At 41.6% G+C, this 475,825-nt stretch overlaps 8 protein-coding genes across 8 annotated transcripts; 6 read left to right on the plus strand and 2 right to left on the minus strand.

Annotated features, from left to right (window-relative positions):
• Positions 1-2,266: 2,266 nt before the first annotated feature.
• On the minus strand, positions 2,267-21,962 carry usp12b (ubiquitin specific peptidase 12b). Its single transcript, XM_079579954.1, has 10 exons — positions 21,804-21,962; positions 15,959-16,039; positions 15,669-15,752; positions 13,082-13,211; positions 12,744-13,012; positions 11,156-11,232; positions 10,165-10,248; positions 9,904-10,101; positions 8,490-8,568; positions 2,267-3,015 (listed from the first exon to the last, which is right to left on the minus strand). The coding sequence occupies exons 1-10, from the start codon at positions 21,849-21,851 to the stop codon at positions 2,914-2,916; spliced, it is 1,152 nt and encodes a 383-aa protein (XP_079436080.1). The 5' UTR covers positions 21,852-21,962; the 3' UTR covers positions 2,267-2,913.
• A 2,289-nt stretch (positions 21,963-24,251) lies between these two features.
• rasl11a (RAS-like, family 11, member A) lies at positions 24,252-42,352 on the plus strand. Its single transcript, XM_079579977.1, has 8 exons — positions 24,252-24,401; positions 32,613-32,669; positions 32,888-32,970; positions 38,392-38,429; positions 38,513-38,642; positions 40,502-40,577; positions 41,971-42,047; positions 42,186-42,352. Exons 1-8 carry the CDS (start codon positions 24,278-24,280, stop codon positions 42,330-42,332), a joined length of 732 nt encoding a protein of 243 aa, XP_079436103.1. The 5' UTR covers positions 24,252-24,277; the 3' UTR covers positions 42,333-42,352.
• A 17,056-nt stretch (positions 42,353-59,408) lies between these two features.
• gc2 (guanylyl cyclase 2) lies at positions 59,409-75,384 on the plus strand. The gene is made up of 23 exons (XM_079579885.1): positions 59,409-59,502; positions 60,434-60,562; positions 60,671-60,850; positions 62,088-62,205; positions 62,372-62,673; positions 64,040-64,171; positions 64,257-64,360; positions 64,450-64,568; positions 65,827-65,911; positions 65,975-66,071; positions 66,134-66,256; positions 68,349-68,429; positions 68,508-68,684; positions 68,867-69,023; positions 69,892-70,041; positions 70,181-70,329; positions 70,616-70,779; positions 70,922-71,114; positions 71,283-71,457; positions 72,664-72,762; positions 72,845-72,939; positions 73,188-73,273; positions 75,217-75,384. The coding sequence occupies exons 2-23, from the start codon at positions 60,539-60,541 to the stop codon at positions 75,356-75,358; spliced, it is 2,952 nt and encodes a 983-aa protein (XP_079436011.1). The 5' UTR covers positions 59,409-59,502; positions 60,434-60,538; the 3' UTR covers positions 75,359-75,384.
• An 18,466-nt stretch (positions 75,385-93,850) lies between these two features.
• On the plus strand, positions 93,851-121,262 carry irs4b (insulin receptor substrate 4b). Its single transcript, XM_079579866.1, has 3 exons — positions 93,851-97,910; positions 98,122-98,486; positions 120,775-121,262. The coding sequence occupies exons 1-3, from the start codon at positions 94,348-94,350 to the stop codon at positions 120,777-120,779; spliced, it is 3,933 nt and encodes a 1,310-aa protein (XP_079435992.1). The 5' UTR covers positions 93,851-94,347; the 3' UTR covers positions 120,780-121,262.
• Positions 121,263-140,736: 19,474 nt separating this feature from the next.
• On the minus strand, positions 140,737-201,408 carry col4a5 (collagen, type IV, alpha 5 (Alport syndrome)). The gene is made up of 49 exons (XM_079579991.1): positions 201,095-201,408; positions 165,948-166,004; positions 165,768-165,857; positions 165,638-165,682; positions 164,883-164,927; positions 164,742-164,804; positions 164,600-164,653; positions 164,486-164,516; positions 164,308-164,384; positions 162,845-162,907; positions 162,727-162,762; positions 162,589-162,630; positions 162,422-162,514; positions 159,880-159,933; positions 159,750-159,806; positions 157,988-158,032; positions 157,841-157,894; positions 157,705-157,746; positions 157,346-157,439; positions 156,921-157,205; positions 156,764-156,853; positions 155,763-155,833; positions 155,462-155,653; positions 155,217-155,385; positions 155,053-155,145; positions 154,869-154,973; positions 154,642-154,739; positions 154,404-154,554; positions 154,084-154,197; positions 153,322-153,489; positions 153,156-153,245; positions 152,934-153,080; positions 152,752-152,850; positions 152,585-152,674; positions 152,354-152,493; positions 152,115-152,241; positions 151,783-151,962; positions 151,535-151,585; positions 151,267-151,452; positions 146,077-146,210; positions 145,892-145,964; positions 145,748-145,819; positions 145,464-145,592; positions 145,280-145,378; positions 144,291-144,503; positions 144,019-144,196; positions 142,812-142,926; positions 142,559-142,731; positions 140,737-140,992 (listed from the first exon to the last, which is right to left on the minus strand). The coding sequence occupies exons 1-49, from the start codon at positions 201,179-201,181 to the stop codon at positions 140,911-140,913; spliced, it is 5,043 nt and encodes a 1,680-aa protein (XP_079436117.1). The 5' UTR covers positions 201,182-201,408; the 3' UTR covers positions 140,737-140,910.
• Positions 201,409-204,680: 3,272 nt separating this feature from the next.
• On the plus strand, positions 204,681-371,935 carry col4a6 (collagen, type IV, alpha 6). Its single transcript, XM_079579863.1, has 48 exons — positions 204,681-204,761; positions 204,889-205,019; positions 205,217-205,262; positions 310,196-310,273; positions 329,653-329,787; positions 331,144-331,188; positions 331,284-331,403; positions 331,711-331,773; positions 331,845-331,880; positions 331,956-332,018; positions 333,071-333,106; positions 333,186-333,227; positions 335,029-335,118; positions 335,199-335,252; positions 335,334-335,396; positions 337,002-337,046; positions 337,138-337,191; positions 337,351-337,420; positions 337,503-337,610; positions 339,013-339,162; positions 341,705-341,797; positions 344,888-345,045; positions 345,709-345,891; positions 345,958-346,141; positions 349,975-350,019; positions 352,107-352,178; positions 352,263-352,370; positions 353,483-353,701; positions 355,008-355,166; positions 358,515-358,685; positions 358,805-358,948; positions 359,020-359,142; positions 361,155-361,336; positions 362,823-362,886; positions 363,011-363,085; positions 363,164-363,271; positions 363,428-363,535; positions 363,901-363,972; positions 364,050-364,169; positions 366,619-366,735; positions 366,819-366,980; positions 367,053-367,151; positions 367,239-367,388; positions 367,459-367,575; positions 368,410-368,601; positions 369,599-369,770; positions 369,882-369,996; positions 371,579-371,935. Exons 2-48 carry the CDS (start codon positions 205,009-205,011, stop codon positions 371,837-371,839), a joined length of 5,082 nt encoding a protein of 1,693 aa, XP_079435989.1. The 5' UTR covers positions 204,681-204,761; positions 204,889-205,008; the 3' UTR covers positions 371,840-371,935.
• Positions 371,936-417,902: 45,967 nt separating this feature from the next.
• On the plus strand, positions 417,903-422,057 carry ankrd46b (ankyrin repeat domain 46b). The gene is made up of 4 exons (XM_079580519.1): positions 417,903-418,002; positions 420,264-420,606; positions 421,597-421,755; positions 421,834-422,057. The coding sequence occupies exons 2-4, from the start codon at positions 420,296-420,298 to the stop codon at positions 422,048-422,050; spliced, it is 687 nt and encodes a 228-aa protein (XP_079436645.1). The 5' UTR covers positions 417,903-418,002; positions 420,264-420,295; the 3' UTR covers positions 422,051-422,057.
• A 5,594-nt stretch (positions 422,058-427,651) lies between these two features.
• On the plus strand, positions 427,652-471,816 carry sh3gl2b (SH3 domain containing GRB2 like 2b, endophilin A1). The gene is made up of 9 exons (XM_079579960.1): positions 427,652-427,706; positions 459,424-459,492; positions 462,115-462,187; positions 462,250-462,393; positions 463,950-464,083; positions 466,098-466,256; positions 467,676-467,779; positions 467,851-467,981; positions 471,434-471,816. The coding sequence occupies exons 1-9, from the start codon at positions 427,662-427,664 to the stop codon at positions 471,628-471,630; spliced, it is 1,056 nt and encodes a 351-aa protein (XP_079436086.1). The 5' UTR covers positions 427,652-427,661; the 3' UTR covers positions 471,631-471,816.
• The last annotated feature ends 4,009 nt before the right edge of the window (positions 471,817-475,825 follow it).

Consider the following 475,825-nt stretch of genomic DNA (forward strand, 5'->3'; position numbering starts at 1 on the left):
CTGTATTGCAAGTTTTCTTTAATATAATGTTATTATATAAAAATAAGGAATTCTGTTTGCCCCAAATTGCCTATGTTTTAAAGGATTTGGGATTTGTTTAGTTTAAAAATAATAATAATTTGGTTGGAAAATGTGTTAAAAAATAAATAAAAATAATAAATCAAGCTGGGAACTAGATATTAAAACATCCCTCTGAAAAATTCTTCATAATAGTGTTTAAGTCCAGGAAAATTTGAAGCCTGCAGGACGTGCTGCTTTTGTGGAGATCTTGTCATTATGAGAAAATACCTTTGCAATGTCAATTTCCCATATGAATCTATGGAGAAACATTGAATCACTGCAATAATTAAACATGTTATTGATAAGATCAGGATTTGTTTTGTTTCCAGGTGAAAGTCCGTATGTTAAGAGGGCGAATTTGCCCACTTATAAGATGAAACGAGGCAGGAAATGAGACTAAAATGTGGCGAACAGGAAATAAAGTTCTAGCAAAGGACCTGTTTTTCCTGTGAAAAGTTGCAGCTGGCCAGGCTAAATATACAATACAGTGCTTTTAATGGGGAATCTATGGAGAAGCCGACTTCAGACATGATCCATATGCTTTAAACACCACTTAGTGTCACTGAGAACTGAAACCTACTGGCTTGTGTAAAAGAAACAAGCCGCTTTCCAAAGACACTGCAGTGGAAAATAAAAGAAATGGTAAGATGTAGTGAACAAACTGCATATTAAAACAATAAACGACATTCAAATGTATTCTCGTGGCCTGGTTCCCTTTGAAAACGCAGGTGATGTGCATATTTATCGTGGCAATTTGACAAAAAAAAAAAAAAAGAATGAAATCTGACGTTGCAGTTCCCGTGCGTTTCCCTTGGTGACGCAAATGGCAAAAATGAAATGGTTTGGTTTGCGCGTTATAGCTGCTTGCGAAAGAGAGCGCAGTCGAAAATACTGATAAAAAAACAACATTCGTTCAAGTATGAAACAAACATTAAGATTTGGAATTTGGAGACGATTTGCAAAGTGAAAAAATCGCCCAAAAATGAAACACTGATAAAGTATTCAGTTATTAGTAAGCTTAATTAGTCAATATGTTTAAAATTCACCTACAATGCTCTTTTTGGCTCGCTTTGATTATACAGGTCTGACAAAAATTCAAAGATTGATAGTTTTCAAGGATTCATTTTTTCAAATAAACCTGTGGACAAAAAATAGTGTTGAAAATCTTCTTACAAACTTAAAATTCTGAACTTGTATTGCCATAATTCAAGGCCAATTTGAAACATTACCAAACTATGAGTAATTAGCCTGGTCCCCTTTTCAAATGATTGTGTCAATTCTTATAATTTCTGCCAAGTTAAAAAGTTTAAGTAAATGTTCGAATTTTACAAATTTAAAACGTTGATTACATTTGAAGAAAAAAGAGTTTTCAAATTTCAAGTTAATGAAATTAAATAAAAATTGGCATTGATAACCGATACATGAATGATGATTATTTGATTTGTATAAACTTAAAAGTTTTGAAGACTATGAAATCAAATTCTTTGATTGATAAAACCTAGAAGAATTCCTAGAATGAAATTGAATGATCAAAAATTATTTGATCTTTATAAACTTAAAATTTTCCATTCAATTTCAATTCTATTAAATCAAATCGATTGAACAGTAAAACACCCTAAATATTAACAGTTTTATGTTCAACTAAGATCAAATTATTAATGAACTAAAATAAGATGTAAAATTTAAAGCAGAACTAAGTAACTCTTGCCCCTAGAGGCCATTAGCGCCACTGCAGGTGTCGTAGCATGTTGTTTTTTTCCTCATTTATTGTCCGTGAGAGTAAATACTGCACTGATAGAAAAGACAAAGGGACAGAGGGATATTGTTCATCCAATTACACAATGGAGATCATTTTTTTCACTCAAACGTGGCTGTATATACTGTTTAAGTGGCGCTAGCCCACAGTTAGCTTTGCTCGCTAGCTTCTTCTTCTTCGTGACTCCATTAGTGTGTATTGCACCTCCGACCCGGAGGCAGGAAAGTTGCAACTGTGGTTTTCTGGCCACTAGTGTGAAAGACCCCCCAATCATCCCAATAACACGTGTATTACCCCCAGAGGGACAACGGAAAGGATTTATTATGGTAAACAAGTTACTTAGTTATCTATCTATCTATGGCAAACGATTGCATCAAGTTTTTTTTATTTCTGCTAAATTATCCGAGTTTCCATATAAGCAGGTTTGGCTAAAACTGATTAGAATTAAGTGCTTCACAGACTCTTCGTAAGCGCCAAAGAGCATTTTAGGTGATTACAACGCTACACTCCTTCATGTTAAATCAAATATTACTCGTCTATGATCCAAGCAAATCAAAATGGACCCTAACCATCGCAATTCAGTCAAATCCACCTTAACGTTTCAAACAAAATCTCAATGCCGTCCGTTTTCAGTCGAGCGCATGTGTAGTAGTAAGTGATTATGTAGTTGGTCTAGTATAGTGTGTAAAATTAAAGTGTTTGTTCCGCTTTTAGCTCAAGTAGCTAATTTTAGCGTAAAAATCCGCTAAAGACAACTCATCTCTTTGAGACCAATGACAGGTATTCAACATTTGATTGGCTGCTCTTCATCTACCTCTCCTCGTCTTTCTTTTTAATGCCAGCCTCGTGGATTCCCGTCCAAATTCCCGGCACGATAACGCGTGTGTCGGCCATCTTGTTTTCGTAAGGTGCTTGTTTCGAGTTGCTGGGACTTTCTTCTTTATCCGTGAGGCTGCCATCGACTTTCGCGAGGAAACCCGTCCAATCCGCTCCGGCTCCGCCCGCCAGGTGAGTGTGAGTGGGCGGGGCCTGCTAGCATTAGCTCCTATGCTAATGCGAAGTGTCAGTCTGTTGGGGCTGCGTTTTAAAGCAGTTTTTCAGTCTCTGGATTGGTAGAACAGGATGTATCCCGATTCAGAGTTTTTAGAAATGTCCGAGGTCAAGCCGTAGAACTCCTCGATGGCCTGCGCGTCGATTTTCTGCCAAAGAACAGAGACAAAGGGTGAGTTTAATACACTGGAATACATGAAAACTTGGATATTGTGAATATGATTTCTACATCTACAATCTAGTGCACCTTTAGAGTTCAGGTTTGGGTCGGTTTTCGAAGCAAGACAAATTGAATGTTTTTAAAGCCAAAATTATATATTTGAAAATTTAAGGGGAAAAATGGCTCAATATTAATTTCAAACTGACAAAAAAGAATTGGACAAAAACAAAAACTGCCAAAACTGCAACTGAATACTTAAAGTTAATTGAAATTACTAAGTAACTCTTGCCCCTAGAGGCCATAAGCGCCACTGCAGGTGTCGTAGCATGTTACGTTTTTTTACTCAGTAATTGTCTGTGAGAGTAAACACTACGCTGACAGAGAAGACAAAGGGAGAGAGGGATATTGAACATCCAAGCACACAATGGAGATATTTTTTTCACTTAAACTTGGCTTTAAATAGTGTTTAAATCGCGCTAGCCCGTAGTTAGCCTGTTAGCTTCTTCCTCGTGATTCCATTAGTGTGTATTGCGCGTCTGACCCGGAGGCAGGGAAAGCTGTGTGGTTTTCTGGCCAGAGACACCAGAGGGAGATAAAAGACCCCCCGATCATTCCATTAACACTTGTATTACCCCCAGAGGGACTAAAGAAAGGATTTATTAAAAGGTAAATAAATTACTTAGTTCTGCTTTTAAGCAACGTCATAATTTTCCAATACATTTTCGTTCAGGTGGGGCTTAAGAGGTTAAAAAGCATTAAATTGGACTCAATCTAAAAGTGACAAAAAGTGACAAGAAAGCAACAAAATAATTACGAAAATCAACCCAAAAATATGTAAAAAAAAAGAAAGAAAGAAAGAAAACACTGCAAATATGTCAAGAAAAAAAAAATGCAACAACAAAAGTACAATCAGTTTTGTTTGAGGCATTACACTGTTTCTCTCCAGTCGAGAAGCTTTTAGTTTTGGGTAAAGCAGACCTGGAGACAACGAGGGTTAAAACAAAACAAGGAAGAAGCTTAGATGAGTTGTTTCCAATTGTCTCATGTAAAGCGCTTTGTGACTATGTCTGTGAAAGGCGCTATATAAATAAAGATCTTCTTCTTCTTCCTCTTCTTGTGGTCTTTCAAATGAGTAGTGTTACCCTGGCCTATAGGCTGTAAACGAAGAAGATTTGGGTAAAGCCACACTGGAGAAAATCTTCCTGGTTACGGTGTAGGGTAAGGGGTTACTAACATTTAAGGTCTCATTTAATGACTTGTAATGCTTTATATGCCCCGTGGAAATCCTGCATATGGTCTAAAACATATCTGTGGTCCGAACTATTCGTACATCTCTACAACTAATCTTGGCTCTTGTACTTTTCAAACACATCCAAGGGTTTGCTCAAGAAACAAAGTCCAACTGCCCGACAACTGTTTCTTATTCAGACTTTCTTCTAAGCATGGGGTTGTAGACTTATTACCATTAGCTCAATCGGCATGTACACATTACGCTCCTAAGCAACATCCCCGGTTCAACCCAGGACGAGACCTTCAAAATGACAACACTGGAGTCTCAATGGGAAAAACAGACCAATAGATTTACTTTTCATTCGCAGAAAAATGAAAATGTGGTCACTGCGTTCTCCCGCCCTGTAGTGAAGGTAAGGAGAGTCGGAGCATTTAGGAAATCTGTCAATGGTGTTTATAGACTTTGGTGAAGAAAATGTGTTGCTCAAGACTCAAATTACAAGCAAAGGAAAACTGCCACAATAGTTTAAGCTAAACAGAGTGGGTTTTCTCTGGACTTTTAGCCTGAAATAACCTTTAAAGACGAGGATGAAATCAAACATCTGTGAAATCCAATAAAGTCCGATGGTATGTAGACAGACACGCAGGTATCGGCTTTGTGTTATTGGACACTTTGTAAAAGGAAACTTTGATCTGAACTTCATTAAAACAACAAGATGAACGTTAACAAATAATGTTAAACTGCTTAATCATCGAGCACTGCCTATTTAAGCTTCATTTTTAAGCTTTAGAATTTGTTTTTGTGGCATTAAAAGGTCTTAAATAATATCATTTATCGCAATAGTTTCCTACCTCAATATATCAAACTTTAGAGTTTGTATTCATGACTTTGTATCCCCATTAATTACCTTTTTAGAATCATTTGTAAAGTTTCGCCTGATCCTTCTTGTGTGAGATGTCTTTCCTGTCACGATCAGGCGCATTTTGATCTGACTGGAGCTTTTACTTTAATGCCTTTGCAATAAATGGACAAGGCTGATCAAGGCTGCACAATATGAGAAGAATTTGAATATCGCGATAATATAGCTAAATTTACTACACCATTTTCAAATGAAAACAGAAATCTTTAGCTACGTGTTTTTGCAGACTTCACCTCATGTGAACACAGCAACAAAAATGTGACAGAAAACAGAAAAAATATGACAAGTGGCAAAAATCGTTACCAAAATGCAACTAAAACGTGGCAAAAATGTGGCAAAAAACAGCAAAAATATGACAAAAAATGGACCAAAAAACAGCAAAAATGTGACAAATATGTGGCAAAAAATGGACAAAAATATGACAAAAAATGGACCAAAAAACAGCAAAAATGTGACAAAAATGTGGGAAAAAGTACAAAAAAACAGCAAAAATGTGACAAAAATGTGGGAAAAAGTACAAAAAAACAGCAAAAATGTGACAAAAATGTGGCAAAAAATGGACAAAAAACTGCAAAAATGTGGCAAAAAATGAAAAAAAAAAAACGCAAAAATGTGGCAAAAACAACCAAAATGTGACAAAAGAGCAACAAAAATGTGGCGAAAATGAGCTGAAAAAGAACGTGAAAGAAGTGACAAGACGGCAACAATGCAAGGAAAAAGATCTGTTTTGTACGTTTTAGCTTTCAAATGAGGCATGACTCTGCCCTACAGTCTTTAAGCTCCAGTCAGGAAGCTTTTAGATTTGGGTAAAGCCAAACTGGAGAAAATGGTCAAGGCTAAAATGTAACCAAATGGGAAAGATTATGGCTATAACATCTTACAATAGAGACCTCAGTGATTTTGTGACATATTGTGATAATAACTGTGATACATTGCGCAGCCCTGACTGGTCACCACCTCATCGACCCTCCTTTTCCAGCCTGTTCCCTGAGAATCTCACGCAGAAACGCTCTCCCCGACGCTAAAAGCTTTGACATCTTTGCGCCATGTGCGATATCGTTCATGTGAACAGCTTTCCCCGGCTCTGAGCTCCGACTCCTTTCCAAAAACAACAACCACAAAACCCTCAGGAGCGGCCAAACGTCGAGGGGAAAACAAACATTATAAGCTTTAATTCAGTCTTTACGGCTGCGGATACGGACGGACGGATTTACTGCTGCGCTCCACGGGCTCCTGGATGGAGGAAACTTCTTAACGTGCTCGGCCAAACTATAAACTTTTGGCTCAACTTTTTAAATTGTTATGCAAGATTTCAGGGGTTGGAGACACGTGGGACCTTTCGCAGCACTTGGAAATAAATCAAGATGTTATTTCATACATATGAGCTCAGCTATTGGCAAATTCTTTCAAATAAAGGGTTTGGGGTTCAGAGGAAGAGTTAGGACAATACAGCCTCAACAGAAACTCTAGCCCCAACTTTAACCAAGTGCATTTTCTCCAGTTCAGCTTTATCTTAAAGCTTCTTCACTGAGAGTTCACAGCCGACAGTCTGGGTCAGTGTGACGCCTCATTTTGAAGATCTACACAAGTGAATTAAACGGATATTCTTTCTTACGTTGTTGCTGGGTTGTCCTTTTTTGTAGCTCTTGTTATACAAAAGGTTTTTTTTGTGGCTTCATGTTTTCTTCACATTTTTGATAACTTGTTTGTCTCTTTTTGTCACTTTTCCATCACTTTTTTCACTTTATTGCCTCTTTTTTTCCCCTTTTCTTAGCTTTTTCATCCCTTTTTCATCATTTTTTCATCTTTTCATTGCCTCTTTTTGGTCACTTTTTTTGTCACTTTCTCATCTCTTTATTGCCTCTTTTTCGTCACTATTTGTGTCTTTTTGTCGTCACTTTTTCTTAGCTTTTTCATCTCTTTATTGCCTCTTTTTTGCCTCTTTTTCGTCACTTTTTTGTCCCTTTATTCATCACATTTGTCATTTTTTCATCTCTTTATTGCCTCTTTTTCGTCACTATTTGTCCCTTTTTTCGTCACTTTCTCTTAGCTTTTTCATCTCTTTATTGCCTCTTTTTTGTCACTTTTTCGAACCTTTTTTTTATCTCTTTTTTGCCTCTTTTTCGTCACTATTTGTCTATTTTGTCGTCACTTTTTCTTAGCTTTTTCATCTCTTTATTGCCTCTTTTTTGTCACTTTTTCGAACCTTTTTTTAATCTCTTTTTTGCCTCTTTTTCGTAACCTTTTTGTCCCTTTATTCGTCACATTTTCGGCATTTTTTCATCTCTTCATTGCCTCTTTTTGGTCACTTTTTGTCCCTTTTTTGTCACTTTTTCTACCCTTTTTCATCTCTTTATTGCCTCTTTTTTGTCACTTTTCGACCCTTTTTTTAATCTCTTTTTTGCCTCTTTTTCGTCACTATTTGTCTCTTTTTTCGTCACTTTTTCTTAGCTTTTTCATGTCTTTATTGCCTCTTTGTCACTTTTCTACCCTTTTTTGTTGCATTTTCATACAACAGCGTGCACACTCCTTATAAATCAGTTCTGAATCCTGTCCCTCATGTCTCAAAGATGTGAAGAAACGACCTGTGATAACCTGTCAGACGTGACAGACACTTTAGACATAAAGACACTTTAGACATAAAGTAAGAAGGTTTAATGGAGTCAACGGCACAGCAGATCTTTTTTTTGCCACTTCCTCCACTTTTTCTCGAAGCTCCTGCTCCAAAATGTGGACCACAGCAGTGACACCTCCACCCTCTTCTTTTTCAAGGCCATTTTCAGCCCATTGGCGCCTTTCAAAATGGCCGCCTTCTCCCTCAAGAGTTCAGCCATGGCTCGTTCGTGGAAGGCCTTTTCCTACGTCATCATTTGCTCCAGTTCTCACATTTCTTCATCGAGGCTTGTTTTTCTGTGAAGTCGGCCTCAGGTTCGTCTTTAAAATCTGTGGAGAGAGTTTTCCTCCATGTCCCAGGTCCTGGAAGCCTGGATCTGCTCCGTTTCTCCATCTGCTCAATCTTCTGGGGCATCTGTGCTTCCTGCTCGGCCTCTTTTGGGAAGTTACAGGCGAATGCATATGTTTTTGACGTTCCACTGCCAGCTCTAGCTCAGAAGATTTGCTTGACAAAGATTGATTCTCTGCCTCAATCCCTTGCAGCTGACCCTTTACCTCCTCCGTTTCCTTCTGGAGTAACTGCATCTCAAGCCAAAACTCCTTTACTTGAATGCCTGGCTTCAACAATTCATTTAACCCCAGGCTTTTCTTTGTTGTTGATGTTTTCCAAAGCTAGGAGCGATAATTGGACGACACTAACCTCTACAATGTCGTCATCGAAGAGCAGCCAGAAGCCGTGGCTCTTGACGATTGTGATGTAGTGTCCGCGGTTTGGACCACTGCGAGAGAGAGAAGAGAGAGGAGATTCATTTAAGATTTAGCAAAGGATGTGGTACTGCCTAAATAACTGCAGTCAAATTGCGATTATCTGCGCTGCCTTGGGTGGGATTAACACTTCCAAATATGCACAGGCCGGGGAGGTAATGGAGGAAGGCATTTTAGAGAAGTGTGCTAATAGTTTCCTGAGGTGTGAAAATACATTAAGAGAGAGAACACACTGAGTCATTAAATGTGAGTAAATAGCCCGTGGACATCTGCTGTGTGGTGTATCCAGGTCACTGTTCGAGGAGTTTGTAGATGTTTTCTGCACGAGGGAGAACAGCAGACAGGGACTTGTAATGATGGAAAGAGAAGTTGTTAATGCTTCTGGACGATCGGCGATATTGACTGATGAATATCTCAGTATTACAGGGACTTACTCGATAATGATGAGGAGGTGATATTTTGGCAAAGCATCAGAAATATGCAAAAATGTGCTGCAAACTTTATTTACACTGCTTTGTCGCACAAAAAGATAATTCTCCTGAACAGACAACAAAAGGGGCAATTATTATTTTTATTTTTTTACTAATTTTTCTTACCTATTTTCGCAAAAATGTTTTTCTTATTCTTTCCCTATTTTTTCTCCAGTTTGATCTCCAATTGTCTCCAGTGTTTCCCCAATTTTTTACCTATTTTTGCCACATTTTTCCCTATTTATTAAATTTTTTCCCCCAATGTTTCCCCATTTTCCCTCACATTTTTGAAAAAAAAATCCCTTTTTTCAAATTTTTTCCCTATTTTTGCCACATTTTTGCCATGTTTCCTCACAATTATCAAATTTTTTCCCCAATCTTTCTTCCCTATCTTTTCCAATTTTTCTCCCTATTTTAGTTTTTTTCCCCCCAGTGTGTCCCCCAATTTCCCCATTTTATTTTGCCCATTTTCTTCACATTTCTTTCCCCAATTTTCCCCCCAATTTTTTCCCCAATTGTCTCCTGTATTTCTAAAATGTTTTCCCCTTTTTTTGCCCCAATTTCTTCCAAATTTTTTCCCATTTTTCTCTCATTTTTTTTCTATTTTTTCCTAATTTTTCCCCTATTTTTCCCCAATTTCCTCACATTTTTCTTCAATTTTTTTCATTTTTCCCCCCAATTGTACCCAGTTTTCCCCACTTTTTCCCCCATTTCTTCCCTATTTTTACCACATTTTTATCATTTTCCTTTTCCCTTTTCTCAATTCTTCCTCACACTTTTTTACCTTGACGTGTCTAAAAAGCTGTGATATTTCTTTCCCGTGCTCGACAACCCCCCTAGAAACAGCAGTACTACACAACTATCTCCATTACAACCGACCTGCCACAGTGCACGACCACCGCCACCAGGTCGTACATGCGGTCCGGGTTGGTGGCGTCTCCGGACGTGTTGAAGAGGCGCAGCTCGAGGGGGAAGACCACGCGGTACGACAGTTTGGTGTAACGGTGTAACTGGTCCATGTACTTGAAGCGCTTCAGGTGCAGGGCCAGGATCATGGGCAGCTTCTTCACTCGCATCCTGGGACAAAGCACAAGTTTGTCAGGCTTTAATACTTTTGATCCGATGACGAGGCGGACTCACCTTTTCTGAGCTTCCTGTTTGCTGCGACACTGCTCACAATAGTATTTATATTCACTACACAACGTCTCCGTGTTACTGAAGCCTCTGCGGAGAAAACACACACGTTAATCCATCGTTTTTAGGAGTGAAACTTTTTCCCCAGTTTGATCCTCAACTGTCCCCGGTGTTTTTTCCCCCCTATTTTTCCACATTTTTCCTCACTATTATTTAAAACTTTCCTCCAATTTCCTCCCCAATTTTCTTAATTTTTTCCCCTAATTGTCCCCAGTGTTTCCCAATTTTTTTTTCATATTTTTCCTCACAATTATTTAAATTTTCCCCAATTTTTTCCCCAATTGTCCCCAGTGTTTCCCCGATTTTTTCCCAATTTCTTCTGTATTTTTGCCATATTTTTCCCTTTTCCCTTCACAATTATATCAAATTTCTTCCCTATTTTTTCCAGCATTTTCTCCAGTTTTCTTTTCCTCACAATTATTTAAAATGTTTCCCCTTTTTTTCCCCCAATTTCTTCCACGTTTTTTCCCATTTTTCTCTCAATTCTTTCCTATTTTTTTCCTAATTTTTTGCCCCATTTCTTCCATTGTCTTATCCCCATTTTTCCTCACGTTTTTTTCCAAATTGTTTTCCCTATTTTTTCCCCAATTGTCCCCAGTGTTTCCCCAATTTTTTCCCTATTTCTTCCCTATTTTTCCCATTTTCCCTCACATATTGTATTGTAAGTGTATAGTACTGTAGATGTAAAGTACTGCAGATGTAAAGTACTGCAGATGTAAAGTATTGTAGATGTATAGTATTGTAGATGTATAGTATTGTAGATGTAAAGTATTGTAGATGTAAAGTACTGCAGATGTAAAGTATTGTAGATGTAAAGTACTGCAGATGTAAAGTATTGTAAGTGTATAGTACTGTAGATGTAAAGTACTGCAGATGTATAGTATTGTAGATGTATTGTATTGCAGATGTAAAGTACTGCAGATCCATAGTATTGTACCTCAGACAGTGCGTTATGGACGTGTTCTGCTCCACGTCCACAGATAAGTCCAGGAAGTCTTCGTCTTTACTGCTCACCTACAAAACAAAGGGGGCGATTGTTAGTCTGGGATGTGTCTTCGTTATTCGTTACAGAGTTTCTTTAGTCGGGAACGGGATCGTCGCCCGCAGGAGGACGGCGAGGGCACGGCGAGGACACGGCGAGGACACGGCTCAGTTACAAGGACGAGTTATCTTTGGACGAAACGCGACGACAATAAAACCTTTGTTCCTCTATTGTTGCTCGACACATTTTAGAGACACATGTGTTCCTTTTTAGGAGGAGCTTCCCTTTGTTGTCCACATGTCGGTTTTATCAATGGGTACTTTACAGAGAGATTTTCAGTCTGCTCTAACTTTAAAAGGGCCGGTATCACCCAAGGTTACCAAGTTATAATGTTATATTCTCATCAAAAACATACAAGCTGCATTATTTAAATTGAGGAAAGAAGGGACATTTTAAAGTTGCCCTTAGCTATACTCCTGGAATAATAAAATTGTCAGTGTCAGAAATAAACCCTGCTCTGCTACCACTCAACCTCCATCCACACGCTGCCCTTGTGATGCGTTCAAAGAGAGAAGGGAAATATCATTAATCTAGCGTGAAACAAACATTTATCAGCAGAACAAATAAGAAAAAATATCACCTCTTATTTGTGTGTCTAAGTCTATGTTTTTTAGCATTTAGAACTAACTTCACAGCGCAGAAGTTTTATTTCCCGAAACCCCTGAATGCCTCATATACGCCCCTGACTGTATTAACACATTGAGGCTGCGCTGTTTTGGGGAGCTGTAGAGTGCCAACAAGCCAGACCATATTCTATGTTATAGCTATGGACACATGGTGAGACTCTAAGCTCTCCGTAGGTGAAAACTGTTTAATTCTACGTGACTCGGTTCCTGAGAAATCTAGGCTAAACAGAGCCTAGTTTTATCAAAATCACTGATTTTTTTTCTAGAAAACAGAGATTATGTGTCTTTTGTGCAACACTCTCCTTTCTGATTAACTCCTCCCTCCTCCTCCTCCTCCCTCCCCCACTGTTATGTGAAGCGACAAATGCCTAAATTATCGATCGCTTTTTATGGCGTGTGCATTTAAACAGCCTGGTTCTCAGATTAAAGACTTTAACAGGATGTTTCTCAGTCGTCCTTGGACCAATTTTGACCATTTAAAAACTCAGACAAACATTAAAATCTCAAGTGTTTCAATGTTTCCACGTGCTCCAGAGAGCAAGAGAGAAGTGTCTGCTTTACAGCTGTTCCCTACGCAACACCACGCCCCCTCGAGTAAAAAAAAGAAAGAAAAGAAACGCAGTAATATATATGAAATGTCCAGATTTTAATTGTCATCTATTTCACTTCTGTTCATCGCAGAGCTACAAAATCCCACATAAGGTGTATTAGAGTGTCTAGTTTCGGCACAATTCATTTAATTACTTTTTATGTTTTTTTTAATCCTATAGTTTATAAAGCAAATCATATTTCAATCTCAAAACCTGCTCCCTCATACTGATACTTGAATGCTTCGTGTGTGACCGTCGTCCACTCACAGCTTCACAGTTGAGGCAGCGCGTCTCATTGGTCAGCGTGCCCTGGAAGATCTCGTGGACCCAGGTCTGTTGCGTCTCTTTATTCCCTCCTTCTCCCTCCGTCCCTCCATCGTTCACTCCTCCTCCTCCTCCGCTGCCGCCATTTTGAACCAGCTTCCCGTTCTGCTGTTTCTCCTGGCCCTTCTCCTCCTGGAGCAGGTCGGCGATGGTGTTCAGGAGGTAGTTCAGGAACTCGTGTGCGTCCTGCTGCATGTAGTTGTCGAACAGCTCTGAGACAAACAAGAGGAAACACGGGAATGAGCACGAGACGAGAAACACAGAAAGTAAAACCGTTCTACCATTTTCTTTCCGGAGCCGCGAGATGAACTTCTTGGGAGGAATGACCCCGACTTTCTTCTTCTGTGTCGCGATGCTGTTGAACAGATCGGACAGACACGTGAGCAGCGACTCCTTCCTGCGAGGCTGCACCTGAACACAACACATTCAGAGAGGTGAAGAAATGAGAAATAACACAGAACAGATGAGTGTTATTCAAACTGGAGGGGGAGGTGTTTATCCAAGTAAATGTGCGTGTGAAGTCGACTGGTGAGTTTAAGCCACATGGAAGGATGGATTTCCCAATGTATTTGACTCGTCTAATGAGCCAATTCACTGCTTGCACATAACCCATAATGCTTTGCACCTTGGGGGGGTGGCTACGACCTGGAGGCCTTTGAGTGCGAGTGAAGCTACAGCCAGACAATGATGAAAAACACCTTCTGCTGTGCTCGTAATTGCTCCAACAATCAAAAACGTAAATCAACTTTTCAAAATCAATAGATAAAAAAGGTATAGATTTTCTTAAGGGGACTATACTAGGGCTGCAACTACCGATTATTTTGGTAATCGATTAATCTACCGATTATTTTTACGATTAATCGTTTGGCTGTGAAAGGTGCATGGAAATTGTATTTCTTCATTTTTTTTAATCACATAAGCGGCGCCACTTGAGGACATGTTGATGGAGTAAACTAAAAGTAGACGTTTGTAGGAGGCTCTTTGTTCTAATTCTGCTTTCTGATTGGACGAGACAAAGACAGATATTAATGAAATGTATAATGTACAAAACACTACAGACGCTAACTTTAAAAAGTAGGTTTTCATCCAAAATACATAATTGTCATGTCTTTTTTGCTCTATTTCAGCCTGTGTTCACTAGAAAACGATTAATCGATTACTGAAATAGTTGACAACTATTTTAGTAATCGATTATTTGTCGATTAATCGATTAGTTGTTTTAGCCCTAGACTATACGCCTTTCTTTTGTAAGGCGCATTGAGTTGCCTTGTGTACAAAATGTGCGGTATAAATAAAGTTGCCTTGCCTATACAGAGTTTATAAATGTTAATGCACGAGCTAATATAGAAGCTGCAGTTACACGTATGACCTGAGGTGGCAGTAGTGGGTATAAAATGGCTAACTTGCGTCTAGCCCCTTTGTTTTTAGGCGAATGCGCTGCTCCAATGATGCGGGAGTCAGGCACTGAGCGCACAGGCCAGGGGCGAATCAGAGGAGGGGGCTCAGTGGGCAGGGCCCCCCACACAAACACATTTAAAAGTTCTGTCTCAGTCAGAGCAGAACAGCACAAAATGTCAGTTTATTTAATATACATTTACTAAATCTAATACAAGAATTGAAAATAAAAGAAAAAGACCAGGCTAAAGTTATAGTTTATTGTGATTAAATATAACGGTCACATTATATTTAATCACTATAAACTACCGCCCCTGGATCTCGCGAATGGTCGGTGCCTTTGTGGCTCTTCACACGACCAAGGTTGAAAACTTTGCTGCGTTACTGTTGCTTTTCTGGCATGCTTTTGTCGCTCTTTTGTTGCCTTTTTCTCAAATTTTTGCTTCATTATTTTGACGCTTTTTTCAAGAAGCTTTGCGATTTGCATAAAGCCAGACTGGAGAAAATGTGCTCTGTTCAGGCAGGGGTTCAGAGGTTAAATCGTTTATTTTGCCATTTGACCTGCACATTGTCAATAAGGGCTGGGCGATATTGACAAAAATGAATATCTCAATATATCTGGGGACTTTCTCGATAACCAAAATGAAGTGATATTATAGACCCATTTAACTGCTTACATCATCAGTGACATGGCAGGAAGTGATCAAGATAAATAAGATTAAACTAAAACTAGTGATTCTAAGTGACATTGTGAGATGATAAAATAAGGTTTATTTGATATTTCCAAAAACAGTTAAACATTTGTTTATCGTTACCATGACAACAGCTCCAATGGAAATAGATGGGAATCTCACTTACTGCCTCCAGCTAAGCCTAAACAATTAAAGGGTCAATAGAGTTCGGGAATGTGATGTCATATCGCTAAGCATTATGGGATTAGCAGCAATTGTAAACTAATGGAGATTATAAAAGTCAAAATAGTTATTGTTATTGTATTGTGAGTTATTGTTCACATTAAAACACTTGGACACCACAGTGAGTTAGATGTATTTACCAGCAGTAACTCAGCAGCTAAAGGAGTTGTTCCACAGCTTTTTTCTCCACTTTTTATACTGTTTTTTGCTAATGTTAGTCAATGGAAATGTATGCTAACAGCTGCAAAGATGGCGGATCTCCATGGTAACTGTAGAATTTCCTGAACTCTATTGCAAACCATCAGGAATGTGCAGCAAACATGAAGTTACTTTGATAATTGACTTTTCCGGATTATTAATGCATCTCTATTCAATCAAGTACAAGTTCCACTGATGATTATTTCTTTAAAACGTTTCAGCAGATTATTCCAGTATCAGTGAAGCCTGTGAGTCGGTTCGTGCTGGACGAGCGAGTGCATTCTTGCGTCGCGTGCAGAGAGCGGTGTGTCCTTTCCGACGACCTCCAGACAGAATGAGAGGATCAGTGTCTCGCTCTCACCTTGTAGGCCAGGACCTTCTCCCTGAACGGCCGACAGAAGTACAGCGCCTGCAGCACCGAGTTGCAGTAGCACGTGTTGCCGAACTACGAGGAAAAGACAGAGAAATGGACAAATCAGTGAGAGATTTGCACAAATACATTCATTCTTTGTTCAAGCTGAGGTCTGTGTGTGTTTATGAACCACATCTGTAAAAGGCAATTACTGAAAACTCCACACCGATCAATAACAAAACATGTTTACAGAATATGGCGTTCTAAAAATAGAGCTGCGGTGACGCTGCTGCACTCACGTTGACGAGTCCGAAGTAGTGCTCATTCACGGGAAACTGTTCCGGTCCAATCTCCTTTTCCAAGGCAGAGGCATTGGCGCCCTGTGGAAGAAAACACACAAAATCGATTATTACTCCACCGTTTACCATAAGAAGCATCACTTTACAGGACTGTATAACAGAGCAGCATCCGCCCATGTGCAGCTTTTCGTTAGAAATCAAATCGAAAGAGAGTTTATCTCCAATGTCAAGAAATATGGGGGAAATGGGGAATAAATACGGAAAAAAGGGTAGAACAATTGGGGAAAAACAATGAAAAATTTGAAAAAAATTGAAAAATGGGGGCAAGGGAAAATGAAGGGAAAAAATTGGGGAAATGGGGAGGAAAAAACAGGGTAAAAAAAGAAAAAAATATGTGGAAATGGTGAGAAAATTGGGATACCATATGTAAAAATAAAGGAAATAATGGGGGGGAAGTTGAGGGGAAAAAAACAGGGAAAAAATAGTAAAAACGTGGAGAAAGATGACGAGAAAATTGGGGAAAAATATGAGAAAAATAAAGAAACATTTTGGGAAACGTGGGGAAAATTTGGGAAAAATAATTGTAAAAATTAGGAACAATTGGGGAAAATGGGGGGAAGAAAAAATTGGATGGCGAGAAAATTGGGAAGAAAAATATGGGAAGAATTGGGGAACTGGGGAGGAAGAAAACGGGGGGGGGGGGGGGGGAATGGGAGTAAATAGTGAGAAAATTGGGATACAATAAGGAAAAGTAAAAGGAAACAATGGGGGGGGGAGTTGAGGGAAAAAACAGGGAAAAAAATAATAAAAACTTGGAGAAAGATGACGAGAAAATTGTGAAAAAATATGGGAAAAAGAAAGAAAAATTGTGTGGAAAATTTGGGGGAAAAATGGGTGGGGGTGAGGAAAAAACAGGTAAAAAAAAGAAAACAATTGTGGTAAATGTCGAGAAAATTGGGGGGAAAAATATGGCGAGAATTGGGGAAATGGGGAAAAAACAGGGAAAAAAATAATAAAAACTTGGAGAAATAGGACAAGAAAATTGGGGAAAAATATGGGGAAAATATAGAAAAAAAAATGGGGAAAACGTGTGGAAAATGTTTGGGGAAAAAGAAGAAAATTAGGTACAATTTGGGAAAATGGGGGTGGGTTTGAGGAAAAACAGGCAAAAAAAAGAAAGAAAGAAAAAATGATGGGAAATGGCAAGAAAATTGGGGGGGGGAAATATGGAAGAATATGGGGAAAATTTGGAAAAGATATGAAAAAAAATTGGGGAAAGTTGGTGAAAATAAGAAAAACATTGGGAGCAATTGGGAAAAATGTGGGGTTAGGGGAAAAAGAAAGAAAGAAAAGGGGGGAAATTGGGGAAAATAAGGAAAAAAGTCCCCAAAACTATTGAGATATTCACTTTTGTCAACATCACTCAGGCCGAGGACAAATGAAAGGATTAATTAAGGAAATCGTCAGAACATTTTGGCTGTTAATATACTTTCATTTTTTTGCTTTAGTTTCAACATTTTCAAATCCTGGCAACACATGCAGATTTATGCAGTTAGCGCAGCCTGCTGTTTACCACATGAAACAGGCACTGGTTCATGCCGTACGTTGTATCCGAATGTATATCAGGCTAATTATGATCCGTGCGCCGCTTCCTGATCATTGTGTTGTGTTTTCCTGAGGTTTTTTCTGAGCCGCCATCTGTTCCCTGCAGCTGCGTCTCATCCCGCTCACAAACTGAAGCACCGTCTTCACGAGAATCACAAGACGACATCTGTGTTCCAACTTTTAATTTGCATAATCGCACAAAGATCTGGGGGGGGGGGGGATTGTTTTTTCTCTGTCTGTGGTACAAAACAAAATGAAAATGTTATTCCAAGGGTAGCACCAGAGCGGCAATCAATCAGCTCCAAACAGCAAACAATCCATTTCCCATCGGGATTTTGGATAAAACTTACAAACAGCAGCAGAAACAGTGATGATCTTTTTCCATTTTACCCTTGTTTTGGTTTTGTTTTGACACAGATTACAATGCATTTTCATTTGAAACTTTGAGAAATCTTGCAATGCGGATTCAGGATTCAGTTTGGTATAAAAAAAAAAGTCAGGTACTACTAGTATCTTTGTATTCAAGCTTTGATGGTGTTGGTAATAGAAAAGAAAGAGAAACAGAAGGTTAAAAAAAAGACACATTTTGGGGGGGAAAAATTGAAAAAAACATTGTGTCAATTTTGAAAAAAAGTGGGGGGAAATTGGGGGGAAATGAAAAAACATGGCGGGAAAAATGCGGTAAAATAAAAATAAAAAAATGCGAAAAATATTGGAGGAAATTTGGGGGGAAATTGGAAATAAGTGGCAAAAAAATTGGGAAATTTGGGGGGAAAAATGGGGGAAATTTGGGGAAAACTTGGGGGGGGAAAATGGGAACATTTGGGGCAGAATTGTGAAACGATTGGGGGGGAATGAAAGAATCGGGGGGGATGGGCAAAATACATTTTGGGAAAATTGGAGGGAAAAAAAGGGGAAAATTGGGGGAAAAACATGATAAAAATGTTGTCAATTTGGGGGAAAATAAGAAAACTAAAGTGTCTTTTCTGCACTTTTGTCGTTAAAGGAAGTTTCTTGGTTGTCTCACCTCAAACAAATCAAACAAATGCAAAATAAATGAATTGGAATTAAAAGGAATACATTTGCATTTTTAATCTGTTTTCTGGTTCTATATGACAAACAATTTAGTACAGGTGTCGAGAAAAGTATCGTTCAGGTATCATCAAAACAAATGTAACAGTAGCCCTAATATGGATTTAATCTGTCGCCTCACATAATGATTTACAATCTAAATCCCATGAAGAGACTTGTGGGGGCCGGTTGGTGGAGGCAGAACGAGGGCCGAAAGGCCTGAGTCCGGTCAGTCCTGATAATGAAACGCCTCAGATCGGGTCGAGTGACTTGAGGCGGATGCATTAGCTCGACTCTGCCCTCTCCATTTACCAAAGCTCTGTTTTGTAAATCAATTAAAGTCCAATCAGCCGAGAGTGATCTTCGGGGAAATTCCAAACACGTGAGGGCAAATTGTTCGGGCAGTTATTACTTCTGCTGGGACTGTTTACGACAACAACAATAACAACAGCCAGTGATTTTCCAGAAGAGCAGGAGGAAGAACTCGTATTACATTTTCTTTCCCACTGCAAAATGCAAGAAAGATGAACCTCTTAACGCACCTGAACCGTTTAGGCTTCATCCAAATCTTAAAGCTAAGAAAAAAAAAAAAGTATTCAAAATAGCGACGAAAATGAGGATGAAAACACAACAAAAATGTGACCCCAAACCAATGAAAAAAGCAACAAAAAAGCCAATAAAAGCGACAAAAACATGACAAAAATGCTTCAGAATTGTGACAAAATGATTATGCTTTGATCACTTTTGTAAGACTTAACTTTGAAATGAGGCGTTACATTGTTGCTCTCCAGTCGAGAAGCTTCTAGATTTGGGTAAGAGTTAAATGCAACAAACCTATACATTTATAATTCCTGAAAATGTGGAAACATTTTAAGCCGAGGAATGGAGTCAAATGTGGATACTGGACAAAGTGTATTTCTCATGAATGTATGGCCTAAAACAAGGGCTCCCAAACTTTTTTGGTTGGGACCCCAAAAATTGACACGTAAACATCTCGGGACCCTCATTGTACAAAGTTATTGCCTCTAATGCTACTTTAGGCCAGAAAACATCAAGTCTATACGTGTTTAACTGTTTATTTGAAATAATTGAATGGATTTCAGTAATTCTACGCTGTTTTACACTCAAAAACATGCTAGAAACAGTAGCATTTTTCTTTATGTTCCATCTTGAAATCATCTAGGGATCCCCACCCAAGGCCTCACACCCCCTGAGGGGTCCCGACCCCCTCTTTGGGAACCACTGGCCTAAAAGATCGGGAAGATTATATTTAACAACTATAAACGCTTTTCACTGACATTTAAGGCCTTAAAGGGAGATTTCAGGATTTTTTACATGGGGCCTCATTTCCTAGTTATCCAGAGTGTTTCTTGAGATATATGGTTGTTTTTTTTAATTCATGCAGTCCTTATATACAATGGGGGAAAAAAGTATTTGACCAAAATCCAATACAATGTCTATGTGAAACTGACCAAATACTTTATTTTCCCACTGTATATATCCTTAGAGTTTTGTGGTGCTAGGCTAGTGCATGTCTATGGTAACTAGTAGCCTGCTTTAAAAACAGTCTGACCCACAGTGCACCTGAAGCAAATCACTAATAACACCAGACTACCCATATAAATATCTGTGTCGACTGAATAATGTTTTAAATATATCCATTTTGGATTTAAATAACTTATATTTGAGCTTCCTGGTTGTAGCTACGCAGCGGTGGAGTGTTCTGCACGGTTACCGGATCTACAGTAGTTTGTTTACCTGCGGCCGCATTACTACACGTGGAATCCACAAAGGAGCTTCTACAAATCAGATATGGCAACATCTGGAGGACGAGCCCATGATTTTGAAGAGGGTTTTAACGCAGGCTACTAGTTACCATAGACATGCACTAGCCTAGCACTATTAGACTTAAATATCAGGACTGCACGAATTTAAAAAAACAAAAAAACTCCAGAAATCAACAACACTCTGGATAACTAGGAAATGAGGCCCTATGTCAAAAGTCCTGAAATATCCCTTTAAATCTGGCACAATTCCTTTAATGAAACCAAACCAGGGACAGGTTGTTGCCCTAACTACTACTACTATAAGGTAACAGCACGACTTTAAAATGACCACTACTTCAACTTAACAAAAAAAAAAGGCATAAACAAACAACAAAGGGTTCACTAAACAAACAGTAAACACCAGCACTGTAGCACAAACTCTTCCACAAAAGCTAAAACTGTCATTTTCCAGTGACCTCCCGGAGGAGACAGACTCTGCCCAGGACTTTCCACATCACATGAGCTGCATTTGTGCATAACAGACTTTAAAAAAAACCATCAATGACATTTACGAGCGCCAACTTATTTATGACACTGCTTTCCGCGTGGATTAACTTGTAATAACCATAAACGCTCAGGAATTTCATTTACGAAAGGCATGAGTAAACAACTTTGCCCACACTGGAGGCTCCGGCTAGCATGCTAAGCTAGCAAGCAAGTCTTTGCCCTGCCCTTCTTGCATAAACAAAACTACTACGCAACAAAACCACACTTTGGACTTTACTGTGCGGGTTTGTGCTTCGTGGTAGTGACGTGCGAGTCCCGTGGGTTGCGTCTGTGCGATAAGAAGAGGCGTGTTGCCAAGAAGTGAGATGAGAAACTTTCTGAAAGGCTTGTGTTGTGATTGCCCTGTGAAGTTAGCATGGAGGCTAGCCGCGGCGCGCTATAACCCAGGCGTTTCGCTCGGGGGGGGGGGGGGGGGGGGGGGGGGGGGGGGGGGGGCGAGGCAACGCTGTACTTCACTCATTCATTCAACAACATTCACTACAACATGTGCTTTTATATTTAAGGTTAGTGTTTGGTTGTTTATATCGCACTAGCATCACAATAAATGCGGGAAATCTGAAAAGGAAATATGTTGTTCAAAAGGCCTCGCGACAACTTGAGTGATGTAACGGACACATAAAAAACTGTAATAAAAATCCAATTCCTGCATCTAACCTTAACCAGCTTGAAGATTAAACTAAATATAATATTCAAAATCATTATGTAAACACCATAAGCTGCATCTCCCCTAAGCTACGCCCACCTGCACCGAAACGCCTGGGACGGATCGCCTCGCATTTTGACTTAGCTTAGCGTCCAGCCCGCGTGCCGTCAAAACCCCCAGCGCAAATGCTCACCATCGTACAAATCGAGGCGATCTTTCGGACTGTCATCAGTATTTCCATCCGTGTGCCGCCATGCTGGACCGAACCCCTGTGTGGAAAAAGGAGCCGCTCTCTCTCTGTCGGGAGGAGGCTGCGACTGGAGCCGCTGTCAGAGCTGCACAACACTGCGCTCGAGCTTCCAGGCACAGGCACTTCCGCACAGGGATTTAAACACACACGCACGAGCCGCAGACCAGAGGCGCACGAGCCGGGAGGGGGACGTTAACATTTAATATAACGATAAAGTACTTCATTGTGATCATGTATTTTTAAACTCTGGCGCTCATAAGATATGTGGACATGGATATTGGGTAGTATATGGGTAGTACTCAGAACATCTACTTAAGTACAGATGTGGGTAGAGTAGCCATAATATTTTCTGAAATAAGAGTAACGTAATTTTAAAGGTGCATTCTGCAACTTTTTATGTGGGGAAAAAAGTTGATATTTGTGTGTATTTGGCCCTACACTACGCATCCCACGGCTATTCCACAAAGAGCAAATCCATGCACGGTCAAAAACGGTTCCACTGGGCAGTAGTGCAGGGCGGAAGTGGAACATAATGACCTCAATTCAGGCCCTGCCCCTCTGTGTGAGAACCACTAACCACTAAGCCACTGTGAGACTGGGATGTAGGACTACAACTAGTCTATTTTCCCCACTTTTTTAAATGGCAAATGGTCACATTCTCTCGCCGCTCTGGTCCCTGACCCACAGTTTGGGAACTGCTGATATAAAGAAGGGGGTTTTATGCTTTTTTCAATCACATAGCACCAGTCTATATCACACTACAATGATGACAAAACCTTCTGTTGGTCTGTAACTGCAGTAAATTAGAATAACTGCCTTGTATAAAATTGCTCTCTCAAAATGGCTGTAGCGAATGTCTTGAAATAGGCCTCTGTCTCTTTAAAGCAGTACTAACGTGTTTACCTTAATAAATCCTTTCCATAGTCCCTGTGGGGGTAATACAAGTGTTTTCGGGATGATTGGAAGGTTCATCTCCCCCTGGTGTCTCTGGCCAGAAAACCATGTTTTCAATGTGACTGCCACCGGACCAGAGTTACCAATACACACTAATAAAATCACGAAGAAGAAGCTAACAGGCTAACGGGCGAAGCTAACTGTGGGCTAACGTCACTTTAAACAGTATTTACAGCCAAGTTTGAGTGAAAAAAAATATTTCCATTGTATATTTTGGATGCACAGTAACCCTCTCTCCCTTCGCCTTTCCCGTCAGCGTAGTATTTACTCTCCAAGACAATTAATAAGTTAAAAAATCGTAACTTGCTACACGTGCAGTTGCGCTTATAGCCTCTAGGGGCAAGAGTTACTTAGTACTGCTTTAAGAACCTCTGACTCTTTCCGACACGCCCCCTCCACACGCTGTCTGTGGCATCAGTGGGGAGGGGGTTCTGCTGAGGAGCAGTGGTTGGTTACTCGGCTGGTGACGAAAGCTCGGAGGCGTCTCCAGGAGGTGGGGGCGTTCCTAGGAGGACTCAGGCAAACCTATCCCTAAAATGGCCGCCATCAGAGTTTTTACAGATTACTCAAAAATACGTGAACGTGCCGAGGCAACACTTCAGGCATGTTTTTAATGAGGGAATGACATAATAACATGATGTAAAGCTTGAACAAGTCCATTTTGCATAATACCCCCCCTTTAAAAGTAAAAACGCCCCAAAAGTGCAACAAAAAAGCAAGGGAAAACATCGGTTCAGATCAGTTTTCTCGGTCTTATACTGTCAACTTTTAGATTTGGGTAAAGCTGAACTGGAGAAAACGCGCCTTAGAGGTTAAAACAGATTGAAGAATTCTGATATAGACTGATAGAAATTACAAATGTTGCCTTTAAGATCCTGTTTTGACCACCCAGCCTGATAATAAAATAAAAATGATAAATACCAAGAAAAGCCAAAGGTTGATAATGTAACTCAAGTCTCTCACATTTCTGCTGTCACGGCAAATTAACTTCCAGTTCCTCATGATCAGGCATAACCCCTATAGTTGCGCAGAGCCTATATCTCTCTCTCCCTATTACCTCCAACCGAGCGTAAAGTATTTTTAAGGGGCAGTCCAAAATGTGGAGGGGCCGTCTTGACCTGACCGACAGCTTTATGGGAAGAGGGGGATTCGGCCAGGACTGTCAGAAGCATTTGGACTCCATATGGACACGAACTGCGCTGCGGCTTCGCCATTTCAACACTATCCCTGACGATCACTGACACAGATGGAGACTGGAATTTGGAAATCGTGGAAAGTATCCCCAAGATCTCGCGGTTTTGAATGAAGATGGATGCGTTTTCCCGTCGTCCCCGCGGTGACTTTACTGGAACGGCGCGGTAGTGTCTGTTTGTCTGTCTGTGGAGGGTTTTTTTTTCTTTTTTTTTGGTGCAACTTTTACGCGCAGAGCTGGCGGCGGTGAGGCGCGCTCTGAGGCGGGGAAGATGAGCGGCGGAGGGTCGGGGAACTTTCTCCTGGTGCCTATCCCGGAGTATCCGCTGCTGGACTGCGTGCCCAACAAGACCGTGAAGATCGCGGTGCTCGGGGCCAGCAGCGTGGGCAAAACCGGTACGAAAACACACGGGCTACACTTTCAGGACTTGATAGTGGAGTGAGAGGCAGCGTTTTTCTAATCACTTTGAAAATAGGAGATGCTGCACGTGATTCAACGACAGGTGGCGCCAAATCCCGGTTTTCAAATAGGCCGATTTAAACCATTTTCAAGTAAAATAGTGAAACCTTGTTATCCATTTTATCCCTCGTGTCGCCTTCGTGGGTCTTTTAGACCCGCTGTCATGTTCCGGGCATTTGGATGCAAGGTGACACAAGGGGGCGCTCTTCCAACCTTCTCAGTGTAAACGTGAGTTGACTTTCTTCAGAGTGAGACTTTAGGTCAGACACCATGAGTGACAGTAACATGACGCTAAATACAGTGAGCTCTTTGTTTTCAGTAAAAACTCAGAGGCCTCATTGCTCTTCAGTCACAGACTGAGAAGTGAAGAAGGAAGTCATGGAGCTTCTGCTTTAGACTGAACTTCAGACTTCTGCTGCATGTAAGAGTCATATCATATCATATCAAATGTTGTAATCTGTAAAGCACTTTGTGATACCTTTTGGTATGAAAAGTGCTTTATAAAGTTTGATTGATTGATCATATTCTGAAACTAAAATCTGTAGTAGAAACAAAATATGTGGAAAATTATTATTACAATTACAAAAAGAAAAATATTTGAAAATCATGTATCTAATCAAAAAATTAGTTTCTTTTAATTTACCCTTGTTCTAAAAAAAACAAAAAAACAATCCCAGGTCATTTGTATCTGCTGTAGAGTCATGTTTGTCCCAGTTCCTCTGAGTCGTGGTGCAGCTCATGAGGTTCATTTCTTCAACAGTTACTGTAGTAACTATTTTCTCCAAAGTAAAAGTAGATCTACCACAGTCCTGTCCACATCTGTCATGGTCCACCATGACCCACCACGACTCAGAGGAACTGGGACAAACATGACTTTACAGCAGATACAAATGGTTAGGGTTTGTTTGGGTTTTCTTTTTTAGAATGAGAGCAAAAAAAAAAAAAAAGCTTTATTTGATTAGATACAGGATTTTCAAATATTCTTCTTTTTGTAATTGTAATAATAATTTTCCATATATTATGTTTTTACTACAGATTTGAGTTTCAGAAAATAATATGACTCTTACATGCAGAAGAAGTCTGAAGTTCTGTCTAAAGCAGAAGCTCCATGACTTCCTTCTTCACTTCTCAGTCTGTGACTGAAGAGCAATGAGGCCTCAGCCTTTTTACTGGAAACAAAGAGCTCACTGTATTTAGCGTCATGTTACTCTCACTCATGGTGTCTGACCTAAAGTCTCACTCTGAAGAAAGTCAACTCACATTTACACTGAGAGGGTTGGAAGAGCGCCCCCTTGTGTCACCTTGCATCCAAATGCCAGGAGCATACCAGCGGGTCTAAAAGACCCGCGAAGGCGACACGAGGGTTAAAGGGATTGAACAGTGATTTATTTTAATGTATTTGATAGGGACAATGCATATTGATGAACAGTTGCACATGAGCACTGTAAATATGCCAGATTATAGCGGGGATGCTAGTTTCCATCTGTATAGGTAGGCAGCACATACACAATTTACAATTACATAATGTGACAACGATACATGCAGTAACAACTAAAAGTGTTCACAGGCCTGGTTTTCCTTTAGCCACAGTTTAAAACGTACTTTAAAAGTGGCCAGAGTTGGAGTCTCTCTGACTGATAAAGGGAGACTATTCCAGTACTGTGTGTTGAGCCTGGTAATGACAACTGGAGCAACAAGAACACGGACTATAATACGTGCATTAATGTGCCCTTATGTCATGAAAACTAGTGAACGTGGCTGATATTTGGCATTGGAAACTGAAAGAAATATATGAATGGTCGCTTTGTTACTTGCTTTGTAGCGATCTTGCAGGAAATAGTAATAGTGTAATAGTGTTTGCTTCTGTTATTATGTGAATAGCTCAAACAGCGGTTGTGAGTCAAAAAGCTGTTCTGAAAGGAAACGAGTTCTTCATTTTTTGTTTTGTTTCTTTGCTATTGTTCCTTGTTGTTGTTTTGTTTACACTGATTATACTATGAGAAATGAAAAGTTCATCATTTTGAGTTGGGGGTAGGCGCTCATAAGCTTTTGCTTCAGCCTACTCCTTTTGAGCAAAATGTATGCTCAAATAAATAAATAAATAAATAAGTACTTGGTGCCTTTTACAGAGAGCACAGTCTGTCCAGAGGAGGTTCTCCTGTGTGGAACCTCACAGTCTCCTCGAGCTGATGCCCTGGTGCCCGTGATCCCACTAACAGACTTTGGCTTGATGAAATCCTGCAATGGAGGTGGAGCAAGTCCATGCAATACTTTATATACAAGGCAACCATGTTTAAAATTAATGAAGTTATCAAAATTGAGTAAATGATGCTTCTCTAAAACAGTGCAGTGGTGAAAGGAGAACGGTTTCTTGTTACTCTATTGGTTTGAGTGTTGTACCAGCAGCAAGTGACCATGTGGTTATACAATACTCTACATGAGACAGAATCATGGAGTGTAAGAACATTCGGGCCGCATACGATTGGCTGTAGTGTAGTTGTCAGTGTTAATTTTGACAACACATTTTAATTTAGTTTTAGTCTTTTGATGAAAACGTAATTCGACTTTTGTCTAGTTTTAGTTAAAAAAAAATCTTAAATTTTAGTCTAGTTTTAGTCGACTAAAATTGCAAGTAAATTTAGTCGACTAAATTTAAGACGAATTTGGTCGACTTTGCATTGATAATATTAATTATAATCATATTTAATCTTGCTCCTCTGCTTCATGGAGCTGCTCCCACATGAACAAAGCTCAGAGCTGAACCTTTAACAGAGGATTTACATGATCTGAGGCTCTTTCAGACGGTCAACAGAAGTTTGGATGATTTTAAGTTAAGTTAAGTTATATATGCACGTACTGTCCATGTACAGGTGTATATACATATAGCAATGATGGTACTATATGGGGCAGCATCAGACGGCAGCAATAACCTGTCACCATTCCATTCCATATTTAAAGGGACTATAAGGAGTTTAAAAATGTTAAAACTAAGTATTTTCCTCCCCCTACATGTTCCAGCCATGTCCTAATGTGTAGAATGAGCTCAGACCTGTTCACCACAACTGCCTCTAAAATCCTGTACGGTCACTCAAAAATGTGTCACTTCGGCCCGAATTGCCGTCATGCAGGAGCTTAATATAGAAGGTGCAGTTACACATATGGCCTGAGGTGGCAGTAGTGAGTATAAAATGGCGAACTTGCTTCCAGCCCCTTTAAGAATGTACTATAAGACAGTATTCCAAACCTGATTCGGTACCAAAGACTATGTAAACTTATTTCCTATGTTTGATTATGGTTATGTATATCTTAATTGTACCATAATGAGCTGGTCTCAGAGAACAAACCGGGATGTAAAAGAACGGCAGCTGTAAAGTTTGTAAATACGTTTAAAGGGTTCGGCATAAATAAGCATTGTTTGCTTCAGCCTACTCCCTTTTGGGCATTATTGTGTTTCTTTTCTTTTGTAACAACTTGGAACTTGAAATTGCTCAAATAAACTAAACTAAAGTTAAGTTATCCTGCATTAATCTCTGTAGAGAAATTAGTTCTCTGCATTTTGACCCATCCTCAGTGTGGCATGGGGCGACCTGATGGAGTCTCCATGATGTGGAGCCAGGCTGGTGGTCAGAAACACCTGGCTGGAGGATTAACCTATCGGACATTTAGTCTCTCCCTTTCGTTTTTATTTAGTCTTGTTTTAGTCGACTAAAATATCTGGACATTTTAGTCATAGTTTTAGTCTCATGAAAAACTTTTAATTTAGTTTTAGTCCAATTTTAGTCGTCAAAAATATCACTTTGACTTAAATTAAGACGAAATTAACACTGGTAGTTGTGGTATGAGGCCTGGAAGTCAAAGTAACAGTTGAAGTTGAGTTGAATTCATTATTCGTTCACTCCTATTGTAGCCACAGCTGCCTTCGGGGCACAAGGTTCAAGGTTTAATTTTACTATTGTCTCTTGTATGGTAAATGGACTCAACGTATATAGTGCTTTTGTACCTTTATCGGGCCCAAAGCGCTTCACAGTGAGGAACCAGTCACCCTCTCATTCATACACTAATGTACGCAGATACTGGAGGCGACTATAGGGTGAAGTGTCTTGCCCAAGGACACGACAAGCCTGAGTGAGTGAGTGAGTGAGTGAGTGAGTGAGTGGTGGTCGGAGGGGCCGATGGCGCAGACCGGCAGCTTCACTTCCGTCAGTCTACCCCAGGGCAGCCGTGGACAAAGTACAGAGCTGGTACAGAACTCGGAAAATTAGAATATTGTTAAAAAGAGTTATTCAACTTAAGGGGAGACACTACAGGCAACACTCAATTTTTTCAGTTTTCAGGTTTTGGGCCAAATTGGTCTCTGAACATATAAGCTTTCATCCGGAAACAGAAAATATGCCTAATCTTCACAATAACATGTTAAAATAATGCGCTGATTCAATGTTTGCCCATAGACTTATATGGGACAATGCAATTTCAAGGGCCTTTTTCTCAAAACACATTTTTCTGTCATTGTGGCGACACTATGTTCACGTCAGTCGGACCTAAAGACTTCAAATTTTCCAGCCTTGGACTGAATAATATTTGGAAGATTTTTTCAGAGGGATTTTTTATTATTTAATCCCTAGCCCCATTTATTGAGTTTTGAATGTCAAAAAATAAGGCGAAAATTAAATTTTTAAACATTTTTCCACTAAAAAACAGCCTATTTTAAAACTAAACAAGAAATCCTAAATCCCCTCTGAGAAAGTCTTGGCAACTCATTTATCAATAAAATGAAACAAAAAAAATTTGAATGTAGCTCCATCCATTATTCAGATTTCGTCGCCGAAAAGATGGGAAATTTGGGGCATTTTTAGGTATAAAACACCTTGTTCTTATATGAAAAGATAAAATAACAGAAAAAATTGCAATGTATTTTTTTCTTACATTTATGCCAGTGATCGACAGCAACAGTTTCAAATTGATATCTGTAAATATACATTTTCTCCCTATTCACCTGCAGTGTCTTGCCTTAAAATGTGAAACTACAGGTGAAACTCGATTCAAAAGTTCATTTAATTATGTGATTCAACCTAAATTGTGAAACTAATCTGTGATGTAGACTCTTTACATGCAAAGTGAGATATGTAAAGCCTTTATTTGTTGTAATTTTGAGTCATATTAAGTCATATTATCAAAAATATAAGATATAAAGTAAAGTAAAGTAAGTATTTGGTCGGTTCCCTATAGACTTTCTATTGGATTCCGGTCAAATACTTTTTTACCCCACTGTATGTCATTTTGCATGTCATGAGTCTACATCATAGATCAGTTTCACATTCTAAGTTGAATTACAGAATTAAATGTTGAACATGAATTTCACCAGTAATAGCTTAACATTTCTGAGTATGGAGAGAATGAAAAGTGCAAATGTAACGTGTCTTTTGAGTGTCCAGAAAAGCCCTATACAAAACCAATGCATTGCTATTATTATCACCCGACAATGGGGTGACTGTGGCTCAGATGGTAAAGTGGAACCGGAGGGTTAGCAGTTTGAGTCCCAGCTCACGTAGACACTGTCATTGTATCCATGGGCAAGACACTTCACTCACAGTGTTAAAGGAATAGGCCACCGTTTTTACATACTGAGATATGTTCTTACCTTAGCTTTGACGAGTTCTTTAAGACCTGTCTGATCTTCACCCGTGCCTTCAGTCACTTAAACACAGCGCAGACGGCGTTAGCATTTAGCCTCTCCCTCTCTCCACTATAGCTCCAAAACAGGTCACGACAGAAGCTACCAAGCTCTTCCACGTTTTCTCTATTTAAATATGGTTACGTGAAGTGTTACACTACAAAGTATAATTACACAAAATTAAACAATGTGGATTTTCTAAGCGGATAAAAGGGGGAACTATATTGTGAGGCGTAATAATACCAGGAGTAATTTGGCATCCGCACAGTAAAGTGAAGATTACTGCGCAGATTTCGAACTACTCCTGGTATTATTACGCCTTACATTATAGTTCCCCCTTTTATCTGCTTAGAAAATCCACATTGTTTAATTTTGTGTAATTATACTTTGTAGTGGAACACTTCACGTAACCATATTTAAATAGGGAAAACGTGGAAGAGCTTGGTAGATTCTATCTTGACCTGTTTTGGAGCTATAGTGGAGAGGGGGAGAGGCTAAATGCTAACGCCGTCTGCGCTGTGTTTACGTGACTGAAGGCACGGGTGAAGATCAGACAGGTCCTAAAGAACTCGTCAAAGCGAAGGTAAGAACATATCTCAGTATGTAAAAACGGTGGCCTATTTATTCCTTTAAGAATGGACTGAAGGAGTGAGGGTTCTCCCATAGCATTCAAGGGCTGAAGTGTTTTTGAAGCCAGCTCCATTATTTAGAATAGGAGATAAAAAATATGAAAGGACGATGCTAAGTATGTTCAGACTGTGTTCAATTATGACTTAAAGGGAGGCAAAAAAGTTTCAATGGAAAGCCCATAGGAGCCAGAAACTTCCGGAACCAGCCGTCATTTCCTTATGGTTTCAGGAAGACAGTCGGACACAATAAATCCATTCTTCATTTTACAGTCTATGGTGTCCGCTCACACATATTCCTTGAAGTAAAGTGCTTTGAGAGCCCAATGCAGGTGGAAAAATGTAGATAAAAGATCATTTACCACCAACCACTCACTCACACAGACAGTGGGTGAAATGTCTTGCTCAAGGACAGGACATCAGGAGCCAGATTCTGTTCCAAATCTCTCCCACTATGTGTCTGCTGAGAATGCGCTTTCGAAGTCCCTGGGAACCTTTTTTATCTCTCACATCCCCCATTCCCACACCTCTGTATTTTTAGTGCCACGTTCATTTATCTGAAGCCAAAGCCATCTCTGTATTTGGCCATGTCTGGATAACGCGTGACTGGACTACGGGAGCGCAGACTAAACTCAGGCGAAGTTATCTGGTGTGAGCTGACTTTAAAATATGACGGCCACATGTGGAGCGTAAAGCCACAGAGGAGATGGAGCGCCGTCACCTCGGAGCTCGACAGGAAACCTAAACACAAAGACGTAAGGAAGTGCAAGAGACAAACTGCAACATCAGAAACACAGACAGGAGGATTCACCAATACGGCACAAAATGACGACTTTACGGTATATCAGTGTGCTCAGACTTTGGCACTTCGGTTTGTTTGCATTTCCAAATTCACAGATGTTCGAGAAGGTTCTTTCTGTAGACACCGTGACGTTATATAGGTCAGAGGGTGAGAGCTGGACACGAGCCATAGAGGTGTGAGCGGGAGTGGGCAGTAACGGAGTAAATCTGTTCAAGTACTTAAAGGGACTATACGGAGTTTAAAAATGTTAAAATTAAGTATTTTCCTCCCCCTACATGTTCCAGCCATGTCCTAATGTGTAGAATGAGCTCAGACCTGTTCACCACAACTGCCTCTAAAATCCAGCACTGTCACTTAAAAAGTTGTTACTTCGGGTCCGAAGTGCCGTCATAATATAGAAGCTGCAATTACACATATGACCTGAGGTGGCAGTAGTGAGCATAAAATGGCTAACTTTAAAAGCCCTATACCTGATTTTTGGATTACACTACCGGTCAAAAGTTTGGAAACACTCTTTTATGTGTTTTTTTTTTATTTCAAGAATATTGACATTGTAGATTCTCACTTAAAAGGGACTTTTCATTTTTATACTCGCTACTGCCACCTCAGGTCTTACGCGTAACTACAGTTTCTATTAAGCTTGTGCTTCGGACCCGAATTAACACCTTTTTGAGTGAAGCTTTAAAATGAGGCAATACACTGATGCTCTCCAGTTGAAAAGATTTGTGACCCCCGGGGGTGACCCTCTGGGGGAGACTTCCTCTTAGATTTGGGTAAAGCCGAACTGGAGAAAATGCCCTCGGTTCAGGCGGGAGGGTAAGAGGTTAAACTCACAATTAATATTCTGACCAAACACTCTCCTGTATCTGAGCGCACACATTACCTGCATTAACTTATATTTACACAGCCTTTTTACACAATGAGGTCCTTGTAACAGAAACAGCAGAGAGCTACTTTTGCTCATACATTTAATCGTAAAATTGTGACTTCAAAGGCTAAAAACACAAAATAAACTTATTTAACAATGTCTTTTTTCTTCTTCTTGTAGCTCTCATTGTACGATTCTTGACCAAAAGGTTCATTGGAGACTACGAGGCCAACACGGGTGAGTTTGCGCTTTACAAAATGATGCTGTGTAATATTTTATTGTCGATTCTTCACCAGTAATTCTGAAGTTGAACTGTTGAAGAATCAAAATACCATGAGCGTCATTCAAATCGGTGCAAAGTCCATGTCAACACAGATTTGTTTGGTTATTTGCACTTACTCGTCATTATTTACAGTGTCTGTGTTCAGTATTTACCTCATGTCTGTTTGCCTCAGGAGCGCTGTACTCCAGGAAGGTCACGCTGGACGTGGAGGAAGTGTCTCTGCAGATCCAGGACACGCCCTGTGTCTCTCTGCAGGTAACCAGTCACTCACAAGATGTTAAGATGTCGTTTCATGTGTTGCTACAAGGTTGAGTTCTTCATATTTGTAGGTTTTAACATTGTGTGAATTAAAGTGTCTTCTAAAACATGTACAACAGGCTAAAAATCCACCATCTAAACAACTTCTGACTGTGAAGCAAGATGTGGAGATGGGTTGTAGTTACAGGTTACCAATGTAAACTGGTCAGTCTTAAAGCAGAACTATGTAACTCATGCCCCTAGAGGCCATAAGCGCCACTGCAGGTGTCGTAGCATGTTGCGTTTTTTACTCATTAACTGTCCGTGAAAGTAAATACTACAGTGACAGAAAAGACAAAGGGACAGAGGGAAATTGTTCATCCAATTACACAATGGAGATCATTTATTTCACTCAAACTTGGCTGTAAATACTGTTTAAGTGGTGCTAGCCCCCAGTTAGCTTGACCTGTTAGCCTGTTAGCTTCTTCTTTGTGATTCCATTAGTGTGTATTGGGGCCTCCGGTGGCAGGGAAAGTTGCAATTATGGTTTTCTGGCCAGAGACACCAGGGGGAGATGAAAGACCCTCCAATCATCCCTTTAACACTTGTATTACCCCCAGAGGGACGACGGAAAGGATTTATTAAGGTAAACAAGTTACTTAGTTCTTCTTTAAGCTCTAGCGGATTTTTCACAGGAGTTAAAAAGTCAATACATGAATTATGCTAAAACAAAGGCTTCAAATGTGCATTATGTTTTTTTATGCCAGTGGTGGCCTCTACAATGCTCCACCAGGATCAATTGTTTTGTTGGTTTTCTGTTGAAGGGGTCAGTCTGCAGTGAAAACCTACCAAAAACTCTCTGTGATGCAAAATAAAGGTGCCATAAAGGTCAATAAAAGGTCAAATACGCAAAAGTTTGTCAGAAATACTAAAACATGGTCCAAAACTAGAGGTGGGCAATATATCGAAAGGCAATATCGACATTATAGAGTACATCTCCAATGTGAATAAACCAATAAAAGGTTGCAATAGCTGCTGCTTAACATATAAAATATAATATACTGAATGTCGCCAACCTCTCGAACACATTTTTTGGCTTTTGTGTCCAATTGCTTTTAAATATCTGATTTCCCCTCGCTTCTCTGTAGTGGAATATTTGCAAATCTTTAGAAATTGAATATGCTTCTGAAATCCGTGTCACGGTGTCAGGCGTGTGTGTGGTTTTCGGTGGGGCTGGTCCGTGACCCCCGGGGGTGACCCTCTGGGGGAGACTTCCTCTGCTCTTATCTGTCTGAGTGGAGGAAATGAACAGCTTCTGTAAACATAGAGTCCGCTGGTGTCAGGAGAGTAAGGGCATGCTAAACTCATTAAACCCTTCTCCAGCGAAGTGGATGGTCGGGAAAAGTCATTAATAACTTTTACTGGAGCGATTACGCTGTTGTGGGAGCAGTATTTAGTTGCATCTGTTCTATAAATCTACACTTTATAGACTACGAATGCCAATGTACTGATTAAAATGCAGAGATTTGTTAAAACCTCTTAACCCTCACCTGAACCAAGCACATTTTCTCCAGTTCTTTAGCTTCATGAGAAAAGAAAACATCTATTTTTCACACAGTAGTTGCTCGTTTTCTTCCTTAAAATCTTAGTTTTAAAGCAGAACTATGCAACTTGTTTACCTTAACGAATCCTTTTTTTAAGTAGTCGCTCTGGGGGTCATACAAGTGATAATGGGATGATTGGAGGGTCTTTCATCTCCCCCTGGTGTCTCTGGCCAGAAAACCACAATTGCAACTTGACTGCCACCGGGCCGGAGTCACCAATACACACTAATGGAATCACGAAGAAGAAGCTAACATGCTAACAGCCAAGTCTGAGTGAAAAAAATGATCTCCATTGTGTAATTGGTTGTTCAATATCTCTCTGTCCCTTTGTCTTTTTTTGTCAACTTGCTACGACACCTGCAGTGGCACTTATGGCCTCTAGGGGCATGAGTTACTTTGTTCTGCTTTAATGTCAGAGGGAAAAAGAAGAGAAAACTCACCCTTTACGAGACTTATTTTATGACGTTTTGTCGCTAGCGAGATGGAGATTTCCAGAAAATATATATAACAGCGCTTCCCTCGTCTTTCCCAAGCTTATTCATTCACAAATATTGACATGTTTGGTATCCACGTATAGCACGAAAGGCGACCGAGAACACGCTGTGATCCAAATATGGTCATTTCCTTTCTGGGAGACAGCAGACGAGCAGACGTTACTAAACTTCGGGACCCAACATCTCCACTTCAGCAGCTCCTACAGTCTCCAAGCTTCCCAGTGTTGGACAATATTTTTAAGGTTTTTTCAGAAGGGTTTTCAACCTCTTACCCCCCGACTTAACCAAGCACATCATTTTCTCCAGTTCAGTTTTACCCAAATCTAAAAGCCTTTGAGAGCTCACAGCCTATATTGTAGCACCTCATTTGAAAGCTAAGACCTACAAAACCGATCGTAACTTTTTTCTTCCGCTGTTGCCGCTTTTTTGTCACATTTTTGCCGTGTTTTTTTGTTGTGTTTTGGCCACTTTTTTATCGCATTTTTGTCGCTCTTCTGTGGCTTTCTTGTTGATTATTTGTTGCTTTTTCATCCCTCTTTAGTTCTGTTTTTATCGCTCTTTTTGTTGTGTTTTTGTACTTTCACGTCCCTTTCTTTTGAGGGTTTTTTGACTCAGCTTCGTCACTTTTTTTGTGGCTTTTTTGTTCCGTTTTGGTCATGTTTGCCGTGTTTTTGGTCACGTTTTTCTCCCTTATTTTTATCACTCTTTGGTCTTGTGTTTTTGAAGGTTTTTTAATTGTGTAATTGTTGCTCTTCAGGCAAGTTTGTATCGCTTTTTTGCCCCTTTTTTTGCTTTTAGATTTGGGTAAAGCCAAACTGGAGAAAATGTGCTCAGTTATGTGAGGGTTAAGAGGTTAAATATCTAATTCCTAGCCTGATTTATTGAGCTTTGAACCACAAAAAACGGATTTACAGCTGAAAATGGGACGCTGTGAATCTTCTTTCGGGCTAAAAATAACTGACATGGATCTAAATTGCCTTAATTTCCAGATGTGATGCGTGTGATGCGTGTGATGCGTGAAGCGGCGGTCGGTGTCCGCGCTGGTATGTGATGAATGCGGAGATGTGTGGGGTAATTGCAGTAACGATGGGTGGTCCCGCGGGTCAGCAGTTCACCGTGTCCATAAACATGACTTTATCTGGAACACCTGCTGCAGGGCGTCCCGTGCTCTGATGGCGGCGCCGAGGAGGTCAGGGGGCAGGATCGCGGACACTGTGGAGTCAGAGCGGGGGTCACCGTGACTGTTGGCAAAGTTAAAGTGTTTACTGTTTCCTTAACTTGAGATGAAGCCAGAATGTGCTGCTCTTGAGGAGATTTGTCACACGGCCCGACATGTTGACTGATTAAAGTGATTCCAGTGGACTTTTACATGGACGGTCGGAAAAAGCATTCAATGTTGACCAACTTGAAACTCAAAGGGCTTTTAAAACAGTGACTCTCTGGGCTAAGCAAAGATGTGATGAGAATAGCTCGACAAACAACAGAGAAAGAGATGGAATGAGACAGAAAATACATTTTAAAGACTAATAAAGGCATCTACAAAACACAAATGATCTCACTGGAACCTTTTACTTGGACTCATTTTCTTGGGACAAAGAAGCGGCAACTCCACAACTTTCACAGCTCACCGATATAACATACAGGACATCAATCATTCAGCCCCATTAATGATCCCATGTAACCAGTGAAATAACGAGGCTACCCAATTTCCTCCTAGGAAGCCTGTTCCTTAAAAGGGCAAAAAGGCAGGAGGGACTGGCTACGAGTGTCCACAGAGCTCCAGAGCCTGTCAGTCATAGATTTAGGTTACAAATATGTCACTTAGCTCAGCGTAGTTACATGGGTCATAGCATTTTTTTAGAAAAAAATCAAGCAGTGCAAACAAAGTACAAAGCTGTAGTATAATCCTGTTTACCGAGTGCCTTTTGGAGTCGCCCCTGGCCACCAGGGGGTGGTGTTATAGCAACGTCAGCTCCCCGCCATGAGGACCAAAGAGAAACGCTTTCCTCGCCCATTGTTTCTACTACAGGGCTGAGGTTAAGGTTTAGGCATAGATATAATATAATGAAGATGAGTGGGTCCCATTCAGCCCCATTCATTAGGTTTGTTTAAGATTAGCTAGGCGCTCCAGGCGCCTTGCTCTCGTGTGGCCGTGTGTGTCTATGCGGCATGCACCGCCCGCCTGCAGCGCCGGAGTCCGCCTGGCTCATCTTAAGCACGCTTAAGCAGGCTCTGGAGCCAGTCAATGCACTGAAAATGCTTTGAAATTTCAGACTAATTAACAAAACCTAGCGTGGTTAAAAATATTTCACCCACCCCAGCATGGGCACATGGGTCATAGCTTTGGAGCCAGGCTTTTAAACTGTTTTTGGGACATCTGAAGTCTCATTAGAATCAATGCCTCGAAGTGTTTCTTGGAGTCGCCCCTGGCCACCAGGGGGTGGTATTACAGCAATGTCAGCTCCCACCATGAGGACCATAGAAGAGCGTTCCACGCCCATTGGGGTTAGGATAAGGCGTCAGTGATTATGCCCGTCTACCTACACCGCTCTTCCACCTTTTGGAGAAGAGAGTGAATGGAGTGAATGAAAGTATTGTCCCATTGGCAGTCGTTTTCTTAAAGGGACTATACGGAGTTTAACATGTTAAAATTATGTATTTTCCTCCCTCTACATGTTCCAGCCATGTCCTAATGTGTAGAATGAGCTCAGACCTGTTCACCACAACTGTCTCTAAAATCCTGCACTGTCACTCAAAACGTTGTTACTTCGGGTCCGAAGTGCCGTCATGCACGAGCTTAATATAGAAGGTGCAGTTACATGTATGACCTGAGGTGGCAGTAGTGAGCATAAAATGCACCTTATTAAGCGCGTGCACCTTATTAAGCGCTCGCAGGACAAACTACAAACTATTTCTCCCACTGTGAGTTAAACACTGTGCAAGTCACAAATATATCGAGTCCCAGTCTAGCTCTAGTATTAAAGAGCGTGAAGCAAACTCCACGCTGCAGAAATGTGATCGAAACACCAGCATGTGCGCCCCCACACCCACAGCAGGGGCAAATATTCCAGTCTGGTACAGTCACTGAAAAGCTTTGGGAGGGACCACTGCTGTGCATTACATCACCATGGGTGTCAGTTCAGCCCCTGTCCAGCCACTTACTGCACCAGGTCTGAAACTGAAGATCTATAGTCTGTCTCACATTTTGTATATTCCTACTGAATCTTGACTAACAAAGGCATGATGGTTATTGTTTTCGTTCCAGAAAAGAAGCTGTCATTTTTCATACAGTTAAAAGCATTTATAACAAAAATGTTCATGGATTTTCTGTTTCTTCCCAGGATGATGAAGGCCTTTACTGCCAGGAACAGATCAACAGGTCGGCTTCGCCAAACATTTCAGCATTTCGTTGCCAAATAATCATCGACCGAGGTAATTATCCGTGAACTTCTCCCTCTGCAGATCTATTTACTGGGCGGATGGATACGTGTTTGTCTTCTCCATCACGGACCACAGCAGTTACCGCACCATCCAGCCGCTGTACCAACACGTCCGCCGCATCCACCCGTCTGGGAACATCCCCGTCATCCTGGTCAGTCTGTCCAGCTGTGGTTTTAAGCAAAATCATTGACCCTTTAGTCGCAGAACAGTTTTAGCGTCAATCATAATCTTTCTGCTTGCACAAGGGGGTTTAAAAGGGGAGACACTTTGGTTCATTTGCAATTGAAATTTTAACCAATTTGCTTTTGTTAATCAAAGTCTGGGGGTCAAATGTAGCCGATTTGATTGGACGGCAGGCTTTATTGGATAAGTTCAGGGTGAGGAGCAGGAAGAGACACTCAGCAAATTGTCAGAACCGAGACTTGAACCCATGACACTGAAGGCAGAGCAGCGTTCCACCACATGTGCATCAGCCCTAACCATTAGACCATTGACTGGACGTAAGGTTGACAATGCTCCAGATGGTAGAGGGGGTCTTCCAGTAACTGGGAGGTTGGCGGTTCCAATCCCGTGTCCCGTTTAGTGAAGGTTGTTGTTGTGTCCTTGGACGAGACACTTCAGCCATTTTACGATATCGGACGATATTTGGCCGATATCTCCGGAACTGAAAATGATAGAGACTGAGGCCCCGTCCACACGAAGTCAAGCTCAGGACTAAACGCCCAAATATTTCATCAATCCAGCGGCGTTTTGGGATCTGTAAATGAAGACTTTCCAAACCAGGTCCCAGAGCAGAAAGATCTCAAAACGCCGTTTACATGACTCCATAGTTACGACGTCCTTTACTAAAACAATGACATCACAGCGCCAGTGTTGCGTCTGTTATCCATTATCTACCGACCTCATGATGAGTTTTACTCTGTGCTATCCACATCTTGTTCTATTATCTGAGGTAGCATCACAGCGCCACACACAGGCCTGGTGGATGAATCGCAGCGGTTTTATAGACATGACTGGCTCCACGTCAGTGTTAATTTTAACAACTTATTTTCATTTAGTTTTAGTCTTTTGACGAAAATGTAATTAAATTGTAGTCAAGATTTAGTCAAAAAAATATCTTCAATTTTGGTCTAGTTTTAGTCGATTAAAACTGCAAGTAAATTTAGTCGACTTTGCATTTATAATATTCATTATAATGATATTTAATCTTGTTCCTCTGCTTCATGGAGCTGATCCTTTGGCAGAGAATTTACATGATCTGAGGTTCTTTCAGACTGTAATAGAAGTTTGGATGATTTTAGTCTCTCCTTTTCATGTTTATTTAGTCTTATTTTAGTCGACAAAATATCTGGACATTTTAGTCATAGTTTTAGTCTCACGAAAAACTTTAAATTTAGTTTACTTCCAATTTTAGTCGTCGAAAACATCACTTTAAAATTAAGACTAAATATTTTAGTCGAGGAAATTAACACTGCATCATGTGGACGCACACATTTACTTGTCTTGGTCTGGATCTGGTCTGATAGAGCCTCCCACAACTTCCCAAACCTCAGGAGAACTGAGAAACATCACATGGTTTGTACAGCTCTGATTCTTGGATCGTGTTTTATATATTTTATGTTGCAGACTTTTGCTTATTATTTCGGTTCCGAGACTTACCGTTGAATGTGCTGAATAAATCATCCCTATAGCTCTAATAAAGCGCCCCCTGCAGGAGCTCATCACCACAGAGTATGAAGTTAATGATTACAGTGTATCGCTTTGAGAGACATGTCCACAGGGTCGTTGTTTAGGCCTGAGCTCCTCTGGAAAAGAAATTCTTTCCTGGTTAAAAAAAACTTCAGATAAATAAATGAAAAATAGCTCTTGGACTTGTTTCTGTCCTGTGTTTATTTACTGTACAGTTAAGTTTAGAGTGTGTTTGGTTTGTCAGTGCGGGGGCAGATAATGGCCGTGTCAACCCTAATCCCTCTGTAATCCACTGTAATCTAACGTCTTAATCTGTTTCAGGTCGGAAACAAGAGCGACCTGCTGCGAGCGCGACAGGTGCCGGCCGAGGAGGGAGAGACGTTAGCCGCTTCGCTAGGTACCGCCACCTCCCGTCACTTTGGTCTCATGAGCGATTTCCCCGTTCGTGAGCAGTCGTCTGTACTGGGGCGCTTTAGTGTTTAGGATCAGGATGATTTGGGGGTTTATACGGGCAACACACATATTCATTTAATTTATTTATTTAAAGATTTTCTCAACACTAAAACAGCCAAGTGCAGATGATGTGTTTGTACAACTTTTTCAAGCGGAGTGGGGGGGGGGGGAAATGGGGGCTTAATGGGGGAATGAAGAAAAAATTGGCACAAATATTGAGGAAAAAGTGGAAAAACAGGTTTAAAAATATATATGAGGAGAAATTGGGGGAAGGTTAATAAAACGTTTAAAAATGAAGGGGAAATTGGGGAAGAAATGTGGGGAAATTGGAAAAAATGTGGAGGAATTTCTGAAAAAAATGTTGAAATTATTGTTTTTAATTGGGAGAAACATTTGGCAGAAGTTATTGAATGAGTTTAAAAAAAATTAAGGGGGAAATCGGGACAAGGGGGGGAAATAGGGGGAAAAAAGTGGAATAAAATTGGTTATAAAAATGGTGGGGGAAATGGGGAGCAAGTCTAGGGAGGGACAAAATGGAAAATCTGGGAAGAAAAAATGCATATTTCTGATGGTTTGCAAAAATATATCGCTTCTTCATTGTTATTGAGCAAGTCCCCTAAAAGGTTAAAGAGGCTTGATGCAAGTGCACCATTTTATACTCCATACTGCCACCTCAGGTCATACGTGGAACTGCAGCTTCTATATTAAGCTTGTGCATGACGGCACTTCAGACCCGAAGTAACACCTTTTTGAGTGACAGTGCAGGATTTTAGAGGCAGTCGTGGTGAACAGGTCTGAGCTCATTCTACACATTTGGACATGGCTGAAACATGTAGGGGAGGAAAATACATAATTTTACAATTTTTAAACTCTGTATAGTCCCTTTATAGATAGCAAATATCTCAAAATAGTTAAGCATGTCAGGAGCATTAAAAGCTAGACCAGGGGTCACCAACGTGGACATGCCCAGGAGCCCTCGAGACGTTTTCTATGGTGTAAAACACTTAATTTTCTTGAATCTGATTCTTAAACATATATTATTTCTGTTCTTGTGACCCAGTTTGAGTTTAAAATACGGGGTCAATATCCTATAAGTAAACAGTGTACGTTTAAGTCTGTAGGATTTGTTTTTAACTGGTAGCTCTCGAGCTCTTGAAGTCGCCCTCGGCTGAGAAAAGGTTGGCGACCCCGGAGCTCGACCGATGTGCTCAAACTTGGTAAGTCGTTCCTTTCTGCTGTCACTGGTCTAAATCCTGCTGGTGCATAATGAACGGGGAATGTTGGTATCTGCAGATAAGGCTCTTGAAAGGCCTGACTCTGACGCTGTGTGTGTTCAGGCGGCGTTTACTTTGAGACTTCAGCGCGAGAAAACCATGACAGTGTCCACAACGCCTTCCTCCATCTCTGCCAGGAGGTAGGACAGTAAACTCACACTGGCTTTGCACAATGACAATGCTCTGTACCTTCTTAGTTGAGGAGATATATCTTGCAAAATCAACTTTTTTTAACCTTAAACCAGTCTGAACACTGACTTGAGTTTCCATTTCTTCAGGTGATCCGGTCGTTCGGCTCAGGGAACGGGGAGAAGCGTCGCGGGGGACTTCACCTGGCCCGACCCAAGTCTCCGAACATGCAGGAGCTGAAGAGGAGGTTCAGACAAGTCCTGTCGTCCAAAGTCAAATCGGCCACGACCCTTTGACCAAATGACCCAGAACAAACAGAGACTGAAAGATGGAAGACTTCGAGGGATTCTCTGCTTTGGAAATGAGAAGAAATGGGGGGTTTTAGCATTGAAAGCATGCTGAAAACAACTTAGGTGTTCAATTTGCTCGTTGTTCCCTCATCAAAAATAAACTCCAAGTCTGTTCTTGATCAGGGAACAGCTTTGTAACAAGGGATGCACCGATGCCGATACCACACGCTTGTACTCATACTCATTAATGTGGTCCCTATACCAGAAAGCGATACCACTTGACATGCGGCCAGTGTATCTATATCTCTTCGCTGAGGAGAGAAAATAGCAACAAACTGGAGAATTCTTCAGTGGAAATACAATATTCCACATAGATCTGACTTTATTACAGACTACACTTCCTAAATCAGAGTCTGTGCTGGATTTAACCAGAGCTAACTGTTGTCTTCATTGTGCCTCAGCGCTGGGTCTGGAGCCGGCCGCTAATGTTGCTAACTAGTGGCTAACCACTAGCGGCTAACAGCTCTGGTGATTCTTAAGCCGCTTTTTTCATCTGTAAAACTAACCCAGCGTCTAAAAAGTACTCAGAAAAATGAAAATAAAGAGATCTAGCATGCCTATATTTAGCTAAATTTAAGGGCAACATAAATAATCTAAATTCTGTTGGCTACTGGCTAAGTTGCTCTCGTCTCCAAATCACACATAAGGGAAAATCCACAGAGATGAGGCAAAAAGAGGCCAATTAGCTGTAGTGATCAGTAACCATCTCAATACTATTAAAATGACTAAAGCACAGGCATTGAGTAACTTTTGGGCATGGGCTGTTCTGTCTATGATGGACAGTGTATTAAAGATTAAAGCTATATATTGAATGAAAAACAATGTTCAATTTTGGTATAACTTCTCTTAAAAGTGTAGCCTACTTTACTCAAGGAAATGTAAATGAGTAAAGTAACTGATTAACCAATCTGCTGTGAAAAAGTCTATAAACCGCCTAGAGCCTACACTTCAAAAAGTATGTTTGAAGAAAATGCCATGTATCGGTATTCGGTATCGGCAAGTACAAGGCCGTGGGAACCCAGGGTGCTGAGGGCGCTACAGCACCCCCTGGTGGATCGTCTATGAATTACAGGCGATATTAAATAAATAGCAAATAAGCAAAGAAATAGCGTTTTGGGGGGCAATCATGTCTCTCAGCACCCCCAAGCCAAAATATCTTCCCACAGCCCTGGGCAAGTACTTAAAGGAACAGGCCACCGTTCTTTCATACTGAGATATGTTCTTACCTGAGCTTAGACGAGTTGATGTGTACCTGTCTGGTCTTTGTGCCCGTGGAAAAGCCTGGTAGCTTCCAACTTCAGCCCCGTTTGGAGCCATAGGAATACATTGGTAGAGGCCAAATGCTAGCAACATCTTTGGTCGTTTTGCTTGACTGAGGGCGCACACAAAGACCAGACAGGTACGTATCAACTCGTCTAAGCTCAGGCAAGAACATATCTCAGTATGGAAAAATGTTGGCCTGTTCCTTTAAATGAAAGTACTGGTATCGGAGCACCCCTGTTTGTAATAAGGCCAAAAGCTCATTTTCAGATAAGCGGCATATCTTCATAGTGAAGGCAAGTTGAGGGCTAAAATGTGAGGAAGACCATCTCATGACATCAGCACGTGAGCTCTCGGGAAGTATTTGAAACAAAATGCAAGTCCGGTCCATGGGAATCAGTAAAACGTGGTTCAAAAGAAATATAAAAGTCCTTTTCCGAGCCGTGTCGAGTGATCAAAGTGGACGTTTGGACGGACAGACGACGGGAAAAACCAAAACAATGTTGACCGACTGGAAACTATGCAAACACGATGTAAGAATGGCTAAACAAACAGCCGTGAAGATGAAACGGAATGGGACAAAAAAAAGAAAAGAAAACTGCTTTAAAGACCAGTAAAAACATCTACAAAAGCATCTCAAATGATCTCACAGGAACTTTGTGCTCGGCCAAAGAAGCAGAAACTTCCTCGTTCGAAGCGACTGTTTTTTCATTACATTTTTTATATAATTTCTCTGTGTTTTTGATATTAATGTTACTTGTTTACAATCATTAAAAAAAAGGTGAATTTCCAGATTCTGCCGCCTTTATTCTTAGAAGCACAAGAAACTCAAAACAGGAAGTGACCCTAAAAGTCAAGTATGCAAGGTTGAACAATTGAGAGGCATTTTTCTCTCAGGAAATGTTGAATTTTAGGGTGTGTTTTGCCAAAGCTACTCTTTTGTCCATATAAGAAGTTTATTTGTATTGGATTTCAACACAACATAGAAAGATACTGACGCTATTTTCAATTGAATTCTTGAGTGAAAGTTACAATCTGACATTCATTCACAAACATGTGCTAAGGAGACAATGTAAATTCATATTATTAAACAGTACTTTAAAGTTTTAGTTATTCTGGGGCTGTGGTTTGGGGAAGTCAGGCATTTGTAGCTGATGCAGATTATTTTTTACCCAGACAATAAGAAAAACTAAATGACATGGATTTAAAGTTACAGTTTTGGTCTGTCTTTGACTTGTCCCTTGTCGTGAACCAGTTTAACCCTACAACACTTTTACCGGGTGTTTTTCACCTGAGTAAATACATTTATGTGATTTTCATTATTATCTGAGTGTCCTGGGTCTCTGGGCTTCAGCTTTGTCTTTGACGTCTTTGATGGCCTGGGTGTTTTCCTAATCCCAAACACACTTTTTCCTACAGGCTCATGTTTAGGTGATTTTCCCCTAGCGATTGTGATAGAAGGTAGGGCAGGGTTAGTGTATTTAATCAGGCAATCTTGTTCCTTTCAAGGTTGACATTCATAGCTGCCACAAATATTTTAGGACTTTAGTGACAGCTTTGCTCCTGTCACAGAGTTTGTGTCTCTGGCCTCACAGTAAGTGAGCAACACATAGTTATTTTTAGTCAGCTGCTCATTTATACCCATTCAAAATCTGACATATTTAGTTTCTCTCTCTTGTGGTTGTTTGTGCCAAAGACACTGAGCTTCACCAGAGAAGTCTCACATATCCCAGGAATGGATGGACCAAAAACCAAGTTTCCATCTTCATTATTCTATTTTTTAGGAATGTTTGGTTCCCACATTCATAATTTTCTTGTCATTTTGGAGCATTTTTATCTGGTCCTCTCATGATGCTTTTCTCTCATTTTAATAGACATGACACATTTAACATAAAAGAACACGACTCAAACGTGTCATGTATTGTCATGTTTTGATAGATTTCGATGAAGTACTTTTTATCAAGTGTATTATCTCAGGTAAAAATCAGTTAGTTAGTGATGGAGTTTTGAATTTGAGCAATAGTGTTCTCGGGTCTGGGGCAAATCATTCACTTATAAACACCAGATTTGGCATAAACATTGCCTTGAACAGTGAGTTTCAGAAAAGCTTGTTATACCTGAACCCAAAATGAATATGGGCACCATCTTCCAAGAAGGATGTCATAAACAAACAGCTCACTGATGATATTAAGGTCTTCGAATGTCATTTGAGATCTACAAATCCACAGATTCCTTCTTCTTCTGAAACACTGAAGAGGCATCAGGAGCTCTTTGGAGCTGAGGCGTCACAAGAGGCACTACAGGAAACACAATGACGTCAGGAACATCCATCGCATCTAAACCTGTCCACTATGGGTCTTACACAGAAGATACTGTGTGACAGAAGTATTAAAGGTGCATTATGTAACTTTTTATGTGAGAAAAAAGTTGTTATTTGTGAGTATTTGACCTTGTGCTGTTTGAGTGATCAGCATGACGCCTTTACTTTCCATCACAGTGGTCTCTACAACGCTCCAGGATCGATTGTTTGTAAGGATTTCACTGCTGACTACTTTTTTTTTCCTTTTTTGTAACTTTTCGTTGAATTTTTTATGCTTTTTCGTCGGTTTCTTTGTTGCATTTTTTTTTCATCACTTTTTTGACAATTTTTTCGTTGCATTTTTTTTTTTGCTTATTCATCACATTTGTTTTTTGCGGGGTTTTTTTGAATTTTAGTAAATTTTTCATCACTTTTTCGTTATTTTTTTTGTCGATTTTTCATCACTTTTTCATCACTTTTTTTTTTTCTTTTTGCTGATTATTCATCACGTTTTTGTCGATTTTTTTTTCTTTTTTTGTATTCTTTTGTTGCTATGTCATAATTTTTAAAAATGCTTTATTCATCCACACTCACGCCTTGTTATTGTTCCTATTTTGTTGCTTTTTTCAAGAAGCTTTTAGATTAGGCTAAAGCCGAACTGTAGAAAATGAGAAAATGTGCTCGGTTCCGGAGGGGGTTCAGGGGTTTGAAAATATGGCTGACGATAACATCGGTTGTAAGGAATAAAAATAATTTTATTTCAGTGAAGCAGCCATTTAAAGTGACTATACGGAGCTCCAGGATCAATTGTTTGTAAGGATTTCACTGCTGACTAGAAAACCTACAAAACAATCGATCCTGGAGCGTTGTAGAGACCACTGTGATGGAAAGTAAAGGCGTCATGCTGACCACTCACACAGCCACAAGGTCACTACAAGGTCAAATACGCACAAATATCAACTTTTTTCTCACATAAAAAGTTGCAGAATGCAGCTTTAAATTGAACAGTGCTAAGAAACAGATCTCGGGTTCAAACACTCAACATTGTAGCAGCGAAAAGTTTAAAAATGACGAGTAAACTTTCATATTCATACGATGCCGAGAGCCTTTCTGCTAAATGTGCTTCTCCAAATCTGAAAGTTTCTCAAAAGCAAAACAAATGCTCCAAATAAGGGCCCGTTCCTTTGTAAACTCCGCCTTTAAAGGTCTGCCCAAAGAATGTAAATTGCAGTAGCGTTAATCCTGATTCCTCGCAAATGAGCTGGAATCAGTAAATTGCTTCAGTGAGTCCACAGTTGCACTAATCTGTCCATAAAACCAGTTAAAGGTAATGTGTGGCTATAAAGTCACTAACATCACATTACCAGCTCAGGTACCAATTCTCTCAATGTCTATATTTACTCTGGAGCCGTCCCAGGTCATGAACTCCTCGTCTGGGGGGCAAAGTTCTGCTTTTACTCCCCTTTTGTACCCTCTCTGGTCTGTTTAGCCACTTTGTTCGAAAATAAACCTTCCCTGCTTGAGTTTAGACGGTGAAATCTGCACCTAAAGAACCTTCATACAGAGAAGTCTCATCTGTGTTTTAGATTTCGCTGCCCTGTGTGTGTTTATGTTTAGTCCTTCCTGAGTCACTGTTCTCACGACCTCGCTCATTAAAAACACAAATTCCACTCTCTCTCTCTCTCCGCTGACCCCGTCCCCGCGACCTCCTGACCTTTGCAAAAGCAGTGGGACTTCAAATGACGGGTCTTCTCACCCAGCCCGGAGAAGAACATGGAAAAGATACATGTTTCATTTTTGCTGCGTCTGACAGGTTTTATTTAACCTCTGAGTGTCCGACCTAAACCAGCACATTTTCTCCAGTGTGGCTTCTTACAGCCTATAGGCCAGTGCAACCATTTGAAAGCTAAGACCTACAAGACTGACTTTCCTTGTGTTGTCGTCACTATTTTGTCATGTTTGTTTTATGCTCTTTCGTCACTTTTTTGTTGCATTTTTGTTGCTCATTCATCATGTCTGTTGATTTTTTTGTGTACATTTTTATGTGCCTTTTGGTCTTTTTTTTGTCATGTTTGTCTTTTTTTTACGTTTTTGATTTTTTTTTTACTTTTTGGCCACTTTTTTGTAACTTTTTCGTCACGTTTTCGTAAAAAAAAAAATGTTTTACTTTTTTGATGTTTTTTCATCACTTTTTTGTCGATTTTTAAAACTTTTTTTTTACTGTTTTGTTGCATTTTTTTTTGCTTTGTTGACAATTTCTTCGTTGCATTTTTTTTGCTTATTCATCACATTGGTTTTGTTTTTTTAGCTGTTTTGTTGATTTTTTTTTTATTTTCTCATCACTTTTTTGACAATTTTTTGCAACTTTTTTGTTGAATTTTAGTTAATTTTTCATCACTTTTTCGTCATTTTTTGGTCAATTTTTCATCACTTTTCCATCACTTTTTTGTAGCCTTTTTGCTGATTTTTCATCACGTTTTTGTCGATTGTTTTTCTTTTTTTGTACTCTTTTGTTGCTTTTTCATAATTTTTTTTAATGCTTTATTCATCAACACTTACGCCTTGTTTTTGTTCCTATTTTGTCGCTTCTTTCAAAAAGCTTTTAGATTAGGTTAAAGGCGAACTGTAGAAAATGAGAAAATGTGCTCGGTTCCAGAGGGGGTTAAGGGGTTTGAAAATATGGCTGACGATAACATCGGTTGAAAGGAATAAATATCATTTTATTTCAGTGAAGCAGCCATTTAAAGTGATTATGTATCTATATATAGCTTTTTGTTGTTTTTTTTCCCCATCACTTTTAAAACATTTTTTTTTTTTACTTTTTTTGTTGCGATTTGTTTCGCTTTTTTGTCCCATTTTGTTCCAAGTTGCTTATTCATCACTTTTTTGTTGATTTTATTTTTCACTTTTTTGGCACTTTTTTGTTGCTTTTTTATGATTTATTTGTCCACACTTACACCCTGTTGTTTCTCGGAGGTTAATGCTTTTGAAAATATGACTGACGATAACATCAGTTGTAAGTAACTAATATCATTTTATTTCAGTGAAGCAGCCATTTAAAGTGACTATACGGAGTTTAAAAATGTTAAAACTAAGTATTTTCCTCCCCTACATATTCCAGCCATGTCCTAATGTGTAGAATGAGCTCGAGCTAATATAGAACCTACAGTTACACGTATGACCTGAGGTGGCAGTAGTGAGTATAAAATGGCCAACTTGCATCTAGCCACTTTAATAAGTGATATTGGGCAGAAAAGTTACTTTTATTTCCATTTTTAAGCCACTGAGGTAAAGTTCCTGAGCAGTTTGACTCCCATTGACATAACATGGTCGGCACGGCAGCAGTTTAAAATCATCTTCCTCTACCTATGTCACTTCCTGTCAGTGTCCAATAAGGAAGTAAAAGTATAAACATCACATAAAAGGGTCAGATCTTCAGCTGGATGAAGCGTGTAACGACTCTTTTAGAATCCTTTGCTCCAACACGCAGCTCCTGGATGACCGAGAGCCTGTAAAACCATTTCTTCTTAAAACATTAACATTTCAACCTAAAAAAAATGTTCTCCAGAGACAGGAGGCTAATTCCCCTTCCCTTCTGGACATTAAACCCTCTTACTTTGATCGATTCAGACTTGTGTGACATTAATGGGCCCGTTTTAGTTAAAAAAAGGCAGTTGAGTTTTTCCATTGTCCGTCAGACGATGAAACATTGCGGCTTATTATAACCTGCCCTGGACCACATCCACCCGGCGTGCTTTACTCAGCTAAGAATAACTCTGGAATAGCTGGATTTTTCTTTTGATACGAGCACAGGACACATGTGAGGCCAGTGGGCTGCAGGAATCAAATGTTCAGACAGGTTTTCAAAGGCGTTTCAAATGAAAACCTTAAGAAAACAGTCACGTTCTGAGGGAAGCCCACAGAAGCAGGTGGAAGTCATTTCTTTTCTGAGGCCGGTTAACATGCACAGGGATCACAAAGGCAGCAAAGGGGGGGTTTCATTTGTAAAAGCTGGAGTGTGAAGGAAGACGGTATTTCCTGCTATATCTTTTGTCATGTCAGTCAAACACAGAGTCTGGATTCTACCACAAATGTTCAATAGTATAAAGGTGTGGGGTCTGAAATAGCCATTCTAGAACATTGTGCTTGTTCCTCTGCAGTAGATTTTGAGCAGTGTTTTGGGTCGTTGTCTTGTTGAAAGATTCAGCCCCGGCACGACTTCAACTTTGTCACTGATTCCTGGACATTGTTCTCCAGGTAATAGAGTGGAAAGATCTCAAAACGCCGTTTACGTGGTGCTGTTGTCACGACGTCTCCACAACTTTTCACAGCTCCATAGTTGTGTCTGTGATCCATAATCTACTGACCTTATAATGAGTTTTCCTCATGGATCTATGATGGTTTGACTCCGCTCCTCTTTGCTCCACTGCAGTCCACAAGCCACAGGTGACAAGTAGAAAAACACGAGTCAGTCTGTGTTTTTGGACTGACAGTAAAAGTCACTGACAGGTTTTTCTGCTTTAGTCTCGTTTCGTCTGACGAATAAACTCACCTCCTCGTCTCTTCTGTAGATCCTAAATCCTTGAATCAGTTTCATTTTGTTTACATTCCACATAAGTTTACTGCACATGCGCCTCTACATCCTGTTCTATTCTCTGTGTTAGCGTCACAGCGCCTCACACAGGCCTGGAGGATGAATTACACTGTTTTCACAGACCTGAGTCGACCCATGTGGACGCACACGTTTACTGAGCTGGCTTCGTGCTTACAAAGAAAGTTTCTGAAAACATAAGCATTTTGTCTTCGTGTGGATGTAGCCTGAATCTCTGAGACAGTTTTCTGTGTCCTTCCCCTAAACCAGGGTTAGGCGGGTTTGCTCGATGGAGGGCCGGGTTTCTTCATCGTCAAAAGACCAATTATACAAAATATTCTGAATTAAGAAAAAAACGTGTGCTTGTTCCATTGGAATGAATAGGTTATATCTGCTTTAAGGCCAGACCAAATCTACTCAATCTTTAGATTTAATCTCTTAATTCAAGCAGATTGAAGTCATTTCTTAGTATTCTTAGAGTATTCTTTTAGGATTATGGCCTACACTGTTAAAAGTCGTATGCCCATTTTGTTATTGTAACGTAAGAGTGTAATTTGTTTTCACATGACAATGATCGTTTTAAATGTTTAACTTATGTCAGTAAGTTCAAAGGTGAATAACTCTTTGAGGTGTGTTGGGGTAACATTTAAATGTGAACTTGACTTAGTTTGGTAAGTTTTAGAAATAGACCGGATCTTGTAACCCCACAACCATATTACTGCGCCACACATATAGTGCTAGAAAATAATATAAAATAATATTCAGCTTTTTTGAGAGTGAATACTTATTTTTAATAATAACTCTTACTGAAACAGCTTAAGAAATGTTGGTAAAAATCAATCTGGACAAAACTGGCGGAAGAATACATCCACATCAGTCCGTCCTGCGGTACATTTCAACAGTTTTGTTTTCAAATGGAGTGAACGTTTCTTCGCTGAGGATCGCGCTAAAGTAAGGAAACAATCTTTCACTTATGTTTTAGTCAAATATAATATATGTTCAATATCACCCTAAGCCATGTCCTGCCCATATATGGATATATGGATTTTTTTTTTTTTTTGTAAAGTAAGCCATGCGGTGCTAAAGCTAGCTTCAAAAGGGGTGGGCTATTTGAAGAAAGTTGTCTTAGAGTGGGGTTTTTAATTTGCTCTAAAAGCTTCATCGTGGTCATATTTTCTCGTGTAGCCCAGCAGGCAGCAGGCGAAGTCCAGGCCAGTCTCCCAGAAAGGAGAGAGACGAGGAGAGAGACAAGGAAGAGGGGAGCTACTGGGCTAGCCATGCCACAGGTTTCATCTGAGTTCGTGTCTGTGCAAAGGTAAACTACTAAGGCTGTAATTTTACTGTTTAGCAAGTAGTTTAACCGCTCAAGCAATGACTTTGCTGCCGATAATTTCCGCATTACGTTATTATTTGTTTTGTACAACGCTGCGCGCCACTTTTCTCTGCTTAGTGGAGCGGCGGTGCTAAGCTAACCTAGCAGGGGTGCTAAGCTAAGCTAGCGCAGTTCAAGCCCAAGAACAGGCCACGCTCTGCGGTCACTGCAAGTGTCTCCGGCCGCAGACCCGTCTCGGTCACTGGGCTGGTAAAGCCCCGTGCCCCGTACGGAGGTTTGAACGTGACCAAGTGATTCTTTCACTGTCAGTATGGTCTGCGTTTTGGCCCAGTTTTACATTAAATGCTCGTCAAACGTCTGTGCGTCACTGTTAAAATGAAATGATTATTCTGTTGTCATTCTGAGTAAATGCTCGGTGTGGGTGTATGACACGTGCGTGTCTCCGTGAACATGACGTGGAGACAACACGCGTTCACGAAGGTCTGGAAATGGAGTACTATAATAATTATAGATTCACATTCACTTGCATTGTCAGGGGAGGATGAGAGAGGGGGCACTAGTGCAGCAAAGGCAGAAAGATGAAATGTGTTTTAATATGTATTTTTATACTAATACATTGTATACATACTTACTGCTTTTAAATACCTCTGGTGTGCTTCAAAATGCCTAGTAAAGTATGGGAATTAAATTGAGGGAGTAACCCATGGTTTTATTTATTGGCACATGACAAAAAGTAATTACTTTAATGTGTTAGCATATAAACTTGGATTATAAAATTCCACAACTTGGGTCAACCTGGATATGTAGCAAACGTGTTTCGATTGTGTGCTTATTTATGCAGTATGTTTGAGATTAAGTAGGTCTAATCTTAACATATTTCAAAAGGACCCTTAAGGAGGTGACTGTGAAGAAGAAATGGAGGAAAACTGGAAGAATATGGAGAGAAATTCGTAAAAACAGCTCCATTCATGACAAAACCAATGCTGGGCCCAGTGGAAGAGAGAGCTTGTCGGTGATGAGGTGGTGTAACTGTTTACTGTTTATTGTTTTGTTTTTTTTGTGCGCTTGCTAATACACATTATTTGTATTTTGTTCTCAGATAAAAGCTGAATTTCAATGAGTGGCTGTAACTGAACTGCTGGCTTCATTTCTGGACGGCCTTGAGGAAGTTTTTCCCCGACTGCTAGAGCTTCAATAATGTTCTAGCAATTCCTGGAAGGTGTTTCTCCTTGTGTCATGTAAAAAATGTAAGTATAGTGGGAAATTAAGTTATCCTTTATTAATCTCTGTAGAGTAATCTCAATCCTTAAAACTCTGGAACTTCTAAATGCAGTAGATGCCATTTTATTCCTCAGTGTCTAGTGCTCATAAACAACATTTGTCACTTTTTGCAGAACACAAGAGGAACAGGACTGCTGCTCTGGTGGTGGGATCACCACTGCCTCCATCCAGTGTTTTTGAATGTGTGCGGTGAGTACAATAAATTTGATCTAAAATTAAAATATTAACAACAATAATATGCATATTTGTTAGTTCCTGGCTTTCATTGTGAAACATGTTCGTTAAAAGTACACACTAACAATTTCATGGACACATTTCCCCCTAATTGCATTCTGCTGCGGTGTTATCAAATGTATGGTATCGTACAGTGTTGTGCTGTCATTCATGTGTCCATGCGTTTGTCCCAACACGCACTATATCGTCCTGTTTTTCCAGTCGCTATTTTTATTCTCACACGTATCCTTCTGGTTATTGATTTATTGTCTATGGGTAGGACTTACAGGGTGTTTCCTCTAATTTTGCAGCTTATTTAAATATTGAGTAAATCAGCCGTACTAGCTCTGAAAGATGTTGAATGATCACAAAAAAGTAAAAAGTAATATAGAACAATGTATTGCAAAGGTTAATGGCAAACACTTTAAATTACACTATATTAATCCCAGACATAAATAATTCACATCATCATGAAAGGTAAAGACGCTTTGATGTTTTGACACTTATAGTATGACTTTTCTTTCTTAAGGACCATTCAAACCATCTGGATGAAGCGAATGGAACTTGGACTGCTTAATATCTATGAAGAGGAGCAGGATGCTGTTGCACATCAGGACTTTGTAGCACTTGTGGTCACAGAAAGCCTCGTGCTTCAGCGTGAGAAAATCAACGTCACGTTTCTGCTAAAGGTCATCATGAAAATCAAACTAGAACAGGCTCCGCTGGAGTACATGGACTGTGCAGGTACAAGATACAAACCATTATCATGGGCAAATGCTGTTGTATTTTTTTTCTCATCCTCGGTCACTCTTATGAACCATTTTTGATATGTAACAGGCCTGTTTAATTGGCCACTTTTAGAAGTAATTTTAAAATGAGTTATTTTTGTTACCACCAACATTACAGTTTTTGTCAGAGCGGCATCAGAGGCACTGCCATGCCTCCAAGTTTGTCTACAACACAAGTGTAGGCCTGTCACAATCACACAATAACCACTAAAACAGATGTTAAGAGATCTTCAACAACACGAGTTGCAATTAACATTTACTTAGGTAAAATGCTAAATTATTTTAGATTTATATGAAGTAGATATATGAACTTTTGTGACAGGCCTACACAAGTGCATACAAAAAATATACATGTATTTGCTTAAATGTATGAACAAAATTTGTAAGTTTCATCAGATTTTAACATTTGTAACTTTATAAGCACTTGTATATTTTTTTTTACTGGAAAATTAAAATGCCTTGACTATAATTGTCTCTTGTCACTTGTATCTGTCTGTTAACAGGAATTACAAGTAGATGTTCTGTTAACTTACTAGTGTTTGTGAAGTTTCTGCCATAAACATTTGAGTTCTTTTAACATTAGACTGTAAGTGGTACCATTGTTTAAAAACGTAGTATTTTGTGTTATAGTAGCAAATATATTTGGTTTCATTCAACTGCAGTGAATGAGTTGAAATCTGTTCATAACTTAACCTGATATGTTCATAGAGCTAAAAACATTGTTTTCTTTTGACATTCAATTATAAGTCAAAGATGTTTTTAACTTAGCCTCGTGAGTTTAAAAAACACACACACTTGCGTTAATATGAAGAAGCAATACAAGTTTATGGTTGGCACAACAAAACATGTTGGTTTGTTAAAACTGAAACTGTTAAGTTGAAACAATTTATAGCAATGCTTTATGGACCATTTATAACTTACTGGTTTTACTTGATTGAAACAATATCGGTACCTTCAATGAGCTCAAATCTTTATGGCAGAAAGTTAACATAGAATTTTAAGTTGAACTGCTATATTATTTATTACAGTGTATAAGGGTGCTCTGCTAAGACATTTTAAGGAATTGACAGTATTTTTCACATTTCTAGAGGAGTTTAACAGGCATTTCATCTCTGATTTGGGTCACAATATTTCTCAAAATCATCTTGAGGGCCAGAGTTTGATGATGGAGGGCCGGTTTTGGCCCCCGGGCCTGACGTTGCCTACCCCTGCCCTAAACCATGATGTTGAACGATCATTGTTTTCAGGTCATCTGAGAGTTGTTTTGGGGGCCAGTCTTCAGAGAAGCTGCAAAGAGGAGAAACACTTGGCCTCCTTAAATACCCTTTCTCATGATTGGATTCATCCGTGTATGGAGGTCAAGGGTCACTGGGGTCACCAAACCAATTTTGAGTTCTAATAATTAGTCCTAAAGGTATTGAAATCAATAAATCATATAAACTTTATTTCACTTCTCAAATATCCCTGTGTTTGTCGGATTTATAAAGGAAAATCATGTGTACTGTGCAGCTTCATTTGCACATATTACATTTTTCTGTCATAATGGATTTGGATTAAAAGAATAGTTCTTCGTTCAGTGATGCGTTTGTGGCGGTTTGGAACAAGCCCGGACAGAGGAAGTGGTCATTTAAGTGGTCGTCCTGAGGGAGTTTAGCACCAAAAATAGATAACAAGCTTCGGATACTCGGAAACCATTAACCCTTCCCTCACAAGTCGCTGTACTCCAGCTAAAACCTGCATTTACACTGTGTTATTTCTACTTTCAGTCCAGAGCATTTGGAAAACTACCACTGATGATCAAGTCAAACATCTGTACGTTCTTCATTTAGAGATTTCTGTCAGAAAGCATCTCCTGTCCAGCCCAGTGTCCGCTTGTGTCCGGTCCTGTCCCGCCCGGTCCTGTCCTGCCCGGGGACATTCAGGTGAAAGTCTGTTTTAGTTTAAGTGCTGTTGTAAAGGAGACATTCTGCACCTCTGACCACAGCTGGACACGAGGACAGCTGCAGGGGAAGAGAACAACCAGAGACATGTCAGGATACATTTATAAAAACGACAAAAGAGGCTCCGAAATAACTCTGGATGATGAAGAGAGAAAACGGACATTTGAACAAAAATGTGTGTCGGCCTTTCAGTATCAGCTACAAGAACACCAGGTAATGGGGGAAACTAAAGTAATGAGTTAGTATGAGTTAATATTAGTCATTACAATTCATGTAACTCGAGTTATATGAGCATTTAAACGTATGAACGGAAAAAAAGCCAAATTCCCCCCAAATAAAATGCAGCAGAGAATGGGGGAAAGAGAAGGAAAAGGAAATCTATGACTGCACTTTTGCTCTGTGGCATCATTATTTTCAGTTTATATTTTACCAAAAGCAACTCAAAGTAGTGTAACTCAGTACTGAAACAGTAATATGCCCAGGGGCAGATCTAGAGGGGTGGCACAGGGGGGACAGCTGCCGCCCCTAGTAAAGGTCTTGCCACCCCATTGTCATGTGATGTCTCCCATCTGCTCTAGAAGCTCCTGGATGTTTACAGAGGGATGCTCAGTTAGTACAAACTTTAGAGCTAAATAAGGAGCCAGATGCAACTCCTGTGGCTCCAAAGATTATGATTTATTGATAATGATTCATTTTAGTTTTTTAATTACAAAAGTTTCCATTTTACCTGAAACCCCCTACTTATATTATGGACAATGCTACTATTTGTGTTTCATTTGGGGAGGCTCAGCTGCATCTAAATGGAAAAACATTTGACATTGTAAAAGGTGTTGCCACCCCGTGATCTTTTTTCTAGATCCGCCCCTGAATATGCCATACAAACATATTACATTTTTAAAGCACTCATATAGAATATATTACAATTTTAAAGTGACTTATATGCCCAATGCTGGTGATATCACTGTAGTTTTCTATAATTATATAAAACAATAACCTTTAAATGTCTATAAAACTTAGAATCTTCATAGTCATTGTCTAAAATATCAGAAGTAGGTGACGCCTAATCGAGAAAGAAGAACTTGGGTTCATTACATTGAAGTAGTACCGCAGAGAACATTTATTTCATTATAAAAGGTGTTTGGCCTTAGTTACTCTGATTTCTTCCACAACTTTAGCCCGTCCAACCCTCATTGTGCAACACTTCACTCACTTCACACCAGAGACTAGAATTTGGCCTTGTCCCGTCACTGGATGAAAACAGATGTTGCTTCTCAATAGTTTAGCAAGAATCTCCACCAAAAAACAAAAAAGTAGCATCATTTGTTTTTGTTACGGACGGTTTTTAATGGCGATAGGATTTCAAGGTAACACTGTCCTCTAGCGGTGGCAAGCTGACACTGCGCCTCATTTCCAGCGTTTCTGCTAAATTTCTACCATTTAAAAATCATCAAAAACAATGGGAAAGGGTATATTCTTAGTTCACAATTCAGGCCAGCCTTATTAATGATCATTTACCCTGAAGAGAAGGCTTATAGTCTCAACATCAGGTGATTGGATTTATGATAATCTGGATTGACAAGTGACTCGTCCTTGGTCAATGTCCAGTAGTATAAAAAAATAAGCTCTTGATCGCCCGTAGAGGAACGGAAGGTAGAACAGTTTTGCTCAACATGTTTGACTTTCCAGTTTGGGAAATGGAAAGTTGTCCATTGCAATTTTGGTCCAGGAGATTTGAGCTGGAGAGAAAAAGGACATGACAGTTTCTCATCATGGCAAAGGTAAGAAAACAAGACCGGCTATAGTCGCTTCTTTTTTGGCAGAAAGTTAAGGCTTTTCCCCATCCATATTTGAATGTTTTACGCAATTTTTGTTTTTGTTTCACTTGCCATGCTTATTTTTACTATTGCAGATAAATCTAGATCAGTGGTTCCCAAAGGGTGATGAAGGGCAGAACAATCCTAGAGGTAGGCTACTAAAAAAAAGGTTTAGGATTAAATTTGATCATTTAAAAACGAAATATGAGAGTGGGATGACCAAATAGCCCAATTCAAACTCATTCATAGCTGATAAAAATAAGGTACAAGCATAATAAAAGCTTCAGGGGGCATGACTTTAAAATGTTTGAGAACCATAGACAGATAATGAAGCAAACAAATCTACCATGAATGACTTTAAGAAGATGATGTTGCAAACTTTTGAGGTTTCATTTCAACATAAAGGTTTGTTATTGTGATGTCACTGGAGCTTTAAGAGGATTATGCTGCATCTTAATAATTGTGTGAACTTCATTATCACAATAAAGGCCATAACAGTGAGGTTTGATTAATATTATTATTATGTTTTGATGATAACATGAAATGCAGATCTTAACCTCTTAACCCCCACCTGAACCAGCACATTTTCTCCAGCTATTATCCCGGCATTACTCAAATCTAAAAGCTTCTTGAAAAAAGTGTCAATATAGCGACGAAAGCGAGACGTAAGTGAATATGAAAAAGCAACAATAAAATGAACCAAAACGTGATGAAAATAGTGATAAAAAATTAATCAAAATGTGATGAAAAGCAACAAAAACGTTACAAAAAACACGACAAAAAAGTGATGAAAAATCAACAAATATTTTACAAAAAACAACAACAAAAAAGTGACATAAAACAACAAACGTAAAAAAAGACAAAAAACACAAAAAATTGACAAAAAACAACAAAAAGTGACAAAAAAACAACCAAAAAGTGACAAAAAACAGCAAAAAGTGACATAAACACGATTAAAAAAAAGAAACTAAAACAACAAAAAAGGTGATTAAAAAGCAGAAAAAATGCAGCACAAAAGTGACAAAAAAATGACAACAACTAATGGAAAGACAACTAGGAAAAAGCTTAGATCAGTTTTGTAGGTCTGAACTTTCAAATGAAAGCGTTACACTGACTATAGGCTCTAAGAAGCTTATAGATTAGGGTAAAGCCGAACTGGAGAAAATGAGCTCCGTTCAAGTTGGGGTTAAGAGGTTAAATCCATCCAGTTATAAATCTTGAATTCTCTTCCAGGACCACATGACCGTTGGCCCATCTTCTCCTGAGCTGCTGTGACCTCTCTTAGATCTTGGTCCTCAAAATGCTCCATTGCGCCCCCTCCTCTCCAAAATGGCTGCCAACTCCCCTCAAAGCATGTTCACATATGTCCACGGGCTCCTCTCTCCTTCACCTCCGAGGCCTTTTGCTCCTCCTGGTCCTGCTCCTCCCGAGCCCAGGAGACGCCGCCAGGTTTCGGGTCGGGTTGGTCGGGCCCTGGGCGTGTGACCCCGTCTTTGCCAAAGCTCTGCCCCACGTCGCGGGACAGCTGGCGGTGAACAGAATCAACAAAGACCCCTCGCTGTCCCTCGCACACACGTTTGAGTTCACGGTGCTGCAAGTGAGTTGTATTTTTAACCTTATATCTTCATCTCATTATTAAAAATATTTAGTACTCACCCACTACTGGACAGATCAAAAAGAACCATAACAGATGGCTCAGGGATGATGGGCTCCAGTTGTGTATAGGTCTGAAGACTGTGGAGCTAGCGTCCAGTCCTTGCTGGAGCTTAGAGGACTCATCCAGGCAGCTGAGTCACACATACAAACCCTCAAACAGTCCTGCAAATAAGTGAGGACCACCCAAAATGTTCTCACTTTACAAAAATGTCCTCACTCTGTTGGTTCAAAACTCTAACTGGTCCTCACAATGTCGTAAGTACAAGTACACACACATCTTGTACTGATATCTTAGTGAGGACATCCTAATCTAAACCCAATTCTAACCCTAACCCTAAAACCGCATCTTCACCCTCAAACAGACCTTCAAATAACCACCCACCACACACGCACACACACAAACTTGTACTGCTATCTTAGTGAGGACACTCAGACATAATGTATTGCCCAGACCCTAACCCTGAACCCTAAACCTCAATCCTAACCCTAATCTAAACACAATTCTAACACTCAAACCACATCTTGACCCTCAAACAGTCCTTCAAATAAGTGAGGACCAACCAAAATGTCCTCACTTTCCAAAAATGTCCACACTGTTGGTTTAAAACTCAAACTGGTCCTCACAATGTCATGAGTATAAGAACACACACACAATCTTGTACTGCTATCTTAGTGAGGACGCCCATAGACATAATGTATTACCCAGACCCTAACCCTGAACTCTAAACTCCCAACCCTAACCCTAAAACCACATCTTGACCCAACTAAGTGCCTTGTTTTTATTGCGTGGTTACATTTTTAAATTTTACTTATTCAGGGACGGCCCAGAGGTACAACTAAACCAACTGATGTCATTTTGTTGTTCCCTTCAGGAGCCGTGCCAGACGTCCCGAGGTCTAGAGTCGTACCTCGGCTTCCACACCAAAGCCTCGGCCTTCATCGGACCAGCCAACCCCGGGTACTGCGACGCCGCCTCCATGGTCAGCAAGGGATGGAACAAGGTACTGTCGAAGCTTTCATAACTCTCAATGAGGGGTAAATCTCCAGTTTCGTTTCTCATCAGAGGCTGCTAAATACCTGTCATTCATGTTCCGCCTTTTTCTCCACAGGCTCTGTTTTCCTGGGGCTGTATCGGTTACGACCTGGATGATGTCAGGAGCCACCCCACGTTCGCCCGCTCCGTGCCCCGTCCAACTGAGGTGCTCCTGCGGGTGCTCTCCTACTTCAGATGGGCCCACGTCGCCGTCGTCTCCTCCTCGGAAGATATCTGGATAGAAACTGCAACCAAGGTTTGAATATTTGCTTATCTCATATTGTTTTTCATACTGCTAACGTTACTGCTAACGTTACTGCTAATGTTAGTGCTAATGCTGCTGCTAATGTTGCTGCTATTTTTTATGCTAATGTTACTGCTAATGTTACTCTTAATATTGATGTTAATCAAGTGCTAATGTTACTGCTAATGTTTATTCTAATGTTACTGCCAATGATACTGCTAGCGACTCTGCTAATGTTACCGCTAATGGTAGTGCTATTGATGCTGCTGATGTGTCTGCTTATGTTACTCTAATATTGCTGCTAATGTAGCTGCTAATGTTACTCTTAGTGTTGATGCTAAGGAAGTGCTAATATTACTGCTAATGTTGCTGCTAATGTTTATTCTAAGGTTACTGCCAATGTAAGTGCTTATGTTAGTGCTAATATTTCTGCTAATGTTTCTGCTAATGTTACTGCTAATGTTGCTACACATGTTGCTTATTTTGTCGCTATTATTGTTGCTAATGTTGCGTCTGATATTTCTGCTAATGTTGCTGCTAATGTTTATTCTAAGGTTACTGCAAATGTAATGTTCCTGCTAATGTTTCTGCTAATTTTACAGCTAATGGCAGAGCTAATGTTGCTGCTAATGTTGTTGCTAATGTTAGTGCTTAAGTTAGTGCTAATATTTCTGCTAATGTTTCTGCTAACGTTGCTACAAATGTTTATGCTAATGTTAGTGCTATTGTTACTGCTAATGTAACTGCAAATATTTCTGCTAATGTTGCTTCAAATGTTGCTAATATTTCTGCTAATGTTGCTGCTAATGTTGCTAATTTTGCCGCTATTATTGTTGCTAATGTTGTGTCTAATATTTCTGCTAATGTTGCTGCTAATGTTGTTGCTAATGTTGTTGCTAATGTTAGCGCTTATGTTAGTGCTAATGTTTGTGCTAATATTTCTGCTAATGTTTCTGCTAATGTTGCTACATATGTTACTGTGAATGTTAGTGCTAATGTTACTCCTATTATTGTTGCTATTGTTGTGTCTAATATTTCTGCTAATGTTGTTGCTAATGTTAGTGCTAATGTTTCTGCTAATATTTCTGCTAATGTTGCGACATATCTTACTGCGAATGTTAGTGCTAATGTTACTGCTAATATTTCTGCTAATGTTTCCGCTAATATTTCTGCTTATGTTTCTGCTAATATTTCTGCTAATGTTGCTGCTAATGCTACGACTTACATTTCGTCGCTGTGTCACCTGCAGGTGGCCGACTCTTTGAGGAGCCATGGTCTGCCGGTCAGACTGGTCAGTTTTATGGAAAACACTCCACACGGCATCAGGAAAACGCTGGCCAAAATAAACAAGATGAGAGAACTGCGGGGTACAACCAACTTTATATATGTTTATGCTATGTAATTGTGTCCTTGGGCAAGACACTCTGCCTGTGTATGAATCCAGTGTGTGAGAAAGTGTCACGATGGATGTCTGCTGTACAATTACTAATCAAATCCTAATCATCACTAATAATGTTTGTGTCTTCTCTGCAGTGGTCATCATGTGCATGCACTCGGCTCTGATCGGCGGTGACGTCCAGAGACTGTTTTTGGAAACGGCCTTCGACATGAAGATGATCGACGGCTCTTTGGTGTACATCCCCTACGACGCGCTGCTGTACAGTCTGCCGTATCAAAACGTCTCCTTCCCGACGCTGAAGAAGAACGGGAAACTGCTGCGGGCCTACGACGCTGTGCTGACCGTCACCGTAGACTCGCCGCAACAGTCCTTTTACGAAGCCTACGGTGAAGCCATGGAGAACAGAGAGGTGGCCAGGACGCTCACGCCTCAACAGGTCTCTATTAAAGTCCCCAATCGCATAGATGCATTTATTAATACAGCTTCGCCTGACCGCTCCAGCTCTTAAATTGTCTTCACATTGTACATCAATTTATCCAAATGCACAAAGAAGTACTACTAGAACATTTTTTGGGGGCAAATATTCGTAGTACGACCAGATGTAACTATTCAAGTCAGGGGTGTTAAACATATGGCCCGCAGCCCTGTAGAGCATAAATTCCAGAGTATGTAAAAAAAAAAAGTCTCTAGCCCAGGGGTAGGCAAGTTTTCTTGGCGGAGGCCGATTTTCTTTATTGTAAACAGACCGAGGGCCGAAGCCGCTGATTATTAGCCCAAAGTAAAGCACAACACTGGAAAAATGACCATCTTAAATGAGATAAATGACTTAAAATTGCTTGAATTAAAGTTCTTCAATGTTGAATTTGAGTCGGTTTGAACTAATCCAAGATACAAATGCTGTAGCGCCAATGGAACAAGAATAAAACCCACTTCAAATCAGACAAATAATTGTTTTTCACTTGAATGACACAAAATGATCTGAATTAAGAGAATAACTACTACTAGAGGTTTTATCTCGTCTAAGACCAGACCAAATCTACTCAATCCTTAGATTTAATCTCTTAATTTGATGTCATTTCTTCCTTAAAACGATTCTTTTTCCAGTTTCCAGTTTTTCCATCCCAATTTCTCCCTTGTTTTCTCCCATTTAACTCTAATAATATTAAAAGTACTCTCTGATTTATGTAATAATGTAAATAATAATTTCTCAAAATCATCTTGAGGGCCAGAGGAGCAGTGCTGGAGGGCCGGATTTGGCCCACGGGCCTGACGTTGCCTACCCCTGCTTTTGCCCATTCCTGTGTTTTTAAAGAATAATCAGAATGCTCATTCCAGCCACTAGGGGGCAATACATTAAAACAAATGGAAAGAATTCCACACGTGTCCAGCAGAGGGCACTGTCATAATAAGAGCTCAGGATATGAACAACACATCATATAGCCACATGGTAAATGGACAGTCTGTCCCAGGGCGGCAGTGGCTTCAATGTAGTACTTTGAGGAACTTGTGACACAGGCTTGTAAAGGGCAATACAAGTGTAAGCCGTTGTTATTAATGAAGCTACAGCAAAGTTTGGGTTTGAACAAATCACAGCTTATTATAATTCATTTTTTGGAAAAGTTTTCTCTATTATATGTGGCCCGCGACCCCTGATTTAAGCCTGAACAAAGATGAATCCAAGTCTATGACAAAAGTACTTCTAAATGAGGATGAGAACAACATGGATACTATTGACTCCACAGTTGTCAAAAGCAGTACCCCCTGAATAAGCCAGTTTGAGGAGCATTGTGTTGTTCGTGCAGATGTCTCCTCTGTTCGGGACCATCTACAGCTCTGTCCTGTTCGTGGCTCACGCCGTGCAGAGGGTCAGGGAGAGGGGTGTGTGGATGTCCGGCGGAAACCTGGCCCGGCACACGCGCAACCTCAACTTCCAGGTGCAGTCACGGAGAAAATGTATTATTATTATTATTCATGATTAGAGTTCTCCCATCACTTCAACAATGTTCACATGTGCGGCAGGGCTTCAGTCATCCAGTTAAAACCGATGTTTCTGGGGCTGCTCTGATGGACTTCCTCATTTTGGACACAGACGGACAATCCTTGGAGCTCAGACCCACGTACAGGTGCATCATATAAGCTCACAAATATGTCCATCATTAGATTTCAGGCTGGACTTCATGAACTTTATGAACACTGTGCAATGGTGCTGTAGGATCGACATGGAGGCCAACCTGGTCCGTTTCCTGGGCAGAGATGTCCACTTCCCTGGAGGATGGGCCCCCAGTAAGGACGCCCCCTGCTGGTTCACACCGGGAGTGCTCTGCTCTGGAGGTCAGGATAGTTTAATGCAGTTTAATAGAGTTTATGCAGCATCCGTTCGTAGGACTTGATTGGGGGAAAGGTGCAGGATTTTGTTAGAGAGAGAACTCTTCTGGAAACTCAAAGTGCAGGATTGATTCTGCTTTTTGGTTTAATTATCGTCTCAATTATCGACCACAAAACAAAAAGAATAAAGACACAAAAAACGTTTTCTTTATATAATAACGTTATGTAAATTTGCTAAATAAACATTACAATTACATTTTTACTATTCTATATTAGACTTGAACATGTCTACCTCATATGTTATGAAATATTTACCCAAAGAATCATAACCTTTCTGCTACGTATGTGTTATGTGTATTGGCCTGGGAGCTATATACTGTAGATCAGGGGTCGGCAAGTTTCTGACTTATCTTAAGTCTCGAATTCCACATTCTCCAAATCCCAGTGTTGTTCATCATATCTGTCCTAATATGTAGGTTAAGGGCGCCCTTTACTGTATTGTTAGTATTTTTAGGGCACTTTAACAGGTATTTGATCCCTGATTTGTGAAGTCATTAGAGAGGAATTTTACCCCGGGTGTAAAAAAAATAAACAAATCAGCATTTACTTTTTAAATCTTCCTATAACCTCAAAGATAACATAGTGGCGTGACATAGTGTGAGCATTAAAGGAACAGGCCACTGTTTTTCCATTCTGAGATATGTTCTTACCTGAGTTTAGATGAGTTGATGTGTACCTGTCTGGTCTTTGTGTCCGTGGAAGAGCGTGGTCGCTTCAAACTTCACCCCCGTTTGGAGCTATAGGAACATACTGGGAGAGGCTAAATGCTAACAACATCTTTGGTTGTTGTGCGTGACTGAGCGCACACACAAAGACCAGACAGGTACACATCAACTCGTCTAAGCTCAGGTAAGAACATGTCTCAGAATGGAACAAACGGTGGCCTGTTACTTTAAGGTCCCAAGCCCAAACAAAGGAGTGGTTGCTCGGTTAAAACCTCTTTTAAATGCACCAAGATAAATGCTTCACCATTTGTGCGGCACACAATGGAAAAGGTTTGGACACCCCTGTAAGAATATAGTAAGACAAAAACACAGTCATTTCGAGACTAAGCAGCTCATATGGCAGAGATGTTCATTGATAAATTCATTTAGCTTTACTGGTGTCCGAACTAAAGTCACGCTCTTCCTTTTAAAGCCATTAACCACTGATTTCCATTACATTTACTTTTACCTGCTGCCGTTACAGTATTTCTCCTTTTTAGGTGTGGATCTCATTTCCACTATCAGTGTTTTCGTCTGGGCCGCAGCTTCCTTTATTCTGATCGTGGCCATGACCTACTGCCTCAGGTATAACAACTAGCTATAGATAAATATCATAAAGCAGATTTCTAATTGTCTGATTCCACAAAGGCGCCGCCTCATCCAGTTCCGAATGGTCATCGGGCCCAATAAGATCCTGCTGACTTTAGAGGATGTCGCGTTTATAAACCCATCTCTCAGCAATAAGGTCAGTCATTTCATTTGTGAATAATGTGAAGATCTCCTCTTATTGTTTGTGTATTTTTGCAGAAGTTGAGCACAGACGAAAGCAAATGCAGCATCATGAAGAGCGTCTCGTCTCGCAGCTGCAATTCAGTGGTGTCCACGCAGTCCCCCGCCACGTACGAGAACTCCAACGTGGTCATTTATGAGGTAACGACTTTAAACCGTCTACGTTTCAAAGGGGAGCAAACAAGTTATAATCTTAAAGGAATCGCAGTGACAAAGTGCTTAAAACTTAATGTCCATGTTGGTTTCCTCAATCTCAAAACATGGAATAAAACAATCCACCGGAGATTCCCTTGTGGATCAACAAAGTCTACGTCTAAAGCTGTACCATTGTAGTTTGATTTGTGAGCTGAATATAAACTTCTAAAACTGCTTTTAAACATCATGGTACTCAGTTATAACATTTATTTTTTATCTTGTTGCTTCACCTTCAATAAGATACAAATCTGTGAGAGGAAAAGAGGGATTTATGGAGCTGTCAGAAAAACATCCTTAGTTTCAATAATTCTCTAATGAACAAGGCGCTCTCACACTCTCTCTCCCTATTCATTTTTCATTTATTTCGGGCAATGGCACAGAAAGTACAGTACACAGTATGTAACCATGATGACCCATTTCTACCTGAAAGGGAGTGGGAAGAAGATAACTTATTCTATCCCACCCCCAGTTCCTCATTCAGAGATTAACGCATTCAACTTCACTGTTACTTCGTTCAAGGATTATTATACAAATGTTACATCATGGTGGCGTTACCTCAAATGTATACTAACAATGTAAGGAGAATGGACAATTTATCAACGATGGTAAGGAAAATTAAAGACCCTCATCTCTTTATTTTGACCAGACCTGATGTTTATATAACCGTTTAAATCGATGGACGGTTTTGCATTGCTTGTGTTGTAAGTCCAGTTTGTTCCAGAGTTTCACTCCGCATACAGACACAGAACAACGATTAACGGGGCTAGATGCAAGTTAGCCATTTTATGCTCAGTACTGCCACCTCAGGTCATATGTGTAACTGCAGCTTCTATATTAAGTTTGTGCATGAGGCACTTCAGACCCGAATTAACACCTTTTTGAGTGACAGAGCAGGATTTTCGAGGCAGTTGTGGTGAACAGGTCTGAGCTCATTCTACACCTTAGGACATTGTTGAAACATGTAAGGGGAGGAAAATACTTAATTTTAACATTTTCAAACTCTGTATAGTCCCTTTAAACTCAATAAAACGTGTATTTCCTTAATTAAAAGGCCCAAGGGACACTTGTGGAGTTTGTTTTTAGCGGCTTCAGAGCACACAAACATGCTAATGGTAAATGGTCTCACTCGCAACTTGCTGTATAAAGCGCTTTTCTACCTTCATCAGGCCCAAAGCGCTTTACAAGGAACCATTTACACTCACATTCATACACCAGTGTTCGCAGACACTGGAGGCAAGTTGCCAACTATTGCCCACTGTCTTCCCTTATGCAGCCAATTCTGCTTATCCAGGAGCCTAAGGAAGTAAGGCTTGAATATTCTGATTGGTGAACAAACGGAAAAAAAAAAAAAACCTCAGGCTGTTAAAGGGATATTTCAGGATTTTTGACATAGGGCCTAATTTCCTAGTGTTGTTGAATTCTGGAGACATTTTTTTCTTAAATTCATGCAGTTCTTATATTTGAAGAGCTTAGTGGCGCTAAGCTAGCGCATGTCTTTGGTATCAGCTAGCCTGCATTAAAAGATATTATCATTATTTGAGCAGCATCAGCTTTGTGGTTGTATAAGCTACGCAGTGGCGGAGTGATCTGCTAGAAAATAGTCCCTCAAAATGCGATCATTCATGTGATGCGAGGTCAGTTGTATTCCAAACATTATTCTATGGACACAGACATTTATATGGTTAGTCTGGTGTTATAAGTGATTTGACTCAGGTGCACTGTGGAGCGGGTCACACTGTTTTTAATGTGGGCTAGCTGATACCATAGAAATGCGCTAGCCTTGCACTAGCCCAGCGCCACGAAACTCTTCAAATATAAGAACTGCATGAATTTAAGAAAAAAAATATCTCCAGAAATCAACACTTTGGATAACTAGGAAATGAGGCCCTATGTCAAAAATCCTGAAATATCTCTTTAAGGTTAAGTTACCGCAGAAGCTAAAACCTCAATTTCGATCAGGTATATCTTGTGAACTTCGCCATTGTAATGATAAAGCAGGGAGTCAGTTGTATTCCCTCTCTGCTCGTTGTTGTTTCAGGGCGACTGGGCGTGGCTGAAGAGACTCCCCGACGGCTCGTTCAACCGAATCACCCACAAAACCAGCGAGGTTTTTGAGATGGTGCGTTCGGCTTGGTCCAGCGTTGTATTGTGTGGCTGCTGGTGTGAGGAGAAGGTGACGAGTTCCTCTTCTTCGCAGATGAAGGACATGCGTCATGAAAACGTGAACCCGTTCCTCGGATTCTTCCATGACTGCGGCGTGTTCGCCATCGTGACAGAGTTCTGCTCCAGAGGCAGCCTGGAGGACCTGCTGCTGAACGAGGACGTCAAACTGGACTGGATGTTCAAGTCCTCGCTGCTGATGGACCTCATCAAGGTCTGTCCTGTTCTTCTAAAGACGATTTTAGACAAGGAGAAAATTGTGGATCTCCAACCAGAAGCCTTTAGATAGCTTTGTGATAGACTTGCTTCTACCTCTGTAAACCTTGTGAAAGCATACTACTACTACTACTACACTGATAAGGCATACCTCGTAGTAAATGTACTGTGTTGTTCCAGGGCATGAAGTACTTGCACCACAGGGGGGTGTTCCATTCGCGACTGAAGTCCCGTAACTGTGTGGTGGACGGGCGCTTCGTTCTGAAAGTCACGGACTACGGTTACAACGAGGTCCTGGAGTCGCAGAAGTTTCAGGTCACAGAGCAGGCGGCTGAAGGTAACACATCATCACACTTTATACATGATCGTACTAGTGATAGGCCCGAGGTGGTCAAGGGTCTTCGTAAGATTTTAATGACACTTTTAGTCTCAACAACTGTGACAGCATAATTTAGTCGACAAAATTAACACCATGGTGGCCTCCCCTTTTCAGGTCGGTGGGGAGTCCTCGCCTCAAGTGGAGGAGTTCAAGTATCTCGGGGTCTTGTTCACGAGTGAGGGACGGATGGAGCGTGAGATCGACAGACGGATCGGTGCGGTGTCAGCAGTGATGCGGTCGCTGTATCGATCTGTCGTGGTGAAGAGGGAGCTGAGTCGGGGCAAAGCTCTCGATTTACCGATCGATCTACGTTCCCACCCTCACCTATGGTCATGAGATTTGGGTCATGACTGAAAAGACGAGATGAAATGAGCGGAAATGAGTTTCCTTCGCAGGGTGGCTGGGCGCACCCATCAAAATCGGGTGAGGAGCTCAGTTACCCGGGAGGAGCTCAGAGTAGAGTCGCTGCTTCTTCACACTTAACAGAGCCAGCTGAGGTGGCTCGGGCATCTGTTCCGGATGCCTCCTGGTCGCCTCCCGCGGGAGGTGTTCCAGGCATGTCCTATTGGGACAAGGCCTCGTGGAAGACCCAGGACACGCTGGTGGGACTATGTCTCCGAGTTGGCTTGGTGTCGCCTCAGGGTCCCCCCAGAACAGCTGGAGGAGGTGTGTGTGCGACCACATCACTGCTGACGCCGCACCGATCCGTCTATCGATCTCACGCTCCATCCGTCCCTCACTCGTGAACAAGACCCCGAGACGCTTGAACTCCTCCACGGCTTATTAATTACTTAATATCTCATTAAAAGCTGTGTTTGTATCGTAGAGCTGTTGTGGACGGCTCCTGAGATCCTGCGCTCCGGTCAGGCCGGACTGTACGGCTCGCAGAACGGAGACGTCTACAGCTACGCCATCATCATGCAGGAGGTGGTGATGAGGGGATCCCCGTACTGCATGTTGGACCTCACGGCCAGCGGTGAGGAGATGGAGATGGAGATGGAGAGGGATTTCTATGGATATGGGGGGAATGTTAAGGGAATATCTCATTTGTAACATTCCTTTTGGAGATCATTGCATCTTCCCTTGACATTTGTTTTCTTGTTTTCTTTCTACAGAGATAATAGAAAGGTTGCGTAAGCCCCCGCCTCTGTGCCGCCCGGTGGTGAGTCCCGACTACGCCCCGATGGAGTGCATCCAGCTCATGAAGCAGTGCTGGACCGAGCAGCCCGAAAAGAGGCCCAACTTCGAGGACATCTTTGACCAGGTGAACCTCGATGTTCGTTTAGAAGTCGTTCACGTGAGCAACAGCTTCACATTTCAGCCTGACGTTGCAGAGTTATGCCATATCTAAATGACAAGGGAGATTGCTTGCATGTCTTTTCAAGCTAAACTGTGTAAAGCCTCATTTGAAAGCCAAGACCTACAAGGCTGATCTACGCTTCTTCCTCGTTAAGATGTTTTGGTTTTCATCCTTTTTGTTGCTGTTGTCTCATGTAAAGCGCTTTGTGACCATGTCCGTGAAAGGCGCTTGTTGTTGTGTTTCGTTGCAGTTCAAAAACATAAACAAAGGGAAGAAGACCAACATCATCGACTCCATGCTGCGGATGTTGGAGCAGTATTCTTCCAACCTGGAGGAGCTGATCCGAGAGCGAACGGAGGAGCTCGAGATCGAGAAGCAGAAAACCGAGAAGCTTCTGACGCAGATGCTGCCTCCGTGAGTCCAAAGAGGAGATCTCAGAAACCTAACCAAGCTTTCTCCCTTAACACTTGATCATCTAGTTATTTCAAATTAAAGGTTTTTCCTGTCCACCGGCAGCGTCCCGCCTTAACGTGGCCTCTCTGTTGCTGTCCCTCAGGTCGGTGGCGGAGGCGCTGATGGTCGGCGGGACGGTGGTGCCGGAGTATTTCGATAACGTCTCCTTGTACTTCAGCGACATCGTGGGCTTCACCACCATCTCCGCCAACAGCGAGCCCATCGAGGTGGTCGACCTCCTCAACGACCTCTACACACTGTTCGACGCCATCATCGGGAACCACGACGTCTACAAGGTCACCCTACAACACTTAGTATCACCCATTTTGCAGATATTTGGTCATAATCTCAGACACACTTGTATCTATATAACTTGATTTAAAACATCTGAAATTAAACATCCTGTAGTTTCACTTCCTGATTTTAAAACGATCTCCTCATAAGCTTCGCTCCTTTACCCACAGGTGGAAACCATCGGCGACGCCTACATGGTTGCGTCTGGCGTCCCCGTTCCCAATGGAAACCGTCACGCGGCGGAGATCGCCAACATGGCTTTGGACATACTCAGCGCCGTGGGCACGTTTAAGATGAGACACATGCCCGACGTTCCCGTGAGGATCCGCATCGGGCTCCACACGGGTAACATTCATCTTTATTGCAATATGGCTGCTGCAAGTTTACCTCTATCTCTAAAACAGAGCGAAAGAGTAGAAAGTGGAAAAAAATTTTTTTTCCAAGTTGTTTTTTGAACGAGTTTGCTCTTAACAACTAAACTTTCACTGGGAGACAAATAAGTTACTTAATTTTCACAATTCTTTATAAATTTATAAGGGAAATTGTAAGATCTAAAGCAGGGCTGGGCAGGGCCACAAAAGAAGCCTGAATTGAGTCGGAGTTACTTATTCTGCAAGTTTATTCTATTGCACATTACACTAAATTGTGTATTTTGAATATCTGATACTGGTATTTAGTAGGGCTATTATCTTCTGAAAAATATTTAGCCATATCAAGCCAAGGATGCGCATGTGTGAGCATTGTTATTAACTTATTCAACTTCTTATACTTGTTAACTTCTACCATCGCACTGAAAGCACAATAAATATAAAGTAATGATCCTGACAGGACTGTATGTGTTATTTTATATCCTGATCTCTCATTATGTCAGTGCCCTCTGCTGGACACGTGTGAAATTGTTTCCTTTTATTTTTATTTAAGCAGCCCCTTAGTGGCTGGAGTGAGCATTCTGGTAATTTCTTTAAAAAAAAAATCATAACTCTGCAACGGAATGGGCTAGAGACTGTTTTTCTTTACATACTCTTTATGCCCTACAAGTCGTGGGCCTGATTTAATCGCGGGCCACATCCGGCCCAGGTTTGATCTAAAGCCACATGTAGCACCAACAGAAACCAATTTTTCCAGTCTCGTACGCTATTTTTGAATGTTTGAACCTTTTCTATTTTCTATATCTAGTTATTGACCCTATAAAAAAAGCAAAATCTGAAGTGTCATAGTTTTTTTTTTTAAACTTCCATGTCAACAAAATAAAATTGCGAATTTAAACCTATCTTTATCCATTATAATATGGGCAATTATGGTCATTTTTACACATAAACTGCCTTATTCTTGTATGAAAGCATTAAATGTTCTCATTCAACTCACCAGTTGCTTCTCGCCTTGTGTTGTTGCTTCATGTTGCTAATAGCGGCCTCCGACCAGCCTCTGACCAACAGGGGGCGACAAACACCTGACCCAAGCGTTTTCTGACAAAGGAAATGTTAAATACTAATACATGTGCTCAGAATGATCAGACTTGTGAATGCGATATATATTTGCTGCGTTCTTTAGGTCCGTGTGTGACCGGCGTGGTCGGACTCACGATGCCTCGATACTGTCTGTTCGGCGACACAGTGACCACAGCGTCTCGAATGGAGTCCACCGGGATGCGTGAGCGACTCTTGTTGTAGAAACATTCCATTATTATAATTGTCATCGTCGTCTATGTTGAGCTCATGTGGTTTTATCGCAGCCTACAGGATCCACGTTCACCAGAGCACCGTGAAGGTCCTGGAGGAGTTGAACCTGGGATACACAGTGGTGCTGAGAGGCAGGACCGAAGTCAGGGTACAGTCTCTCACTCAGGACACGCTTCACTGACATTCAAAGGATTAGTATTAGAAATGCACCTGATGGAACTAAAAGGATATTGGGCCTGGCATGAGTTACTTAGTTCTGCTTTAAGAAGTTTTTTAAGATGTTCATGAATGAGGCCCATTGTTTTGTGATGCCGAGGTCAAAAAGACATTCGGTTTCTTCTCAGTACTTTTATGCTCTGTAATCCTCTGTATCATGATGTAATCATTGTTCTGCAGGGTAAAGGCATCGAGGAGACGTACTGGCTCACAGGGAGAGCGGGCTTCACCAAACCTCTGCCTGTCCCTCCGGAGCTGAAGACCGGGTATGGAGCTCCCTGTAGTTACTGTTGTATCTAGTTACTTATGTTTCAGACCCTGTAGTGAGTGTGTTAGTCATTTCCCTCATGTTTCAGATCTTGTAGTGAGTGTGTTAGTCATTGTCCTTGTGTTTCAGACCTTGTAGTGACTGTGTTAGTCATTTCCCTCATGTTTCAGACCTTGTAGTGAGTGTGTTAGTCATTTCCTTTGTGTTTCAGACCCTGTAGTGACTGTGTTAGTCATTTCCCTCATGTTTCAGACCCTGTAGTGAGTGTGTTAGTCATTTCCTTTGTGTTTCAGACCCTGTAGTGAGTGTGTTAGTCATTTCCCTTGTGTTTCAGACCCTGTAGTGAGTGTGTTAGTCATTTCCCTCATGTTTCAGACCCTGTAGTGAGTGTGTTAGTCATTGCCCTTGTGTTTCAGACCCTGTAGTGAGTGTGTTAGTCATTTCCCTCATGTTTCAGACCCTGTAGTGAGTGTGTTAGTCATTGCCCTTGTGTTTCAGACCCTGTAGTGAGTGTGTTAGTCATTGCCCTTGTGTTTCAGACCCTGTAGTGAGTGTGTTAGTCATTTCCCTTGTGTTTCAGACCCTGTAGTGAGTGTGTTAGTCATTTCCCTTGTGTTTCAGACCTTGTAGTGAGTGTGTTAGTCATTGCCCTTGTGTTTCAGACCTTGTAGTGAGTGTGTTAGTCATTGCCCTTGTGTTTCAGACTTTGTAGTGACTGTGTTAGTCATTTCCCTCATGTTTCAGACCCTGTAGTGAGTGTGTTAGTCATTTCCCTCATGTTTCAGACCTTGTAGTGAGTGTGTGAGTCATTGTCCTTGTGTTTCAGACCTTGTAGTGAGTGTGTTAGTCATTGCCCTCATGTTTCAGACCTTGTAGTGAGTGTGTTAGTCATTTCCCTTGTGTTTCAGACCCTGTAGTGAGTGTGTTAGTCATTGTCCTTGTGTTTCAGACCCTGTAGTGAGTGTGTTAGTCATTGCCCTTATGTTTCAGACCTTGTAGTGAGTGTGTTAGTCATTTCCCTTGTGTTTCAGACCCTGTAGTGAGTGTGTGAGTCATTTCCCTTGTGTTTCAAACCCTGTAGTGAGTGTGTGGTCGGTCGGCCCCTGTTTTGTGCTGATTTGTCTCGATTCGTCCCACAGGCAAATGGCCCATGGGCTGCAGATGGCCGAGATAGCCCAGTACAAGAAACGGAAGCAGCAGGAACTACTTGCAAAGAAGAAAAACTGAGGTAATGTTATGCATTTACAAATGTATAACATTACTACTTTACTTTGGTCGGCAACGTGACTCAACGTCTGGGCTTTGACATTAGCCACAGAAACGTCGCGGCCTCAAAATGCAATTGTGTTTGGGAATGTAAAAGATCAACAGTTGGAGGGATATTTCTATCTTTGGTCACAAACAAAACTCAGTTCTTCTACTTTACAAGTTTCCAAATTTGTTTGACGGCTGCTATGTTGCTGCGATCACCTGAAAATGTCGACAAAAGCAAAGTGTCCAGACTCAGAAATGTGCAAAATGATGAATAGATTTAGCTCCAAACCTGTTCACACTTTGACTTTTTGAAGAAATGCACATTTTGCTCTGGAGACTTGGCTGGAGATGAGTTTTCCGTGTGATAGCAGCAGCAGCAACGGAGCACGACCTGGGCTAAAGTCAAGTCTAAAGTGTCATGGTGCGACTTGGAAGATTAGGGATGAACAGAGGTGGGTAGATGCTCAATGTGTCAATTCAAATACGGAATTACAAAGTGCATTTCAGCTTTTACGGAATGAAACAAGGATGTGATCTGATGCTAAATTCAAAGCCACTTTCTCTACCCACCTCCTGTTGTCTTTTGGATATAATCATCCATCTAGGTTTTAGCTTAGCCTCTGTTATTGTAGCATCAGAAGATTGAGTATTGTAGTATTCACTTCCTCTCTCTCTCTGTCTCTCCAGCCGTCAGCCCAGTGTGGCCACTCAGACCAGAGACATGAAGCACGTTTTCCACAAAGCGGTGAAGATGATCTCGCACGTCCGAGTGGTGACGCAGCTCTACACTCAGGAGGAGGAGGGCAACGTCATGATGTCCCACCACTGACGGGGCGCACTTTTCAGACATTCATTTCATACTATAAGATATATGTTTGTGTTTTTGTTTTCTGTGTCCATTTTAGACGACGCTTCTTACTGGTTTTGTCATGTCGTGCAAGAATTTATTTCATTACAGGTGATTTTACTAGTTAAGAATATATCTAAAAACCTATTACATGCAGCCAAATATTACATTCAAATACACTGGATCCACTTGTAACGGCTTTCTCTCTTCATAACTCATTCAAAAAAGACTTTGTGAACATTTAACTGGGAAACAAAAGAATAATTTCAATGTATTCTTGTATTACTCTTTTATTTATAAATGTGTTTCAAGCACCATATTTTAAACATGTGAAGCGTTCTTAGTTTAGCTTCTTGTTTCTTGTAGACGCCCCCGAGTGGAGTTATGTTTAGACTGAGCTGTGACTCAGCAAAGCCAGGATTAACCGTAAACCCGACTCAGCGTTTAGAGGAGGAAGATTATCCTGATTTGCTCCGGGTCATTCGAATGAAGTGATCGACAGTGTTGGGGGCAACGTATTACAAAAGCAACGAGTTACAAAAGTATATTGCTTTTTTCAGTAACTAAAGAACATAATAATAAGGCATTAGTCTTATTATTCATTCATTATTCATTCACACCATACTCTGTAGTGGTGGTAAGTTACTATTGTAGCCACAGCTGCCCTGATGAAAGCAAGGCAACCAGTCTGCACTATTGGCCCCTCAACCACCACCACTCACTCACATTGAGGCAGGCTCCTGGTGTCTCCAAACGGTCTCCCATCCAAATCAAATCAATCAAATCAAATCAAAACAACTTTATTCATCCCAATGGGCAATTCTGTTCACTGCTCTCTGGTCATAAAAAACAGTAAATGGAGACACATACAACCATATACAGACGTCATGAACTGTAAGTGCATCAGGACACAAGGGGACCAGTAAAAATGGGGGGGGGGGGGGAAGAACAAGATAAACGCTGCCTTCCTAGATGTTGTCATTTAAATTTCTGACAGCAGTAGGAATGAAGGATTTTGAATAGCGATTTCTTTTCTGTTGGGGGACGACATATCGTCTCCCAAGCACCGACCAGGCCCTTCGAGATCTGACGGGTTCAGGCAGAGCAAAGGCTTATTACAAGATGAGCAGAGGGAGGGAGAGGGAAATCTGCCAAATAAAAAATGGAACCAATCATAATAATCACAAAAACTGTTCAATTAAAACAAAAGAATAAATAAATGCAAAAGTTGCATTTTCATTCTAGTCGACGTAGGCAGATTTTTATGGTTTAAAGCAGAACTAGGTAACTCTTGCCCCTAGAGGCCATACGCGCAACTGCAGGAGTCCTAGCAAGTTTCGATTTTTTTTCAACTTATTAATTGTCCGTGAGAGTAAATACTGCACTGAAGGAAAAAGACAAAGGGACAGAGGGATATTGTACATCCGATTACACAATGGAAATGTTTTTTTTCACTCGAACTTGGCTGTAAATACTGTTTAAGTGGCGCTAGCCCGCAGTTAGCTTTGCCCGTTAGCCTGTTAGCTTCTTCTTCGTGATTCCATTAGTGTGTATTGGTGACACTAGTCCGGTGGCAGTCAAGTTGCAACTGTGGTTTTCTAGCCAGAGACACCAGGGGGCGATGAAAGACCCTCCAATCATCCCATTAACACTTGTACTACCCCCAGAGGAAAGGATTTATTAAGGTAAACAAGTTACTTAGTGCTGCTTTAACATAAAATATGGTAATCAGTACGAGCTTTTAACCCCGACCTACACAAGCACATTTTTCTAGCGTTATTATCCAGGTATCCAGGCATTACCCGAATCTAAAAGCTTCCTGAAAAAATAGCATCAAAATAGCAACAAAAGCAAGCCGTAAATGAGGATGAAAAAGCAACAAAAACGTGACCAAGAAAAGTGACGACCACTGTCTTCAACCTGCAAGGCCGTGGGAACCCAGGGTGCTGAGGGCGCTGCAGCAGTTTGTGAACTGCAGGCAATGTGAACCCCTTAACTCCCACCTGAACTGAGCACATTTTCTCCAGCTTTACCCCAATCCAAAAGCTTCTGGAAAAAAGGTGTGAAAATAGCAACAAAACTGAGACGAAAACAAGGATGAAAATGTGAAAAAAAATGTGACGAAAAATTGAGAAAAAATGGACGAAAAGGTGATAAGAATTTGACAAAAAAAATGCGAATAATTTGACGAAAAAGTGGCAAAAAAGTCACAAAAATTTGACAAAAATGGACAAAAATTTGACAAAAAATGGAGGAAAAAATTTTCGACTAAAAAATTCGAATAATTTGACGAAAAAGTGACAAAAAAGTCACGAAAATTTGACAAAAATGAGATGACTGCCCAACAAAAAAGTGATGAAAAAAAATCTGATGTGAGGAAAAAGATCCATTTAGTTTTGTAGGTCTTTCAAATGAGGTGTTACACTGGCCTACAGGATTTGGGTAAAGCTGAACTGGAGAAAATGCTCTCGGTTCAGGCGGGAGTTAAGAGGTTAATAAATAGGATTTATGCACAGAAAAAGTATTTTGGGGGTATATTTTGTCCCTCAGCACCCCCTAACTAAAATGTCTTCCCACGGCTCTGTCAACCTGCCTTGGAATATAATGACATTGATTGACATTTCTTTCGGCACAAGTTCATCAAAAATGCAAAAAAATATCGTCCAAAAGCTCCCCGTCGTTGTGTCCGATAACGAATGAGGTCTAAAGCTGCTCTGGTTTATTTGGTTTAGTCCTGATTATGTCCGTTTTCTGCGTCTGTGGCTTTAAATATGAACTCAGTGACACTTTTAGCAGAGTTTCTGTAAGAGGCAGGATTCAATGTGGCTTTGGCGCCCTCTAGTGGATCAGGCACTGTACCTATCCATCAATAAATATATACCTGTGCCTCTTTCACACCAAGTAATAAGTCTGTATCGGACAAAATAATAGTTAATAATTAATTGTAGCCTAAGTAATAATAATGAATAGTTTTAAGCAGAACCTAATCAGAATCTCCGGCACTGTAAAACAAAAAAGATTGTGTCCAATTGACTAAAAGCTTCTAGTTGTAGCATCATTGCGTGATATTATATATGGCCTTTGCCCTGATATCTATTGAGCACCGCAGACAAAAATAATCTCAACCTACATCACCCATGTTTTCCTAATCTGTTATGATCCACATCCTCCTGTTGTGCGTCTCTGTTTATAATAATCTATATGAAACCCACAAACAAAGGGCCATAAAGTGGTGCTAATCCTATATGATAATGTAAATCCTGTGGTTAAGCTCGGAGACACCAGACATTTAAAGCACTGGGACTGTCCAGAGATACGATTGTTACGACCGAGCAATTTTTCCTCAAGTTTGGATTTAACCAAATCGAAAAGCTCCTTGAAAAAAAGCATCGAAACAGTAACAAAAAAAGAGACGAAATATGGATGAAAACGTAACAAAAAAAAATTATAATAGTGACAGAAGCACGACAGAAAAGTAAATGAAAAAGTGATTCAGGTCTGTTTTGTTGGTCTTAGCTTTCAAATGAGGCGTAACTCAGGCCTATAGGCTGTGAACTCCAGTCAAGAAGCTTTAAAATATTCTCCACTTCAGCTTTACCCAAATTAGCTTTCAACTTTCTTTTGAAAAGCTACTCATCACATTTTTTTTTGCTTTTTCGTCACATTTTTGTCACATTTTTATCACTTTTTCGTCACATTTTTGTCGCTTTTTTGTCACTTTTGTCTCATTTTTTAATCATATTTTTATCAAATTTTTAACACTTTTTATCACATATTTTATCACTTTTCGTCACTTTTTCATCACATTTTTGTCTCATTTTTCATCACATTTTTGTCTCATTTTACATCACATTTTTGTCACTTTTTTGTCTCATTTTTTATCACATTTTTATCACTTTTTCATCACATTTTTGTCACTTTTTCATCACATTTTTGTCACTTTACTGTTATTGCTTTTTTGCATTTTTTTGCGTTGTTGACGTTCTTTAATCCGTTTTCATCCTGGTTTTCGTCTCAAAAACGCAGCAAAACAGGCGACAAAAAAAGTGGTGAAATAACAACAGAAACGTGACGACAACGCAAGGGTCAGGCTTGTAGGACTTAGCTTTCAAATGAAGCGTTACCCTGGCCGATAACTCCAGTGGAGAAGCTTTTAGATTTGGGTAAAGCTGAAGTAAATGCACTTGGTTAAAGCACGGGTTAAGAGGTTTAAAAAAAAAAGCAGAATAGATATACTTTAATAAACCAAGTGCTTGATAAAAAGTAAACTTAAAATAGGCTTTTAATTTCAAAATAAGATGCTAAATACTTAAGTCTTGACCGCCTAAAGTTCCAGCCCTCGCGCTTCCTGCCAGCGCTTCGTAAACAGCGGCGCAAATGTTGCAGCCGCGTTTGAAACCGCGGGCCCCTGACAAAGGAAGAGCCGCAGTCTCTTTGTGTGGGCTCCGCTTTCTTTGTTGAAATACAATAAAGGCGCGACGCGGGGCGCAGTGGCGCGCTCGGGCCGGCGGAGGGCGCTGCTGCACGCGCGCGGCGCTGGGGCAGAGCAGGGAAAACGCATAGCAACAGCGGCGAGAGGAGAGTGAGAGAAATTAAAGACAACAAAGAGGCAGAGAGGAGGCTACTGTTGGTGTTTTTTTTTTAAGACAATGGGGAGAAATAATGTGGATATTTGGGATGATTGTTAATGGCAGCATGTTTTCACTCCAAATTTATACAATAAGAAAAATGTAGCACTTTTTAAACCATCACAGGGACTCATTTCCTCAGATAAACAACACATTTAGTGGATGTTGTGACACATACTTTTATCAATAGTAATTCTACCTGACAGAACAATAAGAATAAGCTGCAAAAAAGACAATTGCATGATGTAAAAGTCCAATGTGACTTAATATAGTTTGCCTAAATATGATTCCCTGTCTCTATCAGGTCTTTTAAAACCTGCAAACACTGTAGTTCAGACCTCTACCAACCACATTTTTGTCTAGATCCCCATGTCAGATTAAACTACTGGAAAAACTGCATTTGAATATTTTCCCGCACACTTGGAGACACTGCAGGGCTGGTTGTCACACTTCCCTTCTGCACAGGTGACTACATCGAGAGTCACACTACATTAAATCAAAGCTTGAATCAGGCCTGCTTCCTCTTTTTTTTTTTATCTTATTGCATGAGTTAAGACAATTGAGTGTGGGGTTGGTTGTCCCTGTTGTCATTAATGGTGTTTTGGGTGTTAAAGCTGCATTATGCAACTTTTTAAGTGGAAAAAAAAAGTTGATGTTTGTGCTTATTTTACTTTAGAGTAGAGACCATCACAGTGGGCTCTACAACGCTCCAGGATCAGTTGTTTTGTAGGTTTTCTTATGAGGGGGTCCGTCAGCAGTGAAAACCTACCAAACAATTGATCCTGGAGCGTTGTAGAGACCACCGTGATGGGAAGTAAAGGCGCCATGCTGACCACTCCTACAGCCACAAGGTAACATAGACACAAATATCAACTTTTTTGGGCGAGACACTGCAGGCGAATAGGGAAACAATGTATATTTACAGATATCAATTTGAAACTTTTGCTGTAGATCACTGGCATAAATGTGAGAAAAAAAATACATTGCAAGTTTTCTGTCATTGTATCTTTTCTTATAAGAACAAGGTGTTTTATGCCTAAAAATGCCCCAAATTTCCCATCTTTTCGGCGACGAAATCTGAATAATGGATAGAGCTACATTCAAATTTATGGTTTCATTTTATTGATAAATGAGTTACCAAGACGTTTTCAGAGGGGATTTAGGATTTCTTGTTTAGTTTTAAAATAATCTATTTTATAGTTGGAAAAATGTGTAAAAAAAATAAGTTTCGCCTTATTTTTTGACATTCAAAACTCAATAAATGGGGCTTAGGGATTAAATAATAAAAAATCCCTCTGAAAAAATCTTCCAGATATTGTTCAGTCCAAAGCTGGGAAATTTGAAGTCTTTAGGTCCAACTGACGTGGACATAGTGTCGCCACAATGACAGAAAAATGTGTTTTAAGAAAAAGGCCCTTGAAATTGTGTTCTCCCATATAAGTCTATGGGGGAACATTGAATCAGCGCAATATTTAAACATGTTATTGTGAAGATTAGGCATATGGTTTCCAGGTGAAAGCTTGCATGTTCAGAGACCAATTTGGCCCAAAACCTGAAAACTGAAAAAATTGAGTTTTGCCTGTAGTGTCTCCCCTTAAAAAGTTGCATAAAGCTCCTTTAACACCAAAAACACCATTAATGACAATAGGGACAACCAACCCCACACATAATCTACTAAACCCAATGTTGAATATGTATCAACAAATGCTATTGATCAAATTAATATAATCATAAAAACATAGAGATACAACAAAACATTCCCTCCACCATTTAGACAGACTCCTTGTGACGACCAACCCCTGGACCAATCAGACAGACTTCAATAATTGCCTCATTTATAGTTTTTTTTGCCAGATAGTAGACTATTCACCTACAGTTTGTTAAAAAAAAAGGTAAATGTGACAACCAACCCCATCTCAATCTGGTTTTCTCTCTATGTATCTACAAGACAAGTCAATTCCCTCCCACGCACGCCGCCTTCTCCGGCAGCTCATTAGCGCAATAACAAGGTCAGAGGTCAGAGGTTACATAAGTGCGTTCGCCGCCCGGAGCCCTGTGGACTAAAGAGGGACCTGTGCGGGTTTGGTGCCAGGTTAGCGTGGCCTGCTCTTCACTCCGAGCAGCAGCTGATAATTCCAGGAGGGAGGGTTGGGTTGCGGGTCGTGGGTCGCCTTGTCCCGGACACTATGGTGGGTCACAGGCGAGGGAGACACAGGGATTGTGTTCTGGTTGTTACAATGACTCCCGATTAGTCATACAATCACAAGAATATAGGCCGTAAAGTAAAATGACAGTCTATTCACCTTATAATGTTCGACGCTAAAATCTGATGTTTAGTAGCTTGTGTAAAACGTCCAATGTTCTTTTGCATATTAATATCTGATATTCTTTTTACAGCATTTAATACACCAAAACACAATTTTATTTCATTAGGCTACTATAAAGGTGATCCAACCATAGTTTCAGTCCCAGCCGTGGCTAGCTTTAGGTTAGCATGTCGCTGCTAGCTTTAGCATGCTGTTGCTAGCCACAGTGTTTTGCGTGGCGATTAAAAGTCTGTTTGTGGAGGTGAAAACTAACTCAGGGATTTTATTCTTTGAGCTTCTGAGCTTCAAAATAGTTTAGTTTAATCTTTATTGAAGTGACAGTGCACAGAGACATTAAGCTCAAAGACAGATATGTTCTAGATCAGTGTTTTTCAACCACTGTGCCGTGGCACACTAGTGTGCTGTGAGATATTGTCTGGTGTGCCTTGGAAAATTATCCAATTTCACCTAGTTGTTTTTTTTATTATTATTATCCGCAAATAATGTGCTGTTTTCGAGTGTCTGTGCTGTCTAGAGTAGAGGAACCATGTAATAAATACTCAATATCAGGTCGCTAATTTCTTTGAAACAAGAGAATTAGCGATGCGTGGATGCGGCAGGTGGCGGTGACTGTGGCACTGTGGCGAGCGAGACTATACAGTGTTCCTATTCAAGACACTTTGATGTGAACAACTGAATATAGGCTACAGGTTTACATTTTTTAATTTTTTCTGCTGGTGGTGTGCCACGTGATTTTTTCAATGAAAAAAATGTGCCTTGGCTCAAAAAAGGTTGAAAACACTGTTCTAGATATTTAAAGCTAAATAGGCTAGTTTCCATCTGCAGTTCCTTGTTGCATAAATAATATACAGTAACATGTAATCAAAGTACAGGTACAAACAAAAATCTATATTTACAATAGCAAATGAGATGCAGCCTGTCCATATTCACTTAGATTTTGTCTGTAAAAGTTGTGTTTTTAAAGTTCAGTATGGGATATTTGGCGCAGATATGCAGTATTCTATTTTTTTCAGTATTTTCTCCTCCGATCGTCCGATCGACCAGTATCGGATCGGTGTATCCCTAAAAAAAATGTGCAAAAGTTCAAAATTAGTGATGACTCTCCCAGTTCGGTTTTAGCCTTGTTTTGGTTTAAGTTTTGTTCACGATGTTCTACAATTTCATGTTAAAGCTACAGGCACGGGAAATGTCCAAATGTTTTCCCTGATTCTTATTTTGTAGTATTCAAAGAAAGTGTGATGACAAATTACTTTACAGCTTCAAAAACACAAAACCTTCTTCCTTTCGTGAGCCAATGGCATTAACAGAAAATGAACACAGTGCCACCTACTGTTCTGGAGTGTGCATTACAACAACATGGGTAAATCTGCTTTGCACTTTGGAGCCTTTACAGAAATATATGGGAGTAGAACGTCTTATATTTATTTTTCAAATGCACAGGAGTAAAAGCTGCAAGTTCTCAACAAAAAAAAAAATGCTTCTCAGGTAAAGCGAGGAAGGAGTCAGTCTGTCAAACGGCCGTAACAAAGGGGGTGTGCGTTTGCGTGTGCTCGGGACGGGAGTGCGTCAGAGCCATTGTGTGCAGTTTGTGATGCAAATTTCACCTGGCATTACCTCATCCTTCCACTTTCCCCCGTCTGGCCGCGCAGACACTCAGGCACCGGGTAATCCGAGGTAAACACAGGCTGGATGCTTGTGAGAGATATGACATTTTTACGGTTAAGATTATGCTTTATTAGGGAAATGCGTCCTGTGTGTTTGACCCACCTTTGAACGGAGTGCGGCGCCCGGGTGACCTGCAGTCTTCTCATCATGAGCTATAGGTGTAGATTAGCTTTCTGTGTTTGCTTTAGGTCCACGGTTCTCAAACTTGTCACACCAACGACTATCTCATGACATGTTTACTTTCCGAATGCACTGCCTGACCCCCCCAAAAAAAAAAAAAGTCACCACACACACATCAATAAGTTTCTGCCCAAAGCCTGCTCCAGCACATCCCAAAGATTCTCAGTGGGGTTAAAGATCTGGACTCTGTGGCGGTCGATCCAGGTGTGAAATTCCGAACTACTTTTTCTCAACGTGAACCTGGTGAATCCTGGCATTGTCATCTTGGAATATGCCCGCGCCATCAGGGAAGAATGTTCAGCTAATCTGGTTCTTTGGGTACATAGTGTTGCTGAACCTAGGCCTGACCAACTGCAGTAACCCCAGAGCAGAACAGTTAGTTAGTCTCTTAACCCCACCTACACCGTGCAAATTTTGTCTGGTTTGGCTTTACCCAAATCTAAAAGCTTCTTGGGAAAAAATAAAATAAAATAATCAAAAACAAGATGGCCGTACCGCCTTTGCTCTGCCTGATCCCGTCAGACCTTGGAAGCTAAGCAGGAATGGGAGACCGTTTTGGAAACACCAGGAAGCCTAGTGAATGTAGTGGTGGCGGAGGGGCCGATGGCACAGACTGGTTACCTCGCTTGCGTCAGTCTACCCCAGGACAGCTGTGGCTACAACAGTTGCTTACCACCACCAAGTATATGGAGTGAATGAATAATGATGACAGTGTAGTGCTTTGAGAAACTTGGTAATACAGGCTTGTAAAGAGCAATACAACGAAGGATGAAAAGGTGATGCAAAAGTGACAAAAATTCAACAAAAAAGCCACAAAAACGTGACAATAAGTCAGCAAAAATGTGCCATTAAATGCAATGAAAAAGTAAAAAAAAAGTGATGACAACACAGTGTGGAAAAATATCCGTTTAGATTACTTTTGCAGATCTTAGCTTTCAAATGAGGCGTTTCAAATGAGGGCTATAGTCTGTAATCTCCATTAGATAATCCTCTATTAGATTTGGGTAAAGCCATACTGGAGAAAATGTGGGGTTAAGAGGTAAAATCAAGTCAACCAGAGATGAAATGAATAAAGTCAAAGGAGATCCGTCGCTAAGCCTTTTCTCATTTGCCGTGTCCTTAAAGTCCTGGGCGCAGACCCTCGGAGGCAGCTGGACGTGTCATTTTAAAGCCATGCGTTACGAGGTGTTTACACCCTGTCATGGAGATGTTATTTTACGCGGCATAGTGTCGTTCGTGTCGCTCTTGTTACCTCACAACGTAAACATAAGAGGAACGTCGCGGACATCGCTGCAGCTGAAGAGGCATTAGCTGCTTCTCGCTAACACATTTCGATCTGTCTTCTTCTCCATCTGTGGAAACGGACAAGACCTGTCATAACCCGGCCTGGGTCTGAGAATCCAATTCATCTTTATTATAGACTCTTCAGAGCAAACATACAGAGGCAAATCAGCAACTAATACTGATTCAAGTATTGTCATGTTACAGAGAATGACAGAAAATGCCAAATACATTCATAACTTAAAGCAATTTTCCAGTGTCTTTCTTTTGGGCAAGGATTAGTTGATATCTAACTCAACAAGTTTGATTGCTTGAGTATTTATCTCCGCAAAGACAAGGCAAAAGGTTTTTTTTTGGACCAGATATTTTAGTAGTAGTTTATAGTATAGTTTATTAGTTTTAAGACGTAGCCTATGTAAAAAGAAAAAGTACTTACCTCATATATCCATTAAACGAAACCATTGAAAACTGACAATCCACAGATCCAATTTAGTCCCTCAAAATATAGCAAATGTTGGCAATTTTCCACATAAAATGCCTTAAATAATAATGGCTTATGGCGTTTTACAAGCTGGACTGGGCACCAACCAACCAACCAACCAACCAACCAACCAACCAACCAACCAACCAACCAACCAACCAACCAACCAACCAACCAACCATCCATCATCCATCCATCCATCCATCCATCCATCCATCCATCATCCATCCATCCATCCATCCATCCATCCATCCATCCATCCATCCATCCATCCATCCATCCATCCAACCAACCAACCATCCATCCATCCATCCATCCATCCATCCATCCATCCAACCAACCAACCATCCATCCATCCATCCATCATCCATCCATCCATCCATCCATCCATCCATCCATCCATCCATCCATCATCCATCCATCCATCCATCCATCCATCCATCCATCCATCCATCCATCCATCCATCCAACCAACCAACCAACCAACCATCCATCCATCCATCCATCCAATCAACCAACCAACCAACCATCCATCCAATCAACCAGCCATCCATCCATCCATCCATCCATCCGACCGACCGACCGACCGACCGACCGACCGACCGACCGACCGACCGACCGACCGACCGACCAACCAACCATCCAAAGAAATATATCAAGCTATCGAAATCAAAAGTTTGACATATTGAGGCAGGAAACTAAAACTAATGATTTTGTTGCAGACTTCTGACGATATAGAGTCCAAAAATATATTGTTTATCTGTCATTTATTGAAGTCGATATAGTAATCATCGTGACAGCTCGACCTGGGATCTTCTAGTTTTGAGGCAGGACTAAGCCACCGTACATCACAGTAAATCTGTCAACAAACACAATATGTTACCAATGCAAAGCTCCATTCATACGTCAACAGCCCTATCGTGAGCTCCGCCGTCCCCGTCTGACTCCGCTCTACATTCTGGACATATAGCCCATTCACAGCCTCAGGTTTCAGCCGATCACTCCGTGCGGACGTTAGCGGCGGGTCCTCAGGGAGCGGCGTTTCCCAGTAAAGACGTTACTGAAAGCAGCGGGTCACGCTCACCTCGCGCACAACACACGCGGACAGGTGGCGGCGTGGGCTGCGTTTCCCACGGGCCCTGAACTGCACACACCGCGCAGCAGCAGCTGATTCCGGATAGAGGCATGCGGAGGGTAGTAGGCGCCGGGGAAGCTTGGCGTGGTGTTATCGAGTGCAGGAGACACGGATACCTCCCCGAAGGCCGCGGGAAGTTCACTGTGATTAAACTCCATCTGCACCAGCTTCCTATGTGGGCAACAGAACAGGGATTATACCACGGATAAACTCTTCTGAATTCACAATGTTTAAAGGTGCATTATGTTTTTAGAGTTTTTGGTATAGGTTTTCACTGCTGATGGATCCTCTCACCAGATAATCCGACCAAACAATTGATCCTGGAGCGTTGTAGAGGCCACCGTGATGGAAAGTAAAGGCACCATGCTGACCACCCACAGCCATTGGGTCACAAAAGGTCAATGACGCACAATATCAAGTTTTTTCTGCATAAAAAGTTGATATTTGTGTGTATTTGACCTTGTAGTGACCCAGCAGCTGTATGAGTGGTCACTACCTTCCATCATAGTGGTCTCTAGGACGCTCCAGGATCGATTGTTTGGAAGGTTTTCACTGCTGACGGAGCCTCTCACCAGAAAACCTACGAAACAATTGATCCTGGAGCGTTGTAGAGACCACTGAGATCGAAAGTAAAGGCAGAACAGAGGATGATACAACTCAATGGGAGACACACAGTTCACAGAAATTGTCCAAACGTTTTCCCTGATCATTATTTGGAAGTGATTCACAAACCTGCCACATTCATCTCATGGCTCAAAGTCTTTTCATCTGACCAACATCAAGCACATCATTTTCAATATTGTCAGCTTTACGAGACAGTAATTCGACCGTTGTCCATATCCGCTGAGCGAGAAGATGTGAACTTTGTGTCAGTTTTTGTTTCATGTGGATAGATTCAGCTATTACAGAGGCATTAACCATAAACAAAATCCAAAATTCTGCATTTTGACCATTACCATAGTTACCACAATAGAATTCTTTGCTGCACCAATTTCATTTAGATTATGGGCTGCTTACAAGATAGAAATCACAGAAATTCCTTGAGCAACCTGAGCCTGTTCCTAAACATGCACACATTTTGTTAGCCATCGAACCCCGGACCTGATTCAAATTGAACGGTCCATCCCCATTGAAATTACTAGGGAGGCAAAGGAGCAATACTAATGTATGGTGAAGTATGTTTTGTCTGTTTCATGGTATATATACAATTTCTGTAGTTTCTTTATCATTAACTTTCTATAAGATGATATTTAGTGGCCACAGATGTGCATCCGACCCCACAAAAAACAGAAACTTTTATATGCAAATTTGTACCTTAAAGGAACAAGCCACCGTTTTTCGATAATCGAGTTGATGCGTACCTGTCTGGTCTTTGTGTCCGTGGAAGAGCTTGGTCGCTTCTAACTTCACCCCCGTTTGGAGCTATAGGAATACATTGGGAGAGGCCAAATGCTTACAATATCTTTGGTCGTTTTGCGTGACTGAGCGCACGCACAAAGACCAGACAGGTACGTATCAACTCGTCTAAGCTCAGGTAAGAATAGATCTCAGTATGGAAGAACGGTGGCCTGTTCCTTCAAGTAAACTCTCAAAAGTCTGTACATTTATTAATGATTTCTAGCGAGGCTTAGACCTAAAAGTGGGTGAGTTTGGGAAATTCCACAGTTACCATGGAGATCCGCCATCTTTACAGCTGTTAGCATACATTTCCATTGACTAACACTAGCTAAAAAGTGGAGAAAAAAGCCATGGAACGACTCTGTTAGCTGCTGAGTTACTGCTGGTAAATCCATCTAACACACTGTGGTGTCCGAGTGTTTTAATGTGAACAACATCTCCAGTATTTCAACCTTTACAATTGCTGCTAATCCCATAATGCTTAGCGATATGACATCACATTCCCAAACTCTATAGCTGGAAACATCTGGATCGTTTAATTTTGTGATGTTTGGTGGCTAATGCTAACGGCCTCTGAAAAGTCTCCCGGACTAGGATTGAACACCACTTCTCCTCTTTATTTCTATGGTTTTACAATGTTGTAACGTCATGTATATCCGGATGCATATCCGGGGCCGGGTCGCAGGGGCAGCAGTCTCAGCAGAGATGCCCAGACTTCCCGATCCACGCACACCTGCTCCAGCTGTTCTGGGGGGAGGCGACACCAGGCCAGCTCGGAGACATAGTCCCACCAGCGTGTCCTGGGCCTTCCACGAGGCCTCGTCCCACTAGGACATGCCTGGAACACCTCCCACGGGAGGCGACCAGGAGGCATCCGGAACAGATGCCCTAGCCACCTCAGCTGGCTCCTTTCGACGTGAAGGAGTAGCTTGGAGTGCTAAATTTGACTTATTTTTTATTTGTATTTTACTGGTACAATATTATATATTATTTTTTATTTGTATTTTACTGATACAAGGTCTGCCGTGTCCACCAATCCGCAACAACAGCCATGCACCAAATATGCAAAAAAGAAAAATCCCGCTTTTGTTTCACTGACCTTGTGAAGATAATAACTCTATCCTTGCACTGCCTCTGCTGCTAAAACCACACACAAACACCGAGCTGCCTTTGCCCGAAAGCCCTCGCCCTGCCCTCGTCGTGACCGCAGAGGCCGGACGGGGTCGGTTCTCGTGAGGTGACTGGGGCTCCGGTCTGACCTTCGCCGGCGGAGGGAGGCTTGGCGCGTTCCCAGCCGCTCCGGAGGGTTCCTCGTGTCGGGAACAGGCCGGCTTTACTGAGCCCCAAACTCAGCGGGAGGCGGCTTAGCGTTTGGGAAGTACTTACACATTTTCCTTTCTTTTCTTTTCTTTTTTCCCCCCCTTTCCAAGTTGTGGGAAAACAGTGGTTCCTCTTCTCATTGAAGCAGCTGCGGGGCTCCCATTTTTAGCCTTGTTTTGATCTGGGATATATATTTTTGTGCCGAAATAGAAAATTGTTGAAAAAACTCCAATATTTGTCATTTTGGGGAACTTTAAAATTAGTTTGACATCTGCCTTATTACTTTAGTCTTCCTTCATGTGCCAAACATAAACGTGTATGCCTTTCACTATAGTTTGACATATAGGTTTGACATAAAGTTTGACATAAAGTTTTTGCTCACTTACCCCATGGTTATACATGTGTTTCCAATGACATCACGCTTAGTTATGGCAGCCATTTTGAATACCGACGTAGCACAATATCTGTACTCAGGATGAAAATGAAAGACAATTGATTGACAGAGGTATTTTTATGCGCTCGTAATCATTGCTGAAGAAGATAACAGTAAAAAACAGCAAATGTGGCACAGAAGTAGCAGCTCGAGCTACAGCAGGATTTACTAAAGATCTGCTTCACTCCTCAGACTAAATTAACACATCAACGAGGAAACAGAAAACCTTTCTCTGGGATTCTTACAGTTTGTCATGTCAACAGAGTCTGAGTCAGTGTTTAAGCTGCTCAAGACGTTAGCATGCTACCGGTTAGCAACTCAATCAACTGTCTATGAACACTGAGGAAATACTACAGTAACAGCACAGCTCTGACCTTTGTCACATGTTGTAGCCAAGGTTTTGAGTGTGGTTCAGGGCTTTCCCTTGGAGAGGTCAGAGTTGAGCTGTTGAAGCTAAATGCTAACCGGTAGCATGCTAACATCTTAAACACTGACTCAATGTCTCTTCACATAAACGTACGTCTTCGGGGCCGTACTGTTATCTTCTTGAGCAATGATTAGGAGTAAACAAAAATGCCACTGTCAATCTGTCTTTCTTTTATATCCTGAGTAGAGATATTGTTACATGTTGTAGTACTGCATAATGCTACTTCGGTATTCAAAATGGCCACCATAACAACAAAAGTCACATGACTGAAAAGCATGTATAGTCTTTCGAATGCTACAGGCCATTGTTGTTTTTACTTGCCAAAAAATCAATAAAAAAATCAATACAAATTCATTAGTTGTGGTTTATTTTTGACATAATAAAGGCGTATTGTTGATTTTATGTAAATTAACCTGTAGAATAAAACAAAAACATTGTATAACCTGGGCCTTGAGTCGGTGAATCATATTCGCATTCTATAACAGCAGAAAGACAGTTTGGTGTCTGACAATAAAGGGCCAATACTTGATTTATGAGGGGTTTACAATCAATACAATAGGAAGCTCTTACATCGGAATAATTTACTCCCACCCCCTCAATATATTTGTTCAAACATGCTTTTTTGTCGCTCTTTCGTGGCTTTCTTGTTGATTTTTTGTTGCTTTTTCATCACTCTTTAATCATGTTTTTGTCTATTTATTTTTTTAAGTTATTGTTGCTTTTCCAGCATGTTTTTGTTGCTCTCTTAACGTTTTTGTCAAATTTTGGAGGTGTTTTTGTTGTCTTTTTTCTTCACTTTTTCATCTAATTTTCCTCACGTTTTTGCCACTTTTTTGTCGCTTTTTCATCCCTCTTTAGTCGTGTTTTTGTCAAACATTCATCGTGTTATTGTTGCTTTTCCGGCATGTGTTTGTCGCTGTTTTGACACTTTTTTTGCTTTTAAATTTGGGTAAAGCCACACTGCAGAAAAAGTGCTCGTTTCATAAGAGGCTACTGTAAACAACAACCTGCCTGTGAGTTTATGATTGATATAAAACAGTCTGGACACAAAGGTCTTTCTTCACAAACATCTGCTTTTACAACACACAGGGGGACAAAACAACTTCTAAGTAAAGGACCTTTGAGTCAATGAAACAAAGTAAAACGTGTAAGCCTGACTCAAACGTTGCATCATTACTCACCACGATTGCATAAAACCACTCACTTTCATTGTATAGGTCTGTAAACAACAGAAATCAATCACATAGGCTATTACTGTTGCTCTTAGATTACATCAGAACTGCTGCTCACCACAAAACAAAGTGTTATGCATCCATTATGTTGTCTTATTTTCTTCACACATGCGCATTCTTAGCACAGATTTGCTGTAAAAGTGAAACCATGTCATCCTGAAAACGTGTTTTGCATACTGTCTGCAGGTGGGGAGCCTCTGGGGCAGGTTGTTGTGGTTGTTATGGTTGTGTGTGTGTGTTTTTTTAGGGCCCTCCGCTGATCTGGGATCGGTTTCTCGCTCCGCAACTGTTGCAGCGCCGCCGTAACGACCCGACTCTGGATAAGCCCCGCGAAGTCACCGCCTATTTTTAACTTTAGTAAAACTCTCCCCTGCGCGATTGGTCGCAGCCATTGACGCAAAGCAGTAAATCCGCGCGCGATTGGCTCCGGGGGGCCACGAGAATGTGTCAGTCAGGGGAGAAAGGACGAAGGGCTGCAGGGCGGAGGGAGCTGCGGGTTCACGACCGCAGGTTTAGGAGGTTTGTTTATCCATAGAGACCGAGAGGACTAAATCTATTGAGTGTTCCTTAGTATATTCCCAGAAAAGCAAAAAATATGCAACAAAAAAGTGACAAAAACTTGGTGAAACCACAACAAAAAAGCAATGGAATAAAATATATGAAAAAACAACAAAAACATGATAAAAACACCTACGGAAACATGAAAAAAAGAAAAGAAAAAAGAAAACAGTAACGCAGCGAGAATGTTTTGTAGGTCTTAGCTTTCAAATGAGGCAGTACACTGTTGCTCTCCAGTGAAGAAGCTTTTAGATTAAAACTGGAGAAAATGCACTCTGTTAACCTCTTCACCTCTGCCTTTGCCAAGTGCGTTTTCTCCAGTTTAGCATTACCCAAATCTACAAAACTCATCTAAATGGATGATTTTCCTTGCGTTGTTGCCGCTTTGTCGTCACTTTTCCCCCATTGCTTTTAAATGGCTTTTTGTCACATTTTTGCCAAATTGTCATTGCTTTTTGTCACTTTTTTGTATTGCATTTTCGTCACACATTTTTGTCACTTTTTCTATCACTTTTCTATTACTCTTTTGTGACTTTTGTGGCACTTTTTTGTCGCATTTTCGATCTTTTTTGTTGCATTTTCATCACACATTTTTCTCACTTTTCTATTGCGTTTTTGTCATTTTTTTGTTGCATTTTTGTCACTTTTTTGTTGCATTTTCATCACACATTTTTGTCACTTTTCTATTGCGATTTTATCACTTTTCTGTTGTATTTTCGTCACGTTTTTGAAGCCTTTTTGTCACTTTTTTGTCACATTTTCGTCACTTTTTTGTCATATTTTTGTTGTGTTTTTGTCACATTTTTGCCACATTTTTGTCACTTTTTTGTCACTTTTTTGTCATATTTTTGTTGTATTTTTGTCACATTTATGTCATATTTCTGTCACATTTCTGTCACTTTTTTGTCACATTTTTGTCATATTTTTATTGTATTTTTGTCACATTTTTGCCACATTTTTGTCACTTTTTTGTCATATTTTTGTTGTATTTTTGTCACATTTTTGTCATATTTCTGTCACATTTCTGTCACTTTTTTGTCACATTTTTGTCATATTTTTATTGTATTTTTGTCATATTTTAGTTGTATGTTTGTCACATTTTGTCACATTTTGGTCACTTCTTTGTCGCATTTTTGGGTTTTTCTCACACATTTTTATTACTTTTTTGTGTTCTTTTGTTGCATTTTCATCTCATTTTTCACACTTTTTTCAACAACCTCAGATTCTTGTAAACTCAAACTAGATAAAGCGTGCTCGGTCCACGCGGGGGTTACGCGGTTAAAAATGACGTTAAACTGACGTAAAACCACCAACGGTCCTAAACCTGCAGTCGCTCCGGTCTGCAGATCCCGACTCCACCACTCTGGGCTTTTTTTTTTCCCACTTCTCTTTTCCTTTTTTTTCCCCCCTCGCTAAGCTCCCTCCCCTTCAGCCGGTGACGCATTGGGTCATGTGTTGTTTGTGCTCTGGGCCGATAGATGTGTACAAGAGCAGAACAGACGCGCTGCTAACCGAGCTAGCCAACACGACCCCACCGATTACAGCAAACACCGCGGAAAGCTGGCCATGTTGGGCACGGTAGGCTTCATTTCGTAACACAAAGGGCCGCGCTGGAGGCTCTTATCTGCGCTGAAAGGCTAAAGGGACTCGTTTTATTGGAGGAATATCCCCCCCCCCCCTTTCTCCTTTGCCTGCCTGCCTGCCTGCCTGCCTGCCAGCCAGCCCGGGCGGTGTGTGAGTGAGTTGTGCGCTAAGCAAATTTGAGCCGCCGCTGCTGCTGCTGCTACTGCTGGAGCGAACCGTAGCTAGCTCCGCTTTAGCTCCCCCCCCCCCTTTCTAACGAGAATGGGGGCTAGGTCCGCTCGGATTAGCTCGCAACTAAAGTGACCTTTGATTGTAATCGCCGATGGCAAATTTCACGGATTACCAGGAAGGAAAGGCAGCGATGTTGATGGTGGAGACGCAGCCGCAGCCGCAGAAGAGGGACGCGGGGGCCAAAACGGGCGCAAGCGGAGAGGGCTCAGCCGGGGAACCCCCTTCTCCGTTAATTAACATCGGCAGCGGAGGCGGTGGGTCTCGTTTTCATCCGCATTTACAGCCCTCCGGTCACCTCCACAACAACCACCCGCTGCCCAAAGAGCAGCAGCACTCGCAGGCGGCCCAGCATCAGCAGCTTGTGCCGGGGGAGAGCGCGCGGACGACGCAGGTAAACGAGGAACCGTCCTCTTCCACCGCCAACAACAACAGCAGCGGCGGCGGCACTAGTAGTAGTAGTAGCCATGTCTTTGCGCCGGTGAACTCTGACGCCGTGGACGACATACGAAAATGCGGCTACCTGAGAAAGCAAAAGCATGGACATAAGAGGTTTTTTGTGCTGCGCGCTGCCAGCCACTTGGGGCCCAGCCGCTTGGAGTACTACGACAGCGAGAAGAAATTTAGGAACAGCCTGCGCTCTTCCTCCTCCTCCTCCTCCTCCGCCGCCGCCGTCGCCCCCTCTTCCCCCAAAAGAGTGATTTACCTCTACCAGTGTTTTACCGTGAACAAAAGGGCTGACTCCAAAAACAAGCACCTCATCGCCCTCTACACTAAAGATGAGTACTTTGCCATCGTGGCCGAGAACGAGCAGGAGCAGGAGGACTGGTACGTGGCCGTGAGCGAGTTGATGAGCGAGGGCAAGAAAGGGCACCTCGACTCGGACGATTTGGACGATGGGTACGGTACGGTCACGCCTGGCACTGTCTTCAAGGAGGTGTGGCAGGTCAATGTGAAGCCCAAGGGACTGGGGCAAACGAAAAACCTCACCGGTGTTTACAGGTTGTGTTTATCTAGTAAAACGCTGCACCTCGTTAAGTTGAACTCTGAAACCCCCTGTGTGAACTTGCAACTCATGAACATAAGGCGCTGTGGACATTCGGAAAGCTTTTTCTTCATCGAGGTGGGGCGCTCCTCCTCCATCGGGCCCGGGGAGATATGGATGCAGGTGGACGATTCGGTGGTGGCCCAAAACATGCACGAGACGATACTGGAGACGATGAAGGCCCTCAAAGCTTTTGCAGAGTTTCGCCCGAGGAGTAAAAGTCAATCCTCCGGCTCGAACCCGATGCCCTTCATCACGACGAGGCGCCATCTTGGAAATTTGCCGCCAAGTCAAACCGGGCTGCAACGGCGATCGAGAACGGAGTCGGTGGTCGGTACGCCGCCGTCGAGTAAAAGCACCGGGGCGAGCGGTTATCGCTTCAGGACGTCCAGCGAAGGAGAGGGAACGATGAACCGGCCTTTCCGCTCCGCCACGGGAAGTCTGGTGCATCTGAACTCGACGCGGGCCCAGCACTGTCGCCCAGAAGCGGGAGGAAGCGCTAGCGGCATGGCTACCGGCAGCACAGGTACGAACACGGCGAGCGGGAGGTACGTCAGAGCGATACCCGGAACGGCGACCTATCACGCCCGCTCCGCCTCGCTCCCCGTCTCGCATTTCCCCTCCACCACGAGCCCGGTCAGCGTGTCGTCGAGCAGCGGGCACGGGTCGGTTTCGGACACCCTCACCCGCCCCTCCAGCGCGTCGATATGCGGATCCCCGTCGGACGGAGGCTTCAACTCGTCGGATGAATACGGTTCGAGCCCCGGCGATTTTAGGTACTTTCGAGTTCGGAGCAACACGCCGGACTCGCTCGGCAACACGCCGCCGATCAGAGAAGAGAACTGCCTTAACGACTACATGGCGATGGGGTGGAGTCGGGACGTTTTCGGGCCGAGCGGAGCCGACAATTTGCGCGACGAGAGCACGTCGACGACGGAGGACGAGCGGTTTTCATCTTCGTCATTGCGAAGGCGGACGCACTCCTGCTCCAGGCCCACGAGCGGCGCCACAGGCGGGTCCGGAGTGGCGGTTTACCAGAAAATGACGCAAACCAACTTCTCCTTGGACGAGAGCTCCGATGTGGTTTTGCCGTTCGGGGGCGGGCTGCTGCGCGGAGGTCCCTCTTCCTCGTCCTCTTCACTGCGCTCGGACTACAGTTCATGCTCCGAGCACAGCCAGCAAAGTCGCCCGTCAACGTTGCCCCGAAACGAAACGACGAGCGAGCGCCCGCCTCTCTCCTCCTCGGCTAAAGAAGACAGCGGCTACATGCCCATGATGTGCGGCGTGGCTGCTTCGCCCCGGGACACCCCACCCGACTATATGCCTATGCAACCAAGCGCTTACTCACACAACATCTCCCATTCTCCTCAATTCTCCCGCGTAGCCCATCACCCGCTTCAATCTCAAGCCTCCACGGACTCCCACGGCTATATGATGATGCTTCCGGGAGGAGGCAGCAGCGGCGGTTCCCCCTCCCCGGTCCAAGCCTCTCCCGGGCCCCACGGAAGCTCGGCGAAAGGGGCCGGCGCGAGCGGAAGTGATCGAATCGCCGAGTGCCCCGAAAACGGAGAGTACATGGACATGTCCTACAGCAGCGGCGGGGCGAGGAAGCAGGCTAACGGGAGCTACATGCCCTCCACGCCAGAGTCTACTCCGAAATCTTACAACCCGTACTTCTCCCTGCCCCGCTCCTACAAAACTCCAACAAGAGAACGGGATGAGAAGGAGTACGGCGAATACGTCCCCATGTGTTCGCCCGCTAAACCTGTCTACACCACCCCGGAGAAACGGAGCGTGGGCAGCGCCTCTTCTACTCCATCCCACCCTCCTCCGCCGTACGGAGCCCACCACACGACTGCGGCCATGTTGGATCGCCGGACAAGACCCAACCGCCTTCCGCTCGGCCGTCGAAGTTTCCACGGCCCGATCAGAGTCAGCGAGCCCGCGACGACATCTACAGGCGTGTCGACGTCGGTGCCCACAGCGTCCCGCGCCGAGGGTCCCTCAAGTCCCGGCGAATACATCAACATTGAATTTGGAGATCATTTCCCGCATCAACAGCAGCCCCCCGCCTACCCGTACCCCGACGAAGCGCCTTCCTCCGAGCACCGCCGCTCCCCGACTCCGCATCAAGACTACATGAGCGTGGAGGTGGGATCCGAGACGAAAAGCCAGGCGCCCAGGCCCAGCTTGGTGGCGCCCTGGAACCCGCCCAGCTACATCCGCCCGCTAGCCACCAACCCCGGGGCAGCGACGGGCGGGCACTGGCGAGGGGTGGGGGACGACTACACGGACATGACGTTCGGCTTGAGTGGCGACAGGACGAGCCCGACGACCATGCTGCAGCACTTGTGTTTGATGGAGGGGCATTACAACGCGCCAGCGTCCTCCGTTTCGCCCACGCTGCCCCCGGCCAGCCCCGGGAGAGGCCAGACCGAGCCCAAAGTGGTGCGGGCCGATCCGCAGGGCAGGAGGCGACACAGCTCTGAAACCTTCTCCTCAACCTCGTCGTCCAACTCGACCCCGTCCGGAGGAGGGGCGACGACGCACCCCACGCCGGCCAATCCAGGAGCGTCCAACGGGGCCTATGTGACGGAGGGGCAGACGACGAGGTGAGTACAGCACAAACATTTCTGTCAATTTTATAGATCAGTACAATATGGCATCGTATTAGAAACACTCTGACACTTTTACATGCATTATATGAGAAACTTGTTCATTGCATTGTTGATATTTAGTCATATGAAATAATAATTGATGATCTGAAACAACATTCTGTCCTTCCTAAATTGAACCCTAATGTTTGTTTTTTCCAATCTCCAGGTGGAGCAGCTCGGCGTCTTTCGACAGCGTCTGGATGTCCGTGGAGGGCATGGGAGGAGACTCTCACCCCTCCCAGCCTCGAGGGTTGGACTCGGGCCTGTCTCCCGGGACCTCGGCCTCTTCCTCCTCCTCCGGCTCCGCCAGCAGTGGCCGGATGTGCCGAAACATGTCCGGGGGTTACCAGAACGGCCTGAACTACATCGCGCTGGAGCTGCGAGAGGACGGCAGCACCGCGACCACCGTGACCTCCGGGAGCGACACCGGGAGTTCGACCACGCCGACGGGCGCGGCGCCGCTGCCCGAGAACGGAGCCTACGCCAGTATAGACTTCAGCAAATCGGACCGGGTTTCCTCCACGACGAAGGGTGAGTCATAAAGGCTTGGTTATGTTCCCATTTTTAATTAAAGCGGTTTAGAAAAGCTACAACTGAACCAGGTTACAGGGTGCTGCTGTTAGGCCTTTGTAGTTTGATACAACAAGGACGATATCACTGAAAACCATTCCTACTAGAACTCTAGAGCAGGGGTTGCCAATCTTTTTGGCCTCACATACCCCTTGAGTCTTCCATTTCTCCTCAAAGTACCCCTGAACTCGAAGGTGCAGCCAATCAGTTTAAAAAAGAACCAATAAGCTCACAATTTATTGGTATTTAGCTGTGTATTGTATTCAAAATAAAGCTAAAACCCACTGAAATCCAAACATTTTACAGCAAAACACAATTAAAACAAACTTCGCCTACTTTTTAGATCCAAAGTAATCCCAAGTCCTCCTCAATACACTTTGCTTTAGTAAAACAGTGAAAAACAAACATATATAATAAATACTTCAGGCTTTTCGGCTCAATATTTTTCTGGTACAATGGTTCTCAAACTTTTCACTCCAATTATTTGACCCTCCAAGTGCAAAAGCATGTAAAAAATAACCTTTAATTAGACTGAATTGCATCTAAACTGGCTGTAAACCTGGAGAACAAGTGCTTCTCTAAAGAATACATGAAATTATCTCCTAGATGCAAAAAATAGGCACATTTAAACCTTACTCCAGCTGTAGCCTCTGTGAAATGTCATTGCTAATTCCATATAGGGCGTTTAAATCATGGTTTACAACACCATGTGCTTTGTTGTGATATTTGTCTCTAAAACGTGTGTCTATTTCTGACTTGTTGATTCTTTTGAGAACACAGTGCAGCAGAGAGAATAAAGCTCATTGTCGAAATCCCCAAATAACTTCCTGCTGCTAAACTTGCAAAACCTACATTTCGTTTTTAGCTTTGTCGTTGTCACAGATTTGTTTACAGGCTGAATGATGTTACAGAAGGATCGTGTGGTTCATTAAAGTTGTATCTTTGTGAATATTTGGATATGTTTAAGGGCTGCTCCTCTTGTCTGTGTGAGATACGCTTGGTCTGTAATTGAGCTGGTGAAGATTCCCAAAAAACTGCAGTTGTTTTAGCGAGATGGAGATGATTTTTCCTGGGATCCGTTCTCATTATGAGGTGGTACTTGAACCGATTGCTCATAAAACCGGCTAACCCTCTACTTTAGCTGAGTGGTTCTGACTTTCCACAAGTACCACCTCATAAACTGTTACACCTTCCACTTACTACCGAGTACGTCTGCACAATATATCTTTAAAAATATATTAGATGGTGTCATATCTGTATTGGTGGAAGAGACAGTGGCACAGAATCACCCAAGACAGCCTCAGAATTACACAAAAAGTTCTGTTTTAGGCCTGTCACGATAACAAATTTGAAGTTCGATATATTGAGGCAGGAAAGTATCGCGATAAACGATATTATTGACTCTAACGATACTCGATACGTCAACTCTCAGGCATAAAAATGACAGTAAACCTTTGTTCTAAAAGTGCATCATCATATCCTAAAATACCACACAGGCTGCAATAAACATATGTGGTAAAACATGAGGGAAATACTAATAACTGTACAAACGATAAATACAGAGCCCCAAAAAGATATAGTTTTTCTGTTATTTATTGAACGATAAGTCGATATAGTAATTTACGTGACAGCCCTAGTTTTGCTTCTTCTCCAAATAGAGTTGATCATTTCAGATTGGACTTTTATTGTAGACAGCCTAGGGTACTGCTACATTTATTCCGATATCGGTACTTTAATGATACTTAGTTGACGATACAGATATCTGAACAATACTTTCTCTGATCTATACAAAAATATTTGTCATTTAGAACCAGAAATTGGAACAATAATGTTAATTTATTCTAGAAATTGTTTTTGAGCTGAAACAACCAAGTAACTTCCTTCCTTTCTTGCCCGCGCCTTGACCGTAACCAAGCACATTTTCTCCAGTTCGGCTTTACCCTAATCTAATTCTCACCTGGAGCTCACAGCCTATAGGCCAGTGTAACGCCTCATTCGAAATTGAAGACCAACAAAACTGATCTATGATTTTCACTTGCGTTTTTTTCTTTGTATTTTTGTGTTTTTGCTGCTTTTTGTTGCTGTTATTTCTGCGTTTTCTTCCTCATTTGTGTCTTGTTTTTGTCATTTATTTGGATGCTTATTTCAAGAAGCTTTTAGATTTAGCTTGAACTGGGGAAAATGCTCAGTTAAGAGGTTGATAACAGGCATCAAAACTTTGATCTGAAGATATATACTCTTCGGGACCTGCTTTCGATTTACTTTCCCGATACCAGTAGTACCTAAACCTTTTTTTCGATATCATACTGGCATCGTTTAGCGGCGTCCAGCTCTACATTAGGGCGGATTACTTTCGCGACTTATCGTTCAATAAATGGCAGATAAACATTACATTTTTGGGCTCAATATTGATCGTCAGTTCATTTATTTACCTTTATTGTCTCTTTTAGTATCTCGTGTTCATTGTGGGATATGTTAAGATTACACACTTTTACATATCAGCTCTTCAATAATATCGTTTATCGCGATACTTTCCTGTCGCAATATATCAAACTTTAGATTTTGTTTTCTACTTGGAGAATGTTTCATGTTTTTAGAGTGAAAACTGGATGCAGAAACAATTATTATATTCTAAAAATCATACACAGATTATTTCTAAATCCTGACCCTTAAGTACCATCGGAAGAACGGCCAGTGCTTGTCAGAAAAATCACGCCGCCCGAGCTTAGCGCGCGCTTTGTTGTTGTTATTTGCAGGTGAGTCGTGTCTATTTTTATCCTATTGATGCCGTTTAGGAACAAAGTGCAGCCGAGAGAGAGAGCGAGCGAGAGAGTGAAGCTCATTGTCTGACTGAAAATCACCGTGTTTCTTTTTTCTATCTTTTCCCGAAAACTCAAAATAACTCTCTCGCTCTCGTGTTCTATTCTTAGTCCCCCCTTTCTGTCGGTCTGTAGTGAGTCTATTTCCAAACGCGGCGCTCGTCTGTGATCGGCGGCGGGCTTTGAGGGCGCAGCCGTTTTGTGTGTGTGTGTGTGTGTGTGTGTGTGTGTGTGTTGTTGTTTTTTTTTCTTTTTTTTCTTTTGGAAGGCGTCTGTCCTGGGACCGGCTGACGCTGCCTCTGATGTGTTTTTTGAGGTCCGTTTGTGCGCGGGTTTATCTGAGGTCGTCGTGTAGAGACGGCGGCGGGAGCAGGGCTTGTGTCACGTTTGTGGAGCGGTTGTTAAAGTTTGTGTGCGCCGGGAAGCCTTTGTCTTACCGGAAAACCAGATCAGCTTTAGTTCAAATGGAAAAGCCTGGTATGAGGTTTTTATTCATTGTGATGTATTGGCTTTTTATGCCGGGGATCTTACAACTCTCTCCAGATTTGTTTAAGGAGATCAGTCGTTTCCAAAGTATTTCTTTATTGATGGGCTTTCAGGTTACAACAGGCAAAACAACATACAGCATCCATTAAAAAGGTCCATTTAACACATGAGAACAGCTTGATTTTAGCCACTGTTTGGGTTCTCTGCTTAATGCGAGGTTTACATTGCATGTTTTTTTTTAGATGTCACATTGCAAGACGTGGGGATTGCTTCTGATACCGATACTAGGGTTTCAGTATCTGCCGATATTAACCGATACCAAGAGATTCCTCAAAAATGTGGCTTTCTCTGAGTGAAAAAGTGAATCGTCCTCTTATTTTCTTTGTGCGATCAAAGTATTTTCTTGTCACGATGATACCAATCAATTATATCTATTAAAGGTTTACAGGAGGACTTTTTCTCTTGCCACCCTCTGCCATTTTCAAAGGACTTGGTGCGTTCTGCGAGCAGCAATGAATGGCTGACAGCGTAACTCACATAGGCTTGAAAGTGAAGAAATTAACAAGGGGCGAGCGTAGGCATATCACCAGAATGATTGACAATTAGGAGGACCAATCGTCTTGATGATCCACCCGGAAATAGAACATCCTCTGCTATACCTTTAGTAAACTAATGGAAAAACATTTAACGAGGATCAAGTTTTGAACTTTCTAGATTAGATTGTCTAAAATACAAGCACTTGGCCACTCCAAGAGATTAGTTGCCGTTAGCATTAGCATGCTCCCACTAGCTTTAGCATGAAGTTGCTAACCGTGGCATTTGCATGGCAATCAAAAATGCATTCACGGATGTTAAACTAACTCAGTGATTTAATTCTTCAGGTTTTCAACTTCAAAATGACATACTGACATTTCAAAGTTGTGAGAGCCAAAACAGGTATCGGGTCAGTATCGGATATTTGATGCCAGCCCTCTGCCCCTAATGAAGCGCCCCCTGCTGTCACAGCTCAACACTGACACGTTTTACTGTATAAAACGCATCATAGACAGTATTATATACGAGATATCGTGTGTGCCTTCTTTATGGTTTTGATTTAGGGCTGCACGATTTTGACAAAAAAGCCCAATTACGATTTGATCAAACATTGCGATTCAATTTGCGATTTTTATATCTTGCATGAACTGCTCAGATGATGAGTGAAGGAAGTCATGTTACTTTTAGTCAAACCACATATTCTCGTTCAAATTGACCCACATTAGATAGATAATAGATAAATAGATAATAGATAATAATCTACATTAAAAAATATTTGGTTTTATGTGGACAGCGCCCTCTTCTGGAGGAGTCTGGCTTCCACCTTTCCTCGACATTCAGAGTACCACCGGGGGACAACCATGTGATTAAAATACGTCCGGGATTGAATCACATGGTGTCTAACTAAACACTTTAGAATCTGCTTCATGGAAACTCCGAACCTGAGATCACAAGGCACAATCCTGATGGACATTTATCACTCAAATGCCAGAGTCTCAGCCTCTTGAGTTTAGGTTATTGTAGTCGTCAAAACCTCGATTGTGATTCAAGATCGATAAACCTTGCAGCCATATCTTCATTTGATATTTTTTGTCCTGCAACAATCTTTATCAGTTTTTGTTTTTAGATATCGCAGTTTCTTCTTCATAATACTACTGGCTCGTTTTCCCGACCTGGAGTAACCCCACAGCCTCCTCACTCTCCGTCTTCGCCAGATGCTTCTACACCAATTGAATCAAGCGGGAAAGGCGTGAGAGGGTTTTCTCGTTGTCGGAAGCGGCCCATCGGAAGTCGGTCTGCGAGAGCGCCGGTACCGTCCTGTAAATCGCATTACTCCAGCCGCTCAGAAGTCAGTCAGTGGGACAAAGTGTTGCGTGACTCAGCGCTAAGTGCCGTCCTCCGCTCGCCGGCGTGAGTCAACACAAAGGCGCGCGGCTGCGGCTCGGACTCGCCGCCGCGCTCGGGTCGGGCGGAGTGCAGCGTTTTTTGAAGGATGCGTTGGAGTCTTTGCCAAGGATTTGTCATTCGCCGTAATTGTTTAGTCTCAAAGTCTGTCGAGTCGGGGAAACGGAGAAAAAAAAAAACAGCACAGACTTAGAGCTTTGTTTAAAAATGGGTGTGTAGATATGAAATGTTTCCCCCTGAGTTTCCCCCACAACCGCTGAGAAACATGTCAGGGTGCAGAGGGTTTATGAGCGTGAGAGCCGGGCGGTTCAGGCAATCTTTATCTTAATTTCTATTACTGAAGCAAAGAGAAGACAAAATGATCTCCAAAAGACATGGTTACAGATGAGACCTTCTCATAAAAAAAAATCTTTTTTTTTTATTTGTACATTTTGAAAACTTCCAAAATGGCAAGTATCACAGCCTTAAACGCTTTTCAAGGCAGCCAAGAGTCTAGGGCTGTGCAATTAATCTAAATTCGATTACAATTTCGATCATTACATTAAACGATTACAAAATTAGCATAATCATTTTTTTATTTTCTTATTTAATCTTTTTTTTTTTTTGCATTATTTCATGGCGCTGGGATTATTTTCCCTTCGCATTTCCCGTGCCATAGCTCATGCTTTTGCCTGACATAAAAACAAACAGCGCTGTGTGATGATGTCATTAAGCCACGCTGCTCAGTTTACTTGCGCAGGTGTGAGGGCTGGCCAGCAGGGGGCAGGTGTGAAACAGAGACCTCTCCTTAATCGAGGCATACTTCAAATCAATGTACTTTTATGACTGTTCAGAAAATATTCAGCATAATTTTTTCTAATAAATAAAATAAAGACTTTTTTTCAAAGGCAATTAATAATCGTTTGAATAATCATGATTCCCATTATGACCAAAATAATCGTGATTATTATTTTTTCAATAATCGAACAGCCCTACAAGAGTCTGTCTATTCTAGTTTTAGGGATTTGTTTACAGGAGTCTTCAAGAACGAAGACTTTCAGGCTCTGCTCTTCGGAGGTCCATGAACTGATTTGGAAAACAGGGCAAACAACAAATTGATCGACAACTCTTCGATTATTGAAACGGTTGATGACTGTTACTATTAATCTGAAAAAGTAAAACTATCTCTGTGTGAAAAAGTGTCGTCTTATCTCCATTGTCAGATCAATATAGTCTTATCTTTTCTTGTCATGCTGTTTAATCAGTTAGCAATTATATCTGTTGTTAAATGTTTTTCCATTAGTTTATTAAGGATCACTGCATTTTTGACACTGTCTTTGGGACAGGCTTTTTTACATGAATTAAAAACAACTTGCATACAGTGACTTATGAGTTAATGATCTGATCATTATAAATACATATCTTAGATCATTTATTTGTTAACAGCATTTCTTCGCTTAAAATACAAGCACATGGCTGTAGGGCTGCACAATATATCGCGAAAAATATCGTATCGCGATATTAGCTGATGCAATATCCGTATCGCGAGAAGCCACAATATATCGCAACATCACCACAGCCTTCATCTGACTGAGATCGAGCCATTTTTTTTGCAAACTCAAACTCGTGCATTGAAGTCATGTGTAAAAGTTCAGTTATAGTTTAACATTTACTAGCTTTGTTTAAAGCAACCCTTGTTTTGGTCCTGATTGGGTGTTTTTTAAGTCTTCTTTTGACACAATTTGCTGAAAAAAATGGAACATATCGTGCTTGGTGAAATATCGCAATAATATTGTTATCGCGATATTGCACAGCCGCATCGCATATCGCAAGTCACTTCAATATCGTGCAGCCCTACGTGGCCGCTCCACTTTGGCTTCTTTAGGTATTTCTATCATAGTTTCTGTCCCAGCCTTGATTAGTCACGCCTCATTTAAAAGCTACGACCGACAAAACTGATCGTAAGTTATTAGTTGCATTGTTGCCACATTTAGTCACATGTTTGTCGCTTTTTCACATGTTTTTTGTCGTTTTTTTTTATCTGTCTTTGTTGTTTTTCTATCGCTTTATTGCTGCTCCTTTTTTTTGTCTTTTCTTACTTTTTCATTGCTTTTTTTTCCACGGCTTTGTCACATTTTTGTTGTGTTTTCATTGCGTGTTTATCACCTTTTTGCCGCTCTTGCGTGTCTACTGTAGAATGGTTTTGATCAATTCTAGGCATTCTTTCATTTCAATAATAATTTCCTCCGAATAATCCTGACAATCTCAATCCGTGACATCCCTATAATTCTACTACAACTTCTCCCACGTCTCCTCCTCCTCCTCCTCCTCGTCTTTTTGTTCCTCGACGCTCGCCCTTTCTCCCGGGGGACTCTTCCCTCTGTTTACGCTGTGCAGAAGGCGTGCGTTTGGCGCTCGCTGACTCACGCTCGCGCCGGCTGCTTTGATGTGGCTCTGTAATTGCGGCCGCTGCGTGTCGGGGCACACCGCGCGCACGGGCAGGAAACGCATCATCATCGCTCTGGAATGCACTTCCTGTCAGCTGCGGCGAGAGCGAGGAGGAGGGAGAGGAGCACACCTGGATCTGTCTCTTAAAAGCAGAGCGAGGAGGGACCAAACAAAGAGTTCTGTGGATGTGATTTAGATCTTCAAAGTACAGTAAACGAAGGGCCTAAAAGTGTTGCTCAACCTTTTAAGAGCTTTAGCCTCGTTTCAATCCTGATTTTTTTTCATCCATTATTCTTCTATTTACAGGAACGGTGACAAATCTTTGGAAATGTATGTGTTTAGCATTAGAAATATTGTGCTTTTGGTGTTTTAAAGCCACAATAAGCAAATCCAATCGTTGGCCTGATACTGTTATTTTCCCACATTATGCCGGTTTGTTGCCACGGGTTCATTTCTATTTCATACTCAGAAGATCAGATATTTTTTGAGGAGGCAAATACAAGACCGATATCCCTGGAACCGAAAGTGATTGTACAAAGGGTGTAGTTTGTAAGCTCATTGGCTGACCCATACTCCGGAACAGTAGGAGGCGGTAATGCTCCTTTTAAGCTGGTTGCCAACCGCCATAAAACAAGAAGAAGAAGAAGAACTGAAAGTGATACACCTTTAATCATATTTTTTGTTGACTTTTTGACATAGGAGATAGAGACGTATACATGCTTTTCAGTCACGTGAACGGCCATTTTGAATACTGAAGTAGCATTATGCAGTACTGCAACATGTAGCAATATCTGTACTCAGGATATAAAAGAGAGATTGACAGTGACATTTTTATTTACTCGTAATCATCGCTCAAGAAGATAACAGGTAAAACACCGCCCCAGAGACGCACGTTGTATGAAGAAAAAACAGCGAGTCAGTGTTTAAGCTGCTCAAGATGTTAGCATGCTACCGGTTAGCATTCAGCTTCAACAGCTCAGCTCTGACCTCTCCAAGAGAAAGCCCTGAACCACAAATATCTAGCCTTGGATACAACATGTGACAGAGGTCAGATTTCCTCAGTGTTCATAGATGTGAGCCACATGTGTTTATCGTGTTGAAGTCGCTAACCGGTAGCATGCTAACATCTTGAGCAGCTTAAACACTGACTGAGACTAAAAATTGGCTTTATGTCTCTAATAATTTACAGTAAAGATGCTTCATACACAGGATTATAGACAAGACATTTGGCCTTAAAAACAAACAAAAAAGACACGTTAATTAATGTTGAAAATATCACTTTTGATTTGATTGCGATTCACTGCTCGGCCCCTTTTTTTGCTTCTACGACGTAATGTAAGAAGTCGCTAAACCTCAAATTAGGCCTAACCTTGGATTCAAACTTCACGTAACCCCATCAGCGGCACCGCAAACCAAAGCCTGGCCGAGAGAAGGGGAAAGGGCAGGTTCCCACCGGTATCAAGACGGGACCTCCCTGTTTGAGTTGGCGAATGTCCCAATGAGACACTGACAGCCCCAAATGCTAAAGGTGTCGTCCCCCGGTCTGAACCCGCACACGACATCGCCGCCTAATTATAAACGCCGATCGTCAGGCCGGTGTCGGTGTGGAAACTATTGACAAGCTGGAAGTGCAACGTGGTCAACTTTTCAAAACCTTTTCATATCAGCAATCTGCTCTATCAGTGAAGTTGGTAACATAATGTCCTCTGGAAACAAACTGTCCACAGGGAGAATGTTTTATCTTCCATGAGACTTAACAGGCATATATGGGAATTAATGAGAAAAACAAAACAGGGAAATAACAGAACTGAAGCTAAAGTTCCCATTGAATGTGTCTGGAAAATTTTATTGAAATTTTGTCAGGAATTTCCCGCCCCTTTGCTGCTAATGCCAACTGCAAAACCATCCAAGAAATCACAAATGGAGTCTTTTCCCCCAAAATCGTGCAGCCCAGAGTGTGATTTATGAATTGCCCTGTTCCTGACTTTTACTCTATGCTGTAATGGAATTAGTTTTGTCCTCGAAGGCAGTGGTTCTCAAAAAACAAAGCCTTTCCAGATGGCATTTATGCACTGTATGAAGCACTACAATCTGTTCAAATTAGAGTTATCAGTTGGTTCTTTTCTTTTTATTATTTCATCTTTATTTGCTCATCTAAAGCTTATTCCAAAATAATCGGTGGGGAAAATTAGGACTGGGCGATATCGCCAGCAAATAATTTATCAATGTTTTTGGGACTTTCTCGGTAACGATGAAGCGACATTTTTGCAAACCATTTGTCGCTCAAAAAGATAATTGTCCTGAACAGACGATAAAAGGGAACATAAAACACCTTCCACATTTTTTTACCTTTTTTCTTTTTCTTCCAATTTCCCCTATTTTTTTTTCTTTTTCTTCCAATTTCCCCCCCAATTTTCCCCATTGTTCACAATTTCTTTTACTTTCTTTTGTTCTGATTGTTCCTATTTTTTCCCATTTTCCCCCCATTTTTTCCCCAATTCTTTTTTTAATTTCCCCCCATTTTTTCCCAATTGTTCCCATTTTTTTCTTTATTTTTTCCCCTATTTTCCCCCCCAATTTTTCCCCAATTACTCCCCATTTGTTTCTTTATTTTTTTCACAATTTCCCAATTTTTTCTCAATTCTCAATTCACAATTACTCGCCATTTGTTTCTTTATTTTATTTTTTTTGACAATTTCCCCATTTGGTCCAGATTGTTCCCAGTTTTTTTCTTTATTTTTTCCCCAATTTTTTCCCAATTGCTCCCCATTTCTTTCTTTTTTCACAATTTTCCTCCACTTGTTCCCAATTATTCCCCAATTTTTTTCTTTGTTTTTCACAATTAACATTTTTTTTTTTTTCATTCCACCCATTTTTTACTTTCATGTTTCCAAGTTTTCCCCCCTCATTTTTTCCTTGCTTTTCCCTCCACATTTCTTGACATTGGTCATAAACTCGACATTGTAATTTTGCATTTGTTCCAAACAGTAATTTCCATATGATCTGGTGGACGATCCGTTGCCGCTGATGCACTGACAGTGACTTCGGCTCTGGCGGCTTCCACGCTGCCCTTTTCCTCTTCCGTCTATATTTACAGGGCTATTTACAGACTGACATCAATTTATGGGCCGGTCCCAGGCATGTGCTGCTGGAAACAGGACCCCCACACAGCCCCCCGTAAGAGGAGGTGCTCTGCTCTTACTCAGGCGTCTTAAATGTGGCAGAGCAGATGTTAGACTGATTAGATTCACACACGAGAGCGTTTCTGACTCCGCACTGATCAGTGGCATTTTTGAATCGGGGCTGCACAATATATTACACAGAATATCGTATCGGAATAAGCCACAATATATCGCAAAATCCCTCAACCTCCTAACCCCCACCTGAAGTGAGCACACTGAAAAAAACTGTGACAAAAAACAACAACAAAGCAGCAACAAGAGGGTCAAAAACGTGTCAGAAAAGCTACAATAACACAACGAAAAAGTGACGAAAGATCTAGAAGAAAGTGAGAAAAAATTAAGAAAAATCAAGACAAAAGTGAGAAAAAAATCAAAGAAATTACAAAATATCTAGAAAAAGTGAGAAGAAATGAAGAATCAAGAAAAAAATAACAAAAAAGTGAGAAAAATCAAGAAAATCAAGAAAAAAGTGACCAAAAATCAATAAAAAAGTGAGATAAAATGAAGAAAAAATGAAGAATAAAGCTAAAAAAAAAAGAAGAAAAAAAATGAAGTCAAACCAAGAAAAAAATTACAAATGTGGAAAAAACGTATCAAAGAAGCAACAACCAGACAAACTACAAAAACACAACACAAAAAGAGACAAAAAGAGACAAAAAGAGACGAAAGCATGACAAAAACACTTCAAACATATAGCAAAACTGTGCCAACAATCAGTTTTCTGTCAAATCAGTTGAAGTTTTCAGATTTGGGTAAAGCTGAACTGGAGACAATGCGCTCGGTTAAGAGGTTAAGTCTTAAGTGCAAACTCTGCCTAAAAGTAAAAATCAAGGGCACTTAATATTATAGCACACCAGTGTCTCTTCTTGAGCTGAACGGGGAATCGAACCGCTAACCTCTCCGCTCGAGTGGGTCCCTGAGGTCAATAAATTCCTGGACTATTACACAACTTTGACGAGGTGTTTTCCAGACTCGTAAATCCAGCTCCTCGCTTCGCCTTTTCTTTAAGTGCTTCGCTGGTATTTCGTATAAAACCCACACAAGCTGCAGCCCCACGTTTCACCTGCTACAATAAGCTTGGTAGTTTTTCTTTTGTTTTAGGATTTAATGGCTTTAAGGGAAATTTAGGAATGTTAAGATGATGAAAACGGCTGACATTTTTACGAGCTTTGTCAGTGCAATTTTCAAACTATTAGAACCTGTTTGTTGACGTCTAAACTACTGTATTAGCCGGTTTTATCATGAGATCCCATAAAGAGAGGGCACTTTGTTTGCAGTAGATTATGTGACTAGAGGTGGGCGATATTGACAAAAATTCATCTCTCAATATTTTTGAGATGTTATATTTGAAAAGCATCAGAAATATGCAATAATGTGTTAATTTGACAACATATTTTAATTACGTTTTATATATTATAATAATCTTCAATTTTAGTCTAGTTTTATGCGACTAAAATTACATGTAAATTTAGTCGACTACAAACTGTCGGAGTAAAATTATGGAATTACCTTACTGATAAACTTAAAGGGACTAGATGCAAGTTTGCCATTTTATACTCACTACTGCCACCTCAGGTCATACGTGTAACCGCAGCTTCTATATTAAGCTCGTGCATGACGGCACTTCAGACCCGAAGGAACACCTTTTTGAATGCAGGATTTTAGAGGCAGTTGTGGTGAACAGGTCTGAGCTGCACAGCATTGTTTCGCTGGAATAGATACAGACGGCATCTCGTCATAGAAGGGGGCGTGGCCCTGGCTCTTTTTTTTTCCATTTTCAGGTGAAATATAAACTTATTTATTAAATACAAATAAAGTCAAGTCTAAATTTGGTCCATATGGATGTTTATTCTCAGCAGATTGTTCAGTAGAAGCTTAAAAAAAGGCAGTTGTAGCTGGAGCTAGCTAGCGTTAGCATTAGCGCGATGCTAGCATGAAGCATCAAGTTAGCATTCTCCGTTATTTATGTATTTATGGGCTGTTGAACCACTTTGCTCCTCCCCATGTCTTTGTATCTTTATTTAGTAGAAAACTATATTAATATTTCAGCTTTTGTTAAAGTAGTTTTTGAATAATTAGAGAAAGTTTAAATTTTTCACCAAATTGTTTTCCCCCTTAACTGTTTTCAAACATGACCATATATGGGCGATTCCAGAGATGCCGTCTGTATCTATACTCTTCGTATTTTTCAGCTAAAACCGCGCAGAAGTCGGCCGGGGAGAGCGTGTTTCTGCTGCTGTAAATGTGCTGCCCTGAGTCTGCAGCAGCTCCGGGCTGCAGGACGAGCCGGGCCGAGAGAAAGGCAGCGAGCTGGAGCCGCAGATGCAATGCAATTTGAGCTTATAATTATCAGGCCTAATTATATATAATTATAAATGCCAATAATTTACGGCTGATATTATCGTGCATCCCTAATTATTTTCCCCAAATGATTTTTTTTAACCAATTCTTCACACCCCACTTTTTCCACATTTCTTGACATTGGAGGTAAATCCAATATTGTAAATGTAAATCTCTTCCAAACATCAATTACGATCTCCTAAGTGATGTATTGCCTCCTCCATATGAGACCTGAATGTAGTTGTTTTGTAAAATCGCGATCATCTGTTCAGCATCTCGACCAAATGAGTCCATTATCTCGCGCTTTAAAAAATGGTCCATCAACTTTCAATATCTGGTTTATTTCCACTGGTACTCCTCTCTCCCGGTCCCAGACGCAGTAATGATAAAGCAGGTTTTCTTTTACTACAGCACTGACTGGAATGCGCTGTTAGATAACTTTATTAGCCAGAGCCCGAGCGTGCGTAAACCGGTGTTTGGGAGTCGCTGCGAGTGACGCACGCGCCGCCTCTTTGTTAATGTCTTTGTCTCTGTTCAGACCCACTGCCCTTTTGACCAGCGCTTTAGATAAACAGCGCCGTTTCTGCTGCCGAAAAACTCAAAATGCCTCTGTCTGGAAACGCTAAACAACCCACGGAGGACGCGCACAGCTGGGTCGTATTTCTGTGCATTTAAAAAGCAGCTGGTTTGCTTCCACGCTCTCCAATGTTGGGAAATATGTTTAATGTTCGGGGTTTATACTGGTGGCAAATCAAATGTTCTGCTTTTTTGATGCCACAAATGCAAAAAATCTCGGCATATTCAAACCTTTAAGCTAGCCTGGCCAAACTCCAATTATAGTTTCCCTACATGTACGTCTGGGTCTGATCTCAGTGGCTGCGTTACATCGGTTGAATTGAACCCACCATTCAGTGAGCTGTGGAGGCGGGGCTTGTAGGTGATCTCAAGCATTTGCGCCACATTTGCTGGTTGTAGTTTGACGACGGCGGCGGATACGAAAGTAATGGAAGCTCTTCAAATTGTTCTTGCTCGGCTCCCAAATATCCAGAAATTTAAACTGAAGCCTTTATGATAGAGTTATGATAGAGTTATGATAGAGTTATGATAGAGTTATGATAGAGTTATGATAGAGTTATGATAGATATGATAGATATGACAGAGTTATGACAGAGTTATGATAGAGTTATGATAGAGTTATGACAGAGTTATGATAGAGTTATGATAGTTATGATAGAGTTATGATAGTTATGACAGAGTTATGACAGAGTTATGACAGAGTTATGATAGAGTTATGATAGAGTTATGATAGAGTTATGATAGAGTTATGATAGAGTTATGATAGAGTTATGATAGAGTTATGATAGATATGATAGATATGATAGAGTTATGACAGAGTTATGATAGAGTTATGATAGAGTTATGACAGAGTTATGATAGAGTTATGATAGTTATGATAGAGTTATGATAGTTATGACAGAGTTATGACAGAGTTATGACAGAGTTATGATAGAGTTATGATAGAGTTATGATAGCTGCTTCACTTACTCAGGCGCCTTACATACGTCACGATCAAACGCTAGCGAAAATCAGATCCAATCGTTTCAAAGGAGTTCACCCCTCACACCTGAAAACGGAGCTCAGCTGAAGATCCAGACCCTTGTACGAAACAAAATGAGTATGAGGGTCTGGTAAAACCAGGCTACCTTTAAGCAAAAGTTTGGGTAAAATTTCAGTCAGAGCTGCTCAGGGATGGGTACTATTAAACGGTACCGACTTGGTACTTTTTTTCTGCAGACGTCAATAAATGATCTGCAGCGAGTCTAAGAAAAAAGCAACCTGAACTCATGAGCAGCTTCAGCGCAAATGCAGATGTTTTCTTAAAGGGAAGCAAAGCTATAACTTACTAACACTTTAGTCATTATCAGAGATGGCAGAGCCGCGGTCTGAGCCAGGACGAAACAACTAAACTGGTTAAAAACCAAGACTAAACCAGGACTGGATAATAAAATAATAAGTGTTAATGTGATGATTGGTGGGTCTTTCATCTCCCCCTGGTGTCATTGATCAGAAAACCAAAATGCAACTTTCCTGCCTCTGGGTCGGAGTCACCAATACACACTAATGCAATCATGAAGAAGAAGCTAACAGGCTAATGGGCAAAGCTAACTGCGGGCTAGCACTGCTTAAACAGTGGTTAAGCCAAGTTTGTGTGAAAAATAATTATCTCCATTGTGTAATTGGATGTACAATCTCTCCTTTTGTCTTTTCTGTCAGTGCCGTATTTACTCTCACGGACAATTACTGCGTAAAAAACCACAACATGCTACAACACCTGCAGTGGCGCTTATGACCTCTCGGGGCAAGAGTTACTTAATTTAGCAACGCAAAATGCAGCCGTCACTGAGTGGTGAAAAATGACCTGAATGAGCGTTCCTCTGCTTTAGCGCCATCTAGCGGTTACAATATTCGACGGATATTTATTAATCTAGTATCATTAAACGCAGCTTGAATCAAGGAATCCACTGGTGTTTTTAGTTCTTCGGTAGGCCAATTAATTGTTGAGTTATGAATGAGTAAAGTCCACCTGCAGCGTCAAAATCGTCGATCAGTAGTCTGGACCTCGCTCGAAAAAAACACTTTTTTCATCTCGTTTTCCGCGGCAACAAATCACGTTCCCGGACCGTGATATTTTCCAGTCAATCAGAACACGAGTAGCCGAGTCCAATGGTGCTGGTGACTTCTGCATATTTGCTGTAAATCCTGAGATATTGTGGGGGAAAGTCTCCGCAATCGTGGCTGAAAGTGTGGACATTTTTCGAAAAGTCACCATCATGATCATAAAATATAAGAAGTATTCTTTCTTATTTGCGCTTTGGTTTGGGATATAAATGTGATTTTGACCCGCGGCTTTTTGAATGAAGTTATAAAACCTGGCCGCGCCGTCAGCGGCCGCTCTAAACCAGGGCGAGTCCGCGGTGTAGCTAGCGTTAGCTCCGCTCCGCTCGCGCGGTAACGGCCCGACTGTAGCCCAGGTCTGTGGCTGTTTATGGCCCTGGCACATGCCCTGGCACATGCCCTGGCACACCGGGAACCAGCGGGGTCCGCAGGGCACCCGCATCAGCCACAGTGTGAGGCTACGAAGCTAGTTTCTATGGTATAACGTGTCTCGCTCCAAATCCTCTCTGCTCCGCGGTGCGCACTCATTTGCATAAAGCCACAATGCGGAGTTTTTGAACTACAAATTAGCTCTTAAAACAATCTTATTCACGTGATTAATTTACCAAAATAACAGAAATGCAATAGGATATGTTTTGCTGAATTTCCACTATAAAATTACAAATTAAGTAACTAAAAAAAAAAAAAAAAAAGTCCTAAATATTTGACTTTTTTTTTTTTTTTTTTTTTTGGAGATCACCATAACTGGCTTATTCAAAAAACTATACAAGATATCCCAAATCCCCTCTGAAAGAATCTTTTTATCTAATGTACCAACAAAGCTTAAACCATTATTTTAAACATGGATGGTGCATTATTTAGATTTAATCTGCAAAAAATTGCATATTTTAGCATAAACTCTTATTTTTATATATAATCAAATATTACGGAAATACAGCAATACAGTTTTTGTTCAGATTTGTGTTAATAATATACAGCTGAAGTTTAAAATCGATATCACTCACTTTAAATGTTTTCTGTATCCACCTGCAGTGTCTCGCCTTAATTATTTGTTAAAATATGCAAATTGGTTGCATTGTCTTAGCCCACAATTAAAATCTGACATCATATTTGAAATCCTTGACAATTTTCCTTCTTGGATGTGAATTTTGAGAATGATATTTGGGGAGATGGGAAAGTTAGAGAACAAAGAAGCTGAAAATTGTACCACTTTTTGTGATAAATCGGTCCAGACCATATCCTATTGTTTTAATGGAAAACGATTTCACCAAAAGTGGCCGAAAATGAAAACTGAAATGTTTATAACTTTGGAAGTAATTGATGTATTTAAAAAATTCAAAAAACCTTTTCATCCTCTTGCTGACCTCTACCATCCTATGCTCTTATGAATATTATCTACTGTATTTCAAATTTTCATCTGGCATTGCTACTTAATTCTGCTTTAAAGCTCAATCAATTTTGCCTGATGCGACATAGGGCTCGATGATAAATCGATTTAATTCAATTAATTCGTGCCATGTGGAAAATGGTTACAAAATTGGGCCTGTCACTCCATGCCCACATCACGTGCACCGTGCGGCCAATTTAGAAGCTTTTCAGACAGCTCCATAGCAACTGTTTTCAAGACAAACACTAGTGAAGAACCCCAAAAAAGACCCACAACTGATCCTGGAGCCTCCTTGAGGACTCCAGGGTGGAAAGCAGAGGTGCTAAGATACCCACACTGGTCAAATACACACTAAAATCAACTTTTTATTTGCATGAAAAGCTCCATAATGCACCGTTTTTAGTAAATGTACTTCATTACGGACCACCTCTGGACACAACTTTTTGGCATTTCCAAACAAATCTGGACTGAATGGCCGTTGGAATCAGATTTCATGCTTTTCAAAGACATTCAGGGCCTTAAATTCAGCCCGGTCCGTTCAGTGACTTTGTTTCTGTTGCCGTTGGGAGCGTTTGTTGCGCAGACAGACGGAGCCCGCGCCGAGGGGAGGGAGGGCCGAGGTCTCCGGGTTCTTTGGGTCCAGACGCGGCGGACTTTGATCAAAACAAGTCCAGTCCTGACCCGAGCCGACCCCCCCTTTCCCTCGTCAACAGGCGCTCGCTCACACCTGCAGCTGGCACCGGTGTTAGCGCCGTAGTTGTTGTTGTTGTTGTTGTTGTGTCGTTGAGCAAGGCGAGGCGGGAGTCCGTAAAACCTGCTGGCAGCTGGGACAACAAGGGTCAAAGAGGGCAGTAACCGAGCACCGCGCTGTACGACTGGACTGATGATTAAACAGGCTTTGATAGGCGATTGTGGGGATGTAAATACTTGAAAACTGAACCACCCGAGTGAAAAATGTCAAAGACTAAATCAGAACTGTGTAAGGCGACATTTTACAATAACTTTTCTACTTACTGTTCACCAAAGATTAGCCAAAGTATTGCATAAGTAAGATGGTAAATAGTCTCAACTTATAAAGCGCTTTTCTACCTTCATTAACACCATTAGCTTTACCCGCAAGGCCGCAACTATTCCAATAATCCGCAAATTCCTTCAACTATTCCTTAACCTCTTAACCCCCGCCGTAACCAAGTCCAAGTGCATTTCCTAGTTATCCAGAGTGTTTCTGATTTCTGGAGATATGTATATTTTTTAATCCTTGCAGTCTTTAGATTTGAAGAGTTTAGTGGTGCTAGGCTAGTGCTAGGCTAGCGCATATCTATGGTAACTTGTAGCCTGCATTAAAAACAATCTGACCACAGTGCACCTGAGGCAAATCACTTATAACACCAGACTACCCATATAAATGTCTGTGTCGACTGAATAATGTTTGAAATATAACCATTTTGCATTTAAAAGAACTTATATTTGAGCAGCGGCGGAGTGATCTGCTCGGTTACCGGATCTACAGTAGTTTGTTTACCTGCGGCCGGCATTACTACACGTGAAATCCACAAAGGAGCTTTCTACAAATCAGATATGGCAACTTTTGGAGGACAGACCCATGATTTTGAAGAGGTGTCAATGCAGGCTACTAGTTACCATAGACATGCGCTAGCCTAGCACTAGCCTAGCATCACTGAACTCTTAAAAAAAACTCTGGATAACTAGGAAATGAGGCCCTATGTCGTTCAATCTGAAGCGAGGACTTTCACAACTGCACCGACCCCTCTCATTTGCCTTGGTCTGACTTTACAGCGAGCACCTCCGCATGTTTCGTTTCTCTGCTCCTGGATCTTTATTTGGCGATAAGTTTGTGTTGAGATCGTTTCTTTCCCCTGTGATGCTGTGGCGTTTCTGTGAGGGGCTGTTTTTTTCTTTGCTGCGTCACAGTTCTGTTGAACCAGAGCCGAACCTCAATGTTGATGAGTGAAATAAACAGACATTCATCCTTTGGTCTGATGAATGACACGGTTTAATATCAATACATGCAATGGATTTTACAGTGTGTTTGCAAATACTTCCCAGGGACTCCTTATCAGTGCTTATATTCACTTATCATTCCATCAAAACCTGCCGTTGAATATGTTCTAGACTTTCCCTGTCATAAGTTTTGACACTGCTGTAAAACCTGGGTATTGTTCTGCATCCTGTATCTCTGCATAAAAGCCAGAGAGCGAGCGCCAAATCAATGATCTGCAAATCACACTCTGTCCTGTTAGTGACCTGTAGTGACCCGGACTCTATGGACTGAACCGGGGTTGAACTTGTGCGTGTGTATTTTCCTGCAGTTTGCGATTGAAACCAAAGACTCAGACGCTTACGCCGCAATATCCACATTCTCGGCTCATGATAAATTCTCGCACATCTTCAGTCAGCGGCTCGCGAGGCCTGATGAGTCTACAAGCTGCGGCGGCTCCTAAACGCTCCACCTATAGGTCCAGCCCGGCTGCTATTGGACAAAAACGCTGCAGACATAGATACATTTAAATGCTGAAACGATGAGTGAAGGAAGTCATGCTACATTTACTGTCAAAAACTGCCCCACATTAAAACAAAAACTTTTTGCTCCTCCTTCTGGAGTTCCCCCGACATTTAGAGTACCACTGGGGGACAGCCACGTGATTAAAATAAGTCGAGGATGGAATTACGGAGAGTCTATAGATACAGACGGCCTCTCTGGCATCGTCCATATATGGTCATGTTTGAAAGCAGTTAAGGGGGAAAACAATTTGGAGAAAAATGTAAACTTTCTGTAATCATTCATGGACATGGACATGGTTCAACAGTCCATAAATACATAAATAATGGAGATGATGCTTCATGTTAGCATTGTGCTAATGCTAGCGGTTAGCTAGCACTTGCTTCGACTGCCGTTTTTTCACTTCTACTGAACAATCTGCTGTGAGAAAATATCCACATGGGCCGGATTTACAGTTGATTTAATTTGTGAGATGAATAAGTTCATATTCCACCAGAATTTGGCTTAAAAGGGTGGAAAATTCTGTTCCCCAAAAGATTCTATTTCCCCCCTCGGCGAAGCCACGCCCCCTCCTATGACACAATGTCGTTTGTATCTTAACACTTTAGAATCTGCTTTATTTTAAACTCAGACAAACTTTTATCTGTTGCAGCTGAAGATGAGATCAGAGGCTCCACAATTCGGATCGGTGAACAATAACATCTATCACTCAGATGTCAGAGACAGGAGAAAAACTGAAGCCTGAAACGACTACGATAAAAGTTTGATCGGATCTACGGTTCTCTTTGAACTATCGCACAGCGGAGCTTATGATTTCACAATCCCCACGTCCTGCAATGTGATATGATAATCTTATAAGAGAAAAAACGGACAATGTAGCGCCTCATTTGAAAGCTAAGTCCTCAGTTCAGGTGCGGGTTAAGAGATTAAATAAGATATTATTAGTCAAACTTGTTCCATAATAATAATCATATATTGCAGATACAAAATATTGAGTTTCTGCCGACATGGAAAGCCGTCTGTAATCCCGCAGTATGGAGCTGACGGTCCTGCGTTACCATGGAGACCAGCTGCAATACGCCTGGAAAGTTGGTACAAAAGATTCATTTGAAAATAAAAGAATATGCAGCTTCAGAAAGTGTTTTTTTTCCGGGTATTTCTTTAAAATTAGGAGCTTTTATTCCGTTAACATTTTGATGCATCGTGATGTGACAGTTATAATATGAGGAGCTGTTTGCGAGAGCGTTCGGTCTCTGCTTTTAATCTCATCATCAGGCCATTGTTGGGTCAAGGCAAACTCTTTCATGTTCTCTTTGTTTACTTTAGACGACCATAATCCTTAGCTTTACCTTCAGCGGCCGTTTCTGTTTGGTTGCCCCATGGAGACAGGATATTTTGTTGCGCTTCACCAACATCGTGCTGCAAAAAGCCCCCGTTCAAATCACGATTTTGCAACTTATTTTAAGCTTATTTCTTATGATTTCTGCCTGAATTTTTCACATTTCTCACACGGTTCAGCCCAAATTCCGCCGCGTGTGAAGTGACAAAGCCGTAACAATAATGTGAAATATTTCTGAGTACAGTTGTGTGCGTGTGTGTGTGTGTATGTGTGTGTGTGTGTGTGTCGCCCGTCCTCGTGCCGGGCAGCGGCGCCGTGGCATTCCTGGCGTGTTCCCGTGTGTTTTTGAGCGTTTTGTGGCGCGCGGCTCTCATTGTCGGCGCACAAAGCCGCGCTCGCTGCGGATGAGCCCGGCTGGAGCGACGCCAGGCTCGGGGTTAAAGCGGGTAAAGTCCGAGCAGCTCCGGACAGAGCAGGGGGGGGGCGAGAGAGAGGGGAGAAGGGGGGGGGGCACGATATGTTAGATCAGGGCTTCTGTGGTGCATTACAAACTGAAGGAAATGTGACAAACCTCTATCTTGGGAGGTTTTTAGAGCTTTCTACCATGTTGTTCTCTTGTCAAAACCAGACCTGGAGTTGCGTTTTGAGCCACTTCTTGCGCATCTTTGAGTAATCTTTAAACCTCCCGAAAAGCTCCTCCTGAGAAATGTTTCCCCCCTCCTCTCGATCTCTTAAGCTTTAATCCTTTTATTGCAAAGTAAAAACATTCGTCATGGCTTCACTACAGCCACACAGCGTTTGTTTTGCTCTGCGTTGAAACAGCTGCGCCGCGAAGGGGAGCGAGAGGAGGGTGGGAGGGGCTTACGATGATAACCAGGAAGTGATAATGGAACACAAGAGTTGGAAATGTGGTAAGAATGAGGAAAAAGCCCCATTTAGATGAGCTTTGTAGGTGTTTGCTTTAAATGAGGAGTTACACTGGCCTATAGGCTGTGACCTTATGGATTTGGGTAAAGCTGAAATAGAGCTAATGTGCTTGGTTAAGGCGGGGGTTAAGAGGTTGCACTTTCAGCTTTTAACGTCGCCACAGATGCTTTTTTTCTTACGTTTTTCTCTCTCTTCTTTTCTCCACAGACTGAGCCCTGGACCTGCCCCCCCCCTCCTCGACGTCCTCTCCACGAACGGGACGCCTCTCCTGTGCCCCCCCCTCCCACCTCCCTCCTCCTCCTCGACTCGAAGCCAAGCTGCTGCTCCTTATGGACATCTCCATCACTACACCGTTTTTTAATTTGAATTTCCTTTTGTTTTTACGCATATCTCGTCCACTTTTGTTGTTGTGATAATAACGATATCCCCGATCTCAAAGTGGGCGGCGAACAGAAAAAAAAAGGGACACTAAAGGCATTACGGTACAGAGAAACGCATACATGTTACTCGCTTTGACCTCATGTTTTTTGCTTTTTGTGTTTTACGACGTGCATATTTGTGTGAACCCCCTTTAAACGGTACTCTGCAAACTACAATGACTTGAATCGAATATGCTGATCTGGAGTCAGTGTCCAGTGAAAATCTCGTACCTGCAGACGAGAGTAGCTTGAAATGTCGTGTAAAGTGTGGGCAGAAAGGAGCGGCCATTTTGTGATACAAGCGGCAAAAGAAGTGGAGTAAATGGTGTTTTTTGCTACACTTTTTGCACGTTTAATGTTAAAAGTTTGAAAACGCATATGAGGCTATACAATTGATCATCATTTCAGGACGTTTTGTACCAAATTGCACCAACCTGTCGCCATAATCCAGGCCGGAAATGTCTAAACTGACTCGACTGGTATTAAATATAAACGTCCTGGACAATAGGCTTTGGTCAAGTTTGGTCAAAAGTAAAATTATCAGTAAAAAAAAGTATAATTGCAGTTTTGACTCTGTTTGATGGACTCCTTAACCTCTTAACTCTCGCCTTTACCTCCTGCGTATTCTGCAGTTCGGCTTTACCCAAATTTAGAAGCTTCTCGACTGGAGCTTGCAGCCTCTAGGCCAGAGCGTTTGAAAGCTAAGACCCTCAAGGCTAAGCTTCTCGCTCGATATGATTGTCATGTTTTGTTGCTTTTTTTTTTTTCGTTTTGTTTTGGTCACATCTTTGTGGCTTGATCACAGCTAGGTTACTCTTAAAACAAAATTCAGACAAAACGCTTTAAAAAAAACCCACTAAAAACGTGACGAAATACGTGACGAATAAGTGATGGAACTGACAAATACGTGACGAGGAAATACTTGACGAAAATGCGATGAATACATGAGGAAATACGTGATGAAACTGACAAATACGAGACGAATACATGAGGAATACGCGACGAAACTGACGAAATACGGGAGGAATACGTGACAAGCGATACGAATACATGACGAATAAGTGACGGAATATGTGACGAAACTGACAAATACGTGACGAGGAAATACTTGACGAATACGTGACAAATACATGAGGAAATACGTGACGAAATTGACGAAATACGTGACAAATACGTGACGAAACTGATGAAATACATGACAAAAACGTGACGAAAAAGCAATAAAGACGTGACAAAAAAGCATCTAAGACCAGATAAAAACGCAACAAAAACAACTAAAACATGATGACAAAAAACAGGAAGAAGTTACACGAGTTCTGTAACTCTTAGCTTTCAAATGAGGCTCAACACTGGCCTAAAGCCTGAAACCCCTCCAGTCGAGAAGCTTTGACATTTGGGTAAAACTGAGGAAACCATAGATCTGGTATCAAAAAGTGAGACAAAAAATCATTTATGCCAAGTTTTCCGCTTGTATCACAAAGACTAAACCTGCTCCACTGATCTCACAAGAAACACAAAAGCCAAGCCCGAGATCTGCGTCACTACGAATGACCCAAAACTCGTCCATTTCAAGGCTAATATTGTGAATTCCTGTCGTTTTTTTGATCACACGGATTCCCCTTCTTTTGCTGCGAAGCTTATGGCTGGACCCATGTTGAGCTTCTCGCGCGGTACGGAAACACTAGCGCCCCCTTTTGCTTTTAAGCTTTTAACCTCAGCACACGTTTCCCCAGCGGCTTTTCCTTCAACCAGTGCAGTTTTCTCTTTTCAAAGACATCTCTAGGTACGATCCATTACGAGTTTACATACGACACTTTAGTTTCAGTTTTCTAGTCGATTTATTATGTTTTTACCTCGTGTGGTCCGCGGTGCATTTCAGGTGCGAGGGGAAAGTGGTGCCAAAGGACAAACAAATGAACTTTTTGAGCTTGTAAATGAGTAAGAGGTACTTCTAAAACACATATGTCCTAATTTGTATAAGCTACATGTAGGAAAAGACTTTGTAGGAACAGAAAGTCTTCCCACAAATGCACAAATCTGATCATTTATCTCGATATTTATCATAAAATCCATCCCCCCTGCGCCGACAATAGTGACCCCGCCTTCCCCGATCTCTATTAATAACCAGATTTCAAATCGTTTTGTCCATAGAAGGGGGTCGGCCCCCGAGTGACGTCGTTGGGCCGTGTCTCCTTCGTCAGCGCGCGCCGGTGATGTAAGAGGTTTCCGGTAACTCGATCGCCCCGGCCCAGGTGCAGAGGGGCGCGCATAACCCTGAACATGGCCCGGTGCAACATGGCCCAGTGCACGGCTTTACTCCCTGTGTGCATGTTTGGACTGCACAATATCATTCAAAAAACAACATGATTCTTACTTGTACCAAAGTGGAATCCATTTATGAGCAATCGGCGGCGTTTTGTGAGCCCAGAAGTTGCACAAAAAAAACATAAATTTGCTAGTACTACACTATTTATTGAACTAGGAAAGGGTTGAGTAAAGGTTTAACCATTGAAACTCGAGTAGCTGACTTTTTTTGTTTGGAAAAAGGAACATTGTGTAAAGTAAAAAGGTCCAAACTTTTCAATAGATACAGGCGGCATCTCATCATAGAAGGGGGGAAATAGAATCTTTAGAGAAACTTTTTTTTTTTCACTCTCTTTAGCCATTTTCTGGTGGAATATGAGCTTATTTATCACATAAATAAAGTCCAGTGTAAATCGGGCCCATTTGGATATTTCATCACAACAGATTGTTCAGCGGAAGTGGAAAAAACAGCAGTTGTAGCTCGCGCTAGCTACCCGTTAGCCCGATGCTAGCATTTGTTTGTAATTTTGCACCACTCTCTCGACCACCACAACCAAAACTAGGAGCTTTTCAACTCTGGACGCACCGATCCGATACTGGTGTCTGATATCGGAGCCGATACTGGAAAAAGTATGGTATCGCGTATCGGCTCCAAACATCCGATTTTGAACCGATACCTGTTTTAGCTCTCGCCATTTTCAAAACCCAAATTTCTACGGGCCTCCTGGGTCCCTCGTTTTGAAGCTTAGAACCTGGAGGATTCGATCGCTGAGTTAGTTGTCTCATCCAATCAGAATTAGCGCCTCCAGCAAGTGTTCACATGAAGTCTACTCCATCAACATGTCCTTAATATGCGATAAAAATAAATAAATCGGTAGATCGGTAGCTGCTTACATCGGTGGTGACATCATCAGCTGGAGGCAGGAAGTGATCAAGAGAAATGAGATTAAACTAAAACTAGAGATTATAAGTCTTAAACTACAACTAAAAAATGTGGTCCTGTTGTGCCTTAAGGTGCAAGAACAAGAGGAATGACATTTAAGACGATAAAATAAGGTTTATTTGATATTTCCAACAACAGTTAGACCTTTGTTTATCGTTACTATGACAACAGCTGCAATGGAAATAGAAAGGACTCAAGCTTCCGGCCTCCAGCTCAGCCCAGAATGTTTACAGACAATTAAAGAGTCTATTGGTAAATGTTTAACTAAAGATGAAGACTTTAGTGATGTTATGATATATTGTGTCACCTAATATCGCGATATACAATGTTTTTTTTTGCGATATATCGTGCAGACCTACTCAAAATGGAGAAAAGAGGATCGTTCACTTTTTCCACTCAAGAGGAATGTTTTTAAGAAAGTCTCTCGGTATCGTTATTATCGGATATCTCCAGATACTGAAAACCTCAAGTATCGGTATCGGCAGCATCTCTATTTTCAACTCTTGACTCATCCAACCTCTTCAGATATCAGTATTACATTAATTTACACCAACCTCTCGATTTTTTGGAACCTAAAACTCGCTTTAACGTCATTACATTTCATTTACTCTTTGAGCGAAACTGCACTGGGGAATCCTCGCTCTTCGCCTTATCCCCCCTCACGATATCCCTCCGTTATTTATTCGACCAAAAGACAACGAAACGCGGTACGGAAACCCCTCACTTTTAAAGAAACTATTTTAAAACTGTGACGTGTCCTATATGTACATTACGACGATCAATTATTTTTGTCATGTCCCTTGTATTTCCCTCACACCGTATAAATTTCTCGAACAAAGAGTTTGAATTATTTAAAAAAAAAAAGAAGAGAGAATCGTGGCCTGAGAGATGATGATATTCCTATGGTGTAATTTAATAGCTACGCTTTTGAATTTCTATGACGAAAAACTGTAGAGCTTAGGACTTCTTCTTCTTTTTGTTTTTTGTTTTGTTTTCGGGGCGGGGAAAGCGGGGTAAATTATTCGAAGCGATGTTTGTCGTGCGTACACATATCTGAATCTGTCCTGTTGCAATCAGCCGAATTTCTTGGGGAGGGGAAGGCAAATCGACTAATATATTTTTTAAGAATTATCTCTAGCCCTGTTTCATTGAAGAGTAGGTTATACGGCATTATTAATATGCAAAACTTTAGACATTTTTTCCGTTTTTTCTTTTTTTGTATCTAGTTTACAAATAATCACATCTTGTTCCGTTGTATCCAGGCGACCTCTTGTCTTTTCCGATACAAGGATAGTATTTTTTTTAAATAGGCATTTTTGCAGTTATTTGTATAAAGAAAAATTGGTTACGACTTTTTGCCTAACGTTTATTTTTTGTAACTATATAACATCTTATTTGCTGCTGTGTAGTAAAAATAAAAAAAAATAAAAAAGAAAAGTTGGGTTGCTGTCGATGCGCCGCCGTTTTTTTCTTTTTTTTCTTTTTTTTTTTCATTCATAAGGAAAAAACGGCGAGCGCATCTTTTTCTACCCGCTACCTGTGTTTTTTCGAATGCTGTTTATTAGCTTTATGGAAAGGAAAACGGAGCGGAGGTGCGGTCTCCATAACGTACACGTGCATTACTTCTTTTTTTTTTTTTTCGACAAACGTCTAAACACATATTTTCAACAAAAAAAAAAAAAAAACATTTGACAAAAACTCGATTGTGGTGGATTGGACTCCTCCGTCGTTGTTCGTTTTTTTTTCTTTTTTTCTTTTGTAAATAGTCGTCGCTTTTTTCCATGTTTATTATTGACTGACGCCTCCGTTTTCAGTTCCGCGGCTCGTCCCTTCCCGTTTTCCCGAGACGAGTGTACGGAAAGCCGGAAGGGACAAAAGCCGCGCTCCCGGGAGGCGCTTGGGCATCGGCATAGTGTTTATATTTATCAGAACTTTTTTGCTTTCGATAGAGCTATTGCAATAAAACTGTGGTCATGTAACCTGCCTCGACTCAGTGGTGTTTTTTTATTGTCTTGTGTTTTCATGAATGATCCAGGACCTAAACAGGACTGTCAAAGGTCTATAATACATTCAAGTGTGAGGTCACGACTTCCGCTTCCGGTACTAGCAAACCGGCAAATTTGCGAGAAAAAAAAAAAACGTTAAAAAAAATACTCTTAAAAACAACCATCAATATTTCTGAAGCTCAACAGAGAGTTATTGAACCTACTTATTTCTCAGAGTCAGTAGCCAAAAGTGCAGCACCTACTGCTAAAAAGTAATATTTACTAAACAAAACAAACAAGAAAAAACTTTCAGAGTTAGCGTAGCTGCTGCCATTAGCAATAGGTGTGTTTAAGATGAGCTAGGCGGGCTAAGGCGCTCCAGGCACCTTGCTCTCGCGGGAGCATCAGGCCGTGTGTGTCTATTGCGACACCGCCTGCAGCGCCGGAGTCCGCCTGGCTCATCTTAAACACACCTATTTTTCCGCTAAACCGGAAGTACCGATTTTGGTAACTGTTACTTTTATAGCAGTAGGTACAGCATTTCTGGCTAATGGGCCTGATAAATAACATAACTCTGCTGAGTTTCAGAAACATTGATTGTGGTATTAGAGTTTTTTGTAGTTTCTTGCACGTCTACGAACCCAGGAAGTAGCTCGATAGGACATTGCCATGGCAACAAATTGGAACAAATGGCCCAGTGGCCATATTGTGATTGGCCTTTCGAACCTAGTGCAATATAAACCAAAAGGCAACGCCTCTCATTTTTGTATCCTTTACCCACCTTAATTGTACGCACATCCAGGTGAGAAGCATCTGATTCAATAAGTACAAGCGTCCAACTAGGGGCGTTAGGCGTAATTTTGAACAGAGCATTAAAGCAGTACTAAGTAACTTGTTTACCTTAATAAATCCTTTCCGTAGTCCCTCTGGGGGGAAGTGTTAATGATTGGGGGGTCTTTCATCTCACCCCGGTGTCTCTGGCCAGAATACCACAACTGCAACTTGACTGCCACTGGACCGGAGCAACCAATACACACTAATGAAACCACGAAGAAGAAGCTAACAGGCTAACGGGCAAAGCTAACTGCGGGCTAGCGCTAGTTTAAAAAGCATTTACAGCCAAATTTGAGTGAAAAAAAATATTTCCATTGTATAATTGGATGTACAATATCCCTCTGTCCCTTTGTCTTTTCTGTCAGCGCAGTATTTACTCTCACGAACAATTAATGAATAAAAATATCACAACTTGCTACAACACCTGCTGTTGCACGTATGGCCTCTAGGGGCAAGAGTCACTTAGTTCTGCTTTAAACCATAAAACTCGGCTGATGTCGACCAGAAAGTGAGATATGTAGCCTTTATTTGTTATCATGTAGATTATTATGGCTCAGCTTGTAAAAAAAACCCAAATTAAAAATCTCATAAAATTAGAATATTTTATTTATGTAATGAGTCTATATCATATATTAGTTTCACATTTTAAGTTGAATTATAGAAGTAAATGCACTGTCATGATATTGTAATTATATGACGAGCACCTGTATATTTACATTTGTTTCATATGTATGTATTCAATTCAATAAAAAAAAAACATTATTTGTCCTCAAGGGGCAATAAAAAAAGCTCACCAAGCAGCAAATTTCCACATCAATCTGAATTACAATATAGACCTACTCAAGGAGGACACAACCAATTTTGTTAAACTACTAAAAAAAATCGGGTAGAGGGCCTTTAACCTGGTGCTGGACCAAAAAAGTAATAGAACTTTCATACGAGAAATGACAAGGAAACAAGTCCCTCTTCCTGTATCTTAATTCTTTACACTTTCTCTAAAACATGGTGGACTGACTGGACTATTCTGGACCTAATCTGAACTAAACCAGGTCAAACACATAACTCTTATCTGAACCATGTTTTGAGAGCCGCCGCGTTGCACAAGTCGAGGCGGCTGGATCTGGTGCGGGTCAGATTTGACGTCAGCGGCTCGAGCGCGACGTAAGAATCTGACGCTTTAGTTAAGACTCCGGAAAACTCCTCTGACATGAACTTTGTTTTAAGTAACAGCGAGATTAGAAACCGGTACGTTTGGAAATGTGGCTGATCCTGCTCCACATATAGCACAGCATTGCAAAACGACAGCATTTGAGTTTTATTACATTTTTCATGGATATTCCTAAACTCTGGGGCTGGGACAAAATCGTTTTAAAAATATACATATGCAAATGAAAGTTTTGTTAAGACCTGATTTGGTGTTGATTGGTTTAAACTTTAAACAAAAGAGCCCAGATTTTTAAAGCAGAACTAAGCAACTCATGCCCCTAGAGGCCTTAAGCGCCACTGCAGGTGTCGTAGCATGTTGCGTTTTTTTCCTCATTAATTGTCCGTGAGAGTAAATACTACGCTGACAGAAAAGACAAAGGGACAGAGGGATTTTGTACATTGTGCCACAACTAAATGGCACAATGGAGATAGTTTTTTCACTCAAACTTGCTGTAAATACTTCTAAAGTAGCGCTAGCCCGCAGTTAGCTTTGCCTGTTCGCCTGTTAGCTTCTTCTTCGTGATTCCATGAGTGTGTATTGGGTTTCTGGGTCGGTGCAGGGAAGGTTTTAGTCATAGAACGAGACAAATGAGGTGTTACTGGCCTATAGAGTTTGGGAAATTCCACAGTTGCCATGGAGATCCGCCATCTTTGCAGCTGTTAGCATACATTTCCATAGACTAACGTTAGCTAAAAACAGTATAAAAAGACCAGACAGGTACGCATCAACTCGTCTAAGCTCAGGTAAGAACATATCTCAGTATGGAAAAATGGTGCCCTGTTCCTTTAAAGCAGTACCAAGTAACTCTTGCACCTAGAGGCTATAAGCGCAACTGCAGGTGTCGTAGCAAGTTGCGATTTTATAACTTATTAATTGTCTTGGAGAGTAAATACTACGCTGACAGAAAAGGCGAAGGGAGAGAGGGATATTCTACATCCAATTGTACAATGGAGATACTTTTTTTTCACTCAAACTTGGCTGTTAATACTGTTTAAGTGGCGCTAGCCCACAGTTAGCTTTGCCCGTTAGCCTGTTAGCTTCTTCGTGATTCGTGAACACTTGTTTTACCCCCAGAGGGACTACGGAATTATTAAGGTAAACACTAGAGATATTTGTCATTTTTTTCACATACCGGTATCGGCCCGATATTGGGAAATATCGGCCGATATGTTTTTTTTCTTTTAATGATTTACTGCACTGTAATCTTGTAAATCTACTGTTTGTCTTTTGCCAGCTCTAAACCAACTCTAAATCTTCAGTCTGGCCTCATAAGTTCAGTATAAGTGCCGTTAAAGTGACTATTTTTTGCAATTCCAAAGCTTCATACAGAGCTGTGTGTCCTTTATCACATGTGTTTAAAGTTAAAACATGTAGCTTAAACAACATGGTAGGCTACATGTTTAACTAAAAAATACAATAAATCGTAGCCTAGCATATTCCCAGTGTCAGTGTTTCCCATTCATAGAGGATATGGGTGAAAGTATAATAATAAGTAGGTCTGAGTAAATATTTAGCCAAAATCGAAATGACTTTTCACTCCAACATTGCAAATATCGGCAAATATCGGATATCGGCCACAGCAGCGAGGCAAATATCGGATATTGATACGGCAGCAAATTTTCATATCGGACCATCCCTAGTAAACACATTACTTAGTGCTGCTTTAAGAGATAAATCAATATCAAACTGATTTATTTTTAATTCATACATTATTTTTCTCTTTCACCTGAAGCCTGATCATTCATAAGCTTTATCAAAGAGGCCAAATGTAATGACCTAATGGCCGCCACATTATCTAAACCCCTTATTTACGACCAGATAAATACCTAAAACGTCTCCTTCATGATCACGCTGTGAACTCTCCCCTGTCGTAGCGAGTTTTGCGGTCAGCGTCAGCGTTTGGCAGCTTGTGTAAACAGTGGCTGCTGCCGAAATACCTTCCTGATTGCGTTATGAATGAATGCGGTTGTAAACAAACCCGGGGGCAGATCACATGAGCCCGGCTTGTTTATTAACCCCCCGAGCCGAGGCTGCGCTCGAACCGGGGCGGCTTTAACGAGGGGTCGCGCGGAAGGGCATCGGGGTGAAATGCAAGGCAAGTGTCCCGGTTCTTATACAGAAGAAGATAATCGCTGGTGGAGGCGCAAAGGTTTCGAGCGGCGGAAGCGGCGCTTTGAAAACAATACAAAGTCCACTGTGTCGCGTGGTCAGCGCCGGAGTAAACATTTCTCTCAACGCTCTTGGAAAAATATGTTGAGTCACCTGGGTCTGCCTTATTATTTCAGTCAACCCCACCTGAACCTTTACCCAAATCTAAAAGCTTCTTGAAAAATAAAACGACACGAAAACAAGGATGAAAATGCAACAAAGGAGCAATAAAAACGTGACAAAAAGCGATGAAAATGTGGTGAAAAGCCCCCAAAATTTAGACAGTCTTGTTGGTCTTAGCTTTCAAATGAGGCGTTACATTGGTCTGTAGCAGGGGTGTCCAATCTACGGTCCGCGGGCCAACTGCGGCCCACTTTTAATTGGCCCGCTCCGAATTCAAATGTATTTTTGGCCTTAATTGAATATATATAAATAATACATGAACATCTATTGACAGAAAGCGTTTAGCATATTCAACTAAAAAGCATTGTGAACATTTTATTGAATTTGTTAACTTTAATACAATAGAGGTATATATATCTGACCTCTACTGAGTGCAGCCCAGTTGTGGCCCTCAGTGAAAAATGTTTGGACACCCCTGGTCTACAGGCTGTAACATTTTACATTTGGGTAAAGCTGAACTGGAGAAAAAGCACTTGGTTAAGGCGGGGGTTAAAGCAGTACTAAGTAACTTGTTTACCTTAATAAATCCTTTCCGTAGTTCCTCTGGGGGTAATACAAGTGTTAATGGGATGATTTGGGAGGGTCTTTCATCTCCCCCTGGTGTCTCTGGCCTGAAAACCACACGTACAACTTTCCCTGCTCCGACACAGAGCATCAAAACACAATGATGGAATCACGAAGAAGAAGCTAACAGGCTAACAGGCAAAGCTAACTGCGGGCTAGCACCACCTAAACAGTATTTACAGCCAAGTTTGAGTGAAAAAATGTCTTCATTGTGTAATTGGATGAACAATATCCCTCTGTCCTTTTGTCTTTTCTGTCAGTGTAGTATTTACTCTCACGGACAATTAATGAGTAAAAAAACGCAACTTGCTACGACACCTGCAGTGGCGCTTAAGGCCTCTCGGGGTAAGAGTTACTTAGCTCTGCTTTAACGCCACTGACTCACATTGAGTCAACTGAGATATATGTTCTTACCTGAGCTTAGACGAGTTGATACGTACCGGCTGGTCTTTGTGCCCGTGGAAGAGCCATAGGAATACATTGGGAGAGGCCAAATGCTTACAACATCTTTGGTCGTTTTGCGTGACTGAGGGCACACACAAAGACCAGACAGGTACGTATCAACTCCTCGAAGCTCAGGTAAGAACATATCTCAGTATGAAAGAACGGTGGCCTGTTCCTTTAAGGTTAAACTTTATTGTCCCAATGGGAAATTTGTCTTGAACTTGCCATGCTGTGGTTCCGACAATAACAATATATGACAGCACTAAGTTCAAGTTTATTTGTCATATACATCAAGTGCAGGATACCAAAAGCAATGAAAAGAGTTTTGCCCTGACACTCTCTCTGCTGAACAGGAAACTAATCTACATATAAAGTTACGTATTAAGAATGTTAATTATTAAGTTGGTTTTCTGTTTCTTTTTGAGTTAAGGTAAAGCAGCCAATTGGATTAAATCAAATGACTTTTTAAACTGAATTTGACTTTAAAATATCAGTCTGTTAAACATTAAAGATAAGTTAAATAAACTTTATTTGACTTGGTGTTACCAATTAAGGCGAGACACTGCAGGGGCATAGGGGAAAAAATGTATATTTACAGATATCAATTTGAAACTTTTGCTGTAGATCACTGGCATAAATGTGAGACAAAATACATTGCAAGTTTTCTGTTGTTTTATCTTTTCATATAAGAACAATGTGTTTTATGCCTAAAAATGCCCCAAATTTCCCATTTTTTCGGCGACGAAATCTGAATAATGTATAGAGCTACATTCAAATTTATTGTTTCATTTTATTGATGAATGAGTTACTTTCTCAGAGGGGATTTTGGATTTCTTGTTTAGTTTTAAAATAAGCAGTTTTTTATTGGAAAAATGTGTAAAAATAAAATTTTCGTCTTATTTTTTGACATTCAAAACTCAATAAATGGGGCTAGGGATTAAATAATAAAAAATCCCTCTGAAAAAATCTTCCAAATATTGTTCAGTCCAAGGCTGGAAAATTTGAAATTTTTAGGTCCGACTGACGTGGACATAGTGTCGCCACAATGACAGAAAAATGTGTTTTGTGAAAAAGGCCCTTGAAATTGCATTCTCCCATATGAGTCTATGGGGGAACATTGAATCAGCGCAATATTTAAACATGTTATTGTGAAGATTAGGCATATTTTCTGTTTCCGGGTGAAAGTTTATATGTTCAGAGACCGATTTGGCCCAAAACCTGAAAACTGAAAAAATTGAGTTTTGCCTGTAGTGTCTCCCCTTAAGGTAATCTTTTTAAGTTGGTTCAACAAAAACTTTTTTTTTCAGTGTAGACCCGTCTCAGATTCGATCTTGATCTCGGCGAGTCAAATCCTTCAGGCTATATTTAAGGCCGCTTCATCTCCATCTTTCCCATCCAAATCCGTTTCACTTTTGACGTATGCGAAAGGATTCTCCAAAATGCCATCTCCTCCCGCCAGCTTCCCCCCGCCCCGTCTATACGCACTGACCTTTTCCTGGTAAACGTGTAAGAGATCTCTAAACACTTACGCCTCTAGGAAACCATCCTCCCTCCCCCCCAAAGCTACGATAAGCGATTTGTTTCACTAATTACTCAAAAGAAGTCAAACCGAGCGCGATCGAAATGGACCGCGGGCCTGTTTTGAAACCTTAGCCGCGTTTTGGACACTGGGGTTGACCATCTGCGAGGGAAACTCTAGTCACATGGGGGGGGTGTTGAAATACCCCCCGCTAAGCCCACCGGACCACGGAGAGGAAAAGAGGGGCGATCCGTCAGCGGAAAGGGGAGGGGCTGAAAAGCACCCAAAGCAATTAGCCGATGGGTCGACCCCGGCGTTATGTAACCTTTACGGGACGGGCGTTTTTGGGAAGCCGACCATTAGGAGCTTGTAATTGCAATCGGAAAACACGGGCGCCACATTCAGGAGGAAGAAGCGGCTGCCGAGATTCTTGGCGGCTCAGAGGCTAAATCACTCGGCGATCGCTGCGAAAAGGTCGAGGTTTGACTTCGAGATGACCTCTTTAAACTGTAGGTGGTTTGTCCGGGGATTGAACTGCTGACCCGCATCTGTAGACCAACGACTTCATCATCTGAGCCACGGTTACTTGGAAAACTAGTGCGTATCTAATGTATTTTGGCTACAGAGAGCATCCTGACCAGCTCCATCACTGTGAGGTTCTTCTACAGAGGGACTATAGAGAGCACCCTGACCAGCTCCATCACTGTGAGGTTCTTCTACAGGGGGACTATAGAGAGCATCCTGACCAGCTCCATCACTGTGTGGTTCTCCTACAGAGGGACTATAGAGAGCATCCTGACCAGCTCCAACACTGTGGTTCTTCTACAGAGGGACTATAGAGAGCATCCTGACCAGCTCCATCACTGTGTGGTTCTTCTACAGAGGGACTATAGAGAGCATCCTGACCAGCTCCATCACTGTGTGGTTCTTCTACAGAGGGAATATAGAGGGCATCCTGACCAGCTCCATCACTGTGAGGTTCTTCTACAGAGAGACTATAGAGAGCATCCTGACCAGCTCCATCACTGTGAGGTTCTTCTACAGAGGGGCTAGAGAGCATCCTGACCAGCTCCATCACTGTGTGGTTCTTCTACAGAGGGGCTAGAGAGCATCCTGACCAGCTCCATCACTGTGTGGTTCTTCTACAGAGCGTCTATAGAGAGCATCCTGACCAGCTCCATCACTGTGAGGTTCTTCTACAGAGGGGCTAGAGAGCATCCTGACCAGCTCCATCACTGTGTGGTTCTTCTACAGAGAGACTATAGAGAGCGTCCTGACCAGCTCCATCACTGTGTGGTTCTTCTACAGAGGGACTATAGAGAGCATCCTGACCAGCTCCATCACTGTGAGGTTCTTCTACAGAGGGACTATAGAGAGCATCCTGACCAGCTCCATCACTGTGAGGTTCTTCTACAGAGGGACTATAGAGAGCATCCTGACCAGCTCCATCACTGTGAGGTTCTTCTACAGAGGGACTATAGAGAACATCCTGACCAGCTCCATCACTGTGTGGTTCTTCTACAGAGCGTCTATAGAGAGCATCGGGACCAGCTCCATCACTGTGTGGCACCAGCACTGCTGCCGCAGGATCCTCCAGCGCATCATCAGAGCAGCGGAGAAGATCTGTGGAGCCCCTCTCCCCTCTATTAAGGGCATGTACTCGACCCGTCTAACCCGCAAAGGGGACCCACATCACACAGTCTCTTCTAGGTAATGCCTTCAGGGAAGAGACTGTGGAATCTACAGGCCAGTTCCAGTTCGACTGAAGAGCAGTTTCATACACAAGGCCATCGGGAAGCTGAGCTCTCTCACTCTCACTCTGTTGAAGAGTGAAGAATCTCTGGGTCTTGCTCTCAGTGAGGGACATGTATGTATCGGAATGTTGTGGTGAAAATGGGTGTGGCGCTCAGTAGACTGAAGGAGCTCGGAGTAGAGCTGCTGCTCCTTCACGTCGAGAAGAGCCAACTGAGGTAACTGAGGACCAGGGAGCATCTGTTTCGGATGTCCCCTGGTCACCACCGAAACCACAGAGAGTCTCCTGGTGTCGCCATCCCAGTGGATTCTTATGCTTATGCAGGATACGGTTTTTTTCAGGGTTTTTTGGGGTTTCTGGTGGGTTTTTGCAATGGAATGCATATGTAACCACAGAAACGGTTCAATCAGCAGTGAAAACCTAAAAAACAATTGGTCCTGAAGCGTCCTACAGGCCCCCATCGGGACGGTAGCTAAAGGCGCTGTGCTAACCACCCAAGCATGCGCTGGCCAACTAGGTCAAATACTATTTTGTTAATAAGAAGTTGTATAGTGCGCCTTTAAAAAAGATTAAAGCTTAACTTTGCAGATGACTCAAGTGGGACAGATGGTGCAGTTTGAAAATCACTGCATTATCTCCTCATCCAAATTCTTTTTATGGAAACCAACAGGGGCGGAGCTCGAGAGGGGGCTCGGGTGGCACTTGATCGGGGAAACAGGAGCAGGCCTAACAGGAGTAAACCTAAACAGTGAACATTTTCTTGATCTGCCACACAGGCCTCATTCTGCCAGCTCGGGAATCGAACCCCGGACCTTCTTGCTGTGACGCAGAAGATCTCGCCACCTGGACACGGAGAGGAATCCACAGCCACGGGACACCGCTCGTCGAGAAAGCGTTGACATCTGGTCCATAACTCCGGCGGATTCTTAGATAGAGACGTTATTTGTGCGATGAAAGCAGAAGACTAATGAGACGCCGAGATGATGGTTCAACAGAGGGTTCAGTATCAAAAGGGCGTAATCGAGTTATATATATACTATAGGCCATCAAGTAAAATGACAAACCCACTGACAAAATCTGATGAGTGATGAAAAACAAAATCCTATCGCTTACACATCACTCCACCTAGACTCCATTTTGTTTTTAACATCATCTTCCAGGGAAAATATAACAAACTCATGTCCTCGTTCAACACGTAGCCTTTACAAATCTAAATGTTCCTCTTCATTGAGTGATTTGTGGAAGAAACCGCCTCAAAAGAGCCAAAGGGAATCACTCACCAAATATTAGATGCGTAGCTCCATCTAGTGGCTACGTTTGAAAACTGCAGCGACTTTCCTCCTTTTGTCGTAGAGTGAGAAACAGCGCCCTCTACTGCGGCGAAACCGGAAAAGCTCAACATTATGCATCGTCGCAACCTGATACACCTGAGAGGGAGCTTTCTTTGTTCCATCACACCGAACCAAACCTAAAACATGCAAAATAGGGTTACCATTAGTGAAGAGCCCTATATGGACAAAGAGAGAGTGCACTTGTCTATCCAAAGTCCAAAGTTAAGTAACACCCAATACTTCTTGGAGTAGTTTTAACACACACATGAGCAGGGGCGTAGCACCAAATTCGGGGCCCTAGGTACAAACTATCATTTTGGACCCCCCTCATATTTCTTGTTCTTTAACCACATAACAGTGGTTTGACAGTGCAGTTGATTTATTTTCCATTATAACTTTATTATACACAGCGACCTAAAAATCTAGATTAGTCCTGGATACTTAGTTCATTGTTTTGTTTTTGTTTGTTGTGTACACGATGTTTGACTTGAAATTTCATCTGGATTGGCTTCAGTTACAGAAATTGAATAACCTTCAATCCCGGTAGTGATATAGATATTTATATTGGTGGAGGAATATTCTGCATGCATAATGGTTATTAGCAGACCACATTAAACAGGACGACTGCACCGGGGACATGGGATATTTGTGCTGGGAATAACACATGTGTGACTTTAAAGTAGGCATTTAAAAAGAAATATTATACTATACGTTGTCTCATGAACAAAAAAGCTCAAGGGCTTCAGCCTCATTTAGTCTCGCGCCATATTTGAAGCCGGCTGAACCATTTGGCACATTTTTAAATTCATCCATCATTATTGTTTGTGTAAAATTCTGTCTAGCCCGGTTGTTCAATTCTTATAGTATCAATTATGAGGAAACTTAGAAAGTACAACACTTTTTAGGGCCCCCACCCTGCTCTGGGCCCTGGTTACACAGTACCCTTTACCCCCCCCAGTCCGACGCCCCTGCACATGAGCAACATTGTTTTGAAGTTAAGCATCTTACTTGAGTAAAACATGTAGTTGCTCTGTCCATAGCAAGTCAATGAGCGACAAAAGTTTCATGGTGACAAACAAAAATGTATCAATTTAAACTTTAACTAGGTCGATATTGCAAAAATCCAGATCTTTTCAATATTTTATGCTTAAAGGAACAGGCCACCGTTTTTCCATACTGTGATATGTTCATACCTGAGCTTAGACGAGTTTATACCAGTCTGTATTTGGTGCCCGTGGAAGAGCTTGGTCGCTTCTAGCTTCACCACATTTGGACCTATAGGAATATGCTGGGATCTCAGTATGAAAAAATGGTGTCCTGTTCCTTTAAAAAAAAAACACCCTATAATGTAAACAGCGATGGACCAGAGCGTGTTAACCATTTATGAAGCTGTGTTGCAAATGTCAACTCCTTATAACTGCATCGTGAAGTAACTTTCTGCTCTTCTCTTCAGTGAAGGTGTCCGAGTCAACTGGAGTCTCGTTGCTGTGTATTTTCTACTACGCTAAAGTTGCATGAGCGGAGAGAGGGGGCGGGTTTAACTGATTCGAAGCCATAGAAATATATATTGAAGCGTTGTGTCTTCCGTGTTTGAAAAATACTTATATTTATCACAAAGCATAGTGCTGCATAGTGGTAGTGGTACAATATATCATAATAATGCCTATAGTTTACTTTGGGATGGCTGAATGAGCATGATACAGATCCTTTAAAGCAGCACTAAGTAGCTTGTTGTAGTCCCTCTGGGGGTAATAGAAGTGTTAATGGGATGATCGGGGGGTCTTTCATCTCCCCCTGGTGTCTCTGACCAGAAAACCACAATTGCAACTTGACTGCTACCGGACCGAAGCCACCAATACACACTAATGGAATGACAAAGAAGAAGCTAACAGGCTAACGGGCAAAGCTAACAGCGGCCTAGCGCCACTTAAACAGTATTTACAGCCAAGTTTGAGTGAAAATAATTATTTCCACTGTGTAATTGGATGTGCAATATCCCTCTGTCCCTTTGTCTTTTCTGTCAGCGTAATATTTACTCTCACGGACCATTAATGAGTAAAATAATCGCAACTTGCTACGATACTTGCATTTGCGCTTATGGCTTCTAGGGGCACGAGTTACTCTTTTAGCAAAAATTGTGCCCAACATCAGTATATTCCTCAAAATGTGGACAGACACCCGTTTCGGACATGGTATTTATTTCAGTCGTAAAAGTTTATAACAACTTCTGGATAACATGACATCAAAAAACGAAAAACAAAACAAGGAAATTAATACACATTTGTTCATTATCGCACCCCCAGGTTGACAAATTCATCAAAAAAAAAAAAAAAAAAAAACATCGAAAACTTAATAATCACAGGAAAAATAACATTCTCCCCCGAAAAGCTCTAAATTACAGTACGTCAAGAGCGTGTAGCGTCTTATTCCATGCGTTTTCAAAGGCTCGAGCTCGTGTCATTTTGGCTAGAGCCTGTTCAAGTGGTTTTGTTAAGGCAATACAACATCTACCCATATCACAAATAGATAGTAGTGATTCTTTCCTTTGTTTCAGGTCACGAAATGAGAAACGAGCTCCATTTTAGTTGAAAATAAACAAAAGAAAAATCTAATGGAAGAAAAAAAAATATAACCTTGGAGTAGAAAATGGCTGTCAGTGCTCAGTAGTAGCTGGATTTCTGGGCAGATGCATTAATTACAACAAAACAAAAAAAAAGAAAGTCCCACAGCCAAATAAAATCTATAAACTTTATCTTTGTTTTCAAATATATATTTATTATTATTATATATAAAATACTGTTTCATTCATAAAAAGCCTTTGTACAATATGAGTGGATGTGTGTCCGTGAACATATCTCAATGGTATGGTAAAAATTAAAAAAAAATAAAAGCTGTTACCTACCTATCACGCTAAAAAAAAAAAAAAAAAAAAGGTGTTTTACACAATATACACATTTATTACTTACAAAAAGAAGTAAAAAGTTAAGAAAGGAGCGGGCTACAGCGAATGTGACGAACAAGACAGAAACTTCACGGAGAGAAACACAGTATTAGGAGAAAGTAGTTTTAAAAAAGCCACTACACTGTGAGAAAATCATATCTACTAAGTTACAATGACTTGAATTGAGAATGTAGAGTTAACTTGATTTGTTTAGTTGGTAGGACTTGGGGAAAGTTGTAAGACAAAACCGCAGGAAAATTAATTGTTTACTGTTATTTTACGTCTTTTTCCATGATAATTTTTATGTTAATTGTAAATAATAATTCCAAATACATTATAGTCAAACTTTTAAAGCTTTTGTTCTGTTTTTTTGTTCGAGAAGTGGAATCAAATTTGTTTTATGATTCAGTATGTCGCAAAAGCAGACTTTGGTGGAAAAAAATGATGCAAAATAACATTTTTGTTGATCTAGTTTACTTACAATATCGTGACTATTTTACTCAATGAAAGCAGTGAAATGGGCTTAAAACAAAAAAAAAATTAAGTCGTCCTTGTGGAAAATTGGGACGCTAGAAACCTTTTTGGCAAATTTTGGATGAGTTTGGCCCAAAACAATTGAAATTTCACATGAAAAAAGTTTTACTACCAACTAATTATCTCTTGTCCAAACTACTCAAAATTCTGAGTCACGTTAACTTGTAAATGTGTATTTTTTTTTGCAGTGCGTCTCTAAAGCGAAGCCTATGGTCAGTGCATCTCTTATTCTGGATGTTTTGAAGTTCAAAGTGCCGAAACAGTCCACTCCTCATCAATAAGGCGCAAAACGAAACAAAACTAAAATAAAATGAAGTAGGTAGAAGTCTGTTAAGTATCACATTTGTGCTGCAACTGACAAAAACTAAAAAAAAAAAAGTAAAAAAATAAAAAAAAAAAGACCCAGGCTACACCAAAATTATTCACGATCTTGGGTTAATCTAATTGTATTTGACAGAGACATCCAATATCAGGTCCCACGCTACAAGAAAGGAATATCTACATGAATTTAACTTTTTGAGTACTTAAAACTTAGAGTCCCTTGAGAAAGAATGACAGCTCGCTCATTTGTGAAGTCAACAACCTGTGTTCCTCCCCTTAACTACTCATTCTTTATTATTCTTTATGCTTTATTTGTGTCCCCAAACAGCAGTTAAAGCCGAAAGACCATAGTGTTGGACTTAAAGGGGCGGGGCCAAAACACGGAGGAACTAATTCAAGTCATTTAAACTCATGTAGACGTTCGTTTTTTGCAGCGCGCCATGGAACGGACCGCGGCGTATTTACATCAGAAGACAATGGATAAAAGACACTTGTGAGGGAGGAAGTGAAGCAGCCAGGGCGAGAGGAAGAAGCACCGGAAAGTCCTTTTAAGGAAAGAGTAGAAGAAGAAAAAGCACTTTGTCACACATCCATCATGGCACCATTTAGTGGATATTTCTCTGCTTTCGTTTGAGGTACTTCTTGGGAAAAAACAAAGACTAAAGTTAAGAATTATTTTAAGTCAGTTTTGTCTTTTTTTTATCAAGCTGTTTTGCACAGTAGCACCATAGTTTTTTTTTTTTAGTTAAAAGTTTTCAGGAAGACGATGTGCCGGGGTTTTTTGTTCCGCTTGGTCGCCGCGGTGACAGCAGAAGTGTCATGGCGTACGCTTGCCGGTCGTACGCCTCCGCCTCCGTTTGTTTGTTCTGGTTCAGTTGCTGTGGCGACGGGGAGGGGCTCGTGGCCGCGTGCGTTACGTCCTCTTCATACACACCACGCAGCGGCTGACGCGAGCGCGAAGGTTGCCCGCCTTGAAGGTCTCCGACTGGGGTCTCCTGTGGGAGGGAGGGGGGCAGTGAGATGGAAGTGTAACAGTGGCTCATAAACCTCAACATCCATATTTAATGTTTTACTCTTTTAGGAATCCCAAGTGTTGCTTGGAGCGCCCTCCGCTGGCAGCAGGGTGAAGTAACAAGCGTAAACACAATGTACAAACTGCCATATTTAGCCAACGACATGCTAAACAAACTGTGGCTTTGGGATAAAAGCAGTTTAAACACAAACAGCTCAGATTGAGTCCAGTTAGGATTTATGTGCTTTGAAAATGCAGAGGACTCAAAATCCAGGGAGATTGGATCGCTTTACTAGTAGAAAAGAAACAACCAAATTAAACTTGAGCACTCAAATTTGCCGACCTGGCAAGAATCAAACTGATATTACAGAGTGTGTAACACGAGCACAGATATCGATCTGGGATCCATGAGTCGAGCGGACAATATAAAGGAGTCACTGGGTCAGAGATGTGAAATCATTTTCTCTCTTCCAGGATAATCAGAGACACCATGAATACACAATGATGCCTTGATGTATAATATTTAAAGATGGGCAAAGTAGTCCGAGGCACACTGACTTATTCTTTAGCAGGACGGCAACACGATACGACCAGTGCGTTCTGGATTTACAAGTCAACATCAATCTGGGATTGCTATGGCTTGAATTGTTTGGGGACAAAATTTAGGCGCAGCATTTGTTGCTGATTAGCTCAAGCGCCTTTCAACCAATCACAGCCAAAAAAACAAACCGCTAGAATAGTAAATCCATTATTTAGTTTTAAAAACTGTTATGTGTGTTTGTAAGTATGTTGCAGCACTTTGTGTTTTGTCCGTCGCCGTGTTGTTAATCATTATTGATAAGATTGCCTCGTGATTGGCCGAAGCCTCTGGCAGTTTGAGTCTCGAACAATTCACTAGAAGCATAAGATAGACTCTTGTATGTCTGTAAACTCTCAAATACTGTGATAATTCAGCTTGAAGGCTTAGAAAACTGCATGATGAAGCAAATGCTACTGTCAGTCAGGCCCACCTTATTGTACCCATTGGCCCCGGGGCTTAAACTGGATTGTAGGACCCCACCCCCCCTCAGCGCAAACCCTAACCCTAAATCCCACAATAACCCTGCTACTCCTACATGTATCACAATATGTTAAATGACATCTTGCATTGTGTATCAAAATCTTCCTTCATGTTCACTTATTCTTACTTGTGCTTCCAGTCAGAGAATCCTACCCAGGAAAAGGCCGACTTATCTCTGTTTTGCCCCCAAAAAAGTTTGCGGGCAAAGCACAATGCATTTCCACTTTAGGGAGAATGTACAGTATATAGAGAGAGGCTCTGCTACTCCTCACATACATTATCCCCATTTATGAGCTTGTGCATGAAATATTCTGGCTTTTGAATTGCCGTTCTGAAGCACATCGGCGTGGTTGTTTTGACAGCGTTCTTGTCCCATTTTAGCCCAATATGTTGTTGGACATAATTAAACATTAATATAAGAAAATCTCACTGCTTTAAACTGAACTCAGTGTCTTCATGAATCTGAAATGAAACCACTGATCCACAAACCTAAACATCTCGTTCTGTTCCACGATGGCCAGCCAGAAGCTGTAGGAGTTTCCGTAGTAGTTGCATGTGCCTCTCCCGTGGCACTCGATGAAGGGCGCGCTCCTGAACTCCTCCAGACAGGATCCCGGGGACGCCAGGGCCTGTCCCGACCCCTCTGCCCCGGCGCTGGTGTGCTGAGGGGAGAGGACAGAGGTGAGTGAAGTCCACACGAGACTGAAGCCTTCGTGACCCGCAGTGTGTTTATAATTAGTACCATCATGAAGGAGTAGCCGATCCATAGGGCCTCCCAGCTGGCGGGACACGAGGGGATCTGAATGGTCTGACTGTGGACTGCGATGACCATGGCTGGGACTTCACACACCGCACACCTGCAGTCACAAAAAACAACTTCATTAGGAATCTTGATGAACGCAACACAACAACAATCTGATCTGACTCTGAGGCTGCGTCCGAAACCATCAAATTGTAGCCTCTAAGCACTAACACTAGCAACTAACTCCTTAACCTTTCATGGGGTCGACTGTTAGATCTATGCAGTTAGTGAACTAGAGCTTCAGCAGAATTTGCACAATCCGTCCATCCTTAAACAGGGGAAAGGGAAGTGACATCACCAACAGCTGTTTTTCTTCTTCTTTAAAGTTACTGGTGGAGTGCAGGCCAAACAAAAGTGCATGTCGCCCCCTAGTGTACAGTGTCCAACAACAACATAGTGTCCAAACAAAGACATTTAAGGAGAAAAATAAATCCAAATGATCCAAACATTTCCCTTTAGTGTTATTTTATTTCAACAGCTGTTTCTTAAAGCTACAGCAGCAAATGATCCATGAGGCTTAAGTTTCTACTAAATGAAAACAAAAGCATTTAATCCGTTTCCTGAGTTTACTCTTTAACACTGACATGTGACTGAGCTGTGGGGACGACAACATGGATTTTGTCACTTTTATAAAGTTTGGCTTGTGCAGAAACTTATTTTTTAATTATTATTATTTTTATTATTAAATGTGCTCCTGTCAATCAACAGTGGTTGCGCATGAATCACTGAGGGTGGGGGCGAGGGGGGTGGGGGGTTCGGCGCAGTGGCTTGTGGGATGGCACATAGCTCCTAATCACAGGTTAGCACCAGAGGTCCCTATGCTAAAGTGGCTATGATAGTTAGCATCAGAGGTCCCTATGCTAAAGTGGCTATGATAGTTAGCATCAGAGGTCCCTATGCTAAAGTGGCTATGATAGTTAGCATCAGAGGTCCCTATGCTAAAGTGGCCATGATAGTTAGCATCAAGGCTCCTTTTCCTAACTACTTCCTAACTGACTTACCAATTCGGAAGCAACTTGTCATGGCAGACGCTGACGCACATCCGGTTTGGCGTAAGAGCTCTAATCTGACCATTTCGGACGCAGCATGATTCTATCTTTCTATCTAACTCTGAACCATTTCTGTGCTAAACCCTGACCAGTGTTACCTGCTGATGAAAGGTTTGATGCCCTCTCCGGTGATGGGCGCCATGGACATGGGCATGGGCTCCGGCGTGGACAGCCAGTACGAGTAGTCGTTACGGGAGGCGAAGTTGCACACGTTGTTGATGTTACAGAACATGAAGGGCATGGTGCTGAAGCGGCGCAGACAGCTGCCCGCCGAACCTGAGGGAGAACAGGGAACATATTAACCACTGGGACTCGATCAAGACCGGTGGAACTCATTTTGGGTCGTGGACTGAATATATCCGGTGCGTACCCAGGTCCTGTCCGTGCGCCCGCTCGTTGCCCTGCACGTAGAGCAGCGAGTACCCGTCGTAGATGAGGTTGCTCCCCTCGGGACAGTAGGGCACCTCGGTGGACTGGCTGTGTCTGGTGATGAGGAAGCCGTGCGCCGCCGAGACGGAGCCGGAGGGACCGGTGGGACCCTGGGGACCGTCTGAACCGGGGGGACCGGGCAGACCTCGGGAACCTGACAGCAAACAGGCACAGAGGGGTTCATGGAGGTCCAGCGCTTTTCAGTGCGAAGAGTTAGATCTTAACTGATTTGTTGCTCAAAACGATCACAAATTTTTCCCCCATTTTTTCCCAACATTATCCCCCATTTATCCAAATTTTCTTCCTAATTTATTGCGCTATTGTTCCCAATCTTTCCCCAATTTTTCCCATTTATCCCAGTTCATACCGCTATTTTTTTCCCAATCATTCCATAAATGTCCCCCAATTTTTCCCAACACTTTCTCCCATTTATCCTAATTTTCCTCCCAATTTATCCCGCTATTTTTTCCCAATCTTTCCCAAAGTTTCCTCCAATTTTTCCCACCACTTTCTCCCATTTCTCCCAATTTTCTTCCCAATTTATCCCGCTATTTTTTCCCAATCTTTCCCAAAGTTTCCTCCAATTTTTCCTACCACTTTCTCCCATTTCTCCCAATTTTCTTCCCAATTTATCCCCCATTTTCCTCTATTTATTCTCCGATTCTTCCCATAATTTCCCCCAATCTTTTTCCAATTATTCCCCTAATTTTTCCCAACATTTTCTCCCATTTATCCCAATTTTCTTTCCAATTATCCCCCTATTTTTATCCCAGATTTCCTATTTTTTCTCCAATTACTGCCCCAATTTTTCCAAATCTTTCCTCCCAAATTCGCCCCCTTTTTCCCCAAATTTCCTGACATTGGAAGAAATGCAAAATTCAATATCTCCAAACAGTGATTTCGATGTTCTCTTGTAGTGCGTTGGTTTACCTGGCTGTCCGGCGGGTCCTGTGTCTCCCTTTCTGCCGGGGGGCCCGCTGAAGCCAGGGGTGCCCTCAGGACCGGGGTCTCCGGGCTCACCGGGGGCACCTGCGGTCAGCGACGTGAACGATCAGACACAGTCACGTAAAGACACTCAGTTACACAGCGGGCCTGGGGGGGCGGGATCACTCACCGGGCAGACCCTCACGGCCGGGGGAACCGGGACCACCACGACCTCCGGGCAGACCCTGAGGACCAGGAGGACCACGCTCTCCCTTCACCACGATGGGGGTCGGAGGAACGCCAGGGTCCCCGGGAAGACCTGGGGAAGAAGAGACAAACATACAGGCCTTTATTTAGAAGATTTATTATTTATTTAACAGCGTAGCTTGGATTGGACTCCATATTTAACGCTTTTAAATGACTTTTCGTGATTAATTTTGAGACAATTCACAATTTTGGACTTGATTGACCCACCAATAGGACCAGGGTCTCCACGGTCTCCAGGAATTCCACTCGCACCAGGAAGTCCGGGGTCTCCCTTTGATCCTGGTGGAAAGAGAACTCAGATTTAGTTTCATTCATAAAAATAAATACACCTGATTTTGCTTCTTTGCTCACCGGGGAATCCAGGGACTCCAGGCAGACCCAGATCTCCCTTCAGCCCAGGGCCACCGGGCAAACCAGAGGAACCCTAAAAAAGAAATCATCTTCAGAAAGCCCACTCGGTTCCCCCTGGTCTCACACTTGTCTTTTATTAATGTTGCCCTTAAAGCTGCTGTATGTGAAAAAACAACGTGTCTTACCGGGAAGCCAGGGGTGCCCGACTCTCCCTTCGACCCGGGGAAGCCTGGCGTTCCTGGGGCTCCGGCGATGCCCTTCTCCCCTTTAACTCCGCCGATGCCCGCAGGACCACGCGGACCCTGTGGACCGCCGGGACCTACGCATCCACAAGTTAGACACAATTAGAGGTCATATATATCTCTACAGTGCACAGTATTTGGTACTTTGTAAGACACACATTTTTACTTGACAGCATAGAATGGTAATTTTCTGACAGGTTTCTAGCCACCAGTCAAAGTATTTAAATGTTTACTTAAAATGTGGCCACACAGGAAGTTTCTACACTTTTTTGTTGTTCTGTTATTCCCTGGATCACTGACGATATTCATTGTTAACTTTAAAAAAAAACTGTAGAAAAAGTTGCCTTCAAAATAAGGTCACACATTTTAAAGTGATAGTCTGCAAGTTTGCAAGGAAAGCAAGGAAGTAAATAATAAAATTCCTCCCCTCTTTAACCAGAAAGCCCTTCCTAGTAAACGATCAAGCTCCTCCCCCTCCCTCCTGATTGGACCTGACAGGCTGGTTCACAGAAAGAGCTCGTCTCATTGGTCTGTGCGGGAGGGTAATAGACTTGGATTAGTTTCTGAGATCCGGGAAGGCGGGACTTAAAACGTTTAGACTTCCAGGCAATCACTTTTATAGATACAGACGGCATCTCGTCATAGATGGGGGCGGGGCCTCGCGAAGAGGGAAAATAGAATCTTTTGGGAAACAGTTTTTCACTTCCTGGTGAAATATAAACTTAATTATCACATACAAATTAAGTCTAAATCAGGTCCATATGGATGTTTATTCACAGCAGATTGTTCAGCAGAAGCGAAAAAAACAAAAAACAAAACGGCAGTCATAACAAGCATTAGCTAACGTTAGCACGAGGCTAACATGTAGCATTATGTTAGCATTCTCTGTCATTTATAAATTTATGGGCTGTTGAACCACTTTGCTCCTCCCCATGTCTTTGTATCTTTATTCAGTATAAAACTATTTTCATAATTCAGTATTTGTTAAAGTAGTTTTTGAATAATTAGAGAAAGTTTAGATTTTTCTCCAAATTGTTTTCCCTCTGAACTGTTTTCAAACATGACCATATATGGGAGAGTCCAGAGATGCCGTCTGTATCTATATTGGGTTGTAGCGCCTTTAGCTTTGAGCGCCTATTCACTGTGGCATCGTTTCAATAAGCTTCAGCAAAGCCAAACAACCCAGTGTTGCATTAATCTTTTCACTAAGATCTTGTATTGATGATGGGAGAGTGTGACCACTGTGCAAAGCCTTCTCCAGCACATCCCAAAGATTCTCAATGGGGTTCAGATCTGGACTCTCCATCTCATAACTGGACAGACAACTCATAAGAAACTGTAGAAATAGTTTTGTCAAAGCAGAAATGAATGTGTTTGACCAAATGAAGCCCGGATGACCCAGAAATTCAGGAGATAATATGTGAAACTCAACATCATAAATAAGAAAACACAGACATAATGAAACACATTGACCGCTGGAGTCTGACCTGCTGGACCTACGGATCCGAGAGTTCCCGGTAAAGCAGTGAAGGCATGGGACACAGGAAGAGGCAGACAGATAAAAAAAAAACACTCTTCTATATGACTTAACATTACATTACAACAGGTGATGGTTTTTAATATCGTGAACAAAAGATAAAAGGATCATAGTTTGTATTTTTGTATTCATGTTTCCTGGCCCTTTATTCTGTTTGTTTGTATTTAACTAATGAAAAAATATAATTCTTAATCATCGTTCTCCTTACCTGTAAAGAAATTAGTTCTCACAATCAACTCTACACTGTAAAAGAGTGATATATTGATAAGTCGAAATAACTCAATTAAAAGATATTTGCCCTAACTTGAGAATTTGAGTATTTTTGACTTGCCGGCTTATGTTTACACTTAAATCACTTTTTTTTTTTTTTTAACTTTTTTTTAACTTTTTTAACACTAAGATTATGGGCAAATACATTTATTTTGCTAAAATTTTACTTATATCTAGATTACTTTGGGGGGAAATGAGAGTAAATTGGGGGGAAAATGGGTGGAAAAAGGAAAAATATTTGGTAAAAAAAAAAAAAAAAAATTGGGAAAAAATTGGGGAAACAAGAATAAAAATAAGAAAAGAAATATTTAAAAAATGGGAAAAAATTGATAAATATTAGGCAAAAAAATATATATAAATTGGGCAAAATGCTATGCTATTTTTTTTCCGTACTTGCTTTCGATAGTAACTAAACCTTTTTTTGGATACCATACTGGTATTGTTTAATGGTGCCCAGTCCTATTCCCAACCACAGGTACGGGGACCCCTGGGGGTACTTCATTACTTGGCAGGGGGTCTTTGGATTATTATTATGTGTTGTACTATTACTACTTTCAAAGACAAGTTAGTTGTAATTATGTTTCTCAGTAAAACGTGAACACTGAATGATAAATGTTTAGTATCTCTCTTTGTTACAATGTTGGCAGGATCCTTCTCGAGTTAGGGGGGAACCTGGAGGATAAATTAATGCCTCAAAGGGGTAAGGTAAGGTAAGGTGATACTTTATTGATCTCACAGATGGAGAAATTGCATTCGATGAGAGAGCATCCGGCAGCAGCACCCATTCAGTACGTAGGACAAATAGGAGCAGGGGCGTATCCAGAACTTTCATCACTGAGGTGGCACCAAATGCTCCTTTGGCTTTAAGCTAAATTTAGATCTTGTTTGTAGCTATTACCGTGAGGATATCCATTTTTAAGTAAATTTGAATCGATATGGGGGAGGTGGAATCAAACTTCAGGCCCCCCACATCCACCCCTTAGACACGCCCCTGCCCTATACTTCAGATTCCGTTACAGTCTTCAGTCATCAGATTTGATGAGTGTTTTTCTAAACCTTTAAAATACAGAATAAAGGACCAGGCTGGTGCAGAATATCATGAATATCCGAGTGAAACGACATGCTGATAGTGATGGATCGACACGGTCTTGATGTGGAATTACAAGGTGCTTACTTCTTTATTTTCATCAGAGTGCATGGAAAAGTGAAAGAGAGAAAGACTTAAAGAGAGGAAATGAATTAAATTGGAGAAGAGTGACAGTGATTATTGGTGTTCTCTGCTGATATTTCGACCCCTGAGTGATTTTAACCCGGTTTAAGTGCTGCAGGCATTTGTGTTTCAAAGACTGGAGTCCGACGCTCTGACCTGTGGGACCTGCGCCGGTGACGTCACAGGAAGGGGCGGGGCCACGGGGAACAGGAAGTCAGCTTTAGGGCAACGTTTAGCTCGACACACAATGCTAACGAGTGGACAACACCGACGACTTTTGGGTTCTTGGGAAAGACACTTTAAATTTTCCCATTTTATACCAGTGTTTCACTTGTAGATGTCATTTTCATGGCCAAATACTATTTTTTACAGCTACGAAGGCAGAAAATGGCGGGAAATCTCCATATTCAAAAGGAAATGGACACAACAGGCAACTTTTGAGGAAAGTAATGTTTACAAAAGTGAAAAGTAATTGAGCAATGTCATTATTTTCCAAGAAATGTAGACTTAAAGGAACAGGGCAGAGTTCTTCCATACTGAGATATGTTCTTCATATCTTCTAAAGTATCTTCTTCAACTTCACCCCTGTTTGGAGCCATAGGAATATACTGGGAGAGGCCAAATGCTAACAACATCTTTGGTCGTTGTGCGTGACTGAGGGCACACACAAAGATCAGACAGGTACGCATCAACTCGTCTAAGCTCAGGTAAGAACATATCTCAGTATGGAAGAACGGTGGCCTGTTCCTTTAAATGCAAGTTCCTCTTTAATGCTTATTGGTCCTCGGAAACAGTGTCAAAGTGCTAAAATCAATCAAAGATCTGTGGATATTTGGACCTTAAGATGTGGCCAGATACGTATAGAAATCTTATCACTCGGGTTGTCCATTGAGTTACGCGTTGTGTTTACATTCTCTTCATCTTAACGTAAAAAACAAACAGTGCTCATGCAGACGACTGAGTGAAACACAACACCTTACGAACAGCAGAGCTAAGACTCAGCTTAAAATCGACCAATGAAACAACGCCGTTTCCAGGTGGATTTTAGAGTTTAGTTTTGCTGTTTTCACCCAAAGACACTGGACACACACGTGATCAGAGCAACACGCTTCGTGCCTGTACAGAACATCACAGCTGTGGATAAACGACACGTTATTCTCGGATTCCCTTCAGTGAACAGGCGCTTCAGACGGGTGAGTGACTCCGAGCGACACTGAGGTGCGTCTCTGGTGCTCAGTGGACATTATTCGACTGGACAGTGACTTAGCCCTTCAGTGATCATTGACACGTCCCATGCAAATCAACTCAAACGTGAACATGTAGGATTGCTGTCTGGTATTCAGAGAAGGAATAAGTTAAAAATTATGTTGTGTTGTGAGTCAGTGACATTGACAGTACATCTGCACAGCGCCACCTACTGTTCTGGAGTGCACACTTTAGGTCCAAATTTACTTTTACTGTGGAGCCTTTTTAGAAATGTAGTGGAGTAGAAAGTATTACCGTATTTTTCCGGACTATAAGTCACACTTTTTTCATCGTGTGGCTGGGGGTGCGACATATATATCAAAATATGTGATTTTACATGTTTATTATTTTCATACTGACAGTCGCTAGAGTGCGCTTTATAATTGTATACCAGTATCTGCTACTCTTGTACCACTGAAGATTAAAAAATGGTAATAAAGGGGAAGAAAATGGATGGCTGAATGGATGGTAATGGAACAGCAGACAAAAAAGTTTGGAGTGAGCGAGAAACTTGACTGGCGAAAGCAGAGGTTACTCTTACTGCAATGAAGAAAACAAAAAAGCTAATCGAGGGCTAAAAGCTAGAGCCACAGCTAGAGGAATGAGTTTGCAAATGTGTGCTTGAACAACGTGTTGCCAGGAGAGGCTTGTCAATGGTGCGACTTATAGTCTGGAAAATACGGTATATTTATCTCTCAAATGTAGTGGAGTAAAAGTAAAAAGTTCCAGTAATCCATGTCAAAAGCTCATAAGGCTTTATTCCACCCGCTGACATCATAGAGGTTATTGAACGTGAAATGCCAGAGAAGTTCCCTAGAAAACCAGACGGCAATCCTCCTTGATTTGGTGCGTCCCGCTCTCAGTGCTGTACCTGGTCTTCCTGGAGGTCCGGGAGTTCCCTGCAGCCCTTTCGGCCCCTGCAGAGGCACGCCTGGGGGCCCGGGAGGACCGCCGGGCCCTGAGGAGCCAGGGTTACCGGGGAAACCAGCCTCTCCTTTGGGACCGGGGAATCCAGGGGAGCCAGATGGACCGGGCAAACCTGGGTCTCCCTTCGCACCTGGAGGAAGAGGAGGCAGGGGAAGAATGATTATTACAAGGTTTGAATTTGTATGTGTCATTAAGAGCGTTCATTTTCTGACCTGGGTAACCTGGGAGGCCAGAGGGACCAGGACCGCCAAAACCAGGAAGGCCTGAAGAAGGAAAGAAAAGAACATTAACAGCTGTAGATTAGTTTTTCCCCTATTTACCCCTCATTTTTTTAATTTCTTGACATTGGAGATCGATATTGTGATAAGAGAAGGTCATATCTAACTAAACTCTTGGATGGTTGTAGATACTTGTGCATGTTTTGCTTCGTTATGACGTCGCCAGGACAATGGATCCATACCTGGTTCTCCTTTGACTCCGGCCGGTCCGGGGATGCCGTCTCGTCCCGCCTGCCCCTTCTCTCCGGGTAAACCTGGGCCTCCTGGTCGGCCGGGCTCCCCTGGTCTCCCCGGGCCTCCGTTCAGCCCTGGGCCGCCGGGAGAACCGTCCAGGCCTTTGGGGCCAGGGATACCGGGAGAACCTGAGGAAGAACGGCTTCAGTCAGAGGCGTAAAATCTGTTTCCACTCAATCCCTCATTTACTTCCTTCAGTACTTTTTATGACTCTGTGTAATACAGTGGTTTTATGTGATGGTTTCCCTCTGCAAAAATCATTTGTGTCATTTGCGTTTACCTTGGAACCCTGGCAGACCGGGGTCTCCTTTGGGCCCTGAGCCTCCGGGGATGCCGGGCAGACCGGGCGATCCTGAGGCTCCTTTCAGTCCAGAGGTTCCTGGGAATCCTGGCTGCCCTGGGTCGCCCTAAAACAGCAAGAAGCTTAGCTGAATGTCCAAAGAAAGACGGCTTCCATCTGTCAGTGGGTCATGTTTAGATCTTCAGCTGGACGAGTTCTAAAGAGCAGAGCGGCTGTACCTTAGGTCCCTGTATTCCTGGGGGGCCGACTCCAGCTGATCCGGGTTCACCTTTAGCTCCAGGGAAACCAGGGACTCCAGGGCCTCCGGGTCCTCCAGACCGACCAGGCTGACCGGGAGTTCCCTTCTGTCCCCCGGGGCCTGTTCAATCAGGGCACGGCACAAAGACAATGATTCAAGGTTATTTACTGAGGTTTACACTCAAGTCGAGCCCAGTGGAAGTGAGTCTGACCTGGGAAGCCCATCTCGCCCATCGCTCCTTTGGCACCAGGACCTCCTGGTCCTCCGGGGATACCTGGGATACCAGAGTCTCCTTTCGGGCCTGAGCACCAGAAACATCCATTAGAGCCATGTTTGTGATGTTTGTGACAGTATTCGAGAACTGTAGTGTAACAGTACCAGAGGGTCCAGGGACACCGGGCCGTCCGTCAGCTCCTGGGAGTCCTGGGTCACCGGGGAGACCAGAGATGCCCTTCTGCCCGGGGCCACCAGGGGAACCTGCAACACGGGCCAAAGCAACGACAACGTTAGAAGACGACGCTCTTTGAGTGTAAAAGCAGATCAATCTCAGACTGATGTACCGGGAAGGCCGGGCTCTCCCTTATCTCCCTTTGATCCGATGGACTCGGGGCTCAGTCCTGGAGGTCCTTGCAGACCGGGGTCTCCGCGCTCTCCTTTAGGTCCTGGAGTTCCTGGAACACCATCTCTGCCAGAATACCCGGAGTCACCTGAAGCAGAAGGTTCATTTCAGACTTTAGTGTTTTGATCTGGTCACACTTCAGGTCATGAGTCATTTTAATCACCTTTAGGTCCTGGGCCACCAGGACCTCCAGGTCCACCGGGACCTCCAGATGGTCCAGGGGAACCGACTGGGCCCATGTCTCCTTTGCCTCCTGCAGAGCGTCAAACAAATGAAACAGTGGATGGATGAATCTGACCACACTCTGGGGTTGTTTAATGAGGTCTTACCTGGCAGACCAGGCAGGCCGTCCCGCCCTGGTCCTCCGGGAGGTCCTGGGGTTCCGATGGGTCCTGGAGATCCATTGAAGCCTGGAGACCCTCTGTCTCCGGGCAGACCAGGGATATCCAGGCCTGGGGGGCCGGGGTCGCCCTTGCCTCCATTTCCTCCGGGATATCCTGGATGGTTAAGGTACATTAGTCTTTGCACAAATAGAAACAGTTGTAATAAAAAAGATTTTAAACATTTGTTTGGGTGAAATATGTTAAAGTTAATGTTTCAGAGGATTCTCATACTGTCGTGATCTGACACTGCATAATGAGCACCTTATGGGAACAATACCTTTCTGGCCTTGGCATCAGACGTCGCACAAGGGCCGTAAAGCGCATGGATGGATAAAGCCGAGTCCAAACAAGAACAAAATATAATGCATTAAATGCATTAACAATAATCAAATGCTTCACGTGAGGACAGGAGCAGAGATCACACTCGTGCTCTGTGCGTTTACATGTCAGTGATGTTAACACGGCTGTGCTCAGGGAAAAGGCTTGTGCTGTTAAAGGTGCTCAGTGATGCAGTGAACCACAGAAGTCGTGTCTATAAAGTGCACATGAACAGTAACGTTGTCACAGCCTCACACCCTGAACCTCAGGCAGGTGCTCCACAGGGGGAGCAGAGTGAACCCCGGCACCACATGTCCCATCTAGTGCTGTTCATGCAGTCTCCTTCTATAACAATGCTCTGTCATTGATGCATTTCTCCTGATACATTACCTGGCGGTCCAACAGGTCCGGGAGCTCCGGGGGGACCTGGGACTCCAATCGAACCAGGGGCGGGGGGTCCAGGGGGTCCACGACTTCCAGGGATACCAGGTAAACCAGGCTCTCCTGCAGAGGACAGCAAAGTCATGCAGGAATGTTCAATACTGCAGTCAAATGCAAATAAAAGTATTTTCTTATTTGAAAGTGGTGCATAAATATCTACTTAAGACTACTTATCTACTTAAGAGGTTATTTTTTGAAAAGGATAGAAATACATGCAGTTAATTTAGAAAATTCAAGCCTTTAACATTTATGAAATGAAGGAGCTTTACCTTTAGACCCAGGGCCTCCATCAAATCCATTTCTTCCGGGACCACCGGGGCCTCCAGGGAAACCAGGGTCACCCTTTGGCCCGTACAGACCCTTGGCTCCAGGGACGCCAGGCAGACCAGGCGGGCCAGGGAGACCGAAACCAGGCTCTCCCTGTGGAAAGCAGACGTGTGACGACGCTCTCATGTCTCATTCAACACATTCAGCGCTGAGTCGGGACAGACATTACTGAGTGCATACCTTGGGCCCGGGGACTCCAGACCTTCCGGGCAGTCCGTCTACTCCGGGTCGGCCTGGTCCTCCAGAGGATCCAGGCTGGCCAGGGATACCGGGGAAACCTGGAGAGGATTGTAATGATTAACACAACTTCTGCTGCATATTCACATGATCTCACAGTGCGGATCCTCAAAAGATCCCCGAACAAATATGAGCTGGAGGAGAAAGTACTTTTTGACTTATTTTCTCACCTTTGGTTCCTGGGGGTCCGGGAAGTCCGATTCCTGGGAGTCCGGGGTCACCCTTTCCTCCTGGTAACCCGGGGAAACCAGGCTGTCCGGGCTGACCAGGGGATCCTGAAAACAGAGGATAAATAATAAAGATAAATGAAGTTCAGGAGCAGGACCACACCTCACGTGGACAGTGATAAAGTACCTGGGGAACCGGGCAGACCAGGCTCTCCGTCCAAACCCCTGGGTCCTGGGAGTCCCTTCTCTGCGATGGTCAGTCCGGGTTCACCTTTAGCGCCTGGGAAAAGGAATCATTTAGTCAGTTTGTGAGAATCATGAGCTGAACCGGGCGGGTCGGTACGCTCTTACCAGGTGCACCAGGACCACCGGGGCGGCCTGACACTCCCTGGACACCCTTCTCTCCGGACGGTCCCTGTGGCCCGAAGCCTGGGCCCCCGGGAGGTCCTCTGTCTCCTGGGATACCGGGCAGACCGGACTCCCCAGAAGGCCCGCGCTCTCCTTTCACCTGCAGCGAGCCCTGAGGACACACTCTGGGTCAGTGCTGGTTTTCACGTCAGCGTTATGTGGATGTACCAAGTGTGAGCGCCCCCTACTGAAGCTCCTTTAGGTCCGGGAAGTCCTGGGGATCCGTCTCGACCGGGCCGTCCGTCTAGACCGGGCAGACCAGGGGCGCCAGGGAAGCCAGTGTCTCCCTTCTCACCCCTCAGTCCGCTCACGGTCAGCGCCTCGCCGGGGTCTCCCTTCTCTCCGGGGTATCCAGGCCCGCCCACGGGTCCCCCGGGGCCCTGGGTCAGAGACACAGGTGTATAAGGACATTTTGTGGAATCATTTTGGAAGGATTCTTATTGGATGAGGCTTGGGGACACAATCCTAAAAACATCTGGTTGAACTCACAGGGGGTCCGAGAGCGCCGGGGGAGCCAGGGTAACCTCTCTCTCCCTTGAGTCCAGGTCCACCGTTAGTTCCTGGGGGAAGAATGGATATGAGACAAAGCTATTCACCTGATTCAGTACGTCGCGGTAGGTGGCGCCATCTTGTGTTCATGGCCAAACTGCAGGTCTAACTTAAACTGACGTTGGCTTTAAAGCAATACTAAGTAACTCTTCCCCCTAGAGGCCATAAGTGCAACTGCAGGTGTCGTAGCAAGTTACAATTTTTTAACTTATTAATTGTCTTGGAGAGTAAATACTACGCTGACAGGAAAGGCGAAGGCAGAGAGGGTTACTGTGCATACATTTATACAATGGAAATATTTTTTTTCACTCAAACTTTGCTGTAAATACTGTTTAAAGTGACGCTAGCCCGCAGTTAGCTTTGCCCGTTAGCATGCTAGCTTCTTCTTCGTGATTTCATTAGTGTGTATTGCTTTCTCCGGTCCGGTGGCAGACAAGTTGCAAACAAGGTTTTCTGGTCAGAGACACCAGGGGGAGATGAAAGACCCTCCAATCATCCCATAAACACTTGTATTACCCCCACAGGGACTACGGAAAGTATTTATTAAGGTAAACACGTTACTTAGTACTGCTTTAATTTATGTTATTGATGTCATACAGTATGAGATCTTGCTGGAGTTCCTCACGGTATCAGTGGAGAGCGACAAAAGAAAGTATGCAAGAATATCGCTAAAATAAATATCACTTTTTCCTCTTCATACTCTGTTAAAAGCCTGAAGTGAGGTCAGATGTTTTTTATCAAATACAAAAAGTAAAAAAATTAGACCATCCTTGAATGAAAAAGCATGAAAACAGTCTGTGTTCAAATGACTGAATCTGTTGTTTTGATCAGGCTTAGTATTTAACGCTTTTTGGATTTGTTTGCTTCTCTAGCGTGAGTCTCCATTTCACACCAGCTGAGACACACCGTCTCACGCACATCGGGGCCCAAGATAAAGATACCTGGGAATCCTGGGGGCCCGGGGGGTCCGGGGAGTCCTGGTAAACCAGAGCCGCCTCCGAAGCAGTTGACGCAGGTGTCTCCCTTGTCACCTGAAAGGACCCGCTGTTAGTGTCAGTGCAGCAGAGCGTTTAGTGACATCAGATTCTACTCCCTCACCCTTCTGTCCCGTATCTCCAGGGTAGCCTCGGTCTCCCTGCGACCCGGGGCGTCCTGGCTCGCCTGCCAGGCAGTTCTGTCCGGTGGAGAAGCCTGGAGGGCCGGGCAGGCCGGGCTGTCCTGGAGCCCCAGTGGATCCTGAGCGTCCGGGAGGGCCAGGGAGGGAGATGCCGGGGACGCCGGACTCTCCCTTCTGCCCTCGCTCTCCGGGGAAACCAGGGGGTCCGGCGGGGCCTTGGCCTGAGCTGAGGGAGCTGCCAGGGGGCCCGGGGGGTCCAGACAAACCTGAGAGAGAAGGATGGATATTATATGAACGATACTCAAAAAAGTATCAATTATTACTTAGTTAGTTCTTATTCAAAAGCCAACTTAAAGTTTCTTTCCACTTTTTACTTATTGTCATTGATCAAATGTATAAAACTGACCCTGAGGTCCTCTGTCTCCTTTGAGTCCGGGAGATCCGGGGAATCCTGGTTCACCTTTTGATCCGACTCTGCCCCCTGTCTGCCCTCCAATCACCTGTTCAAAAACATCCTTTTAAATCATCCTTCAGTGAAACTACAGACAGAGTTAAAGGCTTTTGTTCACAAACCAGAGTAAACATACATTTACATTCATAAACTAGATCTAAACAAGGCAAATTAACTTTGTGCCGCTTATTCAATTAAAAAGGTAGTAAATATTTCAGAAGCAGTATCTCCATCTAGTGGTCAAAAGAGGACGCTGCATTAGCGCCAAATAACGTTTTCAAGCACTTTTTTTTAGAGCATTATTTATTCCTCACCACTCCTGGGGCGCCTGGGTATCCTCGATCACCTTTCACACCCTGAAAACAAAACAAAAGTGTCAGTTTGGTGAAACGTTGACTAATTCCAGCGATTATCTCGTCATTTAAATGTTAATGTTATTAAAAATCCCACTCTTTCTCCGTCGCGGCCGGCTGGACCTGGAAGACCCGGCTCTCCTTTGATGCCCTACAACAATAACAGCAGAAAGACAATCGTAAAAAGCCAAAACAAAGATGATTCATAATTAATTTGTTCAATAAATCACTGGGCGATGCTCACAGGGAAGCCTGGGGGGCCGGGGTCACCATCTTTTCCTGATTTGCCCTAAAAGCAAGAAAATAAATTATCAGTAAATATATATTAAAGAAAAATCCTTTCAATCAACTTCATTTCAGACCGGGCATTTGTCGACTACATTTTCAACTGTAAAGTAGTTTGAGGTTTTGGTTTTTTTCCACAGTGACATCTTTATGGGTCTAAAACGCTCCAGGATCAATTGTTTTGCAGGTTTCCTGGTGAGAGGCTCCGTCTGCAGTGAAAACCTTCCAAACAATAGATCCTGGAGCGTTGTAGAGACCACTGTGATGGAAAGTAAAGATGCCATGCTGACCACTCACAAAGCCGCTGGGTCACTACAAGGTGAGATATGCATAAATATCAACTTGTTTCGACTCATAAAAAGTTGCATAATGCTCCTTTAAAGGGATATTTCAGGATTGATTTTTGACATAGGGCTTCATTTCCTAGTTATCCAGAGTGTTGTTGATTTCTGGAGATTTTTTTGTTTTGTTTTGTTCATGCAGTCCTTATATTTGAAGGTTTGGGGATGCTAGGCTAGTGCTAGGCTAGTGCATGTCTATGGTAACTAATAGCCTGCATTAAAAACCTCTTCAAAATCATGGGGTCGTCCTCCAAACGTTGCCATATCTGATTTGTAGAAGCTCCTTTGTGAATTCCACGTGTAGTAATGGTAAATAAACTACTGTGGATCCGGTAACCGAGCAGATCACTCCGCCGCTGCGTAGCTACAACCAGGAAGCTGATACTGCTCAAAATGGTTATATTTAAACAATTATTCAGTCGACACAGACATTTATATGGGTAGTCTGGTGTTATAAGTGATTGTGCTTGGATCAGACTGAAATTAATGCAGGCTACTAGTTACCATAGACATGCACTAGCCTAGCATTAGCCTAGCACTGCTAAACTCTTCAAATATAAGGACTGCATGACTAAAAATTAAGAAAAAACAACAACCGTCTGGATAAGTAGGAAATGAGGCCCTATTCTGAAATATCCCTTTAACTAATGTTTTAGCAAAAAATGTGTCTAATGTGTCACATGCACTTTAAGAAAACAAGGAGGTTTATATTATATTGAATATGCTCAGCGTGTATTGCAGTAGTTAGAGAGCACGCTGTGATAAATTACATACGTTTTCTTGAGTCAAAGCAGTACTAAGTAATTATTTTACTTATTAATTGTCTTGGAGAGTAAATACTTCGCTGACAGAAAAGACAAAGGGGCAGAGGGATATTGTACATCCAATTACACAATGGAGATCTTTTTTTTTCACTCAAACTTGGCTGTAAATACTGTTTAAAGTGACGCTAGCCCGCAGTTAGCTTTGCCCGTTAGCCTGTTAGCTTCTTCTTTGTGATTCCATTAGTGTGTGTTGGTTGCTCCAGTCCAAAAGTGGTTTTCTGGCCAGAGACACCAGGGGGAGATGAAAGACCCTCCAATCATCCCATAAACACTTGTATTACCCCCACAGGGACTACGGAAGGATTTATTAAGGTAAACACGTTACTTAGTACTGCTTTAAGAGATCTAAACTTTGAGTAGGTTAAACATCTTGTTTCATTGCCAATGAAACAAGCACATCTTATATTATAATTCAAACCGACTCAAATTCAACATAAACTCCTTAATTCAAGCGATTGTAAGTCATTTATCTCATTTATGACGGTCATTTTTCTCGTTCTTAATCGATGCCAAGGGAAATTCAAGTTCCAGATTCACCATAAGTGCTTTTACTCACTCTCTTTCCTGCCTCTCCGGCTTCTCCCTTGTCTCCCTTCTGTCCGCCAGAGGGGCCCTGCAAACAGGCAGATGTAACACAGCGATATATAAAGTATGTTGTAACTTTAGAGCGGCGACATTCAACTCACAGGGGGTCCGGGGTACCCTGGGTCGCCGGGAGTTCCTGGGGGCCCTTGGTCTCCCTGCAAAAAGCAAAAATAATGAATTAAACCAGATATAACTTAAACTCAAGGTGTTTCTTTGCATGTTGAACACTTTGATTCTGTCACGCTGAGTTCAGTGAAAGTCTGAAAAAGGGTTAAGGCGGGACTCTGTAGGTGAATCAGTGTTAATTTCGTCGACTAAAATATTTAGTCTTAATTTTAGTCAAAGTGTTATTTTTGACGACTAAAACTGGACTAAAACTAAATTCATGAGACTAAAACTATGACTAAAATGTCCCGATATTTTAGTCAATAAGACTAAATGAAAATGAAAAGGAGAGACTAAAATTATCCAAACTTCTATTGACCGTCTGAAAGAGCCTCAGATCATGTAAATTCTCTGCCAGAGGATCAGCTCTGAGCTTTATTCATGTGGAAGCAGCTCCATGAAGCAGAGGAACAAGATTAAATATGATTATAATGAATATTATCAATGCAAAGTCGACTAAATTAGTCGTAAATTAAAAAACTAGACTAAAATTGAAGATATTTTTTTGACTAAAACTAGACTAAAATCGAATTACATTTTCGTCAAAAGACTAAGACTGAAACTACATTAAAATGTGTTGTCAAAATTAACACTGAGGTGAATAGACCCTTTCGCTGCTGACATCATCAGTGACATCAGCTGGAGGCAGGAAGTGATCAAGAGAAATAAGATTAAACTAAAACTAGTAATTATAAGTGTAAAACTACAACTAAAAAATGTGGTCCTGTTGTGGCTGAAGGTGCAAGAACAAGAGGAACGACATTTTAGACGATAAATTAAGGTTTATCTGATATTTCCAAAAACAGTTAGACATTTGTTTATCGCTACTATGACAACGGCTACAATGGAAATAGATAGGATTCTCACTTCCTGCCTCCAGATAAGCCCGGAATGTTTACAAACAATTTAAGGGTCTATAGGGAAACTTTTAAAATTTCGAGATATCAGTTTGAAACTTTCGCTGTAGATTACCAACATAAATATGAGAAGAAAATGTATTGCAAGTTTTCTGTCATTTTATGTTTTTCATTTAAAAAATAAGGCCTTTTATGCAGCAAAATGTGAATAATGGATCAAGCCAGGTTTAAATTTATGGTTATGTTGACATATTAGAGACTAATTAAAGACTTTTTCAGACGGGATTTTTGATATCTTCTGTTTTAAAATGAGCTGCTTACTTGTGGAAAAATCTGTTTTCGCTTTGTTTTTTTGAAATTCAACACTCAATTAATCAAGGAATCAGGAATGAGCTATTGTAACATCCCTCTGGAAAAACCTTCCAAATATTGTTCAGTCCAAGGCTGAGAAATCTGAAGTCTGTAGGAGATACTTGCATGGAGATATTGTTGCACCAATGTGAGAAAAAAATAATGTAATCTTGTAATTACGATTTCCCAAATAAATTTATGGAGAAACATTGAATCAGTCAAATAATTAAACATGTTTTTGTGAAGTTGTTTTTTTCTATTTCCTCTATTTCCAAGTTTTGTGACCCAAAATCTGGAAACTAAAATATTAAGAGTTTTCCCTGTAGTGCCATCTGGTGGTTGTGAGTGTAAGTTGCAGGATCAGGGGTATCTCCTCCTCGAGAGCTCCCTCTGCTGGTGAGATCAGGCACTGCAGTCACCGCCAGTGTGTGTGATAGAAACAAATACTGGATTTTCTACAGTTTTGTTGTTATTTTAAATGCAAAAATACTTGATCCATCGACACGTTTTCTCATCAAGGCCAGAACAGAAGCAGAATCCTTAACCACACGACTCTCAGCTGCATCCTCGTGTCAAATATTCAGGAATAAATAGAAAAACACTTCAGAAGAATCCTTTTAGAAGAAGATTTTTGTAATTTAAGCTGCCCCCTAGTGGCTAGAGTGAGCAAACTGGTTATTTGGTTAAAAATCCATAAATGCTCAGGAATAGGCTAGAGACTTACTTGACATGTTCGGGAATTCATGCTCCTCTAAGGGCCTTGACCTCGACACGTGTGGTATAAACATGGACGCCACAGACTGGTGTATATTCTGTATTAATTTATGTATATAAATGAGTCCCCCGCGCATTTATTTAAGTAAATAAAGATTTGCCATCTCTTTTTTTAAATCAACAACCTCTTTTTTTATTTCAGGTGTAAAAAAAACTTGCCTCATAATCAGATCTCCTGAGGTTAGTTGCTCAAATCTGCGGCAAACTTACCTATTTCATGAAAATGTAACTTATTTCTAGATTACTTTTCGCAGTGTGTTTTTTTAACACTTTTTGTTGCTCTTTTGGTGCCATTCACGTCTCGTTTTGTTGCCATTTAGAAGCTTTTCGGTTAAAGGGGGGGGTCAGAGGTTAAAGAAGCCGTGAGACCAGGTTCAAATCCAGGACACTGAAAGGATTTTATCTCCACTCTTTGATTGTTTGCCTTTTTAAGTGTAATATAACGCTCTTCTAACACACTCTTCTCTTCTTCCTCTGTCCCAAACCTGTGCATTACCTTGTCCCCTCTCTGGATCTCCGTCTCCGCGGGCCTCTTCTGCTCCCCGACCTGTCCGGGAGGCCCAGGAGGTCCAGTCAAACCGGTCTCACCCTGAGGTAGGACACAAACATTGTATTAATCCAGGTTCTGAAAACTGAAACGAGAAGAAACAAGGATAATCTCACCTTTTCTCCTTTTGGCCCTTGGAAGTTCAGTCCCATGTTTCCCTAAAGAAAGTATTTAAAGTCATATTCAAGGTGAGTGAATGAATGAAATGTTAACTCTGCATAAAATCATTATTATTGTGAAAACTCTGTGCTCACTTTAGGTCCTGGGGAGCCGGGAGCTCCAGGTTGTCCCTAAAACCAAAGACAGAGTCACGTAAATAAAGTGTCACTAAGAATTCACAGAAACGTAAAGATTTAATCTGAATAAACTCACGTCGTAGCCTCTGGGTCCCGGTGGGCCACTGGGGCCGGACAGACCGGGCGCTCCAGGATTACCCTACAACAACAAAACAACATTCACGCTTGTAAGTGTTAGATAAGAGATTTGTAATTGCAGTTAGATTTGTTTTTGCTTTTCACACTCATGTTTTAATCCTTCAGGCTCATTTTAAACAGACATATAAACATTTAAGAGAAGATATGAACTGAAACAAGAACTACATGCATTTCAACACATGTAGAGGATTAACTACAAGGTTTGAGCAGGTTTTATACAGAACACGACTCAATGGAGACAAGATTTAATGTTGTTTTACTTTCTAAAAAATTGCAGCTTTTCAGGATTTAAATTGCAATTTTGTTTAGATTATCTGTCTATAGTTTATTTTTTTATTTTTTCTTTCTTTCATTCATTCTCTCTCTTCTCTTTTTCTCTCTATCTTTCCCTCACTTTTTTTCTTTACTTCTTTCTCTGTTTTCTTTTTTTCTCTCTTTCTTTCCCTCTAACTTACTTTCTCTCTCTTTCTCTCTTTCTTTCTTTCCCTCTCACTTTCTCTCTTACTTTCTTTCCCTCTCACCTTCTTTTTTTGTTTTTTTCTTTCTTTCTCTCTTACTTTCTTTCTTTCTCTCTATCTTTCTTTCTTTCTTTCTCTCTTACTTTCTTTCTTTCTCTCTCACTTACTTTCTTTCCCTTTCACTTTCTTTCTCTCTGTCTTTCTTTCCCTCTCTCTATCTTACTTTCTTTCTTTCTTTCTCTCTATCTTTCTTTCCCTCTATCTTTCTTTCTTTCTTTCTTTCTTTCTCTCTTACTTTCTTTCTTTCTCTCTCACTTACTTTCTTTCCCTTTCACTTTCTTTCTCTCTGTCTTTCTTTCCCTCTCTCTATCTTACTTTCTTTCTTTCTTTCTCTCTTACTTTCTTTCCCTCTATCTTTCTTTCTTTCTTTCTTTCTTTCTCTCTTTCCCTCCATCTTTCTTTCTCTCTATCTTTCTTTCCCTCTATCTATCTTTCTTTCTCTCTTACTTTCTTTCCCTCTATCTTTCTTTCTTTCCCTCTATCTTTCTTTCTTTCTTTCTATCTTTCTTTCCCTCTATCTTTCTTTCTTTCTTTCTTTCTTTCTCTCTTTCCCTCTATCTTTCTTTCCCTCTCTCTATCTTTCTTTCTCTTTCTTTCTTTCTTTCTTTCTTTCTTTCTTTCTATCTTTCTTTCCCTCTCTCTATCTTTCTTTCTTTCTTTCTTTCTCTCTTACTTTCTTTCTTTCTTTCTTTCTTTCTTTCTTTCTTTCTTTCTTTCCCTCTCACTTACTTTCTTTCCCTCTCTCTCTATCTTCCTTCCTTCCTTCATTTAATCCTGCTTTCCTTTAATCAAATCGTGAATCTGATTTCAGTCCAAGTTCAAATCCATTGTGAGGAAACGATTCGAGTTCCTGAACAACATCATCGTATCGTTGGCGACTCACAGGAAGTCCAGGTAAACCGGGCAAACCCAGAGTTCCCTTCTCTCCGAAGCGATTGGTCGAGATCACGTCCCCTGGGTCTCCCTGCACCGGAACACAAGACACATTATTACCATCATTTATCATTTATGATCATTTCTGTTTGTGGAGATTATCTGTTGCTCTAGAGATGATGTTTTACTTGCCTTAGAACCAGGTAAACCGGGTGGACCCTAAACAGAATAAAAAGATCACAAATTATTCATGGAAATGTTTTGATTGTGGAGAGAAGTCCATTGTGATAAATGAGTTTCACCTGTAGACCAGGAGCACCAGGGATTCCTCCAGATCCTGGGTAACCCCTGTCGCCCTACAGGAGAGGACACGCCCACTTTTAAACAAATCTAACAAGAAAAAATGTCATCTTAAACTCGAATATCTGCGTCCGTAAGACCCACTTTTGTTCCGTTGCAGCCGGGCACTCCCCTGGGGCCTGGTGGTCCGTCCTGTCCTGGCAAACCCTGAAGGAAAATAAACAAATAAACATTAATCTTTACAATAAAAAGAAAGAGAAGAAAAAGTTGATGAATGGAACTCACGGGAAGTCCTGGTGTGCCTGGAAATCCTGGCAAACCGGCCGGACCCTGTGACAAAAGGTTTCACATAATGATTGGATAATAATGATGATAGCATTGAAGGAAGAAGACTAGAATGTTTGGGGAAATGGTGGCCTCTGGTGGTCAGAGAAGGCCACTACAACCAAATAATAATGAGTTTTAACCTGTTAACCCCCAACAGTTAAGGTGGGGGTTAAAACTCATTATTATTTGGTTGTAGTGGCCTTTTCTTGCCTACGTTTAAGATATAATAGGATTATGAGGGTATAGTGGCCTCTGGTGGTCAGAGAAGGCCACTACAACCAAATAATAATGAGTTTTAACTCCCACCTTGACCCCAACCAGTTAAGGTGGGGGTTAACAGGTTAAAACTCATTATTATTTGGTTGTAGTAGCCTTTTCTTGCCTACATTTAAGGTATAATAGGATTATGAGGGAATAGTGGCCTCTGGTGGTAGGAGGAGGTTACTACAACCAAACCAAAAGTTGGCCTTAAGAGTTTCAATGCTAATGAAACTTCTTTACACATTTTGGGGTAAGAAGTTAAGCTGAAAATAGACTGACGCTCATTATGACACTTTGCTTGTGCAGGAAACAAGAGGTCAAAGCTTAATTCTTTATTCTGTTGTACCGTTTTTAGGTCTAAAGCAAATTTATATGATATAAGTGTCAACTGTTTCTGTTGAAGGTTCTCAAGAAAAAGAAAAGACATAGAAAGGGAGCAGTAGTGGACGTACTCTGATTCCTTTTGGCCCGGACACCCCCTGAGGACCATTACCGCCCTGAAAGAGAAAAAACAACATTTTCCTTCACGTATCCGGATATTTAGCGATAAAAGGTAAAGGACGTTTGTTTGTTTGATCTGACCAGCTCTCCTCTGGGTCCGATGGGTCCCTCTGGTCCTGGGAAACCGGGGACTCCAGGCTGCCCCGTCAGACCCGGGAAACCCCTCTCCCCCTGAAAACAAAAACATGAATCGAATATGCAGGTGGAAGCGACAGCACATATACAGTATTTAAGTCATCCTGTGCAGAGTCCAGTTCGTACCTTGGTTCCTTTCACTCCTGTGCAGTCACATTTAGACCCCGCGCAGCCAGTACAAGCCTGCAAGACAAGAAGCATCACAGTTATTATTATTATTATTAATTATTAGCAAATCTACCACTTAAAGTCAATACAAAAGCCTCTGTGTAAATCATGTTTTATGATTTAAAGGTATAAAAGAGCACTGCAGGTTAACTTGGGAGGCTTTAAGCTGCAGAAAAGGACACAACGTGTTTATGTGAATTTTCCATTCCTTATTTGAAAGCTAAGAGCGTCCACAATTCAGTCACTGACAGGAGGGAGGAACAGGTACTGGGACTGTGATGGAAGGAGACAGTTCCCTTTATGTTTACGAGCTGAATTTAATCATGTCTTTGGAACTTAATCAAAGCCATAGATTCATATTACTTATACTTTATATGAAATCAAATGTCTGTTTAAATAAATAACCCCTTAACCTCCCCCTGAACCACATTTTTCTCCAGTTCGGTACTAACCAAGTCTAAACATTTTCTTGACTGGAGCTTACAGCCTATACAGCCAGTGTAACGTCTCATTTGAAATCTAAGACCTACAAAGTGATCTAAGATTTTGCCTCAGTTTTTGTCACTTTTTTTTGCATTTTCATCATCTACGTCTCGTTTTCGTCACTTTTTTCAAGACGCTTTTAGATTTGGGTAAAGCCGAACTGGAGAAAATGTGCTCGGTTACGGTGGGGGTTAAAACCAATAATTGATTTCTTCATTTAATATTTATTGATCATATAATTCGTGTTTGTTAAGTATTACCATCACTATCTTTGATAAATATTACTACATATATCGTAATACAACATCTATGTGCCCAACTCTGATCCCCAAACAGGACTTCACTTAGAAATGCATTACTATTGCAAATTCACTGTACATTGTGCAGCGTATGACTTTACATATGGTAGAGTTCGGGAAATGCCACAGTTACCATGGAGATCCGCCATCTTTGCAGCTGCTAGCATACATTTCTATTGACCATTAGCTAAAAACAGTATAAAAAGTGGAGAATAAAGCCGTGGAACAACTCCTTTAGCTGCTGAGTCACTGCTGGTAAATACATCTAACTCACTGTGGTGTCCAAGTGTTTTAATGTGAACAATAACTCGAGTATTTCAACTTTTAAAATCTCCATTAGTTTATAACTGCTGCAAATCCCATAATGCTTAGCGATATGACGTCACATTCCTGAACTCTATCTGTTATTTCCACATTACAGGCAATTTAATCTGATTTTGTGAGATAGAAAGCGTCAGTATGGCTTGCACTGCAGTTCCTAAAGCAACCACAAGGCGGTACCAAAACATTGTAATAGAAAGCAGGGTTAAAGAAGTGAGGAAAGTCCTTCAGTGACAGGCGAACATCAAACAAGGTAAGACACAGATAAAACAATAAGAAAACGCCTTCATCAAACCCCCTTTGGCCGGACGGTGTGTTCCTCGAGTAAAAGTGAAAATATCTTAGGATTTTGAGAGGGAGGTGAAGGGAGTGCGAGGCTGCTGATTAACTTTTTAAACTTTTGTTGACACTGTAAATGCAAGAGGGGCACATTTTATCATGCATGCCGAGCAACCACGAGTGAGTGAGTGAGAGAGAGAGAAAGAAAGGCAGGAGCAGGCGAGCCAAGACACACAGGCTAAAAAATGTTAGCAAATGTCTTTTCACAAGGATTCGAGAGATTAGAAAGACTAAAATCACAATGCACAACCCTTTATTGTGAATTACCATATGGTTGGTTCAATATGAAAAATATATATTCTTTTTTTTTTTTAAATAATTTCAATTAAAATGTGCAAAGCAATAATATACAGCTTAATAATGATGTTCTCACCGAGCAAAGACACAGGATACAACGTGTGTGTTCAATTTGATGAAAAAAAAAAGCTCACTTTGCTAACCTTGAAACGTAGTTGTGCTGCCCTCTAGTGGCAACAACATATACGTTTGTTAAGTGAGACGTCACAACTTCCGCTTCCCCATGCGAGTAAAAAACATTAAAAACTCTTATAAACAACCATTAATATTTCTGAAACTCAACAGAGAGTGACTGAACCTACTTATTTCTCAGACTCATTAGCCAAAAACCTACTGCTTAAAAAGTAATATTTACTAAAGTCACTACTTCCGGGGTTAGCGTAGCTGCTGCGCAATTAGCATTTATCTCCGCTAAACCGGAAGTTCCGATTTTGATAAATATTATTTTTATAGCAGTAGGTTCAGCATTTTTGGATAATGGGCCTGATGAATAAGTATGTTCAGTAACTCTCTGTTGAGTTTCAGAAATATTGATTGTGGTATTAAAGAGTTTTTTGTAGTTTCTCGCACATGTGAGAATCCGGAAGTAGAGCTGTTTCGTCACCACTTTACAAACGTATTGACTTTTATTCACACGTTTTATTTATAATTCCTGGAATTTTTACTCATAATGAACAAAACCACGTGTATGTAATGCAATGTGTATTTTGTTATGATTGTCATGCAAAACCACTGTCTTCCTAATATTGTTTGTTTTAAGTCCTATTTTGACTCAATTCAATTTAAAATGGCACATATTTATTCCAGTTCCTCTTGATATCAACTTTGTTTCTTTCAAATTTAGCTTGAATTTAACACACACAAAAATTTGATAATAAACTTTTAAAAAGCTGCTGATTTTGCACAATCAAAGAGCAGGTGTATTTTTAGAGTTTAACACATTCCTCTGTGTTTCAGGAGGAAGTATAGACAGGTACGAACCAGGTGTTTGCCACAGACTGACAAATCCATTCTCCACAAAACCCTTATAACAACAGGACGACTACAACTACTGCAGCTGGTAAGTGATATGATATTTTACGAAAATATTTACTTTTTTAGCACTGTATGTGACATAAAATCTAAACAAAGCTATTGTTTCTCAATCAAATGATCAAAATAAGACTTAAAAAATACAAAATCTGGACAGAAACAAGGCCACGAGACCATTTGGTTTCACATTTCCTGCAGGTGCAAGTTTGGACCAACAAGAGCATCTTTGAAAATGAAGAGCATTATTATTATGACAAGTCTGGCAAGTAAAAAGGCTACAACTCCAATCCATTTGCAGACAGCGAAGCAGAGCTGTGTCCGACAGCGTTTGCACATGGCCAGGCTAAAGCATGTGTTTTTATAAGGCCTGGATCTGCGCATTATTCTGGTCTGCTTCAGCTCAATGCAGCGCTCGCTCCCACGCCCAAAACTGCAACCCCTGTCTCTGACAACGCCACCTCCACTGTTTGTTTCCTCACTAACATGGCACTTTACCACTCAATGTTTTACAGTTTGGGATTGTCTGGTATGGTGTAATAATTAGTTCTGACATAAAAGGCGTTGAATTGCTGCTAAATTGCGCATGATTACGTCTGAAAGATCACAACGAGGATCAAAGCGCGCACCCGGTTGACTGTGATGGGCTGGAGCTCAAGCACTTTGGTCTGTTTGAAGAGCGTCTTGAGAACATTTTTTCTCAAGACGCTCTTCTAAGTTTAGTTTTACGAACTTGAATACACTGCGAAGGAAGAGACGATATGTCGCTATGTGATATCGCGATACGGTTTTGTTTTGGTCTACACTTTATACTGTACTTCACATTCACATGGCCCAATATTGATTCCCAAGAGTAGTTGGCCAAAACTGGGACACCTGGGACGGATACTGTGAAAAGTTGGCATAAATCAATGGTTTTGGAGAAATTCATAGAGACAAAGGCCTCAAAACAGAGTCTGTCCCGGCCGGGTGAACTGGGACGTCGTGACCAGATGTCCCAGTTCAGACGTGAGAGTGAGTGATGTGTCCCCTTAGTATGGGTGGGCCATATCGTATCGCATATTTTTTGATATTGTTGTAATTTTTCATATGGTTGTGGAAATAATTTATGTTACGCTCAGCTCCATCAGCTGTAGAACATGGGACAGGTGCTTAAAAGGAAATTAGTATGGCGGTAGAAAAAATATGACTGAAATAATCTTCCCAATAGGCGTAATGATACAAAAAACTGGGATTTTTGAGTAATTTTTCCATTCTCAGTTGTAGCGTCAAATATATCGTTCGTCCATCCATCCATCCATCCATCCATCCATCCATCCATCCATCCATCCATCCATCCATCCATCCATCCATCCATCCATCCATCCATCCATCCATCCATCCATCCATCCATCCATTTTCTTCCGCTTTATCCAGGGCCGGGTCGCGGGGGCAGCTGTCTCAGCAGAGATGCCCAGACTTTCCGATCCACACACACCTCTTCCAGCTGTTCTGGGGGGACCCTGAGGCGACACCAGGCCAGCTCGGAGACATAGTCCTACCAGCGTGTCCTGGGCCTTCCACAAGGCCTTGTCCCACTAGGACATGCCTGGAACACCTCCTGCGGGAGGTCGACCAGGAGGCATCCGAAACAGATGCCCGAGCCACCTCAGCTGCTCCTTTCGACGTGAAGGAGCAGCGACTCCGAGCTCCTCCCGGGTAACTGAGCTCCTCACCCGATCTCGAAGGGTGCGCCCAGCCACCCTCCAAATATATCGTTATCGTGATATTTGTTTTTTGTATTGTGATATAGATTTTAGGCCATGTTGCCCAGCCCTATTACTTAGTTTTGCAAAATTATGGTAATTTTCAACATTTTACATGCCGATTAATGGGAAATTATGGGAAGTAATGGGAATAAACAGGAAATGAACACTCAGCACAATATATGGAAAAAAATATCAAATCGCAATATTAGGTCACGCAGTATCTAGCCACAATATATTGCAACATCACTAAAGCCTTAATCTGACTGAGATCGACACAGTTGTAAGTTCAGTTTTAGTCTTCTGTAGTTTTGGTCCTGATGTAGTCTTTTTTTAAAGGGACAGAAAAATACTATTACTGCAGGGAATAATCAAAGAATGGATCCGGGTGAGAACCTAACCTGTTTTAATCTCAAATTGTACTGCCTTTAGTCACATCTCCATGGAGACGAGCTGGAGACGCACACACTCCCGGTAAAGATACAGTCATGTCTTAGGCAAACACACATTTTGTTTGTTGCATTTATGAGGTATTTTTCCAATGATGGAATGATCTATCATAAAATAAATGCTAGTATTTATTTTCAAACTAGATACATACCTTTTGGGTTTAATTAGAATGGAACATATCGTGTTGAAATGGTTTAATGAAATATCGCAATAATATTGTTATCGCGATTTTGCACAGCCGCAAGTTACATTTAATATCGTTCAACAACTGAAGTTTGCTTCTAGACAGACAGACATGAAATGCAGCAGAGTCTGATTTGATAGTTGTTCATTTAAATATCTATTTCCGGGAAGATGAACAGTGCCAAACAGTTCACAAATTGGAAAATCTTACTCAATGACACAGTGATCTGGACCATGGTTTTAGAAGACGACCCGCTCTACCACCTGAGCCACTGTTGCTCTCAAAGTAAACAGTATCGACCCAATAAATCCTGATACGTATTGATTAAAGTGCATCCTCTCACTGTACAATGAATCGCTGACCTGTAGTTTAAACTCTGAAATGTGTGTGATTCTTGCAGGTCAAACAGGCCAAGCTGCTACTGTCCGCCTCCCCCTTGCACATGGACTTGCTGCTGACTTCCTCCCCCTGCGAACCCCACACTGGGCGGTTCAGCGCGGCGTTAGCATCAGCAGCAGCAGCAGAGGCGGCGCTCTCCTCTGTGCGCTCGCCGACTGGCCGTGTAATCCCCTTACAGAGGTCAGTGAGCTGCAGAAATGCGCTCGATCCCTGCGCTCTCTGTCACCGCTCTCCTCACCTACGTCCCACTTGTCAGACGGACCATGAGTCGGCCCCGAGGGGGAGAGAGAGGGAGTCTGACATGCCCCGTCTGGCCCTGACAAACCCGGTGGAGGGGTCAAGAGGATGTGTGTGCGAGGGCGAAGGTGGGAGTCGCAGAACAGAGCCAGCATTAGGCTTGAGCTGTTGTGGAGGATACATTTCGTGCCATAAGATTGAAAATACAAAAAATGATGATCCAAAGCACATTGAACTCCATGTTTGACTGATTTCTTTTCTGTATTTTACACACATATTTCCTAAGAAGTTACGCAATTCGTGAAATTTACTTTACAAATATCCGCATTTACTTAGTCCTTCTGCTAACTCTTGTGTTTCCACATCTTTAGAAATGATAAATGCATAGATGTGTGGCATTAAAAAAACTTAAATCTTACTTTCTGCTACCTGCATTAACCCTGTTGTTTGTTGAATCAAGCAGGGCCATCCTTTATTTCCTCATATTGATCAAACCTGAGTTTAATTCATTTTATGCAGCTTTTATGATTATGGTTCATGAACATACAGTAGTCAAGAAGGCCCTTTTAAATAAGCCTCTGCTCAAAACGCTTTCACTCAAGGATCTTTAGCACTCATATGATCACATAAATAAATGGTCACATTTATATAGCGCCTTTCTACCTTCTTTAGGCACTCACCCATTCACACTCATTCATACACCAGTGTCGACTCTAGAGGGAAGGTGGGTGAAGTGTCACCTGCGGGATTCGAACTGCCGACCCTCTGGTCACAAGACGACCCTCTCTATTATCTGCGCCGCTGTTGCCTCAAATTCCAGTATTAACATTTTAAGGCCTTTGCTCTGCCCGATCCCGTCAGATCTTGGAAGCTAAGCAGAGAAGGGCCTGGTCGGTACTTGGATGGGAGACCGTTTGGGAAAGGCAGGTCCCCCTTAATGTACCCACTCGGGGCTTAAACAGAATTGTAGGCCCCCAACCCCCCTCAGCACAAACCCTAACTCAAACGCTAACCTATAACCCTAACCCTAAATCCCACAGAAACCCTAACCCTGCTATTCCTACATGTATCCCTCTGGGCCAGGTAGGGCGGGGCTACTCCAGGTACACACATAGGAGCTTACAGTTAGGGTCACCTTTTCCCCCCCCCCTTAATTCTGATAGGCCCTTGACTATGGTAGCCCCTGGGCTCCAGCCCCAGCTAGCCCATTGGATAAGGTGGCTGTGGTCAGAGGGGCCGATGGCACAGACTGGTTGCCTTGCTTCCGTCAGTCTACTCCAGGGCAGCTGTGGCTACAACATTGGCTTACCATCACTGAGTATGGAGTGAATGGATTATGGCGACAACAGCGCTTTGAGAAACTTGGTAATACAGGCTTGTAAAGCGCATTACAAGTGTAGGGCATTATTATTATTATTTTAGCAGCCACTCCCAAAGTCTGGAGACCGGAGTTTCTTCATCTGAAGGACCCTCGAAGGCCCTTAATAACAATAATGTGTTCCTTTCGAAAATATTTGTAATGTATTACAGATTAAAATGGCGTGAAATACAGATACATTTCCCTTCAAACTAAAATGTTCAAAGTGTAGGTTCTCCCTAACCCCCTAACCCATTTACACAACATGCAAATTATCCTAAAGAAACACTAAAACAAGAGTAGTCAAGTTTGCCGAGTTACGGGATGATTTTTTTTCTCTTCAAGTCAAGCAATGGAGATCTAAACCTCTCTATGTTCTCTTTTTACTAAAATGTATATCACATAGACTAAAGGGGCCATGGCAGTTCTCCAAGGGAATGTCTAAAGTAATTGACAACATTTGATCCCTTTAACGCGTGTTTAAATCTATTTAGCAGGATTATATTCCTCAATATCGTCTTCGGGGCCAGGCATTATGTACTCGTGGGCCACATCTGGCTCCCGGGCCTTACGTTGCCTTCCCTCTTCCACTTAAAGATCATTTATTTGAACAAAAGAAGTCGCATTACAGCATACAAACCTCTTAACATAGTATTCTTAAAAGACAGATGTGCTGGATAGTGATTAAAGCAGGGAATCTGTGCAAGGTAAACATAGGACGGGGAGGAGGGAGAGTCTGCGGAAGCACAAACTCACAGATCAAACCTGGAATTCCCCGACGCATCAAAAAGCCCGTCATTATTGTCGACACTAACCGAGATGCCCTGTCTTAACATCTATATAACATCGAACAGCACGCATTAACGCTGCTAAATACATAAATACAGCTGCGAGGGGGAGAGATTGTGGTCTGGACGATGCCGTTGGAGACAGGTTGAGAAAGCCCCGCGGATTTCACTGCAGCAAGGACTAATCTAAAGTTATTAGAAGGGATTGGGGCGGGAAGGGGCATGTTCGCACGCAGATATAGGGCGAGAACTTAAAAGCAGCGCAGCGTCATGTTTCATCCTGTAAATGGAATGGGAATACATGCAATTATTTCATTTAGTGGGGTTTTATTGGGGAAAAATGCCACTAGAAATGACACAACTTTGCTGATGTTGCTGCTTTGCTTTGACTAAACATGAGATTTAAATACGTTAGCTCCTCTTCCTAATGCTTTTTTTTCTATAACAAATGTTTTTTGACTTTTTGGAGAGAGATCAGACTTCAAATGTTCATGTTGGAGGCACATTTTTCCCCAAACAGTCTCTGCTTTAATGTTGTTTTATTACAACAAACAGCAATAGCATGAATTTGTGGACATGTTAGCATAGATGCTCTTTGATGCTCAGAGACATGGAGAGGAGCAAAGTGGTTCAATGGCCCATAAATCTTCAATAACAGAGAATGCTAAACAGTAATGCTAATGTTAGCTTATGCTACAAGCTAACGGCTAACTTTTTGTGAGATTTTCTTCTTCTAGTGGACAATGTGCTCTGTAAAAATAGACATAATGACCCAATTTTTACTTCACTTTATTTGTTAGCTCTAAATATGCTTCAATCCACCAGAAAACATCTAAAAACACTGATTTCCCTTCTCCTCAACTGCTGTCTCATCTGTTGCCATAGTGACACACCACCAAGCTAAAACCTTTAGTTTTCACAGGTAAAGGTTGACATTTTTTGTAATGTTAATATTTTATTTCCATAATATTGGGATTTGACAGACAAAGAGGTAGAATTTCCGTAGCTGTTGCATTGCCATCATACTGTACCAATGGGCCATGATCCAGTCAGAGGCTCATACATTCCACAAACTAATCTAGAAATGAGTAAAATGTTCTTAAAGAGGGGGGATTATGCTTTTTTCAATCACATAGCACCAGTCTATATCACACTACAATGATGACGAAACCTTCTGTTGGTCTGTAAATGCAGTAAATTAGAATAACTGCCTTGTATAAAATTGCTCTCTCAAAATGGCTGTAGCGAATGTCTTGAAATAGGCCTCTGTCTCTTTAAGAAGCTCTGAGCCTTTCCGACACGCCCCCTCCACACGCTGTCTGTGGCATCAGTGGGGAGGGGGTTCTGCTGAGGAGCAGTGGTTGGTTACTCGGCTGGTGACGAAAGCTCGGAGGCGTCTCCAGGAGGTGGGGGCGTTCCTAGGAGGACTCAGGCAAACCTGTCCCTAAAATGGCCGCCATCAGAGTTTTTACAGATTACTCAAAAATACGTGAATGTGCCAAGGCAACACTTCAGGCATGTTTTTAATGAGGGAATGACATAATAACATGATGTAAAGCTTGAAAAAGTCGATTTTGTATAATACCCCCCTTTAAAATACATATTTTTGCCCTTGATTTCAGTAGGTAGGTCAAATATCTGCAAATGGAAGTATTTCTGCAATAAGAAATAGCAGAAAAAATGTCTGATGGCATTAGAATAGGAAAATAAATCTCAATTTACTTGAAATACGATGTTTTCTTTCTTATTTAAGTGCAAAACTGGCAGATTTTTTTTATTTGGCAAGTTCAAATTACTCAAATGAGTTAGTTAGCTTAGTTTTATTCCAGTCAAAAGTATGCACAAATCATTTACAATCTAGTAATATGCTTCTTCAACGTAACTTAAACTGACCGAATAGGTATAGGCTGAAGCTAATATTGCCTTCCCTTTTTTTTTACATTTTACAGCAGGTTAAATTAAGGTAAAATATTTGAGTAATTATAATTCATCAAGAAGAACGTGTGGAACTGTCCCTGTTCCTATATGTCACAAATGCTTTAGAAACAAACAAAAAAATAACCCTATTCTTTCACTTCTTCACTACTTCAGTGGTATAAAACTATGATTGATTGATTACGCCATGGGGTAAGGATGAATCAAACAAAAAATAAGAGAAAAAAACTAAAAGCCTGTCGTATAATGTCCAAACCTACAACCACACAGCAAGTAGAAGAGATTTCTGTTTATTCCACCTTTCCCCACACCTCGTTCTGTCCATGTTCTGACCAGATTTCAATCCAACACTGTCTGAACCTCTTGTCTTCCACATATTGAACCGGTTTGGGCCACTCTTCAGGTCAGCCTTTCATCACGGCTGGACTCTGACTCCTTCAAGATGACGATCGACACCAAACCAAATATTGTCTCTCTCTCCTCGAAAGGAAGGCCCCCTATCGGCTAAACCGCACAGGAACCAGAGCCAGGGACGCCACTGAAATAAACAACAAGGATTCCACCTTTTCTTCCCTATGCAGGTTTTTATTCTATGACTTTTATTTGTCGTAACGAGCGTTGACCTAAGGTTTCCTGCTGAGAGAGGAGCCTGAAGAGCTCGACGAGACTGGCTTTGTAGTTTATTGTTAAAGTGGACTCGTGGATTCACTAGACGCCGATAAAAAAGATGTCCAGTGGTTTTCAAAGATGTTGTTTGTTGTTTTGTTTTAAGCTCTTGTGGTAGAATTTGCCAAAAATGTAATGGTACAGAATGTGTAATTGGTCCAGGTTTGACTCATTTTAATCATTATGCAGCTGTACCAAACCTGTTATGCATTGTGGAGTCGTTATGAGCTTTTATTCAGGCTTTTTTTGTAAGACAGGAAGTACCCTGTGTAGTCATATTGAAGTGGTTCTCATTTGGTTTGGCTTTGGGACCTACAATCAATGATGGGTAGAGAAACATTACTTTAAAAGGATTTTACTCAAGTACAAGCAGGGGCGGACTGGCCATATGTCCATTCTGGAAGAGCACAGAAGGGCCACTGGCTCTAGGGCCACCGGTCCCGTCCTAACCGAGCTTTACCCAAATCTAAAAGCTAAAAAGAAAAGCATCAAAATATCGAGAAAAAGAGGATGAAAAGTCAACAAAAACATGAGAAAAACACAACAAAAAATGATAGAAAAAATAATTTAAAAAACAACAAAAATGTGACAAAAATGTGACAAAAATGTGGCGACGTGACGAAAAGTTTCCATCACTTTTGTTGGTCTTAGCTTTCAAATGAGGCGTTACATTGTTGATCTCCAGTCGAGAAGCTTTTAGATTTGGGTAAAGCCCAGTATAAAAAAACATGAATCTAAAAGGAATTCCGTGGAGTATGGTGTACCACAAGGTTCAATTTTGGGACCATTATTATTTATTATTTACATTAATGATTCTACGACCACCTTTCCAGTTCTTTTTTGCTGATGATACCAATCCAAAAAATAATAATAAAAAGCCGAACTGGGGAAAATGCACTTGTTAATGTTAAGGCAGGTGGTAAGAGGTTAAAATATGTATTTGGGGAAGTGCACAATTGCACAAGTCCAAGGCTGTTTTTCAGTCCCAGTCCACCCCTGAGTACAAGTAAAAAAGTACTTGGAGAAAATCTTACTTGAGTACTGTAAGTGCTGAGTAACTGTTTGTGTGTAAAAGTCTGATTCATGTTTCAGTTGTGACATACATTATGAGAAACAAAACATGAAATAATGTGAAGAAAATGCCATAAAAAACATAGAAAAAGAAATTATTAGGAAGAACGCATCAAAATGAAGATTTCTCCCAAGGATTTTCTCACATTGGCATGAGTTACAATTTTCTTTTTTACTCAAGGAAGAAACAAGTACTTCATTTTGATACTAGAAGTAAAAGTATTTGAAAAAAACTACATGGAAAAGTGCAGTTACTTCAAAAAGTTGCTTGTGTTCATGTACTTGAGTAAATCTGAGGACTATCCACCTCCGCCCACAATCCCCTGGAATGACATGATGAGCCACGACCCAAATATTGTAAAATACTGTCTTTTACACGAAAATGCAATGAATGAGCATTAAATGAGCCAAAAAAAAAATGAACCAACCTCAACCTAATAACAGTCATTTTAAAGGGACTATGCAGAGTTAAAAAATTTAGAAACATGTATTTTCTTCCCCCTACATGTTCCAGCCATGTCCTAATGTGTAGAATGAGCCCCTTAAACAGACTCAAGTAGTGATTCGATGCTTTTTCTGTACATGAATATTAAAATAAAGATTTAGGTCTCGACCCACCAGTTGAGAAGCACTGTTGTAGTTCTGTATGTAGTTCTGCTCAACGCCAGCAGAGGCGCTAAAAACAAACTCCTACAGCTGTAAAGACAAGAGGAGTTTCTCAAATTGACCGAATATCATTAACAGAAACTCATGAATATATAATTCTGCAGGGAGGAGACTTTGGCCACGGGCAGGAGTAGATCAAGTCTGGACGCATATCGGAGTGTGGGCTGGCGTTTTGAGTGCGGAAAAAGGAAGGACGGACTGAACATACGTGAAACAACATCCCAGGTATGCTTTTGATGAACACGCAACATTATAACATGGATAGAAGCTCGACTGTGGCCTTTAACGTAATATTAAAACAGACTTGGTGCTGCTAAGAAGTTTATTGCGGTAACTATGGTAACAGTTTATGGTTAATATCTCTGAAATGGCTGGACCTATTCGCGTGAAACGAAAACTGTCACAAAGTTCAAGGTCTTCTCTCTCAGCAGATATGGACTGAGGTCAAGTTTCTGTCTCATAAAGGCGTCTAAAAGCAGGGAAAATATTCAAAATGAAATCAAAATTCACACAAGCTGCATTCATGTAGGTCACACTAAAAACACTTTTGATCTCGGGGCCCAACGTTTTCATATCGACTTTCATGCAACAAAGGGATTTCCGTGGCTTTGTCCGGTGCAAAAGAACACGAAAAGGAATTACATATAATCATTTCGGTGTCTAATTTCTCCCGCAGGTGTCACCGAAGTCCACCTGGTTCTCCCCCTGCCCCTCCCGCCAGACTCCACCCGTCCCGGGCCGTGCCCCGCGCAGGTTCGAACACGCCTCTGCGCCTGGAGATACAGTACATCACCGCTTGGCACGGAGAAGTGTCGCTACGGGCAACCAGAAATTAGAGAAGGGAGCGGCGCGGTGCCAGGACGAATACCTGCCCGTGCGCCGCCCCGGGACAAGCTCCTGGCGGCAGGTTTGAGGAGAGAGGGAGAGGGTTCGATTTGGATCTAAAGTGATGATATCAAGCTGCAAAGGAGGGGAGATGTGGTGCTCAAACTCCAGAGAAATCAATCTGAAAATTATATCTTCTGTCAACTTTTCCCAGATACTTGAGGTCGGTGGCCTAGTGTGCCACACCTATTCTATCCCCTAAGCAATTTAACAACAACGGAAATAAAATAAGTTCCTCTCTTGTTTTACTTACTCAATAACCAAAAATATAATCGCATTGAGCCTAAATCTAATTATTCATTAGTTTTATGGATTTATATGAGCTAACTCTCTATTTAGCTCATGAAAGTGATCAAATCCATACTTAACAGGGGCTTTAAATGAATTGTGCCTAAATTAAGACCTTGAATTTCATTAAAAAGCATTAAATCGGATTAAAACTGGCATTTGATCTAAACTTTATGGAAATTACTGACTTCAACTCGATTATTTTTCCTGCGTATGTTTGTCAAAAGTGCAAAAAATCTGGATGACAACATTTCCATCATTGCTCTAGTTGATGGAAAGTTTACGAGTCTTTAGAACGGAAATATGCATCGACTTGTGATGTTTGTGGCATTAAATGTATTGTATTCTGGCATAAAAATAGCATTAATTTTGACTTCCTTCTGTATAAACCCTGCTGAAGTTTGCCTCTGACTGCTCTACAAAATTGCATTCAGAACATCCCTTTAATATGGCAGCCTCGCCCTATTTAGTCCTGACAGACGGTTTTTCCTTTGCACAGACTACGCAAGTTGTCTATTTGTCTCAAAGGGGAGTTGAATCCACACGGTTACTTTCAATGACTCTAGTTCTCTGAATGTGCATGGTATAGAATGAATTACTGTCAGGCTAATTCTCAGTGGTAAGACAGAAATAACCGTCAGGTGCAGGTTTCAGATAGTTTTAAATCAGCGGTTCCCAAACTGTGGGTCAGGGACCAGAGGTCAGAGAGTGGGACCATTTACTATTTTGAAAAAGTTGGGAAATAGACTAGTCCTAAATCCCAGTCTGACAGTGGCTTAGTGGTTAGTGGTTCTCACCGAGGGGCCAGACTATATTATATTATTTCTTCTTTTTTTTAATTCAAATATATATTATCAAATGCTGCTAGAGGGCGCTGCAGGCTAACCGTGCAGCAGAAAGAAAGTTCTGAATGAGAGAGAAATGGAGGTTACTCTTAGAGAAGAAAACAAAACAAAGCTAATCACGGGCTAAAAGCTAGAGCCACAGTTAGAGGAACGAGTTCGCAAATGAGAGCTTGAAAAAACGTGCAGCCGGGAGAGGCTTGTCAATGGTGTGTTACGTTAGCAAACCGTACACCTATTCAGCCTGCTGTTTTTTTCTTCATTAGGCATTTGTTGGCTAGCGCGTCTTACACTCCGGGATATAAATACGGTAAATGGGTTCGCTCTTCGTCGAATAGCCGTGGGATGTGAACTGTAGGGCCCCCGAGTGGATTTTTGCTTAGGTCCTGACTCTGGGCACCAGCAGGTTCTCGAAGCTTCAACAAAAATTGAAACCTCATCGTGACCAAAAACCAGACGGAGTGATGGGTCAAGAGAGAGAGGGCAATATTTTGTCAGGAAATGATTCACGAGCTCCTTTTATCTTGCACGGGTTCACTGACTTCAAACATCTGTCCTACATGTTTTCGATTTAGAACAAAAGAAGTGAAGCGTGTGAAATCCATAGGTTTCCGCGCGATACAAAAAGCATGTTTTCTGCGTCCACTTTTCAACGCTTTGGCCCGGATCATTTGAAGTTTTCGATCTCAAAAAGATAAGGATCTAAAAATGATGTATTTCAAAGCGGCGTCGTGACCACATGCAGCTTTACGCACGCTGACTGATGTTGAAGTTTATTAGCTTTAGCTGTCGGCTGAAGAGCGTCCAGGCTGGATTTGCGATTGGCGACGACTTTTAATGCCGCGCTCCCATCTGAAAGTGGTTCAGAAACTCAATAAACAGGATTTTGAGCAGTGCCATTAACTTCAATGTGTACATAATGCAAACGTTATGGGGCTATGAACATTAAAGGTCTGTCAGCGAAATGAAATATTGCAATTGCTGGAAAAGAAGCCATATAAAAGATCCCTTAAACTTAAGCATAGCACCACAAAACTCCTTTGCAACTCCTTCAAACTTAAGCCTCCATCGGGTTTATCTATAGCTGAACTGAGCCCGAACTTCAATATTTACCCATGATCCTCGGCTGTAGACACAACAGCATAGCACCGCGAGTCCTGATACGGTATCTTTCAAAGAATGTGGGGCATGGAGAAAGGGCCGCGTGACGTCTTTATGAAGGCAGGTTGTTCAAAAATGAATAAGAATCGAGATGTTTCTGTGTCAGTTGTTCGACTGTAAGATCTGGGAGATTCATTTTAATGAGGAAGAAGATCGTGTCCTCTGCGGTCAACGAAATGCTCCTGCGTCTCTGTAGGATCTTTTTTTGAATAACCCTGGAGTGTAGACTTCCACAAACATGCTCTCAAATGCTCTTCTTGTGTTTCAATCTTCTCTCAAGTTTTAATGCTCCTGGACAGGTTTAAGATTTCAAAAAAGATTTGCATGAGAGAGACACTTTGATGGCATAGAGGCCGATTTCCTTTATTGTAAATAGACTGAGTGCCGAAGGTGCTGATTATTAGCCCAAAGTAAAACACAACACTGGAAAAATGACCATCTTAAATGAGAAAAATGACTTAAAATTGCTTGAATTAAAGTTCTTCTATGTTGAATTTGAGTCGGTTTGACCTAATCCAAGATGCAAATGCTATAGCGCCAATGGAACAAGAATAAAACCCACTTCAAATCAGACAAATAATTCAGAAATTTTGTGTCATTTCAAGTGAAAAATGCTATAGCGCCAATGGAACAAGAATAAAACCCACTTCAAATCAGACAAATAATTCAGAAATTTTGTGTCATTTCAAGTGAAAAACAATTAAGAGAATAACTAATACTAGAGGTTTTATCTCATCTAAGACCAGACCAAATCTACTCAAACCTTTCTCTTAATTCAAGTAGATTTATGTCATTTCTTCCTTAAAACGATTATTCTTTTTACAGTGCACTTCCTTCAGATGCCAGTGTTGTACATAATATATGACCTAAGTGGGTGTATTGACAGTATTTCTACCTTTTTTCCCTCCTATTTAACTCTAATATTGTTAAAGGTTTTCTCTGATTTGTGTGATAATGTTTCTCAAAATCATCTTGAGGGCCAGAGGTTCTGTGCTGAAGGGCCGGATTTGGCCCCCGGGCCTGACGTTGCCTACCCCTGGCATAGAGGATACTATTGTATTTATATGGCTTGTATTGCATGTGCATTTACATTTGCAAATCATTCTTGAAATCTTCAACATGTCCAGAAGCATCAACACTAAAGGGATGACTGAAACAGAAGCATAACATGCATTTCATGACCGAGATGCAGAGACATGTGATTGTGTTTCCCGATAAAGGTAATGATCAGGATTTGGTCCAGGTGTCTTGTATTATGCTCTTTGTGTTTTGGTTCTCCCTGTGCCTGCGTAGGTTTCCTGTGGGTACTCTGGATTCTGGAGACGTTTTCCTCTGCTCCTACAGGTGGCCCCAGCGGCATTGAAGGATGGCAGAGAGAGATGCAGAGAATGAAACCACGAGGATCAATTAATCGAAATTTTACTTTTGTCAATCTCAATAATCGTCTTGGGACTTTATTATTGTGAGACAATGGAAGATCTTTCTGTGTGAAATGAAACTGGAGGAAAGCATTTGTATTCAGTTCATGCATTAGCTACAATTTCATAGTATGAAATATTAAAGCAATACTAAGTAACTTGTTTACCTTCTAGGGGTAATACAAGTGTTTATGGGATGAGTGGAGGGTTTTTCATCTCCCCCTGGTGTCTCTGGCCAGAAAACCACAATTGCAGCTTCCCTGAACCGGGTTGGAGGCGCAATACACACTAATGGAATCAAAAAGAAGAAGCTAACAGGCTAACGGGCAAAGCTAACTGCGGGCTAGCACCACTTAAACAGTATTTACAGCCAAGTTTGAGTGAAAATAAATTATCTCCATTGTGTAATTGGATGTACAATATCCCTCTCTCCTTTTGTCTTTTCTGTCAGCGTAGTATTTACTCTCACGGACAATTAAAAAGTAAAAAAAAATCGCAACTTGCTACGACACCTGTAGTTGCGCATATGGCCTCTAGGGGCATGAGTTACTTAGCACTGCTTTACACCTTAACCTTATCACTATCTTACACTTTATTGGTTAAAAAATGCAATATTGATCTAAACTGAAGCTGAAACAAAATGTCCCCTAGTTTCACTTCCTGATTCCTGACGCAATCTCTCCGTAAGCCCCTCCCACCCCCCTCCGATCGCTCTCCTTTGCTGCACAGCTGTTTCAATAAAGAAAGTGTGGTTGCGGTGAAGCTATGGCAAGTCCTTTTACTCCGCAATGAAAGTATTACACTTGGCAAGACCTGGATATGTAGGGAATCGGGAGGAGCTTTTTGGGAGCCGGGGAAGATTCAACGGCACTTCTTTCCGTGGGGAGAGGGCGCTAAATGCTTCAGCTACACCCACAGAATAAACCCTTCTTATTGTGCCAACTGTAAATGTTTATATTCACATGGAATCCACATGGGAACAGCGACAGCTCCAGCAATTACTGTTTGAAAACGCTCGTTGCACATTCACGAGGCCACATCAAACCGAACCGCGCAGCTGCAGCATCGCCCAAGACCGACACCAGGTTTTCCATACGTTACTTTGACACGATCTTTTCGATGAGACGCATTACCTGATATTGACTTTGCTTCTTGGAGCGTTCAAAAGCTAAACAAGCCGCCTCTTGCTTGCGAAGATTCTGATCCTATCTCCACGAAGAGGCAGGTCTCGGCAAGCTACCACTTCTTATACTTTTACTTTGCGGCTGGACAATTTCTGAGTAGATTTGACTTAAAACGTTTGCAAAATGGCTGTAATGACTTGTTAATTGTGAGCATTGAAATCGCCTCCCTTTCATTCTATTGCCGTTGATCTCACAGCCTATAAAGGTCTTTAATCCACATCTGCGCTCCAAAAGTTGATATAATTAATAGAGCACAGATGACTTATTGTACGGAAACGTTTAGGGCAAAACAATAAAGAAAAAAAGGGAAGAAAGGAACTGAGGAAATGCGCTTTGGTTTGTGCGTGTAATGGAAAAGTCTGTTGACAATTAAAGTCATATGCGTTTTGGAAATGCAGTCGTTCGGGGGTAAAGACGGAAGAAATACCATGTTAAAGCCGCTATTGTTGAGTATGAAAGGCGGATGAATTCAAAGGATTCAGAATGTACCTCATAAATGAACCCGAAAACATGACTGAGCGTTAAGCTGAGGTGGCAGTTTAATGACTCGGGCTGAACAATATAGAAAAATCTGCAATATGAGTGTGTAATATTGCAATATGGTTCAATTTAATCACTAAAACTGAGTAAATTGAGCCTAAATAAGACTTGACCTCTTAACCCCCGCCTTAACTGAGCACATTTTCTCCAGTTCGGCTTCATTGCTTCTCGACCTGAGAGTTTACAGCCTGTAGGTCAGTGAAACGGCTCATTTGAAAGCTAAGGCCGAAGCTCTTTCCTCGTTTTTGTTGTCACGTGTACATTTTTTTCGATACCACGATGCTTGGTTTTGGATACCGATACCTGAGCAATACCTTTCTCGATACCTATACGAAAACATTTGTCGTCTAGAACCAGAAAACAGATGAATAATGTGTGGAAGATTTGCAACTTTACAATATCGGGTTCATCTCCAGTGTCAAGAACTGTGTGGAAAGTGGGGAATAATTTGGGGGAAATTGGTAGAAACTGTGGCAAAAATAAGACAAATTGTGTAAAAAAAAAAAAAAGAGAGAGAAAATTGGGCAAAAATATGGGAGAAATGGGAATAAATTGGGGGAAAATGAGGCAAAATAGGCAAAATATTTGTATAATAAATAACAAAAAAATGGTAACCTGGCTAACACCATGCTGCTGTGTGCGCTCGAATTATTTCGAACTGCACAACAGCCTGGGGACCATGGCCGAAATCTCCGGTGGATTTGGGAACCAATCACAGAACGAGGAGGGACGGCAAGACGATGACGCGCTTGTAGTTTATTTACGGATAATTTAAAAAAAAGTTTATTTACGGATCCAACATGACAGCAGCAGACACGATGGTATTTTTTGATCAAGCTTTAGACCTTGTTCTAAATAATTTAGCTCAAAAGTTTACAGCGGGTACGTCATACGTCATCTCATACGATGATACGATTGGCCATGGCTACGTGCAGACGCATGACTTTTTTTCTTTTTTTTTCGTATCGCCCAATAAACGAGTATGGACGATCGTAAACCACACCTCTCCTACGAGAAAATGAATTGGTGGTCCCCAGACTAAATATCACTTGTGATTTTAGTCTGGTGTTAGCCAGGCTAAAAAAATGGGGGAAAAAAAGAGAAAAATATATGTTGAAAAATTGGATAAGATAAGGCAAAAAAATTTAAAAAATAAAATAAAATGGGGGGAAAAAATCATTTATTGAGCTGAAACAACCTAGACCAAAATCAAACCTTGGATCTAAAGATATATGTTTTTTTTTTTCCATACCTGCTTTTGATAGTTTTATTTTTTCAATACCGGTAGTACCTAAACCTTTTTTTCGATACCATACAGGTATCGTTTAATGGTGCCCAGCCCTACCCAAAACTCCCGTGCTGAAACATCACGTCGCCAGGGCAACCCATCTCTGGACTTTTTTGTCAGTACTATCCAACTTTGAAACTATTACACACTTTTTATCCAGTTTTATATCAACATATCAATATTTAATATACAGTGGGAGAAAAAAGTATGTGAACCCTTTGGAATTCCCTACATTTCTGCCTAAATTGGTCATAAAATGTGGTCTGATCTTTATTAAAATCACACGAATGAGTGAACAGTGTCTGCCTAAACTATTACCACCAATTACCAACAACAATTACATGCTGTCATATTTTTATTGGCTATAACATGTAAACATTCCAAAGGGTTCACATACTTTTTACTCCCATTGTATAAATCCCTGGATTAGAACTTTCCGCTGGTCACTTCGCTGTAGCTGCAAAACTAAAGGGCTTAGTGCATTCCTTTACACAAACTGGGATTAGCCGAGTTTCAAATACACTCAACACGCTGATCTAATGAAGAAAAATGTGTATAAATGTGAACAATCTAAAGCAGAAAGGCTACTTCTCGAGATCAGTATGGATGGGTTTGGGATTTAATGCATACATGAGGCTTAGAAACAATGTTAAAGCAGAACTAAGCAACTCATGCCCCTAGAGGCCAAAACCGCCACTGCAGGTGTCGTAGCATGTTACGGTTTTTTACTGATTAATTGTCCGTGAGAGTAAACACTTCGCTGACAGAAAAGACAAAGTGACAAAGTACATCCAATTACACAATGGAGATATTTTTTTTCACTCAAACTTGGCTGTAAATACTGTTTAAGTAGCGCTAGCCCAGTTAGCTTTCCCCGTTAGCCTGTTAGCTTCTTCTTTGTGATTCCATTAGTGTGTATTGAGCCTCTGACCCGGTTCAGGGAAGCTGCAATTGTGGTTTTCTGGCCAGAGACACCAGGGGGAGATGAAGGACCCTCCAATCATCCCATAAACACTTGTATTACCCCCAGAGGGACGACGGAAAGGATTTATTAAGGTAAACAAGTTACGTAGTTCTGCTTTAAGTGTCTCAGAATTGATATTTGACGTTTTATAATTCAAACTCACAAGACTGGGTTGGTAAGGTTTTCAAATTGGCCTGAAGCGCCCTCTGCAGGCTCTAGTTAGAATGACTTGCCATAAAACCGCAAAAATAAGCTTTCACTTCTGGTGAACAGCATGATATAGCAAATCGGTGCTGCCACAATGAACACACTTTTGAGCACACTATGGAAAAGGTGATGGATAATGGGCTTTAAATTGGGAGAAATGTCCTGTTTTACCCATGACACAACCACATCTAGATCCGAGCCCTTCAGCAGTAGAAGAAAGTGCAATTAAAGCAAAGGGAATTCATCAAAAATGGCGAAGAAAAAATACTATGCAGATATGGTTTTGATGAGGTTACAATGTTATAATATGGTTTTAACCTCTTAACCCCCACCTGAACCGAGTGTCTCCTAGAAGGTAAAATGAATACAAGCCTCTTTCTTTACGGTGCCCTACATTTCACATTGTTCCCCAGCCTATGTAAATACCAGCCCTGCGGTCGATTGTCATTGGCTGGTGGGAAAAGCCCCGCAGTGATAGAGGAACCAGGTGGACGGCGACCGCAGCGAATAACACAGAGAAAGAGAGAAGCAGACGAACGCCCACTCAGAGAGGGCTCCCGTTTCAAAACAGTCTGCGTTTGTGTGGCCAGAACAAGAGGCTGGGAGGTGGGCAGGAGACTCGTGTAGCTGTGGATGGATTCTACAGACTTAGGAGAGCAGCTCATGTCTGTGTGAAACAGCATGTAAAGCTAATGTTGTTGTAATAAAGGGCTGCACGCTCTCCTCCCACGACTGGTCCTCTGACATAATTCACGTTTTACTGAAAGAGACACAAGTATCTGGATTAAACTGGATTTCAATTTAAAGTCTATTAGTATCAATTAACCCCTTATCCCAAGCCTAAACTGATCTTTTTTCTTACGTTGCTGTGTTCAATGAGCTTCTGCAATGTCAAAAAAGGCCCAGTATTGCATTAATTTCTCACCAAGATCTTATACTGATGATGAGAGAGTGTGACCACAGCGAAAAGCCTTCTCCAGCACATCCCAAAGATTCTCAAAGGGGTAAAGATCTGGATTTTCTCACGCTCCCTGGACCACTCGTTCACAATGTGAGCCCCATGAATCCTGGCTTTGTCATTTTGGAATATACCAGTGCCATCAGGGAAGAAGAAATCCATATATGGAATAACCTGGTGGTCAATCTTTGGGCTCATGTGTTGCGTTATCGTTAAATGATACAAGGCGGGATGTTCGTGATTCATCAGTTAATCCATTCATCTTCATCAAGGACTTCATTGATTATAAGTAACAATTGATAATATAATATAAGTGCATATAAGAGTAAAATGTGGCATCTGTTGAAGTTTACAGACCTATTATTTGTGTTTTAGTTGATAATTCATGATTGGTTTCATGATTATTAATCGGGGAAAATAATCTTTACGTCTACATTCTTGTTGATATAAAACGTCCAGTATTTGATTATTGAACTTGAGCAGAATGTGCATCTCTATTGAAAATAAAGTTTCGGTACTACTGGTATCCAAACAATAAAAGTATCGAAAGCAGGTCCCGACTAATAAGTTACACTTATCCAGGGGCGGATCTAGAAAAAAAATCACGGGGTGGCAAACAGGGTCAGGGATAATTTCTCGGGTGGCAACACATTTTACAATGTCAAATATAATATAGTGGGTGTTCGCAAGTTTTGCTTGATCGCAAAGCAAATATTTCTGTTTCGATGCAGCTGAGCCTCCTCAAAATGATATAGTAGAATAATAGTAGAATTGTCCATATTATAAGTAGTGGGTTTCTAACTCTAACTCTAACAAAAAACATCATCTTGGGAGCCACAGGAGTTGGCACATGGCTCCTTATTTAGCTATAAAGTTGTAATTCTTTGTCTTGTCAAGAAAGAGTGAGCCTCTGTAAACACCCAAGTCACATCACATTGGTTATACAGACCAAAAAAACCATTAAATGAATCAGGCTTTGAAGATCTGGATTGCAGCTAATCCTTGAAACAATGCATTTATAAAGTGCCAGGTTGACAAGGACAAAACCTGGATGACAAGGATGAAACCTGGATGACATCAATGGGGTGGCAAGACCTTTACTGACCCACCCCTCTAGATCCGCCCCTGCACTTATCCATTTACTTTGGTTCATTTGAGTCTGCCTTTTCTCAGATGTCTTAATGAAAACCACTCCAGATGCAATGCCTTCAGTGCCTTTGTGTTCAAACATAGCCTTATCAATAACACCTGCTTCATACCCATTAAAAACACTAAATCCTATGTAAAACACGGTCCATTTTAAGGTTGCCAATTCCCGAGTGTTCTAAGCCTTAAATGCGGGGCTTGTCTTTGATTCTGCCCTGATATGACCTGGGATGACGAAGCTTTTCCATCGTTTTATTGCCGTCTTCCTACGACTTCCCTCTGTCATTACCATCACAGGTTCAGTGGAAATACAAGCACAAGAAGCAGCTTGTAATCTCAGATCGGGACAAAGCATTTCAAATTTACCAAATAATTACAGTTTCCGTCACCTTGAGTTTTTTTTTAAAATGTTGCTGCAGTTTGTTCCCCTCACAGGAAGATTGAACGCCCTCAGGACCTTCTTCTACCCCCTCAGCACTGAACTGTCTAAAAAGGGGGTGAAAGAGATCTAAAGTCCAGATCTTAACCCCATTGAGAATCTTTTGGATGTGCTGGAGAAGGCTTTTCGCTGTGGTCACACTCTCCCATCAACAATACAAGATCTTGGAGGAAAATGAACCCAACACTGGATCTTTTGACATTACAAGAAGCTTATTGAAACTGACTATTGGTGACTTTTTTGGGTCAGACTGTGGATTTTTATATTCTCTAAGCTTTTCCTGACATGTACTTCAGGATGATGGAGTAAAGTGGGAGAAATCCACCTAGAAAAAGGAGAAAACATTCAAATTCCACACAAGGCCCAGGAATCGGACCCGGGACCTTCTTGGGCTGGTATAAAAAAATATTATATATACATAAAATCAAAAGCAGGTACCTTTACATTCAAGTTTTAACGTTGTTGTTCTTCAAAATTTAAAAGAAACAAAAACGTGAAACACAAGTTGAAAAAAAATTGAAAAAGTGGAAGAAAAAAATTGGGAAAGAAGTGGAAAAATTGGGGTAAATTTGGAAAAAAATAAGATAAAATGTTGAAAAATTTGGGGGGAGAAACTTGGAAAAAACTGGGAAAATTTAAGGCAAAATTGGGAAAAAACTAAAACTAAATTTGAGGGGGAAAAAATAAATTTTGTGGAAAAAAACACTTAACTTATGGGAATTCAGGGGAAAAAAATTGGATAAAATATGACAAATTTAAAAAAAAAAAATGATAAAAATTGGGAAAAAATAAGAAAAACTTGGAAAGTGTTTTTTTTTTCTGTCCTTTTTTAGTTAAAGGAAAGTTCTTGCTTCACCTCAAACAAATAAAACAAATGAAATGGAAGGCAAAGGAATAAATCAACATTATTATTCTGTTTAATGGTTCTATATGAGAAATATTTTAGTATAGGTGTCGGAAAAGGTATTGTTCAGGTATCGATAACCAAGTATCATTCAAGGGGCAAACTGGACATTTTATACTCACTACTGCCACCTCAGGTCTTGCGCGTAACTGCAGCTTCTATATTAAGCTCGTGCATGACCCGAATTAACACCTTTTTGAGTGACAGATTTTAGAGGCAGTTGTGGTGAACAGGTCTGAGCTCATTCTACACGACATGGCTGGAACATGTAGGGGAGGAAAATACTTAATGTTAACATTTTTAAACTCTGTATAGTCCCTTTAAAAGCGCCGGTACCCAGCCCTAACCCCGCTCTTTCACGGTGCCATCAAAATGAGAAAATGTCTGGAACAGCCTCTTGTCAAGCTGATCTTTAAAGCCTCACATAATTAATCACAAATGGATGAAAGTCACATTTTGAATGGTTGCAATTAGCAGATCGTAAAGACTGCACTTCTGTCTCCTTTGAGTCTTATGTTTAAAACCTGCTAATCCTGAACTTAATTTTAGTTTAGTAGTTCAGATTTCAGTCTTGTCTCCAATGCTTTTCCTCCTGGACATTCATTTTGAAACATAGACACATTTGCCAAAGTCGTCCACCCTACCCCTTAAGTATTTCTTCAATAAGTCTCTGCGTTCTCTCCTCTCGCACATGCTTTCTTTTATCCCAAACACGATCTCCCCCCTGTTAAGTCAGACATCTGTACATCAGGTCTTCCCGATCCTAGACAGATTACCGCCTCCTGCCTGCTCCTTCTCCTCGCTCTCTTCATAAAGCAAGAATGCAAAACAATAAATGTCCCCTGCCCGAGCCGTGTGCGAGGCATTTCCAACCAACAGCCGCGGCTTTGATCCCGACGCACTCAATAACCGACTTTATTGCTCGTCGGTCAAAACCTGGAGCCGTGTGCTGGGGAGGCTATTGTTGTTTTGACCTGATAAGAAGATGAATAAATGTTTGGTGTTGTGGAAGGAAATTGTTTTTGCAGTGGAGGCAAGTGAAGGGGGTAAAAAATGGCAAAAGCGTGGAGGAAAAGATGTGACTGCTCTGAGGAGGTGGGTTTGTCAGGTAGCCCAGACGAGGAAGAACTGCATCCACTGGGGGGGGAGAAGCAGCTGAAAAGTAGTTTATATTCGGAAAGTTGCTGGTTCTTCTGGCAGGTGCAGAGTGTACTTGGGCGAGAGCCGCGAGACACACTTTTTAAAATGTTTTCCAACATAGAACATAGAACATGTCACGGTGTAATCTAGAAGTGTGACAATATATCGATTTTCCGATATATCGCAATATTTTGCGGGACAAAATGATAGCGATACTTTTTGCATACTAATGAGGCATATTAACTGAGTTTCTACAGTTTATACATGGGTTTCCAATGACATACATCACGCATAGTTCCGGCGGCCATTTGAACACTGAAGTAGGGCTGTGCAATTAATCGAAATTCGATTACAATTTTCGATTATTAGAGTAAACGATTACAAAATTAGCAGGTTTTTTTTTGCAAAGCAGACTTATTATTTCATGGCGCTGGGATGCGTTGGTTAAGTGTGACGTCACGACTTCCGCTCCCGGTCCTAGCATACCGGCTAATATGCGAGAAAAACCCCATTAAAAACTCTTTAATACAACAATCAATATTTCTGAAACTCAACGGGGAGGGCCTGAAGATACTTATTTCTCAGACTCATTAGCCAAAAATGCCGCACCTACAGCTGAAAAAGTTATATTTACTAAAGTCGGTACTTCCGGGGTTAGCGTAACTGCTGCACTGTTAGCATTTATCTCCGCCAAACCGGATGTACCGATTTTAGTAAATAATACTTTTTCAGCAGTAGGTGCGGCATTTTTGGCTAATGAGTGTGAGAAATAAGTATGTTCAGGCACTCCCCGTTGAGTTTCACAAATATTGATTGTGGTATTAAAGAGTATTTTTGTAGTTTCTCGCACATCTAAGACCCTGGAAGTAGAGCTGTCACGTCACCACTTAACAAACAAATTATTTTCCCTTCGCATTTCACGTGCCATGGCTTGTGCTTTTGCCTGACATATAAACAAACAGCGCTGTGTGATGATGTCATCAGGCCGCGCTGCTCAGTTTACTTGCGCAGGTGTGAGGGCTGGCCAGCAGGGGGCAGGTGTGAAACAGAGACCTCTCCTTAATCGAGGCCTATTTAAAATCATTTGTACTTTTATGACTGTTCAGAAAACAGAAAATATTCAGCATAGTTTTTTTTTATTAATAAATATATAAATCAAAGAAAGACTTTTTTTTTTAAAGTCAACAAATAATCATTTGAATAATCGTGATTTGAATTATGACAAAAATAATCATGATTATTATTTTTTCAATAATCGAGCAGCCCTACACCGAAGTACAATTATGCAGTACTACAACATGTAACAATATCTCTACTCAGGATGAAAATGAAAGACAAAGAGGAAACAGAAAACCTTCCTCTGTGATTTTTTCAGTTTGTCATGTCAACAGAGTCTCAGTCTGTGTCAGTGTTTAAGCTGCTCAAGACGTTAGCATGCTACCGGTTAGCAACTGTCATCAATCAACTGTCAATGGCTTCAACACGATAAACAAATGTGTGGCTCACATCTATGAACACTGAGGAAATACTACAGTAACTTCACAATTAACAAACGTATAGATACAGACGGCGTCTCTGGAATCGCCCATATATGGTCATGTTTGGAACAGTTAAGGGGGAAAACAAAGGAGAGAAAAATCATGACTTTCTTCAATTATTTAAAAACAACAAATGCAGAATTTATATAGTTTTCTACACAATTAAGATACAGACACATGGAAAGGAGCAAAGTGGTTCAACAGCCCACAAATACATGAATCATGCTACATGCTAACGCTAGCTACAACTGCCCATGTGATAAATAAGCTAATATTCCACCAGAAAATGGCTAAAAAGAGTGGAAAAAGATTCTCTTTTCCCCCTCAGCAAAGCCACGACCCCTCCCATGACACAATGCCGTCAGTATCTATTGCAAAACGATTTTTTGTCCCAGCCCTATTAAGTTTTTTAAGCAGACATTATCACACAGTCATTTCATTTGTGCTTTAGTAAAGTATTTAAGTTTGCAGTTAAGACATAAGTTTGTCCAATTTCGGTCTTTTTTGGAGCCCTTTTGGAGGGTGAGGGGCCAATACCCAACAATCGCAATCAATCCAACTACAGAAGCATACTATATTAATGTTATATTCCAACCTTTTGTCAAAACCTTTGTCCTTTTGTGAGAGGCCAGACTTGTTAGATATTGTGGCGCTGCATGGGCCTGTCACGATCATTTCAATGCAATAATTCTAATGCTGTAATGTTTCATCTGGTTGGTATTTTATCTCAAGTGGATGTTAAACCACAGACTGATCTAAACAGCGATAGCATTCACTTTCTGTTGCATCAGAAACTATCTACGAAGTTCAGACAGGTCTCCTCTGAGTTAAAATAGCTCAAATGCCCAGTGTCTCCTGCCATGAACGCCATTAATCTGCAGCTCATTGACACCTATTTGCAAAGCCAGAGGAGGAAACACACGCAGATGTTTAGCCGCCAAACCAACACTCGTGAGCGGAGGCAAACATCGGCAGGACGCTGCTGTGTGCCCACGGAGAGAGGCCTGTTTGAGAAGGAAACTAAAGATGTAAAGGGGAGCGGGGATTAGAGAGGCACAGGGAGGAGCACTGACGCTATATAATGTGTTTTGCTCCCTAACAAACCTGCGCTGTGTGGGCTAATAATCCGTCAGCGAGGTCTTTACAATGGGCCTCCTCGGGCGCTGCTTCACTGGTGTTAGAGAATGAGTCAATGAGGCGACAGTGGCTATTCCAGCTCCTGTAAGTGCAGACAGTTGTGTCCTTGGGCAAGACACTTCACCCACCTTTCCTGTGTGAGTGAGTGGCGGTCAGTAGGGATGCCATTAATCTTTATTTTTGTTTTTTACTAAGAGGTACTCAGTCTAGTCTCTTTAACCTCTCAACCCCCACCTTAACTGAGTGCATTTTCTCCAGTATGGCCTTATCCAAATCTAAAGGTTTCTTGCCTGGAGAGCTATAGGCCAGTATAGCGTCTCATTTGAAAGCTAAGACCTACAAAACAGATCTAAATGGATCTTTTTCCTTGCATTGTTGTTGTCGTTAAGGCGGGGGGTAGGAGGTTAGGGAGGAAATTACATAAAGTAACTCAAATTGAGAGATTACATCTAAAGTTTGAGTTGGTTTGGTCTTGTCTCAGATAAGATAAAACCAGAGGAACAAGCATTTTTTCTTGATTCACATGATTTTGTATCATGTCAAAGAAATATGTTTAATAAAGTTAATTTGTAGGATTCCTGCTTGTTCCATTAGCATTAGCATCTTTTATCTTCTCTTAGACTAGTTTAAACCGACTCAAATTCAACATAAAGAACCTTCAGTCACTTATCTAATTTTAAATGGTCATTTTTCCAGTGTTTAAACTGAACTAGCTCATTTTCTTTTAACAGGGCCTTTAAAGCAGTGCTATGGAACTCTTGCCCCTAGAGGCCATAAGCGCAACTACAAGTATCGTAGCAAGTTGCGATTATTTTACTCATTAATTGTTCGTGAGAGTAAATACTACACTGACAGAAAAGGTGAAGGGAGAGCCGGATATTGTACATCCAATTACACAATGGAGATAATTTTTTTCACTCAAACTTGGCTGTAAATACTGTTTAAGTGGCACTAGCCCACAGTTAGCTTTTCCCGTTAGCCTGTTAGCTTCTTCTTCGTGATTCCATTAGTGTGTATTGGGTCTCTGGGTCGGTGCAGGGAAAGTTTCAAGCACCAGGGGGAGATGAAAGACTCCCCAATCATCCCATTAACACTTGTATTACCCCCAGAGGGACTAAGGAAAGGATTTATTAAGCTAAACAAGTTACATAGTGCTGCTTTAACCTACAGCTCGGCCTCTAATAAGTTGAAACAATTTGTCATGTAATGTGATTTGTTGTTTCTCAGATTCTCAGGGATGCTGCTGTATTGATCCAGTTGTGATGATGTTTCTTCACCTGATGTCCTGCCAAAGCTGCAGCTTGTCCTGACTGGAGTAAGAGATGCTTTGTTACAACCTGTATTGTGTTATGTTATGCTATTTCTAAAGGCAATGAGTTATTTAGACAGTTTTCTTAGGACTAACCCCATCTCTTCATCACTGTTTCTTGTTTCTAAGATTGCCCCTTTTCACTGCGATGTAACTATCTCCAGGATCTCCAGATAGGGGGGATGTTTTGGCTGGCGTTTACCCCAGCGCGATCACGTGGCTCCTCCTCTCCCCCAGGTGGACCTCCTCTCCCCCCCCCGTCTCTCCGTGTCCATGTGAGGAAGCTTGCGTCAAATTAAAGCGTGTGTTCGTCCCCTCGTCCGCGCGGCATGACGGCTTCAAAGGCGGGACCTGCAGGTATATATTACACCTGAACTCTTTCACCTGCGCCGAGCCAGATTCGTATCAGGCCCACGGGGATTAGCGCCGGGCACAGACGCACTCACAACAACGCACACGGGACGGGTTAAACATTAAACATGGCGTTACAGTGGAAATATGCGTCTCCAAACAGGGAGGAATCCAAGACTTGTTTGCTTTGATTAAATATCTTACCCAATAAATAACATTTATTTTATGACAGATATTTGCCCATGAGCGGCTCAGCTCTCCTAAGACATGACTGTACGTTTACCAGGAGGGGGTCCGCCTCCAGCTCGTCTCCATGGAGATGTGACTTAAGTCCAAAATGTTATGGAGTGTGCCTTTAAGAAAAAGTAATGATCTGTACTTTACTTGCACTGAGTTTTTGTTGAGAACTTTTACTCAAAGGTGGGTAGAGTGGCCAAAATATTTGCTCAATTAACCCTCTAGTGTTACTCCAAACACCCTTTTTTGTATTTTCTAAGCATTTAAAAAAAAAAAATGTAAAGACCTCTGAGTTACCTGCCTTAAACCAGCACAAACCAGTCCAAACCTCGTCGAAACCAATCGAAACCTCCTTTAAACCAGTAAAAAGCAGCTCTAAACCTGTCAAAACCAGCATAAACCAGTCCAAACCTGGTCTAAGCCGGTCCAAACTAGGTCGGAACCGGCCCAAACCTGCTCTAAACCAGCTTAAGCCAGTCCAAACTAGTCCAAACCTGGTCTAAACTCGTCCAAACTGGATATTTTGAGTATTGAGTAAACTTGAACTGAATGGTAGCGATAGGCAGAATTAGAAACGACACATGATTTGATAAAGTTTGCTTTACCAAACAGGTTGAGCAAACTATTAAAGGGTTTAAGAGTAAAACGTACTTGTTATTTGAGTAACTGTTTGAGCGTAAAAGTCTGTTTATGGTTCAGTATTGGCATAAATCATGAGAAACAAAACATTAAGACATGTCAAAAAAAAAAATCTATATTTTCAAAGGAAATACCATAAAAATCCTATAAAGAGGAATTCTTATGAAGAATTAAGTAACAAAACACAAAATACATGTATTTTGTATGTCAAAATTAGGATTTGATAGATTTACTCACAGAGGCACGAGTTACTATTTTTTTTACTCAAGTAAGACTACGGATACTTTATTTTAATATTAATCACGTAAAAGTAAAAGGTACTGTGTGAAAAAAGTACTTGCACGAGTACAGTTACTTCAAAAAGTTACTTAAAGCTGGGGAACCTGATTGGGGAAACTGACTTGTTTCTAGCTCTCACAATCTCCTCTGATTACCCGAATTGTTCCAGCAACTGAACTACATACATGTTTCAGGCCTGTGCAGCTTTGAGCGGTGGTGAAGTGAAGCAGCGGGACCAACCCCAAAATAAATGACTCTCATTTAGATTCTGCTTCAATCTTTCATCGCTCAATGAAAATGTAAAGACAATGCAACGAGATCTGATTGTTTCTGTGTTTAGGGCATCCTCTGTGATCCCCCAGCTTTAAGTAAATGTACTTGGGTGAATGTAGCTGAGTACTACCCACCTCTGCTTTAACTGCGCTGCATTTGAAAGAAAAATATAGCACTTTCTCCACAACATTTCTAAAAGAGCTCCAAAAACATCATCTAATATTTGATTGAACCACTTTGATCACAGCACATTCACTGTGGTATTGTTTCATTAAGCTTCTGCAATGTCGATCCAGAGTTGCATTAATTTTACACCAAGATCTTGTATTGATGATGGGAGAGTGTGACCACTGTGCAGATCCTTCTCCAGCACATCCCAGAGACTCTCAATGGGGCTCAGATCTGGACTCTGTGAACCACTGTGCAGTATGTTGGAGGTTTATAACAAGCTCAATTAAATACTATAAGACAGGGAAATATGAGTTATCATAATGTAGCATGTCCATAAAGATTAACTTAATTGTGATTATATATAAGTATGAGTATTACATGAGGTCATATGTATTTTTGAAATGAATAGTTGTGTTGTTTTTTAAGCTTGATTCACTTTGCATTGAAATGACAGTGTAACATAGTACTGTACAAAAGCTGTGAATAAGGTTGGAATTCATAATGACTTTTTCCCACTAGGGGGCAACAGCGAGCGCCCTAACCGCACCACAGCTAATCAGCCTGACAGACAGCAGGCTGAAGCTGGGCTGAGGCAGAGTGACAGAAGGAGCCCACGCTCTGCACCTTCACAAAGCAGCGCCTCAAAGGTTCCACGTATAAAAGCCGCACATCTATCTGTCCATTATGCAGAGACCGTCCCTCTGCTTTATCCTCCTGTGGTCAACAAACAAAAATGGCGGCACCCAGTTAACCACATTCCTGGGGTCCTCCTCTGCTTTTGTCTCCGTGGAAACCATTCTTCCCCCCGCGCCGCAAACCAAACTTGTAACGTGTCAGGCCACAACAAAGCCCCCCGCGCATCTCCCATCAACAGGTGTCAGCGCCTTCACTGGATTCTAAAGCTATGAGGGAGTTTAGGAGACAATGAGCTGCACTGAGAAGGTGGTTTTAGCATTTACATCCTTGCATTGGAATATCAGAGCGAGAATATTCACATTTGTGCCCAGTTGTGGGTTGATACAGTCTAACTGAGTGACGTAAACACCGTCCATATAAGCAATAGATGAGAAAAGGTTACTCTCTTTGGACATGTGGGTTTTCCAGTGGTTCTCAAACTGTGGTCGGGCGTCTCCGGCGGCACTTTAATTTCTGCTCAATTTAATCAGAAACCACTTCATTGATGCATTTACATTGGCAGTTTTTTCCTTTTTGGACATGGCTTACAAAGAGAGGTTGGCAGGACTCAGTTACATTTGCAGCATTTTGAAGCAGCTGTACCTTTTTTTTTTTTACTTCTACTTCAATAAAGTGACGGTATCAGTGAATAATGTGATATTTAAGCAGTTTTATCACCAATATTGTTGCTTCACAATATTCATTCACACATTGTACCTAACTTAATTTAGTGCAATGTAATGAGCTCTGTAACAATGTGCAATAACCTGTACCTATGGGTTAGATACACAATGGAATAACTTGTATTAGTACTTTGTAGGTATGTAATGTAATAGGACACAAGACCCTTAGGGCTTAAGGTTAGAGTTATGTCTCATTACATTTTGTATCTAATATTATTCCATTGTGTATCTAACCCAAAGACACAAGTCATTACACATTGTTACAGAGCACATTACATTGTACTGAATTTAGTTCTGTAAAATGTATCAAGGGTAGTGTAAAATAAAGTGTAGATGATGAAGTATCTGATCTGTACTTGTACTTGAATAAAATAGTGGCAAATCTTCATTTTGACAAATAAAAAAAAATTATGTTGCGTTTTATTCACTTAATATAATACATAATGATTCCTTGATGATTGCATGTTTTGTTTCCAGTGTTTACTGAAGTATCTTGTCATGATTTTACTCAAAGTTTTATTTTTGCAAACTGAAATCGGAGTAAAACTAAATCAAAAGTTGTTTATGCGACTAAAACTATGTCTAAAATGTCCAGGTATGTTTTGTCAACAACAATATGGCTTAATAAAAATGAAAAGAAGAGGATAGAATCATCAAAAAGAGCCTCATATCTTCTAAATTCACCGCCAAAGGAACAGCTCTGAGCTTCAGACAAACATGACGCAGAGGTTCTTGATTAAATACGATTATAATAAACAAAATTGCAAAAATTTAAATTTTAGTCGACTAAAAGTAGAATACAGTTGAAGAAAATGATCTGACTAAACCTTGACTAACGTGAAAAGACGTTTTCCTCAAAATACTGAAACTAAATTAAAACAAGTTGTCAAAATAAACCCTGTTCGTTTCTCATATGTCACTCTGGAAACTTGAATCAAACTTTTACGCTCAAACAGTTGCTCACAAACTCAAGTAAAATGACTTCCAAGTACTTTTTTTACTCTTACTTGATAAATATTTTTGACTACTCTGCCCACCTCTGTGTTTTAGGGCTTATTTTCCCTCAGCTTTATTTGTATAAGGAAGAAAAGTTGAAAAGATGCAACAAATCCTCATATTTGCTATAATCTCGTGCCATGAATATGATTATAAAAGCCTGGTTTGTTGGTCAACATTCGCACATTTTGGTGAAAGCTGCGTAAAACTGCCTGACTATCACAATACAAGTCCTAAAAGTGGGTTAAGATGTGAAATCCGTTGCTAAAAAAGCGCACAGAAACCCAGCCCTTTGGATACGTGGGCGTGTTTTTGGCGCTCATGAATATGTAATGAGGCTGAATATTCACGCGCCGCTCATTGTAATACATTAGGCTCGGAGTGAGAGGTTTGGATAGCTGTGGGAGCGTGACACTGTGGTGCAAATGGAGAGACAGCGGCCGACAGATGCGCCCAGAAAGGCACTTTTCCCAAACATGTCTGTCCAGGAATGCGCAAACAGTCCCGCTCTTGCCCCAAACGTCCGCAAAATACACTGCAGGTGCATAATGTCACAAATGTAGTCATAAAGTCGCTGGTTTTGAAAGGAGAAAGCAGAGCGGCTGGTTGTCAGTGGGAAACATGTGCGTAAAAGTCCTAAACAGATCCTATACCCGTTTCTTTCTGTGCTTAAAAAGAAAAACTGACAAGCTGCTGCTGCACTTGTTCAAAGGGGATGTAGCTTTGCCTGTCATAGTGTCACGGTGCCCATAAAGTCAGCGCGCTTTTTCTCCCACCCCCCCCAGACACACAACTTTACGCGTGGTTTTTTTGCAACTTTTCCACGGGGATAAACGGAGACGGCGCGGTGCTTGCGTGTTAGCACAAGTTGAAAGGGGGAAGAAACGTGATGCGCGCTGGGGGGAAAGGGGGAGATAAAGTCGCGGAAAATAGTGGAATTCCGACGCACGAGTCGCGGTTACATTTTGGTTCCAAAGCGTGCGTAAAAAGGCGACGCGGTGAGAAAAGCGTGTCGTGGCTTCGCTTTTGGGGGGCAGAGTTGTGCACTTGTTTTAATACTGATCCCTATTAATAACTTCGCGTCCGGGGCTGGTCTAGTCCCGGAGCGAAGCGGGCTGAGATTTAAAAGCAAAGTTAAAGGCGTCTAATGTTGCGTTGTAGAAGAGGGGAAAAAAGGGCGCACTTACCGCGGAGTCGGACTGCTGCACCGCTACGCACAAGGCGACGAAAACCACGGCCACGGCGAGCTGTGGCAGCCCGCTCAGGCGTCTCATCTTGCTCTGGGGGGCACTTTTCCCTCGTCCTCTGAAAGAAACTGCGATCCTCCTGCGTTAACTCGAGCTGGGGGATACCTATAGACGTGACATAGCCCCGTCCTCTCCCCCCCTTGTAGTCTGTAGGCGCAAAAGACGCGACGAGACACCGCTGGTTCGCCCCGCTTCGCGTTTTTGCTACACGGGCTGCACGGTCGCTCGTTGTTGCGCGTTGCGGAGGCTCCTAATGGTCCTGGCACCCGACGCCTGTGTAGTCCGCCTCTCTTCGACTTCCCAAAACCTGCCCAGACGGAACTACTTGCCTGTGACACCGCGCGCGCAAGGATACGCCGCGCCGAAGCACAGCGCGAATCGAGGCAAGCGTCGACACTAGTGCGACTTGTCCCGACAGACTCTCTCATCCCGGAGCCAAACGTTTGCCTTTAAAAAGCGCGTCCGATTTTGTTTTATCTGCAACTTAGCCTCCCAAAGGCGCGGATGGATACAGCTGCCTCTCGGTGCGTGCCTGCCCAAAGACGCTCGGGGCTGCGCACAAAAAAGAAAAGAAAAAAAAGCTTTGACATGTACCATTTTATTTGACATTTTCTATGCGCCCGGGCACGCCGCATACCTGCCACTGTACTTAAAAGGTCAAATTCTCACTTTTTGACTTTTGACTCCTGACATTAGGAGGATGCTGCTGGCACAGGCGTGAATGACAGCCATCTACACCATCGCATCATCTTTTAAGGCTCATTAGGCGCATTCCTAAAGAGTGAAATGAGGATTGAGGGTGACCAGGTGCAGGGAAAAACAGACAAATCCAAACAAAAAAAAGTTGTGTGAGCTGTATTTAGAGCATGTAGCTATTCATACAATGTAAGTACGGCTGGGAGCAGTTAAAGGATACCTGTATGGTGTTGAAAAAAAGGTACTTGGTTGTTTGGGCTTAGATAAATGATGAAGAAATAACCTTATTGGGTAACACTTTAGATTACAGCCCATGAGTTCCATGTGTAGGTGCAGGAAACAAGAATTAGCAATTAATATGTAAGTACAGGTACACATTAAATGCAAGGTTTAGTAAAGTGTAACAAAGGTGTATAACATGTACTTGCAGGTGTTTTGGTCATCATACACATATACATAAAGTTTTATAAATTGAGGGAAATGATGTCATAACTAATGTGCAAATACACCGTAGTGTGTAACTACACGTGAGCGCGGCCTGTAATCTAAAGTGAGACGCTATGGACACCTTCATTACACCTTTGGTACACGTACACCTACATGTTACACTTTTGTTACGCTTTGTACACCTTTATTACATCTTGCACATAATGTAGTACACTGTAATCTGCTTTGTAACAATCTGTTATAACGAGTTCTTATGCAGTACTTACACAATGGAATAATGTGTGTTAGTACAAGAAGACATAAGATCCTTAAGGTTAGGGTTAGAGTTTGAGTCTTATTACATTATGTGCCTCCAAAGTACAAATACACATTATGCCATTGTGTATATAACCCATAGGTACAAGTTATTACACATTGTTACAGAGCTCATTACATTGTACTAAATGTGGCAGGTACAATGTATCAAGGGTAGTGTAAAATACCTTCCTTTCTTGTTATCTGAACCCACACATGGAACTTGTGGGCTATAATCTAAAGTGTTATCCATTATTGTTCGGTTTTCTGGTTCTATATGACAAATATTATGGCATAGGTATCGAATAAATTGTCATTCGGGGGTCGGCGTCGTAAACCAAGTATCGTTTAAGTAGCGATATCGAAAAAATTGAACGGTACCCAGCCCTAGCAAGTTAAATAGATCCCATTGAATTGTAATATAAGTCCTTCCACATCTTTTCCTGATTTTGAATCCCTTTTACATAAGTCAGATTCACAGATATGGGACGTGCAGCCAGCGTTTATCGGTAAAATGCGAGTGGACTCAAGACAGAGCCTTGTTGCACCCCGCTCCGTTCAAACCCAAGCCACACGTAGGTCCTGCCAAGAACATAACTTTATTTCAACAACCTGCATCTGACGCTAAATGAACTTGTTGTGACTAACGGCGCTGACAAGGCCCGCGGACTAAAATAGAAGCAGCCCGAGCCAAGAGACGGTTTGCAATGTCGACCGTGTCTTTGCATAATCCCCAAAAACCTGATGTAGCAATCGACCGGAGTGCGGCGACGTGTGGAACTCCAACAATGTCGATTTTTTGTTTGCTGCGTCTGGATGTGATTTCTTACAAAAACCCAAACCCCGTGTTTAGTCTGTTGTCGTAACGTGTTTGTGTTCTGGCTGGATTTCGACAAGTGGAGGAAGTCACAGCAAGTGGCACAAGTGCGAAAGCCTGGGTGGGTCGTCGTGATGGGGCGACGGTGAATGAATGAGCTGGTTCCTTTCTTGTATAGCGCTTTGGGCCTGATGAAGGTAAAAGTGCTGTGTAAGTTGAGACCATTTACCAAAAATGTTTTAAGTGTGTTAGTTGTTAATGGTTCACACATGTCCCTATGAAGTAAATGCATTTGGGAACGTTTCCAACCCATTGCTTTACTTGAAGATCATCCTTTTCCACCAATGAACTCTTTGTGTTTCATTACAATGGTTTACATCAGGGGTAGGCAACGTCAGGCAGAAATATTATTGTGCAAATAAGAGATCAAATACCTGTTAAAGTAAGTCTAAAAATACGAGAAATAGTGTCAGTCTTTTAAAAATGTCCTGTCAGAACATCCCGCTTGGTCATTGTTAAACAGTGATTCTCAACTGGTGGGTCAGGATCCTAAAGTGGGTCACAGAACCATTTTCAGTGGGTCGCGAGGGAACTTTTATTCAATATTCAATATTGTGTCTGTTAAAATGAATGTTATTGGGCTGTTTTGATCATAATTTCAGTCTTAAAGGGAAATCTACTGCTTGTTCAACAAAAACTTGTGTGGAAAATATAATATTTTATACGATATATAACTAATTACAGTTTTATTTGGGTCCTTGGCTTGTCATCCGAGGGTAATGGTGGGTACCAAAGCCCTGCCACTTGGGAACCGCTGATGTAAAACATTGGCCTTTGCAGAAAATAGTTCTTTACTTTAGGCTACATTGTTGAGGTTCGGCCCTTGGGTGTTTTGGGAATGATGAAAATCGGCCTAATTACTAAAACCTTACTACTTACTCACTACTTAAACCTATTACTAATGTTATTGCTATTATTGCGGCTGCTGCTAAAGCAAAAACTTACAATTAGCTTCATTAGAGCTTTATAGCTGAAGTGAATGATAATGACATTGGTATTTGCTTTACACATTAGTATCAAACTCATTACTCCACTCATTCTCAAGTATTTGTGAGATTTCGAGCAACTTTGGCGCCGTGCGTAAAAGCACAATCTCCAACATGCGTCTCCTTCGCTCTCCCGTCTCAGAGTGAGGAGACTTTTGGAGCCCCGCTCGCCTCTCCGCTGCTGCTCCGTGACTGACATGCGCCGTGGCCCCGCCTCCCTGGCTCTGTGCTCGGGCTGCTGAGTCGAAGCGCTTCAGCAACAGCCCGAGAGCGCAGCAAGCAGCGAATCCACGGCTGCAAGTTTTGGGTGAGTTGGTATAAGCTTTTGAAATCCGTGACGCGAATCTCGCTCTCGCAGCTTTTCGAAAAAAAATGTGTTTTTTACTCCGCGCTTTCCCCGTGCGCTTGTTTTACGCGTGTGTTCCTCCCCCCAGATGAGAGCGTTTTTGGTGCCGTCGATGAGTGCGATTGAAGCGGGGACTCGGCGGTGAAGAAGACACGGGGAAGGGGAGATCAAGTGCTGGTTTTGTGGTTCCCCCATCTGACCGAGCGACATGAAAGTCCCGTAAGTTACTCTCAACCTCCTTTCGCTCCGGTTTCGGACACTTCTGCTCTTTGCAAACTGCGCGTACAGCCTCCTGTTTGAACCGTAGCGTGTGCTTAGCCCCGGTGGTGCGGCGGTGCACTTTACCTGCCCCATGTCTGGATACCCGAGACCCACTTGTAATACGCTCTAAACGCTCGCTTTTATTTCTCTGACAGAGTCTGCGTGGTGATCTTCCTGGTCGCTTCCACCTATGCGCAAGGGGTAAGTCATTTTAAGCTTTCAAACGCTGCTCAAACCTCGCCATTCGCTTTATTCTGTCCTTTTTTCCTCGGCGTGCTTTGGCACACTTTCATGACATACCCGCGCGTTAAGGTGTCCCTCCTGTGCGTAAAACCATTTTGTAATGACTTGACCGTAACGTGACTGCGCATTCGTGCCATTACGCATCCGCTATCCATTGCGCGTAACCCTATGGATGTCTTGCCTATATGCTTATCCTTGATTTTACTGTAATATGTCACGGGAGTTGTTAAGACTATTTTCTCTTGCTATGTGGAGTAGGGCTGTTTTTAGTGTAGCTGGAGGGGGAGCTTGGAGAAGTCGTTCATTTTTTTTTCTTTTTTTTTTGAGTGGGCCCGCTTGCTGTTATTAGCGATGCAAACCCCGCCCCCCGCTCCTGAATATGTAAAGAGGAGCCAGGAATATTATTAGCCACACCTAATGGAGCTGGCTTACTCTCTGTTCTGGAAGACAAAACGGGAAACACACGGGTTTAACTGAAGAGCAATAGTTTGTAATAGGCTGAGGAAAGTCTATACACATTCTCATGATACACAATAAACGGGAACTCCTTTTGAGGATTATTTGATCTAAGAAACATATTCACTGAGAACTCATTTTTTGGAGTCTGACAGCGAAATACTGAATACATAATAAGACAAAACACATCATTTATTTCCTTTTAATAGCGCTAATTTGGTTGGATATTTGAATAATTATAGCCCATAGCGTTTGCATATCTCAACATTGGCTCAATGTGAATCAGTGGTGCCCAAAGTGGGGACTGCGGACCAAATCTGTCCCTTTAAGAGGCTTGTTTTGGCAATTCAAATCATGTGCCCATTATTATATTAGTATCAGCTGCCTTTATAGCATCACAATGTTTTGACACGTATGTACTTACTCATACCGTTATGATCTTTAATCTCTTTTCCCGTGTATAGGCCTGTTGAACGATACTTAGTTTACGATACCGATCCCTGAACGATACTGTTTTCGAGGCTCATACTAAAACATTTGAGGTCTAGAACCAGAAAACCAAACAACAGAACTTCCGTCACTTCCTTTAATGCCATCCCTGGACTAACAGGTATCGACCTGCTTTCGATACTTTTATCTTTTCAACACTAGTACCTACATTTGTTTTAACTACCTGTACATGAGTTGCAGTCAGTGTACTTTATTCCTTTTGTAAATGCAGTATTGTGGACCTTTAGTCTTGCAAAAGGTTGACTCCATTAACTCCAGTTTAAAGCACTTTAAAGAGCCTGAAGCAGAAGGTATTTGTAAGACGGTGATCCTAATTTTACCGCTGTTGAAACCCTGATCATTTACTTGTCATTACTTGCCAATATCTCGACTTGTTGTACAAAAAGTCAGGAAGTCCCTTAGATACAGAGTCATTAAGCCCCATCGGAGCTCCCCCGGGGGAAGCTGCAGATTGAGGGGGCGCGTTGACTTTGAATCGCGGTTCTCCTCCCTCCCGGGACACTCCCCTCTGCTGTTGTCGCGGGGTGAGTGAGAGTGACGCGAGGAGGGGTCTCCGGATGGACATGTAAAAAAGGCGAGTGACAGATGGCTTCATTGGGTGGTCCAGTAGTGACGCAGTAGTCACTTTCTCATTCTTTTACCTTTCACTTTCATCTAGAACTGATCAAACTCGTGCGACCAAGCGTTAATCTTAGCGTTTAATGAGGCTAAGACTGAAATCATGATCAAAGCCAAGCAGTCAGTTACTCGTTTTTGACAGAATGGAAGAAATGTTCCATCAGATCTCCAGTTTTCGCTCTTAAAGCTGTCGTAACTTATTTTCTTGAAGTGGAGTAAACTTCATTTGGCACCATAGATCTTCATTGTAAACTTTGTGTGTAAAAATAGCGCATTTTCCTCCAGCGCGAATGAGGAAGTCAGAGGCTACATTAGCACAGCGTTAGCTCTGGGGGTCCGCCCTGTCTCGCTATGAACTGCAGCTACGATATGTTCGGATTAGGGTGGCAAAGGTGCGTAGATTTCTGGAAAATGTCCGTTCAATGGGAACTTAAGCTTGGAAATGTTGAGAATTTTCAAAAATGCTTAAATAAACATGATATTCTTGCTTTTTTTGTTGAATTATTAATTGGTGAACTATTAGCTTTATTATGTTTTTGAACCATACACATAACAAACTACTTAATCTTCTATCTAAGGAGTGCTGGGACAAATGGCAAAGTTTTAGAAAATTAAATTCACCCGTCTTTACCTCAGATCAGCATCATTACTGTATGAGTAGTGGGCGGGGCCTGTGTCTGACACAGAGCTGCATTAAACTGAACCTAAACCTTCAGTAAAGACACTTAAAACAATATAATATTGTGATACTGGACACATTGATGAATATATGCAAGATAAGAACATGGAATGAGTCTGTTCCATTCTCTAAAGCTCTTTTTCGAAGACGATTTCTTTGAGACTTTTCATCTCAGTTCATATCTGTCTGTAAAGAAGCAAACTTCAGTTGTGTTAATTCCCATACTACTTCTAATTAACTCAAGTGAACAATCAAGATGGGTGGGCGGGTCTGTGAGAGCTAGAAACGTATTGATGGAACAGCTGAGAGATTTTGCTCATTTACCTTTGACTTTCATGGTTTAATTCAGATATTTCAGATATTTCATCGTGCAGCTTTAACCCCAGTTGTGAAGCACTGATCTAAACTACAATATCGGCCGATTAAAGACCTCATTTACTTTTATCGTACTGCAAATGAAACTGCAATTCGAATCTAAAGCAATGCCATGTTTTTGCCATGTGTTGAATTCATGTTTTGTTATTAGACAGTCAGGAAGCGGCGTCTCTTGTTCCTCTCTGGTCTTGTCCCGCAGCCAACACTCGGCTCGTCCTCCGTGCTGCTTGGAGAGGTGTGATCCAAATGTGAAATGCGGAGCTGATAATGTCTGAGGGAGTAAGCAGTGGGACACAGCTGTTGGCAAAGGGAAAACATCGCACGGAGGTGGAAGAGAGAGAGAAGAGAGGGGGCACCAAAGTGAGGTTACTGTGGCAGGTTTAGGACAAGAGTAGAGATCAGAAACTTGATTTGGAGACTACTTTTAGACAAATACGGTAATATTTGTCTGCTAGTTTCCATGTTTGTTCATTCAGGGTTTCTTAATTGTCACTAAACTGCTTCAAGAAAGGGCATTTGGTGTAAGAGTGCTTGAAACATAAATCTAATAGCAATCGCTGTGCCATTAAAGTTGCCATTGTTGCCTCAAACACATAAAAAAGTCCCACAGACATCCGCATAACCCAACCTGGAGGTATTCCCTTCTCCGCTCCCCCCTCCTCCTCCTCCTCCCGCCTGGAGTTGAATACCTGTGGGTCTTGGTCGGACATGCCCCGTTCGCTGCAGGTGCTGCGAAGGGCCGGGACATTCCTTTGAATCCTGGCCCTGGACCCTCCTCCCTCACACCAGCGCCGCTCCACCTTCAAGTATTTCTCCGTCGGCAAAGAATTTATGTCAAAAAGTGCGGAAGTGTTAAGAAACTGGATCATTTGCGAGTTTTATTACTCAGGGTCCGAGCTTCCCCCTGCTCTTTTTGTAGAAAGAGCCGCCCTGATGGCCTTAGATTGGGTCATTGGTCATTTGAAATTGAATTGTTAGTTGTTGTTTTTTTGTTCTCTCATCATAAACAGTTGTGTTTCAAGAACTTGTGCTAAAAATCAAGGCCTTAGATGCAAGTTGGTCATTTTATGTTCACTACTGCCACCTCTGGTCATATGCGTAACTGCAGTCTTTATATTAACTTTGTTCATTAACACCTTTTTGAGTGACAGAGCAGGATTTTAGAGGCAGTTGTGGTGAACAGGTCTGGGCTCATTCTACACATTAGGTTGTATTTTGCATTTTAAAACTCTGTGCAGTCCCTTTAAATGTCATTAAAAAGCATTCAGTTTGATTCAAGCTGGCACTAAATCTAAATGTATTGGAAAATTATGACATTGCTTCAACAATTATTATGTCACAAGTTTAGCGAAAATATCAAAATGATCTAAAACATATTCAGTTGCAGTTTTGGCTGAAATTTACCACATTTAAAAAAAAATAAGTTTCCCTCAGTAATAGGTCTTCCAGTAATGATATGTGCATGTTTCACACCTGGCTGTTTCGGCTACAACTGTGGCGAAACTGTTCAGATGCAGTTCAGGTGGTGGTTTTGACCAGTTCTTTTTCCTCTGTTTGATGTTTGCAAATCTTAAAGCAGCACTAAGTAACTTGTTTACCTTAATAAACCCTTTCCGTAGTCCCTCTGGGGGTAATACAAGAGTTAATAAGATGATTGGGGGTCTTTCATCTCCCCCTGGTGTCTCTGACCAGAAAACCACAATTGCAGCTTCCCTGCCACCGGACCGGAGCAACAATACACACTAATAGAATCACGATGAAGAAGCTAACGGGCTAACGGGCAAAGCTAACTGCGGGCTAGCACCACTTAAACAGTATTTACAGCCAAGTTTGAGTGAAAAAAATGATCTCCATTGAGTGATTGGAAGTACAATATCCCTCTGTCCCTTTGTCTTTTCTGTCAGCGTAGTATTTACTCTCACGGACAATTAATACGTTAAAAAATGGCAACTTGCTACGACACCTGCAGTTGCGCTTATGGCCTCTAGGGGCAAGAGTTACTTAGTTCTGCTTTAAGAAATGAAATAGGTGCTCATTTTTTGTTAAAAGATTTTACATTTGACTGTTGTTGTTCTCATCACCTCTCAGTCTCTTGCAGAACTCAGTAGGGGAGCAACTAAATAGGGGTGGGAGGGGCTTATGTTTGCTCACTCAGGAGATCAGGAAGTGAAACTACAGGATATTTTCGTTCATCCGTTTTAGATCAATATTGCAAGGTGTAAGACAGTGATAAAGATGTGTTGGACATTGAAACCAAATAGCGTAATACTCGCCTTTTGAGAATCAAGCCATAAAAATCCCGTCTTTTTATTCTTTACTTCCGGAAATGCTCAAAATGGTATCACAGTTTTGCAGACTTGGCAACCCTTGTGCTCATGAACATCTCCAGATCGTGAGGAGCTACTTTTGGATGATTATGTATCAACATCGACCTCTAGAGGGCTCGATATGTTTTCATCTAATGTATAAACCCCATTATTCAAAGCACCGCATTACGATCGTGCATGAGAAGAAGCAGAAGTCACCAATCTTTCTAATTGTGGAGCGCAGACAGCTGTCAGGCCAAATTAGAAATGATTAATGACTTCACTCCCAGGTCGGAACGTTTCTGTGTGAATAGGTAGACAAGATAAGGCATATATACATTCCCCCTAAAGCTCCTCCGTCTTTGTTCAATGCAAAATCCTGCTTTATTTCCAGGGTCGTGTGTCCAATTCGGAGGCGCAGCCAGATTTGTGACTCTAAAGTGCTCCCTTTCCACACAGTAATGTTCTATAGATATATGTGCATTGCCCTCGCTGTCGTCTCTGTCTATCTTCGGGCCCAAAGCGTTGACATTAAGAGGGCCATAAACCACACAGCGAGCTTACATCACATTGAAAAAAAACCCATGTACGGCAACCCCATGGCCTGTTAAAACGTCTACCTGTGCGGTGCATTGCTACATGTGTCCCATAAAACCATTGCCTGGGAATATGCGGCGAAGCGTGTGTTTAAACACAGAGGAAGACGAGGGGAAAAACCCATTTGTTTGGAAGATAAGGCGGGTTTAAGATGAATGAAACTCACGAGAAACGTCAAACAGATTTGCAAAAGTAACTGTCACGACTTTCCGAACACATTCACAACTTCCAGATTCTTCACGGGGATGAGTTTATGAGCACTTTTCAGGGTCACAGAAATGCTAACAAACAAGTTCATGGAATTGATACAAATGCTTTATATTTAGAGGAGCTCTCAAACTTTCCTAATGCATTTACAACATCACAATTCGTCACAGGGACTGAGTTTAAACCAGGCTTCACAACTTTCAGGAAGGAAAACTGTCACTTCACTGTAAAATATGCCTACGAGCCTGACATTTTATGACTGTTTAAAAGGCTTTAAAACCAGTGTTTTTGGATAAATGTCTGCTTTTACCATATACTAAAGGACTAAACAAATTTTATTCCAATAACAGAAAATACAAAAATCAAGGATTGCTCCTTTAAAGGGACGTTATTTTCAGGCCTACATCAAATGGTCCCTGCATTTAAGCATATTTGGCTGGATTAGCAAAGTCAAACATAAAAGTTTCAGTTCATGGGGCCCAGGTCTAAGCGACTCCACTGCAGCTGTTTCGATAAACAGTTGAGCTACAGGTAGCTAGCTAGCTGCAGGTTAAACAATGTAAAAGTGAAATAACTCCTGCCCAGAAGTGCCACATACTAGCAGTGTTTACTTCCAGGGAAAAGTGCAGGGTTAGTCCTGTTGTGTTGTGATTCTGTGCTGATGTTGTTTAGACGATAAATAATGAACTTCACTGCGCATCGTGCATTATAACCGTCTAATGCACGACTCTGAGTTGTTTAATCCTGATTTATATGGTTGTAATTTTCACCAGTGGTCTTCCTAAAGCCCATAGTTTCATCTTCTTGTGATTGTTTTAGCCCCATCAAATTTCCAAAGTTGATGGACAAGCCACCAAAGAAGAAGCTAATTTGCAATGCACTATTTTAGACCAAGAGCTTCCAAACTTTCGGAGCCCCCGCTTTAATATCGATCAGCAAAACGCTAAACATCAAGTTTAACCTCTTAACCCCCAGGCATTACCCACATTTAAAAGCTTCCTGAAAAAAGCGACAAAAAACAAGGCGTAATTGAGGATGAAAACGCAACAAAAAAGTGACGACAACCCGGCAACAACGCATGGAAACACGAGGAAAAATGTTAGATCAGGTCTTAGCTTTCAAATGAGCCGTTATGAGCTCCAGTTGAGAAGCTTTTAGATTTGGGTAAAGCTGAACTTGCAGCCAATAAACCAGAGTAACACCTCCTACAAAAACCGATCTGATCTGTTTTGTTGCATTTTCATCTTTGTTTTCTTAGATTAGATTTCTTTAGATTTGGGTAAAGCCGAACTGGAGAAAGTGGGGGTTAAGAGGTTAAGTACATTTACTTTGCTACTGTCCGTCTCTGAACCACACTGTACGCGAGGGCCGTGTCCCAGTGCACTCACTCTTTTCTACTTTCAAGAGGCTCCATCATTTCCCTTCATCAGTATAAACTACAGTGAAGTGTCTTGCTCACCGACACAACATCAAGGTGGCCCCTCTGACCCCGAGGCTCGTGTTGCCTGTCAATAATAGCGATTACACCACAGCCTTTCTCACGAATTCTTCACATCGTTTTCATCTCCACAAGTAAATTCACTGATTTATTGAAGCGTTTCCAAAATGGCGTCTTTAATGTTACCTTCGCACGCCTTATTATTTGTTGCCGTAACCTTTTCAACCGGCACTGGCGGCGTCTAACGGTTTCATCACCCGGCAGCGCTGCCAAGTCCGTACGCATCACGGAATTTAACGCAGCCTTTTAAAAACACGTGCCAATAATGTTTAAAGGCAGCTGCGAACGGGCCAAGTTTTGTGCAATCATTTAGAAATAATCGCGTGCTATGGGAGAAAGTTACAGGGTTCGTTGGATTTTCCTCCGGGTCACGGTTGCCAGGTTACCAGGGGTCAAACTGGTAACCTGGCAACGTGTCTGAAAACCACTGGAAAAGACAAAAAAAAGTTGTGAATCTTGTTTCTTCATCAAACATGTTAATGCGTGACTTTTGGATTACTCATATTCAACTATTAATGTTTCAAATATGAGCAGGGGCGGACTGGCCATACTGTATGTCCATTCTGGAAGAGCACAGAAGGGCCACTGGCTCCAGGGCCACCGGTCCCGCCTCAACCGAGCTTTACCCAAATCTAAAAGCTAGAAAGAAAAGCATCAAAATAGCGAGAAAAAGAGAAAAACACGGACAGAAAAACACAACAAAAAATGATAGAAAAACTAATTAAAAATTCAACAAAAATGCGACAAAAATGTGACAAAAACTCAACAAAAATGTAACAAAAACTTAACAAAAAAGTGACAAAAACTCAACAAAAATTTAACAAAAATTCAACAAAAATTCAACAAAAATTCAACAAAAATGTGACAAAAAAGAAAAAAAAAAGAAAAAAAAAACATACACAAGGTGACACAACACAGCAACAGCGCGAGGAAAAAGGTCAGTTTTGTGGGTCTTAGCTTTCAAAAGAGGACAGAATGCATTTGGTTTAGGCGGGGGGTAAGAGGTTAAAATATGCATTTGTGGAAGTGTTGCATTTACGCTAATTTGGGCCTGGCTGGTCAGAGTCCAGGGCTGTTTTTCAGTCCCAGTCCGCCCCTGAATATGAGCAATCGAAATACTACAAATTACAGCAACAAACCATTATAAATGTGACTCACAAACGCGGTCGTTGCCAGAGAAACCGCAACTTCATATTTGTCCAAACTACAAAATGAATTGTGATGATGATTTGCAGGGAAAGGTTTGAATTTCAGAGTATTTATTAACACAATACAGAACTAGATACTGATAAATGTGAGTAATTGGCTGCAGAGTTTAACCTCTTTACCCCCACCTCAACCGAGCACATTTACTCCAGTTTGTCATCACCCAGGTCTAAAAAGTGTCAAAACCGAGATGAGAACAAGGATGAAAACGCAACATAAATAATAAACCACTAAAGACCAAGTGACAAAAAAGCAACAAAATGTGTCAAGAAATCCAAATAAAGATGAAAGTGCAGCGAAGAAGTGGCAACATTTTGAACAAATCGCCATAAAAAAGCATCAAATGAGCAGTAACGGGTAAAAATGAGATGAAAAACAACGTGAAAAAAGCGACAACATGGCAACAGCGTGAGGAAAAAGATCTGTTTGGATCAGTTTTGTAGGTCTTAGCTTTCAAATGAGACACTGGCCTATAGTCAGGAAGCTTCTAGATTTGGGGAATGCCAAACTGGAGAAAATGCGCTTGGTTAAGGCGGGTGGTAAGAGTTTAAGGGGTACTATGGTGTCTTTCTATGAGTAAAAAGACTCCATTGAGTCTTTCATCTCTACTCAAAGAACCCCTAAAGCAGAAGCAGTTAAAGTCGAGGCTCAGAGACTGAATTGTGGAGGTTCTTAGCCTTCAAATGTGGAATTGCATGATCATACAGTTTATCTAGTGGCTTCCAGGCTGCCGTATCGCCCGGCCCTTTAGCTGCAACAAATAACGAAATAATGAAACAAATAACCAATCTAATGTAGGTACTGATTTCATATGATGATCTGATCAAAACCAGTTTGGAAATGAACATAAAGTGACTCTTTCTCATTTCTAAAATCCCATCTTCTGTCCCCAATCATGTCCTATTCAGTGTTTGTGCAGAAGCTTTCAAATGTGGAATTGCACGATCATACAGTTTATCTAGTGAAGCCTGTCCAAGTGACCATGTTAAAGGTGCATTATGCGGCTTGTTATGTCACTACATCACTACACTACTACAAGATCTAATACGCACAAATATCATGTTTTCTTCTTGCTAAAAAAGTTGCATAATGCAGCTTTAAGTTACAGTCGTAGCTTCATGAGACAAGGACTGTACTTAAAGCTGCATTCTGTAACTTTTATGCGAAAAAAAGTTGTGCGTATTTGACCTTGTAGTGACCCAGTGGCTGTATGAGTGGTTAATTTTCTGTCCAGCAGCAACCAGGCAAAACTTAAAGCAACTCCATCTTTTCCCACATCCATTCCCTTTTCAATCCTTCCCCTTTAGCTTCTCCGACTGGGAACGATGGGCCGCCGAACGACCCTTCCCCACATTAAAGCTGCCACAACCAATTCTTTTCCAGATTGTCCGCCCCGCTCTCAGAGAAAAGTTTCGCTTCAGTTTTTGCCGCGCACACGCTGTCGGTTCGTCTTCCCTTTGGTCACGGCGAACTCCGAAAGGTCAGAGGTCGCGTCGGACACAAAGGGAGGCGGCTTAACATTCCGATACTCGTCTCCCCACAATGGTGTCTCTCTCAAAGGGAAGACGAGCCGATACAATACGAGTGGAGAGCAGCAGCGCGTTGAGAAGAGTTAAACTGTTCTACGCTGCACTACAAGGCAAGGCTGAAAGATTTGTTGTAATAGAATATCGAAAAGAAAATGCAATTTGTATGGCCACAAATATCCAAATTATGAAACAAATAACCAATCTAATGTAGGTACTGATTTCATATGATGATCTGGTCAAAACCAGTTTGGAAATGAACATAAAGTGACTCTTTCTCATTTCAAAATCCCATCGTCTGTCCCCTATCATGTCGTAAACCAGGGGTCCTCAAACTACGGCCCAGGGGCAAAATCCGGCCCGCGAGATGATTTAACCCGGCCCCTGACTTGCAGAGCACAAATCCCTGAGTATGACAATAAGTAAGTCTCTAGCCCATTCCTGTGCGGAGTTATGATTTTTTTTAACCTCTTAACTCCCTCCTGAGCCGAGCACATTTTCTCCAGTTTGGCTTTACCCAAATCTAAAAGCATCAAAATAGAGACAAAAATGAGGATGTAAAAGAAAGTGACAGAAAAAGCGACGAAAGAGCGACAAAAAAACGAGCAAAGCAATGAAAATGTGGCAAAAACAAAGCTAAAAAGTGACAAAAACATGACAAAAAAAAGCACAACAAAAACCGACAAGAAAGCAAAAAATAAAAAGTGCTGCAAAAGCAAAAAAAAACACACAACAAAAACACTTGAAAAATGTGACAAAAAAGTTACCGTCACTTTTGTAAGACTTAGCTTTCAAACGAGGCACCACGCTGTCGCTCTCTAGTCCAGGATTTTAGATTTGGGTAAAGCCGAACATAAGAGGTTAACTAAACAAGTAGTATACTCATTCTAGCCACTAGGGGGCAACTTAAATAAATAGAAATGAGTTCCACACGTGTCCAGCAGAGGGCACTGACATAAGAGATCAGAATATAAACAACATATTACAGCCACGTGGTAAATGAAGCTTAACATCACAGTGTGGAGTAAATTAATAAGGACTACTTCCGGGTTAGCGGAGATAAATGCTAACGGCGCAGCAGCTACGCTAACTCCGGAAGTACCGACTTCAGTAAATATTGCTTTTTTAGCAGTAGGTGCGGCATTCTCTGCTAATGAGTCTGAGAAATAAGTAGGTTCAGTAGTTTTTAATGTTTTTTTTTCTCGCATATTAGCCGCTATGCTAGCACCCGGAAGTGGTGACGTCACACTTAACAAGCGTAAACAACAGCTGGACTCAAGTGTTGATCTTGTGGATATGATAGTGGGGACGACTGTGCCAGGCGAGTAATCTCTACTTCACAATGAGGCCCGTTGCATTTTGGCCTGGGTCAAACAATTCTATGCTACAGCCGACCCAACCCGCCCCCCCCCCATCACAATCAGGACCGATAATGTGGCCCCAGAGAAAAAAGTTTGAGAGTTTGAGGCTCAGAGACTGAATTGTGGAGGTCAGTTCAGATCAGTATATCTCGTGCCCGTCCATGTGTAAGGTGACCCACGTTAAAGGTGCATTATGCGACTTGTTATGTGGAAAAAAAAAAAAAATAGTGCGTATTTGACCTTGTAGTGACCAACTGTATGAGTGGTCAGCATGGCGCCTTTACTTTCAGTCACAGTGGAAAGTAAAGGCGCCATGCTGACCACTCATACAGCCACCGTGTCACTACAAGATCTAAAACGCACACATATCAACTTCTTTCTCACAATAAAAGTTGCATAATGCAGCTTTAAGTTACATTCATAGTTTCTTTTTTTACCAAAGCATCCAACAAACACGACTTTTAACTAATAAAACGCTACTCCTAATGCCTGAATAAAGGTGTAAGTCAAAATAACTTCGCCCCCGGTCCCTCTGACATGTTGCTTCTCCTCTTTGCCCCTGGGGGGGTAGTTTTCTGCAGTTTTTCAGTCAGATCCCTGCTGCTGTCAGGCTGATGCCGAGGCGGGGCAGAGCTGTAGCGACTTGCCCCGCCGTCTCGCTGGGCCTAATGCCACGGATCGCCCCGGGGCCATGTTTTCTCTCCTGCTCCTCGGATTAGCCCTTTTTCCTATCACTTGCGTTTGTTTGAGGCTTTCTCTCTCTCCCCCCCCCCCGAGATCCTTCACTCCTCGCCCCCGGTCGCGCCTTTCTTTGCACTCGTTGCAGCTCATTCTTGGCATTTCAAAACGGCGGCTTATCGCGACGTCAAATTTGGACAAACGCGCGGGTAAACAGAGCTCGGGCTTTTGTGCCGTGTTAACTTTTGCCTCGTGACTGGTTGTTAGCAAACTGTAGCCGGGAGTGTTTGAGGCGATTTTTACAATGAGTGAGAGGCTCTCGGGTTAATCAGCTACTCGCATAGAGAGGACGAAGCAGTAGGGAAGCACGAAAGCTAATTAAAAATCTCTTTCCTTCCTTCCTAGATCATTAAAGTGACAGTCTGTAAGTTGAAATGTTTTACAAATGGAATAGATTGCGTATAATCGACTTCCTGGACCTGCAATTTGACATGACATAAGTAATATTGAATGATATTGTCTAAAGTCCCTCCCTTTTCTGATCAAACCAATCAGAATCCCCCGTGCCATAACTGTGACCAATGAGGCGAGCTGTGAGCTGCGAACCGGCCAATCAGGAGAGAAGGGGGAGGGCTATATTGTTTACTCTTCTTCCTCTGTTTCCTCATTTTGCAAACGAGAAGTGGCTTTAAAGAGGCTAGATGCAAGTTGGTCATTTTATACTCGCTCCTGCCACCTCAGGTCTTATCTTGTCACTGCAGTTTCTATTCTACACATTAGGACATGGCTGGAACATGTAGGGGGAGGAAAGTACTCTGTATAGTCCCTTTAAAGTCCAATAAGGTGGGGGACTTGATTGTTTACTTTTGAAATTTCTCTCTCACTTTAACTTTCCATTGTAGGGCATGGGCAATGTTAACAAAAGTGAATATCTCAGTATTTCTGGGGACTTTCTCAATGAAAAAGGTTCTGAAAACGTCTTAATTTACATTGCTTTGACATTTTCTCCTAATATTTTCTCTTTTTTACCCCCCATTTTCCCCATTTTTTTTCTGACATTACAATATCAAGTTTCTCCTTGATTTTGTAATTTGCAAATCCTCCAAACAGTAATTTTGATATTACCTTGTTTACTATTCTGTATATTGCCCAGCTCTAGCATATTGGCTTATATGGAAATCTGTCAAACTTCATGACACGAATTCTCTCATTTTCAACCCATGAAAGTTGGACGTAGTGGAGCATAAACTCTTACCCGTTTGCCTCAACTCGTTTCTAGCTCTCACTATCCTCTTTCACATACAGATAGTTCAGGTGAATCAGTTATATGTGCCTATGCAGTAGAATAGGCTTTAAGAAAGAAAGCAAAATAAAGTTACCCCAGCTTTATGTGATCCCCATTACTCTATTTAGTGAGTTATGACAACACTATCATACTTTGAGTAACTAAAAGTCACTCAGTCAGTCCTCGGGCTCGTAAAGAACGCAGAGGAACCCATCTGAACTCGTGTTGCGAAGCAGAGTTTTCGCTCCGAGGCTGTTGCTTCCTAACATCATTACTTCGGCATTAACCGCCATTATAACGAAAGCCCTTTAACTGCGAGACCTCTTCCTTCACGCTGCAATTATCATATGCGTGCCTGAGCAAGGGGGAACACACCCACCTTTGTTTGTCCCGCGCCTTTGAAAAAATGCACCTGCGCCCCTCGAAACGCCGGGATTCGGGGCCAAAAGGTGCGACGAGAAATGATGAGGTTCCACTTTTATTTCGCCAATTGTTGAGATTTTATTGAGGAATCGGTTTCGTCTTTTTGAAGCTTTTGAAGAAGAAGCTGAACATGTTTGTTGAAATTATGAGGTTTAAAGTATTCGTACAAGAACCAACAGACACAAGGATCTGAATAAGACCAAAATGACTTAAAAGTGCTTGAAAAAAGACTTTTAATGAATACATTTTTGATTGCCAATGGATCGAGTCCAAACCGTATCAAAATCAGCATTAAAAGTTTTATTTCAAGCACAATTCAAGCAATTTTTTCTAAGATAAGACGGCATTTTTTCCAGTGTAGCTAGAATAAAGAAAGTCAGAAAATGAAATAATTTCAGAAAAACGTATTTAGTGAATTTAGTGAAACTTATTTAGTGAAAAAACATTTAAATTTTACTAAAATGTTCTTAATAAATACTAATATTTAAGGAAAATATTCCTATTTTGGGAAAGAAAATCTGGTGTCACTTTATTTTACACTACCTTGACACATTGTACTGAACTACTTTTAGTACAATGTAATGTGTAACAATCTGTAATAATTTGTACCTTAGTTTAGATCTTCTTTAAATGCAACATAAATGTGAAAACTGTGGACTAAATGTTTATTTTGAGCAACACCAACTTTGTGTAATGTCAGAACAATGTTAATAGATATAGTTATAGAATTGATACACTTTAATTTCAAGTGTAAAAATAAAGAATGGAATGTATTATCTGTGAGAATCAGCTCTTAAATTAAGAGTTGTTGTGATCTTATTTTTACTTCAAATCAGAACAAATAGTCTTCGTCTAATGCTGAAGAAGATTCAACAAGTCTTTCTTTCATGTTACAAGAAAAAATAGCAGATTTTTAGCAAGAAATGGCTAGATTTTATTTCCTAAAACAAGATTTTTTTTCTCAAGAAAACTTTGCTCAGCAAGACATTATTACTATAAATAAGAACTTATTTCTTAAAGGGGCTCGATGCAAGTTCGTGATTGTATGCTCACTACTGCCACCTCAGGTCTTATGTGTAACTGCAGCCTCTATATTAAGCTCGTGCATGACCCGAAGTAACACCTTTTTGAGTGACAGTGCAGGATTTTAGAGGCAGTTGTGGTGAACAGGTCTGAGCTCATTCTATTAGGACATGGCTGGAACATGTAGGGGGGGGGGAAATACTTAATTTTAACATTTTTAAACTCCATATAGTCTCTTTAAAGTAAGACATTTTGTACTGAGAATCCACTTTTTGCAGTGACGATATCACGTTTTATCGCCTCTCACGTTTCAGCTCTGATCATTCATCCAACCCCATTAGGACCGATAATCTATCCCACGGACATAAATTAGATTCCGAGAAGTGGATGTTTGTCCGTTTTCAGACGCCGCGGCAGGTCTGGCTGACAGCGAGGGTAAACAAAGCCCAAACAGTTGTGTGCTCAGCTCTAAAATCCTGTTTAACTTTTTCTTTAGCGGAGCGGCGCAAGTTCGGGCCAAAGAAGGGAAGCTCGCGGGCCTGTGTTTACCTTCGCAATGACAACGGGACTCTCTGAAAGGGACTTAAAACGTGATTGATGAAGCTGTTGAGGAGATTTGGGAGGCAAGAAGTATTTGCACTTTGTGTGTTTGACGGAAAAAGGGAAGGAGAGTTTGGCGTTTTGGATGCGATGGCTTTTCGCATTCAGTGAAAACGATTGTGTAGTGGTGTTTATTTAGAAGATTTCAAGCTGGATGGTGGTTGTTGAAACTAACCAGTAAGAATTCAAGGAGGAGATTCGGTCCAGTCGACTGAAGAACAGTTTCATCCACCAGGCTATCAGAAGGTTGAACTCCCTCCCTTCCCTCCCTGTGCTTCCTCTTCAACTAAGGTCAATCTCTTTTGAAAGAAGAAAGTAAAGCCTCCAATGACCAAGTTTCTTACCCCATTGGCAAAGAATATAAAGACGAAATGTATTGAAAGGAGTCAGAAACGTCTCAGAAATAATCTCAACTCAAGCCCAACCACATCTTAACAAGTCAAAACAACTCAAATTTGGATAATTATGCTCAAATGGAGACATTTAAACTAATCTAGTTCATTACTTTTTGCAGTGCACCGCCCCACACCAAGGACTTGAGGGATATGAATATTAAAATTGTTTGAATTTGAAAGAGTATATTGTAAAGTCAGACATTTGTGAGAAAAATTCTAAAGCATATGTCTAGAATTGGGATGATTGGACAGAACTAACATTTCAAATCATTCATTTCCAGATTTGACTCTTTTTGGCCTCATTTCCTGTGCTGTTGATTTCTGGATATATATATATATATATATATATATATATATATATATATTTGAAATCATGCAGTTCTTATATTTGAAGAGTTTTGTGTTGCTAGGCCAGTGGTTCTCAACCTGGGGGTCGCGGGACAAATTTGGGGGGTCGCCATCTCATTTAGATAAAATATACATATTTTCATTACAATATAATCTGATGTTTTATTGTAGCATGTGTTTGCTATTTTACCAGAGTGCCATTATTTGTTCGTAGTTTGATGAATTTTATTTCAGCCATTTGTTTTTTTTCTTTATTTTTTAAGAATTATATAGGCTAATGTTCCTATTTCCCACGGTGTGACCCGGTTGGGGGGTCACGAACCTCTTTACCTGTTATAATGGGGGTCGCGGCACCAAAAGGTTGAGAACCACTGTGCTAGGCTAATGCAAGGCTAGCACATTTCTATGGTATCAGCTAGCCTGCATTCCACGAAACTCTTCAACTATAAGGACTGCATGAATTAAAAAATATGTACAGTATATCTCCAGAAATTAACTACACTCTGGATAACTAGGAAATGACCCCCCCTTGTCAAAAATCCTGAAATATCCCTTTAAGATTGAGCGTTTGACCTCGATTATTTCACTTGTTCTGAGATGTTACTTACTCGTTTGAATACATTTTGTCCTTAGTTCAGGTAATTTTCTTTACCAAAGGGGTAAGAAAATTGGTCTTACACTGGAAAAAATGAAATCTTACAGACACAAATGACTTAAAAGTGCTTGAATGATCAGAAATTGTTCTTATTTTGAGAAGGTTTGGACTCATTGCCAATGGAACTACACAGATTTATCTTGTTCAAGTTAATTCCTCTTATTTTAAGCAAATTAAAGCTTGTTCCATTGGCAATCTTATTCAAAACAAGTCAAAACCTACTCAAAATCAGCATTGAAGTCTTATTTCAAGCCATTTTCCCCCCGTGTATCCCATTGGTGGCTTTACTTTCTTATTTCAAGACCTTACAACTAGTCTGAGACGTCGTCAAACAAGCAAAGTTAAGTTGGTCAAATCAGGAAAAATGTCTAAATGAAACAAAAAACGCTCAAAACAAGATACATTTCCTCAATTCAAGTCACTTAAGCCAATGTTTCATACTTACTTTTTGTATTGTGTGTTATTTGTTCTTTACTTTTACCGCTCTAGCTCCATTATCAGCGATGGTAATACTTTGACAGTGCAGACACAAGGAGGTTTTTCGTGTTTCATGTATTGACGGTGACTTCCTGTTGCACACGTGTTGGGAGGTAAACCCCGCTGCCATAGAAAGACTATCATTGCAGCATCAAAAGTCTCACTCATCCCTGTAATTACCGACTTCTCCGCGATGTTTCTCCACCGGCCTGTCTCCCCCTCCCCCCTCCAGAACCTCCATCTACGCCGGGCTTAAGGGAACTCCATTACCCACAATCCCCCACCCGCGTTTCACGACAGAAGCTTTATATTGATTTCAAGAATGTTAGATTTGCTTTATTATTAGATGCACGGTTGTTTTTGGACAACTTTCTGAGTTTACAGTGCACTGAAGAAGGACAACACTGCAAAAAATATTCTAAAGTCACATTTTCTTTTGTCTAATGTCAAGAAATCTGTCCACGGAACAAGATATTTACACTCAATTCCAAGATTCCAAGATTTTATTTGTCAATTGATTTCACAATGAGTCAAAATAGTTCATTCTCTCGTCCTTGTTGTGGAGCAGGGGGTGGGGAGTGAGGGGTGGGAGCACAGAGAGGGCAGGGAAGGAAGGGAGGGAGTTCAGCTTCGTGATAGCCTGGTGTATGAAACTGTTCTTCAGTCGACTGGACCTGCCCCGTGGATTAATTTAAATTGAGATTAAAGAAATGACCTCACTCTAAACTAGATGAAAAGTCTTAATTTACTTGAAATAAATTAAGACTTTTAATTTATTTCAAGTTTATTTCAAGTAAATTGAACCCTGGACCTTCTAGCTGCTCCTGCTTCACAGCTAGAAGGTCCCGGGTTCGATTTCCTGAAACGTCCTGAAAGAGGATTGGACCCAAAATGGATCCCTGAGGGACCCCACAGCTAAGTGGACAGTGCACAGTGGACGAGATCTCTCCCCAGTGCACAGAGAACATTCTGCCAGAAAGGTACTTTCGCCCCTGGCGTTACCACGGGGCGAAATACCGGCGCAGGCAGGGGGATATCATCTACACTGAACCCTCAACCTTTGCAGATGATCACGTCTGACGAGGCTGATCTAACCGTGATCTGTGTTTTCCATTGAAGAGATAGCGCTGAATCCTTGTCGTAAATTCTCCTGTATTTGGACGTGGTCGGGCGGTTTTCGGATTATCTGAATGTTGCGGGAGGTTGTTGACGAGTCGGTGCCGATGTTGTCGGATTCCTCTGAAGACGAGGATAGATTTGGAAACATTGGGTCTAAAACATGAAAATTGGGCCAGAATTCCACAACAAATTTACTTTTAGCCTTTTTTTTTTTTAGAAATGTAGTGGAGTAGAAAGTATTTTGTATCTTTGAAATGTATTGGAATGATTGTATGTTCTCAACACATACAGTATCCTACTCAGGTAAAGCAGATCCTCCAAAGTTCTGACGAAGAAATGGTCACGTTCGACGCCAGTGGACGCTAGAAAGCTATGAATTTCCCAGAGTTTTCAATTAGTTTGAGATCAGATCCTCTCATTATCACGGACTGCAGACCTCACTGATCCTTCGCTGGTGGTCAAGCATGAGACGAGTCCTCCTTAGCCTTTATCTCATCGTGTTAACTTTAACCATGAATCTCTCAAATGCTTCAACCTCTCGCTGGCGTCACCACGGGGCGAAATACCGGCGCAGACAGGGAGATGTGATCTACGCTGAACCCTCAACCTTTGCAGATCATCACGTCGGACGAGGCTGATCTAACCGTGATCTATCTGTGTTTTCCATTGAAGAGATAGCGCTCAATCATTATCGTAAATTCTCCCGAAGTGGTCGGGCGGTTTCCAGATGATCTGAATGTTGCGGGAGGTTGTTGTTGGAGGCGTTGCCGATGTTGTTGGATTCCTCTGAAGACGAGGATAGATTTGGAAAGATTGGGTCACAGAGTCCTGAGGCTATTTCCACAACATACTGTAAGACCACACTGGGAGCCGACCTTTCCCAGGAGCTGTTTTCCAGGGAAAGGTCGCTTTGAATATATCATTTCTTTGAATATTGTGACATTAGTTGGAAGCTTTGCTGAAATTTTGTCAAGTTTATGCTCAAAAGTTAAATGTTGTGTCCAATTAGCTCAAATATCTACATTTTCCTTCATTATTTTACTGAAATCTTTACAACTAATACATGCATGGACATTTCTAAGCCTGTGTGGCTGTAAAGATATTATTTTTATGAATTAAAAAGATTTGATTTTGACTTGCTGCTACGTGTATAGACCCTGAATAGGTTATTATGAGAAATAATTCATGGACAAGATTGGCTAAAGTCAAATCTATTTTGTTTCTTGCTTCATAAAGACTTTTTTAAGACTCATTCACCTTACAGTTTGTTTCTAATTTAAATATTCAGTTATCCAGTTTAAGTAGGAATAACCACAAATGTACATAGAGACCATTCCTATAGTTGAAAGGCAAGCTTAAAATTACTAATTCTTTTTACACTCAAGTCAATTAGAGATTATAGACTAAGAGTGTAAGACAAAACGAGGTCTGGCAAGTTTAATTGTGCAGTATAATTTGTACACTGTGTAATTTTAAAGGTCTTTACAGAACAGGAAGGATGTTCAATTTCAATAAGAGCACATCTTTATATTTATAAGTGTTGAGATAAATACTTTGTCATGTGCTCTGATACATAGAGCTGTTTTCAGAGTTAAGGCTTGTTTTCAAAGTCGTCAATTGGACTCAACCAAGACGCACCGAACCAGCACCAGTTTATAACCAACAGTCTTATCTCAGAAAAATGAAATGTGTTTAAGACAATTACTGCTGATTTTGAGTAGGTTTGGACTGGCTAGACATAGGATTGACAATGGAACCAACACTACTTACCTAAAATGAGACAAAAACACTTGAAATTATACAAAAAAGGTCATTCCTTGTTTCACCAGCAATAAAATAGTCCAAATGTGCTTATTTATTTTTTCATTTTTAATTGGATTATTTGAAAGACCGACAAAACTGATTAAACAGATTTTTGCCTTGCGTTGTTGCTTTGTTCTCGCTGGGTTTTGTCGCACTTTTGTCAATTTTTTGCTTGCTCTTTTATTGCTCTTTCGTCACATTTTTTGTTGCATTTTTGTCTTTTTTTTTGGTCACTTTTTTGCTTGCCTTTTTGAGGCTTTTTCGTTACTTTTTCTTTGCACTTTTCTCACTTTTTCGTTGCATTTTCATCCTCGTTTTCATCTCGTTTTTGTTGCTATTTCAACACTTTTTTTCAAGAAGCTTTTAGATTCGAGTAAAGCCAAACTGTGGAAAATGTGCTCAGATCAGGTGAGGGTTATGAGTCAACTTGAACAACCCAGTCCAGTCGACGGCTTTGAAGATCTACCACAAGAGAAAACCCCTTAAACGTCCGACATACAGATTAAGATTGAATCATTTAAAAAACTCATTGACATTACTTGGCACTGCCCCCCCTCGTCTCGCACTCTTAGCCCAAACTCGAGCTTCATTTGTGGGGTTTAAAAAGACCCTCTCCTGCCTCTTGGCTCCACTCCTGCCCCCCCCCCCCCCCCCCCCCCCCCCCCCCCCCAAAAAAAAAAACCTCCTAATGAGCGGGGCCGGACAAACAAACCGGGCCATTGTGCCCGAGCACGCGGCAAGGTTGTCGGGCTTCTCCAACACACTTCACTGTCTTAATCAGCAGAGGACACGAGTTTATTTAGAAAGTGGGGGGGTGAGGGGGGCGGAAGCGTTTACTGGGCGAAGTTTTTTTGTCAACACAGAAAACAGTTGCCCTGAATATTCATGTCGCGGATCAACATGGGACTAAAAATAGCAAAGGGCTTAGTCACCGGCAGCAAGAAGATACAGTGCCAAGTGCCAAGTGCGGGGGCATGAAACCTGCAGTGGAAAGATAGGTATGACAAGCAAATGAATAATCATAAATCTACTTGAATGAAGAGATTAAATGTAAAGTCTGAGCTATAATAAAACCTCTTATTGTCAATAGAACAAGTAGTTAAGTTAATGTTTCAAGCGGGATTTATACTTGTTCCATTGGCTTTAGCATTTTTATCTCATCTTAGATTTGTTCAACTCAAATTGAACATAAATGAACTTTACTTTAAAGGGACTATACAGAGTTTAAAATATTAAAATAATGTGCTTTCCTCCCCCTACATGTTCCAGCCATGTCCTAATGTGTAGAATGAGCTCAGACCTGTTCACCACAACTGCCTCTAAAATCCTGCACTGTCACTTAAAAAGGTGTTACTTCGGGTCTGAAGTGCCGTCATGCACAAGCTTAATATAGAAGCTGCAGTTACGCGTGAGACCTGAGGTGACAGTAGTGAGTATAAAATGGCAAACTTGCATCTAGCCCCTTTAAGTGTCCTTTAAGATGGCCATTTTCCCAGTGATCTTATGTCTGAGCTTATGTTAGGACACTCTACATGGAAAGTTAGTAATACAGTACCAAATGAAGGCATATAACGGGTATTAAATCCCGTTCTAACTGGCATTATATCTCAAATTATTGGAAAAATAATGCCACGGCTTGACTCATTTTACTGCAAAAGTTTGTTTAATACCAAGACACATTTGAATGCAGTTTTGGCTGACATTGTACCCAGTATTTTGCTCAAAAGTTGCCCATAATCGAAATTTCCCCTTGTTTCTGTGTTTGATAGAGGATGTTTGCACAGTGTTGTTGCTTTTGTGGCATTAAAAACATAGTATTTGGGAATTAAAAGTGTTAAATTTGACTTGTATAAACCCTGGAATAGAAGGAAGTGGCTCGGTGGCACATTGCAATTAGGTTTTACTTCTACTATATGGAACTTCTCCGAAAAGATCCCACCGCTAATCTCCCTCAGCCTTATTAGCCGCGTGACGTTTGCTGAAGATTCATGGCTCCAGGACTAAAAGTTTGGGCCATAAAGCTCTAAACAACGCTCGGTGAAAAGAAAGACTCCATATCCTACAGCGCCGTAAACCAGCAGTGAAACCTATAGGCCCCAAACAGATAAACCAGGCCGTGTCACTCATGCCCCCTGGCCAACCACAGAACCAGATACTTGGATGGGGTTGGCAGCAATGACACGATAAAGCAGAATAAACTTACTTACCCGGGGCTAAAGATACGTTTACAGCACACACCTGACTTAAAGGTGCATTATGGAGCATATCTGACCTTTTTCATATTTGTAGCACCACAGTGTATTCTATGTTATAGCTATGGACACACGGCTCGTTGGAAAGCTGAGACTCTAAGCTCTCCATAGGCGAAAACGGTTTGATTCTACGTGCCTTGATTCCTGAGAAATCCTAAGTTAACTGAGGCTAGTTTTGATCAAAATCACTGATTTTTTTCCTAGAAACTGAGATAACACGGTTTTATGCAACACTCTCCTTTCTGGTTAACTCCTCTCTCCTCCTCTCTCCAACTCTCTCCTCCTCTCTCCTCCTCTCTCCAACTCTCTCCTCCTCTCTCCTCTCACTGCCTCTCCCCTCCTCTCTCCAACTCTCTCCTCCTCTCTCCAACTCTCTCCTCCTCTCTCCTCCTCTCTCCAACTCTCTCTTCCTCTCTCCTCTCACCGCCTCTCCCCTCCTCTCTCCAACTCTCCCCTCCTCTCTCCAACTCTCTCCTCCTCTCTCCTCCTCTCTCCAACTCTCTCTTCCTCTCTCCTCTCACCGCCTCTCCCCTCTTCTCTCCAACTCTCTCCTCCTCCTCTCTCCTCTCTCCAACTCTCTCCTCCTCTTCCTCCTCCTCCTCCTCTCTCCTCCTCTCTTCTCCTCCTCCTCTCTCCTTCTCTCTCCTCCTCTCTCTTCCTCTCTCCTTTCTCCTCCTCTCCTTCTCTCTCCTTCTCTCTCCTCCTCTCTCCTCTTCTCTCCTCCTCTCTCCAACTCTCTCCTCTCTCCAACTCTCTCCAACTCTCTCCTCCCTCCTCCTCTCTCCTCCTCTCTTCTCCTCTCTCCTTCTCTCTCCTTCTCTCTCCTCGATTGGAGACTTTAACTGGAAAACATGTTTAGCTTGAGGCTATAACAACGATTTGCCGATCAAACAAGGCTAATGTTTATATCGGTGGGTTTTCATTTGCCCTAAGTCGTTCAGCCGCAGTTGGAGTCGATGTGAGCTCAGTCACTCTGTAGGCCCGTGGTACCGGAGGGAGTTTGTCCTATTGTGTACACACAGGGTTAAGCGCATTAGGGGCATTTCTCAAAACAAGCGCTGGTGCCTGGCGAGGAAATCCCACACTGACCTCTGTGCTCCGTCCCAGCCTCCCTCGATGCTAACCTTAGCAAAGGCGGGATTTCGGATTTGGTCGGACATGTTGAAGTTCTGCGTGTTTCAGGTGGGACATATTTCCAAGAATCGGGTCAAGGCGCTGTCAGAGTCACTCCACTTCAACCCTCCGCTCTTTAGATCATCCTCCTCTGAGCTGGAGGCAGAGTCAGGCTCCCTGCAGGAATGTGCTCCTCACAGGCCGTTTTCCCGATGCTTTCACAACTCCTGACCTCATCTCGTTCTGGAGCATCAGTTCAATAAGAATCACAATACGTAGCATGGGGACAATGTGTTACCTTTTCCCTTGAAACGTTTGAAATCGCATCCATTACAAAGTGTTCTTTATTGCTGCTTTTATTCCAGGGGAGGCCAGTGTTCAGGTTTGCCCTTTAAACATGTGCCCTTTCACCTGGAAGCAAAGAAATCTACCCAACCCATGCTTTATTACTTTATTATTTATTACTTTATTTGACGGGGATACTACACATTAACTGGCAAGGTGTATAACAGTTATAAAACACTACAGAATCCACTTTTCTCCATAGGTTTCTTGAACGTACAAGGTGCTGGATGCAAGTTAGCCATTTTATACTCACTACTGCCACCTCAGGTCTTACGTGTAACTGCCGGGAGTTGTGGTAAATATGTCTGGGCTCAGTCTACACATTAGGACATGGCTGGAACATGTAGGGGAGGAAAATACATTTTACATTTTTAAACTCCGTATAGTCCCTTTAAAGTCTACAAACTCCAAAAGATCTGTTTGTAATCACTGCTTCTTTCAAAAATTAAGATGATACAATATCCAAATCATCCTTCAGAAAATACCCAATCACAAAATAATCTCATAATAACCAAACCCTATCCATTTTTGTCCCTCAATATAGTTTTGATCGTCTGGGGCATGAATTAACAACTGGATGACTGAGATTCTACATTGTTTTACTGCCCTTGAAAGTACCAGTCAAAAGTTTGGAAACACTTTTTGGAAAAACTCTTTTATTCTTTGTTTTCAGCATGACATTAAACTATGAATGAACACATGGGATTATGAAGGAAACAAAAGATGTTTTGCATTTTAAATTCTTCCAAATTGACGCCCTTTATTCTTGGCCTTTCCTCAATGAGCTTCATATAATGTGGTCGTCGCTTGAAATTATTTAAAGGGACTATATGGGGGTTTAAAAATGTTAAAATTAAGTATTTTCCTCCCCTACATGTTCCGTGATGTTCTAAGGTGTAGAATGAGAAAAATATTCACCACAACTGACTCTAGAAGCTGCAGTTACGTGTAGGGCCTTAAGTGGCAGTAGTGAGCATAAAATGACCAACTTGCATCTAGTCTCTTTAATCTTTTTTTCTTAAAAATGTGCTTCCATAATAATTTAATGCCTTCAGTGAGAATCCACAATGTAAATAGTCTTAATAAAACTTTTGACCCGTACTGTATAAACAGCAGATGCAGTTTTGTTAATTTTATGAGGATGAATAACTTGCAGTACATGTTTCTCTTATTTCTTCTTTTCACCTTAAATTCTATATTGTTGCTTTAATATTGTGCTCCTATTGTAGTTTCATGACTGTACTAAATCCCCCGTGTGGTCGATGCATTAAACGTTGCATAAAACCCGCCGCTGAGCCGTGACATCACTCACATTTGCCTCTCTTTTCTCGGGCCGCACCTCTCGCTGCAGGAATGCTCTCCTCTTCTCTTTGGGGCAGTCAGGAATGTGTGCCGGGCCCGTGGAGAAGGGGGACAGGTCTGAGCCGGGACCCTCTCGGAGCCGTTTCCGCGGGCGACGTGCACATTCCACCTCATCTCCATAGTTACACCACTGCCCCCTCCCCCCCGCTCTGCGCCCCGGGGCGACGCTCGGGGTCACACACCTGTCCCGGGACTAGACCTCAGAGTCACTTGAACTTTACTAAACAAACCCTGTGTAAACAGAATCTAAACATGTGCTTAATCTGCGATCAGTTTGTTCCACTGATTGGGGCTCGTTCTGCTCGGGGGGGGGGTCACAGACTCACTTAGCGGGACAGTAATAAGAAAAACACCAGATAGATATAGATCAGACAAGGCTTTATTGATCTCACTGTGGAGAGATTCAGCTCTTACGAACACCTTAAAGGAACAGGCCACGGTTCTTCCACACTGAGATATGTTCTTACCTGAGCTTAGACGAGTTGATGCGTACCTGTCCGGTCTTTATGCGTACCCAGGGCCGACTTAACCTACCCATAGGCCCGTGGGTTAACCATGAAATATAGACCCCTCCACCCACTCACTCTAACCCAGGGGTGTCAAACATATGGCCCGTGGGCCTGATCCGGCCCGAGAGATGATTTAATCCGGCTCCTGCCCTGTAGAGCAGAAATTCCAGAGGCCACAGGCTTGTAAAGTGCAAAACAAGTGCAAGCCGTTGTTTTTAATGAAGCTACTGTCAAGTTGGGGCTTTGACCAAATCACAGCTTATTATCATTCATTTATTGCAGGGGTGTCCAAACTTTTTTAATGGGGGGCCAAATTTTGAAGCGTACACGGGGTGAAGGGCCGTAGATCAGTAGTTAGTGCCGCAAAACCTTCGACTAGCAGAGGTTTAAATTGTGCCCCATACCTCTTTTTAAGCTTAAAACCTTCATGCCAGCTCTGTCTCACAATAAAATGTTAGTTGTTCGGTTAGAGTTGTATAGAATTATTACATTTCAAATAAAAAGGTCCATCTCTGGTTATGTGAACCGAGGGCATTTGGCTCCCGGACCGCACTTTGGACACCCCTGATTTATTGGAAACATTTTCTCTATTACATGCGGCCCGCGACCCAAAATGAGTTTGACACCCCTGCTCTAACCTGAGATGACTCATTAATGTAAATGATCATAGCCATTCTATGAATTTTACTGTTGTCATGCTCAATTATGCTCACAGAGGTGTTTGTCACAAAGGGAGAAAATAAAAGTGTTATATAAAAAAATAAAATAAAAAAACACAAATCTGTAGGCCCCTGGGCTCCAGCCTTGGCAAGCCCAGTGGTTAAGGCGGCCCTGTGCGTACGCTCAGTCATGTAAACAGAGCACAGACGGCGTTAGCATTTAGCCTCTTCTCATCTATGGATCCAAACGGAGGTCAAGTTAGAAGCAACCAAGCTCTTCCACGTTTTCCCTATTAACACATGAGCCTGTACACGATCCAAGCATAGTCAAGGCGTAGTAATATTACTACGCCTTGCAATATAGTTCCCCTTTTTAACCGCTTAGAAAATTGACATTTTGTGTGACTATACTTGTGATCGTGTAAAGGCTCATGTGACCTTATTTAACTAGGGAAAACATGGAACATTGTGGTAGCTTCTAACTTCTAACCGGAGATGAGAAGCGGCTAAATGCTAATGTGTGCTCTGTGCTCTGTTTACGTGACTGAGTGCACACATAAAGACCAGACTGTTACGCATCAACTCGTCTAAGCTCAGGTAAGAACATATCTGAGTATTTAAAAGCGGTGGCCTGTTCCTTTAACGTTGTGTAAAATGTTTCGTAGTGGTGAGCAACATTTCTGTCAAACCAATATGACAAAATTCTGACAGCCCATAACTTTAATCGTCTAGATTTATGGACCACAAATTGAAATTGATTGTTGGAAGAGACGGGTTTGTCAAGCGTTGTCATTATGTGTTTAACTATTTACACCCCACCAAGTAAAATCTCAGATGAAGTTCAAAAATCCCCACTCAAACACACACAAAGGTAAAACATCTTGGGCCGTGGTGGCTAAACCGTTTAACAGAAGACTCCCCTTTGAAAGTGACAGTCCGCGGCGGTTCAGGAGTGTAGTATTTGGTCAACAATAGCCCCTCATTATCCCTGCATTCTTCAGAAGGCCCATCATTTACTCGCACTGTTATTAGCACTGTCTGTCTAGAGTCTGGTCCGCGGAGAACAAGACCCTTCTCGACCCGCGAGCCAAAGGTTAAACCAAGGCGAGCTAAATGATCTACGCAGATAAAATGGATTTACAGGTTCAATATGGAGAGCTAACAGGGGCTAAAAACAACATGTAAGGCAACTTTAAGTGGAGATTTAGTCATGTTTTTACTCATTCAGCTTTGGTTTAGTCTATTTTCTGACACAGTTTCCTCAAATATCGCGATTTTCTCATACCACCTCATGACATCAGCAGGTGAGGGGGAAGCGTTTGAGCTCTTCAGGAAGAATTCAAGATGGAGCCACTTTAAAATGTGGTTTGGATATATTTCAGGATTTTTGACATAGGGCCGGAGATATGTATTATTTTTTATTCATGCAGTCCTTATATTTGAAGAGTTTAGTGGCGCTAGGCTAGTGCTAGGCTAGTGCTAGGCTAGTGCTAGGCTAGTGCATGTCTATGGTAGCTAGTAGCCTGTATTAAATACAGTCTGATCCAAGCACAATCACTTATAACACCAGACTACCCATATAAATGTCTGTGTTCACTGAATAATTCTTTTAATATAACCATTTTGCATTTGAAAGAAGTTATATTTGAGCAGCATCAGCTTCCTGGTTGTAGCTACGCAGCGGCCGAGTGATCTGCTCGGTTACCGGATCTACAGTAGTTTGTTTACCATTACTACACGTGGAATTCACAAAGGAGCTTCTACAAATCAGATATGGCAATGTTTTGAGGACAACCCCATGATTTTGAAGAGGGTTTTAATGCAGGCAACGAGTTACCATAGACATGCACTAGCCTAGCATTAGCCTAGCACCACTAAACTCTTCAAATATAAGAACTGCATGAATTAAAAATAATAGATATCTCCAGAAACACTCTGGATAACTAGGAAATGAGGCCCTATGTGAAAAATCCTGAAATATCCCTTTAAGGCCAATGTTGGGTTACTTTCACCTGAAGATTTATCGTTTTTACTGGCCGATGTTTATTGCTTTTTTGCGATTGACCAAAGTCTTCAAAGTGTCGTCCGTGGCAAATTACTCTTCTCTTTGATTTAGGTGGAAGCCGACGGGGCGACAAACTGCCGAACTTTGGGGTCAGTTTAGAGTTACGGCCCCGTCAAGAAACACCAAAATGTTTGTATGCAAATGAGGTGGGCGTTTTGAATGGGACACTTTTGCGGGACAGCGGCAGGTCGGGACTCGCGCTGGTAATTTGGTGTGTGAAAAGTAACACGCAGCTGGAAGGTAAACTCCATGTGAACCTGTTGTTGCTCATGCAGGGGTCAGCGCCGCTTCTCGGGGTGGATTTGGGCAGTAAATTTCATAAAACAGAGAATTGAAGGTCAGAGTTTTCACACTAAGTGCCATCTCTTAAGGAATTATCTCTTTCCAAAAAGAACCACCAGGACCAGAACGAGATCAAATCAGGACTCGATCTGAACCTTTATGGACCAACAGAGGACTGAACCTCCACAACATTTTCCCCACGCTGCAACTGCTCATCTCTTTTTCTTACAGTGAAAAACAGTGTATAGAAATGAAGTTTTTTTTACAGTTAAATTAAGAAATAGAAATCATCTTAATTTTATAACTTTAACTTAATTTTGATTGTTGTAGATGTTCTTTTTTCTTAATTTAAAGAGACTTGATGCACGTTGGTCATTTTATACTCACTACTGCCACCTCAGGTCATACGCGTAACTGCAGCTTCTATATTAAGCTCATGCATGACGGCACTTCGGACCCAAAGTAACAATTTTGTGAGTGCAGGATTTTAGAGGGAGTTGTGGTGAACAGGTCTGAGCTCATTTTACACTTTAGGACTTAATTTTAACATTTTTAAACTCTGTATAGTCCCTTTAAGTGTCAAAAAACTTGCTTCATGGAATGGACAGATTTCATTTTTGGGGCTATAAAGAATTAAACTTGACAGTGAGACTTACAAAGCATTGCTCTTGGCTTCATACACGGTTCAAACAATATATACAGTGAAAAAAAATAATCCAGTAGTAAAACTGGCAGCCGAAATTACTGTTTTTACCATAAAAAAAGTTAAGTTTACACTAAGCATTGTCTCAGCTGTTTTTTTTGCCACAGTTTCTTACTGTAAATTTAACACCCCTCGTCCCCCTTTGGCCCCCCTCCCCTCCTTTGACAAATAAAAAAAAATTGAATCTTGAACGCCCATTTTCTGCATAATCTCCCATTACAACATTGACATTTTTTTTTTACAGCCCAAGACTGTAAATTTCACAATCTTCCACTGTGAAATGTAAAGATATTACATTTAAAAATACATATTTAAAGTGTAAAAAAAACATATTTACCATAAAATATAATGTGTTTTACGGTATACAATTCTGGCAACTTTGACAGATTTCTACTGTAAAAAAAACAAAACGTACTGCCCATTTTAAAACAGCCTCATTAACCTCTTAACCCCCGCCTGAACTGAGCACATTTTGAAAAAAGCATCAAAATAGCGACGAAAACGAAAACAAAAAGATCATTTTCGATCAGTTCTGTAGGTCTTAGCTTTCAAATGAGGCGTTACACTGGCCTATAGGCTGTGAGCTCTTGTCCAGAAGCTTTTGAATTTGGGTAAACTCGGACTCGATTAAAGCACATTTGTAGCTTATTTGAAACTCGGTGCCAAAAGCTTCTTCTGTTGGTGTTGGTGGCGTCAGTGCAGGTCGTGAGGCTGTAAAAAGGCGTCCTGGGAAAAGCCGTTAAGGCGAGAGAAAGCAGAGCTGCAGAAGAGCGGGAGAGTTATGAGCGGGAGGCCCACGGTTTCTCCTGGTTTTGTCTAAACGACCAAGGTTAAAGAGTTACAGGAGTTAAGGTTCGTGTCTGTGGTGTTGGGACTCAGGAGGAGGATGGAGCGGTGAAGATTAAGTCAAACGCCATGGAAGTCCAGCCTCTTCTTCTTGTATTTGCAAAATTGACTTTCCTATAACTTTATGACCATGTTTAAAGGTCAAATCTGTAAAAAGTCATGCCAAGAGTTGAGTTTTCTTCGTGTTTTGTTTCAGTAATCCTGCAAATTCCCGTCTATTACATCTGCATCTTGTACTCCATGATGCTTATCCTTTCCGTCGTCCCTCTGGGGGTAATACAAGTGTTAATGGGATGATTGAAGGGTCTTTCATCTCCCCCTAGTGTCTCTGGTCAGAAAACCACAATTGCAACTTTCCCTGCCACCGGAGGCCCCAATACACACTAATGGAATCACAAAGAAGCTAACAGGCTAACGGGCAAATCTAACTGTGGGCTAGCGCCACTTAAACAGTATTTACAGCCAAATTTGAGTGAAATAAACGATCTCCGTTGTGTAATTGGATGTACAATATCCCTCTGTCCCTTTGTCTTTTCTGTCTGCGTAGTAGAGAGTAAAGAAATACGATATCGGGTATCGGCTACAAATATCCCATACTGAACCGATACCAGTTTTGGCTCTCACCGCCTTAAAAACACAACTTTCATCAGCTATCTCTAAATGAATTTGGGCATGCCATATATCATTTCAAAGCTGAGAACCTGGAGAATCCAATCGCCGAGTTAGTATTAACTTCTGCAAATGTATTTCTGATCGCATCAGCTTGCTAACGAATTAAGGCTAGGACAGGAATTATGGTACAAATACCTTAAGTAGCCTAATAAAATAAAATAACCACTGCTGAAGCCAAGTGTTTATATTTTAGTTTAAGAAATAACTGATCTAACATATTTGTAATAAGTTGTTTATATTAATATGACCTAAAGCCTGTCATATACCCAAGAATATTTAGTGTAGAAATGTCCAGTGATCCTTGTTAAATGTTTATCCAAGAGTTTTTCAATTGATATAATTGATAATTGATCTGTACTATATGACTTTATTGATCAAAATGGAGAAAAGAGTCACTCAGTCTCTTGGTATCGGTATATCAGATATCGGCAGATGCTCAAACCCCAGTATCGGTCTCGGTAGCAAAAAGTTGGATCAGTGCATCTCTAGTGGAACATATGACATTGAAATCACTTTTCGTGAAATCTGGCGATGGTATTATTGTTGTAAAATCCAAAACGAGCCTCGAATATCGCCTTTTTTCCTCCTGAATTCTGCGTTTGTCGAACATCCAGCCAGCGTCCGATCACCAGTTTGTCTATTGACTCTTCAGAAAGTTGCATTCCAGTCCCTCGGCCTCCTCTCGTCACTCCGCGGAGACGGGGTCAGAGGTCGGGCAGGGGAGTAGAAGAAAGAAGTGGCGGCCGCAGCTTTCCGCCGGCGTGTGTTCGCCAAGTGGACTCAGCCACACAAGTGCACAGCGGGGGCAGGAAGGGGGTCCGGGATGTTTGCCTTGGTTTGAAGTCGGCGGGACATGTGGGCGCGCCGGCACGCAAGGCTTCACGGGTAATTAAGCGGAGCAGGTGGGTGTGGCGCGCCGTAGAAAGCCATTAGAGGCGTGCGGCGTGCAGATAACGCGGGCCGGCGGGGCTTTGAAGCAGCACATGTGGCCGACGAATGGACGTGTCGAGCTGTCAGACGATTCTTTATGTTTCGCAGCCACTGTTTGAAGAGAATACAGATTGTAGATGTCATTTTTACAACTGCGGAAATGAGATATGTGTTTGGTCAAGTCCATACGATTGAAATCCAAACGCCGTGAGAGTTGAAAAGGCATCAAAAGTCATTCATTCATTACTTTTGCCTGATATACTCGAGTTTGCTGCTGACTTGAGCTTATCCCATGGTCCCGGGTTCTCCCTGTGTCTGCGTAGGTTTCCTCCGGGTACTCTGGTTTTCCCTACCACTAAAAACATGTAAAACAGGCCTGTATTAATGAGAGTGTGAGAGTGAGGGACGACGGAATCTGATATGGCGTCTTTATTAACCTCTCCTTAAAGCAGAACTAAGTAACTCATGCCCCTAGAGGCCATAAGCGCCACTACAGGTGTCGTAGCATGTTTTTTTTTAACTTATTAATTGTCCGTGAGAGTAAATACTACGCTGACAGAAAAGACAAAGGGACAGAGGGATATTGTACATCCAATTACACAATGGAAATGATTATTTTCACTCAAACTTGGCTGTAAATACTGTTTAAGTGGTGCTGGTCCGCAGTTAGCTTTGCCCGTTTGCCTGTTAGCTTCTTCTTTGTCATTCCATTAGTGTGTATTGGTGGCTTCGGTCCGGTGGCAGTCAAGTTGCAATTGTGGTTTTCTGGCTAGAGACACCAGGGGGAGATGAAAGACCCTCCAATCATCCCATTAACACTTGTATTACCCCCAGAGGTTTATTAAAGTAAACAAGTTACTTAGTATTGCTTTAACCAAGAGCATTTTCTCCTGTTTAGCTTTACCCAAAAAAACTCATCAAAATGGATCATTTTCCTCATGTTGTTGCCGGATTACTTTTTTTACATGCGCTTTCGTCACAGTTTTGCCACATTTTCATCACTTTTCTGTTGCTCTTTTGTAGCGTTATGTTGCGTTTTTGTCTCTTTTTCATTCCTTTTTTTGTCATGTTTGAAACTGTAGCCTCTTTGTAATGTCGTGATTTCTTCCTTTACTGAGATATGTTCTTACCTGAGTTTAGATGAGTTCATTCATACCTGTCTGGTCTTTGTGCCCGTGGAAGAGCTTGGTAGCTTCTAACTTCACCCCCGTTTGGAGCTATAGGAATATACTGGGAGAGGCCAAATGCTATAAACATCTTTGGTCGTTTTGCGTGACTGAGGGCACGCACAAAGACCAGACAGGTACATATCAACTCATCTAAGCTCAGGCAAGAACATATCTCAGTGTGGAAAAACGGTGACCTGTTCCTTTAAGCCAACCTGTTTTCACAATTGGCACATGGGCTTCTGTCTGTGCACTTCTCCAGGGCAACTGTGGCTACATACTGCACCACCGAGTATGGAGTGATTTAAAAATGGCCCTTTGTGGAGCACTTAGGCTGATTAATGTCATGTGAAAGGGACTAATATCTTCAGGCAAGGCAACGTGAGGCCCTCCAGGAAAGAACCTCCGGCCCCCAAGATAACTTTAAGAATTATTATTGCTTGTATGTGAGATCAAATGTCTGTCTAAGTACACAAGAGTGCTGAAATGATGCCAGTTCATTTCAGATTTCCCGAGAAAGACCCTCCCAAACTCCTGTTAGGTCTTGTACAACGCTCGCCACTAGACAAACAAGTTAGATTCCCTTCAAATGTTGACAAGCTTTGTAGACAAGCAGCTCTCAAGCCTTTCACATCAAGTCTCACAAGGCGTAGAAGTGTGAGTAGTCGTCTGTCAAGAACCATTGACTGCTGTTTAACGCTCCGAAAAACAAATCCTCAAAAGATCAGGGACGACTACCCAAATATTTATGACCGAGAAACAACATTTTCTCACTCGCTCTTTGATATCCCTCCTTCAAAAGCCGCTCGTCCCGCCACCTTCGGTTAAGAGGCCAACATAACTGTCATTTTTGCCCACTTTCTAGGCCCTTGACACTGTTTTCTGTCCAAACAAGCCACACCTGCCGCGGTTCGGGGGCCCGCCGCGTCCCCGAAGCATGTTTGATCCGCACCGTGTCCCCGCCGCGTGAGAAAACAGCGTCACGTCTCCACGGCAACCTCTGACCCGCGCCCCCCCCCCGTGTCTTTCAGGCACTTAACCCCGTAACGCGTCTTCCCGATGTGAGTCCAATATACGGGTCCCGGCGGGGGGGCTGACACTTCGCTTTAGTGTATTGTGGGTCATGGAGAGGGGGCTATAATGGAGTCTCTATGGGGCTCCCACTCAGATGAAAATATTTTGCCAGAGCTACGAGACAATGATAAGTGTTTAAAAGTCAGTTTGAGGGGTTTGACACTGTCTGGGATGGGGGTGAGGGCTTCGAGAGGTCATTATTAATGCACTGGTGCCATTCCAGGTGCCTCTGTGTGATCTTTCACTCGTTCCCCCCTCCAGATATTCATAAAGATTGTTTGTTTATGTGTGTACCCTGACCCCAGATGGTTTTAAGGAATAGGAGCACACTTAAAGGGACTACAGGGAGTTTAAAAATGTTAAAAATATGTCTTCAATGAAGGTCTTTGAGTCGTCTTCTGTACTCAGTAGTTGGAGTCTTGAACGTTTCGCTTCTCATCCAAAAAGGCTTCGTCAGCGAACAGAATTAAATTGATTAAAATTAAGTGTTTTCCTCCCTCCACATGTTCCCACAGTGTCCTATGTGTAGAATGAGCTCAGACCTGTTCAGACCCAAATAAACACCTTTTTGAGTGACAGTGCAGGATTTTAGAGGCAGTTGTGGTGAAGTGCCGTCATGCACATGCTTAATATATATGGTGCAGTTACACATAAGACCTGAGGTGGCAGTAGTGAGTATAGAAATTACCAACTTGCATCTAGTCTCTTGAAAACCTGGCAAATCGTCAAAAAATACCCAAAATATTGTAAATTCATTTTATAATATTGGGCCGATGGCTCAGTCTGGTAGCCTCGCTTCCAGTCTGTGCCACTCTACCCCAGTGGGCAGCTGTGGCTACTAGGGCTGCACAATATATCGCAAAAAATATCGTATCGCGATATTAGGTGATGCAATATCCGTATCGCGAGAAGCCACAATATATCGCAACGTCACCATAACCTTCATCTGACTGAGATCGACCCATTTTTTTTGCAAACTCAAACTCATGCATTGAAGTCGTGTGTAAAAGTTCAGTTTTAGTTTAACATTTACTAGCTTTGTCTAATACTACCCTTGTTTTGGTCCTGATTGGGTGTTTTTTTAAGTCTTCTTTTAACACAATTTGCTGAAGAAAATGGAACATATCGTGTTTGGTGAAATATCGCAATAATATTGTTATCGTGATTATTGCACAGCCGTATCGCATATCGCAAGTCACTTCAATATCGTGCAGCCCTAGTGGCTACAATTGAAGCTTACCATCACCGAGTATGGCGTGAATGAATAATGACGACATGCGGCGCTTTGAGAAACTTGTAACACAGGCTTATACAGGCGTATGAATGCTTGAGTTTGGGTTATATTGGGAATAACCAGAACAAAAATCGTCCTGTGATTGGGCAAACCTGCCTCCCCCAGCTAGATTTAATAATATATAGAATTTAAAACCGCACCGTGTAACATTTGACCCTATAAATATGATAAATATGTTTTCATCATTGAAAAATACGTAATAAATGCCCAGTTGCTGTGAGCGGCTCAACTCTCCTGTGACCTGACAGCTCGTTTCCATGGAGATGTTGACGTAAGGCAGCCAAATATAAACTTAAAAAAGGCCAGGTCCTCATTCTTTGATCCCACTGGACACATGGTATTTTCCGTGTCTAGGAGCAGGTCTGCAACAATCCAAAATGTTACCCAGTGTACCTTCAAATGGTAAATGTTCTCAAAAGCGCTTCACATCAAGGAATCAGTCGCCCATCACTCTCTCATTCACACCAGTGTACGCAGACACTGGAGTCGAGTCGAGTGAAGTGTCTTGCCCATGGACACCCCAACAGCGCTCTACCATCTGAGCCGCTGAACCGCTGTCCCGTTCCCGGCGTGCCCGGGCGCGGCTCCGGCTGGGTCTGGGTCTGGAGCCGCTCACAGCTGTGTAAAGCTTTCACCCGTCACCGTGTTTCTGTCCCGTGTTGCACAACCCTCAGACAGGCGTGTGCGTGCGCCGCTGTCTTCGCCGCCGCTCCGCTTGTTTGCACAGAAGCGTCCGGACAGGCAGGAGTTGTTTCAGTATTGTGAGGTATTAGAGATTTTTGGATCTGATGTCGTTTGTTTGAGTAACAGTGATGGTTTGCGTGCACAGGTCAAAGCCAGGATGTTTTTCTACTTATACTTTATTCACTGACTACGTAGATAAGATTTTTGCTGGTTATTTCTTTCAATGGGAACTTTAGCTCAGGAATTTTAGCATTTTTTGGTGACCTAATAGCTACCCATTCATTATGTTTTGACCCATAAAACATGCATTTGAGTGACCTGTACAAATGTGAGGACCACATCGTCAGGTCAAAACATAACACAACTTTCCTAAACCTACATCCTGCTTAATCCTCTTTCTCATGAGTTTTGGAGGAGATGGAGGAAGCACAGAGTTTTGGGGCAGTTTTAAATCATGATTTTGTTTTAACAGATTGTACCAGGAGTGGATGGAGGAAGCACAGAACAGACCTCAATTTTAGACTTTTAGAACAATATAATATTGCGATACGGCACACACTTGGTGAATATTTGCAAGATGAAAACATGGAATGAGTCTAATCTATTTCCAAAAGCTCTTCTTTGTATTGGCCACAACCAACATTGGTCACACCACGTTCTTACGCACAAATTTGTTCTTAAGGCCTTCTTGGGAAGATTTTTGGCATTCACAAAACTTGTTCTTTGCTGAAAATTATCATCTCTAAGAACAACAGTCAGGAGGACTCTTACGCACAAAAAATTCTCCAAATCTGTTCACAATCCTGCTCCTGATGCCGACGGGACCCAACAATCTGAGCCATATAGCCTATATTTGCACATATTAAATCATGAATTGATTCTAGGATGTAAATATCCTCATCATAAATTACAGATGCCTTTATACATGACACAGGAACACAACCTATTCCTGTCAATTCCCTTGGAAAATGCCCATCGTTGAAAATTCCCAGAATGTTGCCACCCTATTCCATACATCGTGTCTTATTTCAGATAAACTTACTCTTTGCCAATGAGGGTAAGAAAAGCGTCAGCTCTACTTTCCTATTTCAAGTGATATTACGTCAGAACCAAAGATCAAGAAACAAGTGAAGCAATTTACTACTTTACTTACTGATATAATGATTATTTCTGGATGATGCTAAAACCAAGGTCATTTTCACTGCCTTTTTGCATCTTTATGGCTATAATTTGTCCTCCATGTTGATTCCAAAGAGTTTACCATCTCCGTGATGACTGAAGGTTGCATTTCTACTTCTTTCATTGACAATTAAGGAAACGTAACAGTTCCCTTCAATCCAATGCGGCACAAAGGTCAAGTTCCTCCTGTGTGGTGGATGTCATTCTAATCTCACGTTCAGACCTTGCCATATTGACAAAACACGTGCAGCTTTCACTGTAGATAGAGCAAGGTTAACAACGGCCGGGGCGAGGTGAAGGTCGGTGTCACATTCTTCGATCAAATGTACGTTCATCTGGTGACTCGTTTTGGCTAAAGCGACTCGACTGGTTTCCCGTAATTATCCTTCTACGCTACGGGCAATTGGAAAAGGACTGAGAGCTCGTTTGTGGCTTCGCCGTCGGACACATCTGTGCCTTATCTCCGTGTTTACAGCCGCGCTAAAGGCTTTTCATGTAAGGTCTTTGTACCAACCTGAACAAGGGTTATTAATCTGCAGAGCTAAACACTGCAGTTTGAAATCAAGTAATTAGTTTATTTTTAGTTCTGTGTATGTCTATAGTGATCAAATTCAGAATTAAAAGGTTACTTTCTATAGTGTGTACTTTACAGTCGATATGATCAGTTTGAGATCCGTGGTTTAGGGAAGATCAAGAAGACAAATTGCACAATATAGATACAGACGGCATCGAGTCATAGGAGGATCTTTAGAGAAACACAATTTTCCCAAAAGTTCATATTTCTGGTGGAATATGAACTTATGTATCACTTATAAATAAAGCCAAGTCTAAATTGGGCCCATATGGATATTTTCTCACAGCAGATTGTTCAGTAGAAGTGAAAAAACGGCAGTTGTAGCTGACGCTAGCTAGGTGTTAGCATTAGCACGATGCTAACATGAAGCATCAAGTTAGAATTCTCCGTTATTTATGTATTTATGGGCTGTTGAACCACTTTGCTCCTCTCCATGTCTTTGTATATTTATTTAGTAGAAAGCTATATTCATGATTCAGTGTTTGTTAAAGTGATTTTTGAATAATTAGAGAAAGTTTAGATTTTTCTTCATTGGTTTCCCCCTTAACTGTTTTCAAACATGACCATATATGGGCGAATCCAGAGAGGCCGCCTGTATCTATGTTAAATGGTCTTAGCATAACCTCTTAACCCTTGCCTTAACCGAGCACATTTATCCAGCTTAGCTTTACCCAAATCGAAAAGCTTGCTGCCTATAGACCTACAAAACTGATTTTACTTTTCTGTGTTTCTGTCGTGTTTTCATATTTTTTTTTGGTCATGTCTTGGTCACTTTTTCATTGCATTGTTTTTTTTTTTGCTTTTTTCTCACTGTTTCGTCATGTTTTTGTCGCTATTTTGCTACTTTTTTGCTTTTAGATTTGGAGAAACTGGAGAAAATGCGCTAGGTTAAGGCTATGGGTTTCAACAGGGCTTTTCCATCTACATTAGGTAATGGTCTCAACCTATACAGCGCTTTTTTCCACATACAAGGATGGACTGTGCGGATTCCCCTACCATTAAAAACATGTACAATAGGTCAATCCTCCAACCAGGTGTTTCTGACCATGAGCCCGGCTTAAAGGAACAGGCCACCATTTTTTCCATACTGAGATATGTTCTTACCTGATGAGTTGATACGTACCTGTCTGGTCTTTGTAGCTTCCAACGTCACCCCCGTTTGGAGCCATAGGAATACATTGGGAGAGGCTAAATGCTAAAAACATCTTTGGTCATTTCGAAGCATTCTCCATTCACAAATTCCTCTTCTACACATTTGGTCCCGAGATATTTACACTTAACCCGTCTCATTCCAAACACCGGAGTTTACGTCCAAACTGTTGCACCACAAGAACTGCCTTCGTCGTGAAGCCCCTGCTTTGTTTTGGAGTCGGCCTCGTGTTTATCAAACATCATCTCCCCTAATGCAGCGGCGTGGGGCGAGTAACTTCCAGATGTTTGCTCGAACGTTCAGAGAAGGAGAGTTGAGGTTCTTTGAAGGAGTGTTCGAGAGTTCAATGGTGGGGTTGAGGTGGAAACGCTGACAGACGACGTGTTTAGAAACAAGGATATTTATGACGATGGAGTAAACATCGCTTAGAAATATGAAAGAGGGAAGTTCTTTTTACGAGCGTAGTCCAGATTGGAGAGATTACACAAAAGGGCCGCTCCAAACATTGTGGCTTTTTGCCCTGAGTGTAAAATAAAAACTACACAAACAATTGATTGTGATGTTGAGGGTAGTTTGTAGCATTTGACCCATTACTCAATTCACTCATTTTCTGGCTAAAGTCTGGTCAACATGGATCACATGGATAACTCAATGGGTGACGATGGATCAGAGGTTTAGTGCTGTGATCCTCAACTGCTTTGGTTTCGGGACCCACCATCACTTTAAAATGCAAAATAGTATCATTTTCTCAGACGTTATAATTGAAGAAGCATCATAAGCTGTTAACGATAAACATCTGATCAAAATAACTCAATAGCAGTTATTCAAACAGACTCAAACTGGAGAACGTGCCAGCTGTTCTGAGACAAAAAAATACTTATAAGTGCTTGAATGATTGGATTTGTGCTGATTTTGAGTAGGTTTGGATGATTTTATTGCATTGGAACAAGAATATTTGTTCTTACTTGTCACATTTTTGTCTCATTTCACTTTCTTTATTAAAGAGACAATGTGCAGAGACATTAAGCTAATAGAGACAGAGATGTACTGCACCAGATTATAGCTAAATCGCTAGTTTCCATCCGTAGTCCGTGGTTACAGAGAAATAAATAACAATATACAGTTTGACAATGCACTTATTCTCACAGTCAATCACACAACACTTTACCTTTTTTTGTGTTATTTAAAGCATTGAAGTTGATTTCCTTTATTTTAAGCGATTTAGTGCTTGTTCCATTGGCGATCTTTTATCAAGACTGTCCAAACCTGCACAAAATCAGCATTAAATGTCTTAATTCAAGCACTTTTCAAGCCATTTTGCTATGATAAGATGACATTGTTTTCTGGTGTATGTGTTTATACTCTTTTTCTAAAAAGGAAAATTCAAAGGGTCCCGACTGACCAGTTCAGAACCACTGCCTTAGTGGAACATTGGAGGAATACTGTCTTTGTATCCTTGGGCAAGACACTGTCCATCCATCCATCCATCCATCCATCCATCCATCCATCCATCCATCCATCCATCCATCCATCCATCCATCCATCCATCCATCCATCCATCCATCCATCCATCCTTAATCCATCCATCCATCCATCCATCCATCCATCCATCCATCCATCCATCCATCCATCCATCAGCATGAAAATCAAAAATCAGCATAAACTGTCTCTAATTCAAGCACCTTTGAAGCAATTGATCTTACATACAATGGCATTTTTTCCAAGATTATAACACTAAGTACTGGCTGTGTGACATATTTGCTCCTTAATAGAATCCAAAAGTTTCATGACACAGAAGAAATGTGCAGCAGAGGCACAGAAACCCACATTACCACTACAACAATAGTTTATTTGCGGCACATAATCGACTTCCTTTTGCCCTAGTTCTGCCGTTCTCTCCTCCGCCTCATCAGCCCGTGTGTCCAGCCCACTGAAACAAATTAGAAATATCTCTGTGGATTAAGCGGCTCACAGCACAGGCCACTCGGGGTCTAAGTTACTGCACTTGGAGCGCCGTCAAAGGCCCAAAAGTCTGTCTGGCGTGTCCAGTATCAGCTGTCCGCCCGTCTGCCCGTCTGAGAGGCTCTACCTGCGCTGCATACCGGCGCGAAGGCTTCTTGGCACCGGCTTTAGTCCAGGTTTTTTTTTATGAAAGAAAAGGAGAGAGAGAGAGCGGCCTGGATGACTAAAAATGGACCTGTGTGTTTTGGGAGCTGAACAGAAAGGGCTTGTTTGGGGTAAAAGACACTGGGTACGAAGAGGCCGCGGCTTTTATGTTGTTTAGGTTTTTCAGACATGACAAAGTAAGAGCCGTGTGTCACATGTAAATAGGATAAGTTAAATAAAGCCACGCTGTTTAACCTTTCACCCACAATATAGTCTTTTTACTGTGATCTCTCCCCAGACAAGACTTTTGTAGAGAGCGGGACATCACCGGCTTTAACATTATTAATGAGACAAACTAGCAAAAGTTAGCCTCATCAAGAACTTTAAAGTTTGCTGGTTAAACATCTGCATTTCTTCTTTCTGTTCACACATAAGGGTTTGATGATGAACCTGGACAGACTCAAACAAACAAAAGCAACGATTAGAAAGATTTATTAACATATGCATATTTTCGGTGATCAGACACCAGCAGTAGACATTGAAATATGAATTAAAGTTAGTATGGATGGGCAGGTTAGAGTAGAGCAAAGTAGTGATGTCACAGCTCTACTTCTGGGTCCGTCAATGTGCGAGAAACTACAAAAAAACTCTTCAATACCACAATCAATATTTCTGAAATTCAACAGAGAGTCACTGAACATACTTATTTATCAGGCCCATTAGCCAAAACTACTGAACCTACAGCTATAAAAGTAATGTTTACCAAAATCGCTACATCCGGGTTAGCGGAGATAAATGCTAACAGCTTCAGTAGTGACTGAAGTAGTAAATATTTATTTGTAGGCAGTAGGTGCGGCATTTTTGGCTAATGAGTCTGAGAAATAAGTAGGTTCAGTGAATCTCTTTTGAGTTTCAGAAATATTGATGGTTGTTTTTAGGAGTTTTTTATGTTTTCTTCTTGCGTATTTGCCGGTCTGCCAGGCCCCGGAAGCGGAAGTCCTGACGTCACACTTAACAAACATATAGATGAGAATCTAGCTTCCTGCCTCCAGCTAAACCTAGAATGTTTATAATCAATTAAAGGGTCTATATGAGGCTGGATGTAGCAGGGTGAACCCGTGAACAGAAGAGGCGGTGAAGGGGTGGAGGTGGGTCGCAGTACAGCTGGGAAGCGATGGGATGCTGGAGACTTTAGAAGCAGAACTGAGGGCGATGATTGGCTGCTACGAAGCTGAGGTGGAGGTGTGACCCTCATAGACACAATAATTGGCTGGAAGGAGGTGATGCTGAAATTAGTCTCAGCATCACCTACCGCCGAGGCTTCATAACGATGGACTGTTGGTATCCAAGCAAATGACTTAAAATCACTTGAATTAAGGTTCTTTATGTTGAGTTTGAGTCGATATGAACTAATTTAAGAAAGAATGAAAGATGCTAATGGAACAAACATAGATCACACTTTTGCATTTAAGATCTACTGTAGGATCTCTGGGTGCTTATGTCTTTCTTTGGGACTATAATTGATTGCGACACCATGATGACTTTGCTGCATTTTTACCATATGAAGTCAACCCAACATCGACGACAACCCAATCACTCTTCCCCTGTTTCCCTCTGGCTTTTATCCAGCGTTATTTGTGCACGTGCGTTTACAAAGCCATACATCACCGTTGACTTAAACAGCGTTCCTTTTTTTTCCCGTTTTGTTTAAACACGCTCGTCCCCTGCTTTCCTGCTAGATTCCCCTCACATACAGTCGGCCTGAAAAACGTCAATGTAAAACTGTCCAAAAGCGAAGCGGCGGGACCACCAACGAACACGTAAACCATCCGTCCGCAGCCAGAGTTTATGTGATTGTAAACAGGCTTGCACTGTCTGGATGAGAAGACCCCCCCCCCCCACCACCCCCCGGGTTAGTGGCCCGAGAGCTTGTGATACATGAAAGTAGCTGGATTTAGGTGAAGTCTGAGCTTTAGCTAGGGTTACACGAGGTGAGTTTGTGGGAGACCTCTTCAAGAGACTCTAAAGCGTCCAGGTAGAGGATGTATACAGTCCCACCGGATGGATTCACTTAAGTCAAAGCCGGGTTTATCTTTCCTTCCACTCGTGCGACGCTCACAGTTACATCTTCTGGGTCAAGTGATTTACGCAGATGTTAAGACTAGTCACTATGTCCACAATCACAAATCCTACAACATTGAAATGTGGAAATGTACTGCTCAGTTGATTCAAAAGCATGAAAACTGTTCTTAAATTCCCTTCTGTACGGAAACACCTCAGGGACAAACATTCTTCCTTGTAGGGAGCCAGTTGCTCATAGAGTTTGCATTATTAGGCTGTTAAATGACTGCAACGTTAAAATATAAATTAAAATTCACAACTTTCATTGCTTGTTATTACATATGTAACTTAAAGCTGTAAAAAATGTACAAATACTTAAACCACCCGCCTTAATCGAGCGCATTTCCTTCAGTTCAGTCTAACAGCCTATAGTGTGACGCCTCATTTGAAAGCTAAGCCCTACAGAACTCATCTAAATGGATCTTTTTCCTCGCATTGTAGCGTTTTTGTTGCACTTTTCCGTCACATGACTTTTTTGTCATTTTTTTGGGTCACTTTTTCCATCACTTTTTGCCACTTTTTTGTGTTGCTTTTTGTCATTTTGTGGTCACTTTTTTCATCATTTTTTTTTATCATTTTTTAATCACTTTTTTTGTCACTTTTTTGTCACTTTTTTCAAGAAGTTTTTAAATTTGGTAGAGTCAAACTGGAGAAAATATGCTCAGCTCAGGTGGGGGTTAAGAGGTTATATAGAATGAATTATTATTACTAGATAGAGATGCTCCGAACCAGCTTTTTTGCTACCGATACCGATACTGGGGTTTGAGTATCTGCCGATATCCGATATTTACCGATACCAAGAGACTTTCTTAAAAGTGGCTTTCTCTGAGTGAAAAATTTAATTGACTCCTTCAATTTAAGATCTCCATTTTAAGATAAAAAAAAGGTCATATTTTATTGCCATGATGCTACAGATCAATTATCAATTATATCGATTGATAAACTAATGGATCAACATTAAACAAGGATCACTGGACTTTTCTACACTATATATCCTTGTGTATACGACAGGCTTTAGGTTACATTAATATAAACATCTCACATGAAGTGATCTGATCATTACAAGTATGTTTGATCAGTTATTTCTTAAACTAAAATACAAACACTTGGCTTCAGCAGTGACCGATTTCATAATATTAGGCTACTTTAGGTATTTCTATGTCCCAGCCTTGATTAGTTTTCGTTACCATTAGCATGCCCCCGCTAGCTTTAGCATGCTATTGCTAGTGCGGCGATCAAAAATACATTTGCTAGGTGGTAAAAGTTGTGTTTGAGAGCCAAAACTGGGACCGGATACTTGTACCCGATACCCAATATCGTATTTTTTCCAGTATCGGCTCCCTAATTATTACAATAAAGGGTACCCATGTTCAATCAATGGCTGGTCTACTTTATCAACTCAACCCATTGTCAGCGGCACAAAAATGTAATAGTTCTTCTCATATTGTCCTGCCCTTGTCCCTGGTTTAGTCCACAAAAAAACGACCCAAATTAATCCAGATTTGATCAAGGCTCAAATATTATTGGGCCACACGCTAAACCCAACACGATTTGACCTGAGAGTTTTTTCAGAAGTTCAAGGTTAGCCGTCTCAGAAACCATGACCGTGAACAGAAAGTAAACACGAGTCGCTGTCTCTAAAAACCTTTACTGGAAAGAGCTACGCAAATGCCATGTCTCCTTGTCCGTCATGTGATGTTAGCGGTTTCTATGGCGACTGTGTGCACAGCGCTAAAGTTTGACCAGCGATCCTTAGAGAGAGGTCAAAGAGGGAGACGGAGAGGGAGGCTTTTTTTCAAGTGGAAATATGGACTTAAACATGCAGAGATTCACATTTTAGAAGATGTTTTTTACTGATATTGAAATGTAAATGACAGTCTGGGCATTCTGGGGCGACTCATGGAGTATTGTGGCTCTTTTAGGATTATTGTCATCGCTATTTTAGATGGTATCCATATCTCTCGAAGCTACCATGTACCATCAAATCTCTGAGGTCTTCCATCTGATTTGCCGCCAAAGAAATGTGACAAAGCTCAGTTTTAGTCACGATTTTCTTACTTTACTTCGATTTCAACCTTGTTTTGCATTGATCTAGTGTTTTTAAGTGCTGGGTTCTTCATTTATTTTAATTCTGGTGTCGCCTCGGGGTCAGAACAGCTGGAGGAGGTGTGTGTGGATCGTGAAGTCTGGGCATCTCTGCTGAGGCTGCTGCCCCCACGACCCGGCCCTGGATAAAGCGGAAGAAAATGGACGGATGGACCTTAAAGGGACTATACAGAGTTTAAAAATGTTAAAATTATGTATTTTCCTCCCCCACATGTTCCTCCCATGTCCTAATGTGACTTATTCACCACAACTGCCTCTAAAACACTCAAAAAGTTGTGTTGCCGTCATGCACGAGCTTCATATAGAAGGTGCAGTTACGTGTAAGACCTGAGGTGGCAGTAGTGAGCATAAAATGGCCAACTTGCATCTAGTCTCCTAAATAAATAAATAAAATCCTCTTAATCCCCGCGTTAACCGTGGGCATTTTCTCTTGTTACTTTACCTAAATCTAAAAGCTTCTCGACTGGAGAGCAACAGTGCAACGTCTCATTTTAAAGCTAAGACCTACAAAACTGATCGTAACTTCTATGGTCACATTTTGGTCACATTTTAGAAGCGTTTTGGTCGTATTTCCATCTCTTTGGTCGTGTTTTCATCGTTTTTTTGCCACATTTCAGTCACTCATCTTTCTCTCGCTCTAAAGTCGCTTTTTTGTTGTATTGTTGCTTTTTGGGCATGTTTTTTGTTGCTCTTTTGTAGCTTCTTTGTCACTTTTTGTAGCTCTCTTGTGGCTCTTGTTGCTTTTTCATCGCTCTTTTGTCACATTGTTGTTGCGTTTTCATCCTGGTTTTTGTCGCTGTCTTGACACTTTTTCCAAGAAGCTTTTAGATTTGGGTAAAGCCAAACAGGAGAAAATGTGCTCGGGCGGGAGTTAAGAGTTTAATCAATGACTAAATCGGTCTAAAAAGGGTCTAAATCTGATATTATTTGGGAAAAGCAAGTATAAGCCAGACGACAACTAACTTAATTGCATCACTAAAACATAGAATGATGTTTATTTACAATTATTAAAATATATATTAAGGGGAGACACTACAGGCAAAACTAAATTTTTTCAGTTTTCAGGTTTTGGGCCAAATCGGTCTCTGAACATACAAGCTTTCACCTGGAAACAGAAAATATACCTAATCTACACAAAAACATGTTTAAATATTGCGCTGATTCAGTGTTCCCCCATAGACTTATATGGGAGAACACAATTTCAAGGGCCTTTTTCTCAAAACACATTTTTCTGTCATTGTGGCGACACTATGTCCACGTCAGTCGGACCTAAAGACTTCAGATTTTTCAGCCTTGGCTGAACAATATTTGGAAAAAAAATTCAGTGGGATTTTTTATCATTTAATCCCTAGCCCCATTTGTTGAGTTTTGAATGTCAAAAAATAAGGCGAAAATTACATTTTTACAAATTTTTCCACTAAAAAACAGCTTATTTTAAAACTAAGCAAGAAATCCAAAATCCCCTCTGAAAAAGTCTTGGCAACTCATTCATCAATAAAATAAAACCATATATTTGAATGTAGCTCTATCCATTATTTAGATTTCGTCGGCGAAAAGATGGGACATTTGGGGCATTTTTAGGCATAAAACACCTTGTTCTTATATGAAAAGATAAAATGACAGAAAACTTGCCATGTATTTTTTTCTCACATTTATGACAGTGGTATACAGCAAAAGTTTGAAATTGATATCTGTAAATATACATTTTTTTCCCTATTCGCCTGCAGTGTCTCGCCTTTTAAGGCCGAAAAGGGCAGGGGTTCCCTTTCTTTTCCAATATATTCTGTTTATATTCAGAATTCTGATTCTGTTAAGTATAAACTTAGTGTAAACATCTTTCTCTGTCGTGTCTTGTAATCATCTTGAGTCCCCCATTTGGTTTAGAATCACCGATTAAGTGCATAGTCATTAAAAAGTGTTTTATGTCTATGTTCTGGGATGTATCAAACCAAATCCTTAAATATGTGTGTATTCCGTCCACACGATCCCGATCATGTTGTTATGTTGTTGTTTTGGTCAGACACATCCAGCAGATGGAGGAGCCGCGGTTTCTGTTGAACTTTCATGTGTTTGTCTGAACAGCGTTTTGCGAAGCATCCATCAGTGAACCCACTTTGTCACTTTTGACGGGGCAGGAATGTTTTACTGTGGGGGTCTCGGAGTTTGTCCAGGGTTTTTCTGTTTTCCGCGACTTGCCCGTACATCTCCTTGTTTTCGGCGTATTTATTTTTTTCCGCCCTGTCCCGTCACGTCCGTCCAGGCCTCGCGCCGCTGCAGACTGACGTGCCCCGTGGACGGCAAACAGTGCATTCCTCAGCTGTGCCCCCCCCCCAACCCCCCCACGACCGCGCCTCGTAACTGTCCACAAAGAGACGCAGTGGGTTTGGAGTTTTCTCAAATAAAACGCTGCGCTTTCACGGTTGTAAAACTTAAAACGGGGAAACGGTTAAGAGTCGCTTTATCCTATAGTGGCGGCTGCAAGTTTACATTAGATTCATCATCAATCATTCATTCATACATTCATTCATTGTGCCAAAATGAAGCTTTAATATTAAAAATCATTACTTTGAAATCATTCATTATTTTATGAAGGTTTGAAAACTGAAGGCTTAGGACAAACTCTCACTCTGATACGTGTAATTTCATTGTACAACTTACGGTAACACTTTTTGATAACTACACCTTTTTAAAGGGGCTGGATGCAAGTTGGCCATTTTACACTCACTACTGCCACCTCAGGCCATATGTGTAACTGCACCTTCTATTAAGCTTGTGCATGACGGCAATTTGGACCGAAGTGACACCTTTATGTTGTTGGAACATGTAGGTGGAGGAAAATATATTATTTTCACATTTTTAAACTCCCTATAGTCCCTTTAAGCCTTAATAAATGATGAGTTAACGCTTAATTAAAGAGACTATACAGGGTTTAAAAATGTTAAAATTATGTATTTTCCTACATTGTCCTAATGTGTAGAATGAGCCCAGACCTATTCACCAAAACTGCCGCTAAAATCCTGCACTGTCACTCAAAAACATGTTACTTCGGGTCCGAATTGCTGTTATGCACGAGCTTAATATAGAAGGTGCAGTTACACGTATGACCTGAGGTGGCAGTAGTGAGTGTAAAATAGCGAACTTGCATCTAGCCCCTTTAATCATGAAAAAAACATTAGTGAAGGGTGACTAGCACTTAATAACTGCTTAACAGTGAATAAGCCAAGTATGTGAAGAACTCTTGATTTTGAGTTGGGCATTAATGAGACTAGATGGAGTTTAAAAATGTAAAATGTATGGCTTTTCCACCCCCTACATGCTCCAGCCATGTGTGGAATGAGCCCAGACCTATTCACCAAAACTGCCGCTAAAATCCTGTCACTCAGAAAGTTGTTAATTCGGGTTGAAATACTTTCATGCATGAGCTTAATACAGAAGGTGCAGTTACGCAGAAGACCTGAGGTGGCAGTAGCGAGTGCAAAAACATCAACATCCATCTTGCCCCTTTAACTGTAGTAGTTCAGACAGTGCTAATGCATCATTTATTAAAACAAGCTGAATCCCATCATAGTGAATAGGGCTAAAGCTCTGTTGGCCCTGGGAGTAGAGCGATGACATCATTTAACAAACTATAGGTCCTACGAACACAGGAAAACATTAAGCCCAATTGCCCAATTACTTATACTATAGTCTACTTTTTTGTTAAATCGCATTTATAATCTTGTGCATGATTTTGTGCGTAATGATGCGGCTCGTTCCTGTTGCTAAGAAAATGTAACTCTCTGCTGAACAATTAAATAATATCGCATGTTCTCTGTTTTCGGCTGTGCTCTGTCATGTCTGATATTATGTTTATTCTTTCACTTTGACGGACAATGCTAACCAGGAAGCTGCTGTTAGCTTCATGCTACGTATGCCAACATTAGCAACAAGTGCCATTTTTTGATTCCACTGAGCAATTTGCTGTGACCTGATTTTGGCTTATCTATATTGGTGTGTGATTAATATGTTTATTGTCTGAGAGTAAACAGCTAAGAAGTGTAATATTACGGAGCGGGTAACATTAGCAAAGGCTCCTCTTAGTAGCCTACTTCTTGTAGCTGATTAACTATTCTGAAATGGTATTTGAAAACAACAAAACAATAGCGTAAAAACTGCTCATAAATAAAGCTAAACTAAATCACTGGAGTCAGAAATGTCACGGTTTAATGAGCCGCTCCTCGTCTGTCTAATAACCTTGAGAAACAGGAGTTCTGGCCTTGGCTTTGGAACAACAGTGTCATGTGGAAACCGCTCGCCCCCTCATCTCCCTCTCTCTCTCTCTTCCCTCTAATCAAAATATGTTTTAATGAGTGTGGACCGGAGCCAGGACGTATTTGATCTTCTCCCCGATGGACAATGGACACTGGGGATGTGGCCGTGACGGGATTCAAGGAGAGTCCATGGGAGACGTCTATAGTGTCTGGATGAGGTCATGAGAGGAGAAGAAGAAATGTGTTTTTGGGATTAAGGCGGGACACTGCAGGTGGATCATAGAGATTTGGGTAAAGCCAAACTGGAGGAAACGTGCTCAGTTCAGGTGGGGGTTAAGGGGTTAAACTGCAGTAGAGCCGACGACAAAGCTCTTTTTAAACATCTGATCACGAAGAAATATCACATTTAGTCTAGAATTTCATTCGTAAGTCTTTTCTCGCATTAAATATCAACTTATTTTTTCCATACACAATGAAGGCTTATTTAAAATATGAAAATATCTTCATTTTTTCTGGAGAAATGGGGAGCTATATTGTTCGAATTAGGAGTAAAACAGGTTATGGCCTTTTATATGTTAGTGTTTAAGCAGGAGATTCAGATAGAGTTGCATTTTTTGCTGTGTTTATCAGTGGAACTCTCAACAGTTTGGACCCGGAAGTAGATAATTATTGTGTGTGATGTCAAACGTATTGGAAAATATAGCCTAATTGTCATAGGACCAGGGGAACATATGTACGCACCTTTTTTGAAGTATTTACTGTATGTTAGTGTGACCAGATTTTCCTCTTTAAAATCTGGGATACAATCTGGGAATATGCTGCAGGTGTTCCAAATTTCGACTGCCTTTTCCCACGATGAATGGTAAACCACACCAATCCACATCGAGGAGATACTCAAATTTCGATTTTTAATTGGTTTTATACTTGGTAATTGTTATTGACATTATTTTTCGTGTTTAAAGTGTTATTTCTGGGACTATATTGGCCAAAAACCGGGACAACTGGGACAGAGACCGAGTAAAACTAGGACAAATCAGGGGTTTGGGAGAAATCTATTGGGACGTGGGACAAAAGACACAAAACTGGGACTTCCCCGGGTAAACTGAGACATCTGGTCACCCTAATCTATGCTCATATGCTCTGTTCACGTCTCTGTATCTGTATTTAGTAGAAAAATCAATTCATAATTCAGCATTTGTTAAAGTGATGGTGGAGAAGATTAAGATATAGCTCGCTAAAATCCGGTCTGCATTACATTTTATACCTAATATGGCGACAAAATAAGCGTTCAAAGTCGCCCGTAGACGATAAACTGTCCCAGCTATTGACATATTGGTCTGGGCTCTTGCATAAATCTCCAGCCGCTGAATAAACGAACCGCGATGCACTGAAGTAGGTGGTACAGTATTTCAAGGAGCTGAGGAGGGCACTTGCTTTGATTACTCGCGGCTAAAAATAAGTGCGTGATACAGAGCCTGGGTGAAGTGTCCCCCCCCCTTCAGACTGTCTGTCCTGTCTGAGTCACACTTTAAACATGGAGGGGGGTCAATATAAACATTCAGTGTCAGAGTCCGGGCCGGTGTTTCTCCAAAAACGTATGTAAGTGACCAAAAGTGCTAATATGGGAGAAAAGAGCTCACTACTGCCACCTCAGGTCTTACGTGTAACTGCAGTCTCTATATTAGGCTCGTGCATGACGGTAGCACTTTTTGAGTGATTTTAGAGGCAGTTGTGGTGAATAGGTCTGGGGTCATTCTACACATTAGGACGTTGCTGGAACATGTAGGGCAGGGGTAGGCAACGTCAGGCACGGGGGCCAAATCCGGCCCGCCAGCACAGAACCTCTGGCCCCCAAGATGAATTTGAGAAACATTATTTTGCAAATAAGAGATCAAATACCTGTTAAAGTACTCTTAAAGAGGGGGTATTATGCTTTTTTCAGCCACATAGCACCAGTCTATGGCACACTACAATGATGACGAAACCTTCTGTTGGTCTGTAAATGCAGTAAATTAGAATAACTGCCTTGTATAAAATTGCTCTTTCAAAATGGCGGTAGCGAAAGACTTGAAATAGGCCCCTGTCTCTTTAAGAACCTCTGACCCTTTCCGACACGCCCCCTCCACACGCTGTCTGTGGCATCACAACAACACTGCGCTCGTTGTCTCAACTGTATTGAAACTACGATCGGTGCATTTTAATTTTTATTGTTGGAAAGGAGCTACTGTTTATCACTTTGTGAACAATGGCCACACAGGATATTATTTGGAGACAAACCTTCCACACCGGACGCTTGGAAGGGGCTCTTGCCTGAAAAATAACTGCTGTTTGGAGGCTCTCTCTTTGCATCTGCCATGCCCTATGGATCTCTAACTATACCCCATGGACGACACCAGGATCTGCAGGAGCCCATACGATTCAAAAGACGGACATTATCTGTGCAGGTGGACAATGGTTTTTCGAGGTTACCCGTTAGCTTGTTATAATCGACTACAGCTCATTGTTGATGAAAAGTCTGCAATAAACCACACATGTGTAAAGCCAGGCTCATTGTGTGATCATCGTAAAGGCTGCTTCAAGTAGTTGCCTGCTTTATTGACGTTATTTGTGCATAATATGCTGCCTGTTTTCAATGAATGTTGTGAAGGTGAAGGTTGTTAGCTTGTCGTGGCTAATAGTGCCTTAGCTCCGGGAGAAAACCACTCGGCTACGACTCACTGTAGATGAAATGTGAGCAATAAACTACAAAATCAACAAGCCAGGCTCCGTGTGTGATCATCATAAAGGCTGCTTCAAGCAGTTGCCTGTTTTAGTGACGTTTTCAATGCATAATATGCTGCTTGTATTCAGTGAATTTTCCCGTTAGCTTGTCGCGGCTAGCTTGTTAGCTCCGGGAGAAAGCCACTCGGCTATGACCCATTGTAGATGAAATGTGAGCAATAAACTTCCAAATCAACAAGCCTGGCTCCGTGTGTGATCATTGTTAAACGGTTCTTTATGTGTGTGGTGGTTTTATTGACTTTATGTGTGCATATTTCTCGTTTTCACGTGATGACTCGAGGTTTAGCTTAGCATTAGCTTTCTCCGGAGGCTCTGTGCATCATCAAGGCCCAGCGCAGAACCAGACACTGAAATAAGCGTTCTTGTCACCGGTTTTAATCCTGGGTGTTTCGGTAACAGAAACACTGATGTGTGTCTTTGTAAAAGTCTGCTGTGGCTCCGGTTCACAACACATGAAGCTAATCCTCCATGATGACTCTGTTTACATCTTAGGGCTAGACACTGCGGGGAGGGGGTTCTGCTGAGGAGCAGTGGTTGGTTACTCGGCTGGTGACGAAAGGTCGGAGGCGTATCCTGGAGGTCGGAGGCGTTTCCTGAAGGAATCAGGCGTTTTATCCCTAAAATGGCTGCCATCGGAGTTTTTACAGATTACTCGAAAATACGTGAATGTGCTAAGGCAACACTTCAGGCATGTTTTTAATGAGGGAATGACTTAATAACATGATGTAAAGCTTGAAAAAGTCGATTTTGCATAATACCCCCCCTTTAAAATGTGACAAATAGTGTCAGCGTTTTAAAATGTCCTGTCAGAACATCCCGCTTGGCCATATATAATGTGGGTAGGGATCCTAAAGTGGGTCATGGAACCATTTTCAGTGGGTGGCGAGTCTATAGGGAACTTTTATTCAATATTTTCCATCTGAAACTGCACAGAAACACTAACTGTGTCTGTTAGAATGAATGTTGTTGGGTTGTTTTGATCATAATTTCAGTCTTAAAGGGAAATCTACTGCTTGTTCAACGAAAACTTGTGTGGAAAATACAATATTTTATACAATATATGACAGATTAGTTTTATTTGGGTCCTCAGCTTGTCATCCGAGGATAATGGTGGGTAGTGGGAATGGGTAATGGGATAGTGGAGGTTCGGCCCTTGGGTGTTTTGGCAATGAGGAAAATCGGCCTCCACGACGCAAACTTGCCGACCCCTGATGTAGGGGGATGAAAATACTTAGTTTCAACATTTGTAAACTCTGTATAGTCCCTTTAAATATGCTGAAGAAAAACCTGATTTGATTTTGTAAATCGTATTGTGGCATTGTGTATAAGTGCTTTTGTTCTTTGGTTTCATACGTTTAACCTCCTAACCTCCAATTTAAAGGAATAGGTTATTGAGGCTTTTCTGGCATGTTTTTGTTGCTCTACAGTTGCTTCTTTGTTGCTTTTTTTGTCACTTCTTTGTTGCTCTTAATGTGGCCTTTTCATCACTTTTTCCGTTCAGTTTTGTTGTATTTTCATCCTTGTTATGTTGATGCTTTTTTCAAGACGCTTTTAGATTTACGTGATGCCAAACTGGAGAAAACGTCCTCGGATCAGATGTGAGTTAAGAGATTAATCCTCGATATAAACAGCTTACAATCTTTCTAGGTAAATGTTTTCCTATGGCAGAGTGGTTGTCATATCTCCTGCCTCTCAATAAGGAGGTTGTGGGTTGGACTCCTGATCTCTCTGATTGGCGTCCATAACCAAACAGCCCAACAATCAACCCACCAAACCCTCATCCCACTGATTTCCCATCTCGCCGATGCTCCTCTTGTTTATCCGGGGCCCTCATGGCGACATAGGAAGCCGAGATTCGGGCCTGTATTTTGACTCCCCTCCCTCCACGGCCCGTCTCGGTATCTCCTCGAGGGTAAGCCATGCGTGCTGCCTGTACGCACAAAGAGAAGTTAGCATCTCTCTTTGCACTTCAGCGTGTCAGTCCTAAAGCTTCCCCTCCCTCATGTCGCTCGGGCCCGGCCAGCTGCGCAGATAACATTACAGCGTGTTTGGAGAAGCTCTGCAGGGTTTGTGGATGGTTCTCATGCCTGACAAGAGAGCGAGGTGAAAACTTCCTCTCTGGCTTATGGTTATTTTGGCCCAATCTGTCAAATTTATTTTAAAATATCCACATTATTCTGTCTTCCGCTTGATCCAAAGCCTTCAGAAACTGTGAATGTAGGGTTTTCTCCCAACTGCTCAACTCGTCAACCCTTCACCTTTGCTCGCGATGTAGTCTTATGTAACGTTTGTTGAGAAATTCTGGTTAAAAACACAATCTGTCAAGCATTGATCCGCCGAGTCCCGGAGGAATGTATTAGATCATAGCTACAATAACCACAGATCCCATTTAGTGTCGCGGATTGTCTGTCTCGGTTTGTTTTCATGTAACCACCCCCCCCCAATCCCCAGTGGTATGCCATCAACACTGTCTAAGCTGGGCGGAGAGATGACAGGACTTTTCTTTTAAGAAACGCGTGATTTCGGTGGTGACCCCAGAAGCTGCGACTGTAGGAACATAGGAGAGGAATCTGTCAGACCTGAGTGTTGCAAACTGAGAATAACTAACTGTTCTGATCTGGGGTTGGTGCAGTTGGTCAGTTCTAGGTTCAGCAACACAAAGAGCCCAAAGAATGAGATCAGCTGAACATCCTGAATGACCGGGTTAGATTGGTTAGAGATTTCTTCTTCCCTGATGGCACGGACATATTCTAAGATGCCAGGATTGATCGGGCTCAGATTGTGAAAGAGTGGTTCAAGGAGCATGCACTACAAAAACTAAATATCAAGCATTGAATTGGATAACAGTCTTGTTTTGAGAGGTTTCCACTCATTTAGACTTTAGTTTACTTTACTAGTTTAAGGACATCTCTCACTGGCTTTAAGGTAATCTTTCTTCAAATAAGAAATTAAAACTGCCAATGGGACAAGTGCGATCTCAGAACAATCTCAGTCAAATGCCCAACTAAGTACTAACAAGTCAAAACATCTCAATTTGAGACGTTTAAACTAATTGGAAGGCATTTTTAGGACTGTGGATCGACTGCCACAGAGTCCAGATCTTAACCCCATTGAGAATCTTTGGGATGTGCTGGAGAAGGCTTTGCACAGAGGTCACTCTCCCCCATCATCAATACAAGATCTGGGTGGGAAAATGAATGCAACACTGGATTTTTTGACATTGCAGAAGCTTATGCCTTTGTCACTCAACCATTTGTCTAATAATTACCCAAAAGGAACACTGCAGATCCAACCTTTCTTACACTTCTGTCTCTCTTGTCTTGAACCCACAGCTTTTTGCTAAACTACCAACCACTCGGGCCCCCAAATCACCAAACGCTGAGAACACATTGACCCGTCTTCTTGTTGTCTCCATGGCCAGTTCGTTAGACCCCAAAACTTTGCTGACCAATTCAACCATTTCCCCAATCTGCTGCCCATCCCTTGCTCCTCTTTCCACTCCTCTGCCTTTTAACCCAGTTGTCTCTTTCTTCCCCCCCGTGTTGGGTGTTGAAAGCCCCCCTCGGTGCCCCCTTCTTCACCGCGGGATTAGCTGCCGGGCCTCGCTCCCCTGTGTGTCCTGTCACAGACCTCTTAACTCATCAATACTCCTCACTCGCCGCATTCAGTCAGGCCACGGGTTTTAACAAGTCCCGACGGCGGCGCATACTGTACTGGGACGAGACTAGCTTCCATTTCAAATAAGTGGTTACTGTTTTTTCACAACATTGTAATGGATACTTGTAGATATCGTGTTCAGTTTTATTACCTGTTTTGATGTGGAGATTGAGAAAGAACAAGAAGTTACCCAATTTGCAGCGGTATCCTTGTGAAATGGCAAACTTTTATAGGAGGCCTGATTTGGGAATATGTTACCCCGCTAAATGTATTCGTTTTTTTCATGGACAGCAGCAACCAAAGATTCTTAAAACTTATCAGCCAAAGATAATTAATTAAAGATCTTTTCATTATTCCGCATTTTGTTTTGTGGATCAGACTTTCTAGACAAGAAATCAGGCCTTTCTTGAAGCACCCAGCTTGGTTAAAAAAGTTGACTTAAAGCAGTACTCAGTAACTCTTGCCCCTAGAGGCCATAAGCGCAACTGCAGGTGTCGTAGCAAGTTGCGATTTTTTAACGTATTAATTGTCAATACTACGCTGACGGAAAAGGCGAAGGGAGAGAGGGATATTGTACATCCAATTATATGGAATGGAAATAATTTTTTTCACTCAAACCTGGCCGTAAATACTGTTCGAAGTGACGCTAGCCCGTAGTTAGCTTTGCCCGTTAGCCTGTTAGCTTCTTCTTTGTGATTCTACTAGAGTGTGTATTGGTGACTCCAATCCGGTGGCAGTAAAGTTGCAAGCATGGTTTTCTGGCCAGAGACACATGGGGGAGATGAAAGACCCTCCAATCATCCCATAAACACTTGTACTACTCCCACAGGGACTACGAAAAGGATTTATTAAGGTAAACACTTAGTACTTTAAGTGACTTTGCTGCCAACTTTCATAGCATTTTGACATATTGGAGACTCGTAATCTTTAACCTTCCCAATAGGATTACATGAAATGATGTAGTAGTGCATTTTGTTGTGCCTAGCTTTATGTTCTATAGCTCCAAAGTTTGAATAAAATCGAGAGAATAGCATCAATCATAGCCTGGGAACTTATTGTTATTGACTTTACTCTTTTGTTTTTATTGCATTTCTTGATAAAATGTTGCAGCATGGTGGCCAAACTTGACCATAACTTAAATTATATACATTCGTCAGCCAGATTTTACTACTCTCCCCGGCAGTAAATTTGCTTATAGATTGATGTTTTTCCTCACAAATGTGTTTTGGATGAGCCTTCTTGTGCGGTTGTCACTTCTCACACTGTTTACGAAGCCGGTGTAAAGTCTCAAGTTTAGAAGTGTCCTATCACCCATATCTATAAAACTAAATTGAACACTGTATCCCCACAAGGCAACGAGAAATGCACATCTGCGGATCAACAATAAGTGAATGTCCTTTTCATTGGGTGGTATTTGTTTGGCAAAAGCATAAAAAGTTTCCCAAAGGGTTCAAATTATATGCTTTGGTATCGTAAATTCGACCAATAATAGTTATGCAGGTGATTACACGTGGATGGGACACCCGAACAGGTTGTGGTGAAACACAATGTTCTTGTTCCCTTGTAAAAGTCGTGTGCCCAGACTTGTACGCTGTTTCCTGTGCTGGCTAATCCCCAATATGTCAATAAAAAAAAGATTTATAGCATAATACAGTATGTGACTGGATGCTTGGAAAAGGTTTTGCTGCTATTTTTAAGTGTGGGATTATTAGTGTAGTTTTTGTTAAATGTCTGGTTGCAATATGGTGCCAAATAAATGTGGGGGCTAAAACAGAGCCTTGGGGCACACCTGATTTTTTTTTTTTTTTTACAATTTTTTGCTAGATGGAATTTATTTTTTCCCCATTTTTTTCAATTGAAATGTCAGATCTTTGCAGCACAAAAATATGACAAAACAAGGACTCAGAAATGAATGTTATACCGTTAGTCGATTCTTCAAATTCCCCTATTGATCTATGACATGCACAGTCCTCAAGCTAGGTTCTCCTAACCATCTTTTTTATCTTTGTGATGTAATTTTGAAAGCCCTATATGATTTATTTGTCAGTTTTGTGACCACACATTTGTAATAGTTAGTTTTAGTCCCCCATCTATGACAAAATAGTTACAGGGATAAGTTTATGAGTACAACGATAGTAAAGAATAATGACGGAAATGGAAACCTCTAAGGCAGGGGTGGGCCCTCAAGATGATTTTGAGAAATATTATTATGCAAATAAGAGATTAAAATATAGATAAAGATACTCTTAAAATCCTTAAAAAACCCAAAAGTGGTTTGCGGAATAATTTTCAGTGGGTCGCGAGCCTACAAGGAACTTTTCAATTTTTAAATGTTCCATCTGAAACTGCTTGGAAACACGCGGGAGTCTGTTAAAATGTATGTTATTGAGTTGTTTTGATCTATCAAAAGCACATTATTCAATAAAAACTTGTGTGGAAAACATAATATTTTATACGATATATGTAAAATGACAGTTTCATTTGGGTCGTGGCTTGTCATCCTGGGTTAATAGTGTGTCCCGAAGCCGTACCACTTGAGAGCCACAGATGTAAAACACTGGCATTTGCAGAAAAAAAATGACTTTAGGCTACTATGGTGAGGTTCGGCCCTTGATGTTTTGGCAATGATGAAAATCGGCTCTCCACGACGCAAACTTGTCGACCCCTGCTCTAAGGTGAGACTAGACTCGCTCTAAATTGGGACTTTATTTAGATATAAACCTGCTCTAAACCAGGACCAGCTCCAAGGGGTCTGATTTAAACCTGAGGAAACAGCTAAAACTGTTCAGAAACGGACCTGGGAAGTCCTGGCTTTTGAAGAAACCCATAAGTACATTTATTTAGTGGTAGGTGAAACTGGAGCACTTGGAGGAAACCTATGCATGCACATGGACTCCACAAACTTATCACAGAAACTAAATCAGAACTTGAACTTCTAGAACAAATCCTTCCTACCACCTCAAACACCACCACAGATTAAGAACCACTGGGTTGCTCCATTACTGCTTAGTCAACAGCCCCTCAAACTTTCTGCCGATTAAAGCCATCTCTCGGCCCCTGTCCCCTCACTGGCCTCAGTAACCCCAAGCATCAAACATCTTTCAGCTCAACGCTCATCACGTGCGCCTCATTCTCTCTCTCTGCCCCAGATCTGCGCTGACCGCCAGTGACCCCTTTACCTCCATTCATTCATTCAAGCATCAAGCGGGGGATACGTCCTCCGCAAACATGCCGAAAAACACACTTCACGCCAATTCAACTCCTCCCCCTCCACGAGTTTCCTATACAACGCCGGGATGCAACTATAGGCCCTCTCCATTTGAACCGAAGACTTTAAAAAGCGTTGGATTAATGCCATTCTCTGCAGGAGATTCCTGTCGCTAGTAATTACATGCTTTCTCACAACGCCCAGGAAAGATTAACTTAATTTAGGCATGTGAGAAAGCGTATGTTTGTTTTTCCTCGATGTTCTCAAGGGCTAGTTCATTTGTTTTCACAATGGGACACTTGTTTGTTAGTTAACATGTCATGACTATTTACACCTGCCGAAGTGGACCTGCATTAACTTGTCAAAACTCTTTTTCAATACCGGTACTTTAACTGAATGATACTTTTTTGATACCTACACTAAAATATTTGTCATTTAGAACCAGAAAACAGAACAATAATGTTAATCTATTCCATAAAATACCCTTTCTTTTAAATTTGTATCAATTATTTGAATTGAAACAACCAAGTAGCTTCCTTTAATGCTCAACAGGCATCAAAACTTGGTCTCTAAAGATATATAGTGTTTCTTTCTGGACCTGCTTTTAATACTTTTATTATTTCAATACCAGTAGTACCTAAACCTAAACCATACTAGTATCACTTAACGGGAATGTCCTATTCCCATACAAATGAATGGTGAAGCCAGATCTCAGTATGGCAAGATGTGGCATGTCCATGTTATGACATTTATATAATTTGGTTTTAACTACCCCAAAAAACTACCTAAGAGGCCACTTCCACACGCTAATTCTAGTCTGTGTATTCAGTAATGGTTTCTAACTAGGTTTTGACATGTCCTAAATGCGGCCGATGGGTTGACAACAGCTGAAAACATCTGGTTTGTTCATAATCTTTGATGATGGATGCCTCATGCTAACGGCTACAGGAAAAATACATTGAACAGGTGACAGCATTCTGAAAAGTTCAGAAAGGTAGACGGCTTTTTATATTTGGATCAATTGCCATGTCTCCTTTTGAATTCTGTTCATTGAAAAGTTCAAGTACAAAAAATGTCTTTAGAGATCAAGTTTTGATGCCTGTTGGGTCCAGCATTAATGGATGTGATTAGGTTGTTTCAGCTCAGATAAATGATACCCAATGATAAACCAAGTATTGCTAAAGTACCAGTATTGTCTCCAGCCATATTTCTATTGGATTCACTGCAGACTGGGGACTTCCTACAATAGTCCCTAAACCAGGAATTAACTCAGACTAAACCTGTTACAAAGCACCTCTGATAAATACAACCAGACCACTGATCTTTTTCAATCTTTTCTTTGTTTTTCATATACATTTCCTGCCAATACAAGCATTACAGGGCACTACTTGTTGCGCTTATCCAGAGGAAGTCTAGCGTGTACCTCTTAACAAAGCAAGTGTATCCTATGTTAGCACTGGGCTCATTCGTGTCAAGGCAAGAAACACGTTCTTGGATTAATGTCTCCACAATAAAACCCCTCTCACAATGGAAATGATGGGTTGCCTCATCGCTTGATAAATGATTTATGGCCCATTTTTTCTTGTGCAAACGTATTGGGATCTTTCACACTGTACATGCGAGGCAGGGCTATGGCGGTAAGTCTTGGGTGGGCTTTTTCTAATAAACCTACAGCAGAAGGCGCTTGGATTTTGCCAACTCCAGCAACCAATGACCAGTTAATCAGCTCTTTATATCTCCTGTTTGCTGTCGTTCAATCACGCAAATGAATGTTGACTTGCTTTGTTCAAAGTTGCTGACGGAAGCAAATAACTTCTCTCTTCTCTAGTTCAAAAGAGGAAAAACAGATGCCCTCTGCTGGTCTAACCACTTGTTTCTGCATAGCACTGGTTCAGTATAGATCAGAACTACTTTTGCTTATACTGACATTCTTCAAGGTCTGTCACGAATGCAATGGTAAAGCCCTTTAAAACATGCTGCTCAGTCAGGGCCGCAAGTATGAGAAGCCGAACCTACACAAAAGGGTCTCAGAAATCTTCCCAAACTCGTAACAACCTAATTTCGAATGTATTTTTTATGATTCTGACCGGTCTCCTTTTCTCCCACAGTAAAAAAAAAGCAGCTCCAAGGCTCTTATGACCTTATATTTAAGGTTTTGTTGGTTGAAATTGTGAGTTTTATTAAGAATAAAGCTATGAGTATAGTGTTTTACATGAAAAACTGCACTGCAAAATTACATGGGGATATCGGGTAACCCTGTCTGGTCACTGCCCTTTAAGCTAAGGCCTTAAAACAAGTAACAGTGATAGTAAAGTCAGGTTTTAAAAGTTATAGAATTGAATGGGGGACAACTGTGACTATATAATTTAGCTCAAGTAAAAGCACAGATACTACTGGTCAAATATTACTCCAATATTAGTAACATTTCTGTCAATTGTTCTCATAAGTGAAAGCTGTTGTTTTTGAAAATACTTAATTCATTCAAAGTAAGAATTACAAACCTGTTTAAATAAGAAAATTGCGGCAACACAACAGGGACAAACCCTCTTCCTTGTGGAGAGTCAGTGGCATTTGACAGTGCATCTCCACAGCGCCACCTACTGCTCATAAATCGTGCATTACTAGGCTTTTAAAATGAACCTGGACAAATTTACTTTAACTTTTTTAGAAATGTAGTGATGTTGTGGAGCAAAAGTGATAAGTTCTCAACACAACTACCACTCAGGTGAAGTTCAGATCCTCAAAACCTCACTGTCTATCTCAGGTTGCGGTGTGTTATTTGCCGGAGGCCCCGAGCTCTCGTCGTCTATAGGCTGCGCTGGTTTATGTTACAGGTACGAGCCGCGGCCGTCTTTGTGAATGGCATTATTGTCGGCGGTTGCGGGACTCCAGCGCATGAGGGAGAGCGAGTTAATTGGACCTCGCTTTTCTTCTCCTGACCCGCTAGGTGTTGGGTTGCTGCTTTTAATCCGACTATGGCTAAAACGCTTAGAACGGGCAGCGCGAAATGTTGAGGTTATGAAGGCCGGGTTGGTTATGAGGTCGACGCCGCGTGTTGTTCGCCACGCTTTACGAAACCATTTCAAAAGTCAATGAAAGAGAAAAAATCTGTAGCAAATTGTGACAAACCCAAAAAACAGGTGACCTCTTTTTGGCAGTTTATTTCAAGACAAAAACGAGTCCAAACTAGGAATATCATGACTAAAACTGGACTTTCAAACACTTTTTTTTACCGTTTTAGGCAGAGGTGGGCAGTGTCGCCAAAATTATTTACTCCAGTAAGAGTAACTTTACTATGGAACAATTTTACTCTCTCTCAAGTAAAAAGTAGTGGCCCAAATAGTACTGAAGTTAAAGTATAAAAGTACGTGGAGAAAATGTTACTTGAGCACTGTTGTTGTGTGTGAATCCTACTATTTCCTACTAAGAAAATACCAAAATGATTCATTAGAAACTAGAGTTGGGACATCGTATCAGATCATATCGCAATACTTTATGCTACAATACCAAGTATAGATACTTTATCAAGTATCACTTGTGTTTGGAGGCATTGTCATCATGCACTCCTTTGTTTTCCAGTAATGGCACTCTGTTATATTAATAATATTAATGCACTTTTCAATCTTAACACTTCAATAAATGTCAGATGGCATTTGGTTTAGAAACTTTGGACACATGACTGTTTTCTTTTTACTAATTTTACAGTAAACACATATTACTTATCATAATTACTTCTATATTGCAATATCAGATCCTATCCAGCCCTATTTGAAATGCTGTATATATTTCTGAAGAACAAGAGGCACGAAACACAAACTATTTCATTACAATATTACGAAAGTGAAGTAAAAAGTAGTGAAGGACATACTCTAATAAGTACAGTTTCTTCACAAAGTTACTCAAGAGCTTTCCGCCGTGATTTTATGATCTATCGTAGCTTCTTGTGATGTGGATATTGTATTTCTTGAACACAATTTTCCGATATAGTTTTCTCAAAGAAAGTACAGTATCTACGGACATGAATTTCGTCGTAGTAGTAGTAGTTGGAGGAGGCTAAACTGTCTAAATACTACATCACAAGAAGGGGTTTGTACTTAATTGAGCTGGAACTAATTGAATCCAGACGTTGTTTTGAGAGAAAACATTGTTTGCCGACCATTTACTGGCTTGCGCTTGATATTCTGTCTGTAAAGTGGAATACGGCGGTTTTACGAGACGTCAAATTGTCCCAAAGCTGTTCCTCTTTTACTTTCATGTCGCCTGTAAATTCTTTTCGTGTTAAGTGCGGTGCTACGCTATGCTAACACTCTCCACTCCATGACCTAGAAAGGCGGATTTGAGCCATTCCCATGAGCGCTCTTAAGCCCCTCACATGCGCTGAAGTGGTGTCTGGGGACCGGTAAGACCCTCAAAGGACAGAGAGCATCGTGTGTGTGTGTGTGTGTGTGTGTGTGTGTGTGTGTGTGTGGGCTAAAGTCCGGCAGGTTTCAATGGACGACCAGCAGCTAACAGTACGGCAGCTGTTTGAACTGAAACTGCCTTTGTTTCGGAGGCTGTGACCCCCTGTGGTGGCCGATGGTGAAGAATAGCATTAACATTTAAAAGATTTAAGTGGGATATTGCTGGTGTTAATGTGACAGATGCTCTCAAATGGATGCTCTTCAAAACAATGCCTAGATCAAGGAACTTTGTGCGTATGACGAGTTGGACTTTTCACCATGAACATAGTTTTCCTTGACATTTTGTGTGTGCAACCATACTGTACCATTCAGTCATCCGGGAACCTTCCATAGTATGAGAGAATGACTTACACTGGGTCACAAAAAGTACAACATTTAACAATACAACTAATCGTGGAGAGACAGGCACCAGGACGGAAGACATTAAAGACATTACCCTTCAGAAAAATGAGGCCGAGGGATAAAACATTGACTTGATTGAGCAAAACCGATGAGATTTTTGGATTCAGCAACAACAAATTAGCTTAAAGGGATATTTCAGGATTTTTGACATAGGGCCTCATTTCCTAGTCATCCAGAGTGTTGCTGATTTCTGGAGATATTTTTTTTTTGAATTTATGCAGTTCTTATGTTTGAAGAGTTTAGTGGCACTAGGCTAGTGCTAGGCTAGTGCATGTCTCTGGTATCAGCTAGCCTGCATTAAAGACAGTCTGACCCGCTCCACAGAGCACCTGAGGCAAATCACTTATAACACCAGACTAACCATATAAATGTCTGTGTCCATAGAGTAATTTGAACCATTTTGCATTTAAAATACCTTATATTTGAGCAGCATCAGCTTCGTGGTTGTAAGCTACAGCGGCGGAGTGATCTGCTCGAAAATAGTCCCTCAAAATGTGATCATTCATGTGATGCAAGGTCAGTTATGTTCCAAAAATTACTCTATCGACACAGACATTTATATGGTTAGTCTGGCGTTATAAGTGATTTGCCTCAGGTGCACTGTGGAGCGGGTCAGACTGTTTTTAATGCAGGCTAGCTGATACCATAGACATGTGCTAGCCTTGCATTAGCCTAGCGACACGGAACTCTTCAAACATAAGAACTGCATGAATTACAAAGATAATATCTCCAGGTACCAGCAACACTCTGGATAACTAGGAAATGAGGCCCTATGTCAAAAATCCTGAAATATCCCTTTAACTTTGATGTAAACCAGTGTATCATTTGAATTCAGTCAATGACAATAGTGTTCCTCAACCCAAACAGCCCAGTCCAGTCAATATGATTGGGAAAAGTCTCACTGTTTGATGGGATTTATGGCTTTTACTGAGAGTCTTTGGGATCCAATCAACAGCCACCATTTTGTTTTTTAATGCCAGACAAAAGAGACATTTTCCAAGGTCAAATTGCACAGTTTAGAAGTGTTTATGAGAATGCAATTTGGTGCCACAAATAATGAAAAGAGACAACTAGTCCACTGCCAAATCATCGTAATTGTAATGCTTTCACTTGTCTGCTCTGTTGTTCTGCTGATTCTTGGATATGGAAGTGCCTGGAGGATGTGTTGCTGTTGACAGAACTGTATTTAGTTTTGACATTTGGTTTATATTTTGAGTGAACTTCTCATTAGAGAAACGTGGCCTGCAGTGGGATTTAGGAGGTCAGTGGTGAGAATCAGTCCGTGACCTTTCGTAAATAAAGTCTCTGAATGGGCTTCTACACCGATCTGACAGAAATACGATCTTCCTTTATGAATGCCTCGGCTTTCCTAAATAATACATTGTTTAGACTTGACTTTTTGATCTTATACGTTAAATTAAACATTCATTCATCCTATAGGTCATCCTGGAAGTATTTAAAATAGACAGACTGAGGGTAAAGTTATCGATATCGCCAAATCCGCTGCACACATTTGGGTTTCAGGACCTCTTGCTTTCCCATTCAGTTTGTCCAAAGAATGCAGAAAGGGAAAGTCACTCAAAAGCCTGTCGTTCACGTAGTTTACAGCCCTCTTTGCATCTCTATGAAAAGTCGTAAATTAGGTCTCTAGGCCCCTCCGGTCACGGCGGTTCCCCCACTGGCGCTGAGAGGGCACTGGGCCAGAGGGCGGGATGGAGGGGGGTAAGTCCACCAACACACAGGAGTTAGGAATGAGTGAAATATGATGCAGTCAATCAAAAGTTATGAAGATAGACATGGGGTTAATGACCAAAGCTTAGGTGTGGATGAAGCAGACCGTCAGTTCTGCGTGGGGTGCGCCCTTTGAAACCATCCAACATAAATGATAATAAATCCGACAAGTAGATAAACGCCACGTCAAGTTCCTCTCAACAGATTTCCCCTTGATTTGTCCACAGACGCCATCACCTGCTCCCCTGATTTGTCTCAATAACAGAACGGCCCCATTGGCTAAAGGAGCGCCGCAATTACTGAGCTATTTCTCAAAATGATGCACGTTTAAAGGCCGTCTGTTACGGCTCAAGTGTCTGGCCCGTGATGGAGCTGACAGGCCACGCCATTTTCTTTCATGTCGATTCATGTAGAACGTGCGAAAAAAACGCAGGTACCCATGTTGAAGTGTTCTCTGATGCAGCTACACATGCCTGGGTAATGACTTCCACTTAATTCTCTGATGGATATTTGTTAATGGACCATTGAAAGTATGCGGTGAAGTCAGACGAAGGTTAGGTCGGAGGAGGCGATGTGAGGATGAAGAAATATGTTGTCGATAATGTAATAATTGTCTATCATTTGTCTGTCAAAGTCAATAGAGTCATCATGAAAACAGAGAATAGGCTGTTGTATGATTTACATGTAGCGACTCTCTCCAACTTCCCCGCCTACAGGAGCGCCGTGACAGAACTCTGGAGGTTCTTAGCTTTCAAGCAAGGAATGACACATTAAAATTGACAGGTGGTAATTAAGTAACAGGGTTCGCAGTGCTTTGAAGAGCGTTAAAACACACTGAAAGCTTTAAGAAATCATAGAAATAAAAAGGAGAAGCGGCGTTTGCAGACAGTTAGCACGTCTGCTAGTCCAGAAGACTTTTCCATTAGCCTGCTCAATGTATTTTCCTATAGCCGTTAGTATTAGCCATCAAGCATTGCAAATTATAAACGATCCGGAAGTTTTCAGCTGTTTTCAAACCATCGACCACATTTAGGTCAAAGTCTAGTTAGGAATAATTAATGACAAACCTTCTGAGATGTTACTTTAGATACAAATTAGCGTCTAATGTGGCCTCTAAGCTAATTGCTAACTCAAAATCAATGAAGTTTCTGCTTTCTGTGGGGTTGGATACACTCAATCTCCCCTAAACATCATCTTATAATACGTTAATCATAAAGAAACCAAGGAAATTATATAAATGCCATGAAACATACTTCTCCATATGTTAGTATTGCTTAATGTACCTAAAGGCGCTTCTTTGATTGAAAGGTCATATGGAGTGGACATATCATGCAAATAGGGTTTAAAATAGAGTTGGAAACATTATTTTGAGGCCTCAGCAATGAAATATTATGTGTCATCATTTGAAATTATGTCTCTTTAAATATAAAGAATGAAGCAATGGTGGTAAAGCTGATGAAGACTTTGACTGGGGGTCCTCCTGCAGGCAGCTCTGGGAATAACCTCCAGTTTCGATGTACAGCGTGGTTTACAGCTTCAGCACAGCCTGATATAAACACTTTGAACGGATAAGAACTGATACAATGTTGGGTTATGGGCTCTAAAATGTGGAGGACAGTTTTGGGTTTGAACTATGACGCAATAGTGTCAACGAAGAGCTGACACCATAGAAGAAACAGCTAAATTAAACTAAATGACTTTGCTCAAAGGTTTCCAGCACCTAATGTTTTGATCATTTCAATACTTTCACTTGACTCATGCGTTTAGTGAAAGGATCGTCAGAAATGTTCAGGTGAGACCAGGTAAAACAAGCAGGATCTCAAACCCTTTATCTACATTTCTGGGCTTTCAATCAAGATTCCCTCGTGCCTTTTAGTCATGAACCATATGAACTCACTGTGCCAACATCTTCCTGAAGATACCTCTTACTTATCCGCGCTCAAATATGCGTGACTTTTTTTGACGCAAACAACCTTTTCAGAAAAGTGCGCGAGGCATGTGGACAAGTCTGCACAGCGTGGATACAAAAACACAGATTCAGAGAAAGCATTAGGTTTAGTTTGTCTTGAACATGAGAGACGTCTCGCCAAAACACCACGAGATCTCCGTATCTGTTTGACCCGATGGGCATTCCAATAACGAGGGAAAATGCAATACATCGAACATTCTTCTTTTGATAGACTAAAGGCTTGGACAAATACCAGCTGATAGCAAGAAACGGAGACAGGAAATGGCCAAATGTCTGTTCACTTTCCTCACGGTGTTATTGGACATTGTTCCGTATCAGAGACACAGCCCCAGAGCTTTGTTTTTTAATAATTTGTTGGTGCTTTTATTCGAGTTCGGTCCCCAAGGCGCAGTCGGCCCAGAGCTTTAGCGAAATAAAAATCCATCAGTCCATGAAGCACTGGCATGTGTTCAAAATGGATGCACTTTTCACATGAATACGCTTCTACTTTTGATAAGCAATTGAAACAAACAATTGAAATGGATGTTTTAAAATGTAAAATACTGGAGTTATGGTTCATAGAGCTAATGTTATAAGTTCATTTTAATGATGTTTTTTTTTTTATTTGACAGTATTTTAGCTTCATTTTGAAAACAACACTTTATTTAATTCTGAAACAGAGTTTAGTTAGACTGCTTTGTAAAAAGATATCGGCAAGATCCTCAAGGTATAAGGCACTCGGAGTTTAAAGCAGAGCTAAGTGCCCCTAGAGGTCATAAGCGCCACTGCAGGTGTCGTAGCATGTTAAGTTTTTTTTACTCATTAATTGTCCGTGAGAGTAAATACTACGCTGACAGAAAAGACAAAGGGACAGAGGGATATTGTACATCTAATTACATAATGGAGATAGCTTAGCCCGTTAGCCTGTTAGCTTCTTCTTTGTGATTCTATTCTACCAGTGATTCTACCAGGAGGCAGGGAAAGTTGCAAGGGTGGTTTTCTGGCCAAAGACACCAGGGAGAGATGGAAGACCCCCCAATCATCCCATTAACACTTGTATTACCCCCAGAGGGACTGCGAAAAGAACGCATTAAGGTAAACAAGTTACTTAGTGCTGCTTTAAGTCTCAAATTGTGTCAGAGCTCTTTGGCTGGCTTGCTTAAATTTTACGGCTCTTTGGATAAAAATGGATCCCAACATTTTTATTGAATCCCAAAGATTTCCATTAACCTCTTACCCCCCGCCTTAACCGAGCGCATTTTCTCCGGTCCCGCTTTACCTCAATCTATAAGATCTTATCTTTGTTGAAAGCTAAGACCAACTAAGCAATGCTGTCGCAGATTAAGAGATTAAATTCCCATTCCTTTCACTAGTGGTAACGCTAAATCTACAAAACTACAAACTCTAGTATCAGTGCTAGAGACCCTTTAACTGCTTACATCATCAGTGACATCAACTGGAGGCCGGAAGTGATCAAGAGAAATAAGATTAAACTAAAACTAGCGATTATAAATGTAAAACTATTGTTACTATGACAACAGCTACAATGGAAATAGATAGGAATCTGGCTCACCGCCTGTTTACAAACAAGGAAAGGGTCTATGCAGGCCTATAAAGTTATAAACTGGATAACACAAGAGTAGTCGTTCATTGAGAGACAAAATACCCAGACTTTAGGAAGCCACAATAGTCTCCATCAGTGGCTGAATCTCGCCGTTCAGCCCCAGTACTTGGAGAAAGGAGGTACTATATACATTCCTCGTGTCTTTTGAAGTTCCCCCAAAGACACGAGGCGGACATGTCCATCCCTCAGCGCCGCGGTCCCCCTATGTCTACGAACCTGCGTCTGTCATCACCAACTCTCCTGCTGCCCCCAAGAAACCCACAATAATGCCTCCAGACTTGTCAGATATCATTACTTAGCCATTATTTTACCCTTACTGAACAATATGGTTCCCACGCCCATGAATCTGGCGACCCAGGCGGAGGAGCCATGGAGAGAGCGGGCATCTTATTGAGCAAAACAAAACCTGTAATGTTTTGGACCACAATGTTCTCTCTTTGTCAACAAGTCACAAAGAATGTAACTTCAGGCCCGAAAAACCCACGATGTTGAGGATGTTTTCTTTTCATTTCGAGCTTCTATCACTTCTCCGCGTCCACATCAGTTCAACAGCGCAGGTTCAAAACGCGGAACAGCATCCCAGGAATCCCCCCTCGTCTGCCCCGGCGTGGGGCAGATAAAGTCCGCCCGAGCCCTCCCTCTGCGTCCCCTCGGATTCCACACATACCTCCAGGTTTGGAAATGCCCCGGTTCTATATGAGATTTTTCTACGCCATTAAACAAAGGGTCGCGGCCCCCGGGAGCCCCTGATACGGCCCGCGATAGCAGGGCATTGAAGCTACGATACGGCTACTCACTTTGAACCGATCATCAGGTGGATTACAGTTTCCAACGATTATTTAAAATGAACAGATTGAAACTCTGGATGGAGATGGGAAACCTCTGCACTCCCTGTTCATAACTCTTTAAAGACAACTTACTTCTTCGTGCTTCACAGCTAGAAGGCCCTGGGTTCGATTCCCACCTGGACGGGGCCTTTCTGTGTGGAGTTTGCATGTTCTCCCCGTGTCTGTGTAGTCTCCAGGGTACTCCAGCTTCCCCTACCACTTAAGGCAGTACTAAGTAACTTGTTTACCTTAATAAATCCTTTCTGTAGTCCCTCTGGGGGTAACACGAGTGTTAATGGGATGATTTCTTCTCCCCCTGGTGTCTCTGGCCAGAAAACCACAATTGCAACTTGACTGCCACCGGGTCGAAGTCACCAATACACACTAATGGAATCACGAAGAAGAAGCTAACAGCCTAGCGGGCAAAGCTAGCTGCGGGCTAGCACCACTTAAACAGTATTTACAGGCAAGTTTGAGTGAAAAACAAATATTTCCATTGTGTAATTGGATGTACAATATCCCTCTCTCCCTTTGTCTTTCTGTCGGCGTTGTATTTACTCTTACGGACAATTAAATTATAGATTATGTTTCATGTTTTTTGAAGCTTGTGTGGTATTTCAAGAGAGTATCGAGCATCACTAGAGTCAATAATATCGCGATACTTTCCTGCCTCAACATATCGAACCTCAAATTTGTTATCGTGACAGGCCTGACTGTTGCTCTACAGAAGAAGCTACTCGGTTAAAAGGTTAAATGTCACTTAAAAGTATAATTTTTTGCTCAAAAGTTGTTAGCTGAAAGTGAAAGCTTGTTTTTACAATGTGTCGTTCCCACTACTGCTTGCAGAGGACACTCCAAGCCAATTCGAAATATTCACCTGCAAAGTTTATCACCTTTTTGTATTATTCTAGTCGCCATATTTATATTTCAAAGCCTCACTTCCTGGTTCGGACAACTCGATCGTCTCCATGGTTACCGACTCTTATCAAGCCTTTATATTAAGCTTGATTTTGCCTTCTTCAAAGCACTGCTCACACCTTTCCTTCTCAATAATACGATTTAAAAATGCTGTGGTTTTCTGACAAGTGTTTAGCGTGTTTTTATCTCGCCTCTCATCCCCGAAGCTGATCGGATCTGCAAAGCTCGTCTGTAATTATCCCAATTACCCTCAAAGATCTGTTAACAACGCCTCATTACGGCGGCAGGAAGCGCTCGTGTTTTCTCTGACAACTTAAGGTGTGGCTCGCAAAAAAAACAAAACACTTTCTTCTCTGTTTTTCCCCCATAAACTACTTCAGTGGGAGTGAGGAGACAGAAACGTGATCGTAGAAGGTTATTGGTTCTGTGTAATACTGAGGAACAGAGCCGTCCACAGACTTGCTGGGGCCCCGGGCAAGAAGGTTTCACTCGGGCCCCCATACCTTTGCATTAACCGCTTAACCCCCACCTTAACCAACTGCGTTTTCTCCTGTTCAGCTTTACCCAAATCTGAAAGGTTATAGCCAGAGTAACGCCTCATTTGAAAGCTAAGACTAAACTGAGATTTAAAAGCTTCTTGAAAAAAAGTGTTTAATAGCGACAAAAATGAGGCATGAGCAAGGACGAAAATACGACAAAAACGTGACAAAAATTAGACAAAAAAGCGACAAGAAGTGACAAAAAGTGACCAAAAATGACTAAAAAGTGACAAAAAAAGCTACTAGAAATTACAAAAAAGTGACAAAAAAATTGCAAAAAAGCGGCAAAAAAATTACAAAAAAGCGGCAAAAAAATTACAAAAAAACAACAAAAAAATTACATAAAAGCGACAAAAAAGCTACAAAAAAATTACAAAAAACGACAAAAAAAATTACAAAAAAACAACAAAAATATTACAAAAAAGCGACAAAAATATGACTAAAAAGCGACAAAAAAATTACAAAAAAGTCACATAAAAATTACTAAAAAGTGACAAAAAATTACAAAAAAGCGACAAAAAAATTACAAAAAAGTGACAAAAAAATAAGAAATAGAATGACAGAAAAGCAACAAAAAAAGTATGAAAATGGACAATTTTTTTGGGAAAAAGTCAACAACATGAGGAAAGATCTTGGATCAATTTTGTCGGCCATAGCTTCCAATTGGCTTGGCTGTAAGAAGCTTTTAGATTTGGGTAAAGCCAAACTAGAGAAAAAGCACTTTGTTAAGGCATAAGTAAGAGGTTAAGGGGAGACACTACAGGCAAAACTCAATTTTTTCAGTTTTCAGGTTTTGGGCCAAATTGGTCTCTGAACATATAAGCTTTCACCCGGAAACCAAAAATATACCTAATCTTCACAATAACATGTTTAAATATTGCGCTGATTCAATGTTTGCCCATAGACTTATATGGGACAATGCAATTTCAAGGGCCTTTTTCTCAAAACACATTTTTCTGTCATTGTGGCGACACTATGTCCACGTCAGTAGGACCTAAAGACTTCAAATTTTCCAGCCTTGGACTGAACAATATTTGGAAGATTTTTTCAGAGGGATTTTTTATTATTTAATCCCAAACCCCATTTATTGAGTTTTGAATGTCAAAAAATGAGGCGAAAATTAAATGTTTACACATTTTTACACAACAAAACAGCTTATTTTAAAACTAAACAAGAAATCCTAAATCCCCTCTGAGAAAGTCTTGGTAACTCATTCATCAATAAAATGAAACAATAAATTTGAATGTAGCTCCATCCATTATTCAGATTTTGTCGTAAAATGACAGAAAACTTGCAAAGTATTTTTTTCTCACATTTATGCCAGTGATCTACAGCAACGGTTTCAAATTGATATCTGTAACTATACATTTTTTCCCTATTCACCTGCAGTGTCTCGCCTTATTAAAGTGATATTTTGAAGGTTACATATGTCAAATAGCTGGTAATTGGTGTGAAAAGTTGAGGAATCTCTGCTTTTCCATCTGCCTTGCACTGACCTTTACAGAATCTCACTTCAGCTTCACCTTTTAGGAGAATCAGACTCGACACGTTATAAAATGTGCTCTGTGAACTGCAATTAGATAAAGCTCCCAAACCACGCCCCTTTAATAGTTTTTCATCACCGCCCCTGACGGTACATTACCTCTCTCTGTACATACATTATCACGCTCGGTGCCGGTGCCCCTCACGCCGGCGCCCGTCCTATGGAAACAGCCCGCAGCGTCGCGCTATGTGGCGATATATGTCACCCGCCTCATGGGAACCACATTCTCGGATTCACCCTCGTATTGAGCGGCGCCTAGAAACGGAATTAACAGCACGGATAAATCCTAATGTATAAAAAACCACGCTGACAGTCAGGAATCTCCCGTGTTTTATCGTTGGTGCTAATGTACAGTGATAGTATTTTAGCCTAATTGAAAGCGTTAGCCGGCGCGTATTTATTAGCATGGAGGAATTTGTGGTTGAATCGGTAACAGAGGAGGGAGATTTTTGAGACGAGGCCAAGTGTTGCCATAGAAAACTTTAGCATAGTTTATGTTGAAGTGAAGGTTAGATTAAGGTGGACTGGACAGTGGCTTTGTGTAGAGTTGCACCAATCCCACATTTTTGCTTCCAATACTGATACAATATCTATTATTAACCGATACCAAGAGACTTTAAGTGTCTTTGATTGAAAAAGTGAATGGTCCTATCACCAAGCGTCATGATTGATCAATTATCAATCATGTATCTTAACTAAACATTAAACAGTGATTTTCGACCCTATCCTTAAGAAAGTCTATTTTATATTAATCTAAACAACTCACATAAAGTGATCTGATCATTACAGCTTATTCAATACAAATGTCATGTTATATCAGTTATTCTTTAACCTCTTAACCCCCACCTGAACCCAACACATTGTCTCCAGTTTGGCTTTACCCAAATCTAAAAGCTTCATGAAAAAAGCGACAAAAACATGACAAAAACAGTGACCAATTCATGACGAACACACGACGACAAAGCAATGAAAAGAGCCACAAAAGAGCGACAAAAACATGCCAGAAAAGCAGCAATAACACTTAAAAAAGCGACAGAAATGTGAGAAAACCGCTGCAACAACGTGACGCAACAACTTGACAAAAAAAGTTCGGCTTTACTCAGATTTGAGTAAAGCCGAACTGGAGACGATGCACTCTTGCAAACTTTTCCCTGTGATTTCAAGAGGAATTTAAATGATTTAAAAAGTGGCGGTGTCAGTGTCGGGCTGATCCCAGGTCCTGTCGTTCCCCTGTCCACTATGGTCCACTATGGGCTGCTATGGTCCACTATGGTCCACTATGGTCCACTATGGTCCACTATGGTCCACTATGGTCCACTATGGGCTGCTATGGTCCACTATGGTCCACTATGGTCCACTATGGTCCACTATGGGCTGCTATGGGCTGCTATGGTCCACTATGGTCCACTATGGTATCACTTTTTGGGTTCATTTTGTCAGACACTAGGGCTAGAGATGTTAAAAATCTTTTACCTACATGTTTCAGCCGCCATCTTTTTAACATCTCTAACCCTAGTGTCTGACAAAATGAACCCAAAAAGTGAGACTATAACACAAGTAGACACAATGAACGTTACGAAGTTTATGGTCCGCTATGGTCCACTATGGGCCGCTATGGGCCGCTATGGTCCACTATGGTCCACTATGGGCCGCTATGGGCTGCTATGGTCCACTATGGTCCACTCCTGCCTACGGAGCTGCCGTCCTGACTCTTCCCTCGCTTTCAAGATATTGACAACATAAATATTTGCAAGAAATGTCACTTGAGCCTTATAGTCTAAACAAATGCTTTTAAGCCTTATGGTCACGGTTATGGCTCAGTACACTTCAGTGTTCAGGCTCCACTACCTGAACTCGCTCATTTCAATGTCTGAGTGGTTTGTTTGGGCCGAAATTCGGAGCCTGATTGACCCACACATGCGCAGGCGAGATGGGCATTCGGCTGATTCGCTCCGTTGTGCGATCACAGCCAGAGCTCCTGTGCAGACTCCTACTGTATTGCAGTGTAAGGCCTTGCCCAAGGACACAAAACCAGTCCAGAGCTTAATGAAGCCGCTGCGATGACACTTGATCCATCAGACAATCGTGTCAGTTCGAGCCGTTCCAAACGCTGTGGAATCACGGCTGGAAACAGTGGAGTTTGAGCAGATTCCTGTCTCGTCTTGCTGGTCTTTTCATGTGGATGTTGTCAGGGATTGGACGTGCCATAACTCCGCGCTCCCAACATGAAAGAACCCCCGTCCGCCAGTCCTGGGTTTTATTATTGTATCTGGAGGGGGGAAACGTTGTCTGCAAATTCGCGATTGATGTTTCTTTAATAACACAAATATGTCAACACACGGCTGCCCGCGGTGACGGGAGACATTCAGGATTCACCTCCGTCTTCGTCAGAGGGAGGTGAGGTTTTCGGGTTCAGTGATGGCTGCAAACTAATGGGGCTTTTGACAAGCAGAGATTTACGAGTTTAGGACTATGCAAAGTAGCAACTCCAGAGGCTACATTTTTAATTTATTGAAACATCTATAAATTTGTAGTTGAGCTTCCTCTTCTGCCAGATGTATCTGAGTTGTGTTCGAGGCAGGTTTAGGTGAACATAATCAAAGTATCGAGGCTTTAGACGAACATTTTGGGTTTCTCCAGTTCAGTGTTGCCCAAATCAAAATGTTACAGACTTTAGATCAGAGTAATGCCTCATTTGAAAGCTAAGACCCAAAAAACTCATCTAAATGGATGATTTTACTGGTGTTGTTTTTGGTCACTTTTTGGTCACTTATTCCCCACTTTTTTTGACACATTTTTGACACTGATTCGACGCATTTTTGACACATTTTCACCACATTTTTATCTCATTTTTGACACTTTTTTGACACAGTTTTGACACTGATGTGACACATTTTTGACACATTTTTATCTAATTTTCAACACATTTTTGTCTGTTATTCTTAGGGTGTGTTTTTGTCGCTCTTTTGTCGTGTTTTCATCCTCGTTTTTGTCTCATTTTTGTCACTATTTTGACCATATTTACCCACAAGCTTTTATATTCATGTATCAGAGACCAAATATTTTTTTATTTATTTTTTTATTTAGCCTTTATTTAACCAGGTTAGTCCCATTGAGATCTTAGATCTCTTTAACAAGAGAGACCTGGCCAAGATGGGCAGCAACACTTGGTTTCCATACATTTAAAAACATACACAACATTAGTTAAAAACATTCACACACCGATGATCTGGACTGGACTGACATCACAAGAGACTTGAAACTATTCAAAGAAATAAGGTCCGTGATTTTGAAGTCCTTCTGCAGGAGGTTCCATGTAAATGGAGCCGAATAACTGTGAAAAGGATTTAAAATATGGAAAATATACTGTCAATATTTTCACATTTCCCAGCAAAACACTGCATTAGGTCATATATTATGTGCAAAACTTATATTTGTAGAGAAAAGGTGCTGTACTTTGGGCTGCAATTGTGAGTTTCGGCCCTTGGTGTTTTGTCAATGAAGAAAATTGGCCCTCCATGACACAAACTTGCCTACTCCTGCTCTGGTCACTAGGTGGTTCCCTCTTAAATGAGGGAAGGACTAGTATGGCAACGAGAGTAGGAGACGATCCAGAGAGAATGGTCTGAAGTGCCGTCATGCACACATGCTTAATATAGAACCTGCAGGTACGCATAAGACCTGAGGTGGCAGTAGTGAGCATAAAATGACTAACTTGCATCTAGCCCCTTTAAGGAAAATTACAGGCAACATACACTGGAACAGATGTTGGTTGGCGGTGGTTTCCGTAGTACAGTGTTGGATCATGGTGGAGGATCAAGAAAGCAGACAGGTATTACAGTACACCTTAAAAGTGAATGCTAAAATGCTAACCATGAGCCGCATCATATAGTCCGGCGGCGCCTTTCATCACAGCGCACATGAGAGAGAGGCAGTTTTTTTTGCTTCTCTGTCGTGTGAGAGAAGCACATGAGAAAGTGTGCTTCTGTTTTATAGAGGAAAACCAATGTTCAGATGTTTGAGGTGTCACTAAAGCAAAACATATTAGCGTCAAAGTCACTGTTTTGTCATGCTGACCCTCATACAGTGTTGCTACAAGGTCAAACAGGCACAAATATCTTTTTTTTTTGCTGAAAAAAATGCTGAATGCACCTTTAAGGAAACACTATTGCACCTTTGAGATGAGTCAGTGGGTGTTGGGTTGTGATCCTTTAGTGGGACAATAAAAAACACCTTCACTACATGTCTTTGCTTATCCTCTTATATAGAGGAATGTAGCTTTAAGGATTGAAAGAGTTTGCATTCCCAGCGGCGAACACTTCTCCCTCCTCTGCACAAGTTAATGCAACCTATATATCTGAACCCGGTGGGCTTAATAATTACTGTCTTTAGCGTTGGGTAATACAGTCAAGAGGAGGCTTTTGTTCTTTTAAAGGTTACTTATCGCCTGGAGGTTGCGATCCCAGACAATAAAACTGTGACTCTTTATAAAGCATTAAGGCGATATTTTAACCCGAAGACGAGGCGTTGCTGGGAGGAGCGAGCGCAGATCCGTCGACTCCTGCGCTAAATCATTGAGCGAAGACACCCGGGCGGAGAGAGGGGAGGCCCCGGCGTTTATTACCCAGGGGTCCCGGGGCGGTGAGGCGGAAACTGCGGTCGGGGTGGTGAGATTAGAGTGTGACACGACGAGGTGGCGGCTTCCTGCGGTTTCTCTTAAGGTGGTGAGGAAAGAGACGGTCCAAAAAAGGAAGTGATGTTGATTAAAGATGGAGAAACTTTTAAACTCGAAGTGCGGCATCTAGAAGGAGGCGACAACCCAGCAACAACGTGAGGAAAAAGATCCATTTAGATGAGTTTTGTAGGTCTTAGCTTTCCAATGAGGCGCTACACTGGCCTATAGGCTGCAACCTTTCAGATTTGGGCAAAGCTGAACTTTATTTAGGCTTGAAACCAAAATGCCGGCTCTTTCTCACAATAAAACGTTAGTATTTGAGATTGCAATTGTGTCGAATTTCAGCAAAAACTACCAGGAAACATGCAAACTCCAAGCTCCAGGTCTCACAGCTTGACATCCTTCATAATGTTACATGGTCTTAGCTTTCAAATGAGGCAATACTCTGGCCTAGAGGCTGTGAGCTCCATTCAATGGCTTTTAGATTTGGGTCACTGATCTCGTTTTAGCCTCCGCAATTGTACTTTTGATCGGCGTGCAAAATGCCGCGGCTAGCAACAGCATGCTAACGCTAACGGCAACTAAAGCCAACTGTTGACGTTTTCACAAGAAAATGTAACAGACATTTCAGTCAGTTGATGATTTTAATTTATGCACAGAATCAATTGAACTGGAGAAAAAGTGCTCAGTCAAGGCGAGGGTTAAGAGGTTTGAAACATGAATGTATGGCATGATTTGGTCAATGATCTACAATCTGAATCTGGAAATAAGTGACTTTTTTTTTGCAATAACTTTAGCTCGTTTGGATCAATGTACTTTTTAACTGGTGGCCCCTGAACTCTCATGGCTGACAGTGACAGGGTGAAAGATAGAGACGAGGAGGAAATGGATTCTTCATCACTATACCTTGAGCTTCTTTCATTCATACTTGCTTTGTTTCTCCTCCATAATCTCTGAAGTGGACGTTTGCTTAACTGACGGCGTATTGAGCCAAGCATTCCTGCGCTCGTGTATGAATAACTCGCACATTAATGATTACTGGGGGTTTGTTTTAGCTTCGGCTTCATCCGTGACCGGTTGTTATGTCTCCAGCTCCTCTGCTCCTGTCACAGTCTGCACCGCTGCCCGTCAAACGCACAATGCGCCCGCGGCCCCGGGACAGACACTCGGGCCGGCGTGCACGAGCGCCGGGACAAAGGGAGGGAGCGCGGCGTCAAAAGTCCGAGCATTCAGCGGTGACGGGGATGCGCTCGCTGCTCCCGGTCAAAGGGGACGTTATGGGGAACGAGTTTGGGACCAGAAGTGGGTCAACGAGAGACGGGATGAAGCTTTAAAGGAGACACATCGTGAAAATTTTAATCGTATCGTGTAAAACATGCTTGGAACAGTCTCTCACTTTATTCACGCAATTTCAACTAATCCTGTTCACTTTACACTGCGTTCCAAATCATTTTGCAAATTGTATTTCAGTGTCAAAAAGGTTAAAAAAAAAAGCCAGTTAAGGAGGCGACGGTGGCGCAGATAGTAGAGCGGGTCGTCTCGTGATCGGAAGGTCGGGTGTTCGAATCCCACCTCCTGAAAGTGGGCAAGACACTTCACCCACATTGCCCCCAGTGTCTTCGTGCATTGGTGTATGAATGAGAGTATGAATGGATGAGTGGATCCTTGCTGTAAAGCGCTTTGAGTGCCTAATGTAGGTGGAAAAGCACGATATAACTTGAGACCATTTATTCAAGGAAGAACAAATGAAAAAGGACGTTCCACTTTATTAAGCAGATCATCATTTTCAAGCAATAAGGGAAAGAAAAAGGGTCTCTCTGCTGATGAAAAGCGTGAAATAGTTGAATGCCTTGGTCTAGGTGTGAAAACCTTCGATATTTCATGGAAGATTAAGCATAATCATCATACTGATAAGAGATTTGTGGATGATTCAGAGCACACTCCAGTTTGTGCAGATTAAGAGAACAGCTGCAACAAAACAGCAGACAGGTATTTGAAGCTGCTGGTGCCTCTGGAGTCTCCCGAACATCAAGGTCCCTGCAGTTGTGCATAAACCTTCTATCCGGCCTCCCCTAAACTGTTCATTGAAGCTCATGAACAGAAACGGCTGCAGTGGCTCAGAAATACATGAGGACACATTTTCAAACAGTCTTGTTCACTGAGGGCCGTGTGACCCTGGATGGTCAGATGGAGGGAGTAGTGGATGGTTGATGATTTCCCAACAAGGCTGTAAGGAGGGGGCGGGGTCATGTTTTGGGCCAGAATCATGGGGAGAGAGCTGGTCGGGCCCTTTAAGCTCACTGAATGTGTGAAAATGACCTGAAAAATATGTGGAGTTTCTGACTGACCACTTTCTTCTACGGTACAAACAGCTCCATAAAAATCCTGTTACTTTTTGACCAAGCCCCTGATCCCATTTATTCAGGCCTTGTCGATCTTTCACCCTTGTTTAGCGTAATGTGAACTTCAGACGGTCCAAATCCTGCCTGACAGTGAGAGGACGTTCCCTGCCTGTCGGACACACAGCCCCACATACTGTATCTGCACATTCATAAGCAAAGTTGGACATATTTCTCCCACTAAAAGGGAAACAGAGTGAACAGACTAAGCACGAGGAGGGCATTTCGCCAGGACAGTCAAACACGTGAAAAATCTCAAGGTTTTTTTCCTCTAACTCGACCTTACAGTTGAGACACGGGTCGCCATTTTTGGTCATTTCCTTTCGAAGCAGCCTTGACGAGGACTGTGGTGTACGCTTTCATTTTTAATATTTAGACGCTTCTCGAGGCGTCGGCCATTTAAGGACACAGCCAGGGTTTGTTAGCGTAAACGGGTTTGTAGATGCACCGGGCTTCATAACTTCATAAGTGGGAGAAGAAGTTTGCTGCACTGGCCTGACCTGGATGTAAGAACTGCTCTGGGGTTCAGCAACACAACCTGCCCAAAAATGAAAACAACCCCCTTTGAAACAGTTTGCAGAGGGTCTTGTTATCTTGTTACTCGGGGAAACTTGAAGGTCGGGCATTTTTAGGAGTTTGACCTTGGCCTGAAAACTCCCAGAAAATCTACAACAAGGATGTGAACTTTAACCCCTTTCCCTTTAAGATGAATTCAAACAGGACTTAAGTCTCGCAATGTGTTTGATGTTGGTTCAGATGGAAGGACTTTGAGCTGTAAGATGTTGAGATTTCCTTTCCAAAACTGTGTCTGTATCGGCTCCTGCTCATATTATTGAGTCAGTTTGTGCTTTACTTGTCATTGTACAGCCGCACAACGAAACCGCGTTCAGGTGTTAGTCCTGAGTCGCTGTGATTGAGCCTCACCTTCACCGCAGGCCAAGGAAACCGGAGCACCTCTGATCTTCTGAAACCGGTTTGTCCCTGTTTCAGAGCGTGGTGTCCTGCACTGGTCAGCTCCACTGCCTCCACTCCCCCTGCTCCACCACAGTCTTTCACCATCTTCTGGGAAGAGCTTAGTTAATCTGTTTTATTCTCCAGTGAACGTTAGTCAGAACAATAATAGGGATAGAAGGCATGTGTGGCTTCGTTTAAGACCAGTGGTTCATAGCGGCTGTGCTGTCAGGATCCACCATGATTGTAGAATAACAATCCGTGACTGAAATAACACATATCATGTAAAATATGGTATATTTCACACAATTATTGCATTAAAGGGACTATACAGAGTTTAAAAATGTTAAAATGATGTATTTTCCTCCCCCTACATGTTCCAGCCATGTCCTAATGTGTAGAATGAGCTCAGACCTGTTCACCAAACCTGCCTCTAAAATCCTGCACTGTCACTCAAAAAGTTGTTGCTTTGGGTCCGAAGTGCTGTAATGCACAAGCTTAATATAGAAGGTGCAGTTACACGTATGACCTGAGGTGGCAGTACTGAGTATATAATGGCCAACATGCATCTATAGCCCCTGTAAATGAGCCCTTAAGACTGAAATTATGATCAAAACAAGCCAAAACATTCATTTCAACAGAATCTTGGTCTATATACATGTTTTGTAGATAAATATTTAAAGAAATGTTCCTTGGGAAAGGCCTGCGACCCACTTTTAGGTCCCGACCCACCTGTTGAGAACCACTGCTCAAGACTGTCGTGAACTAAACCATTTGCAAATTGAGAGATTGATTTCATGTCGGCTTCATAATTCATAAAGACTCCCTGCTTCTCCCTGTTGGGTTGTTATGTATAAAACCTGCTAACCCTGTAGTTAAGACCTCAACAAACACGTTATAAAATGCAAACGAGTGTAAGTAGTTCAGCAGTTTTGTAAATAATACACTGCATGCTGCAACAGAAAAACAAAGCATGTTTTACTGTGGTGAATCATTGTACTTCTGTGGTTTTCTGACTAAGTGTGTATCCATTACAGTAGTTTATTTACCCGGCAGCACCAGCAGCCAGAAGGACACGCCCTCCCCTTTATTTATATGATCCTGAGTTCTATATCAGCGTCACTTCAACAGCTGACTGGACCGACTCCGTCTGACTAAGCCCGGGGAGATTCAGTCTGCACGCTAATATAAACCGGTCTAATTTACTTCCTAACTTTGATTAGTGTAATCCGCTGCACTCGCGGTTCGGCATTGTTTTGACAAAGTGATGTGACTCACAGGGGCTTGAGAAGGTGCGGCGGGATGAGAACTCGTGACGGGGAGCTGGATTATGCCGAGGAAGCAGGATCGTGTCCAGACTCAGCGACATGTCTGTGATGTTGCTTTGAAATAGAACTAATTCACCGTCTTTTTAGGAAAATCTCTGTGCGCCGCCATTGTGGGTCAACCAGCCTTCCCTTTAGCTGCGAGTCTTTCCCCGGATACCTCCTTGTTTGCCCCTTTTTTCTGTGTTTCCTGTGGACAGTGGATCTCAGAGTCAGACCAGTGTAGAACCCCTGCTTTAGATCATCATCTAGTTTGTTTTAACCTCTTAACCCCCACCTTAACCAAGTTCATTTTCTCCAGTTTAGCTTTACCCAGTCTAAAAGCTAGTCAGCCAGTGTAACGCCTCATTTGAAAGCTAAGACCTACAAAACTAATTAAAAAGATCTTTTTCCCCACATTGTTGGCGTGTTGTAGTTACTGTTTTGACATTTCCTCTTTGTTGCCACTTTTCAGTTTTCACCTTTTTGTCACTTTTTCATCATTTTTTCATCACTTTTTTTTTTCAATATTTTTTCCCCTCACTTTTCACTTTTTCTTCACATTTTTCACATATTTTTTTTCATTTTTTGTCACTTTTTTGGTCACTCTTTCATCACATTTTTCATCAGTTTTGTCGCATTTTCATCATTTTTTCATCACTTTTTCATCACTTTTTTTTTCTCAATATTTTTTTAAATTTTTCGTCACTTTTCTGTCACTTTTTTTCCCGATTTTTTTTGTCACTTTTTCATCACATTTTTCATCACTTTTGTCACATTCTAAAAAAAATGGTCACTGACGAAAAATCACATTCTTTTTTTTTTTTCATCAAATCTTTGTCACTTTTTAATCACTTTTTCATTACATTTTTTTTTCAATTTTTTTTCTATTTTTTGTCACTTATTTGTCACTTGTCACTTTTTCAGCACTTTCTTTAATTTATTTATATTTTTTTTCGTCACATTAAAAAAAAACTTTTTTGTCACTCTTTTGTCACTTTCCTTTATTGTTGCTTTTTTGTCGCTAGTTTTCAAAGAAGCTTTTAGATTTGAGTAAAGCCAAACTGGAGAAAATGTGCTTGGTTCAGAGGTAAAACATTTATTTTCTAATCATTCACCCACGGAAAGGCCCCGTCCAGGTTGAAATCTTTAATGCCAATCTCAACCCTTACATTGCCTCTTTCTAATCCTGAAAAGAGGCGCATGGTTTGGCCGTTGTGCATGTTTTGTGATTATCCGTAAGTTCGAACATGTGTCCCTGAGTTCTGAATGTTTGCTCTGAGCGCCGGGTGAGGAATTCATCAGTGTGTGCGGACATTTAACTCCAAACGGATCCAGGCGGCCGCGATCCCGCTCCATTCACACCGACCCGATCAAGAAACAGGCAAAACCTCCGTCCGTCAGCGATTCTCCACCGCTGCTAAAAATAGGCCCGGGCGTTTGGCGCGTGGCACAGGTTGGCACTCGGCAGCGAGGGCGTAGTTTGGCAGGTGGAGGGATACGGTGAGAGGATCAGGTTTGAAAATGCAGTCACTGGTGAAAATAGATCACTACTGTAAAACACACAAATGGCTTTTACTACCCATGAAATCATTACACAAACAAACTGGGAACTATTTGAATCACACTCCTGCCAGTTCATGTTGTTTCTGTGCTTTTGGGCAAGGCACCTCACCTGTCATACCTAATGGGATGATTGGAGGGTCTTTCATCTCCCCCTGGTGTCTCTGGCCAGAAAACCATGTTTGCAACTTGACTGCCACCGGGTCAGAGTCACCAATACACACTAATGGAATCACGAAGAAGCTAACATGCTAACGGGCAAAGCTAACTGCGGGCTAGCATCACTTTAAACAGTATTTACAGCCAAGTTTGAGTGAAAAAAAAACCTGCAGTTGCGCTTATGGCCTCTAGGGGGAAGAGTTACTTAGTACTGCTTTAAATCAGGGGTGTCAAACATACGGCGGCCCGCGAGATGATTTAATCCAGCCCCTGCCTTCCACAGCATGTAAAAAAGCAGTAAGCCTCAGCCCATTCCTGTGCGGAGTTATGAATTTTTAAAGAATAACCAGAATGCTCATTCTCGCCACTAGGGGGCATTAAATTTAAAAAAAAGATAGAGTTCCACACGTGTCCAGCAGAGGGCACTGACATAATAAGAGCTCAGGATATGAACAACACATTATAGCCATGCGGTAAATGGACAGTCTGCCCCAGGGCGGCTGTGGCTTCAATAACAGCTTACCATCACCGAGTGTGGAGTGAATGAATAATGACTATGATGTAGTTACTTTGAGGAACTTGTGACACAGGCTTATAAAGTGCAATACAAGTGTAAGACGTTGTTATTAACCTCTTAACTCCCGCCTGAACCGAGAGCATTTTCTCCAGTTCAGCTTTACCCAAATCCTGTAGGCCAGTGTAACGCCTCATTTGAAAGCTAAGATCTACAAAACTCATCTAAATGGATCTTTTCCCTCACATCATCACATTATTTTCCATCTTTTTGGGGGCGGCGGTTTCAACTAATCTTTGTAACTTTTTTTTGTCATTTTTTTTGTCATTTTTTGTCACATTTTTTGTCACTTTTTTTTGTCATTTTTTAATCTTTTTTTGTGTCATTTTTGGTTTCATTTTTGTCACATTCTTGTCATTTTTTCGTCACTTTTTTGTCAAAGTTTTCTCACTTTTTTGTCACATCTTCATCATTGTTTTTTCTCAGTTCTGTCGCTATTTTCACAACTTTTTTTCCAGAAGCTTTTGGATTGGGGTAAAGCCAAACTGGAGAAAATGTGCTCGGTTCAGGTGGGAGTTAACGGGTTAATGAAGCTACAGTAAAGTTTAGGCTTTGACCAAATCACAGCTCATTATTATTCATTTATTGGAAGAATTTTCTCTATTATAAGCGGCCCGCGACCCAAAATGAGTTTGACGCCCCTGATTTAAATAGTCAGACTTTGTATCCGTGTAAAAACTCCTCTTCCATATTGCTGTACACTTCACCATCGCCGAATCTCACTTGAATCCGAAGCATTGTTCCCAAAAACCCAGCGCTCTCCTTCACCCCCGGCACAGACAGTGACGGTGCCCTCCTCCCCGATAAACCTCACGATAATGACCACTTTGAAGCGAACAGGACTCCGGTCGCCCCACAGCGAGGAATGCGTTAAATCACACACAGAGAGGCAACGTAATCGCTACCAAACGCTCCCCGGGTCACACACACACACGGGCCGGTAATGGTGGCCAGGTGGGACCGGCTGAAAACCTTATGGAGAAATGCAAAGAAAGGTGTAACTGGATCTCGGTGATTTGTGGTTTTGTGCCTCGGAGCTTGAAGAGAGAAAAAGGAGGAATTTGTATGTTGGTTCATAATGGGGCCGTATAGAGTTGTATATCGGAGCGGACAATGCGAAAGTATAGGGTTACTCTCCTGTAAATTGAGTATTTCCCATATGGCGCTTTTAAGGGCTAATAATAAGGTGAAAACAAGCTAGATTTCACTAACTTTATTTCAGAATATGGATATGGAGTTGAGTAGTATACATTTACATGGAAGATTTTCTAAGATTTGTCTTCAGAATTCATCTTAAAAGTGAATATTGTCCATAAATGTGGCTTAAAAACATTATTTTGTGTGCCTCAGCTGGCTTGGAGCGCTCTCTGCAGGCAGAATGTGCAATGACACTTGATAAAACAGTGAAAACGAGCTTTCACTTTATGCTAATGTATGCTAGGAAATCGATGGTGTGATGAAGATGAACTTTAAACTGCTCAAAAGCGGGTCTGGTGATGGATTTTGGGGTTTAAACATGTGGAGGACATTTTGGGCTTTAGGCTAGACTTTCGCGCTGAAGAGGTGCATTCTGGGTAATCGTATAAATGCATGTAAGTGGGCTGAACAGGTGCTGGGAGTAAATGGTAAATGGTCTCAACTTATATAGCACTATTCTACCTTCATCAGTCCCAAAGCGCTTTAAAGCAAGGAACCTGTCACCCATTCACTCTCTCATTCGTACACCAATGTGCGCAGACACTGGGGGAAAGGTGGGTGAAGTGTCTTGCCCAAGGACACAACAACAGTGTGCATCCTCAGGAGCTGGGATTCGAATACCCCACGCAGCGCTTTTCAATACCAGAGCAGAGCCGTGGGAACTTAGGTTAAAAAACACCTTCCTCTGCTTATTTCCCATTCACTAATATTTCTCGCAATGCACAAACAATCCACCGGGGGGAGCTGCAGAGCCTTCAGCACCCTGGGTTCCCACTTGCACCAGCTGTTTGTTCTTTCTCTCAGGACACGGCCAATGTTTAACTCACAGTGGATACAGTTGAAGTCTAAAGGAAGTAGATGAGGCCGTGCGTGATGTTAAAGGGGCTATATCCAAGATGGCCATTTTATACTCACTACTGCCACCTCAGGTCATACGTGTAACTGCACCTTCTGTATTAAAGCAGTACTAAGTAACGTGTTTACCTTAATAAATCCTTTCCGTAGTCCCTGCGGGGGTAGTACAAGTGTTTATGGGATGATTGGAGGGTCTTTCATCTCCCCCTGGTGTCTCTGGACAGAAAACCATGTTTGCAACTTGCCTGCCACCGGTCCGGAGAAAGCAACACACACTAATGGAGTCACGAAGAAGAAGCTAACATGCAAACGGGCAAAGCTAACTGCGGGCTAGCGTCACTTTAAACAGTATTTACAGCCAAGTTTGAGTGAAAAAAAAATATTTCCATTGTATAATTGGATGTACAATATCCCTGTCTCCCTTCGCCTTTCCTGTCAGCGTAGTATTTACTCTCCAAGACAATTAATAAGTTAAAAAATCATAACTTGCTACTACACCAGCAGTTGCGCATGGCGAAGGGGATGGGGATGACGACACTTCAGACCCGAAGTAACACCTTTCTGAGTGACAGTGCAGGATTTTAGAGGCAATTGTGGTGAAAAGGTCTGAGCTCATTCTACTCAATAGGACATGGCTGAACATGAAGGGGGAGGAAAATACTTAATTTGAACATTTTTAAACTCCGTATAGTCCCTTTAATGTAAAGCTGAGTCTGTGGGGGAGAAAAGAGGAAGAAGCAACTAGTGTTTGTTGCAGTGACATCATGCCCCGCACCCTGGCCACTTAAGCACTGGGACACTGTTTGTTTGCAAGATGTTACTCTCTTTTGCGCTGATGCTGTTGTTGCACCAGGCGGAAGATCAGGCCCTTTGTGATACAGTTAAAGTCGCTTCAACCAAATTTTAGAGCGTGTGACCGGCTGTGTAATGACTACCAAGAAATTCTGGAGCCTAATGGAATAGATAGATGGATGGAGAATTGATGGGATACAGATAGGTATTCTCAACCCAAGTCTGGTTCACTAATGCAGGACTTGATCTCAGTTCAGTATAAGCCAGATTAGCCTAAGACAGCAGTGCTTGTGGCTGTAGGGTTCACATGGCAGGATGATGGATGGGCTGTGTGGTGGGGTGTATCAGTTCATGGCCATAGGGAGGATCTGCAGCTCTTTGATTCAGGCGAACGAGGCAACGAGACGAGCCAAGAAAGAGAAAATGGTAAATTATGAACAGTCTTATTCTCTCATAAATCAGTGGCATAATCATATTTGAATGGAGCAAGCCAAAAGTTTTGTACATCTTCTCGTTCTTTCTTCTTCGAAAGTGCTCTCCGGAATCAAACACGGGACGTTCTCGCTTCTTGTGTGGCAACTCGTCTCAGTAAAACTCCTCTGATTTCCCCACAATAATGGAAATCTTTCATGTTTTATCTCACCGCGTAGCATCTCTTGGCGTTTTGATTGCGATGCCAAACTTGTGCAAGATTCGGCAACACAACGGCCTCTTCCGTCCCGGCATTGTTTCCACGAGGCTCTTTGAAATTCTTTGTGTCGACAGAAATACATCCAGACACATAAAATGATGAGTAATCAGTTCCATTGGCAAAGGCAGAGGTGTCTGGCCCCTTGGGAACAGACAGGGTTTATCAAATCACATGCCTGAGATCAGTTTTGGCAAAAGTCCCTTACGGTTTTCCTTCATCAGCAATGTGTGGTTTATATGGTGCATGTCTAGTCAATATTAGTTGCTGACACGGCTGCCCGATGTGATCAAGGTATTATGTCGCTATTTTTTTCCCAGCAAATTGTGTCAAAAAGCTGCAATGAGCTCTTCCTTGATCGCGGCTTTGCTTTTGTTTTCGTGCTCCAGTCTTCAGAGAGATGTCCCAGCATGAGCGATGACTCACGAAGGCGCTATTTTGGTCTGAAATTGAACCTGGATCGGAAGCAGACTCCCGTGGTCCGGACTTGGGGTGTTTGTGTCGCCTGGAGGTTCTGGGACCGGGGGTCTGAGAACGGGGATCGTGTCACTTTGCGGAGATCACCCTAAAGAGAGGTCAGAGTTCGCGTGGTGTCAGTGTTAGGAGGAGGAGAGGTGGGGCTCGAGTGGGGAAAGGTGTAACAATATGAGACGTTGTTGGCTGGAGCTGTGAATATCTTTGTTTTACGTCAAGAGCACGTCAGATTTAAAGCTATGGAGGATAATGGTCCATATGGTCATGTTTAAAAGCAGTCAGAGGGGGAAAACAAAGCGGAACTTTCTACCATTACGGTAACCTCTTAACCCTCACCTGAACCGAGCTACTTTTGGCTTTATCCAGATCTTAAAGCTTGAAAAAAAGAAAACGCAACAAAAAAGTGACCAAAATGTGATTAAAAGGCAACAACACAACAAAAAAACTGGCAAAAAACGATGAAAAAGTGGCAAAAATGTGATTAAAAAAGGCAATAAAAAGAGCCCCAAAAAAGCAACAAAAGAGTGACATCAAGGCGATGAAAAAGTGGCAAAAATCTGATGACAACACGCCAACCAGGCAAGGAAAAAGATCCATTTACATCGGTTTTGTAGGTCTTAGCTTTCAAATGAACTAGAGAAAATGCATGTGGTTAAGGTGGTGAACAAATCCTGAATTATGAATGTATGTTTTTCTACTAAATAAAGATACAGACACATGGAGAGGAGCAAAGTGGTTCAACAGCCCATAAATTCTTAAAAAACGGACAATGCTAACCAAGAAGCTATGTTGACTTCATGCTACATGTGCTAACGTTAGCGACGAGTGCCGTTTTTTGCTTCTACTGGACAATTTGCAGAGTCTATATGGACCCGATATTGGCTTGACTTTATTGGTGTTGGGTGAATAAGTTTATAGTCCACCACAAACGAGGGACAAAATGAGTGGTTTTCTTCCCTCTCAGGTAGGCCACGCCCCCTTGTATGACCTTGTTGAGTAGATTTCTTGGATGCCCAAACTTAACTTAATGCTGCGCGACTATGCTTTGATTTATGAGGAGGTCAAATCCATTTGATTTAAACATACTTTTCATCCCCTTAGAATTATAAGGTTCTGAGATATTTTGTTTATTAGAGCGGACTTCACTCATTTAGCCTTTTTTTTTTTAAGATTGCTTTGCTAGTTTGAGGACATGTCTCACTTGAAATAAGAAAAAGGAAAACTGCCAATGGGACGAGTGCAATGTTCTTACCACATTGGCAAATAAATCAACCAGAAACAAAGACAAAATGCATTGAAACGAGTCAGAAACATCTCAGAACAAGGGAAAAAATCTGGGTTAAATGCCCAACTATATCTTTAAGGAATAGGCCGCCGTTTTTCCATATTGGCATGTTCTTACCTGAGCTTAAAGGGACTATAAGGAGTTTAAAAATGTTAAAATTAAGTATTTCCCTCCCCCTACATGTTCCAGCCATGTCCTAATGTGTAGAATGAGCTCAGACCTGTTCACCACAACTGCCTCTAAAATCCTGTACGGTCACTCAAAAAGGTGTCACTTTGGCCCAAATTGCCGTCATGCACGAGCTTAATATAGAAGGTGCAGTTACACATATGGCCTGAGGTGGCAGTAGTGAGTATAAAATGGCGAACTTGCTTCCAGCCCCTTTAAACGAGTTGATACGTACTTGTCTGGTCTTTGTGCGAGTCTGTGAAAGAGAGTGGCAGCTTCCAATTTCACCCCCGTTTGGAGCCATAGGAATACATTGGGAGAGGCCAAATGCTTACAACATCTTTCGTCAGGTAAGAACATATCTCATTATGGAAAAACGGTGGCCTGTTCCTTTAACTCATCAAAACAACTCAAGTCATCATGCTCCATTTAAGACATTTAAACTAGTCCAAGAACAATAATCATGTGTGAATGTCAGATAGAACCGTATAATTCTAAGGGGATGATTTGTTATTGCCCACTTTTGTGTACGTAATTCTCACAAAGTGGTTCATAAAGGTCAACATTTAGGGATTGTTTTATGCAAACTGTCATGGTCCGTCCACTGGGATATCTTTTTATGTTTTTTCTGTAGAAATGACCACACTTCAGTGCTTATCTAACATCTCGCCATGAACCATGTCGAATTACATCTTGGCATGTCGCGTGTCTTTCTAGTATTAACCTACATTTTTCCAGAGATCATATCTTCTCAGCCCTCTGACTTCATGACGTCCCCCCATTAAGACCATAAACCTCTTCCATTTATTACACATTTTTCCAGCATTTTAGGAAACTTTAGAAACCTTATCTCGCGATTTGCATCCTCCCGGCTAAAAAGAAACTTTGCCCGGTCCCGTCTTGCCTCAAATTTGTCTCTAAAATCTTGATAAAACGTCCAAAAGTCCCCCCCTCTAAGCTCATAATTAGAGCGCATTGAACAAGGCCGGGCAGGTTGTGCACTAATCCTGCCTGTAAGCTACACTTGTTCCCCTGTATATATTTTTTTTAGCTGAAGGTAACATGAAAACTGCAAGCCCAGGTTTGCCTCTTTAGCATGCGAACGTTTAGTCGAGTAAAATCTTTCGGAGTGATTTGCATAGTGGGAGAAACCTTCGAGTCAGAATGATAGATGGCTCCAACGTAAATACTCCAGAGGTCATGTGGCATACCTGTACGTGATGAAGGATCTCTTTTCGAAATGATGGATTTCAATGTGTTCTTGAAGTGCGCTCTGAGCTATGACTTCTCCCTGTCGTATTTCTGTCAGCTCCTTAGCGCTGTGTAAGCAAGTCATGACTGTAATTTCCGCACATTTACGTATATCGGCGACGCCCATTTCGCTTTGAGGCTCGCATTAAACAATATATATGGGGCGTTTTATTGTCAGTTATCGGTCTTTGCACTTGGTTTATATGCGATCGCTTGAAGTTGCTTTAAAACCTCTTAATCCCCACCTGAACTGAGCACATTTTCTTTAATTCGGCTTTACACAAATCTAAAGCTTCTCAACTGGAGCTCACAGCCTGTAGGGCAGAGCAACACCTCACTCGAAAGACCTACAAAACTGATCATGACTTTTTTGTTGCACTGTCGCCACATTTTTGTTTTCGTAGGATGTTTTTTGTAGAGTTTTTGTTGCTTTCTTCATCACTTTTTTTCCTTCCTTTTTTGACGCTTTTTTTGTTGTGTTTTCATCATGTTTTTTTTTTCACTTTTTAGTCGAGTTTTAATTGTGTTATCATTGCTTTTCCGGCACATTTTTATTACTTCTTTGTCGCTTTTTTGGCTCGTTTTTGTCAGTCAGTCAGTGGTTATTTATAGCCCAATATCACAACAGGAGTTGCCTCACAGGGCTGCACCGAACATTAAGTAAATATGTCAATGTAAAGTTCAGGCAAATTAAGTATCCAAGCAAACATAGTCCAAATAAGTGCCGACAGCAGGTGGCGATGAGCGGCGTGGGTGTTCCCTGTTCTTAGACTCTCCAGGAAAAACTCAAAAACTGAGCGGGAGAAAAGAGAATCCTTGGGGAGAACCACAAAAGGAGAGATCCACTCCCAATGGACGGACCAAGATCACAGAACGTCCAGTCCTTGTTGGAGCTTCAGTTCTTGTACAATCCCTGTAGGCCTCTGTTCGATCAGGCACTCCTCAAGGGGTGTAGGACAGGAGACACCATGTGAACAGTAATGAGCAGACTACAGATAAAAGAAATATTGTATCATAATATAATAACAAAGAATAACAAGATACTTCCCACAGTAGTGTTTCTCCTAAGGCAGCTTTTCTTTAGGCTGTGGGTTAGAGCTTCACCTATAACTGGCCTGATCATGGGCTAATTCGAAGAGGTACGTTTTGAGCCTAGGCTTAAAGTGATAGTCTGTAAGTTTCAATGTTTTACAAATTGAATAGAGTGTATAATTGACCGCCTGGATCTGAAATTTTAGGTAACATGAGTGTTATTAAGTAATAGTGTTTTTTCAAAAGTCCTTCCCTTTGCTGATTTCAGACACTAATCAGAATCGGCGGGATACCGCTTTGACCAATGAGACGAGCTTTATTGTGGCTCGTCCAATCAGGAAAGAAGCTTGATCGTTTACTTCTGAAAATTCTGAAAAAAAATGAAATCTAAGAGTGCCTTCTGGTTAAAGAGGGGAGGAATTTGAATCTATCTCTCCTCACTTTGCAAACTTACGGACTATCACTTTAAACATAAGCTGGGAGTTAATTCCATAAAGCTGGAGCTTGGAGCTAAAGGCTCTCGTCTACCTTCTACAGTGATTTTGGAGACTGGAGGAATCACTAGTAGCCCTGAGTTTTGAGAGCAGAATCTCTGGTTGGTCGATATGGAACGATAGTTTATTGGAGATAGAGCGGAGCCAAACCCTTTATGGCTTTAACTGTGAGGAGCAGGATTTGTCACAAAGTCCAACGTCTTCTCTCTCTAATGTTATTGTTTCGAGTTGAATCAATTGAATAAGTAACCTGAGCTCAGTAGAAAAAGCTGGATATGAAAGCGTGTTGCGTACATTCTGCGGTCACGATTATCCCGGTCGCTTTCTCTTGTTCATCTCCCACATGCATCACATTGACGTTTACATCAACATTAAAGTCTTTCCAAACATTAACAGGGACTTAACAGGATCAGACATTGAGAAACTCGCAGCATTTTGAACTATCTAAACCCTCAGACATCGGGAGAAATGTATCTGGCTCGAGGTGTTGCGACATGGAAGAGATTACAGTCAGAGGTCCGTGTTTGGAGAGTGGAGAGTGCGGACAAACCCTCACGACAAACATGCTTTATGAATCTAAGTCCGACTATGGAAATACTAGTCTCATTTCACTCTTGGCGCTAATAACTGTGTAATCCACATGCTGGAACTAAATCTGCCAATGTGTGCGAGCAGAAAAGCAGTACCTCCAGCGCCCCCAAACTTATGTTCTCTCTGGTCTTTTGCAAATAAATGAAACGTTATAATGCTGCTATTCTTGAAGGGTTTTTGGCCCATTGGCTTGTGGAGGTAAAGACTAGGGAGAGACAATTCGGGCGTTCTGCTCTTCCAAAATTTCAGACCGAACGCGATGGAGACTTTTCTGTTCTTTTTTATTGCCTTAATGGTTTGTGCAGCCCTGTGAGGAAACTCCTGTTGTGATATTGGGCTTTACAAAACCATTGACTGATTGAGACGTCAAGGGCGAGTGATTTTGAATGTGTTCTGAAGCGTAGGAAGGAGCTGCTGTTTTGGGGCTGACTAGTCCCTCTTTGCTACTGCCATGTCCTATGGATCTTTAACTATAGCTATACCCATGGTCTACGTGAGGATCTCCCCAGTATTTAAGCTCACATCCAGCCCGTATGTCCGAATAAAGGGCGATTATTTGTGCCAGTGACAATGGTTATTCCAGGTTAGCCCCGTTAGCTTGTTACAATCGCCTACAACATACAACAAATGTTGCCTGCCCTGCCACACTACATGCTTTTTCATAGATATTTCAAAGACATATAATCTGGGAGCAGCATGATCTCAATGATTTCCCGGTGGGCGTGATCGACAGACGGCATCAACCAATCAGAGCAACGCTAGATGCGTCGCAGCAACAAGCGTCAGGAAGCCTTTCAAAAAACGTCCTTATTTACGAGGAACGCTTCCAACGCTGTTTCTTGCCCCAGTTTTAGGGATTACATTTTTTTTTTTATGATTTAAAACAGACGAAAGAGCAGAAGAAAACATCGTATCACTCGCCGCCATCTCTATTGTTTTGGTAGAGTGTGGTGACGGCTTCCGCCTCTTGGGGGAATGAAGTCCCGCCTCTCGGTGCGTGATTGGACCGAGGGTGAAATCGTGAAATGATAGGCTGCGAGGAGCTGTCCAGACGGTTCTTCTTTTGAATAGAAAGGAGGAGTGTCTGACAGGCCATGCAACCCCAAATGTAGGGAGTCGGAACAGTCAAAGTCTGCATCACAAAATTTCAGCTATAGAATTGTATTCCTTTATTAGAAGAAGATGAAGCAAAATTCAGTCGCTCCCTCGCCTATCGGATTCAATTTTGGGAGAGCAGATTGCCCGAGTTTAGCATATTAGCAGAACCGGGACTCAAACCCAGAGGTGGTCATTAGTGAATTTACTTATTTAAAAGTACTGAGTAGAGTTTTTGAGGATGTGTGCTGTACTTGTGTATTTCTGTTGAGAACCGGCAGTACTGGAAACACTTGTATTAATCGGCATTTCTTTATTTCCATTGTGTGATTGTCATTCATGGTATAACTATGAATTAACACACGGAATTATGTAGGGTAACATTTTAAATCCTCCTTTATTCTTGGCATTTTCTCAATGTCATAAATGAGCGCCTTCTGTGAGAATCTACAATGTCAAAGTATCTCAAAGTATCTCAGCTCTCAGCCCCCCGCCGTGATCCAGCCCGGGCGACAGAGAGTCTCAAGTTTCGGAAGCTGCCTCCGTGTCGCGACCTTTCACCTTCTGTCACCGAGCCCTGTCTCCCCGGTTTCAAACGCGTCTAAATAACACTTTTGTGAACGCCTCCCCTTTCGACGCCGGGGACTTTCGCTCGTCGATCAAGTCGCGCCGACAAAGTTTGAGCTGTTAATGATCCAACCAGAGGAGACACCTTTAAAGTGACGTACATCCTGGAAACTGAGCAGCAGAGATGAGAGTCTTTTCATCCATAAACGCGGTCTCGCTGGATCACAGAGCTGCAGAATAATCTCTCGTTGAATCGGACATGAAAGTCGCTCCCTCGCCTCTGTCTGTGGCAGATTACATGAAAGCGTTCCCGTATCTGTGTTTTGACATCGTGGAGATCTTCCAGATGAAAACTTGTACACCTCGACTGCTGTCTGACCCAAAATAAAAACTTGCAGGGAAGAAAATAAATTTAGTTGTAGCTTTGATGACAGCACATATTCACCGTAGAATTGTTTCAAAAAGCTCCAGTGTCGCATTTATTTTTCCCCATCTTGCATTGAAGAAGATCCTATCATTCACTCTGGCCTGTTGTGCATGTTTTTAGTGGTAGGGGAAACCGGGGTAGCCAGAGGAAACTTACGCAGACACGGGGAGAACATGCAAACTCCGTCCATCCATCCATCCATCCATCCATCCATGGCCTCACGATTCCCAGGCCTGTTGGTCTCTCATAAGGGGCTTCTGAACCGCTCTTTGTCTGACCCGTCAACTAGGACCATGGGAGACCCTACCAGGGGCACGAAGCCCCCAGTAACAGAGCTGCCAGGATCATTCGGGCGCTCAAACCCCTCCACCACGTTAAGGTGGCGGTTCCAGGAGGGGAAGCCTTCTCCAGCACATCCCAAAGATTCTCAGTAGGGTTAAGATCTGGACTCTGTGGCGACCGATCCATCTCCCTGACCCTGAATATACTGTAGTTTTAAAACGCATTAAATAGATCTGTGGTCCTCAACTGGGATGGACACAGTATAATCCTAGGATTCCAAGCCGTGACCCAAATGAGAGCTTAATTTCTTATATGTAAAATACAATATCCTCTCCTGGAACCGCCACCTTAACGTGGTGGAGGGGTTTGAGCACCTGAATGATCCTGGAGCTCTGTTGTCGGGGGAAAACAGGTCCTATAGGTGACGGGTCAGACAAAGAGTGGTTCAGAAGCCCCTTATGAGAGACTAACAGGCCCAGTTAGAACCATGAGGCCGTCCTTCTGTGGACCCACCACCTGCAGGAGGAGCCATAAGGGGCTGGTGCAATGTGATTTTGGCAGCTCCAACGGCTGCCCCCACGACCTGGAAACCGAAAAGTGGAAGTGGAAGTGGAAGTGGATGGATGGATGGATGGATGGATGGCCAAAACAACTGTTATATATTCAGCTGTATACACTTTAATAGAAGATAAATATTGAAAGAAATGTACTCTGGGAAAAGGCTCGTAACCCACTGAAAATGGTTCCACGACACACTTTTTAGTCCCGACCCACCAGTTGAGAACCACTGATATAGATTACAACATGAAAGCCCTTAAAGTCAGTAAAAGCGTTTGATTGGACACAAACAAAACCACAACAAACCCGTCCTCTCGCTCTGACTCTGTTGACTGTAGATGTCCGGACCTGATCGTGTAGTGGATTTCACTAATAGATAAACAAATGCATTTCAAAGTGTCCTCCATCTGTGACCCAGCTCGTCCCGCAGCTGTGTTTGGGCCCCCGGCGCGTCGTCGTTTACATTTGTTTATTCCTGTTTCGGACCGACAACCGCGCCGTCGCTGGCGTGGGACGGTGGCCTGGCCGGCGTGCGTTTCGTGTAAAGTGTAAATATTGTCTTTGATCTGAGAGGACGGCCACCCAGCTGCAGCGGGTCAGGCTCAGCTCGGACACGGAAACATCGCGGTCAACGTGACACGGAGGAGTTCAAATGAGAGACTCCTCAGAGCGGGACAGTGTTCAGGAATTATAAACAAAGCAGTGACAGTCAGTCTTAATGGGTCAGGAAGAAAGTTATGGATTATTCATACACATATTATTTAAGAAACCTACAGACTCCACACAAAAAGGCCCCGTCCAGGAATCGAACCCGGGACCTTCTTGCTGTGAAGCCGCTCATGATTGTGAGACCAAGTCCTATCTTATATTTAAAGAAATGGTCTTTCAATAAATTCACATTATTGTTCTGTTCTCTGTTCTCAATGATAAATATTTTAGTATAGATTATAACCATGAAAAATCCTACACATCAGGGGTGCCCAAAGTACGGCCCTGGGGCCAAATGCAGCCCTCAAACCATTTTTTGTGGCCCTCAGGCGTCTTGTTCTGTTGCACACATCGCTTAGATTATTATTTTTACTGCCATTATAATAATTCCACACAATGAAAACCTCAAAAAGTAACATTTATTGTGAGGCAGAGCTGCGTTATGGTTCTTCTCACCTTAAATAAAGGCGTGGGAAACGGTTTGATCTGTTGATCTGTGGCCCTTCATGCCGTTTCATTTCATTCGTTTAGTCCGGTTCACTATGTTTAGATTTCCACTGTTGTGGGATTTTTGTGAAGAATATGAAAACTATATATTTTTGGAAACCTTATGGTATAAGCCAGGGGTGTCAAACTCATTTGGGTCGCGGGCCGCATTATATCGTGAAGGACTGTGGCCTAATAAATAACAACGACACTTATTGCACTTTATCAGCCTGTGTCACACGTTTCTCAAAGAGCTACATATAGTCTTTATTCATTCAAGTTACTATTGTAGCCACAGCCGCCCTAGGGCAGACTGACCATTTACCACATGGATATAACATGCTGTTTATATCCTGATCCCTCATTTTGTCAGTGCCCTCTGCTGGACACGTGTGGAATTTATTCCTTTTTTCTTAATTAAAGCTTCCCCCTAGTGGCTGGAGTGAGCATTTTGGCTATTTCTTCAAAGGGCCACATTAAATCGTCTCGTGGGCCGAATGTGACCATGGGCCGCCTGTGGCCCGCGGGCCTTGTGTTTGACACATGTGGTGTAATGAGAAAAAGACTGTTTCCATTTGCCCTTGTTATTTGGTAAAATTGTGCAATTATACAATTTCCCATTAGAGTAAATGAGGTTCTGGTCATCGCTACGGCAACTCCATAAAGGGCTTCATTGACTGTTTTGATTGGAACGACCACATGGAAGTTGTTTTTTTGTTTTTTTTCAAATCTGAACATTTTTAACAGCCTACAGGCCAGTTCCTCCCTGTTTTGTTGCATTTTCATTCTCGTTTTTGTCTTGTTTTTGTCTCTTATTTTGTTGCCCTTTTGTGGCCTTTTTGGCGTGTTTTCATCCTCACTTTTGTGTCTTTTTTTCTTGCATTTTCATCCTTGTCTTTTGTCGCTTTTTTGTCGCTTTTTGTTGCATTAATCACATGTTTGTCCCTTTTTCATCACTTTTGTTGTCATCTTATTTTCGGTTCATTTTCATCTAGTTTCTGTCACTATTTTTCCAAGAAGTTCTTACCAGAGTAATACCAAACTTGAGAAAATCTGCTCGGTTTAGGTGGGGGTTAAGAGGTTAACACATCAGAGCAAATGGAAACATTGTTTTTCTGTTTATTTCATTTTCACCAATGTATAGTTTTGATCATTTGATTTGGTTCAATGCGAGCTTGACTGATACTTTACGAATCTATACATCTACCATCATGATGTATAGACAAACACGCCGCTATCTCTGCCCCGACACAGATGAAAAGGAACATGCCGAGACACACAGGCTATCTCCCTCCTTTTGTCCGATCAGGGACACTCGAGGCTTTACCTGTACGTGTGGATAACATCGGAGCATATAGGAATGAGGAGACAAGCCCGGGCAGACGGTCACCGGCTCCTTAAATGCCGAACCCGGGGTGAGAATATGGAGACGAGGGTGTTTGGATAGCGAAGTATGGGTAAACACTAACAGGCGAGATTGATTCGAGTACATTGAATGGGCGCATAGTTAAAGTAATGCGCAGATGACAGGACGGGAGGGGGGGGGAAAGTGGAGGAGACGAGAATGAGCTTGTCGGGGTCGGAGGATGAATGCAAATCTCCCACGTGAGACGGAAAGGAGTTTGAGGTTCAAAATGATGCCTTTAAGAGGGACATGTCAGGTAAAATTTACTTTTTTTTTAGATTTATAAATTGTTCCCCTGTCAGAAACATACCTAGAGTCGTGTTCTCTTCATTTGTGGAATCCTGTCCACTCTCGTCACTTCTTTTTCTACTGCTCAAATCTGTATTCCTTGCATTATGTTGTGTCAGGATACTGTCGCCAAATAACGGAGGCTTGTGTACTGTTTTTAGCATGTTTGATCCCCCCTGCTGCCAGCGGAGGGAGCTCTAACTAGACTTTTTGATGCAAACCAACCTCACCCGGAGAGAATAAAGTCTGACTATTCATTTCAAGTAATAATACCTGAAATATCACAACTTTAATGTCAATGTTGAGATTTTTACCTTAAAAATGTCACAGTAAAATAAAGATGAAACTCACCCTTTGCGAATCCTATTTTTTAAGTCAGCTTTAGAGCCAGAGGTTTCCCCAAAAATAACGATGACGGTTTCCTGGAGAAATGTATAGAGTTTGGGAATGTGATGTCATATCGCTAAGCATTATGGGATTAGCAGCAATTGTAAACTAATGGAGATTTTAAAAGTTAAAATACTGGAGTTATTGTTCACATCAAAACACTTGGACACCACAGTGAGTTATATGTATTTACCAGCAGTATTTTATCCACTTTTTGTACTGTTTTTAGCTAATGTTAGTCAATGGAAATGTATGCTAACAGCTGCAAAGATGGCGGATCTCCATGGTAACTGTGGAATTTCCCGAACTCTATGTGCAGAACTTTAGGTCCTGTTTTGTCAAAATGAGGCTTTCATTCAACTCTTGCAACAACATCCCCACTTTAGTCACTTCCAACCTTTGACTTAATGATATTTGGAGTGTTTTTACCCTTTCGCTGCTGACATCATCAGTGACATCATCAGCAGGAAGCAGGAAGTGATCAAGAGAAATAAGATTAAACTAAAACTAGCGATTATAAGTGTAAAACTACAACTAAACAATGTGGTCCTGTTGTGACTTAAGGTGCCAGACCAAGAATGACATTTTAGTCGATAAAATAAGGTTTATCTGATATTTCCAACAACATTTGTTTATCGTTACTTTGACAACAGCTACAATGGAAATAGATAGGACTCGAGTTTACCGCCTCCAGCTAAGCCCAGAATGTTTACAGACAATTTAAGGGTCTATGGGACTTTGAGCTTCAGACTTACAGACTTTTTTTCGCTTATAAATAGCTTATTCAAAAACTAAAGATCCATAATCTTTCATAATAATACAACAACAACGTGCAACCATAGATTTAAACCAGGCTCTACCCATTATTTAGATTCTGCTGCTAAAATTATAGGCGATTTACGGCCATTTTTATGCACACAAATGTTGACATTGTTGGAGTATAACTTGAAATAAGGCACGTGTTTCCAAAGTTGTCGTCTGGACTTCATAGATTCCTCCGTGTGACGTACATCAGAGTCTGTTTTGTTATGAAATGTTAAAACCAAGGGGCATTTTAAGTCATATTTCAAGGCTTAAGTGTCTGTAGAGGATGTTAAAGCCTGAATAAAGCTTGAAAGAAAGATTGTTTTTCAGGAATAGCTCCTAAGAGGCCACATTGCAGGAGAGTCTGGATGTTTGTTTTCGCTCACGTGTCTGCCTCCCGGACACTCCTCTGTAACACTTTAAACCAGGTCTAACGTTTCCCCCGGAGGCCGTTTGTCCCTTCACCCTCACTACGACTCAGGGCGTGGACAGGCCCGGCTGAATAGTCTGCGTATTGAATCTCAAAACACTGAATGCGATCGGGAAACAGGTTCAGAGATTCGTTTCCCTCGACTGTAATCAAAAACATGAAGCTACAGCTGCTGAGAGTTTCCCTCTGACTCGGCCGTGTCCTGCTTCTGTCAGTGTGATTAGTCCAGGCCTTCGAGATCAGAGACGAGGAACACTGACCACTGACCTGCTGCTCCGGTCCAATAACCCCCTCAAACATTCCCTCCTGACTTTATAGGTCAGCCGGGTCACTGTACAGGAAGCTTATACAGTAGCTCATTTCAGTGCGGTTCCATTGGTTCTTCTCACACTGCACTTCACAGATTTCATTTTGTGTTTGTGTTTTGCCTTTCTTGACCTTCTGTACGTCTATCCCATCTTCTACCTCACCCATATTCTGTTCATATTTAGTATCAGTAGTTTTCAAACTGTGGTGCTTGGAGTTTTGTCAGGCAGTACTTGGAGTCATCTGCAATTCTAGACTTTATTCTTCTTCAATTTGAGAAAAAATAATGAATGCTTCAGCAATGCCTTCAGGTTATCAGTTTTCCCTCTCGTTTAGACTGAGTTTACACCCAGTTTAATCGGGTACGAGGTACAATCGAAAGCAGGTACAGAAAAAAACTTATAAGGACTTAACTTATACTAAACGACGACATTTTGCGCTGAGTAGGAGTGCACTTTGTGATCTTGCCCCTCCAGACTCCGCATTTAAGTGGGAAGTACGTGTGGTAGAGAAACACTTTTCCTCCAACCAGATCGACTCCACGACCAGGACGGGGACAGGGGCATTTGTTTTGTTTCGCGTTTACGGCACAGCAGACGCTGTCGCTCTTTCTCTCTCTCGGCATGAACATTGTTTAGCTCACGATGAGGTAAATAAAGTTTTCAGTTTGACCTTGAGAGCCTGTAAGGCTTAAGGAAGAACATAGGGCAGCACGATGTAAACGAAGAAATGAATGTCAGTGTTGCTCCATCAGAGCAGTCACCTCCTCTTGCACCAGCACAAGATCTGGCCCTGTATCTTTAGATCCAAGTTTGATCCAAGTTTTGATGCTGTTGGTCCAGGAACAGCATTACAGGAAGTGACTTGGTTCTTTCAGCTCAAATACATATTTTTTCCCCCTTATATATCCCCCAAAAATATTTTTTCCAAACATTTTGTTTAACACATTCTTGCCAATGTTTTTCCCATAATTTTTGCTCATTTTTTATTACCAATTTTTACCCATTGTTTCCCAAAATATTTTCGACACAATTTTACCTCGTTTTTGTCACAATTTCTCCCAATTTTATTCCATTTCCCCTCAAAGTATTCCAGGGTTTCAGGTTCAATAGACATATATTTTAGTATTGGTGTCGAGAACCTAGTATTGATAAAGTACTGGCATTGAAAACATGTAACTGGCCCTAGTTTGGACATAATTCAGTCCAATTACGGTCTTGTTTAGATCTACAGGCTACATCCGACTTTCGCATTTCCAGATCGAATCATTCCAGTCGTCGTACTTGGCGTGAAAAGCTTGAACCTCTGATTTAACTCATATATTCCACATTTCCAAACCCACAATAGTTCCCAGGCCCTTTCGCGTCCACTCGAGTCTCCACAGGGTTCCACAACAGCCTCCATCTAAATCACATGAACTTACGATAACGCTTGACTTTGACACTTTCTCACAGCTCCCATTGTCCCGCGTGACCCCCCCGCGACCCCGAGCGTGACCCCCTTTGTCGCTCCGGGTCCCCTCCCAACCCCTGCGGAGCTACCTCGAAAAACCTTCACCAGAAATATGATCGTCAGGGCCGTCAAACCCCCTGGTGGTTCTGTCAGCGATGGCTCGTGTTAATACGTTCTGTGTCGCTCAAACGGCGGATTACGGAGTCTGGCGGTCGCAGCGCCGTGATGTGGGCAGAAATGTAAGGAATGTCCAAGAGGTTAATCTCGAGTTTTAAAGCCGCAGAGTGGTCGACATATAGCGGCATTCGGGGACCACAAGTGTGAGAAAAAGTGTGGTCAAAGAGAAGAAATGTTTTTACGAGCGTTTGTAGATGTTTGGGATCAGGATCATCAGATTTTTTTCCATTTTTTGGGGGGGGGGATTCAACTCATTTTGTAACTTTTTTGTCATTTTTTTTAATCATTATTTTGTCAATTTTTTTGTCATTTTTTTCTTATTTTTTGTCACATTTTTGTCATTTTTTGGTCACATTTTTGTCATTTTTTTTGGTCATTTTTTTGTTATTTTTTTGTTATTTTTGTCACATTTTTGTCAATTTTTTTTGTCATTTTTTGTCATTTTTTTGTTCTTTTTTGTCAAAGTTTTCTCACTTTTTTGTCACATCTTCATCATTGTTTTCATCTCAGTTCTGTCGCTATTTTCCCACCTTTTTTCCAGAAGCTTTTGGACTGGGGTAAAGCCAAACTGGAGAAAATGTGCTCGGTTCAGGTGGGAGTTAAGGGGTTAATAAATCAGGAACCAACACTTCATTAATCATGAACTATTCATTCATTAAGTGTGGCTCATACTTTATTACTACTTAAACAACTATAGTAAAAATGATGTAATGAATAACTATAGTTGAAGAGCTATTCATTAGAAGTTAAGCATTAGTAGTATTTTTTTTTATTAATGAATAGTTCATGATTTATTAAGGATTTGCAGACTGTACAAATTTCATAAAGGGCAATGATTTACCTCAAAATGTATGAAAGTTATTTACTCAGAGGGAAGGAGGGTATATGTTGAGAGGAAAACAAAATATCAGTTTGTGGTAAAGACATGCACATCCACAGGTCTGAGTCAGTGTGCAGGATCAAAAATGCAGGAATAATAAAAACACAACTGTGTAGCTCCCAAGCTTTTTTAATGCTCACACGTTTCTCATTTCTTTATAATACCGATGCTACACAGTAGGAAGAAAGGTTTTTTTGTGTAATTGGATGTACAATATCCCTCTGTCCCTTTGTCTTTTCTATCAGCGTAGTATTTACTCTCACGGACAATTAATGAGTACAAAAACACAATATGGTACAACACCTGCAGGGGCGCGTGTGGCCTCTCGGGGCAAGAGTTGCTTAGTTCTGCTTTAAATGAGCAGCTAAGGAGTGTCCAAATATAAAACAATTTTACAGAAATGATTTTTGAATGTTATAAAAAGGAAGGAAAATGAGTTGGTTTGGTCGGAAATGTTGTTGATAACTTATTGTTTAAATGTATGCAGATAAATGTGCTTGTGTTTTGTGAGAAACTGGATAAAACCAAAGGAAGTAAGTTATTGTATTTAGACTTTGGAGGAGGGGGTGGGATTAATAAGTGTTAAACTTCATCCTTTTCGAACAGCGGGGAATTTTCTTTTCTATGTTTGACTCTCAGCGTTCTTTGGAATATTGTCTTGCTGAACAATATACTGAACAATTTGCTGTAAAAAAACACCCACATGGACCTGATTTTGGCTTGACTTTATTGGTGTGTGATTAATATGTTTATAGTCGCTCAGAAAACGGATAAAAAGAGGGAAAAGTTGTGCTTCCCATGAGATAATTTCTCCCCCCTCGGCTTGGCCACGCCCCCTTGTATCACGCGTTGTTTGTATCTGTTCCTTCTTCCAAATGTCCCCCCTAAAGCCGTCCTCTTGTGCATAATAATAATAATAATGTAATTTAAGCTAATAATGTCTGTCTTTTTGTGTCTTTTAGGGGAAGAAGTCGGACGAGCCGTGCAATGGCCTGGACTGTAGCAGAGGATGCCAGTGTAACCCAGAGAAGGGCAGTCGGGTGAGTCTGCAAACACACACGCACAAAAACAAACGCTGAGGTCGGCCAAAACTGCATCTGTACAAGATTTATTACCCGTCCGTCGACAGATGTGTCTCAAAACGGAGCGAAATCGCCGTAGGAGTGTTGTAATGTCATTGTATGAACCGACCGTGTACAAAGAAATCCGCAGGCGATGAACAGAGACTTTTCCCCGTCTGATGTGTCTGATTGACGACTGAAGACGTCAGACACAACAGCTGTTTGTGATGAGGCAGTAAAAATTAATTCAGGCCGTCGTGCGTTTTGATTTATGAGGAAATTAACACTTGACGGAGGTTAGAGGAGGTTGTGCACGGGCGGGATTTGTTCCTAAAGCTGGGCATTTCGGGTTGATGGAAATGATAGAATTGGCTTGTTGCACGGTATGGCTATGCTAGTTCCTCTGACCTGAAGGTGTGAGCGCCAGTACTTCCTGTCTGTGTTCTTTTCCTGGAATAATAATCATATTTTCTAAAGATTTTGTTGTGGGCAGTGAGGTCCCGGTAGATGATCATTTACCGTGTGTTCAAATCTTGATGTGCAGAAGAGACACCTGTGATCATAAAGGATTGATAGTATGTCTTGAAGCTAAAGGCTAACATGCTATAAAAAATGAAATAACAATAAATACAGATAAATAAATAAAAATTAAAATAGGACAAGATGGTTTGTATGCAGATTAGTTTATATTTGAGGCACTATTTCAAATTTTATAATGCATGAAATTAATATTAGCCTAATATTAGCCTTATATTAGCAGCAACTCGTTAACCTGCAGGAAGTGATCATCTACCAGGAACTCACTGTCCGCCACAGAATCTCTAGGAAAGACGATGATTCGAACGAGTCTAAGCTAATCTTAATGGAAATTAATATGAACAGGAAGTACTAGCGCCCACAACCTCAGCTCAGAGGAACTAGCATAGACAATTGTTTATACCAGTGGTTCTCAACCTGGGGTCCCTGCACCAGTGACAGTGCAGGATTTTAGAGGCAGTTGTGGTGAACTGGTCTGGGCTCATTCTACACATTAGGACATTGTTGGAACATGTAGGGGGAGGAAAATACATAATTTTAACATTTTCAAGTCCCTTTAATGTAGCATAAAATAAAATATTTTAGAGCATGTGTGTGTTATTTTACCAGAGTGCCATTATTTGTTCTTAAGTTGATGAATTTTACTTCAGCCATTTTTTTTCCTTTGTTTTTTTTTTAAAGAATTGTATAGGCTAATGTTCCTATTTCTGACGGTGTGACCCGGGCGGGGGTCACGAGGGTCCAAAAGGTTGAGAACCACTGGTTTATACCATAGAAACAACCAAGTCACTTTCTTTAGTCCCTGGACTCAACAGGGATCAAACTTTGGTCTCTAAAGAAAAAAATCATCTTCACAACCTACTTCTTGTACCAGTAGTAGCAGTATTTTTTATTTGTTTACATTGAAATAAGGCATCTATCTATCTATCTATCTATCTATCTATCTATCTATCTATCTATCTATCTATCTATCTATCTATCTATCTATCTATCTATCTATCTATCTATCTATCTATCTATCTATCTATCTATCTATCTATCTATCTATCTATCTATCTAATAACACAATACGACAAGTCCCAGTTGTTTGACGTCACTACGAGAATGAGACATAAATGTTCTTCTAAAAATAGTCCTCAATCTCGAATAATGACGTGCGCCTTTTTTTAGCCCAGACGAACTGTTAGCCTCCTACTCAGTCTTCTGCCCAAATCCAAACAGCAATTACTGAGCGACGCAGCCTACACTTAGCGCCGGGGCTCCCTCCTGCATCAGCCGGGGTAAATACACGGAGCCGCCGCCGCCGCCGCCGCTGCCCCCCAGACGGGCTTCACCACCAGGCTGAGAGAAGAAGACACTTGGCATTAGCCTCTTCAAATGTTATTGTTTGGAGACGGTCAGGTGGTTGTTTGTCGCACTCAGGTTTTACTCCCGGCGCAGACGTTCATTATTAGAGTCAGACGGAGCTTAACAAGTGAAAACAGCCGAGCAAAGCCGGGTCAAATGTTTTAAAGGGAACTTATTACTCCAGTGTTAAAGGGAATGTGTTTTGTTGTCTTAAGGCGAGATACTGCAGAGACACTGCAGGTGAATAGGGAAAAAAATAAATGTAGAGACATCAATTTGAAACATTTGCTGAACATTACTGATAAAAATATACTGCACTTTTTCTGTCATTTTATGTTTTCACATAAAAAATAAGGCATTTTGAGCATTAAAATGGCCAAAATTGCCTATATTTAACGAAATCAAAATAATGAATTGAGCCAAATTAAATTTTATGGTTTTATTTTATTGACATATTAGCAACTAAGATTTTTTCAGAGGGGATTTTGGATATTTTGTTTAGTTTTTCAATAAACTAATCATCAGTGAAAAAATCTGCAAAAACTCAAATTTCGCCTGTTTTTTTGGTTTCAAAGCTGAATAAATCAGGCTAGGAATTAGATATTAAAAAATCCCTCTGAAAAAAACTTCAAAATATTGCTAGGTCTCAGACTGGAAAGTTTGGAGTCTGTGGGAGCTTCTATAAGGGCTCACCTGCTGCCCGAGTGTGGCTTCTCTCATTCAGAGAAAACCAGCCCTGAAGTTTTGTAGCGAGTGCGCATGCGTGGCCCTTTCTTCGGCTTTTCCGCACCAGCGTCTCGTAGGAGGAAAAATACCATATTTGGGTGGAAGCGTCATCACGGGGCCCCTTAGCAGGACAAGGTCCCTCAAAATGCGATTATTCATGTGATGCAAGGTCTGCTGTATTCCAAAAATTGTTCTATATATATATACCAGTAGTATCTGCACTTTTACTCACGTAATGAAATCTCGTAGCCGACTTTCTTACTTAATGACTTAGTAAATCAATGTAGTTTCCAGCAGCCCTGGGGCACACTGAGAGAAACATGGCAGTCACATCGTGCCAATGGCCTCAACAGCCTTCAAGGTCCGCAGTTGGTTTTGGGCGAGTCATTACTTTGTTTTCTTTTCTTCTTCTGTGTCGTGAAAGTAAATTTACGTCACCACTGACCTGTTGAAAGTCTCCAACGCTTTCGAGAAATCTGCCTGAACCAAAACAAAAAGCGAGCGTCTTTCCCAGCCCCTGAGGCGTAGTGTTTCGCGTGAACCTTCGTAACCTCGCGGGGCGTCACCTTAAATGGTCGCTTTTACTGTTGTATTTTCAGCAAATACTCCCAGCGCCGTAAATCAAGTCGCTAATTCTTTCTTTAGCTGCCCACCTGTTCGCTAAAACAACAGCTCTCAGTAAGACGAGCGACGGGCCAGCGCTGACACGGTTTCTGAAGACCCGCTGAAGGATTTTCGGATTTTTTAAGGCTGTTGCTCCTCGAGGCGACGGGTTTGACTGACGAGACGCAAACAGAAAAGGTTCAGGAGAGGTTTATCTAGAACACAAGGGCGGAGGCAAAGAGAGGACACATGTTTAGTTTCTTATGTTGTTGTAGGTTTGGTCTGATCGGGTTTCCTCCTGGTCTGATCTGATTTCCCCGACTGCAAAAAACATCTATAGTAGGACTCCTGGTTTAGTTTTAACCTCTTAACCCCCACCTGAACCCAGCACATTTCTGGCATCACCTAAATCTAAAAGTTTCTTGAAAAAGGCGGCACAAAAACACAACAATAAACTGGCAAAAATTACATGAAAAAGGTATGTTGAGATCAGTTTTGTAGGTCTTAGCTTTCAAATGAGGCTTTGGGTAAGTTGTAAGTTGTGTTTCTCTCACACAGATCTCAGATATATTTTTAGAAGCTAGAAGATCTCGGCTTTCAAATGAGTTATCACACTGGTATATAGGCTGAAAGCTCTCCAGTCAATATGCTTTGAGATTTGGATGTAAATAGTTACTAACCCTAACCCTAAGGTGGCAGATGACAGGTTAAAGCAGCACTAAGTAACTTGTTTACCTTAATAAATCCTTCCCGTCCTCCCTCTGGGGGTAATACAAGTGTTAATGGGATGATTGGGGGGTCTCTCATCTCCCCCTCTTTCCCTATCTCCGAGTTGGAGGTGCAACACACACTAATTGAATCACTAAGAAGACGCTAACAGGCTAATGGGCAAAGCTAACTGCGGGCTAGCGCCACTTAAACAGTATTTACAGCCAAGTTTGAGTGAAAAAGATTATCTCCATTGTGTAATTGGATGAACAATATCCCTCTGTCCCTTTGTCTTTTCTGTCAGCGTAATATTTACTCTCATGGACAATTAATGAGTAAATAAACGCCACATGCTACAACACCTGCAGTGGCGCTCATGGCCTCTAGGGGCAAGAGTTACTTAGTTCTGCTTTAAGGTGGAGGGCAAGAGGTTAAAATAAATCTGTAAAAAGTTAAATTTCGCCTTGTTTTTTTAAATTCATAACTCAGTCAACCAAGGATTAGACATTTTAAATATGGTTCAGTCCAAGGATGGAAAGTTTGAAGTCTGTAGGAGAAGGTGATGCACCAATTTTGAGAAAATGTTCCTTGAAATTGATAATTCCCGAATAAATCTATGGAGAAACATTGAATCGGTGAATAATTAAACATGTTATTGTGGAAGATGAGGTAAAGTTTAGAGACCAATTTCACCCCAGAACTGTAAAAAAAAAAAAAAAAAAAGAAGAGTTTTTCCTTTCCCCTTAACCTCTTAATCGAAAACTGTCAATATGGCGACGAAAACCAGGATGAAAAAGTGACAAAGAAGCAACAAAAGAGTGACAAAAACTTGACAAAAACATGGTGATGATTCTGCCCGTTACTCCGGCTCCACATCTGGATCGAGGACAAACTTCCCGTAGATTTCCAAGTCTGGATCACAGTCATTCAACCGAAGTATCAACCGAAACGGCCGCATTTGTAAACGGACAAAGCGAAGAGGATGCGAGAAGTTTATCATCTGTTCACAATCAACACCAAAGTGGGTTAGTCCAAATTCAATCAGGACGCCGCCTCCTCGACCTCCTCGCCGTTTTCAAAGCCCCGCGGACCGACCCTGGCCTTCCTCGCTCGTGACCTTTCACCCCCCGGCTTCCCCCACCCCCCCCTGAGCTCCTGCTAGATGATTGGCCGTAATGAAAGCAGCATGATGTAGATATTAAAGCCAGCAGACGGGCACAGGAGGAGGGGGTGTTTGTGCTTCCTGTTTGGGGAGCGGAGCCTCTGGTGGTTTGTGTTGACGGTAATTCAGAACATGGCCACTGCCGGGTTGGTTTGGGGACAGTTCGGTTTAAGATTCAAATCAGATGTTGCTCGACAAATATGCATTGAAGTTTAGAAGCTGCAGGACCTCGGGACAGTCTGGTAACCCGTGGCAACGAGGGATGAAGCATTTTGTCTTTGCTAATCTTTCTTTATTCTGGGTTATGGTGAAGGCTGTCGGGTCAGAGGGAGTGGTTATATTATGAACAGTGACTAAAACATGAGCCCCAGTCAATGTACTAGGTTTCATTATTCGAGTAAAAGTACAGATGCTACAGGTCAAATATCACTCCAATAGAAGTAGAAGTTGCTCAGTCAAACTCTACTTAAAGGCACTATACCTGATTTTTTTCTGGTTGTGGGACAATATTAGTTTTCTCCTGCTTTACACTGGACATATGACCTTCTTAACCCCTTAACTCCCGCCTGAACCGAGCACATTTTCTCCAGTTTGACTTTACCCCAGTCCAAAAAGCTTCTGGAAAAAAGGTGTGAAAATAGCAACAAAACTGAGACGAAAACAATGACGGAAATGTGACAAAAAAGTGAGAAAACATTGAGAAAAAAGTGACGAAAAATGGATGAAAAAGTGGCAAAAATGTCACAAAAATGTTACAAAAATGTCACAACAAATTGACAAAAAATTGTGACAAAATGTGACAAAAAAATCACAAAAATGTGACAAAAATGTGATAAAAATTTGACAAAGAAAGGACAAAAATGTTACAAAAATTAGTTACCCAACAAAAAAATGACGGAAATTAAAACTGATGACGTGAGGAAAAAGATCCTCTCGGTTCAGGCGGTAGTTAAGAGGTTAAATGAGATAAATGGCTTCAAATAGCTTGAATTACAGTACTTTATGTTGAATTTGAGTCGGTTTGAGCTCATCTAAGAGAAGATAAAACTGCTAATGTAGAAAGGACAAACATCCATCCCACTTGAAATCAACCAAACTCACTTAAAATGATACAAAATAGGAGTTTTTTTTTTCTTTTCGAAGACTAGACCAAACTCAATTCAAGTAAATTTATGCCATTTCTTCCTTAAAGGTACATTATGCAGTTTTTCATGTGGAAGAAAAAGTTGATATTTGTGCATATTTGACCTTGTAGTGACCCAGCAGCTGTATAAGTGGTCCTTTACTTTCCATCACAGTGGTCTCTACAACGCTCCAGGATCAATTGTTTGGAGAGTTTTCTCTGCAGATGGACCCTCTCACCAGAAAACCTACAAAGCAATTGATCCTGGAGCGTTGTAGAGACCACTATGACTTTTTTCTTTAACCTAAAAAGTTGGGTAATGCACCTTTAAAGGAACAAGCCACCGTTTTTCCATACTGAGATTATGTTCTTACCTGAGCTTAGACGAGTTGATGCGTAACTGTCTGGTCTTTACGTGTGTGCTCAGTCAATAACCAGACAGGTACGCATCAACTCGTCTAAGCTCAGGTAAGAACATGTCTCAGTATGGAAAAACGCTGGCCTGTTCCTTTTAAATTATTAGTACTTTTCCCCAGTGTAGTGTATTGTAAAGTCACATTTAACATACAAACACATATGTATAGTTGCTGGTTCGTTTTCTATCATTTCTGTGACAAAAGTTGGGTGTTTCTAAACTAGAGAAATTAAGAAATGAGTTTGAACCACGACTAGCATTTTAATTTAGCAACAATTGAAAGTCTAAGTGAAAGTATCTGCTGTAAAAATGCTTAAAAGTACGACCTACATTCAGTTTAAATAAGTATTGTGAATTATAACTTTATACATTTGTCGGTATTCCCCTCCTGTGATACTCCGGTTTCCCCTACCACTAAAAACATGTACAATAGGTTCCCATCCGGCGGGCAGGACTCCCCAAGAAATTTGCTTTGCTTCTTTGAGAAATCATAAGAAACAAACGCAGACTCAGGGAGATCATGGAAACTCCACACAGAAGCACACATTTCTCACATTGTTGGGAAAGACACCTGCGCTCCTAAGTCTGGTCCAGGAAAGGTCATAGGTCAAGGCTTCAGCACAAAGCCGGGTTAAAGCCATGGGTCACGGCTAACACCATCAAACCTCGCTGTGCTCTTCAGTAGCACCTCTGTGACTGTTAACGATTATCTGACACAGCGCTGAATTAAAGAGGTTTGTTTGGGTACAAAAGTGGCAGGAAGTTGCAAAATGAGAGTGGATTGTAATTGCAAATCACCACGTAGGGACTTATTACTAAAATAAATCAGCTATTCCTGTATCCTGTGTTCCAGATCATCTTCCAGTGTTCTCTCACATGAAAATACTGTACATTTTGGTCAAACTGCTTTCCTCCTGTGGTAGAAAGTCACGCTGAAGTCACTGAGCTGCTGAATCCTGTCTGTAGTTAGTGCACATACTGCCCCCACCTGGCTACTCAAGGAATAGCATCCAACAACTTTGTCTGGTCAGAGGGTTTGGAACCACTTACTTCCATAATGTGTAATAAAGGCTAATAGTTAAAGTAAATGGAGTTGAAAATTGGCCGTAGCAGACGCCTCGAGAACCGGCCTCTGTTTGAAAGAGTGTTATTAATCAGTTTTTATGACTGGAGTTTACAGCTGTGGAATTGATGAGACAGTGACAGAGGAGATATTTATGAGGTTTTACACGAACAACATGGATGGATCGAAGGAAGGAAGGGAGAGAGAGGAAGAAAGGAAAGAAAGGAAGGAGGAAGGGAGACAGAGAAAGGAAGGAAGGAAGAGAGAGAGAGAGAGAGAGAGAGAGAAAGGAAGGAAAGAAAGAAAGAAAGAGAAAGAAAGAAAGTGAAAGGAAGGAAGAGAGAGAGAGAGAGAAAGGAAGGAAGAAAGAAGGAAAGGAAGGGAGAGAGAGGAAGGAAGGAAGGAAGGAAAGGGAAAGGAAGGAGGAAGGAAAGAAAGCAACAGAGAGAGAGAGAGACAGGAGGGAAAAGACAGAGAGAAAGGAAGGAAGGAAGAGAGAGAGAGAGAGAAAGGAAGGAAAGAAAGAAAGAAAGAAAGAAAGAGAAAGAAAGAAAGAAAGTGAAAGGAAGGAAGAGAGAGAGAGAGAGAAAGGAAGGAAGAAAGAAGGAAAGGAAGGGAGAGAGAGGAAGGAAGGAAGGAAGGAAAGGGAAAGGAAGGAGGAAAGAAAGCAACAGAGAGAGAGAAAGACAGGAGGGAAAAGACAGAGAGAAAGGAAGGAAGGAAGGAAAGAAAGAAAGAAAGGATGCATGCAAGAGAGAGAGAAAGGAAGAAGGAAAGAAAGGAAGAAGGATGGAAGAGAGAGAGAGAGAGAAAAGAAGGGAGACAGACAGACAGACAGACAGACAGACAGACAGATAGATAGATAGATAGATAGATAGATAGATAGATAGATAGATAGATAGATAGATAGATAGATAGATAGATAGATAGATAGATAGATAGATAGATAGATAGATAGATAGATAGATAGATAGATAGATAGATAGACAGATAGATCTCTCTTGTACAGACGACTGAACTGTATCCAGACATAACAAATTCCCCGTTCGACTAACAAACCCATTTTGTTGATGTCGTCTAACGCAGCTGAGAAAACAGTCCTCTCTTTATGACATCATCTCTGTGGGACGGGGCTTTTATTTAATCTGAGGGGAAAGCACCTGGATGAGGAGACTGTTTGGAGAAGAGGGGACATTCGGACAGACGGATGAGCCAGAGACGGGATGGGACACTCGGGGGAATGTAAACTGGACGGGGGAAACCTAAACAGGTGTCTCAGGGAGTTCTGTAGTTGAGTTTTGCTCAATTAATCACGGCTGAATCTTTGATTTTATTACGCGAGTCAAATTCCAGATACTACGACTCAAATATTGCTCCAATAAACGTGAAAGTACTGAAGTATTTGCTGTAGAAAGAGAGATATTAATCAGTTTTTATGACTGGAGTTTACAGCTGTAGAATTGATGAGACAATGACAGAGGAGATATTTGTGAAGGAAGGAAAGAAAGAAAGGAAGGAGGAAGGAAGGAAGAGAGAGAGGAAAGAAAGAAAGAAAGAAAGAAAGAAAGAAAGGAGGAAGGAAGAAAGAGAGAGAGAGAGGAAGGAAGGAAGAAGGAAAGGATGGAAGGAAGGAAGAGAGAGAGAGAAAGGAAGAAGGAAAGGAAGGGAGTAAGGAAGAAGGAAGGAAGAGAGGGAGAGATAAAGGAAGGAAGAAGGAAAGGAGGGGAGGAAATAAAGAAGAAGAAGGAGGAAGGAAAAGAGAGACAGAGATAAAGAGGAAGGGAGAAGGAAAGGAAGGAGGAAGGAAGAGAGATAGTGAGGAAGGAAGAAGGAAAGGAAGTAGTAAGGAAGGAAAGAAAGGAAGGAGGAAGGAAGAGAGGGAGAGAGAGAGAGACATGAAGGAAGGAAGGAAGGAAGGAAGAAAGGAAGGAAGGAAGGAAGGAAGGAAGGAAGGAAGAGAGATAGAGAAAGGAAGGGAGGACGTAGAAACTAAGTACAAATCTAAATAAGTGTTAGGAAAAATCACATCCGAATTCACCCTCTGTACGGAAACACGACGGGGACAAACTTTATTCCTTGTTGTGAGTCAGTGGCGTTGACAGTACACGCCCGCACAGCGCCCCCTACTGTTCTGGGGTGTACATGGCATGGAGAAATCAACTTTTTACTATGGAGACTTTATAGAAACGTAATGGAGTGGAAAGTTTCATATCTATCTTTCAAATGTAATGGAGTAAAAGTACTACGTTCAAGTAAAGTACAAACTTGTGAGAGAGAGGACATGTGGTGATCTTGTAAACACATTTTGACGGCCGACTCCGAGTCAGAAAATGCCACAAATTTGACCCCCGTGACCAATAATAGCAGCTTAGACCATTTAAAGACGCAACCAATTACATAAAACAGGCCTTAAGTTCGTGTCCCAAGGCTCGAGATGTTTATTGTCTAGTTAGAAGCAGAGACGGTGACAAGGCCAAGAGGTTTTAAACTCCCATAAAGCCTTTTTTTAGTTTAACAATATTGAAGGCAGTTTTGTCAATGAGTGAACCATTTCGGGTACTTGAGTTGTATTTTTGTCAAGAACTTATTAATTTTACTCCACTATATTTGAAAGATAAATAGGCAATAATACTTTATACTCCACTACATTTCAATAAAGGCTCCAAATACTGTTTAAGTGGTACTAGCCCGCAGTTAGCTTTGCCCGTTAGCCTGTTAGCTTCTTCTTCGTGATTCTATTAGTGTGTATTGGGGCCTCCGACCCGGTGCAGGGAAAGTTGCAATTGTGGTTTTCTGGCCGGAGACACCAGGGGGAGATGAAAGACCCCCCCAATCATCCCATAAACACTTGTATTACCCCCAGAGGGACGACGGAAAGGATTTAATAAGGTAAACAAGATACTTAGTTCTGCTTTAAGTGTAACTATCTTGCCTCGTGGACAGATTTCTTGAAATTAGATTCTCAAATCAAGGACAAATTTACATAACCTCTTACCTGACGCCTTAACCGAGTGCGTTTCTCCAGTTCGGCTTTATCCAAATCTAAAAGCTTCTCCAAGGGAAGTGTTTTTGTTGCTTTTTCATCATTTTTTTTCCATTGCTGTTTTGTTTTTATCTCTTTTTTGTCGCTCTTAATATCACTTTTTTGTGTCTTTTTTTTGGTCGTGTTTTTGTTGTTTCTCATCGTTTTTTCTGTCGCTTTTTTTGTCGTGTTTTACCACATTTTTGTCCCTCTTTCATCTCTTTTTTGTTGTATTATTGTTGCTTTTATGGTGTATTTTTGTTTCTCGTTTACTACATCTTTGTCGCTTTATTTATTGCGTTTTTCTCACTTTTTTGGGGCCTTTTTCAGGTTTTTTCTCACTTTTTTGTTACACTTTTGTTGCTTTTAGATCGGGTAAAGCCAAACTGGATTATTTCAAGATCACATTTTGCCGTGTATGAGCACCTTTAACATGTATCGGTAATATTTGACCTGTAGTATCTGTACTTTTACTCAAGCAATGAAGCGAAGTACTTTAAAGGGGCTGGAAGCAAGTTCGCCATTTTATACTCACTACTGCCACCTCAGGCCATATGTGTAACTGCACCTTCTATATTAAGCTCGTGCATGACGGCAATTCGGGCCGAAGTGACAGTTTTTGGAGTGACCGTACAGGATTTTAGAGGCAGTTGTGGTGAACAGGTCTGAGCTCATTCTACACATTAGGACATGGCTGGAACATGTAGGGGAGGAAAATACTTAATTTTAACATTTTTAAACTCCTTATAGTCCCTTTAACCCCGACTGATACAAGCATGGACCGTGGACACGCCCCTTGGTTGGCTCGACTCCAGCTTTTTGTTTCCGGACAAAACTCCTCGACATTTCGCCAAACATGTCCATGTACATCTTCACCAGTCCGGGCCCCGCCTCCGCCTCCGCCCGGTTTAGCTCTTGGCCTTGGCCTCTTTTGCGGAGACCTTCCAGTCCCATCACCTTCCACCAGAGCGCTCAAACCCCTCAGCCTCCCAAATCCCTCTCCCCACAATGGCACACAATGAGCACTATAGGGTCCCTAAGCCCCCCGGACTTACTCTCCGGGCCGGGACCACCTCACTTCCTGCCAAACGCGCCCGCCATGCGTGTCAAAGCTGCCGGGGCGGGTTGGTCTTTGCCACTTTGAGGGTTTAGGCGCGGGTATTGTTGGGGATCCGCGCTGTCAGGACCCGTGCTCACCGCGAGGCGTGATGGGGACAGGCCGAGCTGACTATTTGGGTGCGTTTTTTCGGAGCGGTTTGTTTAGTCTGGCAAGCCAATAATACGAGGAGAGCGAAAGGGAGGGGGAAAATATCAGTACAAAAGGCCGTGAGCAGATGAAGCGAAGCACAAGCCAAAACAAGTCCAAGTTAACCAAATACCAGAGGGTGGCTTTTGTGGAATGGCTTTTAGCAGAGGCGATCAGTAATGAAGTAGATTTCCTTAAGCGCTGTACTTAACTACAGTTTTAGCCTTCATTTTGGCATAATTCATTTAATTACTTCATAATGCAAAGCAGAAACCCTGTAAATATAATAATTTCTACTCCACTACATTTCTAAATGGCTCCAAAGTAAAAAAGTAGATGCGTTTATGTGATTTGTTCATTTAAAAGCTGAATAATGAACACTCCAGAGCAGCAGGTGGCGCTGTTCTGTCATGTAACGTCAACGCCACTGACTCACAACAAGGAAGAAAGTTTGGCCCCGTCGTGTTGCCGTACAGAGGGTGAAATCGGGCGCAGTTTTTGTGTTTTTGAAACTGCAGAAGTTATTTTAAAGCAGAACTAAGTAACTTGTTTACCTTAATAAACACTAAACACTTTCTGTAGTGTTAGTGGGATGATTGGGGGTCTTCCATCTCCCTCTGGTGTCTCTGGCCAGAAAGGTACACTTGCAGCTTTCCCTGCTCCGACCTGGAGACCTCATACACACTAATGTAATCACGAAGAAGAAGCTAACAGGCTAACGGGCAAAGCTAACTGCAGGCTAGCGCCACTTAAACAGCATTTACAGCCAAGTTTGAGTTAAAAAAAAATATCTCCATTGTGTAATTGGATGTACAATATCCCTTTGTCCCTTTGTCTTTTCTGTCAACGTAGTATTTACTCTCACGGGCAATTAATGAGTAAAAAAACCGCAACATGCTACGACACCTGCAGTGGCGCTTATGGCCTGTAGGGGCATGAGTTACATAGTTCTGCTTTAAAGCCACTGACTCACAAAAAAGAAGAAATTTTGTCCCCGTCGTGTTGCCGTACAGAGGGTGAAATCAGGCGCAATTTTTGTGTTTTTGAAGCTGCAAAAGTTATTTTAAACTTAAGTATTTTTTGCAGCAAATACTTCAGTACTTTCACTTGGAACTTTTACCTTCATTGGAGTATTATCGGAGCAGTCGAGGCTGCACTTTTACTCAAGTTGTAGTAAATGTATATAGAAATCAAAATACATCACAAAGGTAAACTACTAAGGTACAAGTACTTGTAATTGATGTATAAAGAGATGAGATATAATAATAATAATAATAATAATAATAATAATAATAATAATAATAATAATAATAATAATAATAATGCATCGGTTTTACATAGCGCTTTACTGGACACTCAAAGACGCTTTACATTGCATTATTCATTCACTCCATACCCGGTGGTGGTAAACTACTATTGTAGCCACAGCTGCCATGGGGTAGACTATGATGGTAGCGAGGCAACCAGTCTGCACCATCGGCCCCTCCGACCACCACCAACCACTCACTCACTACATTCGCTAGGTTTCCTGGTATTACCACACGGTCTCCCATCCAAGTACCGACCAGGCCCTTCCCTGCTTAGCTTCCAAGGTCTGACGGGATTGGGCATCGCAAAGGCGGTATGACCACAAATAACCACCATATACTTATACATATAAACTACTACAACTATTTCCACTTCTCCTGCAACTGTACTACCACTGCAGAAAGTACCAGCGAATTAGATTCAAATTGCAATATTTGAACAAATGTTTCTTTAGATTTGCAGGATATTTCAATACTCAATATTGGCCCATCATTTAGTTTAAATATTTCAACGAAAACGTTGGTCAAATATTATTTATTGTTCTAGTTTTAGTCGAATAAATCTAATATTGATTTAGTAGTTTGCAGCTATATTGTATTCAAACATTGACAAAGCACAGACCTGAGGCTCTTTATGTTTTTAGGCCCATCTTTTTATTTTTATTTTGTTTTTATTCCTCAACAAAAATCCCTAGAGATCATTGTGTTTCCTTGGCCAATACATTTCACCATAATTGTAGTCAAAGTAACATTTTTGCTGGCTTACATTTGATGGAAACTAAACTAAAAGTAGTTCATGAGACTAAATCTATGACTTATATATCCTGATATTAGCCTAAAGTCATTATAAGGTAGAGATTTAACACTTACTACTGTTTGAACAATGTCTACTTCCTCGGTTGAAAGTGATCTGGGGTTTGGAAAAGCGTGAGAGAAAGTGCAGGGTGCATAGTTTCCCCGGGTAGAAACAGGTGTGAGTCAGACAGTCGGGCCTCTCATTACGACTCTGTCCCTGTGCCCTCGAGCAACACGGTGATTCCAGACACAAGGCCAGGAAGAACCCGCATTTAACTCCCCCCAAAAAACTCTGTCACTGAAGTTATGGCGAAAGGACAAGTTCAGGAAGAGGTCACTGCCCAGTCAGCAGTGCAGAAGGACAGGATTAATGAGAGGAAATAAAGTATATAACACAAGAAATACCAGGCCAGACCAGTAGAGGGAGTCGAACCACTCAAGGCGAGACATAAAAGAAGTCTTGTAAGTTTTTATTTGATGTTTTCATAATGGTAATAACTCATTTTAAGTGTAAAATTTCAAGGAGAAACTCAAATGAACTGGCTCTGTGCAAGGAATGTTTTAGCTAACTGCTAGCCAAAAACTAGACTACTTCCTGTCCACATTTTAATGCACATAAAACATTAAACAACATTCAAAAAACACCAGAACATACTGTATGTAAAGGCGAGAGTTTTTCATAAGAATTAGCTCAAATAGTGGCACTACTTTACCCTTTGTTAGCGTTAAATTAGCGTTAGCCTTTAGCTTCAATGCTAAAACAGCTACACTTACAAACACAGAAGCCATCAACATCTTAAGTTAAGTTGTAACATGTTGTAAATAATGATCCAATAGAGTTCGGGAAAATCCAGTTACCATGGAGATCCGCCATCTTTGCAGCTGTTAGCATACATTTCACATTGACTAACATTAGCTAAAAACAGTATAAAAGTGCTAGCCTGGCTAACACCAGACTAAAATCACAAGTGATATTTAGTCTGGGGACCACCAATTCATTTTCTCGTAGGAGAGGTGTGGTTTACGATCGTCCATACTCGTTTATTGGGCGATACGAAAAAAAAAAAAAAAAGTCTCTTGCGTCTGCACGTAGCCATAGCCAATCATATCATCGTATGAGATGACGTATGACGTACCCGCTGTAAACTTTTGAGCTAAATTATTTAGAACAAGGTCTAAAGCTTGATCAAAAAATACCATCGTGTCTGCTGCTGTCATGTTGGATCCGTAAATAAACTTTTTTTTTAATTATCCGTAAATAAACTACAAGCTTCCATATATCGAATAGTGCGTCATCGTCTTGCCGTCCCTCCTCGCTCTGTGATTGGTTCCCAAATCCACCGGAGATTTGGCCATGGTCCCCAGGCTGTTGTGCAGTTCGAAATAATTCGAGCGCACACAGCAGCCTGGTGTTAGCCAGGTTATAAAAGTGCAGAAAAAAGCTGTGGAACAACTCCGTTACTGCTCAAGATACGCCATGGTTAGTGTTAGCCCTTTTTTGTCGGAAAATATAAAATAACCCTAACCTTAAAGGTGCATTATGCAACTTTTTATTTGGAATAAAAGTTTATATTTGTGCGTATTTGACCTTGTAGTGACCCAGTGGGTATGAGTCAGCATGGCGCCTTTGCTTCCCATCACAGTGGTTTCTAGGATGCTCCGGGATCAATTGTTTGGAGGGTTTTCGCTGCTGATGGAGCCTCTCACCAGAAAACCTACAAAACAATTGATCCTGGAGCATTTTTGAGCAGCTGATGTGAAAACCTGCCGTGTGTCGGGTTTCTGTCGTGACCTGTCTAGACAATTGGAGCAAATAGAGCAAGAAAAGAAGCGTAGAGTTGATTTTCCATATCAGACTGGGAGCTTCCAGGTCTCCAGGCCGAGACACGCATTTGCAGTCTGTAAAACGTACGAACATCTCGTAAATGTAAAGTGTCCATCTGCAGTGCTGCTCGACATGCTCGCTTATTTATGACTTCTTTCTGCTTCTTGAACGGGCAACTTTTGAGCCAGAACTGCAGCTGAAGGAGATTTAGAACTGTATCGTCGAGCAAATTGAGATTTAATGCCAATTCGAATCCAATTAAATGCTTTTTTTTTTTAATTCAAGGTCTTCATTTTGACACATTTCATTTAACTAGTTGAGAAATTGAAACCTCTCCCTCCCTCTTCCTCCTGCTTTAGCCTCTAACTCTGGATAATGGAGGGTTGTCAGTTTGGGAAGTGCTGCTGCTACTGATGTTGTGGTTTTCACTTTACAAGGAAAAACCACTCAAAAGGTGAAGAGTGAGTCTGGCGCCCTCTGTTGGTCACTCCTCACGATCTGCACAATATGAGGAAACAACATTTGAAAATTTCTTTTTTTTGTGTGTTAGGAACATGATACGGCAGCAACTATTTTAGTGACATAGTTTGTAATGTTGATCGAGACTCTAGTGTACATTCAGCTCCGGCTTTGGCTGAAATTGTACATGATTGCTCAAAGGTTGTGTCCTTTTTGCTTTTAAATATTGATATATCTTGAAATATCTCCTTATTCTTCTGTTTATGTAATGATTGCAAATCTTAAGAAAGGATTGTGCCCATTATTGGCGTTTGTGGCATTAAAAAATATAGTATTTGGACGTTAATCTTAAAGCAGAAGCTTAACACCTTAAAGCAGAACTAAGTAACTTGTTCACCTTAATTAATCCTTTCCGTAGTCCCTCTCAGGATAATACAAGTGTTAATGGGATGATTGGGGCGTCTTTCATCTCCCTCAGTGTCTCTGGCCAGAGAACCACCTTTGCAAATTTCCCTGCTTCCAGGTCGGAGGCCCCAATACACACTAATAGAATCACAAAGAAGAAGCTAACAGGCTAACGGCCAAAGCTAACGCCATTTAAACAGTATTTACAGCCAAAACTAAGTGTCTTTTCTGTCAGCGTAGTGTTTACTCTCACAGACAATTAATAAGTAAAAAAAAAACGCACCTGCAGTGGCGCTTATGGCCTCTAGGGGCATGAGTTACTTAGTTCTGCTTTAACCAATCATTTAAAAGCTAAGAACTACAAAACGGATGCTAACTTTTTGCCACGTTGTCGCCTCGTTTTCATCTCTTTTTTTTTGCCATGCTTTTGTCACCTGTTTGTCACTTTTTTGTTGTCATTTTCTTGCTTTTCTGGCACATTTTTGTTGCGTTTTCATCCTCCTTTTGGTTTCTATTCTGACTCTGAAGCTTTTAGTTTTGGGTAAAGCTAAATCCACTACATTTGGGCAATAACTGGAAGTAAATTAGACAAATCATGACTAAAATTGACCTATTTCACATGTTTAAGTTCTCATATGTTTTTGTTCCAGGCTACAAAAAAATATGTAATTTCTTTTTTAGCACAACCACTAAAAACACCCGCCCGTCGTTTCTCTCGCCTTGAACCAGCGAAGGAAATAATCGTCTTTGCTAATTGCCCTATAACCATTTAAACCCAATCTTTTTTTCGAGTCTAAACATCCATTTTCCATTTTTAAAGTCTGCAGTGGGGGTTTTCAGCGGGACCACCCTCGGAGAAGAACCTGCCTAAACCTGTCTGCGTAAAAACGGTGCCGCTTCTTCGCGCTCGGGACTGGCACGTGCGGAGATCCCGAAAAGAAAAGAAAAGAGGGGGAAAAAGTGACGACGTCCGCCTCGACTTGTCTCCAGTGGAAATTATTAACACGCTCAGTTTCACGCTCTCTATTCAAGGGAAACTGCGGGATTTTCAATGAGCTGCGTTCAAAAGCCATCGTTTAAAACTGAGTCGATGCAGCAGAAGAATCTAATTGTAGTCACCAATGTAACCGTCATAATGCTGAATTTCCACCTTCAGTTTATGGTTAATATTTTTTTAACGGCTGGACCTATACACATGAAACAAAAACTGTCCTGAACTACGGTCACATTACACTACACTACCAGAGAAGGTGTTTTTTACTGCAAATTGAATCATTCTACATAATTGACTCTGCGCATAACTTGAAACCATAACAACGCCGCCCATGAAGTGACTTCCTGTTTCGATCCAGCACGCCAAAATAAAAGCATCTTATTCACTTTTTAAATCATTTAAATTCATCTTGGAATCACAGGGAAAATGTTTCATAACCGTGTGGATGTTAAATATAGTGGGTACATTTCCGTCTGTCAAATAGCGATCGATTAGCTATGTTGTACCATCAGATCACTCGTAAAAAATACATATAAAGTAAATTTAGAGGCATAGCCTATATGTGTTTGTGGATCTCTGGTCACAATAATAATAAAATAGATTTATTTTACTGTCCACCTACTTATTGACCAAAAAAAAGAAGGATTCTGTTTTTATTTCTCATTCCAGTTTAAATGTTCTGAATATCAGCGACATGACGCCACAGTTTCAGACCCTGGACTTTGTCCAACAGTCGCCTTCAAGGGTCAGAAGGACTGGTCGTCACGTTTGAAGCATCTCTTCATATGAACGGTTGTTCAGTTCCTTCAGTTTCTGTCTGTCTCCGTACACAGCCCTGGTTGTAAAAATAGACTGTAAGTTAATATTGTAACAAGCTCCACGGCAACGACAAAAAAATGTTTTAAATCATCAACTTTCCAGAGGTTAAAACGGTCCAAATCAGAGTTTTCTTCGTTGCTTTACGCTAACTATCAATATTGTTTGGTAGCCAAACGAAATTCCATTACCCATAATGCAACGAGCGACCCGAGATGGGCTTTCAGATTATTAACAGACAAAACACTTATGTGTGTATTTATTATATTCTTGTATTATGTAAGTACCTGCTGAACTAATCAATGTGACGAGCTGTGTGCTTTTATTTTGGCGTGCTGGATCAAAACAGGATGTTACTTCTTGGGCGGCGCTGTTAGGATTTGAAGTTATGCACAGAGTCAATTATAGCTTCAAAAGCTATTTTTTTTTCCTTAGAGACAGAGCTGCATTAACCTCTTACCACCCACCTTAACCGAGTGTGTTTCTGGACTGGAGCCAGTGTCACGCCTCATTTGAAAGCTAAGACATATAAAACTGATCTAAACTGATCTTTTTCCTTGAGTTGTTGCTGTGTTGTCGTCACTTTATTCATGGTATAAAGGATTTATTCAATCAGGCTTGCTCTAAAGTAAATATAAGTAAACTGCTGCTGTGGGGTTGACTGAATATATATTTTGTGTTGATCCAGAATACAGTTTTGGCCAATCTAATCCTATTGTTCTCATGTCTTTAGTTTTACTCATTCTTGTAGTTTTTGTGGTTTATTCCTTTGATTCTGACCGCTCTTGTCTGCCCTGTGCTGTAGGGTCGTCCCGGAGCCCTGGGCGAGGTCGGGCCCAGTGGACCTGAAGGCCCTCGCGGAGGTCCCGGACAGTCAGGACCTAAAGGAGAGAAAGGCCACGTCGGACTGAGGGGACCGTCCGGGCCCAAAGGAGACAAGGTCAGACCCCGGCAGCCGTCACAATGAATCAAATAGAAGATACACACTCAAATAGACACTTAAGAGCGAAATCAGATTATTTTATAGCTGAATGTGATTGATTTAAAGGTGAATTATGCAACTCTTTATGCGAGAAAAAAAAAGTTGATATTTGTGCGTATTTGACCTTGTAGTGACCAAGCGGCTGAATGAGTGCTCAGCTTGGCTCCATCACAGTGCTCTCTACAACAGGTTTTCTAATGAGAGGGTCCATTTGCAGTGCATACCTTCCAAATAGTTGATCCTAGAGCCTTTTAGAGACCACTGTGATGGAAAGTAAAGGCGCCATATTGACCACGTATACGTCCGATCGCTCACTACAAGGTCAAACACTCACAAATACCATTTTTTATTTCCGCATAAAAAGTTGCATTATGCACCTTTAATTTAATTTTAGATCAATCATTTTCAGAGTCTGGCTTTTTGAATGAAACAGAAGATGCAAAGCCATAGATATAATAAAAGCCCATTTTCATCTTGTTGCAATGTCATGCTTTGGCCACCAGATGGAGACAAAGAATTACTCCTGTACACTTGTTCAGCCAAAGCTGTATTAGTGGGTTAGCATTAGCGTCTTTTATCAAGCTCGTTTTATTTTCTGTCTTTCATCACATTTTTTGTTTACTTTTACCACTTAATAAATACTTAGATAAAACTTTGCATCAATGAACCTGTTAACCCCCCGCCTTAACCGAGCGCATTTTGGTAACGGATCTTTTTCCTCACGTTGTTAACTGACTTTTTTTTTCATCATCACTTGTTTGTCACGTTTTTGATGCTCTTTTGTCACTTTATAGTTGCGTTTTCATCACATTTTTGTTACTCTTTTATCACCTTTTTATCGCTATTTTTTGTCACTTTATGGAGTTCGGGAAATTCCACAGTTACCATGGAGATCCGCCATCTTTGCAGCTGTTAGCATACATTTCCATTGTATGACATTAGCTAAAAACAGTATAAAAGTGGAGAAAAGAGCCGTGGAACAGCTCCGTTAGCTGCTGAGTTACTGCTGGTAAATACATCTAACTCACTGAGGTGTCCAAGTATTTTAATGTGAACAATAACTGCAGTATTTTAACCTTTAAAATCTCCATTACAATTGCTGCTAATCCCATAATGCTTAGCGATATGACATCACATTCCCAAACTCTTTTGACTTTTTATCATCACATTTTTGTCGCTTATTTGTCACATTTTTGTTGCTCTTTTGTCACCTTTTTATAGTTTTTTTTCTGTAGTTGCACTGCCACCTCTGTCCACTAGATGGGGGTATTTAATTCATTTATCATTAACCCGATCTATGTCTGTGTTTCCCAGGGGCCTATGGGCGTGCCAGGCTTCCAAGGCACTGACGGCGTGCCCGTAAGTAGCACTACCTTCCTTTGCATATATTCATATAAGTATATCCTGTTCGCCTCTCTCACCCTGACTCCTCTCCTGCCCCCCCTCCCTCCCAGGGTCACCCCGGAGCAGACGGGCCCAGGGGTCCTTCTGGTCTGGACGGCTGTAACGGGACGAGGGGCGAGCCTGGAGACCCCGGGTACGGCATCGGACCCCCCGGGAGTCCTGGACTTGCTGTAAGTACAGAGATACTATTCCAGCTTTGATCCAAGTCATTCAAAACAAAATCAGCACAAATCCCAATATTTTAAGCGCTTTAAGTCATTATCTAAGACATATGGGCATTTTTCCAGTGTTGATTGAGTTGTCTGGAGTGTCGTTGCCTCTTATCGCTCCGAATATCCCATGGAGGCCACACAAAAGTACAATTCCCTGTTAAAGAGCATTACATTTGACTCACTGGTGCCTGTATAAAGCCTGTTCCTGTGCAGCCCCACTTTGGCTAAGATGGCCGACGTTTCTAACATTATTTTCATCAAACAGGGAATATTCGGACCAAAGGGACAGAAGGGAGAGCCCATTTACATCTCAGACACCGGCGTCCAGGTAATAATCAGACTTATATCACTTAAATTTCCCTTTCGGGCAATTTTAATCATTGTTCCTTTGATTTCCAGGGTTTGCCGGGTCGTCCAGGAGTCGACGGTCCACCTGTGAGTTATCACACCGACATGTTACCCGTTAAATGCTTTTCTACATAAAACACGGACGTTTTTATTTCCATGCAGGGTTTCCCAGGACCTAGCGGAGGCCCCGGAGGTCCCGGACCAATCGGACCCAATGGATATCCCGTAAGACTCTCCTCAAACGCATCTCTGTACTGAAAACATGTACAAGTCATCCAGGAACCTTCCATAGTATAGACACAGAATCGCCCATATATGGTCACGTTTGAAAGAGTTAAGGGGGAAAACAAAGAAGAGAATCATCTTAACTTTCTCCAGTTATTGAAAAACTACTTTAGCAAATGCAGAATTAATAAAGTTTTCTACCCAATAAAGATACAAAGACATGAGGAGGAGCGAAGTGGTTCAGCAGCCCATAAATACATCAATAACGGAGAATGCTAACACCATGCTACATGTTAACGCTAGCTACAACTGCCGTTATTTCACTTCTGAATAATCTTCTGTGAGAAAATATCCATATGGGCCCGATTTAGACTTGACTTTATTTATTTGTGATAAATAAGTTAATATTCCACCAGAAAATGGCTAAAACTAGTGGAAAATGGTGTTTCCCAAAAGATTCTATGGTATCACTTTAGATAAATACTCATTAAGTATTAATAAGCATTAGCAATCATTTTAGGGTAAGGGTCAAGGTTTAGGGTTGGCTATGAATAAGTGCCTTATTAATGGCCTATTAGTATGTTAACAGATAAAAGTATAATAAGCTGTGTGTTAATACTTTACAAGCGTATTATTAATGCTTATTAGTACCTTATTAATACTTAATGAGCACACCTTAATATAAAGCGTTACCGATTCAATTTTCCTCCTCGGTGAAGCCACGCCCCCTTCTATCACGAGCTGCCATCTGTTAATGTATCTATAGCAGCTTGATTCATTTCCCATTCACTTAACATGGTTGGCACGGCAACAGTTTACCTTCATCTATGTCACTTCCTGTCAGTGTCCAATAAGGAAGTGAAACTATAAACATCACAAACATGGTCAAACTTAAGAAAGCTGGGAACAATCTTTAGCAAAATCTTGAATATAATCGTGTTAACTATGTTTTATTGTGTCTAATTTGTCATACGCACTTTAAGTAAAGGTCAAATATAATAAACCTAGAAGTGCCGCTCTCTTTTAATCTGGTTCTGTTGTGTGTTTTTCAGGGCACACCTGGTCTTCCCGGTCCTCCAGGCCCAATGGTAAACACAAACCTATCCAAATGTCAACTTATTACTGCAGAGTTGACCAAAAACGTGACATAATCTCTGCTGATTTCAGGGAAGCCACGGTGAAGGATACACTGGCGAGAAAGGAGACAAGGTACGTCTTGAAATCGATGTTTTACGTCACGGGAAAAGTAAAAATTAAAATCTGAATCCCCTCGACCAAATTCCTCCCATTTTGTAACAGTGACAGTACAGTACTACATCTTACTGTATTTCTAGTTCTGGTGTGTGGCGATATATCGATTTTCTGATATATCGCGATATTTTGATGATGATGACTGATACTTTTAATTACGATATCCACACTTTTGTTGACGTGATTCACATTAACGAAACACGGAACGCATATTAATGAGGCAGCAACAGAATAGAAGTATAATAAGTATTCAGGATTATTGACAGTGTAAACTCTAGGTGGGGCTGTTGTTGCAGTACACACATGTTGGACACACACTGCTGCTTTCACAGGCTAAAAAGAAGCATTTAACCACATACGTATCAGCAAATACAAACTCACATTCAGACTCATCAGGCATGTGGCAACAGGCACCTCTATTAACCTGACTATTAACCTCTTAGCCCCCGCCTGAACTGAGCACTTTTTCTCCAGTTTGGCTTTACCCAAATCTTAAAGCTTGAGAAAAAACATCAAAATAGAGATGTAAACACAACAAAAATGCTCGGGCGGCACGGTAGCACAGCGGTTAGTGCTCTCGCTTCACAGCTAGAAGGTCCGGGTTTGATTCCCACCAGGGACAGGGCCTTTCTGTGTGGAGTTTACATGTTCTCCCCGTGTCTACGTAGGTTTCCTCCGGGCACTCCGGTTACCCCTACCACTAAAAACATGCACAATAGGCCAGGATGAATGATGTGTGTGAGTGAATATATGGTGGTGGTCAGAGGGACCGTTGGCGCAGACGTGTGTAGTCGCGAAAGCGTTTCTGACAGTCTCCCCCAGGGGAAACTGAAGCTACAAACGTAGCTTTCCACCACCGAGTATGGAGTGAATGTACAACTGTCTCATGTAAAGCGCTTTGTGACTATATGTCTGTGAAAGGCGCTATATAAATAAAGATCTTCTTCTTCTTCTTCTTCTTAAAAAAGTGAAAAAATCAATGAAATGGCCAAACAACGAATCAATCATGACAAAAATGTAACAATCACTTTTGTCAGTCTTAGCATTACACTGTTGCTCTCCAGTCGAGAAGCTTTTAGATTTGGGTAAAGCCTGGAGAAAATGCACTTGGCTTTAGTTGAGAGGTAAGGTCTAACAATGCATTTACAAAAACAAGTCACTTTTATCCTGCTTAAAGTGAACAGCGCTGTACACAGGCAGAACCGTGGAGTAGACAGTAAGTTAAAGTGATAGTCTGTAAGTTTGCAAAGTGAGGTAATAATAGATTGGAATTTGGAAGTAAATAATCAAATCCCTCTTTAACCAGAAAGCCCTTCCTAATTTGCAAAATGAGGAGAGCAGGAACAGAATTTACAAAAGTAAACGATCAAGCTCCTCCTCCTCCCTCCTGATTGGACCTGACAGGCTGGTTCACAGAAAGAGCTCGTCTCATTGGTCGACGTGGGAGGATACTAGACTTTGATTCGTTTCTGAGATCCGGGAAGGAGGGACTTTACAAAAAAGAATATATACTGTGTGTGTTATTGCTTACTTTACATCAAAATGCAAAACCGGGTGGTCGATTTTGTAAAACATTTCAACTTCCAGACTATCACTTTAGTAGAGTAGTCCAAAAAAATGAGTAAAATATCCGTCTAATCCACCGATCTTTTGCCAGTTTCTCTCATTGTTCTGAGGAGCCGCGTGCGAGTGAATGTGACCAATGAAGAGCCTCTGCGTGACTTCAGCCTGGCCCTAATAAACTGTTCTTTATTTCCAGGGCGATGTGGGTTTGCCCGGGCCCAGCGGATCTCCCGGCGACGAGTCTTTGATCAGCGAACAAACTCTCACCATTTACAAAGGAGACAGAGTAACTACTAAAACTGACTTAAAACCACTTCCTCTTAGTCTAAATCTGATCTAATCGGGTTGTGTCTCTATTTCCTAAAGGGAGACCCAGGCCCAAAGGGAGTGCGCGGGTTTCCTGGCAGCCCTGGGCGACCGGTGAGTTGGAGGAGCTTGTACTGCATTATACATCCATGGATCTGTTAGACTTACAGTGACACTTTTTCTATGTTTTTGCAGGGACCGTTTGGATTCCGTGGATTACTCGGAGAGAAAGGAATACCGGGATATCCAGGCGGAAGAGTAAGAACTAACCTAGGGCTTTGTATGCAGTTCAATGAAGCCCAGTTCACTCATGTTAAAACATAAAGTCCAGGAAGTCATCACTTGCAAAGGGTCAGAAACATTAAAAAGCATTGTTGTTTAATTTCTGGAAATGATGAGCATCTGGACTTCATCTTTTTATGCTTATTGAGCCGCCTCTTTCCATGAGCTCCGTCTGGTTTCTGGAAACCTGTAGCTCCGTGTTACAATTCCCATTTATTCTTTGAGGTTTTTGAGGTTCAAGGCTTGAAGACTCGGGCCTGGACTCAAGATTCTGGGCCAGATCTTGTGACTGGCGCAGTCTTTGCTCAACTCTAAACGCACCGTGGTTCACGCGCGATCTTGCATGTGGTGCAGGTTTTGCGCTAAAGGCTGAGCCACTAGGAAGAGGGCGTTATTCAAGAAAAAGAGGCCGACTGAGATGTGGTTCATTACCAGCAGCACTTGGAGCCGCTCTTCTGTGGCAACCTTCACATTATGTTCCTCTTTACATCGCGCTGCCTTGTCTTCTTCCTTAGAATCGATGTCAAATTGAAAACAAAAGCGAAATTGCCTTGAAAAGTCTGTTTGAGCGTAGGTTATGCATGGGCTTACTTTGATACAGTAGATCAACGCGCACACCCCTAACACCAAAACAACAACAACAGTTCTCCATAAATAAACAACACATGCCTTCAAGTGCCACAAAACCAGGTCTAATCTGTGTTTTAAGGTGACATTTCCATCGTGTGTCAGTCTTTACCTCCTGATGATGCTCCTTGTGTAGCCACAGCTCACTCCAAAAGGAAGACGCGCATTTTGCAGTTGCGCATAGAAACTTTTTTTTTTTTTCCAATTCAGCCGCTCCAAGAATCCTGCAGCTGTAGCGCAAATGTTCCAATACGCTACAGTTTTCTTGCAACTGCTTCATAACTCTGCAACTCCTCCACAGCCGATATGACAGTTTCTGATCAATTAAATCCTGTACATTTCGTAACTTTGCGCATTCGAACGGTGTCCAACGCGAGGCTGCCTCTCTGTCCCGCCCGCTCATCTTGGATCTGCAGCAGCGGAGGGACACTTTTATTTCTTTAATCTTTATTAAACATTGCGCGCTGCATCACGCATGTTACGCATGTACAAGAGAACCCCCCTTGCAACCCACCGCCTTCCGCAGGTCTGGGGAAAGCATGGGGAGGGGGCGGCACCACAACATCACAATGCGGGTCTGTCCCCCCTCCTGTCCTGCCCACTTTTTGCGCCAGGTGTGACACTGAAGATTGCAAGGAGCGCCACCCGTCTTCTAAACAGCCTGCACTATGAACCACAAGATCTGGCCCTCAGCTTTTATAAAGAAGCTTAGGAATTACCTTTTAAGTTCAAAGTTACATGGAGGTTTCAGTGAGGGCATACCATTAGAAAAAGAAGTCTTCATAAATGAGCTGGACTTGTGACTATGTGAACCTGGGCTTTATCTATTTATCTGCCCAGTTCTAATTCCTGCTCATTTGACTTGCATTTGGACTTTATTCTAATGGACTTGACTCAGACTTGAACAATGAGGACTTGGGGATTTACAACTCTCTTGTTTGTGTCGCCATTCAGGGCGCACCAGGTTTTAACGGACCTCCAGGAGCTCCAGGTCTGCAGGTACGCTCCCACACTCCATCGCTTAACATCATCACCAATAGATAAACATGTTAAAGTGCAGTAAAAGTAAAAGCTCTATGACTTTTCTCAGGGATACAGCGGAAACCCAGGCTACTCAGGCGCTCCAGGAATCCCCGGAGGAAAGGTACGTCCATCAGCGCTTAGTTCAATCCACGCACTTATCGAAGCACATTGTGAATATATGTAGTAAAAAGAAAGGCGGTAGTACTTCCTCCGTCCACTAGATGGTGCTAATGACTTAATACCCCCTTGTGTTGAAGACTCAGTAATGTTGTTTTTTTAGGGAGAGCAGGGAGAACCCGGAGTTCCAGGACCTCCGGCGTACGTCAGCGACGCAGGCACAGCTGTTCAAGGTCAGTATGAACCACAATATAAAAGCATTTAAAGTCATTTATTAGCTTCTGTGATTTCACGGCTTTTCCCTTTGATCTGCAGGTCCGCCCGGTGACAACGGCCGGCCCGGGTTCCCTGGTCAACGCGGCGACCAAGGATCTCCAGGGTTCCCAGGCCTTCCAGGAGCCCCAGGACCCTTCACAGGAGGAGGTAGGAAAGCGGTGGTGGTGAAGAGGATTTACTGTATTTCCCAGGGACCATGTGTACAGGAGCATTAGTCAGAGGATGAAGATTTGCTTTGTGAATGGAGGCTGAGGGGCCTGATGGTTCTGCTGCTGCGGTGGGGATCACACGTGAACTAGAAGCGTGTTAAAGTACTACTGTAAAGCATTACGTAACGCAGTAGGATTGTGTGTGTCATCTAGTACTAGTTTTCATCACAGTAATGCATTAGTGTGAATCGTTTCCTCTCAGCCTCAGCAGTTCCTGCAGCCTCAGAGCGGCATTTGTAGCTGAGCAGCAGAGGAGAAGCTCGCTGTACAACTCTGCTGTATGTGTGTAGGCTCTCAGTCGTACAGGAGTAGTTCATCTTCAGTGAAGGTTCTTGAGTCGTCTTCTGTACTCTGTAGTTGAGGTGTTGAACCCAGGTGTGATTTGGATCATTAGGACTTAGAACTACAAAGATGTTTACTCACAGGTGAGAGTAGCTGTTAATAGAGGGGAGGGATTGAGAATTGAAACTCCTCCCTGTGGTCTATATATAGTCTGTGGGCTGAGCTTAAACGTTAGTGTTTCTGACGAAGCCTTTTGGATCAGAGGCAAAACGTTCTTCACTTCAATCACACAGTACAGAAGACGACTCAAGAACCGTCGTTGAAGATAAGTTTACAAGTTTGTGTTTTTTCTTTCCTCTGCATTTGCCCATCCTTCGATGCTCCTGGTGCGACCCGTCCAGCCTGGGATTGAACCCAGGACCTTCTCGCTGTGAAGCACGAGTGCTGTGCCTGTGTGCTGATGGCAAACTCTCTGTGATGTCCTCCTACACCGTTTGCTACATGTCGGTGTCTCTCACTGTGGAGCGCTGTTGGTTTGCGCTCGTGCATCTCAGCTCGAAGGTCTGGGTTCGATTCCCTCCTGGGCGGGCTCTTTCTGAGTGGAGTTTGCATGTTCTCCCCGTGTCTGTGTAGGTTTCCTCTGAGTACTCCGGTTTCCCCGACCACTAAAAACATGTGCAATAGGTGAATCTTCCAGCCAGGTGATTCTGACCATTAGCCTGGCTCCACATCTGAAAATGGGTCCTTGAGCGCAGCACTGCCACTGCCCACAGGTCCCCACGGGTCGACAACTGCAGAGGACAAATTTCGTTGTATAGTTGATGTACAATGACAAATAAAGCCTTACCGTACATAAATAAAGATTTGTTAAAGTTATGAAGGCTGTTAAAGTAGACCTTTATTATTGGTAACACACTCCTTTCATTATAAAGGAACTTTGTAACGTAACGTGTTTCGATGACTCTGGAGGTGAACAGGTGACCGACGGAGGAACAACTTCTGTTTTCTGCATTTACGCTTAAGTTTCATTCAAACATTTTCTTTTTTTGCAAATGCAGCATTGCGTGGACTGCCCGGTTTCCCAGGGACCCCAGGGCCGAAGGGAGAGAAGGGCGCCCCAGGGTTCCCCAGCTATGGCTCCGAAGGACAACCTGGTACCCCCGGACTGCAAGGACCGCCAGGCCCGCCCGGACTACCCGGACCGTCCAGTGAGTGCAGACGAGGCTAAACACACAGACCTTTCTCTCAGGGTCACGGCTCAAAGTCTTAGAATTTAAATCACAATGAGAAAGAGCTAAATGTCCCACAATATCAGTGAACACTCAAATCAAGTTTTTGCTGACTGACTTTACTGTCCCCAAGGCTTGTCTGGCCCCTGCGTCATCTACCCATCGATCGGCCAAACAGGTATCGACAGACAGGCCATATTGGCTCTTTACACGGCCATACTGAGCCTGTCAATGTAAAAAAAACAAAAAAAACAATACCTTTCCTGGCAGCCTTTCTAACTGCCCACGCGCTGTGCTGGTGCTGCACTGGTCTGCAGGGGGCGCTGGTAAGTACAGACTCCGACAGAGAGGAGTCTAGCCCGAGCCGCTTTACTCATCTTTGGCCACAAGATGTCGCCAGTGAACGATTCAGTGATTTTCCAAAGACGGTGAAGCATGGCAGCAGCACATGAGGGATTTCGAGGGGTTCTTTTTGGCACAGACACATTCAGTTCTGAACAGAGTATGCATTTTTGTTTGTTTTGATAATCCTCCTGACTGAATGGAATCCTTGAATCCAATAATACAAATGGCTCTTTATTTGTAAAAGACATAGGTATTCTGTAGCTGTCACACATTTACCGCATATTTCTACACAATCATTAAAATAAGGCAGAATAATTGAGCAGTATATAACACTCTCATTGTATTATATGGTAACCTGTAAATAACCTCTTGACCCCCACCTGAACAGCGCACATTTTCTCCAGTTCTGCTTTACCCAAATCTATAAGTTTCTCGACTGGACAGTTTACAGTGTAATGCCTCATTTAAAAGATAAGACCTACAAAACTGATCCACTTCTCTTTTGTCTCATTGTCGCCGCGTTTGTCATGTTTTTCAATCGTTTTTGTCGTGCTTTCACCGCGTTTTTGTCACTTTATCACTTTTTTTGTCAGATTGTGGTCACTTTTTTAATCACTTTTTTGTAAAATTTTGGTCACTTTTTTAATCACTTTTTTGTAAAATTTTGGTCACTTTTTTATCACTTTTCAATCACTTTTTTTTGTAAAAAAAATAAATAAATCACTTTTTAATCACTTTTTTGTCACTTTTTTGTCACTTTTTTGTCTGATTTTGGTCACTTTTTTGTGCCCTTTTTAATCACTTTTTTGTAAAATTTTGGTCACTTTTTTAATCACTTTTTTGTAAAATTTTGGTCACTTTTTTATCACTTTTCAATCACTTTTTTTGTAAAAAAATAAAAGAAATCACTTTTCAATCACTTTTTTTTGTAAAAAAAATAAATAAATCACTTTTTAATCACTTTTTTGTCACTTTTTTGTCACTTTTTTGTCTGATTTTGGTCACTTTTTTGTGCCCTTTTTGTCACGTTTTTGTCAGATTTTGGACACTTTTTTGTCACTTGTTAGTCAAATTTTTGTCACTTTTTCGTCACATTTTTCTCCAATTTTTGTCACTTTTTAAAATCATTTTTTAGTCAGATTTTCATCACTTTTCGTCACTTTTTTGTATCACTTATTCGTCACTTTTTCTTTTCACTTTTTTTTCCACTTTTTTGTCACATTTTTGTCACTTTTTCATCTCTCTTTTCTGTTGGGTTTTGTGATTTTTCATCCTCGTTTTCGTCTCATTTTTCTTCACTATTTTGACACTTTTTTCAACAAGCTTTAAGATTTGATTTAAAGTCAAACAGGAGAAGATGCGCTCGGCTCAGGTGGGGGTTAAGAGGTTAATAAAGTCGTCCATCGCGTCTCACTTTACATCACAGCCTGTGCTCATGTGTAGTTACACATTATGGCACATATACAGTATATGACGGCCAAAACACCTGCAACTGCACCTCTGTTACACTTTATTAAACCTTGTACTTTAATGTGTAAGTTACCTGTACTTACATTGTGAAGTAAAGACTATCTTATCTTATGAGTAATTACTAATTCTTGTTCCCCCTACACATGGAGCTTGCAGGCTGTAATCTAAAGTGTTACCAATATGTTTTTTAGATGCAATATTAAAGTGACCCCTAGAAACCTTCTCAATTATCACATTGTTAATGGATAAACCTCCTCCTTTCTCTTATTGATAAATACTATGAACTTTATTTACATCAAACCACCATTTCAGTTTAACCAAGTCCTCTTCAATATTAAATTTACTTTGGTGAGGATTGTGTGTGTGCCAAGAGGCTAATGCATGCCGCTTTGGCTCAACCAGCTCTCAGTCATGGTCAGTGCAAAATCATTGAATACGTTCACGCAGCTTGTTTATATTTGTAACGGGATATAAATATAAAGCAACTTTCCTCTTGCAAAACCAGCTTAAACCTTCACAAAACTGACTAGATTTCACACTGTTACGAAAACACCGATAGATCTGTTGGAAACTCACTTCAACAGAGCTGCAAAAGTGTGGAATCTAATAAGAGCCGACATTAGTGAAACTGTTTTACCAGCAGTTTCACTAATACTGATACTAACTGTTATATTCTTTAACTTTGTTTTCGATCTTGGTTTTGCAGGTCCAGGCGTAGGGGCCGTCACTGTCCCGGGACAGCCTGGACTGCCCGGCCCCAGGGGAGACCGCGGCGGCCCTGGATTCAAAGGAACAAGAGGTACAAACAAACGCAACGGGAAGAAGGGAAAGAAAAAAAAGAAAGAAAGAGAGGAAATAAGGAAGGAAGGAAGAAATGAAAGAATGAAGGAAGGAAGAAATGAAAGAATGAAGGAAGGAAGGAAGGAAGGAAGGAAGAAGGGAAGAAATAAAGGAAGGAAGAAAAGAAGGAAGGAGGGATGGAAGGTAGAAATAAAGGAAAAAAGAAGAGGGGGAAGAAAAGGAAGGAATGAAAGAGGGAAGGAAAGGATGGGAAGAAAGGAAGAAGGGAACGAAGGAAGGAAAGAAAGAAAGAAAGAAAGAAAGAAAGAAAGAAAGGAACAAGGAAGGAAGGAAGAAATGAAAGACAGGAGGGAAGAAATAAAGGAAGGAAGAAGGGAAGAAAAGAAGGGAAGAAATAAAGGAAGGAAGGAAGAAATAAAGGAAGGAAGAAAAGAAGGAAGGAGGGATGGAAGAAAGGACAGAAGAAGGGAAGGAAGGTAGAAATAAAGGAAAAAAGAAGAGGAGGAAGAAAAGGAAGGAATAGATACATAGATAGATTCTTCTTTCTGCCCTTTTCTAGTCTGTTTAGAATCAATTATCTTTTTAACAAATAATGCCAATTCAGATGTTTCCAGCACATTTGTACATATTTCGATGGTGCACTCGGCTCCTGGAAACTAGAAACATTTAGATGGCACAGTTTCAAAAAGCTTAGACTAAATAATGTAAATAGAAAACTGACTTATGTGGCCGCTCTGGACCCGGCCTTCACCCCTGGGGCAGTTAAAGGAATAGGCCACCGTTTTTATATACTAAAATATGTTCTTACCTCACTTTAGCCGGGTTAATATATCCCCGTCTGGTCATTGTCCGCGCGCTCTGTCACGCAAACGGAGCACATACGCAGCCTCTCCCATATGTCACATAGCTCCGAAAAAGCTCACGATAGAAGCTACCAAGCTCTTCCACGTGTTCCCTATTTAAATAAAGTTACGTGAAGTGTTTTCATGCGAAGTATATTTACACAGAAATGTAGCATGTCGATTTTATAAGCAAATAAAAAGGGGTACTATATTGTGAGGCGTAATGATACGAGGAGTAAAACGTCCGCGCAGTAACTCCTAAAGGTTATTGACGGAAGTGAGCGGGGGAAGTCTTTAGGAGTTACTACGCGGACGCTTTGCTCCTCGTATCATTACGCCCCACAATATAGTACCCCTTTTTATTTGCTTATAAAATCGACATGCTACATTTCTGTGTAAATATACTTCGCATGAAAACACTTCACGTAACTTTATTTAAATAGGGAACACGTGGAAGAGCTTGGTAGCTTCTATCGTGAGCTTTTTCGGAGCTATGTGACATGTGGGAGAGGCTGCGTATGTGCTCCGTTTGCCTGGCAGAGCGCACGGACAAAGACCAGACGGGGATATATTAAAACGACTAAAGTGAGGTAAGAACATATCTTAGTATGTAAAAACGGTGGCCTATTCCTTTAAGTCAGGCGACAAAGACCAAGCCTGCAACTACAGGCCTATTTCCATCCTCCCTGTAGTCTCCAAAGTGCTGGAAAAAATTGTGGCTGGGCAATTAATAGAACATCTTGAAAATAACCAACTGTTGCATCCCCAACAGTTTGGGTTCAGACAAAAATACAGCACAGAAACAGCCAACTGCTTCTTGTTGGAACAGATCAAAGGTTCACTGGATAAAGGGAATGTTGTAGGCGCTGTGTTTTTAGACCTAAAAAAGGCCTTCGACACAGTGGACCATTGTATCTTATTGCAGAAATTACAGCAATTTCAATTTTCAGCTGCAGCTCTGTCATGGTTTAAGTCGTACCTAGAGGGCAGAGAACAATGTGTGAAAGTAGGAAGTGTTAAATCCACCCTGAGTCCAAATGATTTAGGAGTGCCTCAAGGGTCAGTCCTAGGACCGTTACTGTTTTCAATGTACATAAATGATCTCCCTGATTGCTGTCAGGGTGTAAACTGCCAGCTTTATGCTGATGACACAGTTATTCATGTGTCAGCAAAAACATCTGCGCTGGCTGGGCAGCAGTTAACACAGGCGTTACTTAACATCTCAAGATGGCTTCAGCTGTCCCATTTAACTTTAAATGTTAAGAAAACTTTCTCAATATGTTTCTCCATCAGTCGGAGGTCCCCTGAGAGCACCTTTGAGGTTCAGCTAGAACATGAACCCATTCAGGAGGTTCATGAAACAAAATACTTGGGCATAATCTTAGATAAACACCTAAAGTTCCAAAGTCAAGTCACTAATGTCTGCAGGAAAGTGAAATCTAATCTAAACTGTTTTCGTTTTATAAGAAGAGAATTATCACACCACGCGGCTCTATTGTACATGCATGCAATGTTTTTTTTCACATTTGTCATACTGCATTACAGCATGGTCACAAACATCAGCATCCACTCTGAAACCAGTCACTTCTCTGTATAAACAGGCAATCAAGACATTTGACAAGAAACCTTTGAGATGGCATCATTGTGATATCATACAAAAGCACAAGCTTTTTACTTTTGAAAACTTTGTAAATTTTAGTATACTGAAATTGACTTTTAAATGTCTGAACAATTGTGTGTCACCTCTGTTCTCTGGCCTCATGGTGAGGTGTCAGGGCTCTCTCAGACCTTCCACCAGAGCCTCAGTTAATGGGGATTGTGTGCTCCCAAAATTTAGAAAATCTTTTGGACAGTCGTGCTTCTCCTTCAGAGGGGCTACACTGTGGAACTCTCTCCCTACGGCTCTGAAACTGCAGACAAACGTTACCATCTTCACCAGAGAGCTTAAACAGTGGCTCAGATCGGCCCAAAGGTGTTCACATGTGTAAAATGTGCCATATTTAGTTTAATAATCTGTTTTATTGTAACTGTGTTTAATAATGTGTTTTATCTTTGAAACCTAAAAGCCCCCTATGGACAGGTGTTGAAAATTAGCACATGTGCTATAACACTTTAAACAATGCATCTGGTTCGTCCAATGTAATTGCTATGTCCATATTAAATAAATAAATAAATGAAAATGAAATTAAAGCCACAGTAAAGTGGATTTATTTGTTTTCCTTAATGAACAGTATCTTGTCCCTCAGGTGACGCGGGAGACTGCGCCTGTGCCGGCGGAGGTGTTTCCGGGACGTACGGCCCTCAGGGACCGCCCGGCCCCAGCGGGAACCCTGGGTATCCCGGAGCGAAGGGAGAGGCTGGAGACGGAGGATCACCAGGCTTCAACGGGCTGCAAGGACCTCCTGTGAGTTCTTTTACAATCAAGTTTAAAGTACTAAGAAAGAAAGAAAGAAAGAAGGAAGGAAGGAAGGAAGGAAGGAAGGAAGGAAGGAAGGAAGGAAGGAAGGAAGGAAGGAAGGAAGGAAGGAAGGAAGGAAGGAAGGAAGGAAAGGAAGAAAGAAAGGAAGAAGGAAGGAAAGGAAGGAAGGAAGGAAGAAGGGAAGGAAGGAAGGAAGAAGGGAAGGAAGGAAGGAAGAAGTAAGGAAGGAGGGAAGGAAGGAAGGAAAGGAAGAAAGAAAGGAAGAAGGAAGGAAAGGAAGGAAGGAAGAAGGGAAGGAAGAAGGGAAGGAAGGAAGGAAGGAAGGAAGGAAGGAAGGAAGAAGGAAAGAAAGGAAGGAAGGAGGAAGGAAGGAGGAAGGAAGGAAGGAAGGAGGGAAGGAAGAAGGAAGGAAGGAAGGAAGGAAGGAAGGAAGGAAGGAAGGAAGGAAGGAAGGAGTTCAGACTTTTACAATCAAGTTACACAATAGCACAAAATCCAAGAGTGGTTTCCTCTCATCATAGTGAAATATTTTTAATTTAAAATACTTGGACTCTACCAAGTGCCAGTCAAACAAGTATTTTAGATCGAAGGTGTCAGTAACAAAGTATATTTACTGAAGTACTGTACTGTTCTCTCTTTCGTCTTTAGGGCCAAGCAGGACCTCGAGGTGGCAGCGGTCGTAAGGGAGAGAAGGGCACCCCGTACTACCCCACGCTGGGTTTGGGAGTGAAGGGGGAGATCGGAGCTCCTGGACCCAGAGGACCCACCGGAGAGACGGGCAAACCCGGCCGTGACGGACTCCCAGGCTTCCCCGGAGGCCCCGGAGCTCCAGTGAGTGTCACACGAGCAACATCACAATTCATCTGCCAGTGCCTGACCCCTCACCTCTGTCTCCAGGGCGACGCAGGTTACGGGACACTCGGCGAGAAAGGCTTCCCTGGATTCCCCGGCGCCAAGGGCCGTCCCGGAGGCCCAGGAGAGCCCGGGATCGGCTACTCTGGGACCCCCGGGTACAGAGGAGAGCCCGGTGACCCTGGCATCCCAGGCCTCCCCGGAGCGCCCGGTTTCCCCGGAGAGAAAGGTCAGTGCGGCGAGTGGAAGTGTGGAACTGCAGAGAAGGATGTCCACGGTTAAAATGATGTGACGTCAAAGTATTAAAACTGATTTGAGTGTTTTTAACTGGATTTAGAGCTTTATTATGACGTAGTAGTAACTAAAGATCCTCAGTGTCAGGAAATCCTATATTTTCTGGAAAAAGTCAAAGTTTTCCAGTAAGATTGGACATGCCCCTAGAGGCCATAAGCGCCACTTCAGGTATCATAGCATGTTACGTTTTTTTACTCATTAATTGTCTGTGAGAGTAAATACTACGCTGACAGAAAAGACAAAGGGACAGAGGAATATAGTACATTCAATAACACAATGGAGATCATTTTTGTCACTCAAACTTGGCTGTAAATACTGTTTTAAGTGGTGCTAGCCTGCTGTTAGCTTTGCACGTTAGCCTGTTAGCTTCTTCTTTGTGATTCCATTAATGTGTATTGCACCTCCAACCCGGAGGCAGGGAAAGAGGGGGAGATGAAAGACCCCCCCAATCATCCCATTTACACTAGTGTTACCCCCAGAGGGACTACGGATAGGATTTACTATGGTAAACAAGTTACTTAGTGCCGCTTTGAATCAGATTCAAAGTGGCGGTACATCTATATTTCTTTGCTATTTGTATTGCACAAGTTGGACGATAATGGACTTTAAGAAATTTAATTGCAGTTTTGGATGAAATTGAATGAAAAGTTTAGCTCCGTTCATCTGCACAGCGCCACCCACTGTTCAAGATTGTGCAATAGAAAGCTATTAAATATCCTGCTTTCTACTTTTTTAGGGATTTTATAGAAATGTAGTGGAGTAGAATGTGTTATTTTTATGTAAAAGTATAAAGTTCTCAACAAAAAATGCTTCTCAAATGTACAAATCCTCCACTTAAGTGCAGTACTTGAGTTAATTTACATCGTTACTGAACAGCTCTGGGAATAAATAGTAAAAGAATCCACACATATTTAGTAAAACGTGTCTAATCTTGTCAAAAATGCTCAAATCAAGGTTAATATTCTGAATGTAAATCGTTTTAACTCACGTAGAGTGTGTCAAAGTGTGAATGGATGTGGTGAATTCTCCCAACAGCGAACACCGAAACCACGAGGACCATCTCATCCATCCTCCATGTCATTAGCTCTAGTCTTCCATGTAGTTTCCGTCCCGGCCCTCGCCCCCCGGGGGTGGACGCACAGGGGGACGGTCCCGAGTGTTAGTCCCAGGTCCGGGCCCGAGCAGCTTCCCGCCTTCACGCCTGCCGCTGCTGTTAACTACATGATTAATGGTCTCCATTAATGTGCTTCATAATAATCACACAAACAGATGCTCAGTGATTATGGTTGTATTTGCTGAATGTGTAACCGCTGTGATTTTTTTAGTCTCAAAAACGCCCCAGTCAGGTTGAAGGTGCAAGTGTGGGTCAGGTTTACAGGTTAGTTTAGTGCAAGAAAGCCAGAAGATTTTATTTTAACCTCTTACCTTAGTGTCTCCAGTTCGGCTTTGCCCAAATCTAAAAGCTTCTCAAGATTAAAGACTTTTTATTTGCCAAACCATGTCTTTCTCTCATCCTTGATTGTGGAGCGGGGGTAGGGGGAAAAGGGGTGGGAGGGAGGGCAGGGAGTTCAGCAGGATGCTCTCTATAATCCCTCTGTAGAAGAACCTCACTGTGATGGAGCTGGTCAGGATGCTCTCTATAGTCCCTCTGTAGAAGAACCACACAGTGATGGAGCTGGTCAGGATGCTCTCTATAGTCCCTCTGTAGAAGAGCCTCACAGTGATGGAGCTGGTCAGGATGCTCTCTATAGTCCCTCTGTAGAAGAACCTCACAGTGATGGAGCTGGTCAGGATGCTCTCTATAGTCCCTCTGTAGAAGAGCCTCACAGTGATGGAGCTGGTCAGGATGCTCTCTATAGTCCCCCTGTAGAAGAACCTCACAGTGATGGAGCTGGTCAGGATGCTCTCTATAGTCCCTCTGTAGAAGAGCCTCACAGTGATGGAGCTGGTCAGGATGCTCTCTATAGTCCCTCTGTAGAAGAACCACACAGTGATGGAGCTGGTCAGGATGCTCTCTATAGTCCCTCTGTAGAAGAACCACACAGTGATGGAGCTGGTCAGGATGCTCTCTATAGTCCCTCTGTAGAAGAACCTCACAGTGATGGAGCTGGTCAGGATGCTCTCTATAGTCCCTCTGTAGAAGAGCCTCACAGTGATGGAGCTGGTCAGGATGCTCTCTATAGTCCCCCTGTAGAAGAACCTCACAGTGATGGAGCTGGTCAGGATGCTCTCTATAGTCCCTCTGTAGAAGAACCTCACAGTGATGGAGCTGGTCAGGATGCTCTCTATAGTCCCTCTGTAGAAGAACCACACAGTGATGGAGCTGGTCAGGATGCTCTCTATCGTCCCTCTGTAGAAGTTGCACATAACGGAGGCTGGGACTCTGGCTCTTCTCAACTTACAGCGAAAGTAGAGATGCCGACTACTTTTCCTGGCCAGTGATGTGGTGTGCATGATCCAGGAGAGCTTCTCTGTGATGTGCACACCCAGGAACTTAGTGCTGGTCACCCTCTCCACTGCAGCACTGTTGATTGTTAGAGGAGCATGCTGGACATTCGAACACAACAATCTCTTTTGTCCTCCACATTTAGAGAGAGATTGTTCTGTGAGCAGCACATGGCCAGACTGCTCACCTCACTCCTGTAGTTTGACTCGTCTCTGTTGCTGATGAAGCCCACCACTGTTGATGAAGAGGTTTGAGTCGTTCTTTGGAGTGCAGTCATGGGTGAACAGGAGGGGGCTCAGCACACAGCCTTGGGGAGCCCCCGTGTTCAGTGTGATGGTTCTGGTGGACTTGCCGACTGGAGAGCAACAGCGTAATGCCACAATGAAAGCTAAGGCCTACAAAACTGATCCTAACTTTTTTGTTGCGTTGTCACTGCATTTTCGTAGTTTTTTTGTTGCGTTTTTGTTGATTTTTCATAGTTTTCAAGTGTTTTTGTTTCTTTTTTATCGTTTTTTCTATAGCTTTTATTGTCGTGTTTCGCCACATTTTTGTATCTCTTTTGTTGTCTTATTGCTTCTTTGTCAGTTTTTTGTGGCCCTTTTATTGTTTTTGTTGCGTTTTCATCCTCGTTTTCGTCACTATTTGGACGCTTTTTTCCAAGAAGCTTTTCGATTTGGGTAAAGCCAAACCGTAGAGAATGTGCTCGGTTCAGGCAGGGGGTTAAAAGGTTTTTAAACAGTCTTGAAAGTAAAGAAATGGCAACACAAAAAAGTGTGATAATCACCCCAAATAGTGATGTACATCCAAGTACTACTGTCAGTTCCTTTAAAAAGTGACATTCAGAATCCTCAGACCTTTATTTCGCAGTACTCGTAGTATTTGTAGATGTGGTCGCCATGGGGACTAGTAGGAGGAGCTTTTCTGAGACTAAAATGACACAAAGTCCACTCATCTCCAGTGTGAATGACGCTAATGCTACACTGATTCAATGATGCTATTAATATAAAGGGTATTACCACTCACAACAGCTCTGCGAACAAAAAACATCCACGTATTTGACCATTTCGGACCCGCCTCTCTGCTGTTGTGAGTGGAATAACCGGAAAACATTGAAGCAAAGTTTGTTTTTTGTTTTTGCTTTTGGCTTAACTACCTTTAATGAAACTGATATCCATTTGATGAACTGAATGAAATGCCTAACCCTAACCGGCTTTGTCTGCTGCCACCTCTCTCTATCTCCACCTCCACCTACCCCCCCTCCCCTCCCCCCGCCAACGCCGCCTCTCGATCGCCCGCGCTGACCTGTGCATGTGTCTGTCCAGGTGACAGCAGCTGTGGAGGGGTTAATGACGCCCAGAGGGATTCGGGTGGGTAACCGACGCTTCTCCGCCACCAGAGTGTAGTCATAACGAGACGGGCTGGTGGAATGAAGAAGCAGATCTGTGACAGTGTTGACGAGATCAGTCAGGAGTGGATTTAGGTGCCGTTTACTCAGCAAGACTAAGGAAATATAGATATGCACTTGGAGGGGGGAAAACATGACTCAGTGGGATTTTTCCTCGGATAATGTAACAGATGAGATGTGACGTCCCGGCGACTTTGTACACTTTTCTGTTGTTGCAAGTTGGAGTCACAAAACGGATGACTTCCTGTGGATTCGTGACTGATTCCTGTCCACTTTTGAATAGAAAATGTGAACAAAAGTATGATCTTCCAACCCAAGACTTCAACAAATACCTACAATTACCCCAGATTACCTGCAGAAAAAAATTATTAACTTACAGGGCCGACTTAACCTACGCATAGGCCCCTGGGCTAACCATGAAATATAGCCCCCCCCACACACACACACACTCACTCTAACCCGAGATGAGATGGCTCCACTACGCGTTCAGCTGACTCATTAATGTAAGCGTTACTGTTTTCATGCTCATTTATACTCATAGAGGTGTGTTTCCAATCAGAAAACCATGAAGCCCCTAAGGTTCCTTAAAGGGGGAAAAAATGTATGCTAAATATATATATATCTATATATATATTTGGTAGGGCCCTGGGCCCTGGGGCTCCAGCCCAGGTAAGCCCAGTGGTTAAGGCGGCCCTGGTCCCATCCTCTAGTTGCTGGGTTTCAAGTGACATCACAACATTCTGAAGGCCTATAATATTTAATGAGGTGGGGGCAGGTAAAGTTATTTTGTTTTTGAGGACATTTTTGGTCTTGTACAGGGAGATCAAGGACCCAGTCAATGATATTTTTTGTACTTCATACATTTTCTATTTAGATGTTACAGGTGAAAGTGTAATGCAATTAATAGGAAAATCTGTCTCCTGCCCCCCAGCTGATAGCATGACATCATCAGAATCTACAACCTGAAAACAAGCAATATAGAGTAATTAAATTTCAGTACTTAAAAGAGCAAATAATAGTACATATGTGTCTTATGCTTACAAAATACTCCAACAGGAAGACACAGAGAATACCTTAGACATTAAGGGAAAATGTGAACTGGAAATGAACATAATTATTAAGGATGAAGATTGGGAAAAGACACTACGGGAGGGACATAAAATAACAAGATTAAAGAGTTCCCAAACTCCCTTTGTCACATCCAAGTTTGGTAGAACTTCAGACCAATGCTGGAGACTAAAAATAATACTCTTAATTGCAAAGAAAATTATTACGGTCTCTTGGCTCAAACCTCAATCCTCTACCCAATGCAAAGAGAAACTGTGTCATATGGAGCAAATAACAGCAAGACTGCAAATAAAAAAATGACCTTAATTAGCCTTCAACTTCAAGATAGTAATAAATCAATGACAGGAAACAGTCAAGACCGCAGGAAGTCAACATCGTTCGAGCGAAAAGTGCTGCTGCGTAAACGGCACCTCCGATGTTGCACGATTTCCCAGTGCAACATGTTTAGTCAGTCAGTCAGTCAGTCAGTGTGAAGAGGATTGTGTTCACTGTATCATGCTCAGGGCGAAGCCAATGGACGACTCTCACTCCCTGAGCTCAGGGCCTCCATCCGGCCGAGCCTGAGCATGATTTACATATAGACATAAGACGTTCGAGCCCCCTCTCCATTTCCACCAATCAGAGCTTCTCATCCTGGCGCATGCTCTGCCTTTGCTAAAGCGCTTTTAACCAGAAAAGGAGACAGACCACCCTCTACATGTCCCCAATCCATTTTGATTTGTAAAGATTGTTTTCTACTAACCACATTGAAACAAACCACTCATCATTTAACATGAAGTATGAATGAAAGCCACGGACAATCAGCGCGAGAGACAATCACTCTTTGTGCCCATTCATCCCCAAATTATCGAAGACCAAACTATGTTCTATATGTACTTTTTTTTTTTATGAAGAACCATTATATTCATTGGTGATTTTCCGCACTGTCCATCGTTTGTCTTTGTCCAAATGTGATTTCTAACTTGAACTGACCACAACTAGGCACCCAGCTCCCCTGCACGATTCCCGGCGAGCCTGGAGATCCAGGTTACCCAGGTGTCCCCGGACGCCCAGGTAAAAAATAAAAAATATATATCGATTGTATTTATTTGATGTTGTTATGATCGTCGATGTGAACCTTTTTAACCTGCGCTGTAGGCTCTAAGGGGCAGCCCGGTTCCAATGGAAACTCGGGACGTCCTGGTTTTGACGGCGCCAAAGGAGAAAGAGGAGATACGGGTTACGGAGGACAGCCAGGACCCCAAGGTAAACCAACATCCTGTTTGTTTTACGTCTCAAGCGAGAAACGACAAATGAAAAGGCTTTTGATGAAAGGTGAAACGTCTTTGAAAAGTTCAGGTGATATAGAATCCTTGGGCAAGCCATGGAAATAGTTTGACTGCTGAGACAAGTGCATTTAGTCATTTCAACTTTTTCCTGATCGCACCAAAAACACTTTGCTTGTTTCAGGACATCTTGCTTGAAAGAAGAAAGTAAAACTGCTGTTATAAACTGTTATTACACCATTGCCAGATAAATCAACCTGAAACCAGTGTTAATTTTGGCAACGTATTTTAATTTAGTTTTAGTCTTTTGATGAAAATGTTATTTAATTTTAGTCAAGATTTAGTCAAAAAATATCTTACATTTTAGTCTAGTTTCAGTCGACTAAATTTAAGACGAATTTAGTCGACTTTTTATTTATAATATTCATTATAATTATATTTAATCAGGTCTTCTGCTTCATGGAGCTGCTTCACGTGAACAAAGCCTTTGGCAGTGAATTTACATGATCTGAGGCTCTTTCAAACTGTCAATAGAAGTTTGGATGATTTTAGTCTCTCCCTTACATGTTTATTTAGTCTTATTATAGTCGACTAAAATATCTAAAAATACCTAGTCATAGTTTTGGTCTTTAGTCATTAGTTTTAGTCCAATTTTAGTCGTCAAAAATTTCACATTGACTAAAATTAAGACTAAATATTTTAGTCGACGAAATTAACACTGCCTGAGACAAAGACAAAATGTATTGAATCGAGTGAGAAACATCCCAGAACAAGAGCAATAATGTAAGTCAAATGCCCGACTAAATCTTAACAAGTCAAAACAACTCAAATAAAAAAATATTATACTCAATTTGAGACATTTGAAATAAACCATGCATTTTTTGGAGTGCTTAGTTGACAGAGAACCCATGATGGCCGCTCAGAATTATAGCGATCTTTCTGGAGTCGTCTACAGCCACTAGGGGGTGGTATCGCTGCAATGTCATGTCAGCACCCCGGACCATAAAGTAGTGCGCTCTTTTAATGCCCTCTTTTGGCTTGGTTTTGTGACTGAAACATTTGTCCCAAAAAAAATTGTCTTTTCTCCGGTAGGTTTCCCGGGGCCGAGGGGAGACCCCGGTATCCCAGGCTCCCCGGGCGGCAGTTACGATGGAGGCCGCGGGAACGACGGAGTGCCTGGTATCCCCGGAGCTAAGGGCCAGCCTGGAGAGGTGCTGGGGGCCACGCCTGGAACCCCCGGGGTCAACGGCTTCCCTGGGGCTCCCGGAGACAAGGGCCAGCCTGGCACTCCCGGAGGACCTGGTGCCCCCGGTGAGTTTGACACTGATACAGACGTGTGTAAAGAACATTTGGAATATTGTATGATGGATAGTTGCACACAGTTATATCCCAATAAGAAAGTAAGAATCAATAAGGCGTCTTTCCAGAGGAGCGCACAAGGAATGGTGCAGTTTGTGAGCGTTTCCACCATAGAAATCGCAGAAATGCCTTACCTGAGCCTGTTTCTACAATTTAACTTGAACATTCTAGCCCTCATACAAATGAATAGGGAAGGCAGGCATAATGCTAATGTATGACGTGGTTTGTTTTGTCCTTTTCATGGTATTTATATCATTTCTGTGGTTTCTGCATCATTACCATATTATCAGATGATGTTAAATAGACATTGGATGCGTATCCGACCTAGAAAAACAAAATTTGAGTTAGCATTTAGCTCAGAGGACACTTTTAGACTCTGATTTGCATTTAATGTACAATATCAAAAGGTCTGTACATTCATTAATGATTTCTTACTAGGCTTTGATCTAAATGTGGTCAATGCTCATCGCTCGTAAATTGCGATGTTTGATGGCTAATGCTAACAGCGATAGAAAATAAATAAATGCTAACAGACTCAGATAAGTTTCCCGGACTAGCAGACTTGCTAACTGTCTGCATACATTAGGATAAAACGCTGCTTCTCCCTTTTATCTCTATGGTTTCCACAGCCTAAACTAAAAAGGGAGAGTCCAAGCCGTTCCAACTCTGCTGTGGGGCAAAAATGAGGAGCTATTCGCGATTACGTATTGGGTGGAGTCAAGTTCCCCCCCAACCTCCCGTTTAGACCAGAAAGCCACTCCTAGTTTGCAAAATGATGACAACAAGAACAGAGTTTGAACCGTAAACCTCCCCCGTCGCTCCTGATTGGACCTGACAGGCCTGTTCCCTGGAAAGCTCGTCTCATTGCTCAAAGTGATAGCCCGTGGATTCTGATTAGTTAGGGATGGACTTGAGAAAAAGTATTGGATCACTTACTAAAATTGCACACCCAGATGCTCAGTTATGCGCAATTTATTAAACATGTAAAGCATTTAAACTTCCAGACTATCACTTTAACAGATATAACAAGCATAAAAGCATACTGTATCGTTTTTGTTGTATTCCGTGAGAATAGCTTGGTAATGTTGGACAAAACAAAGCTAGCTCTTTAGCAACAGCCATTTTCCTTTTGTTTGGAAAGCATTCAGAAAGACGTCTGTAGAAAGTCTCTCAGTCTCTAAGGAAATTACAAATGTCTCCTCGTTTTGTCTTCATATTTTTACTGTTATCCTTTCTTATAAATCTACAATCATTTCAGGTCTGGATGGGCGTTCTGGTGTCCCCGGGCTGAAGGGAGAGCGAGGGGTGGATGGAGCCCCTGGTTTCCCCGGCGGTCAGGGTCCCCCCGGAGAATACACAGGAGGAGTCCCGGGACGCAGAGGAGACCCCGGCCCCAAAGGACTGAGCGGACCTCCAGGTGAGAGCTGGACCCCGGAGATGTTCGAGTATCTGTCAAAAGCATCATTGCCTGTGGACGGTTTCCCTTTCCCTTTCCCCATACACTGTTGGTTCATGTTTTTTGACTTTCGTTCTTTCGCAGACCAGTTTCCTCATGAGGCTGCCATTTTGATTTCATATTTCATCTCATTCTCGTGTCTGTGCCCTCTTTCCCTTCTCCATCCTTTTGTTTTCTGGCGTGGGGTCACTCCCCGTAGGCTGCCCAGGTGAGACACGTTTCCCGCCATCCGCCCTCCACCCTCCTCCGCCATTTCATCCCCTGCTGCTGCCGCCAACGCCTAACGCTGTGTTTATCGCCACATTTGAGTTCTCGATTAGGAATCAAAATGTCCATCTCAGGCAGAGTTAAACTCTTCTCATAGTGAAGTTTACAGTAGTTGCTGATTCTTTGGGTTCCTCAACATTGATATTTTAACATTTTGCAATGATGACAATAACGAGCGAGAGACAGGGCTTATTCTTGAGCGTCCACTGCAGGAAGTTATATCAATGACACGTGATAAAATGGTGAAATCATGCTTTCATGTAACGGCATGCTAGTAAACCAATGGCGCCACAGAGCAATGCTGATTTTGTTTTACTTATTCCACTTTTAGATTTTATTCAAACATAAATAGAGCTTCTCCCACATGGACACAGACTATTATTTAATTTATTTGATCGGGACAACACACATTAATGAGCAATCACATACAAGTTTTACACACATTCTATATGTGTCAGATTATGGCAAAACTTACATTTTTACTAAAATGAGCGCAGGAGTTCCTTTCTTTCTATATTATATGCTGGAGGGGGCGCCGAATGGCGCTTTCATTTTTTAACCCCATCTTCAGCATTTATTTTATTTTATATATTTATATCTTTATTTTTATTATTTTTTTTATATTTATATAGCATTGCCTACTTTAGGACATAACTTTGGAACAGAAATAGGAAGAGACTTGCGGTGTTTAGTGTTGGAAACTTGATATTCCAAGCTTTGAGACGAGCCAACCCTGGTCCCTCTATGCCTTCGCGGAGTGAAAATTTACTTCAGAAGTAGAGGGTCCTCCTCCAATATAACTTGTGCTCACATTTATGAAGCACAAGTTCAGATAGATGAACATAATATAATACAACAATGATAATCATAATCATAATAACACTAGCTTAATAAAACTAACTCCTGCAAGGAGTTTTTTACTCTTTTTACCCACCTCTGGGTAACAACCTTTCCATTGTAGATGTAGTCGGTTAAATGAAACAAACTTTTGTCGCCTTTACATTTATTATATTTTATTCAAACATAAATGGAGTCTCTTTCAAACTGTGTCACAGGAAGTGCAGATGTTTTTAGTCACAATGTTATCATGAACTACTATTTACTTTGTTTTTGTCTAATATTAGTCAGAAAATTATGGATCAGCACAATAATAAAACAGGAAATGGAGTGCTTCAACAGTAGAAAGGGAAATGACTAAGAAGAAGAAGAAGAGCTAAAGTGAACAGAATAAGCTCCTCAGTGCGTCGCATAAGCTCGCCTGAAATGGACATTTTTTCCGCAAACAACTGAGAAACAAAGGATTTTGTTTCAGTGACTAATCAGTGTGGCTAATCATTACTTATGCGCAGCTGCTTTTGTTTTGAAAACAAAGCTTTGGCATTTTATTTCCGGCACATCCATGTAATTTATTATATTTCATAAAAATAGTAGCATCTTTTCTGACTGTGTGATGCTGTATCTTTATAGCAACCAAGATGGATGTGTTGAAAATGGCTTACGATTTAAATTGTAGGCTTTTTTTGTTTGTCCTTTAGCTTGCTTTACCACGAACAAACCCAAAGCTGTTATAACACGGATAATTCAGTCTGCCATTGTACTTGATTAACCCGGATTTGTTTAATGATCTGAGCAATTTGAGGCTAAATATTATGCATTAATATAAAAGCCAAGTGCAAATGCAGACCTCAAAGACCATGGGACGATGTAAAGGGATTTTACATCGTCGCTCATGTCTTTGTTAAAGTGTGTGTTGTTGATTTTATTTATCACACCTAACTATAACCAAGAGTGTTTGTAAATGTGTAAAATTGCAGGTAAGTTACTTAAATATAATGAAAAATGACATGATGACCTTGATTAAATATCTTGATTTCTTTTAAATAAGTAATTGATAGAAATTGTATTTACTTAAAATGATCGTGTGAAATTAACATGACTTTTTAAGGGGACAAAAGTTGCTCAATAGGTTTAATTAAAGCCAGCATATTTGTCGGTAAAATAAAAATGATATGTTGACTTTGATTAAATATCTGATATGGTCTTTAGATGATCTTCCACCATTTTTATTAAAAAATTGATAGAAATGTGTTTATTTTATGTACTCAAAATTATTGTGTCAAATTAACATAACATTTTTAGGTGGAGAAAAGTTAATCAATAGGTTTAATTAAAGACAACATGTTTGTCTGTAAAATAAAAATGGCATGTTGACTTTTATTTAATATCTTATATAATCTTTAGATGATCTTCCACCATTTTCTTAAATTAAATAATTGATAGAAATATGTTTTTTATGTACTTAAAATGATTGTGTTAAATTAACATAACGTTTTAAGTGGACAAAAGTTACTCAATAGGTTTAATTAAAGCCAGCATATTTGTCTGTAAAATAAAAATATGTTGACTTTGATTTAATATCTTATATAATCTTTACATGACCTTCCATCATTTTTTTTATTAAATAGTTGATAAAAATATGTTTTTATGTACTTAAAAATATTGTGTAAAATTAACAGAACTTTTTAAGGGGACAAAAGTTACTCAATAAAGTAAAGCCAACAGATTTGTCTGTAAACTAAAAATGTAATGTTTTATTAAATATGCTCTATAAATGATCTCATGATGAACATTTTTGATAATTAATTGATAGACATATTTTTTTTGTCTGTACTCAAAGGATTTTGTAAAATTAACATAACATTTCAAGTGGATAAAGGTTACTCAATAGGTTTACTTATTAAAGCTATTTATCTGTAAAATAAAAATGACATGCCTTTCATTTATTATCTAATGTGATCTTAAGATAATTAATAATTGATAGAAATATGTTTGTTTTGTAAGGTACTTAAAATGATTGTGTAAAATTAACATAATATCTTTAAGTGGTCAAAAGTTCCTCAATAGGTTTAATTAAAGCCAACATATTTATCTGAGTGTATTACTTATGAAAGACAAAGCTTTAAACTTGACTAAATAGCAGGTAATGCGACTAGACTATGAATTAGTGCGATATATTGATGCACTCTTTATGCCGATTCGTAGGTTTCCCTGGTCGCAAAGGAGACAGAGGAGACCCAGGGTTCCCGGGACCCGCTGGCATGAAGGGAACCCCAGGTCTGCCTGGTATCCCGGGCACCCCTGGAGCTCAAGGACCCCCCGGACGCCCAGGACCAGGAACTGTCAATGGTATCCCAGGAACACCAGGAATCAAGGGTAAGATCATTCAGTCGTTCAGCAGCTTAGCCTTAAAAACAAGTGGACCTCTTGTTTTCAGAAACTCCTTTGACCCACTTTAAGATGTTTAAATATTTTCTTTGTTCTTTGTTCCCCAGGAGAGAGAGGTTTCCCCGGCCTGATGGGGTTCCCCGGTTTGCCCGGTCGACCCGGATCCCCTGGGTTTCCCGGAGGAAAAGGTTATCCTGGAGACCCTGGGAGAAACGGACTCCCCGGAGGCCCTGGTTTTCCCGGACTGAAAGGTACAGAAGGAGTGAAACAAATATGTAAAGTTAAATGTACAAAAATTGCCTACTGACATTCGTGTTTCCAGGTGAGAGAGGGTACCCCGGCCTCCCTGGTCGCCCCGGCATCCCTCGTCCCTCGCTGCTCGTGGTGAAAGGAGACTATGGCAACCCGGGCATCAGCGGTTTGCCAGGCTTCACCGGACCCAGAGGTAACAACACGCATATCATAACTTTTCTCACTTACAGCCACACCATGTAAAACTTTACTTAAAAAGACTCGAAATACAAGCATTTAACACACATGAGCCTTTGCTGTGAGCGGCTCAGGTTTGTCTCCAGCTCGTCTCTATGAAGATGTCGACTAAAGGCAGCAGAATTTAAGATTTAAACAGGTTAGGTCCTCATCAAAGTCCATTCTTTGATCACCCACTGCAGTAATAGCATCTTCTGTGTTGAGCTGGTCATATGTTTTAGTCCAAAATGTTACGCAGTGTGTCTTTAACCACTGACGATTTATGCCTCGCTCAGAAATAGACCTTTTAAAAAGATATGTTAAGCAAAAGGCAGCAAAAGAAGATTTATTTTACGTTAAGGATGCACCAATCCGGGACTGGTATTGACTATCAGAGGCTGTCCTGGAAAAACATTTAAAAAATCTTTTGAAATATCTGATACTGAACGAATATCTGTTTTGGCTCTTACTCTTTTAAAAGCACAACTTTCACCAACTCATTCTAAGTGAATATGGGCCTGCTATACGTCATGTTGAAGCTCTTAAGCAGGAGAGTCTAATATTAATATAACCTAATAAAGCCGGTCGTGTAGCTAAAGATATGTAGTGCTAGCATTATTACCTGTCGACGCCTCCCCTTTCCCATACGCTGTTAGTCCATGTTTTTCGACTTTCGTTCAGTTTCACAGACCACAGTTTCATCCAGAGTCGGCCATTTTGATTTGTTTCTTGTCATATTTCATCTCATTCTCGTGCCCTCTTTCCCTTCTCCGTCCTTTTGTTTTCTGGTGTGGGGTCACTCCCCGTAGGCTGCCCAGGTGAGACACGTTTCCCATAATCCGCCCTCCATCCTTCTCCACCACCATTTCCACCCCTGCTGCCGCCACCAACACCTAACGCTGTGTTTATCGCCACATTTGAGTTCAATCAAAATCAAAATGTGAGGCAGCATTGAAACTTTTCTCATAATGTAGGACAAAGCAGTTAAAGGGGGGGTATTATGCAAAATCGACTTTTTAAAGCTTCACATCATGTTATTATGTCATTCCCTCATTAAAAACATGCCTGAAGTGTTGCCTTGGCACATTCACGTATTTTTGAGTAATCTGTAAAAACTCTGATGGCGGCCATTTTAGTGATAGGTTTGCCTGAGTCCTCCTAGGAACGCCCCCACCTCCTGGAGACGCCTCCGAGCTTTCGTCACCAGCCGAGTAACCAACCACTGCTCCTCAGCAGAACCCCCTCCCCACTGATGCCACAGACAGAGTGTGGAGGGGGCGTGTCGGAAAGGCTCAGAGGTTCTTAAAGAGACAGAGGCCTATTTCAAGACATTCACTACAGCCATTTTGAGAGAGCAATTTTATACAAGGCAGTTATTCTAATTTACTGCATTTACAGACCAACAGAAGGTTTGGTCATCATTGTAGTGTGCTATAGACTGGTGCTGTGTGATTGAAAAAAGCATAATACCCCCTCTTTAAAGTAATTCAGAGTTGTGTATATTAATGTAACCTAATAAAGCCGTAGTGTAGCTAAAGATATGTGATGCAGAAAAGTCCAGTGATCATTATTTCATGTTCCTCCATTACAGTTTATCATGAGAAAACCCTTTGATATGCAAGATTTCGTTTACAAAGACAACCTTTCACTTTTTCAGTCACAACAAGCCACTTTTAAGAGTCTCGTGGTATCGATTGGTATTGGAAGTAAGAATGCTGGATCAAAGTTGTTGTGACAATTCAATCTCTCATACCTTTACATTTACAAAACGTGACATTTTATATCAGTTTTGTTGATATTGAAGCCCGTTTTGTAAAAAGGTGAATACCCAGAAGCTCAATGCTTATGGACAGGGACCCACTTAATTGTCTATTTTCCACACCCTGAGAGTTTCCTGAGAGTTTCCTGAGAGCTGAAGGAACAAGTGAATTTCTCCGCTGTGAGATCAATAAAAGGATTCCCTGATCTGATCTTATCTCGTGCTCTCAGGTGACAAAGGTTACCCCGGTCCGCCCGGGCGTCAGGGTCTGCCCGGTCTGCCCGGGTTTGCGGAGCAGAGTAAAGGCCGTCCCGGAGAGCCTGGACTCCCTGGGATCCCCGGAACGCCAGGCTACCCCGGGCCCAAGGGAGAGCCCGGCATCAACGGGTTCCCAGGAGTGACCGGACCCAGGGTAAGACAAACAAAGAAAAGCTTATTTGGTTCACTTGTAATGTGTTTTTGAATTAGAAATGATGTATTCAGTTTAGTTCATCTTTCTATGTCTTATAAAAGTGTCCTGAAAATGTAAATACTATTATCCACTCCAGAGTATAAGATGCACCAGCTAAAAAATGCGTAATTAAGAAGAAAAACAACAGGCTGAATAGGCGTACGATATGCTAACGTAGCACATTGATGGTTAGCTACATGAATCATAAACAACAAACTATATAGGTGTCTGGTATGTTAACGTCACATAAACAGTTCAGATAACTTTAGCATAAAGAACAAACCAAACTCTCCATCTCACTCCAAATCACTGAATCCATACGTTTGTTAAGTGTGACATCACGACTTCCACTTCCGGGTACTAGCAGGCAAATATGTGAGAAAAAAGCATAAAAAACAACCAGAAATATTTCTGAAACTCAACAGAGAGTTACTGAAACTACTTATTTATCAGACTCATTAGCCAAAAATGCTGCACCTACTGCTAAAAAAGTAATATAGTAAAGTCACTACTTCCAGGGTTAGCGTAGCTGCTGCGCCGTTAGCATTTATCTCCACTAACGCGGAAGTACCGATTTTGGTAAATATTACTTTTATAGCAGTAGGTTCAGCATTTTTGGCTAATGGGCCTGATAAATAAGTATGTTCAGTGACTCTCTGTTGAGTTTCAGAAATATTGATTGTGGTATTAAAGAGTTTTTTGTAGTTTCTCGCACATCTGCGGACCCGAAAGTAGAGCTTTGACGTCACCACTTAACAAACGTATTGAAATCTTCGTCCTCGGTGTCACTTCTGAACAATCGCCATGGCAACGACCTGGGCACGGAGGCGTAACTGCACCATTGACAAACCTCTCCCGACAGCACGTTTTTTTCAAGCTCTCATTTGCAAACTCGTTCCTCTCGCTGTGGCCATCGAGCTTTTAGCCCTTGATTAGCTTTTTTTTGTTTTTTTTCATTGCGGTAAGAGTGAACAATGAAAAAATAGTGTGACTTATTGTCCAGAAAATACGGTAATTTTGAACTTCTATGTAAATTATGATGATTTTTATTTACACTTAAATGACACAAATGGCTTAAAAAAGTGCTTGAATTACTATAGAAAGTTCAAGTCAGTTTAAATAAGTGTGTGGAAAAGTTTAAAAAACTCAAAAATTACAGCAACACGACAGGGACAAAACTTGCTCCTTGTTGCGAATTAGTGACATTTGAAAGTACATCTGCGCAGCGCCACCTACTGTTCTGGAGTCTGCATGGCTAGGCTTTAAACATGAACAAAACCCATAGATAAATTTACTTTGGAGCCTTTTTAGACATTTAGTGGAGCATATTATTTTCATCTTTCAAATGTAGTGGAGGGAAAATTCTCAACAAAAATGCTACTCAAGTAAAGTACAGATCTCAGAGTAAATCAGATGCAAATTATGTTTTTGATGTTTGTGTTTTTAGGGAGATGACGGCGGTTCTGGATATCCTGGCAGTCCTGGAGAGCCCGGTCGCCCTGGAGGCAAAGGTGGGTTCAGGATAGGTTCAGTCTTTGTGTCAGACTTGTCCCCTGCTTCTTTTGTTAACAAAGAGATTAGGCTTGTATATAAATCCATTCATTGTTTAATTTGGACATTTTCTCGATCTGTCAGGTATTCCCGGAGAGTCTTACGGATATCCAGGAGGCCCCGGAGCCAAAGGCCAGCCCGGAGACCCCGGCTTCCCAGGTCAGACTCGCTTCACATCACAAAACTGCGGCGACGGAACGTTTCGTAACATTTCTCACGTGCGTCTTCTGTTTGTAGGCGGCCGTGGGCTGGACGGTGCTCGCGGAGACGATGGATTGCCAGGAACTCCAGGGTACAGCTCCGTGAAGGGTCAGCCCGGAGAACCCGGACGCAACGGAATCCCAGGTGAGGCCTTACATGAAGCAGGCAATAAATCTATGTCTCTTTGGAAAACTTTCTCTCAACGTTTTTGCTCCATAAGTTCAAATGAAATTCAAAATATGTGGCCCGCTCATCCTAATGTATTGTCTGAATTCCTCATCTTTCCCTCTCTCTCTGTAGGCTCGCCTGGTTTCCCTGGACCAAAGGGTCTGCAGGGATACCCCGGACCCAGAGGATCAGACGGGTTACCCGGAGGTCCGGGCGGGCCTGGAGGACCTGGAGCTAAAGGTAAACAAGTGATTTCAGGATTTATTCATGCAACTATTCAATCAATTTAACACCATCAGGGCGTGACAATATGGCCAAGTGTCGCTTCTTATGGTACCACAAACATTTCCAAACTCAGACCAAACGAAAATGCCTTTGAACAGCACTCGAACTGGAAATAACAACATGTAAACTCAGAGATAGTAGTCCGAGATGGTGTGAGGAAACAAACATATACCGTAACGCTAGCATCTTACTACTACAGCAATAGTCCATTTGCTTGTTTTGAAGGGAGAGGATTGAGTTAACCACATGGGACTCAAGCTTGTAACTCACAAAACAGACATAAGCCAGGATCAAGTGTCTCACTCATGTCTGCGTGTCAGGTTTGCCCGGGTCTCCTGGTCTGGACGGACTGAACGGACTCCCCGGACCGAAAGGACTTCCAGGAACACCAGGTAACACTCCCTCCTCATAAAAATACATTCAATGAAAAAGTGACCAAACTCAACACAAAGGTCTTGTTTTTGTGCAGGCACCAGTTTAGGCGGTCGCCCCGGTGCCTCCGGTATCCCAGGACAGAAGGGCGAGAGGGGCGTGTCTTACCCAGGAGGCCCAGGCTTCAACGGCGCCAAAGGAGAGAGAGGAGCTCCAGGTACAGCGGGATTATACTAGTCACACACAGACACACTATGACGACCAGCAATGTGTGCTCTGTAGAGAACATTTTTAAACCTGAGTATCTCCCTCACATTTCATACTGAATTCACTCCTTTTGGCATCGACAGGGAACATTTAGAGCTTTTCAATGGAACCAAGTGTGAAGGGGCGGGGCTTTCGTAACTTTCTTTATTTCATCAAGGAAAATGGCGGCCCTCAATGCAAGCACAATTATGGGAAGATGAAACGTAAACTTAGAAACTTTTAATGGAGTAAATTTTGGATTGAAATGTCGGCTGTCAGGCGGCACGGTATCGCTTTGGTTAGCACTCATGCTTCACAGCTCGAAGGTCCCGGGTTCGATTCCTACCTGGACGGGGCCTCTGTGTGGAGTTTGCATGTTCTCCCCGTGTCTGCGTAGGTTGTGTACATGTTTCCCCCACACTAAAACATGTACAATAGGGCTGAATGAATGCAGTGAGTGAGTGGTTGGTGGTGGTCGGAGCGGCCAGTGGCAAAGACTGGTTGCCTCACTTCCGTCAGTCTTCCCCAGGGCAGCTGTGGCTAGAATAGTATCTTACCAACACGGAGTATGGAGCAATGCAATGTAAAGAGTCTCTGAGTGTCCAGCTATATACTATATAAAACTATATAAAGCCAGCGCATTATTATTCATTATTATTATTCAGTCACCAGAGACTTTTTGATCTGTTTCTTGTCGTATTACTTCTCTTTCTCGTGTCTGTGCCTCTTTCCCTTCTCTGTCCTTTTACTTTGCCCGTAGGCTGTCCAGGTGAGACACGTTTCCCGTAATAAGCGAAATCGCAATCTCGAATGGCGCAGGCGCAAAGGTTAAATTATCGCTTCTGGTCGAAGGTCAATCGGTATAAATACGGTAGTCCCAATGTGTGCGTGAATAAAGATTGTTATTGTATTCATGCACATGTATGAATACTGTGCATGAATACAACCACAGGCATGGTTAATGAGGTACATTAATGATGCCTGTTGTTATTGTATCACAGGCATCAAAACTGTGGTACATTAACAAATCATCACAAAAAATATCGAGGGGAGTATATCGAGGAGTATCTTTGCTTCCACGAACAATTCAACAACATTTTTGACAGTTATATTAGGGTTCATTTCCAATTGCAGGTGGCACAAGCTAAATTAAATGTCGACTATTATGGGTGGGGTAGGTCTTCACTGAAAATCACACTCTATATTTATAAATTATAATATAGAAAAGCAGAAAGAATTTTTAAAAATGTGTCATCTCGACTCTTATACTACATAATGATTTGGTCTACAGAAACATGTTTTCTCTCAGCATGTTATGGGGGAGGAGGCATTACAGTGATGTATGTTTAAGTTAAGTTTAAGTAAGTAAGTAAGTAACACTACTTTATCGGCTCTCTCGTCTTCTGCGCTGTCAAAACACACTTCCGGGTCAAATTTTATCCTGATTGACCTCTGAGCTCTGAGATTACAATTTCGCTCATTGCCGGGTTTAATTTTAATCCTATATGCGTATTTCGTATTCAGATATATTATTCGCACTGAGCGCGCCAGCTAAGCAGAGCACTCACTGTCCTAGCAACACATTAAAGGGATATTTCAGGATGTTTGACACAGGGCCTCATTTCCTAGTTATCCAGAGTGTTGTTGATTTCTGGAGATTTATATATTTTTTAATTCATGCAGTCTGTATATTTGAAAAGTGGCAACGTTTGGAGGACAACCCCATGATGTTGAAGAAGTTTTTAATGCAGGCTACGAGTTACCATAGACATGCACTAGCCTAGCATCACTAAACTCTTCAAATATCAGTACTGCATGAATTAAAAATGTATATATCTCCAGAAATTAACAACACTCTGGATACCTAGGAAATGAGGCCCTATGTAAAAAATCCTGAAATATCCCTTTAAGGACACAGTAGGGCTTATTTTAACTGTATTAAACCATAGTATTCCTCTGCAGTGGACATTTGTAGTTATTTCCTCCTTTATGATGGAGAAAATAACTACACAGCCCCACATCAAAAAATAGAAACCCCAGCCCAGACACTGGTGCCTCCATCTTCCAGAGATGGTGAACGAAACCTGCATCAAAGCGTCACAGATTAAGATGCAAGAGCAAAACCTGTGCAAGTCCAAGGCTTCCCTCTGTGTTTCCAAGAAGAGGAATTGCTTTTTGAAGTATCTTTCCCAGTTTTATGAATTCTTTTGGGACTAACTTTGCCCCTATGGTTTAGTTTCAAATGTGGTGGACTCAAAAATGTGTCTTCTAATTACCTTACAATGATTAGAGGATTTGAAAAAAAAATGTGAGGAAGGTAGGAGGATAAAAGCCTAAAATACGAACCTCAGAACTAGTTTTCTCCCATTCAAATATGGATTTTACAGCTCTAATCCTATACTCCTCGTCTGTGTTTGTAGGCGGTCCCGGATTGCCTGGTTTCCCCGGTCGCCCTGGCCCCCCCGGTCCCACCGCGGTCTCCAGTGCGGTCGGTCCTCTGGGAGATCCCGGTCTGCCTGGTCTGGACGGAGAGTTCGGTAAGAAGTTACAGCAGTCATTATTAAACCTGCAGCGCGACACAGTGCGGCTCGAGGGGCTCAACTTGACTTGATTCTCCCAGGTTTCCAGGGCCCCCCCGGTCCGCCTGGTCCCCCCGGCCCCGGCACCTCGCAGGGAGACAGAGGCGACCAGGGCCTCCCCGGATTCCCTGGAACGCCGGGTCAGAAGGGAGAGCCCGGTTTCCCAGGAGGTCCCGGTAACCCTGGCAGCCCCGGGTTCAAAGGTGGGACTTTTACTAGAACTAGAAATGCAGTTCTCTCCGAATGAGCGCGTTAAAGTGGAGTTTGTTTTGTAGGAGAGAGAGGGGAGCCCGGCTTCAGCGGAGGTCCCGGTCTCAAGGGATTTTCTGGAGATCCTGGATTCTACGGCGGAAGAGGAGCCAAAGGACAGAGAGGTGAGATTAACTGTGTTTGGATTATGGGTTTTGTATTTAAGTTTCTGTATTTGAGTCGACATTATTCGGCGTCTCCTCTTTTCCCAGGTCCCCAAGGTCAGAAGGGTCGTCCCGGTTACACCCTGCCCGGCCCCCCTCCCTCCAGGCCCCTGTACGGAGACATGGGCGTGGCCGGGGAGTCCGGAGGCTCTGGGACGCCCGGAGAGCCCGGTCAGCCTGGCATGCCCGGACGCTCAGGTAGGTCTCCATTAGTGGCAGGTTTGGACTGGGTTCAGTGACGTTTTTACCTGAACTTTGGCTCTTCCAGGTCCAAAGGGGCGCACCGGCTCAGTGGGACGCCTGGGCAGACCGGGCCCCCCTGGTTCCAATGGGTTTGTCGGTGATGCTGGACCTCCTGGATTCCCGGGACCCACTGGAGAGCAAGGTCAGTGTGGCCTTTAGAACAGCAGGTTTTAAGACGACTAAAGGCCTCTTCATACTCCACAAGATGCGAGAACTTTGTTCTTGTTCTTCAGGCAAAAAGAACGAGAACAAAGTTCGTCTGAGCTCTGACATTTCATGCTCCACAAGACGTGTTTCTGCCGAACTGCCACGCCCCCTTTTTCCGCAGCCAAAACAAACAAGGAATGACCGAAATAAAACGAGCTACTTGAGTTTAAACTATTATAAAATGTATCAGTCACGATATTGCAAACATTTTGAAGATTGACTTCATGTTTATCCACATCTCCCGCTGGTTTATTATGTTAGAAAACGTTAACGTTAAAAGCTTACCTCCGTGTCACTCGGTAAAACCATGTTGTTTGACGTCTGTGTAGCTCAGTACATGTTTTGTCCATCCAAGAACCTTCACTGAACATGTTGGTGACGTTTCCCGGTGTTTGATGAAAGGGTCTAAGGTTTACAAGCCTGGTCTCCCTCCGTCCACGAGCCTGAACCACTTTTTTCTTAATCACTCGCTTCTTTCACGCAGGTAGCGCCAGACTCTTCTGTTTCCTCTTCGTCCTCGCCCAAAACGTCCGCGAACAAAGTTCTCGCGTCTTGTGGAGTATGAATAGGCCTTAAGAAACCTCTTAACCCCCTCCTTAACCAAGTGCGTTTTCTGTTTTTTGCATTTGCGGCATTACAAATATAATCTTCCTGCATTAAAATATCATTAAAAACATTAAATTGACTCTCTGCTCCCGACATAAACGTATTTCTCAGCCCTACTGTCTCTGTACATTTCAAACAATCTCCTCTCTTTGTCTCTCCTCAGGTTTCCCCGGTGCAGCAGGCCGACCTGGAAACCCCGGTCCCGTGGGGCGCAGCTACAGTATCGGGTTCACGATGGTGAAGCACAGCCAGAACTCCCAGATCCCCATGTGTCCCCAGGGCATGGCCAAGCTGTGGGACGGCTACAGCCTGCTGTACGTGGAGGGGCAGGAGAAGGCGCACAACCAGGACCTAGGTAAAGGCGGAAAAACGGTGTTCCAAATGTCCCTAAACAACAACAGGTTCGCCTTTTAAGAGCTTTTTACCAGGCTACAATGTCGTTCTCTCATCAAAAACAAACCTGGAGTCGTGTTTCAAGCTGCTTGCGTATCTTTGAGTAATCTTTGAATCGTCCCCGCTGGCAGCTGCTTCTAAAATTGTTTTAGATCAGTATTGCATTTTCTAACCAACAAAGAATAGATAAAGTGTTTGACATTATTACCAACTGTCTGCAAAAAGCCTAATTCTCCATATTTAAAGCAGTTCTAAGTAACGTCTTTCCCTTAATAAATCCTTTCCGTTGTCCCCCAATCATCCCATAAATACAAGTGTTTATGGGATGATTGGGGGGTCTCAGGCCAGAAAACAATGCTTGCAACTTGACTGCCACCGGACCGGAGAGACCAATACACACTAATGGAATCACGAAGAAGAAGCTAACAGGCTAACGGGTAAAGCTAGCTGCGGGCTAGCGTCACTTAAACAGTATTTACAGCCAAGTTTGAGTGAAAAAAATAATTGACATTGTATAATTGGATGTACAATATCCCTCTCTCCCTTCGTCTTTCCTGTCAGCGTAGTATTTACTCTCCAAGACAATTAATAAGTTACAAAATTGCAAAAGAATGACATTGCTCGACTATTTTTACTCCATGAGTTTGGCACAAATATAAAGATAGGAGCCTTAAACACATTTACCTTCGGTTTTAGCTGAAATTGTACATATTTTTGTTGCACAAAAGTTGCTCATTGTGTCCAATTTGCTTTAGAATGTTCCCTCATTCCTCTGTTTGATGTAATGTTTCCCAATCTAAATCCATCCATCCATAAGAAATCTGGATATTTTTGGATTTGTGGCTTTACAAATATAATATCTCTGCATTAAGATAGTTTTCTGCTTCCTGGATGAACCATGCATAAGTTACAGTCTGCCCCGGATGGACTAAAGCCTGACCCTCTCTCTGTCTCTTCAGGTCAGCCGGGCTCCTGCCTCCCGCGCTTCAGCACCATCCCCTTCCTGTACTGCTCGCCCAACGAGATCTGCTACTACGCCAGCCGCAACGACAAGTCCTACTGGCTCTCCACCACCGCGCCCATCCCCATGATGCCCGTGGCTGAGGAGCAGATCCGGCCGTACATCAGCAGGTAACGTTACAAGCATTTACTGGAAAACACTACGTCGATGAGCGAGAAGGAAGACCCGGGACTCAGTATTCGCAGTGTTCCCTGAACCTTCGCCCTGTGCCTGTTTTCCAGGTGTGCCGTGTGCGAGGCCCCGTCCCAGGCCGTGGCTGTCCACAGCCAGGACACCACCATCCCCAACTGCCCCTCAGGCTGGAGGAGCCTCTGGATCGGATACTCCTTCCTCATGGTACAGCGCTTTATACCAGAGTCTAGCGTTGGGCCATTTTGGGGAAAAAATAATCATGATTGTTTTGTGACGGGGTCGTACGGCAGATAGTATCGGTGTAACAAAAGGTATTACGTGGTTTGTACTATTTATTTACAAGCCCGACGTTCACTGTATGCAGACCAGGCTCAGACAAAGGGCAGCTCTCCAGGGACAAAGGGTAGCGCTCCTTTATACCCACTAGCCCCTCCCCTCAGACAATTAACGCGAAAATGTATGTTTTCTTACTTAAAACATCATTGTTCATTCACACAAAAAATATCATAATAAGAAAATAATTAATTGAACCAAACTAGTGTCCGAGTCTTAAAACTGCCTTGAAAAAGTGATGACAACGCAAGGAAAAACTAGTTTCGGCGGCCATTTTGATTACCGAAGTAGCCTTATGCAGTACAACAACATGTAACAATATCTCTACTCCGGATGAAAATAAACTGATCGATAGTGGCATTTTTATGTACTCGTAATCATTGCTCAAGTAAAAACACGGCCCCAGAGACGCACGTTTATGTGAAATAAACAGCAAATGTGGCTCAGACGTAGCAGCTCTGTCTGTGGAGATACAGCAGGATTTACTAAAGATCTTCTTCACTCTGAAGACTAAACTAACATATCAAAGAGGGAACAGAAAACCTTTCTCTGGTATTTTTAAAGTTTGTCATGACAACAGAGTCAGTGTTTAAGCAGCTCAAGACGTTAGCATGCTACCGGTTAGCAACTGTCATCAATCGACTGGCTTCAACATCATAAACACATGTGTGGCTCACATCTGTGAACACTGAGGAAATACTACAGTAACAGCTCTGACCTCTGTCACATGTTGTATCCAAGGCTTGATGTTTGGAGTCTGGTTCAGGGCTTTCTCTTGGAGAGGTCAGAGCTGAGCTGCTGAAGCTAAATGCTAACCGGTAGCATGCTAACATCTTAAACACTGACTCACTGGTTATCTTCTTGAGCAATGAATACGAGTACATAAAAATACCACTGTCAATCAGTTTTCTTTCATTTATATCCTGAGCAGAGATATTGTTACATGTTGTAGTACTGCATAATTCTTCTTCGGTATTCAAAATGGCCGCCATAACAACAAAGGTCACATGACTGAAAGGCATGTATAGGCTGTAAATTCAGTTAAGGTGGGGGTTAAGAGGTTAAATAGTCTTGAAACAAAAGAAAAAAAAATATATATAAATAAAGCGTTTCCAAGCTTTTGACGGGTACCGTATGTGTGAACGTTCTGGCTCCATTTTTAATATACCGAACGAATATTCACCGTGATATTACACAGCACCCCGGAGGTTTAGGAGGATCCGGCGGGGCTCGTTTGAAAGCTTGAAATCTCTAGTTTCCTCAACACAAGATCGCAAAACTATATCCCTTTCCGATTCAAAGTTACGTTTGAAAGTCGGCGATGTTGAGATGTTGTAAGCTCACTGTCTGACCTATACTCCGGAACAGTAGGAGGCGGTAATGCTCCTTTAGGCTCAAATCTTTTAAAGTTTGCCTCGCTAACCCCACTTCCCACGCCCTTCTCCCCCCACAGCACACGGCGGCGGGCGCGGAGGGCGGCGGTCAGTCCCTGGTCTCGCCCGGCTCCTGCCTGGAGGACTTCCGGGCCACGCCTTTCATCGAGTGCAACGGCGCCAAAGGAACCTGCCACTACTTCGCCAACAAGTACAGCTTCTGGCTCACCACCATCGACCCGCGGGAGGAGTTTGCCTACTCCCCCAACCAAGAAACTCTCAAGGGAGGCCAGGAGAGGTCGAAGGTCAGCCGCTGCCAAGTCTGCAGCAAGATCTTGTAGTACGAGGAGCGAAGAAATCTATATATATTGGAAAAAGTGACTGAAAAAAGCCTCTCTTCGGATGTGCTGAGGTTTGTTGTTTAGGAGAGAATGTGGGAGGGAAGAGAGAATTCAATATGAGAGGAGTCGCATGGCACAAAACGGGGAAATCCGCATCTGTTAGAGTGACTTCAATTCAGAATCTTGTTTTGAGTCTTTTTGGTGAGTTCAGGATCATTTTTAATCCAACTTTAGACCTGGCTTTGTCCACATTTTGTCTTGGTGGTGCTCGGAAAGACAATTCAAAAGTCTGACTCGTTAAAACAAGATCAATACTGTGATTCCAAGTCACTTTAACTCTCGTAGATGTCTCTCGTTTTCGTTGCCGTGTTCGGTGACTCCTCTCCATTATCACTGACAATGGTGCTATCGTTTCAAATGTCTTCGAAATGTGTATAATTTTTTTTTTGTTTATGTCTCGTTTCCCCCTTTTGTTACGGCGAGCCTCGTTCCCGGCTACCTCGGAGAGTGTCATCCCCCCCTCTTTGATAACTACCACTGCTTCTTTCATAATTCATCGGACCATTTTAACCGTCTCCGTCTTCTGAACTACCTTTAGTTTTTATCAATCTGAGACCTTTCCTGTTCAAAGCAAAGTTTCCCGAACAAAGTCGAGTAAAACACCCGCAAATTATGCTACATATATAGCCCTGTTTGTAGCTTGGTGATCATTTTGCTTGCCATATTTTGCTTTCCGTATTTTGCTTTCCGTATGTTGCTTTCCGTATGTTTCTTGCCAATTTTGTCTTTTGAGAATGAAAAGGAAGTGTTACCAACAACAGTGACCTACTTTATAAAAGAATTTTACCAAAATGTAGGCGTAAAAAGTCATAAAAAACATTTTAATTGACTATAGATACACGGCATCTCTGGATTCGGCCATATATGGTCATGTAGGGTCAACAGTTAAGGAGAAATTTGGAGAAAAATCTAAACTTTCTCTTATTATTCAAAAGCTACTTTAAGAAACGCTGAATTATGAATATAGTTTTCTACAAAATAAAGATACAAAGACATGGGGAGGAGAAAAGTGGTTCAACAGCCCATAAATACATAAATAACAGAGAATGCCACCATGATGGTTCATGTTAGCATCGTGCTAATGCTAGTGGTTAGCTGGCGCTAGCTACGACAGCTGTTTTTTCGCTTCTGCTGAACAATCTGCTGTGAATAAACATCCATATGGGCCCGATTTAGACTAGACTTTATTTGTATGTCATAAATAAGTTTATATTTCGCCTGAAAATGGCTTAAAAGAGTGAAAAATTATGTTTCCCCCCCTTCACGCCCCCTTCTATGACGCGATGCCGTCTGTGTCTATAGCAGGCATTTATCTAAATCATTCATACATTACAAAGAAAACAACATTTATCGCGAAAAAGACTTTCAGCCGCACGTTTTGTTGAAATACTCTGTAAACTTTGCTCAAAAGCTGCCTGTTATGTCCAATATATGACGATTAATTCTCTATTCAAAAGTATTTAGGGAAGAAAAGAATGAACTTTTGGCTTTGTGGCATTAAAAAAGCCTTAAACTTGACTTTCTGCTGCCTGTTTGCAATGTCAAGCCTTTTCCATTCCCTTATTTTCAGTTCTCACATTTTCGTGTCAAGTCATTTCTGTCGATAAGAACAATGACATCTGCTTAACCATCTACCAGTTCAGTATTTTTTCCCAAATCTGTTGCTACGTCCCACCCACTGCAGCACTTTCCCGAACCTCTGCCCTGACCCCGCCCACTCACAGCCTGCTGAACGGGACCACAGACCACACCGTCGCTAACTATTGCACTGAGGTGAAAGCTACTCCAGTCAAAAAAACACTCCCGCTTTTTCACCCAAAGTTAGTGTTTTTTTATTCCCTACCATGATATTGTCAAGAAGGATATTTTCAACCCAGACACTTCCACCCATGTTTCCGAGCGTTGATCATTGTGTACTGTACATGTAAAAACTTGAAACCCCATGGCGTTAAAGGTGATGTTTGGACTCTGACTTTGGGATTTCTGGTTTCGTGTGCGCCGCCTGTAACCACTATGACGCTGGGTCTCGCACGTGTCTCCGTCTCTCTGCTGGTAGCCACTTAACTTCCTTAGTTTTACTTTCATTTTGTCTGCATATGTTGATCTTTTTTGTAATCTAGATTGTAATTATTTTACCTAAGTCATGCTACTTTCATTTATAACGGAGAGGGGTGGGAAGTGAATATGATTTGTACATTGAATATTGTAATGAAATGCCTTTAGAATATGTGTTTTATATGGAGATTATATTCTGGTAATTCTGCACACATCGCAACAGTTTTTATTTTTGGATTACAATTTTAGGTCTGTGTTCAAAACCAAAACATCAGTAAGTGCCTGGAGTATCAGAAAAGTATTCCTCAGATGTTTTCCTCAAAGAGGATCGATGATGAGAGATATAAAGCTAAGACATGGAACTGTAATGTGTATTTCTGTGCTCTCACTTTGAAATAAAGTCGGAAAAGTTACTACCCCCGTGTCTGTGGAAAACTGTGTCTATTTCAGAAAAGAACACAACAAACATCAGTAAAAGAACAAAGGGCTGGGACAAGACTTCATGATAAGCATTGAGAAACAGCTTCTGCAAACGACTTATCAACTCTTTTCAACAAAGACACGGACTAAAAGCAGCGACTGAGAGAGAGGAGCTTCTGAAACAGGTGGAGACGTCAGAGCGTGAGGGAGAAACTTTAGTTGTTCAATTAACATGTGCAAGAAAAGTTACAGCAGCAGCAGGACAAAAAGCACCTTCACCATCTTTACCTTCATGACTTTGCAAAGTGAACACTTTGTGCTGTGTTTAAAAGCGTCACAACAGTAAAGTGAGGAGCCTTTTCTCTCCAACTCTCTCTCAGAGCAACATTATGAGCTCACAAGAAGCACATCATGTTAAATCATTTACTCTTTATTAAGGACACATGTGCGACCACATGATCCATAGTTAAATTAAACATAGAGAATATGGAAATGTATAAAAAATACTGCCAATAATTACAGCAACATCCATCCATTTTCTCCACATTGGTGTTTCCTGAGATCAGCCCAGTCTGTATAATGGCATTCACACATTCATTATATTTATTTGACAGGGTAATTGTAAATAAACACAGTACAAAACAAGTTTGTTGCTGATTTTCAACTCCAGTCCTTGGTTGGGCCTTTTTTACCCTACATTAAAATGACATCTGTTGTACATTTTGCATTTCTTTCTAAACAGGCACAGACAGAGACTGGACCCGACTCCTGACTCACTGATGCCCTGAAACAACATGAGATTTATTACAAAAACACTAACTGTCTGAGCTTAAAAATGCTTAAAAAGAAACTTAAAAATGTGCAGATCATGGACCGTTTATATATTACATTTTATTTGCTAAATCATAATTGGCTTAATAAAAAAGGCTAAATCTGACCCGACCAACACTGAGTTTGCATTTTTAGCCCCCGCTCCAAATGAGTTTGAGAGCCCTGTCTTAAAGGGACTATAGGGAGTTTTAAAATGTTAAAATTAAGTATTTTCCTCCCCCTACATGTTCCAGCCATGTCCTAATGTAGAATGAGCTCAGACCTGTTCACCACAACTGTTCAGTTCAGTTCAGTTCAAGTTTTTTATTCAGCCATGGTGTTATTACAGACACAATAATAACAACAACAGCAAAAGCAAAATATTCAATGCTGAATAGGAGCATGAGGAAGACATTGTCTTATAAATTTCATGCCCCTTTTTTTTTTTTTTTTTTTTTCTCCAAAATCTGAGCTGGCTCTGAACAGATGGCTCACCGGTTTTTGATGTGTTTTAGCCTATATCAAGGTACAAATAATACTTTACATCTAAATCAATGACTGTTACAAATTCAACATTGGTTCTTATGTTTCGTTGCCTTCGTATTTTCCAAGTACTTTTTTTTTATACATTTCATTAAATTGAGTGATTGTGTTACATGATTTTTGAACAATGTCCAAAGAATTCCATAAACTGATCCCTTTTACAAGAAACCCCTTTTGTTTTTGTGAAGTGTGTGAATATGGAACCCAGAAATTGCCCTTTCTTCTGTTGTTACTATCTGTAATTAACACAAATTTGTTTTGAATATGTATTTGCACCAACTTATTTTTTACTCTCCACATAATTTGTAGTATTTTAAATTTGACCAATTCATTAAATTTCAAGGTCTGCAGTTTTATAAACAGTTTGTTTGTGTCTCGTGGACCTTTGAGAGTCACAATTCTTATAGCTTTCTTCTGGAGTAAGAACAACCTTTCTGTATAACTGGTGCCTGCATTTCCCCACACTTCAATACAGTATGTTATATAAGGAACTATTAAGGTATAAAGTATAAAAGCTGTAATGAAGCCTCATCCAACGTGTGTTTAACCTTATATAGGATACCAATATTTTTACTAACTTTACCTTTGATGTGGTCGATATGAGGCTTCCAGCTAAGTTTGCTGTCTAGGATAACCCCCAAAAATTTGATTTCTGAGACACAATCAATATTTACATCTTCAATAACTAGTTTTTTCAAGTCTTTTCGCAATATTAGGTCCGACATTGACAAAGAAGGAATTAAACTCATTTGCGATATCTGTTCCATTATTAATAACCTTTCCGTTGTGTTCAAAATACTCAGGTAGATTTTTGCTCTGAGAATTTGGTTTCATAACCGTGTTTAGGATTTTCCAAGTTTCTTTAATATTAGTCTTATATTCATATAATTTGTTTTTATAGTAGTCTTTTTTGGCCTGTCTCATTATAGTTGTTAACTTATTCTTATATCTTTTGTATTTAATTTCATGATTGTTGGTCTTGTATTTAATAAAGTTTGTTTTTCTTTTTACAGGCCTTTTGTAACCCACTGGTTATCCATGGTTTTTTATCAAACTTATTCACTTTTCCCGTTTTTAAGGGACAATTTTTATTGTAGAGGGTTAGAAATGTATTCAGAAAAACCTCATAGGCATTGTTGACGTCCTCTACAAAAACTTTACTCCAATCTTGGTTGATCAGATCCTTCCTAAATGAGCCTATTTCCTTCTCCGTCCGCATGCGAGTGTATTTAATTGCCTCAACATGTTTAGTTTTCTTGCCTGTTTTTAGGTCACAGACCATAAAAACTGGTAAGTGGTCGCTGATATCACATAATAGCAGACCACTATGGAATGTGATGTCAGTATTATTGATAAAAATGTTATCGATCAATGTTGAAGTTGTCTGTGTCACTCTTCTGGGTTGAGATATCACTGGAAACATACATCTACTATACATTTCATTTAGAAGATCATGAGTTGCTGTTTGGCGTTGAGGATTCATTAAGACAACATTAATATCACCACATAACCACATGGTCTTGTTAAACATTGTACAATCCACAAGTTCAGTGAGTTTATCTTTAAATAACTGCCTCTAAATCCTGCACTGTCACTCAAAAGGTGTCATGCACGAGCTTAATATAGAAGCTGCAGTTACACGTATGACCTGAGGTGGCAGTAGTGAGTATAAAATGGCCAATCGAGCCCCTTTAAGTAAAAGTGCAGATACAGGACCAAAAATTTACTTAAATAAAAGCAAAAGTATCTGACAAAATGTTCACTTAAGTAAAAGTACAAAAGTATGCATTGTAAAATTTACTGCTATAAGTAAAAAAGTAAAAGTATTTAAGAGTCTAATGTGCAGGAATGTTTTGAATCATTTGAATCAAACCAGTAAACCACTAACTCAGGTCTAAAACAGGAAGTTAACCAGACCTAGTCCGGGTTTAGACAGTCCTGGTGGAACGTCCAACACACTTTTGAACATTTTGTAAGAGTTTATGAGCTGTTGAGCCACTTTGTTCCAGTCCATGTCTCTGTATCTTTATTTAGTAGAAACATTTATTCATAATTCAGCCTTTGTTAACGTCTTGGTGGAGAAATGGGAGTGGGATTCAGTCACATGACTTTTCACCACTAAATTCCTTATTGCTATGGCAACGATAAGCCCCTCCCATCTGAGAACACGACATCGTCTCATTCTCAGATCTGAATTCTAGAACTGGCTCATCGCCATAACGACAGCGGTGATGTCATCATAAACAGGACGTTACTAGTCTTAGCCGACACTCTGGTCTCGTCATTCGAGTTCACCTCTGAAAGACGTTCGCACACATCTCGTTCAGCAGACACAGTATTTAGCAAAACCTCAGGTATTTCTTTACGAAAACCTTGGTAAATCTCTCTCATTTTCTCAGAAAATGATGAATCAAAGCAGAGTTTCACTGCTGCAAGACTCAGATCTGGAAATGTCTCAGCTCCAAGCATCTGGATCATCATATGAGTCAGATTTTGAGTTCTGGGATTATTCAGAGCTGTTCCCCACCCTGGAGGAGTGCGAGAACAGTTCCCTTTGGGATCTGACAGCAGCAGAACAAGCAAAGGCAAAGCCTCTCCCCATATCGGCCCAAAAAATAAGGAACTACGCTGAAAAGGCCAAACGCAGGATCTCAAAAGGACTACAGAGCCTCCAGCCTGGCAAGACTTTGAGAAAAGAGATTCAGAGCCTCCTCCGGGAGAACGGCGCGCTCGGGGCCCTGAACAAAGACGTCGCAGAAGAATTAGGCGATGTCAACACGGTTGTTGGCAATCACAAAAAGATTATTTACGTTTTGTGTGAAGATATAGAAGATCAGAAGTGCAGATATGAGACAGAGATCGCTCGTCTCAAAGCAGATCTCCTGGCCACACAGGAACACTGCAGAAACAACCACGTCAACCTCGACGATCTGCAGAAAAACATCTCAGATCTGGAAGACAAACTGCGTCTCCAGAACGAGACCAAAGACGCAGAAATCTCCAAGTTAAAATCCACAAACCATGAACTCACTGTGTCTAACGTTGCTCTGGACGCTGAAGTAGGTTTTCTGAAACGAGAGCTTCATCGTTGTGAAGTTCAGAAAATCAATGAGGCCGAAAAGAATCTGTCTAAACACAGGCAGATGGTTGAGGAGTTCAAGAATGAACTTGACTTCCAGATGAAGAAAAATGAGGCTCACGCCAAGGCCGAACAGGAGAAGAATGCTGCAAACATCTTACAATTGAAAACGGCATTTGACGACCTGCAGGTAAACTTTGAAACCTTTGAGCAGGAGGTTATGAATGTTCAGTCAGAGCAGGACGAGGAACTCGCCGCTCAACAGGTAATAATTCAGGATTACGCTGAAGAAGTTACCAGGCTCGAATCACTACGAGCCGAGCATGAGGCTCGAGCCAAAGACGATGAGCAGAGGAACACGGCAAAGATCCTGGAACTGCAGACGGCCTATGATAATCTGAAGGAAAATATGTCAACATTTGACGACGAAGCCTTGACTGTTCAGTTTGAACAGGACGAGAAAATCGCCGCCCAAGAAGCAAGAATTGAAGATTACGCTGAAGAAGTTACGAAGCTGGAATCGGACAAGGCCGCGCTTCAAGATAGAGTTTCGAGCCTGGAGCACGAGCGTCGTGTCCTACAGGAGATGAATGATTATTCTGAAAGAGAGAAGGCGCATCGCTCGACCATCTCAGCCCAGCGAGACATAATAACGTGTCTCACAGAGAGCAAGGCTGACCTGCAGAGAGACTTTGAGGACGTCTTAAAGGCTCTGGAGGACAGACAGACGGCCGAGGGAGACGCCGACGTCGACAGGTTGAAAAAGGAGAATGAAAAGATCCAGAAACAACTCGCAGAAGCTCAGGCTGAGATCTTACGTCTGTCGCGTCATCGCTGCGAGAAAAAACAACCAAAAACGATCGCAGCAAATCCAGAGACCAATAAACAAGAGAAGAAGATCCAAAAGCGTCCAAAACAGCAGCCCATAAGTCAAGGAGCAGCGAGGATCTGTGGCAGGAGGTCGTGTGAAGCCTGCAAAGTCAAATATGGATCAAACTGTTAACCTTTTATCAGCCATTATCAATTAGATAGATTTTTTTTCAAATTTTGCCCCTAAAAAATGTCCCAATTTGTCAAATGTATTTATAAAAAAGTGCAAATAAATGTCCAGACGATAAATATGTTCTATTAATACAGCACATTAACAGCTGTGACAATGAGACGTCCGTGTCGGCTCTCAGTCGTACAGGAGTCGTCCGTCTTCAGTGAAGGTTTTTGAGTCGTCGTCTGTACTGTGCAGTTGAAGTGTAGAACGTTTCACCTCTGATCCAAAAGGCTTCGTCAGCGACACTAAAGTCTCAGCTCAGCTCGCAGACTAGATACAGACCAGAGGGAGGAGCTCAGCCTGGCTAAGTCCCGCCTCTCTTACTGTCTGCTCTCACCTGGAGGTAAACATCTGTGTAGCTACGAGTCTTGGGTTTCACCTGGGTTTCAGTCTGAACGGCCCGAGCAGCGATCAGCTGAGTGACGGGTTGTTCAGATTAAGGCTTATAGCTGCAAAGGTGTTGACCTACAGGGGAGAGTGGGCATTACGAGAGGGGCGGGGCTTAGCCAAGCTGAACGTCTCCCTGTGGTCTGTATCTAGTCTGCGAGCTGAGCTGAGGCTTTAGTGTCGCTGACGAAGCCTTTTGGATCAGAGGCGAAACGTTCTACACTTCAACTACACAGTACAGACGACGACTCAAGAACCTTCACTGAAGACGGACGACTCCTGTACGACTGAGAGCCGACACGGACGTCCTATCGTCATGCTAATGTGCTGTTATTCACAGCTAAAGGATATTTATCGTCTGTACATTTATTATTTGCACTTTTCCCCCATTTTTTTTAATCTAACCTTTGTTTTTTCTTTCTAAAGGCAGTGTTGCTGACGAAGCCTTGTGGATCAGAGGCTGTGACGTCTTAACATGTGATGTAACAACATGAAAACAGGGTTAAAATACAGAATCCTCCTCTGTTTCAGGTGGGCCTGTCCTCGGAGAATCCCTCTCCAACTGGAGCTGGACAACGAGACCTGAAGCTCCAACAAGGACTGGACGTTCTTCTGTGGTTAAATAAATAAATATTTCTGTTGAGACATTAAATATGTGTTTTGTCTGTTTATATTTAGGCATAAGGTTAAGGTTAAGTTGAACAAATGAATTCTTGCTTCTCTAGATCAGAACAGCTGCACCGATCCAGCTGTTTTGCTTCTGATCCTGAGTGTTTGAGTATCTAAGAAGAAATAAAAGAATGATCCTCTTTTCTCCAGAGTCTTATCTTTTCTTGCAAACACAACGATACATATCAATAATTCATTATCAAATCAAATTCACTGTATTTATCTGTTATGAACTTCACTCACAGAGGAAGTGCCAGTAAAAACAGCTCATGCACAAACAAACAGGCCAAACTCGGAAATTATCGTGGAAAAAGTTCATTTATTTCTGTAATACAACTTCTTCTTCTGTGTCAAGTTGAGGTATATTTGTTTATTAAAGAAACCAAACACAGGCTACATAATAAGGCTCATTATAGATCATCTCCACACTGCCTTTGACCACATTCCAAAGTCAAAAGCACTTTTAAAACTCCAATCTACATAATCATCAATCTAACTATTATTATTACATTTTTAAAGCACTTATGGTTTTATTTTTCAAAGCCAACATCGTGTTCACAGATTTCTTTAACACAGAGTTTGTGAGATGCAGCTCACTGGCTCAAGAGAGGTTTGTCACACATGAATACATTACACATAATGGCAAATACGCACAAAAAACCCACAAGAATATAATCAAATACAAACAAAAGTACAATTATCACCTCTCAATACAAGACAAAACATCCAGCACTCTGTTAGTTATTGTTACATAGTGTTAATCAAAAGGCCTCATAGTTACAAGTATAATTCTTACAGTCACCGCCCTGTGTTGTAAACTTAGACCCTCAAAAATAAACTCTAAAAAAGACAATAAAAAAGTAAATATTATTTAAATGAACAGGCCATGCACCGTTTCTACATCCTGAGACATGTTCTTACCTGAGTTTAGACGATGCGTACCTGTCTGTCCAAAGATGTTGTTAGCATTTGGCCTCTCCCAGCTCATTCCTATAGCTTTTTACCTCAAGCTCCTGTCTTATGGAATCAACTTCCATTCTACGGAAAAAAAGAAAACAACATTTATCGCACGTTTTGTTGAAATACTCTGTAAACTTTGCTCAAAAGCTGCCTGTTATGTCCAATATATGGCGATTAATTCTCTATTCAAAAGTATTTAGGGAAGAAAAGAATTTAAAACTTGACTTTCTGCTGCCTGTTTGCATTGTCAAGCCTTTCCATTCCCTTATTATCAACTAGTTCTCACATTTCCGTGTCAAGTCATTTCTCTCGAACAGTGACATCTGCTTAACCATCTACCAGTTCAGTATTTTTTTCCCAAATCTGTTGCTACGTCCCACCCACTGCAGCACTTTCCCGAACCTCTGCCCTGACCCCGCCCACTCACAGCCTGCTGAACGGGACCACAGACCACACCGTCGCTAACTATTGCACTGAGGTGAAAGCTACTCCAGTCAAAAAACCACTCCCGCTTTTTCACCCAAAGTTAGTGTTTTTATTTTATTCCCTACCAAGATATTGTCAAGAAGGATATTTTCAACCAAGACACTTCCACCCATGTTTTCGAGCGTTGATCATTGTGTACTGTACATGTAAAAACTTGAAACCCCATGGCGTTAAAGGTGATGTTTGGACTCTGACTTTGGGATTTCTGGTTTTGTGTGCGCCGCCTGTAACCACTATGACGCTGGGTCTCGCACGTGTCTCCGTCTCTCTGCTGGTAGCCACTTAACTTCCTTAGTTTTACTTTCATTTTGTCTGCATATGTTGTTCTTTTTTGTAATCTAGATTGTAATTATTTTACCTAAGTCATACTACTTTCATTTATAACGGAGAGGGGTGGGAAGTGAATATGATTTGTACATTGAATATTGTAATGAAATGCCTTTAGAATATGTGTTTTATATGGAGATTATATTCTGGTAATTCTGCACACATCGCCACAGTTTTTATTTTTGGATTACAATTTTAGGTCTGTGTTCAAAACCAAAACATCAGTAAGTGCCTGGAGTATCAGAAAAGTATTCCTCAGATGTTTTCCTCAAAGAGGATCGATGATGAGAGATATAAAGCTAAGACATGGAACTGTAATGTGTATTTCTGTGCTCTCACTTTGAAATAAAGTCGGAAAAGTTACTACCCCCGTGTCTGTGGAAAACTGTGTCTATTTCATAAAAGAACACAACAAACATCAGTAAAAGAACAAAGGGCTGGGACAATACTTCATGATAAGCATTGAGAAACAGCTTCTGCAAACAACTTATCAACTTTTTTCAACAACGACACGGACTAAAAGCAGCGACTAAGAGAGAGGAGCTTCTGAAACAGGTGGAGACGTCAGAACGCGAGGGAGAAACTTTAGTTGTTCAATTAACATGTGCAAGAAAAGTTACAGCAGCAGCAGGACAAAAAGCACCTTCACCATCTTTACCTTCATGACTTTGCAAAGTGAACACTTTGTGCTGTGTTTAAAAGCGTCACAACAGTAAAGTGAGGAGCCTTTTCTCTCCAAGGCTGCGTCCGAAACCATCAAATTGTAGCCTCTAAGCACTAACACTAGCAACTAACTCCTTAACCTTTCATGGGGTCGACTGTTAGATCTGTGCAGTTAGTGAACTAGAGCCTCAGCAGCATTTTGAACAATCCGTCCGTCCTTAAACAGGGGAAAGGGAAGTGACATCACCAACAGCTGGGAATTGGCGCAGTGGCTTATGGGATGGCACATAGCTCCTAATCACCGGTTAGTTAGCATCAGAGGTCCCTATGCTAAAGTGGCCATGATAGTTAGCATCAGAGGTCCCTATGCTAAAGTGGCCATGATAGTTAGCATCAAGGCCCCTTTTCCTATCTACTTCTTACTGACTTACCAATTCGGAAGCAACTTGCCATGGCGGACGCTGACGCACATCCGGTTTGGCGTAAGAGCTCTTAGCAATCTGACCATTTCGGACGCAGCACAATTCTCTCTCAGAGCAACATTATGAGCTCACAAGAAGCACATCATGTTAAATCATTTACTCTTTATTAAGGACACATGTGCGACCACATGATCCATAGTTAAATTAAACATAGAGAATATGGAAATGTATAAAAAATACTGCCAATAATTACAGCAACATCCATCCATTTTCTCCACATTGGTGTTTCCTGAGATCAGCCCAGTCTGTATAATGGCATTCACACATTCATTATATTTATTTGACAGGGTAATTGTAAATAAACACAGTACAAAACAAGTTTGTTGCTGATTTTCAACTCCAGTCCTTGGTTGGGCCTTTTTTACCCTACATTAAAATGACATCTGTTGTACATTTTGCATTTCTTTCTAAACAGGCACAGACAGAGACTGGACCTGACTCCTGACTCACTGATGCCCTGAACCAACATGAGATTTATTACAAAAACACTGTCTGAGTCTTAGCTTAAAAATGCTTAAAAAGAAGCTTGAAAATGTGCAGATAGATAATGTACCGTTTATTTATTACATTTTATTTGCTAAATCATAATTGGCTTAATAAAAAAGGCTAAATCTGACCCGACCAACACTGAGTTTGCATTTTCGGCCCCTGCTCCAAATGAGTTTGAGAGCCCTGTCTTAAAGGGACTATAGGGAGTTTTAAAATGTTAAAATTAAGTATTTTCCTCCCCCTACATGTTCCTCCATGTCCTAATGTAGAATGAGCTTAGACCTGTTCACCACAACTGCCTTTAAATCCTGCACTGTCACTCAAAAAGCCGTCATGCACGAGCTTAATATAGAAGCTGCAGTTACACGTATGACCTGAGGTGGCAGTAGTGAGTATAAAATGGCCAATCGAGCCCCTTTAAGTAAAAGTGCAGATACAGGACCAAAAATGTACTTAAGTAAAAGCAAAAGTATCTGACAAAATGTTCACTTAAGTAAAAGTACAAAAGTATGCATTGTAAAATTTACTACTATAAGTAAAAAGTAAAAGTATTTAAGAGTCTAATGTGCAGGAATGTTTTGAATGATTTGAATCAAACCAGTAAAGCACTAACAGGTCAAAAACAGGAAGTTAACCAGGTCTAAACCCGGACTAAACTAGGTCAGGTCTAAACCAGATCTGGTTCTAAAGGTGGGGGGTAGTGGAGTAGAAAGTACAGATACAGGCTCTAAAATGTAGTGAAGTAAGAGTAAAAAGTTTTCATCATAAAATGTACTGAAGTAAAGTAAAAGTACCTATAATTTGTACTTTTTACGTTGTTACTTTCCACCACTGCTTCATGCGGTTGTGTGGCATGGATGCTTCATGGAGACCAGGATGCTTCAGCAGGAGGAACCTGACACGTGAAGTCCATGTCCAGGATCCGTGTGTGTGGAGGCTCCTGATGCTCTGACTCAGCCTCAGACAGTCGTCTCCAGGCTGAGCTCATCCCTGTGGCTTCTTCTGACATTTTACAACCTGTCAGTCAAAATCTTCATGCAAACACATTGAACTAACTCACTGTGCTGCAAATATTAGTACATTTCTGACAAAAAAATTGCATTATGAACATACGTGTCATAAAGGATGTGTTTTCTGATAAACATTTTAATCTCACAATAATAAAGTCAAGACAAAACTGGGTCCATGTGGATGTTTTTTCATAACATGAAGCAAAAAAACGGCACTCGTTGCTGGCGTTAGCATATGTAGCATGAAGCTAGCGTAGCTTCCTGGTTAGCATTGTCCATTTTGTAAGAGTTTATGGGCTGTTGAGCCACTTTGTTCCTGTCCATGTCTCTGTATCTTTATTTAGTAGAAACATTTATTCATAATTCAGCCTTTGTTAAAGTCATGGTGGAGAAATGGGAGTTTTTTTCTCTTCTTTGTTTCCCCTCTGGCTGCTTCGAACATGACCATATATGGGCATTTCCATCTGTATCTGTGGGTGGGGTTTAGTCACATGACTTTTCACCACTGAATTCCTTATTGCTATGGCAACGATAAGCCCCTCCCATTTGAGAACACGACATCGTCTCATTCTCAGATCTGAATTCTACAACTGGCTCATCGCCATAACGACAGCGGTGATGTCATCATAAACAGGACGTTACTAGTCTTAGCTGACACTCTGGTCTCCACATTCGAGCTCACCTCTGAAAGACGTTCGCACACATCTCGTTCAGCAGACACAGTATTTAGCAAAACCTCAGGTATTTCTTTACGAAAACCTTGGTAAATCTCTCTCATTTTCTCAGAAAATGGAGAATCACAGCAGAGTTTCACTGCTGCAAGACTCAGATCTGGAAATGTCTCAGCTCCAAGCATCTGGATCATCATATGAGTCAGATTTTGAGTTCTGGGATTATTCAGAGCTGTTCCCCACCCTGGAGGAGTGCGGGAACAGTTCCCTTTGGGATCTGACAGCAGCAGAACAAGCAAAGGCAAAGCCTCTCCCCATATCGGCCCAAAAAATCAGGAACTACGCTGAAAAGGCCAAACGCAAGTTCACAAAAGGACTACAGACCCTCCAGCCTGGCAAGACTTTGAGAAAAGAGATTCAGAACCTCCTCCGGGAGAACGGCGCGCTCGGGGCCCTGAACAAAGACGTCGCAGGAGAATTAGGCGATGTCAACACGGTTGTTGGCAATCACAAAAAGATTATTTACGTTTTGTGTGAAGATATAGAAGATCAGAAGTGCAGATATGAGACAGAGATCGCTCGTCTCAAAGCGGAGCTCCTGGCCACACAGGAACACTGCAGAAACAACCACGTCAACCTCGACGATCTGCAGAAAAACATCTCAGATCTGGAAGACAAACTACGTCTCCAGAACGAGACCAAAGACGCAGAAATCTCCAAGTTAAAATCCACAAACCATGAACTCACTGTGTCTAACGCTGCTCTCGACGCTGAAGTAGGTTTTCTGAAACAAGAACTTCATCGTTGTGAAGTTCAGAAAATCAATGAGGCCGAAAAGAATCTGTCTAAACACAGGCAGATGGTTGAGGAGTTCAAGAATGAACTTGACTTCCAGATGAAGAAAAATGAGGCTCACGCCAAGGCCGAACAGGAGAAGAATGCTGCAAACATCTTACAACTGAAAGCAGCATTTGACGACCTGCAGGTAAACTTTGAAACCTTTGAGCAGGAGGTTATGAATGTTCAGGCAGAGCAGGACGAGGAACTCGCCGCTCAACAGGTAATAATTCAGGATTACGCTAAAGAAGTTACCAGGCTCGATTCACTACGAGCCGAGCATGAGGCTCGAGCCAAAGACGATGAGCAGAGGAACACGGCAAAGATCCTGGAACTGCAGACGGCCTATGATAATCTGAAGGAAATCATGTCAACATTTGACGACGAAGCCTTGATTGTTCAGTTTGAACAGGACGAGAGAATCGCCGCCCAAGAAGCAAGAATTGAAGATTACGCTGAAGAAGTTACGAAGCTCGAATCAGACAAGGCCGCGCTTCAAGATAGAGTTTCGAGCCTGGAGCACGAGCGTCGTGTCCTACAGGAGATGAACGATTATTCTGAAAGAGAGAAAGCTCATCGCTCGACCATCTCAGCTCAGCGAGACATAATAACGTGTCTCACAGAGAGCAAGGCTGACCTGCAGAGAGACTTTGAGTTTGTCTTAAAGGCTCTGGAGGACAGACAGACGGCCGAGGGAGACGCCGACGTCGACAGGTTGAAAAAGGAGAATGAGACGATCCAGAAACAACTCGCAGAAGCTCAGGCTGAGATCTTACGTCTGTCGCGTCATCGCTGCGAGAAAAAACAAACAAAAACGATCGCAGCAAATCCAGAGACCAATAAACAAGAGAAGAAGATCCAAAAGCGTCCAAAGCAACAGCCCATAAGTCAAGGAGCAGCGAGGATCTGTGGCAGGAGGTCGTGTGAAGCCTGCAAAGTCAAATATGGATCAAACTGTTAACCTTTTATCAGCCATTATTAATTAGATAGATTTTTTTTCATATTTTGCCCCTAAAAAATGTCCCAATTTGTCAAATGTATTTATAAAAAAGTGCAAATAAAAGTCCAGATGATAAATATGTTCTATTAACACAGCACAGTAACAGCTGTGGCAATGAGACGTCCGTGTCGGCTCTCAGTCGTACAGGAGTCGTCCGTCTTCAGTGAAGGTTTTTGAGTCGTCTTCTGTTCTGTGTAGTTGAAGTGTAGAACGTTTCACCTCTGATCCAAAAGGCTTCGTCAGCGACACTAAAGTCTCAGCTCAGCTCGCAGACTAGATACAGACCAGAGGGAGGAGCTCAGCCTGGCTAAGTCCCGCCTCTCTTACTGTCTGCTCTCACCTGGAGGTAAACATCTGTGTAGCTACGAGTCTTGGGTTTCACCTGGGTTTCAGTCTGAACGGCCCGAGCAGCGATCAGCTGAGTGAAGGGTCGTTCAGATTAAGGCTTATAGCTGCAAAGGTGTTGACCTACAGGGGAGAGTGGCTTACGAGAGGGGCGGGGCTTAGGCAAGCCGAGCTCCGCCCTGTGGTCTGTATCTAGTCTGCGAGCTGAGCTGAGACTTTAGTGACGCTGACAAAGCCTTTTGGATCAGAGGCGAAACGTTCTACACTTCAACTACACAGTACAGAAGACGACTCAAGAACCTTCACTGAAGACGGACGACTCCTGTACGACTGAGAGCCTACACGGACGTCCTATCGTCACGCTAATATGCTGTTATTCACTGCTAAAGGATATTTATCGTCTGTACATTTATTATTTGCACTTTTCCCCCATTTTCCCCCGATATAACCTTTGTTTTTTCTTTCTAAAGGCAGTGTTGCTGACGAAGCCTTGTGGATCAGAGGCTGTGACGTCGTTTGTGATGTAACAACATGAAAACAGGGTTAAAATACAGAATCCACTGCTCTGTCTTTAATGATCTGTATCTGTTCATCACTGATCACATGATGTCCATCCCCTCCTCTGTTTCAGGTGGGCCTGTCCGCGGAGAATCCCTCTCCAACTGGAGCTGGACAACGAGACCTGAAGCTCCAGCAAGGACTGGACGTTCTTCTGTGGTTAAATAAATAAAGTTTATTTCTGTTGAGACATTAAATATGTGTTTTGTCTGTTCATATTTAGGCATAAGGTTAAGGTTAAGTTGAACTAATGAATTCTTGCTTCTCTAGATCAGAACAGCTGCACCGATCCAGCTGTTTTGCTTCTGATCCTGAGGGTTTGAGTATCTAAGAAGAAATAAAAGAATGATCCTCTTTTCTCCAGAGTCTTATCTTTTCTTGCAAACACAACGATACATATCAATAATTCATTATCAAATCAAATTCACTGTATTTATCTGTTATGAACTTCACTCACAGAGGAAGTGCCGGTAAAAACAGCTCATGCACAAACAAACAAACAGGCGAAACTCGGAAATTATCATGGAAAAAGTTCATTTATTTCTGTAATACAACTTCTTCTTCTGTGTCAAGTTGAGGTATATTTGTTTGTTAAAGAAACCAAACACAGGCTACATAACAAGGCTCATTATAGATAATCTCCACACTGCCTTTGACCACATTCCAAAGTCAAAAGCACTTTTAAAACTCCAATCTACATAATCATCAATCTAACTATCATTATTATATTTTTAAAGCACTTATGGTTTTATTTTTCAAAGCCAACATCGTGTTCACAGATTGCTTTAACACAGAGTTTGTGAGATGCAGCTCACTGGCTCAAGAGAGGTTTGTCAAACATGAATACATTACACATTATGGCAAATACACACAAAAAAACTCACCAGAAAATAATCAAATACAAACAAAAGTACAATTATCACCTCTCAATACAAGACAAAACATCCAGCACTCTGTTAGTTATTGTCACATAGTGTTAATCAAAAGGCCTCATAGTTACAAGTATAATTCTTACAGTCACCGCCCTGTGTTGTAAACTTAGACCCTCAAAAATAAACTGTAAAAAAGACACAAAAAAACTAAATATCATTTTAAAGGAACAGGACACCGTGTTTTCATCCTGAGACATGTTCTTACCTGAGTTTAGTTGATGCGGACCCGTCTGTCCAAAGATGTTGTTAGCATTCGGCCTCTCCCAGCTCATTCCTATAGCTTTTTACCTCAAGCTCCTGTCTTATGGAATCAACTTCCATTCTACGGAAAAAAAGAAAACAAAATTTATCGCACGTTTTGTTGAAATACTCTGTAAACTTTGCTCAAAAGCTGCCTGTTATGTCCAATATATGACGATTAATTCTCTATTCAAAAGTATTTAGGGAAGAAAAGAATGAACTTTTGGCTTTGTGGCATTAAAAAGCCTTAAACTTGACTTTTTGCTGCCTGTTTGCTTTGTCAAGCCTTTTCCATTCCCTTATTTTCAACTCACATTTTCGTGTCAAGTCATTTCTGTCGATAAGAACAATGACATCTGCTTAACCATCTACCAGTTCAGTATTTTTTTCCCAAATCTGTTGCTACGTCCCACCCACTGCAGCACTTTCCCGAACCTCTGCCCTGACCCCGCCCACTCACAGCCTGCTGACCGGGACCACAGACCACACCGTCGCTAACTATTGCACTGAGGTGAAAGCTACTCCAGTCAAAAAACCACTCCCGCTTTTTCACCCAAAGTTAGTGTTTTTTTATTCCCTACCATGATATTGTCAAGAAGGATATTTTCAACCCAGACACTTCCCCCCATGTTTCCGAGCGTTGATCATTGTGTACTGTACATGTAAAAACTTGAAACCCCATGGCGTTAAAGGTGATGTTTGGACTCTGACTTTGGGATTTCTGGTTTCGTGTGCGCCGCCTGTAACCACTATGACGCTGGGTCTCGCACGTGTCTCCGTCTCTCTGCTGGTAGCCACTTAACTTCCTTAGTTTTACTTTCATTTTGTCTGCATATGTTGTTCTTTTTTGTAATCTAGATTGTAATTATTTTACCTAAGTCATACTACTTTCATTTATAACGGAGAGGGGTGGGAAGTGAATATGATTTGTACATTGAATATTGTAATGAAATGCCTTTAGAATATGTGTTTTATATGGAGATTATATTCTGGTAATTCTGCACACATCGCCACAGTTTTTATTTTTGGATTACAATTTTAGGTCTGTGTTCAAAACCAAAACATCAGTAAGTGCCTGGAGTATCAGAAAAGTATTCCTCAGATGTTTTCCTCAAAGAGGATCGATGATGAGAGATATAAAGCTAAGACATGGAACTGTAATGTGTATTTCTGTGCTCTCACTTTGAAATAAAGTCGGAAAAGTTACTACCCCCGTGTCTGTGGAAAACTGTGTCTATTTCATAAAAGAACAAAACAAACATCAGTAAAAGAACAAAGGGCTGGGACAATACTTCATGATAAGCATTGAGAAACAGCTTCTGCAAACGACTTATCAACTTTTTTCAACAACGACACGGACTAAAAGCAGCGACTGAGAGAGAGGAGCTTCTGAAACAGGTGGAGACGTCAGAACGCGAGGGAGAAACTTTAGTTGTTCAATTAACATGTGCAAGAAAAGTTACAGCAGCAGCAGGACAAAAAGCACCTTCACCATCTTTACCTTCATGACTTTGCAAAGTGAACACTTTGTGCTGTGTTTAAAAGTGTCACAACAGTAAAGTGAGGAGCCTTTTCTTTCCAACTCTCTCTCAGAGCAACATTATGAGCTCACAAGAAGCACATCATGTTAAATCATTTACTCTTTATTAAGGACACATGTGCGACCACATGATCCATAGTTAAATTAAACATAGAGAATATGGAAATGTATAAAAAATACTGCCAATAATTACAGCAACATCCATCCATTTTCTCCACATTGGTGTGTCCTGAGATCAGCCCAGTCTGTATAATGGCATTCACACATTCATTACATTTATTTGACAGGGTAATTGTAAATAAACACAGTACAAAACAAGTTTGTTGCTGATTTTCAACTCCAGTCCTTGGTTGGGCCTTTTTTACCCTACATTAAAATGACATCTGTTGTACATTTTGCATTTCTTTCTAAACAGGCACAGACAGAGACTGGACCTGACTCCTGACTCACTGATGCCCTGAACCAACATGAGATTTATTACAAAAACACTAACTGTCTGAGCTTAAAAATGCTTAAAAAGAAACTTAAAAATGTGCAGATCATGGACCGTTTATATATTACATTTTATTTGCTAAATCATAATTGGCTTAATAAAAAAGGCTAAATCTGACCCGACCAACACTGAGTTTGCATTTTTAGCCCCCGCTCCAAATGAGTTTGAGAGCCCTGTCTTAAAGGGACTATAGGGAGTTTTAAAATGTTAAAATTAAGTATTTTCCTCCCCCTACATGTTCCAGCCATGTCCTAATGTAGGATGAGCTCAGACCTGTTCACCACAACTGTTCAGTTCAGTTCAGTTCAAGTTTTGTATTCAGCCATGGTGTTATTACAGACACAATAATAACAACAACAGCAAAAGCAAAATATTCAATGCTGAATAGGAGCATGAGGAAGACATTGTCTTATAAATTTCATGCCCCTTTTTTTTTTTTTTTTTTTTCTCCAAAATCTGAGCTGGCTCTGAACAGATGGCTCACCGGTTTTTGATGTGTTTTAGCCTATATCAAGGTACAAATAATACTTTACATCTAAATCAATGACTGTTACAAATTCAACATTGGTTCTTATGTTTCGTTGCCTTCGTATTTTCCAAGTACTTTTTTTTATACATTTCATTAAATTGAGTGATTGTGTTACATGATTTTTGAACAATGTCCAAAGAATTCCATAAACTGATCCCTTTTACAAGAAAACCCTTTTGTTTTTGTGAAGTGTGTGAATATGGAACCCAGAAATTGCCCTTTCTTCTGTTGTTACTATCTGTGATTAACACAAAGTTGTATTGGCACCAACTTATTTTTTACTCTCCACATAATTTGTAGTATTTTAAATTTGACCAAGTCATTAAATTTCAAGGTCTGCAGTTTTATAAACAGTTTGTTTGTGTGATCTCGTGGACCTTTGAGAGTCACAATTCTTATAGCTTTCTTCTGGAGTAAGAACAACCTTTCTGTATAACTGGTGCCTGCATTTCCCCACACTTCAATACAGTATGTTATATAAGGAACTATTAAGGTATAAAGTATAAAAGCTGTAATGAAGCCTCATCCAACGTGTGTTTAACCTTATATAGGATACCAATATTTTTACTAACTTTACCTTTGATGTGGTCGATATGAGGCTTCCAGCTAAGTTTGCTGTCTAGGATAACCCCCAAAAATTTGATTTCTGAGACACATTCAATATTTACATCTTCAATAACTAGTTTTTTCAAGTCTTTTCGCAATATTAGGTCCGACATTGACAAAGAAGGAATTAAACTCATTTGCGATATCTGTTCCATTATTAATAACCTTTCCGTTGTGTTCAAAATACTCAGGTAGATTTTTGCTCTGAGAATTTGGTTTCATAACCGTGTTTAGGATTTTCCAAGTTTCTTTAATATTAGTCTTATATTCATATAATTTATTTTATAGCAGTCTTTTTTGGCCTGTCTCATTATAGTTGTTAACTTATTCTTATATCTTTTGTATTTAATTTCATGATTTTTGGTCTTGTATTTAATAAAGTCTCGGTATAGTTTGTTTTTCTTTTTACAGGCCTTTTGTAACCCACTGGTTATCCATGGTTTTTTATCAAACTTATTCACTTTTCCCGTTTTTAAGGGACAATTTCTATTGTAGAGGGTTAGAAATGTATTCAGAAAAACCTCATAGGCATTGTTGACGTCCTCTACAAAAACTTTACTCCAATCTTGGTTGATCAGATCCTTCCTAAAGGAGCCTATTTCCTTCTCCGTCCGCATGCGAGTGTATTTAATTGCCTCAACATGTTTAGTTTTCTTGCCTGTTTTTAGGTCACAGACCATAAAAACTGGTAAGTGGTCGTTGATATCACATAATAGCAGACCACTATGGAATGTGATGTCAGTATTATTGATAAAAATGTTATCGATCAATGTTGAAGTTGTCTGTGTCACTCTACTGGGTTGAGATATCACTGGAAACATACATCTACTATACATTTCATTTAGAAGATCATGAGTTGCTGTTTGGCGTTGAGGATTCATTAAGTCAACATTAATATCACCACATAACCACATGTCTTGTTAAACATTGTACAATCCACAAGTTCAGTGAGTTTATCTTTAAATAACTGCCTCTAAATCCTGCACTGTCACTCAAAAGGTGTCATGCACGAGCTTAATATAGAAGCTGCAGTTACACGTATGACCTGAGGTGGCAGTAGTGAGTATAAAATGGCCAATCGAGCCCCTTTAAGTAAAAGTGCAGATACAGGACCAGAAATGTACTTAAGTAAAAGCAAAAGTATCTGACAAAATGTTCACTTAAGTAAAAGTACAAAAGTATGCATTGTAAAATTTACTACTATAAGTAAAAAAGTAAAAGTATTTAAGAGTCTAATGTGCAGGAATGTTTTGAATCATTTGAATCAAACCAGTAAACCACTAACTCAGGTCTAAAACAGGAAGTTAACCAGACCTAGTCCGGGTTTAGACAGTCCTGGTGGAACGTCCAACACACTTTTGAACATTTTGTAAGAGTTTTTGGGCTGTTGAGCCACTTTGTTCCAGTCCATGTCTCTGTATCTTTATTTAGTAGAAACATTTATTCATAATTCAGCCTTTGTTAAAGTCATGGTGGAGAAATGGGAGTGGGGTTCAGTCACATGACTTTTCACCACTGAATTCCTTATTGCTATGGCAACGATAAGCCCCTCCCATTTGAGAACACGACATCGTCTCATTCTCAGATCTGAATTCTACAACTGGCTCATCGCCATAACGACAGCGGTGATGTCATCATAAACAGGACGTTACTAGTCTTAGCTGACACTCTGGTCTCGTCATTCCAGTTCACCTCTGAAAGACGTTCGCACACATCTCAGTCAGCAGACACAGTATTTAGCAAAACCTCAGGTATTTCTTTACGAAAACCTTGGTAAATCTCTCTCATTTTCTCAGAAAATGGAGAATCACTGCACAGTTTCACTGCTGCAAGACTCAGATCTGGAAATGTCTCAGCTCCAAGCATCTGGATCATCATATGAGTCAGATTTTGAGTTCTGGGATTATTCAGAGCTGTTCCCCACCCTGGAGGAGTGCGGGAACAGTTCCCTTTGGGATCTGACAGCAGCAGAACAAGCAAAGGCAAAGCCTCTCCCCATGTCGGCCCAAAAAATCAGGAACTACGCTGAAAAGGCCAAACGTAAGTTCGCAAAAGGACTACAGAGCCTCCAGCCTGGCAAGACTTTGAGAAAAGAGATTCAGAGCCTCCTCCGTGAGAACGGTGCGCTCGGGGCCCTGAACAAAGACGTCGCAGGAGAATTAGGCGATGTCAACACGGTTGTTGGCAATCACAAAAAGATTATTTACGTTTTGTGTGAAGATATAGAAGATCAGAAGTGCAGATATGAGGCAGAGATCGCTCGTCTCAAAGCAGAGCTCCTGGCCACACAGGAAAACTGCAGAAACAACCACGTCAACCTCGACGATCTGCAGAAAACCATCTCAGATCTGGAAGACAAACTACGTCTCCAGAACGAGACCAAAGACGCAGAAATCTCCAAGTTAAAATCAACAAACCATGAACTCACTGTGTCTAACGCTGCTCTGGACGCTGAAGTAGGTTTTCTGAAACAAGAGCTTCATCGTTGTGACGTTCAGAAAATCGATGAGGCCGAAAAGAATCTGTCTAAACACAGGCAGATGGTTGAGGAGTTCAAGAATGAACTTGACCTCCAGATGAAGAAAAATGAGGCTCACGCCAAGGCCGAACAGGAGAAGAACGCTGCAAACATCTTACAGTTGAAAACGGCATCTGACGACCTGCAGGTAAACTTTGAGACCTTTGAGCAGGAGGTTATGAATGTTCAGGCAGAGCAGGACGAGGAACTCGCCGCTCAACAGGTAATAATTCAGGATTACGCTGAAGAAGTCACCAGGCTCGATTCACTACGAGCCGAGCATGAGGCTCGAGCCAAAGACGATGAGCAGAGGAACACGGCAAAGATCCTGGAACTGCAGACGGCCTATGATAATCTGAAGGAAATCATGTCGACGTTTGACGACGAAGCCTTGATTGTTCAGTTTGAACAGGACGAGAAAATCGCCGCCCAAGAAGCAAGAATTGAAGATTACGCTGAAGAAGTTACGAAGCTCGAATCGGACAAGGCCGCGCTTCAAGATAGAGTTTCGAGCCTGGAGCACGAGCGTCGTGTCCTACAGGAGATGAATGAATATTCTGAAAGAGAGAAGGCGCATCGCTCGACCATCTCAGCCTAGCGAGACATAATAACGTGTCTCACAGAGAGCAAGGCGGACCTGCAGAGAGACTTTGAGGACGTCTTAAAGGCTCTGGAGGACAGACAGACGGCCGAGGGAGACGCCGACGTCGACAGGTTGAAAAAGGAGAATGAAAAGATCCAGAAACAACTCGCAGAAGCTCAGGCTGAGATCTTACGTCTGTTGCGTCATCGCTGCGAGAAAAAACAACCAAAAACGATCGCAGCAAATCCAGAGACCAATAAACAAGAGAAGAAGATCCAAAAGCGTCCAAAACAACAGCCCATAAGTCAAGGAGCAGCGAGGATCTGTGGCAGGAGGTCGTGTGAAGCCTGCAAAGTCAAATATGGATCAAACTATTAACCTTTTATCAGCCATTATTAATTAGATAGATTTTTTTTTTCCCCCCTAAAATATTTCCCAATCTGTCAAATTTATTTTTTAAAAAGTGCAAATAAAAGTCCAGACGATAAATATGTTCTATTAACACAGCACAGTAACAGCTGTGACAATGAGACGTCCGTGTAGGCTCTCAGTCGTACAGGAGTCGTCCGTCTTCAGTGAAGGTTTTTGAGTCGTCTTCTGTACTGTGCAGTTGAAGTGTAGAACGTTTCACCTCTGATCCAAAAGGCTTCGTCAGCGTCACTAAAGTCTCAGCTCAGCTCGCAGACTAGATACAGACCAGAGGGCGGGGTTTAGCCTGGCTAAGCCCCGCCTCTCTTACTGTCTGCTCTCACCTGGAGGTAAACATCTGTGTAGCTACGGGTCTTGGGTTTCACCTGGGTTTCAGTCTGAACGGCCCGAGCAGCGATCAGCTGAGTGAAGGGTCGTTCAGATTAAGGCTTATAGCTGCAAAGGTGTTGACCTACAGGGGAGAGTGGGCATTACGAGAGGGGCGGGGCTTAGGCAAGCTGAACGTCTCCCTGTGGTCTGTATCTAGTCTGCGAGCTGAGCTGAGACTTTAGTGACGCTGACGAAGCCTTTTGGATCAGAGGCGAAACGTTCTACACTTCAACTACACAGTACAGACGACGACTCAAGAACCTTCACTGAAGACGGACGACTCCTGTACGACTGAGAGCCTACACGGACATCCTATCGTCACGCTAATGTGCTATAATTCACTGCTAAAGGATATTTATCGTCTGTACATTTATTATTTGCACTTTTCCCCCATTTTCCCGATATAACCTTTGTTTTTTCTTTCTAAAGGCAGTGTTGCTGACGAAGCCTTAACATGTGATGTAACAACATGAAAACAGGGTTAAAATACAGAATCCTCCTCTGTTTCAGGTGGGCCTGTCCGCGGAGAATCCCTCTCCAACTGGAGCTGGACAACGAGACCTGAAGCTCCAACAAGGACTGGACGTTCTTCTGTGGTTAAATAAATAAATATTTCTGTTGAGACATTAAATATGTGTTTTGTCTGTTTATATTTAGACATAAGGTCAAGGTTACACTTCATTGTCCGTTTGGGGAATTTGACAGAGTTGAACTAATGAATTCTTGCTGCATTTCTTGATGTATTTATCTGTTATGAACTTCACTCACAGAGGAAGTGCCAGTAAAACCAGCTCATGCACAAACAAACAGGCCAAACTCGGAAATTATCATGGAAAAAGTTCATTTATTTCTGTAATACAACTTCTTCTTCTGTGTCAAGTTGAGGTATATTTGTTTATTAAAGAAACCAAACACAGGCTACATAATAAGGCTCATTATAGATAATCTCCACACTGCCTTTGACCACACTCCAAAGTCAAAAGCACTTTTAAAACTCCAATCTACATAATCATCAATCTAACTATTATTATTACATTTTTAAAGCACTTATGGTTTTATTTTTCAAAGCCAACATCGTGTTCACAGATTGCTTTAACACAGAGTTTGTGAGATGCAGCTCACTGGCTCAAGAGAGGTTTGTCAAACATGAATACATTACACATTATGGCAAATACGCACAAAAAACTCACCAGAAAATAATCAAATACAAACAAAAGTACAATTATCACCTCTCAATACAAGACAAAACATCCAGCACTCTGTTAGTTATTGTTACATAGTGTTCATCAAAAGGCCTCATAGTTACAAGTATAATTCTTACAGTCACCGCCCTGTGTTGTAAACTTAGACCCTCAAAAATAAACTCTAAAAAAGACAATAAAAAACTAAATATTATTTAAAGGAACAGGACACTGTTTCTACATCCTGAGACATGTTCTTACCTGAGTTTAGACGATGCGGACCTGTCTGTCCAAAGATGTTGTTAGCATTTGGCCTCTCCCAGCTCATTCCTGTAGCTTTTTACCTCAAGCTCCTGTTTTATGGAATCAACTTCCATTCTACGGAAAAAAAGAAAACAACATTTATCGCACGTTTTGTTGAAATACTCTGTAAACTTTGCTCAAAAGCTGCCTGTTATGTCCAATATATGACGAATAATTCTCTATTCAAAAGTATTTAGGGAAGAAAAGAATGAACTTTTGGCTTTGTGGCATTAAAAAGCCTTAAACTTGACTTTCTGCTGCCTGTTTGCAATGTCAAGCCTTTTCCATTCCCTTATTTTCAACTAGTTCTCACATTTCCGTGTCAAGTCTTTTCTGTCGATAAGCAAAGAACAGTGACATCTGCTTAACCATCTACCAGTTCAGTATTTTTTGGCCAAATCTGTTGCTACGTCCCACCCACTGCAGCACTTTCCCGAACCTCTGCCCTGACCCCGCCCACTCACAGCCTGCTGAACGGGACCACAGACCACACCGTCGCTAACTATTGCACTGAGGTGAAAGCTACTCCAGTCAAAAAACCACTCCCGCTTTTTCACCCAAAGTTAGTGTTTTTATTTTATTCCCTACCATGATATTGTCAAGAAGGATATTTTCAACCCAGACACTTCCACCCATGTTTTCGAGCGTTGATCATTGTGTACTGTACATGTAAAAACTTGAAACCCCATGGCGTTAAAGGTGATGTTTGGACTCTGACTTTGGGATTTCTGGTTTCGTGTGCGCCGCCTGTAACCACTATGACGCTGGGTCTCGCACGTGTCTCCGTCTCTCTGCTGGTAGCCACTTAACTTCCTTAGTTTTACTTTCATTTTGTCTGCATATGTTGTTCTTTTTTGTAATCTAGATTGTAATTATTTTACCTAAGTCATACTACTTTCATTTATAACGGAGAGGGGTGGGAAGTGAATATGATTTGTACATTGAATATTGTAATGAAATGCCTTTAGAATATGTGTTTTATATGGAGATTATATTCTGGTAATTCTGCAAACATCGCCACAGTTTTTATTTTTGGATTACAATTTTAGTGTTCAAAACCAAAACATCAGTAAGTGCCTGGAGTATCAGAAAAGTATTCCTCAGATGTTTTCCTCAAAGAGGATCGATGATGAGAGATATAAAGCTAAGACATGGAACTGTAATGTGTGTTTCTGTGCTCTCACTTTGAAATAAAGTCGGAAAAGTTACTACCCCCGTGTCTGTGGAAAACTGTGTCTATTTCAGAAAAGAACACAACAAACATCAGTAAAAGAACAAAGGGCTGGGACAAGACTTCATGATAAGCATTGAGAAACAGCTTCTGCAAACGACTTATCAACTCTTTTCAACAAAGACACGGACTAAAAGCAGCGACTGAGAGAGAGGAGCTTCTGAAACAGGTGGAGACGTCAGAGCGCGAGGGAGAAACTTTAGTTGTTCAATTAACATGTGCAAGAAAAGTTACGGCAGCAGCAGGACAAAAAGCACCTTCACCATCTTTACCTTCATGACTTTGCAAAGTGAACACCTTGTGCTGTGTTTAAAAGCGTCACAACAGTAAAGTGAGGAGCCTTTTCTCTCCAAGGCTGCGTCCGAAACCATCAAATTGTAGCCTCTAAGCACTAACACTAGCAACTAACTCCTTAACCTTTCATGGGGTCGACTGTTAGATCTATGCAGTTAGTGAACTAGACCTTCAGCAGCATTTTGAACAATCCGTCCGTCCTTAAACAGGGGAAGGGGAAGTGACATCACCAACAGCTGGGATTTGGCGCAGTGGCTTGTGGGATGGCACATAGCTCCTAATCACCGGTTAGTTAGCATCAGAGGTCCCTATGCTAAAGTGGCCATGATAGTTAGCATCAAGGCCCCTTTTCCTATCTACTTCTTAACTGACTTACCAATTCGGAAGCAACTTGCCATGGCGGACGCAGGTACAAAACAAGTTTGTTGCTGATTTTCAACTCCAGTCCTTGGTTGGGCCTTTTTTACCCTACATTAAAATGACATCTGTTGTACATTTTGCATTTCTTTCTAAACAGGCACAGACAGAGACTGGACCTGACTCCTGACTCACTGATGCCCTGAACCAACATGAGATTTATTACAAAAACACTGTCTGAGTCTTAGCTTAAAAATGCTTAAAAAGAAGCTTAAAAATGTGCAGATCATGGACCGTTTATTTATTACATTTTATTTGCTAAATCATAATTGGCTTAATAAAAAAGGCTAAATCTGACCCGACCAACACTGAGTTTGCATTTTCGGCCCCCGCTCCAAATGAGTTTGAGAGCCCTGTCTTAAAGGGACTATAGGGAGTTTTAAAATGTTAAAATTAAGTATTTTCCTCCCCCTACATGTTCCTCCATGTCCTAATGTAGGATGAGCTCAGACCTGTTCACCACAACTGCCTCTAAATCCTGCACTGTCACTCAGAAGGTGTCATGCACGAGCTTAATATAGAAGCTGCAGTTACACGTATGACCTGAGGTGGCAGTAGTGAGTATAACATGGCCAATCGAGCCCCTTTAAGTAAAAGTGCAGATACAGGACCAAATATGTACTTAAGTAAAAGCAAAAGTATCTGACAAAATGTTCACTTAAGTAAAAGTACAAAAGTATGCATAATATTTACTACTATAAGTAAAAAGTAAAAGTATTCAAGAGTCTAATGTGCAGGAATGTTTTGAATGATTTGAATCAAACCAGTAAAGCACTAGGTTGCTTCCTGCTTTGAGAGGGTGCAGATGCGTCTCTGCTTGCTTATGCTGCTTGCCTCTTTATTCGCTTTTTTAATCATTCTTTTTTGGCACATGTCACACGGATATGATTTTATTCTCTTCTTCTAAGTGAGCCAAGACTTTTTAAATCATTTTTTAATCATTTTATGCCTTTTATTTTTTACAACTCATCTGGACCAGCGACGACAGTCTTATCAACATGGCTGCGGGAGTAACGCAAACATCTTCTTGTGAAAGCTGTCGGATTTATCAACAAGAAATTCTTTTACTGCGGGACAAAATTCTCGCCTTTGAGATGGATAAAGGACTTAATGACACGCTCCCTATGGAACACGGTAAGAAGACTGGAAAAACTGATACTTGCAACCTAAAGCTAGACGATACCGTAACGTTCCCGAAACTATACAAACAACTTGGTGCTCGGCCAAAGCAAAGACAACATACTAGCAAAAATGAACCTGGAATAAAGTTAACAAACAGATTTTCACCTCTCTCAAAAGATGAGTGTAACAAACGGAGAAAATCAGAGAGAGACAGAGAAAAAGAAGTCAAAACAAAGCTCGAGAGGAAAAGTGTGGCAAGTGTCAAGGCCAGAGATATCCTGGTGCTTGGAGACGGAGCCATATCTAATATAAACAATGACAGGATTACTACAAGCAGTTATCCCAGCGCCACAGTTTCTGACATCATAGATGTTCTAAACAAGGAAATCACAAATAACCCTGGGATTGATAAACTTATCATACATGTTGGTGCTGTGGACATAAGAGACGAAGAGTCTGAAGCCCTGAAAGAAAAGTTCAATAAACTTTTTGAGAGACTTGATTGTCTGGATAAAGAGACAATACAAATGTTCATCAGTGGACCCATCCCAAACATCGATGGGAGAATAAACAAATTCCCCCGGCTATTTCAGTTGAATACATGGCTGTCCAACGTCTGTGAGCCGAGAGGACTGTATTTCATAGAGAACTTTAATCTGTTCTGGCAACGTGATGACCTGTTTAGAGGAAATGGGCCTCACTTGAGCAGAGGTGGAGTGAGACGACTGACGGAAAATCTCCTCCACGCTCTGCAAAATCAGAGGAGGCCTGAGCTACAAGAGAGAGCCGAGAGGAGCATGAGAAGAGCTCCTGGCTCAGCAGCAAAGGCCTCAACTGCACCACCAATAAATGATACAGTCGCAGCTGCGTCATCTGCACCTGCAGTAAAGGACTCAGCTGCAGTAATGGTTTCAGCCATAGCAGCACCACCTGCACCTATGGAATCAGCCACATTTAAGGATTCAGCCACAGCAGCACCATCTGCACCTATAGACTCAGCAGCAGTTAAGGATTTAGCTGCACCAGCACCACCCGCATCTCCAGAAAGCGTTTCAACAATAGCAGCATCACCACCTGCATCTCCGGGGAAAAGCTCAGCTTCAGCACCACCTGCACCTATACTAAACGATTCAGCCGAAGGAGCACTTTCTCTTACTCCACCACAGGCCTTGAGCCCGACTACTACATCTACACCCTCCAGAGACTTTTCTGAATTGTTCCCATCCCCAGAGTCACCTATGGGATTTTCCAACCATCCACAAACCAAGGTCTCCCCAGCTCGGCCCCCACCACCGGCGCCCACAGCTGTTATCTCCAGCAGCTTCACTGCTGCTGTCTAGGACATTAGGGGCCTCTGCGTTGCTACCATACATAGCAAACTCAAAACCAACCAGAGGTCCATAGAAGGAGTGTGTTCTTACAAGACAATTAGTACTGTCAAACAACATAGATTAGATAAGAGAGGGACAGTCAGACCGTCCAATCAAAGAAATCTAATCCATATCCCCTGCAAAAAGATTCCATCCACTCAAACACAGATAAATCTCAAACATGCTGTACTCAATGTCAGATCGCTAAAAAACAAGTCCTTTTTAATAAATAGTTTTATTTCCTCTTATAATCTAGATTTTATGTTTTTAACTGAAACATGGCTAGACAAAAACACTGGTAATGCAGTTTTGATTGAGTGTAGTCCATCTCACTTCAATTTTGTGTCTGAAACACGCCAAAACCAGAGGGGTGGGGGTGTTTGTGCCATATTCAGGGACAATTTACTCCTGCAAAAATTGTCATTTGGGGTTTTTCCAACGTTTGAGTATGTGTCATTCAAAATGGAGATAAAACAATCTCCCATACTTTATATGACTATTTACAAACCACCACAGAACTGTTTTATTGAAGATTTTGCTCAATTACTGTCATTTATATGCATTGATTTCGATTGTTTAGTAATTTCAGGTGATTTTAATGTGCATGTGGATGTGACCAACGACAGGCATGCAATAGAACTCGGTGCTGTCCTTGAAATGTTTGGTTTAACTCAGCACGTGAGTGAGGCAACTCACAACAAAGGCCACACTCTAGATCTAGTTATTACAAAAGGTGTTAATATATCAAATGTGAATGTTGTTGATGTTGCTTTGTCTGATCATTTTTGTGTCTTCTTTGACCTGTGTGTTACACCGAAACCAGTGGTCGGGCCTGGAGTTATTCAAGGAAGACACATAAATGATACAACAGGGACACAGTTTATGGAGATGATCAGATTTGAAAATGCCCCATGTTCTAATGTTGATAATCTGTTGGACTCCTACACATCAAGGGTCTTAAATGTTTTGGATACTATTGCTCCTGTCAAGGTTAAAATGGTTAACAATAGGCAAAAGGCACCTTGGAGAAGTGAAGATTCGGTCAGGGCACAGAAAAGGGAGTGCCGAAAAGCCGAACGGAAATGGCGCAAGTCAAAGCTCCAGGTTCATTTTGAGGTTTACAAAGAAGTACTTTGTGTGTTCAACCATATTTTGCGTGGAGCAAGGGAGAAGTACTTCTCTAAAATCATCTCAAACTGCAGAAACAATTCTCGCGTTCTGTTTTCCACAGTAAACAGATTAACTAACCCTCCAGTTTCACTGCCCCTAGAACTAATCTCTACATCTAAGTGTAATGAGTTTGCAATATTTTTCTATGACAAAGTCCAAAGCATTAAAAATGCCATAATCTCCACAACACAAATAGAAACTCTGCCACCAGATAAACACCTTGAGCTGACACACTTCACACCTGTTACTGACAAAACAATCGAAGAGGTTATCTCCGGTCTGAGTTCATGTACATGCTGCCTTGATGAATTACCCACTAAATTTCTGAAGTCTGTGCTGACCAGCTTGTTACCACAACTTGCTCAGTTAGTTAACATCTCACTCGAGACTGGAGCATTTCCAAAGGCCTTGAAAACTGCAGTCATCAAGCCTCTTCTAAAGAAGAGCAGCCTTGATGCCAAGGTAATGAACAACTACCGGCCCATATCAAACCTGCCATTCTTAGGAAAAGTCCTAGAGAAAGTAGTATATCAGCAGCTCACTTACTTTCTCCTGTCTAACAATGTGTTTGATACTTTCCAGTCAGGCTTTAGGCCCCACCACAGCACTGAGACAGCTCTGATCAAGGTGACAAATGATATCCGTATGAACACCAACGCAGGTAAGGTCTCAGTTTTAGTTCTGCTGGACCTGAGCGCTGCCTTTGACACAGTGGACCACGGGATCTTACTTCACAGGTTAGAAAACTGGGTGGGAATCTCTGGTAATGCTCTAAACTGGTTTAAGTCCTATCTCGAGGACAGGACGTACTTTGTTGAAATTGGCAACTGTGTCTCAGACAAAATTGCCATGACCTGTGGAGTCCCCCAGGGGTCAATCTTGGGACCTCTCTTATTCAACATGTACATGCTTCCATTGGGTCAGCTAATAAACAGCAACAACGTGTCGTACCACAACTATGCAGATGACACTCAAATCTACGTGTCACTGACGGCTGGTGAACATGGGCCTGTAGATACACTCTGTCACTGCATCCAACAGATCAGTTTGTGGATGCAAAACAACTTTCTCCAACTAAACTCAGACAAAACTGAGATCATTGTTTTTGGCCCACAGGCACAAAGACAAAGTGTTATCAGTCACCTTGAGTCTCTCTCTCTAAAACCAAAAAATCAGGTTAGAAATCTAGGAGTAATCATGGACTCAGACCTGAACTTAAACAGCCACATCAAAGCAATAACATCAGCAGCTTTTTACCATCTGAAAAACATTGCTAAGATCAGAGGAATAGTGTCAAAACCAGACTTAGAGAGACTTATCCATGCATTTGTCTCCAGCAGATTAGACTACTGTAACGGCCTACTCACTGGCCTCTCTAAACAAGCTATCAGACAGCTACAGTACATCCAGAACGCTGCTGCTCGAGTCCTGACAAGAACCAGGAAATACGACCATATTAGTCCAGTGCTCCGGTCTCTGCACTGGCTTCCTGTCACTCAGAGAATAGACTTTAAAACAGCTCTGCTTGTTACAAGTCATTTCATGGTTTAGCTCCAAAGTACATCTCTGACATGTTAGAGCCGTATGAACCATCTCGGGCCCTGAGAACCTCAGGGAGGGGCCTCCTGGTGGTTCCCAGAGTCAATAATAAACACGGTGAGGCTGCGTTTCAGTTTCATGCAGCTAAAATCTGGAACAGTCTTCACGAGGATGTGAGACAGGCCTCAATGTTCAAAATTTGACAATGTTCAAATCCAGGCTGAAAACAGTTCTGTTTGCCCGTGCATATAACTGAAAGTATTTTATCTGCACTCTCGTCTTTTACTGAAATTGATTAATTTTATATTGATGTCCAGAGGAGAAGGAGCGACAAAAACAGAGGTTAGGTAACTTACTTTTGAACGAGCAAGAAAAATAGTGCTCAAGACAGAGCGAAATAGTGCTCAAGACGGAGCGAAATAGTGCTCAAGACAGAGCGAGTCAAAACAAGACTTAAAAATGGTGCTCAAGACAGAGCGAGTCACAACAAGAATTAAAAATAGAGCTCAAGACAGAGCGAAATAGTGCTCAAGACAGAGCGAGTCCAAACACGACTTAAAAATAGTGCTCAAGACAGAGCGAAATAGTGCTCAAGACAGAGCGAGTCAAAACAAGACTTAAAAATAGTGCTCAAGACAGAGCGAAATAGTGCTCAAGACAGAGCAAGTCAAAACAAGACTTAAAAATAGTGCTCAAGACAGAGCGAAATAGTGCTCAAGACAGAGCGAGTCAAAACAAGACTTAAAAATAGTGCTCAAGACAGAGCGAATCAAAACAAGACTTAAAAATGCATATAACTGAAAGTATTTTATCTACACTCTTGCCTCTTACTGTAATTGATTAATTCTATGTTGATGTTTTATTGATTGTATTTGTTTTCTTATATTTATGCAACTGTGAAGCACTTTGAATTGCCTTGTGTATGAATTGTGCTCTACAAATAAACTTGCCTTGCCTTGCACTAACAGGTCAAAAACAGGAAGTTAACCAGGTCTAAACCCGGACTAAACTAGGTCAGGTCTAAACCAGATCTGGTTCTAAAGGTGGGGGGTAGTGGAGTAGAAAGTACAGATACAGGCTCTAAAATGTAGTGAAGTAAGAGTAAAAAGTTTTCATCATAAAATGTACTGAAGTAAAGTAAAAGTAACTATAATTTGTACTTTTAACTTTATTACTTTCCACCACTGCTTCATGCGGTTGTGTGGCATGGATGCTTTATGGAGACCAGGATGCTTCAGCAGGAGGAACCTGACACGTGAAGTCCATGTCCAGGATCCGTGTGTGTGGAGGCTCCTGATGCTCTGACTCAGCCTCACACAGTCGTCTCCAGGCTGAGCTCATCCCTATTAGACCGGGAGCCAGACCCCCTCCTCAGGCACATTTTTGCTACCTTTTCCAAACTAGTATCTTTCAATAGAGTATATCCTGGGTCATTACCAGTGGGGACCCCCCATTGCAACTCGGCCCCGTTCGGCTGTGGGACCCCAAAAACCACTTTAACGGGACAGGCTTCAGATGGAACTTTGTGATTCTATCCAAAGTAGTGCTGTGGTCACATACAGAGTCACAGATTAATGAAATTTAGAACAAAGAAAGCTGAAATGATGAGGAACAAAGGAATATGACAGTTTTGGGCTTTAGCTTTTTCTTTTTCCATATATTAAACAATATATCTACAAAAATGCTAAATTAATGTCATATAGATAAGAAAAGCGCTTCACAAATGAGTGCATTATTGTCTTTTGTGTTATATGGTTTGTTCTGAGACTTTCAATTTTTCAGAGATTTTACAACCTGTCAGTCAAAATCTTCATGCAATCACATTGAACTAACTCACTGTGCTGCAAATATTAGTACATTTCTGACAAAAAAATTGCATTATGAACAGACGTGTCATAAAGGATGTGTTTTCTGATAAACATTTTAATCTCACACCAATAAAGTCAAGACAAAATTGGGTCCATGTGGATGTTTTTTCATAACATGAAGCAAAAAAACGGCATTCGTTGCTAGCGTTAGCATATGTAGCATGAAGCTAACGTAGCTTCCTGGTTAGCATTGTCCATTTTGTAAGAGTTTATGGGCTGTTGAGCCACTTTGTTCCAGTCCATGTCTCTGTATCTTTATTTAGTAGAAACATTTATTCATAATTCACCCTTTGTTAAAGTCTTGGTGGAGAAATGGGAGTTTTTTTCTCTTCTTTGTTTCCCCTCTGGCTGCTTCGAACATGACCATATATGGGCATTTCCATCTGTATCTGTGGGTCGGATTCAGTCACATGACTTTTCACCACTAAATTCCTTATTGCTATGGCAACGATAAGCCCCTCCCATCTGAGAACACGACATCGTCTCATTCTCAGATCTGAATTCTACAACTGGCTCATCGCCATAACGACAGCGGTGATGTCATCATAAACAGGACGTTACTAGTCTTAGCCGACACTCTGGTCTCGTCATTCGAGTTCACCTCTGACACACGTTCGCACACATCTCACTCAGCAGACACAGTATTTATCAAAACCTCTGGCATTTCTTTACGAAAACCCTGTTAAATCTCTCTCATTTTCTCAGAAAATGATGAATCAAAGCAGAGTTTCACTGCTGCAAGACTCAGATCTGGAAATGTCTCAGCTCCAAGCATCTGGATCATCATATGAGTCAGATATGGAGTTCTGGGATTATTCAGAGCTGTTCCCCACCCTGGAGGAGTGCGGGAACAGTTCCCTTTGGGATCTGACAGCAGCAGAACAAGCAAAGGCAAAGCCTCCCCCCATATCGGCCCAAAAAATCAGGAACTACGCTGAAAAGGCCAAACGCAAGTTCACAAAAGGACTACAGACCCTCCAGCCTGGCAAGTCTTTGAGAAAGGAGATTCAGAACCTCCTCCGGGAGAACGGCGCGCTCGGGGCCCTGAACAAAGACGTCGCAGGAGAATTAGGCGATGTCAACACGGTTGTTGGCAATCACAAAAAGATTATTTACGTTTTGTGTGAAGATATAGAAGATCAGAAGTGCAGATATGAGGCAGAGATTGCTCGTCTCAAAGCAGATCTCCTGGCCACACAGGAACACTGCAGAAACAACCACGTCAACCTCGACGAACTGCAGAAAACCATCTCAGATCTGGAAGACAAACTACGTCTCCAGAACGAGACCAAAGACGCAGAAATCTCCAAGTTAAAATCCACAAACCATGAACTCACTGTGTCTAACGCTGCTCTGGACGCTGAAGTAGGTTTTCTGAAACAGGAGCTTCATCGTTGTGACGTTCAGAAAATCAATGAGGCCGAAAAGAATCTGTCTAAACACAGGCAGATGGTTGAGGAGTTCAAGAATGAACTTGACTTCCAGATGAAGAAAAATGAGGCTCACGCCAAGGCCGAACAGGAGAAGAATGCTGCAAACATCTTACAACTGAAAACAGCATTTGACGACCTGCAGGTAAACTTTGAGACCTTTGAGCAGGAGGTTATGAATGTTCAGGCAGAGCAGGACGAGGAACTCGCCGCTCAACAGGTAATAATTCAGGACTACGCTGAAGAAGTTACCAGGCTCGAATCACTACGAGCCGAGCATGAGGCTCGAGCCAAAGACGATGAGCAGAGGAACACGGCAAAGATCCTGGAACTGCAGACGGCCTATGATAATCTGAAGGAAATCATGTCAACGTTTGACAACGAAGTCTTGATTGTTCAGTTTGAACAGGACGAGAAAATCGCCGCCCAAGAAGCAAGAATTGAAGATTACGCTGAAGAAGTTACGAAGCTCGAATCGGACAAGGCCGCGCTCCAAGATAAAGTTTCCAGCCTGGAGCAGGAGCGTCGTGTCCTACAGGAGATGAATGATTATTCTGAAAGAGAGAAGGCGCATCGCTCAACCATCTCAGCCCAGCGAGACATAATAACGTGTCTCACAGAGAGCAAGGCTGACCTGCAGAGAGACTTTGAGTTTGTCTTAAAGGCTCTGGAGGACAGACAGAACGCCGAGGGAGACGCCGACGTCGACAGGTTGAAAAAGGAGAATGAGACGATCCAGAAACAACTCGCAGAAGCTCAGGCTGAGATCTTACGTCTGTCGCGTCATCGCTGCGAGAAAAAACAACAAACGATCGCAGTAAATCCAGAGACCAATAAACAAGAGAAGAAGATCCAAAAGCGTCCAAAACAACAGCCCATAAGTCAAGGAGCAGCGAGGATCTGTGGCAGGAGGTCGTGTGAAGCCTGCAAAGTCAAATATGGATCAAACTATTAACCTTTTATCAGCCATTATTAATTAGACACTCTTTTTTCACATTTTTTTCCCCTAAAATATTTCCCAATTTGTCAAATTTATTGATAAAAAAGTGCAAATAAAAGTCCAGACGATAAATATGTTCTATTAATACAGCACATTAACAGCTGTGACAATGAGACGTCCGTGTCGCTCTCAGTCGTACAGGAGTCGTCCGTCTTCAGTGAAGGTTCTTGAGTCGTCGTCTGTACTGTGTAGTTGAAGTGTAGAACGTTTCACCTCTGATCCAAAAGGCTTCGTCAGCGACACTAAAGTCTCAGCTCAGCTCGCAGACTAGATACAGACCAGAGGGAGGAGCTCAGCCTGGCTAAGTCCCGCCTCTCTTACTGTCTGCTCTCACCTGGAGGTAAACATCTGTGTAGCTACGAGTCTTGGGTTTCACCTGGGTTTCAGTCTGAACGGCCCGAGCAGCGATCAGCTGAGTGACGGGTCGTTCAGATTAAGGCTTATAGCTGCAAAGGTGTTGACCTACAGGGGAGAGTGGGCATTACGAGAGGGGCGGGGCTTAGCCAAGCTGAACGACTCCCTGTGGTCTGTATCTAGTCTGCGAGCTGAGCTGAGGCTTTATTGTCGCTGACGAAGCCTTTTGGATCAGAGGTGAAACGTTCTACACTTCAACTACACAGTACAGACGACGACTCAAGAACCTTCACTGAAGACGGACGACTCCTGTACGACTGAGAGCCGACACGGACGTCCTATCATCATGCTAATGTGCTATAATTCACTGCTAAAGGATATTTATCGTCTGTACATTTATTATTTGCACTTTTCCCCCATTTTTTTAATCTAACCTTTGTTTTTTCTTTCTAAAGGCAGTGTTGCTGACGAAGCCTTGTGGATCAGAGGCTGTGACGTCTTAACGTTTGTGATGTAACAACATGAAAACAGGGTTAAAATACAGAATCCTCCTCTGTTTCAGGTGGGCTTGTCCTCGGAGAATCCCTCTCCAACTGGAGCTGGACAACGAGACCTGAAGCTCCAACAAGGACTGGACGTTCTTCTGTGGTTAAATAAATAAATATTTCTGTTGAGACATTAAATATGTGTTTTGTCTGTTTATATTTAGGCATAAGGTTAAGGTTAAGTTGAACAAATGAATTCTTGCTTCTCTAGATCAGAACAGCTGCACCGATCCAGCTGTTTTGCTTCTGATCCTGAGTGTTTGAGTATCTAAGAAGAAATAAAAATGATCCTCTTTTCTCCAGAGTCTTATCTTTTCTTGCAAACACAACGATACATATCAATAATTCATTATCAAATCAAATTCACTGTATTTATCTGTTATGAACTTCACTCACAGAGGAAGTGCCAGTAAAAACAGCTCATGCACAAACAAACAGGCGAAACTCGGAAATTATCGTGGAAAAAGTTCATTTATTTCTGTAATACAACTTCTTCTTCTGTGTCAAGTTGAGGTATATTTGTTTATTAAAGAAACCAAACACAGGCTACATAATAAGGCTCATTATAGATAATCTCCACACTGCCTTTGACCACATTCCAAAGTCAAAAGCACTTTTAAAACTCCAATCTACATAATCATCAATCTAACTATTATTATTACATTTTTAAAGCACTTATGGTTTTATTTTTCAAAGCCAACATCGTGTTCACAGATTTCTTGAACACAGAGTTTGTGAGATGCAGCTCACTGGCTCAAGAGAGGTTTGTCAAACATGAATACATTACACATTATGGCAAATACACACAAAAAAACCCACCAGAAAATAATCAAATACAAACAAAAGTACAATTATCACCTCTCAGTACAAGACAAAACATCCAGCACTCTGTTAGTTATTGTTACATAGTGTTAATCAAAAGGCCTCATAGTTACAAGTATAATTCTTACAGTCACCGCCCTGTGTTGTAAACTTAGACCCTCAAAAACAAACTCTAAAAAAGACAATAAAAAACTAAATATTATTTAAAGGAACAGGCCACCATTTCTACATCCTGAGACATGTTCTTACCTGAGTTTAGACGATGCGTACGTGTCTGTCCAAAGATGTTGTTAGCATTCGGCCTCTCCCAGCTCATTCCTGTAGCTTTTTACCTCAAGCTCCTGTTTAAAGAAGCAAACACTGTCCCCATTTTTAAGACGAGGCTAAAAACATTCCTTTTTTAAATGGCCTATGAAGGGGGGGCAATTCATTTTCATAAGGGGCCACATGAGAAGAACAATAACTCAAACTTATATCGGGATAAAAGTATAATATATGGGGAGTGCATCGCCGGGGTCCATAAACAAAAGCTCTAAAATAAAACAATGTTTTGATTGAGAAAATACATTGAGGACTTTTTTTCAATAAATGAATAATAATGAGCCTGACAGGACTGTAGCCTCATGAAAACGGCTCACACTTATTGCACTTTACAAGCCTGTGTCACAAGCATAGACTGTAAAAAATAATGGACGTCTTCTGCTCAATCCTCCCTTTTTACCAGAATGACCACGGTCGAGGGGGAATTCATGGAGAATTTACAGACTCCTCCTCCCCAGCTCTGACGAAGCATGTTCCTAAAAAGGGCATAAGGGCGGGATTTTCACCGTAGACTCCGCTCTTGTGTGTCATGTAGCTCGCGCTGCTCCAATGCTAACAGTCCGACCCTCATTAAGTACGAGATTTCAAAAATTCTTCTCACGACAACCAGCCTGGTTTCATATATTGTGATTAACCCAGCGTTATCTCAGGAGGAATATCCAGCCTAGTCTCGTGTTGAAAAAATTGAAACCAGGCGTTAAAGTTGTTTTTAAGGTGTCTAAACTCCAATGCTTTTCGATGGGGGCCTAGTGGCGAAATGGAGGTACTACAGCAATGGCGGCCCTCAGTGTCGTGGTCATAAAGCAGAGCAGCCAGCGGCCATTGGTCACAAGTCACAGGATATAAACAACACATTCTTTTTTTGTCAGTGCCCTCTGCTGGACACCTGTGGAATTATTTCGTTTATTCTGATTTAATCTGCCCTCTAGTGGCTGGAGTGAGCATTTGGGTAGTTAAAAAAAAATCAGAACTCCGCACAGGAATGAGCTAGAGACTTACTTTTTTTTGACATACTTATGAATTTATGGTCTACAAGTTGTGGGCCGGGCTGAATCATCGGGCCGTATTTTGCCCAGGTCTGGCCTACGGTCTGGTCAGCGAGGATGAACTGACTCAGCTTTTTATTGTAGTTTATAACATGGTTCTTTACATACAGCTTCAGATGTATTATGATTCAGATCATAATACAGAGTGTTTTGAATTTCTGTTTAATTGCATAGCTTATGCTGTTTATTTTTGTATTCCTGTTACAGCGCTTTGAGACACACTGGGTGCATGAATAGCGCTGTACAAATATATTGATCGATTGATTGATTATAGCTCGGGGGTGAAGTTGGAAGCTACCACTCTAATTCATGGGAACGCACAAAGACCAGACAGGCACCAACCTGTCTAAGCTCAGGTAAGAACATATCTCAGTATGGAAGAACTGTGTGTCCTCAGTCACACAAAAAGACCAAATGTGTTGTTAGCATTCGGCCTCTCCCAGTATATTCCTATGGCTCCAAACGGGGGTGAAGTTAGACCACGCTCTTCCACGGGCACAAAGACCAGACAGGTACGTATGAACTCGTCTAAGCTCAGGTAAGAACATATCACAGTGTGGAAAAACGGTGGCCTGTTCCTTTAAGATTGAAACTGTGACTCCCTGATCTCAAACGCCACTTGATCAACTGCCCTAAACAGAATGTATTCTCTCCTCTTTGCCTAAAGGCCAGTGTAACGCTTCATTTGAAAGCTAAGACCCGCAAAAGTGATCTCTTTTCTCGCGTTGTTACTGCGTCGTAACTTTTTTGTGACTTTTTTGCCACTTTTTGCGTTTAGTTTTCGTCACTTTTTCCTCAAGAAGCTTTTAGATTATGGGTAAAGCCAAACTGGGGCAAACGTGGTAGGCAAGGCCGTGGGAACCCAGGGTGCTGAGGGCGCTGCAGCACCCCCTGGTGGATAGTTTGTGAACTGCAGGCAATATCAACCCCTTAACTCCCACCTGAACCGAGCACATTTTCTCCAGCTTTACCCCAATCCAAAAGCTTCTGGAAAAAAGGTGTGAAAATAGCAACAAAACTGAGATGAAAACAATGATGGAAATGTGAAAAAAGTGAGAAAACATTGACGAAAAAGTTGCAAAAATGGACAAAAAAGTGAGAAAAATTTGACAAAAAATGGAGGAAAAAATGGACGAAAAAGTGATACGAATTTGACAAAAAAATGCGAATAATTTGACGAAAAAGTTTAACAATTTACAAAAATGGACAAAAATTTGACAAAAAAGTGAGAAAAATTTGAAGAAAAATTGAGAAAAAATTAACGAAAAAGTGACAAAAAAATTTAGAAAAAATGACAAAAAATTGACAAAAAGGTGAGAACAATGTGACAAAAAATTAGAAAAAATGGACGAAAAAGTGACAAAAAAATTACAAAAAATGACAAAAAATTTACCAAAAAATGACTAAAATTTGCCAAAAAAGTGAGAACAATTTGAAGAAAAACTGAGAAAAAATTGACGAAAAAGTGACAAAAATGAGACGACTGCCCAACAAAAAAAGAGATGGGAAAAAAATCTGATATGAGGAAAAAGATCCATTTAGTTTTGTAGGTCTTTCAAATGAGGTGTTACACTGGCCTACAGGATTTGGGTAAAGCTGAACTGGAGAAAGTGCTCTCGGTTCAGGCGGGAGTTAAGAGGTTAACAAATAGGATTCATGCACAGAAAAAGTATGTTTGGGGGTAAATTTTGTCCCTCAGCGCCCCCTAACTAAAACATCTTCCCACGGCTCTGGTGGTAGGTGGGAGTTAAGAGGTTAAAGTGGAGTAATGAGGGGGGGCTTCTTCAATCCTCGCCTTCGCATCCAGCTCCTCCCTGGCCTGCTCCTCCATGACGACCCCATACCAACTGTCGATGGTGCAGAAGAGCTTCCTGTGGAGCCTCGTCAACATCTTCCTCTGCATCTTCTGAATGGCCCTCTCGACTTTCCCTTGGAGCATCTTCCACTTAAACTCGGCCTTCACGAGTTTGTAGCACGTCATGTGGGGCGTGGTCTGGTCTGTCACGAGCGCGCCCTGCCAGCCCATGGACAGGGGGCCCCTGCCTGTCACGCTCGACCTAAACACCGACGGATCTTCTTTGTAGTCCACCGGCTCGTCGAAATCTGAAGCGATGTCGATCACAGTGACCCTGCAGCTTTGCCATTGCGCCTCCTCTAACCCGTAGACGTTTTCGTGCGTGCCAAAGTCGCTCCTGTGCCGCGTGATGGTTTCAATGCTGAACCGATCCCCCATGTACGTGTTTGTTAGGACTTTTCTGCAGTGAGGATACGCGTCCCAGGTCTTCTCGTGGAACTCGAATGATCCTTTTGGTGCAAGTGCCTTCATCCAGCCGGGGACCCTGCTCTGTGTGTGGTAGACCTTGTGGGTGAACTGCCCCTCCTCGTCTCCGTTCTTGTAGCGCTCATGGGCCAAGACCTCCACCCTATCCCCGCCTCTCGCCTCCCCCGCGCTGGCCTCCTCCGCTCCCGCATACCTCTGCGCCACCTGGTACTCCTCCACTGACATGGGCAGGAGGATCCGGAATTCCTGAATGAGCATGTCGACAGCGGATCCGTCCAAAAAAGAAGTGAAAAAAGAAGTGAAAATGGAAGTAATCGCCTTGAAAGCGAGTTTAAAGAAGTTGTATGTTGCGCGTCTGCTCTCGACACCGCTCCTTTAAGACTCTTCTTCTTCTTCTTCAACAGCTGAGGTGCATACCGCCACCTACTGTACCGTGTGTGTTTCGGGACGCTAGGGTACATGATCGCAGGGGTCGGCAAGTTTGCATCATGAAGGGCCAATTTTCATCATAGACAAAACACCGAGGGCCGAACCTCACTATTGTAGCTAAAAGTTAAGAGCCATTTTCTGCAAATGCCATTGTTTTACATCAGTGGTTCTAAAGTGGTCCGGCTCCGAGACCCGCCATTACCTGAATGACAAAGTGTGACCCAAATAAAACTGTAATTTGTCATATATCATTTAAAATATTGCATTTACCACACGTTTTTATTGAACAAGCCGTAGATTTGCTTTGAAGATGATCAAAACAACCCAAGAATACAAATTTGAACAGACTCCAGTGTGTTTCCGTGTAGTTTCAAATTGAAAATATTGAATAAAGTTCCCTATAGGCTCGCGACCCACTCTTGAGTCCCGACCCACCAGTTGAGAATCACTGTTTTACATTATATATGACCAAGTGGGATGTTTTCCAAAGACATTTAAAAAATACACCATAAAAAGACAAAGTTTATCACAGTTTTAGAGTACTTTAACAGGTATTTGCATAATAATATTTCTCAAAATCATATTGGGGGCCAGAGGCTCTGTGCTGGAGGGCCGGATTTGGCCCCCGGGCCTGACGTTGCCTACCCCTGCATTATAGTTTTGTGAACTGTAGCACACTATGCTGTTTAGGAAAACAAGAAGACAAGAAAACCAAAACCTACACTTTGTAAACCAGCTCTGTCCCTTTTAAAGGAACAGGTCACCGTTTTTATAGATGGAAATATGTTCTTGCCTGAGCTTAGACGAGTTGATACGTACCTGTCTGGTCTTTGTGCGTGCCCTCAGTCACACAAAACAACCAAAAAATAAATAAATATATATATATTTATATATAGCTCCAATCGGGGGTGAAGTTGGAAGCGACCATGCTCTTCCACAGGCACGCACGTTAACCCCTTAACTCCCACCTGAACCGAGCACATTTTCCCCAGCTTTACCCCAATCTAAAAGCTTCTGGGAAAAGGTGTGAAATTAGCAACAAAACAGAGACGAAAACAAGGATGAAAATGTGAAAAAAGTGGCAAAAAATGTACAAAAATTGTACAAAAATTTGACAAAAAAGTGAGAAAAATTTGACGAAAAATTTAGAAAAAATGGACGAAAAAGTGACAAAAAAAGTCACGAAAATTTGACAAAAATGAGATGACTGCCCAACAAAAAAAATGAGGAAAAAAAATCTGATGATGTGAGGAAAAAGATACATTTAGTTTTGTAGGTCTTTCAAATGAGGCGTTGCACTGGCCTACAGGATTTGGGTAAAGCTGAACTGGAGAAAATGCTCTCTGTCCAAGCCTGAGTTAAGAGGTTAACTCCTGGAACCGCCACCTTAACGTGGTGAAGGGGTTTGAGCCCGAATGATCCTGGAGCTCTGTTGTCGGGGGGCTTTGTGCCCCTGGTAGGGTCTCCCATGGGGACAGGTCCTGTAGATGACGGGTCAGACCAAGAGCAGTTCAGAAGCCCCTTATAAGAGACCAACAGGCCCGGTTCGAATCGCGAGGCCGTCCTTCTGTGGACCCACCGCCTGCTGGAGGAGCCATATGGGGCTGGTGCAATGAGATTTGGGCAGCTCCAACAGCTGCCCCCACGACCCAGCAACGGACAAGTGGAAGAAGATGGATGGATGATTGGAAATGAGTTCACACTTCTTTCTTTTTTTTTCACATTAAATGGCTTCACAACATCACTGACCATGAGTGTTTTTTTCTGTGTTTTCATTCATATCTTTTGAGAAATGGCCACAAAATCCACCAGGGTGTATTGGCTTATTGGCACAACTGTAGATCAAATTCTTACTTATTGTAGCTAGAAAATATGTTTCATGGTTACTAAATGTACATGTATGAATGCGAAATTTGGTCAAGAATAATAAAAGGTTTATGAGAAATGACCACATGCTTGGAAAACAAATGTTGTACATCTAACTTTTCTTTTATAAAACCAGAAAAAACATCGATCAGATCATTATTATTAATATTATTAATATTATTAGTATTATTAGTATTATTAGTATTATCAGATTTAAATGTGCTTAACTGAGATGAGCTTTGGTCAAATGTCTGTTTATTTATGCGCTTCCTCCTGAACCTCTGTTATTGTTTTGGTAGTACCTCCGCCTGGCCACTGGGCGCGCCACTTTGTCGCGTGCCACAGCGGCCACTTTTATCCACAGGCGAAGAAACGCGCAGGAAAGCAAAACAAAAACAGCGGAGAACAATTTCTTTATTAATCTGGAACCTTTAAACAGGTAAATATAAAACCACGTGTCTTTAAACGACTTTAACAGACAGTTCTTTCCTCTGCTGGTCCTGGATTAATCAGATGTAAATGTAAGAGTTGATGCGGTGTGTTGTGCTAGCTTCGGCGGCTAGCTTAATCTCAGCTGTTTTAGCCTTACGTTTCAGTTTACAATACAAGGGGGAAAATCCAGAGTTACTCTATTTAAGAATTTGTTAATGGCTTGTGCTGGACTGTATTTACTTCAAAGTATGTCAGGAATATCAGACAACACGGTGTTTTTAGCGCAGCTGACCAAAGCTAACTGCTAGCTTAATCAATGCAACAAACATCATACTGATAAAATGTTTTGGTAAAGCCTGATCTAACATGTTTAAAGGAGAAGATGTCTCTGAAAGATGTTTACATTCAGCTCCACATTCACTCATAATATCAACGCAAACCTGACTGTTTTTAATTATGTGTTAGCTGGGCTTGTAGTGACTGAGCTAATATTGTGGTCAGTGTCACAGCAGATTTGAGCAAACACTGGGCAGCTCTTCTCCATTGTGTAAATCTTAAATTGAAAAAAGTTTCAGGTTCAAGAGAATGCATTTAAACCAAGCAAGGTTTGTGTATAGGGTTTCAGAAGTTATTAAATATATTCCATTTTCTTTTGAATATCAAAGTCTCCCTAATTCCACTATTTCTCAAATATGAACAAAACGACGGATTAAACAGTGGTTCCCGACGTTTTTTGTCTTTCGTACCCCTTTGGCCTTTCAGTGGTCAACCGTGTACCCCCTACCTCAAGGGTGTTACAGTTTATTTAAAAAGTATTTACTTAAAAGTGGTATTTGTAAGAAAAAGGACAATGTTGCAGTCAAAATAAACCTAAAATTCTCCCAAAGCAACACATTTTCCTGAAAAATATAGCTTTTCCTATATAAATTATGTTACATTTTCCCCTTTTTTCAATCTCAAATAGTTCCAAGTACCCCATACTAGGTCCTCGAGTACCCCCGGGGTCCCAGTACCTCTGGTTGGGAAACACTGTAAAACATGTGTAAAACATGGACCAAGAGTCTAGATGCTGCTAGAATTCTTGGAAAAAGTTTGCTTTTCTTTTTCTATTTGTATCATCTGCTCGATCATAAATGACAAAATAGGTGGTAATGTAGACCTGCCAAAGGACTGAGAAAATGCCTGGTAAATGCTTTTGTATTTATTTGTTCCTTTTTTTTATCATTAGTACGACCATCAACGATAAAATAGGTCATACGGATCTGTCAAAGGACTAAGAAAATGCTTCAACTTTCCTAAATATAAAATGTTGTACGTTCATACACGAGGACAAATAGATCCCTCCGTCTTTTCGTACCTGGTGTCTATCAAAATTTAAACTGTAAACAACTTTTGTAAAGTGAAACTGTCACAAACTGCAGCTTCATGTCTGATAAGTCAAGAGTAGGTTTTACATACGTTCTGTGAACTTCAACCTACTCCCCTTTTTGAGTTCACACATACTCTCCTTTTCCTGAGGAAACATCTGTTGTCTGTACCGTGTTTGCTGCTCAAATAAACTAATAAAACTAAACTAAACTACTTAATGGAAAGCTATAAAAAATCTTAAGAAATTAAAATGCACAAACTTTTATTTGGCCTCATTGGTATTAAATAAATATAGCTTTTGGCTTCCCATCCATCCATCCATTTTCTTCCGCTTTATCCGGGGCCGGGTCGCGGGGGCAGCAGTCTCAGCAGAGATGCCCAAACTTCCCGATCCACACACACCTGCTCCAGCTGTTCTGACCCCGAGGCGACACCAGGCCAGCTCGGAGACATAGACCCACCAGCGTGTCCTGGGTCTTCCACGAGGCCTTGTGGCTTTTAAATAACATTATCATTAAAAAGCATTCAGTAGATATTAGAATTGCCATGGTTTTGTCTCCAGTTTCTCAATACTAAAGTAGTATTTCCCCTAAGTACTGTACCAGATGTTTTTGTTTACAAAGAAAAAAAAAGAGGGAGCAAGTAAATTTCATTGTTAATTGTGTTCACACTCGTTACCTAACCTTCCCATTCTTCTCAGGGAGTTTATAAGCACTTTTCACAGCATGCAGGGTCACTTCTCATGATCACAGAATTGCTAGTAAAATAGCCCATAAGCTATTGAAATTGATACATTATATTGGTCACGACTTATCACGACTTCTGCCTGTTTAAAGTAACAATCTTCTTACTCGAGTAAATATTTTGGCTCTGTTTAATCTCTGCTCTCTCTCGCTGCAGTTACGCTGGACTTTTCTGACACGCGCTCAGACATGTCCTATGTCTTCATCAATGACTCGTCCCAGACCACGGTGCCGCTGCTCCAGGCCTGTATCGACGGGGACCTGCCTTTCGCCAAGCGGCTCCTGGAGACGGGCTGCGACCCCAACATAAGGGACAACCGCGGCCGGACGGGGCTGCACCTGGCCGCCGCCCGGGGGAACGTGGAGATCTGCCGCCTGCTGCACAAGTTCGGGGCCGACCTCCTGGCCACGGATTACCAAGGCAACACGGCGCTGCATCTGTGCGGGCACGTGGACACCATACAGTTCCTGGTGTCCAACGGGCTCAAGATCGATATCTGGTAAGAGTCGCAAAGAGTGAGCATTTCAAACAGTCTGTGGTTTGTTTTTGTGATTCTTTAGCCTTAATTTAGAAATGTTTCAGCTGAAGTTTTGTCCAAATATAGTAAAGTTTTAGTTCATGTTTATGTGTTTATGAGTGATATATGATACAGATAATACAGATGATACTCGACATGGCACTATTGCATTAAAGGAATAGGCCACCGTTTTTAAATACTGAGATATGTTCTTTTCTTACCTTAGCTTTGACGAGTTCTTTAGGACCTGTCTGATCTTCCCCCGTGCCTTCAGTCACGTAAACAAAGCGCAGACGGCGTTAGCATTTAGCCTCTCCCTCTCTCCTCTATAGCTCCAAAACAGGTCAAGATAGAAGCTACCAAGCTCTTCCACGTTTTCCCTATTTAAATATGGTTACGTGAAGTGTTACACTACAAAGAATAATTACACAAAATTAAACAATGTGGATTTTCTAAGCGGATAAAAGGGGGGACTATATTGTAAGGCATAATAATACCAGGAGTAGTTCGAAATCCGCGCAGTAATCTTCACTTTACTGTGCGGCTGCACAGTAATGTAATTTTTTTGTCAAATTTTTATCACATTTTTGTCGTTTTTTGTCAAATTTTTATCACATTTTTGTCATTTTTTCATCACATTTTTGAGGTTTTTTTGGTCATTTTTTGTCACATTTTTGTCTTTTTTTTTTGTCAATTTCTTGTGACATTTTTGTGACAATTTTGTCACTTTTTCATCAATTTTTCGGCACATTTTTGTCAAAGTTCTCTCACTTTTTGTCACATCTTCATCATTGTTTGGTCTCAGTTCTGTCGCTATTTTCACACCTTTTTTCCAGAAGCTTTTGGATTGGGGTAAAGCCAAAATGTGCTCGGTTCAGGTGGGAGTTAAGGGGTTAATGTATGTAATAACATATAAACTCGACATATAGATTCAGCCTTTTTTCGTATTGATAAAATCTCCGGTCTCCGCAGTAACCACAACGGCTCGACTCCTCTGGTTTTGGCGAAGCGTCGCGGAGTAAATAAAGACGCCATCCGTCTGCTGGAGGGTCTGGAGGAGCAGGAGGTGAAGGGCTTCAACCGAGGCCCTCACTCCAAACTGGAGACGATGCAGATGGCCGACAGCGAGAGGTGAGACAGACGCTCCTGCCATGTCAGCGTAGGCTTCATGTCCGGGCTCACTGATTAACGCCTCTGTCCGTGTCCCAGCGCGATGGAGAGCCACTCGCTGCTGAACCCGAACCTCCAGAGCACAGAGGGCGTCCTGTCCAGCTTCCGCACCACGTGGCAGGAGTTCGTGGAGGACCTGGGCTTCTGGCGGGTGCTGCTGCTGCTGGTCGTCATCGCGCTGCTCTCCCTGGGCATCGCCTACTACGTCAGCGGGGTCCTGCCCTTCTCCACCAGCCAACTCGAACTCGTGCACTGAAAACAAACAACAACAAGGTCTTACCGTAACGTAGGACGATCGGATGTATCATCAAAAAAAAACGTCTAGTCATGAACAAACAGCTCGCAGTAGTAACTTTGCCTGTTTTCAGTGTGGTCGTATGTAAAAAGTTAAACAACACCTCATACAGTACAAGTGGGAGAATGGTGGAGAAAATAAAACCATTGAAGGCCCAAAATACACATAGATAGCCAATACTGTGCAGTTTAGATGAATAATATGTAATTCTTCACTTTAATCCAAGGTTTTTTAACTCTTTATCTTAATTTTCAGAAGTTGGAGGAAGCGGTTGCTAATGTATTCTCACTGAGAGGAACAAAAACATAAGTGAGACCGATATTAAGCTTAAACTTCTCAAAAGAACCACACTCTCAAAGGCGAGGTGGGTTTAGTGTCTCGCTATTTGGCGTAAAGACAGATTAGATTTGCCCTTTGTATATTATTATTATTACCAAACTAATAGGAAACGCGACTGTAAAAAGAACTAATAGCATTTTCAAGGCTTTGTACTGTCCATTATTTGTGATTTCTGCTCGTGTCTGTTACAAACTGTACATTGTAATCTATTATTTATCACTATTTCCATGTATTTTTTTCATATCAGTATCTTCCCTTCGCCCGTGACATTGCTTGTATAGTTTGATTTGCGTAAATCCCGTGCCTTTTTTGAAGGACAGCGCGTCACATTCCTGCTTCGAAAAATCACGCAGCTCAAACCTTCCTTTGCAAACGATCAATTATGTCAGTGTTGTACATTTGTTTTTACTCATTAATGTTATTATTTGTCATTTTTGTGGTTAAAAAACAATACTGTAACTTAATTTAACATGAATAATAAAGTCATGAATAATTAGTTTTGTGTTTGGTTGTTCGTTGTGGTGACGAGAATAACATCAAAGTCGTTATTTGAATAGAATGGTCTCAAAATCTTCCATTGTTTGTCTGAATAGGCCTTTACTTTACTTTGCACATTTGGTTAATGCCATGAACAGCCTGAGGAGAGGCCAGGCGGAGGAGGGTCACAGCACGGCTGGGAAACGGCCGAGCATTTGACCTGGGAGCTTAAAGGATCTATATTATGCTATTTTAGCCATTCCAAAGTTAAGTATAGGCATGTATATGATATATTGTACCTCTACCGCTATTGAGCACTCATTTTTGTGATAAATATAAGTGTTTTCTGGAGGTATTTTTCGAACCCGGAAGACACAACGCTTCGATTCAGTTAACTCCGCCCCCTCTCTCCGCACATACTTTACCGTAATATAAATAAACAACAATAAGTGAAGTTACTTCACGATGAAGTTATACGGAGTTGACATCTGCAACACAGCTTCATAAATGGCTAACACACAAGCTAATATGCTAACACACATGCTAATATGCTAACACACAAGCTAACCCGCGTTTGGATTGACTCACCCTCTGCTCCATCGCTGTTTACATTATGGGACTCGCGTTGGTTATAAAAGTTAATCCACTTTGATTCTGGTGAAGGCTCACCAAACATCCATCAGAGACAGTCACAGAAAAACAATATTTTGGTGATAGTCGCTGAATCCCAGAGAAAAAAACAGCTAGACAAGTGGCCTCATCCTCGTCCTCGTAGCCAAACGCGCTTCTTTTTCTCCGTGACATTATCGTTAGTTAAGAATAAAGAACAGGTGTGTCCAGTTATAACGAGCTCCATCTTCAGCTGCAGCGCAAACATGACTGATCTGTTCAGACGCTCAGGGGTGTTTGTTTTGGCCTCAGCTGACCTGGAAGCACCTCGGGCACATCCTTTTTATTTTTTTAATTATTATTATTATTATTATTATATTTCTCTTTGTTTCTCTCTTACGACAGAAATAATGAAATCGCTGTTTTACAAATTAAAATCAGGCCGTAAGCATAGAATTAAGACATTACATTACAGACGTCGAGCACTTCCGTTCTGCTGTGACGACACAACTGAACACTCAGTCGTTCACCAGGAGAGGGAGGAGCAGCTGCTCAGAGAGCAGGATTCAGGAGGATTACTGAGAGCTGCGTGAATGAAGCCACAAAACACTCTGGGGGTGTTTTTGATAAGGAAATAGCATAACAACATGGCTAAAAGCTCCAAAAAGTCGATTTTGCATGATATAGGACCTTTAAGAAGGGGATCCTGGACGATGATTGGCTGAAGCGGGAAAAGCAGCTGCGATGATTGGCTGATTCGAAGGTGTGGCTTGAGCCGGGGCCGTGATTGGATGACTGGTGAAGGCGATGAATGAGGCTGCAGGTACGTCTTCCAGGTTGAATTTGCGCTGAAGCTTCATTAATATTGTGAGAACATTCATATGAACTTGTAACCTGGATTATACTCACAAAACATCTAAAACCCAGAAGCTCGGCTGATTTGTTTTTATATATTTAATTGAACCTGTTGTACATATTTTTAGTGGTAGGGGAAACCAGAGTACCCGGAGGAAACCTAGGCAGACACAGGGAGAACAGGCAAACTCCACACAGAAAGGCCCCGTCCTCGCTGAAATCGAACCCGGGACCTTTTTGCTGTTGTTTGCACCACTATGTCACACAAAAGCTTCAAAGCAAAACTTCAACTTGGGCTGTCACGATAATTACTATATCAACAGATCGATAAATGACCGATAAACGATGCATCTTGAGGCTCAATGTTTATCGTCATATCAGTAAATCACGCCCCATCCTTTTCCTGTCATACTTTATAGCAAGTTGTGTTTCATTTTGTTTACTCAGTTTAGTTTATTGTCCTTGAGGGGGAATTCGTTTTCACAGTAGTACCGGCAGTAAAGCACCAAGAAACACAAGAATACACATTATAAACAGACAACCCACCACTTTGAGCTCCTTCCATCAGGGCAGAGATACAGACTTCCTTGTGCGAAGAAAAATGTGTACAGGAATTATTTTGTTCCCTTTGCCATCAAGGAGCTGAATAAGTTGTAAGTATTAATGTCGTTCAGCCAGTCTGTTCCTTTTTCCTCTCCTTTAATAAAGTGTACCTGCTGCTACTGTGTCTGCAGTGAACTGATTTTATCATGAACTGATTTTATTATGTACATTGCTGGGCAAATGTATTACTGTAGAATGTATGAGCGAGCCAAAGGCACATTTCTGCCATCGTGTGCATGGTAGACAATAAAGTTGTTTCTATTCTATTTTCTATTCTATTCAAACACAAAAATGACAATAGGACAACATGTATTTCATGTTCCTAGTGGGATGTTTTAAGATTCTTTACATAAACAAGCATTGTTTCTTCATTTGTTTAAGTACTTTTCGAACAAAGCTTTACTGGAATTTTTAAGCTTGAATGTTACTAAGGTCTTCAGTCATATTTATCACATTTGTTTATCAATAGTTTTCTGCCTCAACTACAACATATGACGATAAAAGAGGAAGAGGAGAACGCATTTAGCACTGTACAGTATGTAGTTCAGCTGTTGTGATGATATTAAACCACCAGGGGGAACTAAATCCCAACATATCCGTAATGTAATGTCAATACTGTTAATATGCGTTGTTTTTACGCTCTACTGCATGTTATATGTTAGAATTGTATTTGAAACCAACTCATATATAGGCTATACTTACATATTTTGTTGGTCTGTGGTTTGGGATCGCGTCATTAATAAAAAAATCCGTATTTTCTGTCCGCACCTCCGCGTCGCTGTCCATGGTGCTGATATTTCAAAGCGGTCATTTCGCCTACAGACTGAAATCTATATCCTTTACAAAAGCAGCACTTTGTAAATGTGAAAGTCACTGGACATTGTTTTATCTTGTTGCTAGAACATATAGTACTGTACTAAAGTTGTGTGCTCTGGTTTAAAGGCAAAGCTGAGGCAAAAAAAACCCAAAAGCATCGTGTGGTCTCGTGCAGCGGGGCAGGGAGAGCACGCGGAGGGAGAGGGGGAAAAAAAACAAAAACGTCGAGGTCACGTCACCAAAAACGTGGGTTCGCCCCAGCGTCGATTTCAGCTGAGGCAGAGATGTGTAGTGAGGGAAGATGAGGCTGCAAGACGAAAACTGATACAACAAAAGGACAAAAACATCGGTTGTTTATGTTATTATTGATGTATCAGAGGTGATGCGCGTGACTGAGTGACTGCAGGTACATTATTATGCCCGAGCCTGGATGTAAGTCCATGGCAAACTATTGTTCTCCCCCAGTTTCTTGTTATGTTTTTTTGTTTTGTTTGTCACTTAATTTGATAACTTAAATAGACTGTACATATATCCTCTATTACGGGGTCACATAACTGCCAATTATAGCAGGCAAATGGCAAAAACATTCAGTTGAAATGTATAGGCTGTAAAGTAAGGCTCATTTGGCACTTTCAGACTTACACACTGTTTTTTGGGGGGGTTTTTTGCGCCAGCTATCAGCCTATTTATAGGATTTGCCCACAGGTCTTTTGCAGACACGTGGTCAGCGGCTGTGGCGGGACATTTTTTTTCTTAGGACGGGAAAGGCCACATTTGAGAACAACCCTAGTTTAAACTGACCCTAACTACCCGTTGACCTAACCCTAAAAACACTCAAATCAATGGGAAAAGCCGGCGGGAGCTTGCCTTAATGAGGGGGTATTATGCTTTTTTCAATCAAATAGCACCAGTCTATAGCACACTACAATTGCTTTACCCCAGTCCAAAAGCTTCTGGAAAAAAGCTGTGAAAATAGCAACAAAACTGAGACGAAAACAATGATGGAAATGTGACAAAAAAGTGAGAAAACATTGACAAAAAAAAAAGTGATGAAAAAATTGATGAAAAAGTGGCAAAAATGTCACAATAAATTGACAAAAATGCACGAAAAAATGACAAAAAAATGACAAAAAATGTGACAAAAAAAAAAAAAAAAATTGATTAATAAAAATGGACGAAAAAATGACAGAAATGTGACAAAAAATGACCAAAATGTGATTAAAAAATGGACGAAAAAAATGACCCCAAAAAAGTGACAAAAAAATGACACAAAAATGAGTTGAATACCCAACAAAAAAATTATGGAAAAAAAAAAATCAGATGACGTGAGGAAAAAGATCCTCTCGGTTCAGGCGGGAGTTAAGCGGTTAAGTCCGAAGCTAAGTGAAGTATAAATGAACTATAATGCTGTTGACAATTCGATTAAAAATTCTGATAATTGAGATAGATCAAAATAGACATAATCACGATACGATTCAAATTGGATCGAGAACATTCTAGAATGTTTCTCCAAGCACATGGTCTTAGGTCTTAGCTTTCAAATGTCAAAAGTCGAGAAGCTTTTAGGTTTGGCAGTAGAAAGCGTGCTCGGTTGCGGCGGGGGTTCAGGGGTTAACGGTGCCCGGTCAGCCTCCAGAGTGAGCCCTCCTCTCCACAGCGGAGCTTTGTGTCTGTCTCTCCTCCAGCTGAGCAGCGCTGGCTCTTCCCCCCGACCGCTTCACATTTCACCGAGAACCAGCCTCCAAAACCGGACACTGCCGTCGCCTGGAGCCCTCACACCGGAGGATCTACCTTCTGCGCACGACCAACCCTCGTATTTAAAGACACTTCCACGTTTTTCCCTGAGAGCAAAGAAGAAGAGAGAGAGAGAGAGATGTCTGTCGCGGGGTTGAAGAAGCAGTTCCATAAAGCCACCCAGGTAAGAGCGCGCGATGCCCGCCTGTTTACGCGGAGAAATGTTCATAATATCAGCATAAAAATCGGCTTTAAAGTGTCTCGAGGCGGCTGTTGGAGGAACTGCGGGTCCGATTTCAGCTGGAATGCCATAACATTGTGAGGAAATGCTTTTGGCGAGACGTAAACATCCATTTTTAATCAGATCCAGCGACATGCCCAACAAGCGAGAACAGAAGAGGCTAATTTATGATCGTTTTATGTGTGAAAACCCCCTCAGATAATCACGATTACGCACGATGCTGCAGTTAGTCATGAGTTAGAGTGGTTGGTTTTAAATGGTGTGTGATTGATTTATCAGAAAACACTGGCAACATGAAATGAGCTTCCACTGTGGGCAAATGTGTGCGTTCAATATCGCGATAGTGAATTCATCTAAAGTGGTTTGCGTTAAAGCGGCTTCTTAGTCTGAAAACTGCTTCTAAATGTGAATGTGAGTAAATAACGTTAATTTAACCTCTTAACTCCCGCCTGAACCGAGAGGATCTTTTTCTTCACGTCATCAGATTTTTTTTTTTTTTAAATTTCCATGATTTTTTGTTGGGTATTCAACTCATTTTTGTAACTTTTCTGTCATTTTTTTTGTAATTTTTATCACATTTTTGTCACTGTTTTGTCACATTTTTGTAATTTTTTTTGTCACATTTTCCCGTCATTTTTAATCAATTTTTTCTCATTTTTTCGTCACATATTTTTGTCATTTTTTTCCGTCAATTTTTTATCAATTTTCTTGTCAAATTTGTATCAGATTTTTTCGTCATTTTTGTCACATTTTTGTCATTTTTTCGTCATTTTTTCAATATTTTTTTCGTCATTTTTTCATAAATTTTTTATCCATTTTTTTGTCATTTTTTGTCACATTTTTGTCATTTTTTCGTCAAATTTTTATCAAATTTTTGTCACATTTTTGCCAAAGTTTTCTCACTTTTTTCACATTTCCATCATTGTTTTCGTCTCAGTTTTGTTGCTATTTTCACAGCTTTTTTCCAGAAGCTTTTGGACTGGGGTAAAACCAAACTGGAGAAAATGTGCTTGGTTCAGGTGGGAGTTAAGGGGTTAATGCAGTTTGTGCCTATTTGCATCTTAAATACAAGCAGCTTCATTTTGATTGGATTCTGATGATTTTGCATTTTCTACTGGCTCTAAGTTCATGTTAACCTCTTAACCTCCACCTGAACTGAGCACATTTCCCCCAGTTTGGTTTTGTCTAAAATCTAAACATGTTTCGATAAAAGTGAGCACGAAAACGCAAGTGACAAAAACACAGTTAAACCTCTTAACTCCCGCCTGAACCGAGAGCATTTTCTCCAGGTCAGCTTTACCCAAATCCTGTAGGCCAGTGTAACACCTCATTTGAAAGCTAAGATCTACAAAACTTATCTAAATGGATCTTTTTCCTCACGTCATCAGATTTTTTTTCCATCATTTTTTTGGGGGGTATTCAACTCATTTTTGTAACTTTTTTGTCAAATAGTAGATTTGTTGTCACTTTTTGTCACATTTGTGCTTTTGTTGTCAAATTTATGTAATTTTTTAGTCATTTTTTGTACGTTTTTTTGTCCTTTTTTGTAAATTTTTGTGTGACATTTTTGTGACATTTTTGCCCCTTTTTCATAATTTTTTTGACACTTTTTTGTCATTTTTTTTGTCCAAGTTTTCTCACTCTTTTTGTCACATCTTCATTGTTTTCGTCTCAGTTCTGTCACTATTTTCTCACCTTTTTTCCAGAAGCTTTTGGATTGGGGGTAAAGCCAAACTTTAACCTTGCTATGATCTAAGTAAACAAGTATAAAGGTATCATAGTGACGTTTCACCAGCCAAACCAGTCTTTCGTTCAGTTTTTGTGGTTTTTCATGATATTGTGCCAGAACAAGACATGAAAATAATTAATCAGGACAAGAAAAAGGCATAAATGGAAGTAAATTAGGAAAACTGCACATTTTTAAGTTCCCGGGAGTTTTTGTTTTCAGCTGTTTTGCAATAAAGAGTATAAAGACCACAGTGGCTTCCTGTGATCTGGATATCGCGGCCTAATATTGCGATAACTACACAGTCATTGGGTTAAACACTGTGCAAACCCTATATTGTAATTCTCTCACATTGTCCCAGGAGCATAGGTTTCTTCTATTGTTGTACACAGTAGATCAGTAATAGAAAGTCAAATGAGCAGATTTCTGACCCTCTGACCCTTCGAACGTGGCATTCCCTTTTCTGTCGTGAAGGCTGTATCTGCTGTTCACGGGAAAAAAAGCTAAAGAAAGCTAAGATCTACAAAACTCTACAAAAGATTTACAAAACTCATCTAAATGGATCTTTTTCCTCACATCATCAGATTTTTTTCCATTTTCCAACTCACTTTTGTAACTTTTTGGTCCTTTTTTTGTCCTTTTTTGTCATTTTTTTGGTCCATTTGTTAGTGTTTTTTTGTCTTTTTGTCATTTTTTGTCCTTTTTTGTCGCATTTTTTGTCGCATTTTTTGTCAATTTTTCTGTCTTTTTTGTCATTTTTTTGTCCATTTTTTTCATTTTTTTTGTCGCATTTTTTGTCAATTTTTTTTTGTCAATTTTTTTTAATCATTTTTTTTGGTCATTTTTTGTCCATTTTTTTGTCTTTTTTGTCATTTTTTGTCATTTTTTTGTCATTTTTTTGTCATTTTTTTGTCTTTTTTTGTGTCATTTTTTGTCATTTTTTCGTCACTTTTTTGTCACATCTTCATCATTGTTTAAAGACCACAGTGGCTTCCTGTGGTCTGGATATAGCCTCGCCTAATATTGCGATAACTACACAGTCATTGGGTTAAACACTGTGCAAACCTTATATTGTAATTCTCTCACATTGTCCCAGGAGCATAGGTTTCTTCTATTGTTGTTCACAGTAGATCAGCAATACAAAGTCAAATGAGCAGATTCCTCTCTCTTGCTGCTGCAGTTTGGCGTTTCCACTGACTCCAGGTGAACATAACTTCGAACATGACATTCCCGTTCCAGTGGTGAAGGCTGTATCTGTTCACGGGCAGCGGGGTCTCTTCCTCTCACTCTCCCCCCTGTGTCTGTGAGGCAGTAATGTTACGTAACAGCGGCACACGAGCGCAGGAGGAGCAGAGGAGCGAGCTGATTGGCTGAGGCTTCACACAACAGGGAATTCCCTCACGCTCCGCTCTTTTATATCCCGCTCAGTTCCTCCTTCCTCCTGCTGCGAGCTCGTCTCCCCAGCTGCACTGACGGTGACTCCAGGTGATGCATCGCTTTGCTTTTTCAGCTCCATCGTGACATGTTTGAAGCTGGAGAAGATGAGGATTTACATGCAGGGGACGTCTGGCTTGTTAACCTCTTAACTCCCGCCTGAACCGAGAGCATTTTCTCCAGTTAAGCTTTGCCCAAATCCTGTAGGCCAGTGCAACACCTCATTTGAAAGCTAAGATCTACAAAACTCATCTAAATGGATCTTTTTCCTCACATCATCAGATTTTTTACCATCTTTTTTTTGGGGGGGGGGGGTTCAACTCATTTTTGTCTTTTTTTTTGTCTTTTTTTTGGGTCATTTTTTTGGTCTTTTTTTGGTCTTTTTTTTGTCTTTTTTGTCATTTTTTCATCACTTTTTTGTCACATTTTTTGTCTATTTTTTTTGGTCTTTTTTGTCTTTTTTTGTCACATTTTTTGTCATTTTTTGTCTTTTTGTCATTTTTTTGTCATTTTTTTTCTTCATATTTTTTGTCAATTTCTTTGTCTTTTTTTTGTCTTAATTTGTCTTTTTTTTGTCTTTTTTTGTCACATTTTTTCGTCATTTTTTCGTCGCTTTTTTGTCTCATTTTTTGTAATTTATTTGTCAATTTTTTTGTCTTTTTTTGTCGATTTTTTGGTCTTTTTTTTGTCTTTTTTTGTCATTTTTTGGTCACTTTTTTCATCACTTTTTTGTCACATCTCCATCATTGTTTTCGTCTCAGTTCTGTCGCTATTTTCACACCGTTTTTCCAGAAGCTTTTGGATTGGCCGTAAAGCCAAACTGGAGAAAATGTGCTCGGTTCAGGTGGGAGTTAAGGGGTTAAATGGATAAATGTAGCACAAAAAAGTTTCCATTTCACTCCAACCCGGGGGCTGTCACTGCTGCAGGATTTCAGATGAGTTATTCACATCACCAGCCCTCTCTAATACAATGCATCCTTCCAAAAAGTCTCCACTAAAACAGTTTCCTCCCCATCACAACAGCCTCCGAACGCCGCCGGTTTTCTCGTTTTTTTTTCCGCCTCGCTGCTGCGCTCTGTCCCCGCTCCTGTCCTCGCCACAGTCCGGCCCATTTGTCAAACGCGAGGCTGTTGACAGCGCTGTATTGATGCCCGAAGGAAACTGGGTTGAAGCCGCAGCTGAACAACAGAAAAAAACTACAGCGTTAGAGGAAGGGTCAGACGAGGCCGCGGTCGGTCCCAGTGAAATGTAATTGTGGCACAGTAGTTTGGAGATTACTTACAGCTCTGCACGGTTTGGAAAAATATGGAATCTAGCTTTTTGTGACAGGCTGATTTGTGTTTTTAAAGGGGGGGTGTTATGCAAAATCGACTTTTTCAAGCTTTGCATCATGTTATTATGTCATTCCCTCATTAAAAACACGCCTGAAGTGTTGCCTTGGCACATTCACGCATTTTTGAGTAATCTGTAAAAACTCTGATGGCGGCCATTTTAGGGGTAGGTTTGCCTGAGTCCTCCTAGGAACGCCCCCACCTCCTGGAGACGCCTCCGAGCTTTCGTCACCAGTCGAGTAACCAACCACTGCTCCTCAGCAGAACCCCCTCCCCACTGATGCCACAGACAGAGTGTGGAGGGGGCGTGTCTGAAAGGGTCAGAGGTTCTTAAAGAGACAGAGGCCTATTTCAAGACATTCACTACAGCCATTTTGAGAGAGCAATTTTATACAAGGCAGTTATTCTAATTTACTGCATTTACAGACCAACAGAAGGTTTGGTCATCATTGTAGTGTGATATAGACTGGTGCTGTGTGATTGAAAAAAGCATAATACCCCCTCTTTAAAATCAGTTCATGGTCGGTGCAGATCTTGAACATGTCCAGGAGAGAAACATTAGAGAGACGACTGAAGTATGAGCTGCTAAAATGCTTTATATGAATCTAAACTACGGCAGGTTGTGAACATAATAAGTTAAAGAGTTTGTCTGTGGGAGAGTGTGACCACTGCGCAAAGCCGTCTCCAGCACATCCCAAAGAATCTCAATAGGGTTAAGATCTGGACTCTGTGGCGGCCGGTCCACGTGTGAAAAATGATGAACCAGGAACCACCATCCTGGCATTGTCATCAATAGAAAAATAGAAAAAAACTTTATTGTCAACCATGCACAATGATGGCAGACATTTGCCTTTGGCTCGCTCAGACATTCTAATACATTTGCCCCACAATGTACAGAATAAAATCATATTCATATTTTGGGCACTATTTTAAAAATGTATTGAATCGAATTACTGTCTGCCTTCAGCTTCAAGACAAGCTGGCCATTTTATTTACCATCTTTTTTACTGTGCTGTAAAGAAAAATGCTGCTTAATTGTATTTTGTGGGAACTTTGTTGTACGTTTTGCCATAGATACAGACGGCCTCTCTGGAATCGCCCATATATGGTCATGTTTGAAAACAGTTAAGGGGGAAAACAATTTTGAAAAAATCAAAACTTTCTCTATTTATTAAAAAAGCTACTTTAACAAATACAGAATTATGAATATATTTTCTACTAAATAAAGATACAAAGACATGGAGAGGAACAAAGTGGTTCAACAGCCCATAAATACATAAAAAAACGGAGAACGCTAACATGATGCTACATGTTAGCATCGGGCTAATGCTAACGGTTAGCTAGCACTAGCTACAACTGCCGCTTTTTTCCACTTCTACTGAACAATCTGCTGTGAGAAAATATCCATATGGTCCTGATTTACACTTGACTTTATTTATGTGATAAATAAGTTCATATTAAACCAGAAAATGGCTAAAAAGAGTGACAAATTGTGTTTCCCAAAAGATTATATTTTCCCCCTTGGTGAGGCCACGCCCCCTTCTATGACGAGATGCGTCTGTATCTATATAGTGATCGCGAAACATTGCCCTAGTTAGTTTTCAACAACTTTCCTAAAATGAACCATCGTCTTCCACTTATTTCCTCCACACACATGATCTAATCGTGTATTCAATGATCTTGTCCCGCGGTTTCGACCCGATCTGGCCGTTTGCTTTATTAGCGCGACTGTCTTCACACCGGGCTAATTACGCGTCACCTCAGCCGCCGCCGTTGCCCCCGGTTACAGCAGTCCTCTTTGTTAGCCGTGCTCAGATGAAAATAAACGCCTCCAGCGAGATCAGAGCGTTTTCTTTTTGGTTCATCAAAAGGCTTTCATCAGACACATCCGGAAGGAGGTGTTTTTAAAGCAACAGGGATTTACAGGTTGGTGTGATGTGAGTAAAATGGAGACTGAATTAAACTAAGTCCAATCTACAATGGCAGGAAGATGATCCAGAATACTGTGATGCTCTTCAAAGTAGAGCTGAGTGATTTTACATTTTGAATTGATTTGATTGGAATTGAACTTAGAAGAGTCTGCTGATCTTTCACATGAAGAAAGCTACTTCATAATAAGCCATGGATTCCCAAAAGCGTTTTACTTTTATCCTCCTCATGTCTCGAGCTTTGCTTTGATTGACGGCCGTATCTATGGAGACGGCTGTAAACGTGTCTCTGCTCAGAGTGAGAGGAGAGCAGAGGGTCAGGCCAAGGGAAACCAAACTTTTAGCTGAAAAAATCACGCACTCTTAAAACTCAAAGTCACTGAGTTTGTCCACAGGTGTCATTTCCAAAAGCAGCCGCTGCAGATCGGTCTGAAACATGGCTGAATTAGCCGTGCACGATTTAGCCTTTTTTCACATCATCTTCTTTAAAGAAGAAGTAAGTAACTTGTTTACCTTAATAAATCTTTTCCGTAGTCCCTCTGGGGGTAATACAAGTTTTAAAGGGGGGGTATTATGCAAAATCTCTTTTTTCAGGCTTTACATCATGTTATTATGTCATTCCCTCATTAAAAACATGCCTGAAGTGTTGTCTTGGCACATTCACGTATTTTTGAGTAATCTGTAAAAACTCTGATGGCGGCCATTTTAGGGATAGGTTTGCCTGAGTCCTCCTAGGAACGCCCCCACCTCCTGGAGACGCCTCCGAGCTTTCGTCACCAGCCGAGTAACCAACCACTGCTCCTCAGCAGAACCCCCTCCCCACTGATGCCACAGACAGCGTGTGGAGGGGGCGTGTCGGAAAGGCTCAGAGGTTCTTAAAGAGACAGAGGCCTATTTCAAGACATTCACTACAGCCATTTTGACATTTTATACAAGGCAGTTATTCTAATTTACTGCATTTACAGACCAACAGAAGGTTTGGTCATCATTGTAGTGTGATATAGACTGGTGCTATGTGACTGAAAAAAGCATAATACCCTCTCTTTAATGGGATGATTGCGGGTCTATCATCGCCCCCTGGTGTCTCGGGCCAGAAACCTCCCTTGCAACTTCCCCACTGTTAGAGAATTAACAATAGTGTTCGAGAGGATAGATGAAGAATAGGCAGCAGTCTGGATGTCTTATACAGAAGAAGTTTATTTACCATCGGTGCGGGACCCAGAGACATGAACTCAAGACATTGCGCTAGTCCTACCACTCAAGTCTGTCTGTGCTTCCACAGAAAAGGGATAAACATCCCCTCAGAGTGTCATACTGATATGCAAGCAAACAGTCAGAGGCTGAGAGTCTGAGCAGAGATAGTACAACTGTACAGCTTGACCCAGTATGATCTAGCACAGTGTTTTTCAACCTTTTTTGAGCCAAGGCACATTTTTTTCATTGAACAAATCACGAGGCACACCACCAGCAGAAAATATTACAAAATGTAACCCTGTAGCCTATATTCAGTCATTCACATCAAAGTGTCTTGAATAGGAACACTGTATAGTCTCGCTAGCCACAATGCCACAGTCACCGCCACCTGCCGCATCCATGCATCACTAATTCTCTTGTCTCAAAGAAATTAGCGACCTGATATTGAGTATTTATTACATGGTTCCTCTACTCTAGACAGCACAGACACTCGAAAACGGCACACTATTTGCGGAAAACAATGAATTTGTTTTCAAAAAACAACTAGGTGAAATTGGATAATTTTTAACGGGCAAAGCTTACTGTGGGCTAGCGTCACTTTAAACAGTATTTACAGCCAAGTTTGAGTTGTATAATTGGATGCACAATATCCCTCTCATCCCTTCGTCTTTCCTGTCAGTGTAGTATTTACTCTCCAAGACAATTAATAAGTTAAAAAATCGCAACTTGCTACGACACCTGCAGTTGTGCTTATGGCCTCTAGGGGCATGAGTTCCTTAGTTCTGCTTTAAAAAGCATGAATTTTGCCTAGCCCGACTTCATAGTTTTCACACAAACAGATCTTCTAAACTAATACGAGTACAATCCCATACTCTTGTACACTACAGGCTTAGCACTAGCAATTTATAGATAGAACCCTCATGAAGACACAATATTTTGTTGTTTGAAATGATATTGGGTTGTTAAAGTAACCACGGCCTTTATGATTGAATGTAATGACTAAGAAGGTGCAGAACCACTGAGCTTTAGTGATGTTTCAGCGTTTTCCTGTGATTGGCTGACTGAAGATCCAATCACGCTTAAGGAGTTGGCGACGTCTCATTCAGACGCCTCCCGGTGCGACCGCAGAGACCGGATCTGGGGCAGTAGTTGGCATGTGATCCTCCCGCTCGTGTTTAGAGTAGACCGATGACAAAAATAAAACAGCTGAGTGAAGCAAAACAACGCCGCCCTGACCAAGATGGCTGCCCTCCCTCCCTCCGTCCCCTCGGTCCTCCTGTGCCGGTGCCAGCGCCGCAGGGAAACGGGACACCTCCGCACACCTCGGAACACCTTTGTGAATAAAACATGAAGAGACTAGAGAGTGGAGAGAGAGGGAGGGAGGGAGCGGAGATGGATGGGAGTTTAATGAAAGATGGGACTGTAGACAAACAAGTGGCATCGGCCGAGGCTACAGGCGCTTTGTCTTTCTGAAGGATTTGATAAAGATGTACTCGATCGCATAACAACACTGGCCTGAGCTGCAGCAGTAACATCCTGGACTTTTACAACATCAAAGCTCCTGAGCCTAAAGCATTTACAAACACTGGAGCAGATCTTTCCCTGGATGAGTGAAGCTCTTTGCAGTTCTCCACTAGTTCTCAAAGTCAGTTCAAATCAGGACAAAAAATGAGGTTAAAAAGGGTTTAAATGGACCTAATATAAAAAGAGCCACTGCAGTAGTTCATTATCACTCACTCGTCAGTCACATCGATTGATTGTAAAGCCCGGCTGCCCTCAGGCTGACGGACAACAGCCTTTACATACATTCAGCCGATACATCAGGGGGAGGCAACGTCAGGCCTGGGGACAAAATTCGGCCTTATGGCATCAAATCTATGGCCCACAAGATGATTTGATGAATATAAAATGCTGAAAATGCTGTCTATGTATCTGAAATCTCCCCAAGCCACCTTATTGGTCAAATATGAAGTGCATCACTGGGATTTGGGGCTTTACTTCGGGCCATGATTGTGAGGTTCGATCTTTTGACATGGAAGCAACTCGGCCCGCTACAAAACTTGGAAACTTGGAACTTGGAAACTTAGAAAACTAGAAAACTTGCCCACCTCTGCCCCACATGCTCTCAGCAAGAGACTGAAGTGTGAGCTCTCAGAACAAGCAGACAGCCTTATCTGTTAGAGATAATACAAAGCTACAATAAAATCCACTCCTGCTTTTTGTATCTGTTCCAAAGCAGGACTGTCTGGAACTTTGCTAACAGCCAATTCAATCTCGAAAAGTTTTATATCGATCAAAGACCACGTTATCACGAAAGGAAGACCGAAATAGCCAGGATTAAAACATTTTCTTTAATGCACTTAACAAGAATGTACCTGCGAAGATGAGCTTCATCTTCTGTTAGAGTCTGGGCGGCCCGGGGGTGCAGCGCTCGTGCTTCACAGCGAGAACGTCACGGGTTCGATCCCTGGCCAGACGGGTCCTTTCTGTGTGGAGTTAGAATATTCTCCCTGTGTCACGGATTTTTGTATAAATTGCTGATTTTTTGGGGGGAAGAAATCGCCCAGCTTTAATAATGCCACCGAGTGCAGTCAAAGAGTTGTTTTTCTTTCACTCTCCCTCCTTCTCTTGTGTTTTGTTTTAACGACGTTTGATGCAGACTGCGGATCTTATACACCAGCGTTTGGGGGGTTTGGTATTTCAACACAAACCATTGAACGCTCTTGTAACTCGAGTTACTTACATTATAATGACAAATATATCACCGATATGGAAAACATGGCCTCAATGGATGATGGCCAGAATCTTCCCCCGGAGCCCGGACACTGGTGATGGTAGGGCGAGACCCGGGGCGGCCTGTCAACCCGATGAGCAGAGCCTGAGGAGAGGCTAGGCGGAGGAGGGGTGGAGGAGGGTCGCAGCACGGCTAGGAAATGGTCGAGTGATTGACCGGCAGGCTTAAGAAGTAGATTCTGGCCGATGAGTGGCTGAAGCAGGAATAAGCAGCTGGGATGATTGGCTGACGTGAAGGTGCGGCTTGAGCTGGGGCCGTGATTGGATGATAAGTGAAGGTGGCCATTGATGAGGCGATGAATGAGGCTGCAGGTACGTCTCTCATGTTGAATTTGTGCTGGGGTTTGTAAAGAAGAGGAAAAGTGGCCAAAACTGTGGCCAAATCACCTACACCTTTTACCCGATAAAAAAATCATTCCAGCTTTTCACAGCCATTTATTGTGTTATACTTACGGCCTCTAATGTGCAGCGTAATATAATTGACTCTGGCTCGTTTCGCTCTTGTAATGATTCCAACACAATTATGATTAAATTTGAATAATGGTTCCGCCTGATTTGACGACCCGTAAAACACTGTGAGCATCAGATCACCGCAGCAGCTGTCGCGGCGCCTGAGCATTAGCCCAGACTATTAAGCCAATGTTTCCTTAATCAACCTGTCCCGTAATTGAATAAAACCTGTAATAATCCAGGGACAGGAGCTTATATGTCCACATAACTTTCCACCAATTAGCTTTTAACGCAATAGTGTTTTTTTTTTTTAATGTGCCATTCTGCGTCGTCCCGGCAACCACACACGTGCGAACGGGGACGCGCCGATGCGATTGGTCCGTCAATAATTGATCGCCCCCGGAGGCTTCACACGTGCCGCAGAAAGAGGAAGAGAGAGAGTGAGAGATTTCCCTTCGACGTGAGCTGGACAGGGCGGTTTGGTGTTCGTACTCTGGACCTACAGTAATAAGCGCCGTCGGTGGAGTGTGACGTGAACGGGAGCGACGGCATCAGGGAAAGCTCTCAGGAAATCGATGCACGTGGACACGGTGGTATTTACAGCCTCCGTGATGGTTCAGCGAAGGGTTAGAGGAGTCCAAGGTCTTTGTGTCAGTGGAGAAGTGAAATATTTGACAATTTAAGTAAGAAATCTAATGGTGCGGGGGCTGAACGATTCATCAAAATGTCTTAACAATTGCAGTACTAAGTAACTCTTGCCCCTAGAGGCCATAAGCGCAACTGCAGGTGTCGTAGCAAGTTGCGATTTTTTTGCTTTTTCATTGTCTTGGAGAGTAAATACTACGCTGACAGAAAAGGCGAAGGGAGAGAGGGATATTGTACATCCAATTATACAATGGAAATATTTTTTTTCACTCAAACTTGGCTGTAAATACTGTTTAAAGTGACGCTAGCCCGCAGTTAGCTTTGCCCGTTAGTCTGTTAGCTTCTTCTTCGTGATTCTATTAGTGTGTATTGCACCTCCGACCCGGGGGCAGGGTAGCTGCAAGCGAGGTTTTCTTGCCAGAGACACCGGGGGAGATGAAAGACCAATCATTCCATAAACACTTGTATTACCCTCAGAGGGACTACGGGAAGGATTTATTAAGGCAAACAAGTTACCTAGTACCGCTTTAAGTTCATTATAACACAAGAATTACCTTGCGCAACTTACAGTATGTCAGGAATTTTTTTGCATGGGATAAACATTTCAAGTCATTTGCTCATTTGTTACTGACTCTTTTCCAGAAATGACAGACAGATGGCAATACTGAATGATGACGACAATCCTTTTATTCATCCGTGTTGCTAGTGCTACTATGTCTAGGGTCTAGCCATTTTTACCACTTTCTTTCTCCTATGATAAACGACTTCTCCGTTATGTATCTGGGATTTTGCTCTTCTCTCTTCTTATAAAACAGCAGCAGCCTTTCTCTATGAATCCATTGCCCCGATGCAGCCTCCTCTGTCTATAGACGTCTAGGAGGCATCTTTGGAATTGCCCATATAGGATCATGTTCGAAGCAGCCCGAGGGGGAAAAGTTTAAAAAAGAGTTTAAAAATGTTAAATGATGTATTTTCCTCCCCCTACATGTTCCAGCCATATACTAATGTCTCTAAAATCCTGTCACTCAAAAAGATGTTTTAACATAGAAGCTGCAGTTACACGTATGACCTGAGGTGGCAGTAGTGAGTATAAAATGGCCAGTTTACATCTAGCCCCTTTAATATATTCTACTAAACAAAGCTACAGAGACAAGGAGAGGAGCAAAGTGGTTCAACAGCCCCTAAATACTTAAAAAACAGACAATGCTAACCAGGAATCTAATGTTAGCTTCATGCTACATATGCTAATGCTAGCCACAAGTGTCGTTTTGCTGTGAAATAACATCCCAAAGGACCCGAATTTGGCTTGACTTTTGACGTTTAGTCAACCTCTCAACCCTCACCGGAACCGAGCACATTGTCTCCAGTTTGGCTTTACCCAAATCTAAAAGCTTCTTGAAAAAAGCAATGGAAATGCGACAAAAACCCCACAAAACAGCGTGATAAAAAAACGTGAAAAAGAGGCAAAAATGCATTGGCAAAAACACAAGGAAAAAGATCAGTTTAGATTAGCTTTGTAGGTCTTAGCTTTCAAATGAGGCGTCCAGTCAAGAAGCTTTTAGATTTTTAGGAAAACTCCAGTCCAAATAAATCCAAAGAGGGATGTTTTTGTTGTTGTTTAACGGTGGATTCTCTGCTGTTTTGACTTTGCCTCGTTGCAGAAGTCTAAGGATTGTAACAGAGATATTTTAAGTGGCATTTGTGCTTTTGTTTGTGCCTCCAGCTCAGAACGCGATTACTATCTCTCTCTCTCCTCTGTTTCCTCCAAAATCAATACACTCTCTACTATTTATAACACGGAGGTGGTAAGTGTTGCGTCACGTTTAGTGCAACTCGCAAATCTGTCCCAGATCAGGGAAACTCGACGAGACCTGGAGGGTTTTGTGTTATAGTATTTCAATTATCAAGGGACAAATGAGTGAGATGAGTAGGTTTTGGACTCGCTTTGGTTTGTAGGAAGAGAGTCATAAATGTCATAGGGAAAATAACTGAGGTTGATGATTCTGCTGCTGCGATTTGTCTCACCTCTGATTAACGGAGTCTCGTGCTGTAGATTCTACAGACGCTGTTTGTCATTCTGTGTTTGTGCCTTTTTGCTCACGCAAGCCAGGTGTTTTTTTTTACACAAAAATTTGGACACATTTCTGATTAAAAGCTCTCGCTATACATTAATTATAACATTCTGGAGCAGTATTTTTGATAAGCAATGGGAACCTGTTTTGATAAGCAGCTGTGAATGGAAAATAGTAGCATCGTTTGAACTGTGAAGGGTTGATCGACTCAACCTTTGAAAACAAGAAAAAAACTTCAGTACTTTGGACTTGTGGTACCACCGACAATTTGCTGAACGTCTCTCCCCGCTTTTCACCCTTTTTCGCACTCTCCTGTCCAGTAAAGAGACTGATACTTATGGGATATCAGAGCCCATACTGGAAACCATACAATATCGGGTATCGATTCCTAATTTGATGTTGAACTACAACCTGATTTGACTCTCAACCTTTAAAGCGTAGCTAGCGGCATGCTAATGCTAACGGCAACTAATCAAGAAACTATGACTGGTTCACGAAGTAATACGTAATAACATGTATTATAATTTTATTGGCCACTGTAGAAGGGTCAGTGTTTGTTATTGACTCTGTGCATAACTTCAAATCATAACAACGTCGCCCAAGAAGTGACTTCCTGTTTTGATCCAGTGCACGAAAATAAAAGCGCACAGCTCATCTCATTGAGTAGTTCAGCAGGTTCCTGCAACATTACAAGAATATTCAATTCAATACACACATTTTAAGTGTTTTGTCTGTTAATAGTTAGAAAGTAATGAACTAATGAACTGCTGGATTAATGAATAAGATGGTGCTTTTATTTTGGCGTGCTGGATCGAAACAGGAAGTCACTTCTTGGGTGGTGTTGTTATGATTTGAAGTTATGCACAGAGTAGGTAATGAAATGGTCATATAATTCATATAATGCGCAAGTTCCATCCATCCATTTTCTTCCGCTTTATCCGGGGCCGGGTCGTGGGGGCAACAGTCTCAGCAGAGATGCCCAAACTTCCCGATCCACACACACCTCCTCCAGCTGTTCTGACCCCGAGGCGACACCAGGCCAGCTCCGCGACTTAGTCCCAACAGTGTGTCCTGGGTATTCCAGGAGGCCTCTTCCCAATAGGACATGCCTGGAACACCGCGGGAGGCGACCAGGAGGCATCCGGAACAGATGCCTTAGCCACCTCAGCTGCTCCTTTCGACGTGAAGGAGCAGCGACTCTACTCCGAGCAAGTCCACAAGTTATAATGATCAAATTGTGATGAGAACATTGTGAGTGGTTTATGTTGTTAATGTAACCAAAAGAATGTTGAGTTTGCTCGGTTAAAGCGGGAGTTAAGAGGTTCATAAAGTTTCTTGGTATCGGATACTCCAATTTCAGTGTCAGAAGCAGAAAGAGCCGGATCGGTGCCTCTGTAGTTTTAAATCAGTGCAAACCAGGACCAAAAAGAAAAACGTATCCTCAGCGTAAACATCCGCTATTGTTTGCTATAATTGCACCATCCTGTGTTCATCTCCCAACTCCTACAGCGACGCCCATTTCCACATCCAAACCATAAGAGGCGCTTCATGGCTCCTCTCCGCCTTCTCTCTCCTTTGTCTTTTCTTTATTGTCGTGGCCGCCTCCCTCGGTCTCCCAGTGTGTTTGCCGCGCATACTAATACTCCTCTATCCATCTCCATTTTAGCCTCCTGCCTTTCGCTTTCTCTCCTCCTCCGCCCACTCTTCCTCCACTCTCTCCCTCTCTCTCCAACAAAACAATTTACTGTGATTGCCTGATATTACGACCTCTGGATGCGCCAGTATGTGACTCCGTGCGCTGCTGCCGGCGGGGGCTTATTGCGCCATCAATCCTTATCTCCGAGAAACATGTCGGGCGTTGGCAATTAGAAAATGTTTTTGTAGTGCACGACGGAGGGTAATTTGTATAAGAGGCGAACTATTAAACATTTAACAGCTTGAATAAATGTAGTTTTGAGTGAGTAAAGGAGATGGATTGGATTTATTATGGTTATTGAACAACACGGTCGATCTTTCCTGGACTAATCGGTACAAGTCCATGACCGAGGTGTTCTCCCAGTGTGAGTTGGACCGATTATTACTCTTTTCTTCTGACCGGAGGCCTGAAGTTTAGTCTCACTCGTGCACAGTAATTCAGTTGAGGGATTGAGCGGGGCCTGTTGTTTTTGTGAGCGGTCGATTCCTGTCCGTTCTCATTATTTCAGATCCGCCCGTTCTTGCGCGGACCCGGTGTGTTCGTTCACTCTCTGGACAAATCTATCGCAGGTTTTAAGTTTGAGCTACACGTGTGAAAACTGATTTTTACACAATGTCGTAAACATTGTCTTGACAAATCATCGGGAACAGATTGTGCCGTGAGCTGGATTATTGTGTGATCTTTACAAGGTTGTTTTGCTCACATGGCACATTTCTGAAGACTAAGACATGAGAGTATTTCTTTAATTGTGCACCAAAATATGACTTTTTTTTATATCAAACCTCTTGCTGGACTGACTAAAATGCTTGCATACAAAAGCAAAATCTTAATTAAAAATATGTTTTGTTGCTTGATTTGCATCATAGGAAGAAGTCCTTAAAGGCACGATATTTTTCTAATAATAGAACTAAATTTGTTATGTCTTCCTTTAGTATATTGTAATCTGAGACATGTGTAGGGAGAACACACATCTAACTATAAAGAATTTCATGAACTTGCAGGCTACCGTTCTTGCATTTCTATGAAAGTGACCCTGCAAGTTGTGAAATGTGCCAATGATCTTTTCCCTGTGAAGAATTGGGATGCTGTTTTATTTGTTTGTTTATTTGATATGGACATGTTGGGGGAAGCCTTTTGAAAGTTGATCGTTGTGTATGGTTCTATTATTTGAGCACGAATATGTTGTTTGACTAAAGTCAAAGTAACATGACTTCCTTCACTTATCATTTTAGCAGTTTCAAGTATAAAAATCAGAAATCAAATGCATCCATCCATCCATCTTCTTCCGCTTTATCCGGGGCTGGGTCGTGGGAGCAGCAGTCTCAGCAGAGATGCCCAAACTTCCCGATCCACGCACACCTCCTCCAGCTGTTCTGGGGGGACCCCGAGGCGACACCAGGCCAGCTCGGAGACATAGTCCCTCCAGCGTGTCCTGGGCCTTCCATGAGGCCTCCCGAGGAAGGCGACCAGGAGGCTCCGAAACAGATGCCCTAGCCGCCACAGCTGGATCCTTTCGTTGTCTGATTTACTTTTGTTTATTATTCTACAGTTTAGGGAATCTCCATTAAGTCTTTGCCTGTTGAACTGCTGTTAAAGCCAGGAGAACTTCTCTGACATCGTCCTTGAAAAGTCCTGTAAACCGGCGTCTGTCCCTGCCAGAGCGTGGGAACCCGAAACCACTGCCCGCCACATTAGCATTAGCTCATTAGCATCTTCACCCTTCTTTCTATCACTGTCGTCCTTTCCCGTTTAAAGACCCGTTGTTGTCTTCACACCCGCATCGACATGTGGCTCGTGGCTCCTTGGTCAGTATTGATCACGTATCGGCTTGACATTAGCTTGACACTTACCGGAGCATCTCGAGGCTTAAATTTTAAATGAAAGCCACTTTGTTCACAGCTTGACAGTTTTCTCATTATGTCTGGCTTAATAATGCGACAATAATGCACCCACAGACTTGTTCTGCTTCTTTCTGTTGTTGTGCCCATGTATAGTGCGAGATAAGGTAAAAGACGAGATAAAACAATTCAAAGGGCTTCACAGTGAAGGCAGATAAATCAACTCATAAGATAGAGATAACAAGATCAAATGTTTGTTTAAAGTGTTGCCATAATTGCATTTATGCACTTTTGCAGATTGATTTAACCTCTTACCCCCGGCCCGAACCGAGCACTTTTTCTCCAGTTAGGCTTTACCCAAATCTAAAAGCTTCTTGAAAAAAAAACAGGGTGAAAAATGAGAGAAAAAAAGTGCCAAAACAGTGACAAACACGAGGATGAAAATACAACAAACAAAGTAACAATAGAGTGTCAAAAACACGACTAAAAAGTAATAAAAAAAGAGCCACAAAAAAGTGACAAAAGAGCAACAAAAACATGCCGGAGAAGCAACGATAAAAACATAAAAAGTAGCAAAACTAAAAAGCGACAAAAATGTGACAAAAAAGCAAGACAGCAAGGAAAAAAAATGATGAAAGCAACAAAAAATGACAAAAACAAGACAAAAACATGACACAAACACAGCGACAACAAAAAAGTCATTTTTTTTAGGTCTTCGCTTTCAAATGAAAGCTTTTAGATTTGGGTAAAGCCGAACTGGGGGAAATGTGCTTGATTCAGGTGGGGGTTAAAGGAACAGGCTACCGTTTTTCCATACTGAGATATATTCTTACCTGAGCTTCGACGAGTTGATGCGTACCTGTCTGGTCTTTGTGTGTGCCCTCAGTCACGCACAACGACCAAAGATGTTGTTAGCATTTGGCCTCTCCCAATGTATTCCTATGGCTCCAAACGGGGGTGAAGTTGGAAGCTACCACGCTCTTCCACGGACACAAAGACCAGACAGGTACACATCAACTCGTCTAAGCTCAGGCAAGAACATGTCTCAGTATGGAAAAACGGTGGCCTGTTCCTTTAAGACGTTAATTCTCTCTCTCCAACTGCTGCATGTCCAGACCATAGACATAACCACATTTGAGGGCCACATCATGGCGGATTTACAGACTCCTCCTCCCCAGCTCTGACGTAGCATGTTCCTAAAAAGGGCATAAGGGCGAGATCTTCACTGTGGACTCGGTCCTCGCGTGACGTGGAGTTCGCTCATAGCCCCGCCCGCACCATTAGCTCTAATGCTAACGCCCTGTCAATCAAAGTCTGGCCCTGATTAGTGCAAGATTTCTACAATGTTTCTCACGAAAACCTGCCTGGTCCCTGTAATTGTGCCTAACCCAGTGTTATCACAGGAGAAATATCAAGCTGTAGAAAGTTTAGGAAAATTAGGCACCGGGCTTTAAAGGGGCTAGATGCAAGTTGGCCATTTTATACTCACTACTGACACCTCAGGTCATACGTGTAACTGCAGCTTCTATATTAAGCTCGTGCATGACGGCACTTCAGACCCAAAGTAGCAACTTTCTGAGTGACAGTGCAGGATTTTAGGGGCAGTTGTGGTGAACAGGTCTGAGCTCATTCTACAACTTAGGACATTGTTGAAACATGTACATTTTTAAACTCTGAATAGTCCCTTTAAAGTTGTTTTTGACATGTCTAAAGTGCATTATGGAAGACTAGATTGTTCTGCCGCCCTATGGAGGTACTGCAGTAAAGTCGTAAAGCAGCGTGACCAGTGGCCATTGGTCCAGACTACTTTGTGTGGAATAGAAAGGAGGTCTAGATTTTAGATTCCTAAAACTGAAACAGAGCTCATGTTTGACTTATCTAGCTTCACTTCTGTTTTGTGGGACTCTGCATTAAATCTATGTATTTGTTTATTTGTTTATTTGTTTATTTATTTGTTTATTTATTTGTTTATTTATTTTGGAATCCCCATTAGCTTCCACCATGGTGGTTGCTAATCTTCCTGGGGTTCCGATTAAAAAAGAAAATTGCCAGTGAGACATTACAATGAATAAATATACAGTGTTTTACAGCAATTTTAGCAGAATATAAAAATGTACATAAGACAGTAGTTCATCGATAAAATATAAAGCTATAAAGTGATTGTGTCAATTATGCGATTAAAAGCAACAAATACAATTAGAAATGCAGTAAACATTCAAGAGCACATTGAAAATGCATTATTTCATTAAGCATTTTACTTTTTTCTTAAAAGATTGTGCTGTTGGGAGCTCCCTGATCTCTTTTGGCAGCTCATTCCATAGTGCATTGGCTCTGTATGAAACAGATTTCTTTAAAAAATTAGTCCTAGGACGAGATAGAACCAAGTCCGCTCCACAGGCCCGACGCGTGCCATGTGAGTGAGTTTGGTTGACATATTTTAATTTTTCGAACAAACATTGAGGTTGACCAGTCAGAATGGTTTTCTTTAGAAATAACAAAAGGTTGTGTTGTATTTTAATTTTTGTATGACTTCTGCCCAGGGTCCTCTTCTCTGTACAGAAGTTGTACACTATTATCTTTCCACCACAAATCAAGCCACAACACTTACCACTCCGGGATTCCTCTTCCTGCGAGTGAAGTGATATACAGCTGCTTTTACTGAACCTTTTCAATCCTTAATCACAGCTTTGTCTTCTCCGGGGGCCACTTATGTCGCGCGAAACACCTCGACGAGACGAGAGCACGAGCTAAAGCCCTTCATAAATTTCCCTTTAAGCGCCCACTAAAACCTCCATGATATGATTATTTATCGCACTCCGGTTGAGGCGAAAGCGTCGTTATCTGTTTGTGTTGGCAGTATTTTTAACAATAGCGGCTCGTGGTGACGGGTAGTTTTTTTGGAGAACTGGAGCCGAGTCAACAACAATTTGAGGTGACGAAACTGAAGGCAACGCGCCGCTGTCAGGTGAACGATGCTGAAGCTCCTCGGGGGATTTGTTTTGACAATTTAATAAGGCGATGTTGTTGGTCTGAGACAGCAGGGATGAAGTCTGCTCCAGTGAAGTTCTGTTGTGCTGGTACCTGGTGTAACACCACTTGTAATTCTCAGTAATGTACTGTTAAACAAAGATTGCAGGAGACTGGTTTTGTTTCCAAGTAAAGCTTGCCACGTTAGGGAGCGAGAAACATAAGAATCACCACAATATAATTTCCTTCTGCAAGGAACTGCCTTTATGAGGTCTTATTATAACACTTTAACCTCTTTAACCACTTTAACCAAGCGCATTTTCTCCAGTTCGGCTTCACCCACATCTAAAAGCTTCTCGACTGGAGAGCTTGGCCAGTGTAACGCCTCATTTAATAATATAATAATAATGCCTTACACTTGCATTGGCCCTTACAAGCCTGTATTACCAAGTTTCTCAAAGCGCTACCATAGACATAATATTAATAGACTACGTCTCCTCACTTCTCCCCATTCAAGATTTTTTTATTTGTCAAACCATGTGAATGGTAGGCCTGTCACGATATCAAATTTGGTTAGTTCAATATATTGAGGCAGGAAAGTATTGTGATAAACGATATTATTGACTCTAGTTGACACTGTCAACTCTCAGGCATAAAAATGACAGTAAACCTTTGTTCTAAAAGTGCATCACAATATCCTAAAACATCACACAAGCTGCAATAAACATGATGGCCTTGTGTATGAAACTGTTCTTCAGTCGACTGGAACTGACCCGTAGATTCCACATGCATCCTATTCTTTTGTCAACATAACAGCAAGCGTTCTCAGACTTCTGTTCGAGTCGAGCAATCAGTGCTTCAGACTGTGGAGGAACATTAACCTTCTATAGACAGTTCCTCTAGGATTTTGCAATGTTGTGATCGCAACTATTAAATCAAGCAAACTTTGCAAAGATTGTGCGAAATTGCAACTTTTCCAAACCCCCACAACTTTCCCACAATTCAATCAACCGCAATTTCCTTCCTTAACTCTGCAACTTCCCTTCCCTTTACTTGTTATACAGTATTTGTTATATTGGCTTAAGCAGAAACCCCCCATTCTCTGCAACTTTTGGGAAAATGACTTGGGAAATCAGGCCTTTAAGCCCACAACAATCACAAAAACTGCCCTTGAAATCCTGTAGGGACTGTTCCAGGGGGAAAATAGAATCTTTAGAGAAACACAATTTTCCCTGTTTTTAGCCATGTTCTGGTGGAATATGAACTTATTTATCACATAAATAAAGTCAAGTGTAAATCGGGCCCGTATGGATATTTTCTCACAGCAGATTGTTCAGTAGAAGTGAAAAAACGGCAGTTGTAGCAAGTGCTAGATAGCTGTTCACATTAGCCCGATGCTAACATGAAGCATCAAGTTAGCATTCTCTTTTATTTGTGTATTTATGGGCTGTTGAACCACTTTGCTCCTCTCCATGTCTTTGTATCTTTATTTAGTAGAAAGCTATATTCATAATTAAGCATTTGTTAAAGTAGTTTTTGAATAATTAGAAAGTAATCTTTTGGGAAACAGAATTTTCCACTCTTTCTAGCCATTTTCTGGTGTAATATGATCTTTTTTATCACACATAAGTAAAGTCAAGTGTAAATCGGGCCCTTATGGATATTTTATCACAGCAGATTGTTCAGTAGAAGTGAAAAAACGGCAGTTGTAGCTAGTGCTAGCTAGCTTTTAGCATTAGCCCGATGCTAACATGTAGCATCAGGTTAGCATTCTCCGTTTTTTATGTATTTATGGGCTGTTGAACCACTTTGCTCATCCCCATGTCTTTGTATCTTTATTTAGTAGAAAACTATATTCATAATTCAGCGTTTGTTAAAGTAGTTTTTGAATAATTAGAGAAAGTTTAGATTTTTCTCCAGATTGATTTCCCCCTTAACTGTTTACAAACATGACCATCAAGCGTTGCCATGGCGCTTGACCTCTGAATGCCATGTGAAAACTGTTGATTACTCATCATCCATGTTTCACACAAAGTAATGATCATCGTTTACAAGTCTAAGCCCCCGTTGTTGCTTGATCCAGATAAAAAGGCCTAAAATAATGGCTGGTAAGTGAAGCTCCGCTCTCCCATTCTCCTCGCGGCGGCTGTATCAGTTCCAACATGGCCGGCCCGGTGCCACGGAGCACTTTGGCCCCGGTTCAGACGGTCAGATAAACCCTGTCGACTCTTGTTTCTGGGCCTGATGAAGCTGATTCCCCACAGCGCCGGCCGGAACAATGACCTCTGACCTCTGACCTCCATCAGCCGCTGCCATGTTAACGGCCTCTGTCAGGGATTCAGCACGGAGATCGGAAATGGAGTGAAAAAAACATTACAGCGGTGGAATAACAAATGTATTATGTCATTTATATGAAAGTGAAATCCTCTTAAATCAGTCATGGTGTAATAAACAGGTTTTAACTCTTTTTTAATGGATTTGGGGGGCATACTTTCCATTGGGCAGGAAAAGGAAGAGCCCTTCGTGAATTGCCAGAGCTGTGAGTAGAATATGGCTATACAGCTTTAACCCCAGGGCAATCTGTATAAAAGATTTAGTGCACAATTCACATTTTAACCACGTCCGGGATAATGGAGCTCAACAGTCCTGCCCTCTGGAGCGGAAGTACATTTCCACATTCATTTTTGTCATTTTTTAGGGAAAAATGGAAGCTTAAATGCACAATGGAGGCTAATCAGCTGTGTTCTGACTGCTTATACCAAATACTGATATTAAGTCGTTACATCATAGCTTTTATCTCTCTCTCCCTATGACAAAAATGAGCAAGATTGTCCACTTCCTGAACCGAGGAACCTTTGAGCTCCGTTAACAATTGAGAGAAGACTGAAATATTACCTTCTTAAAGCAACGATCAGCAACATGTTTGTATAGCTCTACATTACAGGGCTGTTTGCAGATGACCTTATATTTCCTAAATAACTGCAGCCTTTTCTAATTGCAACCATGTACACTGTAAAACTGGGTTAGCTGGAACAACTTGGGAAAACTGATAATAGATTAAACTAGGTTAACTAGGTTAACTCTAATGCTAAACAGTGTTTAGTTGACTTCCTTTATACTAGTTATGTGACTTGACAATGTATGTATGTATGTATGAACTATATTCAAAATCACTGATAACACGGCTCCACCACCACTGAAGAACTTTGTCAGACTTTGTTCTGAGCAAAATACTAGAGCCACTCGGTCCACTGCAAATAAAAACTGTCATTCCAAAAAGATCCTCGGCCTTTGCACAATGTGCCGTCTCATTTTGCTCCATTAAACAGTGGAACGAACTTCCAGACCGTCTGAAATTATCTGTGGATCTTTATAGTTTTACTCGAATCGTGCTGACACGACTCGATCAGTCGTGTCAGCATTAATGAATGTATTTTAACTGTAGAGATTGTTTAGTTTTTTGTGTCCACAAAAAGCATAGAATTTATTTTATATAGTGATTTTATTGTAGATTATATTTATAGATTATAATTGTAGTGCTTTGTGTACTCATGTGTCCAGGGACTGCGGATGGAAAATAGCAGCTGAGCTAAATCTGGTACAAACCATCTCCTCTTTTATAAAGACTAATGGTTCTGTACATTGTCCCTGTTTCAATAAACTAAACTAAACTAAACTATATGAAAATCCTGATCGTTTATATCTTGCTTTTTCAATTTTTATGTTTTTACTGTTCATATCTCGATATCGATATGATAACGATATATCTTTCAGCCCTACAAGACACAACAAAAATGTGAAAGTCACAAATCGCTATAGCAGTGAAAATACAAATGTGAAACAACCTTTTTTACTCTGGGGGCTGCTTTTACATAACAAACATGACGGGGAGTTCCTCGTGCTTCAAAGAAAGTGTAACTCTTTGACTAAAGTGGAGTTCACCACACTTTGATTTGACTTTAAATGCCCCGGCTCTTGTTCTTTTCCATTTCGCTTCATCAGTTTCCAAACAAGATGGTCGTCTCTGCAGCTGTAAACAGAATCCCTCATCTGTTCGTCTTCAGCATCTCTGCAGTAAATAGAAATCCAGCCCAAACAGAAGCTCGCGTTTCACAGATAAATCCAGCAGTATCTGACTGGAGGACCCAGTGGCTGCAGATCGTGTGTAGTTTAGGAGCAGTCGGAACAGATGGCCTGGGGACGGCGTCGTTCTTAGTGGTGCTCTGCTGCGCTGTGGGCGTGAGGCTGGTGGGCGGAAAGATGGGCTGCCGTCTCCCATGGGTGCTGTGTTCTTCCGCGCGGCCAAATGTTTTAAGATTTTATGAGGTTTGCAGGCGACGCTAACGACGGTATTTAGCGGCGGAATCAGCCGGCGGTGCGTTCGTGAGCGCTGGGAGAGGGGAGAGAAAGCGGCGGCGGCCTAATCTCCTCCGCCCGGTTTATGTGCGGGAACACACAGGCAGATTAGGAAGGACGTTACTCAGGGAGGACCAGGCTGCTCATTCTTTTTAGAAACTTTAACACAATAGTGAGTTCATTCTTGTGCCTCGGCTTTTGGGAATTTGTGGCTCTAGATTGAACCAATGTGAAATAGAAATAGTTAGTGTGTAGGGTCAGCTGGCCATACCATTAAACGACACCAGTCTGGTATTGGGGAAAAAGTTTAGTTTCTACTGATGTCTAAAGCAGGCATGATAAAAGAAAAAACAGGCTTTGATGCCGTTAGTCCGGGAACAACATTAAAGGAAGTGACTTTGTTGTTCCAGCTCAGCTTTTTCCCAATTTCTTGCCCAATGTTTGCCCTATTTCATCCAATCTTTTTTTCTTTCTAATTTTTCCCAATTTTTTTTCTTGTTTTCACTTTTTTTTTTCCTTCTCGCTAGTTTTCCCAAATTGATTCCCTATTTTTGCTACTTTTTTTCCCCTCAACATGATTTTTCTTTATTTTTAGCCACATTTCTCCTCAAATTATTCCCCAAGTTTCACACATTTCCTGTCATTGGAGATGAACCTGATATTGTGCAGAAATGTGCGGATCTTCCACACATTATTGTTCTGTTTTCTGGTTCTAGACGACACATATTTTAGTATAGATATTGGATAAAGCATCGATATTGAACGGTCTCCAGCCCTGTACATGACCTAATTCCCTGTTTTGTTTTGAAATTTTGAAAGATTTGACATTTGCACATTTTTAGAGAATTCAAACACATTTGACTCACTCTGATTTGTTTAGTAATATAATCTTCAAAATCATTCAAAAAATCCTGAGGGCCAGGGCTTCCATGCTGGAGGGCCGGATTTGGCCCTCAGTCCTGACGTTACCCCTGCTTTACACCATCCAAGCCTAGTTACACAAAATTAAGCATTTTCTAAGCGGAGAAAAAGGGGTACTGCATTGTAAGGCGTAATAGCACCAGTGTGTAAAACGGTGGCCTATATTATATTTTGATCTCACCACTGAGAATAAGCATGATAGTAACTAATTTTAGACCAAGCACTAGGGATGCACCGATACCACTTTTTCTAAAACCGATACGAGTACGAGTACTTGGATTTAAGTACTCGCCGATACCGAATACCGATACGAGTACAAGGCATTTTCTTCAACATTCTTACTTTTTTCACAGCAGATTGGTTTGTAATTAGTTTATTTACTCATGTACATTTCCTTAAGTAAAGTCGGCTACACATTTAAGAGCAGTTATATTAGAACTGTGCTGATGCCATTTATTTTATTTTATTTTCATTCAATATAATTTTTTATTTTTATTGCACTGTCCATCATAGACAAAAAAGCCCATGTCCAGCTCCCAATGCCTGTGCTTTATTCATTAATGTATTTTTATTTAACAATAGTATTGAGATGTTACTTAAATGGCTCTCTCGTGTGTTTGTAGCAACTTAACGAGTAACTACAGCGTTTTCATTGTTTTGCTGCAGCTCATTTTCGCTCAATATAAACATGCTGTATCTCTTTATTTTGGATTTTCTGCTGACTTTTTAGTCGCAGGGTTAGTTTTTCAGATGAATAAACCCCTGGGCATAAAACGGCGTCGGAATGGCCAAAACTGCGCTAGCCGCGAGTTAGCAGCGTTAGCCTGTATGTTGTAAACACTGCAGACGCTGCAGCACGAACAACATTTAGCTCTGGTTAAATCCAGCACAGACTCTGATTTAGGGAGTGTCGTCTGTAATAAAGTCAGCTCTATGTGGATTATTGTATTTCCACTAAAGAATTCTCCAGTTTGTTGCTTCTTCTCTCCTCAGCTGAGAGGTGCCTCGTAGGTGGGCTGGCTGCACGTCAAGTGGTATCGGTTTCTGGTATCGGGACCTCATGAATGAGTACGAGTATGAGTACAAGCATGTGGTATCGGCCCGATACCCGATACTGGTATCGGTGCATCCCTACCAAGCACATTCAGAGAACTAGAGTTACTGAAAGTGACTGCGCTGGTCAGAACCGTGTGGATTCAACTCCCCTTTATGACAAACACAACGGCTCTTTCTCTCTTCTATTCACTGAACTCCTGTCCTGACCCTCTGCTAGAGACAAAATGAATGTGTGGCCGATGCAGCTCCGTGTCCACGTTTCAGTGCAGAGTAAACATGAGTCGAGCAGCGCCTGAGAGACAGAAGCGCTCACGCCTTGGGGTGACAGGGGGAAGGTGGATGGCTCTCTCCTCCTCCACTTCAGCAGACTCTAATTGTAACATGTGGCAAAGTAGGCGGAGAGTGAGCGAGCGCCCGTCGCTGGAACAATGCGTTGATTAACAAGCGAAACAACACCGTCATTTGCCTGAGATACGGGGCCCCTGAGGCTGCGGGGGCCCTGCACAAAAATGTGTAGTCTGCAAATGGGAAAAACCGTCTCTGCTCTGATAAACCACAGCCCAAGAAGCCAAATCAGTGCTGAAGTGAGTCTAAAAAAGGAGAAAAGTAGAAGAAGCACATTTTTTTGATGAGGTTTCATTGAGATGGAGATGTAAAGATAGTTTGTTGCTGCTTTCTCTCTTTCCAGCAAATCTCTGAATGTTTTTTTTCCCCCTTTTACAATCGGACAAACTGAGTCGAATGAAAGAGACAGTGTTACGCAATGCTGTTCTGTCGAGACCCAGGCGAGCGCTTCTTTCAGACTCAATATCGACCAAAGTCCAGCTCATGTGTCTGCATTATCCGTCCTTACATTGAGGAAGCTGAATTTTGAACGTATATACTATTGCTTGAGTCAATCTTTTCGATCTTTCCCATAACATGTTGATCCTGGTGCCTTGAAAACAACCTGCTTAAACAGAAATGGCTGCCAGCGCCAAGGGCTGGTCAGTCGTCTCTCCAAAGGACTGCGGTTTGAGATTGCTGCATAACGACTGGTCTGGATTGTTAATATCATCAGGTTGTAGACGGAGGGAGGAGGGAGGGAGGAGGGAGTGGGGCTTTCCTTCTCCGTGACTCACTCCCGACGCCCACGCTCCGTCTGATTAACATGGATGTATGTAAACCCATGCAGATCCCCCGTGCCCCTGTGCGGTAAACAGCAGATACAGACACGAGGCTTTGAAGGGACGTGTCTCACAATCGACTTAACCAGGTTTTAACATAAAAAAATATTGTAGTATTTTGAGTCGGGCCGGGTGCCGTTTATCGAAAACAGTTACTGAAAAAAAAATCGTGTATCTTTAGATGCTTTTGGTCCAGGGACAGCGTTAAACCTCTTACCACCCGCCTACAGTTTTACCCAAATCTAAAAGCTTCGAGCTTACAGAAAACTGAGACCTACAGAACAGATCAGAACTTGTTTGTTGCGTTGTCACTCCTTTATTGTCACATTTCTGAAGCGTTTTTTTGTGTGTGTTTGTTTTCATCTCTTTTTTGGCTCTTGGATCATTTTTTAAATTTTGTTATTGTTGCTTTTCCGGCACGGTTTTTTTGGCGCTCTTTTCATCCTTGTTTTTGTCGCTATTTTCACATTTTTTTCAAGAAGCTTTTAGATTTGGGTAATGCCAAACTCGGTTCAGGACCAGGTGGGGGTTAAGAGGTTGAAAGAACTGACTTAGTTGTTTCATCAGATTTTTTAAAAATCTTATTTTTTCCCCAATTTTTTCCCAATTTTTGTTTATTTTTCCCTATTTAAACATTTATTTTTTGCCCAATGCTTGCTCCATTTTCTTCTTATTTTTTGCCAATTTTTCCCATGAATTTCTACTCTTTTTTTTAAATTATTACTATTATATTTTCTCAATTTCCCCCAATGTATTCTCCAGGTTTTCCCCCATTTTAGGGGTTCAAATCCCAGCTCCGGAAGGTGCACACTGTCGTTGTGTCCTTGGGCAAGACACTTCACCCTCCTTGCCTCCAGTGTCTGCGTACACTGGTGTATGAATGAGAATGAATATGTGACTTTCTGTAAAGCGCTTTGGGCCTAACGAAGATAGAAAAGCACTTTATAAGTTGAGACCATTTTCCATTTATTTTTGCCCCATTATTTTTTACATTTTTATTTTCTTATTTGCCGCAATTTCTCCTAATTTTCCCAGATTTTTTCCAAATGATTCCCCATTTTTCACACGCATTGGAGATGAACCCGATATTGTAAATGGCGGCTTTTAACACTGTTCGGTTTTCTGGTTCCAGATGACAAATATTTTAGTACAGTATCGGTATTATAAATCAAGTATCATTAAAGTAATGGTAGCCAGCCCTAGCTTTGAGTCGCCCTGTTTACTTTGGTCATATGTCCTTAAACCACCACCAAACCTGTTCTGAGACTTCGTTTCTGACTTAAACCCACATGTATCGCAGCTCTATAGGTTTGTTAGCTTGCATTGGCTAAAAATGGAGGTTTCTCTTGTTTTTAGTATAGTCTGTCCTTTCTCTCCAGTCCAAGTTCTCACACATCAAACATCAATGCGGAGGTGGACACACAAAGTGGGATCAGTGTCAGAAAAAGACACAAAGTCACATGAGCTCATCTTTGTTCGGCTCCTGAAGCCTGACGTCCTCCTGAGGAAGGACAGTTAGTGCCGTTCCCGTCCTGAACACAGATAAACCCCGATAATGAGGCCTGTCCCGCTGATCGAATTAAACGTCCGCCTGACCTGCTCCTCCTGATGTCCCGATGCATTCACGGACGTTTAGGACCTCTCCTCGCAAACGGAGGTCATTAAGATTCCCATCGCGCTTTGCTCTTTCTGCAGACGCCATGTTTGTTTGTGGATTTCAGGATGACGTCGGGCTTTAACTTTGACTGGATGTTAAAAGTGCACTGCGGAACATTTTGGATTATACTGTTGCCATCACAAAACAAGCTCCTGATCACCAAAAGTCTGTCTTTGTAGTAGTTAATCAAAGAATGGATTTGGATGAAGACCTATTGAAATCTCACATTTGGCTGATTTAGTCACATCGCCATGGAGACGAGCTGGAGGCGTCCCGCTCACATGAAGTTACAGTCAGGTCTGAGGAGAGAAGAGCCGCTCACAGCAAAGACACAAGCTTGTTTGTTAATTTTTAACAACTATTTCTGTAATAAAATGAATGCTTCTATTTTATTTTCTTCAGTGGGTGAAATGTTACACGGTGTGGCTTTAAATTGTGTTGGCCCGGTCGCCTTATTTCAGTTTGATTGTCGTGATAGTAGTAAGTGTAGCCATAAGGCAAGGCAAGTTTATTTGGACAGCACAATTCATACACAAAGCCATTCAAAGTGCTTCAGTTACGTAAAATGACAAGAAAGCAGATCAAATCAATAAAAACAAATCAATTACAGTAAAAGGCGAGAGTGCAGATCAAACACTTTCAGTGTCATATGCACGGGTTAAAAGAACTGTTTTCAGCCTGGATTTGAACATTGTTAGATTTGAGGCTTGTCTCACATCCTCATGAAGACTGTTCCAGATTTTAGCCTCACCGTGTTTAGTCCTGACTCTGGGAACCACCTGGAGACCCCTCCCTGAGATGGTTCCTACGGCTGTAACATGTCAGAGATGGACTTTGGTGCTAAACCATGAAAAGACTTGTAACAAGCAGAGCTGTTTTATAGACCGGAGCACTGGACTAATATGGGAAAGTGTCTCAAGAATGATTATGAATAATGCAGTAAAGCCCTCATGTGTCCAGAAAAGTCATATAAAACCAATGCAAAATTCTTCTAATGTTATAGTGGCAGTAGGCTTGCAGTAGCAGAAGGGGAAATGGTGGTGGTAGTAATAATAGGGGGGGCACAGGGTCCAAATTTAACACTCCAAGGGGAATGGTGCTGTAAAAGCATCTACTTTGATTAATTTGTGAATACTCTGAATACTGGAATACCAGTCATTCCCAACTTTTGCTGCCTTGGGATAGACTGACAGAAGCGAGGCAGCCAATCTGCGGCATCGGCCCCTCTTTTTTTAATTTTTAATTTTCATTCATTCACCACACAGTCATAGTCGACATTGAATAAAACAAAAATAACAAAACAATACAAAAAGCACAATACATACAAGACAAGACTAACAAGTCCTTGACACATTTTACTCAGGCTGCACGATATATTGTAAAAAAATATATAGTATTGCGATTTTAAGTGATGCCACAATCTATCGCAACATCACTAAAGTCTTCATCTGACTGACATTTACAACCTTTTCTTTTCTCTCAACCAATACTTCCTAAATTAGTAACATTTTCCTCTTGTTGTGGTCCTGATGTGGTGTATCTTAAAGAGACTAGATACAAGCTGGTCATTTCATGCTCACTACTGCCACCTCAGGTCTTACGCGTAACTGCAGGACGGTGGAGATACTTTTTGAGTGAAAGTGCAGGATTTTCGAGGCAGTTGTGGTGAACAGGCCTGGGCTCATTCTACACATTAGGACATGGCTGGAACATGTAGGGGGAAGAAAATGCTGAAAAAGTAGTTGTGTTTAATTAGAATGGAACATATCGTAATAATATCGTTATTGCGTATCGTTTATCACAACTTACTTCATCTCCTTCAGCCCTACTGTGCTGTTGTTGAACATACTACATACAATAGCTCTGATTGCTGTATTGCCCTGAGTGCAAGTCTTTTCACACCGATTACAATCAATGTGTTGAATTGGATCAGGAGCCACAGCACATGCAGGTATTACCAGCAGCACCCGCTTTAATGGCTTTTCATTTATTTCCCTCCAAGTCTCCGATTAATCTGTTCCTGAAGCCGCCGAGTCAGTGATGACAACAACTCAGAGGATCCTTTTCAGCGTGAAATCCAATAGTCACTTTTTCATCTTTTGTGTAAAAAATAATCGAGTGCAAAGAGTGAAGGGAAGATGATGAGCCTGGAGAGATTTAGTTTGGCTCGAGTCTGTGATCTGAATACTGAGCGAGCGGATTGAGATTTCTACTAAAAAATACTCACAGTTTAGACATGTTTATTAACTGAAAATGTAAATGTCAGTTTTAATTCAATATTTTACCCAAATCCTTGAGCCCGAGTCCAGGAATAAAGCTGTTTTTGTAATCCTTTAGCTGCTCCCTTCATGTTTAAACAAGGCTTAACGCTTTTCCTGTTGCTGCTTTTCAGAGGCTTTATATAAACGCTTGTGTGTGTTTGTGTTGCAGAAAGTCAGCGAGAAAGTGGGAGGAGCGGAAGGAACAAAACTCGACGATGACTTCAAAGAAATGGAAAAGGTAAGTACTTTAAAGTAAAGGAGGTTTCTCTCTCTCTGATTCCTGGGCCCTGTGTTTGCCTCTAATCCAGCATGTTTACATTTGTGTTCTTTAACCCCTTAACTCCCACAAAGAACCGAGCACAGTTTCTCCAGTTTGGCTTTACTTCAGTCCAAAAGCTTCTGGAAAAAAGCTGTGAAAGTAGCGACAAAACTGAGACGAAAGCAATGATGGAAATGTGACAAAAAAGTGAGAAAACTTTGACAAAAAAATTACTAAAAATTGATGAAAAAGTGGCAAAAATGTCACAAAAAAATGACAAAAAATTTATAAAAAAAAATTGACGAAAAAATGACAAGAAATGTGACAAAAAAATGAAAATAAAAAAAATGTGACAAAATTAAAAAAAACAAAAATTACAAAAATTTGACAAAAACTACAAAAAAATTACAAAAAAATTACAAAAAAAAGATAAAAATTTGATAAAAATTGACAATAAAATGACAAAAAATGGATTAAAAAAATGACGAAAAAATGACAAAAATGTGACAAAATGTGACAAAAAATGACCAAAAAAATTGACAAAAAACCCCACAAATTTAAAAATAAAAAAAATGACCAAAAAAATGACCAAAAAAAATGATAAAAATGTGACAAAAAATGACAAAAATGTGACAAAAATGAGTTGAACACCCAACAAAAAAAAGATGGAAAAAAAATCTGATGACGAGAGGAAAAGATCCTCTCGGTTCAGGCGGGAGTTAAGAGGTTAATATCGACTGTCCCAATCAAATAGATACAAAATGTGAAGCCTTTCTGTGCGGATTAGTTAGTTTCTCCCTTCGACCCGCTCCCAAACATGCACAATAGGCTAAAACCTCCAGTCGACCTGAGTCGACCCATGTGGACGCACACATTTACTGAGCTGGCTTCATACTTACAAAGAAAGTTTCTGAAAATATAAGCGTTCGTGTGGATGTACTGTAGTCTAAATTAAATCAATTTCTGTAAATATTATAGCAGCCCTGTTGCAATAACTATAACTCCATCCACACTGTGTCCCAGCGGAGTCACAAACTGAATTGTCGGCCGTGCTCCATAAAGATTTATTGCAAAACTGTTGTAATAGTAATAAAGATCGGTTCCCATAATTCAGATCTGACAGATCACGTACAAACTATTGACTTTTCTGAGCTTCTAACCGTGTTGTGACAGGATTCCCTCATCAAAAATATAGAGCGTATCAAAGATCTTCAGTAAAACGAGATAGGACATAGCTGTAGCAATACGTTGGAACGAATGACAAATCTGGCGGCCATCTTGTGACTGGCCCTCCTAACCCAGTGCAATGTAATGAAGCGCTTTATCTATTTATAGTTATTTCATGTCTCTTTGATAATTGTGACTGAACTTGTGTCATATCTGGAGCCAAAATAATTCTAGTTTTTGCAGTTTTTCAAATGTTTTATGGGAGGCACAGACTTTAGCTACATTTGTTCATGGATTTCTTCAAATCATCCAGTTTAATGTATTTCTAATATAACATTTACTTTACACATACTTTAAAACAGTATGTATGTGCTTTATAGCCTCTTACCCCCCGCGTGAACTGAGCGCATTTTCTCCAGTTCGGCTTTACCCAAATCTAAAAATTTCTTACAACAGAGTAGCACCTCATTTGAAAGCTAAGACCTACAAAAGTGATCATAACCTTTTTGTCACTTTGTTGCCGCGTTTAGTCAAATTTTTGTCTCTTTTTTTGTATTTTTTTGTTGCATTTTTGTCACTTTTTGTGGCTTTTTTGGTATTTTTTCTTTGCTCTTTTTAATTGAGTTTTTTGTCATGTTTTTGCCATTTTGCCAAGTTTTTTGCTTTTCCGGCAAAAAAAATTTCACTCTTTTGTCACTTTCTTGTTTCTATTTTGAGTTTCTTTTTTTATTGAAGCTTTTAGATTTGGGTAAAGCCGAACAGGAGAATATGTGCTCGGTTCAGGTGGGAGTAAAGAGATTAATGCGACGTGACCAATATTTATTGAACATGGGACGGTGATACAGTGAATACTAAACCACTGAACCCTTGGAATGAAAGCAGAAAACAAAGCTAACACGAAATTACTTTAAGACTGAGATACAAGACTTGCCTTGAAGTACTAAACCGATCACAAACAATGAGTGTGTCTCACATTCTGCCGTTGGATCAATGAAAATGTTGCTCCTGGTTTTGCATTGGTTGCTATGGGAGTCAGTCACAAGATGGCCGCCACGTCAAAGAGCGTGATGTCTGATCTAGAGTCTTATTAAAAAGCTTTATGGAGTAAAATGTCACTTCATCCACACACCTTTGAGTGATGTCTACTCAAAACCTTTACTTTTGTCATTTCTTCTTCTTCTGTTAAAGCGCGCAGGTCTGTATTTCCTGTTTTCTTGCATCCACATTTGCGCCACATTTTTCGAAGCCCATATCAGATAAATTATAAAACGTAAAATATGAATGCAGAGAATGCAAAAGAATGCTTTCAAGACTCTATAGGCAGCATATGGCCACTTTACTGCTTTGATTGAGAGTTTTCCTTTAGATAAACAATTTGAATATACTTATTATATCACTTTATCATAATGCAAGTCTGCGCTGGTTATTTTACAGAAAGTGGACATCACCAGCAGAGCAGTGTTGGACATCATGACCAAAACCACAGAGTATTTACAACCAAATCCAGGTAATGTTCTTCATATATCATACATTTTCATATCTTCTCTGACCCTCTCTGTGTTCCTGAAGCCTCCAGAGCCAAGCTGAGCATGATCAACACCATGTCTAAGATCCGGGGGACGGAGAAGGGTCCCGGTTACCCGCAGGGCGAGAGCGTTCTGGGCGACGCCATGACCAAGTTCGGCCGCGAGCTCGGAGAGGAGTCCTGCTTCGGTGAGTCCAGTTTGTGAGGACAGTAGTTCACACAGCTCTGCCCTCTGCTGGCAGGTAGTGGTATGAATCTGTAAGAGCAAGTCAGGTTTAAGAGCAGGATACTATTTTCCACACTGCCTTTGGGAATTCATATCATGAGGTAAAAGGATCATATTGATACTGTTACACACAGGTTTAGTGCTGACTGTGGTTTAGCTCTGGTTTAGAGCTTTTATAATCAAATTTATCTTTATTTGGAGCAAGACTTGTCCTGGTTGATGAGTTGGTTCTAGTTTAACCTCTTAACCCCCACTTGAACTGGGCACATTTTGTCCAGTTTGGTTTCACCCAAATCTAAAAGCTTCTTGAAAAATATGTCAAAATAGCAACAAAAATGTGACATAAAAAGCGATGAAAAAGTGACAATTAGTGACAAAATATGTGACAAAAAGGGCAATCGAAAAGTGATGAAAAAAGCCACAAAAGAGCAACAAAAATGAGACAAAACCGAAGATGAAAATGCAACAAGAGCGACAAAAACGTGACAAAAAAGGCGATGAAAAAGTGACAAAAAAAGTGACAAAAACGCAATACACATAAACACATCGGTTTAGATGAGTTTTGTAGATTTGGGTAAAGCTGAACTGGAGAAAATGCACTTACCAACGTGCGAGGAACATGCTTCTCTATGGTCCTCATGGTTTGGAGCTGACATTGCTGTAATACCACCCCCTGGTGGCCAGGGGCGACTCCAAGAGGCACTTGGGAGCATTGATTCTAATGGTCTGGCTCCAAAGAGTTTTTCTTTTTTTTTAAATCACTCTGACCCATGTGACCACGCTGGAGTAGGTGAAATATTTTTAACCACACTGGTTTTTGTTTATCAGCCCAAAAAGTTAAAGTACTTTCAGTGCAAGCTCTGGAGCTCTGTGGAGGCTCCGCCCGCCCCGTGAGTGCAGGGCTTCCCACCTTTTTGCCCTTTTAAGGAACAGGCTGCGTAGGAGGAGATAGAGCGGCCTTAAGGTTCACACACGACTCGGGAACCTTTACAATGAATGGGGCTGAATGACCCGCTCATCTTTATTATATTACATCTATGGCACTTGGTTAAGGCGGGTGTTAAGAGGTTAAACCTTTCTACTTCCACAGCTTTAGAGCTCAAAATTGTGTTGACAAAAATCATTAACATTTCTGGGATTCCTGGCATATTCCATTATAAACTAATGATTAAAATACTGTGCTATTATACTGCTACTACTGAAGTTTGTCTGTGAGTGTTTTCCAGCCTCCTCTGAAACTGCGGATTTTCATGGTAACAATAAGCTCCTAAACTCTTTACCTCTGGGGCCTCTGTAGCCCAGCGTAAGACCACTGCTAAACTGTGCAGTATATTAAATCCTGCACACTCTTTAGGGGAGTCCAGTGTTTTCCGCATTCTGCTACTTCAGCACTTTCTAACCGTGTTTGGATGGATGTCTGAAGCTCGAGGCAGAACTTAAAAACACTCCCCTGCCGTCGATACTGTAGTGAACGAGTGCTCCTCCTGTGTCACGCGGTGATCTGTCGCTCCCCCCCAGGCCTGGCTCTGATGGATGCAGGAGAGGCCATGAGGGAACTGGGAGAAGTCAAAGACGCGCTGGACATGGAGGTCAAACAGAACTTCATCGACCCGCTGCAAAACCTGCACGACAAGGACCTCAAGGAGATTCAGGTGAGTCCAGGGGTCGCTGCTTTTTGTTTAAAGGTGCTTAAGTTTCCTGGTTATTGTTTGCAAATACATTACATACAGTAGGCGCTAATAGATTCATGTTGCTGACACATGGCTTTTTAAGGCATTTCTCAAAATGCAGGGACAAGAACTATCCAAGGAAGCACTTAAGGCAATAGAGCTCTGTCACAGCTTCAGCGACAGACGTGAAAAGTGTAAACAGTGCAGGTTTGTGCAGAGTCTCAATGTAGCAGTTTTGTCCGAGAGCAGGGCTGACAACCACTGGAGCTACTGCAGAACGGAAAAGTGGTTGTTTTGTAGAGTTTAATGCAATGTTTTGTGTATTTTAAGTTACAAAGTTTTAAAACCCAGGTACCAGATATAATAGGAACGTTTCTGCTCAGTGCATCAACAGCGATGAGAAACCAGGATAATCAGTTTACATGGCACAGTATCCTGGAAAGTGTGGGAATATCCCAATGAGAGCATTCAACTTATTCAAGAACTCACTACGAGTGCCGCTATCATTTAGCCTGGCATCCAGACTAATCTCCGATGTTTATTAATTAATAAACAGGAGACTAGTCTGGCGACCCTGTCGTAGAAAAGCTACTGCTTGAGGCGGGACTAATGTGGGACGACCGAAGCGCAGCAGCCAATGAGAACATAGCAGATGTGACGACAGAAACAGCAACAAGAAAGTTTTAGTCATTCGGACATTAACAATGGCGCTCCTGCCACACGGAGTTCAGGAAATGACTTCTGTCGTTTATGTCAGAAAAACTTAAGAATACAAGCAAACCGGAGCATTACGTGAAGTGGTCGCTTGTGTTGAAAAACTACAAAACAAAGGCGTAACAACGTGACGTTCAGGGAGCTGCTCTGATTGGTCGATAGGCTCCATATCGCTGCGTCACTTCCTTTGAAAGCGCGCAATGGAGTGTTGCCAGACCCTCTTCTGTAAAGAAGCGGAGTCTGGTTGGCGAGACTAGCTATCATTGGCTTTGATTTCCGTTATTGAAGTGACATGAACATGTCTAACCAACCGCTGTGGGAAAATACTTCATTTAATCTTTAATTTAAGCTCTGTGATCAGCCCAAGGCCACGCAAGCTTATGCGTTTTATTGTTATTGTTGTTTTTACCATTTTCTTTTCTTCACGCTCTTCCAGTGATTGCAGTGGAAATCCCAACTCACAGGAAATGCTTTCACAAAGAGGAAATGCTTCCACAACAAAAGTGGGCGGGGCTTAATCATTTCTTTTTCATTATACTGAAATCAGGAGGATTCTGTCTTTACATGGACACAGACGAAACCAGGAAACGTACAAACCCTGTTAATAACCTCTCGAGTGCTCTTTCACAACATCTTCACGATTCTGAGTGTTTTTTGAGTGCTTGTCAAACTATAACCAGTCACACATACAGTGGGGAAAAAAGTATTTTGCCAAAAGCCGATAGGAAGTCTATGGGAAACTGACCAAATACTTTTTTCCCCACTGTAGGCTCTACTGTTGCAAATGATGCAGAAGCAGCTTTTTAGAACTTTCAAACATGTTATAACCTTAGAACCAAATGAGGATGGACTGAGCCACTGATAAGAGTATTTATTTACAGCGTGACCAACACGTTTCGACTCTATGGGGTCTTCATCAGTGTAAGTCTTACCGTTCTAAGTTTCCTTGACCCCACCTGATGTGTAGTTTGTTTGCTACTATTTAGTATTTACTCTGCTACTACGGTGATCCAGCGAGCACTCTGCCTCTCCTCTTGTGCCCTCATCAAAAACAAACCTGCAGTTGGATGTTTCCTCATTCTAGCTCATGTACTGCTTTATCAGACCTGCAGTGCTCCAGGCCAATTTGAAATGTAATGTGTAGTGTCTTTTCCATAAATATTTTACATTATAAAACGCAAAGTATCAATTCTTAGGAGCCCACAAGGAATGTTTATGAGCATACAGTATGTCCACATTAAAGCTAATATCTAAATAATACTGTTCTCTTCCTGTTCTGCAGCACCATCTGAAGAAGATGGAGGGCCGACGCCTGGACTTCGACTACAAGAAGAAGCGTCACGGGAAGGTCCAGGACGACGAGATCAAGCAGGCGCTGGAGAAGTTCGACGAGAGCAAAGAGATCGCGGAGCAGAGCATGTTCAACCTCCTGGAGAGCGACGTGAGACTGACTACACTCTGGCTTTATAGACTTACACTGATCAGTAATTCAGAGTTCAAATCTAGATTAAGCTCCACTATCCTGTGCAACAAAGTTCACTCTTGTCGTGTGAGTTATGGCGATATTTCAGCTTCATTGTGAATAAAAACGACACCCTAGTTTTGCTTCACTATATTCACCTAGTGTGGTGCTGCATACATTTGGGAGTCTGAGGTAATGCAGTTCTTACAGTATGGGGAGCTCGGTGGCTTGAGGTTTAGCTCATGTGAGTCAACATGGTGGGACAAGACGGCTGTAAAGGAATGAGATACATCAGTAAATAAGTACTTGAAGTAAATTGCAGTGAATACAGAAACGAAACACATCAAATAAAAGAGATAGTGGACATATAGATTTAGAAACTAGACACTCTAATACACCTTATGTGTGATTTTGGGAGCTCTGTGATGAACAGAAGTGAAATAAATGACGATCGAAACATGTGAAAAGTCACATCTGGACATTTCATTTATATTTTTCATATATATTATTGTGTTTCTTTTCTTTTTTTAGTCAGAGAGGGCGTGGTGTTGTGTAGCGAACATCTGTAAAGCCGACACTTCTCTCTCGCTCTCTGGAGCGCGTTTGACAAAGCAGAGCAGCTTCACATGAAAAGAGAAACAGATGAGATTTTTACATTCCTCAGAGTTTTTAAATGGCTACAAGGGTCCAAGGACGGCTGAGAAACATCCTGTTAAAGTCCTGTTAGACCAGGTTGTTTCAATGCACACGCAGTGTTTCATAACGTGTTAACAATGTTGTCCTTGAAAATTGACTTGAAACGGAGATATTTTGGCATTCCCATAACATTAGCGTGAGAGAGGAGAGAGGAGAGAGGAGTTACTCAGAAAGGACTCTGTTTAGCTTAGATTTCTCACAAACCGAGGCACGTAGAATTAAACAGTTTTCACCTACGGAGAGCTTAGAGTTTCGTCTTTCAAATGAGCCATAACATGTGTCCATAGCTATAACATAGACTTCGCTGTGGTGCTACAAATATCATGAAAAATGGTCTGGATTCTTGGCACTCTACAGAACTGAACTGAGGACCTTGACGGAGCAAAAAGATAGAATTAGTCTGTATTTTTGTCGGGGCAGGACAGCGACGGAGGCCAATGGAGCGGAGAGAAGGATGTGGAATCTGGCGGTTAAGCTTGGAAGCTTTGGTGGGACAGGGACAAGTCTAAATGGCTGAACTGTAGAAGCAAAGGAGGCTCAGGTGGTCTCCCTCGTCATCATAACTCCTCACACATGACTGTAGGGCTTTAAAATGGCTGTAAAAAGCATTTCCACAAATCGAAACATCATGCTTCAGGGCTAGACGAGTGCGAACCCTCTGGTGCCGGACAGTTTGTGTGTAAAACTGTGCATGTGTTTCAGATCGAGCAGGTGAGCCAGCTGGCAGCTCTGGTCCAGGCGCAGTTGGAGTATCACAGCCGCTCCTCGGAAATCCTCCAACAGCTCTCCAGCAAAATGGAGGACAGGTTTGTACTGACTCACCCTCTCATCAAGGTGAGGGAAACAGCGCAGTGAAATGTCATTCACGTGTGTCCAGGATAAAGGAAGTGTCCAGTAAACCGCGGAAGGAGTACGCCCCCAAACCGCGCATGACCCTGGAGCTGCTGCCCCCCAGCGAGAGCCACAACGGGAGCATCCACTCGGCCAAGTCCCCCGGGAAATCACCAGGTGGGTCAGAAAACAGTATCAGTGCAGTGAGAGCAAATGGTACCAGATAAACAGTCTGTGAAGTGGAAACCGTTTCAATATGAAGCTCAGTGAGAAAGTGTCAGAAAGTACAAAGCAGTAATACAGTTTTTGGCCCGTTACCCAAAAACTGTAACGGGCAGAGCGCGTTACAGTTTTTGGGTACAGTTAAAAAATTCTGATACCGGTACTTTAACGATATTTGTTTTTTGATATTTGTCGTCTAGGACCAGAAACAGAAGAATAATGTGTGTGGAAGATCTGCACGTTTACGTTTAATATCAGCTTTATGTCCAATGTCAAGAAATGTGTCAAAAATGGGGGATCATTTGGGGGAAAATTGGGAGAAATTGTGGCAAAAATAAGGACAAATTTTGTAAAAAAAAAAAAAAAAAGAATTGGGCAGACATTTGGCAAAATGATGAAAAAAGTAGGGACAAAAAATATTTTTTAAATATTGGCGAAAATAAGGGAAAAAAAATGAAAATATTATAGAGGAAATGGGACAAAAATTTTGGAAAATAAAAAAAAAAGAAATTGGACAAAAACAAGAGGTGGGGATGAGGAAAAAAATTTGTAAAACAAAATGTGACAAAAGAATTGGAAAAGTGGTCAAAAAATATTTTCAAAATTGGCGGAAATTGGGATAAATTGTAGCTAAAATAAGGAAAAAAATTGTATAAAAATAGGGAAAAATAAGGAAAAATAAGGAAGAAAATATGAAAAATATTAGCAAAAAATGAGCAAAGATTTAGTGGAAAAAAAATGTAAATGGGAAAAAATAGGGGGCAAAAACGAGAGGTGGGGGATCATTTATTTTAAGTTCAAGTCACTTCCTTTAACCTCTTACCCCCGCCTGAACTGAGAGTATTTTCTCCAGTTCGGCTTTACCCAAATCTGTTGCTCTTCTCGACTGGAGAGCAACAGTGCCTCATTTGAAAGCTAAGACCTACAAAAGTGCTCGTAACTTGGTTGTCACTTGGTTGTCACTTTGTTGCGGCTTTTTTGGCACATTTTTGTCGTTTTTTGTTTGTCCCTGGATCAGTGGCCTCAAAACTTGGATCTAAAAACATATGATCTTTTCCCAGTACCTGCTTTTCAATACCTAAACTTTTTTTTTTGCATTTGTCTAAAATCACAATTCTGGGAAAACATAATTCCAAACCCCGAGAAAGTCCCTCCTCCGTCCTGTTTGAAGACAGATGTTGAAGTCCGTGAGTCTGTGAGCGCTGAAGTCATGAATGAAGCTGTGAGTCATGGGTTTATTATTGGACTCATTCAAAGACATTTCTTTTAAATGAAACCTGCTCTTTTCATCTGCCGCGGCTGAACACTGTGGACGGGATAAAAATAACCAGGAACACGGGGAAGGTCTCTATGGATACGGCTTCAAACGCAATCCATCTTCTGACAAAACACACACAGTTACAGGAATGCTTGATAAATATACATGAATTAATCTATATTATGATTTTTATGACAAATAACTATTACTGTGGTGTAAATGTTATTATAGTCATATGTATTTTATGAATGAATCACGATATTCCATGACTAGCGTGTTCTGTTGTGTTACTGAAGCCAATGTTCAGTCTGTTTTTGAAATAGTATTTTCTTTATTGTTGAAGGGTTCCATATTGTCTGCTTATACCGTAGTTATTATGCAGTAAAGATCGGCTAAAATCAACAGAAAGCTGCATAGTGATGAGATATTGTTTATTTAGAGCCACTCACTTACAGGAAAAATGATGATCACAATTATTCACGGCATAAAGTTTGCTTTTGAAAATATCACTTATTTAGAAGGATAACACCAGTTGCATAATTATCATTTCTTTTCAGATAAGCAGCAATTTTAATAAGAATTGTTGGGCAGAAAAGTTTTGAAGCAGTACTAAGTAACTTGTTTACCTTAATAAATCCTTTCTGGGGGTAATACAAGTGTTAATGGGATGATTTCTTCTCCCCCTGGTGTCTCTGGACAGAAAACCACAATTGCAATTTGACTGCCACCGGGTCAGAGTCACCAATACACTCTAATGGAATCACGAAGAAGAAGCTAGCAGGCGAACGGGCAAAGCTAACTGCGGGCTAGCGTCACTTAAACAGTATTTACAGCCAATTTTGAGTGAAAAAAATTTACTCCATTGTGTAATTGAATGTACAATATCCCTCTGTCCCTTTGTCTTTTCTGTCAGCGTAGTATTTACTCTCACGGACGATTAATGAGTAAAAAAAACCGCAACTTGCTACAATACCTGCTTTTAACTGTTGACAGGAAGTGAAATAGAGGAAGTACCAGTCTATAGATACAGACAGCATCTCGTCATAGAAGGGGGCGTGGCTTCGCCGAGGGGGAAAATAGAATCTTTAGAGAAACACATTTTTCCACTCTTTTTTGCGATTTTCTGGTGGAATATGAACTTATTTATCACATACAAATAAAGTCAAGTGTAAATCGGGCCCATATGGATATTTTCTCACAGCAGATTGTTCAGTAGAAGTAAAAAAACGGCAGTTGTAGCAAGCGCTAGCTAATCGTTAGCATTAGCCCGATGCTAGCATGTAGCATCAAGTTAGCATTCTCCGTTTTACATGTATTTATGGGCTGTTGAACCACTTTCTTCCTCTCCATGTTTTTGTATCTTTATTTAGTAGAAAACGATATTCATTATTCAGCGTTTGTTAAAGTAGTTTTTGAATAATTAGAGAAAATTTACATTTTTTCAAAATTGTTTTCCCCTTAACTGTTTTCAAAAATAACCATATACGGGCGATTCCAGAGACGCCGTCTGTATCTATAGCAATTTGACTCATTAAATTGACTTAACATGGTCGGCAGGGCAACAGTTTGAAATTGTTTGCCTTCATCTATGTCACTTCCTGTCAGTGTCCAATAAGGAAGTGAAAATATATACGTCACCAAAATGGTCAAACTAAAGACAGCTGGGTATAATCTTAAAGGGACTATACCGAATTTACAAATGTTAAAAGTAAGTATTTTCCTCCCCCTAAATGTTCCAACAATGTCCTAATGTGTAGAATGAGCTCAGACCTGTTCACCACAACTGCCTCTCCTGCACTGTCACTCAAAAAGTTGTTACTTCGGGTTCAAAGTGCCGCCATGAACGAGCTTAATATAGACCCTGCAGTTACGCGTAAGACCTGAGGTGGCAGTAGTGAGTATAAAAGGACCAACTTGCATCCAGTCTCTTTAACCCTTACCCTAAAATGATTACTAATGCTTATTAATATGAGCATACTTCAATCTAAAGCGATACCGTGTTGTTGTTTGAGGATGATAATCTAACTAAATTCGCCCACTGATGATGTATTTTTGGTCCATATTGGCAGCCGGTTTTTCATCAGTCTGTCAGAAATAGGCTATAAACCAGACCTGATTTAAATATTTAAATGCCCCCTCTGTCCCGCAGCCCCCCTGGACCAGCCGTGCTGCCGGGCGCTGTACGACTTCGAGCCGGAGAACGAGGGCGAGCTGGGCTTCAAAGAGGGCGACGTCATCACCCTGACCAACCAGATCGACGAGAACTGGTACGAGGGCATGATCCACGGCCAGTCGGGCTTCTTCCCCATCAACTACGTGGACATCCTGGTCCCGCTGCCGCACTAGAAAAACCCGGAAAAAAAAACCTCACACCGCGACTTTCTGTTCCTCCCAAAACACACGAGACGCAACGGCAACTCCAAAAAGTACTGACAACTCCAAAAACGCGAACACGCCCTCTTTTTCTCTCTCTCTACTTCTTCTTCTTCTTCTGTGCTTCTGTGCGATTCTGCTTGGACACAAAATGGCCGTCGTTTCGCGGGACCCCGGGGATGGAGGAGGTCAGAGTGAAACGAGAGGATTATTTCGAAGAGAAGAGGACGTGAGCGTGTGGGCAGCATCGGAGACACGCGATGTGGTTTCTCAGACTTTCCCAAAAAAAAAGGCTCGGTGTGGATGTGCATGTTCGTGTCCGTCTAAACTGTGTTTCCAAAAGTGTTCCGCTCCGAAGTAAGACAAAGCCAGCACAAGTTCCTCAGCCTTTTCTCGTGAACTCGTCTTTCTGTCTCTCCTCAACGGCGTTCTAGAGCCACTTTAGAAGAAAGAAACCACTCATTTGGTTGCGTAATCGAATGACAACCAAATTAGTACGTGTGTTGTTGTTTTTTGGGTGAATATCCAGCTTTAGACTCTTTTGTCTGCTTTAGGGCTTGGAAACGGCGACTCTTTGTTTTATACAATATCAAGAAGTAATGTTGCTATCCTCTCCGATATGTGTGGCCCTCTGAGCAATTATGTCGGCCCTCAGGCTTCTTGCTGAATTGGCTTACATTGTCATTGAACTTTTTAACTGTTAGAAAAGATCATCTGTGATAATAGAGTCTGCTGTTATGGTCTTAAATTTTGTATTGAAAATCGGGAAGTAAAATAGGATTAACCTTAAAGGCCCTATACCTGATGTTTTTATTGAAAACTAGAGAGGCATGGGTTGTGGGGTCATGAAATTCTCCCATGATCCCGGGTTGGGTTGAGACGGGTCAAAAAATGCCATACGCACATTCTCGTATTCCAACACGACTCATTCTACCATCTTTCGAACAGACTTTTGACTTAAATGCTGCGGATTTTCATTAAATATGAGCTTAATGTGTATGAGCTCTTTTTTTCCTTTTCCCTATTTTCCCCATTTTATTTATTTTCTTATTTTTCCAATTTTTCCCAATTTTTCCCAATTTATTTTCCCCCATTTTTTCCCTCAATTTATTGCCATTTTAAAAAATATATATTTTTAGCACTTTTTTTTTCTTATTTTTGCCACATTTTTTTCTTGTTTTCCCAATTTTTCCTGAATTTTTAGCAATAGTATTTTCCTTATTTCTATTTTTTTTTTGTCCCCAATTTATTCCCAATTGGTTTATTGCTTTTTTTGCTCTTTTTAAATAGCTTTTTTTTTTTTTTTGCTTTTTTTGCCACAATTTCCCCCAGTTTTCTCCCATTTCTTCCCAAATTATTCCCCTTTTTTCAAACATTTCTTGACATTGGCGATAAACCCGAGTTGCAGAACTTCCGCACATTATTTCACAAATATTTCAGTATAGGTGTCAGAAAAAGTATCGTTCAGGTGCCGGTATCGCTAAAGTACTGGTATCGAGAATTTTTTTTTAAAGTTGCTCGAGTTAGAATCTGCTCCAAGTGTGGGCTGCAGTTAAAACCTGACCCGCGCATCATTATTGCTAACAATAGAAGAAGAAGAAGGAAGCCATTAAATTAAAATACCAGCTATGGTCCAAACTCATTCCAAACTTTGCTAACATTTTGCAAATTTCTCAACTATTCATGGTCACTTTCCCACAAATGTTTCAGTTTAAAGCGAATTTTGTTCCCTTTCTCGAAATAAAATCAGGTGTAGTGCCTTTAAGTAAAAACAAAAGAACAGATTATGGCAGTATTTTTACATTTTCAAACGCCAAAGTCTCCTCTGGTGAAGTGTTTACATTGGGCGTTAAGTTCTGAAAGGGGTATTATGTAAAATTGACTTTTTTGAGCTTTTTACCAGGTTGTAATGTTGTTCTCTCATCAAAAACAAACCTGGATCTGTGCTTGATAAAGATTTATTTGAGATTATTACCTCATACCTGCATAGGACCCGCAAAGTCTGTTTATTTCCTGCAGCTAATCCCAGATAACTCCCATAACAGGCTCTAAAGTCAGCTCGATCTGCCTTTTAAAGTGGCTCTAAACGCTGTTGCTCTTTACTTTATCCCTCGATTTCTCATAGTCTTTCTGAAACTTTCTCTTCTCTCATAAAGAAATCTCACACACACAGACGTCGCTCCGGTTATTTCGTTTTTTACGTCTCCAGCGATCCGTGGCTTTTCTCCGCACGAACGAACTCGTCTAAAAAGCAGCGACGCGATCCCACAAGTCACAGCTGAGATTTCGTTTTATTTGGACGGTTAAAGCGAATTCTGTAGACATTACTTTTTTTTTTTCGTTCTGGGTTTTCAAGAGGTTTTAAGAGGAGCTGACGCATCTTAGCCTCATGTTCGACTGCCTGTTGTCAAGGCAACATCTCCATAGCGACGAGGCGACACAATAAAAACCTGGTGTGACTTTAAAACTAATGTATTTTTAGTTAAACAAATACATTATAACCAAATACGCCTCATGTTGCATCGATTTGGGCCTAAGTTACATAATTATATATTTAGATACTGATTTCAAAGCATTTTAAGCCGCCATTTCTGGCTCTGTAGCTACTGTTTATTTATGTATTAGCATTTTTAGCGATTTTATTCATAGCTAATCTGTCCATATCTTTTCAAAACTACACAATGGTAAATCTTCGTGAAGCTAAATGACATTTTTGAGTCTGTAGAAGAAGTAGCATAGAAGTGTTTTGATTTCCAGGGAGTGTTTGGCAGGAATCTGTGCTAACGTGGCTAACGCTAAAGCGAACACGTGGCTAATTCGGTGCATTCGTTCATGAAGCAGTGTTGAGCTACGGAAGTATTATTGAAATTACTTCAGTAAAAAATCAGCAACAGTATAAAACTGAACTTTTCCGTCCATTTTTTGTAACTCCTGTTCTATGGGAATATTTTTGTATTTACTCATTTCGGGAAGACAACGCTTAAATGCAGTATTTTGTGAAAAATGGTCTAGTACTAGTTTATAACTGGGGCAGAGCAAGAAAACAGTGTTGTAGTTGTATTGTATTTCACTCATTTCATTTTTTTTTTTTCACAAATTACTACTTTTACATCATACTTTTACGGGGCAAAAGGAACATTACCCTACAATAAGAATAACATGTCAGATATAGGGCCTTTAATTTCAAGAAATCTGTCCTGTGGTAAGTTTTTTACACTTAAATTCAGAAAAAGTCTAATAATCTTGCCTCATGGACAAGAACAAAGTTGCTTATCGAAGATTACTTTATTCTTACTGCATATTCGACATACTGAAGGAGGACAAAACTAACAACCAGACAAAAGCAGTGATCAGAAAGATTTATTGACATATGTTTATTTTTGGCGATCAGACCCCAGCAGTAAACATTGATATATGAATTAAAGTGAATATTGGAGGATGGGTTAGAGTTATGGATGTCTTCCCCAGAGCCTGGACACTGGTGGTGGTATAGGGGGCTGGTGAAGGATGGGTAAAGCTGTGAACAGAAGAGGTGGTGGAGGGGTGGAGGTGGGTCTCAGCACAAACCATGGACACTGGAGGCTTTAAAAGCAGAACCAAGGGCGATGATTGGCTAAAAAGGTGCAGCTCTCGATCATTGGCTGGAGGAGTTGAAAATTAGCCTCCCAGGTTGAATTTGAATCCCTACAAGAAAGAAGCAAACATCAGGTACAGGGCCTTTAAAGACTGGAGAGAAATTGTAATTGATAATAGAATACTTTCAGCATCCTGGTGATCTCGCACGCTTCGGTTTCTCCAAATTTGACATAGTTTTGAGGTAGATCACGAGAAGATACATTTACTACAAGGCCACAACTTCTACTTCTAACTCCTAAATCAGGGGTCGGCAAGTATGTGTCACAAAGGGCCGATTTTCATCATTGCCAAAACACAGAGGGCCAAACCTCACCAGTGTCGCCTAAAGTTAAGAACCATTTTCTACAAATGCCAATGTTTTACATCTGTGATATTAAAGTGGTCCGGCTCCGAGACCCGCCATTACATTAATGACAAGCTGCGACCCAAATAAAACTATAGTTTGTCATATATTGTATAAAATATTGTATTTACCACATGTTTCTATTGAACAAGCCCTGGATTTGCTTCGAAGACTAAAATTATGATAAAA

This window comes from Gobius niger (genome assembly GCF_951799975.1).
Source record: "Gobius niger genome assembly, chromosome: 21".
Classification (NCBI taxonomy): Eukaryota; Metazoa; Chordata; class Actinopteri; order Gobiiformes; family Gobiidae; genus Gobius; species Gobius niger.

Bases quoted from the DNA above. Each gene is read 5' to 3' on its own strand.
- usp12b (XM_079579954.1), bottom strand. From the start codon at position 21,851: ATGGAAATACTGATGACAGTCCGAAAGATCGCCTCGATTTGTACGATG. The intron at 13,212-15,668 runs GTGAGAGCGAGA...TGTTGTGTTCAG, and splicing joins AGAAGGTCCTGGCCTACAAG to GTGCAGCCTCGCAGGAAGGA. The intron at 3,016-8,489 runs GTTAGTGTCGTC...GTTCTTTGGCAG, and splicing joins TCGATGACGACATTGTAGAG to AAAATCGACGCGCAGGCCAT.
- rasl11a (XM_079579977.1), top strand. From the start codon at position 24,278: ATGAGCGGCGGAGGGTCGGGGAACTTTCTCCTGGTGCCTATCCCGGAG. The intron at 24,402-32,612 runs GTACGAAAACAC...TTCTTCTTGTAG, and splicing joins CAGCAGCGTGGGCAAAACCG to CTCTCATTGTACGATTCTTG. The intron at 38,643-40,501 runs GTCAGTCTGTCC...AATCTGTTTCAG, and splicing joins GGAACATCCCCGTCATCCTG to GTCGGAAACAAGAGCGACCT.
- gc2 (XM_079579885.1), top strand. From the start codon at position 60,539: ATGGTCAGCAAGGGATGGAACAAG. The intron at 62,674-64,039 runs GTCTCTATTAAA...TTGTTCGTGCAG, and splicing joins GGACGCTCACGCCTCAACAG to ATGTCTCCTCTGTTCGGGAC. The intron at 66,257-68,348 runs GTAACGACTTTA...TTGTTGTTTCAG, and splicing joins CCAACGTGGTCATTTATGAG to GGCGACTGGGCGTGGCTGAA.
- irs4b (XM_079579866.1), top strand. From the start codon at position 94,348: ATGGCAAATTTCACGGATTACCAGGAAGGAAAGGCAGCGATGTTGATG. The intron at 97,911-98,121 runs GTGAGTACAGCA...TCCAATCTCCAG, and splicing joins ACGGAGGGGCAGACGACGAG to GTGGAGCAGCTCGGCGTCTT.
- col4a5 (XM_079579991.1), bottom strand. From the start codon at position 201,181: ATGAGACGCCTGAGCGGGCTGCCACAGCTCGCCGTGGCCGTGGTTTTC. The intron at 164,654-164,741 runs GTGGGTCTTACG...CCTCTCCTGTAG, and splicing joins CCGGCTGCAACGGAACAAAA to GGCGACAGGGGTTACCCAGG. The intron at 152,494-152,584 runs GTCAGACTCACT...CTGATTGAACAG, and splicing joins GGGCGAGATGGGCTTCCCAG to GCCCCGGGGGACAGAAGGGA.
- col4a6 (XM_079579863.1), top strand. The intron at 310,274-329,652 runs GTGAGTCTGCAA...CCTGTGCTGTAG, and splicing joins ACCCAGAGAAGGGCAGTCGG to GGTCGTCCCGGAGCCCTGGG. The intron at 341,798-344,887 runs GTACAAACAAAC...CTTGTCCCTCAG, and splicing joins TGGATTCAAAGGAACAAGAG to GTGACGCGGGAGACTGCGCC.
- ankrd46b (XM_079580519.1), top strand. From the start codon at position 420,296: ATGTCCTATGTCTTCATCAATGACTCGTCCCAGACCACGGTGCCGCTG. The intron at 420,607-421,596 runs GTAAGAGTCGCA...CGGTCTCCGCAG, and splicing joins GGGCTCAAGATCGATATCTG to TAACCACAACGGCTCGACTC. The intron at 421,756-421,833 runs GTGAGACAGACG...TCCGTGTCCCAG, and splicing joins CAGATGGCCGACAGCGAGAG to CGCGATGGAGAGCCACTCGC.
- sh3gl2b (XM_079579960.1), top strand. From the start codon at position 427,662: ATGTCTGTCGCGGGGTTGAAGAAGCAGTTCCATAAAGCCACCCAG. The intron at 427,707-459,423 runs GTAAGAGCGCGC...TTTGTGTTGCAG, and splicing joins AGTTCCATAAAGCCACCCAG to AAAGTCAGCGAGAAAGTGGG. The intron at 462,394-463,949 runs GTGAGTCCAGTT...GCTCCCCCCCAG, and splicing joins CGGAGAGGAGTCCTGCTTCG to GCCTGGCTCTGATGGATGCA.